The sequence below is a fragment of the Heliconius melpomene genome, chromosome 17, assembly GCF_056956725.1.
Source record: "Heliconius melpomene rosina isolate 202511_hmr_F chromosome 17, ASM5695672v1, whole genome shotgun sequence".
Lineage (NCBI taxonomy): Eukaryota > Metazoa > Arthropoda > Insecta > Lepidoptera > Nymphalidae > Heliconius > Heliconius melpomene.
In genome coordinates this window covers 2,629,143-3,110,795 of record NC_140405.1, presented here as the reverse complement: position 1 = coordinate 3,110,795, position 481,653 = coordinate 2,629,143, and the positions used below count along the sequence as shown (strand labels likewise).

The 481,653-nt window shown below is 32.7% G+C and overlaps 34 protein-coding genes and 1 long non-coding RNA gene across 79 annotated transcripts; 18 read left to right on the top strand and 17 right to left on the bottom strand.

The window, feature by feature from the left end:
• The first annotated feature begins 9,402 nt into the window (after window positions 1–9,402).
• Window positions 9,403–22,649, top strand: wupA (troponin wings up A). Of its 18 annotated transcripts, none has more exons than XM_085200303.1 (13): window positions 9,404–9,551; window positions 11,040–11,078; window positions 12,155–12,172; window positions 12,445–12,573; window positions 12,659–12,782; window positions 13,964–14,064; window positions 16,417–16,460; window positions 16,738–16,879; window positions 17,904–17,921; window positions 19,466–19,507; window positions 21,357–21,381; window positions 21,986–22,024; window positions 22,451–22,649. In XM_085200303.1, the coding sequence occupies exons 2-13, from the start codon at window positions 11,064–11,066 to the stop codon at window positions 22,453–22,455; spliced, it is 702 nt and encodes a 233-aa protein (XP_085056429.1). In that variant the 5' UTR covers window positions 9,404–9,551; window positions 11,040–11,063; the 3' UTR covers window positions 22,456–22,649. The 18 variants fall into 18 exon arrangements, with proteins under 18 accessions (XP_085056434.1, XP_085056429.1, XP_085056430.1 ...); XM_085200304.1 differs by lacking the exon at window positions 13,964–14,064 and adding an exon at window positions 13,448–13,548; XM_085200302.1 differs by lacking the exon at window positions 13,964–14,064 and adding an exon at window positions 14,260–14,360 and having other exon boundaries at window positions 9,405–9,551.
• Window positions 22,650–23,821: 1,172 nt separating this feature from the next.
• LOC146529843 (ornithine decarboxylase 2-like) lies at window positions 23,822–31,113 on the bottom strand. The gene is made up of 10 exons (XM_085200293.1): window positions 30,986–31,113; window positions 30,304–30,501; window positions 29,321–29,438; window positions 29,009–29,140; window positions 28,200–28,320; window positions 27,721–27,894; window positions 27,069–27,200; window positions 26,602–26,703; window positions 25,726–25,952; window positions 23,822–24,094 (listed from the first exon to the last, which is right to left on the bottom strand). Exons 2-10 carry the CDS (start codon window positions 30,488–30,490, stop codon window positions 23,953–23,955), a joined length of 1,335 nt encoding a protein of 444 aa, XP_085056419.1. The 5' UTR covers window positions 30,491–30,501; window positions 30,986–31,113; the 3' UTR covers window positions 23,822–23,952.
• LOC146529840 (CD151 antigen-like) lies at window positions 24,612–178,927 on the top strand. 6 transcript variants are annotated; one of them, XM_085200299.1, is made up of 8 exons: window positions 24,612–24,727; window positions 58,949–58,974; window positions 161,878–161,900; window positions 166,671–166,903; window positions 170,757–170,948; window positions 172,194–172,367; window positions 172,835–172,984; window positions 176,143–178,927. In XM_085200299.1, the coding sequence occupies exons 4-8, from the start codon at window positions 166,763–166,765 to the stop codon at window positions 176,284–176,286; spliced, it is 801 nt and encodes a 266-aa protein (XP_085056425.1). In that variant the 5' UTR covers window positions 24,612–24,727; window positions 58,949–58,974; window positions 161,878–161,900; window positions 166,671–166,762; the 3' UTR covers window positions 176,287–178,927. The 6 variants fall into 6 exon arrangements, with proteins under 6 accessions (XP_085056425.1, XP_085056422.1, XP_085056424.1 ...); XM_085200296.1 differs by lacking the exon at window positions 24,612–24,727 and adding an exon at window positions 120,723–120,751; XM_085200295.1 differs by lacking the exons at window positions 24,612–24,727; window positions 58,949–58,974 and adding exons at window positions 102,069–102,156; window positions 120,723–120,751.
• SH3PX1 (sorting nexin 33-like protein SH3PX1) lies at window positions 24,677–166,531 on the top strand. 4 transcript variants are annotated; one of them, XM_085200291.1, is made up of 5 exons: window positions 24,677–24,727; window positions 58,949–58,974; window positions 120,723–120,751; window positions 161,878–161,900; window positions 164,462–166,531. In XM_085200291.1, exon 5 carries the CDS (start codon window positions 164,474–164,476, stop codon window positions 166,145–166,147), a length of 1,674 nt encoding a protein of 557 aa, XP_085056417.1. In that variant the 5' UTR covers window positions 24,677–24,727; window positions 58,949–58,974; window positions 120,723–120,751; window positions 161,878–161,900; window positions 164,462–164,473; the 3' UTR covers window positions 166,148–166,531. The 4 variants fall into 4 exon arrangements, with proteins under 4 accessions (XP_085056417.1, XP_085056416.1, XP_085056418.1 ...); XM_085200290.1 differs by lacking the exons at window positions 24,677–24,727; window positions 58,949–58,974 and adding an exon at window positions 102,069–102,156; XM_085200292.1 differs by lacking the exons at window positions 24,677–24,727; window positions 58,949–58,974; window positions 120,723–120,751 and adding an exon at window positions 141,119–141,235.
• Window positions 90,767–94,219, top strand: LOC146529842 (uncharacterized). The gene is made up of 2 exons (XM_085200288.1): window positions 90,767–90,992; window positions 91,646–94,219. The coding sequence occupies exon 2, from the start codon at window positions 91,654–91,656 to the stop codon at window positions 94,123–94,125; it is 2,472 nt and encodes an 823-aa protein (XP_085056414.1). The 5' UTR covers window positions 90,767–90,992; window positions 91,646–91,653; the 3' UTR covers window positions 94,126–94,219.
• Window positions 178,928–185,480: 6,553 nt separating the features above from the next.
• On the top strand, window positions 185,481–186,712 carry LOC146529839 (uncharacterized). Its single transcript, XM_085200286.1, has one exon. The coding sequence runs from the start codon at window positions 185,565–185,567 to the stop codon at window positions 186,555–186,557; it is 993 nt and encodes a 330-aa protein (XP_085056412.1). The 5' UTR covers window positions 185,481–185,564; the 3' UTR covers window positions 186,558–186,712.
• A 533-nt stretch (window positions 186,713–187,245) lies between these two features.
• On the top strand, window positions 187,246–188,294 carry LOC146529838 (uncharacterized). Its single transcript, XM_085200287.1, has one exon. It carries the CDS (start codon window positions 187,390–187,392, stop codon window positions 188,005–188,007), a length of 618 nt encoding a protein of 205 aa, XP_085056413.1. The 5' UTR covers window positions 187,246–187,389; the 3' UTR covers window positions 188,008–188,294.
• On the top strand, window positions 188,264–190,933 carry ras (Inosine-5'-monophosphate dehydrogenase ras). The gene has a single exon (XM_085200285.1). It carries the CDS (start codon window positions 189,143–189,145, stop codon window positions 190,676–190,678), a length of 1,536 nt encoding a protein of 511 aa, XP_085056411.1. The 5' UTR covers window positions 188,264–189,142; the 3' UTR covers window positions 190,679–190,933.
• A 403-nt stretch (window positions 190,934–191,336) lies between these two features.
• Window positions 191,337–203,727, bottom strand: Rep (Rab escort protein). Its single transcript, XM_085200284.1, has 9 exons — window positions 203,568–203,727; window positions 202,284–202,482; window positions 201,871–202,009; window positions 199,349–199,592; window positions 198,906–199,128; window positions 196,264–196,613; window positions 195,312–195,430; window positions 194,767–194,886; window positions 191,337–192,648 (listed from the first exon to the last, which is right to left on the bottom strand). Exons 1-9 carry the CDS (start codon window positions 203,614–203,616, stop codon window positions 192,502–192,504), a joined length of 1,590 nt encoding a protein of 529 aa, XP_085056410.1. The 5' UTR covers window positions 203,617–203,727; the 3' UTR covers window positions 191,337–192,501.
• A 983-nt stretch (window positions 203,728–204,710) lies between these two features.
• LOC146529835 (uncharacterized) lies at window positions 204,711–211,925 on the bottom strand. Of its 2 annotated transcripts, XM_085200581.1 has the most exons (3): window positions 211,486–211,925; window positions 210,968–211,077; window positions 204,711–207,841 (listed from the first exon to the last, which is right to left on the bottom strand). In XM_085200581.1, the coding sequence occupies exon 3, from the start codon at window positions 207,817–207,819 to the stop codon at window positions 207,049–207,051; it is 771 nt and encodes a 256-aa protein (XP_085056707.1). In that variant the 5' UTR covers window positions 207,820–207,841; window positions 210,968–211,077; window positions 211,486–211,925; the 3' UTR covers window positions 204,711–207,048. The 2 variants fall into 2 exon arrangements, with proteins under 2 accessions (XP_085056707.1, XP_085056706.1); XM_085200580.1 differs by lacking the exon at window positions 210,968–211,077 and having other exon boundaries at window positions 211,486–211,924.
• Window positions 211,926–212,235: 310 nt separating this feature from the next.
• Hpf1 (Histone PARylation factor 1) lies at window positions 212,236–215,887 on the top strand. 2 transcript variants are annotated; one of them, XM_085200273.1, is made up of 6 exons: window positions 212,236–213,056; window positions 213,304–213,452; window positions 213,782–214,011; window positions 214,742–214,830; window positions 215,303–215,357; window positions 215,802–215,887. In XM_085200273.1, exons 1-5 carry the CDS (start codon window positions 212,463–212,465, stop codon window positions 215,354–215,356), a joined length of 1,116 nt encoding a protein of 371 aa, XP_085056399.1. In that variant the 5' UTR covers window positions 212,236–212,462; the 3' UTR covers window position 215,357; window positions 215,802–215,887. The 2 variants fall into 2 exon arrangements, with proteins under 2 accessions (XP_085056399.1, XP_085056398.1); XM_085200272.1 differs by having other exon boundaries at window positions 212,242–213,056; window positions 214,577–214,830.
• Window positions 215,888–216,107: 220 nt separating this feature from the next.
• On the bottom strand, window positions 216,108–222,155 carry Rrp1 (Recombination repair protein 1). The gene is made up of 6 exons (XM_085200271.1): window positions 221,994–222,155; window positions 220,770–221,625; window positions 219,598–219,747; window positions 218,280–218,846; window positions 217,748–217,928; window positions 216,108–217,180 (listed from the first exon to the last, which is right to left on the bottom strand). The coding sequence occupies exons 1-6, from the start codon at window positions 222,018–222,020 to the stop codon at window positions 217,039–217,041; spliced, it is 1,923 nt and encodes a 640-aa protein (XP_085056397.1). The 5' UTR covers window positions 222,021–222,155; the 3' UTR covers window positions 216,108–217,038.
• Window positions 222,156–223,092: 937 nt separating this feature from the next.
• LeuRS (Leucyl-tRNA synthetase) lies at window positions 223,093–235,381 on the top strand. Its single transcript, XM_085200264.1, has 12 exons — window positions 223,093–223,279; window positions 223,487–223,696; window positions 223,790–224,158; window positions 224,594–224,838; window positions 229,332–230,230; window positions 230,637–230,892; window positions 231,435–231,799; window positions 232,191–232,459; window positions 232,920–233,174; window positions 233,729–233,938; window positions 234,439–234,673; window positions 235,151–235,381. Exons 1-12 carry the CDS (start codon window positions 223,277–223,279, stop codon window positions 235,354–235,356), a joined length of 3,522 nt encoding a protein of 1,173 aa, XP_085056390.1. The 5' UTR covers window positions 223,093–223,276; the 3' UTR covers window positions 235,357–235,381.
• Window positions 235,382–235,918: 537 nt separating this feature from the next.
• Ranbp21 (exportin-5-like protein Ranbp21) lies at window positions 235,919–254,168 on the bottom strand. 4 transcript variants are annotated; one of them, XM_085200267.1, is made up of 19 exons: window positions 254,089–254,168; window positions 253,788–253,852; window positions 253,448–253,593; window positions 253,211–253,370; window positions 252,579–252,797; window positions 249,755–249,925; window positions 249,282–249,446; window positions 248,633–249,004; window positions 248,131–248,261; window positions 247,438–247,579; window positions 247,111–247,294; window positions 246,641–246,804; window positions 246,150–246,317; window positions 245,367–246,039; window positions 243,404–243,552; window positions 242,788–242,940; window positions 242,413–242,622; window positions 237,180–237,353; window positions 235,919–236,696 (listed from the first exon to the last, which is right to left on the bottom strand). In XM_085200267.1, the coding sequence occupies exons 3-19, from the start codon at window positions 253,576–253,578 to the stop codon at window positions 236,544–236,546; spliced, it is 3,519 nt and encodes a 1,172-aa protein (XP_085056393.1). In that variant the 5' UTR covers window positions 253,579–253,593; window positions 253,788–253,852; window positions 254,089–254,168; the 3' UTR covers window positions 235,919–236,543. The 4 variants fall into 4 exon arrangements, with proteins under 4 accessions (XP_085056393.1, XP_085056392.1, XP_085056394.1 ...); XM_085200266.1 differs by having other exon boundaries at window positions 253,927–254,125; XM_085200268.1 differs by having other exon boundaries at window positions 254,012–254,096.
• Window positions 254,169–254,336: 168 nt separating this feature from the next.
• On the top strand, window positions 254,337–257,675 carry LOC146529830 (uncharacterized). Of its 2 annotated transcripts, none has more exons than XM_085200276.1 (6): window positions 254,337–254,689; window positions 254,783–255,001; window positions 255,257–255,582; window positions 255,944–256,028; window positions 256,097–256,216; window positions 256,903–257,675. In XM_085200276.1, the coding sequence occupies exons 1-6, from the start codon at window positions 254,555–254,557 to the stop codon at window positions 257,599–257,601; spliced, it is 1,584 nt and encodes a 527-aa protein (XP_085056402.1). In that variant the 5' UTR covers window positions 254,337–254,554; the 3' UTR covers window positions 257,602–257,675. The 2 variants fall into 2 exon arrangements, with proteins under 2 accessions (XP_085056402.1, XP_085056401.1); XM_085200275.1 differs by having other exon boundaries at window positions 254,340–254,689; window positions 256,520–257,675.
• On the bottom strand, window positions 257,644–258,697 carry Atox1 (Antioxidant 1 copper chaperone). 2 transcript variants are annotated; one of them, XM_085200282.1, is made up of 2 exons: window positions 258,506–258,697; window positions 257,644–258,329 (listed from the first exon to the last, which is right to left on the bottom strand). In XM_085200282.1, exons 1-2 carry the CDS (start codon window positions 258,512–258,514, stop codon window positions 258,105–258,107), a joined length of 234 nt encoding a protein of 77 aa, XP_085056408.1. In that variant the 5' UTR covers window positions 258,515–258,697; the 3' UTR covers window positions 257,644–258,104. The 2 variants fall into 2 exon arrangements, with proteins under 2 accessions (XP_085056408.1, XP_085056409.1); XM_085200283.1 differs by having other exon boundaries at window positions 257,644–258,314; window positions 258,506–258,692.
• Window positions 258,698–258,886: 189 nt separating this feature from the next.
• LOC146529828 (tudor domain-containing protein 3-like) lies at window positions 258,887–267,212 on the top strand. The gene is made up of 7 exons (XM_085200270.1): window positions 258,887–259,040; window positions 259,117–259,201; window positions 259,289–259,679; window positions 260,767–260,948; window positions 261,121–262,299; window positions 263,096–263,210; window positions 263,665–267,212. The coding sequence occupies exons 1-7, from the start codon at window positions 259,006–259,008 to the stop codon at window positions 263,793–263,795; spliced, it is 2,118 nt and encodes a 705-aa protein (XP_085056396.1). The 5' UTR covers window positions 258,887–259,005; the 3' UTR covers window positions 263,796–267,212.
• A 435-nt stretch (window positions 267,213–267,647) lies between these two features.
• On the top strand, window positions 267,648–272,307 carry LOC146529827 (tetraspanin-9-like). Of its 4 annotated transcripts, none has more exons than XM_085200280.1 (6): window positions 267,648–267,761; window positions 269,935–270,019; window positions 270,275–270,466; window positions 271,117–271,371; window positions 271,469–271,600; window positions 272,081–272,307. In XM_085200280.1, exons 2-6 carry the CDS (start codon window positions 269,942–269,944, stop codon window positions 272,126–272,128), a joined length of 705 nt encoding a protein of 234 aa, XP_085056406.1. In that variant the 5' UTR covers window positions 267,648–267,761; window positions 269,935–269,941; the 3' UTR covers window positions 272,129–272,307. The 4 variants fall into 4 exon arrangements, with proteins under 4 accessions (XP_085056406.1, XP_085056405.1, XP_085056404.1 ...); XM_085200279.1 differs by having other exon boundaries at window positions 267,685–267,864; window positions 269,936–270,019; XM_085200278.1 differs by having other exon boundaries at window positions 267,685–267,874.
• Window positions 272,308–272,376: 69 nt separating this feature from the next.
• Window positions 272,377–275,891, bottom strand: LOC146529826 (uncharacterized). The gene is made up of 10 exons (XM_085200274.1): window positions 275,733–275,891; window positions 275,594–275,656; window positions 275,095–275,256; window positions 274,718–274,849; window positions 274,288–274,364; window positions 274,087–274,176; window positions 273,738–273,893; window positions 273,293–273,420; window positions 272,971–273,077; window positions 272,377–272,615 (listed from the first exon to the last, which is right to left on the bottom strand). The coding sequence occupies exons 1-10, from the start codon at window positions 275,853–275,855 to the stop codon at window positions 272,439–272,441; spliced, it is 1,215 nt and encodes a 404-aa protein (XP_085056400.1). The 5' UTR covers window positions 275,856–275,891; the 3' UTR covers window positions 272,377–272,438.
• A 757-nt stretch (window positions 275,892–276,648) lies between these two features.
• On the bottom strand, window positions 276,649–277,792 carry LOC146529825 (uncharacterized). Its single transcript, XM_085200563.1, has 3 exons — window positions 277,674–277,792; window positions 277,372–277,451; window positions 276,649–276,971 (listed from the first exon to the last, which is right to left on the bottom strand). The coding sequence occupies exons 1-3, from the start codon at window positions 277,762–277,764 to the stop codon at window positions 276,714–276,716; spliced, it is 429 nt and encodes a 142-aa protein (XP_085056689.1). The 5' UTR covers window positions 277,765–277,792; the 3' UTR covers window positions 276,649–276,713.
• A 454-nt stretch (window positions 277,793–278,246) lies between these two features.
• On the top strand, window positions 278,247–281,081 carry LOC146529824 (uncharacterized). Its single transcript, XM_085200263.1, has 5 exons — window positions 278,247–279,660; window positions 279,805–279,981; window positions 280,232–280,324; window positions 280,413–280,532; window positions 280,792–281,081. Exons 1-5 carry the CDS (start codon window positions 279,514–279,516, stop codon window positions 280,924–280,926), a joined length of 672 nt encoding a protein of 223 aa, XP_085056389.1. The 5' UTR covers window positions 278,247–279,513; the 3' UTR covers window positions 280,927–281,081.
• A 96-nt stretch (window positions 281,082–281,177) lies between these two features.
• LOC146529823 (protein kinase C-binding protein NELL1-like) lies at window positions 281,178–322,970 on the bottom strand. Of its 3 annotated transcripts, none has more exons than XM_085200260.1 (18): window positions 322,835–322,970; window positions 298,351–298,458; window positions 290,670–290,820; window positions 289,163–289,439; window positions 288,433–288,588; window positions 288,054–288,182; window positions 287,779–287,872; window positions 287,224–287,415; window positions 286,914–287,033; window positions 286,645–286,784; window positions 286,238–286,358; window positions 285,606–285,839; window positions 285,300–285,407; window positions 284,740–284,888; window positions 284,255–284,419; window positions 283,959–284,150; window positions 282,979–283,028; window positions 281,178–281,834 (listed from the first exon to the last, which is right to left on the bottom strand). In XM_085200260.1, the coding sequence occupies exons 1-18, from the start codon at window positions 322,896–322,898 to the stop codon at window positions 281,738–281,740; spliced, it is 2,547 nt and encodes an 848-aa protein (XP_085056386.1). In that variant the 5' UTR covers window positions 322,899–322,970; the 3' UTR covers window positions 281,178–281,737. The 3 variants fall into 3 exon arrangements, with proteins under 3 accessions (XP_085056386.1, XP_085056387.1, XP_085056388.1); XM_085200261.1 differs by having other exon boundaries at window positions 283,008–283,028; XM_085200262.1 differs by lacking the exon at window positions 282,979–283,028.
• Window positions 322,971–326,008: 3,038 nt separating this feature from the next.
• Aasdh (Aminoadipate-semialdehyde dehydrogenase) lies at window positions 326,009–332,725 on the top strand. Its single transcript, XM_085200602.1, has 6 exons — window positions 326,009–326,420; window positions 326,497–327,323; window positions 327,773–328,637; window positions 329,082–329,394; window positions 330,044–330,307; window positions 330,389–332,725. The coding sequence occupies exons 1-6, from the start codon at window positions 326,191–326,193 to the stop codon at window positions 330,770–330,772; spliced, it is 2,883 nt and encodes a 960-aa protein (XP_085056728.1). The 5' UTR covers window positions 326,009–326,190; the 3' UTR covers window positions 330,773–332,725.
• Gdi (GDP dissociation inhibitor) lies at window positions 330,898–332,802 on the bottom strand. The gene has a single exon (XM_085200605.1). The coding sequence runs from the start codon at window positions 332,648–332,650 to the stop codon at window positions 331,319–331,321; it is 1,332 nt and encodes a 443-aa protein (XP_085056731.1). The 5' UTR covers window positions 332,651–332,802; the 3' UTR covers window positions 330,898–331,318.
• A 386-nt stretch (window positions 332,803–333,188) lies between these two features.
• LOC146529819 (phospholipid-transporting ATPase VD) lies at window positions 333,189–377,955 on the top strand. 3 transcript variants are annotated; one of them, XM_085200600.1, is made up of 16 exons: window positions 333,189–334,356; window positions 362,267–362,471; window positions 362,939–363,757; window positions 364,760–364,911; window positions 365,273–365,414; window positions 366,608–366,814; window positions 367,707–367,929; window positions 368,114–368,358; window positions 368,709–368,921; window positions 369,208–369,298; window positions 369,789–369,940; window positions 370,473–370,596; window positions 371,188–371,450; window positions 373,104–373,291; window positions 373,550–373,678; window positions 373,752–377,955. In XM_085200600.1, exons 1-16 carry the CDS (start codon window positions 333,542–333,544, stop codon window positions 373,807–373,809), a joined length of 4,026 nt encoding a protein of 1,341 aa, XP_085056726.1. In that variant the 5' UTR covers window positions 333,189–333,541; the 3' UTR covers window positions 373,810–377,955. The 3 variants fall into 3 exon arrangements, with proteins under 3 accessions (XP_085056726.1, XP_085056727.1, XP_085056725.1); XM_085200601.1 differs by having other exon boundaries at window positions 362,936–363,757; window positions 365,282–365,414; XM_085200599.1 differs by having other exon boundaries at window positions 362,936–363,757.
• Window positions 364,230–365,315, bottom strand: LOC146529820 (uncharacterized). The gene is made up of 2 exons (XR_014878924.1): window positions 365,174–365,315; window positions 364,230–364,894 (listed from the first exon to the last, which is right to left on the bottom strand). It is a non-coding gene; the product is annotated as an uncharacterized LOC146529820 (long non-coding RNA).
• A 519-nt stretch (window positions 377,956–378,474) lies between the features above and the next one.
• On the bottom strand, window positions 378,475–383,672 carry cN-IIIB (cytosolic 5'-nucleotidase IIIB). 3 transcript variants are annotated; one of them, XM_085200606.1, is made up of 6 exons: window positions 383,514–383,672; window positions 383,159–383,366; window positions 382,053–382,212; window positions 381,538–381,600; window positions 381,142–381,271; window positions 378,475–379,831 (listed from the first exon to the last, which is right to left on the bottom strand). In XM_085200606.1, the coding sequence occupies exons 1-6, from the start codon at window positions 383,619–383,621 to the stop codon at window positions 379,496–379,498; spliced, it is 1,005 nt and encodes a 334-aa protein (XP_085056732.1). In that variant the 5' UTR covers window positions 383,622–383,672; the 3' UTR covers window positions 378,475–379,495. The 3 variants fall into 3 exon arrangements, with proteins under 3 accessions (XP_085056732.1, XP_085056733.1, XP_085056734.1); XM_085200607.1 differs by having other exon boundaries at window positions 383,448–383,653; XM_085200608.1 differs by having other exon boundaries at window positions 383,460–383,653.
• A 247-nt stretch (window positions 383,673–383,919) lies between these two features.
• LOC146529817 (uncharacterized) lies at window positions 383,920–387,018 on the top strand. Of its 2 annotated transcripts, none has more exons than XR_014878923.1 (3): window positions 383,920–384,173; window positions 384,362–385,455; window positions 385,544–387,018. XR_014878923.1 is itself a non-coding variant. In XM_085200610.1 (3 exons), exons 2-3 carry the CDS (start codon window positions 385,566–385,568, stop codon window positions 386,222–386,224), a joined length of 528 nt encoding a protein of 175 aa, XP_085056736.1. In that variant the 5' UTR covers window positions 385,105–385,455; window positions 385,544–385,565; the 3' UTR covers window positions 386,225–387,018. The 2 variants fall into 2 exon arrangements, 1 of the variants encoding a protein (XP_085056736.1); XM_085200610.1 differs by lacking the exon at window positions 383,920–384,173 and having other exon boundaries at window positions 385,105–385,455; window positions 385,544–386,067; window positions 386,199–387,018.
• LOC146529816 (protein SPT2 homolog) lies at window positions 386,843–400,051 on the bottom strand. Its single transcript, XM_085200603.1, has 9 exons — window positions 399,837–400,051; window positions 399,375–399,548; window positions 398,884–399,106; window positions 397,905–398,015; window positions 396,983–397,270; window positions 395,565–396,482; window positions 395,078–395,198; window positions 389,519–389,607; window positions 386,843–389,178 (listed from the first exon to the last, which is right to left on the bottom strand). The coding sequence occupies exons 1-9, from the start codon at window positions 399,891–399,893 to the stop codon at window positions 389,093–389,095; spliced, it is 2,067 nt and encodes a 688-aa protein (XP_085056729.1). The 5' UTR covers window positions 399,894–400,051; the 3' UTR covers window positions 386,843–389,092.
• A 661-nt stretch (window positions 400,052–400,712) lies between these two features.
• RpL27A (ribosomal protein L27A) lies at window positions 400,713–402,868 on the top strand. The gene is made up of 5 exons (XM_085200598.1): window positions 400,713–400,806; window positions 400,982–401,045; window positions 401,352–401,449; window positions 401,653–401,805; window positions 402,712–402,868. The coding sequence occupies exons 1-5, from the start codon at window positions 400,804–400,806 to the stop codon at window positions 402,838–402,840; spliced, it is 447 nt and encodes a 148-aa protein (XP_085056724.1). The 5' UTR covers window positions 400,713–400,803; the 3' UTR covers window positions 402,841–402,868.
• A 406-nt stretch (window positions 402,869–403,274) lies between these two features.
• On the bottom strand, window positions 403,275–405,881 carry LOC146529814 (uncharacterized). The gene is made up of 2 exons (XM_085200592.1): window positions 405,673–405,881; window positions 403,275–405,345 (listed from the first exon to the last, which is right to left on the bottom strand). Exons 1-2 carry the CDS (start codon window positions 405,755–405,757, stop codon window positions 404,054–404,056), a joined length of 1,377 nt encoding a protein of 458 aa, XP_085056718.1. The 5' UTR covers window positions 405,758–405,881; the 3' UTR covers window positions 403,275–404,053.
• Window positions 405,882–406,416: 535 nt separating this feature from the next.
• Alg-2 (Apoptosis-linked gene-2) lies at window positions 406,417–411,362 on the top strand. Of its 3 annotated transcripts, none has more exons than XM_085200594.1 (6): window positions 406,417–406,578; window positions 406,759–406,823; window positions 406,921–407,027; window positions 407,393–407,661; window positions 408,301–408,396; window positions 409,456–411,362. In XM_085200594.1, exons 2-6 carry the CDS (start codon window positions 406,768–406,770, stop codon window positions 409,465–409,467), a joined length of 540 nt encoding a protein of 179 aa, XP_085056720.1. In that variant the 5' UTR covers window positions 406,417–406,578; window positions 406,759–406,767; the 3' UTR covers window positions 409,468–411,362. The 3 variants fall into 3 exon arrangements, with proteins under 3 accessions (XP_085056720.1, XP_085056723.1, XP_085056722.1); XM_085200596.1 differs by lacking the exon at window positions 406,417–406,578 and adding an exon at window positions 406,581–406,657; XM_085200597.1 differs by lacking the exon at window positions 409,456–411,362 and having other exon boundaries at window positions 406,439–406,578; window positions 408,301–408,539.
• Window positions 411,363–412,180: 818 nt separating this feature from the next.
• On the bottom strand, window positions 412,181–415,228 carry wol (Dolichyl-phosphate beta-glucosyltransferase wollknaeuel). Its single transcript, XM_085200593.1, has 7 exons — window positions 415,170–415,228; window positions 414,928–415,023; window positions 414,646–414,820; window positions 414,300–414,508; window positions 413,744–413,958; window positions 413,156–413,293; window positions 412,181–412,451 (listed from the first exon to the last, which is right to left on the bottom strand). Exons 2-7 carry the CDS (start codon window positions 414,997–414,999, stop codon window positions 412,259–412,261), a joined length of 1,002 nt encoding a protein of 333 aa, XP_085056719.1. The 5' UTR covers window positions 415,000–415,023; window positions 415,170–415,228; the 3' UTR covers window positions 412,181–412,258.
• A 766-nt stretch (window positions 415,229–415,994) lies between these two features.
• On the bottom strand, window positions 415,995–427,942 carry LOC146529811 (cubilin-like). Its single transcript, XM_085200251.1, has one exon. The coding sequence runs from the start codon at window positions 427,750–427,752 to the stop codon at window positions 416,521–416,523; it is 11,232 nt and encodes a 3,743-aa protein (XP_085056377.1). The 5' UTR covers window positions 427,753–427,942; the 3' UTR covers window positions 415,995–416,520.
• Window positions 427,943–428,334: 392 nt separating this feature from the next.
• On the bottom strand, window positions 428,335–444,738 carry arr (low-density lipoprotein receptor-related protein 6). The gene is made up of 24 exons (XM_085200252.1): window positions 444,445–444,738; window positions 444,137–444,360; window positions 443,831–444,021; window positions 443,141–443,431; window positions 441,832–442,013; window positions 441,324–441,553; window positions 440,842–441,012; window positions 440,201–440,434; window positions 439,463–439,604; window positions 439,186–439,350; window positions 438,847–438,991; window positions 438,198–438,325; window positions 437,428–437,581; window positions 436,830–437,104; window positions 436,063–436,296; window positions 435,698–435,836; window positions 434,909–435,184; window positions 434,629–434,811; window positions 434,311–434,482; window positions 433,874–434,046; window positions 433,242–433,397; window positions 432,886–432,997; window positions 432,293–432,486; window positions 428,335–431,988 (listed from the first exon to the last, which is right to left on the bottom strand). Exons 1-24 carry the CDS (start codon window positions 444,533–444,535, stop codon window positions 431,697–431,699), a joined length of 4,554 nt encoding a protein of 1,517 aa, XP_085056378.1. The 5' UTR covers window positions 444,536–444,738; the 3' UTR covers window positions 428,335–431,696.
• Between the last annotated feature and the right edge of the window lie 36,915 nt (window positions 444,739–481,653).

Below are 481,653 nucleotides of genomic sequence, written 5' to 3'. Positions count from 1 at the left end.
ATATAAAAATTGTCAAAAAGAAATATATATCTTACTCCCAAAAAAATGGTTAATTGCATATTAACAAAAAAAAAGAAGTTTTTAATATTACGCTTTATCTCTCTCATCATCACTATGACAGCATAGTAGGACCAAGTTAATGTTAACACACTCCGATTTCCACGTTTTCTTTTTATGTAAATTTATACATAATATACATAAATATAAATAAAAACAAAAATGGAAATATAAATTTATTTTTTAATTTCTTCGCTCTGGTGTCGATGCAAAGCGCGGCGTTGAGTCCCCACTCAACACGTAATGTCTTCAGAATTCGGCGGAAAGTGGTGAACGGAGTGTTTTAACACTAGGTTCCATTTGTCCATCCTGTTGTGTGCGGGACACATTGTGAAGCTAATTTATTTTTTTTATGAATAAAAATTATAATCATATTTTTTTATAGACCACTATTTACTATTTATTTGGCAATTAAATTACACAATATCTTCCCATACAGGTGCCGATAACACAATCTGTAAAAATTATTGTAAAAGAATCCAGAAGTGGTGACATGAGAAGGTATCGTTTGGTTAGCTGAAGCGCTTGGACGGCTTCCAACTCCCCAAGAGGCACAGGTTCAAATACTGCTACGCTTATTTTCCTTCGGTATTTTGATTTATTTTTATTTGTATGTATGACAGACTATATTTTGAAATAGTCATATTTTACCATAACAAGTATTTTAATAGTTTTATCTTAACTTATTATGCAGTAATTGACTAATATATTAGGCAATTTTATTAACACTAAAACGTATTATATATGTTAAAAGAATGATTATGGATAACATCTTTATATAAGGACAGCATATTGTTTGACGCAACTGAAGACCTTTTAATTTACCGATCGTAAATCTTTACCTTGTTGTTTTGTTGTTGTTACCTTGTTCTAATAAATGATAAAAGAAGTAGCTTATTATATTAAAGATGTCGATGATAACCACTTATCGCCATTATGAGAAATATCCATATCTTCAATATTTTTCACGGCAAAAATCGTATAAATTTACATATTTTGTTATCAATAACATCTTGTATCAAGAACATTCTCTGCTTTGTGTCTGAATCTGAGATATTGCGTGTTGAGTGGCGGAACTTAACGCTACGATTTATTTTGTCCTCAAGTGAAAATTGAACCCAGAATCATCACGTTCACGCGCTTCAGTCAGCCGCTATCCCACTGCATCACTTTAATCTTCCTACATTATAGCACTATAATATGCTGATATTACTTTTTCCACTTAATCCATTATTTACATACATTTCACTCACAATCCAAGGAAAACATGCTATTCGATACGCTCCATTTATTTCCCTATATCGCGAGCATTGTAAATACAAAAAAGAAATGAATTACTTTCGTTCAGAGCCAGTCGTCTTCACGCACTTGTCTTTCCTTCTCGCATTTATTACAGCCGATACCCCAATATTTCAGTAACATATGTGATTGTCAGAACTCATTTGAGTTCTGCTGGAGGCGTTATATACGAGTAAAATACTTTTCTTTACGTTTTTCTACTCAAAGCAATCGTTGCTATGACAAATGGGTTTGAAATTATGTTTGGATTTACCTTAAATTTGGATTGAATCCATTTGGATGGAATCGTTGGATTTGTGTCTCCTTTCAAAGACATTTCTCTAGAGGTTTTAAGGCTCTTATTTGTTAACGTTTCATGAGATACGCTCGCGAGGTTGAATTACAGTATCGCAGGGGTTTCGACAAAACAAACTCGACGTGGTAGCTCGTACAGAAATATGAACTGCTTTGTTATACCCAATTTGGATTCTAATAAATTTCTTGTGTAAATAACGGCGGAGTGTGAGATTGCAAAATAATTTAATAGAGTGTCCGAGGGTTCGTTATTTGGATCTTATATTTGGATCTTTAGGTCTTAGGTACTAAACAGAAAAAACAATAGTAGCTACTTTTCTTTCTCCATATTTATTCATTGAGTAATAAAACAAACGTAACTTTAATTTATTTTCCCCATGAACGCAGTGTTTTAACACTAGGATCTCTCTGCCTGCTGTGTGTGGAATACAGTGTGAAGTTGATTAATTTTATTTCCTATGCATAGAATATAACCTGTAATGAACAACCTTATCCTAATAATATTATTTCTAGGGAATAACCTTTTGTTTAAGAAAACAGATATATTACTTAATTATAGTTTGATACACACGTTACACGATTATTTTAGTCTGTCTAAAGACGCGACGCCAGAAATAGCGACTGTAAAAGAAAGAATGAGGTCGTCATGGGCCAATTTGTATCTGCTATCTAGTGACTAACATTGTGCAGGATTAACAGACATAACGTATTAGATTAAACGTATGGGTAAAAAAGTAAAAAGCAAATGTTGTTTTGAAATGAAAAGAAAGAAAATAATTTCAAAGCAAATCTATATTAAAACGGAAATAATGAATTACGTGAATTCGTGTTTACGCTGTATCCCGCACATGTTAAGATATTTCGATCACAGTGTCACTTTTCGCCGAATTCTGGAGGCATTGTGTGTTGAGTAGTGGAGCTCCACGCTGCGCTTTGCCTCGTTACCAGAGTGACGAAATTAAATATTAAAGGTTCCAGATAGAGTGGCAATCGAACCCACAAACTGTCGCGTTATTATTCGCACGCTTGTGTCCCTGCGCCTCAACTGGCCTGAAATAAATTAATTTTGTTCGTTTCTATATTTTCACCAATTTTCTCAGAATATAAGACTAATATTCTCACTAATATTCTCTATTCTGAATGGACAACATTTTTAAAAGGTTTTACTCTTTATGAATTTTATTTATGATTCATGTACCTATAATATATAATATTATGTTGATAGTACATTTCTTTCCAAGATTTCCATTACGCACTGCGACAGAAGTTAATATCTTTGACGTCTAAAGTTCTTCAGTTGATTTAGTTATGTTTTAAACAGAAAAAAATCACATACGATGCCTGTTCTGTTTAATTTTGATTAATTTAACAGGCCGAATTCTGCTAATATATGTTTAACGTTTTGTTTGATGAATTATCAATTAAAAGGTAAATATTCAAATGAGGGCCGAACAATACAAATGTATATTCTAGTATTTGGCCGGAGCTTAATGATACCACTAGTTTAATTACTGCTGTATTTGAACAACAATGACAAATAATAGCTTTGCAAGTATACATAGAAGTAGTTTATAATTTTAATAGCCCCGGGGCTAGACTGTTTCAATTTAGATCTCAAATAGTTCCAAATGTAGAGTGAAACGTACTTTCATTTGTTCTCTAGCCAACTATTCCGTAGTCTAGAAAGTACAGTACCAAACAAATATTAGTGCCTACTGCGCAGTACTGGTGATGACATGATCGATGTAGGAATGAGTTTGACAAGAACATTCATTTGCAGTTTGTACTCGTGATTAGAATTGCCGGACCGGAAAGTATGTGAAGAACGGCTTATACGTATAAAGTATTCACTCCTCTAAAATATAATTTTAGTGACCACAAAAGGATCAATGGAGAAATATATATTGTAGTTTAAATACATATTTTTATTTTTGTTTGCCTTGCTTATGTTTTTCTAACAGGGTTATAAATAAATTCTATTCACACATCACATTTCGATATCTAGTCAAGAGCGAATATTGTAAAAATCTATATTTTCTAGTAAATATTTTAGCAAGCGATGTAGAACGGTTATTTACTTGACATATTAATAGATTTTCATTCTGTTGAAGTGATGGTGAAAAAATATGACATATTTTTTGGAACGAAAAGTGTATACAAAGTTTTTATAGAAGCAGAAACATAAAAAAATCAACATTTCAGTCGACCGACGTTCGGGTTGTAAAAGCTTGTAGAATTTTAAAAAATATATACATTTGAATAGAACAGGTGTTAGAATGGATATTTTAATAGAATATCGATCGAAAAAGCTGTTTTCAATGAATGAAAAACGATTGAACCTTAAACTATTCAATTTCAAGGAAACTAATAGATGCAGCTGGACATGGCGCAAGTCATAAGCGTGTGTCTGTAACCGTGACAGGGTATGGGTTTGATTCCCACTGGAAGAATATGCTGAGGCAAAGCGCGGCGTTGAGTTACACCACTCAACATGCAATGCCTCGAAAAGTTCGACGAAAAGGGAAACTGAGTGTCATAACACTATGCTTCCTCTTCCTACCCTGCTGTGTTGGGGTAAATCTGAATATATGTGTATTTGAATATATTATCTTATCCGTAATAGAACAAACAATTCTTAACGATCGATTAGTAAATATATATTTTTAGTAGTTTGACGTCAACGCGCTGTTTAGTTAGCTTTGTTCCAGACATGACTGCCATTAATGTGAATGATTTTTAGACGTACTTGAAATATATTATTTGTATTTATATAAGATTTTGTCAGAAATAAGTTGATTTTTATATTATTTAATAATATATGCATCTTTTTTGTAGAGTGAAAAGAGAAAAATTGTACTCAGATTTAAAATAAAATTACTTAAGAAATCTTGTTTAAAATGTGCATCATATTTTTATTTTTGCGTCTTATTTCGTTAAATTTTGGTTCTTTATTCAATAACAACATTTAATTTACTCAATATTAAAAGGAATATTAAATAAATAAAAGGAACAAACGCAAGTTCTTGAATTCATAAGGAAAGTGTCAACATTAAATTACCTTAAGGCATAAAGGAAATGAAAAAATGAGAAAAAGAAAAAATATCTCATGTTATATATTACAAATGTAAGTGTATATGAGGCCAGTCGTGACACAGGGGCACAAGCGTGTGACTGTAAACTCGATAGGTTTTGGGTTCGATTTCCACACGAGGAAATGAAATATTTAATATTTTAATTTTCTAGCTCTGGTGTCGTGGCAAAGCGCGGAGTTGAGTTCCGCCACTAAACACGGAAGGCCCCCAGAGTTTGGCTTAAAATGGGAAACGGAAGCTTATTCATTTAAACGAGGTATCTTAACACTAAGTTCCCAGGTTCCCTCTGCCTACCCTGTTGTGTCTATAGTGTACAAAAGTGTGTACAAAACATATTGAAAATTGTAAATTTATATCACAGCGAATGGCCGTAGCTAGTTAGGCAAGCACACATAGTAGTGATGAAAACCTAACTCGCCTATATAAAAAGTGTACATGCACTATCGAAGTTTTATGGAATTAATTAGGTCCTTTTATTTTATCATTAATAATTTTTATTAAACGGTTTTTTTTCAAGAAAATACTTGGTTTGAACGGTGGCCGAAATTCAGTTTTTTGCTTTTAACCAAGAAACAACCAACTGACTTCATTATTATACACATTGAACATTGACATAATAATTGAACTGAACGAAATAAACGCAATTTCTGCAATGTTAAGTCAGCACATACAAAGAAGTTGTGTTTATTTATACGAGTATTTTAAAAGTTAATCTTTATATGGGTATCTGCTTCGTTGCGAAAATTCATGTTATTTATACGATAGAAGTTTTTATTTTATGTTAACTTAATAATCAAAACCTTTAGTTAAAGCATACGATATAGGAATTTAAATAAATTTTAATGTTTGTTTGTTTGTTAAGGCCACCGTGGCGCAGTCGCACAAACGTGTGACTAAAGGCTACAGTGGGTTCGGTGGAAAGATATATTTAATATTTTAATTTCTCTGCTCTGGCAACAACACTAAGCACGACATTGAATTTCGCCGTTCAATACGAAATATCTCAAAAATTCAGGGGAAGTAGGGTGTGTCCTAACACTAGGTTCCCAGTGCCCACATTGCTATACAGCGTAAACCTAAAAAAAAGAAATTCTTTCATTCAAACGAAATAATTTTCACAATAATTTTATCTGAATGTACAGTACATTAAATATAGGTCTTTAAAAAGTCGTTTAATATTTAATGCTTTCATTTTAAGAACAGCTTTCTGTTGGTTTTATAGTCTCATTTCAGCATTTGACGATGACGATGTCGCTTTCATATATTTCTGTGTATAGAACTTTTACCACGCAATATGAAGTCTAAATTAAAATATATTATAGAATGAATCTACATATATACGTAATAGCATATACTTTTATATAATATGTATTCGTATTTTTTCATATTTTGCACATAGTTATTTCAAAATTTTCCGTATGCATGGAGATCGAATTTACAACGATTGTGTGCACAGCCCAGTAGTTTCAAATACGCCATCAGCAACACTTGTCGATCAATTATAAAAATAAACGTTAACCTGTATGGGATTCGAACTCACATCGCTAAATTAGTAAGATATACGAGTATTTTAAATACCCTGATGCTAGTAGATATAGATATAAAAGTTTATTAACACCAATAAACCTCCAATTAACCAAATAAGTTACTGAAATTAACTTACAATTGTGATTATTTAAGCTTAAGCAAAGTTAGTTTGTATTCCACACGATCAGAACATATGAACGAGGTGAGTTGTCCAACTTTAAAGTTTCGAAACTCCAGTCTAATAATTTTGTGCACATTTCAGTACATAACTACACAAAGAGCAGTCTATTCTACAATGTGATAAGAGTATTCTCATATCGGCTCCCCGCTGTAGTCCGAGAGCTGGCTGTTATTGTGGAATGGTTTAGTGTTAGAGCTTTTTCGTTTACAAATCGCTGGACAATTGTATTATTTCCTGTATTTTTCAATTTCGTTGCAGTTTCATTTTCGCTCCGTTACGGCTTAGATTCGAGACTGTTGTTGGGTTGATACGTATGTATCTATGAGTATGATACGGTTTTTAGTTTTTATTTATGCTACTTTTAGGTTTTAAGGGTTCCGTACTTGAAAAGGTAAAAACGGAACGCTTATAGCATCGCTTTGTTGTCCGTCAATTTATTCCAAGATGACGATTAATTTCATTAATATCAATTATTTAGGATTTTACAATTATACTCACAAAGTGAGAACATAATGTAAAAATCCGAAAAATGAAAATTTATAGGTAATATATTTTTGTACATTATTTCTAACAAAATGAGTACAAACGTAAATTAAATTTTATAAAGTGTACTTCTCGTTGATACGGAAGCCTCTGTAGGCGAGTCTGACTCGCACTTAACCAGTTTTTAACTTTTTTATCGTTTTACAACAAAAGGTGTACCCGGCATATATAAGAATAGATAAAAAAAACAAAAAGCTTCGAGTTTTACAAATAATTGTATACAATCGTTGAATTTTTATGCTATTTTACAATTACCAATTCACCCCGATTGAATTAACAGGGGTTGTGGAAATATGAAATATGGCACGAAAGTGTGGAAAGCGTGGCGGAGATTGATTGTACTGTAATTAGAGTCGCTATAGCTCGCTCTGAACGCCCTGATTTTTCAGCCGTTCAATCCATTTTCATCACTAGTGTTGGATTCAGTTTGTTTTGTTGTTTTATTTGCGCTTATTGTTTGAAAAGTTGAATATTTCGTAAAAAAAAAAAGATTTACATTGTATCCCTTATATAGCAAATTAGGAAAAGGAAACCTAGAGTTACGAAAGATACTTCCTTCCCTAGACTGCCTAGTTTTTGAGATATTTTATGTTGAGAGGCGGAACTAAGCGCTGCGTTTTGTCTTGTAATGAAAATATTTTTTTTTACTTTGTATGTTTAGTAATATTAATAAAAAGCAGCAACTATTATTGTTAAATTTGGTATAAATAATTATTAAAATTCTATTGGTACTTGCTCCCGTCTAGTATTGGCAAAAGCTGCGGTCAAGCGTGGTATTCCAAACTTTTACAAAGGCCGTCTGTCCAAAATCCGAGAGAAATGTACAGCACCAAATGGCTCAAAATTCCTCTGTACATTTCCCTACATCGAATAAATAAAAAGTTGGAAATACCTATTTTAAGGCATGTTTTTTTTTACAAATAAAGATATTGGATTAATATTTTTTTACTTATTAAAAGTGTCGCCAGTTCAAGGCCAGTGCGCCAGTGGTGGCTCAGTCATGTAAATGCAACACGTGGTGGGTTCGATTGACACTCGTAATTAAGGCCACTCTGGTGTCGAGCCAAAACACGGCGTTGAGCGCCGCTAACTAACACGCTATATCTCGAAAATTAGCTGAAATAAACTAAATTAAAAAAATATATAAAATCTTTTAAATCGATAACCACTAGAGTTACAGCGATGGCATTAAATATATATTTTGCTCCATATAAATAGTAAGTATGTATAGTTTTCTGTAAAAGCGTCCGACTCGTAAATTTGAAGCACCGTTGTAGTAAAGTCATGTTGGCGAATACGTGACTTCGTGTATCTGTTGAGAGCATGTGTTCCCTGTAACTTAGAGGAGGGTAGGTGAATTTATAGACATTGAAAGTTACGACTTTTTTAAAGTTTGAATTTAATACAAAGATATGTTTGTAACGTGAAAGTCGTGAGTTCGATGGTCACTTTGGGAAATTAATTATTATTTATTTAGATTTTCATTTCTACTCTCTGGTATTGAAGCACAGCGCGGCGTTGAGATCCGCCACTCAACATGCTTTCAGAAATAGAGAAACGGAGTGTCTTAACACTAGGTCCCCTGCCTACCCTGCTGGATGCGGGATACAAAAAAGTAAAAAGTATGAGATGCTTGAGTAAAGATCTCTTTTAAATTAGAAAAAGCTTTTTCAATATACATACAACATAGAAAGAAACACACATCCTAAGCAAACATTCGCTTCAGCAACAACGGTGGGTACTCGAGGGACAACTTGGAAGTTCAGTACAATTTGTTGAGCTTGAACTTCCCTTTACATTGTTATTTCGATAGAGGTTGCGGAAATAAAGTGTTGTTTCAATTTCTAACTTGTTAGTTATAGTATTTTATCTCCACTTCAATATCTCAGGGATTGGAACAAAGGATTATATGAAAGTATAAGGTTATTATTTTTACTTGATTAAAAAATAATAAAAAGTACAGTTTAATTTGAGGGAAGTCTTGGCGGAGGGGTACAAGCGAGTGACTGTACTCGTAAGCTCTACAGGTAGTGAATCCAATTTCTTGAATGAAATATTTAACATTTTCATTTCTTCGTTCTGGTATCGAGGCAAAATATGGCGTTTCGCCACTCAACACGCACTGCTTCCACAATTCTGCAGAAAATGGGGAACGGAGTGTTTTAACACTAGGTTTCCTTTGCCTACTCTGCTGCTTGCGGGATACAGCGTGAAGCTAACATAATACAATTTGATATCTTTCCATTTCAACACCAGGCTGGCTGTAAGCTAGCAAAATTTAACCTCCTGGCATGTGAACCAAATGTTTACGCGGCATCCGATTTTCATATGGAGCTTACATACTGTGTTATTTCGGTGTTGGTGTCAAAACGGCACTGCTCTAAAAATGTCCGCGAGAGGGGAGGAAACCCGAGGGGGATACTGGCCTACGGGGGTCGCGGGGGGTCTGCGCCCACGCACTGCCCGCCGCACCTTGCCGCCCGCCGACCGCCAGTCAGCAACTGTGGCTCGTGTTGGCTGAACCATCTGTAGGGCCATCTTCTTTTTCTTTGCCGTAGGTGAGTCCGTGAAATTTATACTAACTTAAACCAATGTGGATATCGCTGTGAGTATCAGTGAAGTGATATATCAACGTCCCCTGTAATGGATCGCCGTGATGCATTGCTCGTGTGTGTGATACCATAAGTTTGTGAAATTTCCAAGGAAAGTTTAGTAGAGCTCTCGAGTATTCCAAATGCATTCCAGATTTAGTGGCTAACGATGTAACTGATAACATATAACGTCACGTCGTTATGGATATTATGTAGTTAATGTTACTTCCATATTGGAACTGGGACGTGACATTGAAATAATTAGATTAGATGAAAGCTATAAAAGCTTCTTTCGGTTACTTAGTTCTAATATAAAAAATATTTTATATGACTTATATATTGTAATTCTCATAGGATTTGAGAGACTTAAATAAAAAATGTATTACTTAAATTTGAAATTTACCTCGTGTTTACTTATTTAAATATTTGTATGTACTTATTTATGTATGTACGTTTGTAATTATTTAAATATTTGAATGAAAATTAGCATAATATATGTAACATTTTTTGTTCAGCGTGACTAGAAAAGTAACCTAATTTTTTGTCCAAGGGCACCCTTGAAGAATTTGAAAATTAGAAATCGCAATTGATACTAAAATTTTTATACAATTAAACGAACCTTCATTTAAAATTAAATTAATTTATTTCATTTACTTAATTTCATTTTGTATTAAATGCCGTTACTATTGAGTAAAAGTTCACAAATTAATAATTATAATACAAACTATATCACATTCTAAATAAACGTATCCTATTACACAAGCGACGAGCTTAGCGCCTGAAACGCCTGTAACCGAAGTAGGGCGAATGTGACCAAATTAGGATGCGCAGGAGTGTGCGCGAACCTATTTCGGTCCACCCGAGCAGCGACGAACGCGTCCGACCACACCCGAGCTCACACGAACTAATTAAAGAACACGTTTACGTAAAATCACATTTTACACTATCCATTTATAATATCTACAGTTTCACGATATTCTGAACGCGGCCGCAAGAATTTTTAAATTGATGATTTAATATTAGCATGCAAATTTTTAGCTCCGCCAGAATATCAAATATCAGTGTTTAGCATCGTGGTATTTGGCCGCTATCCAAATAGTTATTATAGCACAAGATTTGAATTTTATAATTTTTCCTAAATAGAATAATTTCTTATTGTGACCTTAATATATAAAATTGTGACAGAATGTCTGTTATTCCTTAAAATACAAGATTTTCGTATAATTATGAAGATTCAGTATAATTTTACTTTTACTGAATATTTTGCGTGAATAAACTGTTCCTTCTCTGGGAAATTTTAACTAGGCTCTTGTAAGATTCCCTGGGGAAATCAAAACAAAATTGAGAAATTTAATTACAATGGAGTTAATAATTTCTATCAGGTTCCTAAATTTGAATACAGTGTTTTTTTGTACGATTTTTACTTAAGTAAATTTAATTAAATTATGTTTACAGGACACCCCAAACAACACATACACAATGGCGGATGATGAAGTGAGGTAAGATGAATGCTGAATTTTAAGACTAATATAGTTAATATTTTTACATTTTAAGCATACTGTAAGTATATTTTAAATCTATTAGCTCTTAGCAAAGTAATAAGAAATATTTTTCATTATTCTTATTATTTATTTATGTGTTATTTTTAAGATATAATATATCACCATTATTTGAAGCCCGATTTCTAATGTGTTTCCTTATTTTTTTTGTTTCATTGCTCGTCTTCATCTATACATCTGTTGGTGTCCGTGCCGTGATCAATGGGACTATTCAACAGTATTGAACTTTTTCTCTCCTCGAGACACAGGTATTAAACTAATAATATTAACATTATATTACTATACTCACATTACATAAACATTTACAAATTCATTTTTTTGGATACATATGAAAAAAAAAATCTATTTAAAAAAATGGAAAAATGTTTTATTACTTTTGAGATGTTTTGAAAATTGTCACAAAAGTACGAATACTACTCCAAATGAGAAAATATTAGCAACACAAAATATAAAACTATTGAAACTACTTGTTATTACATCGATTTTTCGCAGATTTTATACAATTTATACAGTCTCGTAAGTTTATTAACGACAAATATCTCTGTCTAATGCTTACAGGACGAACTAAATACACATATTTAAACAAATAATTACAAATAAACATATAATATGTTCGTGAATAACAGCTTTCATTGTATTATCTCACACACGGTACCAATATAATAATTTATAAACACAGCTATTGTACTGCACCCTTACTTACATTAATATTATTATTTATTGTAAAATACACATTCATATTTGTTATCTGAATAACGAGAACAACGCTTTGCAATCTACAATTGTAGCAGAATTGCCAGTATATGCCACATTTACTTACAAAAGTAAATATATTCCGCACAGTATTAAATACAATTAATTATTATAATAACCGTAATTAAAGTATATTTAGAGTTATTAATGATATTACTGTACTTAGCACACGTTTGATTGCAGTTAAAATGCCTTCACTAAAATTTATTAATGTTTGTATCAGTGCTTTTTCTAATTATTTTTGTTATTCTTTTTCAGAAAAAGCGTCTCGAGGAGGTAAAGTAAAGAAGATCGAAGACACTATACAGACTCTATGATATTTCTAATCAATACATTTTTAAAAATTTTCGTTAGGAACCACTTAATAATCATTACAAAAAAAGTTATATCTTAAATATTATTTCTAAGTATAATATATCAAACTTATTCATCTCCTTTTTAATTTAATAATCAGTCACGTAATTTAACGTTATATTGTTTTTTATAACAACACAGACAGCATATTGAACTATGACATATACTTTCACTATTCTATACAATGTGTTTAGGCGAAGAAGGCCAAACAGGCCGAAATCGACCGCAAGCGTGCTGAGGTGCGCAAGCGCATGGAAGAAGCTTCCAAGGCCAAGAAGGCCAAGAAAGGTTTCATGACCCCCGAGAGAAAGAAGAAGCTTAGGGTACGTATTGATTCATATATATAACATGAAGAACGATCAATTAGTGATGAAGGTACACTTGCTAAATAAAATACTCTTATAATAGTTGCTCCTGCGTAAGAAAGCCGCTGAGGAACTCAAGAAAGAACAGGAACGTAAAGCAGCTGAAAGGAGGCGCATCATTGAGGAGAGGTGCGGTAAACCCAAGAACACTGAAGATGCAAACGAAGGTAATGGACTTAGTTTAAGATTGTTTCAATTAAGTTTTTTAATAGTTAAAATTTTCTAAATAGATATTTAGAATTCATCCTTGTATTACAGAAATATATAACACTAAATATATTCAAATAAATTCCTTAAACCCCACACCTCACCACATGCAATTTTACAGGTCGTCCCACATTATTACATCATTACCTATATAAATGATATATATTAATTATAGATGTTATTATGAGGGTTTGCAAAGACTACCACTCCCGCATTGCCAACCTCGAAGATGAAAAATTCGATCTGGAATACGTCGTGAAAAGGAAAGATATGGAGGTAGCGATACGAACTACGGCGGTCCTATATTTTGACGAACTTACAAAACTTACCAAACTTCTTTTTTAACGTTGTGATGTCGAAGTGCGTGTTTTATACATTTTAACTGAAACCGCCCAATCTATCAAGATAGCCTTTATTCTCTATCGCGCCTTCCTTTTCTAAGCTGTAGTCGTTGAACTGACACGCCAATACTTACACATTACCTATTTAATTTATTAAGTTTCTCTTTAAGACTTACACTCTTACTCACTTCCTACATTGTTTATACGCGAGCGTGGACGATGACAGTAGTAGGGCCACGGTAAGCTTGTCGTAACAACGGCAGTAATTCTGGTTGATGTTGTAGCCGCTCTCACGAGCATCATTACCGGTTATCATCAGCGTATCGGCAAGCTCGAGGAGGAGAAGTACGATCACGAGATGGAAGTGGCCCGCAGAGAGCTCGAGGTCTGATCTGGTTTGGGCGAAGCAATTTGTATTACGCTCTGCGTTTGAGTAGTTTAAATGTGACTAGTAAATGATAATATTTTGGTTTTCACAGCAAACTCATTTTTAGCATTTAGGGGGCTGAAAATATATATTTAATCTCTAAATACCTTAACTAATGTGGATAACATACGAAATTAATTCGCTGTATAACATCGTTCCGATATCTCAACGTGCGTTAGTATTGTGACGATTGTAGATACTTCATCGAGTTTTAGTTAACAATGAGTTTAAACAGTTGCAAATAGTACCTTTAAGATCATGTAGCTTCGCTTACGCTTCAAAACCACGAATCTACACTGCCCACAACGTTAGAGACGGACTGTGCTACATTCAAAATTTTTGCTTACCTTAAAATGTGATTATTTTTCTTTAGCGGAACTGCAGACGATATGTCAAATGTACTGGCACAGAATATACAACCTTGAGGGGGATAAATATGAACTAGAACGAGCTATCCAAATTAGGAAAATGGAGGTAAAATGCATATTAGGATTGGGAATGCGTATGACGTGATGAGTTGATTCTGATTTAGTTGTTACGACATTACATAATAGTTGTACGGCTCACAGCACACATGCACACGTCGCTGCGTCCACAGCCGCAGGCCACTCACACAGATGCCCATGCTCATTGTGCCGGCTCAATAATCTATCTTTCCTTTTTCTATAGCAATGCTCAAGACAATAATACAGCAGTATTATGACCGCATGTATGTGTGTGAGGGCCAGAAGTGGGATTTGGAACATGAAGTCAGGAAAAGAGATTATGAGGTATTGACCATTGTGAATATCACAGTCATCGACTCTGTAACAAACGTGCGCGTGTGACAGTTCGTGTTCACATTTGATATAATGCTTTGTAAGTTTTCGGTTGTTTGCTGTTGGATTGTAAATAACGGTCGAGGCGCGGGTTAGTGGTGTACTCGTAGAGCAGGTGTGTGCCTGTGCGTGCTAGAGGTCGCGCGCGGACTTCGCCGGGCAACCGTGCGGTGCAAAATCGATCTGCCGCGTTCGAAGGTGGCGTCACCCGACGTGGTGCTTACACGATTAACTACACTAACGCCAGTTAGAGCCATCGGCGTAACAAACACTGCAATCATTTGCCATTGAAAGATTCGACTTGCATGCCTGCTTCGTAGCCATTCGATCATTAAGGTCATATCCTCGTTCCATGTAAATATCTATCATGCCGTTGTATAAGCTTTAGTCGATTTTAGCTAATTTATGCGAGGATCTTCTGCTGACAGAGTTACGCGACAGAAGCGTGTACTCGTAAATAGCTTCGGTTACCGCATGACGTAGATTAATTATCATTAACGAAAAGCTTCAAAGTCCCAATTAATTATTCCCTAATAGTATGGCACTTTAATATATTCGATAACGATGGATCGAGTACCTACCAACCGTCGCTGCATTTGACCGTGTGATGCTTCGTGTGTGGCGAGCTTAGTGGCCTTACTGAATTTTCTCTTTTTATAGACAATTAGTAGAGTACCGATAAAATAAAATTGGAACGATAGACTAGTTCCTTTATTGGCACACGCAAGTGCATAGTGTAAGTCAAACTTCTTGTTCCAAATCTCCAACAATTCATGTATGTGCCGTTACATGCGCGCGAACTGTTTTGCCTGTTTAGTGAGAAATATGTGACTTCTTACCTTTGTGACACCCGAATATTATTAATAGTTGCCCGTCGAGTGTATAAATTGAAAGTGCCATGCTGTGGTCGATGATCCTTCCCTATCCTGTCTGTTCCGAGGTAGTGGCGCCCTCACTCGGATACATGTTCTCCATCTTCTTTAAGGCATAGTACGTGTCCAAGACAACACATCACATATTCATATACTACATATCTAGCTCGATCGATTTTGCACTGACACTGCAATATACACAGCGACGAAGTATTCAGTAGAATGTGTGATAAATAGACATTTATATAAATATTACGTTACAGTAAAGTGAAAAAATTATGTATATCAGTTTTGCGCTCAATATATTACAACTTCGATGGTCGACTAGCAAATTGTATTTGACGAGATCAAAAGCTTTATAGCTTTTAAATGAAAAATTAAAACGTAAATCTCAATAGAAAAATATTTTCAAAATTCAAAATGAAATGATAATAAATGTGATTATACAACTGATGTGATTCGTAACAACTGATAATTCTTCTAACTATTCCAAGCTGTATTCGGCAATCCTTTCGTATTAAGACATCGAAGAGGTAGAATATTAGCGCTATGTGTTTGCACTTGTAATATATTCTGCACACAGTCTTATCTGTAGGTAAATAGGTGCTGTAAGAGACCAGCAACCAGCACAGGGCACAGAAATAGATTTGCGCGAGGCAAAACTATTAGGTCATAAATTAAGAGATGTTGAGGTGAAGAATCATGTCCGCTTGGATACGTCAGATATAGAAGATTCCTTATGGATAATAATAGACAGTTGATGGGAACTGTTCGGCAGCTCGCAAATAACCCTGCCTAATCTAAGCCCATCTCTACCTATCTTGTTCTGTGCTTCTTTTGTATTAATTTCTTTTTCACCGCAATTGTTAATGGATAACTAATTGCCCTCTTTAAGGCTTACTTTCTCGTTGTTTTGCTTTCAGTGTTTTCTTTTTCTTATTTTGCATGTTTATAGTTTATAAGTCTACCTAGTTAAATCTCTAATTTCTGTTCTCTTTTTTTACTATATCTTATTCTGAAATTGTTTAAAACAAAGTAGTTATTTTCTATAATATTCTCTAATTGTAATGAAGCAGCTTTTTATGTCGTCGCCGAAATCATTATTATATGTATATTCACACTATTTACTTTATCAGATCGCCGACCTGAACTCTCAAGTCAATGACCTCAGAGGCAAATTGTAAGTATCTATTGAACTATTCAACGTAGACTAATGTAAATTTTGATTTCAGTTGTGATTTCGGAACTACTTGTAAATTGTATTTTCTGATTTATTACAAATTTTCAAGTAATTCTGAAATCATAACTTCAACATAAACGGTGTATAGAGTAGCAGGGTAGGCAGGAGGAACCTAGTGTTAAGACACTTTCGTTCTCCATTTTCCACCAAATTCTTGAGACATCGCGTGTTGAGTGGCTGTATATGTATTTAGACCTTTACTATAATAATTTTCCAGCGTTAAACCAACACTCAAGAAGGTGTCCAAATATGAGAACAAATTCGCCAAGCTCCAAAAGAAGGCAGCCGAATTCAACTTCCGTAACCAATTGAAGGTTGTCAAAAAGAAGGAATTCACCCTTGAAGAAGAAGACAAAGAGGTAAGAATTTATTTTTCCATAATATAGCAAATTAATTGGCCTTATTTTAATTATTATTACAAAATTAATACAATTGGCAAAACATGATATATATTTATCAAATTAATAAAATAATGGATTTTAACATAATTTTCAATAATATAGCTTGAAGATAAACTTATTCTAAATTTTCATCTAATCATATTATAAATTCTATCGATTCTTTTCTTTATGCTAATTATAAAAATCATACAGAATTGTACGTGTGTATGTTGAAACCTTTGGTTTGTTGTCTATGTATTTAAATAGATCTACAAACACGATTATGGTTACTAACATTTATAAAAAACTAGAAAAAATCATTACCTTAATATCTACTCGAAGGTAAAAGGCATTAATTGTAGTTTAACAGTTTAGTATAGTTATTCATCATGTTCCAACAGGCCAAGAAAGCAGAGAAAGCTGATTGGGCTATCGGAAAGAAGTGATTTAGTTTTACGCATGAATTCTGTTCAAACTTTTATTTCCATCACATCGACTCCTTGATGAATTATTTACTTTAAATATAAATTAACTTTTTTTAAAATAAAATATATGTGTTGTTAATTTGGCAAATTTTAATATTTTTGTAAAACCAAACCCGAAAGAGGCATAAGGTGAGAAATGTTTGGAGCGCGCGTATATATAAGCTTCCCTTGTTGCGCCTGTGAATACCGTCAATAACACATTTGTTTTTATGAAAATCCCACTAGAGCTTAAGTCAAAGTTAAAAATCTAAGGGAAATTTACTTTAATATCACGCGATTACCTCCACTGCTTTGCAAATCTTGAACTATTTGATAACTCAGGGTTTATTCAGATTTTCGTTTTTGCAAATATACATTCCCTATTACTAACCACTCATAAGACAATTGGATCATTAATATTCTAACACATTGTTCTCTTTAATTTCATATTTACTTATAATACAATTAAAATTTTAATGCAGCACTTTACAGCTTATTTATGTAATGTTTACTTCTTTCAATAAATGCGATATTTACAGGGTGGTGCTGGTGCTAAGGTAACTAGCTCGACTACTAGTGTCACTGACAAAAACTTTTTATTTAGTCTTGTAGAGTGTGCAAGAGCTAGAACTATCTAGATCACTTGTAGGATATCTTCATGGATTTCTCTATCTAAAGATCTTTGACAACAGATACGTTATCGTCAAACGATCTCTTATCAACTTATAAATTTTTCTATGGAAAGAAGATTTATAAAATTGTACTTTATTTTAGGCTTTGAGTGCTTGAAACTTCTATTAGGTTCAGATACTTCATTTGTATTTGGTGCACACACCGCTTGTCTATATTTTTATTTTAATTATTACTATTAACTTTCTGTACGTTTGTTGATTTATCAAAACAAATAATATTTCTTTATTTGTGGATGGTATTCAGTATAGAAAGTTTTTGGTAATTTCATGAGGTTTCTATAAGCACGTTTTACTTTGACAGCATTATAGCTCTCTGTATTTTTTATATGCTTAAGAGCCCACTGCTTTAGATTGGTAATGCTGCACATAGCTGCTACATTGTTATATAATTGTAAAGAAGAATATTTATTTATACATATATAATTTGCATTTTCCTCAAATCTACCTTAAATATTCACAGTTTTCTGCTTATATCATAATTATTTATGAATAATCTTATATTTTTATCTATTTCTAATAAAGAATATGTACGATTCTTTCGTCCGCTTCGTTTTGGTCACTTTTAGATTTCTACTTTCATCTTTCCATGTGTGTCACTCTTATAATTATTTAGTTATATATTTCAATTGACATAGTATGTATATATTTATGATGTTTATATTATATTGTTTATATATCTATTCACATCATGAGTGTGAAGCCATCAACGTCGACACATTTTTGAGGAATTACAAATACTCCTGGCTCATAGAAATTTTGGATGTTAAATTTATTGTTTATTTCAGCATTACATTTTAGTTTATTATAATTTTAAAACAAACGACAATACTTCAATTTACTAATTTTTTTATTATAAATATTAAATTTTACTGTTCTCGCTATATGTCATTTGTTAGAAGATTATTAATTATTTTAGTACTAAGATTGTACTACAGTTAGAAAACTGCGTTCGATCAAAATTCAATAATTAAGATTAAGATTCCATTCCAAAAGTGATTGAGCTACGCTATCAAATTTGTACATATTTTTCATCCAATCTAATTTTAGCGGTCTTCGAAATAAAGATAATTCTGATTGCAATTCATTATTTAAAATGATAGACGCGAATTTAGATTGAATGACAATGTTTGCATTTGCTTCATCAGATATTTGAGGTATAAAATTAAACAAATTCACTTTCTACTAAAAAATACTAAAATATATTTTGTTATACTTTATCTAATGCGAAATTGTCGTATTATTCCGTATTTTTTTAGTTTAGTTGAATATATCAGAAAGTCAATTTGTTTACCATACTAAGGTTGTACAGAACTCCGTCAATAGCGTATTTAGAGTTTGATTGCAGCTTCATGCTTTCACAGATTTATTAGTAAGAGGCCACTTCTAAATCAAATTTAATTATTTTACAGAAAAAACCAGACTGGTCCAAGGGCAAGCCAGGCGACCAGAAGGTAAAAGAAGAGGAAGTCGAGGCATGAAGTGTTGTCACCCCATAAGCTATATGTGACCTTTGTATCCGACCAAATGCATTTCAAGCACGATACCCTTACCATCCACCTGGTATCACATTGTTGATTCCTCTATATATATTTATTATGAACACTTTGAACATCAAAATCATTTTTTACATTTATTTATTTATAAATAATGTTTTGTAAGCTAATAATAATACGTTAAATAAAGTTAATTTCTGTATTATATTAAAATTTTTGCGAATTCATTTGACCCCTTTCCCTTTGCCTTGTTGCATTATACACATTGAATGATACCTGTTACGTGAAACATAGAATGTATAGATTTTTCCAATATTCCTCATGTTTCAAAGAAAAAAAGATCCATAATTATCCATAGTTTTCGTGTGTCCCCTTTGTTATTATATTTATTTATCAATTATTTTGCATTTATTTCAAATGTCTTCAGATTTTTGTGAATAATAAGTAATTTTACAATACGAATATATGATACTTATATGTAGACAAGGAAATAAATTATCTAAATACTATAGTATAGTATAGACGTACCATCATGGCCTTCACCCATTCAAGAATTACTAAAGAAGTTTATTTTTATAATCTTTGTTTCGCTAGGTCTCAGGTGGAATAATGTTTCTTAAATTAATATGAATTATTAATTTGAGTTTTTTAAATTTATTATGCAAATATTAATTGTAGTTATTTGTTGAATAAAATTATAATATTAGGTGGCAGTTATAAAAATTATGTTTATTAATAACGTTATAAATTAAAGTATAACGGAAAAAAATAGGTTTTGTGTTGGAGTGTATTGTTGATATTTCCTAATAAATAATAAGAGATTAAAATATGTACATACATTTTAAATGTAACTTATGAAAATGCCTATTAACGTAAAATATTAATCAAAAGACAGATTTCTTTCTAATATACAATCTTAACATTACTCATATAAGAAGTAGTCTTGTACCTCCATCAAGTGATTCTTGACCTTTTTACATTTACTTGGTTCTCTACGTATATCATAATAGCAAATTAAAACATGAATCAGTATGACCCTTATACATCTTTGGTACTTCATTAAGGGCAATCCGGACTACATTTTCTCCGCTATCAATAGTTGATGTTTTTTTCTTCTGGAAAATATTTTTCATCTAGTGTTTTAGAGTAAGGTCAAGAAGTAGTACATATATATAGGATTTACAAGCTTGTTAAAAGATTTAAAAAACTTCTAAATATAGCACTAGGACTTTATGATATCCCTTACGTATATGATATTAACAAGATAGGGTAGACGAAACATAAATATATTGTAATAATGTAGAATTATACAATAAACTATAGAATTGAGGCAAGTCGTGGCGCAGGAGTAAAACGTGTGACTGTAAGTAACCGCGACAGGTTTTGGATACGAATCCCACTTGAGGAAGTGAAATATTTAATATTTTCATTTTTTCGCTTTGATGTTGAGAAAGCGCAGTTCCATTACTCAACAGGCAACGCCTCGGGAACGGATTGTCTTAACGCTAGGTTCCCAGGTTCCCTCTGCTTATCCTGCTGTATGTAGGGAAAAGCATGAGGCAAAAAAAAGCTTTAGAATCATATAATTACAAGTTGTTATATTGTGCGAGTTTATCTCAGCACTGGTTGATAAAAGTATTGGTAAGATTCAAAACATAAAGGGTACGTACAGCGTGAAGCTGAAATAAATAAATAAATAAATATATTTGTATAATTAACATGTAGGTATTACATATCTTATTTACTTGGCTTATTTCAAATATTTAATCTTTATTGCTTTATTAAATCAAAAATAAACATTTTGCAGGAAGCCGAGACACCTACAACACCAGGTAAGTCTGACTTTTAATTTATCATGATATAATATGTGTAATATTTGTTTTGACAGTTCTAGCACGTTCTTCAAATTTAGCATTCCAAAAAAATATTGAAAGTTAAACTATTGCGGTCGTCGAGGCGCAGGGGCGACTGTAAACATGACGGTTGTAGGATCGATTCTTACTCGAGGGAATAAAATTTTTAATATTTTCACTCACCACGCAATGCACCAAGAATCCTGCGGAAAGAGGGGAACGGAAATATCTTAATGAGGAACGGAGTGTTTTAACGTTAAACTTTGCCGACTCAGCTATGTTTGAGAAACATCTTGTAAGTGAAAATAAACTACCGTCGAGCATTGTATTGCACTGTAAGTGATGGTTATATGTTCGATTCCCACTCGAATAAATAAATGTTTTTCATTTCCCTGTTCTGGTAGACATTTTTTGGCATTGATTTTCGGCATTCAGAGTGTCTCAAATTCAAATGGAATATGGTGAGCATGTGAATTGTGGACACTAGGTTCTTGCTAGTTGCTTCCCACCCTCTTACATACATGAGGGACAAAACGTTAAATTAGAAAAACAGAATAATGAATTATATTTTTTTCCTTAACAGCACCAGCGGCACCAGCGGCACCAGCGGCACCAGCACAAGGTAAATATTTTAAATGTTTATTTCAATTGATATAATAAATTACAGTTATTGATTATTAAGGTATTATTTGAGGTTGTCGTGGCGCAGGAGTACAAGGGAGTGACTGTTAACGCAATGTTTGTGGGTTCAATCCCCACTATACGAGATATAGCGTGAAGGTGATTTAATTTAATTTAAAGGTTTTATTTATAGTGTATAGTATTATTAAAAGATAATTTCTTAAAATGGCTGCACTGGTGTGAAATTTATTTGGTTTGGTTTAGTTTTGGTAGACTATTTGTAGCCTGAAATAAATATGTAATATTTTTTATTTTGATAGTTTACTTACTTAGTCTTAAAATAAATATTATGAGTGTGTCGTCATTCATTTAAATCACTTTGACTGTTTAAATAAGAACTTAAATATTGTATGTATTTCTTTTTCAGCTTAATTTTAACATGTCATCAAAAGAATCTATGGAAACTCAATTCATCATGGATCACGCTTTCAAAATCGTAATCACTTCTCAACACATGTTCGCGAGATTTAAGAACTTTATAACATGCAGATATAGTTTATATCATTTTTAATTGTATAATTTTATAATAAAATATACAACATTCGCCTATTTTTCTTTAAAATATATTTCAAGTTTTTATTCAACTTGCGGTGTCAGTTATTTTGTTAGTATGAAAATAAGTCATTCCCCCAAGTGGGAATCGAAACCACATCTGTCGCGTTTACAGTCAGCGCAATATTGTCATTGGGCCATGACGGCCTACATTAAATATGTAGGTCACGTGAAATTAAGATAATTACTTTGCAAATTGAACTTACAATTAATTATGTACATTTGAACCTTCAAAATTGCCAGGTGATTTTCAAATATGTTAAGTACTCTGGTAACAGAAGTATATGGATAAAATTACTTTATTTAACATAGAATAAAAAAGAAAAAAAAAAACTTTCTCTATCTTGTATTTACAATTTTATTTAAATTAATAAACTTAAACTAATAAAATGAAACAAATTTACAAGGCAAATTATTTCGGAATATGATAAGTAGTCTGAAAAGAAAGGATATGATTTTGATAATGTATGCTTCACGCTGTATCCCGCACACAGCAGGGTAGGCAGAGGGAACCAAGTGTTATACACTTCGTTTTCCACTTTCTGCCGAATTCTGGAGGCATTGCGTGTTGAGTGGAAGAACTCAACGCCGCGCAGAGTATAGACGAATAATACAAATTAAGTTCTATTTCTCGATCTGATCGAAACAGATCCCAGTGTAATCAACGAGCGTATCACGATTATTGGAAAGGGCTTAAACGGTTTATTGGCCGAGTCGAGCTAAAGTGCTTATAAATTAGGCTGACTCAGCGTCCTCTACGCATCCTTGCTCTACTATCTCTACATTTATTACTTCGACCCGGCACCCAACATTTAAGGTAAATTGCCCTTGTACAATATTTCCTTTAGAACAATATAATGTGAAAGCCTTCCCATAAGTGGATAATTCCAGACTGAAATGTTCGGGGAACTCCTTTATAGCCGTTTTGGGAATATGTAACGGCTTTAATTAATATGGTAAGTTCTCAATTGCTTTTGATTACGATCTGGTTGTATCTATTAATTTTGTAGATACCTAAGTTTGGTTTAACGTATAAGTTTTTTATATATGTCAGTAGTTTGTATTTAAATATTTAATTTTTAATTTAAAATTTCGTAGAAGAAAATTGGAAAAAATCTAATAATATTCTTTTAACAACATAATATATTGTAGAGATGAAAGAAGGAAAAACATGAAACAATGCAACTTAAATAATATGTAAAAATTTTTATTTTAGCTTATCTGAAGGTTAAAATGTTATCACAATAATATATAAATATTTGATATCACAAAATAATTATGTAAATAGGAATTATACATATATAGATTTAATTATCTTTACAATCTTAAAACGTGATTAGAACTTAAAGGATTTGCGTTTCTTGTTAGTGATGGCAGCGTAGAAGGGAGCGGTGTTGCAATATCAGCATTCAGTACAAAATCTTCAGCTCCAAATATTTCGCTTGACTTAAGCTTATTCCTGAATAAATAAAATTATTTATTATGAAATAACACATATGATGTTAATGGTTCAAGGTTCGATTTCTACTCAAAAATAATATTTTTATTCAAAATACGACGAATTGACAAATGAAGACGAAATCAATCCAGCCAGCTCTACGTGTCAATTTTCAAAAAATATATATTGAAGTCATTTTTAATGAATAATTAGAAATGATAGAAAAATTGAATTAATAATTATTATTATTATTTAATATGTGCCATTTATATATTTCAATATCCTAATTTATTTGTCACTTATGTACAATCATGCATTTAATAGAATTTATATATTTTATATTACGTATTTCGTATTTAGTTTATGTATATGAAAGCGCTCGCTACCGTCGACCGAACCAGTACGGTGTCCTAACATTTACGCCTACCCTCTTGTCAACGGCATATTTTATATTATAACAGTCGGTGCTTGCCGCTCGATGCGCTTTATATACGTTCCATTGTTTTCTCAATTATTTGTTAATATTATTATAATTATTGTGTTCTTTTTTATATATGTTTATGGTTGACTTTTGTATTAACTGTGACGTGATTTACTAGTTGTGTTCAAACTTTATGTGCTTTAAAGTGGTGTTCATTAAACTCGGTGCTAAACGTAAGTACACTTTTATTATCCACCATCAACACTACAAAATAACTTAATAAAAGAGGATTATTACATTAAGCAAAACAAGATTAAAAAGAGCTAGAACGTTTCTAACATTATAAATATAATCAAAACGAGCTTTGATTAATTCACGTGAGTTTCATTTACAATCTCTCAGTCTCAATTTTTCTATATACTCTACGTGTGTTTGTTGAGACTTCAATAACGTCTGTATCTATTATTATTGAAATTAGCTATTGCATACAAAAAAAATCCTCTATTTACTCATGTGTATTATTTGGATTCGTTTATTATTATAATTTTACGTTTCTATTAACATATTGACATAGTAAATATTGCAATTAATATTATTTTAACAAATTGTTTGACAATGGACTGAAATAGTGTATATTTATTTTATGTTTGGCAAATACGCCATGGCTATTGTTTCTTTTAACATTCTGACAGCTTGTTCTAATGGAATAATAATGAAGCATAATTTACTAACTATTTTTCTTTAATACTACAATTATAATATTTATAGCAATATGTAAGCAAAAAAAGTAATCATTGCATTTAAATATAAAAAAAAATATATGATATTATATAAATAAGTCCTTGAAAATTTAAATAAAATATAATTTTCATTAATACATTGTTCTTTATTAGGTTTATCTTTTAATACTCTATAGTTAAATTTACTAAGTATATTTATAAAATTAAAATTATATAACCTGTTCTGATCAAATAGAATTATTAACCTTATTAGATATAGGCTTTTGACTGCCAATTATCATTGACGGTTGAATGGAAATAGGGTTTCATGGCTTAAAATTTCCGATTTGAATCCGTGTACTTGGCTGTCTTCCAAGTTTTCTAGCGAATTAAGTTATACATTTTTAACGAGCCAGTTCAAAGTTCTTATGTAAATGTTTAATGTTTTTTCTTAAACTAAACAATTAATATTGATTATATTGAAAAGTATCTAATGTTAAAATAATACTCACCAAAGTTTTTGTGATATAACCGATCTTATCTGTGGTTTTCCTAAGCAGGAAAATTGACTCGAGAACCCAAAAGTATAAGCTCCCTGTAGAGTGAAAATGAGCCAATCAAACGGCGTACAACGAGGTAAGAACACCTCCAAATTCTTCATAACTTGGTCCGTTGAGTCGCAACTCGGTCCCCATAGGATCGTCTTTTCCGGTTTTTCATTTATAATATCTGTTCGTCGCTGTAACAAGGATTGTTAATTTTGAATTTTCCTTTTGTAATAATTTTGTTAGGATATTAAATTCGACGATTTGCTGGATGAAAAATAATAATTTTGTACCATTATCACTTTTTATAATCTTGATTTTTCTTATTAGTTTACATAAGTTTGCGATTTTTTGTGGAAATTTCGTGGAAATGAATATCGATTTTCCGAGTAATCAAATAATATACAAATCTACAGTATGTATTAAATCTTACTTGCCAAGTAATCGTACTAGCTAAATTGCTATTAATTGGAACATACTGGCCACATAGTAATGCATGACAATGGCTTGTCAGTCTATTCCAATACAAACTATTAATACCATTACATAGTAACACAGCTTCGACTGTAAGCGCGACGGTTTTGGGTTCGATTCCCACTCAGAGGAATTATTCATTCAATTCATTCAATTATCAAATTATTTCATGAGAAACGGAGTGTCTTAACACTAAGTTCCCGGGTTTCCTCAGCCTACCCTGCCATTTATTTATGGCATTTAAAATAGCAACTATATAAGATGACTTACCTACAAATGCAGCTTGCGCAATACACTGAAATTTAACTGTAATTTCTGCATTAGTATGCAAGCTGGCACTAAAATATCCAAAGGATTTAAATAACTTACCTCGAATCTCTTTACAACGTTCCAAGGCTCATTGAATCTCAAAGTTCCGTATATTCCGTCATTTATGTAAATCATATTTATTATTTCATCTTCCTTTGTTACCTAATATAACATTTATAATATTTAATTTATTTAATATAATATAATGCGTATCTTAATACTTATTTGCTTTTACTCATTTAAGTATTCGCTATCTTAGTAGTAAACTGGTGTGAAGGTTAGTAATAATCTTTATCTAAGTGTTTATAAAGATATATTATTGTATTATTAATATTTTGCAACTGTTCTAAGTGGTTCATCTTAAATATATGTTATATTATTTTTTTGTATAATATATAAAAAATATATATATAAAAATATTCTATACATTTATTATAATTACTGATAAAAATAAATATTCGAAGGCAAATTAGTGAAAAAATTATTAATAAAAATAATAGTATTTAATAATTATTAATAATAGTTACCCGTCGCACGTTGTTGATGTTACAGTACATATGGAAGGAAGAGTCAGAGATGTACCTTCCAGGCTCTGCGATTACTTGCACGTCAGGTTCAGGAAATAGTTTATCTATTGATTGATTTATTACTTTAGATACCTGTTGGAAAATAATATATTACATTTAAATGATTGAAATAAATTTTAAATAAAAGGTAAAAATAAAGAAATTCTATGAAATAAGAATTACAAATATATGAAAATCGCCCAAACCTTTCACTATATGTTAAAATTTCAATATAAAAACCATATGGAAATTATCAAATGGTATTATGGATATTATAAAAAAAATATAAAAATAAATAATTATAATGATTAAAAAGAGTAACTGTAAACACCTCTGGTTGCGGGTTCGATCATAGCCTCGAGTGAGGACTCCAGGAAATGAAATACATATATATTTATACTTCCATTTCTTTGCTCTGGTGTTGAGGCAAAAATTTACTTTGAGTTCCGCCACTAAAACACGCAATACTTTCAAAATTCGGCGTAAAACGGGGGACGGAGTGTCTTAACACTAAGTTCCCTCTGTCAACCCTGATGTGCGCGAGCTATAGAGTGAAGCTAATTTAATTTTATAATTTAATTAAGAAGCAATTACTTCAATAAATCTAAAATACCTCATCAATTCTGTTTAAATGGTCGCTCATAAAACCACCGCCAATGTCAACGATGCTCATTTTCCTGCCGGCTTTGGCTTCGTGGTCAAAGAGAGCCCTAGCCTGTGTCAATCCCTCTTCGTAACTCTCTTTTGAATAACACGCACTGCCCACGTGGAATGCTACACCGATTACCTAAGAACAAGAATATTTTTTTTATTAAGTTTAGATTTACGAAAGAAACGTTTTCTTACAAAAAACTAGTGAACGAATTTAGATGAAAATTTACAGTAATATATCTTATAGTACAATTTTTACAATATTATTTTTATAAAGATTTTCTTTAATATAACAATAAATTTATAATAGTTAACGGACAAAGGTCATGTTTCGTTCGGTAGTTACATATCAATTAAAATGACTTGTAATTAATTATATTTTTGTTATTATCATTGAATAAAATACATTTGACTTAGATAAGCAGCAAAAAGACAAATTACCTTTAAACCCAATGCAGCAGCTTCTTCAAGAAGGTCAATTGCTTCCGTTTCAAAATCACAGCCGAATTTGTCTCCTAATTTATAGATACTATCACTTTCTACTTTGATTCGAATTAGTAAGCTAAAAAAAGAATAACAGTTTCATTGAACTTACATATTTATTTTAATATATAGAAATTTATAATTAAAGACTATATCGCCAATTATCGAGAAATTGCGGATTTAGTGGCAAAACTGACCACTGCTCTTTTTTCTAATAAGAAAAAGTGCAATTGCATCTCTGAAAACATTCAGAGGGTAGAAATGAAAATAATTCATCTACCTAAGTGGGAATCGCACCTGTAATCATCGCGTACAATCAGACGCTGAGACGCTGTACTACGATGGCCTTATATATTTAACAAATACATACAAAAACATTGTACGAGCTGTACGGAAAGTTTTGCTACGGCGAGTTGTAAACTTACTTAACTTAATTGGCTAGAGCGCTTGGACGTATTATACAAGAAATGTGAATTTAAATATGTATATTACGTTTAATATATTATATTGAATTTTAATATATGTATAACAGAGTTAGTTAAATGTATAACATTGTAGGCAGTGAGATCAGGAGTGTTAAGACACTCTAGTCCCCACTGTATGCCTAATTTTCAGTACATTTGCTTGTTAAGTGTAACTCAACGCCGCACGCCTCAACGCTTTGTTTACCAGAGCGAATAAATAAAATAATAATTTACGTTTATTCATACCCCTATTAGGATTTAACCCACAACCGTTAACAATTAATGAAAGATGATTTCTCTTACTTGACGTTTGGCCAGTATTGCTTCATTTTCTTCAATTCATAAGATGAGTCGAACGTGGCATGACGAACGCCAGACTCTCGTGCAAATATCATCCATTCTGGTGTTTTTGTTGGCATGGCAAATATAATTCTCCTGTAATATTATGTATTTGATAAATATATTTGTTATGTTTATTATAAAATATTTTAAAAGGGGAAAAATATATGTTTTTATGAATATATATATATATGAACGGAATACATATTTAAATTAAACATAATATGTATATAGTATTTAGTTGATTTTTGTTTATAAAGTAATTTTCATACGTACAATGGAGACACGTTTAATTTCAATATTTTGCTAATCTCTCCTGGTGAAGCGCAATCGAACCCAAGTCCTAGTGTTGCTACCATTTTTATCATTTTGTCACTATCATTGGACTTCATTGCTGAAATGAAATATATATTTTAATGACATAACTCTATTTTTCACATCACTACATCCGTATCCAAATTAGATGGAATTATTTCATGAAAGTATATATAAATAATAACAGAAAACTAATTATTACGTCGCCATTTCTTTAACAAATTAGGCTAATATTTATTTATATTATAAATCTCCCAAAATAAATTTACAGCCACAATTAACGGGCTTAGCAGGAAATACCGCAAATGTATCACGATAATGTCCGTTCTGTTTTGTAAAATGTGGAAACTAATTTTTACTTACAATTCTGTAACAGGCAAAATTATTATCAAATCATCAATTTAGCTTAATGTAATTAAATCCACTGTTAGTATAAAAGGAAAACCACTTAAATATATATTACTACTAGTGGACCCGAACGCGGCTGCGCCCGCTTGAACTATACGAATATTTATTATATATATTTATGAAATTATTTTCAGTTTTCAATAGAGAGACGCGTTAAGCAAGGTCATTTTAAATTTGGGTGACGTTTTCTAACAACAACCTTTGCAAATCGTTGCTTAGCAACGTGACAGTTGTTATTAACATGGCAGAATAAATTACATGTCAAATAATAAGTTTTTTAATATATGGATATATATCGAAAATATTACAAATATGAGAAAAAAAAGTATCCTATGTTCATCCCGGGGCACTCAAGTATCTCTATATGAGTATTTTATCACAATTAAATTAGCGGTTTGGCCCTGATTGCGTAAAAGACAGACAGACAGACAGACAGACAGAGTTACTTTCGAATTTATAATATAGGTATGGATAAGAAAAAAAATGTAAAAATATAAGAAATAAAATACATGAACAAAATAGAGAAAAGGCATTACCATAAAATATTTGCACCCTAGGCATCATTTTCTGAAAGTATTCGATCCGGCGGTAAGCCTCGTCCATATCGAAAACATAAAATGGTTCCTTTTGGCGTCCGCCTTCTATTAGAGCCTTAGCTACATCTTCGGGAGTTTGTTTGTCCAAAACTACTACTTGGTCATTGATTGTGTTGTCGTTTGTCATTTTTTAATTTTCTAAATAATAATACATTTTAAAATAATTAGTGATATACAAAGTTTTTAAAATAGGTAATCTTTCAATAATTTAATATTTTTATGCATCAATTTATCTAATCGCAGTAGGGAAAGCTGTAGATTTAAAATTCAATATGACGATGAGGAATGTAAGGTCCCTTCTAAAGCAAAAAAGATAGAAAGAACTTAGTGTCAAGACACTCAGTTCTTAATTTTTCGCTGAATTTGAGACATGGCACTTTGAATGGCTGATATCCGCACCTCGCTTCCTGCTTCCAAATTGGAAAAATCGATATATTTGATAAACAAAAAATGCATTGAGATATAAACATTTCTCGAGTTTTCATCCTAATGAAAACTCTTCCGATTGAAATTCAATTCCATAGGTATTTATATATAAGTTATAAAAGAATAATTAAGCCTTAAATATTAAGAAAAAAATAAATAAAAAGACTGAACTTCATAAAAGTAAAGTTTAACTTACATTAGCTTTTGTTAGTAATATGTGCTGCTACCTCACTTATTACAACTATAATGAAGACGACTCGCAATATATACACACTCGTGATTATTTACACGAGATATGGTAATTCTGGAAAACAAACGTAAAAGTATTAGTAAAAATTTGCAAATTTAATTTATTAAATACTCCTTTACTAAAAACCTATGACTTTTCATGTATATTTTTTATTTTTATTTCGTCTTGCAGATGAAATTATTAAGGTAAATATAGATACACATAGGTCTATCGATAAAATTAATAGATAAAGTCAAATAAGTATGTATTTTTATGGGATGGCAATTTCGACTTGTTAAGACCAGTCACTGTAAAAGTTCTGGTTAGATTAGGTTAGGCTAGAAATTTTAATTAAAGATTTTTAATAATTAATTAGAACATTTATCATTAAAAAGTCAAACTGACTTTTGATTTTCAAACTCTAAAGTCAGTTTGACTTCCAATAAAAATATTTTATGCAACTATTATAATTATAGTAATTTTATGGTATTTTATTTGATATATTATGTAAGTAGCTATTTTACATTAAAGATCCTTGAGAAAAGTTTCCTCACAGAAGTCTGCAAAATGTTTATTGATATTATGATGAGATGACATTTTGTTATTAAAATTACACCTGTTTGGTGACTAACTCGATTTCGAAAAAAATATTTGTTTCATATATTCTCATCAGAAGTACTTTATTAATTTTGATTCCTTTATTTGTGAAGAAATACACGTTTTTTCGCGATATAAACGGCCATATCTTTTTTTAAAGTAAATGTAGAAAAATCTGTGTGTCAAGAGCATTTTTTTTGGCTCAGACAGACAGAGGGACAAGTGTGTGTGTGTTTTTAGTGTGTAATTAATACATTCTTTTTTCGATTTTATATATTGTGAAATAATAATTGATATAAATATTCGAGGCTGGTAAGATAACTGTAAGTGTTTGTACTGTATACGATTGTTTATTTTGTAATTGTTCGTTGGTAAGTTTTAAGTATATTATTATTACAATAAAGAAAATTTATTGGGGCAGTCATGGCGCATCGGCACAAGGGCGTGACGGTTGTGGGTTCGATCCCCACTCGAGGAAGTGAAATATTTATTTACGTTTAAATTTAAATTTCTTCGTTCTGGTGTCGAGGCAAAGCGCGGCGTTGAGTTCCACTCAATAACACTTACTATAATAAAAAATGTCGCGGGAGATTGAAACGGACAGACTATGACATTTTGTTATCTATTAATATTTATATAAAATTTTATGTACATTTAACTTCTTAATACTGTTATATATATATCTGAATCTCTAAAAGATCGAGGTTAATTACGATCACTTCGGATAAGAGTTGTAACCATTAGACGTACTATAATATCTTATTAAATTATTTATATAATCAATATTATGATGTTTTATATCATATTATTTATTTATATATTTTTATATATTTATTTAATATATTTTTATGAGTAGAAAATTGGGGAGTCAGCTACAGATTGAAGCATAGTTAATATCGTTTCAGAAAAATATCCTTTTAAAATATGTGTTTATCTACATATATAAAATCGAAAGGTCACTCACTCATCACGAAATCTCAGAAACTACATGTGCTAGGAATCTGAAATTTTGCATAGGAGTTACTTATAGGACGTAGGTGCTCGCTAAGACGGGAATTTGCAATATTCGATTTCTAAGGGGTTGTTTTTGGGGTCGAAAGTTTGTATGAAACTTCGTTACTACAAATGATAGGAGTCTCAAATTTTGCATAGACGTCACTAGGACGTAGTCATGGAGACAGAAATTAATAATAACATAGTTCACGCGGGTGCAACCGCGAGCGGGCCGCTAGTATATATATATGACTTTGTTTGGGTTATAGTGTTTGCAAATGTATTATTTTATAATTACTTAGCTTAAGAAATACTTTCATTTGTTTAATTTTACTTTATACTGCTAATAATTAAGCAAATGAAAGTGACATAACATTGAAAATGTAACAAGCTTTGGAATTGATCATTTTTATGTAATACGTGATGTACTTACTACAATTTATTTGCTTCTTTTTTGTCTTTAACATTATACATAACTAGTGGACCCGGACGCGGCTACGCCTGCTTGAACTATAAGAATATTTTCGCGTCGGTCATACTCATACTATGCCGCCCGAAGGCTAGGTCATTTCGAATCAGTGACATCTCCTTAATTATTTAGTAGAATGTTATACAGTAAACTATAATTTCAATCTAGATAAAATATTAAAAGTGACTATTATATTTATTATCATAAGGATGAATATCAAAATGTCGCGGTAAAGGTTGCGTAGCGACGCGACGGTTGTTATTAATATGGCAGAATAAATTGCATGTCAAATTAGAAAGTACTTTAAAATATATTAGTTTATATGTGTAATATAATGTTATATATAGCACTTCTGAAGAATGCAGCTTTCATACAAAACAAAAACAAAGTAAATCGGACCAGTAGATCCAGAGATCTTAGCGTTCAAACAAACAAACAAACAAACAAACAAACAAACAAACAAACAAACAAACAAACTCTTCCGCTTTATTATATTAGTATAGATGATTATATTATTAAATAAATATTAAAAACTTTTTTACAAAATAACAATTTTATATGTGAAATATTTAAGAAAAATATTAATTGCGTCAGATAATATAGGAAATGGCTGAGAAAAACCCACTCTACAACATTTTTGTCCACAGATGAGCTATACGTGCGTTGTCGGCCTTGAAGATGGAAAAGACGCGTTTTGAAGGTCGTAAGCACCCGGAAACACTATGGCTACGATAGTACTGTTTATTAATATAGCCGTTTTAAATTTATGGAATAAATACATTAATTACGTTATTTATCCCATTAATTTAAAATGTCACATTTATTACATTTTTTTTTATTTCTTATCGAGTGTTTTAATTGTCAATAACAATAAGGACTACAAAAGTAATACAAAAGAACACATACCATTACATATATACGAGTATATCCTCCCATATAACGCATATTATATCAGCAGGAGTATTTGACCTGATTCCTGCCCTTGAGTTCTGTAACCATACAGTCCGTTATCATCTTAAATATCTGTTTGTACTTCTCTCGATGTGCCATTCAACTATGAAGTGCCTTACTTGTCTTCAATAAGTGCATTTACTTTATAGGCTAGCGATGCTCCAACGGTATTACACGGGGTCGTTGGTAGTACTGGGAGGTGCTACTAAAGATATAAAATTGGGGAACGGAGTGTCTTAACACTATGTTCCCTCTGCCTACCCTGAAGTGTGAAATACAGTGTGAAGCTGATAAAATAAATATCCTAAAAAAATCTATTTATTTTCTTCAACGCACCGAATTGTGATTTTTATTGACTTCCAAATGCAATAATGTTATATAATACGAAATTATACTGTAATAAACATTTAAGCGATTTATTAGCCTAAGTTAAGCTATTCTTATGAAGCCAAGTGAGCGAGTTTTACGTATCATTTACCTCACTATATTCATTTTATTACTTTGACCCACTGGCTAATATGCTTAACATAATTACACGAACGCAAATCCTTTGAAATATATAAGAGATAACGTTGATGTTTCTCTTTTTATTTATATATATTAGATATATTATTAGTAACATGCGCAGACGAATATTTTTCTTGTAATACATAGATAATACAGATGTAGGTTTACATTGAGTGTCTTGTAGTGAAAATTGGATATTTTCACATTTTTTTTTATTTATCAACAAATAAAAAAATATTATAAACAAAATTTTAATTATTATGAAAATCAATGGCTTAAATAAGACATTCATGTATATACATGTATCTGTCTAAAATTACAAATTCTTTTGAACGTTTTAATTTTTAGATTTCCTCGTGAATTATTTTGATATTCTTACAGATCTTTCTTTTTCAAATTATAATAATAAGTGTAGATAGTTACAGGTCGGAAATACTTTAGTACCATATATGGTAGCTTTATAAAGCTTCAAAGACAACCCTCAGAAAGCCAACAGCGATGTCTCTTTACTAGAAAAATATAATCTACTAGCGGACGCGCGCAGCTTCGCTTGCGTATTTAAGGATGAATTCTAATAACCCATGAAACATGTGTTCAATGAAATATTTTTAAGAGTCTAAATTTCAAATTTTATAAAAATCGGTGGCAATTTAAAGATTTTTCCATAAAAACTTTTAACCCCTTATTTTCACCCTTAGGGGGTGAATTCTAGAAAACCATGAAACATATGTTCAATTAAATATTTTTAAGAGTCTAAATATCAAATTTTATAAAAATCGGTGGCGATTTAAGAATTTTCCCATACAAACTTTCAACCCCTTATTTGCACCCTTAGGGGGTGAATTCTAGAAAACCATGAAACATATGTTCAATTAAATATTTTTAAGAGTCTAAATATCAAATTTTATAAAAATCGGTGGCGATTTAAGAATTTTCCCATACAAACTTTCAACCCTTTATTTGCACCATTAGGGGGTGAATTCTAGAAAACCATGAAATATGTGTTTAATTATATACGTTTAAGAATCTGAATTTCAAATTTTATAAAAATTGGTGACGATTTAAATTTTTTTCCCATACAAACTTTGAACCCCTATTTGACCCCTTTAGGGTCAAAATTTTTCAAAATCCCTTCTTAGTGGATGTCCAGATTACGAAAGTAAACTTTTGTCCAAATTTCACGTTTCTACGCACAGCGGTTACGGCTGTGCGTGTGTCTTACCTCAGTCAGTGAGGACAAGTCCTTTTATATATTTAGATATTAACCATATTACCACATTAAAAATATTATATAAATAAAAAATAGCATTATATATTTTGATCGAGGTCGAAGTTGAGACTGCAGATTATGTGGACGTCGTTCCACAGTGGCACAAGCGCTAGGCGGTTGTCGTTGACGTTCGATTCCCACTCTGAAGAATGAAGTATTTAATATTTTAGTTACTTTGCTCTGGTAACAAGGCAAGGCTAGAGTGGTAGAACTCAATGCCTTGCCTTGCCTTGTCAGCAGAGGTAAGAAATAACAATATTAATAAAAAATAATTCACCCGAGTGGGAATGCGTTTGCAGTCATACCACATCATTAATGGTAGTAAAAAAAACGTACGTACGGCTTTCCTAACTATAACGAGCATTTCAATTCAAGGTAGTGAAATGGAGTTACTTGACACAAAAATGAAAACAAGTGTTTAAAATTAACCTCTTTTGGTTAGAAATATAAACTAGACCAACAGAAAGCTGTAAAGTTCAATTTAAAAAATATTATCTTTTTTTCTTCTCGCTTTATCCCCTATATCCCATCCTGCAGGTAAGATATAGAGAAATAACTAGGACTTGTCCTTGTTGACAAGGAAAATATTATATTTATATTTGGTTCGCCATTATTTTTACATTTATCATTTATTGTTTTGTCATTTATTTATACATTTTTAATTAAATGCAAAAATAACCTTATTTAAGCACGGCGTTGAGTTCTGCCTCTCTACACAGTATAAGCCATCTGCTTTATGCGAGATAGTGTGAGAAAGTGAAATGGTTTGGTAGAGGTTTGGTAAGTGCAAGTTTGTATGAGGCTAGAAAGTAGAGAACACTCTTCTTATCACGAAGTGCTCTCTGTTCCTAACAATTTTATTCTTATTTTGATTACTCGTAGTGGTACAGTATCCGTCTATCTATAAACGTGATGGTAAGTGGGATTTATTCTCACTAGAGGGTATGAATTATTTTCAATTACCAAAGCGCCACGTTGAGTTCTTCTACTGAACACCCAATGCCTCCACAATTCGGAGAAAAATTGGGAACCGAGTGTCTTAACACTAGGTTCTCTCTACCTACCCTGCTGAGTGCGGGATACAGAGTGACGCTAAAAAAATACATAATATCTTGATAACATTCTAATACAAACTGGCTTTGTATTTTGTTATATAAGAATTTGATAAATGATTCCTCGACAAATTAATTAATTTAATATAAGATGGATTTAGAGGATAACAATACATAATTAATGGTGAAAATTTTGTATGAAAGAAGGCAATTTGCCTTGCTACGATAACAAAATGAATTATACTACCCACTGAAAAATATCTTTAAAATATACAAAGGTGCTCCGAAGAGAACGGTTTTAAAATATTTGTGACTGAGAGCAAGTTACGACAACAAAGAAATATAAAATAAACGTTTGTTTAAAATTTCGCCGAGAAGCCTTCAATGGAGTGAGGAGTTTAAATATTTATGCTGCAAAATATTTTTGTACACTCGTGGTGGAAATTAAACCATCTTTGTACATATTATGTAGTTATGTACAGGTTTTTCGAGACATTGCATGTTAAACGGTGGAGCTCAACACCGCGTTTTATCTTGTTACCAGAGCGTGGAAATGAAAATATTTCGTTCCCCCGAGTGGGAATCATCAATCTTTGCGTTTACATTTAGACGGTGCGTCGTTATTCCATAGCGGCCTTCTTATTTGGCTTATTTTCTTTTATTCTTTTCATTTTAGTTTATTTTCATGCCGCATCTTTGCACTTTATGGAATGGACGGAAAACCCTATCGATAGGTGATTAGTTTCCGCCTACTTTGAAAATTGGAAAACGGGGAATGAAAGTGTCTTAATGGGAACGGAGTTTCTTATACGGAGCACTACATTCCCAAGTACAGGATACAGCGTGAAGTTAATAAAGGTTTTTAATTCTTTAAAGGTGTAAGACTTACACAAACAATCATCTAGTTTACGTTGGTAGTAGAATATTTCATATTTTACATAGAAAAGTAATTTATAATCACATTACAAAACTAAAAACTTTACCCATTGCAATATATAGGTACATTCGTACATTTAAAATAAAACATCGGAAGCGAGATACAAATACATTTAAATTCAGAACCATCTACGACTTCTCGTCATTAGCACAAATTTGACAACCAAATGACCGCAGAGAACTTTCAATACACGAACTACAGTCCAGCTGGCTGTATAAGAAGGCTTGTACTATTAAAAACATCCGTATATTTTCAAACACAAAATTGCCGATACTTATTCAACCATTAACGATTACATTGTAACTGTAATTTGGATTCAATAGAAAAGAAGTAATGTATATGAGAAAAATTTTATGGATCGTCAAAATTAGATTTAAAGAAGTATAGCGATTAGGAGACAGAAAAGGCAATAGCAGAAGTTAGTACCGCGGTACTGCTGACAACGTCTTCACGTTTTTATATATAGTCCTTTTAAAATATTAACCGCAAATGTGACTTTTCACGTGTGTTGTGAAGCATGACTCTAGTTTTGTTTGTAAATCAATAACAATTTGATTTTAACTATAAAAACACTAAGTATCGATGTAATGAAAGGGTTTAGTTTCGTGCTATATAATGTTAAGTTCACAATCTTTGAAAAGTAAGTATTAATAGAGATTTTTTGCATTTGCATCATGCAGTGTTCCAAACAAAGCAGGCGGAGGGCTGAGCTAGTAGAGTATGTTTACAAACAATCATGAAACAAGAAATGTTTATCATTTTTCTGTGAACAAAAAACTTTTTAAGACAATCCCCAGATGATACATGGCGTCGAGACAAACGAGCCAAGTTATAAGGTATTAAAGTTTTAAAAGTATTGCCACTAGCGATTGTATGTCAGGGAAATGTTTCTTTTTTAGTGTTTTATACAAACAATGCTATTGTATAATTATAGAGCTTTGCACAGTCAAAAGATGATTTAAATTATAAAAACAAATATATTAATTTTTAAATAAGAATTTAAAATTCAACTGCATTATTTGAAGGAAAATATGATTCAATGAAATAAATGATGATTTTTTACTTCGAATAATAACTCTTAAAAGTCGAACTACAATAGATTTTTTGATTGATTTTTCACTTCTCGAACTTACAAACACTTTTCAAACTACTTATTTTATTAAGACATTCTGGTACCCAATTTTTTTAAGACATTACGTGTTGATTGGCAGAAGTCAATGCCGCGTCAAATTCAGATATACAATTTTTTATTATAATAACGTTAACAAAACAAATTACGTAAGTATTGAAGCTGACTTATATGCTAGTTTCTATTTAATATTTTTAATCGTCTAAGGTAGTACGTGAGGTGTATCGAAAGTGGTTTCTACATATATGGAAGTACGAGAATTTTAGTCCACATACATTACTATGTGAGAATTTGTGTTAGCAGAATTCGTGCAAGAGCAAGGTACCTTTTAAGGGTTTATGATAAAAACTTATAATGTTTCGCTTTATTTTAGGACTAGAAGCTTTTCCGGTCTTTGTCCACTACTGAGTATGATTTTTTAATATATCTTTCAAAAAAGCATGTCTTCAGAGATATTTTAACTTTTTGAAATTCAAAATATATTTCACGGTCTTATATTTTAATACTTAATCCTTAGTGATTAAATTTCACAATAACTTTGCTAAATTTATTTAGTTCTCTACAAGGATTTGGAGTACCCTCATTTACGATCGGTCGATCTTTTTTGTAGATTATAATATAGTAGAAATATAGATTTTATTTATATTAGTATGTCTCATATTTTATGCAGTATTACATAAAAACTTACTTCATAATTGCTGAATAGAATTTAATACCACATTTTTGGTCTGTTCATTGAAGTATTTGATGTTTAAATATATTAATGGAATTTTCCCCGAAATTCGCACCTACACTACGTGAAATCCTCAATATGTCACATTTAATGAAAAAAAATCGGTTATCCTGTTTATCTAGTAGTCAGTAAGTTAAGAAAGTTTGCCTAACGTTTTTGTTTACAGTCTCTCGCATGTTATAGTCATGGAGGCGTTAGTTTGTTATCTTCCATTTTGGCATAAACTGCAAATGAGCTATGACAATTTACTTAACTTGAAAAGTGAGGAACATAACTTAGAAGTTAACTGAATAAGTTTAAGTTCCAGTTTAAGTTAAACTTGTGAAGAAGTTCTAATGTAACCGCAAGCTCGTCGTCTCCTCTTTGTATGTATTCGTATTCAAGCTGCTTACGAGTACCTACTTACTCGTATATGTAGGTAGGTGGTGAATGCACTGAAGAAATGATTATATTTAAATTATTTTATTTTCCGGTTCTGGACTAGATAGAGAGCAGCGTTGAATTCCGCAACCCAAAAATTAGAGCTTTATTAAGAAAAATTTTTGAAGCAGTTTTTTTATGAACGGAAAATTTTTCATATACTATTTCTACGGTTACTCATTTAGATAAAAAAACACATATAATATACACACTACTACAGATAGAAGAAACTTCTATCATAATTCATCAACGTCTACCCACAAACAGCTAGTTACAGCTAGTAGTCTGTGAAGTAAAAAAGTTTCGTCACTTGGGAGGCCGATAAGTGGTCGGTGGAAAAATGGAAGTCTACTTTAAGGACCTAATAAATCCAAGTAACGAGGGCCAGCCATCTCGCGCCTGATCGCGTTAGAGTGAAGGATCTGGATGAAATCTTGTTACTCAATAAAGCTGTTATCAATATGTTATTAGGTTATCTTTTAGTGGCTAGTGCTATTACTGTGGATTTATTTTAATAAATGATGATTTGTGTAATTTATTTCTCATAATTCTACTTACTCTTCAACTTTAAAATATTTAGTACAGTATACATTCAGAATAACAAATATTTTTGTTTTAGTATAGTTACTGAATAGGTTACATACTAGTATTTAATTTTGTTGTTGTTAAAGAAAACCTAAAATCAACATTGGTCGGTTCAGTATCGAATATTTTAATTGCAATTCAGACAGTAATTGTCTTTTGCAACCCACATAGTTTTGTAAATGTAATAAAATATAACCCAGCGATATATCATTTAAATGGACAGAAAATACATACACTTTATATAGAAATAGTGTTCTATTATACTTTTATGACATCTGAAAACACACTATTGCAATTCTGCATTCGTTTAAAGAGTCTCGCGTTGCCCATATTGTAGAACATTTAGACACTAATGTTTCGTTCCTGAGAGCTAACTGAAGCCACATTTGCTACACCCTACCAAAGTGGCATGTAAATAAATAGCTTTTAGACATTTTTATTGTAGCGCTTCTACATTGAGACTATAAAACTAAAAACATCTTCGAGTGCAACGTCTGAGTGAGAAATTATTACGGAAGTTCTAGTATACAAGCTTATTAGTAATTCTATATTTTTTATTTCTGCTTACTGTTTCTTTGTTGTGGGTTCAATTCTTTCTCGAAGAAATTAAATATTTTATATTTTCATTTCTTCTACCATGCCAACGCGTAATGTCTCTTGAATTCGGCGGAAATGGGGACCGGAATGTCTTAACACTAGTTTCCCTCTGTTACTGCGAGATCCACTGTAAATCAAAAAATATATTTCAACAAAAATTGTTAGTATGATTATATAAATAAAATTTTTGTTTTCAGCTCATGCTTATCATATTCATATATTGTCATCAGAATTGAACAAAAAAATTCAATTCCGTGGAATTAGAAAAAGTGCTTGTAATTTTGCTTGTAAAAAAACATACTTACTTCCATACACTGCAAGTTAGATAAAAGCTTGTAAAAATGGAGAGAAGTCATAGAGTCAACACAGATGCCACAAAATAAAGGATATATTATTGTGGTTAGTTCACAGAGTAATCGCTCGCTAACAAGACTGTGTGGCTTCAAACCGCTACCTTGATGTATTTCTTGAAAAAAAAAAAAATTAAGACTTTGCTCCTCTTTATACTTTCTGCTCAAACGTAACGTAACGCCACATATTGTCTAGCTACACCATAAAGAGAAAAGTCCTGCTTATACCTACGCCTGCTGCCTATTCCTACGAGTATAGACGTCCCTCCGTTCACCTTATTGTGATGGGAGAACCTTTAAGCTAAAAAAATCTTTTTCAGGGAAACTCAAAGTAAAGATATTCCGTTTTCACTTTCCGCCCAATTATCAAGACATACGTGTTAAGTGGCGAAACGAAAATAATTCATTTCCCCGAGTGGGAATCGAACCTGCAAACACAACATCAGCTGCGCTACAACATCCTTTTTATAAAATTATTAGGTCTGTGAATTTATTTTAAAATGGTTTTGGGCATAAATATCCTAAATAAACACTTCTGAGAACCCTTCCCTGGGTTATTTTCTTCTTTATTCATTGAAGGAAATTACTTTTTGTGGCAGAATCTAATTCAAATATTATTTCAAAATTAATATGTATTCTTCTCGTTTTTATTATTTTTCTTCTTATATAAAAAATCTGAGATAATTTCATTACATAATTGTATATTTGTGTCAACAGATATAAAAGTTTATATTTTTATGAAAATCATCCAAAACATATAGAACGAAGAGGTCAGAGTGCACGTCTCGGGTGCTTGCCAAGCTGCTGCACGTAATTCTTTAGACAAATTTTAGCAGGATGTTAAGTTGTTAACAAACGACCGCTCCGAGCTCGTTTCGAATTCACATTTAGGTCAGTTCTTAATTTCTTTAAATACAGAATGAGCTCACAATTCTTGTTTATTTTACTTCTGTTTTTGTAAAAATAAATAAGAAATATGTTCACAGCTTAAATATGAAACGTTGTTGTTTAAATTTCGTATGTGATAGTACTTATTGTACTGTACGCACTCAGCGTAGGCAGAGGGAACCGAGTGTTAAGACAGGCCGTACCCCAATTTCTGCTGAAAAAATCTGTAGGCTTTGCGTATTGAGTGGCAGAACTCAACGCCGCCCTTTGCCTCGACACCAGAACGACGAAATGGAAAATATATATGAAGAAATGGAATGTAAATAAATATTTCACTTTGTAGGAATATCAACTCTCATGTAAATAATATTCTTTTATACTGTCTCTTTTTTACTTGTATCATTATTGTTTTAGTCTCGCAGTTACTAATAATAACGTATATAATTTTTGAGATTTTTGCATTTACTTTTATTTTATAATATTTTTCGTCATTTACAATTAAAATCCAGTTAAGTTTGATTCGGACTCGCCCACCGAGGCTTAATTTCAGGATTGTAGGTCAACGGGAACTTAACATTTAACAAGTTTAAAAGTTATTTAAAGTTGACAAACTTAAGTTGGCGCGCATGCACGCTATGCATTATAAGTATATAAATACCAGCAAATTTTTAGTTTTAAGAGTTTCCTTTATACAAAGTATATATTGTAGGTCCTCACGTCGTGGCAACTTTCATAACTTAAAGACCACGGGATGTAACCTTATTTTATCGATTTATCAATTTCATACAAAATTGTAAATGGTCGTATCTTTTGATTGCGTTGATTTTGGAAGCTTGATTTTTCATGTGCTGCAAGAGACCGTATATTTGAATGTTGATATTAATTTCAACTTGTTACCTATCTCGAGAAAAATGATGCTGATAGATGGACAGATGGACAACAAAGTGAGCTTATAAGGGTTCCTTTTTTGAGGTATGGAACCCTAAAAATTGTTGAAAAGAACCAAAGATAGAAACGAAGAATTTTCATTTTTTTAAATTATCGCACAAACAGTAGGTATATACGTGCTATTTAAAGCACCGAGATGAAAAATCTTTAAAAGTAATAGCCATATCATGAACAATGAAAATTCTTCTAAAAATATTTAAGATCTAATCACGTTCACCGATAGTTGAAAGAGTCCAGCATCCAATATCTGAGGTTAGGCGACACTGTCATTGTGAAGTGCGGGAGTGGGGGAGTAAGTCTTCTATTGAGTAGTCCCGAGAGAGAATATCCTGCTTACGACCATGCTGGGGCACGCTTTGAATTCTGTATTAACAAAATTGCTATTATAACGTATTAGCTTATATAGAACCTTATGTTATTTTTATACTTTTATGCTTATTTAATTTAGAGTTTGTTTTAAGAATATTTCATAATATTTGAAGTTATTTCGTTGAATGATTTTTACGTATTTAAATATGATAAGTATGAATAAAAATTAAAAAAAATGTGGAAATCAACATGTTATAAATAGAAACAATAAATAACTTTTTCCATATAATCCTTTGTTTAATAAGTTCTTTTTTTTAGCATCACGCTGTATTTTGCACATAGCATGAATTATTTTGAAACTTTTTATAATTATTGTTATATACAGGGTGGAATTGTCAGCGCCACTTTAAATGAAACCACAGTTTTAACTACTCTATAAAAGCCTAATATAATTCGGAAAAAATATAATTCTCAAAAATGAAAAAGTTATTATCGTTTTAAAATAAAACGCCATTTGTAAAGTATAACATAGGCACGCACTTACTTGTCAAAGCGGCAACGTCGCATACGTATGTATGTGTGCGTCACACGAAATACAAGTATGGATAAAATTCGTGAAATGTAAAAAAAATCCTACGTCCAAACCGTTGAGGTACCTTGATTTTTTTTTAAATTCTGGGTTTGATATATTTTACCCTATATGCAGTTTCAGTAAAAGAAGCGCTGCCTCTTCCACCCTGTATAAAATTATATGTATTATAAAATAGTAATTGTTAAAATATTAATTAAAACAATCGCCACGAAAACGTCATTTACATTAAAAGAAAATTAATCTCCGCAAGACGTTCATTGTTACTTTTAACCTCGAAGCTTCATTTTAGTATTTTCAGAGAAAAATAAACTCTCAAGTGATTCTTGGGTCACACTTTAGTTTGTTCTTGTCACGGCGACACTCGACGGAACTTTCTGTATGAAACTTTATGTATTTTGATTTTTAAAGAATCTTTTTTAAAATTGCTAACTATTATTCTTCAAGAGGCCAGTCGTGACTGGTTGAGGGTTCGATCCCCACTCGAGTAAGGAAAATATATACTTAAATTTATATTTTCTTCGCTCTGGTGTCGAGGCAAAGGGCGGCGTTGAGTTCCGCCACTCCACACAAAACGGTTACTTAGTTTATCGAATAATTTCTCTTGTTTTCTCCAGTGCAAAGTTTATTTTTATTGTATTGCACACTTGCATCTATAAAAAGGCTGAAATTCCTCATAAAAATGAACTAGTTGTGTAAACTTGCAGCTTTTAAGTGCCTTGAAGACTTAGAATATATCAGAGAGGCGTCAGTTCAAGTAGGTACTTCTACATTTCAAAATGAATATTTAAATAAAATAATAAAGTTTAGAAAAAAGTGAGAATACTTATAGCAAGTCTCAACTGAAGATTTGTGGTCCTCACAAAGTTTCCCGACGAGATTCCATTAGGATTTTTATTTATTGGGACCCTCTTTAGATACTTTATCAAGAGTCTAGGTTTATGTCGGAACAAATAGATGTGAGAAGAGGTGATTTATTTCAATGAAATGAATGGACTACGCTTCTGATTCAGTGGAAATTATTTACGACTGTTCTTTCTTTAATAGCGTCTGATATATTATTAATTGTGTTTTTTGAAAATATTCTTGTATTTCTTATATAGTTTTAAAAGTATTTAGTTCTAAAATAGATAAGAAAGATTCTAAGATAAGAATATTACAAGCAATATTCGTTGGTGTTAGTATATTCTATATTCTATATGCTTTTTTAGTTGAACTTTCTCAAGAATATAAAATGAAATGTGTGACTATAAGCACGACCCGTGGTGGATTTGATTCACACAGGAGGAAAAGAAATATTTAATATTTTCATTTCTTCCTTCTGGTGTCAAAGCAAAGCGCGGCGTTGAGATCCGCCACTCAACCTGCATTGCCTCCAGAATTCGGAGGAAAGTGGAAACCGGAGTGTATCAACACTAGGCTCAATCTGCCCAGCATGCAATATGCGGGATAAAGGGTGAAACTAAAAAAAGGCAGTAACTAATATTAACTAGTAGAGTAACTAATAATAACAAGTAGGTACCTACTTTCAAAACCACTTCCCCATATAAGTGCTATAGCAACTTGCTACGAGCTCTAGGAACAAAAGGATATTTAAAACAAAGCATGAATTTCGTATATGTTTATATATAACAGTTTCATAGTAGTTATGTTGTTGTTCAAACCACAATACTTCTATTTTTTAGAACGAAAAAACTGTAACTAAAAGTTTATTACATATATGCTTTTCCTGTACAAAGAATTGTATGTTGAACGTATATTTTTATCTTTTATATATATATTTTTATATATGTAGTATAGGCCATAGTGGTGTAACGGAACGGAGTCTGGCTAAACGATGGTTTTGGTGTCGACTCGGAGGAATTTTGATTTCGTATACTTAATGCGCAATGTTTCGTAAATATAGCAGAATGTGAGTATCGGCGTGTCTTAACGCTAGGTTCCTTCTATCTTCCAATATGGGGGATGCAACGTAAATTAATTTATTTTTATTTTCATTTATAGTGCCAGTCAGATTATATTGAATACAATTACGTAAATGAACGTGAGGAATCGTAAGTTTTATCTTCAGACTTATTTATAGCAAACGCAATGTCTCCAGAGTTCGGTGGAAAGTGGGGAACGAAGTGTTCTACACTAGGTTCCCATGTTCCCTCTATGTGCGGGATACAGCGTGAATCTAAAAAAATATATAAAAGAAATGACTTGAAATTTATTGCCTATTAGTTATAATTAAAATTAATTCACTATACTTAAAATAATTGACGTTTATTTGGTTATTTCACCTAAAATGGACTTTTACTAGAGCATATATCGGGGGAAGTACCTATTTGGGTTATATAAAAGCAAAAGGCTCCATAACTGTTCATGTTTAACATTTACATTTGGGTTACTTACAAAGTGTTATTGCTAACCGACGATGGGCACTTCTCTAAGATGTGTGGTTATTTCTTTTGTGTATGTATTCAGAAATTTATACAATTGATTTAAATAAATACGACGCATTTTTTTTATTTATTAAATAATATATTAAGGCATATTATATACATTTATCATATAAGCAAAGGGAACCTATTTTTTGGAGCGCGTTGAGTGGCGGAGTGAAAATATTAATGCCACAAGTGGCCATTTTGAGATATTGTACAATAATTAATCAAAACGATTTTATTTAAAAGTTTAATAAATATTAAACGATTGCACATTTTCTTTACGTTACATCATTTCTACGTTTTAAAATCATTGCAATTCTGTGAAAAAATCTTAAACTAAAAAAAATAAGAAAGTGGAATTGCAAATGTAAATTTCACTTAAGGACATTAAAGTTTATTTTTAAGGGATGTTTTGCATCACTATAACTACTCGTTAATGATGAAAGGACCTCTTTTTACAGACAGACACACAAACTTAAGAAGTATTATTATTATTTTAAGCGAGATATGATATTGCATTATAACGGTGATAGGAGATTTTTTTCAGCTTCACGCATATAGCACGGTAGGGAGAGGGAACCGAGTGTTGAGTCTGAGAGTGAGAATTTTTTTGAGATATTGCGGTTGGTTTTTTCTATAAATAAGTAATATTTAGAGATTCATTGCTTTACCAGATCCTAATTATATTGCTGGCAGTCGAAGCATGACGCTACTAAATATAAAAGTTCGTCTGACAGCAGTAAAGTAGATCTAAAATATAAGCTACCACTTGGAAAACATAATATTGACTCCGAGATTACTATCCTTTTTTTATTATTGGGATTAACTTAAAATTTGTAATAAAAAAGTTATAGTATGTTATGTTTTACATTATATGTACAATATTTTCAATCAGTTACAAGGAAAATAGGCAAAGCTTAATAAAATATCAAAATATATTAGTAAAACTACTTTTAAATCACATTTCGAGATCGGAAAACCTACAAAGTTGAAAGAAGTAGAGTGTTAATTAAATCTTTTGACTGAATAAAATCGTGAAATGCTGAAATTTTAAATCTAGTAGCGTTGGAGGCACTAATAGGCTGCGGCCGACGTCTTCTCGGGAAATGATCCGAACAAAACTAATTAATTAAAGAAATTCCTTTCTCTGGAAAGTTACTGAATGCCAGATAAATAATAGAATACTAAATTTATCTATGTAAATACAATTAATTTTATGAATTTCTTAAATATGTAGTAGCAGAGTCTATTCTTGAGACAGTCTCTTCTTCTAATTTGCTTTGTTAGACCATGAAAATTATTATTCTTCACCAAATACAATTTTATGTGAGTTATAAATCTTTATTTCGTAGGGATATTTCTATTTTAAGCACAAACAAAAAGAATATACATTTTATATTTATATATCTTCTTAAAAGGGTCCAGTCATTTCTTTAAGATGCCAACTTGTTGATTTGTAAGAGCTTAGTAAATAGAACATTTCTTGAGTTTCTAAATACAATTAAGATCTCATCTTGAAAGTCAAGCAATTTTACCTATAGCAGGACTGTGAAAGTTCTTAACGTTGTAACAGTATTCGAAAGTTTTATCTTGATAATAAAGCCTACCCTTTCATAAAATATTCATTTATATATTTTAACTTTAAAGGTAGCATTTCATGAAATTTGATTAAAAGTTGTTGAAAAGCATCATTTTATTTAATTATTATGGAGGCACCAGTTGTGGCGAAAAAGGTTTTTGGAGACAAACAGACGGAGAAACGAGTGACAATAAAAGTATTTAGTTTTTTTCTTTTGAGAAAAAATCATTGAGCTTACTCTTAGCATAGTCGCAGAGAGTGAGACAGAGAGTGTTAATGGTATGTGAAGATAACATTAGATATATTATATTCTAATGTTAGAAAAGCTAAAGCTTTCCAAACCGTAAACACAAGATATCTAACAGCAATATGTCAAGATTTGCTCGTGTCGCACAAACCTTGCGATATCCACAACATAGCGCTGACGCTCGAGGCTATGAATAATAGTAGCTCCAGCCTTTGTCACAAGTCTTCTATAATATACCTTCATACAAAGGTATTATATAACGGCAGTTTCATTTTGCTTCACTATAATATGTCGATATCGGAACTTTTTTAGTTTCACGCTTTATCCTGCACACAGCAGCGTACGCGAAAGGAACCTGTTAAGACAGTGCGTTCTCCATTTTCCGCCAAATTCTAGACTCTAAACGCCAGTTTGTTGGTTTAATCCCCACTCGAGAAAATGAAATATTTAACATTTGAGTTCCACTATTCAATAGGCAATGTCTCCGGAATTCGGCGCAAAGTGGAGAACAGAAGTATCTTAATTTGAATGGAGTGTCTTAACACTAGATTCCCACATTACCTCTGAATTTTACGGAATTTGTACAGAACCAAGAGTTCACTGTGAGAACACTGTGTTCCACTCATTCCGTCCAATTTTAAAGTCATTGTGTGTTGAATTGCAGTGCTTAACCCTGTGTTTTGTCTTATTATTAGAAAGAAAAAATGAAAATAATACATTCCACCGATGGCAAATTGAAAAGAGCAAATTAAAGATATCTTCATTAAATTATATTAACCTTTTGTTTTACTTGTGCTTGTGCTGAGTCAACACAAGCTTGTACATATATTAGTAATACACACCATTGTATATTCAAAATATAATTGTAGACGCTATTGATGGCAGTTGAGCTACGAGTATGTGCTACGTCTGCGGTGATTAATGGTATCAATGTGACGTTAAGTGCTCTTGTAACACGTGGATACGAACTATGTTCATATATTAATAATAGTAACGGCAATGAAATATTTTTTACCGGCGAAGTGATTTGGTGCTCAACTGGCACGTTCGGAACACCATAATAAAAAGAACGATATAATAATAATAAGAACAGAGCAGAAATATTTTTTTATAAATTATGATAATTTTATAAAAAATAAAGAATGGCAAAAAAGATCTATGATGGAAATGTGAGCGGTAAGAGAGGTTAGGGAGACCTCGGTTGACCTTCGAAAACACAGTGTCACAGATACTGGAGGAAGGTCACGTGAAAAGCATGAGCCCCAGAGGGCATGAAGAATGAAGAGGTTGATGTCAGTGGACGAGGCGAAAGAGGTATGTAGAGACCGTAGCGTTTAGCGCTCCGTTCTCTCTGACTACCCCTCTAGGGGTAAAGCATGAAGCTATGTATGTATATATGTATGTATAATTTTATGTGTTGAGTCACAGAACTTAACGCCGCATATTACTTACTTACTTACAAAATTGGTGAACGAAAGATTTTATTTTATTTCAAAATATTAAAAGCAAACTCTCGAATCGTTAAGCCGAATGGCAATATGATTTTTACAAACAAATTTCATCTAGAATCCGATGCACGTTGAAACATCGACCAACAGGTCAGCAACATGCAAAGTAATTGAAAACATAACTTTTGATGTTTTATAAAACAAATATTGATGATTTTTGCTATTGGATTAAATATACTTCCATATTTCCTATAATAGTAAGAGGATTGTGAAGATTAAAATTTAACTTTGTTACTAAATATAGTGTGAAGCCATAGTCGCATAGTCTTAAAGTATCTGACTGTAAATCCGATAGTTGTGGATTCGATCTTCACGCGGGGGAATGAATTATCATCATTAACCCACTCTGGAAATACAGGGCGCCGTGTCAGGTTCCGAAGTGTACCAAATTTAGACGGAAAGCGGAGAACGGAGAGCCAGAAAGCGCCCGAGAATGTTTTATATCATAATTTTAAAATGTTGGTAAAAGACGTTTGATAAACGTTTATCAAATTAATTATTTTTTAAATGATAGCACGCCTTGGGAATGAAATGCTCACTGAAATGTTTCAAAGGTATCATTGTCATTAATAATTAAGTGTGATTTTGTAAATTAATTGATTAGGAAAAAGCCCCGCTTAATAAATAATAACTCAATCCCCCGAGTGGGGATCGAACACACCCTTATGTCCCTTTGCCACGACGACCTTATTCTAACCTCTTACTTTGAATAGAACTATTTGACTTTGACATAAGGTTCTCTCTGCCTACTCTGATATATAAAGCTATTTAAAAGATTAATTATAGAGGACATTTTCCTAAATTTATTAAAATAAACTTACTGAATTACTAAACTACATATAATTACAGGTCAATCAATAACTGAGTTTAGCAAACAGTTCAAAATCATCAGCCTGCTGCACAGAATTTATATGCAACGATATTTAGGTAATTATCATTAGCTAACATAGTTAAACCTTATTCCAGGCGAATTTAGATTCCTGTGTTTACATTATACATAGGGGTGGGAGGTATAACACCGCAATTTAATAATAGCTTCACGCTGAACCCCGCATAAGGCAAGAAGAGGGAACCTGGGAACTCTAGTCACTTAGTTCTCATTAAAATATTTCCGTTCCCCACTTTACGCGGAATTCTGGAGGCATTGCGTATTGAGTGACGGAGCTCAACGTCACGCTTTGCTCGTTAGAATACCGAGGATATGCAAATATTTCATTCTGGAAATCAAATCCACAACCATTATATTTAAAGTCCTACGCTTTATACCTTGCGCTACGACGGCCTAAGAAAAATATTACCACAATTTTTTTGTAATCAATTACAACAAATTGTAAAAAATTTTGTACATTTTACGCAAAACTTTGTAAAGCTATAAGGTGAGCAGCTTAAAAAGTGTCGTCAGTGTTGTAATGAGGAACAGAGTGTTTTGACACTAGGTTCCCAGGTTCACTGCGTAGATGTGTGTATGTGCGGGATACAGCGTGAACCTTAAAAAAATAAAAACACATCAAATGATTTATCTTCCTTTGTTACATAACTGAAGCATCTCACACTCGTATTACAAAGGTAAAGAATGTTTTGTTCAGGTTTATGTTTTTGTTCACCTCCCATTTCTTACAATAAATAATTTCAAAGCTTTTGTATATTTACGCGAATTGCTGTTTGTTTTTTTTTTGTAAATAAATATAAATAATAAAAATTGTACGTTACGTGAGGATACGAACAAAAAGAGCAGAAGGCAACAATTATATAAATAATCAAGATAAAACAATCTTTATGTAGGGTATATGAAAAGTCTTATATTTTAGAAACTTCATGTTCTATCATATTTTCGAGCAGGCAGAGGGAACCTAGTATTAAGAAAAACTAACAAGTAAAGCGTATTACACTGTTCAAGAATATTTAGAGGATAAGCATGTATGGAATTAATGTCTATTGAATGTAATGCAGGATAGCTGCCAACTAATGTAAGAGATTGTACCATTGATTTTGAAAAGAGCAACTGTTGAGTTTCTTGCCGGCTCTTCTCAGCAGAACTGCCTTCCGAACCGGTGGTGGCTTTTTGTTCATATGTTCATTCGACGATTCAAAAGTGCTTATAATAATTGCCTATTTGAATAAAGAATATTTTGAATTTGAATTAAGACGGAGTGTGTTAATACTAGGCTCTCACACAATTTTGAGTGGGTAAATTAATTATAACCTCTTGTCTTCTTATAGTGATGAAATAATTAATTAATTGATGAATGAATCACTCGTACCATGGTGATCGAGGGACTACCGCAATGGTCGTAGGTTCGAACCCACTACCTTCACGGTTACAATCAGAGCTGCGCCAAAACAACCTGAACTAATATTTATATATGTGAGTTAATATAATGCCATACACACCAATATATAGCTTTGAAATACAAAATACTTTGTAGGCATTCATCACATACGTCATTTTGTGATACTATAAAGTAGTCTTTTTAAAATATCTTTATTTCATATAGAAGTAAGTATTATTATAATATTTGCTTAAATTATAATGTTGATTTATTTTACGATTTTGTATTAAAATGTAGTTAGCATTGCAATTACATTGTAAATTGAAATAGAATTGAATTTATATTTCGTCTCACACTTTTCAGTTTAGTCAGTAGCCCCAAAGTGGCTAATTTGGCTCGACTCTGGCTTACACCGACCGCTCCAAAGCTCCAGTTTTAACAAAATGCCCTTCATTCAGATAAGTATTTCAAAGCCGCTCGCCCAAAACTCTCTAATCGAATCCAAGTCTTTTATTTCATTTTTCAAACAATTGTTTACAATTATATTAATAGTTTTTGAGATATCTTTTCTGTATTAATTCTTTGGTACTATAAAAAAAGATTACAACAAAAAAATTCCATGCATTTACCGAAGCTATTATGCTAAAGATATGTATGATAGATACGATATCATTCTGTTTGTAGTTTCGACTAATTTTGAAATATAAGCATTTTAATTATGAAATTCATTATATCACTAACTTTATTTCATTCCAGTAAATGGTAATTTTAGTTCAAAATTACCACAAATAACACAATTTTCTACTCACTTTATTTAATAGAGGCCCGTCGAGGCGCAACGGCACAATCGTGCGACTAACGTGACAGATAGTAAGTTCGATTCCCACTCGAAAGTGAGAAACACAAGTGTTTTAAAGGGCATGGAGTGTCTTAACACTAGGTTTCCAGGTTCCTAGGTTGCTTGTGCCTACCCCGTTACGTGCTCGATACAGCGGGAGCTCAAATAAAAAATAAAATAAACTTTATTTATTTATAAACCAAATAGAATAATTTAATAATATTAACTAGAAAGCTACCAAGAAATGGTGAGAGCACTAATTAGCGATGGTCACGAGAATCCTTCCTAACGCTACGAACCAAGGAAATAAATTGAAACAGTTTCCTTGTTTTTGTAAAAATAACTTTCTTGTGAAATTTATTTTAAAGCAACCGCTGGACTAATAAAATTGAACGTGAAAAAGGAAATGAGAAAATGCTATAGTAGTTGTTCCACCCCGATCAATTTAACAGTTAATATTATTATTGCTTGAAATACAATGTTTATTGCTTACTTCGTTTAATTTAAAATTAGAGACATTTTCACAGCTTCACGCCGTATCCCGCAAGTAGGAGAGTAGGCATTATAATTAATTATTTCATTTCTTCGAGTGGACATCGAACCAACAACTGACTGGCTCATAGAGAAAGATATTATTGTCAGTATTTTTACAAGCTTTTATTTAACTTGCCGTATAATTTAGAAAAAATATATAGACTGGAGATGAAGCAGGAAAGTGGCAAAAGAAACTTCTGATAGGGGAGGTAGAAAGGTCGTGGTTCGTTTGACCTTAAATAAAATTTGTCCGGAAAAATACAAAAGCCTATTTAAAAAATAGAGAATTTTGCAATTATTATAATTAAATAAATAAATAATGTTAAAGACTAATAGAGTTTCGTTAGTTTGTACAAAATTGAAAATGAACAAAAGCTGTGCTATACAAAAACTGTCAAATAAATTTCATGCGTCGCCGGAAAAACGATAATGGCAACATAATGGGACCAGCTTCCTCGCATGCTACAGTGTTACCATTTAATATTTGCCGTTTTAAAAGGGAAAAATTCCTTCAGCGTAAAGTTAAGTCCAATTTTTAGATATATACCTACTTTTAAAATATTTATAATACTTGACAAAGATATTGCTGTGGATTGTAAGCTATTCTAATTTACAAAATTTAAATTTTTAATTGTGTAATCAAAAGGATTTGATCTATAAATAAATTATTCTGAAAATTAAATAAAAATCTATTTATCTATTAATTAGTAATCAGTCAAATCCGTAAAAATATTCCCCTAAGTGGAATTCGAACTTGCTACAACCACTTTCCATCTTGTAATGACCTAAGATTTAAGCTCAAAATATTTCTACTAAAGTTCCTTTTGTTTTACAACAAAATTAACTATAATTTAATTACCGCACTATAACTTGTCATTACTTTTATGGGTGTGACATAAACGTGCCGCAGTCGCTCTGACCGCGCACCCTTTACACCGTAACAAGGTTGCAAGCTTCGTTACTCGAATTTATTGGGTCTTTTATAGATATTTTTTATAGCAAATGTACTACAAAAGAAAACATATATTTAATATTTTAATTTCTTCCCTCTGGTGTCGAATCAAAGTGCGTTTTTGAGTTTTACCTTAAGAATTTGGCGGAAAGTGGGGAACGGAGTGTCTTAACACTAGGCTCAATTCATACATTATGTGTTTTTTATCCATCCATACCTATATTATAAATTCGAAAGTAACTCTGTCTGTCTGTCTGTCTGTCTGTCCTTTACGCAATCAGGGCCAAACCGCTAATTTAATTGTGATAAAATACTCATATAGAGATACTTGAGGGTCCCGGGATGAACATAGGATACTTTTTTTTTCTCATATTTGTAATATTTTCGTTATATACCAATATATTAAAATAATTAATTTGACAAGGAATTTATTCCGCCATGTTAATAACAATCGTCGCTACGCGTTGCTAAGCAACAGCTTGCAAAGTTTGCTGTTTTAAGAAAACGTCACCCACAGTGAGTTTGCTTAATGCATACATGGTGCGCGCCGATATAGATTTATACAAATCTCTTTATACAAATCATTAACAAAAATTAGATGATTTCTATAATTTGATATTCATCCTTATGAAAATAAATATAATAGTCACTTTTAGCATTTCATCTAGATGGAAATTATAATTTACTGTATAACATTCTAATAAATAATTAAGATGTGACTGATTCCAAATGACCTAGCCTTCGGGCGGCATAATATGAGTATGACCGACGCGAACGGGCGGATGACTTTGATGATTTTGTAAATTCTTATAGATTTTCGAATTACTATTATTTTTTATGTAATTATTTGCTGCTTATAATTAATTTATCTCAGTTCGGTTATCTATACCGATGTGATACACTTAAAATATCGTAATTTTAATCATTTGAGATTTTATTTAATATTGTTCGCAAAAATTAATAATTATTTAATATAGAAAAATGTTTAGTACGCGCGCACATATTTTTTTCTAATATTAAGAATTTCCTTTAGTTACTTTTACTTCTTTGGTTTGTTCATTTCGGTTACTCAGATATTTTTTCTAATAATAAATCTCCACTTATTATTATTTTTTAACTTATTTTAATGATTTAGGCTTATATTTTCGCGGGCGTAGCCGCGTCCGGGCCCACTAGTATAAATATATTTATATTTATTCGTTTAGTATGTATCTTTAACCATTTTAAATACCATAATGAAATTGTAATGGCAGAAAAGATGAAATAAAGCCGCAGTGAGATATACAAACAACAAATTTTATACAAAAAAGTCATCGTACATACAAATAATAAGTTACACAACTAAATAATTAATTTACACAAATAGAAAACTAAATTTACACTAGAGTTCATTAAGGGCTCCTTTCATAGAGATCCCCACTGGACGGGTTCACCTGTGTAAATCAATTAGCAGCTTGTCGTGCGAGTATTAACCGTAGAACAAACACTTAGAAATTTCGATATAGACACACTTAGATAAATAAAGTAAATGCAAAAATGTTCTAGTTTCAAGACTTTATGAAGAACTAAGGTATCCTAAGTATTTCAATAATTATTAAATTAATAAAAAATAAATCAATTTTATTCTTAAGTTAATTTAATCAAACAAATTATCATTGGTAGGTACCAGATTATCGTCAATATCAATATAAACATGTTAGGCCGACGTGACCCGGCGGCTTAAAAGTGTAATTGTAACCGCGATGGTTATGGCTTCGGTTTCCATTCGTTGGAATTAATTGTTTTTTAATATTTTCATTTCTCCGCTCTCGTACTAAGACAAAGCGTGGCGTAGAATTCCGCCACTCAATACGTAATGAATCAAAAATTCGTCGGAAAGTAGCGAACGGAGTGCCTTAACACTTGGTTTGCTAGATGATTTGATAGATACAGCGTGAAGCTGAAAAAAAACCATATTATATTGCTATTTAAATGATAACTTAGCATTATAAATCTATAATAAAACTTCGAAGGAAAATTTCGAGCATACCGGAATTTAACTTGCGTCCTATTGCATATCATATTTGAACCAATATTAAATTTCCATGCTACAAATAGCTTCTCTTCGGCGTGGAAAGTTTAGATTCAGATTTATTTCGTTGGAATAAATCTATACTTTTAGTTCCTTACAATTGTTCTTAGAGGCTGTAGGTACTTACGTAAGTTAGTACGGTTATTAATATTTTTTAACCGACTTCTGTAAGAAAAGAAGGTTATCAATTCGACTGTATTTTTTTTTTTTTTTTTTATGTTTGTTACCTCATAACTTTTAACTAGGTGAACCGATTTTGATATTTTTTTTTTATTCGAAAGGTATAGCTTCCCGAATGGTCCCATTTTTTTTGGTCCATGTCTGACAATGGTATCCATGAGAAAATCACATAAGTCTTAAATTTGCATTATGCATGTGCGCGACTAATAGCCGAATAACTCAATGTCGCGCCAACCGATTTTGATAATTCTTTTTTTATTTGAAAGGATACACTTCAAGGACAATTTGGTGAAAGTTTGGTTAGGTTTCGATTATGGAATCCGGAGAAAATGGAGAAAGCTTGTTTTTTTTGGTAAAAAATTGATTATACTGTAATAGTTACAAGCAAAAACTTTTTAAATTGATGTCAGAAGTGAGATTCCTGATTGTTGCATTTCTTTTCAACCAACCTCAAAAAAGATGTTCTCATTTTCAACCAACTTCAAAGAAGGGAGATTCCCAATTCGCCCGAATACTTTTTATGTATGTTCTTGTTAATATATCAAAATGTAACTTTGCACAAAAATAATACCTAATTAATTGAAGTTTTACATAGGACAATCACAACCACTCGTTGAGAACCACTACCACCACCATCACCACTCGTTTAAGAAGCATCATTTTAAGATTTACCCATCACTAAAAATCGTGAAATAAATTAATTTTTAACAAAAAAAAACCGACTTCTAACAACGAACTAAAAAGTGAAAAATAATTATACAAAGATTTTATAATTTTGAAGTCGGTGTCAAACTAATGCTACAACACCCTTACTACAATATCTAATTACAAAGCCTGTTTGTTTTACTTGGCACCGACTTCAAAATTATAAAATCTTTGTATAATTATTTTTCACTTTTTAGTTCGTTGTTAGAAGTCGGTTTTTTTTTGTTAAAAATTAATTTATATTTCTTTGCTCTGGTGACGAGGCAAAGCGCGGCGTTGAGTTCCGCAACTCAACACCCAATGGGTCCAGAATTAGGCGAAAAACAGTGTGAAGCTATAAAACCAGACACTGGATAAATTTGTAACAAGTTTTCTCTTACAGGCGTTTTTAAATGTTTGATTTCGAAAGGAGGAATTTTAGTCGTAACTAGTCGTTCCTGCGTTCATATTTTTTTTTTTTAAAGACAGTAGACAATTATTATTTTTCATCTTTTATGAAAGGTGACAATAGCCATACAAAGGAAACTGTAATTGAAAAAGATAAATCTAATTAAAAATGTATTAAAACAAAGAAAAAATCAAATATTCGGCGGAAAGTGGATAACGGAAGTATGTTAATAAGCAAAGAGTTTCTTAATAGGGCAAAGGAAATCTGGGAACCCAGGTTCCTTAGAAGAATCAGAATACAGCATAAAATGAAAAAAAAAAAAGAAAATTACAGTAACAATGCTTTGATAATTATTTTTTCTCTCAAACACAAACGATATCGCCCCTCGTGAATATGTATATGTATGTTAATTGGAGAGCAACGTTCAAAGGTAACAATCCATATTCGCATTGTTGTATAATGTAATAGAGTACGAAGAGTTACCTACGTATAATAGTTTTAGTTAAAATAAAAGAAATATTTTATTTATGTCTTTTTAACGTTTGATGACTTTTGTTTTTTAATATAATATTTGGTTTTTAATATAATATTGCCTATTTATTTTCAGTTTTTTTATTAGGTTGAAGTCTGCGATCAGTTCGTTGTAAGAGAAATTAAAATTAAAGAAATTTAATAATAACAATTCAGAATTTGGTTTTTATACGTAGGAATAACATTTTAGTAGTTTATAATACTATGAATCATAATAAACCCATATTTTATTCATGCATGTAAAATGAAAGGTCAAAGAGTGATTTACGTACAAATTTTCACTCATCGTGAAAGTACAACGTCAAGTTCAAAATAGAACAGAATAGAGCTTTTTGAAAGTCCAGTCAACTTAAATCTACGTTCTTTTGTTACAGAGTGTGGCGGAACATTAAAAGTGCAGGTTGGTATTTCGAGCACTTTTCGACTTTAAAGGGAAGCTAAAGGCTAATTTGGCTCTTGCTAGCCATACAAAAGATTCAAATGAAATTTCAATTAATCTTTCAGAGCAACAGCAATGACAATTTTTTTTCTTTTATCAGTTTTATACTGTATCCCGCACATATCAGGGTAGGCAGAGGCAGGGGAGCTGTAGGTTCAATCTCCACTCGAAGAAATGAAATATATATTTTCATTTCTTCGCACTGGCGTTGCATTCCGCCACTCAAAATGCAATGCCTCCAGAACTCGGCGGAAAGTGGGGAACGGAGTACCTTAACACTACTCTCTGATTACCCTGTTGTGTATCACTGAAGAAATTTAAAAAAGTGGTAAAGCACAGGCTCTGCCAAAAAGCATATTATTTTTTTCTATGAAATACTTATAAATTTATACTTTTTAGGTATTTTTTATTTATGTTATAATTTCACACTTTGTGCCTAATTACATAACTGAAGAGAGAGTTCACGAGAAATATCCTATACGTTTTGATTTCAAATCAAATATAATATACACTAAATAATGTTATTGTAAAAATTCATCGTAGTTTCATCTTAAAATCTTTTAGAGAATTTTATAACCATCTTCCTTAGAGTTATTTCTATGCTAATAAGGATGTAGTGGTTACGCTCCAAAATATAGAACGAAATTGTGAAGTATTATATAGCAAGTAAAGGGTAAAGATGTGGCAAAGATCCCAAAAGTTTCGCGGCCTTTTCTTGCGGTCATACTTATTGGGGGCCTATTTATAATTCAGATTACAATCAACCCTACTAAAAGACCATCGTTTATCATGAGAATATTAAACTTTAGGAAAACATTAATAAAACATTATATGGGTCATAATCAGAAAAGTGGACATTTTCGAATTTGTAACGTAACTGATAAGTAACAACACTGATAATGTTTGTTACGAAACTGATGACATAAGGCATTATACACAACAAAATAAGAATATTATATGAATAAAACTATTGTTTTTTTTTATTTAATGAGAAACAAATTATAATTTTAAAGATTCAGTCGTTGAATTAACAGATTATAAATGTAAGAAAACATAACAAAGTGACAATATTAACAATATAATAATGGTAGTTCGTAACGTAATAAACTTATATTTCTAGAGATCACAAAGTTAATGATAAAATTAAATCCACTTTAAAATATATCAAAATTTGAGTCGTTATCACTGGAATTAACTTTGTAAGTGTTTATTCCGCATATCTTCATATTTAATAGGATTGGTCTGTTTAAGACGTTCTCTATATCTTTATTGTCTTTCAGCATTTGACATAGGAGCCATGACGCTTACTGAAAATAAAAAAATATTTATCAATAAATATTTAATAATATTTCATGTTTATTGTTTAGATCTTTAACAACGCTAGAACAAAACGTATTTGTTTTTAAATAAAAGCCTCACCCGCTTGAGCTACATATTTATTAATTCACTATCTCCAGAGAAAAAAATAGTAATTACAAAATCACAACTAATTTCAGGAAGAATAAAAAAATGTTTTTAACTAAATCGGTTAAGCCGTTTCTGAGATAAGCGTGCATAAACACATTAGACAAACAAGCAAACAGGCAAAAAACTTAAAAAACATTATTTTTAGTTACTTTACGTTATCAAAAGTAATTATAGTAATTATTTTTATCTTATGCCATTATTTTATCATAAGTAATTATTTTTTTCATATGCCATCAATTTTTTTTTATATACATATCTTCCGATGGTAACGTAATTATGAACTAGGTTTCATATTTTCTCAGTTTCGTTACGTAACGAAATATAACAAAATTGAGAATAACGTCTGAGAAATTCTAACCTTTTTAAATATTTGCTTATAAGCCATGTGTTGCATGTGCAAGCCCTGAAGTTCTTTTTTGAGATTTTATAAAAAGAAGCAAATAACATAAAGAAGAAAACGAAATTATAGAATACTTACCAAAATAAAAGCCGTTTATAACCCTGAGATGTAATTTCACGCATTCACTCTAAAACATTTGAACCCCTCTACTGCTGCGAGAACACTACTTGTTGTAGCTACGATAGCATTGACTTTTAGAAATATGGTGTCCCAATAAAAACTAATATTAAACACCATTCAAAATAATTGCGTTCATATTTTAATTGTACGTTACTAGCCCTGAGTAACAAAAAGACAATATTTTGGGACAAATTTACTTAATTCATATATATTATTTATTAAATAATGTATCAATAAAAGTAGTTCTATTTAATATTATGCATAAAGCAAAGTAATATAAACATATCTGAAATCAAATAAAACCATAAATATTCGTAACAAATCCATTTCTAAAAAGTAAAGTGGTGAATGGGACACGAAAAATTGTATGGAAGCGTTTTGAAAGGTTTTTTGCAACTAACAAAAAATACTATTATTAGCCTTAATACATTTAAACTATTACAAAAATCTTTAAGTTAATAAGTAAATTTATCGTTAATGGCAAAATATTTAAATTATCTTTAAAATTGTATTTTTAAAACGCATTCAAAGTAGCGGGACAAGAAAAGACACAAAATGTACACTTTTTCTGATTATGACCCATATATGATATTTAAATATAAGTATTATATTTTGTGATTGCTTTTAAATATTAAAAATGAACCTTCAAACTTCGTACGTTTAGGACTTGACTGTTAAAGCGATCGATAGTTGTGAGTTCGATTCGTACTCCACCACACATAGCAGGGTAGGCAGAGAGAACCAGGGTAGACGTTTGCCTTGTCCTTTTTCCATAAAAAAAGAGAGAGAGAACAATTAGAATCGAAACACTCCGTTCTCCATAAAGATATCTTCGTTTCTAATTTTCCGCTGAATTAAAGTATAATAACAATAAATAAATCACCAAATCACAATTTATATACATATAAATATTAAATAGCAATTATGGTATAAAAGCTTATTAGTTTACACTAAATAAGAGAAAATGCACATATCCTTTACGTTGTAGCATATCCTGGTGTATGTTAAATGAATTAATTAAGAAATCTGACGGCGTATACGTTGTTGGGAAGCATTTCCTTAGTGAGTTGGTTTTAAATATTAACTTGGTATTCTTTTAAATTAACTTGTATATACATATTTAAAATGTTATTATAAATAGAGTTTGTTGTGTCATTAAATTTAAGATGAAAATAATAACAAAAACATTATAGCTATTTTTTCTTCTTAATCTCAATTTTTTGATTGGCGAAGGAAAAGTAAGCGGTAAGATAGGTACGTGGAGACCTCGGTTGACCTTCGAGAACCCAGAATTGAAGATATTGGAGGAAGGTCACGTAAATAGCAAAGACTCCCCGGAGAGCATACGTGAAGAGGTTGATGACAGTGGATGAGGGAAAAGAGGTATGCAAAGACCGTAGCGTTTTGGTATCCCGTTCTTTCTACCCCGTTAGTGATACAATGTAAAGTTATAAAAAAATATCCTTAAAATTTTATATACATACTAGCGGACGCGCGCAGCTTCGCCCGCTTATTTGCACCCTTAGGGGTGAATCCTAATTAACCATGAAATACGTGTTCAATAAAATATTTTTAAGAGTCTAAATTTCAAATCTTATAAAAATCGGTGGCCATTTTAATTTTTTTCCATACAAACTTTCAACCCCTATTTCATCCCCTTAGGAGTCGAATATTGCAAATTCCCGTCTTAGCGAGCACCTACGTCCTATAAATAACTCCTATGCAAAATTTGAGATTCCTAACATATGTAGCTTCTGAGATTTCGTGATGAGTGAGTGACCTTTCGATTATATATATATATATATATGTGTAATATATATACTTAAAGGGAAGTTGTACATACATATATATGCAGAATCCGACCAACTGTTACAATGTTTAATCGACAGTAAGACTTGCTCTACCATAACTCTATTAGCTGAGTTTGCTATTACATGCATAATAATTAAATCATATCTAAGCACAGTTATTATAAAATTTAATATATATTTTTTTATTATAGAAATCGTTGATCTTTCACACAAAACATATAAAAGTTTGTTTCTTAATTTCATGCTGTGTCCCACTTGTAGAAGGGTAAGAGGGAGCTTAGTGTTAAAACATTTCACTCCCCACTTTCCGCCGAATAAGGTAGGTGTTGCGTGTTGAATAGCCGAACTCAACGCCGCGCTTTACCTCGACACCAGAGCGAAGAAATTAAAACAAATTAAATCAGCTTCACGCTGTATCCCGCACACAGCAGTGTACTCAGAGGGAACCAAGTGTTAAGACACTCTGTTCCCCACTTTCTCCAAAATTTTAGAGGCATTACGTGATGAATGGCAGAACTCAACGCCGCTCTTTGCCTCGAGACCAGAGCGAAGAAATGAAAATATAAATGTAAATAAATATTTCATTTACTTGAATGGAAATCGAATCCACAACCATCGCGTTACAGTCACACTCTTGTGCCACTACCCCTCAAATGGCCTTAAAACTAAATATAGATCCTTAATTTTATTATACTTTAACAGACAAAGGTAAAAAACAAATTACATCACGAAACAACTATAAATAAAACCAAAGCATACCAAATGAAATATGAGTCCACAGATATGATAAACGAGAAAACAACTTCACCACCGCCATTTACAAAGATCATAAAGAGTGGACGCTTGTACGTTATTTATAACACCCATTCCCGTGGCCATCATTGTCAGTGATACCCATATCCTCATCTAGATCTGGAATTACAGTTATATGCCTTTTATTATCCCTGGCTTGGATAGCGGATTGGCCATAAATAATAGAATCGTATGAGACTGCCTTATATCAGTGTGTAATGAAACTATATGTAGGTATATTTAGCTATATAATAATTGTATATATAAAGGAAGTTTAAATATTTTCTTTATATATATACATTATTAAAAATGAATAATTGTGTTTTTTAATATATAGCATATAGTTATTTATACGGTACCTACTACAACTATTACTCTTTCTTTTTCTCGTTTTTTATATTCCTCCTCCTCCTGAAGCCCTTTTAGTGAAAATCGCATGAAATTTCATAATATAGTCTGAAAACCTAAGGTTAAATGAGTAAAAAAAGGGCTTTGTTAAACGGTTTTATTTTATACTATGTAAAATAGAGGCCCTTCGTTGTGCAGGGGCACGAGACAATTGGGGGATTCGATTCCCAGTCGAGGAAATGAATTGTTAAATATTTTCATTTTCTCGCTCTAGCAACGAGGCAAATCACAGCGTTGAGTTCCTCCACTTAATATGCAATGCCTCCAGAATACCATAGAAAGTGGAGATCAGAAGTATCTTGATAGAAACGGACTATCTTAACACTAGGTTCCCTCTACCTACCGTGTTAATTACGAGATTACAGTCTGAAGTTAAAAAATAAGGCTTTTAAAAGTATTCCAGTCAGATTTGAAGCCTCCACTATCAAAAACAAACATACTATTTATCACTAAGTATTTAGCTATTTAAATGAAGGCCAAATTGAATCATACAACGCTTTATGGATTACGTAATGAATGTAATTTCATTATAGTTATTAATAATTAATTACTACTCACGTATTAATAATGCTCTATTTACAAGCGAGGCTTTGTGAGCTGATGTGAAGAGTGTAATATTTGTTCATTTAAACTTTAAAGTAAGTGTGCAGGCCCCACTCAGAGGAATGATTATATTTATTTATATTTTATTACCCTGGTAGGTAAAACGCGGCGTTGGGTTCTGCTACTACCTCGCAATGTCTCAAAAATTGGACGAAAAGTGGTAACGGAGTTTTATTACTTCTCTAGCTTCCCTCTACGTGTATAGATTACTAAACGGCATAAGTATGAAATTTTCTATAATCTCTTTAATTATAATATTTTTCTATATATTTTTAAATATAACTAAATAAAATACGTTAAGAAACCACAACACAACAAATAACAATTTTAACAATTTTCAATAATAATAAATGCTTATACACTGGAACCAGCTTGTATAGTATGCAGGATGTCCTCCATGAAAGGTCGCACATACAACGATGTGGGGGAAGTAATTCAAACGCGCTCTATCGCGTTTCAATGAACCATACTATACTTATATGGGGCTCACTTGATATTTCTATTTAAACCAAACACTAAAAGACAGTGGTTTTCAATTTTTGTTAACTTTTAAAGTTAAGCTTACATATTTTCAAAAATAATACGCAACTAAATATAGTATACTCCCATACTGAAACCTAGTCACTCCGTTCCCATGAAGACACTTTTGTACCTCACTAACCTCCGAATTCTGGAGGCATTGCTTGTTGAGTGAGTGAGTGAGTGATGATGAAAATATTAAATATTTAATTTCCTCCAAATTTTCTTAACATGCTCTAATAACCATTTCATGTAACCATATATTCACATACATATTATATTCACTTAATATCATGGGGGATACATTTACATAAACATGAAAGCAATTTTCATAATAGTATTAGAAATAAAGTAATTTTTGTAAACGTTAAAAATGTATTTATGTACCTGTGTTTTTCCGTCGAATATTCGAGGTATTTGCGTGTTGAGTGGCGGAACTTAACGCCACGCTTTTGCTTTGGTACTAGACCGGAGAAATAAAAAGAAATAAAATATAAGTTTATTAAATATTAATAGTGAAAAGGATAAAATATAATAACATTACTATCGTATTCCATCATTCTTTTGTAGCTAATTAATCATCGCCCAAACGTTCAGGGAGCGTCGGGGGGATGTCGTCTTTCATAATTAATACTGTAATTAATGTAATTAAATACCAATGATAAAAGGTGACATATTATAAAGAAACGAAACTGTTATTTTACTAGTATAATATATAAGTATTATTAGATACATTTAGAAGTTTTGTTCATAATGGCAGTTATTTGAACTTTATAATTTTAACCCAAAAAAGTTTTTTTAGTCCTAGGGTCCTTAGGGTCCTATGCCACCTGTCTCCTAACTGGACTCTATAATTCATTCGAGATTTGTACTTAAATTATGAATATAATTTTAAATTAATTTTGAATATCGTTAGTTAGATAAACAATTCATTCTTAATTCAACATTAGAATTAAAAATATGTAATATAATACCAGAATTCTTTAGTTTCATGACATATCCCGCATATAGCAGAACTGTCGGAGGAGACCTAGTTTGATGATGCTCTTCCCTACTCTTCCGGCCAATTTTTAAGACATTGCGTGTTGAGTGGCGGAACGCATTGTTGACAAAGAAAATTAGCAAATAAATAAAAGTAATTAACTTTTTCGAGTAGGAATCGAACCCATATCCACAAGTTCAGTCATTCTCTGTGCTGGATCGTCTAGACGCCCTCATCAGTATATATTATGTTTAAATACATATATCAAAAATCTATTTCATGAATTTCCATCGAGCCATACGAGTATCCATGTCCATTCCTAAATACTTTTCTGTATCCATTTCGTATCTCACGAGGCACACGGCTGAGGTTCGTTCGAGCGTAAACTTCGCGTCCCCACTTTGGTTGGAAACTCTTTTGCACTATTAGCTCATCTTTTTCTTTTTGTTTTCTACCTTTTTAATTGCTTCTGCTCTAATGATTTCGCTTGTTTTCTTTCTTTTTTATTAAGTAATCTATTGTAAATTTGTCATTTAGAGATTTCACACTTTAAAATGAAAATGGCTAATTAAAGCTACAATAGACAGTTACAGCTATTTCAACTCTGTAACGTTGCTATTATACCTTACCACCTTAGCAGAAAATACTATAATATAACTTACAGATTTAAACAAAAAATGAAAATACCCTCACATTTCGGACAAATTTTAGTAATATCAAAGCTTATATATTATACTTAATGTACGTGGACAAAGATATATTTAAAAACTGCATTTCCATCCATTTACTTTAAACAAGATATATAACATATAATATTCCTGCATAAAGGACAGCAGTCTTGAGAAACCTACCATTCCCCACTTTCTGCCGAATTTTAGAGATATATTTATGTATACATTTAATTTCGAGTCGAGTATTTTTTTTAAATTTGAGCTAGCGTTATGAAACTTTCACATATTATGAACAAAGCTTAAGCTGTTGATTTACAGAACGGTAAATTTGAAAACCGCAAATTTATCGCACTACAATTATAACGGATTAGGGGTTTATTTTATAAAATGAATGGTATATTAGCAAATTAACCATTCAAAAAAATATATATCATCGATATTTGAAAAATTTAATAAAAAAGATTTTCGATATAATTAATATGCTATATTATATATATTGGGAATAGAAAATAAACGTATTTACTTAATTTCCCAACATTCATTTTGTATGATACAAATAAATAAATAAAATATAATGTTATTGGAAATTTATATAGATAATAATGACTACTTTAATGAGAATGATTGTAGACAGTGATTTTTTTAGCTTCACACTGTACCTATCCAGTACATAGCGGAGTATGCATAGGGAATATGGAAACCTAGTGTACACTACGTTCCCATTAAGACATTTCCATTCCCCATTTTCTGGCGAATCCTGAGGGCATTGCGGGTTGAGTTGAGGATGTGAAGAAAAATACATATCTGCAGATACAAAAAACTACATTAATTAATTTACATATATGACACCGTAATCATCTGCTTTGAAAGAAATTAATTTATTCGATTTTATAAATTTCAGTCAATTTAAATAAGTATTCTGGAAAAAACTTTTTGATAATATATACTACTATAGTATAATTAATAATAGTGCGCCCCATATTTCTTAATTTTTATCATAAAAATTTTCATATTAAACTTATTATGTTTATAATCATAACTATAAAATAAATTTCCCAATCGGTAATTATAAAATAACATTTGTTTAAAAACCGGTATTGTTATAGTCCGTTGACACATGAATTCACTGCAAAGATTTGTAATTTTCCACTTCCTCGAACTTTTAAGATTTTCGTTGAGGCCTTATCTCGAATTCACTGAAGCAAATTGTATTCTAAATAAGATGCTTGCGAAAATTGTCTAAGCAAGCCATAGATAAATATTGTTTATTAAAACGTCATCGTATTTTCGTAAAAGTATTACTTAGAAATCTTATCTTAAATTTAATTGTTTTATTATTTAAAACGCAGCATATATCAAGATAATTTGGATACCCAGCGAATGGTCCTATATAGGTTTAGTTTCGATCTCACATGTAGTACTGCTCTCATTTCTGGGCTGGTACACCCCAGTATTAGCTTGGAAGGACCATTTGAATCATTACGGGCCGAATAATCTGTGAAAGGCTAGGCTTTGGTAGGCGTTGCGTAGAGATGTCTCCTAGCTGTGCTTTCTCTACCACATTTATCATGGGGTGTTCTGGAAAATTATTTGACGTGGAACCTGCCGCTGATTTTTTTAACTCAAATATCATCCTCACCATCTGGATACGTGGAACTACCTACAACACACAACCAAGGAATGGCCTGTACACAACGGCATTGTTTTCAGAATGATTCGACATTGGTACCTTCAAAAATTGCGTATAACTTCACTTTAAATACCGGCCACGAACCTGGAATTTCTCTGGTGTTATCTGGTTCGTGGGCGATACAAAAAACTTACCATGAGGCTATAAGCGGAATATAGTGCAGAGCTGAAAGAAAAAAACTTACGGATATTTTGGAGAAGATCTGAGTGTAAATTGTAAAATTTCTAAGCAATGTCAAATTTCTAAGCATACTTTTTTTTTCTATTATGTATACTTTAATCTTAAATAATTATATACAAATCATCTTAAAATCTCAACGTAACTTAATAAATCGTAAAATGTTATCTAAGCCACGTTTAATCAAATTGTGCCTAATTGGTTAACACATGTTCTACATCCAGAGAGGCTCTATTACGGGACTCATTAGGACTAAACACGGGCAACGTTCGCTTTGAACTGCTTATATATGCATATGTATGTATATATAATATTAATGATATACTAAGCTTTCATTTAAAGGTCATTAGAAGATATACATTAAGGTATATTTGCTTTACGCCGTAACCCGCACAATTTTAGCGTAAGCAGAGGGAATCTGGGTGCGTAGTGTTAATGCCGAATCGAGGCATTATATTTTGTTGATTGGCGGAACACTTACCACGCTTTGAATCGAATTATGAATCGAATCGAATCAAAAATGTTGAGGATATTTAAGATAACCTATGTTATATACAAAATAATTACGATAAATATTTTTTTGTATACAGAAAAACAAAGCCAAATTGGTGTAAAATTAAATAAATGAATAAATACTGGTATTACGTGTCCCGTTGAAAATTATCACTGTACTGTAAAACCTCGAAAATTCCAACGCGAATATCCGTAAAATGTTAAATTACAGTTAATATTATCACGACCGCGGGAACTGGATACTGTTCGAAGCAGCTTTAAGCTTTGTTATCTCCTGATTAAACCATAACTTTTATTTTTCGCTTCGCTGTGGCCTTTATAAAGTTTTGGATAAAACCTTAAGACAAAAATCTTTTACTTATAGATCTTAGTATGGTAGATATTTTGACTTGGGAAGATGACTATATTTTCCCTATATTACATGTAGTTTTTTAGCTACGTCACGTTCGTCGTCACGTTTACAATCACACGCTGTGCCGCTGCACTAGGACAGCCCCTGGGTCTAGTCAATAAAAATATTTCATAAATAAATGTTTAGAATTATTAAATAAAAATCGAACTAAAACAAAAATTATTGAAATCGTTTTTATTTATCTAAGATCGCAAAATTATGCTACGCCAGTAGCTACTCTACAATTGAGTGCTTATTGTACATACTTCTAACTGAATAACCAAATTCTTAGAAAAAATCACTACTGTCTACTACATGACAACATGTAACCTTGTCGTCCAATATAAAAACAAGTAGAAATATAAGTAATACAGTATACGTTTAACGTTAAAAATAATCTGATTTTACCTGCTTCTAAAATATATATCAACTACGCACTTTTTTCCATTGTTGCAACATTAAAAGCAATTATAATGAGACAGACAGACTATTTAATTACAGCGCGATAATTATTTTAATTGAATGTGCTTTTTTAACGCTATCAACATTTTATACAAAATATAGGCTGAGAAAATACATTTATAATGCCTAAATTTGGTGGGAAGAGAGGAGCGGAGAGTTTTAACACTAAGCTCCCTCTGCCTACACAGTTATATGCAGGATAGACAAGCACACACAGCTGCTGCTTTTTCACAACCTGAAAAAAGAGGAAAGAAAAATCCAAAATGTAATATTTCTGTGTTTTACTTCGTTTTAAAAGTAACGAATGTATCGCTATTCAGAATATCGACTTATGTGGATCACGCAGCCTCATTGAATTATTCATAGCAGTTTTTGCATTTTGATGAAGAACCTTTAATACTTCAACACAGAAATTTTTATATGTTGCCACTGTATCAGTGCATGTTGTATTTCAGACTGTAAAAAGAAAGTAGTGATATTTGAATATAATTAAATCTGATTTTTGTTCACGCCAATAGGGAGATAGGCAGAGAGAATTTAGTGTAAGACACTCCTTTTTCACCTTCGAGAGGAAAGAGGAGAAAAGAGTCAAGAAGTTGTATGTTGTGTAGCAGAATTGTGTAGTGGTGGAATTCAACACTGCCAGCAGAGCAGGCAAAAGAAAGTAAATGTTTCCAAGTGAGAATGGAACGCACACCCGCAATTATCGTATTTACTGTCCACTGCCCTGACTACGCCACGATTAACCAATTCTTTTTTGGCGTAACATTGTAACTCACTTATAACAGGGTAGGCAGATGGCACCTGGGAATCTAGTGTTAAGATACTCTGTTCTCATTAAGAAACTTCCGTTCCCTTCTTTATTCCCAGTTCTTAAGGTCGAATTCGCAAGGTATTGGGAGGAAACATCGTGAAGCTAAAAAAAGTGTCACAAGCGTACATCCCTTATTTTCTAAAAGTCAAATAATTTACCACCAGTCCAATAAAGTTACTGCGTCGACCCTGAGAAGAAGAAGAAGCGGCATTTTTTTCAAATCAATTTATACAAAAATCGCATACATAAAATTCTATGATATCAAAGAGTGAAAGCAAATTGATTCTGATGATGTTTACAGAGGGATCGGATATCAAAATAAAGTTTATTGGCATTGTTATGTTTGTGTTTGATCTTCCATTGCAAACACTTGCTATGATAGATATTACATTGTTTCCTTTTTAAATTTTCAGATGGGAATTGGTCTATTATACAAGTTGTGCGTTTTTAAACGGTTTTATTTAGCTCACCCCGTTTGTTTGTTTGGGTCAAATTTAGTAATTGAAATTTAACCCTCTTCCCGTTAACCGATTGATCTGAAATTTGGTATACGCCTTTGATTCTGGTGACAATACAATTATCCATATTCAATATTATTGTGAATCCAAGATGGCCGCCGCTACAAGATGGCGGACAACTTAGTTTTTTTCAATCCCATCAATATGGATATCAAATGAAAGGGCTTGTCAAGTAGAATTCAGTGGACTATACAAAATCAAAATCCAAGATGGCCGCCACTATAAGATGGCGGACAAGTTAGTTTTTTTCAATCCTATCAATACGGGTATCAAATGAAAGGGCTTGTCAAGCAGAATTCAGTGGACTATACAAAATCAAAATCCAAGATGGCCGCCGCTACAAGATGGCGGACAAGTTAGTTTTTTCGATCCCATCAATATGGGTATCAAATGAAAGGGCTTGTCAAGTAGAATTCAGTGCACTATACAAAATCAAAATCAAAGATGGCCACTGCTACAAAATGGCGGATAATGTAGTTTTCAATCCCATCAATATGGGTATCAAAATAAAGGGCTTGGTAAGTATAATACAGTATACTATACACAATTACAATATGAATCTCCCACCTAAGTCAAGATCTGGTATCCTGTCGAGGACTGTGTGGCTATAGGGTGCCTAAAAATGATACGTCGCTAGGGGTACCACCCAAGGTAAAAGGTAAAAGCGCGCCGAGAACTGTATGGCACTAGGTGGATAAAAATGATATGTCGTTAGCGTTTTCCCCTCAAGATTCAGGCACATCTTGTTGTACATAGCCTTGTCCCTCTATTGGACCTCTGTGGGGGTCGTTCGTAACATTCTCCATTAACCTTGCAATAATGAGACATCGAGCCTCATTTCAACGAATTGAATAGCATGAGAAATAAAAACTAAAAACTTAAAAATAAAAAAGTATAAAAAAAATTTTAAGTTAAACGGTTTTATATTGCAGATAAATGTACTAAAAGCTAAAAAATAATTTCATAGAAATTATGATAACTAAAATAAAATCGTGGGGACACTTGCTACTTACCACTAGGTGGGTGAAGTCTCACGCTATGTCTTTCAATTGTAGATATTGGACGTGCCCCACGATTAAATTTTAGTAATCATAATTTCTATGAAATTATTTTTTAGCTTTTAGTACATTTATCTGCAATATAAAACCGTTTAACTTAAAATTTTTTTTATATTTTTTTATAATATATTTAAAAACAAAGCTTCATGCTGTATCAATAGATTACTGCCTACCCTAATATACGCGAAATTAGGGTAGGCAGTAATCTATTGTTCCAATCTTTTTACCCAAGTTTTGAGACATTACTTGTTGAGTAGTGTTGGTACTGGTACCCAGGTAAAACGTAAATATCAGCGAAAAAAGAAGATAGAGTGATGATGATATTTTTTTTTATTTAATTCTCTTTGTACGGTGTTTTGTTGTATACAAAATGCAGGAAAAAGAGGCATGTGCGCTCGTATCTTTTGATTGAGTTGACTTGGAAAAAACTTTTTTCTGTGCTTCAAAGGATTATAAGCCTGAACATTTGATAATTATTTCAAATTGATACATGGACGCAATATTGAGATAAATGCTCTTGTCAGATGGACAGCTAAGTGATCCTAGAAGGATTACGTTTTTTCCTTATTAGGTACGGAACCCTAAAATTTAAAAAATGTGATGTGTGTTTTATCATGCAAAATATATAGATAGCAGCAGTTTGTTTTGTGATAACGTTTTTGTTAATCTTAAATTAGTTAGCTCTTAGACGTTACTTAACATTGTCAATAATAGTAACGCTTCTTTTAAATTACTTAAGATTCAGAATAAAGGAAAATTGATGAAGGAATGGAACTTCCCACAAAGGTTAAACTTTAATTAGTTTCCTTGACTAGAAAAGGATGAATGCAAGAGATTAGAGCTTAACTTTATAATGAAAAGCCTTTACAAAGCTTCTTTCTATATTAGAGTAATTAAAAATTATATTGAAAGCTTATTCTATAGACTTTAACAGCTTTAAAACTGATTCCTGTCAAGATTATAATTAAATTTACTTAGAACTTTTTAATTTTGCAACCACCGAGGTATTATTAAGTTAGAATTATTCCATTAACTACCGTTGTTTCTAGTCTACTGAACTTATAATTCCTCTTAGACTTACTGAACTTGGTAAAAATTTAGAGACCTTCGTGGAGTAGCGGCACAAGGGTGTGACTGTAACGCGAAGATTGTAGGTTCGATAGTAGACTCGAGGTAGTGAAATATTTATTTACATTAAATGAAAATATTCAATTTCTTCGCTTTGGTGTCGAGGCAAAGCGCGGCGTTGAGTTCTGCCATTCAACACGCAATACCTCCAGAATTCGGCAGAAAGTGCGTACCCTGTGGGGCAGTGCGGAATACAGCGTGAAGCAGATTTTTTTATTTTTTAACTATAAAGTGAAACTGTTTTATACAAACACCAAAATTTCAAATAATAAATCAAGTAGAAGAACAAATGTTTACTATTCTATTTTACCTATTTTCCTTTGGTAATGAACGTGAAGTTTGGTCCACACAAACTAGCTCTAAATCCGTAGAAAAAGCTTATTCAATTTTCTAGAACTTTCGTACAAACAACCACTTCTGTAGAATCTTATTTTTCGACTTAATGCCGATTAAATATACCATACAAAATTCATTCTTTTTTTCCTTTTTACACGAATTACACATTTTATGGGGTGCATAAGTAATTATTAAGAAATATTTTAGTCCAAATATAATTACTTAAAACTCAAAGAGCCCATTCAAAGTGCGTGGTAGTCAAAAAGATCAAAAATACTTTGTAATTTCCTTTATATATAGAGTACTGGGAGTTTCCTTTAAATATTTACTGAATCCCGCATAAACTTTGGCAACTTTCTGTTACGCGTACACCACAAAAATATCGATATTATACGTCAAAAGCGATTGATGTGGTTTAACAATTTATTATTATTATAAAATACATTTCATATTAATAGAGTGGTTAGGTAGACACAAGTATGCAACTGTAGATGCAACAGGTTGTGAGTTCGATTCCCACTCGAGAAAATTTAATATTTAACATTTTCATTTCTTCGCTCTGGTGTAGAGGCAAAAGAGAGAAACACCTGTGCCTTGAGAATTCGACGGAAAGTGGGAAGCGGAGTATCTTAACACTAAATTATATAACGAGCTTTTATATTGGATTAGCTAGAATTAGCAGGTATTTTAATACTAAGTATTTTACTATTTAAAATTCAAGTAATGTGGTAAGAGAAATGTATCCAACATTTTCAATCTCATCAGAAATGCCACACTAAGACGTCAAGGGATAACTAAAGCGATCATACTCGTATGCTTTGCACCTCGCCTCTTTGAAAGGCTGGCCTTTAGCCGTCGTAGCCTGTATTTCCGGGCTTCCTCCCAAGGCACCCACAGGGGACTGTGCAAGCCTAACATGAATTTCAAGTTAAATTCGAAATGCTGGTTGAATAAATGTACTAAATCTTGCTTTTAGGAAGAAAAAAGTGAAGAAACTGTAAATCAATTTCTTTTACACTCTATTCCCCACTTTCCGCCAAATTCTGTAGTCATTGTATGTTTAGTGTGGAACTTAACGCCTCGCTTAATCTCGTTACAAGAGCGAGAAAATGAAAATATTAAATCCCCCCAGGAAGAATCGAACCAACAATCGCCTCGTTTAGAATCGCACATTGTGCGCTTGCCTACGACGGAAGAAGAGCTTAGATATATTACGACTAAGATTTGTATATGCAAACATTACAAACAAATATTTTGTATAGTATTCGCCTTTTCTTAAACAATGTAGGTAGGTACATATTATGTAGTACTTGAAAAATAATAAAGGTGGTTTCTGCAGACTACTATAAAAGCTCCGATAGTAACCTTACTAGGTTTATTATAACTATTATACAATCATAATTAATACTTCTAATTTTTTTTGTAGCTTTACGCTGTATGCTTCACGGGAACCTGAGAATCTAGTGTTAAGACAATTTGTTTCCATCAATACACTTCCTTGTGTTCCCTATTTTCCGCCGAATTAATGAAGAAAGGAGGTATTACGTGATGAGGGGCGGAATTCAACTCCGCGCTGCCTCTTTACCAAAGCAAGAAATGAAATTATTCAATATTTTTCTATGTCCTCAAGTGGGAATCGAACACAATGCCATCAATAATGATTTTTCATTATTTTCACACCGCCCATATAACATATAAAAACACGAATGTAGTTTTTATCCAAATGAAAGTACTTTCGAGCAATCTATTTCCATACTAAGGGCGGCTCGAGCACTCTTTGTTTAAGTAAACGTTCTCTCTACGTACCGTTATTAAAATTTTCCTTTATTTCTTATTCTACGATGCCCTTAAGCTATATCTAAAATGAGAATATTGTCGTATGGATACCGTACATGACTACTTTCATTATAATATTATGTTTTTTTAAGTTGTCTTATTTTTATTTGAGTATATACTTAATTGAATATTGAAATATTTCTCGTTTTGAAATATTTAATATCAACTCAAGCGTGTATCTTGTTTCATAAAAAATATATTGTGATCGCATTCAGTAAATGAATACCGATATTTATAAAATTTATAAAAAAACTGTCTATGGTAGCGCAGTGGAACAGCATCTGACCTTAAATTCGACGGTTGTGGTTCGATTTTCTCAAAAGAAATAAATTATTTTTTCGCTTTGGTACAAGACGTTCAGCTACGCCACTCAACACACATAAGAAATGAGAAAAATAAGAAATGACAGAAAAAAAATACAATCTTTTTTTATTGCTGTCAAAATTGACCTCGGTTATTTAAAATGATGTTCTCTACAGGAATACCGACGATATCGGGTTCGGATCACGCAGCTTTATTGAATTATTCATACAAGGATTTTGCATTTTGATGAGGACCTTTAATAAATACGTCAAACGACGCACTTGTAGGTGCAGTGCCACTCGATATGCAAAAGTAATGAATAAATCACGAGGAAACTGGCTTTGTATTTGATATTTCGCTTACAATTTTCGTTCAATCCTTCTAGTATCGATGCTAGAATAGATTTTTGAGTAGGTTATGAGTTAATTAACAGTCAGTCTTAATTTATTGGAAAAACAAAATATGTTCCAAATATTATACCTTTTTGCACTATCTATGGCGGAATTTTTTAGTTAGCATTTTACCTTTACAAATGAATATAAAAAAATATTCTCTAAGATTTAACCATCGCATTCAGTCAGGTACTTAAAACCTGCACTGCGAAGGCTTATTACAGCGGCACGCTATGTCCCGCACAAAGCAGTGTAGACAGAGAGAACCAAATGTTAAAACACTTTATTCTCCATTTTTCGCCGAATTCTGGAGGCATTGAGTATTGAGTGGCCGAACTAAACGCCGCGCTTTTCTTCGACACCGGGGCGAAGAAAATAGAAATTTTAAATATTTAATTACCTCGAGTGAGAATCAAAACCACAATCGGTCACGTTTACAGTCACATTATATTACTGCGATCAAGCCAGTCGTATCGCTACATTTATTATTACAATATTTTTTTTACATAGTTTATATGTAGATAAAGTTGTTATTTTATGTTAATGTTATTTCGTATTTGTTAAATGAAGTTTAGAATTACATAATAATCCTCCGAGTGGTGCAAGACGCTCTAATTAACTTAGTACGTAGGAGACTGACGGAGCCACTCGAATACTGGAATTGAGATGTTTATTTAGTTAGCCAGTGCTCGGGGGTGTCTTTTGATGACGCTACAGCAACTAGCTTTTACTTTGTGTTCTCGTCTTTAGATTATATATACTTTATAAATATACGAATTTAAAGTTTTTCTCAAATTCTGTATATTTTTTTTTTTAGTAGCTTTAAGCTATATCCCGAATATAACAGGGTAGGTAGAAGGAACTTGCTGTGTAGATAAATTCTTATAAGCATAAAAATAATTCAAAAATATTATCAAATATATTGCATCATATTTTATTCGTACATTTGTAATGAAATAATTGAAATTAGGATATTAACGCATATTAAAGCCTAAAATATGTTTTGACTGTAACTGCTAATTTATATCAGTATAACATCTGTTTCCCATTTATTAGGACTTAATGAAATATTCGTTGTTAATTATTGTATTTCAAACTAGCACGTTCAAAATACCATAAATGAAGAACTGAACTGAGATTTTATGGATTTGTTAACCGGTGGTTGCGTTAAATTAAATTAGATTAGATAATATTTTTCTCCTCGTGTGGGGATCGAACCCATAACCATTCGCGTTTGCAGACACACACACACACGCATGTGTCACGATTGGAATTAAAATAAAAATAAAATTAAATATGAATATGAAATTAAAAAGAAAATTAGTGAACATTTTACAGTTTGCTAAAGCAAGAGCTGAAGGCATGGACAATAGACTATCAGCCCGTTCAATATTGACGGTGCGCCGTACACCCGCAGAGACTTGAATAGATCACTAACGAACAAGATTGACAAACTAACCGAATTACTTTAAATGGAAATGGGTTCAATTTTTCATAATTAAAACTATTTATATAATATTTGAAAATGGAAATGGAAATGGAGAATGAAAATGGTAAACATGTTAAAAGTATTCATATTATACGAATAAAAAATTTATAGAGTGTGATTTTACCACCATCAAGGAATCCAAATAAAATTTTACACTTCAAACTTCGACATGAAAAGATCCCATTAAAGTATTTACAATAGTATGCAAATATTATACCTTAATTTAACACGGCGTTGGGTTTCATTATCCGGAAGGCAAAACTTGTTAATAGACGGGAAACGGAGAATCCATTAGTTCTTGTGAAAATTATCTTATCTCACAAAATGAGAGAGATGCGTTAAAATTATAAATATAATCTTTAGTAGGTACTTTACATCTAAAAAAATTTCACGCTTTATCCCGCATTATAGCACGGTAGGTAAAACATTGCGTGTTAACTGGCAGAACTACCCACTTTGTCTTACCAGACCGGGAAAATGAAGATAATAATTAATTCTCACGATTAGGGATAAAATCAAATTTATCATCAAATACTGACTCACTCATACTGTCTCACTGCACCATAAAGACTTTATATTCAAAGTTTTCTTAAAATCATATCAATATCGACAATTACATACTACTATTAAACTAAATTAAATGCCATACCATTTATATGCCATTGATAAAAGCTTACACAGACACAGAAAATATTATTTTTAACACAAAACGTTAAAAATACTATTTTTCAACTGTCCATTTGTATACAAAAGAAAGGTAAGCGCTCCTTTCTGTAGTAAATGTTGTCTCTCATTCTGCGTGCCTATTCATGTTATTTAAGCTGTCCGTAAAAGGTAAGTTGAATGTATTTGAAAAGCAATTTTGCCTTTGTAAAAAGAAAATATATCGAAAAGTCTAAGAAACGTATTCATCATTTTATATTTTAGTATTGTAGGGACACATTTAATTAAATGTATTTATTAACCATGTAATGTAAAAACCATATAAAGATTAACATCGGCAGAAAAAGTCCTCGACTGACCCTGTTAGTGGACGAAGACTGAAAGTTCATTAATCCTTCATACATCTAAAACTATAAAGATAAAATTTCTTGAAACATTATAGAATGGTGAAACACACAGTTACGAACGCTCTTTAATTTAAATATTATTATTTTTTTATATTTTTTTTGGAAAAATAAACACTAAGCATTATTTAACACTAAATAAAAAAACACTAACTAAAACACTCTTTATTGTTTCTCAAGTCGCATTCCCAAAACGTTGTAATTAGTCGAATCATTTACGATAGTTCGCGAAGGCGTTCATATTCATATATCCAAGTTAAATGCCTCATAAATTCCAATAACCACCAACACGGCTGTCCGTAATCCCGCTACAATTACTTATCTCTATCCCGATCTATCGCTATAGGGATATTCATCAGTATGGGATATACATCATGGGAGAATTAATTAATGTTTGGTTTAATGAATTACTGGGCTCTGAGCTGGTAAATCTTAACATAGGATATAGCGCTGCTTCGGACCATTTGATACTATAAGCTTAATTACAGTACGTATATAAATATAGTCTAATTGTTGATTTTATTTTGTAGTTGGGAAATTTTTGTTTTTATTTTAGAAATTGTATAGGTATCAATTTTAAGGTAACGGAATTTGAACATGCGCCTCTTGAAAACCAATCAAGTCCAATCGCTCTGAAGCGCTCTAATTTTGTCGACTGTATAAATAAATTTTAACATAAATATATTGTGAAAATTATCGTAATACAACAACTATAGTAAATAATGAAAAGATTTAAACCATTTTTTTTCCGATTGTTTAACTTATTAAAAGAATACTAAAGAAATCATTAGCGAAATTGAGTTTTAAGGAAAAATATTTTAAGTACAATGTATAATGTATAATATATACTTACTTGTTAAACCTTACCACATCAACAAGTTAATATTTATAGAGGCAAAACTTTCAAACGTCAAAGGTCAAAAGGATAGAGAGACGTAAAAGCAAAGATTTCCAAAGTATACAAAGCCATCTTCAACTTTCCTGCGGGCGCTCGTTTGTGGAGGATTTAATTTTCACACAGTTATAAAACTTTATACCTACTCTGATAATGGCGTAGCGAAAATAATATTAAGCTTTGGTTAATACCATTTTTCCCAGTAAAAATTGTAATCTATCGAGCGTGAGGGACAGCATGTAACTGTAAATGTTATGGGTTCGATCCTCACTCTGTAGAACTTAGAAGTAGAATAGACACAGGCCCAGCCTGATGGACAGCCGCACGTCTAAAGGCGAGTCCCGCAGGGAAGACCCTTGCTGCCGTTGACATCCTCTCAAGATCAGAGTACCCTTTTCTCTATCCAACGGAGGTGGCTGCAAAGGCCTGGGCTAACATGTAAAATAAGCATAAAAACATGGTTTAAAACATTCTCAAAGATGACAAAACCTTTGGGGTGGCGCTCTCTTGCGGAAGATTTAATTTGTTCAAGTTATACACCTCAAAATTCCACAGAGAACGAAAAGGGTATCAGAAATAATTAAAATAGTTCTCCAAATAAAATTATTTAGGATACCTTAAATATTTAACACCCATCTTAAAATATCAATAACGGTATTAAGAGAGAAAAAGAAATGATAAATAAAACAATCTAGATCTTTAAACAATATTTTCTTTTTCATTATAGACTGACGGGACCTAGTGTTTAGATAATCCGTTTCCCACGCTCCACCAAATTTTTGAGACCTTCGAGTTAAGTGGAAAAACTTAAGCCGCGTTTTATCTCCCCAGAGCATTTACAATGAGACATCGTCGCTTTTAAAGAACTTAAAAAATGATAATAATATTTAAAAACTTAATAAGAACTCTTAAGTTAAAATACAAATATATATTTTTAATTTAATTCTTTCTAAAAAGGAAGACGGAAATAATTTCAGTACAAAAATCTTCATCCTCTAATTTTACAATACTTGATTAATAGTATTTTCATTGTCACACCAATATTGCTTAAAAAACGTTACACAAATGTATGTAAAATGTTCATATAAATAGCGGTTATTTCAATGAAATTTTCAGTGATTTGGGTTGCAATTAACATTTACATAGTAACACCGCTCAAACCCCTTCCGGTCCAGATAAGGGCGTAATTAAAATAATTAGACTGGGCAACACGCGTAAAACTCGCAACTTTTGTCAGACGATTTAACTATGATATTTTATACATTAAAACTTTAAATATTATGATATTCATGTAAGATAACGATTATATTATATTATATTAGAGAAGTTGCAAATTAATTTATTTAGCTATCTGATGAAAATGTATATTTTCATTTCTTCGCTCTGGTGTCAAAAGAAAGCACGGCGTTGAGTTCCGCCACTCAACACGCAATGTCTCCAGAATTTGGCGGATTTTTTTTAGGCCGTATATTTATATATGCGTAAAGTAAATAATACTATATGTATTTTCAGTTTTTGATGTTCGCGATTGAGTGGTCAGTTTATGTAAATAGTAAGAAATATTGAAATACTACTGTTCTTCATTTTCAATTCGGTTAATAGACTTACATGTTGCTGAAACCAACGTTACCGTTCATTTTCACAAAATGAATGTTTACTAATTTCACTAGCTTCACATTTAAAATTGCCATTATTGTTCTTTCGTACGGACGGACAATATATTGTGTCAATTTATTCCTGATCTTTTCTTTATGTAATGAATATTAGTTATACATTTCCATAATATTTACTATGATTACAATTAATTAATAAAACAAGAGCTACCAAAATAGAAACAAACTTATAAAGTGCGCTAAATGTGTTTAATATCTTTTAATTTTGAAAATAGAACGTCAGACGTAATATTCAGGGTAGAGTGGATAAATACCACACGAGAAGGAAAGCGAGTACATAATGAGCTCTCGCTAAATACGACTCGAGATGAGATGAAATTGTAGGGAATATACACCGCTATGCTTAATATTGTTCATTTCGAACTGAGATAAAATTACCTAAACAAAAATGAAAAAAATTAAAAACGAAAAAAAAGGGAAAAATATTGAATAAAAACTAACAAAAATAGATAAGAAAAAGATAATAGAGAATTAAAGAATGTCAACAGTATTGTTATTTTAGACAGATATGTCATTTTTGGTGTCGGTGAAAATTTGAGGTTTTTTTTAACTAATTATAATAATTATGATCATCTTTATGATCTTCTCATTGGTGCATTAAGAAGTTATCTATTAAAATTATATTTGCGTTTGCAGGCACCGAATCCTAAAATAACAGAAAAAAGTAAGTTTCAATAATTTAATTAGTTGTTTTTTAATAATGATTATTTTGAAGAATTTAAAATATTATTTATTTCTTTGTAATATTTTCTGCGTAAAAAACATACAATTAAGTCCCCCTCCTATTTGTAGACGACTACAATTCTACAAATATTTAAACAGCACATGCATTAGGGTAAAAATTTCGTTTCTAAACTTTAATTTTATTTTAAAATAGCACGTAGGTTACAATTTGTGCAAAGATAATGTATAATTTTGCTAAATTATAACAAAAAATTAAGAGGGCGAAGGCGTTCGGTCGCTAGTAAAGAATAGTTAAAATATCTCTATTTGATGTGATAATGAATTAAAAAAATAATATTTTTGCAATAAACAAAAATATTATTTAGTTTCACGTATGATACATATATAGAAGGGTCAGAGCCAAACTAATGTTAAGTGACTCCGTTATCCGCTTTTGCATAGTCTGAATTTGACAATATCTTAATAAAACTTTTGTTTCGTTATAAGATCTTTTTCCAATATTTCAACTTTCACTAGGTCGTATTCCAATATGTATTTCATGGTCAAGACATAAAAGTAGGCATGACTATCGTTAAGCCCTTGGCTTGCAGCCAGCTACATATTGGTATGTTAGGCTGGCACTTAACAGAATACAATGGACATTGAGAAACCTTAAGCTACTAACTAAACTGAATTGATTTATTTTAAGATACTCATAAATTTCTGAAGCAGCATAATTGTAATATCTTTGTTTGGAACGAACTATTGAGGCCGTATTGGCGCAGCACAGGGGTGTGACTGTAACGCAACGGTTGTGGATTCAATCCCCTCTCGAGGAAGTGAAATATTTATTTACATTTATATTGCCATTTCTTCGCTCTGGTGACGAGCCAAAGCGCGGCGTTGAGTTCTTCCACTTAACACGCAATGCCTCCATAATTCGTCAGAAAGTGGGGAACGGAGTGTCTTAACACTAGGTTCCCTCTGCCTATCCTGCTGTGTGCGGGATACAGCGAAAAGCGTGAATTTTTCTTATTGTTTTAGTCAATTTCTAAATAAGAGGTAAATATGTGACTGGAAATAATGTTATCGACATTGACAGAAAATTTGACATCATTCTTCGAACATTGAGTGTAATGCCCTATTTAGGTTGCCAAGCACGAATGCGAAATTTCATCAGAGTTATATATTTGTGGGTTGTACATAAATTTCTTGCAAATATAAAGTTTGTCAATATAATCTTTTTTGATTTAATCAGATATGAGAAGCTTGTGCCTTAATATAAAATGAAAAGAAATAAGTTATTATTTTCGAAGTAAACACCAACAGGATAGCATATCAAAAAACACAATAAAATGACGACACAATAAAAGTTTTTCCGTTAACCACGAACAAGGGTGAATCTCTGTCATTTTATTCCCATGGATTTGTTCTTCCTTTGAATATATTATTGACAAAACACATAAATCTTGACGTGTCTGGTTTATATACGAACTATCGTACCGTAACTCACTTTACTTTTTCAACAGCTAGAGTTTAGAAATACTCGTATAGAGTATGAAGAAAGAAATGGTGAAATTCCTCTTGATAGAATAACTACAGGTATTTATAGTCTAACTATCAAATACTCTTGTCTGCTTTCTCTACAACCATTTCTGGAAAAAAACAAAAATACATCTTAATAATAAAATATTTTTTTCAAACGTTTTGCGAACGTAGGTGCTCGCTAAGACGGGAATTCGCAATATTCGACTTCTAAGGGGTTGTTTTTGGGGTTGAAAGTTTGTATGAAACTTCGTTACTACAAATGCTAGGAGTCTCAAATTTTGCATGGACGTCACTTATAAGACGTAGGTACTCATGGAGACAGAAATTACTAATAACATAGTTTACGCAGGAGAAGCCGCGGGCGGGCCGCTAGTATTATATAAGGCGTAGAATGTAAATAAAAATCAGAATCAGCTTCAATCAGTATCCCAGACAGAGGAAACAGGTGTTAAGACAATCCGTTCCCCCTTTCCGCCGAATTCTGGAGGCATTGCGTGTTGAGTGGCAGAACCCAACGCCGCACTTTTTGCCTCGGCACCAGAGCGAAGAAACGGAAATATAAATTAAATAAAAGAACATCTATATTTTTGTATAAACAAAATATCAACTTTTGTATGTGTAATTAATTTGCCAGGTCATCGATTATAGTACGGAAGGCGGTTACAAATCGTAATTACGATAAATTGCCTCTCCGGTGGAGGCGAAGGCTGACGCCTGCTCCCTGGTAGTTTGATCATTAGCCCTACTAGTCTTATAAAGGCTTTGGTCAAAATATTTTGATCTCAATCTGGCATAGGAAAAATATGAATAGGCAGTTTGGAAGTTACATTAATGATATTTATTAACTTGTCTTATACAAATAATAATCATTTAAACAGAAGCCGTTGTGGCGCATGGGCACGAGCGCGTGACTGTATACGCAACACGCTATCGGTTCGATTCCCGATTCGAGGAAATGAAATATTAAATATTTTCATTTCTTGGCTCTGGTGTCGAAGCAAATATTTTTTTAAAACACATACTTTTTACACTTAACTATAGCATATAAATAAAAAAATATAGCGTCTTATCTCTAATCAGTCGTCCTTTTAATTACCTACTCAGCCTAGCCTATAGAAAAAATATATATGAAAATTTCGTTTAATACACTGAAGAATATTTTCTGCTTTTTTTTACACTCTTTTAAATTTCAGCCAATTTGGCATCAGCTATTGATTACAGGGTGAAAGGCGGCGGCCACAAATCGTGATCACGACAAATTGGTTTTCCGTAGAGAGAGGCCTGACACATCGCCCTCTAGTGAGCTCATTAAGTACCTAATGTAGACCTTAACCTAGCTTTTGCGCTTAAATAATTTCTTATAATATTATCATTTCTTAAGTTGTTTTAGTAGATATTTTGTGCTGTTGTGGTGTTAATAGAATTACGATTAATAATCTTGGATACGGATCTGTTTTGTATCCAGATGTTTTTATTTAATTTCTAGATTCTTCAATTTTATTTTAACAAAGCTTTCATCGCGTGCATCGAGCAAGAAGACAGTATGGTATTTCTAAATTCTCTCACTTACATATGAAATTAAATGCACAACCTAAAACCCAAACTAAAACATTGACGTTCCAGGATTAACATCCTGAAGAATAAAAAAAAGATTTTTTTTTATTGTCAAGACACAGATATAATCAAAATGTATAGCAAACATAAATAACGTTTACTGCGAGTAAACAACCGTAACTCCAAGTAAGAACGCCCGGAGCCCTGAAAACGTGAGGCGACTCTAAGTATAAAACTTACACATAAAGTTCGCCTTTTCGCCGGAACAAGCTTTATGAAGTTTATACTTGACATAAATAGCATCTACAGTTGGGCTGCAATCATTTATGTGCCTACCAGTCTCTAGAAAATAAACAAATGTAAGTACTTCTTAGCGTTCAGTACTTATATCTATCTTTATATCTATCTTTATATCTATCTTTATATCTATCTATATATGTATATATAGTGCTCGTCCGTTACTGTGACTGATAGAGCTGACAGACGAAATGTCAATACTAGGTTCCCAGGTTCCCTTTACTTGCAAATATCTTTAATTTAATGGTTTATTATAAATAATGTAAATTTATTTTTTAAACAATATTAGTATTATTAATCTTTTCTATATTTTTCCTTTGTATTCTCTCGTTTTGACAAATTGATTTCTATTATTGATTGGTTTCTATTTTTATCTTTTAAAATACGGATAGATACCCTAAAAAGTTACATCAAAATTCATTTATATTGTTTCTATCCAATACTTTCTTTTATAATTATTTTTCTTATCAATATAAATGTTACTAAGATATTTTCAAGACATGTCAAATCCCCTTACGTTAGAATTTTACTATGTAACTAAAATAAATAATTTTCTATCCTTTATTGTGAAAGTAACATTTTTCAAAAATCAATTTACTTAAAAACATGGAAAACGTAAAACGTAAATTAGAAGAACACTTTATGGTGTGAATATATGCGAGATACATTTTGCCCTGTCATTTTCAATAACGATCGCAGCTGCTAGCCAGTAAAGCACCGAGTTAGGCTTCATTCTAACTAAACGTTCGCGTTTTCTATTAAATTGTGTAATAGATTAAAAGCTTAATTATATCACAATGTAACACCGTTAAAGGTATTATTTTGTCAGGTATAATTTAGCTTTTAAGCGTGGTTTAATTTTGTTAATAATTCTCAAGTACGATAGATATATTATGATAATATTCTAGCAGTGTGAGCTCATTTTGTTCCGAATTTTGTTATAATATTACTTTTTTTCGTATAGTTTAATGATTTTTATTAATCTGATCTTACGAAAAATAATTTAAATAATAATTTAAATTAAATTATTTGATCACAAATACTTAATATTTACTTACTTTTTTAGTACAATTTTACAAGAAAAAAATTTGATTTAAAAATTAATAAAAAAATGTACGGTCTATAGTATTTTATTAAGAGGTCCTTCTTCTAAATATTCTCACGCCTGTTCATTGTACGTTCAGTGTGAATACATCTTAATCGAAAAATTCTACCAAACATTCCCTAAATGCTCGCATAATTGAACTACGAGAGCCGCGTCATTTAACACCTGACTATATTTCACGCAATATATCAGAAAAAGTCCTATAATTATTATTTTTAAAGAGGAATTAACGTTATATAAAATATATTACAGACTCGTATATATGTTGAAATTGATAAAAAAAATGTTTGACAATTTTATAAATAATATATAGGGTTAATCGCTAGTTACTATAACTATATATCTATACGTATTTTATGTATTTTTATATACCTACAAAGTAAATCTTTTTATTGTTATTTATCTTAAGCATCCGTCATTGTTTGTATAAATAGAAAATAGAGATGACTTTAATATTTATGTGCAGTCCGTGAAATATTATGGTATAATCAGTACAGTATTTCATCTGCCCGTCGTGGCACAGCGGCACACCATCTGCTTGTTTACGCGATGATTGCGGATTTGATTCCCAATCAAGGGAATTAATCAGTTTTTATTTCTTCGCTCTCATAACAAAGGTGGAGGCGTTGAGTTCCGTCACATAAAATGTCTTAAAAATGAAGCGGAAAGTGGAGAGCGGAGAGTTCAAAATTACGTTTCGCCTACCTAACCAGCTATATGCATAAATACCTATAGCCAATAAAAACAACGCATTGTTTTCCCTTCTAACACAGCAGTAAAGAACAAATAATATTTTTTACATGGAAAATATTCACAAGAAGCTATAAATGTTGCTCTTTACATCTTCGCTTTAGGTAAAATATAGAAGAAGCGAAAATAAAAAATAACGGGTGGGCGAGCAAATCTTCATATCGATTTTCCTTATCACATTCACTTTGCATAAAGCTTGTACAATATAGATATTATTATGGAAATAAAGAATATTCTAGAAATATATTTAGCATAACATACGATTATTGCCATATATAAATAAATAATATGTCCTTTTATCTTAACATTGGATGTCAAAGACTAGAGTTAGGTAATTAGTATTTATTTCTCAATATCATATCGAAGGAATACATTTTCGTTTGTACATACATAAATGAAAACAACTGAAATATAGGCAATTATTAACACTTAATTCTTTTATTGAAGAAATCTTTAAAAAAATATTATTTTATTTTTTTTAGCTTTACGCTGTATCATATTACGGTAGTCAGTGGCAATCTGAGAACCTAGAGTTAAGAGACTTCGTTGCCAAGTTTTCACAGAATTCTCGAGGCGTTGAGTGTTGAATAACAGAACTCAAGGCTTTGCCTCATTACCAAAGTGAGGAAATAAAAATATTAAATATTACAATTCCTCAAGTGGGAATCGAACTCTCAACTTGTCGCATTCACGCAGGCTTGTACTCCTTGCGTCACGACTGGCCTCAACGGCTACGAGTATTATTATTTGTACATATAAACAAATATACAATATTGAAATTTTAGTACTGCTATAATAACACACTATTAATTTTATAGCTATATACTATAATGTATAACGATTATAAAACTGGTGATTTCCCCAAAATCGATTATTGAAAGTTCTAATATGCTCTAATGAACGTTCAAAATCGATTTGCTTTCGGACTCGTGACCGCATTTTCTCATTATCACATCACTTACAACTCCTAACTAAGTTTTAAGTGCACTTCTGTCTAATGACGCGTGACTCAACGGTTTTCGGACGGTTGTTCAATGGACATACTTAACATGGATTTATATCGTAAAAATGCTAATATTAACTAAGAAATACAGCATTAAGATGTGATCGAAGGAAAACAAGTATTATATTAACTCTAAGTAGGAGGACGTTTATTGTAGAGTTTATTTGAAAATGATGATCAGCAGTGGGGAATGGGAACGAAGTGTCTAAATACTAGGTTCCCAGGTTCCTTCTGCCTACTCTGCTATGTATGTGATACAGCGTGAAATTAAAAAAAATAGTAAAGTATTATGTTACTAGAGCAAAAAATATTATGTACCTGATCTTTGATTCTCTGCCTTTCAAACACAAGTAAGCGCATTGACGTCAATCTGCTATCCTCTCTAACACGTACATGTCTCCTCATGCAAGTCTAATCCATAGTTGGGTGCACTGCTCACCCTGCAACACGAAGGGCGGTGAATCCATGGAATGGTAAGTAGTTTTTCCACAATTCAACTTTACAAATAATTAAATCTCAGCACCGCAATTTATATTATCAAACCGGAAAGGCATTTGTATTATAGGATGAAGAAGCCTTTAACCAAAATGTAATTTAAATTCACAACTGGAGGATTTAGTCAGACATCATTGAAATGTTGTTACAATTACAACAAGAAAAATAAGATATATTTTTACTGTGCAATAAATATTTAACAAATACAATCATTATAATATAATAATACCCAATGGAACAAAATCTGACTGTAAGCGCGATGGCTGTGGGTTCAAATCCCAGTCAAGGGAATACTTTATTTTCATTTCCCTAACGCGGTTCAGCTCCGCCACTCAAATGTCTCGAAAAATGAGCGACAGAGTGGAAAGCAAAATATCTTATACATTAGATTACACTCTTATAAAAAGGAAAATGAAATGAATACATTAAAAATTATCTAAATAAAATATGTTAAAGTAAATCTCTGAAAGTGAATTTCAGTTTGCTATACTCGTATGCATAAGCTTTGTTATTTTACGGTGATACCTGAATTTGCATAATGACCTGCGAGGTGACGTAAGGTGATCTCGCTCGTGATACATTAGTGCAGATAAATTATCTCCCTTAGACGCTAATATACGACGCGACGTACGCAAACCTCTATTGCAGAAATGAAAATATATTTTAAAGATATTAAGAACATATTTCTGTAGTTTATCAGAGTGAGGAATTATTATTTTTTTCAGATTCTCGTTGCATCAAGCAAAGTAGGCATAGGGAACCTATCGTTAAGACACTCCGTTCCCCACTTTAATCCAAATTCTGGAGGTATTTGTGAGGCGGCTGCCAGAGCTAGGAAATTAAATCGAATGGATTAATTCCCATTTATTTAAATTAATTAAATGGGAATCGAACCCACATCCCATCGCGTTTACAATCAGAGGCTTGTTCCCCTGTGACACTACGACCTAATTTCTTATTATTTTTTTAAATTATTTTTAAATACGGCATTAATATGTGAATAATAATATATCACGCATTAGTATAAATCCATATTCAATGTTTAAGTAGGTACTTTTGGGATGACGTTTAAGTACTATTTTATTCATTCAACTATTTTAATGCAATTATTTTCTCACTTATTACTAATTAAAACCGAAATAAGTTAATAATTATTTTATAATAAAGATATATTGTATAAAAAAATAAGCGAAACTTTAGTCGCTTTAGCCCCATTTGACTCTCAAACGCGTCCCAAGTAGGCACGTAAAACTTTAAGTGCTTACGAAGCGGCTCTTTGCTATTGAAATAATTCACATTCACTTGAATCAACTTGAACGAAACACTGCACTTGTAACGAAATACCGCTCAAAAATCCTTTTTTTACATAATAAATTATTTATTAAAAGGTTTTTTTTAGTAAAATAGATTTTAAGAAAAAGGATATGGGTCATAATCAGAAAAAGTGACCATTTTGTGTCTTTTCTTGTCCCGCTACTTTGAATGCGTTTTAAAAATACAATTTTAAAGATAGCTTAAATATTTTGCCATTTAAGATAAATTTACTTATTAACTTAAAGATTTTTGTAATATTTTAAGTGTATTATGGCTAATAATAGTATTTTTTGTTAGTTGAAAAAAACTTTTCAAAATGCTTCCATACAATTTTTCGTGTCCCATTCACCACTTTACTTTTTAAAACTTGATTTGTTACGAATGTTTATGGTTTTATTTGATTTCAGATATGTTTATATTACTTTACTTTATGCATAATATTGAATAGAACTACTTTTATTGATACATTATTTAACAAATAATATATATTAATTAAGTAAATTTGTCCCAAAATATTGTCTTTTTGTTACTCAGGGCTAGTAACGTACAATTAAATTATGAACGCAATTATTTTGAATGTTATTTAATATTATTTTTTATTGTGGCAACATTATTGTAAAAGTTAATGCTATCGTAGCTACAACCAGTAGTGTTCTCGCAGCAGTCGAGAGGTTCAAACGTTTTTGAGTGAATGAGTGAAATTACATCTCAGGGTTATAAACGGCTTTTATTTTGGTAAGTATTCTATAATTTCGTTTTCTTGTTTATGTTATTTGCTTCTTTTTACAAAATCTCAAAAAAGAACTTCAATGCTTGCACATGCAACACGTGGCTTATGAGCAAATATTTAAAAAGGTTAGAATTTCTCAGACTTCATTTTCAATTTCGTTATATTTCGTTACGTAACGAAACTGAGAAAATATGAAGCCTAGTTCACAATTACGCTACCAATGTTTTATTATATATATATATATAATATAAATTGTACCGAACCGGTGCTTGTATATGGAAGATATGTATATAAGAAAAAAAATTGCTTGCATATGAAAACAAAAATTAGTGGCTTTTCATAACGTAAACTAACCAAAAGTTTTTAAAGTTTTTTGCCTGTTTGCTTGTTTGTCTATGTGTTTGTGCACGCTAATCTCAGAAACGGCTTAACCAATTTAGATAAAAGCATTATTTTATTCTTCCTGAAATTAGTTGTGATTTTGTGATTACTATTTTCTTCTATGGAAATAGTAAATTAATAAATATGTAGTTAAAGCGGGTGAAGCTTTTATTTAAAAACAAATACCTTCTGTACTAGCGTTGTTAAAGATCTAAACAATAAACATGAAATGTTATTAAATGCCTAATATAATTGATAAATATTATTTTATTTTTAGTAAGCGTCATGGCTCCTATGTCAAATGCTGAAAGACAAAAAAAATATAGAGAACGTCTTAAACAGACCAATCCTATTAAATATGAAGATATGCGGAATAAACACTTACAAAGAATTAAACTTAAAAAAATAAAAATTAATGAACAAAACCAACTTCAACAAGAAAAAACAAGAGCAAAATGGAGAGAATATTCTGATCGATATTATAAAAAAAAGAAGAATAATAAAATTTTAAATGAATCTAGAACTACAAATACTTCAATGGTTTCAAAGGAATGTGTAAAAAGTTGGAAACTTAAAATAATTAATTTTCAAAATAAGCTCCGACAGTGCGAAGATAAATTAAAAAAAACATTAACAAAACAGGAAACAATGAGAAAGCAAATTTATCGCCTAAAACAAATAATTTTCAATGAGAGAAATAAATCAAGACATGTAACAATTGACAGAGACCAATCGATACCTTCTGAATTTAATATTCTTTCGGAGTCTATTAGTTCGATATATAAGCAGTCTTCACCGACAGAAAAAACAGTGATTAAAAAAATTGTAAATAGTCCTATAACTAAGAAGTATCGTATGGTCACAAAATTGGGGCATACTATTGGTATAAAAAGCAGAATTCGTATAAAAAAAAAATTTTCTACACAAAGGAAATCCCTTATTCAACAGATACATAATTTTTATTTGAGAGATGATATTAGCCGAGCTACAGCTGGCAAGAAAGAATGCAAAACTAAAGAAAAAACTAAAATGCAAATACGATTCTTGACAGACACTATATTGAATCTATATAGGACTTATAAAAAAGAAGGAGGCAAAGCGTCGTATTCTACCCTGGTCAGATACCGTCCATTTTACGTCCTGAGTCCAAAGTTACATAATAGAGAAACGTGTGCTTGTATACGACACGCTAACATAGGTTTTAAAATAACGAAACTTTACAAGCTCGGAATCCTAAAAACAAATAAAATTGAAGATATTTTGAAAGATATTGCTTGTAATCTAAGTTGCAAAGAGTGCATGTATGGAAATTGCCATGTGTGTGCCATGAAAAAAGTTGAAATTAAAAAAAATCCTGATGACAAAACCGTCTGTTGGCTGCAGTGGTGTATGAAAACTGTGCCTTACAAAAAAATTAATGAAGAAGGTGAAGAGGTGGAGACTTTTTCTAAAAGATTTTCAAAAGAAGTAATCTCTGATCAGTTTGGTTCCTTATTACAAAAATTTCAACAAGAGGTTACATTATTTAAGAAGCATTATTTCAATATGATGCACCAGCACAAATTATTTCGAGAGTGTGTTGACAATATTAAAAAGAATGAAATTGTAATTGTTGTTGATTTTTCTGAAAACTATCAATGTAAGTATAATTTAGAGATACAGAGTATGCACTATGCCTCCTCACGGACACAAATAACATTGCACACTGGTGTAGCATATGTAAAAAATGAAGATGCCGCTGGATTTTGTTCTATTTCCCCTAATAACGAGCATACCCCGCACTCTATTTGGGCTCATCTGTTACCTGTTTTGAATTCAATTAAGTATCAACACCCTGAGATAGATACCTTACATGTGCATTCTGACGGCCCAACCACACAATACCGGCAAAAGAAGAATTTTGCCCTCTTTGATGTGATTACTAAACAGTTGGGATATAAATATGCTACATGGTCCTATTTCGAAGCAGCTCATGGAAAAAATGCAGCAGACGGTATAGGTGGAGTTTTAAAACGTACATTAGATCGACATGTTGCTTATGGAAAAGATATTTCTAATGCTGTGGAAGCTTTTATGCTATTAAAAGAAGAAACCAATATAAGTCTTTATTATGTATCAGATAAAGATATTAAAGTTATAAAGGAAACTTATGCTGTATTCGATTTATACCCTTTAATTGGAACCATGTCTTTACATCAAATCATCACTACCAATAAGCCTGGTGTAATAAAATATAGACATGTAAGTTGTTTTTGTGGTGATGAGCGGGGAAACTGTTCTTGTTTTAACATAAAACTCCACACCCTCTACAAAGAGGTAACACCAAACATAACTACGAGTACACCAAGGATATCTAAAACAGTAAAAGATACTGATAGAAAAAAAAATACAAAAGAGGAAGGAAACCAAGCTCATAATATTTCAAAAAGGCCAAAATATAGTGAGAGGAAAAGCAATAAGAAATATAAGCAAGGGTCACCAGGAAAAGAGAATAAATCACCACACAAAAGGAATACAGAAAGTGACAATAGTCTCTATGTAAATGAAAAAAATAACTCCGTATCATCTGATATTAAGAAAACTCAAAAAGTTACTATTTTATCGGATATTAAATTACATCCAGACAATCAACGATATTATGATTTTAGTTCACCAGGACCTTCTTCATTTCATATTATTGATCCTACTCATGATATATGTTTATTTAACAACAATAGTAATTCCAGTGATAATGACTCAAATCTTGATATATTTTAAAGTGGATTTAATTTTATCATTATCTTTGTGATCTCTAACTAGAAATATAAGTTTATTATGTTACGAACTAGCATTATTATATTGTTAATATTGACAGTTTGTTATGTTTTCTTCTTACATTTATAATCTGTTAATTCAACGATTGAATCTTTAAAATTTTAATTTGTGTCTCATTAAATAATAAAAAAAAATAGTTTTATTCGTATATCCTTACTTTGTTGTGCATAATGCCTTATGACATCAGTTTCGTAACAAACATTATCAGTATTGTTACATATCAGTTACGTTACGAATTCGAAAATGTCCACTTTTCTGATTATGACCCATATACAAATTGATATTTTTTTAATATTAGTTTTTAACGTTAATAAATGGTAAAGTTCTACCAAATGTATCGTAGCGACGCGAAATATGAACTTACGCCCACTTACAAACAAGTTTAAGCGTAGGTAGTGCACGAATAGCTTTATAAAAATTATAAAATGAATATTTGCATCTAAAAATGTTCTGTCTCTGATTTTTCACTTACTTTTTCATTTAGTCACATTTTTCGTATGCAATTTCCATTTTCCGGAACTCCTCCGCGAAGTTCTTTTCAACAAAGGATTTTTCTCGTTAGAGACGACTGATAGCAATAAAGGCAACATTGCAAGTGTTCTATAAAATATATCATACATATTTATATGTTCGTTCGTTTTGTGTTTTACTATCATTTATGTCAATCATATATATCACCTGCGTGAACTACGTTATTATTAATTTCTGTCTCCATGAGTACCTACGTCCTATAAGTGAGGTCCATGCAAAATTTGAGACTCCTAGCATTTGAAGTAACGAAGTTTTATATAAACCTTCAACCCCAAAAACAACCCCTTAGAAGTCGAATATTGCAAATTCCCGTCTTAGCGAGCACCTACGTCCTACAAGTAACTCCTATGCAAAATTTGAGATTCCTAGCACATGTAGTTTCTGAGATTTCGTGATGAGTGAGTGACCTTTCGAGTTTATATATATAGATTAAATAATACCTTATAAATATATTTTTATTTATTTTATATGAAAATAAAGATGTTCCTAGCCCTATCATTGGAATACATCAGTTTTTCTCGTATATATAACGTAATAACGTAAAGCTTATGATAGGTAATCAATATTTACCAGAGAGACAATAGCCTTGGGTGTCAGGATTGGGGGCTCGTGGACACTGGCGTTCACCATTGTTGCAAAGGTCTCATTCAAATAGCGGACTTTCTAAAGAATTGGTCGTATAACCTTCCGTTGTCAAATACAAAAATGGTTTGATTTATTTATTTACATCAGTTTTTTTGATTGTTTTTTTTTTATATAGATACCCTATGATTTTTATCCCTATAGATAAAAGTAGACACAGAATACTTACAAAATATTTTCTTTGCTCTTACCGCAAACATAGATACCTAATATTTAGGCCCGAACTATCATACTAGCTTTCGCTTTTATTATAATTGACACCTATGTCACTGTCACTAAAAATCAAGTGATTACAAAAAAGAAATGATTCATATCGCGAAAATGGGCAAAGGACAAAGCCTCAAAGCATGTTAGCACCTTCTAATGGACTAATTACGAGATAATAAATCAAGTATTTTGACCGAAAAAAAAATATAACCTAGTAAAGAAAACCTAACACGGCTTCATTGAAATATGTCAAATACCTTTGAAATTTTAAAGTATATACAATTTTCATATTTCATTTCATATTCAAAAGAATATTCCGATTTAGGTCAACATGAAACATTTTTGCTATCTTGTAAAATTTGAACACAATTTATATTTATTTTCATATATAAGTCCACAGCGTATTTGTCTAACTATGAAACAAAGCGCTTAGAAGAGCTGTCTCTTACCGCGTACATTATTAAACTCTCCTTTTGTTTCTTATTATTATACGGTACCGAGCTCGCATATACTCGTACTGTATGGAATATGTACAATTAATTTGTTATACGACATTCTAATTACACTCTTTCGTTCATTTCTAACAACAATGATAAAAGTTTTACTTTATGGATAATATAAAACTTAGTTGTGGTATAACTTTATTTATTTTGAGCTTTTAAGCGATTTATATGGTTTAAGTTGGATGTGATTAAAAGTTTTACGATCAGAACTTAATTATATGTTCAAAGTTTTTTATAAATTATAAATTATTTATTTTAACACTGGTAATGCTAAAAATATTGTCAAAATAACAAAATTATGTTTTTAATCCTAGCCATCATAGTCTTCATCTTGAAATTTTTCAGCATACACGTAAATTATGCAAAAATAATACCTTGAAAATTGTATCTAATTCTGAAATATAACACTATTACAAGGCACACATATCAAGAACATGTCCAAACCAATTAAAGTGTATATACATAAGTACACATGCCTGCTCAGCCAAATTTCTAGACAGAAGTTACAACTTTAGTTGTTAGTTCGACCGTTTCGACGTACTATCCGTTAGATATGGATTATTATCTTGCTTCGTTAAAATTTTTATATGGAATTTCAATATATTTATGATCTTAATAAACGTAAAATAGATTATGAAATGATTTAATGTCTTTTGCATCATCCACTTTCATTAACTTCTTCATACAAGGCGTCAGGCGGCTGCTTTTACGTGACATTCCTTTAATATCATCAATCCTAAGCTCTCGAAGGTCAAACGAGGCCTCTCTCTCTCTCTCTCTCTCTCTCGGCCTCTCTTCAAAATAAAAAAGTAAATACATAAATATCAAACGAAATTATTCTATTAAAAATATTTATATGATATATGTACCTTATATATGTTAAGCCTCGACCTATATCATTGAACTAATTAGTTGAGCAACAATCTACCGCGTGCCTCAACTTCCAGCACAGGATCAGGGATTTTGAGAAGTATGCGAATTGCGAAGTGTCACAAATTTGCCGACCCAAGCTAACACACTGTGGCTTTGTTTAAACAATATTAACAGTATTATCTCGAATAGGAAACTTTAATATATCTTTTTCTTTTTTTCTTTTTTGAATTTTTTTTTCTAACTATATGGTTCTGTGATATATGGTTTTAAATTAATAAAAATAATAGTGAAAATACAGAGTTTTTCATTTTCTTTGATAAAGTTAATTATTACTTTCTGAGAATACATGATTTCTAGCATTTAGTTTACTTGGAAACTTATCGTAAAATTCTATATCAATACAGGTTATATTTGACATAAAATACAGTTTTAAAAAATTTTATAATATTCAATTTTAAAAGTCAACCAAAGAAATAGTGTGATATAACCGCAATTTGCTACCTCCACACAGGAAATCTTCTGAGCATTTGTTTAAGCGAAATAACAACGTTGCTTGCTGTCTCTCGCCACATTGTAGATCCTTTCATTTGTTCTTTCAATAGAATTTTTCAATTGAATTCAACATTTAAAAACTAAATAAATATTTTTGAAGTACATTTTATTGTTACTTTAGTTAGTTTCGAAGTTGATTACTACTTCTCATAAGATGAAGTCATAATATGTACAATATCCTGTATTCTGAACATAATAAGGAAGACAGAGGAAACCTGGGAACTTAGTGTTTCGACACTCCGTTCTCCACTTTCATTGTGTGTTGAGTGGCGAAATTCAACACCGCGCAGGAGGCAAACCTGCTCACCAGAACAAAAATATTAAATATTTCATTTCCACGAGTGGGAATCAAACCCACAACCTGTCGCGTTTACAGTCACACTTTGCAGCACTGTGCTGATTGACTATGACTTGCCTCTTAGTCATTTTAATAATAAATTAAAAATATCAATTTGTTAGTTGACTAACTCGAAGCTTTTCTAAATTTATTCAATAAAAACATTCTAAGCATACCTTTCAATATAACGCACCGTAATCCCGTGGAAAGAGAATAATATATTGCCTACTTTAGCCTTTATTATATCCATTAAGCGTTCGCTTTCGACGTGATTTTATATTTTAATAATTTAACTTGATTTTTTGCATATAAGACAAAAATTTATAAATATTTATTTCATAGCTATTTGTTTTACTATAAGACCGTTGATAGATTTTATTGTAAAACCCATGTGTGGCTTTTACTTTATTTTATTTTTTTAAATAAAAACAATAAACTATTTTTTTTACAATAAACTTAAACTTCAATATTAATTACAATGTCGTAGCCATGATCATCACCCAGTAAGTATCGGAAGTAAGTTCTTATTTCCGATTTATATTTCCCATATTTTGTCGGATAGGAACCTAGTGTTACATCACTTATCCTCATCCTCTATAGAGTGGCAGATTTAAAAGCATCATAGTGTTTACATATGTAAAAATTATATATACTTTGTGGAATTAAGGTCCGTAACTTTCATAACTTTAAAAACAAGTCATAACTTTAAATTGGCTTTTTATATTTTAAATCTAAAGCAGTTCATTTTAAATTTAAATTTTAGATTTTTTTTATTTCTAATGTAATGTTTACATTTTTTACTTTTAATTAAGATATTTTTTATTATAATATTAAAAGCAACTTCGTAAGCTCCGTCAGCGATCTTGGAATTCCAAATAAATGTTGACTTTATTAATTTTATAGCAGTTCTGTTTTACTTCCATTAATTGTTCAAAAGTATAATAATTAACGTTATCTCTCGCTCCTGGCACTGATGTCTCCGAGAAAATATTTGAGGTACTTAAAGTTAGGACAAATCTTAATTTCAAATTATAATCCTTAAGAATTTTAAGTTTAACTAACATGTTAGTTATGGCCTTAGTTATGGCTATATAAAAGCTCAAAATGGTGCTCAGAAGTCATACAAAAGGAAGAGGTGCTGTTTTTTCTTACTGTAGTAATATATGTGAATATCAAATAAAAATAAAATTTCAATGAAAATATTAAAATTATTTTTATTGTAAAAATAAAATCCCGACGGCTTATTTTCCATAAATATTAATCATCTGAGTTGTTTGAGCTTGAAATAATGTTTTTTTAGATTACTTTTATCTAAGCTTTTTTATTATCAAATATTTCTTTTATCAAGCCACCAAATCATGGCTGGGTGGATATGAAAAGACCTTATAGCCTTATACGAACTTACTGAATCATACAAACACAGGTTTCAAATAAAACCGTAGTAAAGAAAAGTTATCTCAATGAGACGATAATAAGAAAAAACAGCACTGAACAGTAAATTACCTTCGTATAGTACAAAGCATATGAAAGTTATGCTATTGTGTTGCCCGCCTACTAGTTCATACTGCAACCATAAATTAAGTGCCAATTAGAGTAGAATGATTCTAGTTTTAATTTTCTAGTGCGATGTGGTTTTTACACTAACAATTAATCTGTCAAATTGCACCTAATTGAAGCCATTCGAGGCAGCATTGTGGGTTCGATTCCCACTCGAGGTAATAAAATATTTAATATTTCCATTTCCTCGCTCTAGTGCCGAGCCAAAGCGCGGTGTTGAGTTGGGTCACTCGCAAGGGATCCAGAACTTGGCGGTCAGCGGGGAACGGTAGTCTTAATGGAAACGGAGTGTCTTATCACTAGTTTCCCTGATTCTCTCTGTCCACCTTGCAACACCTGCAACGTTAAGACAAAAAAATAAGAATTTGTAGTATTTATACGTGTTTTCGGCTAGTAAAAAATTTAACGTTTAATGTATTGAAAATCTAAATAATATAAAACAAGTAACAGGTAATTTTGTAGAAGAAATATTCAAATAAAACAATAAAATAAAATATTTTAAAATCATATTCCATTCCTGTCCATATCATTTTAAATTAGATACAAAAAATGTAAAAAACAACTTCAATAAAGAAGCAAAAACTGAGCGGTTACTCTTAGAATTGCGAATATTTCCCGCAACAAGAAACATCGACAAAGTTTTGACGACACTTGCCTTTTTATTGAAACGGGAGTCCGATGTCTCTCGCTTATAACGAAGTTTCTACTGGCTGCCTCTGTTTTGCATTTGTATAATAATTTCGAGGATACCAACCCTTGAAAAGAAGAAAATAAGATAATTAATTATATTTTTACGGAAATAATTCCGTAGCCGGAATAATTTCTTATGTGTGATGTGTTAAGGGGCTTCACTTTTTTTCACGCTTTATCCCGGTAAAATAGCCAGCCTCAACTTGGCGTAACTATCACAGTTCATGAGTTACAGCCTGTCACCATGTAGTTCACAGAGACGGAACCCGAAGTCTTCATAATAGGGTCCCATTTTACTTTTATCCTAAAATATAACTCTGGTTGATGATTTCGGGTTCTATAACCATTAATAAAATTAGATGTAAGAATTATTTTCGCTCTCCTACAGATTATCAATAGCTCTAAAATGTGAATGCCGGAAAATTGCAGTTTGAATTTATTCTAAAGTGGTTCACCGAATAGATACTGACAAGATTTACGACTAAATGAATTCTCATTGCAAATTCACGTCAAGAATTCGCTTTTAATTAATTTGACTTAAAGTGTTAGTTGAATTAAATCTTCATTAAGTCACTTAAGAATTTAGCTATATTAATATTGTGTACAATAAATAACCATCGCTAGTTTTTTTTTTTGCTTTATATATTAAATTTTTATAAAGAAACTTGTAAGAATTTAATGTCTCATCTACATATTAATGTTTGTAACGAAGGTCAAACATAACGATGTTTGACCTTGAGTAAACTGCAGGTAACCCTTGCAGGGTTTAATGTAAATTTATCTATTGTTTTTACTGTAGGTTAAAAAATCTCGCTTAAGAAGTGGATGGTCTTCGTCATGGACAATTCGTCGGTATTATTCACTTCTTTCATCCATTATTTTTATTAGCTTATATATGTTTTATAATGAAAATATTTATTATTTAATTTCCTCGAATGGGAATCGAACTTGCGGCACAACCGACGTGGCCACTTTTAGGTAGTATAATGTATAGCATATATATATATAGTCTGTACACTTTTTAATTGGGATCATTTTAGAAATACTATTCAAAGAAATGCTATAATTTAATTAAATATGTAAATTTATCTATATAATAAAACCATTATTCTTATATTAAATGAAAATAAACCACAACTTTTAAAGTCATGATCGCCTCACAAAGTTATTACCTAAAGAATAAAGCCTGTAATTTTAGAGTAAAAATTGGAAGCTTACGCTGAACTTTTACAATCAATATAAATTATCCGCTACATATTTTTTCTCTTTACGTAATTTTTCCTTACGTAAAATTTATTATTAATCGAAAATAAATTCAAAGTTGTTAATTGGTTTATTCACATGAAATATTAAGAAAATTAGACAATTTGAGTCTTAGAACGTTAATTCTACGATTTATAGCTTCAGGCCACTCAATACTCAATGGCTTCAGAATTTGGCAGAAAATGAGGAACGAAAGCATCTTATTGGGATCAGACTGTCTTAACATTAGATTCCCAGGTTCCCTCTGCCTACCACGCCATGTGCAGGATAGCTAAAAAACCTATAAATTATAAAATTATACGTTATTTTTATGAATTTTACATTAGTTACTAAAATATTTTATTGCAAGAAAGATTCCTCGAGTAATCTTGTTCTGAAATTCAGAAACAAATGACCGGAACGAGGCGACTCGTAGCGCATCGTATTTTCACTACAAATAAATATAAAAACAACTTACGTTATAAAAATAATTTTTCATATCACCTATTACATTGAAGATTTGCTTACAACAGTTCACAGTATAGCATAAATAACGAGTAATGTATATTAAACTGTTTCTCAATAAGAGTAACTTCTATTCTAAAAGTTTCTGAAGCTGTAACAGAGTACGTGGATTAAGCGGCCTCCGGCTTCAGTACGGTGACAGCGCTCGTAGCGTTAAAACGTATGTACCAAAGATGCTGGAAAAACGATATTTACTCGGTTAAATAAAGTGGAAAACTTTCTGGTTAATTTGTTATATTATTTTAGTGACTGTGATACAGTTTCGGAGTTAAATGCACTGTGTGTCTGTTTGTTGCACTTTGTTTACGAATATTGGTAAGCAATTAGTTAATAATGTTTAACTTGTTTAAGTGTTTTAGTGGAAAATCACTTCCTTCTCTGTATTGCCTAACATATTAAGTCTATACATTAAATTTTGCCGCCTAAAGCCGCACTTCATGCAAACAAGAGAAGAAAAGAAAATATTTTAAATGTAAGCATTACTTAGAGTGGGATTCGAACTATCGTTAACAGACTTATTTTTTAATTATTTACATATTAATATATGCTTTTATAATACATCTTTAACGTGGGCGGTACATATTTCTGAATTCATTAGTGGAACTTTGGGTAGAGGGTGCGCTATTAGGGTACCTAATGGTAGAGTTGTAGTAAACAGAAATTTCATTAGGATCAAAACATCCGAGACTGTCTCATATTAAAGTGATATAGTCTCGTCTTATCTACATATGAAAGATTTAATTATCCAACTTTTTTAAATATAAGTAATAATTACTTATATATGAAATATATTTAACAATAAAAATATTTTTTTACCTGATATTGATACGACAACATGTTAAAGCCGTATCTAACATATAGAGAGTTGGTAGGGAACCGAGTGTCTAGATATTCCGTTCACCACTTTCCGTTTAAAATTAAAGATTAATAATTGAAAAATGTTATGATTTTTAGAAAAAAGTTATCGGGATGTAAAACATCAGGCCTTCCTTTAAAAAAGTTTTAGTCACAGTTTTCTTTTCACCTTAGTATATAAAGGCGTATAACCATTAATTTCACTGGTACTCAAACCGTTCTAATTTCTCATTTGCATGAAATGTGCTGGTAACTCTCTGCGATTCTTAATAGTGTGTTGACACTTATTTTTTAAGTTTTTTTTTGATAATTACTTAACTATTACTTTTCCCTTTTTTTATTATGCCTTGTAAAATACTTTTCACGTTATCGTTTTTGGTACTTATCCTAATAATAAATCACTGCGAAAAGTCTACAAATCATTGTTCATTTTTTAAGCGAAATAAATAGTTTCTACTTATAATAGAAAACGCTGAAACGTGAAGCTTTCGAAACAATTGGATTGGAACTGTTATATAAATATTTTTCATTAATAATAATGTCAATTTCTTTTCAGGACGTGACTTGCTCTTAAATTTCAAAAGAAAATTACAATTATACAAATGTTTAACATTATTATTTAAACGTGACTTTTTATTTTTTTTTAAGTTTAATACTGTATCCTCCACACATCAAGGTAGGCAGAGGAAACTTGGAAACTTAACGTAAAGACATTCCCCCAAATTCTGCATTGCGGGTCCAGTGCCTAGTTACCAGAGCGAGAAATTAAAAATATTAAATTTATATATATTCACATGAGTGGGAATCGAGTCCACAATCGTCGCGTTTACATACTCAACACAATTTTTTATTCTATCCATTTCAAATTGTTATGGTCAATCAATTTTAAAAATTAATATTTTTTAAAAGCATGTTTAATACTTGCATACTAAAAGCTATAAATAATTGTTTACTTCCTTAACTTCAATGATGCCATAAACTTTCATACTAAATTTAAGATCCACTTCTACTCTATAGACTCACAGATATAAGGGAAGGAGGAAAGGTACTTAATAGATGTTTACATTACGAGACGACTTTACTAGCCAAATTTAATGTGCCTTAGCTTCAATAGCTTACGCTCTGTAAAGGTGAATCATTCATACAGGAGAGATTTTTTAGTGTGGGCATAGATAATAACAATTCCTATTTTACAGACGAGCTTTTAAAATATTTCTTTTTAGCTTCAGCTTGAAGCTATCCCGCAAGTAATAATATACGCAAAGGGAACCTTGTGTTTTGTACATTCCCTACGTTTTTGGCGAATTCTCGAAGTACAAGCATATTGAGTAATGGAACTAAACGCGTTTTGCTTTCTCCTCAAAGCAAGAAAATGAAAATATTAAATAAATTATCCCAACGAGTAGACATCGAACCCACAAATTTTGCGTTAATAGTCACATGTATGCGCCACTGCGCCATGATGGTCTCAAATAAGTTGTAATTTTTTCTGTACTTTTTACATTATTTTTTATTATTATTTCAATAAAGAATATAAGAAAAGAAGATTATTAATATTTCAATTATCTTAATTAACGATGCCAATTAATTATAATATAACATACTACCGACTTTTTACGTCAGTCATATGTCGACGTAAGCAATAGGCGCGTCAAGCTTAATTAATAATTCGATAATCAAAGCGAACACGTTTTCAATTACATTCCTCTATAGCCCATTATGATTTAGATAAATTAATAAGGGATGGGAGGCAGGGAAGGAGAGGGTAAATAAAATACCACAGGTATGATTTTAAGTTTATTTTCAATACTTTTTTTCTTAAATAAAAAATTATAAGTACTGGCTTTTTGTAGCTTTACGGTGTATCTCGCAAATAGTAGGCTAGGCGGAAGAAACTTGGGAACCTAGTGTTAAGACACTCCGTTCTTGAAAAGAAGAAGGGCGAGGAAATGAAAATATCAAAATTTAATTTCATAGTTGATACCAGTTGTGGCGCAGTAGCACAATTGTCTAACAGTAAACGCGACTGGTTGTAGATTCGATCCCCCATTTCACGAAATGAAATATTTAAAATGTTGTACAGCTGAAAAGAGATCTTTATTCGTAAAAAACTAGGAACTTATTATACACTTATATGTTTTACCTAACGAGCACTTCTCATATATTCTCGCTTAAACCCTGTTGTATTATTAAACTTAAAATATTTCCTTAGTTTAAGTCTTAATTATAACTTCTAAAATCTCATAAGCAAAAAGCCAAATATATCAGGTAAGTAGGTCTAACTTTGAGCTAAGCCCAGGATTAGGGTCTAGACTGAGAGTGGAAAAGTTTAAACAGATTTACCTGAAATTTATTAATATTCAGTAAAGTTAAATTGTTTGACTTAAAAATTTACAAATTATTGAAAATTTTACGGCGTTGAATTACACCACTCAACACGCAACGCCCCGAGTATCCGCTAGAAAGTGTGGAAAAGAAGTATCTTAATTAGCTGGAGTAAAATTTGAATAGAGTAAATGAAACTATCAAATATATGAATTTGTGGTAAATACGTAGCTATTGTGAGTGTTGTTTGACAATAAATTCCCAATTGCCACCAATTTGGTACAATATATTGAATTTCATTTAGTTAGGGAATTTATTGTCATATAGTATATGTAACGAAATAGTAAATTTGGCTAAAAATGAGTTAAGAAAAAAGCTTTAAAGAAAATAATACGTTGAAATAGTTAATGTTTAAAATATATGTAGGTTTTATCGCAGAAGTACCTATATATCTAATAGTTTTGTCTTTTTTTAAAAAGATATACCTGGTCAAAGATTTAACATATTTATTATAGTTAATCTATCATGATTCATGTTTATGTTTAAATAGATATATATGAGTCAGTACCATCGTTCCGGAAACTAGATCTCAGTTGTATATCCAACAAGAGGAAATTCCGTATGAGTAACGTTAAATATATTTAAATAACCGCACTTGAGTTGTTACTATGAAGTCATATAATATATTATCTTTAGCTTCATGCTGTATCCCACACATAGTAGGGTAGACATAGGGAACCTGGGAACCTAGTACCCATTCTCATTAAGGTCTGTTTTATACTTGCCGCCGAATTTTGGAGTAAAATGGACTAAAAAAATGTAAAATTAATGAATGCCATATTCAGCGTGCCAAATACGCGTAAGTACATAATTATAACGTATGAAGTCTTGCTACTTTATTACGAGTCTCGACTTCGAGTAATTAATTTTAAAGTATGTATGTAAGTTCATTTTAAATGAATTCTTCAAACAACATTATTTTGTGCGAAAAATAGATGAGTTAAATAATATAATTAATTATTTTTTCTACTAAAATATATAAAAACTAAAGATATATAAACTATTTGGGCTACAAAGGTGGACTTATATATAAGAGATCTCTTCCAGTCAACCAGTAGAAATAGATGAGTGACAATTAGCGGGGTAAGTTGGTTTTTTTTTTAATTATTTGTGTTTTCATTTAAATAATTAATTGACCCAATTTTAAAATATTTAATATCGTTAGTATCACAGTATATATTTTTTTTTCAAACACCAAATAAATATTTTATTATACAAAAAACATACATAGTTCAAAATAAAATAAGGCTTGACACACACTAGTGACATTTCACGAGAGATCTGTCTTTTTCACATACAGCCGCGGGGCGTCTGTATACAAACAGACACATCTCGTCACTTCGCGTCATACTACATACTATATAGGTCATGGACGTAGAGATAACGTCAGTCACAGAAACAAAATGTCACCAGTACGCTATTGTTCCGCTTGATTAAAAATATCCTAAACTGGCTTTCGCTGGGATTTTGTGTTTTTGGAAAATATTAAAATTATTTTTTGATAAGTAAGCAGTATTGTGGCGTTTAGACAATATGTAATATAAAGTGCCATATAAAGGTTCAGAACTCTTTCTGGGTCTTTTCACATCATTGGTTGCGTTCGATTTCTACTCGAAGAAATTAAATATTTAATTTCATTTCCTCGCTCAGGTAACAAAGCAAAGCGCGGAGTTAAATTTGGCCACTCAACACGAAATATCTCCAAAATTGGCGAAAACTGGGAAATGGAAGTTTCTTAATGGGAACGTAGTGTCACTCCGTTCCCATTAAGAAAATATGAATATTTTATTTGTCTCATTATTTGTAAAGCGAATGTCACAAACATATATTTCCTTTGTACTAAATTTATTATCCACGCCGTTAGAAGTCAATTCATGAAAGAGGTTCCTTGTAAATTTACGATCAGCAACACATGACGGTAATCGCTTAATCGATGTCAGTTCAATTAATGAACGCCTGTGTAAAATCTGTGGCCATGATACAAGAAGTATCTATATTCAAGGTATAATAATGATTAAAGTATGTAGGACCAAACCAGAAAATATAACTAGGTATATATTATGTTAAGAACCCAGCTCTCAGCTCGCCTAAGTAGGACATCTTTACGTCTTTGAACTAGGTACAGTTAAAATATTTGAAGTCGTCGTGGTGCAGGGGGACAGCTCCTGACTGTAAACGTGATGATTGTGGGTCCCCACTAGGAGGAAAATTATTATAATTATTTAAATTGTTTCCATTCTCCTTTCTCTGGATAAGGAAGTGCGGCGATAAATTCTGCCACTCAGCAAAAATTCTCCGTCCCCGGATCAATAATTTAATTAATATAAATAAATCAAAAATAATAAACGATATTAATGCAATTACCGATATTAACTTAAGAAAAACATTTATATCAAGTAGACGAAGAAGTCACACGATATTTTACAATATAAACTAAATTGTTAAAAGCTCTAACTTTACAAATTAGATAACGTTCTTCCTTATATCGTTCGGTAAACGATCTCACTTCCAACTCGATTTGTACAAAACTTTAACTTTATTAAACGTAACAGTGTTGATGTTAATTTTATTTTCTTAAACTAAAATGAAATTATTTCTTTAGCTTCCAGCTTTATCCCGTATAATGTAGAAAGAACCTGCACTCCGTTCTTCGCTTTCCACAGCTTTCAGGACATTATTGTACTCTTAATAATAAATATATCGGCGCAGTTAGTGCCAACAGTACGAAACGGTTGTAAATTCAAATTAACTTGGTGGAAGTAATGACCTCGGCAGAAGGTGAGGAGCGAAGTGTTTTAACACTAGTCTCCTCCTGCTACATTCCTGTACGGAATACAGCATGAAGCTGAAAATAAAAGAAAAAAGAGATTAGAGACATTTATACAATTTTTTGACCTGCCTGATTTAGTTAAAGGGAAAATATAAAAAAGTATTGATTCCATTTTTTCTCATTGTTTTGTCTTATAACCAAACACACTATTAGGTTGATTCATGTTCTATTCCACGCAACGGTAGTTCTGCTAATTCAAAGGATAGAAACAAAGCGAGCACTAACAAGCTGCTGTTGACAATCGTTTATATTTTACCTTTAACATAAAATTGTAGCCATTTGAGGGGATAATTTATTTTCATTCATTTCATCTGCTCTGGTAAGAAGACAAGGCGTGGCGTTTAATTCCAAATTCCAATGCCTTAGAAATGGGGCGGAAAATGGACAACGGTTTCCTACTGTATGTGAGATACAGGATGAAGCTGAAATAAAAACAAAGTAAAATCGTTACAATTAGCTTGCGCTCTCTCTACTTTTACATCACAACTCCACAAAGCCTAATTACTAATTAGAGTCCAAAATAGTATGAATGCGGCTTACGAATGCAACGAGTGAAACTAAATTTAAAGCATATTTATATTAAAAACAGACTGTTCTTTATGTTTCCTAAATTTTCGTAGTCTCTTCCAAATACGTTATTCCCACGAAAAAACTTACATACTTCGCTCGAGGTCATACGGGTTAAATGTTAAATATTTTTATAATTTCATATCAACGAAACAAAAACAAATAAATTATGTTTTCGTATAATATAATTTTTAAAAAATTCTGAGGCCATCATGGCACAACGACTGATTGTAAAGACTTCCTCCACTCAACACACAATGCCTCAAGAATACGACAGAAAGCGGAGAACGGAAGTGTCTTAATGGAGACAGAAGTGCCTCAACACTGAGTTCCCAGAATCACTCTGTCTATCCTGTGCTAGATGCATTATGCACCTTCTCTAATGAACTACTTACTAGATTATTGGATTATCCGTAGTAAATCAGTCTAATGCACTTAATTAGGCGATACGTTTAAATGGTTTCCTCTTCGACTATACATGTCTATTGGATAGTTGATCGAAGGGTTTCCTATACAGATGATTATAATAGAGGATTTTGGAGATCGTCTAAAGCTTAAGTAAAGATACCGTATTTTATTGTAAATATTTATAACTCATTTTGATTCATGGCCAATTGTTAATGCTAACTTAAATCAATATTAATTTTAACTTAAGTTTTTTTTCTTTCTCTTCAGTAAAATATGTTTTAATGTTTTTTTATAGAACACATACAAAAAAACGATGAACTTATAATTTTTTTGTACTTAATCATCTCTCACGTTTGTTTTAGACATGTTAATTGACTGTCAGTTTACGCTGACCTCGTACACAGTAGCATATGCAAATGGAACCTAGTGTTAAGACACTCCGTTTATTGTAGAAGAAAATTGTTAAGAGGCGGAGATATTTTTTAGTTTTAAATATCATTTAAATAGCAAATCAGATTACATAAGGAACCAAAATGTAAACAAATCTCCAGGTAGACCATATACTCGTATATCTCACACGCTTTCTATATCAAATTTCCTCTTGCATCCGTTACAAGACCAATAAATAGTGAAACTTAAAAGTTTAATGCATACCTGATGTTTACGATGTCGGTTATAGACTTGCATGCTCCTTACGCACGTGTGCTCCAAATATAGCCTGCTCTTATGCTCCGTCCAGCCACAAGGAAACATAAATAATTGCAAACATATTTGTTTATTTTTAAATCATTTTTTTTAACCCTGCATGTACCAAGGTAGGCAGAGAGTACCTGAGAACCTAGTGTTAAGACACTCCCTTCTCATTATGTCATTATCCCCACTTTCTGCCGAATTCTAGAGGTATAGCGTGTTGATTTTCAGAACTCAACGCTGCGCTTTAGCTATTACTAGAGCGAGAAAATGAAAATATTAAATATTTCATTCCTCGAAATCGAACCCACAACTGCAACAAACTCTGTGTCAATGTGACATATTTATACTTACATAATATTTAAATTTCCTTTTGTTATGACAAATCGCGACGTTGATTTCGGCCACCCGAAATTTCTTGAATTGTCTTCGAATTCTTAAAAAGTGGATATCAGAAATTTTGACCTACCAAATACAACACTAGGTTCCCCCTGCCTACCCTGTTGTGTGCGGGATACAGCGTGAAGTTGATTCGATTTATTTAAATCTAAAGCAACATTTCAGCCAACGAGATCGCGGAAGCGTCTAGGTTTATTATAAATTTATATAGCCCGAGTGAAATTTGTATCTCCAACTGTTTCGTTCCAATCAAACTTTATAATTATAGTCCAGAAACGTTACAATGACGTCAACAATGTCGTACTAATTGGATATATAGAATTTGTGCCAATTACTAATGTGGTTTTTGAATATAGTATTCATTTTGTTTATTTATTTATACGTTAGTTTTTTTATATTTAAAATATTTTATATTTGTAAATTTCATTAGAAACGAAAACACATTAACCCGCAAATAGTTAGGCAGGCAGAGGAAAGATAGTGATAAGACACTCTGCTCCTCACTTTTCACCGATTTTTGCAATACAATGCGTGTTAAGTGGTGTTCTTTATGACGACGACGACCGCCTTTATATTTCACATAAATAAATCAAAAATACCTGAATGCTTACACCGCCACATGCCTATCCTATAAAACGTAATACGCACTCGAGTCCCCACTAAAGTTTCTAATATAGCAACGGAGATTGAACTCGTCTATAAACCGACGAAAGGCATAGCTCCCTTTTATAACCCTTGATTTTATTATTCATCTTATGTAAGCAAAATATATAGAAAGGGCCAGGGCATAAAAATCTAATTTGTTCAATTTACATATATAAAAACTTTAGTTTCTACAAACTAGCCATTCTGAGCGGCTATGAGCTTGTTTAATTACATAAATTTATCTTAAGTTTTAGAGAACTTAGCAGAACTTTACCTTAAATATGTCTTTAAGGTAATTTATCTAACTTAACTTAACTCAATGTAGTTTATAAAGGAAATTCTTAATTTGTTTTAAGATACTCCACACTCATTAAGACACAAGTTCCCCATTTTCTGAAGGTATTGCGTGTTGAATGGCGGAGCTCAACGCCGCCTCGACGCCATAGCGAAGAAATAAAGATAATAAACATTTCATTTGCTCGAGTGGGAATCGATTCCACAAACTGTTGCGTTTGCGCCACAACTGGCATCAAAAACTAAATTCTTTACTTTAACTTGTATATATTATTTATTTTTTAAATAACTAACAGTACATTCATTTATTCGCTATATTCTTAACAAGATATGATAACAATATTTCCTATAACCATACCTTCATAGGGAAGAAAATAAAGCGTTTCATTGAAAACCACCTGCTTTGTGTAGGTATACCTAACGGAAATGGGAACAATTGATACTCCGTCGATATACATAAACATGTTCAATAGGAATATATAATAGATTCAAACGTTTGTGTAATAGAATAAATAGATACTAGTGAAGATTATGTTCTAGATATTGTGGTTGAACCAAATATAAAACCCAAACCCATTTATATGCATTGGTAGTGTTATAATACCAGTAATTATAGATACAGAGAGTACCTGTATTTAAAAATTTACTGAAATCATGTGTTATTATGGCGTATTTTTTTTACGTCTGCTGCATTTTATGACGTGCTCATCCTAGATGTGCATATTAATTAACGTCAGCTGTATTAATTAATTAGGATATAGTCTTATGGGTAAATATAATGGTTAAACTCTATCTATCTGTCTTTACTAACAGGAAAAGCTTAGAGCAAAATAATAATTTCATAACATGGGGTTCTTAAAAGTTCAATTTGATGTATAGTTATTTAAAGAAAAGAGAAATATAGCTTTAGAGGGAGATGATAATGGACAAAACGAAGAAGGTACGCAGAAATCTAAGCATTTAACACTTTCTAACTTCCCCCCGCCACAAATAAATCATGAAGATCCATACAATTTATTTATTACTTATCCACAAAATATATACATTTATATGATTAAAGTAAAATTTACATAGCGAAATAACATTTGTCAACAAAAATTAGGTTTCCTGATTGAACGTCCCTTCCATTATCGAATTAGTTTAGCGGTCCGCCGACATTCGCATCGTTGAAAGGGACAACGTACAACGTACCAGCATGTTAAGAAGAGTGACCTTTACTCCTAATTAATGATTGCCAGTCAAACTAGAGATAAATATAATATACGAGTATCGCTGTATTAATTAATTTGGATAGAGTCTTGTTGATAACATGTAACTTCTTAATATCTCTTAGTTGTTGGGGGCTATTAATGTATGTATATCTCTTGGTATTTAGTTATAGGTACGAGAGGAGAAGAGGTTAAGAGGTTTCAGTTAAATTAATTTTAGTTTTTCCTCTGTATGCCACCACCTCGTATTGGGTCTCCCTAAGAAAAATAAATGTTTCCTTACTAGATTTCGTCTTGGATTATTAAGCTCTAAACCTGATGTCCTTCCTTTACATAGCCTCACCATTGTAGTCAACATATATACAAGAAAAAAATAAATTAGATTTAAATTATTTACATGTTAAAATTTTGGTTTCCTATTGCAATCAAATTTTAAGACTGTGCCTTATTGTCAACAAAATCTACCTTTACAACGTCATTAACAGAACTACAGTAATATTTTATGCCATAGACAAATTCTAGCAACTGGTTTCTAAATGAAATTTATTGTTACAACTTTAATATCATTACCTACGTAGAGTCAGTGTTATGGCAACAATTCCATAGGAAGGGGCCAATCAAGACGATCTTCAGCTTCAATATACAGAAATTCATCAAAGGGGATGCAGACGAGCTCTGCTAAAATACTAATAAATTAGAAGCTATCACAATTAATGAAGTAAGTGTGCTGGTTTTAGATGCCGTCGTACCGCAGTGGCACAAGGATATGTACTGGAACGTGATAGTTCTGAGTTCAAAAAAAATACTGTTCTTTTCTATTATTCGCTTTGAAGCGTAAACTCTAATTTTGTGTTGAAAAGTTATTACAAAAGTTATTCCAGTGGAATTTATTCTCCTATTTTTCCACATGCGTTAAAACAGTAGTTTCAGCATTTTTTGCATAAACTAAGCTTTATTGCTGTACACAAGAGCTTTTTGGTTTTAGAGAGAAACGTGACTGAAGTGTGTCGTTGGCGCTTTGTATAAGGACGTGTGGTTAATATGAGAAGTACTAATATTTGAACGAACACAATTTACATATAATGTGATGCCTTTAACTTTCAATATACAAGGGAAAAATTGGTGATCTTTTTCTTATATTTTATCCTTTTTTATATTTTATAAAATAATATTGGAGTGGAAGTTCAATTTCTAAATCAACTTTTAACATAAAAATCTTAAATATTTCTGTAAAAGCCCTTGTGCTATTGCCAAAGCCATTTTTAACGACTATAACTTCCATTTTATCAAACATTCTTGTACGCTTTTCAAATAATAAATAAATCTTTATTTCTCTTCTCGATACCATAACGAAGAAATTAAAATAATAAATATTTAAATTCCTCGATTGGGAATTGAACCCACACGCTTGTGCCTCTGCGCCACGACTGGCCTCAATTTAATTAATCAATTGACAATTAACTAAATCCCATTACTAACGGTGCTTGCTAAGGCGGGCCTGCCTTCACGAGGCACAGCTATTATCATAGCCGTATCTCCCGGGACAGCCCTACGTTAATTTAATGGCGGTCACGAACATACGTCCGTAGAATAATTATTCATATTGTTGCTAGGAGTTTTTGCTTACTTTGCTACATAATTAAAAACCTTGTTTGTGATTCATTTAGAGAGCTTAAGTAAACCAAATATCAGCTTCACGTTGTATCCCGCACACAGCAGGGTAGGCAGAGGGAACTTAGTGTTAAGACACTCCGTTCCCCACTTTCCGCCGAATTCCGGAGGCTTTGCGCGTTGAGTGGTAGAACTCAACGCCGTACTTTCGCATGAATGTGACTAAATTAGAACTGCTTTTTTATTGTAATAAAATCTATGTAAAATTTTAAACAATTATTCCTAACAAATCATTTTAGTTATGGTTAGTTAATCTTTGTACCTTTTACTAAAATGATATGTCACTGTATGATTATGAGTATCAAAATGTAGGGAAATCTGTAAAAATATATCGAAATATATTTTAACAGATTTCTTCCTTCGTCCTATATATAGTATTTACTTGAGGCCGTCATAAGGCAATGACTGACTGTAAATACGATGGTTCGATTCGCCACTCGGGGAATGAATATTTTCACTTCTTCGCCCTGGTGTTTTTGTCTGATTGATGTTTCAGCACGCAATATCTAAAATTCGGAAAGAAACCTTTGTTCTCTCTGCCCACGGTGCTTTATGCGAAGTAAGTAATACCACGTATTCGTTAAGCTTTCAAAAGAAGTTAATAAAGAATCTCAACAATTTATTTTACTGTTTAAAATTCTAAAAAAATTTCAACCAAAACTCGAAACAACAATTTTCTCCCCAGAAATATCAACTAAACTTCCTTTTCATAATAAGTACCCGTGGATGATGGTAAAACAGTGCTTGTTTAAATATTTATTACAACTCCAAGTTATAAATGTTCTCGGTCTGCAAACTAGTTTTTAATATGGCCGTCTACACTGCAGCCTTAAAGCTTTAATATCTGGTTGAGAGCCAGCGTGGCTGCACTTGACAACTCTTGCATTTTAAATGCATATCCTCAAATACCATTGTTATGTTAAAAGGTAACAAGGTATATGGAGGTTACTAGAGGAAATTAAACTTTATAATGTTTTTTTTTTAGTTTCATGGTGTATCCCGCATATAGCAGGGTAGGTGGAGGGAAGCTATAAACAAAGTGTGGAGACACTTCGTTCCCGTAGCCGTGTATGTACATAATCTAATATATCATCTTATAGATGGTAAAAAATATTGAAATAACATTTATTAAGTTACTTTAGTAAATTTCAATAAATAATAATTATTTTTGAGGCCAGTTGTCGCTCAGGAGCACAAAGTGTGACTTTAAAATAAACTGGTTACGGGTTCGATCCCCACTCGAGTAAATAAAATATTTATTTAAATTTATATTTTCATTTCTTCGCTCTGGTATAATTGTAACAAATAAATTTAAAACAAATAATTGAACTTCTTATTAAAAAAATATGAATTACAGAGCAATACACATTTATCTTAGATTCGAAAAGAGAATTGTTCAAAGAAAGCAATTTACTAACAGTGTATAGTGGTTGATAGTGACGATTTTGTTGGTCCCCCCATAATAAATCTTATTCCCCAGAACAATGGCTTGGAATAAACGAATTTTGAAAATAAATTCTAGTATAAATTTTTTATTCCTATTATAACATTAACGGACCAGCCCTCCTCGAGCGGTCTAACTTTTGGCTGTAGCCGTAGAATATTAAATCGATATAATCCTCAGCACACAGTTTTGTCTTGTTGTGGTTTCGCTCTAAGCAATGTCTACAAAACCGAGCCAGTTCTTTAAACATGTTTATTTTTATATAAAAATTTGATATTTTTATAATAAAAACTGTACTTCCCTGCTCTCGTAGACGATGCGTAGATATCCACCAATCAATGTCTTGAAAATTGGGTGGAATGTAGGGAACGGAATGTCTTAACAATAGTATCCCTCTTCCTTTTTTGCTTTGCGGGAAGAAGCATGAAACTGCTTTAAATCCTACGTATATATATTTATTAAATATACAAATATTTGAAGTACTTTAGGCACAATTTGGTTATTAAATTAATTTTCGCCATATTCCACATTTCGCCTAAATTAGAAACACTGTAATTGAATGACGGGACTTTATATCGTATTTTATATTACGAGAGCAAGGAAATACTTAATAATAATACTATATATTCGTAATTATGTTTATTATTTTTCTCTTTACCCAATTCTAAAATTAACAATATTAAACAAAACACCAACATTTCATTACGAGGCATGTTTTACGACGTTAATTTATTACTTCAAAGTTTAAATTCTGAGTGAGCTCGTCAATTTCCACTTTCACATTGGAAAAGTTCATGAGAATAATGGTATCACGTCATTTGACATGAAGAATAATTAATTGCCAAGAAATATTAAATATACGTATGTGTATTTAGTATATATATTATGATAGAATTTTGCGAAGCTTTGTTAGTAGAATTTAATTTATCAAAACATCGCCCGCAGCTCGATTGTTTTGGGTCTTTGACAACAAAAGTCTTATAAGAATGTCGTTGCCATTCTACATTCTCCGTCGTTAAAATATCTTGAAATCAAACTATTAATTTTTATATTTTGTTATTATTATAACTTACTATATGATGGAAAAGTGAGTGGTAAGAGAGGTAGGGGGAGACCTCGGTTGACCTTCGAAAACACAGTATCAAAGATACTGGAGGAAGGTCACGTAAACAGCATGAGGATCCCTGGATCCCTGTATGACAAGGTTGATGACAGTGGACGAGGCGAAAGAGATATGTAGAGACCGTAGCGTTTGGCGCTCCGTTCTCTCTGACTACCCCGCTAGGGATAAAGCGTGAACTTTCACGCTAACTATATAGCGGTATAACTTAAGTAAGTTATTATAACTTACAAAATGGATTTTAAAGTCAATACAATATTCAATAATTACATAAGATTAGTTAAAATAACAAGTACATTAGAAATGAATATATTTATTATAATCACGGTTGGTAGTTTGCTGAAAAATATATTTTACACTAAGTTTATTGTACTAGTAAGAGTGTTAATTTAAGCTCTAATATGTAGACAGGTTAAAATTACATTCCAAGCGTGGTTAAGCTGCAAATAAAATAGTTCAACCAAGACTGGTCTTTTACGAGCACGTTAATTTAAACTTTAAATTCGAAATTTGACTTACAAACTTGTGATTAACACCATTTCACATGTGTTAATAAAATAACAAAATTTTAAATCGTATTTTTTTAATTTACATTTTCTATTTTCCATATGTTGTATTTTACACATGGCTGGGTTGCCAGAGGGAACCTGGGAACATCGTGTTAAGAACATCCGTTCCCATTAAGACAATTCTGTACCTCATTTTCCGCCGAATTATGGAGGCATTGTGTGTTGAGTGGCGGAATTAAACGTCGCGCTTTGCCTCGACACCAGAACGAAGAAATGCAAATATTAAATTTTCATATACAGATAATCAACTTTTTATTTTTAATATTTTTAAAGTCTGGAACAAGTCCATATTTAGAACAAAAAAATACGTTTTTTTGATAACATCTAAGAAGTTAATGTGAAAACGTAGCATTTTATACGTTTATTTAAAAAAATGTATTGTTTTACGTAATATTTATTTCTACAAAAAAAATATATATTTATCCATGAAAATAATTAACCTTTTTTAAACTAAATAAAATAAAAGAGTAAGGAACGCTGTTGCCCCTGTCCGCCCAACTGTCTGTAACCAAAACATCACGCGGCCACAAATCGTGACCGCAATAAATTGCTTTTCCACTGTGACATATTGATAATCCACCTCGCCCGTTGCTTCGAGCCGTTTGCCTTTACCCTGGTTAATATAGCAGGGTTCTATTTACTGGAGCTAATTGTAAACTTTGGACGGTAATAGCTCAGTGGTCAGTGTCACTCAAATTGATGCAAAATGAAAAGGTTTGGTTTATTTTCTGTTTAAAAGTTCTTTCGCTTCTTAATCTATGAATAAGCTTATAGATATTAACACATATGTATATGAAATTAAAAATTAATAATAATATTGATGGCAGGGATCATTAGGACACTACCATAGTATATTTCAATAAATTATGATATTTTCATTTTTTCGCACTGGTGTCGAGGCTAAGCGCGGCGTTATATTCCGCCACTCACCTCGAAATTCTTCCAGAACTCGGAGGAATGATGGGTATGAAAGTGTCTTAATTGGTACGGACGGTCAAATGAAATTGAAATTTCTTAACACTACGTTCCCAGGTTCCCCTGCTTACGCCGCTACGTACAAGATATAATGTGAATCTAAAAAACTACTTATTATTATATATGAAAATTATTAAATTAATGTAGTTCAAGTACTGTACAAAAAAATACTGAACCTAAAAAATATTTAAATTTATATAGTACGTACCTAATTTAGAAACAGACAAAACACTAAATCTTATTTGATTAGAGAAAGATAAACTAGCTATCTAATTGATTGTTTTATAGGGAGAGTTTGTAGGGAGAGTTAATTGATATCCAGTAATTGAAGTGTTGCAGATCCACAAATCGTAACCGCAACAAATTGTTCCGGCTAGAGCTAGCGTGGCCGGTGGCCGCTCTACGTTCTGAATGTATGAGTTTGTACGAGAATAATGCGATCCTGTACCTTACTTTATTTAGGTATTTATTGCTATATAAAATCACTTGTGGACCCGAACGCGGCTACGCCCGCTTGAACTATACGAATATTTATTAAATATATTTGTGAAATTATTTTCAGTTTTCAATAGAGAGATGCGTTAAGCAAGCTCATTTTGGGTGACGTTTTCTAACAACAAACTTTGCAAATCGTTGCTTAGCAACGGTCGCATAGCGACGGTTGTTATTAACATGGCGGAATAAATTGCATGTCAAATTAATAAGTATTTTAATATATTGGTATATATCGAAAATATTACAAATATGAGAAAAAAAGTATCCTATGTTCATCCTGAGACCCTCAAGTATCTCTATATGAGTTTTTTATCACACTTAAATTAGCGTAAAAGACAGACAGACAGACAAAGTTACTTTCGAATTTATAATATAGGTATGGATACTATATATACTTTTACAGTAGTGTTTATACAATAATATTTTTTAGTTTAAAAAGATTTTTTAGCTTCACGCTGTATCGCACATGTAGACAGAGGGAGCTCAGTGTTAAGACACTCCGCTCTTCTCTTTCCGCTGAATTGTGGAGGCATTGCGTATTGATTTACAGAGCTCAACCCCGCATTTTGCCTCCAAATCAGAGCGAATAAAATGAAACTATTAAATATTTCACTTCCTCGAGGGAGAATCGTATCAACAACCTGTAGTGTTTACTACGCCGCGACTGGTCTTAATAATTATTATATTATATTATAATTTTTATTCAAAACATGTTCTAAATAGACTAGTTCAAACGAGAAAAATAAATAGAAATAATTCACTATTTTTGCCATAGTAAATAAACAAAACGTCTCATGTCACCTACAGGATAAGGGTAAGCGAATAATAAAGCTTGACGGTAAAAGTTGCATCGTCAGGTTTTAATGGAAAAATTCCTGCAATTTCACAAATGCTTGTTGAGAATGTGGAAACCACGTTCTATGCCTCACCTTACTAAGTTCAACCTTAAAGTGTAAAAGTTAAGAGAGCTAAAGCTTTAGTAGGTGAGAAAATTTTCTTAAGTTTTTTTCTAGCAATACAACCAACAATATATGTATATGTTATTTAAACTTTTCTTGATAAGAAAATAAAATTGTAAAAATTTAAATAAACTCGCAAAATAACTATTTTTATACAAAAATTTTGTACACTATACGAGTATGTGCATTTTTTATCTCTGTGAAATAACGTCTAAAATAAAAACTGCTAACTTTTAGATTATAAAAGCTTACTCTTTTTTAGCATTACACTGTATCCCTCATATACGGCAGAAAAAGCAGAGGAAACAATAAATGGTAAGGCACTCCACTCCTCACTTTCTGCCGAATTCTAGAAGCATTGCGTATTTAGTGGCGAAACTCAACACCGCCGCCGCCGCCGACACGAGAGTAAAGAAATAACAATATGAAATATTTAATTTCCTCGAGTGGGAATCGAATCCACAAGTTGTTACAGTTACACGTTTGTGCCTAAATTCAATTCTGCCACCTACGTGAAAAACAATCTTCTTATATGCGTCTTCGCAATGTTAGTGTACGAGTATACCGGCAAAAAAAGTATTCCTTCGAAATGTTCATTTCAATTCACCTGCCATTCCTTACAACAAAGAATGAATTCCCTCATTGCTGAATGCTTTGTGTGGGGCTGTAAATATCATCCCTTATCTCTCCCTGGCCTGAATATAAAATGATCCGATAGCGTTCGAGGAAATAAAAAAATTACGCTCGGTCGGTTTCTACATTGATTTTTATATCTATTTTTATGACACAAAGAACGATGGACGTTTTGGATCTTAAATTTAAGATGATATTTTACTTTATGTTTTTTCTTTTATTACTATACTAGAATTTATTAGTTATTAAGTTATTGGCGACATCCTGGGACCCAATAAAGTATTAAAATCGGTCAACAACAAACTGGTTTGGTCAAGCTCTTCCCGCTAATATGGCGTGATGGCCTGAAAGCTGATAATAAATTAACTTATTGTAATTCTTTTCTGCCTACCCCACAATATATAAGGAGCATGTAAAATTGAAAAAGTTAATAAATAAAAAAGGGTAAGCTGAAAGACAAATAGTTGTACTTCTCTACGACGTAAAGAAAAAAGTTATAAATTTGAAAAAAAATCTTCTCTACATAAATATTAAGTACTTATCAATTTGAAAGAAAAATGTATAATTCTATATATTATAATTTATTATAATTATATGGGCCTTCTTAGCAAACAACCTACGAATCAGCATAATCGGCTTAAATTTTCCCGTTCAATTTCCTCATTTTGGCGGCAATTGTTTTTATTTGTTTATCTAATTGATTTCAAAATTTAAATTTTGTTTTTTTTTTCTAGATGTTGGAGGGATTGGAGTAAAACACCAGGTATGATATAAAAAGAAACCATCATGGCGCATTAAATATCTGACTTTAGACAAAGTGGTAATAGATTCCATATTCACTCTTGGACTTGAACAATTAAACACATGATTCATTCTCATTTCCCGGTCTGATAAGAAAAGCGCGATGTTAAATTACGCCATTCAACATACAACATCTCGAATTGGAGGCGAAAAACCAAAATAAGAAGAACACCAGGTTTTGTTTTTACATACTATTGAAAAATATACCTGATATAATAAAAATAGCTTATACAAATATGACTTGAACTCGATAGCAGTTCGCGGTTTCGTAACTCCGTCATACCATTACGCAGATAACCTGCATCCAGTATGCGGAGAGCCGGGTACTGGCAAGTTTTAATGAAATTGCTTTTAAACTTGCCAATTTTTTATTAATATGAATGTTTTATATGTACGCTTGGTATTATACGTTGTAATGATATCTTACATTGTAATGCAATATTACATTTTATTATCTTTTCAGTATACACTTTAAATTTGAAGACATAAAATATCACCTGTATCTCCTCCCACCTGTAACGCACCTGTAGCTCCTCTGGTGTTGCACGGGGTCGTGGGCGGCGGTGATCACCATCAGGTGCCCCGAACGCTCGTTTGCCTTGTCTTTTTTCCATAAAAAAAATCATCAATTTTCTACACCTAAAGGGTTCTGTTACTCTACATTTAGTTTTATGATATGCGCACGTCGAAGACACTAGCATGAAATACAAATATTCATGATGACTTACTTGACTTATATTCCCAACTTGGGGCATAGACGTCCACAGAAATTTGCCAATTGGCGTGATCTCATCACCAGGTTAGCTTCTGACGGCCGCCTCTACGCTTTCATGGAGGATTCCATCCATTCCCTGCTTCAATGTATGGTCAGGAATTCGATGAACGTGTCCCCAATTCAATGTTCCACTAGCGACGCATAATTTACTAGCCGATTGCTATTTCTTGGAAAAGCTCTCGAAGGTAATATTATTTGTTCGAATCAATAAATTTTATTTTTCTACTCAAGATTCTCCTACTCAAGAAATAATTCCTCTGGAGTTCCTTTAAACGAAACAGAAAAACGTTTAAGCTATATTAAACGTAAAAAAAATATTGTTTTATTTAGTAAGAAAACATAAATCTTTGCTAAAACTAACAATTGCTTAAAAAAATGTTTTTGAATTTATATAGAAATCAGTTTCATGGTGTATCCCGCACACAGCAGGGTAGGCAGGGGGAACCTAATATTAAGACACTCCGTTCCCCAATGTCCTTTCGGCGGTTCCTATGAAATATTAAATTAATGTTTTTAATATCAATTAGAATTTATATAAGTACTATATAGATATTTTTTTACTATTAAAATATATTGTAGGGTAATTTAAAGAGCAACAGTTTACGCCGATAACTTAACCTCACCGTCAGGTCAGAACAAAAGTGTAACTTTAATTAGTTTATAAAATGTGACTCGACAACTTCTGAACTACTGTTAAAGCTATTCCGTTGGTTTGATACACTTTTTAACAAAAGTCGCAAGGAATTGGATATCTAAAGAGCGTAAATTCCTGCCATGTCAAATAATCTACAAATCACGTTCAATTTATATGCAAAGTAAATTATCTAGACACTCTTTTGTTTATTTTTTACAAAATGTTGCTACAAAGTACCTTTGTTTGTGGGGTAGATAGAGGAACCTGGGAACCTAGTGCTAAGACACTCCGTTCCCAATACAGTTTCATACCCACTTTCTGCCGAATTCTTGAGACATTACGTATTGAGCGGTGTAACGGTAATTCAAGTGGGCATAGACCCCACTACCGTCGCGTTTACAGTCGATCGCTTATGCCTCTGCACCACGACGGCCTAGAAAGTAACTAAACAGTATTTTTGTGAAAAGCCCAAAATCCATAAGTCTAGTATTACTGAGCGTCGGCGTTCCAAATGCAAAACCCTTTCATAAAAGTAGGCTTTTAAAATAGGTCATATAGAAAGCATTTGGATAGGAATTTGGTTGAAAGATTATCTGGTTTATAGCCAATAATGTTTGCATTTTAATTACATTTCATCATCAGATTTTGATGACTCTGTGGGACTTATTGTAGTTGATACGTTCAGTAAAAGTTTTATCTTTTATACTAAAGGTTTGTAATTTTCATTATTTCATCATTATTATATTATTTCTAAATAGGCTAAACTAACGTTACATAAATCAACAATCTTTATATAGTACTTTTTTAGCCTCACGCTCTAGTGTTAAGACGCTTTGTTCCTATTTAGAAATTTTCGTTCCTCAATTTTGAGTTGCGCTACTCAACGCCACGCTCTACCACGATACCATTGTAAAGAAATAAAAATATTAAATATTTATTTTTTTCGAGTGGGAATCGGACCCACAACCTGTAGTGCTAACAATTGCACACTTGTGCCGCGAGCGTAATATACATACCAAGTACAAATATACATACCAAGTACAATTAATGAAGGAACACGTTCAAATAACATGAGCACGTCCGTTTAAAGTAAAACACAGAGCAAAAGGCACTTTAGATTAAACGTAAGCCTCGTTTCAGTGTGAGATTTCAGCGAATCTGACGTAGAACTGACAAGACATTGTAGAGTTAATTGTTCTTCGTTTCCAAAGTGACGTTCTCAGGAACAAATGGATATCTCCACAGTTTCAGTTCATTTAGAATATCTATTGTAGGAAAAATATGAAAGAAAAAATTTAAAATTCAACTTATCAATAAATCTTACAAATATCATTATGGTAGCGATCATCTCTGTTGTTTTGATTTAGTTCCTTAAAATAATTATACATATTTTTTTGATTTAATGTAGCTATGAGGGAACCTAGTGTTTTAGTACTAGGTTCCCTCTACCTATCCTGCTGTGTGCGGGATACAGCGTGAAGCTGATAAATAATATAAAATAAATAATATAGTTATATGGCATACTTGTATATATTTTTTAAGCTTTGTTAAAATTTCTGTAGTGAATGTAACAAGTAAAAGCAAATAAAATAGGTGTAAGTTATATCGTCGATGGTTTAATTAAAGCATAAAATTAATTGGAGTGAGCACAACAACCCGCTGCTCACGATAGGAAATTAAAATTTTACGATGTAATTAAAAATTTTGTTTATTTAACCATTCTTCTATTAGTTGCTTGATACGAAAATTTACTTTGGTAGATTTATTTAAGTAATTTTTTAATTTATCGCAACAATACCAATTTTCGATATTTTCTCTGATTCAACTTTAAATTTTAAATTATGAATTAAAGTTTATATTCTTTACTCATAAATACAAGTTGATTTAAAATAAGTCTAACTCTAGGTTGTTATTATAATTTTCATTAAGTCTTATAGTAACAGAAGGTTTACTATACCACAATACTCTACATCATTTTCTTTATTTTTTTATAGAAAATTAATATAATTAAAATATAAACGACGTAGTAAGTCTGACGTAAAAAGACTGTTAAAAGATCATATTAAAGCCTATTTTGTTTAATAATAATAATAATACTTAATTCAGTAATTAATTGTTATATATACACTCTAATTTAGTTGAAATATGGAAAAAACAATAAGAAAGTCTTTTGTTTAAAAACATATTTGATTATCACGATTAGGTTTAATATACTTTTGTTATACCTATGTACCACTTTAGTTAATTTAAAGCTATAAATATATGCATACCGTTGTAGAAACCGTACCGTTGTTTTATTAAACAAATTGGGTAATTAGTAATTACTAATTAGCCATCTGACCTACCAACCTGCTTCCATTACACGCCCATCTCAATAAACAATGATAACCCTATAAGTGACCAATATTGATAAAATGACAAAAGACAAATTATACACTAACAATATTGGTATTAAGGAATTAAATTAATTAAAGCATAACTGTATGTACCTTGTCTCTTACCTAGTGTTTGAAATTGAAGATTTATTTAATTTCTACATACTTTTAACTATTTCTTTTAATCTACTTCTTGAGAAGGATGAGTATACAGAACTAACAATACTGTATAAAATCACCTAAATTTCTATTGCATAACTTTGATTGTAGTTCCTTTAAAGAGAACGCGATTTTCAATTATTAATTTTACATATTCAATTATTATTATTTTTTTTCATTATTTATAAATAAAATAATTGGGGGCATTATTAGGTCAATTTGTTTATATTTCTGTGGATTAAGTTAAGTAATTTTTAAAAATTTCTAAAGAACTTTAAAAATCTCTCTGAGTATAATGTTTGTTAATTTAAAAAAATATTTAAAATCAATTTTCAATAAATTCTGCAAAAAAAAATATTATTTATCAGTTTTCAAAACATAAAAGTTAAACTGTTTATTTTTATAACTTTAACTGAGTTTCAAATTGAAAAATAAATTGAAATCTTTCTATGTCAATTTGTTGTCAGATTTATTTTATTTCAGGGAAGCCTCATTAATTACCCTGAAACGCGTGTTGCATATTTATTTTTTGGTTTTGTATGCGCTTAATTTGTAGCTGTGACTGTGAACGGTATTGTAGAATTCTATTTTAAATATCAAAATGACGTTTCTATTTATTTTTAAAAAATATTTTTGTTATTTACAATCTAATAAATACAATTAATATATCGAAACCATATTCCTTACTAATTACAAATCTCTAATTCTCTCTAATCTAATCTCTAAATCTCAAATTTTTCAAAGAAAATATGGAATGACATCACTTTTTTTTGTTTTCAGCTTCACGCTGTATCCCGCACATAGTAGGGTAGGCAGAACGAACCTGGGAGCTTAGTGTTAAGGCCATTAAAACACTTCCACGCCCCATTAAGACACTCCTGTTTCCCACATTCCGCCGAATTCTTGAGATATAGCGTAATCGGTGGCTGAGCTTAACGCCGCGCTTTGCCTCATTACCAGAGGGAAGAAATGAAAATATTTATAAGAATATTTCAACCCCCGAGTGGGATCGAACCTACAACCGTCGCGTTTACAGTTACACGTTTGCCCCTGCACCATAACGGCCTCCTCTTTTACACTTACAGCTACATTTCCTTTATTTTTCGTACTTTTCGTAGATTACTTCATTTAGATGAAACGTTCCAGTTATTTTCAAAGACATATTTTTTGTTATAAGAAAGAATGTTATTTAAAGTAAAATCCTGTCCAATATTCTCTACATCGTGAACCTCTCCAAAAGATTTACTAAAAAAACTTTGGGATTTGGAACGCTGTCAGTAATACTGGTCCAGAGATTTAGGAGGCTGTACACGTGTTATTTTAGAAGCAAAACTTCTTTTAGTTTGTCTTTACTGAAAACTTTCCAGATAAATGTATTAGAGGACCATCGACCATTTCTCTCTGTAAATAAATTAACAGTGATTAGTTTTATGACATTTTTTTAATTAGTTTATATTTTCTTTAGACTTGTTAAATAAATATTTACATAGCGTAGCACTTAGTAAATGTTATCGTAGCATAGTGGGTTTGATTATAAACGTGACAGGTATGGGTTCGATTCATAACTATTTATATTATACCACACTGTTAGACAAAGCGTGGCGTTAAGTTCCGCCACTCAATATTCAATGTCCCAAAAATTGGGCGGTAAGTGGGAAATGTATACTATGTTTCCTCTTTGTCTCTCTGACTATCATGCTATACGGAAAAATTTTCTTTTAACAAAACAATTTCAGTTCAATTTCAGAACATTTTTTTTTTTAACTTAGTAAATATATGTATGTGTTTACTTCTCTAATTCTAACTTCTAACTTCTTGTTCTTCACCATATTCAGCCACTATGTTCTTTCAAACGCAACACACTATTCTCTTCTATTTCTATTAATAAATATTACAAGTATATTGTAATAAAATGATATCCATATCTTAACATAACAACCTAAAAATATTAAACGAAAAAGAATATTTCTTAAAATATATTCAGTTTATCACATATTTTTAAATATTGTCACATTCGCCGAAGTCATCATCCGAGCGTTCAAACTCGATTAGCGGCATTCGATATGGCGGAGAGCCAACTCCTTAAAGACATTTGTAATCTTATCAGTCTAGTTCAGGTTTACGCTACATTATTCATTAAATATATATAGAAAGTCTGGTGGAATATTATCTAAATTTTGGTATATTCTGAATATATTAGCTAAACTGACTCTACAATTTTTTTAGCTTTTTTAGCGAGAATCTGATGTCAAGACAATTTGAATTTTCTTTATTTCTTTTTTTTTCATTAACTTGCCTTACATTACATGCGCCATATTACAAAAAATATAGGTTTCGTCTCGCGGGATTTTCGGCAAAAATGTTGTATTTTCGTTTTTATAAAAGAAACGTGGTTATTATCTTATTTGATTGTATCTATACGTCAGCATTACATATTACACAAAAGGTTCAATAAATATTCACAATAAGAGCAAACGGCAAATCGATATTCGATTTAAAACGACTACGAATGACTCAATTTAAGATAATCTAATCTAATTTTGTATTGTATATTTTACCTTCTGGTAAACCTGGCATAAACAAATTGTGTTTTTTTTTTACTTAAATGATGGATTAATCAATTAGATGGCTTGATAAATGTTCATTATGTAGTAATTGAGGCCATCGTGGCCCGGCGGCACAAGGGTGTGATTATAAACGCGACGGTTGTGCGTTTGATTCCCATACGGGGAAATGAAATATTTCATATTTTCAATTTCTTATACTGGCAACAAGGCAAAATGCGGTATCAGGTCGCGCAATTTAACATATAATCCCTCGAACACTCAGCGAAAAGCGATGAAAATGGAAGTGCCTTAATGGGAACGGACTCCCAGTTCCCAACTCATCACAAGTTCAACGTATTGAACAGTAATAGCGATTGTAATTCGAACTTATAAACAATACCAATTGTAATTCGAACTTATAAACAATACCAATTGTAATTCGAACTTATAATGTATCAACTATTCTCCTTATATTTTTATCAATTTAAACTGTATTTCAAGCCAAGAAATATAAATTACAATATTATTTTTTATATAAATAAAACAAAAAATAAGCATTTTCCTCTCATCAATCAACTAAAATAAAATAAACGTTACTTCCACCTACTTCAGCTCCGGACCATTAAACTAAGTAACAGTATCGTATAATCAAAAGATATTGGCTCTTGAATCGTGTTAAAACAACCTACAGAAGATTGATCTCGCAAAGGTTCCACTCAGAAAGCAATCAACGTATTAAATCTTTCAAAGCCTTTCGATCCCAGTACAGCGTCCACGCCAGTTTTCACTATCGACATCGGCTTTTGAGTGAGAGATGCTTTAAATATGAATGTCATAGAGGATTTTGTCGATTTGGTTATATTTTTTTGCTGAATTACTACAAATTATTAAAGTTTGTAAAAGTAAATAATGGTGGTAATATTATTTTTTAGGTAAAGCAGGATATATTCCCTGCAGGGAAAACAGAAGGAACCTAGCGTTAAAATACGCCGATTTTTCAAGATATTACGTGTTAAGTGGCGGATTTCAACACCTAGCATTGTCTTGTTACCACAGCGTGAAAATGTTAGTATTAAATAATTAATTTCCTCTGACAGAGAATCGAACACGCAACCGTTGCGTTCGCGTTGCTACTTGAAGCCTATATAGCCCGTAGTAGGGTATATAATATAAAATATATTAAAATACTTATAATTTCCACTCATCTATAAAATGCTTTAGCTATTTTATTTATGTATGTATACATTTCTGTGCTTATCATACAAACTACATTTAATAGTTAATGATGTGTGAAGCGTTGGTTCGCGTTAATGAAATGTAAAATATAAAATAAAGTATTTTCTTTGATAGTTGCAATGTATGGTAAAATATATTTTATTTAATATTTTATTGCAGAAAATCATAAATCATTCTATATTATACAATTTTTTGCGATAATTATTTAAACGGCAACTTATATTTAAATTTATATTTTCATTTTTTCGCTTTGGTGTGTAGCCAAATCGCGGCGTTGAGTTCCGCCTATCAACAAACGCGAAGCTGATTTATTTTATTTTTAAAAATGGTGTTGTATAAAAACAGACATATTTTTGTACCATAATTTTAGTTATTAGATGAAATAGCTTCATTCACTTCAAAACCAAGACATATTAGATGCTCAGCTTCGATATATTGGCACCTACTAGGATAGACCATAGGCCATAATATAATAAAGAACTCGAAACGAATAACATTTGGAAGATTGCCCGCAAACAAACTAGTAAGTGGGTATTCGAATTCATTTTGAACGTCAGCCTTTACACAAAATCCCAATTCAAAACTTACTTCAAGAGTGCCCCTGTGGTATCGTTTAATAGAAAACTATTGAATCTACTGTATTGGCAGCTACGGATCAACTATTACACGAACAACTCGCGACAAAGTTCGGTATTGAACTCACGTTTGGGGAAGGTATTGTAACCTGAATACAATTTCAATTACACAATACTCTGTTATAGCTCTCGTGCTTCTATTATTATATACTACACATTAGCTAATTGAATTTGAACATGCTATTAATGTTTCTATTTGCAGTTGCAGAAGGTAGTATTCGTGTAGGCTATCGAAATTTGGGTTATAAATTAATAATTGTAAACGAAGTTGATTTATATTTTAAAAAAATACAAATAATAACAATAAGAATAAAATTAATTACAATTATATGTTTGTAATTATTGTTTTTATGAAACTTTACTTCACAAATTAATTTTCACTTTTCAGATTATTTCCCCTATTTGTATTGAAAATTCCACACAACACAACGGCAGGTCTACATGTTATTAGTGGATACCCACTAATATCACATTCAATTAGATACATACATTCCGGCTGCGTAATGCACTGCATTATCAAATTATTAATTAAATTAAGTAAATATTTGTATACGAGTACAATCATTATATTTTAGTTACTTTTGTCATTTAATTCATAATTATTGATAATTACTTGCAATTAAATAATATTTTAATATTTTCATTTCTTCGCTTTGATATCGAGGCAAAAGGCGGCGTTGAGTTCCGCCACTCAACACGTAATATATTTAGAATTCGGATAGTGGGGAGTGGTGTGTCTTGATACTAGGTTCCCTCTGCCTACCCTACACATTACACAAAATAAGAATTACCAAAATACATACATAATTAACTGAGCAGTACATAACATACAAAAAACTTACAGTCAATTTGACAATCTACTCCTTTTTGAAGTCGGTTAAAAATAAGCTGGAAATTTTAAATTTGTATTATATAAATTCTACATATTTACTATATATATAGTAAAGTAGCTTACATGAATATAAGTCTTGAAGCATTCCAAGTAAAATCCTTTATATGAGAATTCTGTTACGTTCTGGTTCGCTTGAAACAACTTAGAAAGAGCTTTATCAGTGCTTGCAATGCAAAGACGGTGAACACTTTGACATCTACCTAATCGTATAATTTTCGATATCTGTTTTTGAATAGTCCAATATACAAACGATATTGACATTATGAAAAGTATCTTGCTTCAAGTTTTGTTCTTCTCTTGGTTACTTACAAAATTTAAAATATTTTTTTAAATATTTTTAGACGTTACCTAGCATAGTTAAATTGTCAAGTGGAAACAATGGTTGTAGATTCAATGCCCACTTAGCTATTGCTGAATATGATGATGTACTTTTTCACTAAATATTTACATATATATTTTCTGTAAATACAATATTAATATAAATCAATTATGAGCAAAACAAAAAACCTGACTCCATTAACTAAGTAAATGAATCCAGTATAACTCGCGCCATCAAGACAAAACCAACGAAGATCATTTATCAAAATCAGTTCACTAGTTTAACAATTACAAAAGAACAGAGGAACGAACATACGTGCAAAAACAAAACTCTTATTTTCTTCGCGGCAGATAGCTAAAAATAATGAATTCACTTATTTATTTTTTTCCAATACGCACCACAAATTTCATATGATAACCTAAACAAATCCCTAAATTGAAATTAAAATTTTCATCTTCCCCCCTACATACTATGGACAAACATTATCTCCTTTCCCGCAGCTCGTGCTGATCTCTGCTTTTTGCGTGTGGAGCATATTTGCCGATCTTATCGTATAATTAACGTAGCTTAGTTGGAAGGGTTAAACAAACCCACATCACCCTTTTATTATAAAAGTAAGCACATTTCATATGTAAGTAGGTACTTATGTAATTATCTAGGTTTGTGCTCTATATTTCATTGTAAAATGTTTGAGGTCGTATGTAGTTTGTTTATTATGAAGGAAACTGTTTGTTATTTTCAGATTTGTTTAATACTAATAAGGTGCTTGAATTATTTTTTATTTATTTTCTGCGTTAAGTTACGCCACTCAACACGTATGATTCTAATTTTCTTCAACGAACTAGTCTTTCAACGACCGGACTATTTTTTTTGCATATTTTGCAAGATAAAGTGTGGACCTGAAAAAAATTAAGAAATTGAACCACACACTGGTTCCACCAGTCAAGTCTTCGCCACGACTGGTTTCATTAGTGGGTAAATTTAGATATAATAGTTTATTTTCTATTTATCTTATTACTAGTGGACCCGGACGCGGCTACGCCTGCTTCAACTATAAGAATATTTATTAAATATATTCATGAAATTATTTTCAATTTTCAATAGAATTAGTAAGAAAATATAAGCTTAAATAATCAAAAAGAATAATAAGTAGATACACATTATATAATATGTACACATTATTAGAAAAAATTATGTGAGTTATTGAAATAAACCAACAAAAGGATTAAAAGTAACTAAAGGATAGGTATTATTAATATTGAGTGCGTACATAGATATCGACTCTACGAAATAACTAAACATTTCTCTCTATTAAGCAGGATAATTTTAGCGGGCAATATCAAATAAAATAAGAAGAGAACCAAAGTGTAGCTTAAATTAATTATAAACAGCAAATAATTACATAAACATTTACAATAGTTCGAAAATGTATGAAAATTTATAAAACCGTCAACGTCATCTGCCCGTTCGCGTCGGTCATACTCATACTATGCCGCCCGTAGGCTAGGTCATTTCGAATCAGTGACATCTCCTTAATTATTTATTAGAATGTTATACAGTAAACTATAATTTCAATCTAGATAAAATACTAAAAGTGACTATTATATTTATTTTCATAAGGATGAATATCAAAATGTCGCGGTAACGGTTGCGTAGCGACGCGACGGTTGTTATTAACATGGCAGAATAAATTGCATGTCAAATTAGAATGTACTTTAAAATATATTAGTATATATGTGTAATGTAATGTTATATAGCCTATAGCACTTCTGAAGAATGCAGCTTTCATACAAAACAAAAACAATGAAAATCGGACCAGTAGATCCAGAGATCTTAGCGTTCAAACAAACAAACAAACAAACAAACAAACAAACAAACAAACAAACAAACTCTTCCGCTTTATTATATTAGTATAGATTTAATATAAATTTTCTTAGCTTATACAGTCATCGAATCAAGAATGTACTTATATGAAATAAGTCGATTGTATACGAAATAATGAGGTCGGGCTTTACAATAGTCTTTATATTACAAAAATCCCAGTTCGAGATTATTTTCGTAACGTAAGCTTGATTTCTCAATAACCCTTATATTTGGGTAGAGTTTTGAAAGGTTTACACATGTATTTTGATATTGGAAAAGTGGAAATCTTATATCAACAAGGTGGTTTAGGCGGAACGTGAACTATTCAACCTATTTGAATGTATATAATATAATAATAATACCTAAAATTATTCTTCTATTTACTTGAACAAATTAAAGCGGTAAGTTTAAAGCTTTACGTTTTACAAGAAGGTAGGCAGAGAGGACCTAGTGTTAAGATACTCTGTTTGACATTTTCCGCCCAAATTCGAGATGACTCGGCACATTTCCTAGAGAGGAATTGAAACCAAAAAATAAAACCAATACACTGCGCCAATATCTTTATACCTACTCTACAAATTACGAGAGACATCTCAAGATGAGAAACTAACAAGCATTTCAATCACAAGTTATTCTTTTATGTAACCAGTTTTCTTTTTTCTATTAAACTAAACAAAAATAAATAAAAAATATTAGTAAAACATTCGTTAACTACTTTTTATATTTTAATAAATAATGCTGACCTTCCATCATACATAACTTAATATGTTTCATTCGAAAAATATTTCAAGTGCACTGCTCTCAATGAATATACCTCTTGAAAGATTATTCTGTACCCGTGTGAACAAAATGAAAAAGATTTTTTTGCTTGTAATCATTTAATTATCAAAAATATTTATTTTACGATTTGCGCTTTAAAAATACAAAAAACATCTAGACTTAGAAAATCACACAAAATACACGTATATTTAAATAATGGCAGTTTAAATTCAAAACTCTGTTGCAGTCATTATTAAAATCAACCTTCAAAAATAAATAATCAGAGACGTAATGTTTTACGTTCGTTTCATAAATATTATTATTAATAAATAATAATTCATTCCGTAAGTATTTTTAAAATATTTTTTTTTCAAATCGAACCTGTTGGTTTAAAGATTAGCGAGTTTAACCAAATAAACTCTTCGGCTTTACAATATTAGTATAGATTTACTTTCTTAGGTTGAGCTCGCGACGTTGAGCTCTGCCACTCAAGACGCTATGCATATCCAGAATTTGGCAGAAAGTGGGGAACGGAGTGGTTAGACACTAGGTTCCCTCTGACTACCCTGCTGTGTGCGAGATACAGCGTGAAGCTGATTTGATTTGAACTTTCTTAGGTAGATAGCAATTTTAAAAGTTATACCTACTCTTCTTAGATTTCTTTTTCGTTTTATACATTTTTTTCATATATCTACTATATATAATATATTTAATATTTTTTTTATCGATATGAATGAATAGAAACTATATTTTTATATACTTCTAAAATAAAATCAAATATATAGTGCGGCAACACAAATGTTTGTTGCTTGAAAGACAAGCTTGGCGCGGTGCCGACTAACAAAGTAGCTGAGATTGACAATAGCGACTTTAATGTCGACAATGTTTCGACAGAATGCTCAATTACAAAGCCATTTTGTATTACAGTTACATTTGTTTTCCGTTTTATATGTATTTTTTTGTATATGGACATATATACTTATAAAAATAAAAAAATATATATAAAAATATTTATTTCAGTTCCACTTATTATATATGTAGCTACATAGAAAGTAATGAGACCAACCTAGTAAGTAACTAGTATAATACTAGTACTTGTAACAGGGGGCCCCGCTCTTCCATAACACTTCATACATTCGTTATTGAAACAAAAACAAAAATAAATGGGATATAATTATAGCTACTTTACAATACAAAATATATAGAAAACAAACAATAATTATAAATAACAAAATTTATGTATGTAGATCAATTAAAGCTAAAACGTGTGCATGTGTTTGTCTGTTCGTGGGTGGTGTGGGGTTGGGTATGTGTGTGTGTGCGTTTGTGTGTGCCTGTTTGAATGTTGAATGCTGTGTGTGTGTGTGTATGTATGTGTAGTGCAAATTCAACGTCGCATCAGGGCTTCTATAGAGTCATAATAAATATATATACGCCTTTCAGTAATACTCAAGAACCAAAGAATATTGAACTTAAATGGGCGGAAAGCAGAGAACGGATTCTCTACCTTTGGAGATAGTCAAATTTAAGATCACAGCAGTAGTATAGTAGATAGGATTGGTGGTGGCGGAGGAGCACCAGTGTGTCACTGTAAACAAGACAGGTTGTGGATTCGAATATGAATGAGATATTTAATATTTTCAATTTGGCGTCGAATTCTGCCACTCAACACACAATTCCTCCGGAATTCGGCGGAAAGTGAGCGGCAACATGTCTTAAGACTAGGCTCTCTTCGTCTACCCTGCTACATATGGGATACAGTGTGAAGCTGAAAAAGAAATTGTATAATTTTTGACGTTAAAAATCTGAACGACTTACTATTTTATGTTAAAATATATTAGGTATATTCTCTTCAAGCAGTCATTTCCATCGAATCAAAATCTTAGAATAAGAATAATTCACATTAAAATACACTTTATGCTATTGACATGTTGTAAGGTATCCTCTATTTCGATACTGATCTCTCCAGTATGTCAGATACAGTCCTAACCGAGATAGGACAGGGATAGACAATATCAAACGTATCCGGACATCAACAATAGATATCCTTTGAGCAGCACACAGCGTTTGCAGCTTATCGATGTCAATCTTGATGCGGTAACGGATCGTTTATTTCAGTCGAACCATACCGTCCATGGATACTTTCTTAACAATATATTTTAAAAGTGAAAACCGTATGCCATTCGAGGAAAATATATATTTAATATTTTTATTTGCTCGGTAGCGATGCAAAGCGCCCCAATTAACACGCAATGCCTCTAGAACTTGGCGAAAAAGCTAAGACCTGAGTTTCTTATCAATAGGTTCCCAGGTAAAGGTTAGGTAGGTTAGGTAAGGTTCCCTGCCAATCTTGCTATTTGCGGGATACAGCGTGAAGCTCACTATTAAAATCGTATCTGTAAAATCATTGTCCGCTCTCCACTTTACGTCCAATTTTCGGGACAACGTGTGAAGAGGTTCGCGGAATCCAATAGTGTATCACGTGAACATACTTTTCCTTTATTAATTTCCTTGTTCTTATAACTGTGAACAAACGTTTTTTTAGCTATAAGAACGAGGTTAAGTGTCATCTGTGTCATCATTACCATGTCAACACAACAAGTATTAAAAAACGTTTCTCTATTCTATATAAAATGTCATAAAATGGCGTATCTGTTTTAAATATTTACAAAAAAATACTTTTAGCATTGCAGCCACACATATTAAAGTATATAGCTATTTCAGTATTTTGGACATTTTCGTTTAAACTTAGCGTCACGCTGTATTCCTCGTGGGGCAGTCAGAAAGAACGAAGCGGCAAACGCTACGGTCTCTATATACCTCTTTCACCTCGTCCACTGTCATATATGCCCTCCGGGTCCTCCATTCATGTTTTTACGTGACCTTTCTTCCTAAAGTATCTTTGATAGAAGGTAAACCGAGATATCCTCTTTTCTCGGTCACATTTTCGTTTAATTTACTAATACCTTTTAGAAGAGTAAATTCCAGGAATATTTAGTAAAGAAATTTGCTTCTGGAATATAACATAATGCTGTGACAAACTTTTGAATTCCAGAGCGATCGTAGGAAATCTTTTACAAGAATTCGACAGAGTTTGGACTCGCTACGAATATTTTGGCGGCTGTCCATTGTTTTGACAGCTAAAATATTTTTAGCTTTAATATTATGTAACATTACATAATATCTTACATTTTTTATTTAAATTATTAAAATTTTATATGAGCGTTGAAAACTTCAAAAGAACATGAATCGATAAAAAATGATAGAAGTAGGTATGTTATGACAACTTGTTATAATGCTAGTACCTCTTTCCCACTGTATCCCGTACATAGCAGGGTAGCTCTTGAGACAATCCGTTTCCACATTTCTTCCTAATTCTGGAGGCATTGCATGTTGAGTGGCGAAACTCAATGCCGCGCTTTGCCTTGTTACCGGAGCGAGGAAACGGAAAATAACAATTGCATTTCCTCAAATGGGAAACGAACCCACATCTCGTCACGTTTATAGTACGCATACGAATTCAATTCTTATCATACAAAAAAACAGAATGTGAACTAAACAATTATAAGTATTTACAATTTACAAAATATCCTTATACTTTAAATAACGAGGTCCAGTCTCACAATAGCCTATTGTGAAACTGGAGCAGCCAGTTTTAGCTCACTCTAATAAGATGTACTTCAACTCAAGTCTATTTTCGCTTTATTCAGTAGATTGCGCTTTACAACAGCTTAATTAGTTAAATTTTTGATGCATAAGTGCTCCGAAAATATAATACTCTTAATTATATACCTGAGGCCAGTGGCGCTGGAGCACAACAGTGCGACTGTGAAACCTACAGGTTATGGGTTCGAACCCCACTCGAGCAAATGAAATATTTAAAATTTTCATTTCTTCGCTCTGGTGTCGTGGCAAAGCGAAGCGTTGAGTTCCGCAACTGAACAGTCAATGTCTCCAGAATTCAGAGAAAAGTGGGAAACAAAATGTATTAACACTAGGTTCCCTCTGCCTACCCTGCTGAGGGATAAAGCGTAGAACTGAAAAATAAATATACCTACTAGCAGTTCATAAATATTTTTTAATTCTTTATAATTTGTTAAGTAATAAGTTCTTTCTAATCGTAATTATTTGATGAAGTGTAAAGATTAAAGTATATAGTGTATTCATAGTATATATATAGTACATATATAAAACTATTTCGTTACTGAATGACAGACAAAACTGCACGACTGTAAAAGCTGAAATTCGTAGGTGCGTAAACATAGGATTATTCGCAATAGCTATGGAAACGAGAAAGAACAGATTTTTTCCATTTTATGTCACCCATTATATAAATATATGTTTTTCTGTATAAATGGTAAGAAAAAACATGTTATTATATACATATTTAGCTGCTCTCTAAAGTAAAGAAAAAAAACAAGTATACACAAGGAAAATATGCTTGTAAATAAATCAAATATCTCTATATATATATATATAAATCAAAATGTCTAAAATGTTCATAAGTCTCAACGTACACCAAGCACAATTTAGTGTTCATTCGTTACACAGCTAAACTTTTACATGTTCGGAACTCGCCCGACACCAGCTGTCTACAGTCTTCGGATTTCCCACTACAAATTTGTGCAATTTCATGCTGTACTTCTGTAGTTTCTGTTCAAGATATAAATTTGGGGGCTTCTTTAGTACTAACAGTTTAAATTTATAACTGCTCATTTAAGATATCGTGGTAATTATTTTTTAAACTGTAATAGCCAAGCAAAACGTACCGATATACAAAATGTAAAATTTATTCTAATAAAAATCCAAATCCAATTTTAAAATACATATTTTTAATGTTTAAACAATATGAATCTCCCTCATAAAACTTTGCACATTTTTGAAACAGCGATAGCCACGTAATACGCTTCATACTTTCATAGTAGAGCTTGAAAAATATTTCTACGGAGCTAGCTCTCGATAGTGTTACTTCACGTACATATGTATAGGCGTTATCCAAGATAAAATAAATCATTTGAATATCTATAGTGGGAACCAAATATTGAGATAACTTACAGATTTGGCCAATGTATTTTCATATAGTTTTGTGCATACAATAAAAAAATAAAATAAATCAGCTTCACGCTGTATCCTGCGCATAGCAAGGTAGGCAGAGGGAACCTCGTTTTAAGACAATTTTGCCTCGACACCAGAACGAAGAATTGAAAATAATATAGTGCGGTGTCTCCTGAATTCGGCTCTCCGGCATCTCCAGAATTCAATGGAAGATGGGGCACTGAGTGTCTCAATACCCTACTACATGTGAGATAAAGCGTGAAGCTGAAGAAAAAAATATTTAGGAATAATTCTTAAAAAAAAATAATTTCCCTGTAAGTACAAATACAAATGGTTTAGGGGTACTCATATACGTTTTATAAGAGCAGGGATGTACGACGGCGGTCGAGTAATAAGTTTAAGCTGCACTTCGCTACAAACGCTACACGTTTGCGTACTTCGTGCTATTGCCCTCTTAAGTTCTATAAATCTTTGCGCTTCCAACTTGTTATATCTGCTTCAATATTTTGTCGTTGGACGTTTGTAAGTTTTCTTGTATTATATTTGTTTATTTTTATTGAAATATACGTTTTTATTTCACTAAACATGCCTTAAGTACCTTTTTATATAAAAACTAGTGGACCCGAACGCGGCTACGCCCGCCTGAACTATACGAATATTTATTAAATATATTTATGAAATTTATTTTCAGTTTTCAATAGAGAGATGCGTTAAGCAAGCTCATTTTGGGTGACGTTTTCTAACAACAAACTTTGCAAATCGTTGCTTAGATTGCAACGCGATGGTTGTTATTAATATGCCGGAATAAATTGCATATCAAATTAATAAGTATTTTAATATATGTGTATATATCGAAAATATTAAAAATATGAGAAAAAAAAGTATCCTATGTTCATCCCGAGACCCTGAAGTATCTCTGTATGAGTATTTTATCACAATTAAATTAGCGGTTTGGCCCGATTGCGTAAAAGACAGACAGACAGACAGAGTTACTTTCGATTTTATAATATAGGTATGGATTACAATAGCCTGTCCGCCCCTAAATTATATTTAATTCGAAAATCGTTTTCATAAAAAATCAATCCTATAATCCTAATTTTTTTGGTATTTTTTTATCACAGAATTTTATGACATATTATTTACAATGTCTTGAATAAATACGCAGACTTTTTGAGAATAAACATTTACAAAAGATAGAGATATTATTCTGCTCTATTAAACAAAAAGCACAAAGCAAAAAAATACACGTTATTTACATTTGAATCTCCGCAATTTCCCAGAAAGCGTGATCTCGAGGCGTTAAGATCCTCTTAACGAAATTCTTTCAAGATTTAGGGCGGATAACAGCATCCCTTCTTATCTAATTTTAGATTCACACAAAGGTCAGCTGAAAATTAATTTTCTTGAAAAGTGCTATTTAAATTAATATCCCATTTACCTTCTTATAATATTTTTTGAGGGGATGCCCAAAAAACCGAGTATAATTTTATTATCGGCACCCGCAAAAATAACAAATATTTGAATATTAACGAAAGATAAAAATATTTTCGAGGCCAGTCATAGCGCAGGGGCACAGGTGTGTGACTGTAAAACCGACTGGTTGAGGGTTCGATCCCCACTCGAGAAGATGAAATATTTATTTAAATGGATATTTCCATTTCTTCGCTCTGGCCGAGGCAAAGCGCGGCGTTGAATTCCGCCACTCAACTCGCAATACCTATAGAATTCGACGAAATGTGGGTAACGAAGTATCTTAACAGTAGGCTCCCTCATTTTAACGGAAATTATGAAACAAAAAAATGTAAATATTTCATATGAAGCTTATAATTTATTACAGTTCAAAGTTCTTGGCCTTAATCGTGTATCTACATATAAGAGCAGATAATATCTTCAAATAGACTTGCTCTTGAAATCTGTTTCTGGCAACTCTAGTTATAGGTATCATTCGATTGCGCCCACGCCCGTATTACTCAAGACTTATTTATTAATAAATTTAAGAACTTAAGACGTAATACTTACTATAAATAAATATAGATATTAAGGAGTTACTCACAAAATCGCAATATTTTAAAACTAAAAAATTGACTACATTTTTCCTACTACTATTTGGGGAAATGAATTATTTTTATTAGGTCGCTCTACTAACAAGACGCAGCTTTGAATTCTGCCCATGAACGCGTGATATCTCGAAAATAACGCGGAAAGTGGGGAACGGAGAGTTTGGGTGCCCTCTCTCTATTCTCCTATATGTGAGGTACAACGTGAAGTTGTATATTATGTATAATAAAATACATTTGTTCATACAATAGCGCTATATCCCGCCACCCAATTTACAATCAAAATTAACAAGCAATTTCAATATGTTCGAGAGGTCACAGAATAGTGAAGGTCAGGGTATTATGTCACTAGGTTTGCTGTTTTTTTTTATCGCAATGTAGATATATACACGCAAAAGATTCATAAAAGAATATATTTTATGTTTTAAGCATATAAATATAACCTTGGACTTTACTTTTGCAATTCTCTATGATTCTTAGAATTTATATAACTTGTTACTTTTTGTACCTAAACAAACATTATGTGTAATAAATATGACTCATTTGAACTATGTTTTATATATATTTTCCATAGTTTTATCAATTTAATTACTAAAATGAATAAAATATAAAATGATTATTAATCATTAGAATAGAATCAGTAAAATCTGTAGAATTGGCTGAGGGGACCTAATGTTAAGACAGCCGTTCCCCACTTTTCACCGAATTCACGAGGCATTGCGTGTTGAGTGCCGTAACTTAACGCCTCGGTTTGCCTCGACACCAGAGCGAAGAAATGAAAACATAAATTTAAACAAATATTTCATTTTTTCGTGTTGGGAACTGGCCCAAAAGCAATTATCAATAGAATCGACTCTACCACCATCATTAAGTCCTAGTATAATTAAATTCACACTCAGATCCATATATCGTTTAGTATTCAATCAAAAACCTGCGAACACAACTACGTAATAGTATTTACTTGCTAATGTAAATGTAGTCAGTACGGTAGCAGCATTTGACGCGTAAAGGCGTACCTTAGCGGATATTAGAGTTGCGTTTCCCGCCTAATATCGTGAACGTTTAATAATAATATATGAAATATTAATGTGGATAAGTGATTTAGGTGAAAAGTGAGTTTTGATGCTTATAATATTTATGTGTAAGTATTTGTTTTGTTTTATATGGGTCATAATCAGAAAAGTGGACATTTTCGAATTCGTAACGTAACTGATAAGTAACAACACTGATAATGTTTGTTACGAAACTGATGATATAAGGCATTATACACAACAAAGTAAGGATATTATACGAATAAAACTACTGTTGTTTTTATTTAATGAGACACAAATTAAAATTTTAAAGATTCAATCGTTGAATTAACAGATTATAAATGTAAGAAAACATAACAAAGTGACAATATTAACAATATAATAATGCTAGTTCGTAACGTAATAAACTTCTATTTCTAGTTAGAGATCACAAAGTTAATGATAAAATTAAATCCACTTTAAAATATATCAAAATTTGAGTCGTTATCACGGGAATTAAGTTTAATTCTTTGTAAGTGTTTATTCCGCATATCTTCATATTTAATAGGATTGGTCTTTTTAAGACGTTCTCTATATCTTTTATGTGTTTCAGCATTTGACATAGGAGCCATGGCGCTTACTGAAAATAAAAAAATATTTATCAATAGATATTTAATAATATTTTATGTTTATTGTTTAGATCTTTAACAACGCTAGTACAGAACGTATTTGTTTTTAAATAAAAGCTTCACCCACTTGAACTACATATTTATTAATTCACTATCTCCAGAGAAAAAAATAGTAATTACAAAATCACAACTAATTTCAGGAAGAATAAAAAAATGTTTTTAACTAAATCGGTTAAGCCGTTTCTGAGATAAGCGTGCACAAAAACATTAGACAAACAAGCAAACAGACAAAAAACTTAAAAATCATTATTTTTGGTTACTTTACGTTATCAAAAGTCACCAATTATTTTTTTCATATGCCAGCATTTTTTTTTTATATACATATCTTCCGATGGTAACGTAATTATGAACTAGGCTTCATATTTTCTCAGTTTCGTTACGTAACGAAATATAACGCAATTGAGAATAAAGTCTGAGAAATTCTAACCTTTTTAAATATTTGCTCTTAAGCCACGTGTTGCATGTGTAAGCACTGAAGTTCTTTTTTGAGATTTTGTAAAAAGAAGCAAATAACATAAACAAGAAAACGAAATTATAGAATACTTACCAAAATAAAAGCCGTTTATAACCCTGAGATGTAATTTTACATATTCCCTCTAAAACATTTGAACCCCTCTACTGCTGCGAGAACACTACTTGTTGTAGCTACGACAGCATTGACTTTTAGAATTATGGTGCCACAATAAAAACTAATATTAAACACCATCCAAAATATTTGCATTCATAATTTAATTGTACGTTACTAGCCCTGAGTAACAAAAAAGATAATATTTTGGGACAAATTTACTTAATTCATATATATTATTTATTAAATAATATATCAATAAAAGTACTTTTGTTTAATATTTTGCATAAAGTAAAGTAATATAAACATATCTGAAATCAAATAAAACCATAAACATTCGTAACAAATCAATTTTTAAAAAGTAAAGTGGTGAATGGGACACGAAAAATTGTATGGAAGCATTTTGAAAAGTTTTTTGCAACTAACAAAAAATACTATTAATAGCCATAATACATTTAAAATATTACAAAAATCTTTAAGTTAATAAGTAAATTTATCGTAAATGGCAAAATATTTAAATTATCTTTAAAATTGTATTTTTAAAACGCATTCAAAGTAGCGGGACAAGAAAAGACACAAAATGTACACTTTTTCTGATTATGACCCATATATGAATCGATTATAAAAACGATAATATAAACACCATTCGTATTTTTCTCTTTTTAGTTTTGTCGAACAATTTTGTGAGTACAATTGAATTTATACTATGTTCTATTTATTATACAGCATTTATGTAACTTCTATTAAAATGATATTTTATACGTAATTTATAAAATACATGGCCTAGCCTTGCTATTTTCTTATATTATAATTCAAAGCTAATTATCCTCATCAATTATAAATAATAATTGCTGTACTATTAATAATTACAGATAAAAAATATCTACATATAACTTAACGTTACGGCAATATTAATTAAGTAGGTATTAATATATGAAAATTGTAAATCTCACTGTAAAATTAATGTTCTTTTAGTTAAAACCAAAAAAACTTACATAAATTAAGTCTATCTTAAACGTATATGCGTACATGCAACACGGCTTATCAAAAGTAAATAATACTATTATTAAATGTATTAAACTGAAATAAACTTTAACATATGGATGGTAAGTGCTAATTTGCTTTAAATGTTATATGTAACACATGGTAGAGCATTGTGTACTGATGTTGGCCTTGTATACAAAAGTCACGCTGCTGATACGTCATCGTAAAAACACATACTAACAAGATGTGTTTGCTTATTAAAAGCACCTATACAATTAACTAATATAAAAAATAAATAAACTACGAGTATTAGTTTTTTTCTACGGAAAATGGAGAACGGAGTGCCTTAACACCTACTTTCTCTATGCCTATCCTGCTGTGAACGGGATACAACGTGATGCAAAAAAAATAGTAATTTAAATTAAATTCACAAGAATTTTGCTTATAAGCTACAGTAGGTATAAGCTTCTAAAATTGGATTTGATATCGATCTTCATTGATGTGGGAAGGCGTGTGTTTACTACGTATTGGACCGAATGGATGATGCAGTTAATCACTGTCTCATCTCAATGTACGAAGTGCAACGTTGAAAACTTTACTTTGCAACTTTAAGGAGAATGGAGAGTTACATTAATAGGTTAATTTCGTCTATATTTTATTATGAAAAAGGTTTTTAAATTTACGGGGTTCATATTTCTTTCTTCTTTTTTCTCTTTATCGCTTTATCCCTATGCAAGGTAGCCACAACATATTTTATATGTTTTTTATTAACTCAATAAGTCAAAAATATGTTCAAATCTATCTTTTTTATTATCTTAATCTATTTTTAGCTAAAAAAAGTCTATGGAACGAAATCGCACTTCCGCTTTGATACAGATTGAGTCATGCAAATACTAAGCCAGTTTTTTTAATACATTATTTAAAACTATCCAAAAAAGGCCAAAGAACTATTAATAAGTAGAGCTCAGTCACGACCGTGACTGTATCGATAATAGTATGGAAATGTAACCTTGAGGAATTATCATCTTAGCCATATAAAAATTTTATACGAGCGAGTCGAGCTTATACTGTTTATATGTATTTAGTTGCCTTGACCTCCTTGTATATAATTAAGAGGATTGCATACATTATTATGCATTTTAATTAAAATGTAAAAACTTAACAACTATAAAATAATGAAGCTATAAACCTCTTAAACTATAATTTTATAAGAAACTAGCGGCCCGCTCGCGCTTTAACCCGCGTGAACTACACGAATATTTATTAAATATATTTATGAAGTTTTTTTCAGTTTTCAATTGAGAGATGCGTCAAGCAAGCTCATTTTGGGTGACGTTTTTTAACAACAAACTTTGCAAATGGTTGCTTAGCAACGACGGTTGTTATTAACATGGCGGAATAAATTGCATGTTAAATTAATAAGTATTTTAATATATTGATATATATCGAAAATATTACAAATATGAGAAAAAAAAGTATCCTATGTTCATCCTGAGACCCTCAAGTATCTCTATATGAGTATTTTATTATATATATAAATAATATGATATTTTAAGCGAGAAATGAATCTTCGTCACACTACCTACTACTGAAATGGACAGAAAGACAATTATCTTTTTCCTTATTATATAACGCAATGGAAAACGTAAAGCATCTGAAACTAAATGAAGTTAAGTTCCCATTTAAAAATAAGTCACGTACTTGATCTTCTCTTTGATTTTCCGAGGTATATGAACTCATTTGGCCGAGATTGAAACCAATATCTCAAGATATACGATCTGACAGCGACCACTAGGGAATTGCCTGCAGTATATTGCCTTGCCGAGTCTCTTTCTGTGAAACATCTTCGTGCTAGTAAAAAATCTTTTAGAAATTTTCACCGTTCCTCTTTCTTTAATTAAAAATTTGGAATCTGATTACTTTTTTCTTTTAAAAAGTTTAGTTTTGATTTAATCTTATCAATAAAATAAAAGCTAACGAAAAAACAGAAGTTATGCTTTTAAACTATATTTATTTCACACAATGTCAATTTAAACTCCGAGTATTCGGTCCATTTATAAGGAAAATGTTATATTGCAAATAAACTCAAGATGATGAATAGCAAAATTTAAGCCACAGGATAAACTTTTTAAATAAATAAATAAAATCATCTTCACGCTGTATCCCGCGCACAGCAGGTTAAGCAGAGGGAACCTAGCGTTAAGGCACTCCGTTCCCCACTTTCCGCCGCCCCGCCGCTATTCCTTGACACTAGAGCGATGAAATAGAAATATAACTTATATATATTTCATTTCCTCATGTGGGGATCGAACCCACTACCAGTTGCGCACTCCATGTGCCACTGAGCCAAGACTGGCCTCTACTGTACCTACTGTATACTGTATGTATAAGTACTAGTAAGTTATCTAATTGAATTTTAAGATCGTAAATAATATTCATGCCTGAAATTTATAATTATTATGTTCTTTAATTACTCTGCACACTGTTTAACAACGATAACAACGAGTTTTAAATATTAATTTTTCGCTGCAAACCTCCTCATTGTTCGTTCTAACCTTGAAACATGACACTGGATGTTGAGAGAAAAAACTGGAGTGACTCTTACGTCACACTCTAGTTGACGCCTGAAACTGATTCCTATCCACTATAACAAATACCGAAACTAAATATTTTATTTACTCGTCTAAAAAACTAAATACAGAACAAGTAATTTTAATTATCTTAAATATTTTTCTTGCTTCATTTTATATCTTGCTTTAGCAGCGTAGGCAGAGAGAATTCAGTGCTAAGACACTTCACTCTCTGCTTTTCGGTCTCATTCGAAACAACGCGCGTTGAATTAAAAGAATAGAAAATAATTAATTTCTCCTAGTGTGGGTCGAACCGACAACTGTCGCTTTGGAGTTGGACTCTATTAAACTTTGGCACGCTGCTGGTCTTAATTAATTGGACCGTTTATTTTGAAAGTGGTGTAAGTCCATTTTCTTTTTTTTCGAGAAAATTAAAGGTTAGTATGTCGATGATTATGCAATTTCATTTACCGACCGATTTTAATTTGTTCAAAATATGGGTTTTTTTTGAGAAATTAAACACGGACTAGTTATATATAAAAAAATTACATTAAATTAAGCATGAATTACGTGATAGCTCATTATTCTCAAAACTGGACTTACACCACTTTCAAAATAAACGGTCCAATTATGGATTAAATTAAATATATTTCAAATGTATTTTTATATGACCCTAAACAAACCTACATATAAAAACTTTATGGCGTACTTTTTTTATTTAGGTACATATTTTACGGTATTCTTATATATAGGTTTTCTTAAACCTAATATATACCTAATGTTTCTTTTTGTTGAAAATCACGAAGCTACCTTGCTAATCTTATCAAAAGTAGTTCTCGTTTGTATCGTACTATACATATATACTCGTATATCGGTAGCAACTAGCAATGTTATAAAAGAATAACGTTCCACCGAGGCGTGCGATACTTGTAAATATTTACAAAGAAAGCCGTATTGAACCGAGCGAGCTTACACTATCGCTGTGGTTTCGTTTTACTCAAATATAAAACAGTGTTGTAGAATTTGTAACACTATATGTATAAATATTGCTGGAAACTAGTGAGTATTTAAATTTTGTGTATATTTCTTTTCTTTATTGAAATAAAGATAAAATAAATAATTTTAATACGTTCTGCTATGTGTTGAAACCTAAGTCTAACTTTGTCTAGAAATAAAACTATTTAAAAAAGTCTTTAAAGAATTAATAAGAAATAAGTTTAAGGAAGAAATAATTAAGAAATTTCATATAAAGCCATTACTATCGCTCCCAAATTAGAACAATCCATGCGGTAGAACAGCGTAACACAGCCTTAGAGATTTAAAAATTAAAAATACCGCAATTTTCCAGCTCAGACGGGTTTAATATTATCAAAACAAAGAATACTCTTGTTTTTATTGTCATTTAAGCTTGAGATTGTGCAATCACTCTTAAGCTATCCTGTAGTTAACTGTAAGACTGCAACAGCTTCCCATACCATTTCAACTTTTTGTATAGTGTCATTATAAGGCGCAAGACTCGCTTGGCTCATCGCCCACAACGTTTACTTTAATCTATTTAATCCTTTAAAATCAAAATAGCTGTTCTTGTTACCTAAATTTACATTTGATAATTCAGCTATAGTTTAAACTAAATTAATAATGATTCGGCAAATCCAGTAGCCTGTAATTTAATATTATATTGGAATTAATTAATAAAGATTATTCTGTAGAATAGTCGACCATAGAATATTATAACAGGATAGTTCAGTGACTCGTGAAAGCGCCTAAAACTTGCAACCTTATTGGTAATTGAAGGATCAACCTTAACTTAATTATTAAAAAGAGTGAATCGATAATTTTGCTTTATAACACTATTCTATTTTGCACAAATAGTAAAAAAATCACAAACGAATAGAATATTTATAGCTATTTTATTACTATTTGTTTGAGACACCGTCGTGGCGCAGCGGCACAAGGGTGTGATTGCAACGCGACGGTTGTGGGTCCGATCCCCACTAGAGAAAGTGAAATATTTATTTACGTTTATATTTCCATTCCATTTCCAATTCTTCGCTCTGGTGTCGAGGCAAAGTGCAGCTCTGCCACTTAATACGCAATGCCTCCAGAATTCGGCAGAAAGTGGGGAACGGAGTGTCTTAACACTATGATCCCTCTGCCTACCCTGCTGTGTGCGGGATACAGCGTGAAGCTGATTTATATAATTTGCAAAACGAAAATATTTTGGTTAAGCTTGTTTCCGAGGTACTGTAGTGTACCAAGATTTCTATACAGTAATATGAAAAATAAATAAATAACTTAAAACATATTCGTATTTCTATATACCTAAATAACATGAAACCTTTACTGAAAAATACAAAACAAGTTTTTTTATAATAGATAGATAAAAAATCTAAATAATTTTTACAATACCTATTCAACCATGTAAAATATTTTTGCTATATTTTCAAGCTTGAAACTTTTGTTATAAAATTGTTTTGGTAAAGAGGAATATTTTTATTGGACCGTACCGTATCTGCAAAACAATACACGTTAAATAGATTATTCAGAAACGAGAATCTGAAAACTAGTTAAAACATGACATTGGGAAGTAGAGTAGCATACACAATGGTCGTATGTTATATTCCTAGCGCAATGCTTATTCATATAATAATAATAATATTAATATAATACTCTATTGCACAAATAAGGAAAATAAATATAGTACAAGTAGTTATAGTAAGTTACTAATAAATAAACAAATGAGCAACGGCGGTCCTATTGGCAATTTCTTACAGGCATCCAAAAATAACAAAGGTTTTATATTATAATCTTCTATAATAGGTAGAATTATAATTATTACAAAAAGGTACAAATAGTTTTTATATAATTAATAAATGAACTATTATATATATATATATATATATGGGTATACGTGTATTTTCTTCAAATTATTTTGTTACTATTTTTAATTAATTACGAAATCATTTTAAAATGGCTAGGACAATAATAAAATACTTTTGTATCTTATCCTGTACTGCCCTGGTGCCTGGAAAGGATATCAAGTGAGAAAATATTATACGTAAATGCACATGTTAATCATCAAAATAACAATTCAAAACTGTCACATTGATAAATAGATAGTTATCTATGTATAGATAGATATAAGTGAAGTGAAAATCCGGTTTTGTTTGACAAAGTCCATAATTGCGTTTACCCAACATGTGCTAGTTCTCTTTACGTATATATCCACCATTAGGTATGTCAAATTTAACTCATATTTATCCATAAATGCATGCACCATATGCAAACTTTATATAACTTATAAGCTACTTGTTATAACTAAAATCCAATAATAGATCCGCACGGCAATCCTTGGATATCTCTGCACAGGGAATCCTAGTGAGATATCCAAGGTGCAAATGTCAGGACATTCAAGCGATTTTCTTGGTGAAAAAAATAAATAAAAATAAAATAATCCTAATATAATTTGTATTGGTTTTGTAAATAAAATAATAATAAATAAAATAAATTACAAGGAATTACATAAGAATAATAATATTAATAGTAAAGATTTTAATATATTTTTTGGAGGCTGCATTCAATCTTAATCGCTTTGTTTTCGCCCTATCATTTTCCCATTAGACATCTTTTGTGTTCAATAAGATTTCATTTCCTATTGTATTAAGATAGTAAATGACGCCATTTCTTAGAAATATATTAGTTCTAGTACCGTAGTACGGCTAGTTAAATATCATTAGTGTATAATTTACATTTTAGATTAACCATTTTAATATGTAGTGGGTGTAAAGTGGATAAGTGAGGGTTTTGAATTTTTTTGCCGAAAATACTAAAAAATTTATAAGAAAAATATTAAAACAAGAAAATCTTAGCTTCTTTTTTTTATTGCTTATGTATAATGTATGTATCTTCCAATGAATAAAAATGAGGTTTATTCATTGCGTATGTATAAAATATATTCATAAACTTTATTGTATTTAAATATTAGGTATAGCATCCTATCCTATCCTATATCTTATAAAACAAAGTCGCTTTTCGTGTCTGTCTGAACTTTCTAACTCTTCTTCTTCTAAACCACCCAACGGATTTTTATGCGGTTTTCACCATTAGGTCGAGTATTTTTCAGGGAAGGTTTATATATAGTTTATTATTTGTACATCCTTATGTAAATTAACATAAATACGATAAATGTGTCTAAAGTCCTACCCGTTGAGACATTTTCGCGCATGCGCTGCTTTAATGGTAAGTACTTCATGAAAATAATGTACTGGAGTATTGTTCCTCTTAATAAGATCTACAAAAAAGTCCGCGACAGCATATTTTTATCTTTTAAGAATAACGTGTAGTGATCATATTTCTGTCTAAAAATAGTAATTTCAATATATTTTTTATTGTGAGGGATATTTTTCCATAATGGTATTAATCCTTATCCTTTAAAATACTTTATTAATTTTCTACGTTAAACGAAGATAAAATTTGCTTTTTACAATATTTCGAAATTGCGAATAGTATTAGAGAAAAACGCATTTAATTGTTGACACATCCCGCCGTTGACACATCAGCTGTGCCGACTCAAGTTTCACTTATCCCTTACTCTCAGCATATAAATAAGTATATTAGTTACGTTGGCCATTTAATGTAGATCAAAACTGTCTTTTACTGTTTTTCATTTTAATAAGTACTTTAGAAATTGTTACAATATCAAGACATCCTTGCTGCGAAACGCGCCCCGCGACGTTTTGCTTATGCAAGCGCGTCATGAGCAGTCATCGGTGGTTCAGTGGTAGAATGCTCGCCTGCCACGCGGGCCCGGGTTCGATTCCCGGCCAATGCATTCTATTTAATTTTCCTCACAGGCAGCCACGTAGTGCTTGCTTTTCATCAGGGACAGAATACCCTCTTCAGCATTAACCATAAGCACGAAAAAAAAACCCGCCTGCCTCTATAGCAACGAAGATTTAGATGCGTTTGCACGTATTGGATAATTGGAGTTGAATGTATTATTTCAGCGCGATATATTTAGTTTCATATTTTTTGTAGTAGTTATTAGTAGGTAGGTTTTTGTTTATAATTTCTTCCGTTTAAAAATAGTCATTTAAATATATTTTAATACGTACTTGAAAAGATTAGTAGCACAGATTTAAAATTACGGTACCTACTAAAAAATCCTTGCTGTGTAAAACGATTGGAAAAACCTTATTGAAACTACGAAAATGCGGATTGCATTAGAGTTTAATTATTTTCACATTATCTTAAGTGCTTTGCAAACATACATTATATGAATAATCCAGTAGTAAAAGCGGGCGAAGCCGCAAGGGGGTCGCTAGTTTAATATAATTCTTAACCCACCGTTATTTGACGGCTAGACAAAAATTAAAATAACTTTGCTTATTTGGTCACCGCAACCAATACACCTCATTGTTTTTAAAACCGCTAACATACTTGTAGAATCAAAAAATCTGTTATGTATCGAATACTAATAAATACGCAATTTGAATATTAATGACAAAGAATATAATATGCTTCACCATTAATCCCGTTTATTTGACGTTAATTAAAAAGACCAACGAAACGAATGAACGATTTAATTATATCATATTTAATTAATTAATACTTGCATCAAAAGTGTTAATTTACAATAATATTTTATAATTTTAAGCTTACATTTAAATAATTTGTACAAGCAATTTTTCATAATTTACTTTTTATTCTGAATAATAATTTATTGTTAAGTTTTTATAATCTAATATATAAAATAGTAAACTATTATCGTTATTACTTTATATTTACGCTTAAATCGAGAAGGTAATTATGAAAATGGACTAAAAAACATTTATTTTTTTCACAACTTCATTATACCTTAATTTTAGGTTACTTTATTTATACTAAAACATATAAAATAAAATAATAGATTAGGTGTTATTATTGGAAAAACAATATTTAAATGCTTTGTCTTTACGAAGCCGGTATTATAAGACGTGGTTATTTCCTGCTCGCCCTACTACCGCTATATCAAGCGTATTGCTCGTGATACATCTGTCAAATGCAGTGCCTCAGGCCTAATAGAGTCATCGTCATGACACGGTCCACATACGAAGAAGGTACTGGGAAACAAAAGACAATTGCTTTATGTAATACTGTTCGATTTATACTTATTAATATCTAAATGTTTAAAAAGAAAATATGTTGTAAACATTTACTGTATTGTATAGTATTCGTTTCTTATCTCTTAGCTTTTGTCTGTTATCTCTTCATGGATCAATATATCAATACAATTCTTCATTATGTTGTTAAGCTTCCCTTATTCACATACAAATAGTAAAATACCCATTAAACATTAAGGACATCGTGGGGTCTGACTGTAAACAATGGATATGGGTTCGATTCCTACTTGGGGGAACAAATTATTTACAACGCTCATTCGCTCTAAGAACTATAAAGCGTTGAGTTTTCCTCATTCAAAATTGAGTGGAAAGTAGAGAATGAAATGTTTTAGCACTAGATTCTGCCTTTCTTGCTTATGTGGGATACAGTTTAAGACCAAAAATTACTTTGGTATTATTTTTTAAATATAACTAAAACAAACGTGACAAATAAATTATCTAGACCAAACAAATCATGCCACTTTGATGAGTCATAGAAGGGTAGGCCTGCTGTCGCTAATTGTTGCTAATTACGGGAAAACAGCTTTCACCTTGACATAGCTTTTATAAAGTGTACGCAGTACACACCTACTGCCTACTACCTACCAATATGAGAACTACGATCGTAAAGTAAATAAATAGAGTTTGCAACTATTAAATCCAATCCACGTTTTACGTATATGGTGGCGCGTTGAGCTCAGCTGGCTTCTGGGATTTCCACTAATCGATACTGAATTGAAATGCTTAATACTTTTTTTTATTAAAAATAAAATAGCTTCACGCTGCATCCCGCAGTTGTGGAATAGGAGCATAAAATGCGACTGTAAATGCGATTGGTTGTGGTTCGATCCCCACTCGAGAAAATGAAATATTTATTTAAATTTATATTTTCATTTAATCGCTCTGGTGTCGAGGTAAAGCGTGGCGTTGAGTTCCGTGACTCAATACACATTGTCTCCACTATGCCTCTGCCTACCCTGCTATGTGTGGGATACAGCGTGAAGCTGATTTAATTTAATTTCATTTCATTTACTTTAAAAACAAATACTTAATAAGATCAATAATGTTAAAAAAAAGCATAATGAAATTTCCTTTACGTAACTAAAAGCCAGTTTTTATACTGTAGATAAGAAAATGTGCACACATTACTTACCGATAACGTCGTTTCACGCGTTAACCCGATAAAACAAGACAGCACGTAAAAATGTTGCTAAAAAATATATGTACCCACATTCGGAACTACAGTCGTAAAGTTACAAACCATTACCTTTACCTTTATATGGGAAAGGCGAATAGTTTAATATTTACAGTGTAATTTCCCTCTAAGTTGGTAATCTTCTCAAATTCCATGTTATGTCCAGTTAAGACGTTCCAATCCTAGCCAGAACATTAAAGATAATTCAAAGCTTAACTAAATACCTTAGCTTAGCTAAATAGGTCACTAAAACGAGGGAATGACGGTTGTATCTTTCTTTTTTATCTGTAATTTAGATCGGTCGACTAACCAATGTTACCATAATTTAAAATTGACAATTGTTACCATATCTTTTATTGTTTAATGATTTTATATTTTACTTTAGTATCTGTGCCAGGTTGTGAATAAATGACGGTAAAATTGCAAATCTAATAACGGTGTACTATCAAAAAACGTTAAAATTTCACATTTCTTCTATAAATATGATTCGTTCCATATTTTAGTTACTTCAAAATAATTTACAAACTTGGATATTTCATCCTTCCTCTCGAAATCTGAAGGCACTCCACATTTTCAGTAAGCAATAAGAGGACGATTTGTCAACGTCGCTATAATGAAAGAAACAACGTTTGGAGAAGTCAAATTGAAGAACATTAGTCTACCTAGATTTTTAATGGCAGAATTTTTACTATTCATTTACTTTAATATATAATTTTAATATTCATTTTTATAATCACTTTATTTGCATAATTATTAAAGATCAGAATTTCCTAAACCGCATATGTTTCTAACCATTGCCTCAACACTTCACTTTTTTAAAAAAGTAAAAAGAACACTAGCAGTGTGATCAACTGAATGGCAAATCGGCTTATCGATTAATTAATTGGCCGACTGTTCGGTTGATAAATTGAATAAAGTTCTCTTTAAATACATACGTTAGCTTTAAATAATTAGATAATCAGTAAATAAATAATTAAATAATCAGTTAACGATCACTGAGAGATACACTGTTGCTCAAAGACGAACAGAAGAAGAGAAGTTAGACTTTTAAAATATAAGCCCTTTTCATTCTATTCGATTTTCAATATAAAACTTGTAGATTTAATCAAAACTTTTAATTAAAGTGAGTGTTAAACTGTATATGGCTTATTAACCAAGAAAGCTATTGCTTAAACATAGTGGAAGCACTTTTGTACTTAGTACATCCGCTGTAAAACTTCACTTCCAACAAGTAGACGAACTACCGAGTAGTTTAATTAATTACTATTGTACGGAATAATGTTCCTTGAGTAGTTCCTCGGGACTTCCTAATTAATGCTTTCTACGTTCCAATATTGCCGGGAGCCATTATTTTATTATCTTTATTAGATACCTAAGAGTTGATAACAATCTTTATTAACAATCATAAATATAAAATACTAGTGATCGCGCGCAGCTTCGCTTGCTTATTTGGACCCTTAGGGGGAATTCTAAAATATTTTTAAGAGTCTCAATTTCAGATTTTATAAAAATCGGTGGCGATTTAAAGATTTTTCCATACAAACATTCAACCCCTTATTTGCACTCTTAGAGGGAGAATTCTAGAAAACGATGAAACACGTGTTCAATTAAATACTTTTAAAAATGTAAATTTCAAATTTTATAAAAAACGGTGCCGATTTAAATTTTTTTCCAACCAAACTTTCAACCACTATTTCACCCCTTTATGGTTTAAATTTTTTAAAATCCCTTCTTAGTGGATGTCCAGATTACGAAAGTAAACATCTGTCCAAATTTGACGTTTCTACCATTAGCGGTTACGGCTGTGCGCGCGTCTTACCTCAGTCAGTGAGGACTAGGACTTTTTGGAATTTGGTGTCTTTGAGCAACGATTGCTTGTTAGCAATCGTTGCTCAAAGACACCAAATTAATTACAATTGGGGTCAAAATAGTGGGATTCAATTTAAACTTAAATAAATAAATGGTAAATTCTTTTACGGAATTTACAATGTAGACTTTAGAAAGATCTCGGACTCATTTTCTTTTTCCTTAAACTTGTAAATTTTGATCTTACGAGTAGTGCAACTGTCTTAGAACAAATATATATAGCAAATCTATACGCAACCAAATACGTTATTCAGTTTGCTAAAGTCAACAAAAATAATTTATATAAGCGTGCGACTGTAAATGTAACAGGTTATGGGTTCAAATCCCATTCGAGGAAGTGAAATATTTAATATTTTCATTCCTGGCTCTAGGAACGTAGCAAATCGCAACGTTGACTTCCGACACTCGACAAGCAATGCCTTCAAAATTCGGCAGAAAATGGGAAACGGAAGTGTCTTAATGGGAACTAAGTCTAAGTAGGTCTCCAGGTCCCTTTGCCTATTGAATGGTCAGTCAGGATTTTAGAATTATGATATTCTTTTTATTTTACTATTTTTGTGATACGAATGTATCCAGATCTACATTTAAAAATCAGAAAAACCAGAGACTTTTAAAAATGTTGACGACAGAAAGATTTCTCATTTTCTTAGAAGAAAATGCATTTTGAGTATTGAGACCGAGCTGGCAAGCGGCCAAGTGAAAAGATGTAGCGCGCCTTAACGACTGCATCTGGCGACAACGGCTGACGGGATGTGCTCACTCACTGAGCCCCGATACCAGCACCTACCGACACCTAGCAGCCGATATTGAAGATTAAAATACGTGGTTGTAAATTTGAAGTACTTATTTCCAATGATCTTTTACTTGTCTTGTGCATATGAGTGATGTAATATTCAATGATATATCGAAAGCGCGTCTATCTCCACCTCAAAAGCCGGAAACGCACCTGTAGCTCTTGCGGTGCTGCACGGGGTCGTGGGCGGCGGTGATCACCATCAAGTGACCCGAACGCTCGTTTGCCTTGTCCTTTTTCCATGAAAAAAAAAGAACATTTGTTAGGTTCTTTCTATTCAAACCGCAAATTTTACAACATTTTATACACTTTCCTTAAAGAATAAAAAATATTCCCAGGAATATCGTATAATTTTTTTATCATTTCGTAACTAAAATATCGTTTCCTTTTTTGAAATGAAAAAAGTACGATCTTTTTTTCTTTCTCTACCGCACATATTAACTGTAGAGTATTCTGTAGCTCAGTTTTAAATACTCATTTCTTATGAGCTTCGTTCAATTTACAAAGTCACAAGTATAACATTTATAACAATTGAGTTATCTACGAATATTAGTATAAGAAAATAAATATCTAGAATTATTCCATTATTTCTAAAGGTAAGCTGTATTTTTGTATTAAATCTTATAAAATATATATGCAAATGTTCAATTGTACGAGATTTGAACCGAAACCATATCTGTTTTATATATTCTTTAACGTTCATTTAATAAATAATGGTAATGGATGCGAATATTAATATTTTTTATATACTTCAAACAATTGTGTCATGTTAAATGAAATAAGGTCACGAATTTCAGAGACAGCATATTTCATAATTGTTAAAAAGCAAGAGTCACATAATGGAGTATAAATTATAAAAAAATATGCAATATTTCGTTTTTTAAAATAAAAAGAAAAACGTTTTTTTGTTTGATTATGCCATGATATGAAGTTTAAATATACAATTTTAGAAGTAGATATTATTCGAAGAACTATACAGTATACCTACTACCGTTTGACAAAGGTCTTGTCTACCCTGTATTTTCTAGAAGCAATTACCATTTGATGTCCGAAATCCATGCGTTAGCCGTAAGGGTTTCTAACTGCTTCTAACGACTCGTCGTTAATAATATAATAGATCGCATTGACGAAGCTGAACGGAAAATTTAAATGTCGTAGGTATTTATAAAAATAATAGTAATATACAAAGATGCGAATATACGTGATTAGAAAAATTATTAATAAGAAAGGTATAAAATACTCTGTGTTTTTACAGTGTTAGTAGGAAATAAAAAAAGGAATGATAATTATGTTATTGTTATCCATGTTTAATCGATTTAGAGTCATTGGGTGCTTATAAAGAAAAGAAAATAAATAGAGCAGAGTGGCACATACATATTTTTTACCGACATAACATTAGAAATTCATCATTGCTTTCAAGCAGACACATTCATATTCTTAACGAAAAATATATACGCAACGGTACCAAATTTCTATATATTCTTGGACATTGGAATTGGAAACGAATGATTGGAATAATAATGAAAACACATACCTATCATGCATTAAAGATATGCACATTTTTACCTTATTCGACGAAGACAAACAGACCTATTTGAAATTTTGCATTATGTTATAAGCATATAAGGAAAAACACTAAGCTTTACATTCATTTTTCAAAAAATAATAAAATATTATATAGTGAAACCCGCCCAGTTGGTTAGAAAAACATTGTAAGTAGGTACACAGACATTACAAGGACTTTTTATTTAGATTTTTTTCATTATCCGTATACGTAAGGTAAGATTATGGTAAGCAAGAGTGACATGCATTCCTCTTTTATTGAAAAATACTTACCCTCACAGCTTTACTCGATAGACCATTATTTTCGTCCGAATAAAAGTAAAAAAATAAATAAATCGTTAAGTCATTCAGTCTGTTTTCAAGTTCGAGACATTGCGTAATAAACGCTACTTGTTTTTAATTCACCGAAGCAGGGAAAAAAAACAATTTACTCCATTAGAATTAATACCCACAACCAGAAGCTGTCATGACAGCCAAACCCACCCCACTATCCCACGACGACAACTTCCACATATTAGCTCAGCCTCCCTCAAATCCTGGCGACGCTGTAGATGCTACTAAAGCCAACAGCATAATACACATACGAAAAAAGTCATAAAAGTCATACAATATCCCTATTGCGAAAGTACAAAACCCTTTTAGACTCAAACAAGTAGTGTAACATTCATGTTACGAGCCATACGGGTGAGTGTTCAACCGAATGTAGCGTAAAATAGAAGACATCTCATACGATCCGACCCTTTGGGGTACTTGCTGATTTAAAACTGCTTAGCATATTTTGAATGAATATATATAAGGATAAATTCTACTTTTTTATTCGTATGAAGCAAAACATCTTACTTACATTCCATCATATTGAAGGCAAAAATGTATTGCTGTAATGTATTGATGTAAGGCTTTTAAATATGTGAAATATATAGTGAGTGTAACGCAACGGTTGTGAATTATTATTTATTAATAGTTTCATTTCTTCGCTCTGTCATCAATGTAAAAGCCCGGCGTCAAGTTCCGCCACTCAACACACAGTGCCTTGAAAACTTCGGTGAAAAGTGGAAAACGGAGTGTCTTAACACTATATTCCCTCTGACTACCCTGCTACATGCGGGATACAGCGTGAAGCCAGAAACAAAATACACTACAAAATGGCTTATTCAATTAAAGATAAACCAGGCCTTCTTCCATTAAAGAATTGGCACGGCGCGAGGATATCACTCAATATGTAACACGCGTAAGCGGCACGTATAATAATGTAATAGAAGCTGAAACCATTAATTGCTAGTAATTCAGTTTGCCATCCAAGACTCCGATCGTCGGCTTAATTATCTCAACGCCGTTCTCGAGATTATGGGCATCGGTTACAACCAATACAAGAAAAGTAATTAATTGAAATAGAAAAACTAAATGGAACTTCGATCCTCGCGGCGAAGTGGGAGGCGTAGTTGTAAATGAGACAATCGACGGGAACACACCTAGTGTTATTTTAATTTGACCTATTTTAGAGACGAAGTAAGTGTACACGAGTATGTATATTATAATAATACGTGAAGCAAAAACTGGGCGTACGAAATTTGGCACACATTTATGTAAATAAATCATAACCGTACTACTTCTGTATAGAAGGAGTACAGTATGCTAATATTTTGCTTAAAATAATGCATAAAAATACATTAAATAATTAAAATAAACACATACTACTATATGTAACACTTACACTTTTGTATACAGTGTCATTCACGTTGCTATGGTAACGCGTATTTCACGCGTCAATTGGTTCTCTAGTATAAGGAAATAGACTACGTTTCCTTATAATTCCTTAATTAGTTACTTACAAATTAGTATTACAATGTTCTGTTTATCTCAATAAATAACGTTATTATTTATCTTAAATCATATTTATAAGCCTCAATTTTAAAGAAAATATAGAACGTTGAAAGGTTAAACATAATTATAATGGCTTGAAAATTACTAAAGAGTTAAATTTTAATTCATCATCATCATCATCATCAACAGCCATCTTTTGTCCACTGTTGGACATAGGCCTTCCCCAATTCTCGCCAGCACACTCGATCCTCAGCTTTTCGGACCCATCCGCTTCCCGCCAACCTCTTTATGTCGTCGGCTCATCTGGCAGGGGGTCGTCCCACCGGTCGTTTTGTACGGGGTCTCCATTCTACGAGACGTCTGCCCCAAATTTTAATTGTTAACGAATATTAATAACAATAACAAATATTTAATATATAAATCAGCTTCACCCTCTATCCTACACACAGCAGGGTAGGCTAAGAGAACGTAGTGTTAAGACATTCCGTTCCCAACTTCAAATCAACAATGATCTATTAAGTAATTTAATATGTATTCAAATATAATGCATTTCCACACGTTTTATATCTTTTTATTACAGCAACACTACTCTAGTTTTAATTAGAAAACAATTAAACAAGACAACGTTCTCAGTATTTAAAGAGCAAATATTATTACTTAGAAAGCGAATAAGTATTAAAATGGCATAATATATAAACATTGTAGAAGCTTTCGCAACTGCAGGATATTAAGTTATGAATCTTTAGAAGTTTGCAGCGGAGTGGCTACAGATTATCAACGTGAGTCTTTCGAAAACGAAAATCACTTTCTATTCATGCTTTAATTTACATTTAAAACTAATTTTAACTTATTTAAATTTAATAATTGTAGTAAACTAGTAGTTAAGAAACGAAATTGGAATCTGAAGTAGGTATATAATATTAAATGTAGTGTCACATTTTTTCAGATTAGTTTTCATAACATCTTTTTTCAGTATTTTTCTTTGCTCAGTTCTTTTTCTATGTTTTACCCGTTTGTACAACCAGTTATCATTATACCAGTTATATATTATATTATATAGTTATATTTAATGTCACACTCAGAGCTGCGCTTCCCAAAGCGACATTTTTTTTCCTATTTAAACCTATGTTGCAATATAAAGAAATGAAATATTTAATATTTTCATTTTTTCACTCTTGTGTCGGCGTTGAATTCCGCCACTCAGCACACAATGCCTCCAAATTCGGAATTGTAGAGAGCGGAGAGACTGAACACTATGCTGCTTCTATCTATACTGCTACATGCAGGATACAGCGTGAAGCTGAAAAGAATAAACACTCCAAAAGCACTTGTTAAAATCTTTGAAGTCAACAATTTCTAAGCGAAGAGATGACGATTTGTCAACGTCACTAAAACATAAGGCGGCCGCCCTTCAAGCTCAGATAAGTCAAATTGAATGAGACCATTGCGTACATTTTAGTCATTTGGAGATAATATTTAAACAATTTTGTCCTTTGTATTAAAATGGGCTGAATGAATCTGTGTTTGATTGTAATTAGAACATCCAAATCATTTAAGTGTTATTAGGTAATCTGTTTATATAATATCTACTTAAAGATGAAAGAAGAAAATGAACAAAATTCAAATATTTATGTATTTTATTTGTTTGTTTTTTATTTTATGGCTTTTAGGCGTGCTTACTTATAAGTTTCTTCTAACAGATTAACATTAACAGTAGGTGATGTCTTTCTTGTTACATTTCCAGTGACCCTTTTATTATATTTTTAAAATAATTTCCTTTATAATGAGCTTCTTAATCTCATTAAATAATTAATATTGATTTACAACAATCACCAGAATAATGTCACACTTTAATTACTTTTAAATTGTTACCGCCAATGCTCCTAGAACTATTCCCGGTGCACTAATTAATGCAAAACTGTCCGATATCGCCTGCAGCTGACTTCATGCATGTTAATTTATGGTGAGACGGAGACTTCTGAGTTCGTAAGTATTTTACATATAAATTTCAAATTGTTTTTCTGTTATTCGATTGTTTTCTATTATACTATAATAGACAGCTTATTTTCAGAAAATATTTATACTTAATTATTCTTAGCAAATATTTAACCCAGAAAATGTAAAAGGTATTTCTTATAAAACTCTATATATAAAATTAAGTATTTTGCATTTTGCAAAGAACATTTAAATCTTCCTCGAAAGCACTCAAGACTGTCATGTTTAGATAAGATTTTTTTTTTTCTTAAAAATCATTATAATTGCTCATTATTATATACATATTTTATTTTATTTTTTTCAGTAGAAAGAAACCTATTGCCGTACAATATTGTCTCCAATAACAAGAATAGATATCTAAGAATGATCTCTTCGATGAGTCGTATTATTAAATTGAAAAAAAGTTTAAATTGAGACTCAAAATTCTTATACAAATACCCACTCTAAGACTCACTACAAAACAAAAACTAAAATATATTTTAAATAACTAATCATGTAACCTCTACTATTTGAGGATAAGCATTAAAACGATCAAAAGATCATAAACATCACGACAAATTAATTAACCAATTAAAATTTATTATTGTTTCAGATTGCTGGGAATTGAATTAAAAGGTTTGTATCTTTTTTGTTTTATATCTCTCCTGATCTCTGGTACTTAGGTTAATCTGCGCCCGACGGAATGCCCGATTTGGCTCCACTTTCATATAACATTGAAGCCCGCTCAAAGCTCGGTTTTAATTTTAATGCCCCTTTATTCAGATAAGCCCTTTAACGGTGCTCGTAAAAAAGATTCGCTATCAACGAAATATGTACTGAAATAATCAGTACTTGTAACCAAACTAGACAGATAAAATAAAAGATTTTTAATTTAAAAAAATAAAGCTTGCTTCTATTATACCTACCTACTACATTTATTATAAAGAAGAAATATTTGATATTTTTTTAACTCTCAAATTGATTATATTTAAAACAGTTAAAATAAGTTACGCTATTAAGTATTACAAAGTATAACTCTGAGAGAAAAACGATAACTGAATTTATACAAAGAGGAAAGAATTTTTATTTCCTGTATTCCATTTACATTTTTAAGGCAAGCGACTAATGAGCGCAAACTTTTCGGCGAAATACTAAAATGTAAGGGTCATAATGAATTATTAAAAAAAGCAATTAAACACCATGGAACAAAAGTGTGTTTAGAAGTAATAAGTAATTTTTTTTTTTTGGATTAATAAAAAATTAAAACGGTTTCCGCTGAAAAGAAAAACAATTGCGAAGACCTTTTCTTTGTATTTTCATAAACTTTTTCAATATTCGCAATTTCAAAGAAATATTTTTAGACGACGTTCTTAACCATTTTTATTTTTATGATAGAAAAGTTGACTCAGATTGAGAAAATATTTGCAACAACGATAGACGGCACACAGGTATTGTACCTGATTAATATCTTATTGTACAGTTACAATATTCTCCGTATAAATTACGCTAATATACTTAAATTGCGATACTACTTTTTTACAGTCTAAAATAAACAAATACAAAAGTATCTTATTCCTTTCTTTGTCTCATTTAATCTCCAAAAATAAAAAGAAACTCGAGATTAGCTAATGAAATGGAGCAGATAAACCTTAGGGATATAAGATTTTATTGTATCACATAAGTAACTTTCTTAGTAGATATTTTTATATAAAACGAATTGATACTTACACATACTTACTTATAATTCTTCATCAATTATTTAGTTTCTATTTACTATGTTATTGTGTTAAATATCAATGCATATATTTTCACTAGTGGACCCGGACGCGGCTACGCCTGCTTGAACTATAAGAATATTTATTAAATACTATATAATATATTTATTTTTATAAGGATGAATATCAAAATATAAGTTCATTTTGGGTGACGTTTTCTTAAAACAACAAATAAACTTTGCAAACCGGTGCTTAGCAACGACGGTTGTTATTAACATGGCAGAATAAATTGCATGTCAAATTAGAAAGTATTTTAATTTATTAGTATATATGTGTAATGTAATATTATATAGCCTATAGCACTTCTGAAGAATGCAGCTTTCATACAAAACTAAAATAGTAAATCGATCCAGTAGATCCAGAGATCTTAGCGTTCAAACAAACAAAGAAACAAACAAACTCTTCCGCTTTATTATATTTATTTTATAATTTTATACAGTTAGTTAATATTTTTTTACGTATAACGAAAATGTAGATGGCGTTCATTATATTCAGCCATTGTTATAGCGCCATCTACAGGATGACAATCAAACTTCAACATCATATTAACTCGACGTCGCCACTCGACGTAGCTAAATAAATTTGACATTGATTTTTGAAACTCAGTCTCCCATTGGTGTATATGAAATAAAATCTTTTATCAACCAATGGCAGCCATTTATTTGTCGTCGTCGTGCCACGTAAAGGAAAACAGCGTTAACATTGAAAACAAATTCTTGTGAATCAATCTGTCATTCAGATGACTGTACGAGTAGTATATCCGCCTTGATATTTTTTGTGAACAAAGTAAGTAATAATATTAACTTCTATATAGTTTAAAGTGTTTAACAAATGCTTCACAATGTAAAGTCATCGTTTGGTTTTTTAACAAGTGTTGTGTTCCTTTTGCTAGACCTAATATTGACGTCATTAATTTCCATCACAAAACAAGAATTCTACTTGTCTTCCACCACAATACAAAGCTCTTTCAAAATCTTGGAAAATTTAACAAGAATATAATTTTGAGGGCTAAATTAAATCTAGGCTAACATTTTTTATATTTATGCATAAATTCGTATACTTTATTTTATTGTTATAAGTACTTTGTAATTTTATGTTGTTGTTTTTTCTGATAATATATGAAAAAAATAATACTTAAGTAATAAAAGAAAACGTATTACAAACTAGGGGCGTAGTCTTACTGATTGATCTCATGCTTAATTGGTGTAGTTATTAAATGTGTCAACGCCTTAAGCGACGAATATTGCCCTAATTTATGCGTTCCAATTTAAAACGAAAACGGAATCTACGCGAAAATTATATTTATCACACCGTTTACTCCCTACATTTCTAGATAACACTGATAAGATAAAATAAAATGGCTTGTGATAGAACTATATAGTGTACTTTAAAGTAATTATTAATATTTTAATATTGTTGTAGGTAGAAGGGTCTATGATGACGGCCCAAGTACAAGCACTATATGACTTCACTGGTGAGCAGGGTACCACAGAAATGTCAATTACCTGTGGAGAAATATTAACACTAATAAGTACAGATATTGGTGAAGGATGGTGGGAAGGAAGAAATGCACAAGGCCAAACTGGACTATTTCCAGCAGCATATGTGAGAAAGTTAACACCTGAAGAATTAGCACCAACAAAAATGGCACCAGCTGCACCTAGATATGACCAAGCTGCTGATGACTGGGGTGAGCAGCAATATAATGCAGGTGATAATAATATACAAAAATCTTCACATGATGATGGATGGGATGATGACTGGGAAGATGACACATATTCAGAAATAGGCCCAGGAGCCCCTCAACAAAGACAAGCAATGAATCAACAACCATTAACTCCATTGCCAGGAATGCCTATTGGTGATTATAGTCATCAAATGGATGACACTTCCTCAAATTTTGGTTCTTCAGTGGGTACAGTTAGAAAAAACAAATTTGCACCATCTTCTAAAGTTAGTGGTGAAAGTTACCTGTTGGCAACATTAAACGTTGAAGTCCCAGACTCTGACAAAGTGTATATAGTTCAAGAAGGAGACAGTTATATATGGGCACCAATTACCCAGCCGTACCATGTGACTGTAGCTTCACCTAAAAAAGAATCTAAATTTAAGGGTATTAAGAGCTTCATTGCATATCAGTTAACTCCCTCCTTTAATAATATACAAGTTTCTAGAAGATATAAACATTTTGACTGGCTACATGAAAGATTACAGGAAAAATTTACACTTATTCCCATTCCACCTCTACCTGATAAACAAATATCTGGCCGCTATGATGAGCAATTGATTGAGCGTAGACGAGTACAGCTACAAGAGTTTGTAGACTGGATGTGCAAACACCCAGTACTATCAAAATGTGAAGTGTGGCAGCACTTCCTCACTTGTACTGATGAAAAACGGTGGAAGGCTGGTAAGAGGCAGGCAGAGAAAGACAACCTATTAGGACTTAACTACTGTATATCATTAGTTGTACCTGAAAAAGCTTTATTGCAATCGCAAGTGGATCACATAACTGAACAATGTCACACATTCATCAACAGCATGGACTCGTCAGTGAAATCTGTTACAAACATGTGTTTAGCACAAACAAAAAGATTCCAGGGTCCTTACAAAATTGATTGCCAAAAAACTGGTGAGGCCATCTATAATTTAGGAAATGCACTTAGTTTAGATGAGGGCACCATCATATCTACATCTAAACTGACTTCTGCTATCAAATTAACTGGTGGTGCTTATATAGAAATTGGCAGAATGTATGAAGAACAGCCTAAGCATGATTGGGAGCCGCTCGGTGACAAATTTCACTTATACAAAGGAATCGTGGGCTCTTTTCCAGATGCTTTAGCTAATCATAAAGGAGCCGTCCAGAAAAAGCGAGAGTGTGAAAGATTGACGGCCGAAAGCAAAATGGAAGTAGCACAGTTGAATGAAGTATTAAGAAGAACTGATGTTATATCATATGCGCTTCTTGCCGAAATCAATCATTTCAAAGGTGAAAGAACAGAAGATTTAAAAGCAACTATGCAAAAATTTTTAAGGCAGCAAATTACTTTCTATAAGAAAATTGTGGACAAATTGGAGTCTACACTGCAGCAGTATGATGAATAGTGTATGGACTATGTTTAGAATGCATTTTGAAAATGGACTATTGCCATTATTTACTATACTATTGTTTGGTATTGATGTTTACATAGATATATAATCCAAAGGATTAGATAAACTTTTATGGTAAATCAATGAATGTGATGAAAGTGACTGAATGTAAACTAACGCTAAATACACAAATTTGTTTAATTTTTATATGTCAAGATATTCTGTATATACTTTGCTATCTTACAATTTCCATGATAACATATTTTTTACCATTTATATACAAATATTATTTAAACTACGTATTATTTTTCAATTTTTGAGATGTGTATGATTTTAGTTAAGTGTTGTAAAATTCCATTTTTTTTTAAGGTAAAATTGCTAATAAAGCTTACATCGTTATTTCTGTCTTTCATTGTATTTTATTAACTTAATATATGGAATTTACTGGTCTTGGATATGTAAGTATAAATATTTCTTTATAAGCTTTAAATACATATTTGAATAATTAATATGAAAAAATAATGTTATTCTTTTTCAGATAATATTCACAAGCAACGATGACGACATAACTATTTATGCAGTGTCTTACAGTAGTAGAAACCTCACTGGGAAACATAACTGAGACCTATAATGGCAGAAGAGAAAAAGAAAGACTCTAGTGCACTCTTAGCTAAAAAGAAGAAAGTAAAACCAAGAAAGTCGAGAGATGCAGATTGCTGTAGCGTGAACTTTTTAAAGTGTGTTCTACACATATTCAACGTGATATTTTTGGTGAGTAGATACATTATTATTTACATAATTTTGCCATATTATCGGTAATCAGCTTCACCAGGAAAATTAAAAATACAATAGGTATTATTATTTTATTTTAATGGCCTATTATAGTTAATTAGGAAACTAAAACCATAGAGTGTCACTGAAGCCTGCCGTTCGGTACCCAATGTTTCGATTTTAGATAGAAAGCAGAGACCAAAAAATCTCGATACTTTGTTCTGTTTACCTACTATTTTATAGAATGTTATTATTTTAAATTTACTGTATTATTTTAAATGTAATTTAAAAACACATACATACATTTTTTAGATTGGTTATATATATTCAGTTCTTTAGAAATATAAACATATTAAAATTCTACAGACGTCCTGCTGTGTTCGTAGCATTTGTTAACGTCATTTTAAAATAACTCATTCTGTAATGTTCCTAATATTGTTGTTGCATTAAAACAATATTATTATTATAAGACACTAGTCCAAAATATTATGTTAATATATTTTGTTTGTTCTTTGATATTTCTATGTTGATAAAATATTGCTTTTAGAATTTTTTTAAGATATAAATCTATAACAGTTTTGATACCTTTCTTTATTTAGCTTCACGCTGCATCCCTCACCTAGCTGGGTAGGCAGATGGACTCTGGCATCAGAGTGTCTTAACACTACGTTCAACACCGCGCTTTACCTCTTTACCAGAGCGAGGAATTGAATATACCAGCGACCCGCCAATACATTATCGAAAATATAATAATTTATTAATGTGCATTACTGTCGTTTTCTAATAATATTATTATTTTAAAAACAATACCTATATGGAAAATTAAAATTTCAGACAATTCAATAAAATAGTTATTTATAGAGTAACATTCTTTAAAATTGTATAACTTTTATTTATAAAGCGATTGAAATAAAACAAACAAATGTTAAGAGGTGCTTGCCAAAATACAATGGGGGAAAACTACAATCGGTTAAGCCGTTTCAGAAATCTAAATGATCACAAATAAACAGACAACATTAAATATTGTTTTTTGTTCTAAGACGTTATAAAACGCCATCAATAACATTTTTTCTTACATATCCTCCACGTTTCGATTTTATTACAAGTATAGATTTCATTTACTCGAGTTGTAATCGAACCCATAACCTATCTCATTCAATCGCTCTTTCCACTGCGCGACGACTGTCCTCTTCCTTGTCTTTATAGGACTAAATTAGTTTATAAGTATATAAAATTTGTTCATCTTTATGATTTTCAAAGTACGTCAATACCTACTATATGTAGAGCAAAATCTTTTTAATTTTAATATTAACATTACTTCATTACATTAACCAGCAGGTGTTTTTCTTTTCTACCCATAAGAGACCGCCAAGGCCTCTTTAATTAATTAGCGTGCCTTTTTTATGTACTTACTTTACTACTTTTTATATACTTCTATACGTATTATATTTATATTAAAAAAATAATATTCTGAGTATACTGGCTATGCTTCCCTTATAAATATTGTAAAATTAAGGTTTACTTAGATTATGGTAGCTGCTACTACATGCGTGTTACAGCGAGAAACTGAAAAAAAAAAAATGATATAGGTAGTGGGGAAAGGAGCCTCTTAACATTAGGTTCCCTCTGCCTACCTGCTGTGTGTGGGACAGCATGAAACTATTTTTTATATAATAAAATAAAACAACTATATAGCGAAATAACATTTACATTATTCACCAGGTGCTATGTAAACCTTATTGTTTTATATTACGAGTATAATCTTCGTAATCAAGGTTGCGTATTGTTATTATACTTCATTCAATTACTACAAAAAAGTATTGTTTTATTCTTTCCAATGTAACAATATTGCTTGCATTTTTATTTGGTCATACAAATATAAAAAAAAATTAAATAAATATGTTAATGTGTATTATTTGTTCTAGAATAAAGAAGTAAATATAATTAAGATGCTAATGCCTCACTTTCCGCCGATTTTTTCGCGTTGCGTGTTAAATGGCGGAACTTTACGGGCACTTGTCTCGGTGTTAGAACGAAAAAATGAACATATTAAAAAAATAATCCTTCATTTCCTCGAGTGAGGATCGAACCCACAATCGAAGCGTTACAGTCACACTCTTGTGCCGCTGCGCCTTTATTATTTATTTACCTATTGCATTATTTATACGAAGTTATAAGAATACAGAACACACGTGGCCATAGTAGCGTCTCTGCGTCATGCACTTCAACACCCTCGCTCCAAGCCCCCATTACTGTAATTCGATCCACTTTTATTTTAACTTTAACAAATCGATTTGTAGCTTCCGGCCTTTCTGATTTTAATGAAACTGTTAAAACTTCGTTCCTAAAATGTAAATTACGATTTATTTTAAGTAAAAACAGTGTATTCACGCTTGTGTATCTAATGGCTGTAACGAATTTGATTTGTTAAATCTTTTTGTTAAGTAAGAAGTTATTATGTTTCCGAAATATTTTCTTTGTGATATTTAAATACGCGACTTCGAGCTTATAAGGACACGCGGGTTAATTGATGTTCTATTTTTGTATGGAACATTATCATGAGGCCATTGTAGCGTAGTGCGGCAGTTAACTAAAGATTGTGGATTCGATTTCCATTTGGGAAATTAAATTATTTAAATTTTTTTGAGTTCCATCACTGTTTCAACAAACAATGTCTCGAATTCTGGCAGAAAGTAAAGGATGTGTTGGCACTTTTCTTTTTTGAATACACAGTAAAACTAACGCTAAAACAAATAATGCGACCAGTCGTGGGAATACGAACAGATGTGTACAGAGATTTTTTTTTTAAATCCTCATATCGAAGGCTATTTTATGTTAGTTGGTTGTCGTGTCAAATGATGCTTAAATGTAATAAAAATTTGACCAAATATTCAATCTAAATTACTAAACACATAACTTCAAAATTAACATAATTATCTTATCAGTCGCTGTCCATCGCTATATAGAACAGGCTGTAATTTCCTATTTTTACATTTTACTGTAATGTCAGAAATGTATAAGGTAATAATATTATTTTAGAATTCCGTGAGTAATTTATAATGCTTTACATATTTGTGTAACATATTTTTCAAAAGTTTACTTCCAGTCGACATTCTGCACACGCTTGGAAAAGGGGTTAAAATTCAAAAACTCTTCATTGAAAATTGTTATACTAAATTTAAATACGTTTTTTATCGCGAAGGTGTAAATAACCCGTATTTATATACTAAAACTTAAAAATATTATTAAATAACCTTAAGCCCTGAAAATATTGTAAGTTAAAAAACATAAAAGAAACCAGTTTTTACTAACTTTTGTAAAGATAAACGCAACTAAAATCCTTTGATAATGCAGACGAGTTCATCAACCGTTTCCTAAAAATTCTGTAACACGACCTCATTATTGTTAGAGACTCTGAGCATGAAGCGAGTAATAATAGTTAAGTGTTAGCTGAATTTCATCTACGATTTATTCTTGATATATCTAGATTGTATATACTTGAAAGTATTATTTTAAAAAGTATGGGAATTGATATTAAATTATCAAACTTATTATTTATTTAACTCGAAGCCACGGCTCAGGGGCAAAAGATGCGACTATAAATGCGACCGGTTGTGGATTCGATCCTCAGTCGAGGAAATCAAGGAATTCATTTCCTCACTCTGATGACGAGGCAAAGCGCGGCGTTCAGTTCCGCCACTAAACACGCAATGCCTCCGAAATTCTGCGAAAAGCAGGGAACGGAAGTTTCTTTTTAAAGAGTATAGAGAACAAATTTGTTACTATTATTAGAATATAAGGTTAACATGACTCTATCCTAGTGGCAAAGAAATACATATCAATATAAATTTAGTTTGCAGGTGCCGGCGTACTAATGGTGGGTGCATGGACTGTCACAACCAGACACAGATTTGTACCATTGCTCCCGACTCCCACGTATCCGGCCATTGCGTATCTCCTCATAATAGCTGGGGCGTTGGGCGTTCCTCTCTGCGCCCTAGGCTGCTGTGGTCTTAAGACTGAAAATAGAACCAGTTTATTATGTGTAAGTACTTTTGTGTAGTAAATATTATCTATACTAAATATAGCCCAAGGCGAAAGCCTGGCGTTGAATTCCCCCACTTAACACGCAATGCCTGGAAAAAATCGTAGGGGTGAAGGAAGTGTCTTAACTGTGAAGCTGATAAAAAATCTAACAAAAACAACATGAATAACAAGATTATAATTATTTACTCTTACAATATTAACTGTCTATGTACATTATTAAAGGTAACTTAATATTGAGACGTTATGTAATGATACTATGAATGTTATCTCATATAAATCCATTTTATTATGGTAATTCCCACGTCGAATCAAAGTTATTTCGACATACGAAATGCTGTACTATATTATTATAACATCATCATTTTAAACATTATATACCTATACGTATATTAAAAATAAAAACTAAAGTTTGAGTTATTTCAATAAAACAGCTGTTATTGTACAACAATTTATATAAACTAAATACTTCTACATTGTTATAACACTTATATTAAAACAAACACTAATTGTTAAGTAAAGTTTTCCCAAAATACAATAGTGAACGTTGCATTTTAATCGGTTAAGCCGTTTCAGAGACGCACAGATAAACAGTCATTTTTTAAAACTATTATTTTGACTTGTATTATATTGTTAAATGCTAAAAAACTATTTTTCTTATTTATATATTTTTTATGAATAGAACATTTTATTATAAGTAGATATATTTTATGTTCCTCATCATGCTACGAAGCAAGTTAAAAAATGAACTCGAATCTTGCTTGGTAACAAATTTAAAATGTTATATTATTCTTAAACTAGTTTTTCCATATAAAATTCTTGTACACTTCTTTCAAGGCCATGATAACCGTTATATCATCTCGTCTCATTACACATTATATTTTTATGACAAACCTAATAAAATGAAATCATTATCATTTTTGTGAATTAATTTCTGTCTTTTCATATTAATGAGAATATGAATCATCTGGCGGGACAGACTGAGAAAATAGAGTCACGTCACTTCACTTACATTAATAAACTACACAGTAATTAAGTAGTTTTAATATGTTTGTTCATACCCTGTAAATATAAAATGTTTTTTCAATACAACTAGGAGCGCAGTAGGAAGTTTCAGAGGAAAAGGTTCAGGTTGAGGTTCACTTAAAATATTTATTTGTTATATTTTTTTAGAAACACTTTTTTTACTATTTACAAAAACTATCTGGAAATTAATATCAATGAAAATTAAAATCTCTTTTTACAGTATACATACTTTCTTCTAATCACATTCATTCTGGAAGCCGGTGCGGGAGGGCTCGCGTACTACTACGAGGTGGCTGTGGAAGACGAGCTGAGGGCCGAGCTTAATACTACATTCATAGCGAACTACGCGTTAGACACGGTTATTACAAACGCCGTCGATACTATGCAGACTGAGGTAAGTTTGACATCATTTTTTTACAACTTCAGGCTGTTCAGTTCAGGCTGTCAAGTTAAGACCCTGCTCCCTTCTTTCCACCGAATGCTGGGGGTGTAACTATAAACGCGACAGGTTGTGGGTTTGATTGCCACTAGTGGAAATGAAATATTTAATATTTTCATTTCTACGCTCCCATATCGGGACAAAGCGCGGCGTAGAGTACCGTAAGTCAACACGTAATTTCTCCAGTTTAGTAGGCAAACTGCAGCGTTATATTCCCCTACTCAATGTACAATGTATCAAACCTTGGTGACGGTACAGCAACGAAGTGTCTCAAATCGAAGTTCCTTTCGTCTACCCAGATAAATGCGGCTAGACGCGTGAAGCTGATTTAATGATTCTTTATAAACTGAAAGACATGAATATAGCTAAACCTACTTTTTATTTCCTTTCTATACTACTAACTACTAATATCATTTTTTCAGTTCAAATGCTGCGGCGCATCTCGCTACGACGAGTGGCGTAAGAGCGCGTGGCACGAGCACGACCCGCGCCTGCTGGTGCCGGACTCGTGCTGCAAGACCGTGACGTCACGCTGCGGGGCGCGCGACCACCCCTCTAATATTTATTATCATGTAAGGTTTACTTTTACTATTAGAACTGTTTTTGTCACAACTCGTCGACCGTAGTTTAGTTTTAATTGTATATATGCAATTTGTTAGTTGAGTAAATTAAAAATAATGATAAAAGAACTGGTTAAGTGCGAGTCGGATTTTCCCACCGAGGCTTTAATACCAATTTCAGGATTGTACCCTAAAGGTTCTGATTACGCGGCGAATTTCATACAAAATGCAGCAAAATTGGTACATAAATGCCCGTATGTTTAATGGGGAATAATCACTAATTTTAAATTCTAGCCCATCGTATTGTCTTTTAAAAACAAAAAATACTTGTGAAAGAATTATTTTGATACGTCTATTAGTTTTTGAGATATTGTCCTTTAAAGTTAGCGCACGACGCGAGATTCCGTCGGGCCATAACCGACTCGCGTGACGTCACAGGTCTTGCAAAACTCGCTCGCTCAGTTCGTCTTCGTTCACTCGCAGTTCGCGCTCTTCTTTAGCTGGCGTTCCACCACAAATTTAGTTTCGTTTAATAAATAATATATAGGTATATTTTTAAAATCTTTTTTTTTCACATACATAATGTAATAGCGACCATTGTATTTTAAGATATTGAAGTTTTGATAGTACTTTGTCAAAAAAACAGTTTTATCCTGCTCGGTTTCATGGTGTGTTGTACCAAAATCTTTAGCTTTGATTATTTTTATTGTAGTATCGATACTAGAAAGCTTGATTTTTTTCCAACAACACTTGGCTTGGCTGGGGCGTTACCACAAATTTAATCAGTACTTTAATGGAGAGACTACTCAGAACTTTCATGGAGGCATACAGGAAAAAAAAGGAGAGCTCTGCATTAGATTTGCGGCCTTTTTAGATTTGCAGAACGCCTTTAACTGTGTGTCTCGTCAATGTATTTGGAGGGCATTGCGATCCAAAGGGATCCCTGAGGCCTATTTTGAGATTATCAGAGATATGTACTACGATCCCGCTTTGCGATTCACGATGGTTAGGACTGCTGTTGTCGACACCAAATCCTTTAGATCACAGTAGGGGGTCACCAAGGCTCGGCTTTTAGTTCGTTCTTATTTATTGTAGTGTACTGTCACGGCTCACATCCAGGACCAGCCTCCACGGCTGATGATGTATGCCGATGACATTACACTCATTGAAGAGAAGCAACTAATGCTGGAGCGTAAAGTGGACCTCTGGAAGGGTGCACTTGAGAACGGCGGTCTTAAACAAAATGTGTCGAAGACCGAATACATAGCCTGAGGGAGCCCGGACTCGAGCAATGTCCTTATAGGTCCTGAGCCAGCCCTTAAGTTGGAAAAGTTTCAAGTATCTTGGATCCGTTATGCATGAATCTGGAGGCATCGATCACGATGTCCATGGCTGGATAAGCGCTGCCTGGGTCAAATTGTGGGAGGTTATTGGTATGGTCTGTGACCGCAGAATACCACCCAAGCTCAACGGGCTGATATATAAGAGCATCATCTGACTGGTTCTATTATACAGCAGCGAATGTTGGCCAGCACTATCTCGGCACGCTGAGGAGCTTCACGTCACGGAAATGAAGATGCTGCGGTCTGACGCATTCGAGGTAGTTTTGGGGTCCATGACGTAGCGGATAAGCTCAAAGAGCGTGGCCTAAGATGGTATGGCAACGTTGCGCGCCGGCGTAGGACCTATGTCGGATGCAAATTCCTTGCTATGTCTGTCCTGTACCTGGAGCTAGACCTCCGAACGCCCAAGAATGCGGTGTTTGGATGTCGTGATGCAGGACATGAGTGCCAATGGTCGAACCACTCAGGACGTTACAGATCGTGTAAAGTGGAGTAGGTTAGGCAGGAAGGCAGACTCTGGCAACATACGCCGGGATTAATGCCAAGAAAAAGAAGACTCGGTTGCAGTTGTTGAAGACTCGTCGCTTCGACGATGTAGCCCATTATAAATGCCATGGTATGTTTAAAATCACCTCTGCTGGCGGCACAATCTTCGCAGATTACGTATAAACTTATTGCTTTTTTTCATTGCATTCTAAGCTGCAATAATATAGTTTAATACGTGCTCGGTGTTCTGCTGTAATCTAAATTTGGCAATACATACATAACCTACTCTTTTTACTTATACGTACGCAATAGCATCATGACCATAACTCTCTCTTGCCGATCTTCAATAATCACAATAAAAATATTATTCAGATATACATATATAAAAACATTAAAAATCTACATTAAAAAAAATTGTGCATGCTCAACTTACAGCATGAATTTAGTTATATTATTATTATATTATTTTCACTTATAAAACAATCTTACTACTTTGAACTTGAATAAAAAATTTGGTACTTTTAACGCAAATAGCGTTACCTACAATATGGAACTAGTTAGGTTAGGTTACATTACAGTTTTAAATAAACAATTTCAAATAAAATAACGTAAGATAGTTATTATCTATAACCCAAATTGACATAATATTACTAGTTAGACAACAAAACTTATCTTCGCATTTTTACTCCCGCACTTCTGCGGCGACGAAATCACTATTTTCCGATAAATAATCGGCAACCATAAATCCATCTATTACAGGTAGGTTATCCGATTGACCTTTTTCGAGTCCTTCATCCATTTTAATTAATTGTATTAACAGCGAGTAACAAACAAACAAAGTACTGCGCGAGATCTCCTATCACCGTTGGCGACTAGTGAGTTTTGCCAGACCTGTGACGTCACCGCCGGCCGCGGGACTGTTAGCGGCATTTGAAATTTTTGCAAACTTCAAATGCCTGTAAAATCATAACTACTTGGTTATTTTTAATGAAACAAAAACTAGTGTATTTGTATACGTAAAAACTTTACTGTAACGAACTTTGAAGCATTATTTCACACCTATTACCATTCCTCATTGTGTGGACTTACAAACATGTGTTTTTCAGGGGCCATAGACCTGAATATTTGTTAGAATTTCAGCTTAAAAATTGCATGCGATATCGAGATAAAAAGTCTTGACTCATTTATGAGACAAAGCACGGCATTGAGTTCCACTACTCAATATGCAATGAGAGAGAGCCAAGTGACTTGACACTAGGGTTACTGTGCCTCTTTTGCTATATGCGGGATAGAATGTGAATTTAAAAAAATATAAATTTAATGTTAATTTATAAATTTCAGGGCTGCATGCGTCAATTCACAAACCACATTCGAGACAATTTAATAATATTAGCCGCAGTCGGCGTCGGTATGTCAGTCATACCGATTTTCGGCTTCTTCTTCTCCTGCGTGCTATACGTGAAGATAAAACACGTGATTGACTGACCCCGGCCTAAACCTGCACCCCCCAATAAGTGCAAGGTTTTTGATAAATCAGCTTCAGCCGGTGATTTAACGAAAGTGGTTAATAGACATCCGCAAAGAACCCCAAAGATCGCCAAAAGACAACATTCTAAAAGGAGTGTGAAACGTCCCCCGTGTCCCTTACATTCTAATAGGGAGAAAGAGGAGAAAATACCTATATCGACAATTAGTGATAATGTTAGTATATAAAAAATAACAAATGTTTATTATTTGTGGTACCTGCTAGTATAAAATTGCATATAAAATTATGTGGCTACATTTTTATATATTTTTATTAATTTTGTTAATAATGATAATATATATGTTTCTCCCTCAGCGACGATCGAATCAATCTTCGTATTTTTATTTCCTGCAGTTGCGAAAAACTTTTAATATATTAAAATTTTATCAATGACGATTAACATATTAGTTATAAACACAATCCGTTATAATATCTATATTTATTTAAATTTAAGCCTAATTAAACATTGTTTTAAATGCAACTTTGTATGTTTTTAAATTATTTATTTTTATGTACATATTATGTTATCAACATAAAATTATATTATCAAAACATTTTGATAATAGTAAATTGTAAAATCTCAATGACTTTATTTATTTATCCTTTTTGTGTTATTTATTGAATCAATTATTTAAAAAACAGTCCCAGTAGTATATTAAATTATATATAATGTTAAAAATAAACTGTTGTCTGTGTGTTCATCAGTCTTAAGCTGTTTTAGAATTTTAAAATCTAGTGAGTAGTGTAGAATCCAAGACCGAATTTATATTATAATGTCATAAGTTTGCAATGTTCTTAGATATTGTAATTTTATTATATATTATATACTTTACACGTGATATAAATGAGATTTTCACAAAAATGTATTTTTTTTCGATTATTATAGAAACAAAATACTGACATTGATAAGACTCGATTCTTTTCTATTTTATTTACTTAATATCTAAAAAAAGAAGTAAAGGTAATTATTAAATTTATTATCAGATAAATTTTAAACCAATTTATTTCTTGTAAAGCAAATATTTATAAAAATTCTCATTTATAACACGTACATGGAGTAAGAATTAAGAAGGTGCTATATTTGTTATCAAAAAGTCATTCTTTATTTAACAAATAAGAGAACTAACATCGAAATAATGTATATAAAAACTAAAATTTTATATTTAGCCAACATATTTAACCAAAAATTTATGAGAATATTAAGTTAAATAAATGTTATTTTAATCAAGTATAATAAATTATATACACTATATCTTAGAAACAGCAATTATTTTGATAGGGCACTAATTTTACTATTATTAATATCACATTTTTGCAGATATATTTTTATTTCCTTTTTTCAATACATAAGAATACTTTCTCTAAAAATATAATTATTTTTTTCTGCAACACTATTATCCATTTTGCAAAAAAAAATTCACAATTAATCTTACAATTATTTTAATGATGTACCTATATGTATTTTCGTATAACAATAAAATTCTTATATCAACTACTTTAACTGCCTACAAAATAATTTATTTTATAAAAAACAATATTATATATTTACATGTATGTCGATATTATTGTAAAATATAATTAGTATTACAAAAATCGTAGCCTTAGAATGAATGTGACAACTCTGTCTGAATACGTCTGAATTAAGGCAGCGGTTGTGAGTTTGATATGCACTCAAAGAAATTTTTTTATTTTTATATTTTCGCTTTGGTATCAAGACAAAACGCGGTGATGAATTCCACCGCTCAATATGAATGTCTGGAAAATTGGATGGTGCATAGGAGTATCTTAATACTAGACCTGTCTTTCTGCATGCGCATATTCTGCTATAAATAATACTTTTCGTGAAAAATAACGTAATATATTCATATTGCAACTTTTTAAGGAGGGTCACTTTCATTCTGAGGATTCGAAAGATTTTATAGTAAAAATTTACTTTGATGCCGCTTTTACTGTTCATAGTAACATTGAAATAAAGTAAAATAATAATATTATAACAAAACCGTATCAATATACCTGTCTATATAAACTATCAGTATAAAATACCTATTAAATAAAAAATATATTAAATAGTTATTTATTTAAAAAAAAATCTAGTTAACTACCTAGTTTTAAATACAGTTAAAATATAAATCACTAATATAAATGTAATATTATTACCAAAGTTAATATGTGCCTTACTAATAATAAGAAAGTAAGTACTTATAGCAATTTATTTAATGTTTTTTATTCAATTTGTATTGTTATTATTACATTCATTCGAAATTAACCAAATATATCATTTACAAGATTACAAGTAACGCATATAACGATGAATAGTTTATTAAAAACACATCCATAATTTTATTTAAAGGATAATTAAGTTTCCATAATTGATTTTTAAATGTATTTTAAGCGTCTCCATTTTACTGTCATTTAAAAAATCTGGGGAATGTAGCTTACAATGTTTTTAACAAAAGAAAGATTCGTTATGTATTTATATAGTAAACTTTAATCTCACTTAGATTTTGTCAATTTGTTTAATCTCGATATACCTATCAGTGTATTTGTCAGCTGGATAATTATTAGATCTCCAATTATTTTTAAATATAAAATTGATCAACTTTTTGTTCTTTAATTTCATCCCTTAATGTTATATATTTGTTGTTTACTTACGCCCAATGTTAATAATCAATCCTAATCCATAAATTGCAACTATAGATTGAAATAGACAGAGATGGAAGATGGCATGCAGGTTAGTGATTGGATAGACATGTCGGACAATACAAGATTGACGTTAACTGGAGATAGGAGATACATTATTAACATTGGGTGTTAGTTAGTAGTTTCAATACTTAAAAATCTAATTTAATTAATGACTATTACAAAATTGCTACAGAAATATCTAAAGCATAGCTGAAGTTGAATATAAAATAGATTGAAGAGAATATTTAAATGAAAGATTTATTGAAAATGCATATTACTATTATTTATAAATGGGACCTTTTTTTTTTGAAATATTTGAAACTGGAACTTCATATACTTTTTGTACTACATTACATGTTCTTTTTGTGCACTGTTGAAGAATTTTATACATAATGTTAAGTAAACCATTCTTTGAATTTGAATATTAAGCAACAAAAAATTAACAGCAACGGCGTTCGCTCCAAGGCCAGAATATTTTTAACTTTGAAATTCCCGCCTTTTTAAAGATTCATTAACATTTAGAATGCAATGATTGACATTGACAGAAGGCATTGGCCTTTAAATGGTATTTCTTGCATAAAAAATTTATATTAAATAAATGAACTGCTATTTACATCAAACTATATACCTAATTTTTTTTTAAAGGTTAGTGAAAAAAGTAATAGTATGCAAATTCTTGATTTAATCGTCACAGATTTTAAGCCATAAATAAATTAAAATACATTTTTAAAAAGATATTTTTCTCAGAAGTTGTTTAAATTATTCAGCGAATTTGAATTCAATAAAATAACGTCAACCAAAAGACGATAAAACTATATATATAGATCGTTTAAACAGTTTTACCAGAAACAATTAATTAAAGATGCCTTTGCTTAGAATTCAAGGGTAAGACGATTAAACCTAAGTTAATTATAAACAACAATAGCCTTGGTTATTATAGTACCTACCTATGTCGACGTGAATATTATGACGTCGAAATAATTGTTTACGTTAGGTGCTTGTAACTTTACTTATATATTATTAGTCATCATTATAATAAATACGTTCAATATACCCATATACCATCGAAAACCGGATGTTTATAATAACCTATATTATATGTCGGTTATAAATATTATTTTGAAGCTATTAAGGGAAATATTTACATAAACATAATTTGATAGATTGTATTGGTAGATTTCATATCCGGGAGATTTAAAAATGTTTAAAGTAAAAAAGAGATTTTTTGGTAAAAATAAGACAAAAGAGGGATAAAGTTTCTTATGGTGATAAATAGCAATATAAAAAGTTTTTAATACAAAAATATCACTAGACGTAGAACAGTACTTAACTTAAGTCTTCAAATTGGTGACTTACGAATAGGTATATTATTATATTATTAATTATCTCTATGAAATTATAAGTGACTCATTAAAAGATTAAAATAATTAAACAAGATAACCCATGGAAAGCGGGACTGTCTGTACTCATCGGTAGGTATATAAACTTCGAGCTAAAAATTGGGACGTCCCGCAAAAGCCAGACTAAACTGCTTAAATATTTATTTTATGTTTTTAAAATATAAGATAGCGTAGTCGGACAGTGTAAACGAAATGGTTGAGGCTACGATACTTTATACAGTGTATCAAATTCGAGCAAGAATACAAAAAATGAGTGTTTTAAGACTAGGTTATTTCTGCCTGCCTTGTGTGACTGTGAGGTTGTGGGTTTGATTTGCACTCGAGGAAATGAATTAAGTATTTAATATTTGGTGTCGAAGCAAACCACGGCATTGAGCTCCGCCACTCAACCCGCAATACCTCAAGAATTTAGCGGAAAGTGTAAAGCGGAGTGTCTTAGGTTACACTAGGCGCCCTCTGCCTACCCCGCTACATGCGGGATACAGCGTGAGGCTGAGAGAGACATTGAATATATTACCTGATTATAAGTATGGTACGACAAATCCTTTATGATATTCGTTATATGGATGAATATTAAATACTTAATACACACGTTTTTCTTTCTTATATAAACTCAGTTTTTAAATCGACATTATGAAATTATCATTATGTATTTTTATTGGAATAATAAAAAAAAATTCTACCTACTTAAAATAAAATAAGAATTAATACACAGATTAATAAGCCCGATAAACATTTAATTATACTCCAACTATTATTCTAAGAAATATTAAACTAAAATATAAATTACTAAATTAATAGTTATTAATGCAACTTAGTAGTGCCGTTCACGTAACATTTTTGATTATTCCATTTTTATTATCAACAACCGTCATTAAAAAGGTTTTTTTAATATAGCATGGCTTATAAAAAAATATAAGCACTAGGAAATAACATTATACATTATTTAATTCCTTAAAATTATAATATAAGTAAGTACCTATATGAATTAAAATTATGAACTGGTAACAATTAGGTACACTATGGACAATAATAATGTCATTGACCTTGTCTCCATGTCATAAATCTAAAATAAATTTTGTTTTGAATTATAGATACAATTCTATCTTAACGAACCGATATTATAAGTAATAAAATATAAGCTGATATCCGCATCATTCAACTTTTGAATAGTGCTAACGAATTGGAAATCCTAATGGGTAAAAAACCAACGCTTTAAGCTTTTAAATGTAAATTTTTTCCTCATAAAGGTATTTTATCTATCTTTATGTTGTTCCCCTTTTTCTTTTAACTGTGAATACAGAGAAAACGAAACTAAATGTCTTATCGACCGTCATTAAACTAATTAATTACGTAATAAGTGATAATTAATTAGAAATATAATTTAAAATTTAGTATATGCTTAGTGATCTACAAAAGAAGACGGTATTTTAAAAAATGAGTGTAAAGCTATTTGTTTCTATAATACTATTTTCTCTATTGATTAAAACCGTTATATCAGAAGTAACTGCTTTTGCTTACGCGCATGCCAGTAGCCATCATAATCCTTCTGGAACTAAGCACGATGAAAGGGGAAGATTAAATTTGACTGAACGAATGGAAGAATTAAAAGCTCATATCAACGCCATGAAAGAGAAACATTTAAAACATCGTATGGAGATGTTAAATAAGCATAAGAATTGGGGCCCACAAAATAATAATAGACAACATCACAAAACAAGTATTCCACACAAGGAAGTAAGTGAATTGCATGTCGTAGAACCAGTTACAACAGAAGCGATATCTACCCATCTCATAAATTCTATACAAACAAAAGAACCTGTAACAGAACAAGTAATAAGTACAACTACAGAGCAAATATTTTACAGTCCAGAAGTAGAAAAGTCTCATAATGTTGAGGAACCTAATGATATTTTAACGACGTCGACTACATTGCCAACAGAAGAATCTACGCTGGCGACTATTATAGAAATGGTAACAGAAAAGTCGACTCTCGCCAATCCAACAATAACGATAACAACAGCATTTACTCCTACGGTAACGGTAACAGAAAGATCTACCGTAGTAACGACTGTGGGAACGATATCGACATTGGGAAGTACGGTAGGCGAAATTAGTGTGGCGAGTATTACAACAGAGTCATATCCTTTCATGAATCAAAGCCATTTGGACCCTGAAGAGCAAACCGCAGCACATGATTTCTCCAACCTTCCTGTGAGTCCTTCTAATAGCAAAGAAGATAGTTCGTATGATAATTTCGATATTGATATCCGTGACGGTGAAATAGGTGAATGATATTTTTCATAATAAATAGCAGTGGCATGACAAATAGTAAAATATTGTTAAAATAAATAAAATATTTAAACTGTATTACATAGTTTTTTTTGTTTCTTAAAACACGTTTCATTTAATAAGTAAACCTGTTGTACGTAAATGTTTAGGTAAGTACTATTTAGGTAAGTACTAATATCAAAATATTTACTTACAAAGTAAATCTTTTGGAATAAAATCATCTTTGAAACTCAAATGACTTTATATGGATTTCTCTACAATCTGTACTTAGTCAAACAATTATATAAGTATTTGGAGAAACAAAAACCTTTTCGACCTAAGATGATAACAAGTTCTTTGTTCATCTTTTATTTAAATTTATTTAAAAGAAAACGATAGTTTTTTAAGTTTTTATGCTTAACTCTGTTACAAAAAAGTTTATAAAACGTGTTCATTAAATTTTCTGCTTAATATTTGCAGTTCACTATTCTATCAGTTTCAGTTATAATTAAAGAACTATCTTATAGTAATTCAGTACATTTTAATCCTCACAGAAATAGACTTACTTAGGTCCTCTCATCTTAATGCAAATAATTTTTCATAGAACGCTTTAATTGTATTCTTTTTTAATTTCATTTTAATTACTCCATTAGAAAAAAGTATAATTAAATTGCCCTCTTAGTTTATTTATTGTTCTTTTTATTAATATAAAGATAAAAGACAGTAAAATAACACCTACCCGCGCAATCGGCATATTTTTGTTAATTTCCTAGCACCTCCTTTTTTCATTTAGGTACCTGCTGTCACGTGACAACAGCTACAATAAGTTATAGTAGGAAACTTTTCATACTATATAACCTATTATAAAAAATATTATTATCAACTTAGATAAACGTTAAATAGATTGTTAATAGATATTTAAAGACATCATTAATATAAACTAATGTTAGTGTTTTTACAATTTTCAATAAAGTGACACACGAAAATTGTTGAATATCAGAATGTTACTCAAAACTTTGAAAATTTTAATACCGGGCCTCCTTTGTTTACTAGTGCAATGTGGTGTCTCTCAAATGAGTCCATTGGTGTTTACACAGTCTGTCCCTGCATCTCCGAATGCAAATAACGTCATATTTTTAACTCGAAATGGTGTTATAGACTCGCCGAACTTGGAACTAGCGAAGAACAGACTGAACGCTAACGTCGAAACAAGATTTGGAGACAGACTACATCGTATAAGGATTTTAAATAATCGCCGCCCTAATTATCAAATTCCTAGCAGAATACATATAACATATATCCGTCCTGTTCAAAGGGTGAAGCCGAATGGGCCAGCGCCATTGTCCATTTTACCTACTCATGCTGTTCACACGGAAAGGCCACCCTTAAGTATAAAAACGAGTGCACCGGCTCAAAAACCTTTTACCAATCCTGGAGGGCTAGAGATAGAAGTCACAAGTGCTCTTCCACATCTGCAAACTACAAAGAAAACAGGAAATGATGACGACTACGACTACGATATTGATGTCCGAGAAGATCAGTTCTAATGTTATTATTTTTATATTTATATTGCTTTGTTTAAAATAATTTAGTTGATAGTTATGTATGTACCTTCATATACTTAATTTATCTATTTCATATGTATATTATATGAAAAGAGGAATGTGGATTGATTATTTTGAAATAAGTTAAAGCAAATAGTAGATATAAATTTACCAAAACTTAATGTTTAAAATTTTTACTTACTGAAGGCAAATACACATGTGTTCAAAAACTTAATATTTATGACAAGCAAGAGAACTTGGACGTGTTTATTCGAGATTCAAAAATACTTGATTCTACTTGATTTGACCTCCTCAGCCAACGACTTCAAAACATACTTATTATAAATTAGCAAAATCAACGATATTAATCTGTGGGCCTCCTGGCCGTTTCAAAATCAACTTTCGAAACCAGAAATAACCTTACCTTTATCTGTTTCTCAGAACTATCAGTATCTAAATGATTTATCAAAGTCACATACACAGAGTAGTTGCCTACATACATACTCAACGTGGTGAAGAAGAAACTTCGACTCCCATATGACTACCACAGTAAAGAATGAAAATGATAAACAATGTAGTAATCATGTGTACATTTTTAATAAAAAAAACATACATAATTTATTTAATTAATAGTTATTGTTTTTATTTACATTTATGAATCAATCAATAATAGCGCATTTAAGAAATGTCTATTTCTGTTAACAAGAGTTTAAGTTCAATTCTTCTTTACAATCTTTACAAACATCGTTTCCGAATCAAATTTGATATAACGCGTCTTTTAAATGAGCGGATATTAAAGGATGTAATTGGATTGGTAATCGATTGTAATTATTTATTTCTTCCTACTTAGACTACATACTTATAACATAAAATGTTATTTTTCATTAAATAATAAATGTATATTCATCCTCATAGTAAATGACTTTGTGATTTTCTTTGTTTAAAAACTAATTGAATCTGAATACTAAAATCTAATAATTATACTTTGCATCCTCATCACTCAGAGTATTTTAGGCAAGGGCATAAATAGTAATATGGAAGGGCGGGTGGTCCCTGTGCACCCTAAAATAGTCTATCTCCGAATTTATTAACAAAAAATTAAGCCTGAAAAATTTTAAGAAAACCTTTAACAAAAAAAACTGTTTGAATAGGAAAGCCCAGTCCCCCCGAGGAAAATATCTCTAAATACACCTATGTATATAGGTATCTAAATAAAGTAGCAAGAATATAACAGGTTTTCAAATATATAAAACTATACTTCGTCAGAGACAAGCCGTGTCAGTTGACCGGATCGTCCTCCACGCCGCTGGCCGTCGCGATTTAATTTACGTCGCGTGTACAATGGAAACTAAATTACAATTATTAATTTTATTTCTTACTATATTAAAGTGCAATGGACACGTTCCTATTCTTAGTGATATACTATCAGGCACGCATTCCATAATCCATGGAGTAGCTGGTGGTGTCATAGATCACATCTCACAAGGATTTCATTTGAACGTAGATGGGAAATTTGATGTGAATAAGAATGTAGACCAACCACCGCAGTACGAAAACCAACCACACATTGGACCTCAAGAGAAACCTGAACAAACTATCGTTGTAGTAGTGGAAAAGGAGCAGAATCACCACCACCACCACCATCGGCCCCATGGTAATAACAAAGGCCAATATGGGCCTGGGTTCAATGAATACAGACCAAATCAAAATGGACCTGGAAGACCTGATTATGGCGTAAATGGAAATTATGGCAACCAGGACTTTATTCGCCCCCGTCCTAATGCTTATGATCGGCCATTTGAAAACAATGGCAACTATAACGGTAATCAGGGTCAAAATCATTATCAAAACCCATACAATAAACCAAACAGATATCCGCCAAATAATTACGGAAATCCTGGTTATGACAGACCTTATTACCCCCCACAACTTAATAATGAACTAAATAATAATCGTGAAGACTATAATAATTTTGGACACAACCCTCGACCAAACTACGGGAATAACTTTAATAATGGACCACCTGGACCTAATCAGTTCAATAATGATATACCTAATAGCATTCCAGGAAACCAGAATAACTATAATACAAATAATAATTTCAAACCTACAGGTTACGAAACAAGTACAGTTGAGTTTGTAAATCCTAGTACTGGGTTCCCGACAAGCAAGCCCAGCTCAACTCAGAAACCAAAGGACGATGTTCCTCTATTCATTCCTCTAAATCCCGAAGATAAAGACGATACGACTAATTCTGCTCCAAAACGTGAAACCGATAAGAAACCTGTTGATCAGGACGAGGATTTTGAGCTAGATATAAGAATCAAAAACTAGAATAATTAATATTATATACCTATCAGTGAATTTATATTTTATCTCAAAACTTGTTTTACTTATATGGTAAACATAATAATTACTTATACAATAATAAGTGGAAAATACACATTTTGTATGTTTTTTTTATAATATATAGTTAGTGTGTGATCTTATTTTATTTTGTTGTTAACATATAATATTTTAATAAATTGTGTGATATAAGTATTGCTTTAAAAATGTTATTTGTAAATGAAAAGTAACGTAGTATAATTTCTACTACTTATCTAAAAAAAACTAAGAATCTTGTATTTTTGAATAAATTTATGAAGGAAAAAGAGGAAGGTTGATTCGGAGCAACGCTTAAAAATTTAAATTAAGTATCAATTAGTAATCTTATATTCATAATACTTAAAACTCAGTAGTCAATATTATTATAATTGAATATACAAAAGCTACGTTATATTACGTGCTCGTATGTACTTACAAATAGTAAATGCTATAATAATATTCCTACCACATATGATAATATTTGCAGCAAACATTAGCAATAAATGTAAAGTTCAAATGATCTATTTACAAGGTCAACTATATAAAATTCGGTTTCGTCACCGCAGACCGCAGGATTTCCCACTTTGTGATTCTCACGATGTCATTACAAATATACGACTGGCATCTTGGTTGTAATTGTAAGTGCAAAAAATAATAGTTACATGCGATAAAGACATCTGCTGTTACGCGTTTACATTTTATTACTAACACGTTTGCAGAGCTTTCAATATATTGCAGAATTACATTCGATCAGTATTGTTTAGATATTCAGTAAAACTAGAGTGTACCTAGATAAGAAATCATGGCGGGTCCATGGTGGATCATGTTCCTTACTTTTTTTACATTCAGTGAAACTATAGTGAGTTATAACATCATTGTTTCGCAAGTGATGCGGACGGAAACTTTGGTTGTGACATCAGAAAGTTTGGACGGAGAAAATATTAAATTGTTAAATTCGATTACAACCTTGCCAAATACAACGAATACTTTACTAAATGATGGTAAAATATTTTCGAATATTAAAGATGAAGGTGAAATCGCAAATGCAGAAACTAACGCTGAGAACAAACTCATAGATTCCGTGCAAAATGTGTCAAATATAATAAAAAATAAGAGCGACCAACTAAACTCGAGCAAGTCGCAAAATGGTAATAATAATAGTACAATCCAGCCAGTTCAAGTTAAATATATTGACATAATTCCTATAAAACTGAAAAATGTCACACCACAATCTCCAAAGGAACCTCAGCACCCTATATCTAACATATCTTCGACACAGAAACCGGAAAGACCAGCTAAACCTGCAGGGGCAAACTCAAGTAACCCTAACATGACATTAGTAGATAGAGCAGCATTCGTCGGGGATCTTTGTGCAACGGGCTTCGTCAAGGTTAACGGAAAATGTGTGGAACAAATGTAAAATATACATGCTATTACCTTTTAATCTATTTATCGATAATTATATAAGTATAATATACAAATATCGCTTAAGCATAATTGTCGATTGAAGTATTGTTCCATATTATGCATACAAATTTTAGTATGTTACTATTAAATACATTTTACTTGTAAGCTCATGAACTTTATAGAAATTAAAAAGTATATTTTATTATAATTTAAAAGTTTATATCGAACAAATAAATTATTAAATAGTTTGTTAAGTTAGAAACTTTTTTTTGCTAATGAAAATAATTATTTATACAGAAACAATAGATTGATTTATTAAATTTACATTAACTAGACATGACCAGATATATTAATATATTGTTTTTAAAATTACTTAAAAGTAAAATAATATACTTCATAAAAACAAATTTGAAATGTGAACTTTTTTATCACAATTTTGAAATCACAAAAAAAAAAGAGAAATAATGTTGTCATAAGACAATACATTAAAACAATAAACAATAACAAATACATTTTAATAGTTATGAATATATTATAAAATAAAAGAGAAATACTTACAAAAACATATTTAATATTTATTAAGTTTTCAGGTTTTAAATATTGTGCACCTTTGTAATTAAAAAATGTTATATTTAAATTATTTTATTCAATAGTAACACTGAAATGTCAAGATAATTAATTTTTAATCTGTGGCCACGGGAAAAAAAATCACAAGTAGCGCTTGCGCGACGAGGTGTGTGTCTGTTTTCGTCACTTTGACATTTTATTGTTCGAGCAGTAAGTGCGAGACTTACGACTTCATTTTAAAGACGCCGGCTTGGTCGAGTCCTCGCTAGTCACTACGTTAAAATTTATAAATGAATATAATTATATAAAATTTATAAAAAATATTTAACAAACGTACTATTGAAGCGTAGTTCATAATTATACAAAATATTTCTATTATAATTCTTCCTCAAAATATTCAACAAAATTACTCGCACCACGTGTATTTAAAAGTATTAAAGTGAAATAACTCCTTCAAGAAACTTTTTGAATAGTTACTATTATTCAGAAAGCATTGTTCTAATCTAAACAAATCGAACACTGTAATAAACTTGTGCATAACAACATATTTTTTTGCACGTGTTAGTACTTACAAAATAATCATGTCAAACGCAGAAGGTGACTTACGGGATGGACTCTCGGCAAAAGAAATTTTTGCCAACAGTGAAGGACTAACCTACAATGATTTCCTCCTTCTTCCTGGATACATTGATTTTACCGCGGAGGAGGTCGACTTGACATCACCTCTCACCAAGAAAATCAACCTAAAAGCACCTCTAGTGTCGACACCTATGGACACCGTGACCGAAGCTGATATGGCTATTGCTATGGCTTTATGCGGAGGTATTGGTATTATCCACCATAATTGCACTGCTGAATATCAAGCAAATGAAGTCCACAAGGTAAAAAAGTACAAACACGGTTTTATTCGTGATCCCGTTTGCATGGGCCCCAAAAATACTGTAGCAGATGTTATAGAAGCTAAAAAGAAAAATGGATTTACAGGTTATCCTATCACTGAGAATGGCAAACTCGGAGGGCGTTTGATTGGTATTGTGACGTCTAGAGACATTGACTTTAGGGAAGGTGACCCACATCTTAGCTTGAAAGAAGTTATGACCCCTATTGACGAAATGATCACTGCACAATCTGGTGTTACTTTACAAGATGCTAACTATATCCTTGAAAAGAGTAAGAAAGGAAAATTACCTATTGTCAATGGTGCAGGCGAGCTTGTGGCCTTAATTGCAAGAACAGATTTAAAAAAAGCTCGTAGTTATCCCAATGCCTCAAAAGATTCAAACAAACAGTTGCTGGTAGGTGCTGCTATTGGTACAAGAGATGCAGATAAAGAGCGCCTTAAGCTTCTTGTGAGCAATGGTGTGGATGTTATTGTTTTAGATTCCTCTCAGGGTAATTCAACTTATCAGATAGAAATGATAAAATATATTAAAAAGACTTATCCAGATATTCAAGTTATTGGTGGCAATGTTGTTACCAGAATGCAAGCCAAAAACCTGATTGAGGCTGGAGCTGATGCTTTGCGAGTAGGAATGGGCAGTGGTTCGATTTGTATAACTCAAGAGGTAATGGCTTGTGGATGCCCTCAGGCTACAGCTGTATACCAAGTTTCCTCATATGCACGCCAGTTCAACATACCTGTTATTGCTGATGGTGGAATCCAGTCAGTTGGTCATATTGTAAAATCCCTTGCTTTGGGGGCTTCGAGTGTCATGATGGGTTCACTTCTTGCTGGGACCTCAGAGGCACCTGGTGAGTACTTCTTCTCAGATGGAGTAAGGTTGAAAAAGTACAGAGGTATGGGCAGCTTAGAAGCAATGGAAAACAAGGATGGTAAAGGATCTGCAATGAGTAGATATTTCCATAAGGAAACTGACAAACATAGAGTGGCACAGGGTGTGAGTGGAAGTATAGTAGACAAAGGTTCTGTTCTCAGATTCCTTCCCTATCTTCAAACAGGAACACAGCATAGTTGCCAAGATATTGGTGCTCGATCCGTAACTAAATTGCGTGAAATGAGCTACTCTGGGGAGCTGAGATTCATGAAGAGAACTTATTCTGCACAGCTTGAAGGAAATGTGCATGGCTTATTTTCATATGAAAAACGATTGTTTTAAATCTATTATTATATTATATTTGCTTTAAGTGATATACAAATTAAGCATTTTTATAAATTTATGATGTTTAAAAAACATGCCATAAGCCAAAATAAGAATTATTTTATGAACTTGTATATTTGTAAGATTGAATGGTACATGTGTTATGTAAACAACCAAGATATTCCATTTTATTACATTTTTATTCATTATGTTGATGTTTATGATAAAGGACCAGATGTGAAATATCTTTCATAAATAAAGTTTTTAACATAATTTTTTTGTTTATGTGCCTGTGTAATCCCTTAGCTAAGTATTCAATTTATTGATTTTCACTCTATTATTATTTTTTTAGAAAATTTGCATAAAAAAGCACTAAATTAAAAAAATATTGCTCTAAATTGTTCAACAAACATGTTTTATCAGTTATAATGGAACAAAATATCAAACTTACAATTAGTAAATACATCCATATATTATATATAGTAACAAAATATTTATGGATATTTTTTTATATATGTTTACAAAGTATTATAAGTAGTCAAGTAACAAAAAGATTTATCAACTAATCTTGTTATAAATTTTTATAAGGCTTCATAACCGACTTGCATAATGTGATTAGTTTTATAGTGTTAATACAATGTAAAGGAGGTCGGGGTAATTCAATAAAAACGCAGAATAATTTCTAATAATCACAATTTAATGGAATTATAATATGCATATGCATTTTTTATGGATTACGTCGACAATAAATACGATTGAGTGCTAAATAACTTAATAAAAAATAATAATGTGCTACATCTATGCCTAGGACTGGTGCGTTTAACAATATGTATATTCCATTATAATCACAAGAAAATTGCACGTTTCGCTGCTCCATCGTCAAATTTAAACTTAATAAATAATACTGAAACAAAAAAACAAGTCATACCACCATTACTCAAATAGGCAATCCGTTATATATATAAAAATATTTCTTGACAGTCTCTCCTTTGAACAATGGACGCCTAACACTAATTTGAGGCTCAATGTTGATCTTAAACCTGTCAAGACAACCTAGCTAAGTTTTAATTTTGACCTAAAAACATTTTTATTTTCAATTTATTCACTAGACAATAAGAATAATTGCATTTTCAAGCAATATTGCAATATAAAATTTTAAAAAATATACATAAAACAATATCATTCAAACTAATTCATAAAAACTTTTTCCTTCAGTTCCTCATTTATTAATTTCCAGACGAGACCTATCAAAGATATGTCACTTTCCGCACCAGTCGGAATGCATTAAGTCAAGCAAAAAGCGTATAAATCTTATTGAGATTATATCTTAAATATAATAAACACGTTCTCGTGTGTACAGAACCTTTACTGCGACAGTCGTCAGTGGGAACTTTGCCTAAGCTACGCTAGCGATATTTCGTATTACGTGCTACAAATATATCCAGCAAGTTACGGTAATTCAACTACTTTTAATTGTGTTAAGTATAATTAATATGGAAGCTAAAAGTTTGAAAATGAAGTTAAACCCTTATACAAAGTGTATTACGTTCCATTGGCGACATCGTAGTTGTCATACAAAAGCTGTCATGGTTCTTCGAGATTTTATTTCAATCTGAGTACTGTATCACACCAGAAAATGCTGTGAATTGATAAAAAGTTCTAAGGGTGGATCCACACTATAGTGCCGGTCATGATTCGTTCTCAATCCGATTTCAGTCTGTTAAATATAAAATATGCTCATAAGAGAAATATTATAATATTCGTAATTGGACTGAAACGATCTCTCTGCTCTCATTGTTTCTCATGACAGGCACTATAGTGTGAATGCGGCCTAAATCTATTTACTCCTTATCGCCGTCCGCGTCGTCGTCCTCGCGCTGGAACTCCGGGCCGTGGGTGACGTCGTCCTCGAACACGATCTCCTCGGGGTCGGGGGCACGGGGCAGGAACTCCTCGCCGGGGCAGATGTTTTTGAAGATTTCCTCCGCCTTAAAGTTGGGAAAATTTAAAATATATTTTTTCAAAAGGTGCATTTTGAGTTTGCTTTTCTTTCGGTATTCAATAGCACAGAAAAAGAAGTAAACTATATAATATTTCTAATAACCATTGGTTAGCAACACCTTGTAAAAATTTTCCTATAGAGGTGTTAAAACAAAAATTGTAGCAATCATTTATATATCTTGTGACGTCGAGAGCAATTGCAATTTTTGTGTCTAAAGGATACGGATGTATTTAGTCATGTAAAATTATACTAAAAATAATCTTTTTATCGCTTTTTAAAATATAATTATATTTTGATACTTCAGTAGTATCGCATCAACTCCTGTATATTCGTAAATTCATTATAATAATAAGTAAATTTTATAATAAGCATTGCGTAACGAAATGTTCATGTATTTGAAGTGTGATTAGACAGATAAGGTTTTTTTTAAATATATATTTTTACCTAATCAGCTATTGTTATAGGTCAGAATAAATAAATACTTCTATAGGTCAAAACAATGCTTTTGAAAGTAGCTAATATAATATCGCAATTAACGTAACGTGACCATTCTTTTGTCGGCCCAAATCGAGATATTGGCTATTTTTCGTTAATTCGTAATTTTTATATTTTTTAAACTATTGTATTAAAAAAATTCATTTGTCTTTTTCATGCTTATTTAACTAATGTGATGTAATATAGCCTAGTTTCTACAGCCTCCCTCGATGAATGGACTATCCAACAAAAGTATTGAGTCCAGTAACCACTAAGTGGTACTTGATATTTGGATGTTCAACCAAATTATCTCTTCTGCTTACTAATAATATTATAGATATGTGTAGCATAGAAATTTAGGAGACCAGGCGGTTCGTGCCCACCCTAGAATTAAGGTCCCCCTAGAAAATATGTCCAGATACGACTAACTTTTCTTACTTTTGTATTTTATACTCAATCGCTAGTAGGTGCTAACGAAGTAACACATATAAGATAATGAATATCAAATATAAACAAAACAAATATTATCATATCAGTTTAAAATACAAATCATGTTTTTGTTACTTCTGATAAAACATATATTTTTTTAACAAAACATGTACGTACCTATATGATATTTTCATATACGTTGCCATTTTAGTTATATAATCCGAATTGAACATTTTTTTGGAATATTTTGAAATTTTACTGGCATTAAAAAGTTTACTAGTTAATTTTTGGAGTGGAAATTAACGCCACGCTTTGCCTGGTTAAAAGAGTGAGGAACTGCAAATATAAAATATTCCATTTTCTCGAATCTAACCCACGATGCGCCACGACGGCCTCACTACTAGTAGATAGAAATTATAAAATATTGTATTTATATTGCTACGTTTGCCTAAATGACGCTAGCGGTGTTGTATAATTTTGGCAATCGTTTTTTACCGACTTCTAAAAAGAAGGTTATCAATTATAAATTACTATTCACGCATTTCTGAAGGGCATATTTATAATATACACTAGACAAACAAAATTATGTACGTTGATAATAATTGAGGGTTGGGAGGAAAAGCAACTGACCTCAATTACCTAACTAATAAAATATATATTTTAAAGTAGTTAAGTCTTTCCGGTTCGCAGCAATAGTGCTAACCTAAGATCACCCACCTCAAAAATTTTGGGACTGTACCAAATTCATAAAACTTAATTTATGACTGTCCTAGTACGATTTAACCTCCCTCCTCTCACCCAGTGTGACGTTACATATGGTGCACATTTACATCAAGAAATTAATAATTACTGCTGTTTACAGCTGTTCCAAAATTATGTGTTTATACTATATTTTGAAATGTGTTGGCACGATCCTCAATGGATCCTTACTTCACGTCACATTAACTTGACACCTGTATAAATTGCCCCTTAGGTGGACATCTTAACTTTTGTTTTTCGTACTCCTTCTACAGGAAACATATTACATAGGAACTTTAAAAATTGTATCTTTTCATTTTCAGTTAAGAGATATTTGGAGTGGGTTTTATTGGAGTAACTTTGTAAAATTACTTTTATTTCGTGTAAAATATTCATCCAGACTATATGTAAAGATACAAAAAGTAACTCTACAATACACTTCACGCGCACGGCGCATACACACCTGGTGCACGGCGCGGTCGAAGTCGAGTCCGGCGTCGGGCCCGCAGCACACGTGCACGGGCGCTGCGCCACGCGCCGCCGCGCTCGTGTCCTTCACGTTGTAGAACAGCGACCACAGGCACTGTGGAAGGGGATTATACAAGTTATTAGGAGGGTTGTGGGTTTTCTTTTTATAGTTAAAGCCAGTCTCAAAAATTGAGGCTGAATAAATCTAGTGCTAATTCGTTCGCCTTTTCGTTTGAATTCGAGACACTGTATGTTGAATACGTGTGTTACGAAAGCGGGAAGAAAATAATTATTTTCGTTTTCCCTATCTAGCTTGATAAAATGCAGCGTTGCGTTCTACCACATTATATATAACAACAGAAAAGTAAAGTACAAAACATCTAGAATTAAACTTTTATAGCAATAAATTAAGGAAGTTGACTTTTTTAACTAACTAACTTATCTTTCGAAATTAAATACATTGTCCTAACACTACTTTCTTTTCGTATAACGTACTTTAAAAACAAGACATTTATGATGCTATAAAATAAAAAAAAATACCTTAGGTTTATCCGATGTCTCAGTCTGATCGCCGCCGGACATGTCGAATATCTTCTCGGCGTACGGCTTCAAGTCGCTCTCGGCGTCGTTCACCTTGTTAGTTATGAAATAAACCACAACTGGAAAAGAAAAGTTATATAGAATTAGAAAAATATCTATAAAGACTCAAAACGAAAAGTCTTGGCAAATGGGCGGTTTGCGTATATGTGGGTATAACGATTAGGGCTACAATAATAAAAATATCGTTTGTATGTTTGTATTTTTTCTACTATATAAAAAAAACTGAACTGAAAAAATGTTTTTTTTTTTAAATATTGCAATGATAATGTAAAACAAATATTTAAAAAATCAATCAAATAATATAGGCAATGTATCTTTGAAAATTTATCAAATTTAATACATAATATGCATCCTAAATGATGACTCCGAACATTAAATGCAATTTATTATGGGACATGGACATGACAATTTATATGGGCTGTTACAACGCTTAAGAGTGAGGTCAAATCTTAAATTTCCTCAATTTGTCAGTCAGTGACTCAAAAGTCGTTTAAAAACTTGGTCTAAAAAAGCAACAAACGACTACAGCAGTGAAGTAAAAAACATCTGGCTACAAAAAGGTACCTATACTGTAGTCAGTAGATTGTGCGCATGATAAGTTAGGTATACTTAGTACGTTATTTTATTACTATTATTGTGTTGGCACGTATCGTTTTTTTATTAATCGAATTGAACATTTAAAAAAATGCAGTATTTTTTTAATATATTTTTTTGTGATTATTTACACTATTATATGTATTAAAGGAATAAACAATATACTGATGTAATATAGGGAACAGTTATAAAATATAAAACCAGACAAAAATTTTTAGCAAAATTACAAGAACTTAATAAAACATCTCCGCATATATAACATATGTAGATAACAAAATATTTAAAGAGAAATACTCACAAAGTCCCTTAGGACAGGACCCCGTAGCCGGACCCACTTCCAGCACCGTCACAGCCGAACCGTCCTCGATCAACGGCGGGAACCTTAACAAAGTGAGAGGTTCCTTCTCGCTAGGCATTATAGTTGCATTAGTTATAAAAACTGCTTTGGAAATATCTGTGCTTTCTGCACTCTCCGGTTGAAGCAGTTCCTTAGGGCATTCGTTAATGCCGATCACCAAGTGGTCGCATTTGAGCGTTTTAGATTTGCTGCCTATAACCACTATTTTCTTCCCGTCATCGTCTGTTTTTGTCTCCACAGAGTCAACTGGTCGATTCAAGCAGTACACGCCGCCGAACACCGCGCATAATCTTTAAAGAGATAGTTTTGGTTAAGTAATCAAATAAACATTTAATAAATTTTTATACTAAAATGTATAACCAAATGTATACCACACGAAGCAGTTTTGGGATGTGCATGACTATTATTGTGGATTCAAATGACTTATTCGATATATGTAATAATTTTTTATGTATTTCAGTTCCCCTGGTCTGGTTGATGAAATTCATCCCACAAAAGAAAATACGTGAAGGTATATCCCACATATGGCAGGATAATCAAAAAGAAGCTAATGTTAAGACACTTCCTTTGTTCCATGTTGAGTAGTGAAACTCAACGCTGCTTTGTTACCAGAGCGAAGAAATGAAAAAATACTTATATATTAATAAACAATAATTCAATTTGGAATCGAACAGAAAATCTTCGCGCTTTCAGTCACACGTTGTGCCCCTGCGCCACGACGGACTCAGAATACACTTGAACAGCGAGAAATAATATAATAAAATACTCGATAGAAGGAAGAGCATTTATGTATGTAATAATGTGTAAATCGACGTCCATATTGATTTTAAACACATTTTCAATAAAAACATTTCTTTTCTCGATTTCTTCAAAAAACCTTATTTGTTTATCTTTTAAGAAAGATGTATAAAGCTTTCCGTATATTTAGATCGCTGATTTAGTATCGGATATTAATACTAACAATATTATGAATACGAAAGTTTATACACTCGTGCAAAAATGAGCGGCCGTGTTTAGTATATATTTAGCATGGAGAGAATTTAAAACCAGAAATACTATATAAGATTCTTTTTCATTTGGATAATAAATATAGAGTTGTAAGGCTTAAAAAATATTCTGTATAATCTTTACTAGGCATGTCAAAATCTTATTAAAAGTTAAAACCTTTTAAAAATGTAAAACTGAAAAAAATAATAAATCCAACATAGCAAGCAACACGTCGTTTTTCTTATTTTTCAACAACTTTTTTTATTGAGTTACATTAGTGTCTGAATAACGAATAATTTACTATATCTTATCTAATATTATAACTGTAAAATAAAAAATTATGATGTTTATTTTAATTTCACGCAAAAACTACTTAACAGATTTAGTTGAAACTTTACAGTAATATAGCTGAATGTAAAAAAAATGGCTATAATATAAAAATAACCTTAACCACGTATGGGCCGATATTGTACTATAATAATTACATGAATATCAGTGACGAAACAAATGACAAATCAAATAAAACAATAATCAAAATGATAATTTTCTAACAAAGTGTCAGTCGTGCATCATGCAACGGTAGAAAGTCGCCATATTTTCGAGTGCGCGAACGATGCACATCTGGGTCAATGAACTCGACCGCAACACTTTCATGGCTATTTTGCACTTAAAAATAATAAATGTTCACAACAGTGATGAAGGAGATGTGGATGTTTTAAAATTCTAACGAGCTTCATGCTGCATCTCGTATATAGAGAATTAGGCAGACTGTAGCAAGACATTGCGGGTCGAGAGCAGAACTAATCGCCGCTTGTTATCAGAGTGAGAAGATAATTCATTCACCTATGTGGGAATCGAACCCCTAACCACACGTTGTGGTTATACACTACTATGGGTTCAATTAAATAATAAAATTTATATTACATCAATCTGTATTCTGTACTCCGAATCCAAGAAATTGCTAGATTAGCGAAAAAAATATTGGCTATTTAATGTTTCAGAGAAAATAGATGAAAATTTAAAGTAGTAGTGCGAAAGAAAAACATATTCACTCAGCACCTCGAATTGAAACTGCCAAAATATACATTTCAACGAGTTTTATTCATCATTAAAATCGCGAAAAGTAAATTGTGTGCAAATATTTGAATAATTCAATACTGCTCTCGCACCCGTCGCGCGTCAACAAAAATAAACTTTGCCGTCCACGGTGAGTCAGTGTCGTCGCTGATTTTTTATGTAGACGTATTATGTTTCTTTACAAACTTAAGTTTTTCTTTAAAGATCTTTCACTATAGATTGAAATGTTGAAGAAGAAGTCGTTACTTTACTTTAAGAAGAGAAAGTCGTTACTTTATTTCTTTTCTCGCAGCTTCACGCTTTTTCTCGCATATAGCAGTGTAGGCAGAGATAATCTAGTATAAAGACACTCTCTTCTCCATTTTTTTGAAAATTGAATGCTGAAACTCATCTCTGCGTATTCTCTGCCAATCTAATAATTCGCCCAAGTGAGAATCGAGACCACAACCACTGCGTTGACAGTCACTTATTTCGCATATCAGCTATGTTTACTATAATAATTATAAACTGATACTCACCGACAGAAGCACTGAGGTAACTCCCCGCCCCCGTACATAGGCCATAGGAAAGGCGTGTTGCCATAGCGACCGAGGCTCATGAGGAACTTCTTGCACTCCCTCACGCCCTCCAAGCACGGCATGTTGTCAGTACCACCAGCGATAGCGAACAACACGTAATGTATCAAGTTAGGGGTCAAACCCTTGTGGGTTAAATACTCCTTGAAAGTTTTGTCATCCCAGTCTAGGACAATGAAATGATATTATAAGTTTACAACGAATTATAAAATTATATCAAACTCGGAAGCAAAAGCTCTTATTATAAATTCGACTCTTGAAATTGATGCTAGAATTTAAATTAGAAAAAATATATCTACGTTAGAAAGTTAAATTAGAGTTTAACAGACCAAAACTTTAGAAATTCCTATAGCTCAGCTATACAATTGTATCTAAAGCAAACCAACCTTTAAATTCGTTGTTCATTTCTTCCTCACTATATCCAACGATCGAAGTAAGCATCTTCATGAGCATCCTCTTCTCGACGATACTCACCGCCTCGGTCGCGAACACGTCAGCCCGAGAACACGGCACCGGCATCAGCTTATCATTGAGCCAAGTCAATACGCGGGTAACGCAGCGGAACTCCACGTAGCGAGCTATGTTCGAAGATATCAAGAGTTCTACCAGAGGTCCTCGTGAAAACAGCAACTACAGTGGAAATAGTAAAAATAAGTGAAATGATTTTGAAGTTTTAAAATGAAAATTATTTTTTTTTAACACACAGCAGGGTAGGGAAACTAGAGAAACCTTGTGTTAAGACACTCCGTTCCATATTTCCGCCGAATTCTGAAGTTGCGTTGCGTTTTCAGTCACACACTTATGCTATTACACACTACGCCACGACTGGGAATATTTTTTTACGTGTTATTAAACGTTAAGTTATATATTTTTATTATAATTCATATTTTGAAAGTTAGAATTAAAGATAATTATAAGATGAAACACTTTCATTTTTTCTTCTAAGTGTAACAGTAATACACTCGAAAGGTTTATTAGATATTCTTATGGGTTCATTTATTGTAAGTTGAACTGATTTGCGATAAAAGTACGCATAATTATTTCTATACATTTTCTATATAACAAAGAAATTAACTTAAAAACATTTTTTCTGGGTTGAAATATAGGTACTATTGCTACCCTTAGACTATACATATTGTATGTACATATTTAGTGCAATATATTAGCACATTTTGGCGCAAACACTAGGATCTGTAAACTTTAATACATTTTCAAAGGCTAGGTTATTATTAGGCTATGCATTAGGCATCGATTATTTTATAAAAGGGACATTACGTTGGGCGTTTCAAAGAATACGGCTGTTGGTTTGGAAAGGGATAAGAAATAATTTAAAAAACGTAAGATATTCTTAATTGTTATTCAAAATATAAAATATTTAAATGAATTATATAAAAGTAAAAAAAAACTATAATAGAAAGTTCTAAATGTGAATATTACCTTGAACGTTCAAGTTTAGATATCTAATCGGTTGCATTGTTGAAGAGTGATGTAATTTCATACAAAAGAATTGTAATAGAAATCATTACTCCCAAACAAAAGTTATAAAAACACTCTCAAAGAAAAACCAAATAAACGCCTTACTCATCGTCTAATTTTAAATATAACATCGTTAAGTGTTCTCTAACATTGTTTACAAGGCACTTGAGATTCAGACGGTTAATTAGATCTTTGTGAAGATGCAAAAATATATTAGTTGATAAATAATTTACTCTGTTATTTAGAAATGGAGGCAAATTAAAGTTTTGTTTTTCATTAGCGTCTAGTTCTTATAAACAATGTAAAAGTAATAATATAAAAGTAGTAATGATGCCGATAATAAATTAAATAACGGTGGAAAACTAATTCTCGAAACTCGTAATAAAATCTTGTTATCATTTTCGTACCAGTCCATAGGATAAATTTTAAATGCTATAAATACAGAATTTTGTATTTGCAGAGATGAACAAAGATAATCTAAATAAATTAGGCGTTACATGACAAAATATAATATCATACTTTATCGAAAAGGAAAATATTCTTTGAGCACAATCATTCCTTCCGAGTAGGGGTTGAACACACAACTAACAAGCGAAACAGCTTATATGGCAATGGGACATTGTAATGAAGTAAGGAAGTAACTTAATATAAGTGTTTAAAATATTAGGCTCGATAATCGAGGTCTTCACATAAAACACATCTTGGTATTTAAAAAAATGATAGGCGTCAATAGGAGGGTATGATGCTGATTTTAGGTTATTTTTTTGTTTGAAATGTGGCTTAATGTGTGTATTTAGCCATTGTTTTAGAAAATATGTTCAGCCGTTTAAAAATTATCAACATTTTTCTGGTTGATTCTTTTTGTGTTGGGGATTTTAAATTATAAAGTATTTTTGATTAATGTCACTTTAATTGTACCACAAATCTATATATATAAAAGGACTTGTCCTCACTGACTGAGGTAAGACGCACGCACAGCCGTAACCGCTGTGCGTAGAAACATGAAATTTGGGCAGATGTTTACTTTCGTAATCTGGACATCCACTAAGAATGGATTTTGAAAAATTTTAACCCTAAAGGGGTGAAATAGGGGTTGAAAGTTTGTATGGAAAAAAAATTAAATTGGCACCGATTCTTATAAAATTTGAAATTCAGACTCTTAAAAGTATTTAATTGAACACATGTTTCATGGTTTTCTAGAATTCTTCCCCTAAGGGTGCAAATAAGGGGTTGAAAGTTTGTATAGATTTTTTTTTAAATCGGGACCAATTTTTATAAAATTTGAAATTCAGACTATTAAAAGTATTTAATTGAACACATGTTTCATGGTTTATTGGAATTCACCACTAAATACGCAAGCGAAGCTGCGCGCGTCCGCTAGTCATTTAATAAATGGGCATTCAAGATTATTCATAGGTATAATATAATTTACCTTAGGGGTCATGTCAATATAAAACTTTCTATATTCTGTTGCGAAGTCATTCTGGGTCCAGACTTTTTTTGCAGGCTCCGATTTACCTTCTTCAGTCTTAGTCTCTTCGCTTTCCGGCTTTTCTTCTTGCGGGGAATCCCTGTTGATTACAATAATATTAAAATTTCCAAAACTAAAAAAACAAATTAACAAAAGAAATCTTTCTTTTATATATATATACTACATGTATCATGTAACTTTGAATTAATGGAATTGAACAAAATATTATGAGACAATGAGAGTTATTAGAATTTTTTTTATAATTCATATTTTTTATTTCTATTTTTATTTATAACAATTAAAAAGTTTTTACATCTGTTTTCTACATATTATAGTGAAAATTATTGGTAATGTACTGTGATGCTTATACTTACTTATTAATATACCATTTCTCATTAAGATTATAAACTTGTAATTGTCTATTTGGATCAGAATTGACCTCTTTAATGAATTTTTGCAGGCCATCGAAATTGTAGGATGCCCACAAGCCTCCATAGTGATCACTGAAGTCCAAGTGAAGGACATCTTTGCCTATTCGACTACATGCCGCAGCGACAATGGATTCCACCATTCCTACAAGGGTTAACGTCAATAAAATTATCACATGACTATTATGTTAATTCTTGCTAAAAATTGGACTGTCGTGATTTTTGATACAAACTTGAAGAAATTAATAATTTTCATTTCTTCACTCTGGTGGTGAGACAAGACAAAGTGCTGTGTTAAATTTCTGCCACTCAACATACAAAATCTTGAAAGGTTGTAAAAGAATGTTTTAAAACTAGGTGCCTCCTGCTGCTTTATAGAAAGGAGTAGGTAGTGTTTAGACACTCCATTACACCATTCCATTGATTACAAATAAATTAGGTAATATTTTTATTGTATTTATAAAGTGGATAAAAATACTAAGCTATAGTAAGTAAGTCTACTACATAAAAAATACTATGACAATTTAAATTGTTTTTAAAACAACAATGCAAATATATCAAAATTTCATAGAGTAGGTTAGTGGAAGATAGGAATTTCTGAAGTAACTCAGTGAACTTAAAAATAGTTTCAAGTTTAAATATGCACTTAAGTAATATCATTAAAATTACAATCTCTTTGCCCAACAGACCACAAATAAATCAACACTTTAATAGCTCTAAATAAAATTGCAAATATTTTAATATTAAACAAATATTTTATAAACTAATTGAATATATTCTTGTGTTACACAAAAAATGTTGTACAGAATAAAAAGGTACACAATAATTTTGTTTAAACTAATTAATAATTTTCAGTCTTTCAAAATTCTAATTAGTTTCTTCTAATTGGAAATTCTAAGACATTTTAACCAAACAAAATCTATATGTTTCTTTAATTTTTTATGGATACAATTAAAACAATTACTTATATATAAATTAATAAATATTAAAGGCTTACTGCAACATATGAATAAACAACGTATCTAAATATATATCATAATAAGATAGTGAATATGTCATTTTAATTTTTATTTCAATGCTAAATATCTGATTCACTATAATTTGGAACTGTAAAAAATTGACGGATGTATAACTCAACCGAAGCGAATGAAAAAAGCTGAGATCGATACCTAAGTAGGCTACCTATCGCCATCACGCCCGGTCTCATTTATTAAATAATGTATAACTTACCCGTCCCTACAACGATGACCTGGAAGTCAGTCGGTAAATCGTCATCCATTTTTCTTTCTCAATAGATCCGTCACAAATTAAATTTTTAATTTTAAGATATTTAATATAAAATGTGCTCGCACTGTACAAAGGATTTTTACTTTCTCTGACATTTGAGTTTGACAGTGACAACTAAGCAGAAAGAGAACGGATACTTGTAGCGTGATATAATATTGTTTTAATTGGTTTTTTCACAATATTTACTGATACAGATTGGTGGTCCTTGGTTAAGTTACATGAATATGTCTATTTTTCAAACGAATGTCTAAATAATGATATTTCATTTTATAAAAAAAGACAAATGTTTTGTTATTTCAATGCCTACTTGAACCTTAACCTTTAAACTATTGGTTTAATTTTGGAAAATCAATTTTCCATATGCTATTAATAAACTTCGTGCCTACTTTTTACGTTCTATGGTTACATTATCCTTAGCTTTTGTTAATTTATTACATTTATTACATTAAGTAGTTGATAAAGTATTATTTTTTGACATTATTACAGATATTTTTCTTATGCCTCTTGAAGTCTTGTAGAGGCTACAAATATATAATACAAAGCCTCTCGCTTCGTATACTCCAAAAGCCTATATACACAATATAATGTCCATTAAAAAGCAGAAAATTTTGACTAATTTGTAAAAGTAAACTTAAAATTTTTCGTTGTATGAGATTTTCTTTTATCTTCGCTATGTATCACACATATAACAGGACAGGCAGAAGGAATCTAGTGTTAAATCAGTCCGTCCCTCACTTTCCGCTGAATTTGCGAGATATTGATAGTGGCGGAACTCACCGACGCGCTTTGCAGAGCGAGGAAGAGAAACTAAAAACTGAACTAAACTAGCTTCAAATTAACATTTAGATGTGATGTGATTTACATTATTTATTTAAGCTACATCCCTAGCAAAATATCATAAAAGAGTAATTAACATAGCATAGATGCGTCGTCAGTGCACGTCATAGCTGGATGCAATCCGCTTCGGCGGTTAGAGAAACCGACATTTATTGAGTCATATTTAACTTTATTGTAGTTTTATGTTCGTTTACTGGGCATTGCTTATACAGGAAACCAAAAATGTGAACATCAAAAATGAAACGACAGTTGCGTTGTGTTTTATATTTACAATATTTTTACATACATTTCAACATTTTACAGACTACTGGAGCTCTTTTTTATTCGAGCAACGAACAGTTACATAAACTAACACGTAAATCTAATTCGTAATAAAAACGATCTGTGTTAGTTAATCTACTGGGCCCGCGGTACACGGGATCGGCACACTAGAATCAATAAAATCCTGGTGTGCGTACCTACAGTCCGGTCAACAAGTCGTGGCCGCCCTGAAGATAGCTGTAGGTGGCTGCGCAGATTTGATTTTAGCATTTTTCTTACGTTTCATTATTTTCTCCCCGAATGAACAATGCGCAAATATTCAGAAAATCTAACACCAGGGCGGCCAAGACTCGTTGACCGTACTGTACATTGTTACTAAACGAGAACAGTGGCAGTATCCTTGACGAGTAATATTCGTAGGTAGGTTTCAAGCAATATTATATTAGGCCTCTCCCGTATTTAGTTATTGTTCAAAGGACGAATTGGTCTTCTGTGCCCTTTTGGTGGGTGAGGGATAATTTAAAACACTATACAAATATACAATTTAAAATTGACTCGACGACTACCCTACCGAGTTCACACTAGCTACAGTTCAAAAAACATCGTGGTAAGTCCAGGATTCGAAATAAACGTTAGGTCGAACCCATAAACGAGTTTCCGTTGTACATAATTCGTATTAAAAAAAGAAACAACTTCAATAAATAATTCAGCAGTCCGAACAAACGCAGACCTACGTTGTATTGCCACGGGGAAGGATTATAAAGCTTAGCTAATACTGGAGTGAGGCTTCATGATAATTGTATAAGTATGATCTTTTACCACATTTATATACAAAAGTATAATTTAATATGTACGATGAGATAAACTTAGGTAAACAAATTATTTAAGTGCCGATCCAGAATATAAATTTCAAGTTACTATTGTAGTGAATACGAATAAATATAATTTCTTAAGGTAATAAAAATAAATTTATAGCATAGAAGTGACCAGTCTCAAAGAGTTAAAATACTTCGAAAATTTTCAAATACGATCGTTATCACACTTGTATTTTGGGCTACACTAACCGTGAAACCATATCTAATATAATTCTAGAGACTCGCGGTGCACAAGCCTCCTACTTAAACAAATTAATAATTTAACATTCATTTAACATCCGCTTATAAATTTCATAACAACCTATGTTGATAAAAAAAATCTAAGTGCTAGACAGTACATCAACAATAGCCTTCGTACTATTTACAAATACTACTTTTGGACAATCTAACGTAAATATTTTGTGCGTAGCTTTCGTGTTTGTTTTTAATTTTAAATTAAAAACAAATTAATTATTTTTTTTCTCTACAATGGTTTACCTTACAGTTTATAACGAAATAAAATATAACTAACGCACAAGCTTTTAAAAATCGTAGAAAATATGTGATAAAATAAGTTTTTTTTTTTAAATTAATCTGTACCTAGATCATATGTATAAGTATATTATTGTGCCATTCAAACACTAATTCGGCAGATTATTATACACCTAAGTTTTACAGAGAACACTAAGTGGTGACAATACCAGCGTAGCATATGATTTACGAAAACAATATTTGCACTAATAAACATAATATTTAAAATTTATTTTATTATAAAATTGTATAGCACTCTGCAACGATCATATTTTTCAATTTATATAGTAAATATGTTTAAATACATAAACTTTATTGTATAAAAAAACTCAATTTGTTGTTATAATATAATAACTATGTGACTTTTCATTGTTAACATAAGAACTATGATTAGATCCCGAGTCTGAAACTATAGTACTCTTAATATTATAGGCAACATATAAAGCGTTAGAGTTTGACTAGTAAGCTTTGGATTCGATAGTTCCATATCAGTTTGAGGCAATTCAATAAGCAAAGGCCGCGTTCACAATTCAAATCCTATTACGAGAACATTAACATGGCGTTACACTTATTAACATAACAAATTATTTACATAATAATTATAACATCAAAATATCGACACTTCCGTATCGTACGTTACGACTGGCAAAAATACAAAGTAAAAAAAATACTAAAGCTTATAAAGGAAAATTATATAGAACACATACATTTTGCTAAAGTAGTTGAAGCATGTTCCTATATTTTTCATATATGTATTCTAAATTTACTTTCGGTCCTACATATGAAATAGCCAAACTATTTACTATACTAAATTCAATTGAATGATATGTAAATCAAAAAACATTGATATGTTCCCATGGAAATAAAAATCGATATATTACGAAAAGGTCGATATTTTAACATCGTTTACAACATATAATGTCCGGCAAAAGCGCCGGCGACTAGAACAACGTCTCACGAGAGTGAGAGGCGCGCTCCACGCGCAAGGGGAGCGCCGGGCGCGCCGTGAGCTCGGTGCAGTCGGGGCCGCCGCTGTCCGTTGAGAACTGCTCCACCTCATCGTCCGTGGAGTCGGCGTCGTCCTCCGCGAACACCTCGTCCGCGCCCACGGACCCCGCGTCCACCGCGAGGGACGGGCCCACGCTGCCCACCGACGCCAGCGGCGCCAGGCGGCACACCACGGACGAGCCGCGCCGCTCCAGGTACGAGCTGCCCGAGCTGGAGCACGTGGCCGAGCTGAGCCGCCGCCGCTCGCCCACGCGCAGCGCCGAGCCCGGCAGCGAGTCCCCGCGCAGCGCGGCCAGGCGGCGCGGCGGCGCCAGCAGGCTACCGTACCCGCCGCCATACGACGCGTGGCGCGTCGCTCGCCCCCACTGCGCGCTGCGGCCGCGCTCCGACAAAGCCTCCTCTATGGCCGCGCTCAGCTGCCGCTCCTCCTCCTCCGCCTGCTCCTCCGCCACGACCGCCTCCGCCAGCTCCACTATCTTGGGATCGTTCAAGGCTTTTACAGATTTGCTCCGGCTCTTGTAGACGATTAGAAACACCATTAAAGCAAAGAAGCCGCCCAGCGTGGCGGCTATGCGCACGCCGGTCATGACGTCGTAGGTGGCGTAGAACTCGACGCGCACGCGGTCGCGGTCGGCCTGCGCGCGCTCCGTGGTGTGGTTGACTGCGTGTGTTTCTCCGTCGACCCATCCATCCTGGTGTTCCATGGCGCGGTCAAGTTTTCATTGCCTGCGGACATAACGACAGTTATAGGACTGTTATCGCAGAACTCTGAATATTTGTGAAGAGCTTTTAGATAATATAAAGCCCGGTAAGATAATAACTGATATAGTGACTACAGTAACGATATAACAAATGTTATTTCTGACTTCCTAAATTATTTCTACAAAGACAGTACGTAATATTAAAGATAATTTAAATTTAATTTTTATAGGCTACGTTTATTTTCTAGAAATGCAGCGTAACTGGAAGAGTGAACAACAATGTTGTCGCTAAGCGATTTCCGTTCGCCAGTTGCCGCCCAGCCCGACCGACACGACGTATCTGGGACACGGCATATCGCAAAATGTAGCTTTGCTTTTGCACCTCGATCCTTAGCTTTCGATTATATTCAATAAATTTGAAATACTTTTTTATAAACATTATCAAAAATAATATTTAATACAATATTTATTCATATTGTATATAATATGCACCTTTTGTGAAATGGATAGTATAAAATCATTATTAGTGAAGTTTTATAATATATAAATAAATAGTTAATACACAAAAGATAGAAGCTATAAAAAATTAACTTATAAAATAAATAAACTAAAATTTTCATGAGGAATCATTTGTTTTTTTTTATGATGTAAATATTGCATTATATTGAGACCAGTTTCTCAGGACAGCAGGAGCAGAAGAGTGCGACTGTAAGCTCGACAGGTTGTGGATTCAAATCCCACTCGAGGAAATGAAACAATTTAATATTTTAATTTCCTCGCTCTGATAACCAGGCAAAGACTCAACTAATAATGCCTCGTCTTAACTAGGTTCCCAGGTTCCCTCTGCGTAACCTGCTACTTGCGTGAAGTATTCACAGCGTGAAGCTAAAAAATATGTAGGTATATAACCATAGTACAAGATTAAATACGATTTTGACTGTTTTATTGCTTAAAACTTAACTTTAAATCTGATGTACTCGTATGTAAAAGTTCATACTTCCGAAGTTTGAATTATTGTCACTCCATGGAAATGATATGCAAATTGGGATTACATTTGTAACAAGTAAATAGGATCGGTAAAATAAAATAGCGAGGAAATATTAAGAGCTCTACATTCGGCGAATGCGGGTTCAATTCCTATCGGGGCAAGGAAAATTTCTAAAGGTGTAGAATTTGTGAGACTATTTAATTCTATTATAAGATTTTTTAAATAAAAAATAAAAATTGACGAAGTTTACTATTTGAGATTTAAAGATTACGATAATAATTCATTGTACAATTTTATATTAACATATCTCTAATTGCACAGATTCATGCAATGGGATCTTAGACCACTAGGTAAAGTATCGGAAGTGAAAATGCGCAAAAGTATTTATTGCTCTTTTAAATTTACGTTATTATGCGTATATTTAATAATACACAATATTTATGCGTATATTTAGACGTGCATACACGTCTAAAATTTAAAAAAATCGAAAAATCGAAATCGAAAAATTACCCTTGTTAGTACCTAGTTGAAAACAACAATAAAAGAAATTTGCACTTTACGTAGAGACCATCAATTTATTTAAATGTTTAAAACTTTAGTCTTCTGAAATATATTTATACATATTACCAACACGAACATTTATAAACAAATCATTATTATCATTTAACAATTGAAAGTAAATATACTAAAGTCCACAAGATAACATATAAACTTAAATAATCGTTATTATATTAAAATAATTGCGCTCCTCTATTTATTTTTATAGATATTATAAAACAATACGTCATCCCACATAAACTATTTTATAGCGCTAAATAAAAGATGTCCTCGTGTGTAATAAATTTCACCACGATCGGTAGAGGCGTAAAGACATTCATAGATTATCAAACCTACTTCTTTATTCATAATGTTAACCTTAATAATCTAATGTGCTTTTAATATTTCAACAGCATAACTTTATATTGCTTTGGCTCAGCTCACAGGATTATCAGTTTTACTATTGCGATAATAATCGAATATTAATGCAATATAGATACTATTTTCGGACGTAGCTCCTTGAACACAAAATGTAATCAACTCATTCATCCCGAAAAACAAAACAATCTATTTTTGATCAAATAACTAAAACGTATTTTATAGCGTGGACGTAGACGAAATGCACAACAAGGCGATCGACTAAGCACCGAATGCTTCTCAAGTCTTATAAATGTACTGGCGTATATTGATACGTTAGCCGAACAATAAAACTGCGAGTCTTTGATAATGGCGAGCGAATTTAAAACAAAGAGTAAGAACGGTATTGTACAGATTTCAATGACGCTGATTCCGCGATGTATTCGGAGGTTGCCTTTTGTATTGTTAATTTCCTACAAATAAGAGCATTGTCTTCGCTGATAATGGTGATAAATTCGTGAATTTTTAATGGACGCTAACTGAATTAATATTTTTGATAGTTACGTTTGTTTTCAAGTAAGTTCTGCATTAATCATTATAGAAAAGAAGAACGTAGCAATAGGTCACTTTGTTCTATACCTAACTGTAGCAGAGGTTGTCCAGATATACAAAGGCAAGAAGATTTTTTAAAATGGACATGAACATTAGTTCATGATATTACATATTCTGCAGTGTTGTTCTTGTTTTCAATTTTCAAATTCTCGCTGCTCCATATATTGCACACACAATGAAACTAAATATAGAATACAGGTAAGTAATAAACAGTGGAGTAAGAAACAACATTCAAAATTACAGCTAGCTCGGTTCTGAAAATGACTTTAAAAACAAAGGAACACCACTACTTAATATTGAAAAACTAAAATTTTCATATTAATCCAAAGTAATTACAATAATTTCTTACTTTATTAATATCAATTTTTGGCCATCATAGTACAACATCTGACAGTAAGCATAATGGTTTAATAAATAATAATATATAATATAAAAGCAGGGAATTAATTATTTTCCTTAAACAATACAAATAAGAGATCATTCAATTATTTTTAAATGTCTCCTTATTATCTTGCAAAATCAAATTTACTAGTTAACTACAGGATCCTAGTAAGATATTTCATTAAAAGCCATTTATTAGGCTTTTATTTTATTGCATTAAAATAATGCAAAAAAATGCTAATTTTAAAATTAAAATAAAAGTCAGTCTATACTTACAAAAAATAGCTTGTATATCACACCACATATTATATGACGACAGGCAGAAGGAACCTAGTGTTAAGATTTTTCCTCAAGTACTATCAAATTTTTGAGATGTGGATTATTTCCTAGCCATGGAAAATAATAATAATTACTACAATCTTATTATACCATCTTAATGTGTCATGACAACCTATTTAAATTATTTATGTAAAATTCTAGAGAAATAGATAATTTAAAATAAATATAGGTACAATTAATATTTTTAAAATTTTCTTTGCTTAGGTCTCTTATTTTACAATGTTTTTAAGATATGCCTAGAAGGGTTTAGTGACACTATTAACTTTATTTTTTAATTCATGTTTAAAAACAAAGTTTAAATTTTACCACATTGTAAGAATAGTGCTGAGATCATAAATATACAAGCCTGACAGGAAAAGGTCAAAATTAATAAAAGATATATATATATATTAATAGTAACGTTACAATTTAATAAAAGATAAAAATGGGATAAAGAAATTAACAATTATATTTACCATTTATAGAGCATGATCCAAAGGCCGAACAAATTGTCAAATATCTTGGGTGACGAAGTCTTATTATGAACATGTCCTTGGTATGTTATTATAATTTATACATCTATACATTGGAAATAAAAATACACGTATGGTAAAAACAAAAGCAACAATTCAACGCGCGCCGATTATTTTATTGTAGATATTAATTCACATCAATAATCACACTGGATTGTACATTACGAAATAAAATATTAATACTTTATTTAAACTGAATATATAGTCACTAGGACAAATATATAATAAAAAACTACTGGGATATACTTAAAAAAATATCTTTCTTATTTATAAAAAGCACTTAAACATTTTTAGATTTCAAGAAGCACCACCTAGCCAATGACACCAATTCACCAATAATAAGCACTCTGTGCTCTTCAACTGACTACTCGTACTACAAAAATGTCAAATCCCTAACTTTTTGGTTTTTGGTCGCAATAGCCAGAGTATGTAAATGTATACAGAAAATTACAATTGCTATAGATATAGCGTTTACCAAGATTGCAAATTTCGATTAAATTAAAATATCCTTATTATAAATGCAGATATTTCGAATATATATATTACATAATTAAATATATTTTACCTGAAACCTTATTTAATCTATGAATATGACCCACAAAATTCTTGTAGGTCTATTTATAAATTTACATTAAGCTATTGTCTATGGTGTACTAGCCTGAATAAAATCAAAACAAGATTGACATTTGACAACTCACAAGAATGACAATGACTTGACAAGTAGTTTTTTAACCATTACATTTACATTTTACAACTTCGAATATTTAATTATTTTTTATTCTTTCATGTAATTTTTATTAAACGCTTTTATATATAAAATTATTATAAAAGTTATACCGAGTAAAATTAATTATTAGAAAAGAATTTGCTTATAGAGGACAAAATATTTTTTATTCCTAATTCATATTTCTAGTCTTACTATGTCTGAAGAATGGGATGCATATTTAAAAGATCCTCGAATTATTTGTAAATATGGCATTAAATGTTATCAAAAAAATCCGGAACATCATAAAAAATATAAGCATACACCTCAATTGAAAGCTAAAGCTGCAAAAAATGAAAAAAAATATCGTTTTCAACCATATAACAAGGCTAAACATGATAATACACAACCAAAAGGTACAGGAAGTATTGAAGAAATAGTTGAAGAATTAAAAAAAATAAAAGATGATGTTAACCAACCATCAGGCTCAACAAACACGGTTACTGAAGTCAAAGAGGAACAACAAGAAACTCCAGAAGCCATTGTAAAATCAGATAGCATTTCTTTTTATGATAAAAATTCTGAACACAGCGTCTTGAAAGAGTGTTTTTTAGTTGAAATGCCAGAAGATTTTTATAAATTTTATAAGTGCCTTAGTGACAATTTGGAAGATGTAGAACAAATGTTGTCCAGTGTTAACTTGCAACTTATTGGTCCTTTTGAGTTATTTTTGGGTAAATTACCTAAATTAGAGGATAAAAATTTATATTTAATACATTGGAGATTTTTCTACGATCCTCCAGAATTCCAGGTTGGTAGAAAGATATATAGGATTACTTTTAAGTTATTCAATATATCTTTTTTGACTGATTAGCAACTTTGACTAAGCAGTGTCACCATTCATGAATATGTGGCTTAGTGGTGGGATCAGTCAGATGATCAATTTCGATTTGATTTGGGTCCCACTGCATTATAAATATTATATTTTCAAATATTTGTGAATATTTTTCTATCCTTAGCATGGAAGCACATCTTAAAAAAGTTAAAAAAAATTTCAGGCTGTTTTAAAAAAGAAAGGAAACAGTGAGCTTCATATTGGATATTATAGAGATGACCCAAACGAGAAACCAGTGTTTTTAGCCAAAAACGATAGCAGTGCAGGTTATGCATTAACACCAGTTTCAGAAAATATTTTTGGTGCAGTATAGTATGAGAAATTATTATATTATTGTGAAGTTATAAATTGAATTATATGGAAGCAAATACAGCTATACTACTTTTTTTAGTTTAGTTATTGGTTATATTTAGATTTTTGCATAATTAAGTAATGTTTTTATTTTTAAATATTACATGTATGTTGTTATATCTTAGTTATAGTCCAAAAACATTGCTTAAAAGTTACAGAAGTTATGGGTTTTCATAATATTCCATTCCATGTTTTATTTAATTTCCCAAATATTGAGCTGTATAGTGGCTTTATTTGCTAAATATATGATTCAAGTGTAGCAATTTAAATTCATTGTTTTTATTTTTTAGTCAGTTTTTACAGATAGAAAAGAAATCTTCGCCTTTTATATCAATAGCTTGTCAAAAATTTATGGAAAAAATAAAAAAATGGGCCGAAGAAAACAATTATTCTATAGAAGAATTTAATTTTAAAAATAGAATTAAAAAAATTGTATGTAAAACATTCCATGGTGCCGGCATTGTGGTTCCATATGACAAAAGAACTCAATTGGGTTATAGGAAGTTAACAGAAAGTGATGGTAAATATAAAAACATTTTTTTAAGCTTCATACTGTATGCCTGAACCTAGACTTAATACACTTTGTCCAAATTATTTTGTTACTAGAGTAATGAAATGAAAATACTTCTCTCATCCCACAACCATCGGGTTTAAACCCTGTCCCACTGTGCCACAATGGTCCCTTTTATCAGTGTTATTTATTTTCTTCAATAGTAACAATAATAATAAAAAAGAAGTTTTGTGTCCATGTTACCCTAAACAGCAATTTCAACTTACTTTTAACACACTAAGGTAGCTTAAATACAAATTGGATGTTCTAGTTGATATCAATTAAGCTCCCACATGGCGACTCACATTTACAGTACAACTTTTAGGGGCTGTCCATAATTTATGTTACAATTTTTTACTCCACTTCCCATGTGTTTAGGGGTGTAGAATTGTGGAGGGCTAGGGGTCTTATAATATAAGATACCTATAATTCCAAAATTAATAATTTCTAGATGTACTGTTAAAAATGTGGTATATTAAATAGGTACTTACTAATAATAATATTATAAGATAATATTGATCCAATATAATTTTAGTAAACTTAAAAAAAATGTTCAAAAAACTTCAAGCGGAAAATTCTGAAGTAGAAAAAGATAAAATCCTTTCGGAGTTACAGCCAGTTCTTACTTATGCAAGTATTGCAATGGATGAATGTGATTTCGGAACAGGCCTTGAAGCTGGCATTGCTTGTTTTTGTTCAGGACTGCGAGAACTGCAAATAAGTGCCTTGACAAATTTCGAAGTTGCTTATTCATTGTTACAAAGAGATGCGTTTACCAAAATTATAAAGGTAATTGTTATAGATATAATATTCGATCATATCCATGTCTGATTATAAACACGACGTTTCTGGTCGATGGTTCGATGGGTCGACTTCCACTCAGGAAATTTTGTTTCCTCACTTTGGAAACAAGACAGAGCGCGGCGTTGTCATTTTCTTCGCTCTGTGTCGAGGTAAAGCGATGCGTTGAGTTCCGCCACTCAATACGTAATACCTCAATAATTTGGAGGAAAATCGGGAACGGAATGTTTTAACAGTAGGTTCCCTCTGCCTTCCTTGCTGTGTGCGGGATACAGCGTGACGCTAAAAGAAAACATCTCGAGAATTGGGCAGTTTCTTCTACCTACCGTGGTACACGAGTGATACAAGGCAAAACGTCGTCTCGTCCTTTTATAAACATTTTAATAATTTAGAAACAATATTTTATTCTGGTTTTGTCTAAATTCCTTTAAATTTCAACATAAAATACTTATATTTTCAGATGCATATAAAGTACCGACGTCAGGGTCCGCATATGTCAGTGTTGGGCAAATAATCTATATATATAAAAGGACTTGTCCTCACTGACTGAGGTAAGACGCACGCACAGCCGTAACCGCTGTGCGTAGAAACGTGAAATTTGGACAGATGTTTACTTTCGTAATCTGGACATCCACTAAGAAGGGATTTTGAAAAATTTTATCCCTAAAGGGGAGAAATAGGGGTTGAAAGTTTGTATGGAAAAATTTTTAAATATGCACCGATTTTTATAAAAATTGAAATTCAGACTCTTAAACGTATTTAATTGAATACGTGTTTCATCGTTTTCTAGAATTCCTCCTCTAAGGGTGCAAATAAGGGGTTGAAAGTTTGTATGGAAAAATTTTTAAATCGCCACCGACTCTTTTAGACTCTTAAAAATACATTAATTGAACACATGTTTCGTGGTTTATTAGAATTCACCCCTAAATACGCAAGCGAAGCTGCGCGCGTCCGCTAGTATTTAAATATTTTTTAAAGGTAATTTTAAATTTTAAGATTCGTATTTTGTACAAGATATGAAAAAATAAATTGATTTGTTTTAAAATTGTTTTTATTTAAAGTAACTTTTACGTATTTTGTTTCAATGTATTATAAGAAAAAGGTTCGTTCATTAAGACATTAGTGAACCATTAAATTTTGTCATTTTTGTGAAGTCAATACTAACAATAACTTTACCTCGCATTTTTTAATGTCACACAATATTGTACTTGACATGTAACTATATTATATTTTACTTTTCTATTAAGATAATTAAAAAACAAAGACTCACTGAAGTTCACTTTTATTTTTTAACAAAATAATATTAACGTTATATTTTCAGTAATACATCATAAAAATGTCAATCACAATCAGCGCTGCCAGACTCCCCGATTTTGGCAGGACGTTCCGTTTTTAGACCAAAAATTAAATATCCCACTTTTCACGGATTATTCTACATAATGTAAAAACCTCTTTTTATTACTTTAAGATTTTAATTAGTTACTAGTGATAATTTCATACAAATACAAATAATTATATTCGTATCTTATATATAATTATTCTTAAGACTTAACAGCCTAATATATGGTAAAATCAAACATCATTTTAAAACATAGTGAAGTTATTCTATTAAAAAATATTTTATAAAGCTTCAAATGGTGATAGATATTACCAATTGAAGCTATATTTCAAACTTCAATAAATGGATAAAAAATAAATTAAATTCTTATTATAAAATTTTTGCTTTTGGCGCAAGTGTCTCGCTTTTTTATTTAAAATCTTCAAAAATTCCGCTTTTCATCTAGAAAAAATCTGGCAACGCTGATCACAGCCATGAATAGTTATTTAAAGAACTAGAATTAGGTGTGACAAACAAATTAGCCATATTTATATACATTTTTTTTTACCAGAAGAGTACCAATAAATCAGTCAATTTTACAGATAATTCTATGTCCCATTAAAAACTAATAAAGAGACAAATTTATCAAAAAAAAATCCATGCAATGGCATAATTTCAAGTAGTGGCATAGTTCAAGATGACAAATGAATTATATAGAAGCAAATGAAGCAATCTCCATTCAGATCAACATTGGAAACTTAAAAAAAATATATTTTAGTATTAAGAAAGTAAAATTACCACTTAATTGTGCATTTTTTTTAAAAAATGAGATATTACTGCATTTGCCTTTATATGGTTCAAATATAGAAGGTGCATATTTACTCCTTAGGTTTGTCGGCTTTGGTCAGATGCAAGAACAAAGACGTAGGACAATGGTCACTGCCGTACACTTTATCTCTTATAACATTGTCGCATATCGCTGGCAACAATCTTTCTGATACAATAAAATAATCCAAACGCCTGTAACAATAATAATTTACAAATGGTAATTTGTGTAGTCTTGTTGAATAACAAAATATTATAAATTGTTATTTAATTTCAATTAAATATATGTATAGAGACCAGTCGCGGCGCAGGTTTACCAACATGCTTCTGTTAACGTGACAAGTTGTGGATTCGATTTCCACTCCAGGAGCCGAAATATTAAAAAAAAAATTATTTAGCTGTGATAATACAGCGTGACGTTGAGTTCTGCCACTCACAATTCGCGGGAAAGTAGGGAACTAATGTGTCTTTATGGGAACGGAGTATCTTAATACTGTGATCCCAGGTTACCTCGGCCTACCCTGCTATGTGCCGGATAGAGTGTGAAGCTAAAAAAATTTTGTTTTTTAATATTAAGAATCATGTAAGTTTTGGAGTAACTTATAAATCAGACATTACCGACGTCAATAGAAGTAGTTATCAAGATTTACTGTAATATATCTTTTGACAATTTATATTGTCAAAAGATATATTATAGTAAATCTGTAATCTGAGAATCACCTGAAAATTTTAACTTTATCCAGAATTGAAAACCAAACTCACCATCCAATATTTTTCGACCTACTGTTAGACATGTAGCTCCAAAACGTATACGCTCCAGTTTTGTCCGGATAGAAATGTCTGTATGTATCTATAAAACCATCCCCCAGTAATTCAGTCATTCCCGCCCGCTCCTCTTCAGTGAAACCCGCGTTTTTCTTATTAGTTTTTGGATTTGTAAGATCTATAAAAAATATTAAATAATATTATTTAAGAGGCCAGTCGCGGCGCAGGCACAAGAGTGACTGTAAACGCGACAGGTTGCTGGTTCTATTCCCACTCGCAGAAATTAAATATTTAATATTTTAAATTCTTCGCTGTGGTGTCGAGACTAAGCGTGACGTTGACTTCTAAAACTCAACACGGAATGCCTCCAGAATTCAGGGGAAAGTGAGGAGTGGATTGTCTTAACACTAGGTTGCCTCTGTTTATCCTGATAAATGCGGGATACAGCATGAAACTAAAAAGAATGTTTAAAAATAAATCGGAATACTTTTTAGAATGTAAGACTCAAACTTTACCATTTTACACTTACCTATTTCATTATGTGCAACGTTCATGTCTCCACATATAATAACCGGCTTGTTCTTATCTAAAGATTTCACATGTTTTCGGAACTCTTCATTCCATTTCAGTCTTTTAGGTAGGGTGACTAGCTTTCGTCCCGCGTTTGGGACATAGGTGCAAATAAGATAAAAGTGTTCATATTCCGCCGTTATGATACGGCCGTCGCTGTCCAACTCTTCGTTTTGCAAGCCATATTGCACATTCATTGCTAGTTTAGTCGTGTATATGCCTACGCCAGCGTAGCCATCTTTATCGCTACACAACCAGTATGCGTGATATCCAGGGATATTTTTAATTTCTTCTGGTAACTTCTCTTTTGAACATTTAACTTCTTGCAAACATAATATATCAGGTTTTTCATATTTCAAATACTCCAAACCCTCCTTCCCCATCCACGCCCTAATACCGTCAACGTTCCAACTAGATATTTTGAAGTTCCAATCTTTGTCTTGAGAATTTTTGGACAAGTTTGAAAAATCTATGGATTCATAGTCAGTTACGGATTTATTTGGTTTCTTTTTACTATCGTCAGATACTGAAAATAAAGGGACAGGTAAAATGTGTTTCTCAATTATATATTTGGAGTTTTGTCATTTCAAATAGTAAAACTATTGTTTTTAATGTTGTTAATAATATTATCCTCTTCACATATTTGCTTCATGCGTAGCATATTTCTCTTAAGCCATTAATATAATTGTAAGCTATTTTTTAATATAAAATACATTGACAAGACATGAAAACAAAATTACAATATTTCCATAACAAAATTACTAACTCGCAAAACACTTATGTAATAACTAAATAAAAATAAAATGTATAACATGCAAAAATTCGCTTTTATTTTAATTTAGATTTGAATAAAATAAAGTTCCCAGCAACTATATATTTTAATATTCTTCAAAGGTTTTCCATGATAGAATAAATTAGCATATCAAGTCTACTTTAAAATTACACATACACAACATTCTTTAAGTTTTAAAATACAATGCATTTTAGTTAATAGTAATAAGCACTTAATTGTAAATTATAGAAAAGTCATATTATCTTTTATTTTGTCGACTAAAAGTTACTACAACCTATAACCATGTTAGTATGATATGCAGATTATATTAAAGATACCTATAATTTTTTTTTATTCAGAGCATTCAAGGAAAAAAATTGAAATAACTAAACATTATAATTTTTAATTTTTTTATTCAATAATAAAAAACACACTTAATTATAATAAGAAAACAATTGTCAATAAAAGTAACTGAATGTAAATAATAAATTAAGGAGTTAGTTACCCTTGTCATCGACCTTACGCCGACGTTTGGTCACAGGCTCACCGGTGTCTTGCTCTTCCTCAGATTCCTCTTTTTCAACTTTCTTTTGCCCTTTCTTACCTTTTTGTTTAGTTTGAGGTTGTTCTACAATCTCATCATTTTTAGCATCACCTGTAATAAATTTATTAATAGTTTTCATTTTTTCTTTCTTGTATTTAGCATAAATTTGAATTTGCATTATTAAAATGACAAATAACCTAGAATAGTGACAAAGTGTGTGTTTAATAAAATTAATATGCTGCTGTATTTGTTAAAATATAATGTTGCTTATAAAATGACAGCTAATGATATATTAAAAAAATACAAAAACATTGATGGAAACATAAAGGGAGTTCATATATGTAAATGAATAAATGTTAAGAAATGGGCACATAGCAATAAATATAAGTCATATGCTTATACTTATTGTACATCTTCACTCTCAAGTTTGTTGTTTAGCAAGAGCAGCATGTTAGCATTATCAATAATTTATTAATAAAATAATTTTGAGGGCATGGCACAGTCAGATACTTTTCATACCTAACTATAAACATGATGGCTATGAATTTAATCCACTTTGGTTACTTGGTAAGACAAAGTGTAGCATTTAGGCCTACTACATAAGACAATGTCTCCGAATTGAGAATGAAGAACAGAACAGTAGGTAGACAGTAAGACTGTCTAGCTTGCTATCCCTCATATAGCAGGCTAAAAGCTAAAAAACGTAAGTTAAATGTATTTTAATGAAATATCCTAGTCAGCTTTACCTTTTCAAACAAAACAAGATATATATTTTGGACTGGAAAGAAATTCTATAAATAATTTTAATCAATCTTTTTGAAAAACTTTACTGTCACGCAATCACATTTTTCCCACTTTTACTTTAAGGTTATTTTATTGTATATAAAGCGCAGTAAATTTAACCCTCAAAGGGGCCAAGCAATGATATATGTAAGATTCTAAATTCCTAATATCTTACTAGATAATACAATAGTATTATTATAGAATATATATAATAAATATATATTTATAGAATACTATAAATTCACGATAATATATTTATAAATCTTTATTTCTCATATCATAGGAAAACTTATAAATAATTTATAAAAGCTGATAACTTAGTTCTAATACAACATAATTTGAGGTCTTACCCTTTCCTTTGTCTTCTTTTTTAGTAACTTTCCTTTTTTTGGTGGTGGGAGCTTCTTCTAGAATATCTTCATCATTTTCTTGTGGTTCCTCCTTCGGTGCAGCCTTCTTGGCATTTTTCCGTCCTTTAAGTTCTTTCTTCTTTGGCTCTACCAATCTTTCATCATTGTTAATGGTCTCCTGCGCTTCCTTTTCATCTCCATTTTCAACTTCCATTTCTGCATCTTCCACTTTCTGATCGGCTGGTTTTTCTTGATTCTTAGGTTGTGCTTTTTTCCTACCTTTTGTAACCGGCTTTTCTTCTTCTTCAGCAGCATTTTCATCATCTTCAGGTTCAGCTTTAGGTTGTGCCTTACGACCTCTACCTCTGCCTTTAGGCTTTTCTTCATTAACATCTTTGTTATTTGTATCTACTTCTGCTTTTGCATTCTTTTTACCTCTTGGTTTGCTTTCTTTTGGCTTTTCATCTTTTTTTGTAGCCTTTTTACGACCTTTTACTGGTATGTCAACATCATCTGAATTACCATTTGATTGGGATTCATTATCATTCTCATTGTCTAATACTTCTTCTTCTTCTTCTGAAATACCATCACCATTTACATTATTTGTAACAGCTTCAACATTCTTCTTTTTCCCTTTCTTTGCTGAAACTACCTCTTCCTTATCACTAGGAACAATCTGCTCTTCCTTATTATCATTTGCAACATTTTTACCTCTTTTTGTTTTTTTCTCAATTACTGGAGCAATTTTCTCTTCAATATCTTCTACAATCTCTTGATCTTTTTCAGAAATATTTTTTGTTTTTCCTCTTCCTTTCTTAGGTGCTTCACTTGCAACTGCCTTAACATCAGCATTTTTCTGCAATTCAAAATTATTGCGAAATTTGATAAGTTCCCAGCAAAATATAAAGATTTACATGACAAGGAATTGCTTGTACCTTCATTTAGATGTGTCAATAAGTATAATCAATTTCCATCAATTTTACTTACGAGATTGCATGAAAATTTAAGTTATATAAAAAACTGTAATCTTATAATTAGATGCAATAAAGAATGAATTGTCATAAACATTACAAAATTATGCTCTAAACAATAGTATTTCGTATTTAACTAATAAGACATTATAGTGCAATTTACATTTTAAGAAATGTGGTTTCAGTCATTTACAAAGTAAATCAGTTACAACAAATATTGTAAGAAACATAATGTTACAGAAACTATTTATACCTTAGTTTTTGCAGTTCGTGGTGCCATTTCGACGTTATATGCACAAAATAAAACTAAATTAACAATTTTTCATAAGCAAAATAACCGGCACTTCGCGACTTAGCGCGTCTCGAAAGGAAGGTTGCAAGCGAATTTCCGGTATTAAGCAAAGTTGACAATGACAGACTATGCTGTGGATGGCGCCAATTTTTGACACTTGAAAGTTAAGTTGAGTTTTATTAATGCTGGCTAGCTACTTTTTCTATTTTAGTCTATGCTATCTAATCATAAGAATTAAGAAATAAATGCGGTAGTGTATAATCTGGTAGTTCTTGTACTACAATCTTAATACTGTAATTTACCACTACAGTACATTATTTTTTATTCTAAGAGTAAGGAAATACCAAATTTCAATGTTGGATTTTATGTGATTGCAGTAACATAGAATTTATTTAAAAACGAGTTATATGTTGGCCGCGTCCACCCCGGAATAGTCTAGTAATACCCCGAAAATATAAAAAAACGTTTACACCTTCACTGACAAAACGCACTTAACTTCATCATTGACCTGGAATCAGGATACACTTTTCTTTTGATTCACCAGCTACTAGTCAAGTTCGGGAACTCCTACATCTAAAAGAATAAGGAACATTTCAGAAAAAACATTAAGAACTTCCCTTAAGCTCTGTAAGGACCGACATTAAAAGCCATTAGCCTGAATGGCAAAAGAGTCATCAGCATTGTCAAATATGTTGATTAAAATCGATTCCAAATCCTCCAAATATAAAGTTTTTCTACACTATAATAAAAAAGGAAACTGTTTGTTTCAACGCCTAATTATACTATTATAATTCTGTATAGTATTCTATAATTTTGTTGTTATTCTTCGTTCGTATATATTATGTATGTAATAATTATTGCCTCAGTGCATACAAGCTCAAACATGGTTCCGTCAAAAAAAAATACGTTTTCTATATTTTTCTTCTAATATGTCTTATTGATAAATAAATAAACATATTTTCTCCGTATACATTTTTTTTCAACGCTTTATTATTCATGCGGTAAAGGGTTCACGTGGAATGAAGTCAAATGTGATTTGTGTCAATGTCGTTTGCTGTCTGTTGAAGTGTTGGCAAATCTGAAGTGAATGTGGCTTAATCAGCATGAGTAAATGTGTTCTGTGGGCTAAATTATGCGAATTCGTGTTAAGTCAATGACGCTAATTTAAACGTGTCTTAATGTCTCGAAGCAGAGAATATAATTTTTAATAGAGATTAGACAAAAATATTTACAAAACCGATAAAATGGTAATATTATTTATTAATATTTTTTCCCTGATATATTTGAATTCTTGGAAACATATGCTAGGTTATATTAAAAATTTCCGGCGTTGCGTTTAAATAATTTATGTATAATAATACCAATTTTAAAAATATATTTTACAATTATTGTCAAGTGTTTATCATAATTAATAACATAAAACCAATGTATGATGCAATAACCACATATTTTAGGCAAATCTTGATCGCAAAGGAACATTCAAAGTAGAATATTTGCAAGAAATTGAGAAAAAAGTACAAGAGCGATGGGACCAAGAAAAGATATTCGAAGTGGAAGCTCCAGACGATAATGGTCAACATGAAAAGTTTTTATGTACTTTTCCTTATCCTTATATGAATGGACGCCTACATCTTGGACACACGTTTTCACTCTCTAAATGCGAAGTATTTATATTTTTATTTAAATTATGTATTGTACTTCCTAATTACAACCAAAGCTGTAAACTTTCAATTAATATATAATTATCTTATATTTAGTTTGCTGCAAGATACTACAGGCTTAAAGGAAGAAAAGTACTATTTCCATTTGGTTTTCATTGCACAGGAATGCCTATTAAAGCTTGTGCAGACAAGTTGAAACGTGAAATGGCTGTTTATGGCTGTCCACCACAATTCCCCGAAGAGAGTCTAGTAGAAGAAGAAGAAGTGGATAAAGTGCCTAAAGACAAAAGTAAGGGGAAGAAAAGTAAAGCTGTAGCTAAAACGGGAGCTTCTAAATATCAGTGGCAGATTATGAGGAGTATTGGCGTGCCTGAGGAAGAAATAAAGGAATTTGCAGATGAAATTTACTGGCTAGAATACTTCCCCCCTAGGGCTGTTGCAGATTTAAAACGAATGGGTATTCATGTTAGTACAAATAGTTTATGATTATATTATACTTGCTTTTTACCTAATTATCAAACTTCTTTTTAACTATCTCAATCTTAAATGATTGCATTAAAATATAAATCTCCTAACAACACTGTTCAGGTTTAAATTCTGCTTCATTCATTTCTGCTTGTGGTAATCCAAACCCTCAACCTTCTCAATTACTAACTAATGTTGTGCGAAAACCGCTTGCGAAAAACAATGTATAAAAATGTCTCTTCAGAGGTGCTAACAACATAAATAAATAGTACTAATTTCAACATACCTTTATGAGAACATACAGCTCCATAGTCAAAGCACATTATTTTCTTCTACATTTTCCCAAAAAAATACCCTCAATTTTGGGTTCAAATACCCATGTTTTTAACATTACATCTTATATTACACTTTTTATTAATGCAGTTGTGTTTGTAGGTTGATTGGCGTAGAACATTTATAACAACTGATGCAAATCCATTTTATGATTCATTTATAAGATGGCAATTCCACCACTTAAAGGAGAGGAAAAAAATTATGTATGGTAAAAGATATACAATTTTTTCTCCTCTTGATAAGCAACCATGTATGGACCATGATAGAAGTACTGGTGAAGGGGCTGGTCCTCAGGAGTATACACTTATTAAAATGGAAGTTCTGATGCCATTTCCCAATGTTTTAAAGTAAGCTTAATATTTGATATAATTTTCTTTTATACCTTACTAATAGTAATGTGTGGATTGTTAACAAATTGTTCTAAAAATTAAATCTGAATTTAGAACAATCATTGTTATTAACAATTAAATTAATTAATTAATTAAATTCAGATATTTTGTGTCAAGATCAGTGGATATGGATACAAATCTTATCAAAGGTTGTCATCACAAAGACTTATCATTAATCCCATAAACTAATTTAATTTAGCTTCATACTGTATCCTTAGTGGGGTATTCAGAGAGAATGGAGCACCAATGGTCTTTCGCCTTGTCCACTGTGAACCTCTATATACATGCCCTCCTGGAACTCGTCATGCTTTTTACGTGACATTCACTTGTACTAATATCTTATCATTACAAAAATAATGAATTATTAATCTCATTACAAAGATAACCTTGGTGCCAGAGCCATTGCTCAAGTAGGGATTGAACTCACAATTACAGTCACACCCTTGTACCCCAGTGCCACAATGGCCTCAAAATAAACTATAATTACATAGATATTTGGTTTAATACCTACAACAAACTTAGCCGTGTGATCCCGGCCTAGAATAGGATCACCCTGGTACTGATGGTGTCGTAAGAGGCGACTATAGTACGTGTGGTAGAGTCACGGCAATGGCAACACGCATGGGCAGACTCGACCGGATCATTACCACCCCCGGCATTTAAAACCGGCGTTAAGTAGTGGCTTTATGCCACTGCGTTTCGCATTTGCTAATGTCGGGCTCCGGAGCCCAACCCCCACCCCTCCCTAGAATATGAAAGCGGCACATAAAGAGAAACTACCCTAGGATGGTACCAGCACCTCCGGTGCTGGAGAATCCCTCCCTGAGTTCTCAAACTCAGGCTGCCCTTAGAATTCTGGGGAGGGCAAAGTACCGCGCACAAGACAAAATCTCAAACAAGGCAAACGAGACGTACGCCCCACGGCAACCCCTACCACACTAAACGTGGACTTTTGCAATATCAGGGGTCTTCACTCCAACCTGAATGCCGTCCACCACCATCTTGAGACGGCACGGCCGGCCTTGTTATTTCTGACGGAGACTCAAATTGTCCGACCGAGCGACACAGTCTATCTCAAATACCCCGGCTATACAATAGAACACAACTTTATGCCTCATGCCGGGGTCGCTGTGTTCGTAAGGGAGGACCTGAGTTTCCGTCGTCTTGCAAATTTTGAAGGTCGGGACCTGTCTACTATCTGGCTCCGTGTAGACTCGGACGATCGAACTCGAGTCTACGCATGCCTTTACAGGTCCCACAGTGGCAATGCGGAGACCGATCGGCTCATGGAGCACATGCAATCGGCCATCGACGATATGCTCTCACAGATCCCCTCTGCTGAGGTCGTGATACTTGGCGATTTTAACGCGCACAATGCCAGTTGGCTTGGTTCACGCACCATCGACCACGCGGGGAGGGCCGTTGTTGACCTTGCTATGGCGAACGGATTGTCCCAATTGGTTGAGTCGCCTACGCGACTCCCGGACGTGGACAACCACAATGCCTCCTTATTGGACCTTCTGCTGACTTCGCACCCGGGACAGTACCAGGTTGTCGTCGATGCTCCTTTAGGGTCTTCTGACCACTGCTTGGTACGGAGTGTCGTGCCCATTAAGCGCGGCAGTCGCAGAATACCCGCAACTCGTCGCGTCTGGCACTACAAGTCAGCAGATTGGGATGGGATGCGTACATTTTACTCATCTTATCCCTGGGGCCCGGTTTGCTTCTCTTCTGATGATCCTAGTACCTGTGCCGCTGCTGTTGCCGATGTGGTTCTGCAGGGCATGGAACTTTATATTCCTAGCACTGTAGTGCCTATCGGTGGCAAGTCACAGCCTTGGTTTGATACGTCTTGCAAACTTGCTAAGGGCACTTAGCAAACGCGAGGCATATCAAATCTGGGCCGAGGCGCTGGCTACTAAGGATCCGAAGGTGAAAGCCTCAAAAAGAGAGTATAACCGGGCCTCTAGGTCCTTTAAGCGGCAAATTGCCAAAGCAAGGTCCGAGCATATCGCCAAAATCGTCGAGAAGCTTGAGAGCTACCTGTCCGGAACTCACCAGTTTTGGGCGCTCTCAAAGGCGGCACTCGGCAACTTCAGCCAGCCTTCGCTTCCGCTTTTACGCAAGGGGAATGACATTTTGGTCCACACGGCGAAAGAGAAAGCCGATCTCCTGGGCGCTCTCTTTGCCTCGAACTCGACTTCGGATGACCAAGGATCAACGCCGCCGACCATCCCGCGGTGCCAGAGCTCAATGCCTGAGGTTAAGTTCAGCCAAAAAGCTGTAAGGCGAGCTCTGTCCTCTTTGGACATCCACAAGTCGAGCGGGCCAGATGGCATCTCCCCCTTAGTGCTTCGTTCTTGTGCTCCTGAGCTGACACCGGTGCTAACGCGTTTGTTTCGGCACTCTTACTCAGTCGGCGTAGTCCCAGATTCATGGAAGAGTGCTCTTATCCACCCTAAGAAGGGCGATGGTTCCGATCCATCTAACTACAGGCCTATTGCCATCACCTCCCTACTCTCAAAAGTCATGGAGAGCATCATCAATAGCCAGCTCTTGGTTTATCTAGAGGATCACCGATTGATTAATGACCGTCAATATGGCTTCCGCCATTGTCGCTCAACCGGTGATCTTCTGGTTTACCTAACCCACCGTTGGGCTGCGGCTATCGAAAGCAAGGGAGAGGGCCTGGCAGTTAGTTTGGACATGGCGAAGGCCTTTGATCGAGTGTGGCATAGGGCGCTCCTTGCTAAACTTCCATCCTATGGGCTTCCCGAGAACTTATGCAGGTGGATCGCCAGCTTTCTCACTGGGCGCAACATCAAGGTTGCTGTCGACGGCTGCGTGCTGTCCCCCACGCTGTTTCTTCTGCATATCAATGACATGCTGGAAGATTCTAGCATTCATTGCTATGCAGATGACAGCACGGTGGACGCTGTTTACTCCGGCCGCGCAAGTCTTTATCGGGAAAACGCTGAACAGTGCCGAAATAAACTTGTGTCTTCTGTTGAGGCATCCCTCGAGAATGTCTCTTCATGGGGTGAAAAGAACCTGGTCCAATTTAACCCCCTGAAGACACAGGTTTGCGCGGTAACCACCAAAAAAACCCCATTTATCGTATCGCCAGTCTTTCAGAACACTCTCCTTTCAGCCGCGCCCAGTATCAGCATATTGGGCCTTAATGTTTCGAGTGACTGTCAGTATAGTATCGCGATCATCTGGAAAGCAAGGCCAAGTTGGCCTCGAAGAAACTGGGGGTCATCAATAGAGCGAGACGGCACTTCACGCCAAAACACCGATTGGCCCTATATAGGGCCCAGGTTCATGGAGTACTGTTCTCATCTCTGGGCTGGTGCACCCCAGTATCAGCTTGACCCATTTGATCGCATACAACGTAGAGCTGTTCGAATCATTAAGGACCCAGTAAGCTGTGAAAGGCTTGACACTTTGGCTCTGCGTAGAGACGTCTCCTCGCTGTGCGTTCTCTATCGCATTTATCATGGTGAGTGTTCTGAAGAACTGTGTGACCTGTTACCTGCCGCCGAATTTTCTAACCGCACAGCACGTCACAAACTTAAATATCATCCACACCATCTGGATATGTGGCACTCCACTACTGTGCGGTTTCGTAGAAATTTCCTTCCGCGCGCCACCGAACTGTGGAATGGCCTACCCGCGGCAGTTTTTCCAGGTCGGTACGATATGGGTACCTTCAAGAAGCGCGTCTATCTCCACCTCAATGGCCGGCAACGCACCTGTAACTCCTCTGGTGCTGCACGGGGTCGTGGGCGGCGGTGATCACCACCAGGTGACCCGAACGCTCGTTTGCCTTGTCCTTTTTCCATAAAAAAAAAAAGTCAATTTTGTATTGATAAATGGTTGCAATATAAAGGGTTCAACATATAACAATATGAATAGAGTTCAAATGTTTTCCATTAATACCTACCTAAATTCAGAGTTAATTTAAAACTTCTTAGGTATATAATAGTATTATTTAAAAATTCTTTATACAAATTAATATCAACTGTTTGGTCATGTAAAAGAAAGAATTTTTTTTTTCGTTTTAATCTTGGCTAAAACAAAAGTTTCAGTTTAATAAATGTAGAAGAGAACCTACCTAGATTCTCTTTGAAGTAAGTATCGTAAGTAGTAACAAGAATGATATAAAGTTGATCAAAAAAAGGGTAGGAACCCCTGACCTAGATATAGGTCTTTTTAGCTTCAACCTGTATCCCTCATGTAAAGATAGTAGTCATATTTAATTATTTAATTTCTTGCTGTAGTAAGAAGACAAATCAGGCTTTTGAGTCCTGCCACTCAACACGCAATATCTCAATGTCGCAATGTCACGCAAAATTGGGTTAAATAGGGAATTGGAATGTCTTAACTCGCTTATCTCAGCATGCCCGTATATGCGGGATACAACGTTAAAAAATATATATTTTTTTTAGGTCATTTGAGGGTAGACCAGTTAGTTTTGTAGCAGCAACATTAAGGCCTGAAACTATGTATGGTCAAACAAACTGTTGGGTGCACCCTGACATAAAGTACATTGCTTTTGAAACCATAAATGATGGTATTTTTGTTTGCACTAAACGAGCCGCAAGAAACATGAGCTATCAAGGTTTCACCGAAAAAGATGGAGAATTTAAAATTTTACTTGAAGTCACTGGTGAAGATCTTCTAGGTGTTGCACTTAAATCCCCTGCGACTTCATACAAAAAAATTTATGCTCTTCCAATGCTAACTATAAAAGAGGATAAAGGCACAGGCATTGTTACAAGTGTACCTTCCGATTCTCCTGATGATTATGCGGCACTTGTCGATCTACAGAAAAAACCAGCTTTCCGAGAAAAATATGGTATAACAGATGAAAAGGTTCTTTCATTTGTACCTGTACCTATACTGGAGCTTCCTGAGTATGGCAATCTGTCTGCTGTACATTTATATGATGTGCTTAAAATTCAAAGTCAAAACGATAAAGATAAATTAGTTCAAGCAAAAGAAATGGTTTACCTTAAAGGATTTTATGATGGTGTATTACTGGTTGGAAAGTATAAAGGGTCTAAAGTCCAAGATGTGAAGAAGAAGATCCAAATGGAAATGGTTGCAGATAAAACTGCAGCTATTTATTATGAACCAGAAAAAACAATAATGTCTAGATCTGGTGATGAATGTGTTGTGGCACTTTGCAATCAATGGTACCTTGACTATGGCAATGAGGAGTGGAAGGGTCAGGCCGAGAAATCCTTATCACTGATGAACACTTATCATGATGAAGTTAGAAAAAATTTCCAAGCCACTCTTAAATGGCTTCATGAATATGCTTGCTCCAGAACCTATGGACTAGGTAAGTCAATATAGTTTTATATAAAAAAATGTATTTTTATATTACAAGAGTGCCTAATTCTTTGGTTCTTGGTTTGGGTCATTTCGATATTTTCCTTATTGTTATTGTTGTGATTTACTTCTTTATCATCTTATGACAACTATTGAAATAACTCAGTCACAATATGGTTAGTTTGGTCTATATTTAATGAATATTTTATCAAATAAGTATTAAGAAACGAAAATATCTTAGCTATAAACATTCTTTCAAATAATTTTAAATTTCGCAACTCTAATCATACTGAGACAGTGATTAGTGCGCTTTTAAATAGGGCACTTAAAATATCACATTAAACTCATTTTATTAATAAAATTCTAGACCTTAAAACAATTTCATTACTTTAAACTATTAATCTCTTTGTTTTAAGGGACAAAGCTACCATGGGATCAACAATGGGTGATAGAATCCCTGTCGGATTCAACTATTTACAACGCATATTACACAATCGCACATTTCATCCAAGGCAACACATTTAGAGGAACTAATGACAATGCATTGAAAATTAAACCTGAAGATATGACCATAGATGTATGGGATTACATATTCTTCAAGGATGTACCGCTGCCTAAGAGTAAAATTTCGAAAAAATCTCTCGATCTTATGCGGAAGTCATTCCAATTTTGGTAACAATTTAAGTTATTCATATTTCAAACTTGAATTAAAAAATTGTGATTCTTATTAAATGAACAATTTTCACTAATTTCTACGATCAATAACAATCACTAAAATATTTTTAATATCAGAATTGATACTTTTTAAGTTCTTTAGTATGTACCTAATATCTTTTCATAAATGCCTTTATTTTTGATATGCATGAATATACTAGTTCTAGTTAGCTTATGAATAAAACTATATTAGTACTTAAAAACATTGTTTTTAAATTATGTTAAACTTAACTATTAGTCATTGTAATATTTTCATATAATAATTAATAGTGAAGTGGTCACGATAGGATGTGGATTGGATTCCCTCTCTCGACTAGGGAAGATTAATTATGTCTATTTCCTTGTAATAAGACACAACACAGTATGAGTTCCTCCACTTAACACACAATGATTTAAAATTGGTCAATGTCTAGAGAACAGAGTGTTTGAACACTAAGTTCCTCTGCTTACCCTACTATATATGAAATACAGTGTGAAGATAAAACAAAATATTATTACAGGTACCCTGTCGATCTGAGAGCATCGGGTAAAGATCTTATTCAAAACCATCTAACATTCTTCATATACAACCATTGTGCTCTGTGGCAGAATGAAATGGCCAAATGGCCTAAATCCATCAGAGCCAATGGCCATTTAATGTTGAATTCAGCCAAAATGTCCAAATCCGATGGAAATTTCTTGACTCTATCGGAAAGTATTGATAAGTTTAGTGCTGATGGAATGAGATTGACCTTAGCTGATGCTGGAGACTCTGTGGAAGATGCTAACTTTGTTGAAAGTACTGCAGATGCTGCTATATTAAGATTATATACATTTATTGAATGGGTCAAAGAGGTTATGGTTAATACTGCCAATTTGAGAAGTGGTAAATTTTTTATATATACATTTTGAATGAAATTAAGGGAATGTAATTAAATAGGTCAAATAAGTGGTATAATTTTTAAAGTTTTATTTTTAAAACCTTATTATTTATAAAACCTTTTATTTTTAGTATCTTTAAAGTGTTTTTCCATACTAAATATAGTAAATTATTTTGGAATTTTTTTAAAAAAACATTTGTGAATTGGACTTATTTAGAGGCCGATAATATTTTTACACATTCTTTTAAATATTTAACCTTTTTTTTATTAGCTTAACACAGTGTCCTGCAAATACTAGGGCAGGCATAGGGAACATAGTGTTTAGACACTCCATTGTCCAAATGTTGCCGAATTATCGACCCAAATATTGTACTAACCACATATATTTCGTTCCAGGTGGATACAATTTCCACGATAAAGTATTTATAAGTGAAATGAATACTAAAATCAATCAAACAGACGATAACTATTGTAAAACGCTTTTCAAAGAGGCTCTAAAATCTGGTTTCTTTGAACTCCAAGCTGCGAGAGATAAGTACAGGGAGTTATGTTCTTCAGAAGGCATGCACGTGGAGCTCGCCACGAGGTATATAGCGGTGCAAGCGAAGTTGATAGCTCCGATATGTCCACACGTGGCTGAACATGTATGGGAGCTGTTGGGAAATGTAGGTTGTTTTAATGTTTTTTTTCTTTAATTTCAATGTTTAACCTGTATAGGGGGATTTCGTTGGCCTGAGTGCAGATCGAATTCGCAGCTATCGTATTTAGAGGCAGATATTATGACACTACATTTTTATATATTTTTTGTCTACCGATGACGTAATATAAACATTCTTCAGGATGGCACCACGTCAATATATTATTTGATTTTTATACTATATTTAACATAAATCATAAAATTTGTAAATGTATTTAGAACACTTGTATCTATTTTACACTATGTTTTTATATAACTGTTATGAATGAATTATTTTCATTTCCTTGCTCTCGTAACAACACAAACCTCGGTGGTAAGTTTCGTTAATCAGCACGCAATTTGTCCAAAATATTGCGGAAAGTCTCTACTTACTCTGTGATGCGAGGAACAATATTATATCATATTAATGCTTAAAAATTAAAATACAGAAAGAAAGTATCCTTCATGAAAAATGGCCGGTGGCAGGCGACGTAGACGAAATTGCCGTCAAAGCTAGCAATTATTTAATGGAGGCTGCACACTCTTTCCGAATTTACTTGAAAAATCATTGTGCTGTCAAGAAACCGAAAAAAGGTGAAGCTGCGAAGCAAGAAGCTAAGCCCAATAAAGCGATCATTTGGGTCGCCAAGGAATATCCTAAATGGCAACATATTATATTGTGTACTTTGAAAGAGCTTAATGGCGTAAGTAACCAACTATATATAATATCACTTAGTTGATAGGCAAAGCGCGGCGTTGAGCTCCGTCAATCCGCCACAATGTCTCAAAATTACGGCGGTGCGTGGGGAACTACGACCAAACGTGCTATATGCGAGATACAAACACGAGCCAAAAAAAATAATAATTTAGTAATGATTCACGAGGCCATTGTAACTGGTACAACGTTTCACAGTAAACACGATTATTGTGGGTTCGATCCCCATTGCGGGAGAATTATTTTCATTTCCCCACTCTGGAAAAGCGATCCCACTCTAGAAAACTCAACACGCAATGAATCTACAATTCGGCAGAAAGTGTGAAACTAACATCAGGTTCCTTCTGTCTACCCTTCTGTGTGCGCGATACAGCGCAAAGCAGATTTTTTTTTTTAATAACCTTAGCGTTAAGTTTTGCTGCAATTTGTGCAATGTGTGGAAAATTGAGAGTCTTAACACATTGTTATCTCTGCTTAGCCTGCTCCATATATGCTGAATACAGAACGATACCAAAAACACTTTTTAATTCATTTTTACTTCAGCCATCAGGTCTACCAGACAACAAAACAATATCAAGTAAATTAGCAGAAAAACCAGAATTAAAGAAGTATATGAAACGTGTTATGCCATTTGTGCAAGCGACCAGGGATAACATGCAACGTGTCGGTACCGACGCACTGTCCGTGGGTATGGAGTTCGATGAAGCCGCCATACTGAAGGACAACTTACAATATCTGCTTAGTACTTTAGATGTAAGTATATTTTTGTTTTTTTAATATGTATTTTTTTTATATTAGAGGATCATTTGACACGTATAAATTCGCGTTGCCATAGCAACGTGTAAGTTATTATATAAATGTGTATATTGCCAAAAATATAGTAGTGTGTGTCATATGTTTATTTAATTATTAACTTGAGGTATATTTGTGCATTATTTTAAAACAATATTAGCATCCCGCACTTCTTCTCTACAATTGTGCCAAATTTCGTACTGTACAATTTGTAAAAATATGTACAATATTTTTGCTTCCCATATCAATATCGAGTACACTAATATGAAAATTATTATCGAGTATATTGATATAAATTCTGAAACTAAAGCCTAGTTAGTTAATTAACTACACGTATCTGTTTATATTTCGAGCTATACATGGTTATTTATACATAAATATTTCTTAATTTGAAATGTTATAATAGTTCCTGGTTTTATAAAAAAACACATTTTTATTAAAATATGCTTCACTCATTTCAGTTGGAATCTATAGAAGTGAAGCACACGGACAGTGAAGAAGCACCTGAAAAAACACGCGAAGACTGTGCTCCAGGACAGCCCCATGTTAGTTTCTTTGCTGAAGAGCGAGTGCCTCTAACTATATCGAACCCAATACCTAGATCTGGACTGTTTACCGTATCTATGGGTCTGGCTGACGGAGATAGCGTTAGTAAACTGAAGACCAAGATTGCTAAGGATGTTAAAGCAGTTAAGGGTATGTTTTTTTTTTAATTTGTGTATCTAAATGCATGTATTTATGTATATTAATAGCAATTGGACAATGTTTGACTGTATACAGTCCATTAGATGTGTAGTGTACACATTTATGAGATGTAGTCTGTAGTTTAACATTATCTATTGCAAAATTGATTGCAACTTTGAACTGGATTGCATATACATGAATCATTGCTGTTCCATTGCGAACGGGACGGTGCAGCAATGATTCATGTGTATTATAACATTTATGTAAAAATATAATTATAACTATCCTAGTTTGTAAGAAATATTGTTTACTAACCATAATGAGTCTTAACTTAAATAAGGTATAATTATTATTATATAAAAATATTTAACTCTTAATGTGCAATACGTCAAGTTATCACATTAAAAATAATCAAATCATATTATACGTTAATCATTAACAATGACGTAAGAAATAAAGAAACATTGACATTTTTTAAATTACTTACAGATGTTAATTCCCTAAAGCTATGGCGATACAAGGACCCAATTATGGGGCCTCGTAAGATACCTGTACTCGGTGACTATGAAACTAAATGTGAAGTGTTAGAAAACACTGCAGTATTCAAAGTGGATTTGAAGTCCAACAAGGTGGAGATCGTCAACGGCGCCGGGCTCGTCGACGTCGGTGCTCAACTTTTGTATACTTACGAGTAACTTAATAAATTATTTATTTATTGTATTTGTTTTTATTTTATTTTTGAATTTTCTTTATTTAATTTATTTGACATTGTGTTTTTTTCTATAATATTTTAATGAGAAGTAATTAGTTTTATACGTAATTAGTTTTGTCAATTTTATTATAGAACAAAAAATATTAATTATAAATAATATTTCACTTTTCAATATGTCCAAGTAGCTGATATGTGTGTGTGACAACATGACAAAATAAAAATGCTTTATATTCAGACTCTTATTAAAAAACAATAATTATGATTTTGCTATGCATCTTACCAAGACATTTTTTTTTTGAAACAACCAACTTAAGCAGAATTGTAAAATTCAATACATTTATTCAGTACTAGTATACAGGTTATTGGCAATTCTATTAGTGTGAACAAACACACAGATAAAGTTTTAAAAATAATTGGTTTTGGTTCTATTACGTAATTAAATGGCACTAATATTTCTTTTTCTTATATATCATTCATGTGCCGATCACCGATCCTTTATCATTTTATTATAAGATATATTTACTTAATGTAAATTAAACACGCCATAATTTCACAATATAATTTATTAACATATAAACGGGTTATTATACACAAATGAATGATTTACATTGCGAATAAGATATGGCTAGCGCATTGTCACTGCGAAGATTACGCGACTGTAAAAGCCAGCGTTAGTAAAAATTAAATACATTAAATTTAAAGACAAATTAAAAAGAAAATTAACGTCCTTAATCAATGATCATCCCTCAGTCAAGTACCACAATAGTTATATACCAACTCACATACATAATACACTGTGTATCTTTAAGATACTGAACTATAGAGACATAAAGTCAGTTTCACACATCCTGTTATTTATTTATATATTAGCATTTAGTAGGACGCATTATCTCGCATTTAGTAGGATGTGCAGAGAGCAACGTAGTGTTACAGTGTTTCCCACTCGCTGTCGCAAAGTTTGAGACATTACGTGTTAAGCGGCGGAACTCAACGCTGCGCTTTGTTTTGTTACCACAGCCAGGAAATGTAAATAATTTATTTCCCCGAGTGAATCGAACCTTCAACTGTTACGTTAACAGTAACAGACGCTGCGCCACAACGCGCTCCTCTAATTTATTTTAATTATAGTTACAATATTTATAAACATATTTATAAAGAGTTATGTGTTCGCTAAGTTCCGTTGACATTGAATAAGTTTTCTAGTCCTGCTCCGTCAGTAGACTCGAGAGCGCTTCGGGGTTTCTCTTTCGGTATGTGCATAGTCGGCAAGTCTAATATAAACACTTCTTTCTTAAATAGTTGTCCCACACTTCTGCCGATTAACTGTAACAAAAACAAACATTTATAAAACTAAAATTCCACAGATGCTGTGCCGTCACAAAAGCCGCAAGGTATTTTGTCAATTTTATAATATTTATCACAAATTCCACACATGTGATTACCGATCTACACGTGTGTCAACACATAAAATCCATAATATTGATCATAGATTCCACACATGTGTTTACAAATCTACACGAGTGACCACACATGTTATTTACAAAATGACACATGCAAGCATTTATGCTCTTAGGAATGGGATCTATCCCACACCTGTGATAATGGTTCCGCACACGTGACTACACGCCCCCTGAGAAGGTAAGTAGAACCTCCCGTTAAGACAAATTCCGGATTGCGTGTTGAATAGTAAAACTCGACGCCGACCTAAATATAATTCATTACCTAGACAGTCAGACGGTGTCACACTGCGCCGCAACGGTGTTATGAAATTATTAAATAACAAAAATCCTTAGTCTTAAAACTCACCCGTGAAGTAATCTTCTTGAACAAGTCACGTTTGCTCTTATCAATTTTAGCAGGCTTAGCTGTATTAGCGGCTATTTTCTCGTCCAAGCGTTGTATGTCGTGCGCGTCCACGTCGGGGATTGCGCGTAACACTGATACTATGTTCGGGAAGCGCGGTCTGAGAGCTTCGTATGTCTGGAATCAGAAAAGATAGATAGAAAAAAAGAGGTCGATAGAAGGCCACGCACCTAGGAATTTTCGAGATATTACTGTTGGCTGGCGGAACTTTATTGCAACATACATGTAAATGATTTACAATGTAACTCATGGTGATCATGAGTTCCACATCTAAAAATTCAGCGATATGTGGAAAATGGAGTATCCTAACACTATGTAACCTTGATAGAGGGTAGGTGCAATTTGCAATTTTCAAATTAGTTTTTACAAGTGTTTACTATATAAAAGTAATGTTAAGTTAAGTTGTCTAACCTGCCAGCAGTGTGACTCCTTTAAAAAAATATCCATCATTCTATAAGAAGTATAATTGTGTATTACAAGTGACTTTAAGTAACCTTGAAGCAACTGTGTATTACGTACTGTGTATTCTTTAAGATATTCTCAAGCACTATGGAGTCTATTAAGCACTCGATTGATGAGCTGACACAGCACTTCAATTTTCGAATGGCTGAATTTCAAAAAAGTTTAAGCAACGCAAACAACACGGCAAGCCCAACAACTAACATTACAGCACAGTTCAATACTTTTAGATCTTTTGTGTTGAATGCTCTGGAGGGGCTTCAGCTTCAGGTGCAGATTCTTACTAAACAGTATGACAACATGGAAATGCGAAGTCGTAGAAAAATATTGTTATTACATGGTGTCACTGAACAAAGCAATGAGGACACTGCATCGCAAGTGATCCAGGTGCTGACAAAACAACTCAAAGTCTCAGATTCCTGTACAGATGACGTCAGTAGATACCAGCGCCCGGGTAAAATCTCCCCAGGGAAGTCAAGGCCCATTTTAGTCAAGTTCAGAGACCAATCGCTTAGGAATCGAATATGGTACTCAAAATCAACACTTAAGAACACAGGTATCACTCTCTCTGAATTTCTAACCAAGGCCAGACATGAAACTTTTATGCTGGCAAGACTGCGGTTTGGTATCTCTAAATGCTGGACAAAAGACGGCTTTGTAATTGTTATTGGCCCGGACGGTAAGCGTCATACTATAGTTCGCTGTGCGGAACTTGATTGTATATCCACCAATTTGGAACCTCGAAGTCAAGGTACATGCGCTCCCACTACTGTCAAATCAGCTGCTGCAACCAAGCCAACTGTTCGTCCAATGAGAAGAGTTGTAAAAAAGTAACTTGTTTGTTTACGCTTCTGTTTCACAGATTTAGTGAAGTGGGTTTTTACTATTAAGTTGTATGCTTTCTTTCTTTCTTTAGTCCACACTTATCTACTATTTGTTTGCTTCTTAATATTTAATAATGTTGTTTATAGTTAACTATATGTAAGTTTACCCACTACTTTCATTTTCTTTTTATTAAGCGATATAAACAAACTCAATAATGACAGCCGACATCTACATAGTGATAGATAGTATATGTCGCTAAAATCGTCTCGTTATACGATAACTAGTCTTGTTTATTTATTTTATTTTTCTTATAGTAGTAACTTTAAAATACTGCTGACGGTTGGATAAAGTGTCGCATTACAGTTCTAATTCATTTAATATTATTTTATATATATTGTCATTAATATTTATATTATCTATATTTATATATAAATATTAAATATAATATAATACATACTTTTATAATATTTGTGTATTAATATTAAATTATTGTTAGTATGCATAATAATGATAGTGTTTATAGTGGTTGTATGTCTGATAATTCTTTTCACCAGTGCGTTTCTACAACATCCGACGATAGTTGTCATAGCATCTCTGATCCTCTCAACTCAATATTAGACAGCAAACATAAAATTTATTAAAAAAAATTTAATGTAGTCCATATCAATGCGCAAAGCATACCAGCCCATTATCCAGACCTCCTTGACTCATTTAATGTAAGAGATGTTCATGCAGTACTCGTATCAGAGACATTTCTCAAACCCAGTTTACCATAAACTGCATATGCCCTACCAGGTTTTCATCTGATACAAAACGATAGGACAGGGAAAGGTGGAGGGGAGTAGCTATTTATCTTAGGAGCCACATTCCCTTTTCAATATTGGATAAATCGCCTTCAGCTTACTCAAATTCATCGGAACATATACTTATAGAGGTCCTGTTTGGCACTCTTAAGATTTTACTGGGTGTCTTTTATAGTCCCACCCTACATGTGAATTATTTTGATTCGTTCGAGATTCTTTTAGAAAAATATGTGCCAGAAGTTGACCACTCCATCATAATGGGTACTTTAACACATGTCTCATTAAGAAAGACACACGCGCAACTCGGCTTAAAACTATAATTAATAGCTCTAACCTAAATATCCTTCCGACGAATTCAACCCACCTCTTTCCTGGTTGTGTGCCATCCTTGCTGGACCTCATGGTTGTCTCATCAAAAGAGCGCGTAGCTACCTTCGGACAAATCTCAGCGGAAGCGTTCTCCTATCACGACCTCGTTTACCTATCGTACAAAATACGACCACCCAAGCTAAAGCCGTCGGTAGTGATGCGAAGGTCCTTCAATAACATCGACAGCGAAAAATTCATGAGTGATCTTAGTCGTATCGACTGGGATTGCATTTTTAATGCAGGTACTATCGATGATAAATTAAATATTTTTAATTCCATATTAATTGAGCTTTTTTGAGAGAGATTCGACATTCACGCGCCGCTCCGACCAATAAAAATAAAACATCTCCCTGCTCCGTGGTTAACGCAAGATATTAAGATACTTATGGTTAAACGCAACACTGCAAAGTCCAAATATAAAATGAATCCTACGGATGCAAATCTTCAGAGGTACAATAAACTACGGAACAGATGTAACAAGGCTTGCAGAGATGCGCGACGTAACCATATTTTTTCATCTATAGACCCCAGGAGTCCTGCAAAAACTTGGAAATTTCTGAATGCGATGGGAATAGGAGGTAGACGCACTAGGCATACATCAATCTTAAGCAACTGCATGGATTTAGACTCACTGAATAATTTCTTTACGAATGTCAATAAGATGGACGACTACACTAAATTAAACACCTTTCAATCACTGTCACTACTTCCGAATCCTTCACCTCCTTTCCTTTTCACACCCATCTCTACGGCACAAATCCGTAAGCAAGTGATAGCCATTAAATCAGATGCTACTGGCTATGATAATATTAGTCGTCGTATGATTATGTTATCACTTAATTATGTTCTTCCTGTCTTATCCCATATCTTTAACTTCTCCCTTTCGTCCAGTGAATTTCCTGATGCTTGACGCCATGCACTAGTGATCCCTATCCCAAAATCATCCAAAACGTCCAATCCAAAATCCTTCTCTAACCATAGGCCGATTTCTGTTCTTCCCTTCCTGTCCAAAGTCCTAGAACGTATTGTTCATGAGCAACTATATCTATTTTTACATAATAATAATATCCTGTCCCCTTTTCAATCAGGTTTCCGCCCTGGACATAGCACAGTAACTGCACTTAGTAAAGTCTGTGATGATATTCGATTCGGTATTGACAACCAGCAAGTTACTCTACTTGTTCTGCTAGACTTTTCAAATGCCTTCAATTCTGTTGACTTTGATATATTGCTAGCCATATTAAAGTCTATAAATTTTTCCTCAACAGCTACTGAATGGTTTTCTTCATACCTTCGCGGCCGCAGACAGAGTGTCATACTGGATGGTAGACAATCCTCACTAAGCCATATTAGCGCTGGCGTGCCTCAGGGTGGTGTGCTGTCTCCTCTCCTTTTTTCCATTTTCATTAACACTCTCACTCTGCATATATCGTCTTCTTATCATCTGTACGCTGACTTACAAATTTATACAACCGTAGCCACGAGTGAAATTTCTAGTGCGGTTGCTAAAATTAACTCCGACCTTCAGTTAATAAGTATCTGGTGTAAATCATTTGGGCTTTCTTTAAACCCAAATAAATCCCAGTTATGTATTTTTGGAAACGCTAAGCAACTGTTTAATTTACATGTACCTTTACCATCGATTTCGCTTGATGATATGTGTTTAGAGCCTACTGAGAGTGTTGTGAACTTAGGGATGAGAATGGATAGCACTTTTTCCTGGTCACCCCGCGTTTCTGAGCTTAGTCGTAGGGTTTTCTCCGCCTTAGGGGGACTAAGAAGATGGAAGAACCTCTTACCATTGAAAACCAAAATATCCTTAGCCCACACTCTTCTCCTTCCCATCCTAGATTACGCCGATTCTTGCTATCTGGATTTGTCTCAGCAACCGCTTAATAAGCTCGAGCGTTTGCAAAATACTATTATAAGATTTATATTTGGAATTAGAAAGTACGACCATGTGTCACAGTTTCGTGCTCAACTGAAATGGCTCTCAATAAAACACAGGCGTAATCTACATTCCTTCACTCTCCTTTATACCATCCTTTATCATCCTATTACTCCTTCGTACCTTAAAGAACGGTTTAAGTTCTTGGGGTCGAATTCCCTTCATGTCCATTGTCTCCGTTCCCGCACTGACAATCTCCTTGAAGTACCTTTGTCCCGATCAAAATGCTATGGCGACTCCTTTACTGTTAAGACAGTAAATCTCTGGAATGAGCTGCCGGTGAATATTATAAAATCTCAGACGGTTTCAATATTTGAACGTCGTCTTAAACAATACTACCTGGAACAGTCTATAAACTGATTTTATAACACTTAGTTTATGTATGAATATTTGTGTATGTATGTATATATGTGTCTATGTATGTATATATGTGTATTTATATATATACGTGTATGTATGTATTAATCTATTTATGTAAGTTTATTTAGGTATATGTTTGTAAAAGATATTTTAAGTAATACTGTACTTTTTGCACTGTTCTGCATTTGTATTTTATATATCCTGTATTGTCAGTTGCCTGTAAGAGATCGCTCTTAGCGATAAGGCCGCCATTGCACATTGATCTTATATGTACTGTGTATATCAAATGTATATTCCAATTGTAAAAGTGCAATAAAGTGTTATTGTTATTATTATTATTATGTTCCCTCTGCCTACCCTGCTTTATGGGGCATATAGCGTGAAGCTGTAACGAAATGAAACAAAAAACAACCTGCACAGCCAATGCTAGTAAAGCAGCTTGATTAGCATCATGCTGGCCGTGTAGCCTCAATGCGTGGAGCACTGCGGCCAGTGCACCGGACGCCTCGTTGGCGCCGAGCGTAGCGGTTTCGGCATTGAGCGCCGCGCGTAACGAGGGGAACGCCAGCATGCAGGCGCGAAGGGAGGTCATCGAGTCGTTCCAAGTTAGTGCTCGGAGTATCTGTACATATAGCATTTCGATTAATGTTTGTGTGTAACAATAATAAGATTACCAATACATTTTTATGGATTAGTAATCCAACTTAAGCTTATTAACTAAACTTTTTAATTGTATATTTTACAATATTTCTGAATGGAGTAAAATACGCAATCATTTGGCACTTACAGTATGTAAAACGGCTGGTCCAGCAATAGGATCTGTTAATATAATGGCACCAAGCTCGGACACTTGTTCGGGCGCACGTCCAGGGTTTACTGGAGTTTCTTCCTCCATGTCTACTGTCGTTTCCGTTGTCACTGCGCCTTCTACGAGACATACCTGTAAATTGTAATAGGTATACAAATGTGTGTTTAACGTCGTCGTGTCGCAGTGGCAATGTCTGATTAAATGTATAGTGTATTCGTGATCACAGACAAAATGCCGAGCTCAAAATGGTGATGTTCTAAAATATATATTACTCAATGTATTCGTGGTTAATCTGATTTAAGAGTTTTATTTAAAATTAATTATTTTGATTTCCTTACTTAGCCAAACAAAACAAAGCACAGTTTTCAGTGTCGCCACTTAACAAGCCATGTCTTTATTGCGGCGGTGCGTGAAGAACTGAGTATCTACCTAAATAGAAATGCAGTGTGAATCTAAAAAAATACTTATTTTAAATCTCTTTATTCACCTGACTGAAAAACGAGCCCACATCCGTAACGTTTATAAAACAAACGTAAACAGTGTGTCGCTGGACCATCACATCCTTACATCTAATAATACAGATATATAAATTTACCTTCAATAAATCCAGGTAGTCTCTACTAAGATGTCTAACAAGTATATCCTCCAAGACTTCTTGAGATTCGCTGCCGCTTTCCTCTTCGAGCTTGCCCGATTCATACAGCGATGTGATGTACTCCCAACGTTGGTTTAAGTGGACTAGCACTGAAATTATTAAGTATACATTAAGTTACTTAAACAAGAAAGCAAATAGTGTGGAATGTATAAAATGATCGAAAATCAATCAAATATGGCAAAAGAAAAACAATAAACAAAGATTTGCAATAATGATATAAAGAACAATCTAAGAATGTATTAAGAACAATTTTTCAGATTTTATACTATTTGTATAGAAGATATCTTAACACTAGAAGTGCCGAAGATTGAGACCCCCCTTGAACCGCCGTCATGACAAATTTGTCCCATTCTACTTATTATGTTGATTTTTGGTATAATACAAAAAAATATTATTAAAGTAATTCGTGAAATATGTAGATCATCTTTAATAATCAATTTTTGTTCTTTAACACACATAAAAGTACCAAAAAACCAAACACAGAGAAAGAATCAAATATTTAAAATACGTTCTAAGGTCGTGACAACTAACTGAATAACTCTTATAAAATTATAAGTTATTGAAATTAGTTATTATTATTATTAGGCCAAGTAATGCATTAATATATTCTTCATCAGTGATACATCACAGATGATTTATAACATTGCATAGTAATGCCTCCAAAATTCGGCGGAAAATGCCAGCGGAGTGCCAGAGGATAGCACTAGGTTCCCAGGTTCCCTCCACCTACCCTACAATTGCCCACATTTGGTATCGAGTGTTTTTCTAAAATTCAAGCCTAGATTAGTCACCCTTTCATCTGATACCTCACTTGAACTAGCGGCAAAATTTAGTATTGACACCAATTTTACCCCACTTTTCAGGCTATTATTTTTTAAGATTTATGCATAAATTTTTTCTATACTAGTACTACATGTAGATGTTAACTGCCAAATTTCATAATTCTAAGTTAACTGAAAGTACTTTATTAATTTGATTCCCTTTATAGTGTCGAAATACACGTTTTTTACTATATAAATGGTCATATCTTTTTTTAAGGGTGCTTTTTCAGGAAATCAAGGGACTGTAGATCGTCATATAGTTGATATTCATATACTCATATGAATATCAACTCGATTTCTCCAAGCGTTCCTGAGATAAAGGCAAAGACAGCCGGATGGAGAAAAAATGATCTTATAAGTGTTTTTTTTTCCTTAAAAGCTACAGAACCCTAAAAACTTAGGTATTGACTGCTAAACCTGCTAAATAATAGGTAGGTTATTATTAAATATCTATTTTTAAAACGGTACACGGTAAATCTATTTTTTTTTCAAAAAGTATGACTGCTATAAAATTATTTATATTTTTAATTAAATAAAGGTGTAAAATTGGTAATAGTCAAAAAGTTTCATCTACATACATTAACAAACAAAAAAGTTATAAACAATCAACCTTGCGATTGGGACAAAAATGGGACGGCGGCGCTTCTAGTGTTAATAGATTCATATGAGTTGGTTGTGGATCACTGAAGAGATAACTGCTAGCGATAAGGCCGCTTTTTGGCGTTGTTTTGTTGTTTTTCTAAATTGTATATTTGTTACCTTAAAGTGAAATAAATAGTTTCTTTGGAACATTATATTTAAAAGCCCACAAGTCCAGTCGTAGCGCAGGGCTACAAGCGAGCGATTGGAAACGTGACAGATTGTGGATTCGGTTCCCACTTCAGAAAATAAAATATTATTTTCATTTTCCGATTTTGGTAAAAAGGCAAAGCATCGCGTTGAGTTCCATCATTCAACACGTAATACCTCCAAAATTCGTAATAGAATAATAATACTAGATTCTCAGGTTTCCTCTGCCTGCCCTGCTATATGTGGGATACAGCGTAAAAGTAAAAAAATAACAACTCCAACAAAATACTAACTAAGAGGCGCCAGATCCTGCACGAGCGGCAGCGCCACGTCACGGTAGTGCGCCGGCGGGCAGTGCAGCAGCACGGGGCGCAGCGCCGCGCGCAATACCCGCCGCAGCCAGTGATCGGGCAGGCGCTCCGCCAGTAGCGCAGCCGATAGCGCACGCGCCAGCCCCGCCGCCGCGTACAGCTCGCGACCCAACCCCGCTGCCGCAGCGCCCACCAGCTGGCACGCCGCGTCGTGCAGCGTCGTCAGCAGCGCCTGCATGCGGTCGGGCGCGCCGAGCGCGGGCGGCGGATGCAGAGCGCGCGCGTGGCCTGCGTGGCGCAGCGCGGTGGCGGGCGGCGTGTGCAGCGCATGTAACGCACGTGCCAGGGCCAGCGCGGCCGGCACGAGCGGTAGCACGTGCGGCGCGGCAGGGCTGCGCCACAACGGGTGCCCGGCGGGCGTAAGGCCGGCCCCGAAACCGCCGCGCGCCGCCTTGTCGGGGTCGGCGGGCACGTGGGTGCGCTTGACGACGCCCAGCGTGAGCGTGAGTGCGTGCAGCAGCGTGCGACGCGCGGCGGCGCGCGCGGGATCGGCGTCAGTCGGCGGCACGTCAAGCCCGATGAGGCGCGTGAGGGCGGCGCCCGACTGCAAGTGCGGGCTTAGCGCCTCCCAACGCTGTCTGCAGTCACCCAGAACCTGCAAATTGGTGTTTTTTTATTACTACTACACGTTTTACATTTAAATAATTAATAACAATCTATAGTTACATAAATATTCTGAAAACAACATTCATAACATTCACTTACTTGGGCTACAAGAGCACTTTGTCGTTCATAGCAACAGAAGTGATTAGAAACTAGTAGCAGTGCCTCTTGTATAGTGACACTCTCCACAGCGCTGAGATCAGGTCGGGCTAACGCATTTTGACATAATTCATGCAATCGTCCAAACACGGGCAACAGGAGCAAAGGATACTAGAAAATAGAACATAAACATTATAATTTTATTTTAAAATATATTTACAGAAACATATCCAAATATGCTTAATTATTTGCAAAATATAATTATTTTAATATTCATGGTGGTATAAACAAAAAAAAATACTTTATAAATATATGTAAATTTTACAATATGTAATTTTTTAACGATTTTTATCAATAAATCGAAAAACATAATTTATGAATAACCTCTAATTCTACACATTTTTATCCATTAAATAATTTTGGACAAAATAATAAGCTTTAATTAATTACAAGGCGGAAAAATATAAAAAAGACATATATAAAATTAAACACACCTTAGACCCAAGTTTCACCAATAAGCCAGCAGCATGTCGTCTCACATTTTTTACATTGCGACAAGATCGATCTTCAGGCGGCGTTCCTTCATAAACTAACGCCGCAAAGATTTTATCTAAAACACGCGGCAGTAACTCTGCCCCAGCTGAACCTAAGCCTGGACCTGGGCAGATTTAGACTCATGTAATTCTCAAAATATAGAAAATAGTTTCAAAGAAAGATTACTGAAAAGTTAAATTATTAGCATAATGATCGACATCAATATTAAAAGTGAAGAATTAAAATAAATTTGTTAATTATAATGAAACACAGAATGTTATTGAGATTGGTTCTAAGATAAAAAGTGCATACAATTTTTTTTTCATTTCAAGTGTTATATAAAACAATTGTTGTTGAGTGTTTCTACACTAGCTTTGTTCTACATAAGATATATATTTAAAAAAAGCTGAAGATGAAACAACTTAATTACCTGCCAGCTGGCTATAAGCACAGCTCAGAAACACAAACAGTGCTGATATAAAAGACAGTAGTAACGATCGTATGAGGGATGATGGCGGTTCACACGCAACACAACGCTGCAGTAGACGGAGACCGCCGGCTACGTTTGGACGAGGCTCTGCTAGCAGCAACCGCGAGAGGACCACGTCTAGAGCCTGGAAAATAGATTAATTATTAGATAAGTGACGTTTGAAAAAAAAAGTGGACACAAATATAAAAAATTGAACATAGATTTAAGAACTTTTTAAAATATAAGTGACAAAGGAGCAATAAATTTGTAATAAAATAATTGCAATACCTGAGCCAATGCCTCGCATTCAATATACAGTGGATGTGTTACATCAAGTTGCGGTGGACACGACTGTACTTTGTCTAAAGCTGTCTGCGTCCATTGCTCCATGTACGACCAAGTTACTATTGGCGCTGCGGTCATACAATATCTGCAAAAAATATATATTTAAATACTGAATAGAAAAATTAGACAAAACAACTGGTCCGGCGCGAGTCGTACTATCGCACTGAGAACTCCGTACATATTTTGTGATTGTGAGCAACGGGAAGTACAACTATAAGTTTGTCATGATTTTTTTTATATATCTCTACAAATGATCAATTATCGATTTTTTTTTTCATTTATTTGTCATAATTTTATATAAACGACTTGACCAAAACCTACGAGACGTTTTCGTCTCGTAGGTTTTGGTTATGCAGCGAATTTCCTACAAAATGCGACAAAAACGAAACATAAACGTGATCTCATAAACATCTTTTGATTCTACTGATTTAGAAGTTTAATTTTTTGTGCTTCAAGTAGTAAGTGTTGGTATGGCAGACCGGGGGATAACAAGATGATTCTATAAGAGTTCTATCTTATATTTGGAGATACCTAATCTTAAAAACTACTTTAATACTATTATTTCGACAATATTTAGTATCATAACTTTCTATATCGTTAAAAAAAGCTCTGTTATTGAAAGGCCCTTGACCTTACCTAAAAGTTTCTAACAACTCAGTGCGAAAACGTATGAAGAAATTAGTAAATTCCTGTTCACTATCATAGTCCATGCACGCGTAGGCAACCGCATCCGTCGTACCGCTCGTACGCGACGTTGGGTATGTCACCTGTAATATAAATGTTAGGTTGAAATATCATGAACAATTATTAGAAGGCATCTACTAACTATCCTGCATTACATTCAATAGACATTAATTCCATATATATTTATCCTCTAAATATTCTTGAATAGGTCCAGATTAAAATCCATCTACCATCACAATTACAGTCAGATGTTGCCCCCCACTGTACCACGAAGACAGATTTATTTTGTGCAGCTTTGACTTTTACTACTCAAAACGCTGTCTCGAAAATTTTGCGAAAAGTGGGGAAATGGAAAACTAGATTCCTATTGTCTAGCACGCAGTACAATTGATACAATGTAAAGCTAAAAAAGATAAAATATATTTTAAAAATTGTGATATTGCTTTCTCTTTACCTTTAGCAACTTAGGTGCAGCGGCGTTTAACCATCTAGGCAGCACGGCTTGCAACTGCGGCAAACGAGCAACCTGCTCGTGCTTCAAGAACGCCAACCAAGCTGCATTGGCCACATGCACCAACGTTGGTGACGCATGTGATGTCAGCAACAACGCACTTTCTAATAATAATGGCAACCACGCGTTCACGTTGGTCGTACAACTCCACATGGAAGTCACTTGTAATGCTAGTCCTGCTAGGACTTGAGCTAGTTTTTTTAGAAATAGGTAATGGGGTTCATCTACTGCGTTTATGCTTTCTACGGCAGCCCGGTGTATGCAGGTTATGGCGTCCTCGCTACATAGTATCATGAGTGGTTTACGTTCTTTTACCTGTAATGTAGATTTATAAAACCATTTGTAATTTTTATTATTAAAATAAATAATTTAATAGGATAGTAGTAGTAGTAATAGTATGTTATTATTATGCATCCTCTTTAACGTAAATTAAATGTAATAAAATTAATTATTACATTAGAGACATTATAGAGACATTTTTCTTTTACACAATAATGTATAAAAACATAGTAAAAGTTTAATGTTGTGATAAGGATGTATGATAGAGAGGTGCGAGTTGTATTCAAATTTTATTGTTTGTAAATTAACTTACAGAACCTTTCCTATTAACTATTTGCAATAAGCATTCAGCTGCAGGTAGCTGGAAAACATCATCACTCAGAAGAATGCAGAGAATTTGCAATAGTCGACCATTGTTTGTCACTATATGGTTTGTAGATACCCACTCTACAAACCCTGTCAAGGTTGACAAGACAACCTGGAAATATAAAATAACAAGTATAAAATTTTAAATATATTTATGGTTTCAATTGTATTATAATAAAAATACTTGCAATTTGTCTTACTTAATGCCATATTCATATTCAAAAGATAGTGAAATAGTGAAGAAGCATGCTGAAAGTGAAATAAATTCACTTTTATATAGATTTTTTTCAATTTGACATTTACTAGTTAGGCAGAAACTAGTGTGGGATACTGTGCCTGCCTAAATTCGAGACAGTTTATGTTGAATGACATAACTCAATACTTTGAATAATCTTATACATTTAAGTGCTATTTAATTACCTGAACAACTCGAACATTACTAGCTGCTCCGGCATAATCTCCTGCCGCAGTTTTCTCTCTGAATTCTTGCACATGCATTTCAATGAGACGCATGAAGAAAGCAAAAATCTCTGCCATATTACTTGTTAACGCTTGGTGTATGTCTTTACGACGTTGATGTTGTTCCAATGTCTTTTAAAGAAATATATTTAAAATTTATAGAGTATTATTACTCAAATACAGTAAAATAAAAAAATAACATATATGTAGACATGTAAAAAAATTTTTTTCGTTAGAATTAAACAGAAAATAAATAAGGACTATCAAGAAAAACACATATCGTCGTTGCGCTTGCCAAAACCGCTTTGTGTTTTTAGTCAAGTTTTCAGGAGAGACAAAAAACTATCTTATTTATTAAATAATAGCTTTATCAAAAAAATATAAATGCAGTATGGTGACAAAATATGTTATGTTTGAACTGAGATACAAGCGAAAATTATAAAACGTACCCTTCATCTGCAAGATTTTTTTTTAACCATTTTGATGCACATATCAGATTTGTCTTGTAACCACCATTTCTTACAAGTGAAAAATATGCGCATATCAGTTTGTAAAAGACCATAATGGGATTTATTTAATGTTATTATGAGGAGATAGTTATTAATACTAGTAATAATTAACAAAAAAATGTTTAATAGAAAACTCGAAGGGTTGTTAGAAAGTGGTTAGGAAAGGTTTATAGATAGACTAAACCTTTAATGCTTATCCCTTCAATTACTAGGTAAATTTAATTGTAATAAGCAGAGCGCGACAGTATTTCACGCCAAAACACTAGGTAAACTGAATAGGTCCCAGGTTCGGCTTCATATAGAGTACTCTTCTCCCTATCCCATCTCTATCCCTGGGCTGGTGCATCATTAAGTAACAGCTTGACCCATTTGATACATACGCATCGTATACAACGTAGAGCCGTACGGAACGTTGGAGCCCCAATGATGTGTGAAAGGCTTGACACATTCGTAAGTGTGCAGAGATGTCTCCTCGCTGTGCTTTCTATACTGCATTTATTACGGGGAGTGTTCTGGAGAAATGTTTGACCTGTTACCTGCCGCCGAATTTTCTAACCGCACAGTACGTCACAAACTGAAGTATCATCCACATCATCTGGATACGTGCCACTCCACTTCTGTGTGGTTTGGTACGAACTTCCTTCCACGCGCCACGCAACTGTGGAGTAGCCTACCTAGTATGGCAGTGTTTTCAGGTTGATACGACATGGATACCTTCAAAAACCACGTTTTCTCCTTTTTTTCCCTGATGTTACACGAGGTCGTCGGCGGTGGTGATCACTTACGATTAGATAACCCGCACCCTCGTTTGCCTTATATTTTTTTTAATAAACAAGGAAGGTTTTCCAAGCTGAAGCTAATAAGGACATATATGCGATCGACAACCTTGCAATCTAGATTAACAAACTTAACAACTTTATCAATCGAAAATGAAATTGCAGAAAACATAGACTTTGAATGCCTAATAAAAGAGTTTGCAGATAGAAACGCAATAATTTAAATATTTTTTTTAATTAAATGGTTATTTCATTGTACCCATTCTCTTTTTTGGATGTTATTGAATTGTAGTTATGGGGCGCCGAAAAAACTTTGCCCAGGGCGCCGCTAATGCTAAAACCGACACTGTATACTTCAAACATGTGTGTCGTGATGTGCTTGCTCTGCAGATTACTGCAGAGTCATTAGATTTTCATTAGATTAGATTATCATTAGATTAAACTTGAACTTTTGGCAATAAGCCTAAAACCATTCTCACAGGCTTCTTACAGAAGCTGACTTACAAGAAGGATTTCTTGGTTTACTTTCAGAAGATGATTCTGGTTTAGTGGCATACAATTCCTTTATCAATGAATTAAAAGTATGGTTAGTTAAGTGTCTTCTACAATTGTATTAGGTACCCTTTAGTGTAATTGTATTAGGTAGCCTTTCCTATAACTCTCTGCTTCGTATTAAAGTCGAACTTTTTTTATTGTTGTATATTTCATCAATATCCATCTCCTTGAAGTTTTCTTCAGCTTGTTTATTTAGTATGAAGTGAGCAGATCCGAGTTCGGCTGACTTCCGCCCTACAAATTCTCTAGTCTCTACAATACTATACCTGCTCGCTCTAAATCTGCTATTTTTATCGGCAGTGACTGAGATTTGAGCTCTGCCTCATTATATACCGATAAGGTAGGGCTCGAGTGACGGTTCCCCTTAATCTATTATATTACATAATGTATTACATTCTTCATCAAATCATTGCTGCTGGGTCTTAACTGCACATAACGAATTTGTCATTACCAAAAATAAAAATTAAGTGCACATATCGACTTTGTTAAATCGAGTTCTAGACGGAATTACTACATATTTGTTTTTGTAGGCTATGCAGAGTACTATTTTAATGCTATTTATCGAATAAAAAAAAATCGAAAAAATACACATAACGGTTTTGGCAGGCGCACCGACGATATATTCTCCACTTAAATATTTATAATAATTGAAATTTTCTGAAAAATTCAGGTTTATCTATTTTATAATTGCATGTGAATTGACATTAAAACAAAGCTTGGTCAGCTTCTCCAAGAGCCCACATTTTACTAAACCATTTGTATTTCAACAACTTTTGCACAACTTGCAGAATGTCTAGTGTGATTTTTATTATAAATCCTTGTATGTTTACTTTTGTCATTAATTCGTTTACAAAACTTAATTTAACTTACTGTACAATTAGGTTAATTATATATTCATAGCAAGCATAAATTTTACATTATGGTAATATAAAGTAACATTATTACCTGTAAAGTAGCAACATCTTCTACCAGCCTCAAAAACACATGTAACACAATCTGTGTGTGTAAATGTCCTTGACTACAAGCGTCACTAAGCTCTGCCAGCAAAGTTGGCCATTGTTGAGGCCACTCCCTTTTAATCATCTCTACAATCACTCTGGCTAATGCATCGTTTAAATGTCCCGTCTCCCAACCACCCATAAAAAGAAGTTTCATGGCATTTTCCTAGAATCAAATAATCAAAAAAATATTTCAAACTTTGATTTCTTTTAATTTTTCACTGTTTCCTCATATACCTACCTATGTAGAGGGAACCTAGTGTTAAGACAGTCTATATACAAAAGCATACACTGCCCAATTTTTAAGACATTGCATGTGGAGGCAGAACTTTAACACGGTACTTCAAATTTGAATTTATATTTTTAAATCAAAAATCTGATAATCTTTATTAACATTAATTACTATAACTAGGAGCTAGAACTGATTGTGTTTGAAGTGCATGCACCATTGCATCATAATTTATTAGTATGTCAATATTACCACTATACTAGTTTAAATACAATATAAATATATTTTTTCTGTATAAAATTATAAACAATGATAGTTTGTTATAATTTTAAGTAAAAATCATCATTTACCTTTATGAATATTTTTTCTGGTTGAGTTATTTGAGTCCATCTATATTTTACCGTGTGTTCCATTAATTGTAGGCCAAAATGTTTAACAACAGGAGAGTATTGAGCCCCACTAGCCAAAAGTAGGCCAGCCTGAGCACACCATGGCGAGTTTTCCTTAAAACTATAATAGATATTTAAATTTACAATCCAACTTTGTGCAACTTAAAGCATAATATAATTAATTAAACATTTATGTACCTTTCACATGCTGTATAAGCTTGTTTTCTGGCATCATGTGCTACAGTAGGGTTGAGGGTAATTTCCACTGCTCGACTCAATTCATCAGCAATTAGAGCAACCTCGTTATTACCAAATGCTTCGATATTCATTGTAGCCAGGATTTGCTTTAATATAAACCATAAAGAAATATATATTTAAAGCAATAAATAATTAATTATCAATAATAATTTAATTAATTAATTACTTTTTCATTATACGAGCACAACTATGTGATGCAAATATAAAAACTTCGATTAATATTTTAATAACTAAATATTTTGCCACAAAACAAAATACACAGCTGTTCGTATTTACTCACCTACCAATACTTTGAAAGTTATCCCCATAGAACAATATTTAATTCATATTAATCACGATAGTCCACTGAAATAAATTGCAAAAATTTTCAAGGTTTTATATATTCATAAAAGTCAAAAGAACATTTTAATGGCATGTACCCGGTGTTAGTTGTGAACAATTTGCTCTTAAAAATTTTTAACACAAAATAAGAAGCTCTAGTCAGATTTCAATAGTCATTCTTACACTTGAAATCAATAGTTTAATAAATTGTATATAATTTTCAAAGGCATTTACAAAGCCAATTTCAAAACAAGAAATACCTCGTGTGGCACAAAGCGATTCGGAAAATCTTTCCATAGACAATATTTTTTTATTACAATTTAGATCTACCACAGATGACAGATATAAGTTGTAAAAATATTTGTTAACTTTTATTTAATACATTTTATAAGTTGTACTGTATTAGTTTTACTTAGGAAATAATTTTTAATAATGGCTGAAATTAAAAAAATAGTCCGTTAGAGAAAACTATATGGATATTAAAAAGAAAATTATTATTATTCTTAGTCTATTTACAGTACTCAACGATATATTTCAAATGATTTTAACTGAAAGTTCTTTTTGTCTATGTTATATTCCATGTCTTTTTTAAATTTTGAATTTTTGAAAGTTCAGCTTGTGCTGAGTGAAATAATTAGATAAAAAGTAAAACGAACAATTAAATTACTATTATGAATAGCATTATTATGTTGAATTATCTATAAAATACAACATTAATTTAAGATAATGGAAAATAATTATACAAATCTTGAACCGTCGTTGGACAAACATTTGAAAGGACATCGAAATAGTATTACAGCATTATTTTACAATCCTAATGAGCAGCAATTAGCTAGTAGCTCTTTGGATAATAGTATTTTAGTAAGTTTTCTTAAATTTTATTCGTAGACATCTATAATTCTTTTTATACTTTAAATTTTATTTTCACAATATATTCGATATTTTTTTAAACAGTTATGGGATTTACGTGGTACCATGAGAAGTTATAGATTTCAAGGTCATGATGAGGCGGTTATGGACGTCACATTTTCGCCCTCTGGAAAGTACATGGCATCTGCTTCTCGTGATAAAACTGTTAGGATGTGGGTACCAACAGTTACTGGCAGCATTGGTATGTTTAAAGCACATTCCCAAACTGTGCGATCGGTTCAGTTTAGTCATGATGGATCAAAGGTACATGACATATAATATTATATTTTATTAATTTACATCATGCTTTACAGGATTACAGGTTGTAATGGAGCTGTTGGACAGCCACTGACTGTAAACTATGAGTGTAGGTTGTATCCCCACTTAGGGGAATAATTGTGCTTAAATTATTGTCTTTTCCCTACTTTATAAGGCAACACAGGAAATTTACTAAATAAGAAATTTACTAAAATATTATGTAATTTACACATGCATATAATATTTATAATTTATTTTTAGTTAATAACAGCATCAGATGATAAAATTGTAAAAATTTGGTCAAGTGATAAGCACAAATTCCTGGCATCCTTTGTGGGACATACAAACTGGGTACGAAGGGCCTCTATGTCAAAAGATGGATCATTAATAGCTTCCTGTTCTGATGATAAAACCACCAAATTATGGAATCCTGATAGTGGTAAATGCATACATACCTACAAGGATCAAAAAGGATATGGACTGAATCTGGCTTGGCATCCATCAAGTTGTTATATTGCAGTTGGTACCTCTCAGGGAAATGTTAAGTTATATGACATAAGGACACACAATCTTGTACAATATTACAGGTACAATAATTATATTTTATTACATTATGTATGATGCCATCTGGGTGTTGCGAGGCAGTATGTCATTGTGAATACGGTTTAACAGTAACCAGTGGATTTAATCACTACTCAAGGATGACTTTTTTAATTGATCACTCAAGCAAAACAATGGCAGTGTTGAGGTCTGCCACTCAATACAGTGCTTTAAATTATAGGAAATGGACAGCAGTGTTGTGAGTTCTCACTGCCTGCCATATATACAGAATAAAGGATGTGCCTTAAAAAAAATATAATTATTAATAAAAAATACAAATTTGTTATAAAAAGAAAAAGATTTAATAGTGACTTACTTTAATAAATAAAATTAAACATATTTTTCTAGCATACATAGTGATGCAGTAACTCAATTAGCATTTCATCCTAGTGGAAGCTATATATTAACCTCCAGTAAAGATAGTAAAATGAAGGTAATATTTTTTACTATTAATATTTTCCATATGTAAGTATGTATCTTAATAATTTGTTTTCCTTTTAGATTCTAGACTTACTGGAAGGGCATCCCATATTTACATTGAGTGGTCACAGTGGTGCAGTTAATGCTGTTGCATTTTCCCCAAGTGGATTAGGTTTTGCTTCTGCTGGAGACGACAAGTTGGTCGGTATAACATTATTTTAAAGCAGAAGCAGACTTTCTTATTTTTCTTCGTTATCAAGTTTTATGCTTAAATCCTTTTTAAAGGGATTTGTATTGTATAGGGATATGTACTATTCTCTACTTTCATTGGAATTCAAGACATTGTATGTTAAGTGGCAGAGTCAACTTGGCCCACCAGATCAGGCAATGAGAATAATTAATTTAGATTTATAGTCAGCCAATAATATATGTATATCTTATGATGTTTACAATTGTATATAATTGTTTTATATATATATTTTTTAAGTAAATCTATTTTTCTAGGTATTTATATGGAGAACAAATTTCACTGAATTAGCTGCTGATGCTAAAGAGAATATCGAACATAACCAAATGTCTACACCAAGATCACAGACATCTAAAGTTAGTGTATCAAAAAAGAAACCTATTATTAAAAAGAGATGGTTATAACATTTGTAGCAAGTAGACTATGTACAGTATATAACTTAATGTTAAATAGCTTACCATTTTAGATAAATACACCAATATTTGATTTCATTCAGGGTGAATTAATAGGCAACCTCCAATCAAAATATATAGTAGCTATTGAAAAACTTGAATTCAGAGAAAAATGTGTTCATACTAAAAGTATGTTGAACATATCTTAGATACTAAAGATCTACTAACAAAATTAATCCACCAAATAGGGTGTCAAGATGTGGTATCAGTGCTACCATAGCACAAAGTATCCAGTTGTAACTTTTGTGCACATTGATAACCCAGATATGACTGAAGAATCTGTAAGGAATTCAAGTATTCATGGTAACCCTAATGCATATAGTACAATGATAGATTTTACACAAAATTACAAAGATGGCTCAGTAAGTTATACATCTGTTAATAATTCTCAAAGGGGCATTAATAATTCACTCACACCTACACCTCCTGTATGTCAATCAGTTGAATGTTCATCATATAATGTGGGACACTCAAGTCATATCCCTCGTATACCACCTAATCCAGCTACTTATACTATACCAACATATACAAATAATTCTATTCCTATACAAAAAGAAGATATTTTTGGTATGATTAAGCTTGGAGATACTGATGTATGTTACACAAGTGGCACTATAGAGTGGGTTGGTAGAAAAAGAAGTTTTCCTATCAATAGTGGTTTTAAAACCATAAGTGGGAATAAAGACCTACCTGAGCCTATTTCAAAAAAGGTAAAACTGAATAGGACTTTTACAAGTGAAGTTCATAAAATAAAGGAATGTGATTGTGCTGATGTGTTACCAACTGTCAATGCTATTGTTGATCATTTGAATGCTCTCCATGAAGCAGTTGATCTTGTGGACTTGAGGGTTAATACTTTAGAAGATGTTGTAACAAAAAAGGATTAATTTAACTTATGTGATATTTTTGTTGTAATTGAAAAATATATATATTTTAAAAATAAATTATTTATTCACAAAAATACTGGCTCAAACATTATTATACATAGATGTTTATATATAAAACTCATAATATGATTTGTGTAGCTTAGCTGCATCCAAAATTTATATAATTAATAGAAAACTTAATGATTAATGTAAAAATTATAACAGCAAATAGATCTTTTAAGATAATAACAGCTAAGAACCATACAAACAATTATTTAATTGTAGAATATAAATACATTCTTATAAATTCCAGCATACATTTTTAGCACATAGTAATAAGTTTTGAATGTTTTTAGAAAACTTATGAAAAAAAAACAATACATATCTATGAATGTAATTCAAAGCCTGACCAAGTTCATGTTTGAACATAGTTCAAGTCCTGTCCTAAGTAAAAAAAAATGTTTTCTAAAAATATTTTTAAATCCTGAGGATTTTGAAATAACCTTAAGAATCTTAAAAATAGTTTATTCAATACCAACATAGGAAGTTTTCTTTCCAGTCTTTTTTATCACTTCAAGTAAATGATCTGCACTGAGTGTAGATGTCACAGTCACCTTTTGGTCAGGCAAGGATATTAGAATGTTTTCCACACCTTGACCCTTTAGTCTATTAAGAACCCTCTCAACAGCTCCAGAACAACCTTCACAAGTCATTTCTACGTTGAATATATGTGTCTGGAAAGAGTAAAACTAATATTTTTAATAGATAATTATAAATTTTAAGCTCTGTACTAAATATATTACTTCTACAGCATTAATCAACCATATGTTATGATAGTAAAATATAATAACAAAATGATATTACATCCACACTAGCAAAAGTTTTACAATAAAATGTCAACAATTGCAAATAATATTATTCTTACCGAGGACATTATATATATTAATAAGTTGGTGATTTTTAAATAAAGTAACTTAAGAGTATGAAATGCTGAATATTGCTAGTTTCAACTTATCGATACAGAGATAAAAAGATATAATAAAGTGATATCAAAGGATAAAATTGTAAACGTATCCAATAGTTCATTGAACTCTGACAATAACGACAGCGACAGATAACACAATTGACAATGATTATTTGATAATAATTTGACCTCTACTAGGCTATAATACAAGTATTTGTACAATACAATTTTATTTTTAAATGTATTGTTAAACTAAATAATATAAAAAAAAGTAAATTATGAAAAACATTGATTTTTTACTTTTGCCTAATCTTACAAAATTTTGTTGTCTGCGTTAATATAAAATTAATATTCTGTAATAAAAAAGTTTGACAAATGGGCAAATGGGATATGGTCTGTCTTTGCGGTTTTATTTATCAATTTCTTTAATTTTTTAACATATTTTAAATATAAATGAAAACATGACACTAAGAGATAATCTCAAAGATTTGGGATGGTTAGACATAAATATATTGTAAATTATAATTTTTATTATTTATTTCTATGAGTGTAATATTTCGTTAATTTTTTAGGCACTTGAGTCAAGATGGTATTGATATTATTAGCGAAAATGGTCAAATACAAGATGTAAATATTCTTAGCAGAAGGGCCTTGGATGTAAGTATTATAATCATTTGCCCACATTTCACAATTTCTTTAAAAGAAATTTTAAACTTAAATGCATCACTGAATATTTTATTTCAGTTCGATTTAAGAGATATTGGAGAAGCCGCCTTTCCTGAAGATTTTACTAAGGACCCAAGTAAATTAGAAAAACCAATAGTTGTGCAAATCCAAAAAATAAGAAATGTATCTGCACCTAAGGCTAATGAAGAATCTACATCTGCACCACGAATGTTAAAGTTAACTTTACATGATGGGAAGTCATCATGTACGGGTTTAGAAACAAGCCCTATTTCCAGTATTAGCATCAATACTCCACCAGGCACAAAACTGTTATTAAAAATCGAAGAACTTGAAGTCTGCCATGGTGTTGTATGGTTGACTCCTAGTGTTATTTCATTATTAGGAGGGAAAGTTTCTCATATGATTGAAAAATGGGAGCTTAATAGAAGCCTGGCAAAGCACACCAGGGGTATGTAAATATTGTAGACATTAAAGTTTATTTATTTTTTTATATTACTATCCTTAGATATAAGAAATGAAATGGAGTCAAGCGAGGGTGGGGAGGACGAAGTATAATGAGAATTAGACTTCATGATAAAGAGTAAACTGTAAGCAATTTTACTTTTAGTGATTTATCTGCGTTACTATGTTGGGTTCACTGAGGTGGAATTTGTACTTATATTCCTAGTAGCAGCTCTAGTTAGTGAACAACACTTTGAAAGTATATAAATAGTTGGTAATTTTTATCAATTATTTTGTGTAAACTAATTCATGTATATATTTTTTACTATCTCTTTTTTCATACTTGAACAGCTTTGATTTCTTTTACATCATACTTCCAATATATACAAAAAAAAAACATTATTTGCTTATAGTAATAATAATAATAATAGCCTTTATTTATGATAATCTAATAATTTTGGATATATCACTTTTTATCGCTATCAAATATGCCTCCAGGTTACTCCTGTGCGACTTCTGTGTCATCTTTCCATCTTTTCATTTGCATATCCCTTCTGCCCACAGTTGCTTTTTCTAAGTGCTTGTAATACTTTGGGTAATCTATATATATAAAAGGACTTGTCCTCACACACTTGTCTGATGATGATTCTTATAAAATTTGAAATTTAGATTTTTAAAAGTATTTAATTAAATACATGTTTCATGGTTTTTTAGAATTCACCCCTTAAGGGTGCAAATAAGGGGTTGAAAGTTTGTATGGGAAAATTCTTAAATCGCCACCGATTTTTATAAAATTTGATATTTAGACTCTTAAAAATATTTCATTGAACACATGTTTCATGGGTTATTAGAATTCACCCTTAAATACGCAAGCGAAGCTGCGCGCGTCCGCTAGTAATATAATATTAGTAAACAAGTACTTGAAGCCACCATGGCGCCGTTCCATTTCTAAATGTTGTGTCCCTTGAAAAATTGGGTGGTGAGTTGAGAGCAGATAGTCTTAGCACTAGGTTTCCTCTGGCTACCTTGCTATATGCGGAATACAGTATGAAACTGAAGGAAAAATGAACAGTATCATTACCATTTTACTTTAGGTGGGATAGGAATTGATGGTGGTCCTCCACCATGGATTCCATTTGGCCAAAGGTTAGAAGCTCTGCCTGTCGATAAACAGTTCAAGAGTTTACAAGAGGCTGCCAAACAAGATAATGCAGAATTTGAAGCTCAAAGAAAAGGGGCCATTGCTGAGGCACAAAGGATGTCTGGTGTTAAGAAGGTAGAAAACTTTGTTTTTACATAAAATGTAACTTAATTTTATAATTTTGTTTGTGTACTTGCAGGGTGCAATAATAAGAAAAAAGATACATTTATTATGATGGAATGGATGATGTATGAACTTTGTTTATAATAACAATACTATGATCTTAAACTAAATTTATATATTACAGGTATTTGGAGGAGGAACTAAGCCGTTGTTAGATGCAAATGTGCAGAAAATTGTGGATGCTGGTTTTTCCGAAGAGCAAGCTGAAAATACTTTGAAATATACTAAAAATAATGTGGACAGAGCTTTGAGAATACTGCAAAAGAGAGATAATTCAGAGGGGCGAAGTAAAGAAAAACAAAAAGAAACGGAACAACCAAAACGTAAAGGTCGCAACAAAGACAACAATGATGAAGATGGAATTCCAGTAAAACCGTCAGGGAAAGTGTCATTGTTTGACTTCTTGGAAGATAAACTGCCGAATGTGCCAGATAAGGATAAAAACAGTCGTCGAGATTTTAACACTCCATCAGAAGATAGAAGCGAAAGAAATTACGGTAGAGATAGAAATGGCGGCAAAAATTCACGCGGTCATGGCTCGAGATATGACGGCCCCAGACACAGATCAGACAGGGGTCACTACTCAAATGACAATTATTCTCACAGGGATGACAGGAAATACCAAAGTCAAAATGAAAAACCACCGAGGTTTCAACGGAAATTAGAAGAGAAAAATAAACAACACCAAGCAAATAATATCAATTTACATTACAACAACTCTTATCACAATCCCCCTCATAGCCAGTTTCCTGAAATGACCATGAGGAATGAGAATTTCAATGAGAATAATATGAATCAACCACAAAATTACCGCGGCAACGTCAACATGGACAGCTTAGTTGATGCTACGGCGAATTTGAACTTACTGTCTAACCAACCGAGGTCCAGTGAGGAGATGTCGCCCGGAAGAAATTATCAATATCCAGAACAGCCGTACCCTAAACAATTTGTGCAAAACCAGAATATAGATATACCACCTTTTAGAAGAAGTAATGATATTCAGAAATTTCAAGAGCAATATCGAAGACAGCCTAATGGGTATATGGAGCCTCAGAATCCTATGTACTCTAATATGAATTATATGCAGGGAGCTCAGGGGGGCTTCAATAGTCGTCAATATGGCTACGGGGCGCGACCTCAAGAGTACAGTACGTTGCGTACGGGAGGACCGTTCTTGCCTGGTTCATTGCTCGGATTTCAAAATGCAGCAGTCAATGAACAAGCTCGAGCAATGCTGGGTGTTGCTGAAATAAATTGGAAAGTGGGTGACCGCTGCCTTGCTCTCTATTGGGAAGATAACAATGTAAGTACATATAGATATTTAAAATATATACATATTTATGAGGGGATGACGTGGCACAAGTAGCACAGTGTCTGTAAACACGACCTTTGTACATTCGATTCCCGCTCGGAGGAACATGTATTTTCATTTCGTCACTAAGAAAACAAAACGCGGTGTTGAGTTCCTCCATTCAAAACAGAATGTCGCGAAAATCGGATGGATTCTTAATGATGAAACTTTTAAATTAAATTAAATTTTAATGATATATTAGTGAAGTTTTCATTTTCTATTAGTATGCAAGTATTCTTACAGTTGCTTCCCAATTTATATACTGTAATATTCTCTTTGTCCGACAAAATATACATTGTCATAGTAAACATAGTCACAATCATACTTTAGAAACGAGAAATAAAGATAAGATTGTTACTCCAAGTTTTCGCCTCCAAAAAGTTAATAAATCTTTTATGGGTCTGAGCATATGTGTATATAATAAAATTCCACAGTGTATTCTAGATTTGCCACTTCCAAAATTTAAAATATCAGTAAAAAAAATTCTGACAAGTAAAGCTTATTACACTGTTCAAGAATACTTGAGGACAAACATGTATGGAATTAATATCTATTGAATGTAATGCAGGATAGCTGCCAACTAATATTACAACACATTTATACAACACAATTATACAACTAAAATTTATCATAAATATTTTGTTCATATGTTCATTCGAGGATTCATAAGTGCTTATTATAAGTTTATTTGAATAAAGAATATTTTGAATTTGAATTTATTAATCCATAACTCTTTTTGTTCTTTCAGTTCTATGAAGCGGAGATCACTGGTACTTCGGCAAGTACAGTGGTAGTTAAATTTTGTGCATATGGTAATCATGAAGAGGTTCTCAAGTCAAACTGCTTGCCATACCCTAATCAAGGTAAATTTTATAAATAACATTATATTCTAAACAGTATAGTAATAAAAAAGCATTTATTTTATTTAATTTATATAAAAAAAGTAGAATTCTTTGTCATTATGCACCCACTGCTGCGTGTAGGTCTTGTTATTGGACTTCCAATTAATTTGGTGGTTTCTTCTCATCCATTTTTGACATATCGTTCAAATTATGTTATTGAAAAGTAGTAATCAATGAATGATTGTTTTTGTGTAGAACTAAACACAGTTAATAAAACATGACATTTGAACTTTTGTCCAACTGTGATGTTTCTAGTCACTCTCAACTTACATATTCATTTTTTTTTTAACTTTTAGTTTAGTCTTGTGTATTTTTTTATACTTATTTGCTGTATCCTGTAGTTAGTTAAGACACTCCGTTTTGGAGAGATTGCATGTTGACTTATTTCCTAACTGAAAAAAAACATTGTCACCAGGATCAGGACCTGCCGCAGGTGGCGCAGGCAACCAACCTAACGCAGCCAACGCTGCCACCGCGGGAGGAGTCCCGGCGGGTGCCGGCGGCGCAGGGGGAGTCCCAGCGGGTGCGTACGTGCGGCGCCCGTAGTGGCGGGATGCGGCGCCCTACGCCGCCGCGGGCGCCGCCAGCTGACGCCCGGCTTACCTTTACGTGTAGATGAATCCCAAACGCCCATCTAAATGATTACACATAATATGTCTTCTAATGATTATATTTTGTTGACATATTGTATTTCAGACGGGTTGCCTGTGTACAGCAAGGATGTTTTGGTGTTCTTAAAAAGCTATCCATAGCAGCGGTTACCGTTTATAATATAAGAATTTCAGCTTAAATCGAATATGGCCGGAGTTTAAATTAGATTTGTTATGACGATACGCAACTATAGGTACGAACTATATCGCTATAATTATTGACATTAGAATTTTTTTTTGCGTTATTTAAAAATCTGCTATTGACAGCTTGTGATATTTGTTGTTTACTAATTCGTACTAAGTGCTAGTGCGTCGACTGACTAGGCATCAAAAACTTGTTTTAACAAATCTTATTAACGATCCGCCCATTTTTGAAAATATCTAAAATTTTTATATCAGATTCGGATATTGGATATTTTCAGTTTTCAGATATAGTTATGGAGCTCCATAACATCCTTGGTGCCAACTGAATAGCCGGGTATTGCAAGTTTGATACCTCTTTGCATTAATATTGGGATTAATTAAGAGAAGCTGTCAAAACAAAATGGCCTAACTAATATTTTAGATTAATTTACTACATCACATTATATTCCAAATGTAGATATTAACTGCATATTTCCTCTTAATAAAGATTACATTAAGTATCTTGGATAAGATATATTGCATCAAGTTTTGCCAACCTACACTTAGTATGTTACTAAACTATTGCTCAAAGTGTTCAATTGTCTAAATTATGTTCTGTTAAAAAATAATTTTTAACAGAATGATATAATGATGGATAATTTTCCACTTCTCGTTTGATATTAAAAGTTTTTTGGCTACATTAGTGGGATTGAGTGTGATATCACTTAGGTGGGCAGGGTAATCATTTTGGATTTTCGTGCGTAGTTTCCCTTATAAATATAGCTAATGTTCTAAAATTAAGTTCTCCCATTTGTGCGATTTTAAGAATAAAATAATAATTGACATATTTTGTCAAAATTAATTAACTTTTTTTTAAATAGAATTTTTGTTAAATAATCCTGCTTCTGAATCCAAATACGAGCCAGGGCATCTCGAATTTATGTTAGACGTCATTGTATAGAAAGTATTCGTCTTTGGATCGGACATGTCGAGGCATGACATTCTATAGGCTTAATATATATATAAAAAAATGATGTGTCCAGTTGCTTTGATTACAAAATTTTAATATTATTTTTTCCACAATTTAAAATATTTTTAAAGAATTTCTATTATGAAATTTACGCAGCTGCCTTTTTGTAGTTAAAGCAACAAAGAAAATATGAAAACTGTTTCTGAATGTAACATTTGACATCTCCACTCTCTTGCCTTTTTTTGAGTTGCTTGGTAAAAAAAAAAAATATTGGAATTGGTAATTGACATATTAGGATTGACGCAGGAGCAGTGCATTTTTTAATGGTGAATACCAATATTCTTTATATTTGTATTAATTATGTAAAAAAATATGGCTGAATGTTTCACATCATCATGCTACTACGAAATTTTTATATTTTTCACAATTTCAGATTTATTATCCCAGTGAGTGTAAAATATTATTTGTACAAAGGTGGAGATGTTAAACGGATAAAATTTTGTAATTAAAATAATACATTTACTGTGCAGTCACAATAACTGACACTGGTTGTACAACCATTTTCTATTTAATTATAACATATAAATGTGAAATAAATATTATGTCATTGTTTGTAACTATTAGATATACTACTTTATGTCACACATATTAATTAATTATATTAAATAATTTAAAAGGCTTCCTATTTTCAGAGTTTGATCCAAAATAACTAATAATAATCGGATCATTATGTCATTACATTATGATTTAGATTTTTAATATTAATAACGGGTTTTGTACATTGTTTTATCCTCACAATCCAAACATTTTATATATAAAACGCTCAAAAAATATTTATATTTCTTCAAGCAAAAAGAATACTTTTTTAACACAATGGCCTAAGTCCTAGTAAAATTAAGTTAAAAATGTAATTTATTTATTCGTAAATTCTTACAGTCATGTTTCATCAGTTTGAGTATTGTTTTTATAGTATTTATTAGAAGTCAATAAGAATCAATGTTAACGATGTAAATTGAATTTTATTTTAAAATATGAGAATAGCTCAATTATGTCAAATAGTAATAGGCTTAAGAACTAATTTGATGTTATTTTAAAGTAAGAAAAGTACACTCTGCATGTTAAAATATTCTTGTAAATATATGTATAATGTATATACAATATCTACTAAACTATCTTAGCTGTATTATCATTTATTCGCGACCAGTCCTCAATTTTTTGTTTTGCAAAGTACATCTTTCTTTTGCCATTTAAATAAATATATTTTGCCATTTCAATTTGGCCTCGCGACAGAAGTATATGCTAGTATAGTCTAATATTTTGTTATTTGTATTACAAATAAACGTATTACAAATTGTGACGTAGCCTAACTCTGTATGTATATCAGTTACGTGAGATTGTATTATAGACATAAATCCTTTTAATATTCAAAGTTTGAACTGACTACCGTCGTGTCGTACGAAATATCATATTTATATTTCCCTTCCCTTATTAAATAACTTCAAAATATGTCCGGCGAGCAATATTTATTTGCCTTACTAATTTGTGTACAGCTTAAAAAATAATAATTTATTGTAATATTTGAATAGTTATTGGAGGCTGCGCAGTAAAATGTTCTATATAAAACAATGCAGTTCTCTAAATGTCATAACTTAGGTGAAGCTAAACTTTTAAACGATATAACTCATTAATTTATTGTCAGTCAGTGGCATGTAACCGAGCGTTGTAACTCGTAGTGTAGCTTAAATAAGTGTAATTGTCGTATTTCTAGCGCAAAGTGTGTTAATATATTTATTATTCTTTTATTCTTCAGTTTATCCAAATATTAATGAAATGTTTTTTTTTTATTATTTTCTTGTAAAGTTTATTATTATACAGCTTACGAGAAATCAGCTTTTATTTACTTTTCGTGGGTAATTTTAAAATTATGCATTTTTTTACTGATTTGATGTATATTAATGGTTTAGTTGTTGTTTTGGCGACCGCCGCTAGTTTGAGTTTAAATTTAATTTAAACTTACAGTTGCGTATTATATTTAGTGAGTGGGTTATGCCAAATGCTTTTCGGGAAAGTAAATATTTTTTTATAGTACCAAAGCTCAACTATCGTGTCGGTCGCGATAATTCAGTTTATGTAGACCATCACGTTTCGATACATTTGTACTAATTTCTCTGTTGGATTAACCGTTTATTAACTGAAAGCTAATAAAAGAAAATTTACTGATTTAATTGTTTTATTTCACTTTGTTAATTGGTATTTTCGGTCTTACATGGTGAACAATAAAAACATCGTAGTAAAAATATATATTTTATTATATACTTGCTTTCTTATAAGAAATGGATTTCTATAAAATGTGTCTACCCTATAATTTTGGTTCTCATGAAAATGCAAAATCATTTAATTGAAGCTTTATTTATTTACTTATAATATTTGCGGTGGCACAGGGGTGCTGTTGCTAATATATCTACTTCTATTGATGGTTGTAAGTTTATTTGTATATCCTGATAATACTGTTGTCATAGCTATTTGAATATGTAATTACGTGAAATGATTTGTTTAAAAATAACAATTCATTTTATAATCAACTAAAGTACAAAAACAGTTTAAGTATTAAAGTTATAAAATATCAAATGGTGTTCGAAGGTTCGCAGAAAGTTCACAGAAGGCTTGGTGGGGCGTCGTCGCTCCAACTGTAGTAGTGACTCGTAAACCAGTTGTCTTCCTTCCACTGAACGCGGTTGACTTGAGCGCTGTGAATGAAATTTAAATTACGTGAGTGAATTTACGTAAACGTGATACTACTGTGAGAGTGATGGTTAAGTGAAATTGTTTACACTTTGTATTTGGATATCGTTGACCTGGAACCAACAAGAGATAGAAAAAAGGTTTTTATTCTTTGCTTAACGTAACTTGTGGTTGATAATTGGCATTAGTATTGGAAATGGCAAAAGCAAGTTTGTTTACAAATACAGCGTATTTAATTTTACCGGTTTTGCTACTATTCGATTAAACATATCTTTATATACCTCATATGTTTTTATGTTTGTATTGAAGTTATTAAAAATATCATCAGTAAATTACAAACAGTTGTTTTAACAACTATGCTAAATCTGATGCAACTTTCACTCGGTCAGAGAATGGATTAGATGGGCCTTGCTATACATTACCTTGAGTTAAGCGTACTAGTCCAGCGGCAAGCGCAATCGTAGGAACTTGAGAATTGTACTCGTAATATGACGCTTGCGTTGTACGCGTGACATACATATGAGTTGCAAAGAGGTTACTATTATAGAATATTACTTGGTGCGGAGGTCGTTTGAAGTCACCTTTGATTATTCATAAGTATTTTATAAATCTAGATCCTGTAATATGTATTTTAATAGATGTACCAATAGGAACTCATTTTAATTTATAATAGAAAACAGAGTATAATGTAAACATTTTATAGAAATATTTTTTATTAGCTTCACATTGTATTCACAGCGTAGGCGAAGGAAATTTTGTGTTAAACACTCCGTTCTCTCTTTTCAACTCTAATTCTGGAGTGAAGAAATGAAAATATAAAATATTTAATTTCTTCGAATGGGAATCGAATCCACAACGTCTAGGAATAATAGAAGGCCCTTAATAAATTATAATTTTTAAATTTATATTTTACATATAGTTATTGGTCATAATTAGAATGTTTATGTAATACAGTAAGAAAGTAAGCTGGTGGTGCAGGTGGTGCTTATCGCTTAGGTACCTACTACTGACTTGCAAGGATATCAGATAATTAAAGTAATATGCTAAGTTGCGATACCGTCAGCATGCAGCACCTTGTAGCTGCAACTTTTGTAAAATAATATTGTTTGTTAAATGATTACTTGAAATATCCAAATATTTTGCGGTAGAATGATAAATTAGCTTGTAAACACGCTGGGTCGATGTACTTTTTAAGGCAGTAAATGCGGCAAATATTAAATAATTTAATTTCATCACCACTGTCGAGGCAAAGCGCGGCGTTGAGTTCCGCCATTTAATATGCAATGCCCCCAGAATTCGGTGGAAAATAGGTAACGGGGTTGCTTAGCACTAGGTTCCCTCTGTCTACTCTGTTGTGGGCGGGATACGGCGTGAAGGTGTTTTTAATTTTTTAAGTTTAAGTTCTAAACTTGATTTGAGTCAATTGGTTTTAGTGTGTTATAATATTAAACTTCATATCTATTATATGATTATAAAAAGCGTAATTATACAAGTAGGGTAGATATAAAATGATTGTGAATTGACATTGATAGAAATAAAAAAAAAAATTGTTTTTATATGGCGAATATTTTATACGGCTATGGTTTTTATAAGTTCTTGTTCTATTTATATATAAAAATATGGATGAAATATTTAATATGAAGACTAAGGCTCACTCTAACACAACTAAAAGGAAAAATAAATACAGTGAAGCTCATTGGAGGTATGAATATTATATCTATGTATGTCGTGGTACACGAGATTTCTAGTTATATATTTCATTAATTTAAAATACTAATTAAAATGTCCATTTTTACAAATATTAAATCAAATTTTACATGAAGGTAGGCGACGAAAATTAATAGGTACGTTAAAATAAATAATTTTGTTCAGAAGTTGGAATGTGCTTATTGCTTTATAGTGGAACGCCTGTCTTTCTAAGGTTTTTTTACATTCCATAAGAAATTATACATTTAGTATTTATCTATATATTTAATAATAATTATATTAATATATGTTTATAAGAACATATTTAAAGTTCAACCTATGCTGAAATTATTTGATATCACGATTCACGATTATAATCCTACTAGGCTGTGATCAAAGAATTACTTTTAAGTTAAGTTGTAAACCAACTTAGGCGTATGCTATTTTACAAACAAACAAATGTGTTTAGCTAACTTTTAAAATAAAAAATACAATATTCTATCATATGTACCAGAGTGGCGATGGCCATGGGCGGAGCCATGGATGCCTGCGGGCGCTGCATGAAGATTTGTTTGGTCGTTGTAAATATTCTGACTTTTGTAAGTATTGTATGTTTATAAAATACTTATATGAATATATATTATATTGTATTTGTGTTTCAACTTGTGAAACTAAAGTAATTTATAAATTCTATATTGTGTATTGCAATTCTTGAATATATAAATAAAGAGGTTAATATTTTGTTCATAATTATTAATAATTATTCCAAAGAGATTTTTTTCGTATTCAGATACCCACTCATAGTATAATGAATTATGAATTATTTCAAAAACATCTCATTATTTATTTTCCAGCTCGGCGGTGCACTAGCACTAGCAATCGCGGCATGGATCTGGACGTCCCGCGCGTTCCCCAGCACGTTGATGAGCAACAACATGTTCATAGCGTCGCTGGCGGTGGTGGCGGTCATGGGTGCTGCCATCATGGTGATCTCCGTGCTGGGGTGCTGCGGCGCAGCGAAAGAAGTCAAATGCATGCTGTTGACGGTATGCATGTGGTAGCTTTAGCGTGTAGCGTATTTACTTGTTTTGGCTCGAAACTTAATCGATGAAATATTTAATAGCAGTTCGTGCCCACTCCCAATTTAAAAAAAAAAAACTATGCACGAACATATCTTTTTAAGGCTAAAATCTATGCTCCACCAGAATTTCTATAGATGCGTCCATACCGATCGTTATAATAGACAAAAATCTGTTAAAAATGTAACGTTAACTGATTTCCTTTTTACATTTTAAAGACTAAATTGTGAATATTCTTGTTTATAATTTTCATTGTCTGCCAAGTCGTGATTTTATTTATTTTTCCCGACTGCTTTCTAATATTCTTTATTACCTCATAGCTTCAGAACCACTGAATTACATTATTGAGGTATTACTGATTTACATAATTATTGAGGTATTATTACATTCGTTTTAGCAGCCCAAGTGTAGTTAGGTCTGATAATCCAAATAAACTATTAGGCTTGTTTATTTTCTTTTTAGTTTTATGCAGTCGGGGTTTTTGTTTTTTAAAATATTTTTTATTATTAGATTTAAAATATTAGTTTTAAGATATTTATTTTTATCTAAGTGTATTTTATTCTTGTCGTTTGAATAAGAAAAAGTAGATACACTTTCAGTTAATTTTTCATTTGCAGTATTACATTATAGTATTCATTATATTCGTGGTGATGCTTGTCGGAGGGATCCTTCTCTTTGTGTTTAGAGAAAAAGTGGTTACGACTTTGGAGCGCGAGATGCACGCCTCGATACCCAACTACGGAGTCAGGCATCAGTATACGAAGGCTTGGGACGAAACCCAAACTAATTTACAATGCTGTGGAGTTAAAAGTTACAAGGACTGGAATGATAATGTTCCTGAAAGCTGTTGCCAGGAGATTTATCCGGGGAAGGTGATGTATATGTAGATTATTAGCTTAATACCTCTTGGTAAAATTAATCGATATTTACTAATGCTTATATATAAAATATTATGATGAATTCTTTCAGCGGCGAGATTGTAAATACTCCCAGAACCCTACAACTATGTACATGGACGGCTGTTACAGCAAGACAATTGAATTATTGCGTGAAGATGCCGTTTATGCTGGCGCTGTCGCCATCATTGTAGCGATAATTATGGTATGACACATCTATTTTTAAACTATTTTAACAGTTTAAAAATATTTCCACTTCTCCGATAAAGAGAAGTTTCGAAGTATAATATTTGTAACACGCTGAGTAGAGTGGAAAAGGGTGACGCCGTGCACCTAATTAACTATTAGTAGTAACTAGCTTCAGTGAACGTGGCGAAAGTCGGGAGCCAGAGCGAGGAATAGAAAATTAAATATTTCATATTCTCAAATGGGAATCGAATCCAGAATCGTCGCGTTTACACCTCTATGACACAACGGCTGTTAGTAGTAACTAAAAATTTTATAATTAACATAAATGCACTGAAATATGATACATAAATTATAAAAATTAAAACTGTTAGAGGAAAATTTAAAACATAACCACAAAAGGTTTTTGAAAAAAATATGACATTTCTCGTGAATTTGTGTTAAAAGCTCCCTTTAACATGAAGTATCTAACCTCATATATAAAATCTTCATTTTCCAGGTGCTGGCGCTAATTTTTTCATGTGGATTGTTCGTGAAAATAGAGTGACATAACACTGAACGAACTAAAAATGACTGAAACTTTTTGATGGACTATCAAATATTCATAATAACTATGTTAAGCGACCGTTTTTGGTCCGGGTCGTCTCGTGCATTACATTTATTGATTGCTATTCTAAATGTAGGTGCATAATATGTGTAATAAAAATTTATATTTGATTATCAAAACATATTTTATTTATTAAAAGTAAAAAACATTTTATATAACATATTAAAATGTCAGAAGTATAAATGGTTTCTTCGTTCTTCGAGGGAATGCACATAAAGGAATTAGTAATATAAACAGATTGACATTTTTCTTAATTCTTTGTCTTCCTACGCGGAGGGAATTTAATAGTGTTAGGATTTCCGTCACGATACTGTCCAGAGCGAGTGAACCAGCCGCAGTAACGAATTACAATGTCAGATGTAGTGGTACCCAGGGGCAGCCCCAATGCGCTTATTCTTTCCAGAGCTTGAGTAGGGCCAGCGACTATCTGTAATTGTTAAGAATTGTCAACTATTCTAACTAATAAATCTTCTTTTTTTTTTAAATTTCATATCGCGTATGTAGCAGGGTAGGCAGAGGCAGCCTAGTGTTAAGACACTCCTCACCCACTTTCCGCCTGAAGGTATTGTGATTGCGTGTTGAGTGACGGAACTAAACGCCGCGTTTTGTCTCGTCACCAGAGTGAAGAAATGAAAATATTAAATATTTCATTTTTTCGAGTGGGTATCGAACTCATAACCTGTCGCGCTTAGAGTCACATGCTAGTATAGCTAGTATAGCTAGCCCCCATAGCCCCCATAATATTGATAATTTTAAAATATCTGCATAAAAGAAATACTTACTCTACCAAATACAACATGCTTGCCGTCGAATTGTGACAGCGGCTTAAATATTATATTAAATTGTCCGTAAACCTCGTGGTCTGACGTTACCACCATGGACATTACACCTGAAAGTCGTCAAAATATCCCTTGCAGTCGATTATTGATTTTTAATTAAAATCTCTTTGATATTTTTTTTCTGCATATGTGTCAGCACAGTGAACCTAGCGCTTAGACACTTCTTTCTCCACTCTCTACCCGAATTCGAACGTTTGCCTTAGTTTCTTTATATACAACATTTTATTATATAAGTAAATATATTATAAAAATAAATATTATGTACCGGGAACTGAGTGCTTTAATCTATAATTTTCTGGTTCACATGGATCAGCAACTCCTTCCGGTAAATAAGAGCCAAAGCCGTTGTCTTTTGCAACATCTCCTCCACGGCAATACAAATTAGGCACAACTCTTAAAATCGAAAAAAAATAAATCAGCTGATTATAAATCAGAAGAAAAAAGGTACTTAAAATGAATTCTCACCGAATGGGAATTGAACCTAAAATGTGTTTTCAATTAGACACTTATTCCATTATGACGACGTGAATGTACTTTTAGATTTAACATTATTTATTTTTTATAGAGATATTTTTTAGTTATTTATAATTGAATAAGCCTTTTTTTAGTGGCTAATAAATTAAAATGCACTTTGTCCTCGTTTTTAATACAATTAAATAGATATGAAAAAAGTTTACGCTTTTTATAAACTTAAATAGATATATTTTTACCTAAAAAATCTAGTTCCCATATACGCGTTGCCCCTTGCATCCCCTTTGATTAGACTAAGAAACAAATGACATGTTTTTGGTACAATGTCGTTAAAAAGTTCGGCAGTTACTCGTCCTATTTTAGAACCACCAACTACCCATATTTCCATCGATATTCTAAAATGAATTAGAGAAACATCAAAAAATGAAAAAATAATTAAAAAAAAAAATTCATATGGATTAAATTAGAAAAAATACTTAAAAGTTACGTATACTCTATTCATTATGGCATGAGACAAAATGTAAGCAAAGAAATTCTGTTTCTCAAACTTTTATGTATTTTTTATATACGATAGATACTTATAGATACTTTGTACGTTGAATATTAGGATGTCGGTCAAATGCGGGATCTTTAATGTCGCGGTCAATCTTTTCAGTCTTGAAAAGAATGAAAGGAAGTCTGAAATGTAAACATGAGTAATGTATACTATTTTTGGTTAATATTTTTTATATACAAAAAAAACATTTATATTAATAATTTAATGTTAGTAATTATATTCAAATAACTTACGAAGCTCCCAGTATTAATTTATGCTTCGTATCTTTCCAGAGTTCATCAAGTTCTTTCGTAAGTGGTTGTTCGGATCTCTATTGAATTAAAATACTTTTTTATATTACAAAAAACAAATCTATTTTTATATACTTAAGCTATGTTAAACATGCAAGGGCTCAAATTTGTGCTAAAAGAATGACTTATCATTATCATATTGACAAGGCAAACGAGCGTACGGGTCACCTGATGGTAAGTGATCACCGCCACCCAGGACCCCGTGTAACACCTGAAGAGCTGGTGCGAAAAGGTGCGCTGCCGGCCTTTAACTATCTATATACTATCAAATTACAAAAAATAATTTTCTGCCATTATTTCCGACTTTGATAGGTCGGTTGATTTTGATAGGTTGGTATATAATTAAGTGTTAATTTAATTTTCATGGACTTACAGCTATAAGTAATCTCGAATACAGATAATAATTTTGTCTCCTAATTTCGTCGAGCACCCTTTGTCTTTGTTTACACAATAATTTGTTGTAAGTATCAGTTGGTTCGGGATACATCCAACAATCCACGAAACCCTGTAAAATATGATATTAAGTAATACACTAATATTATTGCGCTAATTATACCTTTTCATTTAAAATTCGACTAAGTATTCAGAATCATAATATTCGGCGGAAAGTGGAGAACTGACGTGACTTAATGGGAAAGGTGTCTTAACATTAGGTTCCTGGGTTCCTTGATCCTTCCGCCTTCCCCGGTATGGGCGACAGTTAAAAAAATCAACTATCTTATCATATTGCAAGAAATATATTGGACTTACGCCTGTTCTCTGTATTAAGTTGATACGTTTTAAGAGCTCCTTATTGACATTCATATTTTCCTCAAGTTGACGAGCGTAGTAGTCGAGACGCCGCGGTTTTAAATACAATTCAGGAAATAGTTCTGGTGGATGATCATCTACTTTGTGTTTAGACAGTTGTAACTAATAAATAACAGAAGAAGAATAAATAACACTATTGATGTTTTACTACATAGTTAATATAAAAAGAAAAAAATAAATCGGCTTCACGCTGTATCCCGCACACAGCAGGGTAGGCAAAGGGAACACTCCCGTTCCCCACTTTTCGTCAATTTCTAGAGATATTGCGTGTAGTGGTGGTAGATCGATGAAAATATAAATTTAAATTAAAAATAAATATTTCATTTCCTCGAGTGGGGATGGAACCCGCAACCACTCACATTTTTTGCCCCAGCGACGACTGCTCTCAACCCACAAGAAAGTATAGGATATAATATAGTATTATGTAAAAATCATCTACCTCTTTTTGATGGTTACACCAAGCCGCATAGAAGTCCTTCGAAAGTAAAGGAAACCTGGGAGGCTGAAATGATAATTTGAAATTCAGTTTTAACGAAGATATCATTAAAAATGTAAACGCATATCTGTAATATACTAACGAGTTTAAACTCTCTCGGTTTGCGAATACGCGGTGGTCGAGGCCGCTCTGGCTCTGGCGGCGGTGTACGCAATAAAGGATTTTCCAATAATTGGTCGCAGGCGCGTTCTCGTAATGGATGCATATTGAGCAGTCAAGTAGAATTTTCTATTATATATTAATTTATAATAACCGAATTTGGTAATTGTGAAATGAATATGACAAAACTGGAAAAGTATCAATCACAAATCTGTATCTTATTGTACGAAGAGCTCAGTATATTTTTCACTTTATATATACACACATAAAAATATATAATCAGTATTTGATCACACTAATTTTATACATACAATAAAATTTTATCAGTATTTATTAAAAAATGTGCATTATCTAAGAACTACATACATTAAATACTCTAAATAATATAGATATAAGAAAAAATGACATTCAAGTTATATTTCTATCAGTTATTTAATTTTTGTATGAAACCTTTTTACTTTGCTAAAAATATGAAATCGGCTTCACACTGTATCTTGCACACAGCGGAGTAGACAGAGGGAACCTAGTGTTAACACACTTCCCCATTTTCCGTCGAATATTGAGGGCATTGCGTGTTGAGAGGCGGATCTTTAATATGGAAAAATGCTTTTAAATAAATATTTCTCCTCTAGCGGGGATCGAACCCATAACCAGGCGATTTTAAATAAGAATCAACATCCATATTTTCGTTACCTTCAAACTTCTCCCGTTTTTTTGCATATAAAAGAGAAAATCTGGAGAAAGCTAACTTTGTGTCACCAACGATTTAACGATGTTACTTTATTTACATATATACCTAAATTAAAAATTATATTTTACAAAAAAATAATCATCTCTTAATTATTTCAATATCTTTGTTTATTTTTAAATATGACATGTTCATATAAGTACATTCCCAACAAGTTATCTAAGTCAATTCTTATAATTACATTTCACATTTAATTTCGAATAAGAAATAGCATAATTAATTAAAATTGCTATTATGTGTTAGTTGGAGATTAGGGCTATACATTGTTGGTCCTTTCGAATATGGCGTTTTAACATCACAATAGTCATCTCTTGGCACAGCTTTGGCTATGACTACATATGATGAGACGCTGTACTGCCAGGTGTCGAAGCTTATGATGACGGAAGACAGGTGATAGTTGAATCTGACTTTGGGCTGCGAGATGAAATCGTTGACTTCCACACGTACATAAGTCAATCTTGAGCATATTGGCACCTAGACGTTTTAAAAAAATAAAAATAATTTAATTCTTCTGTTTATCGTTTAGATAAATGGATAATCGTAAATTACATATAATTAAGTAATGTTTAGTTATAGGTATATTAAGAATACAAAGAAAATATTATTTTTTAGAGATGGTGGTTCAAGATTTTTCCCGCATAGCAGAATAAATCAAAGTCAAAGTATTCTTCATTCAAGTAAACTTTTGCAAGCACTTTTGGAAGGCAGTTCTGCTACTATGAGGTGGTAAGAAACTCTTCAGACCAGTCTCCACGTTCCGCCTGGATTCGAGACGTTCGAGAATTCAGGTTCAGGCTGAATTCAGGTGCCTTCCAACATTTACATATTATAAAAAGAAAAAAATATATGTATTATTTGAAAGATAAATACATACCACTACAGGAACTGTTACACTCTTTTCAAATAAACCAATTCGTCCAGATTGGGCAAAAGCTACAACACCGATGTCGAAACCTACAATATATTTCATGTTTATAAAGAATAGGTTATAGAGGATATTTAATATATTTACCTATTATTTAATTATGTTCAATTAAAATTATTTTATTTTATTTCAGTTTTATGCTGTATCCCGCATGTAGCAGGGTAGCCTAGTGTTAAAACACTCCGCTCCTCACTTTACACGGAATTTTGAATTTTTTAAAACGTTATAATTGCAATTAATCAATTACTTACCAAATTCGTAGACATATTTAGTTCTCAGTGTATCTCGTGCCGATAGGGATATAACGCAAGTAAATAATGTAATTAAACTTAAAAGTCTCATTTTGGGATATGAAACGATTCTAATAAAGGAGAAAATTTTTTTAATCCGATTTTATAGACCCAGCGGGTGAATTGTATGGTATGTACCAATATAATTTTTAATTAAATTTTACATGAAAATATAATAACCTAGCAAATTCGATGTGTTGTACTAAATTAGTAAATGAATTAATAAACGAATACGAATTAATTAAAACATGAAAAAATACAACTATTTAAAAATATTTGTGACGAATAGTAACATGATATTTTGCTTAGAATAGTATTTTTAGCTTTGTATCCCGTACATCGCATCATAGGCAGAGAGTTATTGCGTGTTGAGTTGCGGATCTCAACGCCGCGCTTTGCCTTGTTACCAGAGCGGGGAAATGAAAATATTAAATATATTATTTCTTCTAGTGAGATTCGAATCCACACCCTGTCGTGTTCATACTCGCGCGACTGGCCTCTATTATATTTATTTAAAAAAACCGGACTAGCGCGTGTTGGGCTCGCCCACCGAAGATTAATATCCCATCCCAATATCCCGTCGTCACAGAGGTCGTCGTGGTGCAGGGGCACAAGGGTGAGGGTGTAACGCGGCAATTGTGGGTTTGATACCCACGGCGGGGAATAGATTATTATTTATTAATGTTTTCGTTTTCACGCTCTGGCACCAAGGCAAGAGCTCGGCGTATAGTTTCGCCATTCAACACGCAATGCCTCGGACAACTCGGCAGAAAGTGGGAACGAAGTTACCACTAGGATCCGTTTGTCTACCCTGCTCTATGCAGGATATGTTAAGCTGATATAAAAATAGCTATATAAGCTAGTCGCCGCTGGAAACTTCGTTTGCGTTAATGAACCCTTTAATCCATTTACTTCATTTAGTATCCATTATGTGTGAGCAATTCGAAAGAAAACAATGATGGTAATAAAGATTACTTTATTATATTAATAATTGTAATAATGTAATGCAAACATGGGCAATTTTTTTTAAGAAGCGATATTAATATCTTTTACCAAAGTTTGTACCGAAAAAAATTTCATCAAAATGAGTCCGCCAATAAATAAAAGCGAACAAGAGACAGACAGACAGGCAAAAATTGTAAAAATTTTTTTTTTTATAAGATATATACAATAAGTCATTACTATTAGCAACATACAAAATAAAATAACAAAAAAATATTCTGTCATTAGACGTCTCAAATAAATAATGAAAAATTTATTGGATTTTTAAAGTTACACATACACAGGTCGTATAAGTAACAAAAAATTTCATTTAAATAAAAAATATTTAATTTTCTAAAATGAGAAACAGTGGTTTAGTTTTGTTTTCGTGTGCTGGGCTGTTGCTTGTATGTATTTTGTTTTTTTAACGTAGATGACGATTTTAGTAAAGCGAATATATAAATATATCACGTCATGCGTAACCTACGTATGTACGTAGAGTTACGTCTCTCTCTACGTCTCTATCTACATCTTCTTAAAACTTAAATTACATATCTACCTCTTATAAAATTTACATATATTGTATATATTTATCATAAAAATAAGCTACCCGGCTATTCTTACTAATATAAGAAAGTGTTGTGCTGAAACGATCATTCATACATTAGACTTATATGCTTATTTGAACTATTTTCATAATAAAACAATTTCTTTATTAGTTTTTCAATTAGTTCTGTATTTCTTGTCTATTATAACAGATTTTGTTTACTAGAGCGGAGGAGCCATACTAGGATGCTCAACTGCCTGGAGCCTCTTACGCATGTCCTACTACTTCTGGACATCAGACCTAGGTGTGGATCTCGGAGTCAGCATGCTATTTATAGCGGGTGCACTGCTCTGCCTGCCCGCGTGTTGGTTGGCTTCCATGGTTCCTTATCATCCAAGATCAGTCACGCTTGCGACTACCGTACGTTTTTTTCATTTAATTGATTGGATATGGTATTATGTTTGAAATGTACCTATTGTATACAAATTAAATAAGAATGTTTTGATTTAATGACGCAATCAATTACGTTTTATTATTTTGGTAATTTATTAATTAATTTTTCAGTTAATGTTATTAGTAATGTCGGGCATGATGTTACTTTCCACTGGCATATCGTCCTTGACGGGACTGTCGCGGGCAGTGCGCGACACCACTTCTCTGAACTCGAGCATGCTACGTGCCATGTCGTATGAACAATTCTATCCAACGGTCAGGGATGCATTTGCTTCTATGCAATTAGAGGTGGGAAAATTATTATATGTTTAATTAAAGGCGGGATACATCCCGTACATAGCAGAGTAAGCAGAGGGAACCTGGAAATCTTAGAGTTAAGACACTCCATCCTTATTTTGCGGTAACAGCGGCTCAACCTGTCGCTTTTACAGTCACACGCTTGTGCCCCTGCCTTTCGAAGACATGACTGACCACAAATTATGTTATATTTTTTAATTAAATAAACATTATTATCACAAAATACTCATTACAATTTCAGTTGAAATGTTGTGGGGCCCACTCTTATACCGATTGGTACCAACACCGCCTCAATTTACCACCTTCCTGCTGTGGCCGTGTCGTACATGGAAAAGTGAGTTGTAAAAGAGCTATATAAGAAATAGATAAACATTATATATTTACTTGCATATACTATGTTAAATACCTATATATAATTCAAGAAAGAGGAGAACTGTAACACACCGCTCTACCGCACGGGGTGCGCGCGGCTGGCGCGTATGGAGATTCACATGTTTTCTAATTCACTAGCTGTGCTCGGTTGCGTTATTATTATTGTAAAGGTATATTTAATTATTTCATTTTTAAGTTTAACTTCAAAAAGTATATATTTTTTGTACATCACATGTACAATATTTATTCTATATTTTTAGAATTTTTATTCTTATGAAACCACATAAAAATCTTTTGACCTGTTAATAAAATATATAATAGTATTGATATAATATTTTAATAAAATGCAGTAAAAAAAAACATGTTATATATGAACTTAATAATATTGTCTACTAGCAAATTTAATATGAATGATTTTATAATATGTAGACAGTGACTCTATTCGCGACGGCGTACATGCTCGTGACGAGCTCGCTGGAGCGCACCGCGGCCGTCCTCAAGCCGGCGCTGCCGCTGCGCGTGGCGTGCGTGACGGCGCCCCACGCACCCGCTGCCCCAGTCTAAATTAAATATTAACATCATTCATCAAAACTATTGAAAATATTTTTTTATTGTTATTTTTTTTATTTTTTATATATTTTGATCATAATGTTTTATAGGGAAATTTGTTGTTGATGGATATAACATGTGAAGTATTGGAAAATAAATAGGTGTTTTATTGTCATACATTTTATTTTATTGACCAGATAATTGATATCGTAACAATTTTCACTAACTTAACTTACAGGGTGGGTACAATTATTAAAACGAAATAATAAGGATATCTTTTTTTTAATTATAATTTTATGAACACAATACAACATGCAAGCATTAAAATGCTTTACGAAATTAGGAAACAATCATATTATTATCTTTCTATATTTGGTACCTATTTTTGGTTGTTTTCAAAATATTCATGAAAACTATCTCTATATAAAGACAAACAAAAAACTATAATATATTATGAAAAAAATGTTACAACAGGGACGCGAGCGCGCGGGCCGCGGCGGGCTCGCCTTAGAAACTTAGTATCTACAGGACTATCGGATTGCGAGAGGCGAGGCCCTGCCGCGGGCCGCGTGGACTCGCAACAATGGCTACGTGGTACAAGTCTAAGATAATAATGATAAGCGATCGTACTCGATAGTTGAGAGGTCGCCCCGAGCCCGAGGCCCGCTCGGGCGGCGCGCGGCGGTAACTAGTGTTGCTATAGCGCGGAGGCCGGAGGGCCGCGCGGGCGCGCTCAGTTAAGGCCGGGAGCGGCGCCCGCTCGTTAATTGGTTAACATTAGGTCTATCTAGAATAAATAAGGGGTGCGCGCGCGCTCAGGGCGGCTCTAGCGCCGCGCGCCGCGGTGTTTGCGGTGCGCGCGCGGCGCTCTGCCCCACCACAGCGCCGCCAGCACCAGCGCCGCCGCCACGTCGCGCCGCGCTCTGCGCAACACACACACACTCACAGCGGCACGAACCACGCCACGTATTGCGAGCTACCATATCTTGATGCGATACGTACTTCTATTGGTGAGGCTATAATACTTTTACACGAAACTACTTTTATATGAAATACTACCTAATCTACTAGTATAATAACGAAGAATACTAAACATAATTATTTTTTAAGGTAATTTTGAAATGAATGTAAAAGAGCTAAAGAGAAATCTGTTACCAATGCATTATTAATAAAATGTGATCGCTATCAAGATATTTAGAAACTCGACAATACCAGTGACGTTATTCGCAATAACTAATAACATCAATAGGAACACTACGATTCTGACAAAATTATAAATTCTATAATACCATCTTCTTGAATGAACATATTACAAAAATACAGATAATTAGAAGATAACTGCTATTACCTAATAGGAACTACGTGGTGCTATAAAAATATTATTAATACGGCATTTATAACTAGGACATCGGTGCTAAGAATTTTAGGAACTTTTTCTGATACAGATTGTAATGCGTTAACCAAGAAGAACAGTATAAATAAAGAAAATATAACTATTTATATAATCGAAAAATTATTACATAAATAAATGACGTAGGTAAGTAAATATATTTAAAAGGAAGGTAACGTAAAATTAAATATTCTCAGCAGCATCTTCAGAGAAATAACTTCGTCACAGTTCAAAAAAGTTTAAAATGGCCATTTGGTGATAAAACAAGCTGCTTTATCCAAATAAAATATAACTAAAAGAAATATTACAATAAGATTTCTAAATGATCACCATGCCAATTCAATTTGTAATGTAGAAATGACATTACAACAAATATTTTAAACAAAACCACCATGCGAAATTAAGGGAGGATTTGATAAAAGGGACATGCAACGTAATATGAGACCTGAAATGATGTGCCTTCTATTTAGCAGATATAAAATAGAAGAATTTTAAGAATTATTAACTATTATAATCAATATTTCAATCAAATATATTTTTTCATATTTTTACCATAAAATAAAAGTTAAATGTGGACATTTATATTTTAAAATTAAATACTAAATGGAAGGCATAAGCACAAATAAATTCTGTTAATAGCAATATAATGAATGAGTAAGAAGAGTGGGGATGGTTACCGATGCACACAACACGCGATATTGCTCACCAAAGTAGCACACTGCCCGCCCTGCAACAAGCGGAGACCGGGGTCACTCGACGGCCACAATGGCCGACGCTTGGTTAGTTATAGCACCGGCTTTTGCGATATACCCTCAAATTTTCTATTTTAGATGATATTTCCCAAGAAAAACTATACTGATCTAATATTGTTTAGGAAAACATATTAATAAAATTAAGATTTTTTCTTGATATTACACTTGTTTTAATATTTTGTTATAAATGGCAAATTATAAATTTAAAATAAACTGTAAGAATTATGAATAGTTTTTTTTAACTTTTATGAAAAGCTTCTACATTTAATAAGTCTCTTGTAGTTCTTAATGGTTTTGATTTTTGTATGTTTTTTTAATAAAGCCGGCACTGAACACAATCATTAACATCACAGTAACAAGCAAGTAGAGTCAGCAAGCTTCACACGATACCTGATGAAATGCCTCACAAAGCCCTACTTACCTGTTTTCAGGGATAGAATTTAATAATATTTAATGAATGCAGCTAAACTTAGTATTCTTATTATTAATTTTAAAGCATTAGGGTGATTTTAAGTAAATAATAAATTGTTAGACAGGAATGATTATATTAATATGTATGTAAGAGTATAACGTGATGTAACTCGGGCCTTCTCAGGTCTGATGCACATTAGAAAATCAGCTATCAGCAATTGAATCATAAAATTGCAATTTTTTTTGCGATTTAATTGATTTTTTTTTAAATCAGGTAGTAGCTGCTCGTTTAAGCGATCTTACTTTTAAAACAGACCTGGTCCCTAAGCAATACCAGTTATGAATATATTAGAATGCTGTGTTAAATAGTCCATAAGACATACTATTTGCATCGACACTATTATAATTAGGTATATTTTTCACTCTAACTCGTTCGTTGTTTAGTATTTTACAACATAAGCATCATCATCAACCAGTCACCTTTGAATACGTACCTGGCATGTGGGGCAGTGCGGCGGCGCGCACCCCGCCAGCTCGAGCCGGTGGGGCGCGCGCCACTCGCCCCCCTCACCGCCGCCACCCCCCACAGCCCCCGCGCTCCCCCCCGTACTCCCCACCGCCCCTGCTTCTACGCAGCACTCTGCGCCTTCTTCGCACTCCGGCTCCCAACAATCGACTTCACCCAGCTGGAAATTGGTAATAAAAGTTATAAATTGTGTAGCTATTATATATATTGTAAAACATAATCAAACAGTCGCTACCAATGTGTTATCTATAGTGACATACGTACAAGACACTCGCAGATCTGGCACTGGTAGAGCCACCGCTCGCCGCTGCGGAAGGTGACGTGGTGCATCTCCTGGTGGCGGCAGTGGAAGCGCGCGTCGCAGTGCGGGCAGCACGCCGCCGGCGCCGGCGAGAGCGGCAGCGGCAGGGGGGACAGGGTGCTTGGGATCTGGAGATTGTTTTATTTATTTTTAAATATCTCTCTCTGTGTAGGAAAAGTTAATTTATACGTTCATTTTCCCACATCTCGGAACGGAACAAACGGAAATTTACATGTACCGTCTAATCAAATATGTACATATGATATAAAAACAATATCACAAATTAATTTATAGATTAAAATAAGTAATAAACATTTATTTCGTTTTAGAGCAACTACTTAAAGTAAATATGGGTTTTTTACGAATAAAAACGAACGAATAAAAATTATTACAAAGAAAGAGTGTACAGACATAAATTCAAATGATAGTACATTAACGTAGTACATACAGTAAGTGAGGTATTGTCGCGGTCGCGGTCGCAGGCGCAGGGTGCGCGCGCGCACGCCGCCACGCCACCGCGGCACGCGCACGCGCGGCACCCACCGCCTTCCGCCCAGCGCGCGCCGTCCGAGACTACCTGGCCTTGCCACGAACAACCTGGAGCGTGGGACACATCGCTTTAGATTCTGTATTACGCAAATAAGTTAGGCAAAAAATATCTACAGTCAAGATACTCTTACATTTTCAGCCCAATTGCGGTTGAATAGTGGAGCTTAACGCCGCACTTAGTCTACCAGAACGGGAAATTATTCATTCCCATTCGCAATCATCGCGTTTGCGTCACGATAGGCTCTACGATATTTATCTCTATATGTGCATATAAAAGCATTATAAATACATTATTTATGATCTGGGAAAATAGGACTACACTCTAGAGTCTAGACATCTAGATAAAACTAATGTGCTTAATGCAATAATTCAGTAATTATATATTCGTCCTATTTTGTTATACTTTTATTTATTATTTTTTGCAATACATAAAAACATTAGGTATGTTAAAAAACTTACTAAGTTCACACTCGTGTGTGTCACATTCACACCGGAAGCCTCCGTCAGTGTTGACGCACCGCGCGCTCGGATGGCACGTGTGGAAGCCCTCGGCACATTCATCTACATCTGGAATTACATAATTTTAATTTTCCAATGGACACGATCTCTACTCTTCTTAAATAGTATTAAAAAAACGCATTATTTAAATTAGGACTCCAATAATTTCTTTCGTTATAATAGGAAAAGTTAAAAAAACAACTAAATAGTCTGAGGTTAAAAAAATTAATACAGTGTTTTTTGTCACTATAAGCATACGTATCTCACCTTCACAATGATCCTGATAAGGATCCCGCCTATACCCGTCCCGGCACACGCAGTAGTACGAGCCAGGTGTGTTGACGCACAACGCGCGAGGCACGCAGGCGGCGCGCGCGGTCGTGTGAGCCTCGCACTCGTCCACGTCGCGCTCGCACCGCGTGCCTGTGAAGCCTCGTGCGCACGCGCAGTGCTCCGGAGCCGCACACTCTCCTCCGTTTAAGCAACCTCCTGTACAAATTGCTGTGGGTATACGATGTTCATTATTATTTTTGTTTATTTGTATAAGTTTAATAAATTATTATTGTACAAGTAGTGCAATTATCGTAAGAAAATCAATTTATGTGGGAATAGATTTAAATAATTAATTGTAGTCTTTCCTTTTTATCACACTCAGTGCTAACATAAAAGGAGACGATTGTTGTAACATAGGGAAACATTGTCCGACTGATAACACGACGATAGTGAATTCGATTACCGATATGAGGAATGATGATATTTAGGCTAAACGAATAATTCGAATGATCTCGGAGAGAGGAGAACGGAATATCTTACCACTTAGTTCTCTATGCCTAATCTGTGGTTTATGATTTAAATAAAAAAAAAAAACAACAAATAACATATCGCCTATAATAACTCACGCTGGCAGGTGTACCCGTCGCCGGAGTAGCCCTCCCGGCAACGGCAGGAGTAGGAGCCGGGCGTGTTGCGGCACTCGGCGTGCGCGTGGCAGCCGTGCGTCTCGCTCGCACACTCGTCCACCTGGACCCCGGCGTGGTTTAGTTTAATTAAGCTTTTTAATATTGAAATGTATACAAATTTCAAAGCAATGGGATTCGAATTTTCGGAAAATATTTTCCAATCCTCAGGATTTGTTTGAAAATAATACTGTATAATATTATACAATATTATTATCATAAGCATAGCTAATAATTTAGAACAAAAATTGGGACACATTTACATTCTCTATGAATGCGCTATAATAAGATCCAATCTCTGACGTGTTGAATAACAAATTTGATATAAAATAAAATTTAATATGATATACCTCTGCACAATTAAATTTATCCCGGCGCGTGTACCCTGGCAGGCACTGACAGACGTATCCACCGACCACATTGACGCAGCTGGTGTTGGAGTGGCAGTGGTGGCCCTCTCGTCCTCCTGCTCGCTGACATTCATCCACATCTGTTGATGAAAGATATTGCATATAATATTAATTTTGTTAACAACCTTTATATCTCGCATATAATAGGGTAGATAGAGGGAACAGGGTTAAGTTATTTCTGACTTTTCGCTTTTAAGAATTTCAATTACCTGCACAAGTGATTCCATCTCCTTGAAACCCCTGGTTACATTTACAAGTGTATTTTGTATTGAGATTCATACACATCGCATTGTCGTCACACGAATGACCCATACTGCAATAATCCACTCCTGAAATTGCATAAAAGAAAATATACAAATTATTAACAAATATATTTAAAATTGTAAAATTATATATTAAATTGCTATAACTTCAAAATCCATCGAATCAAATGAATTTTGAATCTGAGTGAAGTGAAATAAAATTGATCTAAGGTAAAAAATAGTTATATTTGAAGTATATTACTAGTATAAATGATACCTGGACAAAACTTGCAGCACTCCCCGGGCACGGTGAACTGGTCGGGCGCGTCGCACGGCAGCGGCGGGCACGCCGTCTCGGGGTCCACGCGCGTGCACTGCATGTTGCCGTCGTGGCACACGCACTCCGCGCACTCCTTGGGCGCGAACCGCTCCCCGTGCTCGTACAGTGTCCCCTTTAATAGGCATTGTCCTGGAAATATTATGAAAAGAAATATATTTAATAGATGTATTAAAATTCCATAACAATATTAGGGAGAGTGAATTATATTTCGTTTTCTCGCTCTGGTAAAAAGACCAGTCGACATGCAATACCTGAGTAAAGCGAGGAATGAAGTGTCTTAGCACTAATAGGAGGTTCCATCTGCCTACCCTAGCTAAATGAGGGATACGTCGTGAAATTACAAAAATATGTAAATTATGCTCGTACTATGATAATTGAATATGCATATTATGTGTCAATGAAATATATATTTATAATATTTATTTATTATATGTGAAATAAATATATAACATTTAGTAGTCTATTATGAAATCCAAAGACAAACGGACTTACTAAGACAAGTAGGACAACATTCTCCTGGATGAAGAACTGGATTTTTACATTCTGCTCTGTCGCACTCTACTGGCCTGCACGTAATTTCGCCATGCTGTAAACAAATTACTTTATCAATTTACATGTACTAATAGTATATTTCGGCAGCAGCTTAATATTTTACAGTTTATTGGTTTATTGGTCTTAATGGTATGACAATATTAGGTATTTTACTAAATGTTATTCGGAAGTTAATTTATTATGAATATTCGCATTCAATAAAATCTGAGTCTTACCACGCAGGAGCATCGATTGCAGTCTTTTTGCCAGGTAGCGCCGTCAGCGTGCACTGTGCCGTTAGAGTAACACGACTTCTGACAGTCGCACTGCTCTAGCCGCGCCAGCCTCGCCTCAGTACCTACCAACTAGAAAGACCATTGAATTTAATGTTTATTTTTTATGCTAGGTTGTATATTTTTTATATGTGAAAAATAACCTGAAGTTTGTACAACATGTAATGTCTCTAGAATTCGGCGGAAAATGGGGAACGGAGTGTCTTAACATAAAGTTGCCTATTCTGCCTGTTGTGTCCGGGATATAGCAGGGTGGGTTGTAAAATTTTACGTGTTCAACCTAAAGGTATACTTATAAGTATTAGCGCCTACTAATATTGACCTTGAGTGATAAGTCATGGATATGCGAAGTTAGTTCCTGTACTGTAGCCTGTAGTAGTGCAAACTGCCCGCAGGTGGGGCACTCGGAGTCCAGCCCCGGGCACTGCACCAAGTAGCCGTGAGGTCCACTTACTAATCTTACATCTTGTATAGTTCCCTGGAAATATTTAAAAACATGTTAGTTAGCATATTTTTGGTATTTTGATAATAATAATAATAATATTCATGTATATAGGCTATCGCTTAGCTGTTGGATCAAGAACCGGATACAGAAGGCAGTAATACTTGAGACGGCACGTATTGTGCGGAGGTTCCTCTCTCTGGAGCCCTAGCCACCGATGGCTTGGACCCTTGTCCCGCCCTCGGAAGTGTGGTTTTTTATATTTTTAAATGTATCTTTTTTATAATAATTTATATTTAAAAATGTAAAATTGATTCGCTTATTTAATAAAAGTATATTCTGTATATTCATGTAAATCATTAGTCTGAAAAACAAAATGTAACAGGCGAATTATAATATTTTTTAAAAATAAGTCACGGCAAAGAATTCCATTTGAATTTTTATGTGCCTTTCGATACATTCCTACATTTCCAAAAGTTAGAAATCGGGACTTGAGGATCCTTCACCACTACATTATATGTATATTTTAAGTAATTTCTATACTTAATTAACTATTTATTTAGATATATATATTAACTATATAGATTAACTATTATTTTTCTTTTCTCACCTTAAATAAAGAATGTTTACTGTTTCTCTGTCCAACCCATAACGACAGTTGCGGTTGAGTAAAGTTGCGATCTGGTGGTGGTATCAGGCGACGGTAGAGCGGGTGGCAGTCGACCAGCAGCGTGGCCTGCGCGCCCGACACGGCCAGCGCCACGCGGTGCCACGCGCCGTCCGCAAGGCGGAACGGGAACGTCTCCACCCGAGCTGTGGCGCTCCCCGCCGCCACGTAGTGTAACCGCACCTCATCTCGGCGACCACTGGACTGCAGCTCCAAGTACCTGTGCAGCACAGAGGCACATAGCTACCGAGTGTCATAACCCGTCGCCGCGCTCTCGGAACCTCCCTCCGAGCGAACTGTTCCGAGGTACACGAACACAACCACAGATACTCGGACGGCAGACGGGGGGGAGGGCAGACCGACTGCGAGCGGGCCTCGGCTCGCTCTACATCTCAATATCGCTCGCTCGGGAAGGGGACCATGTACCTCGGAACGAATCGCGTTCGGTGTCAATAGAGCTACTTGGTGTCTGATGGAAAGCCAGAGGGACGACGATTTGCAATGTCCGATCGCGGATGAAAATTCTGGAGGGAGATTCGGCACCAACCGACGGGCGACTGACCGCCGGCAGCCTGTTCCGATCAGAGCGACGACCTAGTCTGAATGCGCAATTACTGATTCCCATGTCGCTTGGAATGCAAGTGCGGAGCCCGGCAGTGGTCTATGGAGGCGGACGCGGGCCCACAGCGGCGCGGCTTACAACAACATCCAGCTGAACATTGAAAGACGGTTTATGAGGGAACAGATAGACAGTCACAGAACAGTACACGTCAAGACACAGAACACAAGATGGCGACGGCGGAGGGGGCGCGAGGGAGCGCGGTGGAGCATGCAAGTCGACCCGCCCGCGACACGTACGGCCATGCAGAGATCACAGTGAGCGCAACAAGGTGGATATGGATCGAGGAGGGCATTCCGAGGCACAGGACATTCCAAGATACATGATTCTCCCCTATGCGCGCGCACGGATGCCGCGGGGCGCCATGCGTGCGCGCGCAGCGATGTTGAGATCTAGAACTTACCGGAGAGCGTCGCCGACCGAGCCGGGCGTGGGGACCTGCTGGGGCGCGCGCGCTGCACGGCCGCCGCCCGCGCCGCGTGTTCATGCCGGTGTTCTACCCGACACCAAAGTGTAGTTTTATTAGATAACTATAACTTATTCATCTTTTTAGTACGATAAGCTATCATTGTAAAAACTCCACGTATAATTTTTGATATAAAATATATATGATTCAGGTTAGAACCAGGGGCAAACTAAACGTCAACACATATATTACATGCAAAGTAACAGATATAGATTTTTTATTAGTTTCTATATTTGTAAACAAAATCGTCACAAGATCCAAATATACTGCATACTGCATAACTTTATAGAAAATTAAAATGTTTCAATCGAAACAGTAAATTTGGAGCTGACTGTCTGTTGCTAGGTCACACAAACATCAAGTACCTGTTGTAGCCGTGCGAGAAAGATAAAATAGTGCCAGAGTTAGCGGGCTCCTGGCGAAGCGTGGCAAGCACTGTAAATTCTGGTGAGCGACGCAGTAGTTCCGTCGCGCGTTCAAACGTAGCCCCGTCCACCTGCAGCAGCCGAGACTCTCCTGAAATATGTTTAATTAATAATGATTGCACTCAATCTGGGTAACGTTGATTCTTCTGATAGTGGGACCTCGAACTAGTTCCGATCAATTTTCTGCTAGTTAAATTTCATAGTACCTACACGTATCATAGCACGTTATTAAATGAAATTATTTGACCTTATTAAAAAAGATTATATTTAAGGTCTGCAGCCATAATAAATTACGATTAAAATCGGTAAATTCAGTAGTCCAGTAAGGCTTTGGATATATAACGTCGTACTGCGGTGGCAGCTTGCCAACTTTAATGACTACAACTTTTCTTGTGACTCGTTTGCGTTATTAGTTATATATTATATGTGTGTCATATTAATTTTGATAACTATTCGTATTTTTTAAATATTTTCACTATATTGTAAATGTGACGATTATTGGTTCGATTCCCACCCGGGACAATAAATTGTTTCGAAATCTGTGTGGAAAGTGGGGAATGGAGTGTTTTAACAGTAGCTTACGTTCTCTCTACTTAGCATGATATGCGGGAAATTTTTCTAATAGAATGCTTTTTAGGACACTGTATAGAAAAAAAATAACAAAATCAATCAATCAATGAAAAATAATTAATTTTCGTTAAAATTATTAATTGTTAATATTATTTATGGCAAGACATGACACTTGCACAAATAATGATTATGTATTCTAGTAAATACAATAAATTAAACAAACTAACAAACTGTCACGATTCAATCGTAGTTTCAATAATAAAATGCGCAATACAAAGATTTTCAAAGGGGGAGACTATAATCGTGCGATTCGCACGTGGATGACGTGACGCGCCGCGGGGGGCTAATGGCACTGAAGGGGACACGCCAGGCCAGGCCAGGCCTGATTGGGAAGGAAATGTACTTACTAGTTGTTGGAAATTTTAATTAAACACTTTTACCGTCGTATTCTGTCGTGCCTGAAGAGGGTTGATTAGATAGCGGTGCTTTATTTCGGTAGCTTTTAACGCATAATGATGATTTAATTGAAGATTTGAAATATCTGTACAATATTGTGGTATTCTTTAATACATATACATTTAAAAATACTTCTTAATATTTAAGAATATATATAATTAAAAAATATTACTGTCTTGTAATATACTTTGAGAAAAAAAATAACGTTCCATAAGTCCAGTTTTGAATATTTAAAACGTACAGTAGGTACATTTTAATAAAGTTTTCGTTGTTCCTGAAATAAAGCGAATTCCAATAGTAGACTGAGTAAAATATTACTATTAAACTTTGAAAATGAATTTTCAATTTCGGCGACGTAGTTTGAAATGCAATTGTACGCATCCACGGACTTGACGATGTTTCGAACTTTTCCGACAGAGCGTTGAACTTCTAGGAACGTCTACGCCTTTCCCCTATTATTGTTATAGATTATTTATTGGATATATATATATTAAAAGTGTTTACATTCATAGGCCACATATTAATTTTATGGTAATCAGCATTTCATTCAAATTAAAGTATGCCCTAAAAAAAGGTAATTGGATATTTAATATTAATATTTCGGTAATAAAAATATATTACCTGAAAAAATATTTTTACAACAAAATTATACTCGGTCTAAATACACGAGCCAGTCTAGTTATATTTGAATTTAGAATTTAGATTAACGAAATGCAAATCTCAAACCGTAAAAGTGCTAACGACTTACAAGCACGCTATAAGGATAAAACATTTATTTAATTAGATATACATGTAATTATGTATTTTTGTACTTGTTAGGAAAGTAATAAATACGTACGTCACTATTCCCTTATCTACCCTTATTTTAGATTTGTTTTATGAAGCCAAGGCCATGAAAATAGTACAAAAGCAAATATGTATAATCAATGTCAAGAAAAACTTAAAAAAATAACTATAACATTTTTTACAAGATGATCAGAAAGCGTTAATTTTTTTTTATTAAACTACATAATTATACAGTAACAATTCAATATCCAATACATTTAATAAATATATTGGGCCATAAATAAATTACAATAAATAAAAGCAATTTAACTATAATACCTTCACAATATCGGGGTCCGATTTATTTTATAAAATATCTCGACGAACAATATTCCGTATATTGTTAGTCATAAACAACCCCAAAATGTTTTGGTTTCATTAAATCACCCTTGTCGAATTTATCGTTCACAAATATTTGCAAAGCATTATGGAAGGACTATTGAATAGATCCCTGCAGTGAATTTATTTATTGGCCATCGTTCGACACGACCGGTGACACTGGTTCCCTTTGACGGTCATCCGCTTTAAGGGACACTTACTTACTGCGGACAAACTGGGATTTAAGCTCGTGAAATCACACGTCATAAAAAATAAACTAAATATGTTGGTTTTGCAGAAAATATAATTTTTCAATTCAGTTCAAAATTTGGCACTCCGTTCTCTCTGACTACCCGCTAAGGATAAAGCGTGAAGTAAATAGTGTTACTATTATTAAAAATTGTATTTACAATAATAAATAAAGTTAACCTGCTATAGGAACACTAGTTTATTAAACATTAGAAGAAAAAAATAGATAATTTACTTTTTTCCTAACACGACGAGAATGTTTTGCTATGCACATGACTTAGCTTTATAATTATAACGGATCAGTAAGCAAATCACTGCAGACCAGTGACGCGCGGTGACACCCTTTAAAAAACATTTTTTTTTAATTATGTTTTAATAAGTGTGAGCTTAACGTTCAGGACATAAAAAGTTTATTTTATACACATATTTTAAATTTTAAAATATATTCCTTTTTTTATGTTATTAAATTGAACATTTTTCAGTTGTATTCTTTACGTTTTTTCATGAAATCGCTTTACGGAATTAAAAATTGAATACATAACAACGCTAATGTTTAGTCATTCCATGCGTTCTTAGTTATTTAGATCATCTCCCCAAGTATGATATTTTAGTATTCTCTAGTCCAATCATTATTGTGAATACAGTTCTTCAAAAAGCTTTGAATAATCTGTGATTCCATACAGCAAGTAGTAGTGAATGCATATTTCACATTAAAGAATGGACGATATTTTTACAAATATCAACTAGTAGGCCGTCGCTCGTGGCGCAGGTGCACAAGTGTATGACTGCAAGGCAACAATCGTGGGTTCAGCTCCCACTCGAGGGAATAAATTGATTTTTTTTCATTTCTTCGCTCTGGTACTAAGGCATGCGCTAGATACGGTGGTGACTTCCGCCATTCAACACGCACTACCATGAAAATTTTGCGGAAAATGGGGAACGGACAGTCCGTTCTGATCGCTAGGTTTGAAAAAATACCTACGCGTAGTACAAGTTATCTCATGCCAATACTGTTTCTATTACTCCTTAAAAACCAAAACAGTCAATTCTTGTCACAACAGAAACTCACAATATGAATACGCTTGTCTCTCACAGTCGCTACCGTAAATGTAGCGGCTGTCAGAGTCATTTTTCCATTTCCGCTGTATATGACAGGCTGTCGGTAAGTAATCATTTGTAATATATACGAGTTTCAGTGTAATATAAAATTATTAATACTAATTATATATATATAAATTAATAACTTTTTCGACTAGAACCTATAATACAATTTATTTAGTTTGCTATTTAGAATAAACATTTTAAAATGTAGAATATAAAAGAATAATTATATTATCATTTTATTCCTACTGATATTTAGCATTTTTTTACCTACTTCTTTCATATCGTAAGAATATCTCTAGTATAAGACTTTTTGAAAATATATTTTACTCTTGGTAAGCCTGTCTACTTGCAACATTTAGCAGATGTAACAGTGAATACAAACAGAGTTAACTTAGATTAAACGTCAGATAGTTTGCTCCAGATGTTGTATTAAACCTGTCTGCGGCGTGTTTCCCTACAGCGAGGACAATAGAGCGTTTGACACCAGCAGAACAAAAAGCCCCGCAAATTAGGGCGCAAGGAATGGGCGGACCCTTCGACAATTACGCAAGTTCACAGTTCACATCTAGGGTAATGGCGTCTTTCGCAAATGTGTAAGTTAAATGAATTGTATAAAAAAGTATCTCACCTAACTAGTTTATGTGTAAATATTAGTTGTAATATATTAGAAATGTATATTTTTTCTTCGTTATTACTTTTTTCAGGTTTTTCAAGAAATGTATTAATTTTAGTTGTTTATTAAATTCGTTTATTTCACAATGCTAATAGATATTATTACTTAACATTGATAATATGATAAATATACGATTGTGGAATCGATATTACTAATTGTATTTTATAATGCGTTTCAAAATTTCAAGTGTTAAGAGAGAACTAGCGAATGCTCACGACTTCGCCCGCTTGAACTACACAATTATATATTTACTGATTTGAATTATTTTCATTTTCTAATTACATCATCACATTAAAGTTCAAGCCAATTCAACACAAAAATATAGCAACTTTGTGGAACAAAATACTAAAAGTTGATATATATTTTTTTACTTATGAACCGACTAAAATAAAATAACATTAGTGAAATAAGAACTTAAGAATAAGAAAACATCACTTAGATAATTTAATACGTTTATGTGATCGGCAAACTAACAAGCAGATAAAAAAAATCAAAATAAGTGTTTTAGGCGTTATTACATACATTAATTCCCTCAAAAATAGACTGTCATATATTTTTCATGTACAGACAGCAATCAGTTACAATTTTATTACATGTATTAATAGCATTAATAGCATTCATTGCGGACCCTACGTTGAATCGTAACAGATTTTAGGCCGCGCTGGGCTTTAATCACAATTTGTGGTGGCGGGATGGCACTTGCGGGATTACGGTCGCTCTATAGGCAACGGGCTTGTTTCGTGGGACAATCAGAGGGATTAGCGTCAATTGCATTCGAGAGATTACATCGGATGTATTGGAGAATATTGAAATCCGTGTATTGTACATTACGAATAATATTATTTTCTTATATATTCCTGTGAAATAGTTTGAGATAATACGATTAAATAAATATAAAAGCATACGAATATAATATAATGTATTCCCATTTTATAATATACTAGTGACCGTTTTTCATGCCACGACCATCAATAATATTTAATTGCCAATGAAACAATTAACAACTTTTGCTCATGTGCCATTTCCTGATTTCGTAGGTAGATCTTATCTGCTTTATGGTTCTTCGTCTCCATCTTTAATTTTTATGTCAACTAACTATAACAACCCGCATGGTCAAATACGTAAGAGTTACGTATGACACGTGACACGTGACACGTTCTAAGAGCCTGACAACTATGATCATAGGTCAACTGTGTAGTACTTTTTATTTATTTATTTATTTAATTAATAAATAAATAATATGTTCGTAGACACTTACAGGGTTTGGGGGGTAATAATTGTAGCAACTAAATTGCAATCGCAATACAAGGGTTAAATTTATGATGTCAAGATAATAATTTATTACTATTTTTATTAAAGAAATATAAAAAAACATCCCGCATTGTAATTTCTGGACGAAGCCGCCACGTGTCTAACATAGCCACGACCCCTCGCTTACAAGTTGCAAGTCAATCTTTTCATAAGATTTTATTCTGTTCATTAAAAATTGAATATTGTAAAGAACGAGGGTCAGCTCCCTCTTCATAGGGATGCTCCGGAAATAAAAATGATTTCTAGTACAAACAATGAGCATCATGTTGCATCGATCAAACTGTAATATACAGAAATTTATGGTACATAAATTCCTATTAAATAAGTATTATATGAGGGAGGCCTACGTTCAGCAGTGGACGGCGATAGGCTGATGAAAAAAAAAATATTATATAAAAAACGGTATTTTAGTTCATCTCTAAGTTATATTATCATATGGCATCCTCAATAGATAGGTTCTCTTTGCCTACCCTGCTGTGTGCAGGATACAGCAAGAAGCTGATTTTTAATCATAGAGCATAAATTAATATCTCCGTATCATAAACTGGTATCGAAATTTTTATAAGCAATGAAAATCCAAAGATTTTTAAATTAAACTATCAAAATATAAAAATTAAACAAATTTTGTACGTAATTAGAACCCTCACTCGGAAATTGAAACCTAATGAGGCGCGGTGGCAGCCATTACGCGGAAGCTTTAAGTATAATTGTAGTGAATGAAATATGCCTTGCGCTTTCATACTTTACAAGTATTCGAAATAACATTTATATTATAAATTGTTTTCTATAAGCATTTTTTTTTCAGCTATGCGCTGTATCCCATATATAGCAGGGTAGACAGAGGAAACCTAGTGTTAAAACACCCTATTCTCTAGTTCCCAACGAATTCTAGAGGTATTGCGTGTATTGGTAGTGGTGAAGTTCAACGCCGCACTTTGCCTCGGTACTAAATTAAAATGAAAATACTAAGTATTTCCTTTCCTAAGGAATTTGTTTCGTCGAAGGATTTCGTTTCCTTCGGAAATTAAACCTCTCCGCTATGATTGGTCTTTATTAGCATTTAATTTAACATTTTGTGAGTTTTTAGCACATTTCTCTCTAATTTTTCTGCAGTAAACATCTAGTTTTAAGACACTTCATCGATAATTTTAAAGCTATTTCTACATGAAAATAATTAAGTATAAAATAGCTATCATATTGTTGTAATACAATATACCACCAAACGTACTATTACTGTTAGTGTTCATAGAATGTGCTCGTTTAGTTATATAGACTCGTAGACTAAGTACATAGGGGTGTGTCGGCACTCACCAAGATGTACACTAAGTAAAATGGCACTGCGATGAATTGCACCTTACAGTTTACACCTCGCCATGTTTACAATCCATTATGTGATTATAGAGGAAGATGAATCAAATGCCATTTCTTAGATTAAAAATATTATACTTCTTCTATTATATAACTTATTATTGACATTTTATATAAATTTAGTTACAATTTGATTCGAGCCCTACTAAATTGGCAGCAAGAATTTTTGTTTTGCAAATATTTACACACAGGAAACCAAGCATATTTTTTTGTTTCCCTTTTTATAACCAATGATTAGTTGGGTAACCTAGCATCATTTTCTTTATCGAAACACCCATTATCGAAACTCCGTTCCCTCGTATAGATAAGAAAATAGAAGATATTGTTATAAAAATGGTGACGCAGCCAACGCGCCATTGGCGTCTTTGACTATAGATAAATAATATTTGTGAGTTTCCTTTCTCTATCTGATTACATTAAATGCAGAGTCGGCCTTGTAAGTTGCAATAATTATAAAGGGGTGCATAAGAAAGTACGGAGTGAATTATTCCTAGGTTCAGTTCCTGTTTCGTAAGAAATATGTAAAAATATAAAAATTAATTGAATATTAATAATATTTTGCTACATAAAGTAATAGTCCAGTGCCCACGTTAAGTTCCGTCACTTACGCAATGCCTTGAGAAATCGGAGAAGAGTGCAGAACCGAAGTGTCTTAACGGGAACGGAGTATCACTAAGTTCCCAGTTTTTACCTGCCTACCCTGCTATGTGCGGGATACAGCGTAAATTTAAAAAAGTAGTTATTTACCTTGTAAAGCGTAGGCGGTGCGCTGCGTCTGCATGCCCGGAGCGATGCTGACGCCGACACGCGTCGTGTTGTGCAACGACAGCGCGGCCAGCAGGTCTAGCTCGGTGGCTGTAACAATGTTTATTATAAGTAAAAACATATTTATATAACACGTAATATAACAAGATTGATAGCATAGGTAAAGTAATATTAAAAACAATATTGTTTCTGTTCTTTTTTTTAGTAACAGAATATTCTTAAAATGTAGTCGCAAAGTATGTATATACTATATGTACATATAAATGGAACTTTCAGCACTATATATTACTCTTACCTATGGGTAATAATAATATTTTTGTAATTGTATAATAAATTTTTAATATTAGTTTTACAGCACCGACAAATAAAAAGGACTATAAAAATAAGAAAGAAAAACTATAAAATGATTATATCCTATGTAATTATTACACCAACGAAATAAATATTTAATTATCCATAAATTCGTCCCACTTATACGCAATCGATAGGAACGTACTCCGAAAAAATTGGGAACAAACGGTTTATTGATCGAAGACCATGGAATGTTCTGTAAATATTATAGCAACTAGCGACCTTGTATAAGACGCTTAGACTATTCCAATTTGGTTAACTTCGTTTCTTACTTTTATAAGTGAGTTATGTAATTTCATTGTATAGTTGAAATAAAATTAGGTATGACTCCCACTTGAGGCTATGTACATTTCTTCGCTTTGGTATCGAGGCAAAGTATTTAGTTCTCCTACTCCTGAACCTGGCGGAAAATGGAGAAAGGAGTATCTTAACATTAGATTCCCTTTATCTGCCTTGATGTTAAAAAGCTATTAATAAAAACTAATATTACAGCGTACAAACTGCATATTATTAATGTTCACAATTAATAATAACGTAACATTCTAACTTATCCTTTTAACATAACATTGTAATTAAAAAAACAAAAACTATTCTATTTGAATTTAAAATAAAAAGACAAGTAAAAGACATGCATTCGTACTCCATTGTAAAGACAAAGTAAACTCATTTGTCTCTACAGCGAGCGTCATCTATCACATGCAAGCCAGTCACGTAGCGCTACACCGCCCGCGCCGTAGCGCGTAGTCGCTGCTACGTATTGTTAAGCTTTGCATCGGTATGCAATGGTGTCGAGAATAATAGATGAATAATAATTAACATATGGAAATTTTTCTTAATGAGAAATATTTTAATTTAGAATTTTACTGTATTTCTCTTCGTATATGTTTTCGACATGTTTATTAAATTTTTAATATGTATTACATTATATAAGCGGCCATTATAGAGGCCAATCGTGGTGCAGGTATGGACAGTGTGTAAGACTAGATCCCCAGGTTATCTCTGCCTACCCTGCTATATGTGGGATACAGCGTGAAGTTAAAAACATATTTACCATCAAAAATACCTATAATTACCACCATACTCTTGTTTCATAGTGAAAAGCTTAAATTATAAAAAATCCCTTATAAGCTTGAGGTTAATTTCATGAACGGCCTTAGTTAAAGCACTCGACTCCAAAAAGATTTCAACTCGTCAAAACTCGTTAGGGAAAACTGAATTAGTACTAAAGGCACGGGCGCGCCTCTTCATTCCAACTTCAATTAAAACGTCCGCTTTTATGAAATTATCACTTTTTCAGAAGTCTCTTGTCGGTCGCTTGTCGAGAACGTGAAATTCGTGACGCCTTTGACAAAGGCTTGAAAGACGTTTTGAAATTTTATTTTTATTCTTTTTTAAATTTGACATTCTATACTGATGTTTTTTTTTTGCTTTTATGAAGTAAATATAAATATATGATATAATTATATTTTCTTTGTTTTTTTAGCTTCCTACTATATCCCGCATATAGCAGGGTAGGCAGAGGAAACCTGAGAATCACTAGATTCTAATTAAGACACGCTTTTTCCATTAAGAAACTTCTTTACTTTCCACCACTTCTAGAGGCACTGTGGTTTGAGTGGCGTAACTCAGCACCGTTCTTTGCCTCGTTACCAAAGCAAGGAAAATAGAAATCGAACTCACAACCTGTCGCGATAAAGTCACACCCTTGTTCCCCAACTTCACGGCTAGCCTCTATATCTAATAATATTTATATTATTTTCTTATGAAATTCGTGTTATCATTATATTTCATTGACAGCGAAAGCTGATTAAAATAAAAAGAGTAAAAAGCGCATATGCAAAATAAAATCAGATTTTATAAAGCAGCGATACGTTGCTTCAATATGTTGTTATTTATTTAGTTAATATCTCAATTTACAGCTCTGTCAGTCTCATCCAGGCGCCCGGTCGCCGCCGCGTCTGCCTCCCCGAGACAGATCCTCGTATCGCCTCGTAAACTACGTCCAGACTGACTCGTCTGGCCTAGCGACATCTTACAAAGTATAATTTTGTTATTATACAACGTTTGCACTTAGCAAATATATAACTATAAATATTCAATTATTATAAACTCTTTATTTGTTTAATCATATTAATGTGTTTTTATTTAGCTTTCTATATCTTGGGGACACTGACACTTGTTTTTTATTGTAGAAATTACAACTCTTCAATAAAAACCAATAACATACAAAAAAATAAGCTTTAATTCATTAATAGCATATTACGTCAATCACATTATAATTATCAGCCTTCCCGTGATAAAAGCCCCATGCAGCCGGATATCATTCTTTGCAACCTTATAGCCCACCATAAATGTTCTCCACGCGATCGTAAACCACGTTTACTCCTATTCGAGAAACTTGCAAAACTGCACTGGAAAATGACTCGACTTCTATCCAAGTTAATTTAGGAACAGTCAATGTGAACTTTATCCCTATGCAATAAAGTTGCAAGTAATTAAGCGTGGATTTAGTAGTAGCGTTAAGGTTTACGAGGCGTGGAAGGATGAAGTAGTATTTGATGCCGCAAATTACAGCAGACTGCAGTTCAGTTAAACGTTATCAAATAGCCTTTTAAGCCTAATGAAAATATTACTATTCTGTATTTTTTTCAGCTTCCTGCTATATTGCGCACATAGCAGGGTAGGCAGAGGAAAACTAGTGTTAAGGGACTCCATTCCCCTGCTGCCTGCTTACTAGAGGCAAGGAATGAAAATATGAAATATTTTATTTCCTCGAGTGGGAGTGGCCTAAAGATATTAAAGTATATTATTTATAAATCACTAAACGTTACTTTACTATAATCATCCCGTGACCTATTAACGTTTAATTATAGGTATTTTTTAGTAAATAAAATATACATAAAACGCGACAGTAATTAAATGGCGAGTAATAGGCCAATTTATCAAATTTGTTCGTCCCAGTAATTAGTGCCGTTGAGGGTCTCTTCGTAAAAGGTTAAACGAGATGGAACAATTTCAGTTATTCATCGCTTGCCGAAAATTAATTAATGTTTGAATAACATCGAACAATTAACAGTTTAGGGGTGTGAAGAGGGTTCAATGATATCATTATTGTTGCTCTTTCAGTAGGAATCACTCATTCCTTCCTTCCATACCTTTTCAAAATATAAGATATTCTTAGCTTCACGTTATATCCCGTAAATAGCAAGGTAGACAAAAAAAAGCTAATATTAGACACTTCGTTACCCAACTATCTCCCACTACCATTATTGAGATATTGCGTATTATTTGGGTGAAATCAACGATGCGCGTTTTATCTTCTTTTTAGGACGGAGAGAGAATCACGGTTCCTTGGATTAGCTGTGAGCTTGTGTAAAATATAAATATTAAACAAAAAAACATACTTTGAAATGGATGACCTCCTTTTTTGAAGTTAATTAAAAAGGCTTTTGATAAATTTAAATAAAAAGCAGTATAAAATTATGCACACGTGATAAAGTTACCATATCGAGGGTGCAGTATCGTTTTCCTGTAGGGGAAACTGAGAAAAGAAATATTTCAATTCACCTCTAGCACAATGCCAACACGAAAATGCTTTAAGGCAAGCTTTTGTCTAATATTACAAAACTACCACTTCTCATGAAACAGGGGAAAGCTTCAACGTTCAAATAAAAGAAGAAAAACGAATAAAAACAACACAGTGTTTTGTTTTTTTTTAAATGTGTTCTTTTATCTAAGGGGTGAAATTTAAACCGAGGAGCCATGAATTTGTATCGTTGCTTTGATAGACATCAATATATATATGGGTCATTCTAGCGAAAATACGAAATTCATGTCCTAATTGATTTTTTCTAAGTAGTTATGAAATTTAAGCAATTATTGTTATTTTGTTACTATGTATGCAATAGTGCATACTTAATACCTATAAGACTTTCTAGTAAACAAGATATCTGATATTTCTTTTCCCTATGTTAACATCAGAAAAACATTCCCTCGCTTTGTCCCAAACTCCAGATTCAAATACTCTATGGTCGCTAAATTGATACATTTCGCTAAATTTTATGTCAGACTTTTACTGATCGCTTAATATAAAGTGGTTTTCTTAAAATATTCATAATTCCAAAAAAATTAGTAAAGGTAATTGAAACTTATGCTTTTGTTTTACTTTGTCCCAAAAACAATAATCATTCCTTCACACTTGTGTTCACAGCCCATTTTTTAACGTGTTATTTGAATTACATTAACACACTCATTTGTTTTTGATAGTTGGCAGTGCTGCTAATAATTTACAATAGTGAATTCATCTTGTGCATGCACATTGTTTCTATTAAGAAAAGATTTAGTTCATAATTTACTAAGTTACATTTCTGGCCGTCATTACATTACATCTTATAAAAATAAGGTAATCAATTTTAACTAATTAACTAATCAACGTTAACGTTGGTTTTGGTAACTAATAACGTGACTATAAAATGGAATACGAAAGAATGCATTTTTATGTGCGTTTCTGGCAGTAATGTTTAATTTCGTCATTCCCTCACCGCCATTCCCTCATAATTATCTGTAATGCGGGAATGATGCGAGGTGAGGGAATGGTTATTTTAACCGTGCTCTTTGTAGGCTTTGTGTGTTTTGGCTGCATTAACGCTAATTGGTCTTTGCTTTCTCGTCTTGGAGCTTTATTAACATAAATATTGCAAAAAAAATCATTAATTAATGACACACAATTAAAATTGAAAAAGAAAGAGTATGATCGGAAACGTTCAAGGGAAAAAAGACTAAAACGAAAGAGTTGCAAAAAAAAATTGTCAAACCTATACGGATTGTTGACATATAGGGATAAAAAAGGTGTGCTATGTAAGAATTCAAGTTCTTTATGACGTTACTAGGCAACAAAGTACTCTTCATACAGGTGTACTTTATTTATCGTCGCAATGGTGCTGTCAAAGTCCACACTATTAGCTCTCTATCTAAAAATAACCGACACGATAATTTGAATGGCTTAAAAACTAAGATTTGAACATTCATATAATTCACATCTTGAGTGATAATCCAGTTAATCAGTACAATAACAAGTTAACTTTTCACATTGTATCTCGACATATAAATAATTTATATCCGAGAACGAGATTATTTTCATGGCATTATTCGTAACCAGGCCATGGAAAATGTGCGCCCGATGGTGTGGGAGGAATTATAAAAAGAACTGCCGATAGAGCTGAAGGCTTTGATACCGTGAATTTCATGAAACTCAAAAATATATATTACTCGAAAGATATCCTCCAATAATATTAATTGAAGTAACCACCGCTGATATCGTAGGGATAGAAAATTTAGTAAGCCTATCAGAATCAATCGCTGCATTTCGTGGAACTCAAAAAAATCTCGAGTTCATAAATCTTTCGTGCAACGATTGCACTGGAAAGTGTAGTCATTATTATTAAGGGTATTACTCGTCTTCCAAGAATAATTCTGGTATGTAAAATTCAAACCCAGAGTGCATCGGATAGTAAGCAATGTTCAAAGATATCCCTTATGAGAATGTTATAGGAACAGATGCAGATTATAATATATAGATAATATAGAGATATTATCTATATATTATAATCTGGACCATGTTATTATTAATAATAAAAATAATAACACTCTATTGCACATTTGCAATTGGATTATACATTTGATTTACACAGTACATATTATAAGATCAATGTGCAATGGCGGCCTTATCGCTAAGGTGTAAAACGGTGTAAAAAGTATTAATTGGGACGTTAAGACTTACCTATAGACATAGATGATATGGAGCATGGATGGACAAATTTCTTCAGTTTTTGAAGAAATCTTTGAAAGTGCATGTGACTAGAGGCTCTATAACTTGGAAATGGTTGACATTAACAGTTAAACAACTGTATAATTGGAATGATATATTACAAAAGACTTAGCCTCCAACATTAATAAAAAGAGGATGCTACTTCGTAAGGGATAAGGGTGGATAAGAGTGATTAACTGAGTTGATCAAAAAAAGATTTTTGACATTTACATTTAATATTTTATCATTCTCTCTTACGTTTTTGAAACTGATTTTCATTGTATTGGCGAGTTGCCCTTTTTATTTAATATCAAGAGTTCTACTTTTCCTTTCACTTTATTAGTTTGTAAGTTATTTTAAATAAATCAATAGTGCAATTTGCAATACTTAAAACGCTGTGGTTTTCAAAACAAAAGACAATAATTTAAGTACAAAAATTGACATTATTAGATTTGTGAGAAGAATTATTAAGTAAATGTTACTTTTTCTTTGTTATTTAAAGTATAATACGAGATTTCTTTTGTCATTAAACATGTCTTTTAGTACTTAATTGTCATAAATATAATAACATTCATTCCCTCACGTACCGCATCATTCCCTCATTTTCATTTTTTTTAATTACCCTCTTAATCCCCTGAAAACCCACTTATTTTGGGGACCACTATATCATTGATAATAAGTGACACTAGTACTATAAAATTCACAGAAAAGAATAGTTAAATATTGCAAATATTTTTCACAAATTTTTGAAACCCTAATTTCGTATTTTCGCTAGAATGACCCATATATATAGTGATGTCTTATTATCTAATTCATTCTCACTACGCAATGTCTCCAGAAATCGGCGGAAAGTGGTAAACGGAGTGTCTTAACACTAGACTGCCTATTATATGCGGGATAGTGAGAAGCTAAAAAATCTAAAATTACTTTATATTATACCAGCATATTATAACTTTATTATTAAAACAGCAAATGTTTTCTACTCATAATAATATTTATATGTGATAGCAAATTATGCATTATGCACCAAAATTGCAAAACCCTCCTTTAAGCATACCACCCTTTATTAATTAGGTATTTACACACTCGACATAAGACAAGGCAACCCAATCCACTGTGAAATGGACTATCCTCTTACAGGACAGTAAGGGTTACAGGTAAATAACAATTAATTGAAGTCCTGCAACATGAGCTGGCACGTGGAAACCCGTCAGTGCAATTGACCATATGGTAGAGGCCAGGCGTGGCGCGGGGCACAATCGCGTGTCTGTAAACGGGATTAGTTGTGAGTTCAATTCCAACGGGAAAATCATTTCTTCGATCTGGTGTCGAGGCAAAACGCGGCGGAGTGTGTTAAAACTAGGCTCCCTATTTTACTGTACAGGTTACAGAGTGAAATCTTACCAGTGAAATCTTACCAGAACTTACCAGTTAAGAATGAACGAAAAGGAAAGTGACTTCGTTCTCCACTTTCCCATCGTTCATGTAGATGAGTTTTCGATCGTTTTTATAATAAAAGTAATGGTTGATATATAAGTCCTTTATCAAATTTATTTTAATAAATATATAAATATGTAGGTATAGAGTTCAGAAAAACATTACAAAAGTGCGCCACGATAGCTCTGATGCTATTAGGATATCGTTTCGGATCTCAATTTCTAGATACGTATCAATTGATGGAATATTATTTTGCGTGCTTAAAACTATTAATCAAAGATACGTTTTAGCTTGTATGTAGTACAAATTACTTCAATTTCATTGTCAACTTTTTTTATATTTTTAAAAAAATTAATTCATGATAATATTCACATTTTTGGTCATTTCATTATCGGCTTTATAACTAACTCTACATTAGAAAAATAATTAATATATACTAAATAGACAAAATAAAACGTTATGTAAATTTTACGCACTTTAACTTTAAAAAGATTTATTTTTGATTTTATTTTAAAAAGCTTACAATAATCCATATACGACATATTTGACATAAATACATGACCTACTATCAACGTGTAAATGATTATATAGATTGATTGATGATTATATATGGAATAATATTCTAAATGATAGTATTCTATGATATAAGTAATTTTGGTCAGACGCAATTTAAGTAAGTAGCAGTAGTAAATAAGTATTTATTAATTTACCTTACAAATTACCTTTAAGAGGACACTATTATTGCTTTGGTTTGTAATAAATATATTTTTGCTATGTTTGGCTATTTTTTTAGTTTCACACTGTATCCCGTTAATAGCTTTTTTTTATCTGCCTAGAGTAATGACACTCCGTTCCCCAAAATTTCATTGAATTTTCGGGGCGTCTCGAATGGCGAAACTCAACACCGCGCTTTGTCTTGTTACTAGAGTGAGGTGAAAGCGAAGCGAAGGAGGAAACAACAAATAAAAATATTAAATAACTCATTTACCCTAAACCCGTGTGACGTCCCCTACCCACAGTGACGGTGTTATTAATTTAGACTGATTTAGTAACTCAAATTTGTCTAGTAACTTTCAGTATAATAGAATATTTTTGATATTTATTAAAAAATATAATATTTGTATGAAGACTACTCTACTCACACAGTTAATAAGAAAAAACGGTAGCTTCACCCTTTCACCGCTAATACATTAACCACCAGAATTCATTCGCTCATATGCAACTGCGCGATTAAAGGTCCCCTTTCTTGAAGAAACTAAAGAAAAAATGCCTAATCGACTTAAGTCCGTACTACACTGGCAATGTCAATATACGATAAGAACTTCTTAAGAAATTAATAAAATACTATTTTAGGAATGTAGAAGTAATATGCGTGGAATATGTATAAATAGCTTTAATAAACTAGTACAAATAAGGATAGGCAATATATACTATAGGATTTAAGACTCTTTGAAATATAAACTATGAAATCCAAAATCGTTGAATTCCGCCACTTACCACGCAGTCTCAAGAATTCGACGGAAAATTGGGAACGGAGTGTTTTAACACTAGCCTACTCCGCTATATGCCAAAATCTACACTTATAACTATTATGATAATAATAACGTCGATACTTATGTTTCACCATCCTTTTAGTACGTGACACCTTCACATTATTTCAGACGAGGTGTAATATTTGGCGTTAAGTGTACAACGCACTTTATAAGCGCTACTTAACAGAAGGGTCTCAACACATGTCAAGAGCGAGCTCGGCGCGTGCCGCCAGCCCGCGCGGCGTGTCGACGTGCCGGCGTCGGGTTACGGATATGACATTTTTGTCGAATTCCCAAAAAGATTGGACTCTTTTGTGTTAGCCTTTGATTTTAATTCAATGAAGTTTCTTAATTTTTATAGCATTTTTGCGATAGACGGCCAGTTCATGTTGAAATATTTATATGATATAGGTATGGGTTTTGTAATAAAATATAGTTATAATTGGACTTTAAAAATAAAAAAGTATAAAAAAAATTTTAAGTTAAACGGTTTTATATTGCAGATAAATGTACTAAAAGCTAAAAAATAATTTCATAGAAATTATGATTACTAAAATAAAATCGTGGGGACACTTGCTACTTACCACTAGGTGGGTGAAGTCTCACGCTATGTCTTTCAATTGTAGATATTGGACGTGCCCCACGATTAAATTTTAGTAATCATAATTTCTATGAAATTATTTTTTAGCTTTTAGTACATTTATCTGCAATATAAAACCGTTTAACTTAAAAATTTTTTTATACTTTTTTATTTAAATATATTCTTAATTTTAAAAAAGTTTATATCCTTTCTAATACCTAAGAATATGTGCACAAAGTTTCATCATAATCGATTGAGTAGTTTTCCGTGAAAGCGTAACAAACAAACTTACATTCACATTTATAATATTAATATATTCTTCGTCAAAATTAATTATCCACAGGCAAAAATAGAAAAGACAATTATGCACATTATACCAAAATAACGTTGAACGTTTCATGGAAATATATCGAATGACGATCACGCGATGTTAGGTTACGAAACAGCCATCTCATTTAGTGAAGGCAGCGGTGGCTCGACAGTGAGTCAGACCTATTTTGCTGACAGTGTTTAACTAATAATATTTTTACTTTAATAGTATTAGCTATATCATTCTTTTTTTAATAATTGGTCTCTATATTGATAGAGTTCCTATCGTATCTTTTGTTATTAATAAGTCCTGTTCACGTTCATGTAGATTAATAATTTAATTGAATTTTACCTTACAATAATGTTATTGGAAATAAAGTTGATATTTAGAAAATCTTGAAAAATAAAATTAATATATTTTTTTTGTAACAAATATCATAATTAGAAAGTTATCAATGAAATCATTCCAACAAAATACATACATATGTGAATAAGATAAATAAAAACAAACTTGTCTTTTAATATTTCATTGCATATTTATGTAAATATTCATTTAATATTCATATCAAAAATCTTATAAAACACTGGTCGTTTAGGATTTTTTTGAATATAAAGTCCGTTAATGAGGGTGAATTTGAACCGGTGGCGGCGACAGGTGGCGGACACGCGCCGCTGAGCCCCCCGTGCCATATTGCGCCATGGCTACTGCTACTTACTTAAATTGCGTCTGACCAAAATTACTTATATCATAGAATACTATCATTTAGAATATTATTCCATATATAATCATCAATCAATCTATATAATCATTTACACGTTGATAGTAGGTCATGTATTTATGTCAAATATGTCGTATATGGATTATTGTAAGCTTTTTAAAATAAAATCAAAAATAAATCTTTTTAAAGTTAAAGAGCGTAAAATTTACATAACGTTTTATTTTGTCTATTTAGTATATATTAATTATTTTTCTAATGTAGAGTTAGTTATAAAGCCGATAATGAAATGACCAAAAATGTGAATTAACATAACATATTATCATGAATTAATTTTTTTAAAAATATAAAAAAAGTTGACATTGAAATTTATAGGAAAGAATCCTGAAAACATGCTTTAAAGTAATTCTTTCGAATTAACTATCCAAAGTAAATAAAGTAGCTTACGTTATGTTTTTTTTAATAATATAAACAAAACAAACAAAAATAATAAAGTTATATTATTTTCTAAAAGTAAGAATTTAAAAATTCATGAATTGTATTCAAATATTACACGTTACATTTGCTTAAGTAGAGGCACTCTAGCCGCGTGTATACGTATACATTAAAGTTTAACAGGAGCCGTACGACGCCGACGTAACTGCGCTTTAATTGTATATTTATAGGATACATAAGCTCGTACCTGCCCGCAATAAATATCCTATGAGGCATCATTTTTCAAACTCCCAACATTTGAAATTCTGATATCAAATCGTCCTTCATTTACCCTTTACTGTGTACCGGGCGCTCGTAAACAACATCCGGTGGCCAAGAAATGTATTTAGAATATAGTGGCCTCATATTTGCACCGTTTGATAAGACTGCCCAGGCCGTGCATGCATAATGCACACGTCGCCGCGGTGATAATACCGTATTAGAAAATTAAAATATTTAATGTATACAAATCCTTTACGTTTACCTGGCGCCTGAATAAATGGAATTTGCATATCTTTAGATTTTTCAAAGGGACACAGAGCATTTAATATATATTTGTACATATATTAAACATATACATATATACTCTGGTTTATAACAGCACTCTTCATAGAAATGTCAAAGAATGAACGAAGAGATAAATCACTCTATTCTCCACTTTATAATTTCATAGCTTTGCTTAACAGAAACAGTATTAGTAGCGTTATTCAATAATTCAATAAGACCAGGTTTCAAGCATTTGGCTATTTTTTAATCAAATATCAATGAACTTGGTGTTTGTTATAGATATACGTTTCGGGACTTTTCGACAGTATACGCCTTCATTTCAGGAGTCTTTGACACTTTGAACTTGGCAGTGGGGCACTCGGCCGGGCGACTAATTCTAAGCAAATAATGATAACGTATCGCACGTGTATATTGTCAACGGATCGCGCTTCCTACATAGTATAACGCTAATAGTATAACATCGGAAGGTGATCAAATTACTTCACCACTTAAGAGATTGATAGTATTATATATATATATTGATAGTATAAAATAAAATTCTATTAAGATTTGTTAAATATCCAGTGGAATAAAGAAAATTTCAACGGAATTATCTATTCATACCGTTTAAACCAAACATTTATGACATATTAAGCGACAATAAACGTAACCCCAACCACCATTCTGGGGACAAATAACAGATTCATTTTGTTGAAGACAGACCCCCCAGTTAATAAAGAGAGACGATGCCTCGCGTGTAAATAAAACTGTATAGCTAATAGGGTTGCGAAAATTGACCGAGGTATTTGAGTATATTATTTTTAGGGTTCTGTACCTCATAAGGAAAAAAACAAAAATCTTATAGAATCACTTTGTTAACCGTCGGTTCATCTGGCATTTATCTTAATCGCGTGGAGATATAAAGCTGAAATTAATATGAAATATTGAGTTCTACGGTCTCTTAGAGCTCAGAAGAAATGAAGCTAATAAGACAATGGATTTTACTGTTTTAAAATTTGGCACGCAAGTTACAACTTAATTTAGAAAGAGAAAATTTGAAAAAAAGAAAAGTGAAAACTTGTATTTCATAGTAAAATGAAATAAATTATGAAATAATAATAGTTGAAAAATTTTACAAAGTTGTACTTTCTATTGACCTACAATCCTGAAATTGGTACGGAAATTGGTACACCCTCGTTGGGAGAGTCCGACTCACACTTGACCGATTGTTTTCTATAATAACTCCTCCGCTATCTTAAAATAAATACTTTTAAATAATACAACGTAACAAAATGTATTCAAACTTCAAAGTTTTCTGCTCGTTTCACATTTAAAATACGACGACTTTAAAACAAAGAGCTTTCTTTTGGCAAAAGTAATAACTCTTTACGAATGCTCATTGCATAACTTCGAAGCTCCAGAAAGGCAGCCACCCTAGTTCTTTCAGTAGTTTTGTTTCTGTTTTGTAGTACAAGAAATAAATTGAGAACGCCGATTTGCCTCGAGCACTGTCGGTTCGCTTTTTTTGTATTTTCTTTTATGAAAGTACTAGTGGGCCCGGACGCGGCTACGCCCGCGAAAATATAAGCCTAAATCATTAAAATTAGTTAAAAAATAATAATAAGTGGAGATTTATTATTAGAAAAAATATCTGAGTAACCGAAATGAACAAGCAAAAGAAGTAAAAGTAACTAAAGGAAATTCTTAATATTAGAAAAAAAAACCTAAAGTTTGCTGTGCGCGCGTACTAAACATTTTTCTATAATAAATAATTATTAATTTTTGCGAACAATATTAAAGAAAATCTCAAATGATTAAAATTACGATATTTTAAATGTATAACATCGGTATAGATAACCGAACTGACATAAATTAATTATAAGCAGCAAATAATTACATAAAAAATAATAGTAATTCGAAAATCTATAAAAATTTACAAAATCATCAAAGTCATCGTCCGCGTCGGTCATACTCATACTTTGCCGCTCGAAGGCTAGGTCATTTGGAATCAGTCACATCTTAATTATTTATTAGAATATTATACAGTAAACTATAATTTCCATCTAGATGAAACGCTAAAAGTGACTATTATATTTATTTTCATAACGATGAATATCAAATTATAGAAATCATCTAATTTTTGTTAATGTGTACAAATCTATATCGGCGCGCGCCATGTATGCATTAAGCAAACTCACTTTGGGTGATGTTTTCTTAAAACAACAAACTTTGCAAGCCGTTGCTTAGCAACGCGTACCGACGATTGTTATTAACATGGCGGAATAAATTCCTTGTCAAATAAATTATTTTAATATATTGGTATATAACGAAAATATTACAAATATGAGAAAAAAAAAGTATCCTATGTTCATCCCGGGACCCTCAAGTATCTCTATATGAGTATTTTATCACAATTAAATTAGCGGTTTGGCCCTGATTGCGTAAAAGACAGATAGACAGACAGACAGACAGAGTTACTTTCGAATTTATAATATAGGTATGGATTTGCTATGACTCAAAAGCATTAAAGATTTTTTTTGTGTGTAAATCAATATGTATCTTATATATCGTTATTCTTTATATAGAAGTGTTAAACTTAAAATGGAGTAGCGAATAATTATTTACTACTACTTTTAACTAACTCGATAATTACATGAAACACATAAAACAAGCTGACTCTACGTGAAAATTAGTCCATATTTAGGTTAACTTTACAAGTAATATAGCATATTCGAAGTAATTCATACTTTTAGTTGACAAATATGTAACTTCTAATTAAATTACTTGTAAATTGTTACAGACTGAACCATATTATAAAGTGTCATTAATAATTATTATTATTATATCTTGTCAGTGCTGAAACTTTTGAAATTACTGTAGTAGGTCGTGGAACTATAATTAATTAACAGTATAAATGTCACGCGTAGACCCGTATTAAATAATTCAGAGCATACTATACGTTAGAGTTGTTGAAATTCTCTTGCATACATATTTTTTTACAGATGTGTTCTATTCTGCAATTAGGCATTTTATTAAATAAATATAACTTTAAATAAAAGTCTGTTTATAAGGCAGTCAGTCGTGAAACAAGGGCATAAGCGTAGGCACGTCAGGTTGTGGATGCAATTCCCAGCAGAAGAAAATAAATATTGAATATATTCATTTCTTCGCCCTGGTAAGCATCACTTCTGACAAAGGTGGTAAACGAGCTTAACACTAGGTTCCCTTCACCTACCCTGCTACAGTACGCTACGGTAATAGTAGTCGAAAAATGAATCAGCTTTAATAATATATTCAAAAAGCGAAACAATTAGTCTCAAGGGGCGAATAAACAACACGATATTTACGTAGAGGCCTCATTAAGACCGTACGCGTACATAATTGAAGGTAATGTAGTACGTACAGTTCACTGGCGCTACGCAAGGAGCAAGGAAATCGATACTGAAGTTTTGGCACCACGTGGCTTCGTCGCCGAGCAACCGCTGCGGTGCACGGGGGTGGTGGGTGCGTGTGTCATTATTATTATTGTAAAGTGCATTACTCATTTTTATAGTTATTTACTGTCATATTTAGTAAGTAAACGTTTCCTTTTTTGTATACTTTGTTCTTTATTTGAATTCGTAAATCTTGAAAAATACCATAATTAGAAACTTGTGAATGTTCAGCATTTAAAGACTAGCTTATTTTAACTAGCAATTAAGATTTGCGTGAAAATAACAAACAGAAAAACATAAATATTTATATACCTTTCTGTTTGTGTATGTGAGTGTAACTTACGTGAAATTAATAAGTAGGTTTAAGTAGTTGGCTTTCAGCGATAATCGTCTAAGTTTATTATAAATTCTCTTTGCTAGCAAACTGAACACTTATAGCTAAAGCTCGATAACCCTAGTTAATATGTATTTATAGTCACGACTCCTAGTATTACAAAGTCAAGGTCCTCATTTCTAAAAAAGGGTTGGATTCTACGTAGAATTATTTAATACTCAATCATTAATTATATTTTCTTGCAACATTATTAAATGAAAATACAAAACATTTGAACAAAAATTGTATAAGAAATATTTATTTTCCGTAAAATAATTGCCAATTTCTTGTGATTATATATATACAATAGTGTATTATTATCAGTGGGCTGACTATCAGAATTGTATAAAATGAAATGTTCATTTCCTACGATTGCTGGAGCGACCGTGAACGTGAATGAGGTCACAAGATTTGATCGCCGCAATGCGCTCGTTGCGACACCTGCAGCCACATCTCATATGAGCACCAGGAAACTACTTATACGAGTGTATGTACCAGATACGTCTCATACAACTCTTTGATAATAACTAGATAAATTATTTATTAGTGATAACAATTTTCACGCAAATACCAGCTCTTTACGTGCATTTTACTCATAATCACGTCTTGTTAAACAACTTTAAAGCTTACATGTAATTATAGTTGAAAAGAATAAATTTTGCTTAATAATTTAACTTTTTTCAAGCGAGATAAGCAACGAAATAAAAAATAGTGTTTGTGTGTATATAAAAAGAGTATTTATGTAAGTCCAGTCCCATAAGTCATTAGCTTTCGTGACCTCACGAATTAAGCAAGAATGCGATTCATGGCATTTCAAATAAATATTTATTTCAGTTGTTTATGTAAATAAAATGTATTTATAATATATGCTGTATTAATATTTTATTACTCATACAGAAAAATCACCTGTCTAGCTTTTTATTTAGTAAAAAATAGGAATCACGTCATCTCTGCCGACCTAAGCCTGAAAAAACATTCATGTCCTACTCCATGTATTCATGGAAATTCCGAAAAAAAAACATGTTTTATTAATGTGCGAAGCCGCTAAACTAATCAGTGCCATTGCCAAGGATTGAATAACAATTCTCAAGCGAACAAATCGAATTGATTTAAATAATTTTGCTGTTACCCATGGCTTTTTTTATAACCGCTTTTCAGTTATTTCATGTTAGTAACAAGTTGATGTCTAGTTTTTTCGCTATATTCATCGGCTACGTCAGCAAAAAAAGGCTTTTAAAAAATATTTCAGTAGCCTCACGACAGGTTGTTGGTTCGATTCCCACTCAAAAACACTACATGCGTGATAGAGCGTGAAACTGAAAATAAAAGTTTGATATAGCTTATCGCTATGAAAGTCGTAAATAGAAATCTAATGAAATAATAACAAACCTACATGCCTAGTTGACGTGACGTGACCCGTAAACGTAAAGGCGCGTGTCAATCAGCACGTTGACGTACATACTTCGTTAAGATATAAAACCACCTCAATTTGGGGTAACAGACTAAATAAGTTTTCTATACGAAAGCAAATTTAACTTAGCTACTTATGAAACTAAATTATAGTATGAATTTCGTAGCGATACGTGTCTCGCGGTTCACTGTAATATTCAGATGAATTTCGAATGGTTCGCGAAGGTACTTGGCGTAGAATGAATTTATATATTATACATAGATACAATATTACAGTAGAAAGTGGATTTATTTGTTAAGTAGGTTTTGTCTATATACTTGGGAGGTTAAATAATAAATAATTTCATGATTGTGTAAAGGGTATTGAAGTTAAGAGTTCTATTGGACTCTTTTGGTTTCCCACCAATCAAAAGCTAAAACAGACTCCTACGACGGGCTGATCTAGCTCTACTAGATTATTACATACAAATATAAAAAAGTCTAACAATTTATTTATCTTTAGGAACTTCTTGAAATAAAAAAAATTACAATTTACCCTAGGCCGTTGTAGAACAAATATTAATTGAAAAGTACTTTATATAAGGGTTCGAAATAAAGGGGCAGTTTATCGCACGCCGGGGAAGGAGAGAGATTTACGACAATCTCCGGCTTCCATTTATTTTCTTTGAGTGACTGAATTCTTTTATTCACTTAACAGGTTAACGTCAGGACGTTTGACGTTACATTTAAATGATTTGACCGTTTCTTCGAACGAAGGAGATTTTTTTATAATGCTGTATATTTTCTTGCATTTTAATTTATTATTAATTATGCATATGCGTATATATATAAAAGGTATGGTTAAGAAAATCGAAGTTCACGTGACATTCAAACTGATGTTAGGGTAGCTATCGAAAAAAATGCTATCGATATTCCTGTTACCAGGGGGACATTGCTTACGCACAACACTCGCGACTTTCACTTATTTGTCCATACAAATATTTTTTAAATTTTTTTGAGTGTCGCACCAGTCGTGGCGCAGAGGCACAAAGTGTGACTGTGAGTGTGTGCGCGACTGGTTGTGGATTCGATTCTCACTCGGGGATATGATATATTCATTTAAATGTATATTTCCATTTCTTCGCTCTGATGTCGAGGCAAAGGGCAACGTTGATTTCCGCCACTCAACACGCAATGCCTAAAATTTGGTGGAAAGTGGGAAACAGAGTATCTTAACACCTAGTATCTCCTCTGCCGACCTTGCTAGGTGCGGGATACAGCGTGAAGCAGATTTTTTTTACTGATTATACTAATATTTAATCTTTATAAAAATATTTTATTTCAATCACTTTAAAATATTTAAATTTTGTTTTTAAATATGTTTACTCTAGCGTGTTTACTCACGTTATGTTCACAATAAGCAAGGACAACGAACTTGAAAAGTAATACTTTCTTCGGAGGACTAGTGATGTTACGAAACAGTTCATTTCGAAGGTAAACGCCCTTTATACTATCTTCTATACAACGTTGCATAAAACATGGCGCCACTAAGGTATAGTGTGAACTCTACTGTCGTTAATAGTTCTAATCCCACTTAACAAAATTAATACATTTACTATAAATGCGTTTTTTATGTATGGATCCTCCAAATAAAACGGAAAGTACACGGCGCGGCGGTGTGTTCAAAGTATGTTCGTTCAAATTAATATGGATAAGACAATAGAGTTTTTTTGGCATTGGTCTATCACAGCCACTGATTCCGTGAAATAAAAGCAGAATAACAAATTATTAAGATATACAAGTACCTGTTATAAGTACGAAATATTGCCACAACAGTTATCGTTATATATACTCAAAATTAAACAAAAACCAAAATAGATTAGTCATTTTTGAATACCTTTTCAACAATAAATCTTTTGACATACTCGTAATCCGTAGATTTTATTTTAACAATATGGCGTCTCGTTATCACTGAAATCAATTTTGATTATTGTCATGTCTTCATTGCCACATACAAGGGAACTAATCGATTGACGTATGAATCTCCACAGTTTCACATAGGAAAAAACATACATGTAAACAAACTGATAAACACATCACCCTCCTTTGCGCATTTGGATAAAAAGAAAACAATTTCCCAAAGCTTTTAAAATCCACAATATACTGCACGTAGCAACAATAACAGATTCTAAAACATCAATAAGCAAAATATTTAAAATATGAATTGTAGTGATTTGAAAAAATCAGCCTGCGTACCGATGACTTGTGTAGTTGATTGCATACTTTATTAGTTGCCAATAAAAGATTATTGGTCGGTCGACTCTCGGACGGTATTAGTTTCAGCTACAATTTTCCTATGAAATATCAAATGGAACTATACATTTTTACGTTTCATTTATACGTTTTATTTTTTTAAACAGAAAATAATTAAATTAGAAATAAAAGAATGTTTTTCATATAAAGTATATAATTGATTTCTATCTACCGTCATAAATGAGAAAAAATTTAACATGTCAAAAGGGATTCAATTATATGAATAAAACAGGTAGCGCTTAGTAAATAAATACAGAAATGTAATAATATTCGGCACTTGATATCAATTTTTCCGCCGACACAATTGCTCAAGCAAATATTTGATTAATATCGTACGATGTCGAACCATACGTGTGTAGCATTTGGCTATGGGCATTTATGAAATGAAAGAGTATTTGCGTCTCTTATCGTTAGAAACTGTTTTACATATTTTAGATTTCAAAATTATAATTTAAATAATAATATACTTATTTTAGGCGGGCAATTTTTACATGTTGCATTTATAATTGCCTATTTTGCCGATGTCCATATAATAAAAAATATATAAGGTAAATGATAGCATTAGATTCCATAAGAAAATTGTTAAAACCTTAGCTATATATTTGCTTATTACGCCAGTAGAATAGATTGGGTTTTGATGAATGCCCAGACTGCGGCAACTAGTGGAACATATTTTATCACGGCTATAAAAAATATTATGACGACTTCATATCTACCTTTGCCAATGCTTTATGTTTGTTTTACTGTCCCTTATAGCTGCTATAAAGTATAAAGACATTTTTATTTAGGAAAGCAAAATACAGAAAAAATTTTTTTTTTGTGTATCATTATTAATCCAATTACCAATTAGATATTTCCAAAATGATTATTGCATTTGTTCCTATTTTAATATTATTGTATATATTTAGTAATATGCAGAATTTTACGAGAGAATTCAGCGAAAAATAGGGAACGTCTCATATGGGAATGTCTCAACACTAGGTTCCCTTTGCCTACCCAGCTTTAAGCGGAATACAGCGTGAAGCTAAAAAAATACCCTTAATAATAAAATGCATTTATTAAGAAACTTTTTATTTAAAAACCATATCTTAACGAAAAGCAATATATTTTTGATACTCTACATACAAATTAAACCGTATAAAGAATCGTCCGAGGCGATCTATGACGTGTCCCTAATACGAGCGCGTGTCAACAGTCAATAGTTCAATGGCGGATGGCGGTGGATTTTATTGTATTTGTATTTATTTTGTTCCGTGCCTTCCCACGGGCGACTTTCTAAGAAAATTTTGAAATAGTAAATAACTATCGAATTTTAGATAATTAAAATTTCAGTTATCTATTATATATAATCTGTGTAAGACATTTTATATAAATCTAAAATATGTGGCTATAAAACGAAGAAAAGAATTTATTAATACTCTCTATATATAGATAGTTATACAAAAATACACATTTGCAAACAGTAGTATCTCATTATCTCGTATTAGTTTGTTCCTTAAACAGATTTATTTGATAAGATAATGTATTTATAAAGCGGTACCGATCTTGTCTCCTAAGATAATTGCATATTTATTCATTCCTCTGTCTGGAAATAATAGCCTGGAATTTGTATACGAATATATATTTTTTTCTGCTTCAGTATCCCGCTTCTGTATCCCGTTTGTTGTATCAGAGAAGCCTATTTTCAAGACACTCTGCTATTACTTTGACATTGCGTGTTGAGTGACGGAACTCAACGCCGCGCTTTGCCTCAACATCAGAGCGAAGAAATTTAAACATTAAACACATCATTTCCTTCAGTGGGGTTTACATTTATGGGGTTACAGTTAGTAGAAAGTTATGCATTAAAATACTTTTTATACCTGTTCTAAAAGATCTAATACAAAACATTTTTTATAAATTAATAACACGAAACTAAAAAGTATCAATTTCTGTAATGTAAAAAAATAATAATCCAACGAAACGAACGAAATAAAGTTCATAACTAGTTTTGTGTTTCAATTTTCTACACGAAATGTACATAATATTTCAAATTACACAATTAAAGCTAGGCGTACGACGAAAAATAATCAAAAGTAACCAAAAGGAAACATTTTACGTCTTGAATTTCTTCAAGAACCAAATATATTCCGTAAGACGGTAATAGAATATAAAGTTTGAATGCGACAAGCGCGGAGCGAAGCGATAAAAATTCAATGCGGCAAGTAGCTTACGTAAGGCGAACGAAGGCGGGCGAACTTGGGCGCCTCAGAGTTCGTGCAAACTAAATTCGATATTATAATTTAGTTATCACGAAATAGTTTTTCCAAATGAAGTCGACTACATCAGATGTAGAGACGTGTTCTTGGAATCGATAAATTATACAGTGATCTATTCTTGGGGGAGCTGATGACGCTCGTAAATCAATAATCGAAGCGTTGTTTTCTTAAAATAATGCATATAAAGTCGATGCGGATCCCACTCATACCACATTATTAGAAATTTTGTATAATTAGATCGATATTACAAACGAAAATTTACGTCTTTCTCCTTATTCTATTGTGTTGCAATAATTAATTCCTATGTAGTTGATAGTATTCAAAAAAGAAGCTTAACAGAGAGTTATTATTTTATAAATCACGCCTAATATTAGTTCAAAATAATGATAAATTATATTTATATCAGTGGCATAAAAAGTTAAGACTTTTCCTAAAAGTTGAGATTATAAAGGAAATGCAATGAAAATAAAATGGACAGTGTATTCAGCATGTACCACTTGCAGGTGGGCTGGCACCGCGCCAAATGGAAGAGGCCCGACGTTCGGCATCCATGTCGGTGACCCATTAAACGTGAATCAGCGCCAGCAGAGCCAGTAGAGCCTATTGATGCCATATTTACTGATCGGCTAAGTACGACGGGGTGAGCGCGATACCTACTATTAATGAAAATTCTCTTTTTTGTTCACTCTTTTGGATATATGTATGAGATATTACTTTATATCTATATACTTCTTAAGATTTTTTTTTATTAAATATCGAATGCAATTGACCAGTCGTAGCGCAAGAGGCACAAACTGTGACTGTAAACGCAACTGGTTATGGGTTGGATCCCTACCCGAGGAAAATTTATATTTCCATTTCTCTGCTCTGGTGTCGAGGCAAAGCACCGCGTTGAGTTTCGCCACTCAACACGCAATGCCTCCAGTATTCGGCGGAAAATGGGAAACGGATTATCTTAACACTAGGTTCCCTATGCCTACAATATTGTATGCGGGATACATTCTGAAGCTGATTTTATTTAATTATTTTTATATCTAATGCTATATTTGAAAATGCTGACAATAATTATATTGAAATAGTTACTTTCATGTTATAAATTAGTTATTTAAATACATTTAACTGATGCAATTAATTGTAGAGCCATAAAATGTAACTTATCACAATTGATTCTAAAACTAAAAATATTATGGAGTTTTTAATTGTGATTTATATATATTTAGTAATAATAGTAATACTAGTTTATTTAAGTTAATACTAGGGTAATCTAGAAGTTAGCCTTAAAGTAGATCGACGGTCTAAGTCAACTTGATAAATGTTGTAGGGAAGTGACAGCCTTCTGAATGTCGCTGTAAGACCCCTTTACTTTGATATATCACTGCTTAGTATATGAATCAAAGATATCTTTGTATATCTACTAACTAGAAGCAATTTATTTTGCTAATATTTTTAAATATAAAACGTATATATGTATAATTATAAATTATAATTTTAATGTGATAGATAGATATCTACATTGTATATATACTTTATAACTAAATATATATATATATATATATATATATATACATAATGTTTGCATAAAATTTATTGCTTATATGAATTATTGTATTTATTAATTAATTAAAAAGTTACGCGTTGAAGTCTTTTTAAGGGATCAAAATTTGCTTTTTCCGAGACCTTTTAAATTGTGTTGATAAAGGGTTAACGACCTCTGTTCTGTTCGCTTATAGAATGTATAGAAATAAGATTAAATGATGATTTTAATAAAAAGTAATAAGAAATTAACAAAGTTTTAATATAGCTAGTAGAATACACGATAAATAGATATTAACTAGAAACAGATCCTATCGTATAAAAGTTTATTTTTACATATAAATAGTTGTTTAAGCCTATAAGAACATTACGCCCACATGAAATATAAATGTATCAATTAAATCTATATAATCATAATTAATTTTATATGAGTATTCAGATAATATTTTAATATGACGTCTAATAAAATTATTAAAAAAATTCTTTCGTTGAGTCACTACTACAATAGAATTAACTATAAAGTTAAGATAAAATAATTATTTACATTTAGATTTAAATAAAACTAAAAAGCAATTTCTATATGGGAATAGTTAGAGTGGTAGGATTTTTTATGTTTCGGCAGCGGCAGGTGCAAGGATGCGCTCGCACACGATAGCTCGTGGTGGCGTGATGATAATCAATATTTACACTTATACAAATGTATGTAATAGTATGTATGTATGTTTTCGCCGTGATGTAACTTGTTTGGACGTCGCAAGGACGCGTGACCATGCCGCTTAGAGACAACCCTCTACCATTCTATCATATCCCATATTAGTTCTCATAATATATTCTCATATATATTCTAGTTATGATAGAATAGCTATTTTAGAGAAGAATGTACAGGAATATTTCGTAATTTAGAGATTTTCATTTATTCAATTCAATTCAATTATCTAATTTGTGAATAGTAAAAATCCTCTTTTTGAACTTGACGTAACCTCACTTATGTAATCACTAAATGAAATAGGTAATATATTAGAAAATATTTTTTGATCTTGTACATAGTTAAATGTATTTTCATTATTTCCTTTCCGAAAAACGAAATTTAGAAAATTAAAATATTTAATTTCCGATATTTTTTAATATAAAACAAAAAATATTATAAATGAAGATGTCTGTAAAAAAATTATCGTTAAAATAATCAAAAATGTAATAGAAAAAAGTTTGAAAAACTATAAGTGCGTTTTAGGTAGAGTTTAAACCCCGATATCTAACCTCAAGAGGGTGATTGCGGATAAGGCACACAGCGCTATTTTATTCTTGAAACATGTGAAATCAAAGGGAAAATGCAAATCTGTAAATCAGCTGATCGGCACACCCCAAGGGGGATTATAATGCATGAGAGGGGAAACGCGTGTCACACTACGTCGCGATCAGCTGTTCCTATAACCACAGATAGCGTTATAAAGATATGTTCGTGTGGTCGTACTCACCGGCTGCGTTGGTCAGCCACCACCAGCAGCAGCAGGCGGCCACGAGCGCCCGAGCGCCGGCCATATCAGCGACAGCGCATCACACGCGCGCTCTCGCCGGCCGCCCCGGCGGACTGAACAGTGAAGTGCGAGCCGGCCGCCCCGCGCGATCGATGCGCGCACCCCTGCCTCCACCCCCCGCCGCCCCGCCCCGCGCGCGCGCCCTGCTCCCCCGACCCCGTACCGCGCCCCGCAGACGCTTTCCCGAGTTTCCACGGAGCGCACGGATCGCTGACCGCCCCTAATTGATTGGTCCCGTTCACTTGCCGAATACGTTTTAGGTCAGCACCGCCGCAGAGGCCTGCGCATACTCCTACTGAATCTGTACTCTTACTGAAACTTGGCGAACTCTGCTCTATGACAGACTTCAGAGTCACGTGATTCGTCTGCTCTAATATTTTGGCTAGTTACTCTTTTCTGAATTATAAAATTGACTTGAAATTCCAATCATAAATAAGTGTTGCTGAATATCAATGATGATGATGATGATGATGAAAGGAAATTATCGGTTTTACTTTTATTATGATATGATATAATTTTGATATTTAAAAAATAAAAAAGTTTCTCAGTTTCTGTTTCAAGTCTTTTGCTGGAAAAACACGTGCGCTGTGCGTAGCCGGTAACATGTAGAGACCTTTTTAACGTAGACCCTATCTTTTAGTTAGATAGATCTTGATGATGATTTCAAAAACTATATAAATAATTGTAAATCTCATTTTATTTCATTGTTTCAAGAGATATTAAACTGAAACTTCCATTTGAAACATATTTTTCTGTTATACAAGTTAATTTTCATGATGCAGTGACAGACTTGGCGAAGTAAAGCAAACCAAAGTGCTATAAAAATGTCTGAGTTAGAATCCACGCAATATATATATGTGATTTCATCTTCAAATTGACTATTCATTTTTTTTTTCGTTAATTGACTTCAAATGGACCAGTTGTCTTATAAATTTATCCTATTTAATTTTAAATATCTGTTTCAGTTCCGCTCAAAAGTCGAAGCTTATTTTACACTAGCGGACGCGCGCAGCTTCGCTTGCGTATTTAGGGGGAATTCTAATAACCCATGAAACATGTGTTCAATGAAATATTTTTAAGAGTCGAAATTTCAAATTTTATAAAAATCGGTGGTGGTTTAAAGATTTTTCCATACAAACTTTCAACCCCTTATTTGCACCCTTCGGCGGTGAATTCTAGAAAACCATGAAACACATGTTCAATAAAATATTTTTAAGAGTCTAAATATCAAATTTTATAAAAATTGGTGGCGATTTAAGAATTTTTCCATACAAACTTTCAACCCCTTATTTGCACCCTTAGGGGGAGAATTCTAGAAAACGACGAAATACGTGTTCAATTAAATACTTTTAAAAATCTAAATTTCAAATTTTATTAAAATCGGTCCCGATTTAATTTTTTTTCCATACAAACTTTGAACCCCTATTTCACCCCTTTAGGGTTAAAATTTTTCAAAATCCCTTCTTAGTGGATGTCCAGATTACGAAAGTAAATATCTGTCCAAATTTCACGTTTCTACCATCAGCGGTTACCGCTGTGCGTACGTCTTACCTCAGTCAGTGAGGACAAGTCCTTTTATATATATAGATTTATATAATCTTTTTATTATTCGTTTGAGATGTTAAATAACACACATAGATAAAAATAATCAAATTTCTGTTCAAAATAATCAAGTTTCTGTTTTTTTAATCTAACGACTGTTAAGCTAATAGAAACACCGAAGGTTTCGAAAATTTTGTCTACCTACCTTATGGTAGTGTCGGAATTAGGTCAGAGTTAAATAAGATAACAGCTAAAAGGAGTTTTCAATGCCTTGTAACTTTTTTTAGTCTGAAACTAAACATAAACTTGTATAGAGCCCGTCGCTGAGGGCATCGTGGCACGGGAGCACAAGCGTATGACTGTAAACGCGACGGTTATGGGTTCGAATTCCACTCAGGGGTATGAAATATTTTATATCTACATTTCCTCGCTCTGGTAACAAGGAGGAGTTCAGCTATGCGGGAAGTGAAGATTCTTACAAACCAAGTGATAAATCTTTTGGCTAGCCTTTCTGAATTTGTACATCATTAAATGCGTTGGTGGTCGTAGGCTTTTATTACATTGTATTTTAAACTTACACATGAATGCAATTTTTTATTGCTCCATTTTTTTTTAAAAAACGGAAATTAAAATTGAATCACTTGCGATAATTATAATAAAGAAAACTGTTAATAAAATATTAATTACTTATACACTTGACGAACTTTTTCTATGACTTAACATAAGAATGGTATCTATATCTGTAACACACGTTTGTAGATATAATGCGAGTGAACATTCTTCCTCGCAATTTTTTCTCATTGTGACTATGATCTGCTTAGTTCACAAGTCTAGCTTAAACACACAAATTTATCACGCGAATATACTTTTTATTTATCTTTTTCTTTAAGTATATTTTAATAAGCTTCACAAACAGCTTCACGTTGTATCCCGCATATAGTAGGGTCGGTAGAGGGAAAATAGACTCGTTATTCCCCATTTTCCTACAAATTTTCGAAACATAGTGTGTTAAGTAGCGGAACTCAACGCAGCGCTTTTGCCTTGTTACCAGACCGAAGAAATAAAAATATTAATAAGTAATCATTAATTTCCCCGAGTGAATATCATAGAATCACACACTTGTGCTACTGTGCCATGACAATCTCCAATGTTCTGTTTATCTAATAAAATCTAAATATGGTTGGTATGGTATGGTTCTTTGATTATGGCGTCCAGAAAGTGCCAGTTGAACACATATCACTACGCTAATGTCACGTTGTACGGAGAAGACACGGAGGAAGTAGTACAGTAAAAAAGAAATAAAAAATGTTATTCATAAATGCCTTAATTTTATTTTTTGACGTTAAAAAATACGTGCTACACATTTTTTGGAAATTCTCCGATAGATGGCAATGCAAACCGGGCTGGGAAAATAAATAAAAAGGAAAAGAGATAACAAACGCATAAACATACTTTTTTTTCATATATTTGTGGATAACAGTATCTAAAATTATTTGTTTATTATACTCAAACCTACACAGATATTGTTTTTTTCTTGATACAAATGTCATTCAAAAACTGTCAGCTGTCATAATCAAAATATTTATGTATGACAGGCCCCAAACATTGCATTTATTATTTATATTTACCATACGAAATTTAAAATAATATATAACAACATTGTGTAGTGCCATTTTAATAATATGCCTAAATTCAAAAATATATTATAAGATTTCCATTAATAATATTTGGTTTTTATTATAAAAAAGAATGAAATGAAACTAAAACATGGCTATTACGATATTTTCGTTCAAACCTGTGCAAAATATTCTTCCAAAATTGCTGTTAGATATTACAATGATGGAACGTACAAAAATTACTCTTATTCTGAGCTATACGGTGTGTGTGAATACATATCACAAAATTTACAACAGCTAACATGTAAAAAAGGTATAATAGGATTGGTTTCTAACCGGAATATCTTAATTCCTTGTGTTATTGCTGCGTAAGTAAAGATACTATATACAAGTATAAACTGTAATTAAACTTTGTTACTGACATGATGTTTTCTTAATTTTCAGAGTACATAAATGTAGCCCAACATTCATGTTTCTAGACCCAACTCAAGATATACAAAAAATTGCTAATGACGTCAAATTCACTGCGCTAATTGCAATCAGAGAGTCAGAAAGCAATACTTCATTAGAATATTTTTATAAAAAACCAGATAAATCTGTGACAATTTTCAATTTAATAATTGATTTGTATGCCTTAAATACAAATGACAGTCATAACAATTATGTGCCTGATCATTCTTATATAGCAATGACATCTGGTAGCACTGGAGAGCCAAAACATATTAAAGTACCAGTACAGTGTATGCAACCAAATATAGAAGATTTGACTAAAATATTTGGAATTACACCAACTGATATAATATATTTTTCCACTCCTTTAACATTTGATCCATCGATGATAGAAATTCTCCTAGCTTGTATGAATGGTGCATCTTTACTGATTGCACCAGAAAAAGTTGATGCTCTTTTTCCTGAGAAAAATGAAAACTCAATAACATTTTGGCAAACAACACCATCAAAATTCTTCCAATATTCAAATTCACATATTAAAAATAAAATTTTAAGTGGAAACTCCTCATTGAAAATATTAGCGCTTGGTGGTGAGCCTCTGAATGGTATAAAAATATTAAAAGAATCAAAACATATTAATAATAAAACTAGAATATTTACACTATATGGTGTCACTGAAATGTCCTGTTGGGCTTCTGTTGCTGAGTTGGATTTGAATCGAATATTAAATGATAGAGAAGTACCTCTTGGTGATTGTTTATCTGAAACAGAAATTATTCTTAAGCCATGTCATAAAAGTAACAACAGCAAAATTATTTTAGGTGAATTTTTCTTTTATTATTATATTATTAGTATAATCATTTATATAAATTATATATAACCGACACACCATGTGGAAGGCAGGGAGGCTCTAATAGTTGGACACTCCATTCTTAGCTCCCTGCTCAAATTCAAGAGATATTAAGTGATAGAACTCTATGCTTACTTGTTAAAAATATTTTATTCCCCTTAGTAGGATTGAACCCACAACCATGACATTACAGTGAGATATTGCCACTATGCCACAATGTTTTAAATGTATTTAAATTATATTTTATGATTTTGTGTTTGTTTTGCTAATTTTCTAATTTGCAAAATACAATGAAACTTACAGTAATATCACTTTTTCCACTTATTTATATTATATTGTAAATTTTTGAAAATGTATATTTTTCTTATCTAAATATAATAAATGCCTATTATTCAATTTAATACCTAATGTTCATTACAGCAAGTAAGACAAGAAAATGCACAATACTCAATAGAGTTAATCATTCAGATGAACAGAACTTAAAATATATTGACACAGGTGACTTAGGAGAACTAAGAAATGGTACAATTTACTATAGAGGCCGTACAGATGATGTTATAAAAAGATTTGGACACAAAGTTAATTTACAAGGAATAGAAAATACAATAATGCAATGTCCAAGAGTAAAAACATGCTCATGTATTTGGTTGCCGAAACCAAACATATTAGTAGTTTATTATTCTTCTGAAAATCTTAACAGTCAAGAATTATCTGACTTTTTAAAGTGTAAACTAGACGATAAGCATTGGCCTGATAAAATAATTAGAGTGGATAATTTACCAACAAATTCACATGGAAAGACCTCAAAACAGATCCTGTCACAAATGTTTGAAAATTCACATTTTACACATACTTTGGACTCTTTAAAAGATTTGTTGTTAAAAGAATTAAAAATATTGCTAAACAGACAACTTATTTATGAGGAAATAAAAGATTCAGATTTTTTTTCTATTGGCGGTACATCATTTCAGGCAGTAGCTTTATGCAATAAAATATCTACAATTTCACCTCAATTTGGAAAATTTATTTTGCCGTATTTGCTCACCCAGGGTAACAAAATAAGTGAAATATTGTCAATAGCTATAAAGCAATTAAGACTGGAAGATAAAAAGTCAAAGAAAAGATTGAAGAGACCTATGTCTATCTCTGAAAGTTTATCAACAAATCAATCAGTTAAGAAAGTAATGGAAAATCCCGTATCAGGTTCTATAGAGTTGATCAATGTATGGAGTTATGATACTGGTAAATGTGTTGATGCATCACCTACACTGTTTCAAAATGGCCTGTAAGTTTCAATTCACATTGTATTGCATAAAGCAGGGTAGGCAGAGGAAACATGTCTACTGACATCAATGTCCTAACTTTCTGCCCAATTCTTGAGACATTGTGTATGTCTTCTTAACAGTGATGAATAAATAGAATCCACAGAATGAATGGGACTCAAAAAACCTCAACTAACGTGTTTCCACTGAGGCTCTGTTAAACTGAAAAATGAACTGCGAATATAAGCTTTTATTGTTTTTTTTTTACTATGGTATAAATAAAATTATCAATCTTCATTTTTTTGGTTTCGGTACCTTAAAAGAAAAAACCGATCTGTTATAGGATTATTTTGTCTGTCTGTCTGTCAACAATCCTATAAAGATTTGCTTTTATTTTCTTTTTAGATACGGAATCCTAAAAACCATAACCTTGAAATTAACAAAATATTCGGTTTTCTTCATTTCAGCAACATCTACGTGACTGTGGGCAGCCATTCGGGGAAAATAGTTTGTATTGACGCAATCAGTGGCATAACGCAAGGTACTTTACAAGTGAAATCTCGTATCGAAGCCCCAGTACTTTGTTACAATGACGATTTATCCATTCCCTATGGAGCCGTCGGAACTTACGACGGAACCATTGTATGCTTTACATTAGAAAATTGTGAACAAATATGGAAAATAAATATCGGTTCTATGATCAAAAGTAAAGGAGTTTTTTGTAAAGGACGAATATATATAGCGTCGTACGACGGTTTCATACGCTGTATTGATGCTTCGGTAAATCCTATTTGCTACTGATATTATAAGTTTGTAAGGATGGATGTTTGTTCCATTTTCACGCAAAAACTAATGAACAAATTTAGATTAAACTTTGCAGTAATAGCATAAACTATAATTTTTTAAAGATTTTGTGTAATTTGGTTAATAATAAAACAATAACTTTAAGCGGGCGAAGCTGCAGTTGAGTCGCTAAAAGGCAATAATTTTTTTTTGTCTGTAATAAGTTTTAAGGAAAATTATCTTTATAACAATGTAAATAAAAAAATATTATTTGCTATAGCCGTATGAACTACTGTTATCGTTCACAGACGGTATTATTTTTAATGATAAAAATGATTTTATTATTGTAATACTTTGAGCATGAAACTGCAAAATATTTAATTTGAATTATCAGCTTCACGCTGTATCCCGTACACAGCAGGGTAGTCACCGGAAACCTAGTGTTAAGACACTCCGTTCCCCATTTTCCACCGAATTCTAGAGCCTCGTCACCAGAACGAAGAAATTAAAATATTAAGTATTTCATTTTCTCGAGTGGGGATCGAACCCACATCTGGTTTTTACAATCACACGTTGGTGCTCCTGCGCCACGACTGATCTCAATAATTTGAAATATATTATTGCTATTAAGAAATTAATTTTACAGACAGGAGAAGTCAAGCATACAATACGTGTAGCCGACCAGGCGATATCTGCTAACTTAGTTACAGCTAAGAATGAAGTTATCCTACTGGGAACCTTATCGGGAACGTGCGCAAGCGTACACATGGAGTCCGAAACAGTAATATGGCGCGGCTCAGTCAGCAGCCCCGTATTCTCAAGCCCTGTTCTATACGACAACGATAAATACGTTGTATTCGCGGAAGTAAATGGCGAAATACATTGTCGGACAGTCGAAAAAGGCATCAAGGTGATTTATGCAGTTTTTGTTAGTCTATTTTTTTGCTATTATTCACCAAACTAATGACGTTTTTTGTACACTTTTTTTCAGATCTGGAAGTATCAAGGCGCAAACGGAAATATATTCTCTTCGTTTTACATTAAAGAAATAGATAAATTTAAATGGCGGATGGTTTTTGGATGTCATGATAACAAAGTATATTGTGTCAACATAAAGAATTTTCAGCCAAATCTCAATTGGAAAACTGAATTCATTTCTCCAATTTACTCAACACCTTGTGGATTAAATGACAAATATATATTAGCAGCATCTAATAATGGAAAATTATGTATACTTAACAGTGAAAATGGTTCCATAATCTCTGAATATCAGCTCCCAAATGAGACATTTTCTTCGCCTGCTATATATAAAAATTATGTATTTATTGGATGTCGAGATGATCATCTTTATTGTTTAAAATATGTTAAAAGTTGATTAAATTATTTTCCCAAATTGTATGTATGACATGCTATTAATTACTTGCTTCTTTTACTTTTAGTTCCATGTAAATTATTTTTAAATTGTAAGCAGTTAAAGGTATTTGGAAATAAAGTGAACACTTCTGTTGTATCAGTAACTTTATTTATGATCTTACACAGAACATTTATGTGTATAGTGAGCATTCATACATTGACATTATTTAAATGATATGGATACACAGATGTAGAACCAGATTTTGGAATGCATTTAAAATGCACAAACTATCCTTCTCTTGTGCAGATCATTACATGCCTTAATTTCAAATTATATATAAAAGCATCCTTAAATGATGAATAAATCTTATAAATAACAATCTGTATATTTTTTTAGTTAATGTTTAATAAAAATAAAATGCTACAAGTAAAGAATAAGAGATATTCAACTCTACTGCAACACATCAAAGCTCATAAAATTTTCCCAATATCCCTAATTGAACATTTATTTAGCCAGTATATAAACAAATATTAAAATTAACAAGCAATATACATTATCTGACAATATTTACTGCTCCTCTTCGCCCAATTCCAATTTAACTTTGGAGAAATCAAAGTCTTCACCAGTACCTCTCTTATAGATCTTAAGAACATCTAAACAAGTAGTTTCAAAGTGTGTGGTTGCATCATATGACTCAGAAATAAATATTTGACTTTGGCTGCCATCATCAGTGGGCTCATAGTAATCAGATACAGACACAAATTTTTGCCTTATGGGTCCCAAGAGGTCCACACCAGGCTTAATCTCAGACTCAGGATCATTAGTTTCCACAGTTGTAGAGACCATGGCAATGAACCAGCCTTTGGCAGCAACCTGATGAGTGTAAGACACCAGAGATACATAAATATCAGAATTTCTTCCAACCTGCTTTTGTGGAATGATAATCTGAGTAGACAAAGCATCCTTAGTGTTAGTTATAGGATGATCTAACAAGCAGATGCATCTGATCACTTGACCCTTCTTACGTACACTGTCAGGGACGTAGCTAGGGTCACAGTAGACTTGCTTGCACTTGGCCACTTCATTGCCAGAACGCACTCCAACCACTTTTCCTCCTTCACCAAGAACAATTTCATCAATTGGCTTGTCTAACATGTAAGTTCCTCCATATATAGCTGAGAGCCTAGCAAATCCTTGAGGCAATTCTCCTAGGCCATACATAGGATAGAGATAGGGAGACTTACCATACCGAGCTAGAGAATCAGAATACAGCTTAATACGACGAATGGTCTGAATAGCTGGTTGTTGGAGATAGTTGTCATCCAAGTAAAGAGCCAAGGCATGGCCTGTGAAGTCTTGGGTGTTCTTATCTAAGCCAAATTTATCATATAGTGATTGCATATTTGCTTGACTAGGATCAAAATCTTTCCAAGTCTTGGCATCTTCTTCTTGAAAATCTTGAACATATATCAAGAAATTACGGAAACGCCTCTTTTCAAACATACCCATCAGGTCAGATGCTAAAGCTTCCTTTTGATCCACTGGTACTTTCGAAATCTTACCACCCTTATACACATAGCTGCCCTCAACAGATTTAAACTCAAGGTACCGGGTGACGCCCGTATGGATTAACAGCTTAACAAGAAGTCCATTCGCCATTAAAAATTTAGGAATTAAATCCACATTCCAGTCGCGGCCACGGCCGTAAGTTTCATCAGGTGCTGGTGCATTGAACTTTGCGAACAATTCTTCTAACGGGGTAATTGATGCTGATTCACCACCGTAATACTTGTTACGATCAATGTGCAGAACCTTTTTTCCAGACACAGAAAGCATTCCACTTAGAATACATTCTTTTAGACCGGTGCCTAAAACGATCGCATCGTACTCTTCATCCATGTTGATGATAAATTATTGCAGCTAGATTCTTATAAGATTACTAATATAATATTAACCGGGGAAGAAATGTCAAAATGTCGGAAGTATCAGAAAACTACACGAATATGTCTGCCGGGGATGACGTCGACGAGTTTATATCAATACCAACATTAGACACTGAACGAACACTAACCATAGCTAATATTATAATTTTATTTTTATCGTTTCCAAATAGGCATCTAAAAAAAAATTTGAAAAATTTTTGAGTAAGTTTTTAAACTATATTAGCATACAACGTTTATATTATACATTTTTTTATGTCAATGTATATTATTTTACGTTAGTTAAAGTCGTATGTTTAACAATTACTTTATATGAGAAATTAAATTGAATTGAATTGAATTCTTGATATATGGCGTTTCGAGCGTGCCAGTTGAGCACAATTCATTTCGCCAATGTCACGTTGTATAGAAACTAAATTAAATAAAAAAATCTAAGATTTTCCTTTGTCTATGGTACCAATTTGTATTTTGTGATGTTGTCAATCTGTCAAAGTCAGTCGGTCGGTCAACTTTGCTTGTTTTTGAGTTTGTCTTCTGCCCACTTCACGTGCGACTGTATCTTTCGTGGCGGTTAAATATTACTGTATTTTATCTTTAAATCTACTTATCGAAAAATGTTTTTAGTTTTGAAACTTTTTAAATCATTTAGCTTCTATGAATATATTCCTAAAATATGAACTATGGTGATGTGTGAAATAGTGATCAGATGATTTCAGACCATATGCTTCAACTTTTCGACACATTCTCTTTAGATGAATTGAGAGCAATAAAATACACGGTCCGACGCACTAAACAACGAGATTTTAAATGAGAGGAAAAAGTGAGCTGAACGACCTTCAGATGAATAAAAATGTCAACAGAAGGAAGTGGAGAGACTCCTTCGGCGATACCGAATTTGCCAGGAGCACCAGAACAAACATATCTTTTTCCGAAAGTGAAAGGACATTCGAGGTCCATAAGTCATGGAGGGGTGCCGATGTTGGCTGGGAACCCTGCAAATGCTCGACAGCCCCTCAAATCGGCTATGCGAGGGCATCAGCGTGCTCTGTCCCACGGTCAGATTGGCGAAGGACAACGAGCAGCTTCTGGTCCAGGTCACAGTCGAACCGGTAGTCGTACGGATTTTATTCTCCCTCCTGGACATCGAGAAGTTGCTCCGGCGAGTGCGCAACCTCGTTTATCGTCAGTACGAGGGCATCATTCTCGTCAGGCATCGCGGTCGGACTCCATTTACACGTTACGTCGGGCATCAGTAGTGGCTCCATGGCGTCGGGCGGTGTTTTGGCTGATGCGTCGTCAGCAACCAGCTGTTGATAACAGGCATTTAATAGTCATCCCCAATCATCTTGTTCCTGATAAGACTCCTCCTAAAGATCACCCGAATGGGCAGAGATGCAATAACAAAATCAGGACTACTAAATATACATTGCTCTCTTTTATACCTAAGAATCTTTTTGAACAATTCCATAGGATTGCAAATGTGTACTTTATATTTATAGTGTTATTAAACTGGGTGCCGGCCATTAATGCATTTGGTAAGGAAGTGGCGATGCTACCAGTGTTATTTGTGCTCGGAGTGACAGCCATCAAAGACTTGTTCGAGGACCGTAGAAGACACCTATCTGACAAAAGGATTAATAACTCTTTCTGTAGAGTCTACAAAAAGTAAGTAGTTATAAATATTATGAAAATAAAATAAATAAGGCCATCATGGCACAGTGACAGGTTTGATTCTCTTTTGGGGAACTGGATTGTTTTCATTTCTTCTCTCTGATAATATGATAAGTACAATGCATGACATGAATACTGCACTGAGTTCTGTCCCCCTCAGCACACGATGTCTCAAAAATTAGGCAAAGGAGTAGAATGGAGTGTCTTAACACTAGATGCCTCCTGCCTAACATGATAAAAAAAGAAATGGGTTAAAACTAAAAAAAAATAATAACTAATAATTTTTGTCATTAACAAAATGTTAGACATCTTATTGTAAAAATAAAACTATAGCATTTAGGACCATGCTAAAAGTTACAGTGCATATAGATATTTTTTTTATCTACTCAGTATTTATAAATTACTTACTTATATTTATATTTAATGAGTAAATACCATTTAGATTTCCTTTAGTTTTTACTTTATTACAAACATTCATTAACAATATGTTGCAAACTAGTTGGGCAAATAGGACCTTGATTAAATCAAAACAAGAAAGGCACACACAAATTTGAATACTTCTTATTTTAGCATTATATCTTAGAAAACTTCATTAAAATGTCCATTAAAGGTGTTATTATTACATGTATTACTTTAAAAGCAAAGGCAGGCATGAATGTCACTTAATATTAATTAGCACTATATAATGAGGCCATTGTTGCTCAGTGAAATTGTATCCATATGTTAATGTCATGGTTATAGGTTTGATCCCTATGCATAGAAAATAATTACTTTTATTATACCACTTTGGTAAGAGAAAATGAGTTCCACCACTCAACAGGCTGTCTCGAATTAGGGCGAAAACAAGTATAATTTGACAGTTATAGATAAACTCTCTGCCTACCCAAATATTTATAGAATACAGGATGAAGCTGCAATATTAATATTTATAATTAAATTAAAAATTAACTATATTGTAAATAGCAGGATTTAGTGATAACTTGCCATATACATCAACATCATCATAGTGATGTAATTAAGCATTATAGGACAAGACTAAATAAATAAAATTCAAAAGTACCTTTTTATACTTTATTACAATGGAATAAGGCACATGTCCGCGTGATCGATCATAATTGTTTACATAACCATGTGTCTATTTATTAACGCCCACATACTATTATCCCCATAAGTCAATTAAAAATCTGTTAAGTGCTTATGGCATATGTGTTATAATGTAGAATATTATTACTCCTATCTGGAAAAATATTCTAAAAGTAGACAAATCTCCTTTAACAGTGAAGTAAAAGCGTCTCAATTTGCATAACTTACTAGTTTATTGATATCTCGGTGTGTTACTTACTTTCACTACTCTAGATCCGTGGGTCTTTCCTGTGACGTGCGTAACGTGAGTAAAGACTCGCTTATCGGTTACTCGGAATATTATTATTTACGTAGGGCGTAACTGTTCGACTTGGAAAATGCTGTAATTTTAAGGATATTTTAAACACTGTTATTGACGGTACCGTTAAACGATTTGAACTTTCTTCGTAACTTGCGACCCGTCGTCGTCTTACTTTCGTTTTCTCATAATAATGTATTTTTTAAAACAATATCTATACAGCTAATTCGATAAAACAGTTTTTTATAACAAATTGTAAAACAAAAAAACTAATACCATTTTAAAATAATATAATTTAACAATAAAAATAGTATTAGTTTTTTGTTTGTAAATGTTAAGACACTTCCCATAATACAATAGTGAAAAATGATCCTGAGGTCAGTGTAACCAAACGCACAGACAAACAGATAAAAAAATAAAATCATTGTTTTTAGTTCTATTGTGTTATTAAATATTAATAATCTTTTTTGATATATATTTTTTATGTACTGATACTGATCCGTTACGATTTTATTGTAGGAAGCAAGATATTTGTGAATGTAAACATTTTCCCTTGTGGAATTTTAACCTACAATCATTGAGCACAGTTAAACACGTTCCAGCTGCATTAGTTATATTTACTTGCAGTTATATTTTTTATAAAGCAGTATAACGTATATATATATTTATACAAAAATAGTTATCAGTAAAAAGTTATGAGTTAATTGATTAATGCCTAAAAAAATCGTTCGTCCGTTCGAATTTTTTACATTTTACATTGTTTAAAAGTATACTTATCAAACACCATATATGGCATACGTACATATGTATGTATGTGTATATATCCGGTATTGTATTTACATTGTGAACACTACCGGTTTTAAGTCATTTACATTAAACCTACGCGCATGCAAGTGTTGTTTGTATATAAAATATTTTTTATCATGAGTATAATTTTATTATCATAATTTTTAAAATATAATTATTTATGTATATTTGTACTTAAAGATGAATTAATATTTAAGCTGGTTGTCCATTTTCAATTTGTTTTAGACCCAATTCAGGCAACAAAATACAAAATAAGATATATAAACAGTTTAAATACTGTTTAATGTATGTATACGTCTATATATCGTCATCAGGAGGTATGCAGTGAGTCAGAGTGAAGAATACTCATAATACTGTATATCTATCGATACCGTATTTTTTGGAAATATTTTTAAATTATCATATCTGTGCTAATTTAAAACATAAGTAAATATATAAGTATATAATACATATAATATACTTTATCTGTGTCAATACCACGGTAATTATTAAATTTATGATTAAACATTAAAATTACAATGACAAATAAAAGAAATGTAGATATATTGATTAATATTACGTTCGATATTTAACTTAAGAATTTCACGCAATCATTAATAGATTTATTATGAAAAATATAAATATAAATATTGGTAGTATGCCTTTCCCACAGAGAACCTAGTATGGCGTTTCCCAATTGCCGCCTAATTTTCGAGACATTGTGAACTGACTTGACTTGGTTTTCTACGAATAAATAAATTATTTCATATTGGCGTTACATCAAGTTAGACGAAATATAATCTTAAAATACTAAAAATGCATACTGAAATAAAAATACTATAGAATTGAAATTATGAAAAAAATTATGAAAATGTTACTTACGTAAAACGCTAAGCCTCAACGTTGCAAAACAAATTTGTATACAGTTTTTCTCCCAGTATTAGAACACGGCAAAACTTGTGAACTCCAACTCCAAAATGCTTAAAATATACCATTCCTGCATCTAATGTAACTGATAATGGGTACTTGAATATTCTATGTTGAGGTCCACTCCGGTCTCCGTCCATACATATTGAATAAGTGACCTGATCTCGCCACATAGAGGTACAGTTTTAAAACGACAGTTAAATGCTTAAATCTCTTATTCATGTAATTTTTTTGTTGAAAATCATGTGGGCAAAGGTTTTCTTTAGTTCATAGTGAATTCTAAAAATAATTCACTTGTCAATAATATGACACGAGTCTTTAAATATCAATATTTGTAAAGGGTCTATGTACACGACGGAAAAGCACGGTGTTGAATTCCGCTACTCAACACGTAATGCCTCCTGAATTCGGCAGAAAGTGGAGGACGGACTGTCTTAACACTAGGTTCCCTCTACCTACCCTGCTGTGTGCGGGATACGGCGTGAAGCTGATGATAAAAACAGAACGAAACAGTAAAAATATACTATTTTCTTAGTAAATATATATAATTCCAGAATTCCTCCATTTTATATACGTTTCAAGTTACAAACATTACACCTCACGATATGCTGCCATATTACAGTAACTATTGTGTAAATGTAGTTTTCGACTTTACATTTCGTTAAATATTTAGTCACGTTGGTTGCCTCAAATGAGTAGGGAGGTACTTAGCGTTGAAGTCAATGCTGACACGCGAAATAAACCCCCTTGAAGTTTTTTGTATTCATAAAGGACTGTTTGAATTTTGAATGCATGCCATACATCAACATTTTTAGTGTTAAATAAAAATTTAATTAACTAAAGTGCATAAACTAGGTAATAGTTCTGTGTGTTTCTTCTTTTATTTACAGTCTAGACGACACTATTATAATTAAACTAACTTTTTTGTGAATTCAAATATTTGAAGTAGATATATTCGATTAGCTATGACTTAACATACTTTAACTTCAACTTTTTCTTTATTTAATTATTATGGAGACATTAAAAACAGAATCAGATTTTCTTGTTTAACAGTATATTAGATACATAAAACTTAACTGAACCTATACTTGTGTCTACTTTTCGTTATTTTTAGCAAGTCAATCGAGTTAAAATTATTTAAATTATTTATTTAAATAATATAAATATTTAATGTGATATCGTACTCGAAAACATCGTATAAAATAAAACACTCCGTTATGGCGCCACGACCGCGTCTGTACCTATATAATTTAAATATCCTCTCAGATGATATTATTGAAACTGGAAATTCCCGATATAACCTTACAGTAATTTATTAGAACATAGTTCTAGAAAGTGGTTTTTTTTTTTCAAAGTAATTCTTGTTCAATATTATATTAATTGTTAAAATCTTGGGATTTTTCCGGATTTATGGATATATTCAAATTTGTACAAATTTAAACAACTCCTATAAAGTTCTATCAGTAAAATGAAACTCTATTTATTCATTTATTTAAAAGCATCCTTACCAAATTTCTAAAAAATCTTTGTATTTTCTCAAATCAAAATTGGACTGAATAAACAAAGCTAGCGGTACTTTTACCTAGATAGTTGTTATCAAGCGGATCGATTATTGGTACAGATAATATTAATTTTATTTACGGTCCACAACTTTTATCTCTTTATCTGTGCCTAATTATACAAAACATTAAACTTCACATACAAATAGTCTTTAAACTACCTACATTTTTACCTTATGAAAGTATAATAAGATGTTTCCAGTCGATTTATCGTAATTCACAGTTTGCTTCTAAAATATTCATTAAAATCATAAAAGCAATTTAGTATTTATACTGTAGTGTAAAGAAAGTGGTATTTCCTTGTTATTGTATTAATAATTCAACGCATTAGTGTTTGATAGTGATGTCAAAAAGTCACGGAACGAAAGCAAATGTTCAACCTCGATATTGGTTTTACTATTGTATCAGGCAGGTGTGGAGTGATCGAAGCTCTTCAAATATTTCATAAGTAGGCCTGTAAACAGAGTTTACCTCCATTATGCAACGTTCACTCTTCACTGCTAGCTACTTGAACATTCTATTTAAGGATTAATTTGTGATCTTGGTTGTAATTACGAAGGATCTTTAGTTTTAATTAAAACACTAATTTAAAAGAATTAGGGTTTACTTGAAAAAAATGGGGAATTGTACAAAAAATATTTAGTATTGCCTTCAAAGGGGAAATCCCCTTATTATATTTATCGTATATTATCTATAATTAATGAATTTTTATATTAATATATTTTCACTATCAAAATATTAATGGAAAAACAAACCTGTATAGATACATACAATTATCATAGTTAAATCCATCAGTTTCTATGAGGACAAACAAGGCACGTTACTTTAACGATAAGTAATTTTCTTTGACCATCAATGGCTTTCATTGATTTGATGTTTCAAGGACGCCCTATAAAGCGCGATGGACACGTTAATTATACGAGTACATACAAAAATCTAATGGTGTTAGGGTCATCCAGCCGTTTCCAATTGTTGTTTTTATTATTCTTACTAAAATGACCTAGTTTATCAAAAAATAAAGTGTATTTTTTTATTGCTTTTCTTTGTATCCCTCATTTAATAGATTAGACAGAGAGAACCTAGTGTTATGATACTCCGTTCCCCAATTTTTAAGACCTTGCGTATTGACTAGCGAAATTCAACGTCGCACTTTGTCTCGTTACTAGAGCGAGGAATACGCATAGTAAGAATAATTCACTCCCCCAATTGTGAATCGAAACCACGACCGTCGTGTTTACAGTCAGAACAGATTTAAAAATTAAATTAATCTTTACCTAATAATAAACATTTCATCTCAAAGTAGATTTACGCTATTGATATATTTGAAACAGGTTATGCAATTTCCACTAAGATAAGTTACTTTTAATTGCCTTCATTAGAGCGTCATTACGTTTTATCTGTCATACGTTGTACCCACTACGTACATAAACGTTAACAAAGAAAATTCTAGTTTAAATACTTGTTTTGATCCATTAATCTTTCTTGATTTTTATTATATTATCTTATTTTTTTGTAATTTATCGCATGTAGCAGGATGGGCAGAGGAAGCCGATTATTAAAATATTTCGCTCCCCACTTTCTGCCGAATCCTAGGGGTATTGCGTGTTGAGTGGCGGAACTCAACGCCGCACTTTTCACAAAATTTTATATTTTCATTTCTTCGACCTATTATTTTCACGAGTGAAAATCGAACCCAAAACCTGTCACTTTAACAGTCACTTCAATAATTTTGATATTGTTGTTTTGTTGCAATATAAAATTTGTTAAATGAGTGTTATGCGCTCTATGTCACGTTTTTATTCAAGGAATTTGTATAATCACGATGACTTGCAAATCAATAATTTGTAATTATCCTTTGAGTAGAGACATAGGAACCTTATATTTTTCTTTCCACCTTATAAAATAGTTACAAATAGTTCCTCTTGAATACTGCTTATTTCAATCAGTTTTAATATTTTTATTGACTAAACCTAAAATATGTAATTGTGTCAATAAAATATAGTTTTTGAATAGCTTAAGATAAAAAAAGATCTTAGAAATTTACCTATACTAAGGTAACTTATTAAGACGAAACAATGACAAATTCCGTTTTTTGTCGGCAAATGCCATGCCGTCGCAGTGCAATGGCATAGATCTGACTGATATCTATTTAAATAATTTTTATTTTACCATTCTGTTAAATTAAGCGTGGTCTGGAGAACAGAAGTTGATGGACCTAATGCCTACTCTGCTACCGCTGCTGCAATTTCTTATTTTTTTTATATATGTAGGTTATATATTTAAACAATTCTTAACACTAAAGCATACTAAATACATAGAGGAAAAAGTAGTTTCATAAATATACGTAATAAACGTCGAGAACGCAGAAAAAAGATGGCCGTGCTATAATCTTATTTACCTGCAATCGGATTAAATCATGATGTAACGTACACAACACAACTCCTTATGTGTCACACAACTAAGTTAACAGTGGGTGCTTATCTAATAGGAATATATTTTTAACTGGTGAATAGAGGGAACCTGAAGGGCGTTCCCTACTTTCCGCCAAATTATCAAGACATTATCGTGTTGATTATCGTAACTCAATGCCGCGCTTTGTTTCTTCAGGAGCGCAGAAATGGAAATACTAATTAACAATATTAATTAATTCCCCCGAGTGGGAATCGAATCCACTAACGTCCCGTTTACAGTGCAAGAGCTTACATACTGTACCACTACGCCTCGGCGGCCTCAATTAAATATTATTTATATGTATTTTTTTTAATGGACAAAGAATAACCAGGGTCAAATCTTGAAATCAGCTTCATTGTTTGAAATTATACAAACATTAAACGTCATGTTTTTTCAAAGTCATAATTTCACATAGAAAGTTATACCTTTGTGGGTCATTTTAGTCTTATATGACTCAGTATTCGTGAGAGACTTTAAATTTTGTCGTGAAAACAAATTCTAAATATAAATACCGTTAAGTTTAATCGTTTCTTAATGAATAATTATTTTTTTGTTAGCATGGAAATTTTTTATTGTTATTTAATTACTATTAAACTTTAAATGGATTATTGCAAAATGATATACGCTTTAGAACTTTTTGGGATAAATTATTAATTTCATATAAAAAAATATATAAATATTATTGAAATATATATGTGTTGGCGTAAAGTGGCTATCAGTTTTTCATCTCACATGCATATCAATAAGAGAGCTGAAAGTGGAAAATAGAGTAACTTATCACTACATTCACTCCGTTCACCCAATAACACCGGAAATATATGTTAAAATAAACACAAATATTATTCCTTGTGCAACTAATAGTATAACAAAGTACGTATGTTTATTTATTGACCAACATACGATTAGTCTGATTCATAAGCTGTCCGTTTGTTTGTTTGTTTACGATGCACGCCAACTCCTTCGAGCACGTCAAATGGCAATAAACAATTTCAATAATAATAGTTTTCTCACGATAACTACATAGGTACTTAGAAAGCTATTTAAATTTAAAAGAAACTGAACGCGCTACTAATATATTCATTATTGTTTAACATATAATAATTAAGACTTATTCAACCAATTATGTAATTATACTTAGAATATTTAAATATTGTTCTTATATGTTAACTATACTGCATTCGCAGAAAGAATTAACTAAGCTTAATCATTCTGTATTTTCTACTTTGAGAGACATTGGGCACTGTGTAGCCAAACTCAATGCCAGGCGTTTCTTTACTAAAAAAACATATATAAAGTATTGTAAACATGAATTTGAATCTACGATAACCGTTCACCCGGGCACGTTTCAGCCGTAACGAAATCATAACATAGAGGCTGTCGTGGCGCAGCGGCACAAGGGTGTGACTGTAACGCGACGGTTATGAGTTCGATTCGCACTCGAGGAAGTGAAATATTTATTTACGTTTATATTTCCATTTCTTCGCATTGGTGTCGAGTTCTTCCAGTCAACACGCAATGCCTCCAGAATTCAGCAGAAAGTGGGGAACGAAGTGTCTTACCACTAGGTTCCCCCTCTGCCTACTCTACTATGTGCGGGATACAGCGTGAAGCTGATTTAATGTTTATTTTTTATTATATGTATCGGTTGTCAATAAAAACTTTGTAAGAATAACAATTTAGGCACGTATAACAAGTAAACACCACTTATAGTGAACGCAATTCGTTCGTTTACATCACGTATCACATTGGCCGTTTTACGATACGTTTTCACGACCAAACGAGGTGGTTGGCTCTGTTCAGTGGAGATTTCCAGTAATAAACAGCGCCGGGGTAGGGTAGTTCAAGTTAGGTATATTGCTTGCACAATATAAAATACCAACGTCGTAAAAGCTTCAAGGATAAAGTACTAATTTATATTTAGCTTACCAGGAAATTTGAATTTAATATACTAAGTTTAATTAGTATAGTAGCTACTGATACTATATGTTTTTATTAATATTAAAATGTGTTTGTCATTAAGGAATTTCGCGTGTACAATGTTATTAATTAATTAATTAATTCATGCGGCGAATAATTTTGTTTCGTTCCGTTTCATTCAACATGCATTAATATCTTAATATTGAGGCGGAAAGCTAAAAACAGAGTGTCTGGACACTAGACCACTACTTCTCTCTTCTTATTCTTTTATATTTAGTGTTCGTGTAACTGTATGACGTATCGTACTTTAGAACGATTTAATTTAGAAATTATTTTATATATTTTGTTTTATTTTTCTGTGCTATATCTGTAGTATTATTATTGGTTATAAATGTCCATTTAACGATTATTCTACAGGGCTATTATAATTATAATAATGTGGCCCTATATCTAGAATAGGTGACCTTCATCTGCCTTACCCTTGTGTAATGTACAGTGTATTGCACTAGATAATAAAGCTTATAATACATATTTGTTTATATCAAAAATATAATTAATATGAACCAGTTAATCATTAATATTAATGATATTTTGGATAAATGATATATTTAATATAGGTTAATGAGTAATATCATAATTATTTTAATTTGATTTTCTTTACAGTTTTATAAATATTTAATACTCAAAAATCGTATATAGTAAAAGCAACTTTCATTCAGTAAATAATATAATAGAAAGACGATACCGTCAGCCCGGTTAAGCCCTACAAATTACAAACAAAGTAAAGTGAAAGCGAATCGCAATCCCTCACAAACTGTTCTAATGTAGTCCGCGCGATATATTTCCATTGAGGTCGCTATGTTATTATGCTGTACTGTGTCGCACGCGCAGATATTAAGGAAACCGGGTCTTGGGCGTGCAGCGAATTCAGTACGGATCCGGTCGACGACAGATGGAGATTAAAATCGTAAATGTATTTGTTTTGCAGGTTTTTTAAATTTAATTAGACCTTATGGTTACCTAAAAGTAAATGAAACAATATTTTATATTTATAAGTAGACAACGCAGGTGCGTTCGGCGTGGAGATCCTTGGGGGAGGCCTATGTTCAATAGTAGGTGTCGAAAAGCTGATACTAATGATGATGAAGTAGTAGAGGATATCTTTATAGGTCTTTTCTGGTTCTCTTTACCTTTGCCTACCCCACTTATTCTGGGAAGTGCATGAATAATGAATATAATAATAACGGCAAATGTTATAACACTTTTATTAATAAATTTCCCCGTATTATATTAATAATTATCAAAAATTTTACATAATTATAATAGTTTATTTTCGAGTTATATTTAGCATCCTTTTGTATGCGTTAAAGAACAGGAAATAAAGAACAGAAATAAATGGTCATGGCAAGTTTGCACCGTGGTAAAACCAAAGTGGATTCCGCTTAAGGAGAAAATTATACTGTCATCAACATTTTATGATTTTAAATAAAAGTTTATAAAAATTATATCTTTCTGCAAAGTACTTTCATAATTTATAAACCTATAATTTGTTTTCAATGACAGTGTCGTGTATAGATTTGTTTTATTTTTCGTATTCAATACTAAGAATAAACGATTTATTTACAATTAGGACCACTGAGCAGGGGACCCACTTCATATAAAATGTATTGTTCTGCTTAATGAACCATGCCTCACGCTGCAGCTGGTTTCTACGACAAATTACAAACACTTGTGCAAATTTAACTCAGGTATTTACCGATACTTAAAAAAATATCGATAATAAATATAGTTAGAATAAAATTATAGTTTGTTGTAAGTGTCACAGTTTGCTTTGCGAGACTTAAGCTGAGCTTTACATTTGTGTGAGTAATTATTAAAGTGGAGCCAAAATGAAACTTTTCAAAATAAGGTTTATTATTAGAAAATCAATTAATAATAAAAATCTGTATAAACCAGCTTAGGCCAAGCAACTACAAGTGACCTTACACCTACACTATACTCGTACATATATACTCACACAAATACAAAGCTCAGCTTAGAACTCGCGAAGTACGGACGCATTACGAAGTTAATTATTTGTTTATCATATTATTATATAACTATAATTGAGCTTCGTTAGAACATAGAGGAAAAAATAACCAACTCTATGTATGTACATATCGTAAATTCCTTATACGTTTACGTAATTATGGCTCGCGCCTTTAACGTACTAACGTATGACCTTTTCACGTTTACTAAAATCTTTAATTTAACTATGATATTATAATTATGTTAATGTATGTGTGTTATATTTTTTTTCCATTTTTATTACTAGTTTGACATTGATATTTTACCATACGCCTGACGTAAACACCATCATGATTAGTATACGTCACATCATCACATTTAAAAAGTTATTAAATACTACATATATCATATAATATAATAGTTATTAATAACGCTTACATTAGTTATGTGGAATTGTAAAATCATGTAATTGCATAAATAATATAATTAAAAAAAAATTACTTTCTACGCTACGCTGAATAAAATAATTTATATTTGTATCCGAGGGTACCTTTATATAGGTCAGTAGATCAAGTTAGGATTAAAATAGCAAACGTCTGCATATGGATTTATTTTGTGAAGGGACTGAAATAAACGTCGATTTATGGATTGTAGGTGGCTTAGCTAATGTGAAAGTGTGTGGCAGTCATCCAAATGTGAAATTTAAGCAATAATTCTATTATCGTCTGTCTATATCTCTAACCACAAAATTAACATAAGAAAAAACTCACAACTTTGTGATGCGCAATTATTGTTTACTGAAGACCCAATAAACGCGTACAATACGCGTTACCATAGCAACGTTTATATCACTTTATACAAAAGTGTATATATATATATATATGGTTGTTTGCGTTCTATTTATTTTAGACATTTTAGGTATTATTTTTAAAAATAATAGCATTCTTTACTCCTTTTCAATATTTAAACTACAACTGCGTTATTTCAAACTCCTGTATTGGCACATTTTTTCTAAAAATTTGTTATATTATTATTATATCTTACGTAATTATATAAAAGATTTCCCTTTTTGATTACGCTTGTTTTGTTAAAATTATGATACAAATCTTGACGGAAAAACTTGACAATTACGTAATAGTTAGCAGTCGATGAGATATAAACCTATATTTACCATTTAAGTACCAAAAGCTTTACAACGTTGTCAATTAATATATTTATGAACCAACGAACTGGAACTAAAGCCGACTCAACCAACTTTAATGGAATATTTTTATCTTTTTATAGATTTTTTAGAACTAAATGTGTGGAATATTTTTATTTTATAAGAAGTGTTTAATTTTTTTGTATTCTATATATCTTAATATTTATAAAAAAATGAATTAAATTAACATTTTCAATACTCAATATTGGTCTAGAAAAAAATATCATTGAATAATTATTCTTCTAAATAAATGGTTAAACACGTTCAACAATCCATATAATAGTAGTTGCGGTTTCCACCAGGGTATTATTCATTTTCCATGCGCAAAGGGAAATCTTAACATTAACCCTACAACTAGGTGTAATTTTAGACAAACAGTCGCGGGGTTTCAGTGTTAATTTACCTTATGCGACTACTGAAGCCAACTACTTATAGGCTATTTCAATATTCACATCTGTCGTAGATATTTTTCAAGTTAACATATGTTTTAAGCTATTTTTTTTTAAATTGCGCTTTTTAATATTTATTATATTATTCTTGTTTATTTTCTTCGTCATTTTAATTACAAACAATGAATGTTTCTCGAAATTTCTATTGAAGATAAAACTTTTGCCATAATAGGACGAAAAAAATATATTTTGCCTAAATTATTATTTTTTCCTATAGAATTTAAATGATTTTTTTGTGTGAAACTCCGTGACAAATACTTTTGTTAGAGTAGTATCGATGTTTCCTCATGATGGTTAGTAATATCTGCAGTTCGCTAATTGTTGCCGGACTAAAGCGATAATTGTTTCTAACTGCTCCGCGTTGTTAATCACTTGCTTCATTATACCCTCGACCGCTGCTAAGGTTTTGCCAATATACTATGTTATATTATATTGTACATATAGATTATATAAATATATTTATATATTTTTGCCCTATTTCTTTGTTTTTATAGTATAAGAAATGTTTCTGACGTTTCCACTGCCGCTATCTCTGCCAAGGTATAGAGTTGTTTAAATAAATAATATAAAAATTATTTTAAACCATAGCGATAACATAACTTTTTAAAAAAGTTAGTTGTACTTACTTCAAGGGCGCATGTGTTATTTTAATATACTTGTTTTTGATTTTTTATATTACATCTTTGTTTTTTTAAATCGTGTTTAAATTTTGATTTTATACGAATTTCATATGTTGCCCTATTTATATACAAATATATGATTATACATCTAAATAGTATTTGTGCATTTCAAAAATATATATTATAGTGTTTGAATCTCTAAGTATTACCTTAAAAAATCAACGTCAAAAAATCGTTTCCTTAATAGTGACCTTTACATTGACTCTATAACATAGATGTAAGTACAAATATGTATAAAGAGTATTTTAAACTATAACTTCCTATATTGTTCTACATGATTGATTTATTCCAATACACTATAGTATATGTACAGTTTACCTTTTATAATTGTTCATTTGAAACACTGACGCTGCCAGTCTACCTTTATACTTAATAGGTCAGTCGTGACTGGATATAAAACAAATCTTGTGATTGTTTATAGATTTGATCGGAGTCGGATTTAAATAGCGCAGCGAATTGTGTAGCGGCAACTTTTGTACAGTATTTATTTTAGTTTTTATCGAAACTATTTTTTTTTTATCGGCTTCAGTAGGCAGAGGGAACCTAGTGTTAAGGCACCCCGTTCCTCACTTTTCGTTGAATTTTGGGGGCAATTATTGTGGCGGAACTCTGGACACCAAAGTGAAGAAATGGAAATATAAATTTAAATAAATAGGTATTTTATTTCATCGAGTAAGGATCGAACCTACAACCTTTCGCGTTTATAGTCACACTTTGTGCCCCTGCACTACGACTGGCCTCCACTATATATTTTTTAATGATTTTTCCTTGTTATTAATTTCCTTGTTTTCTATTATATTATACAAAACGAAGTAAAAACAATGTTATAGAACATTTTACAGTATTAACGATCTGTCTTGATTTTCTTTTCAGTCATTTTTATTGTTTGTTATAAATATTATGAAAATATGTGTGCATGTAGAATAGTCGACCCTCAGTATGTGTATTTGTCCTTCTTTTAGATTACATTTTTTTTAATATATTCGATGGCGTGCCCATATATAATTAATCCTTGCATTGTGTATACACGTAATATGTGGTAATGAATTTTATCAAGAGCAGGGTCAATATATCTAGAAGGCTAGCGCTCCTTTATAAATAATCAGCATTTTTATATTCTAGTAAAATTTTATTATAATGAAAATAACAATAATTAAGTACACTAATTATACATTAATTATCTTCAAAATTTAAATGTTCCCTTTGAAAACTTCTGTAATAAAGCTAATATGATAAGGTTATTTTTTTTTAAAATTACAAAATATATTTGTCCTCTATGTTGTTTCAATATCATTTGAGCGCACAACTTGATTCTTGATAAAATGGAGACCTCTAAATAATTTATAAAAAATTGTTAATTAAGGTCTTTCGAATTTATTTTTTGTTTTAGTGTATAATTTAAAAAGTAAAGTTTTTTTGCTTATATGAATGTGGCTTTTAAAACATTTTAAGCATTGATCAAATATCTTAAGATATACAAGTAAACAATACTACTAGGTACTTAGGTATTACATTATTTTTCATTCTCATCTACTCTTGGGTCGTCTCCAATCTGTGCCAATTAGGAAGTCAATTGCGCTTATGCGTATCACTAAACGGAATATTATGTTACTGTTCCGTATGAAAAATAATCCAATATTTTATTGTTTAATTGTGTATATTTTATTATATGGCATTTTCGTTAAAATGTATGAATATATGTGTGAATATCTTTTATAATTTGTATCCATGTTATTAGGTATGAAATCCTCTAGAATTCGGCGGAAAGTAGGGAGCGGAGTGTCTTAACATTTAGGCTCTCTCTGCTTACCCTTCTACATGCGGGATACAGCGTGAAGCTGAAATCATTTTTTTTATGTATATGAGATTTATATACCTACCTAAGACAAAATTTAAAATAGTCGTTTATCGAGTAATTTGTAGGTAGGTATATAAGACTTTTATGTATTTACAAATTTACAAAAGCAGACACTACCTATAAAACTTTATATCTGCAGTATTTGGCAAAACTAAACTTAGCGGCAAGGTAATGTTAATTTATAAACGCTAACGTCGCGGTTGCACGGAATACTAAAAAGTTTTTATTATACCTAGTAGTAAATTAATGATATATAGGTGGACAAGTGACTAGCAGACGCTACATTTAATATACTGAATCGTCTCCGAAGGTCTTTTCTGGCCAATGCATGGAAACTAATAAGCGCTTCATCATTTCTTGTATCAATATGATTTAATATCATAGGTATTGGTTACACGTTCCAGCAAAACGGTTGCCAATTGTTTTGCCGCAATGACCTTTGAAATTTGTTCTGTTTTTAGAGTAAAGTTATGAAGTAAATTGCATTATGACGTGTTCTCAGGTTTGGCTGGTCTCCAATTTGAGAGATCTTTTTGCTGCATTAAAAATGTAGAAAGTCATTTATCATTAAATCATTTTTTTTTGTTTTATTATATTTTGATATTATGTAAAAATGAAAAGTATTCATTTATTAATCCTTAATAAATCTTTCTCTTTTTTTTCATAATTAATTCGCGACTGTCAAAACAGTGGAAGTTACGTAACGTTTATGATTGAGCTAAAATATTATTTTAATTTATCGCCTATTTTATAGAGACCGGGGTATAAATTGACGCAATGTAAATATAACGGAAACATGCAGCAGGATGCATCTGCAATAGCCGATAGACGGGTGTCGCTATTCGCTTAGAAAACTAGTTGTTAGTTCTGACAACTGAAGGTCGATGGAGTATATCTTGCCAATGATTTACAGTTTTCAATTTAACCTTATCGTAAAATATAGACGAATAGTATAGCGTTTTGCGGTTCTGAATAGGCTTTTGTATTGGTATCTCCAGTTTGTACTGGTCGCTCGAGGACACGCCGATCACTTCCTACTGTTGCGCGACAGTTGTTGATTGTCCTAGACCTCTTATCTCTAAGTGATTTATCTTACTTTTAATCAGATACTATTCTTAAACGCTTACCGGATGTTATGCCAATATGCTTTTTTTTTGTTGGTAATAATTGAGTGGTTTCTTTGAAAGTAAAATCGATTATTTATAGTATTTTATTAATAACTAATTAAACAATACAAAATATTGTTACAATTTTGATTGTAATAAAAAAATAATATAAGTGTTTTTGTATTACCTTTATGTAGTATGCTGCACATAGCAGTGTAGGCAGAGGTAATCTAGTGATAAGACTCCCCGTTCCCTTTAAGACACTTCTGTTCCCCGATTTCCGCAGAATTCTCGAAGCCTTGCGTGTTGTCTGGCGGAACTCTAAGCCTTGTTACCAAAGCGAGATAATGAAATATTAAATATTTCATTCACCTGAGTAGAAATAGAACCCAGAACCATCGACCATACAGTCCTATGTTTATGCCAATTAGATTTATTTTATTTCAAATTAAAAACTATTACCTACTTATAAATTGATCAATTTATAAGTAATATTTTTTTAAAAAACACCAAGAAATCGTTGGTTGGTTACTAAAAACATAAAGTATTTTCTTCTTAGAAAGTAATAATGTGTTCGTGGGAGTAAGTCGACCACGTCAAACTCGGTGACGTCATCTTGTATTTACATAAATGGATTGCTTAATTTATGCTGTTAGGTTTTAGACTGTTCTTTATTATGTAAATATTGTATATGTAAAAGAAAAAATCATCGTTGGGAGGAGGAATTTTAGTTGCTATTTGTATTTTCCTTTACTATAGGTAGATAAGTACTATAAAGTCAAATTTTATAGAAAATCATTTTTTAATTCTCTTCTTTCTATTTTTTAAAAATCTCTTTCGTAAATGACAAATAAATAATAACTTTTCGTTCTTCCTAATTCATTTTGGTATATTTGCAGTTTTTCGCAGACGAAATTTCACTACTTAATTTTCCTGTTAATACCTGTTGCATTAAATTTATGTACTTTGGAACTTCCCTTACTATTTCATAAAACTTAACTCGATCAGTTGCAAGCTAGTGACTCATAATGTTAGTGTGGCCTTTGTAAATGGCTTCCCCACAAAACTGTCGAGCTACGAGTTTACTTGTTACGTTTATTTGCGAAAAAAATTGCCATTCCATTAAATGTGCACTTGACGGACTTACTTTCTAGTCTAGTTAATTAATTATTTTAAATCAATGACCGCCGCGTTAGTTCAATGCTAAGCTTGTATCTAGGTAAAGAAAGGTCCTGGAAAAGATTTAAATTCTCGATTTACATAAGTGATTATAAGTGGTCGGCAGAGCCACATGCGTGTGTAAACGCGGCAGGTTATGAAATATCATTTCATTTCATTCTGTCTGTCGAAGCACACACGGCGTTGAATTTCGCGAATTTTCGAAATCTTTAAAACGTATTTTCATAGTTTAAAATATATATTAATATGCAATTTTTGTTAGCAGTTTACTATGTTGGTTTCTACAGATAGCTGTACCTTTCGTTACTTTTTTCTTACTTACCGATAACAAATCTAGCTTAAATGGTAACGTACTATTTCATGGAAACACTTATCTTTCCACTGAAAACGTATGTTAAACTAAAACAATATATATATTTTTGCAACTAACTACTGACATAATTTCATACTGTACATAATTTAACTGATATTGACATACGAGTATACCGCGCATGAGTTTCTCCGCACGCGCCTTATAGAAAGCGAATAATAACGGTAGTGCTACTACGTGACTATTTCTTATTATCGATAAGCCATGGTTAAAGTATACTAATAAATAGCTAAATTCCTTAAATAACTTAAACAATTGTGGCATATGTACGCATATGTAACGTAATGTCTTAAATGTACTGTCTTAGTAACGTAATGTCTTAAATGTATTCTGGTAATAGATTGTAGGTACAAGTAATCTAACTCATACTTGAAAATATTAAATGTTTCATTTCTTCCAGTGTAAACCGAACCCACTACCGTCGCGTTTACTGACAAATGCTTCTACATCTTCGCCACCACGGCCTCACTAATTAAGTTATGAAAAATTATTTTATAAATATTATGAATACTCCTTTTATAAAATAGAAAATCGATCGTTTATTATCTGTGTACACTATACAGTAATCTCACCTGATATAAAGTAGAGCACTTAACATTATTGTTATCATGACTTTTAACTGTGTTTAACTGCGTTCTCGATTTGCTATCTATTTAAAATTCTGCGAGACTGTAATTTTGCTCATAGAAGAGAGGCAAATATGTTATAGGTATATTGACTATATAAGATATATTGAAGCAAATTTGTTCTTACCGACTTGACAGTACGAGGGTAACTACCATTTAAAACAAGTTAGTAACTATATGTTTAACCGATTAGGTTAATCTTATTTAATGGTTTTTTAACTAAATACGTGACAGTGCAGGTAAGTGTTTTTTTTTATTTCCACTGTCACGTATCTTGTATGAAGGCAATGAAAAGCAAAGATCGTTCAGAAACAGCTTAACCGATTTATTTGCAGTTTCCACTATTGTATTTTGGCAAGCTCCCCTAAACATTTAGTGGTTGTTTAATTTCTATATAACAATCACCAAATGATACTATTTTAAAGAATATGGTTTGACAAAATTAAGTTACTATTCAATATAAGTATCAATATTGTTTTAAATGATATTATTAATAGGAAATGAAGGTAATGCAGATTAGTTAATTAATAATTACGTAGTTCAAGCGGACGAAGCTACGAGCGGGTCGCTAGTATTATATAAATATAAAATTTGAACCTACTAATAATCCCGCGGTATCCCCGTGAATCCCGGTATTATCGGAATTACTAATGTAGTTTATATTTGTACTTCATAGAAGGTAGGTGGTAGCTATTAAAGTTCAATATATCGTTATGAGTTGTGTATCGATATACATATACATACATAATGGTTTCATTAATTAGAACTAAAAATAAGACGTATTAGCTTTAATAGCTCGCTGTTACTATGATTGATACACTGTTTTATGCCTGCCCCTTTGTTTGACTTTAGTTAGTGTTGTTTAAAAGCAGTTTAGCTTTTAGATACAATTAAATTGATTTAAGTAATTTGTTTAAGTTAAACGGACAGTACTTATATATATATATAGAAAACTATTTATGTTGTAATAATTACACCTTATTATTATATTTATTTATTAGATTATATTATTAAAATAGTTATTAAAAAGCGAGTAAGCTAATGTTATTAGATCAAACCCTTATCAGAGAAATGTTTATATTTTAGAAATTGGCGTCCATTACTAAATGTGTAAAAAATAAGAAATATACATAAAAATATGAGATATATGAGATACTTTCTATGAGTGTTTATAAGTTAATGTTCCGTTAAAACAGTTAGTTGCAGGAAAGATAATATATATGATGCACACCTTAGGCTAAACAGTAAACTAGAACAACTCAAGCAATTCCTTAGTCATGTAATGGATATTTCTATTTAATATAGTTGATTGGTATTTCGTTTCGTTGGTACATCACTTATTTAATTATATCTTTTCTCAATATGGCCCATCTTTTTCTTAACCAACTTGAACAAAAACTTTTGAATGCAATTTCTTAACACCGGTATCTGTAGGTGGTATTGCAATTTATATAGAAATCCAATCCATCCATTTTTTGTACTATACTAGATATACTAGGCCAATCTTGCAAATAACATAACTATTAACACGTCAAAAAACATAACGAATTCAATATTATTTTGTGATCGTGTCTCTATTTATTAAGTTATTTTAGTATATTATATATTTTTTATGTAAATTTACGGAATTTTCGCATAGTAAATAGAACTAATTACTAGACCCGCGCATTATAACATTCGCACACCACGTAGGTACTGCTTGTTGAACCAAAATGAATAAATAAACCTGGTTATCGGCACCCATAGCCCATACCAAATAATTAATTGAAAAGTTTTTCCTAATATTTATAAATGCAATGTACGTATTAAATAGTCCATGAAACGGCTCGTTTCTACAATGAGTGAAAAATGCAAATAGAAGTGATAATTTATATATCAGAATAACACATAAGTATGCTATTCTATATAATTATTTACTATTTATTAGTAGGTACTTATTATAATTCTTTTTCGTTTCTCTTAATAATTACTCTAGATGATGTATTCTTTCATTTATATGTATATAAATATTTAAAAAGTATATTATGAAAGAAAAAGGCTAAGTTATTGAAATGACACTGACACTCGCATAAAACTGGTTGACATTAATTGAACATTTATACAAGGATAAGCATTTATAAAAGTTACGCTCGATGAGTAATTAATAAAATACGTAAAAACGGTATAGGAAGCTACTAGATTATTTGCAATGTATTGGTCAAACAGAAAAAGTAATCTTTAAGCAATCATTGAATATTATTTATTAAATTACAGTAGAAACTTGATTAAACGGACTAATTGTTGTCGTGCGTTAGTCATTCGTATAATCGAAAGTCCGGATAATCGAATGTATAAAAAAAGCTGAAATGAAATGAAAATCAACGTTTGTTAAGAAATTATTAAGATTTTCCAACATACGATTTATACAAATAAATTATATACACATTTACTTATGTACATACATATAAATTTTCTTAAGTTTCATTGTAGTAGGTTGTATAAAATAATTTTCGCGGTTGATTGTCCGGATAATCGCGAATCCATATTTTATCCATAACTGAGGGCCGGATAATCGAGTTTCTACTGTATTAAAATTATGTCTTAAACAAATAACGTATTTTTTAATTGTTATCATATGTTATGTCTGTACAGCTCTTGAATAGTTTAGTTAATATAGGTTTTACATTGCAATGTAAATCTTTAAATAACAGTTGCTATTTTAAAAATAATACAATTTACTAAATTATAAGTAGTGAAATTAGACATCTAATTATTCCAATTTAGCTTAAAGGTTATTTTATCATCCGACGTGTGCCTATGCTAAATTTAAATTGGCCTAGACTACCTAGGTCACGTTGATTCCGCTCGGATGAAATATGAGGAAGAAACACTAGGTACATACAAACTGAGCGAGGCCAATGTGATAGCTTACGGAAGCGGTGGAGTTGTAAATTTTTGAAAATAAGAATAACAACTCCATCGTGACCGGTGACGTAGTTGTAGCAAATAGTCGATCTGTTTCTAAATAGGTAGGTCTATTTCTAAATGTGGCATTGGGTTCCATTTTACATTAAGCAATGTCGGAAAATTTCGCTGAAAGTATGTAAAAGTGGCTCATGATAAAATTTTCCCTACAAGCCATGCGAAGTGTGGAGATGCATGAAGATTGAAGGCATTGTATTATTGGTACTACATGCCTATCCAACCATTTTACTAATCACAATTTCAGTTTACATGACGTTTATTGATAATGCATAAATAAATTATCTTATATTCCATTAACCTATTAATCTTCAATTACACATATAAAATTTAGAAAAATTACATCAGCTTCACGCTGTATCCCGCACACAGAGGGAACGTAGCGTTAAGACACTCCGTTCCGCACTTTCTTGCAATGCAATGTCCGGAATAAAAGAATTGATATTTAGATATTTTTTATATAGCATTTCTTTTATTGATTTTAAATATAGTTTACTTATAATAAACTTTATTTTTAATTTTTTCTTTCTGGTTCCAGTTTTATAATTATTCACACAAATGCAAAACTCAGCTTAAGCTTCGCGAACTGTATATTTGTTTAGGAAATCGCGTAAGAAATTGTTGCAAACATTGACCAGGAGCATCGCAGAATGTTATATGTTTAGGGTATTGTTTATTTGAATACTGTATAATAATATTAACAGCAATAAATTGTATTATTTGGCACTCGTCGATTTATTTTTTATAAAAATATCTTTCTTAAGTTGATTTAATTCTATTAGAACGTCCTTAAAATAATTTTGTAAATAAATCAAGTAAGAACGGTCTTTGGTCATGTATTCCATTTTGATTCCAACTAAAAGTTTATCTTTATCTATATTAACTTTAAAAAACCTTACGTTTAGTTTCAGTGGCAAGCAATTTTTTTATAGGTAAGTACTTAGGCCAGAGACGGAAATCGAATTGACTATGACCATATTATTTCTGTATAAGCGTTAATCGACTCAACCCGCAATGTTTCTAAAAACTAGACCTATTTAGACCTGGCCTGGCAATAATAAATAAAATATTATGAAATTCATTTATATTTCGAAACAAACTATATAAGCGTGTCATATTGTTGTTATTGTTCCGTTTTCAACGTGCTAATACAAGATGAAACTAAAATTCATCATTATGTAAATTATTCACAGTTGTTCTGCCGAAACCAGCTACTATTATCTTGCCATTTTTATTGTAGTGGTTAAAATCTACGAATTAGCTTTACCCTGTATAGTTATCACGCGGTAGGCAGAGGGAACCTAGTGTTAAGACATCCGAATTCTGGAGGCATTACGTGTTGAGTGGCAGAACTCAACGCCGCGCTTTGCCTCGACACCAGAGCGAAGAAATGGAAATATAAACGTAAATAAATATTTCACTAAATCGTAAATCTGGGAATCGAAGTTTTTTATTTGAAATAAAGTAGCAGCTTTGGTTGGAACGATAAAAATGTTATTGTACACTTGTTAATGGTATGTAATTAAACGTTTCACGTGACGTTAGGTAGGTTGTACGTACGTTCTTTTGTTTTAAAAGTATGTAGGTGATTTACGTTCTATAATGAAACTTTATGTTCAAAATGTGTTTTTTTTTGTATTCTAAGTGTTGTTATCATAACATATTTAAATTATTTGTATATTATCCAATCAGTCCAAATTTAGTCATGTTTTTTTTTAATGTGGACTATACTCAGTTATATTTTGAAGGTTAATTGCGAAACATATGATGACAAATCAATAAATTCTGTTCATATTCTAAGTGTGATGTCCAAAGGAGCTAGTCGACCTGAGTAGTAAGGCCGATAGTGAATGTGGTGGCCTTCACATTGCACGCGCTGACCAAGATTTATGCTGATGTAACGCGCCCAGCGGCACACTGACCGAGGACCGAGGGTATTAGTCGTGCCACCTAAATACTAACTACGAGAGAAAGTTTGCAACGCACTTATTGTGTTTTCTGGTGACAAGATCAGAACCATGTGCCTGTTGTTTGGTCAGAATACACACTTCAAGCATGCTGTTTTCACTAAATATTTAACATACTTAACGATTATTTGTTTAGTGCATTTATAAAGCCAAAAAGTTAATTTATTCATTGAAAATTTTCGAATATAATCTCAACGTTAGAAACTGAATGACAAATTTTAATAATAATAAGTGGATAATTCGAAATTAATATAAAAAGGAAGTTACACATATATATTAAATATTTGAGTTATCATATTTATCATTACAGCAAAATGATTAAATTATGAAATAAAAAGATATCAAAGATAATCTCAGCTTACAGAAGTAATGTTTTAAACAAAGAGAAAGAAAGAAGATGACATCTGTGATACGAAAGATATTTTACTTTTGTGCTGTACCTATTATTTCTATACTATTTTAATGTTTGTTATCATATATTAATACTTATTATAATATAGTAAAGTGATACCATATTCTGTTTATATATTATCGATATATGGAACCACCATTGAGGTCAAAACATTAAACTTCACTTCTAATTACCACGGAAACCTTCCATCCCACGCTTTCTATTGACATTGCGGCGGTGACCAAAATCGTCAATGACTCATCATATATCCACTATAGACATTTAGTTGTTTTTCATTAACTTTTCTGATAATATTTTTTAATTAACCTAAGTCCATAACATTGTAAGTCTGACTCATCAGCAATAATGGAAGCTCAGAAATTAGATCATAGAGTACCAATGCCACCGATCTGAGACAATGTTCTCATAAAAACAAGAAACGGACGCTTTTCATCAGTATTCTTACACATAGGCACAAAATTAAGAGTAATAGTTTGTAGTCCAATGTAGTTTTAATTTCTAAATGTTTTTTTACACACTGTTCTGTGTATTGTTACATTTTAAGTTCAATTACGTTAATAAAATATGTTTAATATAATTATTTTTATTACGTATAAATAAACCACATTTACTCATAATAAATGTCTAATATTTAAGATATCTTTTTACATAGCCATTAATATTTTATTAATCCATTTTAATAAATTTTGTATTTTTCTTTAAAAATCACTTTTATACTTTTCACAATAATTGTCTAACTAAACAATAGTAAAAGAGAAATGAAAGCAAACTAAGACAATATACCAAAAATTCCCACGTAACTGTAACACGTAATTGATATTCACTTTCTATTTCACTTTAACCGTTATAACCGAGAAATATCGATCAATTAGATATAGGATTGTATTTCAATCAAAAAAACATTTAGCTTACGCGAAAAATATTAAAATTTCTATGAATTTTCAAGGCTTTTTTTACACAATTTTCATTAATGTATATTGGTCCTTACAGCCTCTCCTCTCATTCTCACTCCTCTCCTTTCAGACATTTAATAATTTATTAAATTTTTATACAACTTACTTAATTGAAGTATCTGAAGTTATGACCTATTATAATTAAAAAATAATAATATTGAAAATTGCCTATTTCCCTTGTTTTTTTTTTTGTTTTGCTGAAAATATTTAGGTATTTCATTAAAATTTAAAGTTTGTTGCAATTAAGTTTGTACAATCATATTTTTTACCAAAGAAATAACTTTTTTTTTAGAAACTACCTATATAAAGTAAGATATTTTTGGATTGTGATAAAATATATAGTCAGTAAACTAATAATAGATTTTACAAAAGATAAATAAAGCAAAGATATTTGTAGCGCAGTGGAACGACTTCGTACTGTAAATATGATATTTAAAGATTCCATACTGAGGCATTATATTGTTAGATTAGTATTTCTCAAATATTCTGTCTAAAATTTAGGCAAAAAAATAATATTGGGGTATCTTGTGACTGGATCCTGTAGGCTTTTCTTGCTCTCTTTAGAGAGTTTCCATATATATTTACCTTATATAGTCTTTTTCCTACAGTAAATGCATGTATGTAAATAAAGAACCTCCGGACTAGCATTGAATGATCCACAAACAAATGCAGAGCCAAGTATATTTTCGATTGATATGTGAATATAGATTATGCTTTTACAGATCAAATCGACGATTGACCGTGATGATGTTACCATTACGTGATGAAACAACGTGTTCGCTGTTTAGTAACGTTACTTTATCTCTTATCGATAACCCACTTTTACATTTATCACGTATATAAAATCTGTAAAGATATCTTTTTCAATCCTTTAATAAGTGCATTAGCGAGGATATCACGATGAGAATGAAGAATAGCGTGCTCAGCTGGTTTGGGCACGTCAAACAAATGAGTGATGAAAGAATGGCAAAAAAGATTTATGATGTAAAAGTGAGTGGTCAGAGAGGTAGGGGGAGACCTCGGTTGATCTTCCAAAACACAGTATTAAAGATACAGGAGGAAGGTCACGCAAAAAGCATGAGGACCCCCCGGAGGGCATGTATGAAGAGCGTTCCGTTTTCTCTGACTACCCCGCTAGGGATAAAGCGTGAAGCTATATATGTATATTATCCAGAATGATATCTGGACTAGCGGCCCTCCAGGCTTCGCCCGCTTGAACTATACGAATATTTAATTAAGTGTATTTATCAAAGAGTTATCTATGGGTTTATTCCCTAAATACATGGTATTTTGAATAGTATGGATTTTTATTTGATTTTCCTCGCAAAAGATGTCTACTAGGATATATAAATAGTTATTGTTTCATATCTATCTACATAGGCGGCACTTATCTACCCTATGCTCGACTATCACAGTATTTATCTGCGGAGATCCCGATCCTGTGGGAATTGCGGGATAAAAAGTAGCCTTTATGTAGCTCAACAACCCCCACTTATATTAAACCACTAATCCTATTATATTTTACAATGTACATCGTACACGCTTGAAATATGAAGCATTTGAAGCAAAAATTCTAAGATTTCGCATGAATATATGAATTTTGTAGACAATGGACAATGAATTATAAATTAGTAATGTTAATAGGTTAAGGCTCTTTGGTCATAATACTGCAATTTGCATTTCTGTAAGATGTGCAGTAATATTTCCATACGTGATGTATTTTTAGGATTTGCATGTTTCAAAGAAATTTATTTTATAAGATTTCAATTATGGATACGTAATAGTAAATTACTTTGTAAAAGTGGTAAATTAAAGATATAACCCATGTGGGTACTTCCCCACGTGGTGAAGTACTTAAGTGGTATTTAAAACCACCCCCTTTGGACCCCCTTTTGGCCCAAGGCTCGATTAAATTAAGTTTCCACTGTATTTGATTGTCATATCCAAATTAAGTAAGCAATAACAAAGAATCAGTGAAAGCACAGTTTCTTACAATGACTGTTAAACGCTTTCTTTTTGCCTTACCTTTGTTACCTGTTGCTCTGTCGTGACCCCTTATTGGAACGATGAATGGATTCTTGATATCTTTAATGCTATAGCTTGGAGTGCTGTGCTTATCTGTTTTATAATTTGTTTCCACATTTTCTTATGTTTGCAGGATATGTTGCTTTTTCTTATACTAATAGATAGTTTTCTAAAAGATAATAAATCTCCCAACTCTATAATAATTAGTATAAAAAGGAAACATAAAAATATTCCACTACGCGAAAGGATTTAAAATTTACTGCTATTGCATTTTGATTTTTTTTTATATAATGCTTTATTTGTCACGTTGGGCATTTACTTAAGACATGTGTATTTTTTTATTTTAAAAAATGTAATATTAAAATACTTTTGTATTTACTACTGAAGTTTACAGACTTAATGTAAAGTATCAGTTATTCATTTATAATTACTATTATAATTATCTGGGAAATGTATACACGTTACAATTGAATTTTGTTATAACGACAAAGACTGCATTGAGGCCAAGACCGCGAGATTTACAGCCATACACAAGTTATCACTTTTGGTAACGGATTAAAAATATATGACATTAAGCATATCCTTTGTTATTCATTTGTAAGCATATAAAGTGAACTAAAGTTAAATAAATTTAACTTTTAAATTTTAAAAGTTTTCATTAATATTTTCGATTAAATAAACTTTTATTCACTACCTTAGGTTTATTTGAACGCGACTTTGCGGAATAATACATATAAATGGCAGTAAAAATGCTGAGAATCTACATATTAATAATTTAAGAGATTAGTTTGTAAAATGCAATTAATTAGGACGTTGCAATTTTATTCCCTAATTTTTTTTCTTCTTCTATTTTAGGGTAACATAGCCCTAAGCAGACTGCATTTTTTTCTCTTATTGGCCTGTCTAGTCAGGCAATCTTCTTGAAAGCCCTCGGGAACCGGAGAACAAAAGACCTTATATGAACTTTAATACGCAAATACCGTAGCAGAGCTACTTTAGAGTAAAACCTATATAATAACATACAATAACAATTTCGCGATTTTTTTTAGTTATCAAATAAATTTAATAAATAAAATTTTCATTTTACAGATCAGTTGAAAGGTACGTGCGGGTAAAATGGAGAGACGTCCGCGTAGGAGATTTAGTCCATCTTTCAAACAACGAGGCAGTACCGGCAGATATGGTGTTGTTACATTCCTCAAACCCTTTGGGGATTTGCTATTTAGACACGTGCAATCTCGACGGTGAAACTAATTTGAAACAACGAGTTGTGGCACCGGGATTTAAAGAAAAAGTAAGTTGTTCATAGCAATGCGTAACTTTATATCTTTTTTTAAATCTTTTAAATAATATACTTATGTTACTTTTATAACAGAGTTTTTGAATTAAAGTTAAAATGGCATATACAAAAGTTTTTATTTTAGTATTTGTAACCAGGCTAGAAATTAAATAAGTCCGGTAATTTTGTCCAAAATGTAGTTCATTAACTAGTTACTCAGTGAACTGTTACCTCGCTTTGTGTTTAACCTCAATTTCCTATCGAGCTTCTTGCATAATTCGATGGGCACGGTTACTATAGAATTACTAGCTATCACAACAATCACTACAATCATTACTGTGACTGAATTGTGAAAACACTTTCACTGAAATTAGCATCTTCGGAAACTGTGACAATAACGTGACAATATCTATTAAGTATTCTTGTTTTCCTACTTCTTTACCAGTCAATTTATAAATATTTTATTTTTTTCATTTCAGCAGCTAGAATTTTCACCAATGAAGTTCAGAAGTTCTGTAGAAGTTGAACGGCCATCTACCAAAATTTATAGGTTTACTGGAACTATTTCTCATCCGAACGGTGGTCGTGTGTCTCTGAATTCAGAAAATCTTTTACTGAGAGAGTGCACTATAAAAAACACGGATTACGTAGAAGGCATCGTTGTTTATGCTGGCCACGAGACCAAAGCAATGCTTAATAATGGCGGACCAAGATATAAATGTTCTAAGTTGGAAAGGAAAATGAACACAGACGTCATATGGTGTGTTCTGGTACTGCTTTTTCTATGTTGTGCAGGAGCAGTTGGTTGTAAAGTATGGTTTGATAGATACAGTCCTCTCCTCTACAAATACACGCCGTTCATTCCCCATGCAGACAAACCGGCATATGAAGGGCTACTTATATTTTGGACCTACATAATAGTATTACAAGTAATGATACCAGTTTCTTTATATGTTACCATTGAAATGACGAAGCTCTTGCAAGTATATCATATCCACCAGGATATAGAAATGTACGACTCAGTGACGAACACGAGAACAGAGTGTCGGGCGTTGAATATAACAGAGGAATTGGGACAAATCAGTTATCTATTCAGTGATAAAACTGGGACGTTGACGGAAAATAAAATGGTTTTCCGACGATGTACGGTTGGCGGAGTTGATTATGATCATCCTCCTGGGCCAGAGGCGGAGCCTTCTTTGATCCTTCCTCCAATTGTCACACCCATAACGAAAGTGTCTCCGAATAGAAGAATGCTGCAACATATTCTTGATAACAACGATGCTCAACACACTCAAAAGGTACGTACCGAAACTATCTAAATATTATTATTTTTTTATTCCTCAACCGTCATGTGTAAATTTATAGGTACATGTTTAATATTATAAGTTTTTCCTTGATTTTATCTTTTTATATATAAAATATTAACTAAGAAACACTAAGGCTATAAAATCCTATAATTTATTTATTGCACGAATGATAAAATGATGTAGGAATATTTATGAATTGTGACTTCAACAAACATTACCCATCCATGCGCTGCCGAGACGCGCCACCATTTCAATACTGCCGCTATTCATTTACTCGTTTATTGGCATTTTAAACTCAATTTTTGAACATACGCAACCTTCAATGCATTTTTGGATAGCCTTCATGTCATAAAGGAAAAGATTAAACGTTAAGTGCTTATTCGAATTAATTATTAAATAAAGAATACTTAAATGTTTGCTTTAGTCACGGCCAACTACACCAATGATACATAAAAAACCACTATATATTCAGTTCTACTTATTTACTGATAGTAATTATACATTTGTTTATAGAATGTATTCTTTTATCTAACAATAAAAGTTTATATACATTTTTTTTGTAATAATATCTAAAGTTTTACTTTCAAATTTAAAAATTCGTTTTGAAATACACATTTTGAATACATATCGGAAATTATCGTCTGCATGCTAATGTATGTTACTTTCTCCAAGTAATATAACATTTAATATTTATCACTTGAAGTATCAGTTATTTTTATAACACGCTGTCTTTATTGATAGTAAAAACCGGCCAAGTGCGAGTTGGATTCGGTTCCTTACCATCATCTACATAAATACGTGAAAGAAATCGCTTAAATATTTATTTTATTCAGTTTTCTATTATTTATTTGTTATTGGCGTAAAGTACCCTACTTTTCGTCAATACCCTACTTCAGAAGTGTGTGTGCTAATATTAGGTTCCTTGTGCCTACCCTGCTATATGCGAGATACAGCGTGAAGCTAAAATAAAAATAATCTAAATATTTTTATCAGGTAAGGGAGTTTCTTCTGATCCTCGCCGTCTGCAACACCGTGGTAGTCAGCCAGCCTCACGTCGATGCGATGCAGATGTCGGGATCTAGCAGCGAACAGTTCCACTCCCAGAAGAGCTCGCGCTCCAACGGCACGCTACGGTCAAACGACAAGTGAGTTTAGTATTAATTATTGGATTTAATAGTATTAAATAAGTTATTATTGGTTATTAATATGTTATATTTATCTAATTGGCTTTTAGTTAAATAAGCAATTAATAGGAAGAACAAAATAAAATGTTCCGCCGCATTATTATTTGAATAAAAAGATAATTTCAGTATTAAAAGAATAAGTTATTAGTGGATATGTTCTCGTAAAATACTAAATAGAATAGAAGAATTTCAATCAGTCCAATGTTTATATAAAATAAGTTACACTTTTTATTAGATACCATTTTGTTTGGTTTGGTTAAACTCTATTTTTTCCAAATTTAATTACAAAAATAATATCTATATTTGAATGATTGGTTTGGAGGTACGCTAGATTAACTGAGTCCCGGTCCACGACGCCGTCGCCGCCACCCTCCACCACGTCGCCGCTGCGCCTCCGCCTGCCAAGGCTGCTCGGCAGCCGCGAGGAGAGCATCAGCGAGCCTAGTACGTCGGCTGAAATACAGGTATACTTTGATGATTTATTATATTTATGTAGCTATTAACTAAAGAAACTATAAAAACTATTTAACAATATTTCCTTTTGGTTGTCTTTGTTTTCCTTGAAAGGATATGCTATATGTAATAATATGGTATTGACGTGCTAATAATGTTGTAAAATCTTCTTTTAGAAGTTGATAAGTATATCTATAGATGGTGAATAGAAACAAACATACATTTGCAAGTTATTATAACAGTTTTCCTCGTCAATCACAATATGAAGTAAAATATATTCTAATATCATCATTATGTTTTTAAGCATTTATTAGGCATTTTCAGAATAACAATATATAACATGATACACTTCTAACAATGTTTAAAACTCATACATAAATAAACGATCATACTATTCAACGTTGGTTATTTTAAAAAAATATTTAATATATGTAAATTAATTGGTTGTTATAAATGTATTTTGTTTATTGTTATGTGTACGTAATGTTTGACAGCAGTTTGAAGATTTGTTTTGTAAACACCTCGTAGTTTTACACGTGCTCTCATAAATTTTCTTAATAAGTCTGCGCGGTACATCAATCTCAATTTGCTATTTAAAACGTCAGGCCATTCGAAGCGGTGTTTGTTACGTCGTTTTACGTTTGAATCTTAAAGGTCTAGGTATTAGTCACATTCTCCTTTTATTACACTATTTTTTTTTTTTTTCAAATGGTTTCCATTGTTACGACTTTAATTGAAGTAAAAATAAATTAAATTAATTTTAAACTTCAATTGTATATCTTTATCCAAGTAAAGTAATTACGTTTTAATATCAATAAATCTTTTTACGGATTTTCGGTATTTAATATAATTTATAAATCTGGTATGGTTTTTTTTTATTATGGCGATTTTATATATCTGAATTGTCTATGTTAAAAAAATCACCGTGACGTAGTGTGGCACTGAGACTGACTGTCAATGCGATGTTTGAATGTGCAATTCCTACTCGGGGGAATGATTATATTTAAATTATTTTCATTTGCTTTCTCTGGTAATTTCTACACTTTATTATTTAAAATTGCAAATTTATAGATGGAATTCACTTTAAAGTTAAAATGCTAATGTATTAAGGAAACAAAACTAAAATGAAAAAGCTTACTAATGACGTTTATTATAAAAAAATAATTATTTTAAAAATATAAACAAACAAAGTATTGTATTACAGTTAGCACGTTTCGAAGCAGAAAGTCCAGACGAACTTGCCTTAGCAGAGGCTGCATTGGCCTACGGTTACGAACTACGAGGGAGAGCACCAGATGAAGTGGAGCTAGGAATACGTGGGGAACTGTCCAAGTTGAAAGTCCTCAGGGTACAACAGTTTGACTCTAATAGAAAATGTATGTCGGTGGCGCTAAGGACACCTACAGGACAGGTAATATTTATTATTCTAATTCAGATTTAAAGTAAATATATTTATTATTTTAGGTATATTGTTATGACTTTTTAAAAATATTTAATCTAATTTCATCTATAGTATCGGATTTCAGGGAGCGTTATACATAATGTGAACCCACTACTTGACACCACATTATCTAGTCTTAATTATTATCCTATCAACAATACAATATCCTTAAACAAATACAATCCAGTTCCCCAGGTAGTTCTATACGTTAAAGGCGCGTACTCTATAATAACTAACTACTAGCTATAGCTTCATTGCGCATGGGCTCGGCGGAAGCGGCGCTAATTATTGTTTGAAGTATATTATAGCATTATTTATAAGATTTACCAATTAAATGCACATAAGATGAAATTTAAAAAAAAAATAACAATAAAAAAACACATTGTATTGTGTTATTTCATTATATATTTAATAGGTAATACGTAACGAATGACTGTACTTTATGTACAGAAAATAAAACTATTTATTTTCTATTGATATATGGAATATATGAACTAAGTGATGCTCTGGTGTAAAGTTGAGGAAATAGTTATTAAACCAAATAGTCACGCCAAGCCTTTAACTGTCGATAAATTTTTGAGGTTATTCGTTATATATAATAGGAAATCACAACAATGTTCCAATGCAGTGTGTGACTGTAATTGCGAAGGTTGTGAGTTCCATTCTCAGTTGACGAAATGAATTATTTAACATTTTCATCTCCCCATTACTCAGCACGCAGTGTTGCGTAAATTCAGCAGAAAGTGGAGAATGCAGATATTGTTTGTCTTAACACTAAATTCCCTTTACCTACCCTGCTATATGCGGGATACAGCTGAACTTAACAAAAACCACGTTAAACAGTAATCATTCCAAATCCCAGGTAGTTCTATACGTGAAGGGCGCAGACTCCACGGTGCTGGGCGCGCTGGCCCCCATGCGGGCGGGCTCAGCGGAGGCGGCTGCGTACGAGCGCACACGCACGCTGCTGACCGAGTACTCGCGCGCCGGCCTGCGCACGCTCGTCATGGCCAAGCGCGCCATGCAGCCCGCGCTGTGGGAGGAGTGGGTGGCGGGGCACACACGGGCATCGGAGATTGGAGAAGGTATGTTTTTTATTTGTTGTCATAACAAGTATTGTATGTATGCATATATTTATATTTGTGGCCGTTATTATGCAAATGACGATAATATCTCGACGGTCCCTTGATTATTTACAAATTGAAATTGTAATATATGAAATTTATGTACAAATTTCTTCTTTTTTTTATTTATTTATTTTTTAAACAGGTAGAGAAAAACGCATTCGAGAGTCCCTAGCCCGTCTCGAAAGCGCACTAACGCTAGTAGGCGCCACAGGCGTAGAGGACCGCTTACAAGAGGCGGTCCCGCGCACCGTGCGCGCGCTGCTCGACGCCGGCATCGTGGTGTGGGTGCTGACTGGAGACAAGCCGGAGACCGCCATCAATATTGCCTATTCTGCTTCTCTGTTCTCTCAGAGCGATAGGCTGTTGCATCTCATGTCGAGGGATAAGGTTAGTGTTGTTTTTTTTATATGTTGTTGATGTTTGTTTTGTGATTAGTTATTAATTTAGTTTTTATAAGAATATAGAAATATCAAGTTTACGGAGTTCTATATTTTTTCATTATAGCCTATTCAAATACGTTTTTGGTTTATTAAATAATTTTATTAGAGTAGGTATAACAGTAGAGATAGGGTAACATATTAAATGAATACAAAACACCAATGCAAGGCCATGATGTTTTACCACACAATATGCAAAAGAGAACGGTCGGGCGGAAGGTGCAGTTAAGAGTGTTTTAATAACTTAATTCTGCTATATGTGGAAATATCACTCAGTAATAATAATTGAATAACTTACAGGAGCATGCAGAGTCCACAATCAAGTCGTACCTGGAGCTGGACTCGGGCGCGCTGGGCGGTACGGGCGCGGCGCTGGTGGTGGACGGGCGCACGCTCACGTACATCCTGGACCGGCGTTCCGGCCTCGTGGCGCCCTTCTTGTCGCTGGCCAAGCGCTGCTCCGCCGTGCTGTGCTGCAGGGCTACGCCTCTGCAGAAGGCTTATATTGTCAAGGTACGCTACGTCCCGCGTCTAACACGCTGAATTCACAATCTGGGAAGCAGTGAAGGTATATAAAGTAGACAGCCATTCAATAGACATATTACCAACACGTCTACTCTCGATAGTAATAAATAATAATGATGTAACTCAATGCATATGCATACATACAGCACAAATTATACATAACAACAATAATAAAAAGTGAATTTTGTATTTACTTTTCTATATTTTGAGTCTATGGTATATAACTATTAGAAAATTTGATATATTTTTTATTATTATTCAATTTTGTTTTCAGGCAGTTAAGGAAGAATTAGGAGTAACAACGTTGGCTATTGGTGACGGCGCCAACGACGTGTCCATGATACAGACAGCGGATGTGGGAGTCGGTTAGAAAGAATATTTGTTTGCCGTTTACCTATTAAGTAATCGTAAAAATGAAAAAAAAAGTTCTGAACAATATGTCCAAAATTTGTTACCATTCAAATCAAAGTCAAATCAGCTTCACGCTGTATCCCACGCTGTATAGCACACGGCGGGGTAGGCAGAGGGAGTCTTGTGGTAAGACACTTCACTCTCCACGTTCCGCCGAATTCTGGAGGGATAGCGTGTTGATTAGTGGAACTCAACGCCGCGCTTTTATCTTGACTCCAGAGCGAAGAAATAAAAATATTAAATATTTCCTTCCTGTCGCATTTATAAGTACACGCTTGCGTATCCTTATTATTGTGCTCCTTTGATTATTACGCAATGCTACGAATTCAGCCGGAAGGCTAAGAATATTGTGTGTTGAAAGTATTTTTTTTCTACCTACCTCCTAAATGCGGAATACTACGTGAAAATTAAAACAGAATAACAAATCTGTAAAATTTTTTACAGGTCTGTCGGGACAGGAAGGGCGGCAAGCAGTAATGGCGTCAGATTTCGCTCTTTCACGCTTCAAATTCATCGAGAGATTACTTCTGGTACATGGTCATTGGTGCTACGACCGTCTCGCCCGCATGATATTGTACTTCTTCCTCAAAAATGCCGTTAGTATATTTATTATTGTTATGCGATGGTTGTAGATAGTTGTACAATCTCGTTTGCGGGAATAGTACTAGGTATATATGTATATACCTATTTTTTGAGTGAGTTCCGAATTCATCAATAATAATAATCATTATTTGTATTGGTTATTTGCAATAATGTACAGATAAACTGTAACAAAACACTGGATATTAGGAAAAAAATACATTTTTATTTATATATAAGTAGCTTTTATCAGCAACTTTGTCCGAGTGGGGAAATGAAAATAATCAAAAGCGTATGACACATGACACGCTATCCTAAGTGACGTTTACACAATCTAAGTTCACTGTACTTCACAGTAGTACAGTGCGTTATATCAAAGTGATAAACGTCATGTATTGCCCTTAGCCTTTTTCGACAAATGGACTAATGAACGAAAACAATTTATTAATTCAAACAAGTAGTTCCTGCCATTCGTGCGTTCAACCAAAACAAACTCTTCAGCCTTATAATATAAGTAAATAAATAAAACCACACTAAAAACTATTTCAGACGTTCGTGTTCATCGTGTTCTGGTACCAGCTGTTCTGCGGGTTTTCCTCGTCGGTGATGATCGATCAGCTGCATCTGATGGCGTACAACCTCGCTTTTACTGCATTCCCGCCTATTGTTATCGGTTAGTTTTTTAGTTATTTTTTCGCTCTGTATCCCTCATAAAGCAAGGGAACTATTTTTTAAGACACTTCACTGTGCATCGCCTAATTTTCGATGCATAGTTGTATATTGAGTGGCAGAACTCAATGTTACGGATGTTTCAAAGAAAATTAAAAAAAATATATTCACGCAAATGGAAATCGAACCATCACATTTAAATTACGTTTCAACATTAAGTATTCCAAATACATATCAATAATCTTATTCGCAGATATTATTTGTAGCTATCATTTAAAAATAATTATTATTAATAGGATTAACGATATGGAGCTAGTTAGTTTATTATTTGCCACAAGCCATAGTTTGCCATAATTTCGTTTTTTTATCCTTATTTATTCACACTATTTCGGCATTGTTTTTCACTTTTTCGTCCCATTTTATCTTATCTTTTATACTTTCTGCTCCTGTTTCAAGGTAAATTATAGTAAATGAGTTGTGGCTGCCCGAAAGTTATCTGTTGATGGACGGCTGCGCAGATATAATTTTACGATGTATTTCCTCAGTAAACGGCCATGATACATTGTATTGTAAATTAATAATGTAATATTTATAGGCGCCTACGATCGCGTAGCCCCAGCCTCCCTACTAACGGACCGGCCCGGGCTGTACTCAACCAGCCGGCTAGGCCGTGCCTACCGCGCGCACTCGTACTGGCTGGTGCTCGCCGAGTCGGTCTACATTAGCGTGGTCATCTTCTTCACAACGGCGGCCGCCTACTGGGACACCGACATCGACATATGGAGCTTCGGCCTCAGTAACATGACGTGCTGCCTCGTGGTCATGTTGGTCTATGTTGCCATTGAGACCAGGAGCTGGGTAAGTGCTTATATTACTAGTAGCTGCTAGTCGCGGCTTTATACGTGTGCTTACATGGAAATGAGTGCTTGTTGTTTACTATATATGGTACGCTTTATATAAAGCAGGTAGCTCGGTGCACAGGTAAATATAGTAGGTTTTTTTCTAACTAGCAATTTGTGAGATCAACGCGTTCAACCAAATAAATTCTACGGCTAATTGGTATATTAGTATAGAATTATATGATGGATATCATATCAGAAATCATCTAACTTTAAATATGAGGGTTATGAGTTCAATTCATACTCAGTACAAAATTTATTGTTCTTTCCTAAGTCCGGTAGCAAGACAAAACGCGATATTAATATTACTCTAGAAATATTTTCAAAATTGGGTGATGAGTACATAATGTCTAAACATTAGGTTCCCTCTGCCTACCCTGCTTGCTATATGCGGGTTACATGAAACCTAAATAAACCTTTATATAGTCTAGTCTAATATAATTTTTATTATGACTGAAATAAATTTCAGTTAACTGGTTGGTTTTTAATAAAAATACATTACGCTTCATCGATAAGGTTAATAAATGTTAGCTTAAGAAAGTTAAGCAAGTTTTGAAATATACATATATTGTTAAGTATTGAACTATAAATATATTTTTTATAAATTTATAATTTCACGCAGCAATTCGATATGAAACTTGTAAGTGATTTGGAGTGTGGTTAATGGACATTTAAAATGAAAATACGTGTTTTAATTCTAATTGTGAATTATATTTTTGCACAGTCACGTTTTCTTAGATATTATGTGTGGAACACTTAATACACTGTTTTTATTGTATATAATATATAGTGCAGGTATTTTGAAAAAAATATGTAAAAGATTTTTTTTTTTTCTAAATCTCTACAAGGTTTTCCTAGACTTCTTTTAATTATGATAAAGTAAAATTTTCTTGCAATTGATATTATCAGGTCATATATTAGTATTTTTCGTGTCATTTGTTAAAATAATAAACTATTACGGTGCTTGTAATTATACTAGAAATAATTTATATTGGTGCGGACTATAAAGGAGATGGAATATCGTGGGCCCAATTGTAAAAGGTTGGGATATGGCTTAAAATTTTTTTAGTTTTTTTATTCAATTTCAGAATACCAAAAATTAGCACAATTGACAAACTGGAAGATACTTAATCGATATAAATAATCAATTACAGTACTACCGAAATAAAATATTTATTAGTTTTATTTAAATCTAACTAATTTAATACACTTATAATAAAGAAAATGTTAATTAATTACTTACTAAAACACAAAAATCATTCCATTGGAGACAACTATCCAAATACAGATTGAACAACCAAGCAAACATGACGAAAGCCGTAATAACTAAAGTAATATAATATATAGTCGTTGTCTTAAAACAGGTCCATTGAATGTACCTAGCTCTTTAATCCAAAATATATAACATTTTTATCGTGGACTTTAGTATTCTTCTCTCATACACCAGTACCCAAATACATACCAATACGAAGTAGACTATACCCAATAGATTCAAAACATTGGCAACGATTCTTTTCAAGGATCTCATATAAGGAATTTTCGAAGGATTTCATATAAAATGTGTAAAAACCCGAAAATTAAAATCTTATTAAATATATATTTTTTTGTTCAGACGGTAATCCACGTGTTGGCGCTGACGGGGTCGCTGGGCTCGTTCTTCGTGCTGACCCTCGCCTACCAGACGGTGTGCGTGTCGTGCTTCAAGCTGCCCTCCACCTACTACGTGATGCACCACGCCTTCGTCGACCCCATCTACTGGCTCGTGCTCGTGCTCACCACTGTTGCCTCCCTCGCACCTAGGTTAGTGTAGTGTAGGTTTTATACCTGCTTGCCAAACGCATGTGTCTTATTCACATTATTATTATTTCATTCAAAATAAGGAGTAACATACTTAATTTTTTGTACGTCAAATAATTTACTACCGGTTCACTTACTGCCTTAGAAAAACCGGTAAGTAAGTCAGTGTAACTGTTCAAAATTAATTATAATACAAATATCTTAGGTATATATTTACCTTATTGTGTAAACAACATTTTAAAACATGACATTTATTTTCAGGTTAGCGTGGCACGCGGCACGCAACAGCGTGCGCCCCGGCGCGCTTGGCCGCGCGGTGCAGGCGCGCCGGCGCGCGCGCCCCTACGCCGCGCACTACCACACGCCCTCCGCCTCCGCTCACGTTTACCGGTTATTTTATTATTATTTGTAGTTTCACGCTGTATATAAATTACGAAAATTTACTAATTATTCACTTTTCCAGGCCGACGGACGAGGACGGGCTGCAGAAGCCGCACGCGGACGTCACCGCCATCACGTGACGGCCGCCGCGCGACTCTCCCCAGGCTGTGATCTGTTAGACCTACACACTAGTTATATTTGTATGTAATATTAACGCAGCGCCGTCTAGCGCTGAGTGGCGCTTACTAGTGCTGAAAACTGTTCACTAATGCTATGTAAGGCTCTTAAGCGACGAGCAGCGGTGACCAATGCTGAATAGCACTAATAAGCGGAATATTATTAGCACTTTGCAAGGCTATTAAGTGCTAAGCAACACTGTGCAGCGCTTTATAGCTCTGATCATGTGACGGGACCAATGCGGCTAGTGCCTTCGTACTCTTCCTTCGCGCCGATTGAAAGGAATAAAAGTTTGGAGGTAGGAAGTAGTGAAATAATATAACTCGATAAACTATTGGTCTCTTGAATTTTTTGCCAGTATTTAAATTAACCCTTGTTTATAATTCTTTTTAGTATAGATATTTATTGTTTTAAATATAAATTGATAGGAAACAAAAACATTTAGAACAATTACAGTTTGTACATTCTCTTGTCTTTTGCAGTTTCAATTAACAATATTAAAATTTGTAGCTCGTAAATATTAAATCATGATTTTGAATCGTGTCTATCAAATCATCATTTTGAATTTTAAATTATTTATGTCAATAGTCCCGTTATTATTAAATGTGATATTTTTTATTAAATACTTATATTTATAGATTAACTAACTACTACTTCTATTTGATTTTATTATAATCAATAATTTCTTAGAATAAGTTATTAAGATAGTTCTTTAAATTCATTTGAATAGTCAATGAATTACATAATTTCTTTCAATATTGCCATTTGACTGCCATTTTTATTCCTTTTAATCGACACGGCTATAATTTCTTGACAAATGGTTCACTGATAGTGCCTATAAAATAAATAACACATTAAGTGAGACAATTTTAAAGTAGATCTGCCACTGATTTTCTTAATATTTATATAACTTTTTTTATCTTAATGCATTTTCCGTATTTTGTGGGATGGACAAAGAAGCTAATATTTAAATGATCCCTTTTGGAAATCGAACCTAAAACCATTGTATGCAGTAGTACATTATCCATCTGCACCATGTTGACTACGACATATATTATATATCTTATTAGCTCCTCTAACTTAGTACATATTCACTTGCCTTATATAGATTTAATAATAAATCGAATTGATAACGATCTCCATATATATAATTGAAAAAAAGAAACTTTTACAAGAACCCTCATAAGGCTGTATTGTATGATTCAATGTGTTCAGCTTAATAGTACTTACAATGTTCACTTTAGATAACGATAAGAAATCATCAACATATTGTCCGGCACTCGTCAAAACTGAGGTTTATTGTTTATAAACGATGATGTGACTCATGATGATGATGTGATCATTGGAATATTTCCGTTATTGATTCATAATTTGCTTATTATAATTATCATATTTATGTTAGAGCGATATAACGCTTCTTATCAATAATTGTGGTATAACTGTAATGTATATATTATTATTGTTATTATCTTATATAAATATAAAATAACATCCATATTGCCAATTTCTTTCGTAAATACGAATTCGAGGCATAGTTTAGGGCGGTTTTTGAAACCAACGTGTTCGTGTTCATAGCGAGTGTGATATGATCTTTGGTAGAGTATTTTTATATAAAAATAGACAGGCTTCCTTACAGTGGCGGATTTACCAACGGGCTAATTAGGCTGGAGCCTAGGACATTTTTTTTTGCTACCTCATAGAAATTTATAAGATATCGGGTCCAGCAAACTTCCATATTCTGTAGTAAAAACAGCCAGCTCGTCAGCCAAAGCTTAGTGGTTTTCATTTATTTATAAACAATTTTCGTGCAAAGTTAAAGTAATTACTGACAGTTCTAGAGGTTATACCTTGATAATGTGTAAATCTGTCGCGTCTTTCAGTTGCCAATTTTCCAGTAACCTAAGTTGTTATGAGCCTAGGCAACTTCACATACCGATTTATTTTGCAACCTCATACAAATTTAACAGATTTCAAAATGTCCATTTGTGAACATAAAACGATTTCTTGTGCAATTTCAAAAGAATTGTTGGATTATAAAAATAATCAAAACTAGATAAAAATAGACAAAGAGCGGAAAAATTTAACAGCCTATCTTGTCAACGTGTAAATCCGCTACTGCCTTCTTCGTAGTTTAGCGTTTGCCTTTCAGAGACTGCACTGAACCCTTCATTTGACCCGGTAACTTCTGCAAATGTTTCTGTTTACATGTTAACACGCTTTAAATGGGAGTGATTAAAATTAAAAGTTGCAATCTGTGCGAAATCTCTAGATTTGAAGTTACTTAATTCAAAAATTGTAGAATTTTGAGTTACATCACTTTCAAACGACTCATAATGTTAAACTCTTAGATATAACTTGCCTAATTACTTTACATACAAACAGATATCCTTGTGTCACATATCCAAATATTTTATAATATATACTATCTTTTATATATATAATTATAACAAAATTTAATAATCGTACCGTTTAAGTTAACTCAATTATATTGTTTAACATAAATTATGTATTAAAAATTAAAAATCATTTTAAAATAATTTATCCTTCCATTTTTCACGTGACTTAATAATCTCCTTTGAAACCGTATCATACAACATACTTATACACCACCTATAATATTATTATATGTAAATATATATTTGAATCTCAATCGAGCAGCGTGTTCGGGACGTTTACAGAAGTTACTAGATGTTTTGATAGTGAGAAATACACGCGTCGCGCCTTTTAGTCTCAACATTCCATTTCTTGAGGTACCTTTTAATTGCCATGTAGTACATTGTTCAGTTAAAAAGGGAACCTAATAATTAACTTCATATCGTATCACATCTTACAGCAGTGTAGGCAGATGGAACTTGGTGTTAATACACTCAATTCCTCACGCACCGCCCATTTTCGAGGCATTGCGTGGCAAAATTGTATGCCGAGCTTTATCTTGTTACTGGAACGAGGATATAAAATAATTCATTACCCCGAGTGGGCATCGAACCCACAACCGTCTACAACCAGTCACAGTGCCGCTACACCACGTCTAACTCAATTACCATTTAAATATTTTCCGCGTACGATATTCTAAAAAATAGGAGGGTAGATCAAGTGCCTTGCGGTCAAGAGCGATGTATTTCTCGCCGTCGCCATACGATTCCTAAAGATTTGACTATTTTTAATACTGTTTCTAATTGTAAATACAGAGAGACGTATATTTCTACATAATTGTTAATGTACAGTAGGATATTTTTATATAGATAAATATTTGTGTAAATACCTTGTACGTTCTAAGACTGTTGTTTATTTAGAGCTTTTAATTTGTTGAGTTATTGAACTAATCGTGTATTGAAAGTATGTATTTTCGGGTCATGTTCGGCTCCACTATTATTATGTATCTTGCCATAAAATTGATTTTTCAATTATCTATTTTATATTCGGAACCAGAAGCGTTTATTCGCAGACGATTACTTTGTAGCATGGAATTAGAAAAATGTATAATTTCTTAACTAAAGTGGTGTAACTACTAATTAGTAACTAAGTGAAAGTCAGTATTACTAATTAGTATTATGTAATATATTAGTAATCTCCGTGTTTCTTTATATCGAAATTGTAATGTTATGTAATCGTCTGCTTTCATTTATAACTATAACATTAGATTACTACATATATTGTTATGATTTCTTAGAGCTTCCTGACTATAAAGAAATACCGAAATAAATGTAAAAAATCAATAAAAATTACGTCTTAAAATGTTTAGTTTTATATACTTAAATTAAATTTGAGGTCTTTTAGATTTCAATAAAAAATATTCTATTCATTAAGCATGTTAATATTCGAAATAATATTAGTTACCGTTTGTTTTAGGCAAAACAGTATTTTAAATTGTATCACCTAGTCCTGTCAACGAATGTGGGGCGTTTGTCGGTTAGTTTAGCCTTCGCATACTCTAGATTAGTTTATTTCATATTATATTTATTTATCATAGCTGTTCTCTAAACTATAAATTCTATAATGTGGGTAAATACTAACTTTGACGAGATTTCCTATGATTTATATTTAAAATTAGCATTTAGTGGCAATTGTATTAAATTATGTTTCATTTAACAATAAATAGTTGACAATCATTTTCTTCTTCTTTTTTTAAGGTGCATCCTTACAACTGATAATTAAATTTTATTTGTATATCAAACAAATGTATTTTTTTATATATATGAATCATATAGAAACAAAATAAACTATAACTACTGTTTTCCTAATATACCTAGTAACTTTTGAACAAATATTGGACTGTAACCGAAATATTAGACCACGAGTGTAATATTGGTAAATAAAATAACAACTAAATCGACATAAATAAACAAAAAAATATTTTGTGTCGCTATTTATAATTAAAGAGATATATAATTGCTGCATTTGCTTCTATAAGTTTTATCTATATAAATATTTTAAAAGTGCTTTAAAGCATTTAAAGGCTGCACCTGAATAAATTCAATGGACAAAATATAATTAATTTATATTAAATTTAAACCAACTATAAAATAATGTCGACTAAGTTATTCAAAACATTGAAAGAAGATGACGTGGTGACTAGAAAATACATTAATATTCATACATGTTGTTTTGTAATATTAAAATAAAAAATATTTAATTTCTTTAAAAACATTCGTTTTATTTTCTCCCAATATACAGATACATACGTCCAAAAATGTACACCAATGTAGGCAAATTGTTAATAAAAAAAATGTTTTACTTGGTTTAGTAATAACGGAGGTAATTAACTTCATAAGTTTTTTGGTATATATTTCAGTGTTTTATTTATTAATATTAAATTAGTATAAAGTTCGAAACTGATCAAAACCCCTTCAAGTCTCTTGTAATTGTATCAAATTTATTTTAAGTCAATTTCATACACATCAATAATTTTAATGTCTTTTTAGCATAATATTTTATTTATTAAAGAAGGACATTTTATTAGCTTAACTCCTTTTTCTGCGTAGGTCGAGAAACGCATCACGCATGTTGCATGTTAGCGGAATTTAACGCCGATCTGTGTCTACCAGAGCTGGGAAATCCGTCAAGAATTACATTTGTTTGAATCATTTCCTGGACATTAATTAGTTCCTACATTTTTATGGAACATTTTATAATACAAAGTTAGTTAGTTTTCAATATATTTTACGTATAACAAAATAAATAAGCACTTTCTATAACGTTTTTAAACGCCAATAATTTACAATAACAGTGACTAATTTATAGTGTATAAAAAACAATAAAGTAACTTTAAATATAAATAAAATAGAACTATGTTCTCTCCTATATATAAAAAATAATAATAATTAAAAAGCTTTTGTACCCACTAAATTCATCTATACGTATTTTGAACATGACCATGAAACATAGTGTGAGTTTTTAATGAATTGCAGAATCAATAAGTTATATGTCCATAATTTAAATATTCATGCAACAAAATGATATACAATAGTTTATTCTTTTTTTTGAGGATCTTGGAAAGTATCCAAGAGCTCTGGACAATTTTTTCGCCTTTTACCATATTAGGAGTTTAAATTACATATCTAGTTAAAATTTTCATAAAAAATCACCTATGTAACATTTATAGATAAGTTTACTCAAAGGAGTTAAATATAAAAAATGTAGGTAACGCGATCACAGTATTAATTTCAATATGGAGTTTGGTACTTCCATAGTATGGTCGTTGACGAGGACAATATCGAATTTGTCCTTATAATTTTGTAGATTTGCGTCAGTATTTCGTCCTAGAAAACCCACTTTAATGATGACGTCACAGTGTTCCATCCCTTCCGCCATCCCAGCATCCCCTATGTTATCGCCCATTAAAAGTACATGATTTCTCTCTTTAACTTTTTGATAATAATCGGTATTTTTTATTACGGTTTCATTCTTATTGTAGGTGTGAATGACTTCGCCTTTGATACCGATAATTATGTCATTGTCGTCGATGTCGAGAAAGTTTGAAATTACCTTGAACAAAACAAACTATTGCTTAGGACCTATCAATATATTTCGTCACAAGTTGAGGAGTGTAGAGGGGGTCGGCAAAGTGTGACATTGTGTAGAGAAGTAGAGAGGGTTCCTAAATTACATAACATCACATTTTAAAATATATTACCTGTTTATTAAAATGAAAAAGAAAATTAAGAACTGCTGGTTCATTTTATAATTTTAGGTATAAAATTGCTAAATACAGGAAAATCTAGTTAAATGGGATAAGTAAGGAAATTCCATTGAGATCCTGGTACTTTGTACCTGGTACTCGATTACCTCTGTTAATAGAATTTTGTGGATTTGGTTAAATGAGATTTGATTTTTAGGATTTTTCCCATGTTTATTTCTAAATAAGCGAGATATATTATCAAGTAAAAATAGGTTTTCACATGTTTGTTTACAAAAAAATACGTAAGCAGGTCCATCTCTGTATATAAGACAACTATAATTTTAAACCTGTATAATTGGAAAATTGGATTAAAGACAATGTTTTTAATAATATTGTCATTATAATGATTAGTCATACTGATATCATATTAAAATGATAATATATGCATATACATTATAATATTGTTAGCAATTAATAATAATAATTTATAATCTTTTAAACTCAAGTGTTTTATTACCTTAACATTGCTTTAGAACTAAATATTGATTAACATGTTTATTATAAATACATAAACATAATATTTCAAAAACCGACTTCCTTATAATTATGATAACAATTATAAGGAAGTAGGTTTAAATTAAGTGAAAAATATGAAACTTTAAAAGAATAAAGAAAAAGAAAGTTACAAAATAACTTTTTAGTTCTAAAATTATAATACATAAAGAAATTGTACTTTAACAAACATCATTATTTACTTTATTTTTATATGTAAATTATATTTAAAAAATAGCAATAGAAAAGCTTAACAAATTTAAGGCTAGTGCGTGCATAGCAATAGCGTGTGCACAAATGAATAGGCGACAAGTTGTGGGTGGGTTCTCGGTTCTCACTCGAAGAAATGAAATATTTAATGTGTTCATTTCCTTGGTCTGGTAACGAAAAAAAACGTGATGAAAAAAGCAAGGCTCCAGTATTCGGAGTAGAGTGGGGAACAGAAGTGTCTCATATTTCATCCATTAAGGTGCAGTGGCACAGCATTTGTATAATTTTAGCCATTAGATACCCACTTAATTTTATTTACCAAGATAACATAAACTGTGGTGTTAAGATCCGTGTTAAAGACTTTGTGGTGGTCAGTGATAAAGTGTCAAGCTCAAATATAAATGATTTTATATACCTTTACATGGGGTAGTAACAATTTAGCAGATGTTAATGCCGCCACAACACACTCTCCGAGTCCCGCGGAGAAAACTAGCACAGGCACTTGTGTCTGTTCACTCCATTCTAATAAATGTGAAACACCAATCCTAAAAATTATATTTTTTATAAAACTCGTTTTATATTTTACTCATCAAAATGTATATCAATTATAGGAATGTTAATTGAAAGCAAATATTTAATATTTATTAAAATAAGAATTAATTACTTAATAACTAGCATTGTACTTATAATAAGACACTATATGCAGCAGAGCCACTACGGCCTTCACTTCAAGATTTGGTTTTTAACTAAAATTCTATAGTAAAATAACAAAAGATTTGCATTTAAACAATTTTGGTATAAAGATGTTTACCTAAAGCTGTTAACCATTTTCTGACCAGCTTCCTCTAATTCGTTCCTTGGAAACTTCATTCCTCTAAAAAAATAAATTGTTAAAAAAATACCTTTGAGTTTTAAATAAAACTTATGTTATTAATGTGTTTAAAAAGAATGAAAACTAATAACTTTTATTGAAAACAATAATAGTGAAAACTTAATCTAATATTAATATAGTTTTTTTAAGTGCTGTTTTCAGAATATAGCTGACGTATAGGCAGAGTAAAGTTAGGAATAAGACATCCTATTCTTCACTTAATTTTTAAGACATTGCATATTCCATGGTGAAATTCAATGCAATAATTTGTCTTTTGACAAGAGCAAGGAAATAACATGTTTTTCTTATGAGAACCAATCCTATAACCATTGTATTTACATTATGAAAACAAACATCATATTATTTTTTATGCAGAAAACTTTTGATGACACATCATTAATGAAATAATAAATATTTTAAATAACACTTGCTACTTTTGTATTAAATAAACTTACTTTAATAAATCATGGGCCTTAGTATACCACTCTATCATATGTTTAATTTTTTCTTCAATTTTCATTTGGGAATCTACTTCTATTGGCTTATAATAATTAGCTAAGCTTATTTCTTTATCTTTATAATCTTGTGGTATTGAAGGACATTCTCTAAACATACCTAAAAATTTTTCATAAATTACATAAAAATATACCAAATAATATGACTGTGTTGTAACAAATATTAAAAAAATGGTACATTATATATTTAATTATTAAACAGAGAACAATAAAATGTAACATGTTATATATGTATTGGAGTGGTATTATTTTTTTTTCGATAGAAATCTAAGAATTATTGGATGAAACACACATATATATATATATATATATATATATATATATATATATATATATATATATATATATATATATATATATATATATATATATATATATATATATATTATACTAGCGGACGCGCGCAGCTTCGCTTGCGTATTTAAGGGTGAATTCTAATAACCCATGAAACATGTATTCAATGAAATATTTTTAAGAGTCTAAATATCAAATTTTATAAAAATCGGTGGCGATTTAAGAATTTTCCCATACAAACTTTCAACCCCTTATTTGCACCCTTAGGGGGTGAATTCTAGAAAACCATGAAACATATGTTCAATTAAATATTTTTAAGAGTCTAAATATCAAATTTTATAAAAATTGGTGACGATTTAAAAAAAACCTATACAAACTTTCAACCCCTTATTTGCACCCTTAGGGGGAGAATTCTAGAAAACGATGAAACACGTATTCAATTAAATACTTTTAAAAATCTAAATTTCAAATTTTATAAAAATCGGTGCCGATTTAATTTTTTTTCCATACAAACTTTGAACCCCTATTTCACCCCTTTAGGGTTAAAATTTTTCAAAATCCCTTCTTAGTGGATGTCCAGATTACGAAAGTAAACTTTTGTCCAAATTTAACGTTTCTACGCACAGCGGTTACGGCTGTGCGTGCGTCTTACCTCAGTCAGTGAGGACAAGTCCTTTTATATATATAGATTAGTACACACATACAATAATATTAATACATAAATATTTAATATTATATATTTAAAAAAATACCAAAACTAGTCTGTACCACATCCCCATTGTCCAAATTATGTCTAGTTAGTGTGTGGTCGAAATCTGTTACAATCTGGAGCTTCTTATGACCACCAGCTATTAGCAGATTTATTTTCTTTAATAAATCATTTTTATCATTGACATGTACATTCGATTTACATAGCTCAGGTATTTCATCTAGATTTGCTACCGCATTCATAGCTGATACCTATAAATTTATTTGATAAAAAATATTTTAATATAAAATATACACTGCACACGAAAAATTTAATTAAATAAAAAAATGTACTTAATATATTACAGTTCCTCGCACTTTTTTTATTAACGGTTAACAATTATTAACTATTAGACAGACCTTTGAATAGAATTGACTTTTATAGTTAGTGTAATTAATTATAGTTTTATTGAAAATAAATTTAAAGTGAAAAGTTGAAGAAGTAAAAGAGCGAGCGACTAATGTCATAAAGTGACAATTTGACAAAGGTCATTTTTCACGACATTCTGAATTCTTATATGTTGTACACAAACAATGCTGCCAACATTTGAAAGGACTTAACTTGTAATACACCACAGAATTAATAGCAATGTAACAAAAGCTTATGTTATGCTAATTGTAATTTTTACAAAATATGCAATTTTTATACTGAAAAATATGAGAAAATATTTTATTAAATAAACAGAATTCAAATTTAAAAACTATAGAAGTCAATAATTATAAATAGTTTTATCCTTTCTTTTTAGTGTTCTTCTGACACGGCGCTTACACGTTTGCCCAGGCTTGCTAAACTAAGAATACAAGCGTGTGAACAGGGGTTTGGCTCGGTTTGTTTTTATGGAAAAAAGGACATGGCAAACGAGCGTGCGGGCGAGCGGGTCACTTGATGGTGATTACCGCCGCCCATCGGCTTGTGAGAGCTTGCCGTTAATCTTAAGGCCTGTTTACTTTGTGATGGTTCGATAAACCCTCGCAAAGCTTTCACAAATCTTTGGCTTCTATCTACACGATCGTGAGGCCGTTAGTATTTTCCTCATACTCCACATAAACATACATTTTTATTTGTTCGTTTATATTAAAATAAAGTAGATAATAGAGGCCAGTCGTGGCGCAAGGGCACAAAGTGTGAATGTAAGCCGTCTGGGTGTAGGTTCGATTCCCACTCGAGGAAATCAAATATTTATTTAAATTTACATTTCTATTTATAGGCTCTGGTGTTGAGGCAAAGGACGGCGTTGAGCTCAACTCTACATGTAATGCCTCCAGAACTCGGTGGAAAGTGGGGAACGGAGTGTCTTAATACTAGGACCCTTTCCCTCTGCCTACCTGCTGTGTGCAGGATATAACGTGAAGCTGATTTTAATTTTTAGATAATGCAATTCTCTATTATTTATTTGTAAGTAAATTATAAAAACTGCGCGCGGCGAAACACATCTGTTCGGCACGAACTTATGAGTGAGAATGAATAATTGAATTATTGAATATACGCCAAACCTCGCAAGCCTCGCAAGTATTTGCCGCAAAGTTTCACTTTGATCTGATACTGGTTGATGACAAGCTCTTGCAAATCATCACAAGCCACGATAAACGGGGTGTTTACATGTTAATTTTTGTCGTAGCTCAGCAAAGCTTCACCGAACATCTATTCGGGCTACATCGGAACATCTATTCATTAGGTTGGCTGGGAAAATGATATTTAATTTTTATAATAGCTAATTCGTTTGTTCATGTTTTGTTAGTGATTGTCCGATTACATTTACTATTTGGTTGTTTTGTAAATAATTTACAAAATTTTTATTTGAACTTGGCTCTTAATACAATGATGTCTGTCTGATTTTTTTATTTTCCTTTAATTTTTTTATTACATATTGTTTCTTCGATCAAGCATGCATATGGGCGTGAGCCAGGCTATCACAGGCTTGTTAGCCAGGCACAATCACAGAACACATTTACTCACAATTATGAACACGTTGCGAACACGGGAACAAAATTGTTGTGAACAATTGGGCACAATTATGAACACGTTGCGAGCGCTTGCTGCGACCTCCCTTTGATCTGTGTCTCGCAAGCCATCACATGCCAAACGGGGTGCTTAGGTGCTGGTGTTGATGAAACCATGCCAAACTTTTACAAGTATATAAACGGCCTAAAAAACCTAATAAAACACCTATCAACTACAAATATATGTGTTTTGCGGCTTGTCATATAGCGAATGATAAACATAAACATTGTAAATTCTACATAATATTTCTTGGTTAAACTGGTTACCTTGGTTTCCAGTTTCTTAAACTGTAACATAAAAGTAACGCTCGTATTTAGTCATTATTACTTGACTGATCATTGAGATTTGTTATAGGAGTATAAAATAAATATACCATTTTTATTTTCAGTTCCCCTAGATTTAATTTTAAAATGAGTCGGAAGCGTGTCACTCGCTTAGGAAGGAATTTGGCATCGGCCCGGCGGGCAAAAATTGATCGATTAAAAGAATTGCCTGTTCAAACAGAATTCAGAAAACGAGAAGATGCAATAAAACGCAAAGCCCAGCGAGAAGCTGCCAAGAGAGTTAGAGAATCAAATTTTCAGTCACGAGGAAGACTAGAGGCTCAAGATGAACGCCAAGCTACGTCAAGAACATCACAAAGTTTGTTTCGAAACCAACGTCATTTAAACAGACAAGAAAGGCAGCAGGCATCCAGTATAACGAGACAGGCTCCAGAACAATTACATGCGAAAAGAACCGCTTCTAGAAAAATGAAAACCGCTATTAGTAACGATGTACTAGAAAATCCCAGATCTTTGTCATGGTCAAGTTTATGCAAACTGTTCTCGCACGTCAAATGTCCGAAATCTTACCATATTTGCACCATAAGAACACATTTAGTTAACAGGATAGGTGGGCGCATCAATGACAGTAGGTCTATAACTAGGAATACAATAATATAATTCAATGTCCTTTATATATTATTAATTTATTATAAAATATTATTTTATATTATTTTCAAATATTATTATTTTCAAAGAATGATGCCAAGATATTTGCAGACAACTTGAAGGTGGAATATTTATGATGAGAGTGTTGCATCCATTATATTTGAAGTTATATTTATAACATCATATGGCAAGAAGCTGGTATGAGGGAGTGAAGTCTTCTGAGTAGTTAGAACTTTTTTTTATGGAAAATGACAAGGCAAACGAAAAACGCAAAACGTGTGCAGGTCACCTGATGGTAAGTAATCACCGTCGCCCACAACCTCGTGCAACACCAGAGGTGGTTGCTGCCAGGCGTGTTACTGGCCTTTAAGATGAAGATAGATGTGCTTTTTAAAGGTACAACCCACGTCGTATCGATCAGGAAGCATTACGGCGGTTAGGCCATATTTATACATAACTTACAAATATATGTAAATAAGTATATTTGAGGAAAACAAATGATTTTTTACAATAATGTTAGTAATGAATTAAGAACTGTTAATAAACAATTTAAGCTGATTTTCATTTTTGTAAAGCTTAAAATTTGGCACTTAGTTATAACACAAATATTTAATTTAATAACACATTTAATAGGTATGCATTTACAATCAATATATTATCTTGATTGTAACACCTTAAAAACCTTAAATTTTATTTTAATATCTTTTTATATCATAAAAAAAGGCATCTTCACTAACATAATGAAACAAAATATGTGCTGGTAATTATTAGATATATATTTTTTTACCTTTTCAGTCATGCTCATTTCACTTACATTTTTGTAGCCATTACAAGCTCAATTACATATATACTTTTACTTACTACTAATATAATTTTGTCACTACCAAAATAGACAATTATCAAAATGAATAAATATTAAATATGATGTAAATGAAGTTTTAATTCATTTTAAGTATCTATATTATTTGTTTTAACAACTCTATGACAACATTAATCAACTTTTCAACCTGTTTAAATTACTTATTTGAGAAATAAACTAAATATAATAGACAAAAAATCATAATTTTACACACATAAAACAATTAGGGGGCCATTTAAAATTATGCCATATACATATCGATGCTGGATAGCGATTTTTGGAAAGAAGGCTCTTTAGAGATACGACAAAATCGATATATATAAGTATTAGAAACAATGTGTTAAAATTACCCGGAATATCTCGTATTATCTGTACAAAATTAGTCTAATATTAAAAAAAAAACCTATAAAAATGTGAACGGGACCCGAACCGGCGTCTCTTAGAAGCTGTCCAAGCGCTCCAACCACTTTCCTTTTTATCAATCTAATACGAATCGAAACGTAGCAGCGTTCAAATTTTTATACATTTTCTAAAAATATTTATCTATTCTTAGTTTGAAATAACACTATAAATATTAAAAAAGCCTAGCTTTAAAAGAAATTGACAACAAAATAATAATAACTAATGATAGTACTATATTACAACCAAACAGTGGCAGTTTTTACCGGGAATGTTACGGAGTTTTGCAATCGTAGACGAAATTCCGGTTTTTTTATCCGTAACAATCCTATATAAAAGTTTCGAAATTTTAATTATGGAAATAATACTTGTTCCCCATTGATCACAACTATCGCTTAGTATCAATTAGCGATAAGTGCAAAGAACTTTTGTTACTACAAAAAGATAAAAAATAAACATCACAAAATGTCAACAGACAAGGATATAAAATTATTTGAGTTTCGGATATTTCTTTTACAGATATTGTGAAATTTATTTATTTAAGAATATACAGTGGACGTGTGTGTGTGTATCTTTTTCTTGTATCCGTAACCGAAAGCTAAATAGTATTTTCTAATATGTATCCGTATCCGAATCTTTACATCCGTAACATTCCTAGCTTTTACATAAATGTTTTAAAGTGAAGCAAGTGTATTGTGCTGTTCTTAATTTGAATTATAAATCACATTCTTTTATTATACTAGCAAAGTTTTTATTATAAAAGCAAAAGAAGGACTTATTGAGAAGAACAGTGCAAAAGTTTCTTAAGGGGCGAGGAACTTTTGGGAAAATATTTTATAATTTAAATTGTAGAACGGATTTCGGTTTTCAACTTATATAAGACTGGGTTTTCTTTGCCTACCCTGCTATGTGCGTTAAGTAAAAAAATGTAAAACTAAATATAGATAGTATATGTATACATATATCAGAATAATAGACAAACATATTTTAACTAAGACAACATTAATTGATGTATACGAAAATTCGGATTCAACATGCAATGTGATGTGATGATGCAATAAAAATGTGTAGAAAGACTAATCTCTAGGTACCTTCGGGAGAATTAAAAAGATAAAAAAAAACAACATATCCTTCAAGCCACCTTGCACTAAAAATCTAAAAGTCTATATATATATTTACAAATTCACTTAATATTGATCACAGTAGACGATAATATATAAAAATTGCACTTTTATTTCAAAACTATTACTATACAAAAATCTACAGTTTTAAGGTGTACAAATCTAAAAAGAAACCAAAAAAAAAGGATCCCCTATAAAAAAGATCGTAATATTTTCTTGTTTGTCTGTCAAGTTATTTTTTTTCCAGATCGCGAGTAGATATGAAACTGAAATTAATACCAAATGTCCAAGTCTACCATCCCTTGGAGCATAGAAAAATTAAAGTTCTAAGTGAAAGTAATCAAACGGAAGAAGTTTGAACGATTTTATCTACTTTTATGGGCTTTATGGGCTTGGATTGTTATGGGCTAAAGAAAAAATTACATTTCGATAGATAGTTTCAACCAAATTTACAATCAATCAAATTATTTGTAGTTAGGAATAAGTATTTAATTAATAATATTAATTTTAAAGTGATCTAAGAAAAATCGTTTAGCAAGAGTTTTGAAATGCAACATTATAATCAAAAAATATAATACAATTTTAAGCACACAAATATAATTGAATAATATTCATATTAACTCAGGTCAGTCGTCGCTTATTCGTCTCCTTTTTTTATTTTTACTCTTTTCCATTGCCTCCATTCTCATGTCTTCCAAGTCTTCCATAATACCTGAAAATATATTTATTATTATACATATCTATATATCCTATTCAGGAAGCCTTGAGATAAAAGATAAACAAACCATAAAAAGGTTACTTCACGATAGATCATGATAGGTTATTCATGGAGTCAATATTTTTTCAAAAATAACTATGCAAATAATACGCAGATAGCACTGTAAATAATACTATAGAACTTATGAACTTACAAAGGGTTGTACTTGTTGGAAATTTAATATAATGCTTTAAATTATGTTTTATATAACGCTTTAAATTATTTTCTTAATTTTTAATAACTATATATTAAATAGATTCAGTTTTTTTCTCATTTTACAATTTAATTCCTTTACCTATTTTCTTGCTCAAATATTCCTCTCGTTGTTGTCGCGCAAAGCTCGACTCCATAGTAGGGTCGTCATCGTCATCCATGTCCCGGTACCTGACAAAATGTCATATACTTTTTAAGAAAACGTATAAAAATTTTAACGTAGCGGGACCTGCGCCTCTTTTAATATCGTCCAAATAAAGAGGCGCGGGTTCAAATCCCGCTACGTTCAAATTTTTATACGTTTGTGTAAGTATTTCTCTTTCCTCTTCTTTCAAGTGTGGAATAACATTTTGAAAAATGTGTGGTGTGTCATCATGCTCCGGGCGCTACTCCCAAATGGGCGCCGAACGGTCCGCAAAACTATTTAAATATATGTATTTAATACATATGAAATTAAATGGGTTGGTCTGGGGGGCGCTAAAGAAATATTTTGCCCCGGGCGCGGATTAAACTCGCTACTCCACTGTTGGTGTAATGCATATAGTATAAGCTCCTTGCTCTTTGCTCCTACATACTTTGTTATTTTTCAGTATATATTTAATTTAGGTTGTGTGCTACAAAATTAATATCAATCAATAAAATCAATAAAATGATGCATCTTGTCAAAAACTATTAGATTATTGTTATATTATTGGTATATATATAATAGTACAAGTTTTACATAACAATAAAACTTGTATTATTGTGGAGAGACGATGCACAGCATCTGTGAGAGGGCGCTGTATACTTCCCTTTGATTATCCAATGATTTTCACTTCCGGTTGCTGTTTTCGACCAATCAGCGATTCGCCGGAAGTCACGTGGTCCCAGGTGGTAGGGCGCCGGAACGTATAAAAGGCGACACTACGCTTCTTACCTCATAGCAGATTCTCACCAGGAGCCTTAAAATGATGCTGTGCATCGTCTCTCCACAATAATACAAGTTTTATTGTTATGTAAAACTTGTACTATTATTTGGGATGTGACGATGCACAGCATCTGTGAGAGACGTGTTTATAACTCCTGGTGACCACGCACGACGCTATGTGATCTAAATCAGAATGATTGTATAAATTGATTCTGATACCTTCAGATAAATTGATCTGTAAAACCACAAAAAACATGAGTAACATTGTTTTATTTATAAGCAATTTGAAAAACCAAGAATTGTAAATTGCTTAATTTTTTAATTCAATTGATAATCGCTCTGCCGGAAGCAGAGCCAAAATAATCTAACTTCAATTATTAGATTTACTTATAATCTGCATACAAACAAATTTTAGAAGATGTTTTGCAACTCGCTGATAAGCATGAGTATGAAAGGAAGCTTTCATAACCGTCTAAAAAATAAAGCTAGACGTGCTCACTTTTGATATTGATTTACTAACCTTTTTATATAAGTATCGATTATTATTCATGAAGCGCTTGCGTAGCCTCCCCTCTAAATTACACAACAAAATTGTTACCTTTTGTAGCCTGTTTCCGGTGGTCTAGCTAGTTTCTTAATGTAGAATCTAGAACAACATTTTTCTTAGGATGACACCACCGTCTCTAGAGCGTAATTTTCAACAGGTCTCACCTGTTTCACCGAAATATTTCTAAACGAAATATGATGTTAGAAGTACGAGCAGGATCGAAATGCCAATGAAAATGTCGTCCGGTCTATTGGAAACTATCTCCGGCTCAGACCAACCAACTCCATACTTCCTTTAACATCTATAATAAATTTATAGTAAGCAGAGACGCGTTCTAGAGTAGGTACCACGCCTCGCCAAACGTAATGTAGGACGTCCTCCCGCGAGATGGGGCGACGATATTCGCAAAGGCGGCGGCGGGTAACGGCTGGATGAACGGCTGAAGAGCTGAAGATCGAGCTCAGTGGCGTGCCATTGGACCGGCCTATGTCCAGCAGTGGACGAGGACCGGCTGATGATGATGATGATGATGAAGTAGTTTCTAGAGTTAACTTTACCTTGTAATTGACGACATTAGTACCATATATTAATAACACTAGAGCATTTAATAGAATGCTCTACCAAATACTATGTACTTAGCCCAGTAATATGTTCCAATTTTTTTTTTTTTTTTTTTCAATTTAGAGTTAAACTAGAAAAACTTAAAATTTAAAATAAAATAAATACTAAAAACTTAAAATTTAGAGTCAAACCTTTGAACGCCTTTGTAAAATTTAATACTTGAGTCCATCCTCACCCACTTTGAGTATTATAACTTCATAAAAGCATCAATGACCTGATGGCTCACCCGAACCGCAACCAGACCGACAATTCATGATATGAATATCCTATCTGCTACTTAGGTACGGTTTTGAAGAAAACTGGACTTGACATACGACGCGCTAGACAATTTGAGTTTATAAGCTCATTAGTTTTTCAGCCAAAATTTAGGCCGACTAATGATTATATCATTCTTCGAAGTGTAATAAAGTTATAAGTAATTGATACTACTATACATTTACATATAAAGTTCTCTCTGAAATTCGCTTTTAGTTTACAGTGTCAAAATTTATACCATTTAAATACAGATGTACTCAATTTAAACGTCCGATTTTCCCCGGACTTAATGATGTCGTACACATCCAACATGCTCTCCGCCATATTGGAATTGCGACTACGTGTATACCTCGCTAGCCAGGTTCAGTTTATGCAAAACTCATGGCAATACGCAGCGGAATACCTACGTTACGCACGTGGATATCGCCCAAGGTATATATATATAGACATCATATAACAAGACTGTTGACAGTAATAATTGGCACAACTACCTTCACACAGCCCTCATGTTCCATGAAGATATTATTTTCATTAGCTTTTCCCAGCTTTGGAACCAAATCAAGCCAAGCTCTGGAATCATACTTTATGGTATCCAACAACTTAGTAATAAAAGGTTGTCTGTAATTCGTGTCTACAATTCACTGCTTGACAGGCCCAACTGGAGACTTTAATTTGGTCTTGACTTGTCTTCTGAATTATTTAACCGCTTTCTTTTCCACTTTCTCCTGCTTCTTACTCTAAATAGAAGGAAATGTTTCTATTTAGATGTAAATTTTACTTCTTCCAAATATTAACCTATGTGTTGCCTCCGCATTTTCTAGCTGGATGCTTGATTATAGATTTCTTCCACTACATCAGCTTCAATTCTGATGGTGACTGGGATGCACAACAGGGATACACAGTTTCTATTATACGTCAGGTATTAAATACTTTTGCCGAGGTAATCACGGGGATGTGCACTCACTGGCACGAAGATAATACCAAATTAGCCAAAGAAACCTTCGGTGACTTTTTATAATACTTATGTGGACTTTAGTTTTAGACATATTGCTTCTTTATATCCATTACTTAACAATCCATATATCATTTATAAACCATTCGTTATCTATTAGAAAATTTCCTATTGGTTTGCTTTATCAGTTGTCGAACGTGAGTCGAACTATTTTCTATCCTTGCTTTCTCGAACCGCTTGAAAATTCTTATTGGATAAAGTCAGAGATGATATGGAGAATGCTCATTATTAAGTAGAAAAGAGTTTTCAGAGCCCCAAACCATCTACACCCGTCTCCGATATACCCAGAGGCAGGCTCCGTATTTCTCAACACAATGTATACAGAAAGATACTGTTACATTTAAATAAAGTTATTAACAATCATGCAAGACTCTTGTGCTAAGTTCTGGGCTTGTGTTACCAGTCGCCGGATTCTCACTCGCGGAAAGGCCAGAATATTGGTATGCACTCATTACTTGACAATTGCTAATGTATAATTAAATGTATACTAGATTTTTATGCTTCTCAATTTTTTTTTTTTTTTTGATGCTTGTACGGTTGACGAAGGTCTAACTGCTTCAAATAATCTTAGAAAAGGATTATTGGTGGCATGGAGGTAAATGGCTAGATGCATTCCCGCGATTAAACCGGGAAGGGCCTACGGAGCCCAAACCATCAGCCACTGCCTCCGATACGCTCAGAGGCAGCCTCCTTATAACTGCCCCCCTCCCGTACAATTGAGAGCATTTCTAATTAAAATAGTACCGAGCTTCTTTAAATTCTATTGTACGGATAAATGCACTTTAAATAATTGGGCATACCTTATGTCAAGTAATAGCCCGAGTCCCCCTTAAGACAACCAAGATAAGGTGACTGGCTAGAATCTTTGTCGAAGAGGCCATACAGAAGATCTCGTGATTGCTAAATACTATGGAGCCCATTGCTAAATGTTATGACTTTCATAGTGATGGCAGTAACTACGAATAAACAGCAAATCCACAATTCCTTTATCCTCACTCCTCTAGGATTGAGAAAATGAACCTCCGATATTCCGTGTTTGAAACACTTTTCCTGCCAGAATCGTTAACTTGGTTAGGATACACTCCTAGCGAATACAGCATTTCAATATATTTAGTAATTATCCTTAAATAAAAAAAAAAGATTATCTAAAAATAGACAGACTTTATATATATCTGAGTATAAGGTGATTGGGACCAGAGCTTGTTCCGATCCCATTTCTGATTGTCATCGATCGGTGTCACGTCATAGTGACAGGCAACGCCATCTGGTTTTGACAACTGGCAATTATTAAATATATATATGATGAGAATAGAATCTTTTATATATTTGATAACTCGTTCAGGATACGCTCCTAACGAATTTATCGCATTTAAACGAAGGTAGTATATTACTAGATAATATACAACTAAGTAAACTCGGTGAAAACCGATTTATTTAGTAAACTCCGTTTACATCGCATGATATTATGCCGAGAACGCCTCGTCTCGTCTCGTCTCGTAAGAGCGTTAAACAAGCGACGAGTCCTCTTGCTTTTTTGCAATGCCCGTTAGCTGAATAAAATTGGGCCATAACTGTTGAAAATCTGAGACATATACCTACCCTTATCGTAGGTTATAACACAGTCGTGTTCGGTGAAGCTCAGAATCCACTACTGTATTGGTATATATGATACCAAGCAATAGAACAGAATTACATGCATGTAGATACTTGTTAAACAAGAAGTTCAAATGACTCACCCGTTGTCCATTTTTTACCTTCGAATTTCACAAAAACAAATTCTCTGATGAGGATGAACATCTTTGCTGGAGGCCTTCCCAGGAGTAGGCCCGATATAGAAATCCGATTCACGATGTGAAGAAATTCCACCTCCAACACTACACTTACCACAGCACTTTCACTTTTAAACAATGTTACTCTGATGGGAAATAACGACGCTATGAGGTAAGAAGCGTAGTGTCGCCTTTTATACGTTCCGGCGCCCTACCACCTGGGACCACGTGACTTCCGGCGAATCGCTGATTGGTCGAAAACAGCAACCGGAAGTGAAAATCATTGGATAATCAAAGGGAAGTATACAGCGCCCTCTCACAGATGCTGTGCATCGTCACATCCCAAATAATATAATATATTGTTATATAAGTCACTACTGTAAGTTTTCTTACTTTGTTTCTTTTCTCTTCAGAGTGTTACTTGTGTTTATTTCCTTCATTATATTACTATCATCATAAATCGTGCTGTATATCAAACAATAAATAAATACAAATGAAGTCAACAAAACAGTAGTTTATAAACAACTTACTTAGACTTATCATATCCAAATATTTCTTTAATATGTTTCGAATAGTCCATATTTTCGTCGCCATCGTCAATGAAGTCATCCATTTCTGAGTCGTACTCTGAATCCGATTCTACGACGCGACCTGAAATATTTTAATAAAAATAATTTATGTTCCTAAAATTGCAGCGCGTTCGTTCCGGCGCTCAATACACAATAATTCGAGAAAGCGGCGGAAAGTGGGAAATGGAAGATATATAAACAACATGAACATAAAATTAAATAGTAAATCTCTTTTAATACGCCGAAAAGGGATTTTAAGTGAGATAACCCATCATGTGGCACAGCATCAAACTATAAACGCTGCTTGTGTGGTCGATTCCCACTTGGGGGAATGAATGATTTATTCTCTTTGGTAACCAGATCAAGCGAGGCGTTGAGTTCCTCTATAGCTTCCCTTCTGCCTACCCTGCTATAAGCAGGATCAATAAAAAATATATATCTAACTTACGTTTCTGCATTCTCCTATCATCTTGTTGTTTCCTTTTACCATCGCCAGGTTGTCGGACACCATTTTTGCTTAACGAATTTACATGTTTGTCGAAATCAAATGAATTTCCTACAACAGGTTTACTAGGACCTGCGCCCGGTTTGCCCTCCGGCCTTTTCTGTTGCAATTTACTATTTTCCAAACGTTTATCCTTTAATTGTCCATTTAATTTGTTCTCTATGGGTTTCTTCACTAACTGACTCGAACTTTCCTTGTTTAGTTTTGGCACTGGCTTGCTATGACCGTTCATTTTGTTATCCATCGACTTAGGCAGTAACTTCTTCTCATTTGAATTCTTATCTATCCTGTATGTGTTTTGGCTTTTTAAATCAATACTCTTTTTAATATCACGTTCTTTCGAGCCCATTTTGCTTCGATCTGCTATTTTCTCCTTCATCTTGTCATATGTTTTGCTTTCTAATTTCATTTTAGATTTTTCTAATCGCTCCCTATCTTTGTTAAGTCTTTCCATTTCCCTGTCTATTCTGTCTCTCTCAGCTTTAAGTTTGTCGAGTCTTTCTTTGTCTAACTTTTCTTTTTCATACTTTTCTCTCTCCCGTTCTCTTTCTAATTTAGTCCTTTCTCTTTCTTTGTCATATCTGTCTTTTTCTTTGTCAAACCTCTCTTTTTCTCGATCATATCTCTCTTTTTCCCTATCAAATCTCTCTTTTTCAAGACGCATTCTCTCTTTATCTTTTTGCAATCTCTCCCTTTCACGGTCGTGTGAATTTCTATCCTTTTCCCGCTCATATACTTTGGGTGAGTCACTTTTATTTGTATTCCTGTCAGATATTTTAGGTATGCGACCAAAGCCATTTGGTGTTGATGGTTCTGGTTTTCTATCTCTTTCGCTTTTATCCGATTTTTCTTCTCTTGAAACTGAGAATAAAATATAATGACATAAAACCTTGGGTATTATATAAAATATATTTATATAAAAAACTATTCTTAATATTAAATTAACAACTGAAAGCAGTAATGGTGCAATGGGCCAGAATTTGACTCTAAATATGATGGCTGTGGGTTCGATCTCCACTCGAGAAAATGAAACTATATTTTCATTTAAATAATAATATATATTTATATACATTTTCATTTCTTCTCTGAGGTAAAGCGCGGCGTTGAGTTCTGCCACTCAACACGTAATGCCTCCAGAATTCGACGAGAAATGGGAAACGGAGCGTCTTAACACTAGGTTTCCTCTGCCTACCCTGCTGTGTGCGGCATGAAACTGGTTTTTATATATTAAAATTATTCCCCATTCTCGTACTATGAGAGTAAGAATTTTCGCCTACATTGTTATATACAGAAAATATAACAACAAAAAAACATACCTTATAACCAGAACACATAACAAAAAACAAACTAACAAAAAATACCTTTTCGCCCTGTTTTCGCTGCTTCAATACGTTCTTGCCTTCTCTTCTGCCGCGCCATTTCCTCTTCGTATTCTCTTTTTTGCTTCTTCGTCATTAATCTATCGGGTTCGGGTTCTGTCACAGCTTTTTTAGCAACTTCTATGGGCTCAGTTTTTTTTTGTTCGGCCAATTTCAATAGTTGGTTGAAATCTATAGGAGGAGGCGCTGGCTTCCTTATTTTTGGTTTTTCCGATCTTTCATCTTTTCTCTTTTCCGGTTCATACTTTTGCGGTGGAGATAATTCTCGATCTGTAACATTTAAATGTATGAAATAAGTAATTAATTATACATAATTTATGATAATAAAATATTTATTCAAAACATTACGTGTTGAGTTGAACTGAGGCCCACATGTAGCAGTGTAGGTAGAGAGAGCCTAGTGATAGGAGACTCCGCTCCCCACTTGCCGCCGAATTATGGAGGCATTGCGCGTTGTCAAGCAATTCAACGCCACGTTTTGCTTTGGACCATATTAAAGAAATGAAAATATTAAGATTTCAATACCTCCGAGTGGGAATAGAATGCACAATCTATCGCGTTTACAGTCACACGCTTGTGTCCCTGTGCCACAACAGAGTATCTTAACACTAGAGTACCTGACATGCTATACGTGATACAGCGTAAAGCATTCTCCAAAGTTAAGACTAATTTGTACTACATCCTTCATAAGACTTAATATGACTTTATTTAATTATTATTTTTTAACTTCACTTGTTCCCAGAATGGGAATCGAACCCAAAACGGCTGCTTATACAGCACACGCTCATGCTATTATGCTACAATGGCCTCATATAAGGGTAATTTGTAAAAGGCCCTAAATATTGCCTAAATATAATATTAATTTATAGAAGTTTATGCTTGTATATTATAAAATAGTACATACCGCCATTTTCTGTTCGGCGTCTCCTTTTATGAGGGATGGGTTCATCTTCATGCTGCAAAGCATTTTTTACCCTTTCTCTAGTACCATTTATATCTTTACTCACAAAGTTGCCTAAAAATAACATAAAATATATTGTTTTTTTTTTCTATACATATATAATGCATTCACAGTCAGCCACTGTCCCATTATAGGGAATAGAAATAAATATAGAAAATGTCAGTTTTTTTTTGCTTTACACTATCCCACATGTAGCAGAGTAGGCAGAGGGAGACTAGTGTTGAAACGCTCCTCTCCCCAATTGTGATAATTAAAAATAACTTTAAAAAAATTGCAGCTTACTTATTATGATATATTATACAATTAATAAATTAAAATGCAATATTTTTAAGTCAGATTTTTTTGATATGATGAAGATTTTTTGCATAATAAATTATTTTGTACATATGTTTTTTTAATTTATTACTATCAAATATCCATACAAATATATTTTTACATTGATGAAGGCACTACAAAAAACCACGAAGGTTTGTCTCGAGTACCATAACTCGTCCAAATTATAGATTTAAATAATATCTCTTTAATAGTTGATTTAAGCTCCCCTCAGCTGTGGTGTACAAATAAAGTATACTATATTAAGTGAAGAGTGCTTATATTCATTTAAAAATTAAATCAAATCAGCTTCACACTGTATCCCACAAACAGTAGGGTAGGCAGAGGGAAGCTAGTGTTAAGACACTCTGTTCTCCACTTTCCGCTGATTCTGGAGGCATTGCTTGTTAAGTGGGGGAACTCCATACCGCGCTTTGCCCCAACACCAGAGCGACTCTTATATGGCCCTGACTAAATTTATTTAATAACTGATTATATAATTTTGTTACATTTATAAAGAGTAGTTAATAATTGCTTGCAATCCTGTTTAAATTAAAACAATCATACTTTTACTCTTTATCTTGTATAATAAATTTTATAAATTTCACACCTCCTGGAGTAAATTTAGGTTCATCTGGGAGTTTACTATACTTTTGCATCATTTTTTCATATAAAGCTGCCGCTTCTTGTGATTCATAGCCGTAATCATCTTGGTCTGGCTGATCCGGACCTTGAAGGGTCACTGCAGTGTGGTCCTTATCAATTGCATCTGCTAATACTGACTTATTGGCTGACTTGATCACTTTTAATGTCTTTTGAATCTTTCTGAGAGCCTTAAAAAGAACTAATATTTTTAAAATACAATTAAATGGTATAAAAGCTTTATATTGCACAAGCTAAAGAGATTATAAAACCACAATTACTATACACTGAGTGTTTAAAACCACAATTTCATCAAATTAATTAAAATTATTTAAAAATTGCAATATGCAGGTATGCATAAAATTAATTGTTTCTCTATTTTTTTTTTATATATACATTTAATCTTTTTAGGTTAGTTAAATAAGCAATTAATAAACAATGGAATTGTTGATGTTCAACCTTTGGGTCGCGCATAGCAATTAATTCTTCCCGTTTTTTTTGAGCTTCTAATTTTTTTTGCTTTTCTTCCTCTTCCTTTTTGGCCAAGAATTTTTGAATATTTGCAGAAAGACGATCTTTTGATTTTTGTTCCTTTTTAGGTGGATCAAAACGAGCCTTGTAAAAGGTCCTTTCCTGAAATGCAATTTTTATTTATTGAATATAACTAAGATTTTTCTTCAAAATAATTTTGAAACAAAAATTTAAATGAATAATAATACAAAGATTGTTATCTTATAATAAGAAATAAATAAGTAGCCAATTAATATTATCCCATATTATTATATGGGATACGAAATTTGGTTAAGAGAAGAACATAATAATAAAACATATTAAATATAGGAAGATACGATCCTTTTACGAAATCATCTGGTTCCGAATAAACTTGGCATAATAAGTCGCAAAATAAGTATGAAAACTTACTGATGACTTTTGTTGTTGATTCCGCTGGGCAGCCAATAACGTCTCTCGAAATTCCATTTTTTTAAAACCAAATACAACTCTACTATAAACAACCAATTAATAAAACGACATATTAAACTTTTCAACTATTATTTACGATATTTAGCAAATACGTGTCAGACCTCGACACACAATCCTGCCATTTTCTGGAAACATACTGACCACAGATTACAGATTTCTAAGTTTAGGTCAGCGAATTCGGGTATATGTACAATTTATAGACTATGAAAAAATATACAATATATGATAAATAAACTATGGTGTCTATGCCACGAATTTTAAAATTATAAATTATTTAATAAATAATTTTACAAACACATTTTACGAAATAAGTAAAATAAAATCATATTTAAAATATTTTTATTTAGCGTACTGAAAAAATATAATCTAAGTACAAAGGCTCTAGGCAAGTGTAAAAGCTTTTATAATCGTACGGTATCAATTTAATAATTTATTATTTACAGGTAATTATCAAAAAAAATAAGCACAAAGTGTAACTGTAAACGCGACTGTTTGTGGGTTTGATTCCGACTCGATGAAATGAAATATTTATTTAAATTTATATTACATTTCTTCGCTCTGGTGTTGAGACAAAAGCGAAACGTTGCGTTCCGGCACTTAACACATGACACAATGCCTCAATAAAAAAGCAGAAAATGGGGACAGAGTGTCTTAACACTATATTCTACATACAGCGTGAAACTGATTTATATAGACCTTTGTATTATTACACAAAGTTTGTACGGTATTAATTTCAGTATTCAATTGATTTACTAATTACAATTAACGATAATAGTAAGTGTCATATGCTTAAATATTATGCCCTTGTAGTTTATTTAACTGGCAGCCCTGATATGCGTAATTTTGACTTTGACATATCTTTTGTGTCTTTCTCTTTCTTTTACAGTTCTTGTTGAAGACTGGAAATATGGTTCGTGTTTATATTCGTGATATATCTAAAATTTTCTTAATAATCCTTTCTAAATATACTTAAAATAACTAATCATTGTGACTTAATAGTGAATAATGTGACACCGATCAGTATATTTTTGAAATAAAATAAATGTTGATGAAAACAAAATGTTAACCTATTTGTTGTTCTACAGGCAACCTCTAAGAAGAAGACCAGGAAGTTAAGAGGACATGTGAGCCATGGTCATGGACGTATTGGTACGTAATTTTATAGAATTATATTATTTTGCCATCTATATTCAAAAAATATTTAAGTTTAATAATAGTAGAGTAGTACGAACTCGTGTGATATTTTACCTGGCATACCCTGTTCTCGACCTCTGTTCCTTAAGAAAAACTAATATTTTACTTATTTATAATAAATAAAAAATTCTATAGAGTTAATTCTTAACTATATCATAGCCACTCGATATTAACATAATATAAAAGCAGGCACATTTTAAGGACAAGCTCTTTGAGTGTCGAAATCCTCTGAAAGCTTATTACTTTTTTTTTGTCAAACAGGAAAGCACCGCAAGCACCCTGGTGGTCGCGGTAACGCTGGTGGAGAACATCACCACAGAATTAACATGGACAAGTACCACCCTGGATACTTTGGCAAGGTATATTTTTTATTTAAACCTATAGTATAATAACATTGTAATATCTTTCTCATAAACATTTTAGCAATTATTTTTTATGGTATGAATAAGCACTTACTGTATAATTTCTTGTAGAAAAATATAAACAATGCAAACTACTATCTATATCTCTAGATCATAAGTCTGGATTGGTGAGATACTACTGTAATACTAAACTTTTGCAGCTTGGTATGAGAAATTTCCATTTAAGAAGAAACAAAATCTTCTGCCCCGTGCTGAACCTTGACAAGTTATGGACACTTGTATCGGAGCAATCCAGGCTTAAATATGCCAATGCATCTGACGGAAAGGTCCCTGTCATTAACATTGTTAAGGCGGTAAGTGAAATTATTAGTGTTAACTTTTTTATTAAGAGTCAAAAGAAACATAGATCTAACACACTGTGTTCCTCAATTTTGGTGATACTGAGTTGTTTTCTCATCATAGCGAGCAAATGAAAATAATTAATTTCTCCCTTGATGAGAGTGGAAATTTAACCACTCATTGTATTAACAAATAGATGTGGTTCTGCTCTACAATGACCCAATATACATAAAACAAAGGATCTTTGTAAATACTTTTTTAACATTTTATTGTTTATTAAGCTTTTTTAACATATTAAGAATATTTCAAAATTAGATGAAATTTGTAAAAACTTTAGAAAAAGTTGTTGAATCTTATTATCAATGTAACTGATGTCATAAATTGAAACTTTGTTCACTTGCGAAATAATTCTTTTGCTTGACATGACATTTTATCTATACCGCAATACAATATGTGCAATCCCATATTTAATGACTATTTATTTACAATTATTATACTTAGTTGAGGTCATTATGGTGCAGTAAATGTGTGTTTGACTATAATTAGGATAGTTGTAGCTTTGAACCCCACTTGGGAATGTGTTTAAAGTTCTGGATCACAACCAAAAGTATCTTTACTATTAAACTATACTAAAGTAGTTAATCATACTAAACTATTTTGATGAAAATATATATTTGTGTGTACAGTGGGAAGCATTACATTTTTTAAAACTGTCTTGTGTTAATTATATTCAATATATTGTTTTTTACTCTTTGAAAGTGTTGTTCCACACTAAGGGCTACAGAATTTTTTTAAGAAAATGTATAATAAAATTGTGGGATTTGAAATTGCACACTTTAGAAAGATGGTTTCCAATAGATGCAAGTTCAAGTCCCTCTACATTTAATTTTTTCTGATACAAAGTGTTATTTTATTTACAGGGTTACTACAAATTGCTTGGCAAAGGCAAGCTGCCCAAACAGCCAGTCATAGTAAAGGCCAAGTTCTTCTCTAAAACAGCAGAAAGGAAGATCAAAGAAATTGGTGGGGCATGTGTACTGTCTGCGTAATTTAAGTTTAATAAATAACATAAAATAATTCACTTCTTTCATTTATTTATTCTTTTATTGTTAATTGATTGACTAAAAATATTTTTAGTAAACATATGAATGCTAGCTAGCTAGCTTCATAAAAAGCTTAGTTGTCAGTGCACTTAAACAACTACCGAGCACGGGTTTGAAACTTAAATCAGATTGGAGTTGATTTGATTTGAGTGAGTTGATTGATTTCATTGTTTATCTACCTCTTATAAATAAATCACAAGGCGTTTGGGATAAAAAAATATTCAAAATCGATATTGAAATTACGAGGGAAAGCTCCTTTATCCCACAATTATAAAAACAAGTTGTTCATAATTGAATGTATAAATTATATAATCAATTACAGGTGGTATGCGGGCGAAGCCGCTAGTGGGCTGCTAGTACTTAAATAAAATTGCAAGACAGTAAATACTATCCATTTAATATTACATTAAAATTTGAATACATTATAGATGTCAATGATTCACATTAAAAAAATACATGATTAAATAATACTATAATTATAAATATGATAATATCATGATTTCTATAAAATCCTAAAATAATGACTAAAACCACTAACTTATAATGGAAATATTTTAAATATTTATTGCTACTAAGTTACTAAACAAGACACTGGGGTTATATTAAATCTAAATATCTATAATCATTCCAAATTATATGTGCATACATACTGCAAAAGCAAGATACTGAAATATATTTTATGTAAAAGTAACCACTGTCATAAATGGAAATTTAAAATTAAAAATTAGTAAATGGTTATATTATTTTCATTTTAGTGTAATTTAACATCAGTCCATTATGTGGTATAAAACTGTAAAGAGGGCTATATAAATAACTTTCACTAGAAGCATCTAATGTCAGAGAAAGATTTAAAATCCAGTAATAAAAGGTAATATAAATGTGTAACAAAAACTAAATCATCTCTGCTTTCTACTTGAACTTATTACATTCTTTGATGAATGGTAGAGCTCAATGCTATGTTTACCGGAGCAAGGGACAGCTTATTTATTATCCTGAGTGGGGATTGAACCTAGAACCATCCTTTGCTCTTATATGCTATTCCTTGAGATCACAATATATCTCATTTTATTGTAAGGGAATTACATGTTTTAGATTTAAGCATCAATCTTTTACATAATCAGCTTCTCTTGTCACAAAACTATTCTTAGCCCTCATTGTGTTAGGTATATATAGTAACAGTATGGGATCTGAGCGGCTGATGTGGAGGTCTTATGGTTGCAAGTTCAGTTCTAATTTGGGGTTGTTCATTTTGTGTTTGTGTTTCAACAGTTTCTTGGGGCCGAGCCTGCTTGGCCTTTTTCCTAGCAGCATCACTTTCTGCATAGTACATCCCCAGCCTCGTCTTAATAGCAGCTAGTGCAGCACCATTAATTTCATCATGGAATATATTAGTATACCTCCATTGTTTGACAATAGGACCCTTTTTTCTCTCTTTTTTTGATTTCTTTGAACTTTTTTCACTATCTTGCAGTTCATTAGTACCATGATTATAAGGTGCATTAGCAATACCCACAGCATCCTGTGACGGCTCTGGCTTAGTTTGTAATAAAATAAAAGCAGTAGGTTGAGCCGCTCTAGACACTGTAGACTGCAAGAGTATACCCATACCTTGAGGTCCATTTTGTGTAGGATAAAAATTAGTTGAGTTTGTAGTTGCCAAAGCAGTTTGATATTGATTTTCAAAATAATTTTCTGCAATATTAACAAGGTGTCCACTTCCGGGATATGTAATAGGCGCAAAGGTGTCCTGTGGAGATACATGCTGCACAGGTTGAGAGGATTCACTAGATATTGCTAATTCAATATTTCTTTTTGATTTAGGCATAGTCGCTGATATGTTGTCTGGATCATAAGTCTTTATATAATCTTTCCACATCTTTGATATATTTATCTCTAAACCAGCAATTTTGTCAAGTCTGATAAAATCTTTAAGTCTGTGGGTGTGAACAATGGAGTATATATGGTTTTTTATTTGATCTATTATCACAGAGGGCAATCGAACTTCACCAGATCGCCGATGGCTGTTTTTACCCCGATTATCACTTGGAAACATTACTCCATCATCCATTTTTTTACAAAGAACCCTTACTTTTCTTTCAGTTATGGCGTGTATATTTTTAAACGCTGTTTGGCAAACTTGAGTTTCACGTCCTTTAACTCTTATAAAATATTCAAATGTGCATGTTCTCCTACTACTAGATTTAACTCGTTTCCGTTTTACGTCCACTTGCCTCATCAGACCAAAAAGATAAGCATTTTGTTCATCGTGGGTTTTCATTGAATAAAAACCTTGAAATGTTTTAAGTCTTACATCTTCAGGGACTTTTTGAAAACATTTTCGGCGGCAATTGCAATCAGCCCCCGGTTGCTTTGGAGGGACTACTTTGCCATTTGCATTTATATATTCCAAGCCGGCAATTCTTAAGCGCTTTTGTTTTTGTTTGTGCCATTCTAAAAAAATACGATCACAACTTTAAATTAAAAACAAATATCAATGTAGAGGAATTTTGTTGATATATTATTACATTATACTTCTTAAAAATATATTATAATGCAGTAAATATTAAATTTAAAGTTATACTTAGGTGCAAATACAAATAAATAACCTTTCAAACCATCTCTGAAACTATTTGTTATATGAGTTACATATCAAAAATGTAGTAAGAGTCAAAAATTTTCTACTGTCCTAAACATCAAACACTAAAAATATTAAGAGAGTAATTGGTATTTCATGAATGAATGCGTCTACAGGAATTAATTTAAAAGCCTCAATTGTACCTTCTGGATTTCGTAGACGTCTCTTCACTACTTTACCATTTTTAGTTAACTTTACTTTTCGTTCATCGCTTGAGACATCCGCCATTTTAATATCAAAGAATGAATAAATTCAGTAAATTGTTTTTAATACGTAGGCTAAAATAGTAACAGAGGCTGAAATACATTCAGCCATAGTTTTTTTTTCAATTAAACATTATATTTTATATATAAATAATAAGAATTTAGAAATTTTACACAACTATGTATGCGGCAAAATATGTATTAACATAATTTGACTGATATTATAAATATATAAAAAAATATTCTATTGGTTTGATAGTTTTTCTTTCTATTTCTTTAGCCCAATCCCAATAACATATTGTGTAATTGTTAGAACCTGAAAAAGGTTGTACTTTAATTTTAAAAAAAGTAACTAATACAATGTATAAGAAGATAGAAACAAGACTGGTCGGCTCGTATGAAATCCGGCTTTCTAATCCCTTTATAAAAGACCAATAAGTATAATATAATTTAGTTGTTACGATAGTTATATATTAATATAATGCAAGAACTAGTCAATTTTTAATGTTAATTATTATTAATGTATACTACACAGTATTACATCCAATTCTTCCTTTTAAATTTTTATGTACAAAAATCTGTCAATGTAGGTAGAACGTATCTATCTACCAATATCATTTTATTAAATAGTATTTAGCAGTATATAATCTATGTGCGTATGTCAAATGTCAATCATTCATTTAATTTTTTATCCATGTTTTTTACTCTTTAGTCTTTGTTCTTTCATCTTTGCATGTTTTAGTGAATTGATTGTTGTGTGGCACTCTCATAATTTTTATATCGGTCCACTGTCTGACAATTAAAAACAAAATTTTACCTTTTATAAATAGTGTTTACTCTTAATAGGTGTGTATTTATTTTTAATAATTAGTAACTTATGCACGTTTATTATTAATTTAAGGAAATTGTGTGGAAAGAGAAGAAAGTAAATTTACTTTTCAATTAACTAAACCCTTTACTGAACCTATTTTATATTTGTTGGTCGTTTATATTTATTAAAAATTTATCCATGTATATTTGTTTTAGATAAGAATAATGTCTTTTCAATCACCAATGCCCAACAGGGAATTTCTTTGGGACATATTTCGAAGGTAAGAATTTATTTATTGAACCTGATGACTCATAAAGCTAATTTTATGTAGGTAAAGGTATATTGATTGCACAAGTAATATCCAATCTTTATTACAGAGTGGATAAAGATAGAAGTGGCTATATATCTGCTGATGAATTACAACAGGCACTTTCCAATGGCACCTGGAATCCATTTAACCCAGAAACAGTGCGTCTTATGATAGGTAGGTTTGTTCAAATTAATAATCTTTATTTATTGTTTTACATGTATTTACATATCCATAATGCTGATAAGATATAAAAAAAGTTGTAGACAATTGTTTTTTGTTAAATCCATCCATCAGCCTTTTAAGGTCCACTGCTGGACATAGGCCTCCCCCAATGCTCGCCACTCCGTCTGGTCCTGCGCCCTTTGAATCCAGCGGGTTCCCGCTGTCTTTTTGTTAAATAAATAACATTAATTAAAAATAAAATATAATAAGCAAAAGTCACAGACTTTCCATAGTATAATATAGTTTTTTTTAAAACTCATATTAGTTTTACATATACGCATGATATTAGTAGTTCAATAGTTATAAAAAAATTACAGGTATGTTTGATAAACAAAACAGGGGAGTTATATCATTTGAAGATTTTGGTGCATTATGGAAATATGTGAGTGACTGGCAGAACTGTTTCCGATCCTTTGACAGAGACAATTCGGGAAATATAGATAAAGTGGAATTAAAAAATGCTCTAACAGCCTTTGGTTACCGATTATCAGATGAAGTTGTTAATATAATGGTGCAGAAGTTCGACAGATTCGGTAGAGGAACAATACTCTTTGATGATTTCATACAATGCTGTGTCACATTATATGTAAGTTTTTTTGGCTTAAGCTGATAATACTATAGATTGTGTGCTTTGACTTCTTATTTCCATTATTGTTTTATTTTGAATTTTATAGTTTTTACTCAAAAATTAAAGCTAAATGATGATTACACTTTTTTCTTGATGCAAGATAAAAGTTCTCTCTATTCTCTCTCTCTCTTTCTGTAGCACATTATAGCTGTGCTTCCGACTGCAACTGTGATGGCTGTAGGTTCAATGTTACTAAGCGATGTGATTACATTTAAGTTATTTTTATTTATGGATAAATAAAAATAGGATTTAGAATTAGGATGGATCCTGGTAGACTAAGTTTGCAATACCAAACTTAATCAACAGGAATCACACAGCACAGATTATCTTAACATTGAGTTCACAATATAGTCTTCATATATAAAAAAAAAAATATATATTTGCTAAACAAGCAAGATACCAAAAAATACTTTTTATTGGGAAGAGAGAATCTAGTATTTCTTACTAACTGTTCTTCACCCTCCTCCCAATCGCAAGGGCTTGGGTTGGGTTGTGCTTGGACAACACAGGGTCTTAACAGTAGGTTCCCTATGTTTATCCTGTTGTAAAGCATGTAGGTAAAGAATTAATAATAATTTCTTTATTTTAATATTTTAGACGCTAACATCTGCTTTCCGTCAGTTTGACACGGACCAAGATGGGGTGATAACTATACATTATGAGCAGTTTCTCAAAATGGTGTTTGGACTTAAGGTATAATTATTTATAACTTGCATGATCAATATATATTAAAGTTATCAATTATGTGAAATTGAAGCCAGTTTTGGTTATTTAAGTAGGAGCCTAAAGGTCTAAATTATTTTTATATTGCTAATTGAAATAAAGGAATGATAAACAACATGGCTAGAAATTTTTGAGCTATATTTTTTTAAGCTATAGCAATACCAAAACTGGAATGCTTCATGCAAATTAGAAATATATATATAAAAATGTGATTTTATATTATTTGGCTTTGGTTTTTCTTGTAAAGATTACAGGCAGTCCTCGGTCTTACGTCATGTTAGGTATCAGAGAATATAGACTTACAAATAACAATGCGATTCCAATAAGACTAGGATTGAATTTGCGCAATATTGTGACGCCACAGCTGTAATTCAAACCAGTTTAGTAGGATGTAGGTTTTTTTTACGAAGATTGTGCGGAAAACAATTTTTCTTTAAACGTTAATTATTCAATTTGATCTTTAAACATTATTAATTTCAAAATTTCTTCAGAAGTTGGGGTCATTCATTACAAATATTTACAGCTTGTATGTCATTAACAGCTTTGATAAGTAATTTTTAAGTTAATTGTTTAACTTCGATATGAGAGGAACCTGAAATAGCCAGGAATGGTCCTTGGTGCCGTAAAACGAAACGACGTAACATGAGGACTGGTCTATATATTATGTAATGTTAAAAATGTATAGCTTTAAAGCATATATCGACTGTAATGCATATGTTAAGATTTTCTAATAATAATTTACATTTCTAAGACTATTTTTTTACAATTAAATATACATTAGATATATATTATGTTGTATGTAAATATACATCGCGATATATTGATTTAAGAATGAGGAAAAATAATTTGCCAAATTTGTATTATACCCATTGGTATAAAACATTGCAATTATTATTAAAGACACTGTTTATATTTTATATATAAACCATATAGGCTTGATATTATATAATATTATTAACATAACACATTGTCTACTAATAAACAACACTTAAAATTATTGTGTTTAACCGCGTTTTCTCTTCCGTCCAGTGTTGGCCGTAACTTAACGCCGCCCGTCTTACACCGCACAGGTTTGACATCTCACATCTGACCAAATATATAAAATATTATTATTACCTATACAAACACCGAGTCCTTGCATTTACTACATATAATAACAGAAAATATATTTTTTAGATATGCATGTGCACAAATATTCCATTTCTTATATGATTTATGCTATATCCCTAGTTATAACAGAACAGGCGAGGTGTTCAATTTTCGAGACATTGCTTGTTGAGTCGAAAGTCAACACCGCAGTTTGTCTTGTACCTAGAGCAACAAAATGAAAATAAATCATTCCCTCGAATGGGAGCCGAACCACAACTGTCGTGTTTCGTAAATCGTGTTTTATAAATAATATTATATTACTTATATTTGTTAATAATTATACTCTTAAAAATTCAATAGGAATCTCATTTAGTCTTCTGTCTTCTTCTGATTTTGTTATTTTTCGTAATTTCTGTTTATTCGTACTTTGTGTTTGTGTTTACCCGTCAAAAAATTGTCTAAATATTTCATAAAAGGACTCAGTGTTGCCATACTTACAGCATTGCCCATCTCATACTAGTTATTTTTATACATATTAAAAACTATTTTTATTACTTTTTTTCTATATGATGTTTAAATTATTTAGTCGTTTCTTTTAAATATGCCGCACATTGTTTGTTTAATTGGTAAGATGTTTTTATATATATTCACATTTGTTTTAAATACGTATGTTTGTTTTTTGTTGACGTGTTTGACACATTTGGTTCTTTAATAATCAGAAAAACACATTTTCCTAAAAGAAAAATAATACAATGGTCTTCCATAAATTACATCTCACGTTTAGTCTAGGTAAGGAGGTTGGTGACGAGGGGTGGGTGCGTATTTTCCTAAATTTCGTGACATTACATTCGAAAAAAATTGTGTAGATTATTAAAACATGATTTTTTTTTGAATGAATGAATGAATGCCAAAGTGATGTTTTAATTTAGTATTTTCTAATTGTATAGTTGCAGAATATGTAATGGTTTCTTAAGTGTGGCGTGTAATTAAATTCATGCGGCGTAATTTATGGATGACACTTATTTCATTTTTTACGCGACATCGCATTTGTTATCACAAAATCATGCTATTGAAATACAAATAATAAATATATAAGTATTCTATAAAATGTGTTACTAACATGTGTATAACAATTTGCGGCATTTTAAAATGTATTGCATGTCACAATATAAATCCTACTTTCCACCGAAATAATAACAGGAATTAACGAAACTCATAAGAAATAGCATTTAGCATAGTGTACCTACTCTAACTCAACTTTTTTCAATATCAATGTAACCAGTATATTATATCTTATTTATTGCCTATTAAGGCTGTAATATACTGGCTATAGTTTTTAAAGAATATATGTATTTTATTGTTAAAATTACGAGTTAAATTGTTATAAACAATAATTTCTTTGAATTTGATAAGTTTGTTATCTTGCATAGAAGATACCATAATCATTTTTAAATGTAAAATTATAAACAGTTGTAATTATTTCTGATTTATATCTAAATTTTCAGAGATATTATTATTGTAGAGTTGAAATGAAGAAGTTATAATTATGCATTTTATACATAAGTTTCACCTCAGTTTGTTCCATAAAATGGACATTTTTAGGTAAACATTATTTACATAGATAGTCTCGAAATAAATATTTGCATCAATCAGAAAGTTTTTGCTCAAATAGAGCTCAAATTCAAACTCATTTTACAAAAACTATACATATTCTATACATAAATACATGATACATATACAATTTTTCATATATCTTTAATTCAAAAGCTTAATACCTTTCATTTTATATGTAGATATATTGGCTGTTGTATACTTCTATAGCTCTTTCTATTAAATGTTTAAGTAAGTATTTTTTTTTATTTAAACACCTTTCCTAAAAGCTCTTTTTAACCAATATATTTGTTTTGGATCCGTAGAATAAAAGTGACCTAACTCAATAGGTATTTGGTGACTGATAACTGCATTTGACACTAAAATTTTACTTATATTATAAAGGAAATTATAAAACAAAAAGCATATTATACCATTTCTTTTAAAGATTTAAACAATTTGTGCACAAAATTGTTCATTTCTTTCTGATTATAGTGAGAACTGTCAATAAAAATCCTATTACAAGAGGTCGCGTCGCTTTTATTCTGAGGGTGCTTCACGCTATATTCTACTTTAAGCAGGATATGCAGAGGACCCAATGTCGTAAGTCGCACCTAAATGAAAATAATTCATTCCTTCAAGTGAGAATCGAACTCTCAATTGCTTAACAGCCAGGCACAGTCGCAATACGCTACAACGGCCACTGAGAGCGATAACATTTGGTTAAACGAGCTAATTTCAAGGGATACGTGTTCAAATCCAATAATTATTTTCTCTGATTAGTCCCATGTATTGAGGAAGCTCACAACATAGTGACCAATAGGAGTGGAATTACAATGAGTTATAATTACAATAAAACATTTGCCTCCCTAAAGGCCTTTGTGGGACACAAGCGACTGCAAATTATTTATTAACATTAGGTTCTCTCTGCCTGTTATATGCGGGATACAAGCATAAAGCTAAAAAAACCGATTCCACTTTATTTTCAATGTTTTTTAAAGAATACATGCTACAGTTAATTATTAGTACAATTCATTAGTAGTAGTAGTAGTAAGATGTTCAACAATAACAATCATCAGTTTAAAAATTATTTAATATGATTATAACATAAATAAGACCTGAAATTTTTTTTTCATCTAAAGTAACTTTGTGCTTATTTGCTATATTTTATTTTCCACGCTCCAATTTTGTATTTCAGCCATATAAGGCCTAAATCGCATCCCATTTGTATCCACGATATTATAGGTGTTACTTTGGAGCCTTCAATTTCGGTCCATCTTATAGGTATTTCTACTATAGGAATGTTCAGTTTCTGTGCGATATATAGAAGTTCTACATCAAATGCCCTGGAATTTTTATGTAATTAGATAGAAGATATTTTTTTATTATTCCAATCATAATAAAAAAAACATCTTCACAAATGTCTTATATTATGTAGGGTAGAAAACAGTGAATAATGTACATAAATATAATAGTATATGTATATTTAAGGTTTAGGCTTTACTTTGTTTAATTTTTAAAAAATGTATATATATTTTTTTGCTTGATAGCTGCTGTACATAGAGGGTATCCAGAGAGAATCTAGTGTTAAAATATTATTTTCTCCACTTATTGATAAATTTCAAAATATTATGTATAGAATGTTGAGGTAAGTGCCAGAGTGGGTATAGTCACATTCAGAATGGTTAGGTAAAAAAAAAATAAGTAAATAAAAGGTTGGGTTTATCTTATAAGAGCAGAAAAATTACAAATATTTTCAATAAAATTTTTCAATAATTATACCACTTTTAAGAGGGATCAAAGCCACAACTATTATGTTTACAGTCATATGTCAAATTAAAAAAAATAAATCCATCAGTTTATTGTTTTTAGGCATGCCAGTGGTGCACAATTTACTTGGCCAATGTCATGTGGAATGAAGAAGGCACAGAAGGGATTGGTTAGATAAATATAAAGAAAATAAAACTTGAAGGCCAGATTGAATTCACACCCACTGCCAATGTCATTCATTCCATCAACAACTATCAACCATATTCTCATTAGAGCTTACCATCTATTTACATGTAAACTTTGGAATGATATAACCGCAGCCTCTCTTGTGAACAATTTAAATCCACATTGTGTATCCTTAATGCCCTTAACAGTGAACAACCACACTAAGAAATGGAAGCCATACATTAAAATGTTCCTAAAAAATTAATACTTACATTATATTTATACATTATTATTGAATATTAAATTTACAAAGAAAGTTTAATTATCTGCAATTGTGACAAAGCACTAAAGGTTGTTTAAAAAAATGATACAAGTGATTAGTGTATTTTTTTTAGCTATAGCAGAGTGCCTACCCTGCTAGAGGGGGACATCTAGTGTTAAGACACTCCATTGCTCAGTTTCAGGTCAATTTATAAGATTACATGCTTTGATTTCTTACCAGAGCTAATTGAAATGAGATGAGGAAATGAAAATAAGTAAATTCGCTTAGTAAAAGTTGAACCCACAACTGCCACATATACAAGAGTTTGTACCACTGTGGAACTAGGGCCTCAATACACAAACTTGAGGCTTGTTATAAATGCAAAAAGTTCATTTATTTAACCTGCTTAGTATTTTATAACTATTTAAGTGGCATGTCTACCTGAATACACTTCTTGTAGCTAAGGATTCCTTTTCCAGATGTGCGCGTGAACCTATAACTATAGCTTTGCTTTGACTGATATCTTTTGGTTGAGTTATGGAATCAAAGTTGGTTTTTTCTTTGAGAGCCTTTTCTAATTTGAATAAATCTTCAAATTTAGAAGCACCATCAGCATCCGCAAACAGTATAGATGCTCCTCTTGAGCTTAAAATACCCTGTGATATAAATATTTTTAAGTATTGTTATATAGATAGAGGCTGTCGTGGCGCTGCACCACAACATCTGACTGTTAATGGAATAGTTGTTAGTTTTGTTCCTTTTTGGGGAAATGATTTATTTCTTTTTCTACTCTAGTAAAGAGTAATATTTGTTTCATTGTATAACATCTTCAAAATTAGGTGTTAAGTGGGGTATGGTGTCTTCTTATACTAGATGTCCTCTGCCTACGCTGCAGCAGTACATAATGAGAACCTAATGAAATAATGTACAAAATGATTTCTTTTTTTTTGTCTCTTATAATAAATGATTATATGTTAGTTACATGATAGATTCATACCAATCTGACAGCTCCACCTTTCCCTCTATTTTTGATCAAGTTCAAACACCTTATCTTGTCACTGCCATATTTTTCAACATAACTTTCAGCTAAGTTTACAGTGCTATCCTTACTCCCATCACTTACTACAATTATTTCATATTTATAATTCGGATTTTCTTTACTTCTACTATCTAAAAACGATATTGCCTCATCTAGCATTGGAGACACTGTAAAAAATATATATTATTGGACGTAATTAACATTATATAAATTAATAAGTAATGTTACATTTACATATTGTATAAAATATATTTTTTTTCTCAAATTTCAATCAGAATAGTAAAGAAAAGAAAGTAAAACTTACGCCGTTCTTCTTCATTGTATGCAGGCACAATTACACTCAAATGCACACTATAAGGATCTTGAATACTAGGGAATTGTACTTTATTATTTGTTTTTGGATCATTATAGAATTCTTCTTCATCTAATCTTTCAACTATAGGATACGGTTTGGTTGTAATATAAATAACCATCGTCAACTGTAATAATAATTTCATGCCGGTAAATAGAGAAGTAAAAAAGCGACTTACATTTATTTAATAAAGATTATATAATATATTTTTTTGTTTTATTGTATTGTACTTACTGCAATTAAGAGACTAGAAACTGCCAAGATGCCGCAAACAATTAAAGTGCAGACGAAAGCGAATACTTCCATTTTGTGTTAAATATTTCATTCCAGCTGTGCAGCAAAATAGAAAAAATAAATCTAAGATAAATGAAATAATTTGAAGCAATGTGACATTGAAAAGGCCAGCCAATAAGTTGTATTGTTTAAATATCACTTTTTGATAATTTGAGATATAAACCCAGTCAGTCAGAACTTACAAACTAATGTCAACAAGACAGACTGCAACGTGTTGTGTCAACATTTGACGATTGACAATAAGATTAAAAATAAAAATAATGTATGTTCCATTCTACGGCATACGCTAGAATTTTTCACTTTATCTAATTAAAAAAAATAGTAAGTATACGTAAACAATAATTGTAAGTCTATTTAAACTACCAATATAATATTTTTTTTATTGAAATAACTGTGAAATAACCAATTTCATAGTCAATGATCCACCTTGTGCCACCACAGTAGTTGAGTTACTTTCACATAGTTTTTATTACTTTTGTTATTCCCTATAACACTAAACTAAAGCACTAAATAAAAGGTTACAGGTTTTAAGTTACACTTGATATTCTTGATAGTGTAAAAAACGACTACGGTCGTGGCCTTCCTGTAGCAATGGCGTAGAGAGGGGGCTCATGAAGGGGCACCAAATAGTCCGCAAAACTATTAAAACACACGTATGAAATTATATTGTGTTCGCCTGAGGGACGCTGTAAAAGTATTTTGCCCCGGGAGTTAAGCTCGCTACGCCACTGCCCTAAAGTTAAGTTTTCTGAACTTATGCGCATTTTTCACCCGGGAACAGAATATTCAAAAGTATAAAATCATCATCTGCGCAGCCTTCATCAGCTAACTTCTTGGCGTATACACTTATTTACCGTAGTGTAAATATGCTTTGTTAATATAAGAAAGAAAAAACATGTTATTTCATCAACATTTTTATTTTTAATAAATACAGTTTTTTAAAATACGATTTTACAACTTATTACATTATGTAATCACTATATACATGTACCATATAGAAGGTGAAACAGCTGTATAAATATACTTAGTATTTTACAATTTTGATTGCGTCGAATAGGTAATTAATGTATGAAATATATTTTTATATTATACTTATATTTGACGGAGATATTAATAAAATTCATAATTTATCAAACATTGTTATTAACAAAGTAACACGTACACAAGAACAATCTTACTAACAAAAATTATACAAGCGAAAGATTATACCTAAGAATGAATGTTTGTTCCATGTTCTGACAAAATTTATGTAACTGATTTACATAAAACTTTATAGTAGTATTGCTCATATATCAGCATAATACATAGGCTAATTTATGTAAAATTTTGTATAATTTAACTATACATATAACAATAATTTTAGGTGGGTGGGTCGCTAATAATCGATAAACTAGTATAAACATAGAAAAATACAATTATGCAGTTCTAATATTATATTGCAGAAACATAATTAAGAAAATTCTAGCTAATAACAATGCTATAAGATAATTTTGTTTATAGAATCAACGTGGCCATAGAAAGGAATGTAATATTTTATAATATAGTTATGTAGTCAATGACCCAGCCCGTGCCACCATTGTTCATGGTGGTAGTAAAAGCTACTTTTACATAGTTGTCAACACTCTTATAGTCTGCTGGATACTCGGAACAAAACTTGGAGATTGTGTTCTGGTTTCTATCAATTATACTTAAATAATTCTGTTCACATAAAATACCTAAATCAAATGCAACAAAATGTAGCATTATACGAGTCCCTACAGGTGTTTCGATTTCCCATTCACAAGTAGACACTCGTCTATACTCGTGAGGGTACAACGGGCTCGTGAACCTTCCCGAGTCACTAACCAGCACACCACCACATCCAGAGCTCTTATTTGTAGCTACGTAATTAAGGTCGTAAGTTATGGCTTGTCCTGAGTCTATGTGATTATGTATGAGCATATATTGCTGTGTCGAATATACAGGATGATCTTCGAAATTGAAATCATTTGTGATTTTAAGTAGAGAATGTGCATTAGTAGTGTTGCCATCAAATATTTCCATATATGATTTCTCCACCCAATATAAAAGATTTATTGAAAGGAAATGGAGGGATATTGTGTACGTTTCAGGTACTTTAATAAGTGTATAACAATCTTGTGTTACCTGTTCGTTGTCATAGACGCTATAAGATTGTATTCTGGCTTGTAATTCTGTGTAGTTTCTGCCACAAACCCCCACATACTCCACATCGAGTTCTACGCCTTTGTGCTTCGGGGTGGTCTCCCCTGTAGTTTGTATACTGATAAAAGAACTACCGCTTACATAATAATCTATGGATTTTTTTAAGCCACATAATTCTAATCGTTTCGGATATTTTATGGTAGAATCATAGTAGTACATTGCACGTGTAATAAAATCACTAGAACCATCGTTTAATATGAAATCTTTACCTAAACTTGAGTTTTGTGGTAGAGGCTGACTATATATAAGTAATTTATCTTTATTACAACTGTTTTCGGTGCCGGCTTCTAGGTCCAGGTTTACAACTCTAATATGAATATTTGTGTATGGCTCAGAAGTTGCATCTAAATAATAATTACAATATAACCCTCGAGATATACCACTTCCGTCATAGCCAGGGGATTTTATTGTCTGCACATTGTTTGATATTTTGTAAGTTGAATGACCGCACGCTGAAGGCTGTGACGTTAATTCAATTTCGAAACCAGAACTAGTTATTTCACCATCAGACGACAGCGTTATACTCATTACATTACTGGAAGACGTTATTTGAGGAGGTAAAACATGACCGCAGTACGTTGCTATAACTAAGCTATTTGGATTATCTCCATCTCGCAGCTCTAAAGAATCACACTCGCATTTACTATACCCGATCGACGTTTGATTAACGCCCGAGCAAGGAGCTATATGAAAAGATATAAAGTCAACCTTGATAAAGTGGTCTTCCGGAGCTGTTATAACCCAATTGCATCCCAAGTAATTCTCATACACAACATTGTTTCCTATCAGAGGAGATATTAATCTTTTTCTGGAATTAGAGGTCAAGTTTATTGTTCCGCCACAGCCGACTGATTCCGAATACGTGAAAAATGTTTCCGCTTTGAAACCACCATAGTTGATGTTGCTGTCTGATATGAATTGTAATACCATTTTGTTACTTTTTCCTTTTATATAAGTAGTACTATTAACATGACCACACATTAAAGACAAACGTTTGTCTTCATCTATTGTAGAACCTTCGTAAACAGCAATGTAGTCGCTGTAACACTCATAAGAGCTTTCAAGATCTATATAAATAAACTTCAAAACGATCACTTTGTCCACTGGAGCTTCAATTACCCACGTACAGTTGGTATCTTCGGAATAAGTATGCGAAAGACCGGATGTTAAAGTAGTAGGTTCTTTTATGATTCCTCCACAGGTATATAAAGAATATGATAATTTAAATCCTCTCTTATGTATGTAACGGTCAGTGTTGAAATTAATTATAGCTCCTACGAAGGATTGATACAAAGGAGGCATTTCACTACCACAAAAAGTTTCCTCTACATTAGTAGAATAATAGGACATTAAAGTTAGTGTTACATTGTCATAGTCACATACAGGATAATTTCCTTCGAGATCAAAATCTAAGAATTTTAATACTATTCTATTGTTTGGTATTGATTTAATTTCGTAAGTACAATGTAAAGAATTCGAGTATTCGTAAAGATAGCCCGGGCTGTATAGAAATTGTTCGTTTTCTTTTGCTATATATGTTCCGCCACAAATGGGTTCCCATTTTGCTCTGAAACCATCTAAAGTGACATCTGAATCTGTTCGGAATACTATTTTCATTTGGTTTGATGTTGAATTAAATGACGGCGGTATCACACGGCCACAAGTTCTGTTGATTTCATTATACTTTTTGTCATTAAAGTCATAAATAATGATAACATCTTTCGTACAATTCTTTGTATCTTCTATAACAAAGCGGTCTATAAATTTCAGAGAAATTCTATATCCCATGTCTGCTTGAATTTCCCATATACATTCTTTATTATTTTCGTAATTGTTAGGATAGTTTGGAGAGGTGAATGATCTATCATAATGCATTAAATATCCTCCACATTGAGCTGTAATTGTTCTGACAACAAAACGAATGTTCGTTTTATTTGTAGGCTTGGAATGGTAGTAAACAAGAGTGTTCTTAAAAGATACAGCGAGAGGCTTTTCTTGATATTTATTTTTGCAATAGTTACCGATGTCAAGAGAAGTGTGATAGTATCCTCTGTATACTTTTAAATGTTCATCCGAACAATCAAAATTAAACGAACCTTCTAACTTTAATTCCAGCCTAACCCCAACGGGAGCTATTACAATCCATGCACAATTAATTGTGTCGTTAAAACCGTCAGGAATATCTATAATATTCGTTGCATCTTGACTAGCATAAACTACACCTCCACATGGATTTAGAGTCCAATCCAAATTAAAATTCAAAGGCCTTTCTTGGAACTGAGTAGCTTTTATGAGCATGTTGGGAGCGGGTATTGTAAATGCAGTTTCTGTGTTGTTACCACAAACGTTTTGAAGGAATGGAAGTCCTCCAATACCTAATACTGATTTCATATTAAGACGAGAGTCAGAGGAACGACATTTTTCACTATTTGATGAAGTAATTTTTACGTTTACAAATATTGTGTTATATTTATACTTCGTATTTCTATATGTTTTTGTCTCACTAAATCTCCATTCACACACAAAATTAGTTTGTAAGTCTGGTGACATTAGTTCTCCTTTAATGCCATATAAATTACCACCACATAAAGCTGGCTCATCTGAAGAAAATTTGGCTTTAAAACGTGTTACTTTATTTCTCGTGCTAATTGCAACGTACAATAATAATCGATGACTAGTAGATTCAAAGACTCTTTTTACTCCTGATGAACTATTTTGGTTGGTTAGTATTATGGGACAACTATATATCAAGTCATTAAAAGCACCTATAAGATCGCGGCTGTCATAATCTAAAAGCTCTACGCGTACTCTTCGTGTTGTGTCAGGTAATTCAATTGTCCATTGGCAATGTCTTAATATTGTTTCTCGAGGATAACCAGGTGATGTCAAAAATCCTTCAGAAATTTTGAAAGTTCCGCTACAAGAAGCTCTAGAAGAGTTAAAGGTAAATCTAAATCCTCTGCTCTCAGATACTTCTGTCCATCGGCTTGGTTTACCTACGTGAAGTTTTATCGTGACATTATTAGTGAGAGTTTCTATTGAATTGGAGTAGTCTATAAAATCATCATCGCAAAATTGTTGAATAATATTACTTTTATAAGTACCATTATAGACCGACCATTCTTCAAAAGTTATTTTAGTCTCACATGGTTTTTCAGATTCTGGCAATTTTATATCTTTCAAATGTATTCGAATAAAGTGTTTTGGAATAGATATTACATGCCATGTGCAAACTGTACCCCAGGGCATGACTGGCATGTGCGGATACCCTGGAGATGATATTTCTCCTGATTGAGCAACAATAGTGCCACCACAAATGTCTATAGATACATTTGCTTTAAAACCGTTTTTAGGTTCAGCTATTTGCGTAGAATACTTAATATACATGGTATTACTACTAGTTTTAATTGTTTCAGGTTGCTCCTTGCATAGACGTCTTTTAAGTGGGGAAAATTCAGATATTCCATCTCTTATTTCAATTGATTCGTGAATACATTCATCAGTACCTTCTAATCTAAAATAATCCAAAAAATCTATTCTTAGAATTTCTCCTGGCGGTCCTGTAAATATCCAAACGCATTCTGTGTAAGGTACTGGTATAGAAGGATAATTAGGAGAAGTAATAATTTCCCACTTGTGATTATCACTTAGAGAAGATGTTACTCCGCAGTTTATATTTTTTTCTTCATAAAATATTTTAAAAGTTTGAAATTTAGCTTTTAGCATTACTGTTTCCAACGATATAGCCGCAACATAACTTACAAAAACAGTATTACTAGATGACGTAATTAAGCTTCTGTTTTCATGTGAGTAACCACAAAATTTTCCGTTTCCTAATAAAGGGGACTCGATATTTTCACCATTTCTTATCATTACGAAGGTGGTACAATCATTATTATTCGTAATATTAAAATGAATAAAATTCATTCGGATTGTACGGCCAGGACGGACCTTTACCGTCCAATTGCATCGGAATGTAGGTCTTGGTGCAAAATCTGTCCAAGTTACCCCAATTATACCCGACCTATCTTGTAAAAGTCCGCCACAAACTGACTTTACAGAACCTCTAAATCCTTTCCGAGTTTCGTATCCATCAGATGTAAAAGTAACTTTCAATGTTGTCGTTGATTCAAATGTATTTTTGTCATTTCCTGCAGTACATATTTTTTCTTTAATAGGAGTCCATTCAGATTGGGTTAAAGAATAGACTGAGATAAAATCCGCAAAACACCCAGGACTTTCTTCTAGCGATATGTCATTAAAACTTAAGCTCAAATGTCGACCAGCAGTAGTTTTAAAAATCCAAGCACATTTTAGATTTACGTCATATGAATTAGGATAATTTGGTGAAGAGAATTCCATACTTTTGTTTTTAGCTGACACAAGGACTGTATCATTATAACCACAATTAATTTCGGGATCCAAATCATTATTTCCTATATTTTTCGTAGTTTCTGACCAATTAATAAGAAAGAGAGCACCGATGTTTGTACTATCCAATGTAAGTATAATATACACGACACTTGAACTAGTTTGCAGTACTATATTTTCACTTGTTAGATATCCACATAGTTCTTGAATTATCGGAGCATTCACATCGTAACCATCATAAATGGTTAATTTGTTAATGCACACTTCTCCATTTCTTATTATTTCTAAGCGATTTAAATTTATAGTAATAGTAGTTGATGTACTTGTCATAATCCGCCAAGTGTATTCACCTTGGCCTTCATATGGACGAGGGTAAAGAGGTGATGCGATTTGTCCACGTTTTACGCCACTAATTTCATTCCCATGTAGAAAACCGAAGTGCAAAAGAAATCCTTGACCGGCATCTTTATTGTCACTATGAAACTTTAAATATAACTTTGATCCAGTTGTAGTGTTGACTGGTGTATCGTTTCCACAGTAAACAGCTAACAGCTTGCCTGCACCATTATTTTCCCTTATTTCCAAATAATCTTCATTACAGTTTTCAGAATATTCTAAATCGAATTTTTCAAACGTAACATACACTCTGTTACCTGGTGCTGTCGATAGTGTCCATTCACAATTAATGTTACTAGGATATGAACGTGGATAGTTAGGTGAAGCAATTGAACCTTCTTCAGAACTTAAATTACCACCACAAGCATTAGTCAAAGTTGAGTAATGTGCTGAAAATTGACCACTTAAATTATCTGTATAGGTACCTAATATTACAGTTATTACGTTACCTTGACTTACAATTGTGGGGGGGCTTTTACGACCGCAATATTCATCTATTAATGGAGCAGAGTCATCGTTCCCATCAAGCACTTTGAGATAAGACGATTGACATTTTTGATTTGTTACGATATCAGATGATCTTGATAACGAAATATGTGTTATGGTAAGTTTAATCTTATCCACAAGATTTGGCGCTTTAATTATCCAAATGCACTTCGTTTTATGATGATTTATAAATTTTGCACTTGAAATTATTCCGTCTGAAATAGCCGTTATTACTGCTCCACATGTCATAGTAAAGTTTAATTTGAAACCTTTAGCAGAGCCATACATATCACTTGTAAATTGTAATTTTATATTGGAGTAATTCGTGATAATAGGCAGTGATACATTACTTTTAGGACATATAAGAAATGAATAGTTGGAGTAAAATGTTTCAATGCCGTCATAAATTTTAATAGAATCTCCACAATCATCTTCGTCATCTTCTCCTCCAGTGTAATACAAATCAAAACTTTCAAAATTTATCTCGATCCTATGATTCTTCGGTACTGATAAAATCCACACACAATCTAAATTGTTATCATAATTCATAGGATAATTCTTGGAATGAATAAGTCCATATGGTGCACTTATTCTACCCCCGCAACCTCCAAGAAGCGAAGTAAAATGAGACAAGAAATAAACATCTCTCATTGGAGATGTTTTTACAAGTCTTATAAAAAGGAAATTTGATGTTGCCTGCACAGTTGTTAATCCACGAGTACATATTTTAGACAGTAATGGAAAAGCTTTACTTTGACCATTATAAAGTTCAAGTGCGTCAATAGAACAATTCTTAGATTCTGTCATATATACTTCTGTAAAGGTAATACTCACTGCCGTTCCAACAGGTGTTTCTATAATCCATTCACATTCTAATTCACCGGATAAGAGCATATTTTTGTCCATAGAAACAACGCCAGATCGTTTTTGTATATGAGCACCACACCCGTAACTGACCCATTCTAAACGAAATCCAGTTCGAGTAAAACTATGTCCACTTACAAATTTGATTTGTAAAGAATTGCCTTTAGTATTTATTTGTGGAGGTAATACACTTCCACATTTTTTATCTGAATAATTTTCATCTGATGTTTCTCTAAATTGTAAATAAGATGATGAACATGACGAGACAAATGGAGATCTGAATCTAGAAGTTGATCTCAGTGGTGTCCAATGAGGAAATACTGGGTATACTATGTTAAAATGTGTGAAAGTTACATTAATTTTGTTTCCTCTAGGAACAGTTATTGTCCACAAGCAATTAGAATCTGCAGGATAATTATTAGGATAACCGGGACTTTCAATGACTCCGAAACTACCACTAATATTGTTATTACATAGAGTGTGGTAATTAAGAAGAAATCCTTTGCCACTTATAAAGATATCAGATCTAAATTTAATAAATGCATAGTTACTTGAAGTTTCTGTGTTATTTAGTTGTGGTGACAAAAAACAATGTTTTCCAGAACTGACAGAGTTGCTATCACGACCATCAAAGATTTCCACATAATCATCATTACAATTTTGCGTCCTTTCCAAGTCAAGTTCCAAGAACCTTATACGAATTCTAGAGCCAGAGCTTGAAACAATTCGGTAAAAACATTCAGCGTTTTCATAGTAGTTTTGTGGGTAATTTGGCGATGATATGGCGCCAGATACACCAGTTAGGGTGCCTCCACATCCAGTAACTGAACCGTCCCACTCAATTTTAAAGCCTCTTCCATTTATGTAAGCATCCGAATGAAACTTTAAGTGCACGCTATTAGCAGTAGTTATTATTCTTTTATATTTAATAAAGCCACAAAGTTTATTTATTAATGAAGAATTTTCTGTGGCACCATCCCAGATTGATAGATAATCAGAGGAGTCACATTTCTCGCTATATGGCCGCTCTAGCTCAAAATTAGTAATATTTAACACAACTTGATGACCTATAGGTACAGTAATCGTCCAGAGACATTCACGATTTGCATTATAAGGAAGAGGCCAACCTGGTGAGTAAATAAATCCATGAGATTTAACAAAGAGCCCACCACAATGTGTTTTTTCATCTAAGAATGAATACGATACTGAAAAACCAGAGTGACGAATGCTAGCATCAGATTTAAAGTTTAATGAAATACGATTTGAAGATGTAGTTATAGCTGGTGGAGAGGAAGGCCCACAATATTTTCCTAGTGAGACATTAAAATTATTTTCATCATATTCAAGAATTTCTACATAGTCACTTTGGCAAGATGGCATACTTTCAAGTACAAATTTGCTCCACTCCAGTTTAATATGCATTCCTTCAGGAGCAATAATCATCCATGTACAAAATTGGCTATTAGAATATAGTGCATTCGCGTCTGTTGGATGATTTATAACCCCAGTAGAATTTTTATAAATTCCTCCGCATTCTGTGTCCACTGTGGTATAATTAGCGTAAAAACCTCTTCCAGAGATACTTATATCTGATTTAAAATATATAAACATAAAATTATGAGTAGATACCTGAACAGGTATCGAAGCTTCAGAATTTCCACAAAATCTGCCCATTGATGTAGAATTTACTGAAGGCCCATCTCTAATTTCCACGAAATCATATTGACATTCATAATATCTATTATCTTCAACGTCAAAATCTTGAAATGTTAAGGATATTGATTTACCAGGGATTGTACTAATAATATAATAACATGAAGTTTGCTTTGGATAATTCATTGGATATTCTGGTGACGTTATAACTCCACTATCTTGTGTATACATTTTTTCACAAATTGATTCATATGTAATTTTAAAACCTTCAGCAGAGACGCTATGGTCACTTCTGAATATTATAAAAAGGTTGTTCGTGCTGGATATATATTTTTTCATCCCTGAATTGTCACAAACTTTACTGACAAAGGGTGAATCTGCAGATGGACCATCATAAATTTGCAAATAATCATATCTACATTTAAATGATCTCTCCAAGTTGCAATATTTAATTTCTATTTTAATTTTTGTATCTCGGCGAGTCCTTATTTGATATTCACAAAATAAATTAGGCAAATACAAATTGTTATATGAAGGAGATGTTATTTCACCTTTGTCAGTTGTAAACAGTCCCCCACATCCAGGTACTCCTTCACTGGACGCATACGATATTTGAAATCCTTTGCCGCTGCCTAATTTATCAGAATGGAAATGTATAAGAATCTCAGATCCAGTAGAAAGTAACGGTGCAGGTTGACTGGAATTACAGTACTTACTTAAAAGTGGATCAGTCGTATGTTCACCATCATAAATAGCTAAGTAGTCGAAGCTGCAATTAGCGTGCACTTCGATATCAAGTTCAAAGAAATGTAATTGTATTCTTTTACCTAAATTTGTTGTTAAGTGCCAATAGCAATCTCGATTTGGCGGATATCTTCCGGGTGACCCAGGTGAACTTATATGTCCATGTTCACGTGCATTTATTTCACCACCACACACAGGAGCTATGCTGGTCCAATGTAAAGAAAATCCTTCCTTAGACACTGAGTGATCTGAACGGAACCAAAAGTATAAATTGTTGTGGCTTGAAATAATATTACCACCATTAGGGAAATTACTACCACAAAATCTACCTATAAGCTGACTGGCAGAACTTCTACCATCATGAATTTGAACAAAGTCATAGTTGCAAGACGAATGATCTTCTAAATTAAATTTAGTAAATGTCACATTTATTACTTTATCAGGAACTGTATGAATAACCCAAGCGCAACGTGCATTATCATTATAAGTAGCATTAGACCGTGGATATACGATACTACCCTCTTCAGAGTCGAGAACTCCACCACATGGTTGTGAATGCACCTGACATAATTCACCCGAATACAACGCGGTACATTCACATCTGTATCCGTTCACTAAACGTTCATCTAATCGACAAGTGCCACCGTTGTGGCACGGATTGTTAGTGCATAAGTTATTAGGCTTGTCGCAGTGAGCGCCTCCATATCCTTGGTAGCAAATGCACGTATAACCCTCACGGAGTGGATGACAATGTCCGTGGGTTCCACAAGGATTACTATCACAATTATTTGTTGAATTCTCTGCAGCAATGTAACAACCGTGAAGTCCTATTCCATCACCAATCATTCCAGAAGGGCATACACACTGAGTAATTCCACTGATTAATAAATTTTCTATACATTTCGCCGATGGATGGCAACCTCCGCGATTGATAGAACAAGAACCTCGCCATGTACATGTTACTCCATCGCCCTGATAGCCAGGTGGACAGGAACCGCAAATTCGAGAGCCTATTGTGTTATGACACAAGACCATTGGGCTAGTACTGCATCCACCATTTGATGTTAAACATTCGTCGATATCGAAACACGCGAATCCATCACCTTCGTAGCCTGTCGGGCAAGGTCCGCATCGAAATGATCCTGCTAAATTGATACAATCTACTCTTGGATTTACAGAACAGTGAACTCTTTGTGAAGACTCACATTCATTTATATCAGTTAAGCATGCAATACCTTTGCCGTCCGTAGTCCAGCCTTGATTACAAATACATCTAATGCCTTGCCCTGATGTTGCAGGAATGCAAATACCATGACCACACATTTCAAAGTCACCCTGTGAACAATTCTTCTCTGTTCTTGTACAGTCTATTCCATACCAGCCAGGCTTGCATATACACTCATATGAGCCAGGCCTATTAATACATGTTGCTCCATTTTGGCATCCTAAATCAGAACCAGCATAGTTATAGCATTCATTAACATCTTCATCACAATTAACACCTTTCCAGTTGGACGGACATATGCAGTAGTACCCACTTATTAGATCTAAGCAAGTGCCACCATTTGCGCAAGGATGTGAACGACATTCTTCGTGTCTGTTTAATAAATTTTGCAAGTTAAGTACCTTCGTGTTTAAGTTTTGTATTCGGCGATGAAGACGTGACAAGTTCAAATGTAAATTATTTGACAAACCATTAGTTAAAGACTCCAAGTTTTCTATTCTCTTTAGTATGCTAGGCTGGATTGCATTATTTGGATTGGATATTTGTACATCGTCATCAGTATTCGATGGGAACAAGTTAGCATATTTTGAAGAAACGTTGTAGAGGTTTTTGTAGTCGACATTCCCTATATATATAGTAGATTTAGGTCCATGAGTGTTTAAATAAATACTTTTGTCGTACGCAGCCTCTAGTACAAGGTTTCCATTTGAAGATTTTATCCTTGGTCTTTTATTATAGATTTCACAATTGAAACACTCACTCCACACAACTATAATAAGACAGTAAAGTAATAATTTGGACATCGCGATGTGTTCGCGATCAGCAATGGCTGCCGAGTGCAGTGTTACCAAGTCATGTCCATAAAATTTTTATTCTTCGTCACCGCTAATATTGCAGGGGGCGTATTGATAATTCATTAGAGCCATGTGGTATTCAAGTGAATGTCACATGGCCTCTCTTACGAATGATGATACGCCCCTTGTAGATACCGTATCTATCACATTAGCTTATATTTCATAATTTATAGTAAATTTAATAAATTAAAATCGGAATTCTTCTTGAGCCGACTATTTCTTACAAATACCAACAGTGTTCATTCTCACATTACTGCCTTTTTAAGTTAGACTTACAATCACATTTTTATCCCATTTGTTGCCATCCGATGTTTTAAATTTGTAATAAAACGGAAATATTAAAATTTTTATATTCGACATCGAAGTTATTTTTGTACTGTTTTATAAAGATAAGTAATTCATATTAACTAGATGTATTTTTTTATATTAAATACCCAAATACCATGTTTATAATCATATGTTAATTTTTGAGTATTTGTGGGGTAAAAGGTACAATTAGAACATTTCAATAACAATAAAAAAGAGACGAAATAAACAGGTACAAAAGTTTATTAGCAAAACGTCAATCTCAGCCCACACAAGTATCGTTCAATGGATACAAGCCTGTCTGTACAACGTTTACGAAAATCCTTAAACATTATAACAAATTCTATTAACTATAAATCAAAATTATAGAATTATAGCTTACATGTTTTAATAAAGTTTAAAATGTGATAGTTATATATATATGTACATAATAATGTTTATTAAAAACTGTTGAGTTAAATGTTAATGCTATGGAAGTATGAACGTGCGTTGAGGATGCAAATGCAAAAATTTAAATATTTCAACATGATTATGAATTTGAAACTTATTGTATAAAGAACTCGCATCTTTATCATGGTTGGAATTACTCTGTATAGCAATTGTTATTTATATGTAAATATAATTAATGCAAAGATTTTTAAATTTATTTATTTTGTGCGTTTGAAGAATTCTGACAATTAGTTTAGTGTAATCTTATATTAAAAATATAATAGTATGTATTCATTTAAATATATTTTAGTGAACAATCATATACGCTTAATATTTCAATTAAAAGACGATCATAAATAAATATATTGTGTACAAAAAAACCACCCACAAAGGAGTAGTAAATAATACAAAAAAAGTTATATAAAAGAAGTGTGGGAAACGGGGTGATATAACACTAGGTTTCCCCTGCCTACACTGCTGTGTGCGGGATACAGCGTGAAGCTGAGTTTTGATTTATTGAAGTTTCACTAAAGCTTACGCTTTAGTTAACCTTCTGTTTATGTTATTATCTAATAAATTCCTGATAGTTTTAGACAAATAACTATATGCCGTCTTTTTTTACAACAGTTAGAAAGGGACAGCACAACAAAACGATTAAATGAGTATGAACTTAAGAGACGAAGTTCATAATCGTATAAAATTATAATACAAACTATTTTATAATTAATATTATAAGTAAGACAATAAGATTTTATTTACAATCAATTCTTTATAATATTTACAATATTTAGTTACTTATACAACTAGATTTGAGGCACGAACATTGAAATAGCACCAAATCGAACGTTCACATAGAATATGGATGGGTTAAAGAATTAGTGCTTGTTATTGAATAGTAATATAAAATAGTTGGCTTTGTTATGGAATCGAAACAATCGAATAACGAATCGAACAATCGTAACCGAAACAGATATAAAAGCTTCGGATAGTTTCGGAAACAGGCGCACCGCTCAATATTACGTGTTGAGGCAAGCTCCGCAATCTATCTACTTAATAGAGCGATGAAAATAATATATTCCCCTAAGTGGGAATCGAAATCACAATCGCACTGTTTTGTGCCACGACGGCCCCGATACATAAATATGTACTAAGTGTTTTATACATACTACTCGTGGAAAAGAATTTTCAAGAACTCATTGAACACGTACTGTTTTAAAAAAATGGGCTGAAAGTAGGAAACGGACACTCCGTTTAACACTATATCTCCTCTGCTTACCCAGTTTTGTGGGAAAAGCGTACGCTGGTATAAAAGTTAATTAAAAGTTAAAGAAACAGCGGTTGCTTGTTTTATTATACGCATAAAACTAATAATATGGCATCCATTTATGTTATTTATTGCTCTTATTTGTGATATAAATTCATTATCTTATATCATCATTTAAAAAGTACATTTATTTTATTTATGTAATAAATACGTACCTATTAACTAATATTAAAAAAATTGTGAATTAGTTATATTACTAAATTAATATTTGTTGTTGAGTTGAATAAAGCAATATTTACTTAATTTTTTTTTACTATACAGGGTGGAATTGTCAGCACCACTTTAAATGAAACCACAGTTTTAACTACTCTATAAAAGCCTAAATAATATAATTCGGAAAAAACATAATTCCCAAAAATGAAAAAGTTATTTTTTCAAACAAAATAAACAATAAAATTATCGTTTTAAAATAAAACGCCATTTGTAAAGTATAACATAGGCACGCACGCACTTACCTGTCAAATCGAAAACGACGCACACGTATGTGTGCGTCACACGAATTACAGGTATGGATAAAAATCGTGAAATGAAAAAAAAATCCTACGTCCAAACTGTTGAGGTACCTTGATTAATTTCTTAGGTGTGGGTTTGAAATATATGCAGTTTCAATAAAAGAAGCGCTGCCTCTTCCACCCTGTATAAATAATATGTTAATTAAATAAGTGTGAATTATCAGCGTGAAGATGATAAATATGAAAAATACTGTGAGTGTTACGTACGTTAAAAGACACTTGTTTGAAGTAACTTGAGAATAAAAGTGTCATTATTTCATATTTTGTTCTGATAAAAAAAAAACGAAAAATAATTTACTTGAATTACCAATATATAATTAAAAATAAAAGGAGTGTAATATAGTAACTAGGACAGTTTCTTATCTTGTTATGTTTTCCAACATCTGTACCATACATATCTTATAACCGAATAAAATATACGCCCACTACTGAAATTGGACCAAATCAAATAACTCTTTTAGCTTGCTAGTCATGGCCGGATTGAAGTTAAGTTGGGTATGCTCGGGAATAAAATAATATATAAAAAAAACTGTGCAGTAATAAAAAAAAACTTTAAATCTGTGCAGTACTGTACATAAGTTAACATGATTTTTTTTGACTTGACGAAACTTTCTTATCTATAGCTTACCGTTTTTTGTACATGCTAATGTTATTATTCTTTAAATTAATATCATATTGAACATATTAATTGCTTACGAAAAGTAACCATAATTAATAAATATTTAATTGGCATAAATCGTTGTTTCGTTATGAATAATTCACGGTAACAGTCATGTCTAAATTGAATCCTTAATTACTCACGTTTAAAATTAAACTCTATCTATATTCGAATACAGATAGCTCTTAAGTAGTTTTAGGAAACATTTGCAAATTCACCAAGTATAATTAGTTCACATTCTAAAATAATTTTATGCTGAAAATGGTATATTAACCTGCTCCAATTGCATGTATTATAGGGTCTAAACAGGGTCAGGTTAAGGTTCTTAATTTAGTTCCTAGTTTCGGGAAGGGAAGGGGGAGTGTGCTACGCGAGTTTTCGGGCGCAGACGAGGACAGCGAGAAGTGGGGTGCGGTTGACGAGTCATGACCACTCTGAAGGTAGAGAATAAGATAAATGAAAAGTAAGAAAAATCCTACAATTAAATATGCAGTCTTCTTCTTTCATTATTAATATCAGGGCGGTCACTACTCATCAACCGAACTGTACGACAGCTTGTTCTAGTAAGTTGCGAGTGAGTTACGTGAGCTTGTCGTAGCGGGTGGTTAGGGTCTTGTATGACATAGAGGGGTGTGCGGGAGAAGAGGGAGGGACGGGTCGGGGTCTAGGCGCGCGGCGCGGTGGCGGACCAGTCCGCCGCGGGCGCGGGCGACGGCGGCGGCGCGCGTGCGTGTTCCGACTCAGACTCGTTGGCGTCGGTGGAGGCGGGCGTGGGCGGCGGAGGGTGCGTGCGGTAGTGGCGGTAAGCGCGGCGGCGCGGGTGCGTAGCGGGCGATGGCGGCGGGTTAGCGGTGGGCCGCGGGTAGCGCCCACACAGGCTGTCCGACGCCGACCCCGACGCGGACGCAGACGCAGACGCCGAAGCTGATGGTGACATAGTACCGGATACACTTGTTCTGTGGAAAATGTCAATGCTTTTTGTTAATTTAACGTAAGGGTAAATACAGTAGATGTAGTAATAGCCCCCACCTTCCGATCAATTATGTAGAGTCAACGCGTGTTAAATGATGAAATTTTAGAGACAAGGATACATAAGTAATTCACTTCTCCGAGTGGAAATCAAACCCATAACCATTATAGTTACAGTTGACAGATGCTGTGCTGGTACACCATCCTAGCGTTTAATGAATATGACGAATTCGACAACTCTCACAACACATAAATTAACAACAAATTTACATAATATACGAGCAAACTGACTGTTCATACAACACGTCCCTGGCGGGGCGCGGCGGGTCCGGTTTGAAGGCGAAGGCGGGTCGGGGAGGGGGGCGGCGTGCGCGTCTCACTCGGCGCAGCGCTGCCCACGCCGCCGCAAGCGCCGCGCCCGCGCCCGCCACCACGCCGCACGCCACCAGCGCGTGCGACTGGCGCCCGCCCGTCGGGGACACTACCTGGAAAGTGGTTAGACCGGGTTGCTGTACTTTTTATGTAATTACATTTATTAATTTTCATATATTAGATAAATATGACAAAGGTTGAACTAGTGGAACGTTGAGCGTAGATCAGTTAAGTAGCGTTAAGACCTTTTCTGGTATAATATGTATGTTTTAATATTGTGTATAATAATAGATAAATAGCTCGACAACTTACACCAATATATATAATATCAAAGAAATCAAAATATTTTAAATAAAAATATATTAAAATAAACTTATATAGAAATAAAATATTTATTTCAAAATAAAATGTCACTCTATTATTCAATACCAACTGAAAACTCATTTTAACTTTATATACGTTTTAAATCTAGTACATATCATGGGAGACATATAATAAATTCATATGAATACCTGATCTTTATGAACATATCCGCAAATGGCGGGCGCCTCGTCACTGCCGTCTTCGCAGTGCGCGCGCCCGTCGCATAGAAACTTCGGTGGTAAGCAGAGACGCTCGTCACATCTGTTCAATTAATATAATAATGAGTACGTATTTGTATAAATCTAAATGATGATTCATTTGTGATTTGCTAAAGTACTTATAGTAAATTTGATTGTCGATACTTAATAATAATCTAAATGTAACGATTGTGAAGTGAGTGTACAATGACATCTAATATATTAAAAGAAGACGTATCGATCGTCTTTTTGTTCGATTGATTTTTTTGCCGCACGGTCGCGTCTATAGCGGTAGTAATGTTGGCAACCTGAAGGCGTCGGGTAGCGGGTCACGCGCGCAGTAGGCGCCGGCGGCGCAGGCACCCAGCGCGGCAGCGCAGGAGCCGTCGGCGCAGCGCAGGCCGGCGCACGGGTCGCAGCGCGCCTCGTCCGAGCCGTCGGCGCAGTCGCGCTGGCCGTCGCACCTTTTGTTAGTGGAGAACGTTTGGTGTTAGTTAATTCTAGTTGAAATATATTATTTAAAAAAACCGTTTAAAAAAATAAGTCTATATTTTTTGACTATACGAGTATATAAGGAAATCCGGAGCAGAACCAGAGTTACTGACATAGCCCAAAGAATTGGTAGCCTGAAGTGGTAATGGGCGGAGTGTATTTGTCGTAAAGCCGACGCTTGCTGGGGTAGACGTGTCTTTGAGTGGGGATACCTACCTATATATAAAACATCCGGTGGGACGACCCTCTGCAAGATGGACCGAGGATCCAAAGAAGTTGGTATTAAGTGGATGGATACGAAGAGCTGAAGAACGTGTGTGGTGGCGAGAATAGGGAAAGAGCTACATATGTCCAACATGGGACGATTGATGATGATATATTTAGTTAAGTAAGGTTCATAAAATGATCATCTATTTCACTAAAGCGAATATCTCATATTCATTATAACCTCCACTCGATGGGTATGCAGTGCGCGGGCTCGTCACAGGCCACGTGCGCAGGCGCGCAGGCGCGGCGCTCGTGCGCGCAGCGCAGGCCGCAGCCGCAGGCACCTCCCGCACCGCACGCGCCCGGCTCGCCGCCGCACGCGCGCCCGCCGTAGCACGGGTGCTCGCGAGATACCTGGAATGTCCAAATTCGATTAATCGGACTAATTGTTGTCGTTAGGCATTCGGATAATTGAATGTATGCAGCAACGCGTGTTTTGTACATATTCTTATGTGTTTATTGAAAACAAAAAACATGTATCAGTAAAAGTCAATGTTTAATAACGAATGAAATATTTTCCAAACTATGATGTGCACACTTATTTACACAAGTTTATACTTTTAATAAAATCGTAACTCTATTACTTTGATACAGTGTGAAGCTGATTTGACTACATACCTTGACGACGGCGACGGCGGCTACGAGGCGAGCGACGTGCGGCAGTGGCGCGGCGGGCGCGTCGCGGCGCTGCAGCGCGAGGCGCATGGGCGCGCGCTCGCCGCCCAAATACAGCGCGCCCGCGTACGCCGCCAGCGCGCCCACTGCGCCGCCTTGCCATATCACGCGGCGCCTGGGGAACAATGTTTACGTATAGAAAGATTTGCAGTCATTTTTACTGTAGTACCCACCTCATAATTATAAATTCAAAAGTACCTTTTTCCAACTAATTAAATTCCATATCTATTAACATAAATAAAATATACATATTGTACTCACGTAGCAGGCGAGTCCAGGTCAGCGGCGTAGATCTGGCGCGCGACTACCCAGTACAGTGTGTCCGTGGCGTGGTCGAGCGCCAACGCCGACACGTTGGCGGCGCGCGCCACCTCGACGCGAGCACCGCCGTCCACGTCCGCGCGCATCACGGCGTTGAGCGCCGCGTCGCTCCAGATCAGTATTCTGTTATAGATGAAAAAAAGACAAAGTTATAAACAGGAATAAAATGTAGGAGACTAAAACATGTAACTATTATTATAAAATAAATTGTTACACATACCTTTTAGTCTGATGGAAAGCCAATAACCTCGGCATCATATTCTCTCTTCTCAATATAATTCCAGTTGAAGAGTTATTATCAATAGAAGTAGCATTAATAGAGTCAGTGTCTAAACAAGTCCAGTACAACGTCCTTCCCAACACATCGAGCACCATGTGGAAGGGACGGGAGAGACCGGTCACTACCACGGAGGAGTCAGCAACGGCGGACGTGGTAGAATACGAGATGGGTACCCGCTTTATAGAATGTGAGTCGTCGTCCATCCAGTACAGGTGTCTGAAAACGTATAAGGTTATAACAGATTTATCGAAACAAAACCCCGGGGCACCCTGAAGGCAGCAGTAGCCCGCAATAGGCGGGCTTTCCTAAGGCGCCCTAGTGACATGCCCTGACGATCTTGTGGCGTCTCATATAAGTGGAGAGATTTTCCGCTGGAATTTAGTGGGTAGTTTCGGGCTTTTTGCGCGAAGTCCCACAGTACCATCCGTCCTGCACACGAATGGTCTGCGTAAACGCATTTCCCAGCGATAAAAGTATAGTTATGTTAAATTTTATATAATTGATTCTTTATTCAAGTATAATTTTGCTAATAAATTTAAAACAAATTTTGCACTATATTTAAATGTAATTTTTATGAAGCAGAACTAGAATGAGAACAGAATTACAGACATTGGGCATACAGTGTTTGCTTCCAAACAGTTATACATAATTGAAAAAAAGTTTCATATAAATGTTTCCCATGTAAAAGCAAATTTAAACAAATAAATAAGAGTACTTTATTAGACTTACTTATTAATAGGATCATATTCAATAGCTCTCACGCTTTTAAGTCCCGTCAAAGGAATAAATGCTTCATTACATTCGCCATTCGCAACTAATATACGTCCAATCGCATTCTTTTGGGCATATAACAAAAATTCTTCCGGTTCTGAAAAATATAGCAAAATATATATAGTTTAGTAAGCTGATGGAAACTAGTGATAAGACACTGTTCCTTAGATACCTTACAAATTTTTAAGACATTCTGAGACGCTCCGAGTGGCAAAGTTGCAACAAGGGAATGAAGAAAAAAAGGGTATTGACATGCAGACATACAGAGAGAGACAGATAATAAAGAGACTTAATAAGGGCTGCAAACAGAAAGAAAAACAGACCTGAACATGTCAAATTATCTCTATTCAACTTATAATGCGTGGGACAGGCGCATCTGTAATCATTATTGGGTAACGGCATACACAGGTGCGAACAACCGCCATTGTCGACTCCGCATTGGTTAGACAGCGTGTCCCTTGCACGATGGTACACCTTCAAATCCGATATGTAGTCTAAATGTTTGTGAATTGTGTGACGATTGGTGCTGTTCGTTTTCTGTGCTACTTCTACTAAACCTGTTAATTTATTTTTAAATTTAATTATAAAATAACATAAGAAATATTATGAAATAATTAAAACATTCTATGCCCTATGATACTTATAATCACTTTTCACAAACTTAATACTATATCGCAATTATAACAGGGGCTGACAGAATCTAATATCAAGGCACTCCATTCTCCACATTTAGGAGGAACTTGAGTATTGAATGGTAGTACTCAGCAACGCACTTTGTCTTAATAGAGGAGATAAATAAAATATTACCCCGAGTGGGGTAAGAATCCACAACTATTGCGTTTCCACAAAACGGCACTGGGCCGCGATGTCCTCAATTATTTGTTCTTTTCTTTGTTATGGCATTCCGAATTTACCTGTAGAGCAATAATCACTTCGCCAATGTTCCGTCTTATGGAGAACACTTAAAGAAGCTTGTATGTTAAAGAAGAGATAATTACTTAAAAGGAGAATGCATGTTAAAAAGAGATCCAATTAAAATACTTCCTTATCTATGCCTTCATCTAGTCCTCAATAACAAAAAAAAACACACCTGTAACCCAATCACCCCAAAACAGTTTATCTCCATACAAAGCCAACGCATACGGCATGGAGACATTTGCAATTAGCACTTTCCTTCCGGTCCCATTAAGGAATGCATATTCTATAGTAGGCGTATCTAGAGCCGCCCAGTATATAACTCGCTTTTCATAGTCTATGGCCAGAGCTTGAACTTTGCCCACTTGTTCGAATAAAACCGTAGTGGAACTCCCGTCCATTGTAGCGCGCTTTATTGTCTTTGAGCCTAGCTCTGACCAGTACATGTAGCTGGAAATAATGTAAATAATATTAAAGAAAATGTATGGATTTGGACGTAGTGGGACTTGAACTTGCTTGGAAAGGTACTTAGTTAGCGTTTAATATTGATATTTGTACATTTTGAGCCATTAAAATTCAGCTTTATGACAGTGGGTGGTATATTTAAATAATATGGGAAGCTTCATAAGAGCTTGAAGCTTATCGCTAAATCCCACATATCATAGGAAAAGCAAAAGTAACCTAATATTAACACATTCCGTTCATCACGAACCATCCAAATTTCTAGACAAAGCTTGAAACTCAAAGGCGAATATATATTAATATACATTTACCCTTTACGTGGATCCAAAGCGATACTTTTAGGTCTTTTCAGCCCTTGCCATATAAGGGTGCGTCGACTGGAACCGTCTATCCTTGCAACTTCTATACGTTGAGTTGTTGTATCTGTCCAATATATGTTTTGACCTGACCAGTCTATTGCCAGGCCTGTAAAATACGTGAAAAAAAAATACATTTACACTATATTTTGTAATAGCAAGGTAGGCCGTGGGAACCTATTATTACTTTCTAGCGGAACTCGACGCGAAAAAAAACTCGAATAATTCATTCTTCCAAGTGAGAATGGAGTCTACAACCGTTGCGGCGTATATAGTCAGTACGACATCAAGACAAGTTCAATAGTTCTACTAAAGCTAAAATGTTACATGATGTAAAAGAAATTTTATAAAAGAAACCAATCCATAATAATTCAATCCATAATTCCCTAATATATAGCAAATGGAGACCTTTGAAGTAGACTTACGCCCAATGTTAATAACCAATCCTAATCCAAAAATTGCTACCATAGATTGAAATAGACAGAGATGGAGGTAGGCATGCAGGTTAGTGATTGGATAGATATGTCGGACAGTACGAGATAGACGTTAACTGGAGATAGGAGATACATTATTAATATTGGGCGTTATAGTATAGTATAGTACATTTTTTCCTAACTTCACAAATAATATCAGTGCAATCATAGAAATTAGTGATAATACACTCTCTTTCATATCCTCCACTTTATAATATAAAATAAGCAACAATTTTACACCATCAAGCTCACCTTCCACAAAACCAACCCATTCCAGTATCCTCTCTATATTAGCTCCATTTACTGAACAACGATTAATTGTCTTGCTTTTACTATCAGACCAGTATATCTTTGAACCCGACACATGAACTGCTAAAGCACTGCAAAAATATTAAAATGTGAGTTTACTAAAAATTATATTTATGAACATTACATTATACTTAAAAAAATATTAAATTTTAAAATAATAGTTCATAAATTAAAGATATAATTCTTATATATTAAGAGGCGGTTGTAAACTAAGTTAGCGATTGTTAATTAGTTGATTGCTCATGAACTAAGAACGAGGAACCAAGAATAACTAATATGGTGTTGATGATTAGTGCACAGTTTTTAGGGTAAGAAATTGTACCCACCAAACTGTGCGTTATCGAGTGGTCTAAGTGCGTGTGCCTTAGAATTAGTGCTTTATTACGTACTCTGAGTGCCTGTAAACTAGCACCGGTGCGTTATTGGATGGACTCAAAGTGCGTGTTCTGTAGAACCAGTGTGTTGAGTTGAGAACTCTTAGTAGGTGTGCACTGGCAGCAGTGCTTTATGGAGTAGTCTGTATATACATATGTAGAATCGAAAACTAAAATCAATTTAAATGACAATGAAATATATTAAAAACTGTAATTACCTGACTTCCTTCAACTCTCTTATGGGAAGTACCGCATCATTATTTTCATTTTCCACGCTAATTAAACCAATGACGTTTTTTCTGCTGTATACTAAAAACGCTTCTGGTTCTATACAATTTTTGTTATCGTTACTCAGTTCCAAACCTGGGGATAATGGTAAAATATAGATATATTACTTAGAAAAATATTAAAACTATATATTTATACACTTTACACAAAATTACTTGTTTTAATAATATCCTCATATCTTAAATTTATTCGTGAGTTGTTACGGTCTTTTGTAGCTTGTATAAAAAATATATATATCGTTAAAATAAAAAAAACACTATACAACTCACCTAACGGACAGCTACACACGTAATCGTTTGGTCTATTAAAACATAAATGCGAACATCCGCCATTTGCATTTGCACACGCGTTTTGTCCAAGTGGCTGTTTTAGCCGTATCGCTTTCAGCCCCATCATATTTGCCATTTGTTCCACCACAGATTGTCTTTCACCACCTTTATTTATTTATATAAGTGATTAATTAAATTTTATCTTAAGTCATAAAAATTTAAATTTATTTTTTATCTTTCTATGTCTCCATAAAAATCATATATAAATAAAACATACCAGTATCTTTATTAATCCTATCCAAGGTCCGCCTTTGCATATCAGTCCAGTACAACTGTTGTCCTAGTAATGTCAAACCAAATATATGAAGGATGTCACTGCTGTGTAACTCTGTTCTATTTGTACCGTCCATGTTGCACACCTGAAATCAAAATATGCAAATATTTTTTTCACCTTAGACAGCAAGGCAGGCAAAAACCTAGGTTTAATCCTAGGATTAAGATACTCTATTCGCCATTTAGACACTTCCGCTTCCCCATTTTCCTTAAGAATTCTGAAGGCATTACATGTTGTGACAGATTGACTAAGGTGAACGCTGAACTTGGCCCCATTAAATATTTCTTTCACCTGAGTGGGAATCAAGCCAACAACGTCGCGTTTACAGTCGAATGCCTGCGTCATGACGGCCTAATAAAATGTATTGTGTTTATTGAATATTTATATTACTTTAAGTAAATTAGCAATCGATCAAACTATAAGTAAATTCGTTATAAATTAATTAATCTTATTAATTATAATTAATCTTAATAATTATTTATCTTTAAAATTCGTTAAAAAAAGTAGAAAAATCATCTGCATTTGCCGGTTTATATAAAAAAATGTCTTATTTTCCGCTTTTTTTTCGGAAAATTTATAACACTAATAATTTACTACGCCAGTGTGTCTATGTGCATGAATCTATCAGTGCGTGCGTATGTAATCATTTACAATAACAAAACAAGAAATAATATACAATACCTCTATTTTATGCATTCTAGCATCACCCCAGTAAAGTTTATTGTTCACTGTATCCAAAGCTATGCCATTGGGCCATGTTAGTTTTTCTGATATTAACAATCGTCTATCGGTTCCGTCTAGGTTAGCCCTTTCTATTTTGGGTTTTTTCTCATTCCAGTCTGACCAGAACATCCATCCTGCAGTGGGATGCAAAGCAATGGCGCGAGGATTGAATAGATCATCGTGGATTATTACCTGTAAAATAATGAAAGTCAAATTGGTTAATTTAATAAATATATATAATAAGCATAAATAATGACATTTCGATTATGGAGTTTCCAAGAGGCGCGGGTTTAAATCCTGCTATATTCAAAAACCAAATAAATGTTATTTTATATTTTAGTTTACCCAATGTGTACCGCTAAGTAATAATAACTCTATTAGTAAACTATACCCACAAATAAAAAAAATATATAAATGTTTTATTAAACTCCAGCTATTAACAACAAACTTAATTAGGCTTACTTTGGTGTTCTGCGCGTTTTTTAAACTATTCATTTCCCTGAATGGTAATCAAACCCACAACTATCGCCGTTCGAAAGTTTTGCCCGTTTTATGTTTAAAACAAACTAAAAAAAATGTTTAAAGTCACAAACATATACCTTCCTAGAGCTGCCATCTAATCTGGCAACAGTAATAGTATCGGAAACAGGGTCAGTCCAATAAATATTTCTTGCTATAGGATCTATTGCAATGGAATCTGGTTTGCCGCTGCTGTGTATCACTGTGGACTGCTCACTGCCATCGAGACGCGCTCTCGATATTGTTTTAGACTGCAATTATATTTATATAAACATGTCATAAATGTCTTTTTTTATTTTTTTATTAGTATCATACTGTATTTTGCATACATCAGTGCAGGGAACCTTATGTATTATTTTATTACAAATAGTGTAGTGTTTCATTTGCATATTGTCTATGTAGAGAAAAAGCTTACCTATAAAATAAGCTCACATAAGTATTTATTCTGTTTAACTTTCAATATTCTTTTCAAACCCAAGATTTATAATAATATATGAAATATAAAAACATAGCAACTTAAATAAATTATTGTCATAATTGAATTACAAATAAAAAGAATTACCAAACTGTCAGCCCAATATATATATTCAGTTTTAGGATCAAAATCCACTGTTAGAGCTTGTTTCAAATCTTTCAAAGGTAAAGGGTATGGAGTGAAATCTGATGAATCTAAAGATATTTTAGATATCATAGATCTCTGAGCTACAAGAAGTAGAGACTGTGGGCCATTGTGACAAGTTGTGTTACTGCCCTCTATTAGTTTTACCCCTGTGGGGCAGGCACAGACATAACCTGAAAACAGAAGTTAGTTTTATAGTTTTTTTACAGTGTATCCCATATATAGCAAACTAGGCAGGGAGAACCCAATGTTAAGACATTACATTCCCCACTTTTGACCCAATATTCAAAACATTACATTTCCCAAAATTTTAATTAATTTCCAAAAATGTGTGAAAGGTTTATTTATATTTTGCCTTTTAATAATACTAGCTTTTGTATGCTTAATATAAAAACATTTTCATAAGTGTTATTAATGTTAATAATTTAATAAAAAATCGTGCATAAATTACCTGGTGGATAAGGAGCTAAAAGGCACAAATGGGAACATCCTTCATTATCCTTACAAGGATAGTCTCCTGTGGGCATCACTTGTCTGCTATTGTCAAAAACTTTGATGTCAACTGGAGCTGAATCAGATCTTTGAATTTCCTTCAAACCAGTGTGCGTGTTTATATCCCATGTGTAGATTATCCTAAGAACATATGTTTTGTTTTAGGCACTTTTGGTCTAATTTTATAGATTTTTCTTAGTTTTCTACTTATTGCTGCTGCATATAGTATGACTAGCGGACGCGCGCAGCTTCGCTTACTTATTTAGGGGTGAATTCTAATAAGCCATGAAACATGTGTTCAATGAAATATTTTTAAGAGTCTAAATTTCAAATTTTATAAAAATTGGTGGCGATTTATAGAATTTTCCATACAAACTTTCAACCCCTTATTTGCACCCTTAGGGGAAGAATTCTAGAAAATCATGAAAAATGTGTTCAATTAAATACTTTTAAAAGTCTAAATTTAAGATTTTATAAAAATCGGTGGCGATTTAAGAATTTTTCCATACAAACTTTCAACCCCTTATTGCACCCTTAGGGGAAGAATTCTAGAAAACCATGAAACATATGTTCAATTAAATACTTTTAAAAGTCTAAATTTAAAATTTTATAAAAGAATTTTTCGATACAAACTTTCAACCCCTTATTTGCACCCTTAGGGGAAGAATTCTAGAAAACGATGAAACATGTGTTGAATAAATACTTTTAAGAGTCTGAATTTCAAATTTTATAAGAATCGGTGCCGATTTATTTTTTTTTCCATACAAACTTTCAACCTCTATTTCACCCCTTTAGGATTAAAATTTTTCAAAATCCCTTCTTAGTAGACGTCCAGATTACAAAAGTAAACATCTGTCCAAATTCCACGTTTCTACGCACAGCAGTTACGGCTGTGCGTGCGTCTTACCTCAGTCAGTGAGGACAAGTCCTTTTATAAATATAGATAAGCAGGGAAAACTTTGTGGACCATTTGGTGCTACTATTTCTACTCAAATTTGAGATGTGAGTGGTGGAATTGAACACCACAAATTGTACAATAGGAAGAGGAAATGGAAATATTTTTTCTACAATCAGGATCAAATCCACAATCACCACATTTACAGTCAGATGCTGTCCCACTGCAACATAGCAGCTCTAGTAAATGTTCATATTTTTAATATTGTTGTTTAGCTTACTTATACAAAAGAGCACAGATTTGTGTCTGAAAGAAATATTAATATCTACAAAATTACTTAATAAAATTGTAGTCAAATAGAAAAATAAATTACATTGTCTCCCAATCAGTCCAATATAATCTGTCATTGAAAAAAGTCAAAGCATATGGATACTTCAGTCCTTCCTTAACAATTCTTTTCCTTTTATTACCACTAAAGTCTATGACATCTAGAAATTGTAACTTGGAATCCACCCAGTATATTAAATTGCTGTCATAGTCCACTGTTATTCCATTTGGCCAAAAAATATGGTCTTTAACAATAACTTTCCGAGTGGCCGGGTCTCCATTCATACCAGCTCTTTCTATTTTTGGAATCTCTCCCCAGTCAGTCCAGAACATTAATCTATAAAGTAAGTAATATAGTGTGAATATTATAAAGTTCTCTTGCTTTTTTTAAAAGTATTTTTCTGTATAAATATTGTTTTAAGCAGCAAAGTTTAGTGTAAAAAAATTTAATATTTTTATTAATCTATTTGGTCCTGTAGGCAGAGAGGTACTAAAGGAAGAACACATACCATTAATTACATATTATTGTATATATATATAAATAATTACATATTATTTGTCTAACCAGAGCAGGGAAAATAAACTTTTCCCAAAGTGGGAATTAAATTTACAATTATTTACAGTCGGAGGCTATACACCACACCACAGATGATTGTGAGTTTTGATTTTCTCAAGACTGTCTTTATATTCAACATGAAATATTCTTAAATAAGATGGAAAATCAAATTATACAAACCCCTCTTTAGGAACAACTGCAATTGCCCGTGCTAGATCAATATCTGACCAGAAAAGGACTTTTCTATATTTTTGATCTATACCTATCACTTCTATTCTATTAGTTTCTCCATCTGTCCAGTATATCTTTTCAGTGTACCAATCAATTGCAATACCTGACGGAGTTATTAAGCCTGTAGAGACTATTCTGACCTACAAATATTGTTTTTATTTTTAATATGATGTATGTATATGAAGTTTTACTTAAAAAATATTCCAATATGATGAAAGTAAGGAAATTATTATTGTAAAATGAATATTGACCTACCTTCTGTCCCGAATGTGTACTATTATATTCCATACATTGTATCAATTCCGCAGTCTGTTCCGACCAGCATACTAAATTTTTCCTATATAGGAAATCTACAGCAGAGCCTTGCTCCAATCCCTTAATTATTGCATTATATTTAACTAACTTAGAAGTATTTACTATTCGTATATTGGAAGCCGTAGAATATAACAACACAGGATTACTTACGCTCGAGTAATAACCTGATAAACAAACAAATACATTCATGACTAAAACTGTATTAGTATTTAAATCAAATTATATAAAATTTTGTTAAATTATTATACCTTTTAATTGTAAAAACATTAACAAACAAAAGACGTAGATAACATTTTGTATAATTTTGTCGGCTTGAACTATTCTTCGGCGCTTCGTCATAATGAAAACAAATGAAGCCCGATCGTGAAACACCTCATGAGTTTATTTTAACATTGCACTTTAACTTATAAGGCACTATTAGGAATTTAACGCATAAACAACACAATTATTTTTACATTTATTATAACTAAGCAGCTATATATGTTTAATTATTATACAACTTATTTATCATAACAAGCTTGGAATATTCATGGCAAAGATCAACAAAGTTAAAGGTACAGATAAAAAAATGCAATATTAATCTTTACTTATGATCCACAGACAGTGAAATGTTATCATATAAATAAAATTACATTTTAAATAGCAAGAAAGTGTGTAATATTTGTTAAGTATTTATAATAAAATTAAATACTGTTTGTACATCTGTAATTAAATTTTATTAAGGTAGCGCCATCTGTCAATAAACCTTGAAAACTGTTATAGGAAGCTTTAGGAAAAGCTTTAAATAAATTTTCAGAATTTAGAACCACTTGTACACAATTTGTATTGTATTGTTTTATTCTATTTGAAAGACTAAAAAACATATATTTATAATTTTCTATTAGGACGATTTTTATATACGATACAATAGCAAATAACAAGGTTATTTAGTTTGTATGCAATTTTTTTAATTTAAAATAATTTAGTAATCAAAATTATAAACGACTCTCGATCCCGTGGCCCTGTCGCCAGTCTATCTTACACTAATTAGACAATTACGTTCTTTGTATTTTTTTATTAAAAAGTATAAGTAAGCAAACTATTTTCCACGTACAATAGTAAAAGCATTTTTGTTATAAAACTACAATTATTTTACATAAAGTTCGTCGCATTCAACTGTTCAAAATACAAAGAAAAAGAAAACAATATTTATTATCTGTCCCAAAGGAACAATGTTTCTCTCATATTCCTGAGCATTGCTTTGTTAACATACTACAGTACAGACTTGCGCGTAAACGTAATGCAAAGTACACAATTAACAAGAGGTCTAATCATTTCAGTCGTTTTATGTAGTCGTAGCTTAGAATAAATCATAAAACATCTAAAAAATGTTTCTTAAATAATTACAAATTGTTAAAATCAGCTTTACGTGATATCTCGCACACATCCTTTTGTGTGGACACAGATGAAATCTAGTGTTATGATGTGACCTGTGGGTTCAATACCTATCCGAGGAAATATATTTATTTAAATTTATATTTTCAAAGCACAGCATTTCGGCGCCAAGTGAAAAGCGGAGTGTTGGCTGCTTCTGCCGATCCTGCTATGCGGGATACAGCGTGAAGATGATTATAAAATATCTATGGGTACATCTTTGTAATTATTAAATTATAAATCAGAGAAATGTTTAAAACCACACCAAAATTAATTCTTAAAATTTAACTTTCCACATGAGTTTTGTATAGCGGGACTAAATTTTGAAGTAGGTAACCACATCCTTTATTTGCTTAGGTTGTTATATTCTGTTGTAATTAACAGTGAAAACATAATACCTCGCTTCTCCATCAATCATTTTAACTAAAATATACGCGGGTATATAATACTCATTGAGGTTGTTAACGAATGTATCTACATTGATAATTGCGTAAAGCTTATGTTATAAAATTGCATCGAATGAACAATAAATAAGCTATTTAAATCCACAATTTTTTAACAGTGTGACAAAATTAATTTGATCCGTTGTTGATATAGTTTATGTTTAAATTAATGTAAATTCAATTAATATATTAAACTAGCGGACGCGCGCAGCTTCGCGTGCTTATTTAGGGGTGAATTCTAATAACCCATGAAACATGTGTTCAATGAAATATTTTTAAGAGTCTTAATATCAAATTTTATTAAAATCGGTTGCGATTTAAAAATTTTTCCATACAAGCTTTCAACCCCTTATTTGCACCCTTAGGGGGTGAATTCTAGAAAACCATGAAACACATGTTTAATGAAATATTTTTAAGAGTCTAAATTTAAAATTTTATAATAATCGGTGGCGTTTTAAAGATGTTTCCATACAAACTTTCAACCCCTTATTTGCACCCTTAGGGGGAGAATTCAAGAAAACCATGAAACACGTGTTCAATTAAATACTTTTAAGAGTCTGAATTTCAAAATTTATAAAAATCGGTGCCGATTTAAAAAATTTTCCATACAAATTTTCAACCCCTATTTCCCCCCTTTAGGGTTAAAATTTTTCAAAATCCCTTCTTAGTGTATGTCCAGATTACGAAAGTAAACATATGTCCAAATTTGACGTTTCTACGCACAGCGGTTACAGCTGTGCGTGCGTCTTACCTCAGTCAGTGAGGACAAGTCCTTTTATATATATAGATAAAGAAATAATATTAAATAAGAAAATGCATAGGGTTGTGTCCTTGAAGCCATTAGCTATATAAAGACTTTTTTTTGATATTACGAAACTTCTAAAAATATTTCGAAAAAAGAACTTTATGTAAATTAATATTCGTAAAAATATATGGTTATAAAAGTTCACCAATTGTCATTTACTTACGTCAAAACAAACAAATATAATAATTAAAATTTGTAATATTAATAAACTAAATTATTTGTAATTTAGAATAACTTTATTACATTAGAGTAATAAGCCTGAAATTTAATATTCTATTCTGCTCCGTCGTTAAGAATTCTGCACGATAAATTCGTCGTAAGAATAATTTAGATAGATATTACTATGTCTATTAAATTTTTATCTTAATTAATTGTCTCTTAGATACTTACAAAGCAATTAATGCCCTCATTGTAAATATCGCAAATTAAGTTATTATTTATGCGTAGGTGGAGTTTTTAGCTTTATCTATTAATAAAGGAATAAAAGGAAAATAAATAAAAATATATTTTTTTATTAATTTTTTATTTTCTTTTATTTAAATTAAAGGTGTCACTAAATATATACCTAATATCTACATTAAGTTTAATCATGTCTACTTAATGAACACTCAATTTGTTTGGCACATTTAAGAGCCACATTACTTAAATATAATGGATTCACATCTAAATATAGATTTTTTCCTGAACTAGTACTAACAGTATACTAGCTATCAAATTTCGAGTTCAGCCGGATTATTATTACTATTAATTTTGTTGTTGAAATATGTGATTTTTTTGTGATATAAGCGGCCATATTTTTACCTGAGTATATGATTTAAATTGCAACTCGATATCTCCAAGCGTTCCTGAGATAAAGACTCTTGACAGACAGATGGAAGGACTTCCTTGGATGGATGGAGGATTTCCTTTTTTCCTTAAGAGGTACGGAACCCTAAAAAGGGTTATTGAGATAATAATCGTTTACTTTGCTAGTTTTTTATAGGTAGTTATCTCGGTTACTACATAAGATTACTAAAGATCCACAGTCCAGTACATTACTAAACATCCATACATTACTAAACATCCATAGCTAAAGAGCCACATTCACGTCTGGTAGGGGGGGTAGAGCGATTAATGATAGCTTTTACAGGCAGTCCGACACCGCCATAACAGTAACAATTGATCTTGCCATGGGATTACTGGTGGTTAACTGGTTACATTAGATATTCTTGAAGGTCATTAAGGTATATACTACTAGCTCTATGGCAACCAGGTAACAACGCCTAAATTAGTTGCCAATCTTATTTTCTTATTCTTCTTTTTGTTTATTTGTGGTGAGTAACTGAATTCCGGCATCCCAAGCCTAATTTCCTTTGCTATATTTATGGAATTTTAGTAACTATATATAGTTCATGGATTCAAGAATCCATATTATATTTCATATTTTTTTTGCCCATTTCTATGAATATAGGCCAAAAAAAAATATTTATTATGATTAACCAGGTAGATTATAAAAGTGTAATAGATGAGTGTTACGCACAGCTAATTTGGCTGAAAATTTATATCAGCCGTGCGTAGCGTTGCTTAGGCTTATTGCGAATTCATAGCGTTATTAAATTTTCAATGTTATTTTGCATGTCCAAAAGGCACGTCATAATTACAAAATATTTTAGTAGTTATGTGGTCGCCATCAACGAGTATCTAACAGTGTTAGAATTTCTGTATTTATTTTATATAGTTATGGAAATATTCACAAGATAAAATATAAACTTATTCTTTTAGCTTCACCGTTTACGCTGCATATCACAGGAAAGCAAAAAAACCTAGTGTCAAAATACTCCGTTCTCTGAGTTTTTTTTTGCTTGGTTTTGGAATTAGTAGTGTAGGCGAGTGTCGGAAGTCGGAACTCAATGCCGCCCTTTACCTAATTAGTAGAGCGAGTAAAATGAAAATATTAAATATTTCCCCCGAGCAGGACTTAAACCTACAACCGTTGTGCTAACATCGCACGCTTGTACTCTGCGATACTATTATGATAACGCATTATTTGATTATATAAAAAAAACTGTAATTAACAGACAGGCCAGTGCCAGATAGTGTGACTGTAATAGATTGTACCATCGCTGTTGCAAATGTAATAGATTGTACCATTGATTTTGAAAAGAGCAACTGTTGAGTTTCTTGCCGGCTCTTCTCAACAGAACTGCCTTCCGAACCGGTAGTAGCTTTTTGTTCAAAAGTGCTTTTAATAATTGACTATTTGAATAAAGAATATTTTGAATTTGAATTTGTAGATGCGACTGGTTGTGGGTTCGATCCCTACTCGAGGAAATTAAATATTTCTAATAATATTCTCTGATGTTGAGGCAAAGTGCTACGTTGGGTCCCGTTATTTTTCTATCCTGAAAATTGAATCTGTATAGTCTCTTCGAGTTGATTTATATGAATTAATTACACAAATCCAAACTAAGATTTTTTCAATTATTCTATTAAAATATATTAATCGTATAATTATATTTAAATACATAAACATCTAAATCAGTCGTCCATCGTTGTACTAATATAGATAACGCATATATATGTATATATAAATCAGAACACACCTAAATCCATTAATTGCGAAATAATCGCGGCCCATTCGTAGCCACAGGACTAATCGTTTAACAATGATGTCTGCTATTTGTATTATTGTAATTGGTATTGGTTATTTACTGAGCCGCCGTTATATAGCTAAATGTGGATGTGAAACGACGTTTTAAATTGTTAATAAAAAGTGATGAAATAGTTTGTTTTTCGGCAACTATACAACTTAAATTCAGTTTTTTGTTTCGTTTCTCACTCCTTTACACTCTTTTAGGACATACCACTTCCAAATTTTACTATTAAATAGTTCTACGCCGCGTAGTTACGGTTGTGCGCTTTCTGTCAGTCACTCAGCAACAGAAGTGTCTTAAATGTATAGATTTCTAATTGTGTCTTATAAACACATAATTATTGAAATGTAATGCTAAAAATCATAAAATGTGAAAAAAAGCATTTCTCTGTATTTTCACGCATCTCGTGGCTTAAATAAAATATAAGAGATACATACGAAGTACATTTAAAGAAAATTGCATTAAGAACATTTTGATACAAGCCTACACGACCAGCGAGCCCGACTCCTCTCTGGGAAGACATCCATCATAAGTTTAATGTTTGTAAAGGAATTACCAAGTTAGTTTGAGCGGTAATACGAGCAACTAATTCCAGTTGAGTTATGCAATGGAATAAACAGATACATAAACTTAGTTTCGTGTTATTGCCTAATAGTTCATTTTAATTAATAGAATATTCCTTCAGACAAACAATTATGTTATAGGTTGTATTTAACAAAAGGATAAAATTGATGGGTTCGTTACTCACTCGAGGGAATATATTTTCATATAATATCTAATATTTTCATTTCTTCGCTCTCCTCAAGTAATGCCTCCAGAATTCAGTGGAAAATGGGGAAAGGAGTCATAACACTAGATTCCCTCTGCATGCCCTGCTCTGTGTGGGATGGTGCAATTTTATTATGTTGATTTATTACTTATAGCAATTATTGTGTTATTGCAATTAGTGCCTGTGTTAATATCAAATTTTCACACCGTGCCTTGTAAGACACACGCATCACATCCTACGCCCTATACAGGATTAGGCGTGTAAGACGGGTTTCAGGTTGCGTAGTCTATCGCCAGTTATAGCTGGTTATAGCCACTTGTACCCTATTATTGCTGCAAGGATCTTGCTAAGTAATGGATCTCCTTAATTAAATGCAGCTTCCTGGTATATTGATAAACCTTCCAGGTACTCCTTATATATAATATTTGATATAAGAGAACATTGCATTACATAGATACAGTGGTACCTATACGCAGATAAAAAACGGAGAAATTAAGAGACAGCCAGTCAGAGGCATCCACTGGTGGCGCAGGGGCACAAGCGGCGACAGGTTGTGGGTTCGATTCCCACTTGCTGAGGTGTGGAGGCAAAGCGCGGCATTAGGTTCCGCCACTCCAGAATTTGGCGTAAAATGGGTAAGGGAAGAATCTTAATGCGAACGGAGTGTATTCACACTAGGTTTCTAAGTTTCCTCGGTCTATCCTGCTATGTGAAGGATACGCACCATATTTATAGCGGGCGAAGCCGCGAGCGGGTAGCTAATATTTCATAAAAATAAATGTTATACCTTTGTGTGAAGATTGCGTGGTATGACGTAAAGGTTTCCTTTTATAATCAATTTGGTATATAATTATAAGGGTAAGTGGAGCAGAATAAGTTGTATCGCATGTGATGTAATTATATAAAATATTTGAGCTTTGGTAAAGTTGCAAAATATGTAATTAACGTAAGTATTATTACATTTTTTTTTTAAATATTTTAATTTCCTCGTTCTGGTAACAAAGCAACGCCCGGATTTGATCTACCCCTCGCAATGACTCCAGAAGTTGGCGGAAAATGGGGAACGGAATGTCTTAACGAGAATGGATTGTCTTAACACAAGCTTCCCATTAAGACAATTCCGTTCCCCACTTTCATAAAATGCAGTATTTAATATTTCATTTTCTAAGAACCCATAACTTATCCCGTTTATGCGCCGACTGACCCCTATACGACGGGGTTAATCAAGATATTAAACATAACATTACGTTTGTGCTAGGATGAACATAAGAGGTATAAAATAAGCACACATAAAGTGTAAGTAGAAACTTTTTTTTTACAATAACACACAAATACAGAAATAAATTAAACAAATAAAAACAAACAAACAATTATAAAACGATCGCGTCGCACACGCCATGTTTTAGCGTAGAGCTATGAAAATGAAATAATTAACTTTCGTTACGGTGGCTGTATTTCATTAGCGAATACCGACGGAGGAAATTCAACATCAATGCGGGGAATTACGTTATTATACGCCGGGGAGTGAACGGCATTCCTTATGTGATTTGAGATTAAACCTCTATGAGGATACGCGAGGGGAGTGATTACTTGTAATTGTTGTCTTTTGGGGGTGTATTAAAATTTTGTGTAAAGAGGGAGTTGGGAGGAGGAAGCGAGTAGGCAAATAATAGCAGTGTTAGATTGTTGTCTCAGTAAAGTTGTGATGGATGGACATTGATAAAATATTTGCATATTACGTATATATATAAATGTAGATTCACGTTTGTATCGTCTGTCTATAATAATATTTTACAATATCTTTTACAATTGGCAAAAACTTTTAAAAGTTTAATGTGATTATCTTCATTGATCTTGTCAAACTTAAATTATATATATTTTTAATCAAAGTCGTGAAAGACTTGAATCCAATGATGAAAAATAAAAAAAAATATATAAATTTTATTTTGTTTGGCAGGTTTACGCCGTTTCATTACACGGCATTGTGATGATTTCACAGCTCGGGGACACGCGTCGTTATGTATTTTAATTAACAATTTGCAATTACGTATGTAATAATCACAAAATGACACTGTAGCGATCTCCGTGTCGTTTTTATTTCTGTAGATTCGTTTTTAATGAGAAATAAATTAATTTAAAAAAAATCGGACAAGCGCGAGTCGGGCTCGCCCACTGAGGGCTCCGTACAAAATATGGAGGTAATAGTCTTTTCTGAAATTCAAGCTTAGCATAGCTAGAGCCCTTTCATCTGATACCTCACTCGAACTAACGGGTTAAATGTAAGCGTTTCATTGAAGAAATACTTACATAGCATAGTTATTTCACAACAATATACTTAAGGGAGCAAAGAAACGGGTCGAAAGGTAAATTAGTCTCCGCATTTCCAATTTTACCCCATTCCTTGTAAATTGTACAGCGTGTAGGTACGTACGTTACGTATTTAATGGCTTGTTATCAACAACCTCCTATTATTAAGCTTTAGTGATATAGACATTTTTCATAACAATTTGAAACAATTTTCGTGTAAAATTATCGACAAAATTCAACAAAATTCAACTGTAAATCTTAACGTAATGTAAATCTTAACCTTTTCCTTCGTAAAAATCTTATTTTTTTTTGGACCGTAAATTTAATTTTTAATTGTTAATTAGCAACATATTCACTCCATGTTTCATGTATAAGTGGAAACTTTATTGGCAGGTGGAATATGGATATGTATTATACTAAAAAGTATTGTAAATGCTGTTTGTTTCCCAATTTAAAATAAATAAATAAAAATAAATAAATATCGTTCAGCGAACGGGATTTGCATAAATTGCTTGGAATTTTGCAAAATTATTTTGAAAGAGTGCGAATTGGACGTTTGCAGGATATTAAATTCTATTTTAATGGGTATTTTCATTTAGTTTTCAATTTAAAAATGATTTTATAATACGTTCAATGTATTGAAACAATTTAATTGTATACGTAACGTTCGTTTAGGAACGTTAAAAAATATTTTGTATGTTTGTTCTGTTTTAAATAAATATGTGATATTATTTGTTTTTTTATTTTTTTAGGATTTCAATATTTCGATTTAGTCGGGCTTCGTGTTTCGATTAATTTATTCACAAAGGTTTGATCGGCCGTAAATTTGGAATTAGCCGGTGTAAAAGGGAATTCGAATACAAATATTGGAACGTTTATATCTCAATCAATTCTGTTATCGTGTTTAATTGATATATATTAAAAATCCTGCACACAGCAGGGTAGGCAGAGGGAACCTAGAGTTGAGACACTCCGTTCCCTATATTATATTTATTAAAGCAATTGATATATATGTAATAACAGAAGTTTTGAGATGTTTTTAGGTGTATTAAATCTTATCATTAATGTCTGTCATCTACAGGCCTCAAGCTGTCACAACTGAGGCGCGGATTAGTGCCTTCGGGCTGATTATGTAATTATCTATTCACGTCCGCTAAATACTTCCACCGTTGACTGACAGGGAGCACTGAGCTCCAATTAAACGTAAAATTAATATATATATATATAAATATAACGCAAAAAGCGGCGTTTAGTTCTGCCACTATATAACTGCCAATGCCTCGAGGATTCGACACCAAATATATACGTAATATTTACCTCAAATTGCTTCATCTTTATTTTTATTTCTTTTTCATATACGTGAAAAGGGTAATATAATCATATACAGTTCCTAATTTGTCACTTTTAAATGTGTGGAATGGAACTTTCGCATCATGCATGCAGTAGGTTGTATCAATAATCAAAGTAATATTACAATTAATATTGTATCAATTTTTTTCCTTAAAATATAAAAAAAAAGACTTAAAAAGTAGGTATAGTGTTTAGCACATTATCTTACAACTAGCGGTACGCTCGCCCACTTCAACGTATATTATAATGAAATTATTCAAAATATTTACATAAATTGTAGCCTATGTGTTATTCTGATGTAAAAGCTATTTCATCAGCAAAATTTCATCCAAATCTGCTCAGTAGAAAGTGGAACAAACATCCATCCTCACCAACTTCCAAATTTATAACATAAGCAGGATAGTAGGACGAACCATCTACGGAAACCATCATCTAGATTCCAGATGAATTCACACAAAAAATGATATTCCATAATGAGAGCGGTGCCAAGAACCTTATCAAGTGCGCAGTTTTGATTAGGCCAGCAGTAGCAGCAGCGTACAACATGTGATTACTTAATTCCACGCCAAGTGGGCAGGGACCCTCATAAAGATAGCGGCAACGAGTAGGCTCTTCTTAATTTATGAACGAATTACGCCGCTACGTCCATGCCAAACTACGTACGAGATATTTGTCGCGAAATAGGGGTTCAACGTTATTTGCTAAAAGCTTTATTTTATTTACACTACTGGTTATGTATGGCAATGTCTCTTCATAGGGGGAAACGACCTGCTCTTAGTGTTATTCTCTTGTATGTAGGCAATACGATTTGATGCAGTGCACTTGTAGAAAACCTGTTTTAAAAGTTAACTTAATAATATGTCAATCAATGAAATCAGCTTTTTCGGGTCCACTGCTTGATATAGGCCTCTCCCAGGCTGCGCTAAAGCTTCCGATCCTCCGCCTTCCGCATCCAGTCAAAGCCAGCAACTTTCTTCAGGTCGTCGGTCCATCGAGCTAATAATAATTATGTACTTAAGTATAATTTTCTTTTTCCATGCACATTTTCTTTATAAATTTGTTTCATTATAATAATTATATCTTTACTTATATGTAGTTATGTTCTATCAAAACCCGCATTATATGCAATATGAATAGCCATTATGCTTCTAATTTATGTTATAATTATTGCCGCTAGAGATGTGAAACGTACTGTTTAGCAGTTCAGCGTATGCATGCAGAACACACGTTTATTATTTATACAAAAATGCTGACCAAATTTCGTTTTACGTGCAAAGATACAATCGTTTTTATGAATGTCTCGTGTGTTTAATATTTGGATTTATATGAATTATGTATGTTATTATTATGAAATATGCAAGTATGTTTCAGAATTTTAATTACTTTTGTTAGATATATCTATATATATAAAATCGAAAGGTCACTTACTCATCACGAAATCTCAGAAACTACATGTTCTGGGAATCTCAAATTTTGCATAAGAGTTACTTATAGGACGTCGGTGCTCGCTAAGACGGGAATTTGCAATAGTCGACTTCTAAGGGGTTGTTTTTGGGGTCGAAAGTTTGTATGAAACTTCGTTACTACAAATGCTAGGAGTCTCAAATTTTGCATAGACGTCACTAGGACGTAGCCATGGAGACAGAAATTAATAATAACATAGTTCACGTGGGTGAAACCGCGAGCGGGCCGCTAGTATTACATAATTACATTTCTATTACCAGTATTTCTTGATTTAAAATTTTGAGTAATAGAATATAATTTAAAATTATTTCACGACTTAAGACATATATTGTGTACCACCCTGAAGTTAGCTGTAGATAGCTGCGCAATTACATTTTAGATTTTTTCTTAGTTTTGATTATTTTGTTCCCTACTAAACAATGCGTTAAAATTCAAAAAACCTAACTTCAGGGCGGCCACAACTAGTTGACCGTACTGTATAATATAACACAATTATCATCATTATAAAAGCAACAACTTTAACAAAAGCGTCAATTAAATGACCAATTAGTTATAAACTCATACACTTTACAAGTTCCACCTTAAACAATAGCTACCAGCTACCTGTATCCAAGAGATTTATCATATTGAAATAGTAATGGGCAACGCAGGTATAAACAAGTTGAGTCGACTGAGCCCAAGTCATTACTCGCCGGGAAGACATCCATCATAAGTTTAATGTTTCTAAAGGAATTACTAACTTCGTACTCACCGTAACATGCGTAACTAAATTCCTACTAAAATTTTCCTTTAAAGATAACGTCGTCGTGTCTCGTATAAGTATATATGTACATGTATATTCTGTATATTTACAGTAAATGAGAGCAGTATAAGCTATGATTACTTTAATTTTGTATTTTTTCTTTCTCATTTTATTATCAGTAATCAGTTTAATCGTATTCAAATTTACATTTATTAAATAAAATGTAAATTTCGCTTTGAAATAATTCCCATAAAGCTATATGTGAGTTCTTTCGTGGTAGTTTTAACTTATGATTTTTTAAAAATTTTATAGTAATTTTATTCAAAGGGTGCAGGACTCGCCAGAGTGGCGAGCATTAGGGGAGGCCTATGTCTAGCAATGGACTTCGAAATTCTGATGGATGGATGGTTTGTAAAATCTCACTTGAGGTAAATGTATGTTTAAAAAAAAATGCTTTAAAGTTATTTGTTCTCAGGTTAGATAATGTTTCAATACAAACTACAGTGACCTGTAAAAACAGTTTATAAGTATGTTTGTTTTTTTAAATTGGGAAACGAATAACAAAATAACAGATCCAAATAAATTATATTTACATTAAACTGAAAGACAAATTAAACAAAAAAAGAAAACCCAAAAGCAGCGACAGACGCTTAATGAATATATCCACAAATCTATAAAATTTTCAATAATTTTCGCGCTTCGCCGACATCGCGGGTATCAAATGTATTTATGCGACAGTAAACGTTTCATCAGTTGTACCGCAAAAATGTTTTAAACTGAACACAATCGAATTAACCGTGTCCAGAGCCAATGTTCGTTTACATTTTAATGCTATACTCGTACCTGCCAATTTTCTTATTAATAAATGGTAGAATTTCATAGTGTTGGAATTTAATTTGTAATGTGGATTTATTAAAATTGGCCTCACGTGGTTTTAATATTGTTTTTTAGGGTTCCGTACCCGATGGATAGACAGCATCGTATTAAGAAGACTCTATCCGATACTTGTCCGTTCGTCCCTCTGTCTGTTGCTAACAGGCTATATTACATAAACAGTACGTAGCGTAAATTACACAGATGATGTAGTGTTACTAGAAGAAGAAAAGAGAAAAGAGAATAAAGAACATATTTAAGGGCACCCATATAACAAACGTAATTTTTCGCCGTTTTTATAGGTAATACGTACGGAACGCCTTTGTGGGTATTCCCAACTCGCACTTGGCCGGTTTATTATTATAAAGTAATTGATTAAAAGCAATTAAAGATTTCATAGATTCATTTTATTATAATTTAACTATATTATGTATCCGTTTAAATAAGACAAATTGCAGCATTGGACCGCCACATAACGCGAAATTACTCGAAATTTGGCAGAAAGTGGAGAATGAATTGTATGGGATAAGTAAGAAAAATATATATTAATAAATAAAAAAAAAGATATTTATTAACAAATATAATTATGTAACAAATATAAATATAATATTCCAATATAATTATGATTTTACAATTAACGTTTAATGTTGACTCGTTTAACAAGATATAGATAACACAGTAAAAAGGTAAATAATAATAACAAAAATAAAGGTAAATTTTAAAACATAGTTAATAGTAGTACTATATTATTATTTATTTCATTAAAGGAGCGAAGGTTGATTTTATAATAGCATCACAGGGATAACTTGGGATAGCGTCTTACGCAAATTCTATAATCTCGTTAACGCGTCACCCGCCTGGTCGTTTATTAAAGTTTACTCAGTGGATAACTATGGCTTCCGTTATTTGAAAATTTTATTAATAATAATATTACGGTTCATTTCTTATACATAAATTATTATAAGTAATTAAAATTGTCTTTATTAATGAAATATATACAGGGTGGAATTGTCAGCAACACTTTAAATGAAACCACAGTTTTAACTATTCTATAAAAACCTAATATAATTCGGAAAAAAAATAATTCCCAAAAATGAAAAAGTTATTTTTTCAAACAAAATAAATAATAAAATTATCATTTTAAAATATAACGCCATTTGTAAGTATAACATAGGCACGCACACACTTACCTGTCAAATCGGAAACGTCGCACACGTATGTGTGCGTCACACGAAATACAGGTATGGATAAAAATCGTGAAATGAAAAAAAAATCCTACGTCTAAACTGTTGAGGTACCTTGATAATTTTTTTTTATTCTGGGTTTGAAATATTTTACCCTATATGCAGTTTCAGTAAAAGAATCGCTGCCTCTTCCAACCTGTATAGTGTATATCAAACTAGTTCGTTCGTTTAAACTTACTCATATACATATATTTCTATTGTAGTGTAAATTATACAACATTTTTATATAAATGCTATGTATTTTGATGTATAAGCTATATTTCTGTAATTTATATTACTTTATTAATTTTATGGTTAAACCTTTTTATTTGTCGCATACTAAATGAATTCCATGAAATTTTATTATACTAGAGTCGTACACCATTTTAATGATGACTGCAAAGTAATTTGTAAATGAATATGAGTCAACTAGTTTAAGCGTTATCTTCAGTAGGATCGGCCATTGGCCGAGGAATTAAGTAACACATAACACTACGGCCCTAGTGCTAGCACTTGATTAAATATTTGGCAACATCCCAAAAGCATATGCTGGTGGTATTTTAATAAAGATATCGTGTTTCGTCTACCAGTACCCACTTTAACGTCTGGTAATGTATTCAAAAGGGTTTACATATGTTTATATTTACTTGAAAATAAAACATTTAATATATGAAGTAGATTTAACTTTCTTACTTATATGAATTAAACTTTCAGTTACGTAAGAGATAAAGTTAATTGACTTACTATGGAATTGAAGGAATTAGTTTGTTCCGTTTTCTCATAAAATGCGGTACAAAATGTGCCAATGTCATTTTGTTTTTGATAAAAAACAAAATGACATTAGTACATTTAACATTGTCGTGTATATTATAATCTTTGTTGTAAACATACAATTTCTAAGTCCCAAATTCAACTTGTTTTTATTATATAGTATGCTTTAAATTCACCATCACAATGTAATTGAAATAGATAATCTAACATAGTCAAGTCGTATGGAGATAATTTACTTTTGCCTGAAACTTTGCTTGCGCGAACTATAAAATATAAAATTAAGTTTTCCCCCCTTTCCATTGGAATTTTAGGAGATCTTTATTTTTTTGAGATTTAAGTTGGGGGATCCTTGGCCAGAGTTGTTCTCTTTTACACTCACCAAGGTCCTAAAATTCCAAGTTTCAGCGTTCTACGCCGCGTAATTTCAGGTGTGTGTTGTCAGTCACTCAGTAACAGAATAATTTTATAGAAATGTAAATAAAGTAAATAAATAAATCTTCTATCGTCCGTACTGTACATTTTAGACATTTAACGATATAAAATATTTTATATTGACGTCACTCCACTCAATATAAACGAGGAAGTTACGTATGCGGTCTCATATTAATGTCATTTTTCCGCATTGCTCCTTTGAGTAAAGGTTGTATGGTAAAGCTACTCCAAAGCTATATGTCCTCCACAGACCGCATCAGCCTGTGAAAATAAAATGGAATACTGGCTTTATATCTATACAAATATTATAAAGATGAAGGAAGAATTGGTTGGTTGAATGCGCTAATCTCAAGAACTACTGGTGTAAATGGAAATATTATTTTTGTGTTTAAATTGACTGAGTGAGTTACCGCTAGCATTTTAGTCATGTGTCACAGAAAACTATTTGACATGTGGTGTCTGGTGTGGTAAGAAGTGGAACTAAGAGGAATTTGAAAGAGTTTCTATATTTTAAATAAAAAATAATTTAAAAAAAACCATGGTATTTAATTAAAACTAGAACATTACACACATTTGTTTAACTGGAAGGCTCTATAGAAAATGAAATAACATAAAAATCGATGGCTTTTCATTAAAACTAAAACTTTACAACTGCAATACAAATCACGCTAAAGTAATTTCTATAAAGTCTACAATGGAACAGGTAAAGCCACAGAAAAGGCATAGTATGTAACAAGTTAACCGCGCATCGCTATTAGCGAACATAATGTTCGAATGGAAATTAATTATAGTGTGCATTAAGGGCAGTAAGTGCTAATACCAGATTTACAGGCTTAGTTGGGTTCCAGCGATACAATTTTCCGCTTCGATTGCTATAGAATACATTTGTAGTACCTCTAATTTCAAACTGAGGATCAATTAGTGAGTTAGAAATTATATATATCTATAATAAAATAAAAAAATATTATTATCTATTGAATATAATTTGATTTTATGTTTATAATGCTTAAATTGTGAAACGGTTTTTAGGGTACCGTATGCAAAGTGTGAAATAGGCCCCGATTACAGAGGCTCCGGTATCTCTCCGGCCGTCTGTCACCTGGCTATATTTCAGGAATCGTGATAGTTTCTACTGGTACGGAACACTTTGTTCGCATTCCGACTCGTACTTGACCAGTTATATAAAATTTAGTTTTTATTATTTACTTAAACATTTTATAACTTTATTCGCATAAAATTTAATACATTTGAAAATTTAAATATTATAGCAGTAGGTACCAGCGTCCGGCCAGTGGCGTCGCACGCTTGAACTACTTCACTATTTATTTAACTAAATGTTGCTTGGGCTCAAACATACATATATATTTAGCGTACTTATTCAAAAAAACTCATATTATATGTATCCCGCACACAGCACGGTAGGCAGAGGGAACCTAGTGTTAAGGCACTCCGTGGCCCACATTCCACACGCACCAAATCGGGCAATAAGAAGTCCCTACCTTACAGCCATGTGAGGCTCAAATGTCATGGCGTACAGCCAAGTGTGATGCGCTGAATCGATGTGTGATACTTACCAGTGTCATCTCCTGACGTTTAATCTGATACAGGTATTTATCGAATATAGACTATGACTATTTTAACTTTAAACCATTTTTTTCGCTATAAAAGCTAACACATATGTCTTTTCCCAAGGCAAAATCTATCTTGGTACTAAATTTCATTAAAACATATTTAGTAGTAATTATAAAATTATACTTTAGCATTAATAATTTTAGAAGAAATTTCTATACTGTTCTATAATAGCTGGTGGAGTTACCTTATACAGAATGAACGTCAATTTATTCGGCTCCAATATAGACTTTATAACGAAAGAACGAAACGATAAACAAAATACAGTTGCTCTTGACTAGATCAAATTTATAAAGTACGTGACAGAAAGACGGTGCGTCTCATTGCTAAGCTTCACAACACTGCTCGATTTAACTTATAAACTCTACTCGACAATATTGGCTACGAATAAGAATTTCTTTGCCTAAATATTTGTCTTCTGTGAAAGCTAACGTTAGTCATTTGGGTAACGTAGGAATTTAATTTTTCAGACTTTCCAGTTCAGTCTGAAAAGTTATACCCATTAGTTTCGATCGTATTAGTTTTTTAAATAATGTATGTGGAAAATATTAAATGTTGTTATTCCTTTGTTGTTGTTATTTTGTAATATAATAAGTACATTTATTCTCGTGCTAATTTTGGAAATATAATTATTTCTAGAGTATACACAGTGTGTGCTAACTTGCATTGGGAATAAAAAATCGGTTTTTATATTATAATTTTTAAATTGAATTAAAATTGACATAACGATTATATCTTCAAGTCCTTCAAGTCGTGTTTGATTTTACTATATGTTTGTATAATTATTTGCATACATTTGGAATAAATCAGACCCATGTCCTAATAGGTAATTGTTTAAATAGTGCAAAAGTGATGTAACCCTAGATTTTATATTTATACTACAAATAGAGGTAAACGGAAAAATATTATGATTTGAAGTTATTGTTTGCAATTAATTAAACATAGCAAAATTTCAGAAATATACATTAACGAAAAGTCAAATACACACGCCCATAGAAAAATATCATAAATTAAATAAAATAAAGGCGGATGAAATTTCACGAAACGTCCAAAGTTTCGATACTGGGACTTGTTAGCAATTAATTTCCAGCACAAATTATTTTCAAACTAATTCAAAACATAAAACCGGATCGAAAGAGTCATTTGATCGCCGAAAATTTGAAATGTTAAAATTTCGTTATTAAAACTTAATTAACGAGAACATTACTTTAGCAAACATGGCGAAGTGAATAAATAAATTTCATTAAAATTCATTATTATTTATTCCTTCATTGAGAATCAGACCGGAGTAATATAAATATATATCCATACCTATGTTATAAATTCGAAAGTAACTCTGTCTGTCTGTCTGTCTTTTACGCAATCAGGGCCAAACCGCTAATTTAATTGTGATAAAATACTCATATAGAGATACTTGAGGGTCTCGGGATGAACATAGGATACTTTTTTTTGTCATATTTGTAATATTTTCGATATATACCAATATATTAAAATACTTATTAATTTGACATGCAATTTCCGTCATCCGCCATGTTAATAACAACCGTCGTTGCTAAGCAACGATTTGCAAAGTTTGTTGTTAGAAAACGTCACCCAAAATGAGCTTGCTTAACGCGTCTCTCTATTGAAAACTGAAAATAATTTCATAAATATATTTAATAAATATTCGTATAGTTCACGCGGGCGTAGCCGCGTACGGGTCCACTAGTATAAAATATATGTATAATTGTTTGTGCTAAATTAGCATAAGTCCTCGTTACTCCGCTTTACATTTGCTGTAGCACTTTATTACGCAAATTTGTCAATTTAAACAAAACACTATAACAAAACTTTTGGTAGATTCAAATGGCCATTGTTGTGCTCTTATTGGGGAAATTGCATATATATAGTGTATGGATTTACTATTTACAGATTTAAGAAGCATATATCTACATTCTTAGTGTAAAGTCGTTCTAACACAGTGTGAAAGCGCCTGAACACAAAAACTACGAATGCGGGTTCGATCAATCATTCATATTCAACCATCATTCCCCACTCGAGGAAATTAAATATTAAATATAGTTATTTCTGCCTTCTGGTAACAAGGTAAAGCGCACCAACCACCACCACTCAATAATGCCTCCAGAATTCGGGGGAAAGTCGGGAACGAAGTGTCTTGACACTACGCTCTCTCTGCTTATCTTGGTACATAACCTGCACCACCACCTACTTTAAAAATATAATATAAATTCAGTCAGTCTCTATATATAAATATTTTTAATGTCTGTCCAAGTATTATACAATAATTAACCATCCTTCATATTAAATTACGGCAGCGGTGTATAAAAGCTGCCTTTATGCAAATCGGACAAATATTATGCTTGATTTATTACTGTTGCAAGCAGATGTTTTTACACGACACAGAGTATTACTTATGTATATTTGTTTTTAAATACGAATATGTATTTATTATTGAAGGATTATTTGTAATTTTATAGATATTTCTTTGGCCATCTATACAAGGGTGATTAAGAAATAATAAAATGATTTGTATTAATTGTGGAACTCAGTCACGGAGGCTTGCGCCCCACAAGCATGTGAATATAAACGCTACAGGTTGTAAGTTCGATTCCTATTCGAGGAATGAAATAATTAATATTTTCATTTCTTTGCTCTGTTGTCGAGGCAAAGCGCGGCGTTAAGTTCTGCCATTAAAAATGTCACCAGAATTTGGCGGAAAATGGGGTGATGTGAGTACACTAGGCTTTCTCTGCCTACCCTGCTACATGAGGGATAGTCACACTTAAAATTAGGAAAGAGACATTAATATAATTTTGTAACTATATACAAGTCTATTACACCTTTGGATTATTAAATTTAGTGTAATGTAATAAGCATATGTTTTTAATAAAAAAAAAATGTCTTTTTTTGTTCTTAACTGTCTTAATCTATTCAAAATCTAGGTAGAACTTTATTCTTTATATATAATTAGAGCTTTCCGCATCCTCTCCCTTCATAAATGCTTTATATAGGGTTTATTAGGAGGTTTTCTAATATTTTTCGCATATATCTACAATATTTAATCTACCTTTTAAGCTTTAAAAGCGTAATGAAATATTTAATCAATTTTGTTTAATTTACAAAATTTTTCTTTATCAAAATTATATTTAAATTAACGTAAAAATATTCGGTATAATTTCAAAAGTGAAGAAACAGCGTCCTATCTTAAAAAAAATAGTAATTCTAGTTAAATTTATATTTAAATGTGTCGAAAAATGTTTTAAAATTAAGCTAAATTAATCCGAATTTCAGTGTAAAGTCCAATTTCGATGCTTAATAAAGCTGTGGATGTTTTGATGTGAAATTACATTCAATATAATTTACTGGTAGTCAGAATTATGCAAAGTAATTTTGTCTGTTTATTTCATCGTTAATACAAAATAGCTATATACAAATTATATAGAATGATATATATTAGTAGGTATGATAGTTTAATATGAAGAAACACATAGAATGGCACAGGTACTAGAGAAAAAATAGCAAAAAAGATTTATGAGGGCAGAGTGAGTTGAAAGAGAGGCAGGAGCAGACTTTCGAGACTATTGACAGTGGAGGAAGCAAAAGAGGTATCCATAGAGAGTTTGGCTACTCCGCTAGCGATAAAGCTAAAAAAATATATATAAAGCTAACAATATTTAGAATATTATTGTGTTACCTTTTAAATAATTACTTTATGTAATGATTATTACAATATTGTCATTATAAAAACAAGTGGATATTAGAGTGTTCTAACACTAGATTCTTGATAAGAATATAATATAATAAGATGGTGAGAAATTAATACACAATTTTTTACCATATATTTAAAAGATTTGAAGGCTTACAGACAGTTCCAAATTGAGCGAGATACGTCTATATGAACAATAAAAAATTAAAATAAAATAATGCTTGTGTAAATTAAATTTTTATTCCATATAATTATTGCAATTGTATAGAATTTAAATATCTATTTATAATCTTCTCACAAATGAACATAATGGAATTGAATTCGCAATTATTAGCATGGAATCCCCTGATTTAGCTGTCCTACACAAATGTTGTAATCTCGTTAACATCGTCACCGGCCGCTGTTTATTAAACTAACTACAATGAAAAGCGGGTACGTACCTACCTCCTTTTAAATAAAATTAATTTTCATACAAAGGTAGCTAAGTAAAGACTTTGTAACTATGCTATTGAAACAAAATGTAATTAATTATATTTACATTTAATTTACTGATATGTAAATTAATAAGTACACTGGATAACTGAATTAGTACAGAGGTCAGTTGTGGTGCAGGGGTACAGTGCCTGTCAACGCAACCGGTTGAGGGTTAGATTCCCACCCGAAGAAATGAAATATTTGATATATTTATTTCTTTGCTCTGGTGTCGAGACAAAGCTAGCGTCTCCAGAATTTGACGGAAAAAGGGCAGTGTCCTATCATTAGGTTTCCAGGTTCCCTCTGCTTGCGTAGGATATAGGCTGAAGCCAGAGAAGACATTAATCTACATTTAAAATGTAAAAAAATCCAGTAATACGTATATACTAACTTGATGAGTTTTTTGAAACAAGAAGAGCGGAATCAATGACTGTATAGTCACAATGTACACTTGAAAGTAATTTGACTTTTTATAAAACAGACAAATGAAACGTTGAGAAAGTTAATTTTCTATAAAAGCTTTTGACCAACTTTTATTGCAAGATACATGGTAGCCGTTAGAATACGTTTATTTAACTTTGAATAAGAAATACCTAACTGGAACGGTCGGAAACTTAGCGGTCTTTTTAAACTAATACACGAACTATTAACTATTCGAAAAGTATTGAGAGCATAATGAACTATATTATACTGTAAGAGTAAGAAGTGGTAAGTCCGTTGCTGGTTTCCCAACTCAAATAGGTCAAATATTTGCTGCCCGCATCGTCGGTAAACAAAACTTCACAGAAAACGAGCCTAATAGATATCATTTTATAGTGGACTAACAGAAGTTTCCTCTTTCAGTTTATTTACTGTACTTTAATGTGCTTAAAAACACAAAGAAACAATCTACTTTTTACTAGGTAATCGAAAATTTTTATTCTTAAGGGCCTTTACTTATTGGATCACTTTGATGTTAGCCTGTGTGTCTGTGTGTGTTGATACTCTGCCTGTCAAGAGTATTTATGTGTTTCAAAATCACCCTGAAATTAATGTCAAATATTTAGGTCTACGATCCCTTTAACTACAAGGTTATTAAACAAAACTACCGCATATTAATAGATATTTCATAGAAAAAAATATATTACATGTTGATAGATAGATAGATAGATAGATAGATAAAACTCTTTATTGTATACATAAACAAACACATATCTATATAGTAAGACAGAAGACATAGAGTAGCATGCAAGGGCGACCTTATCACTTTTAGTGATCTCTTACAGGTAACCTGTGTTGTGTGATATGTGGTGTGATATTTGTAGTTCATAACCTACAAAACGAGTGCATAATCAAAACCTTTAGGGTATTTCCCGTTGACCTAAAATTACGAAAATTGGGAAAAAGTGGGAGTTTCCTGTACAAATAAAGTATTTCTTGTTCCTATTTGTATTAGTCTTTCTTGTTTCGTTTAATGTATGTGTTGGAAAGAAGAAAGAAAAAAAATCGAATGAAAAAATCGAACTGCAATTGTTTTAATTCTTGTTATTTAAAAAAATTATACAAATATCAACCTTCTAATTGGCACCCAATAGAGTAACTCAACCCGATAGAGTAACTCAGGTTTCAAATTGAACCGTACAATAAAATATAGGTCAGCGCTGGCGCCAAGAGTGGCGTGAACTAGCCATTTCCGAGCACCGTAGCACCACTACGCCGTAGTACCGTTACACCGTAGCACCGCTACACCGTTGTACCGTAGGACGTTACAACGTATACGATCGAAATTCCAGCAATTTGGCCGTTATATAATACAGCGGAAACCTCAAATGGCAGTTATTTCGATTCAGCGTTCGCGCCGCCGTAAATAACAATAACAATTAGCTGGTGGATTCAATGCGCCGCAGTTCGGCATCTCATTTGTTCAAACGGTGCCCTCATTACGGAACCTTTGTGCGAGTGTGTTTGTTAACATGTGTTTGTTAGTCACTTTGTTTCTAATAAACTGTGATTAATTGACGGAATTGGTTGGTGGAAGCCAATTGTACATTAAATATTCAGTGTATTTGGAATTTGATTTCTCTCTTTCTGGCTGTATGCGATGACGTTTTTGTATAGATATTAATATAAGTCGTTTGCTACACTTCATACGGGAGTAAATACCGCTATCCGCCATCACGAAATATATTGTATTTTTTTTCTCTATTTTTAATCAAAGTCCAGGAGATGGGTGACGACAATAAAATAAGATATATAGTTTTACATTTTAGCATCATAAAACCGAATTAAAGTGAAATATATCAGTCGACTTTCCAGATAATTTGATTTTACATTTTGATAGCGCACAGAATGCCAAATGTGAATGATGAATAATATTTTATGGATAAAGGCTTGTCGAATTATGGAGATGGCAACACCCATTTATTTTATGACTCATTCTTTGAAGAATGTTGCCAGAAGCGAACAATAAACTTTTTGTGTTAATAAAATATTATTACGACCTGTACATTGCTACTTTTATGTTTGTGAATAAATCCATTACTTATATTACGCCTATACATTTTGTATGTGCAATCAATCCATAAAAAGAAAACATTGATTGAGTATTTTTGTTTCAAATTTCGCAATAATAACAAGTAAAGGGCAGAGGTCAGTCATAGTGCAGGGGAATAAACGTGCTACTGCAAGCGCGTCAAGTTGTGGGTTCAAATCAAATGAAATTTATAATATTTTGATTTTCTCGCTCTGGTTAAGGTTCCAATCCGACCGCGGTACCGCCAGGACGTCTCAATGTCCGCTTGGCATCGCTTTCGCAATCACCAAAACCAAAAAAACCCAAAAACCAAAAACCAATCCACGCACGCGCGCACTCTCGGCCACGCCATCCTGCAACACCAAGAAGACGAAGAGGACCAATCGGCGTCGTTTTGTTCGGCGAGCGGCGATCTCCGTTGTTTTGTGTAGTGCAGTGTAGTGTGTTAGTGTCCATAGGATTTCACCTGGATTCCATACCCACGTGAGTACTTTTACACAGTGTTAGCTTAAGCTAGGTACTCACCCCGGCCCCACCAGGCCGAGACATTAGGTCAAAGTAGGCACACACCCCTCGCCACGGCGGGGGGTCAATTGTCCCCAAAATGATCCGAGTAGATGCGGTTAACCTGCTAAACTACGTCGCGCAACATTTCCCCGACGCCTTAGAAGGCCTAAAAACGTACGTCGATAATGAGGCGATCGCTCAATCGCCCGAGTTAATAGAGCAGATGGAGGACGAACCTGAGGAGGCCGACGCCGGCTCGGATGAGGACGAGGCTTCCGCAAATGACGCGGAGTCCGAGTCTGAGTCTGAGGCCGCGGAGGCTTCCTCGTCGTCTTCATCATCCTCTGAGGCCTCAGCCGACGAGGAAGAAACTCCCGGTGTGGAGGATAATGACGGTTTCGAGACCGTCAAATCAAAATCGGCCAAACGGAAGGCCCGTAGATCGCTAGGTTCTCCGCCAACAACCCCAGCCAAACGCGCCGCGCGCGCAGAAAAAACCCCCTCCCCGCGGTCCTCACCCCCGCGTAGGTCTAGGGACAACGCGCAGGTAGTCAAAAAGGGTGCGCAGGTAGACTCTACCGACAAGACTGACAATACAACCAAGACAAGCAATAATAATAGTTCGATCCCCGCGTCCAACTCTGGCGACGGTTCGGTACCGCTACCGGCCGGCGTTCGTAGGGACAGGTTACCTCCCCCGATAATAGTTCAGGAAAAGAAAGCGTGGGACAATTTACAACTATGGATGTTGTCCGCTAAAGTGCAGTTCAATTCTGCCAGATCCACAGCGCAGGGAGTTAGAATTCAGGTGTTAACACCTAAAGATCACAGGGTCCTTACGACCCACCTTAGGAATTCAAAGATAGGGTTCCATTCTTACGCTCTGGAGGACGAGCGTCAATTACGTGTAGTCCTCAAGGGTATCCCATCCGAGTTAGAGACCGAATCAGTTTTCCGGGACTTAAAATCCCAAAATCTTCCAGTTAGAGCAGTCCACCGTATGTACAATCAGTACACTAAGAAAAGCTACGACATGGTCCTAGCTGTCCTAGACCGTAGCCCTGAGGGCAAACAAATTTTCAATATAAAATCCATCTGCTCACTCACGGGCATTACTATAGATAAGCCATGGTCTCGTGGCATCCCCGGGCAGTGTCACCGCTGCCAGCTCTATGGGCATTCCGCCAAAAACTGTCACGCAAAACCCAGGTGCGTGAAGTGCTTAGAAAGTCACGCTACTGCTGACTGTCCGCGCAAGGTCCCAGACCCGGCCGTACCTCCCAGCTGTGTCTTGTGTGAGACCCAAGGGCACCCCGCAAATTACCGCGGATGCCCTAGGGCCCCACGCAGGTCCGGCGGAAAGGGCGGCAGGACGCATAAGGCTTCGATGCCTTCCCGTCCAGCGCAAAACCCGTCCGGCCCTCAGCCACTACTCCAACCAGCCCCTCTTCCTTCCACCAATGCGTGGAAAAAACCTCTACCAGAGACCCAAGCCGCCAAGGCCTCCAATCCCAAACCCAAGCCCTCCAGGGCCACTTCCTCTGCCCGACAGCCCCGTGGGGAGGTAACAGAACAGGATAGGATCGAAGACGCGATCGACATTGCGACCAGCTTTCTAGATATACTAGATAAAGACGAATTATTGGCCTTCGCGAAAGGCTTAGTAGACTCAAACGGCGATCCTAAAAGTCGACTTCAAGTAATTAAGCTCAACAGAAAGCTTATAGCCAAATTACTACTTGTCAATGCTCAAACTTCCAATGGCGGTCAATAATAATTTTAGAATCAACCCGCCCGATTTAAGACTCGCGCGAGTCAAGCCGCGTTCTCTCAACATAGGTTATTTTAACGCTAACGGTCTCAATACGCAAATGGGGCTAGTCCGCGATTTTGTTACAAACCGACAACTCGACTTATTTCTAGTTCAGGAAACGTTCCTTAGAAATTGCAATAGGGATCCCAAGATAGCCAATTACCGCACTATTCGTAACGACAGAGACGGCGCCAAAGGCGGCACCGTCATATTTTACAGAAAGACGCTTCACGTCATACCGCTCGATCCGCCGCCGACGCTCACTAACATCGAAGTTTCGGTCTGTAAGGTTCACATGACTGGACATCCACCCACTATTATAGCTTCCGCCTATCTCTCTCCATCAAAGAGTTTACTTAGAAGCGACCTACAGACACTACTAGACATGGGGGACTCGGTTATCATAGCCGGGGACCTTAACTGTAAAAGTACCAGGTGGAATTGCAACTCCACAAATAGAGGAGGAATCGAACTCGAAAATATCTATGACCTGACCACCTCTCGCTTTGAGATAATAGCCCCCCTCACTCCCACTAGATTTGGGCCCCGGGGCCGACCTTCAATTCTCGACATAGCCATCCTGCAGGGCGTCTCTCTCAGGCTGCGCTCTATCGAGGTAATACCAGAGTTAGACTCAGACCATAGACCTGTAATAGTTAAATTAGGACCCGATTGTCCTCCAGTTCTTCCTAAAACCACCATCACCGACTGGTCTAAGTTCGCGGAGCGCCTAGGCAATCCCGACACGGAACCGACAGACGACATACCTGACAGATTCGACTCGGTGGAAGTAGTCGAGGCGGAAATTAACCAACTTACTGACAGACTGGGTAGCACTCTCGACGAGTGTTCTAGGGAAATTCCAAGTAATCCAGAAGGACATTTTAAGATCCCGCGAGATCTCAGAAAGCTCATGAGACGTAAAAACATCGCCAATAGGGCGCACGATTCATTTCCGTCGCCAGCAAACCGCGCTAAACTCTGGAGGCTCCAAAGACAGGTTCGAGCCCGGTTCGAGGACCTCAGAGACGAATCTTGGGATCATAGGTTATCAGAGCTTACGCCATCGCACGTAGCGTTCTGGCAATTAACCAAATCATTCAAAAACGACACCGTAGTCGAATTACCGCCGTTAATCCGTCCGGACGGAACACTAGCCTCAGACGATCTCGAAAAGGCCGAATGCCTAGCGGATAACCTAGAAAGTCAATGCTCCCCCTCGGAAAAACCGTGTGATCCAATTCACGTCGCCGCGGTGGACACACAGGTCGAAACGTGGGCACCGTTGCCACCAGCGGGCGAACCTATAAGACCGACCTCTGTCGAAGAGGTACAAGACATTATAAAGCGCCTTAAGCCAAAGAAAGCCCCAGGATCCGATCGCATCTCGAATAAGATCCTTAAAATTCTTCCTATTCACATTCTAACGCTTCTCGTTGCCATTTTCAACACTCTTTTAAAAGAGTGCTCATTCCCAGACCAATGGAAAGAGGCAATAGTCATAGGTATTCACAAGCCTAAGAAACCTCGCACATCCCCGTCCAGTTATCGCCCCATAAGCCTTCTCAGCTCAATGGGCAAAATATACGAACGTATCCTCCTCACTCGTCTCCAAGCCGCAGTCGTGGCCAATGACATAATCCCCCCCGAACAATTCGGCTTCAGAGCCAAACACTCCAGCATACACCAGGTACACCGCCTCACGGAATTCCTGTTATCCCGAGCCAAACAAATGCCATCAGCGGCAATCTTCTTAGACATTGCAAAAGCGTTTGATAAAGTCTGGCACAATGGCTTGATTTACAAGTTACAAAAGACTAACGTACCTGACAGACTCGTGCACATCATTCGAGACTACTTATCAAACCGCTCATTTAGATACAGGGTAGAAGGCACCCTTTCCTCCAGTAGGCCAGTTAGAGCTGGAGTCCCCCAGGGCTCCATACTATCCCCGCTTCTGTACAATCTGTACACTCACGACATCCCCAAAACCCCAGGTACAAACCTAGCCCTTTTCGCAGACGACACCGCCGTCTATACGTCCGGCCGTGTATCAGTCTGCATAGCTAAAAGACTCCAAAAGTCCATGGACCGCATAGGTCAGTGGCTATTTCAATGGCGCATAGAGGTCAATCCCGATAAAAGTAACATCATTTACTTCCCCCTCCGTAGGACAGACTACCTGCCACATGTCCGCCTTTTAGGCAAAATAATTCCCGAGGCCAAACAGGCCAAATACTTAGGTGTCATTCTCGACAGTCAACTGTCCTTTAAAGCCCACATTACTTATGTTCGCCGCAAAGCGGCCTATGTCCTAAGTTGTTTGTATCCACTCATTTGTGCTAAAAGCAAACTCTCTCTTAGAAATAAAATCCGACTCTATAAAGCATGCGTCAGACCCATTTTCGCCTACGCCTGTGTTGTGTTCGCACAGACAGACCTTAGCCGTTTACAAGTAATTCAAAACCGTTTCTTGCGTAATACTACCGGTGCCCCGTGGTACATGCGTAATACCGATCTCCATAGAGACGTCAAATTAGATTCAGTAAAAGAGCACTGTCGCAAGCTCTCTAGTAGTTATTTCACTAAAGCCGAATCGCATCCGAATCCGCTGGTGGTAAACTCGTGTAATTACGCCAAACGTCGCCCGTGGGATCGCCGTCGACCCCGGGATATCTTAACCGATGATGCTGACCCCATCACTAAAGCGAACGACCCTAAATTTGTAGGTAGGGCTACACACAATCGCACACATACACGCTACGCACACCGTCCCCGCCGGTGGAGACGAGGTCCCAGCTTTACTGTGGCCCAATCGCGCCTCGGCGCGAGAGGAGCCCTCAATCAATAATCCAATAGGGCATCAAAAGCCCTCCCCAGTAGGCTTTGGTCGAACCGATCGAAGCAAAGCCCCCCACTACGAACGGTGTTCGCAAGTCGCGGTCCGAGTCTCAAAGGAGACGCCCTTGCGCCACTGTGTTCTCTTTTGTTGGTACCTTCCACGGTAGCCATGCCAAGGTCAGAGCTCGTCTAGCTCGGCCTCCCCAAGTCCGGTGACGCTGTAGAGGCCGATATGGCCAACAGCATACTGCTCAATCGAAAAACGAAAAACGAAAACGTCTCGCTCTGGGAAAATGGCAAAGCGCGGCGTTGAGTTCCGCCACCCAACACGCAATGCCTCCAGAATTCGGGGGAAAGTGGAGAACGGAAGTGTTTAAATTATGACAGAGTGTCTTAACATTAGGTTCTCAGGTTCCCTCTGCCTTCCCTGTCAACGATACAGAGTAAAGCTAAAAAAACCTTATAAACTGGTTGTAATATATTTTTGACAAGCAATATTCCTAAAATACTCAAATTTTGAAACAAATCTTCACCAAAAAACCTCAACGAGATAAAGATCATCGTGTGAAACGTTCATCAATCGAGCCACAAAGGGAGGGCACTGATGAAAGAACAACTTCAAAGTTATGACAAGGCGGCATAAAACTTGAAAGCATTTATAAAGTCATATGTATTAATGTATCATGAATGCCGAAGCAGTCATAAAATGAAAGTCGTTATCACGCCGTTTACGAGTACCAGACGTCCCGTCGTATCACGCTTGAGTTTATCGTTCACTTTAGGCTGTTAATGGACTAGCGTTATTTAAATGTAACATTTTTTTAGGTTAATGCTATTTCCCGCATGTAGCAGGGTAGGCAGAGGAAACTAGTGTTTTCAATTAGAATTTTCAATAAGAAAATATTATTAAATTAAGAAATTATTAAGATATATGTTTTTTTAACAGTCATATAATATGAGGTGTTGTAGAGATGAAAAATAAACAAGAAATTTAAAATTTAATTTTCTGTATGCCGTATGTAATATAGCTAAAAGAAATAAATTATTCCTTTACATTTTCTTGTTAAGTAATTATTTAAATGTAATTTAAAAAAGAATGTAAGTCACTCCAACCTGCTTAAAAATATATTGTTATTTTGTAAACAACCATTAATACGAAAAATTAATTTTGTTTTTCATAATTTTAATTAGTATTACGATCGTGTGACAGCGGCCTAATATTCCATTTAACAGTAAACTTTCACTGGGTTATTTATAACGGCTATCATCACTACGTCTTTACTAATGTGCTGTAAAATTTCAGCTTTTTCACGCAACAACTTTTAACTGGTTGTATATTGAAAGTGTGCCATCAAGATTCTTTCTATTGTTATCTATCTATGATATTTTTTCTTTATAATTTAAAAAAGTAATTCTGTGCCTGACTGAACATTGAAAATACAAGGTAACGTAAATATATATATAACGAATAAAATATATAGGGAAATATAATAATAGAATACATATATATGATTTTTATTTTTTTTATGAAATATAAATGTTTTATGACACTCTATGTCAATGCTTAATAAAAAAGAAATTATATTTAATTTTTTCAAATAATTTACAATATTAATAAACAAGGAAATGAAAAATATGTTAAGTTGTTAAAAACCACATTAAGAACTTCACATCTACAAAGAAAAATATTATTTGGCAAAAAGGAATAAGCGAGGTAGAATTTTATTAATAAAGTTAAATAGCAATTTGGTGGCTGTAAGGCAAATAGCATTTGTTTTGCAGCGGTCCGTAGAAAAAGAAAACTTAGTGGCAAAATGAGTTTCTCCTACCTCGTTGGGAACTATATTTTGCAATATTTTTACATTTTAACTTTTATAATTTTAATTTTAATATTATCTTATATATTTTCTAAATATTTAAAATGTAATATTCTTTTTAATTTACAGGCTTATACCATTGTAAACGTCTATCGACATGGGACATCATCTTGTTGTAAGTGCAGTCTGAGGGTTCGTTCTCAAGGTGATGCTATTTATTGTACACCACAAAATAGAGAGAAATAAGAAAAGATACAAAATATAAGAAAAATGCACAGCAGGCGGCCTTATCGCTATAAGCGATCTCTTCCAGGCAACCTTAAGGTATAGGAGTATGTAAATCGGTAGGCGGTGTACTTGCTTTATATACTTATACATACATAAATAGACAACCGGCTTACAGTCATACAATGAGTTATACCTACATAAAAAAAATCTATTCCATTAAGTCGTAAAGTTTTGACTACTACAATATTTTTTATCGCGTTTTTAATATGTACAGATTAAAACGTAGGTGCTTATTTGTGAACTATAAAACTGGCTGCCATAAAAATATAAATTACACTCTTATATTAATTAATAAACTATAAAAATAATAATGAGTCATTGCCATGAATAATATATTCATTAGTTTAAATGTAGCTTTTACTTTATATTTCATTGTATCGAGTGGGAATCGAACCCAGGACCTCAGGCCTTAAAGTATTGCTTAAAGATAACAAAGTCATACAACCATTCATAAAGATTGTTAACATAAAGATTTCAAGAATATTCATATCTGATTTTAGTTAGTTAGGTGATATAAGCAAGTAATATATAAAAGCACGATTTCTAATCATTTAAATTACCCACTTTTAAACGTTTTCTTTATTTTAATTCGTTGATGTTTCTTTCTTCACGTTTTTTGCCTTTAGCACTACAAGTATATGGCATCTATAAATTTCTTCGTATTCCTTCATTTGCTTTCAAAGGAGTATAATCTCATAATAATGAGTATAAAGTAATGATGTCATATTTCGAGTAGGTACTTTTCTATTATATAGGTTATTCATTATGTAAATGTCTTGAAAATTGGCTCGTGTGTATTGCATACCCTGGATCCATTCCTCTACCAAATATAAAACTAATAATAGTTTCATTCAAATCAGCATAGTTTTATTAATATATCCTATAAATATCACACAGGTAGGGTAACGAGCGGACAAATTGACAGCGGGCCTCGATTTGTGGCCGATATCTTATGGCGAATGGACCCTAATAACTTGCGCCGTAGATTCAACAGTTCCAACAGAGAATTTAGTTTGTATGCTTACCTAAGACGACTGCTTAAAGTTTATTGTAGAGATGTTATTAGATTAATATACAAATATTAGTACTATTAAAACATATTAGACATATTAAATTATATTATTAATACACATTTCAGAGAAAGAGAGAAAGAGAGAACCACCTTCCGCCCAAATTGGAATTACTGTGCGTTGACTGGGTTACCTCAACGCCTTAATTTTATTAACTAGACCGGAGAAATGAAGAATCCGAATTGTTGAGGCATTGCCTGTTGCTTTGCGTAACTCAACACCACGCTTTGTCTCGGTTTTATGAACAAAAATATACGAAATTATGATGTGTGATTTTGTAATTATATTTGTATATCTTATATGGTGCACACTATTATAAAGAATCAATTCTACAACAATTGTTCTTGATAAAAGAAGGGATCATTAGTATATACTCGTAGATCGATAGTAAAAGTTTTATAGAACTGACATTATATTTTAACATTATTTAGCCTTCAGTCTCTATAGAGCGGAAAGCGGAGAACGGAGTGACTTACACTAAATTTCTTATATCACTACAATAAATTTAATTGCAATAAACATTTGTATATTAAAATGACTACAAATATATACGGACAGCTACTCAGGTGACTCAAGCCGTATAAACTCGCGTTATTTGAGGCCCATAATACTAAAGCGTGAGCTCAAAGCTTACCGTTTCGTAGGTAATCCTAGGGAACGACAAAACGGGCATTAGGTGTTTAGCTACGTTTACGTCGCGCAAAGACATTACTATAAGAAATTATTAAAACGACCCCAAGGTTTTTATTGCACAACTGTATACAGCTTTTGCAATTCTATTTAGAAGTGGGATTATGTGATGTTGCATGTTGTACTTAAGTGGAAGTAATGCTACTTTACTATTGAGTGCGACTACTGAATGGGTATGGCTTGAGTTTTCGCTTGAGATACGGTTTCTGAAAGATTTATTCTGTTTTTTAATTGTGTGCGTTCATTCTAAAATAACAGAGAAAATAATATATATAGAATTTTTTTCAGCTTCACACTGTATCTCGTTTGTATCAGGGCAGGCAAAGGGGGCCCAGTGTTTAGACACTTCGCTTTCCGTTCTCCACCGAATTCTGAAGACATTGCGTATTAAGAGGTGGAACCCATGCACCACGACTGGCCTCAGGAATAAATAAATATATTATAATTTACACAAGCTATCTTAACATCATTTATCTTTTTAAAATTTAAATACATATATATATTTAAATACATATATTTTGCGTTACATTTAATATTCATAATTTTCATATACTACACATAAAAAAAAGCACATAATAGTCATGAAAATATATTTTATGAATATTTTTATGAATAAGATTATTATCAATCGAATTAAATAGTAAAACAATTAAAGAATAAAAGAACCACCCTTCCATAATAGTGCTATCGTCAATTCAGATCGCTGTCACATTACTAACTTCAACATAATTACACACAGTCGATATGAGCCGGTAATCGAGCTTCATTTGCCAGATAATTTGATAGAAATTTACTAACATGATTTAGTATTAGTTCCATAATTGCGCTGGCCGTAGCTAGCTCGCATTAGAAACTGGCAAAGCCGATGTTTCATTATAGCGTGGCACTGGTTCGAATTAACACTAACATGGCCATTTGCATGTGTTATCAAAGCATAAATAATAGTTTACCTCCCTGAAGGGGCATATTGTTTTAACTTTGTCGTTCGGGTGGAATGGGGTTTGGAATTGGTATCGTCGATAGTGGGTTTTGAGTTTGTTATTATAATTATTATGTCAGTTTTTTTAGGTTCATGCTATATTGCATATATAGCAGGGTATGCAGAGGGTGGTGCTACTATGAAATTTACAAACGTTTTTTAATCATGATCTTAATAGATTTTTAATCCTTGGTCGATGTCTTTTAGATAAAATTACTCTGTGTACAGGCAAAATCTACATAAAATATTTATTTATTCTTTCGTATTATTGTCTTAAGAATTGACTGTTGTAATTATTTTGGACATTTCAGCTAAATATTAATGGAGTTAAATGCATTTCTAGTTCAAAATCAATATCCATTAATTGACAATTATATTGACGTTTTATTGACGGCTCAATATAATTAGTATAAAGGACACAAAATAATGAACATCACTTCAAAATTTCCAAAACACTTTACAAAAGAAAAACTATACTTTATTAGGTTTGAGTTATTCAGAACATGTTATTTTATGAAACTTTATATATATTTTGAAATTCGATCCATCTTCCCATTTTAAATACGTAAAACGTTTTAAAAATATAAATATCCACGCTGGTATAAATATTTCATTTAAAAATATCTAATAAAAAAAAACCATACAACCAGAACAAACGCACACCGACCAGAACAACGTGCTCCAGGTCAAACAAACAGTAATTGTACCTTATCTATTCTACACCAATCGCTCCGATCTAAACAGCATTCATTAAGTAGAAATCCTTGTAATACGGAAATCACTAACTATAAAGACAATGATCCTAAACAGATTCCAAATAAATCCCTCGTCGACCGCACTGGGACCCAAAAGGGTGCTTTACAAGCGTGATAAAAGGATAGTTTAATTAATGACTGAGGTAAGTGTCTGTAATTCAAAGGGACAATCGTTCATTGGTTAGTATTTAGATCGAGCGGAAGAATTGGGTGTACCAATTAGAGAGACGGCGATAGAATAATAATTTTTCACCAGTTCTTCGTTTTCGTATTAAATGATTATTATTAATATTTGAGGTTGTTGTGGCGTGACAGGGGGATGTGCGTGTAACTGTCACGTGGCGATCGTGGGTTTGATTCCCACTCGGGGGATATTCGTTATTATTTATTAATATTTTCATTTCTTCGCTGTGCTAGCAAGGCAAAATGCGTGGTGTTGACTATCGCATCTCAAAAAGCAATGCTTCGACTCTGCCTACCCTGCTACTTGTGGGATAAAGCGTGAAGCTAAAAATAAAGAAGAATATACATTTTTAAGTTTAATTTAAGATTTACAATAATTTCAAAAATTAAATTTACTTATTACAAGTTATATAGTCTTCCTCTTACATAAAATACATTGTTGCCGACCACCTCTAGAGACGTGAAAATAATACGTACCGGAGGCTTACGTGATTAACGCCGCGGTGCACCATAAATATTGCTGCTTAAAATGTACCGCGATGCATTTTACCAGCTTTAATTTAATTTCGTTCCTTGCGGTTCCCATCTTTTCAATAATTTTTCATTGTTTTATTGCGATTTGTGTCGTATGTCCGCATATTTAATGCAAAGTGCAGCAAAAATGATATAAAAATGCTCGTATCTTTTGATTTTATTGATCCTATTTCAGGTCCACCAGATCTCAAGATAAATAGTCTTGATAGACGAACAGACGGACGCCAAAGATACCTTAATTTCGTTTCGATTCAATTTTTATCTTTTGAGGTACAAACACCTGAGGTCCTGAAAAATTATTTATTCATACATACAAAATATTATCGGACAATAAACGCTAAAAAGCCTTTTCACAAGCGTATACATGAACAATATTTTCCAATTATCTCTAAATCCATCTTGAAATTTGCATAAAACAAAAAACTTGTTTGTTACGAAGCGATATTTACGTTGCAGCATTAATCGTTGTAAGCCTCGAGCACGTATTATTTTCACGTCTCGAGGGACGGCGACAATGTACTTTACATGGTGTCAGAGCTCAATATCAGCTTAGGTGGTTAACGTGAAACTAATTATTATTATATTTGACGGTTTTTTGTATAGATTTGTGTATTTTTCAACAGTTCTCCCTTCTTGTTTGCTGATCGATTTGAAATTTAGTTTATGAGTGAACTGGTCACCTATATAGTTTTGGTGACAAGTAATATACCTATAGTCTATTAGTATTATAAAGTCATTTGGCCACTTCTACAAAATGGTAGATGTTATGTTCTTTTAAAATATTTCAGTGATAGGTATCAAATGAAAGATTTTGGCTAGTGGATACAGCACAAAACAAAAAAAATAAAATCATCGATTTTTTAGCTTTTAGGATATTTATCGTATTTTTATTTACTTTCTTCTTCTTCACAATAAAACCTTTTAAATTAAAACATTTTTTATTAAATATTTTAGTTTTATTTTGTTGTCTACAATTTAATATAATATTATAATATTAAATGGAGGACAGCAACGTTGGTATCGTTAGATCCTCTCTACCTTCTCTGCGAAATATGTCAAAACAGTGTTATGCCAAAAAAATAATTTTCACTTATTTAGATACTTATGCAATAATGTGAATTACTTAAATACCTTAAATACAACCTGCTTTCGCAAGGAAATAGTAAAGAAGGACAATTCCTCTAAAATATTTATACTAACGCTACAATTTATAGCGACACGACAGTTTGAAATGTTTTGGAAATCTGAAACTAGTAGAGTAGTAATAAGCGAGAATTCCGTTTCATTTAGCCGAATGCCGTTTACGAGCAAATATTTCAAACAAAGTGTTTCTGCCATACCATACTACCACTACACTGAATTAACTTACACGGTCATAGCCAAGCTGCTTACACTGCCGAAGACATTTTTGAACAAGCTTCAATAACAACTTTTAATTGAGCTTTGTATATGTTTGGGTCGCGTGTTTTGTGGCGGAACTGAACGCCAAGTTTTGCCTAGACACTAGAGAAGATTTCCTCGAGTGGAAATCGAACCAGTCGCGTTTACATTTGTGCCCCTGCGTCACGACTGGCATCATGTTCAAGTAGAATAATATTATATGTTCTATAAAAAATTTATATAATAATAACGTTTTATTAAATACTTTATAAGATATATGGAGACAGTTATTATGCTTTTACAAAATAATAGGTCCATTGAAGTTATACCTATTTTTAGATCTTTTTCCAAAAAATGTAAACATTCCTGATAAACATCATCAAAGGATGTAAATTCTCGCAATACAATCTCAATACATACAAACACATACACAACTCGGTCGGTGCTCGGGTCCTCACACCCGGAAAACTGAGTAGCAAACACAAGGGGCCGAAGTATCCCACTCTCTAATCCAGAAAGGTCGGAGATTCAATAGCCACTTAAGAATGGCCGCGATTGTCCCTGCACTGATAACAGAGGGACACGGCGGCGTGTTCACACTGGGGGACCTGAAATGAAAATGATAAATAAATAAATTTTAGATAGTAATTTTATTAGTTTTAGTTTTAATTTTAGTAAGTAAAGGTTAAGGCTGGCTTAAGGCCAGGGTGGTGCAGGAAACAAGTGTTTTGGTTGTGAGTTCCATTTCCACTTAGAAGGATGTAATACTGTTTAGTTTTATCCTTGCTCTAAACAAGGTACTTTGAGTTCTACAACTCGAGGTCTGGCGGAAAATGAAAATGGGAAAGTATCTTGACATTAAGTTCCTTCTCTACCCTACTATGTGCGGGGCTCAAAAAGAAAATAAAAAAGTGCTTAAGGAACGAATCCTTTTTTTATAAAGTTCACCATTTAAGACTCATTTATTAAATGTAGACAAGACAAGCTACCCGGATAGCCTTCTATAAACGTAAGAGGTGAGAGAAGATAATTATAATTTTTTTATTATTACTTC

Excerpts from the sequence above, each read along its gene's own strand:
- wupA (XM_085200303.1), top strand. Across the intron at positions 12,574-12,658 it reads AGAGAAAGAAGAAGCTTAGG|TTGCTCCTGCGTAAGAAAGC; the intron begins GTACGTATTGAT and ends CTCTTATAATAG. Across the intron at positions 12,783-13,963 it reads CACTGAAGATGCAAACGAAG|CGGAACTGCAGACGATATGT; the intron begins GTAATGGACTTA and ends ATTTTTCTTTAG.
- LOC146529843 (XM_085200293.1), bottom strand. The coding sequence starts at position 30,490 with ATGACAAACGACAACACAATCAATGACCAAGTAGTAGTTTTGGACAAA. Across the intron at positions 28,321-29,008 it reads CAATACTGGCCAAACGTCAA|CTTACTAATTCGAATCAAAG; the intron begins GTAAGAGAAATC and ends TTCTTTTTTTAG. Across the intron at positions 27,895-28,199 it reads CTGCTGCATTGGGTTTAAAG|GTAATCGGTGTAGCATTCCA; the intron begins GTAATTTGTCTT and ends TCTTGTTCTTAG.
- LOC146529842 (XM_085200288.1), top strand. The coding sequence starts at position 91,654 with ATGGCTCCTATGTCAAATGCTGAAAGACAAAAAAAATATAGAGAACGT.
- SH3PX1 (XM_085200291.1), top strand. The coding sequence starts at position 164,474 with ATGATGACGGCCCAAGTACAAGCACTATATGACTTCACTGGTGAGCAG.
- LOC146529840 (XM_085200299.1), top strand. The coding sequence starts at position 166,763 with ATGGCAGAAGAGAAAAAGAAAGACTCTAGTGCACTCTTAGCTAAAAAG. Across the intron at positions 170,949-172,193 it reads ATAGAACCAGTTTATTATGT|TATACATACTTTCTTCTAAT; the intron begins GTAAGTACTTTT and ends CTCTTTTTACAG. Across the intron at positions 172,985-176,142 it reads CCTCTAATATTTATTATCAT|GGCTGCATGCGTCAATTCAC; the intron begins GTAAGGTTTACT and ends TATAAATTTCAG.
- LOC146529839 (XM_085200286.1), top strand. The coding sequence starts at position 185,565 with ATGGAAACTAAATTACAATTATTAATTTTATTTCTTACTATATTAAAG.
- LOC146529838 (XM_085200287.1), top strand. The coding sequence starts at position 187,390 with ATGGCGGGTCCATGGTGGATCATGTTCCTTACTTTTTTTACATTCAGT.
- ras (XM_085200285.1), top strand. The coding sequence starts at position 189,143 with ATGTCAAACGCAGAAGGTGACTTACGGGATGGACTCTCGGCAAAAGAA.
- Rep (XM_085200284.1), bottom strand. The coding sequence starts at position 203,616 with ATGGATGACGATTTACCGACTGACTTCCAGGTCATCGTTGTAGGGACG. Across the intron at positions 202,483-203,567 it reads GGTCATCGTTGTAGGGACGG|GAATGGTGGAATCCATTGTC; the intron begins GTAAGTTATACA and ends TAACCCTTGTAG. Across the intron at positions 195,431-196,263 it reads GTCCTGTCCTAAGGGACTTT|TTGTGGTTTATTTCATAACT; the intron begins GTGAGTATTTCT and ends TTTCTTTTCCAG.
- LOC146529835 (XM_085200581.1), bottom strand. The coding sequence starts at position 207,819 with ATGGAACACCAGGATGGATGGGTCGACGGAGAAACACACGCAGTCAAC.
- Hpf1 (XM_085200272.1), top strand. The coding sequence starts at position 212,463 with ATGTCTGAAGAATGGGATGCATATTTAAAAGATCCTCGAATTATTTGT. Across the intron at positions 213,057-213,303 it reads ACGATCCTCCAGAATTCCAG|GCTGTTTTAAAAAAGAAAGG; the intron begins GTTGGTAGAAAG and ends AAAAAATTTCAG. Across the intron at positions 214,831-215,302 it reads CGTTTACCAAAATTATAAAG|ATGCATATAAAGTACCGACG; the intron begins GTAATTGTTATA and ends TTATATTTTCAG.
- Rrp1 (XM_085200271.1), bottom strand. The coding sequence starts at position 222,020 with ATGGCACCACGAACTGCAAAAACTAAG. Across the intron at positions 221,626-221,993 it reads CACGAACTGCAAAAACTAAG|AAAAATGCTGATGTTAAGGC; the intron begins GTATAAATAGTT and ends TTTGAATTGCAG. Across the intron at positions 218,847-219,597 it reads GCGTAAGGTCGATGACAAGG|TATCTGACGATAGTAAAAAG; the intron begins GTAACTAACTCC and ends CTTTATTTTCAG.
- LeuRS (XM_085200264.1), top strand. Across the intron at positions 233,939-234,438 it reads ATCTGCTTAGTACTTTAGAT|TTGGAATCTATAGAAGTGAA; the intron begins GTAAGTATATTT and ends CACTCATTTCAG. Across the intron at positions 234,674-235,150 it reads GGATGTTAAAGCAGTTAAGG|ATGTTAATTCCCTAAAGCTA; the intron begins GTATGTTTTTTT and ends AATTACTTACAG.
- Ranbp21 (XM_085200267.1), bottom strand. The coding sequence starts at position 253,578 with ATGAATATCGAAGCATTTGGTAATAACGAGGTTGCTCTAATTGCTGAT. Across the intron at positions 247,580-248,130 it reads GAGTTGTTAGAAACTTTTAG|ATATTGTATGACCGCAGCGC; the intron begins GTAAGGTCAAGG and ends TATTTTTTGCAG. Across the intron at positions 242,623-242,787 it reads GACCAGCCGTTTTACATACT|ATACTCCGAGCACTAACTTG; the intron begins GTAAGTGCCAAA and ends CTATATGTACAG.
- LOC146529830 (XM_085200276.1), top strand. The coding sequence starts at position 254,555 with ATGGAAAATAATTATACAAATCTTGAACCGTCGTTGGACAAACATTTG. Across the intron at positions 254,690-254,782 it reads CTTTGGATAATAGTATTTTA|TTATGGGATTTACGTGGTAC; the intron begins GTAAGTTTTCTT and ends TTTTTTAAACAG. Across the intron at positions 255,583-255,943 it reads AATCTTGTACAATATTACAG|CATACATAGTGATGCAGTAA; the intron begins GTACAATAATTA and ends ATATTTTTCTAG.
- LOC146529828 (XM_085200270.1), top strand. The coding sequence starts at position 259,006 with ATGACACTAAGAGATAATCTCAAAGATTTGGGATG. Across the intron at positions 259,680-260,766 it reads CCTGGCAAAGCACACCAGGG|GTGGGATAGGAATTGATGGT; the intron begins GTATGTAAATAT and ends ATTTTACTTTAG. Across the intron at positions 260,949-261,120 it reads GGATGTCTGGTGTTAAGAAG|GTATTTGGAGGAGGAACTAA; the intron begins GTAGAAAACTTT and ends TATATATTACAG.
- LOC146529827 (XM_085200277.1), top strand. The coding sequence starts at position 269,354 with ATGGATGAAATATTTAATATGAAGACTAAGGCTCACTCTAACACAACT. Across the intron at positions 269,437-269,934 it reads TACAGTGAAGCTCATTGGAG|AGTGGCGATGGCCATGGGCG; the intron begins GTATGAATATTA and ends CATATGTACCAG. Across the intron at positions 271,601-272,080 it reads TCATTGTAGCGATAATTATG|GTGCTGGCGCTAATTTTTTC; the intron begins GTATGACACATC and ends TTCATTTTCCAG.
- LOC146529826 (XM_085200274.1), bottom strand. The coding sequence starts at position 275,855 with ATGCATCCATTACGAGAACGCGCCTGCGACCAATTATTGGAAAATCCT. Across the intron at positions 273,894-274,086 it reads CCTAATATTCAACGTACAAA|AATATCGATGGAAATATGGG; the intron begins GTATCTATAAGT and ends AATTCATTTTAG. Across the intron at positions 272,616-272,970 it reads AGCATGTTGTATTTGGTAGA|ATAGTCGCTGGCCCTACTCA; the intron begins GTAAGTATTTCT and ends TAACAATTACAG.
- LOC146529825 (XM_085200563.1), bottom strand. The coding sequence starts at position 277,764 with ATGAGACTTTTAAGTTTAATTACATTATTTACTTGCGTTATATCCCTA. Across the intron at positions 277,452-277,673 it reads TAAATATGTCTACGAATTTG|GTTTCGACATCGGTGTTGTA; the intron begins GTAAGTAATTGA and ends AATATATTGTAG. Across the intron at positions 276,972-277,371 it reads GTGTAACAGTTCCTGTAGTG|GTGCCAATATGCTCAAGATT; the intron begins GTATGTATTTAT and ends TAAAACGTCTAG.
- LOC146529824 (XM_085200263.1), top strand. The coding sequence starts at position 279,514 with ATGTCCTACTACTTCTGGACATCAGACCTAGGTGTGGATCTCGGAGTC. Across the intron at positions 279,982-280,231 it reads TTGCTTCTATGCAATTAGAG|TTGAAATGTTGTGGGGCCCA; the intron begins GTGGGAAAATTA and ends TTACAATTTCAG. Across the intron at positions 280,325-280,412 it reads GCCGTGTCGTACATGGAAAA|AAAGAGGAGAACTGTAACAC; the intron begins GTGAGTTGTAAA and ends ATATAATTCAAG.
- LOC146529823 (XM_085200260.1), bottom strand. The coding sequence starts at position 322,898 with ATGGCCGGCGCTCGGGCGCTCGTGGCCGCCTGCTGCTGCTGGTGGTGG. Across the intron at positions 298,459-322,834 it reads GTGGCTGACCAACGCAGCCG|CCACCGAGCTAGACCTGCTG; the intron begins GTGAGTACGACC and ends ACATTGTTACAG. Across the intron at positions 285,408-285,605 it reads TTATCAGGATCATTGTGAAG|ATGTAGATGAATGTGCCGAG; the intron begins GTGAGATACGTA and ends ATGTAATTCCAG.
- Aasdh (XM_085200602.1), top strand. The coding sequence starts at position 326,191 with ATGAAACTAAAACATGGCTATTACGATATTTTCGTTCAAACCTGTGCA. Across the intron at positions 327,324-327,772 it reads CAACAGCAAAATTATTTTAG|CAAGTAAGACAAGAAAATGC; the intron begins GTGAATTTTTCT and ends TGTTCATTACAG. Across the intron at positions 329,395-330,043 it reads TACGCTGTATTGATGCTTCG|ACAGGAGAAGTCAAGCATAC; the intron begins GTAAATCCTATT and ends TTAATTTTACAG.
- Gdi (XM_085200605.1), bottom strand. The coding sequence starts at position 332,650 with ATGGATGAAGAGTACGATGCGATCGTTTTAGGCACCGGTCTAAAAGAA.
- LOC146529819 (XM_085200599.1), top strand. The coding sequence starts at position 333,542 with ATGTCAACAGAAGGAAGTGGAGAGACTCCTTCGGCGATACCGAATTTG. Across the intron at positions 363,758-364,759 it reads ATGCTCAACACACTCAAAAG|GTAAGGGAGTTTCTTCTGAT; the intron begins GTACGTACCGAA and ends TATTTTTATCAG. Across the intron at positions 365,415-366,607 it reads GTACGTCGGCTGAAATACAG|TTAGCACGTTTCGAAGCAGA; the intron begins GTATACTTTGAT and ends ATTGTATTACAG.
- cN-IIIB (XM_085200606.1), bottom strand. The coding sequence starts at position 383,621 with ATGACATTAGTCGCTCGCTCTTTTACTTCTTCAACTTTTCACTTTAAA. Across the intron at positions 383,367-383,513 it reads AAAGTCAATTCTATTCAAAG|GTATCAGCTATGAATGCGGT; the intron begins GTCTGTCTAATA and ends ATAAATTTATAG. Across the intron at positions 381,601-382,052 it reads AAGGCCCATGATTTATTAAA|AGGAATGAAGTTTCCAAGGA; the intron begins GTAAGTTTATTT and ends TTATTTTTTTAG.
- LOC146529817 (XM_085200610.1), top strand. The coding sequence starts at position 385,566 with ATGAGTCGGAAGCGTGTCACTCGCTTAGGAAGGAATTTGGCATCGGCC. Across the intron at positions 386,068-386,198 it reads AGGTGGGCGCATCAATGACA|ACAACTTGAAGGTGGAATAT; the intron begins GTAGGTCTATAA and ends AGATATTTGCAG.
- LOC146529816 (XM_085200603.1), bottom strand. The coding sequence starts at position 399,893 with ATGGAATTTCGAGAGACGTTATTGGCTGCCCAGCGGAATCAACAACAA. Across the intron at positions 395,199-395,564 it reads TGATAGGAGAATGCAGAAAC|GTCGCGTCGTAGAATCGGAT; the intron begins GTAAGTTAGATA and ends AAAATATTTCAG. Across the intron at positions 389,608-395,077 it reads TTTGGATATGATAAGTCTAA|GTACCGGGACATGGATGACG; the intron begins GTAAGTTGTTTA and ends ACATTTTGTCAG.
- RpL27A (XM_085200598.1), top strand. Across the intron at positions 401,046-401,351 it reads CCATGGTCATGGACGTATTG|GAAAGCACCGCAAGCACCCT; the intron begins GTACGTAATTTT and ends TTTGTCAAACAG. Across the intron at positions 401,450-401,652 it reads ACCCTGGATACTTTGGCAAG|CTTGGTATGAGAAATTTCCA; the intron begins GTATATTTTTTA and ends AAACTTTTGCAG.
- LOC146529814 (XM_085200592.1), bottom strand. The coding sequence starts at position 405,757 with ATGGCGGATGTCTCAAGCGATGAACGAAAAGTAAAGTTAACTAAAAAT. Across the intron at positions 405,346-405,672 it reads ACGTCTACGAAATCCAGAAG|AATGGCACAAACAAAAACAA; the intron begins GTACAATTGAGG and ends GTATTTTTTTAG.
- Alg-2 (XM_085200594.1), top strand. The coding sequence starts at position 406,768 with ATGTCTTTTCAATCACCAATGCCCAACAGGGAATTTCTTTGGGACATA. Across the intron at positions 406,824-406,920 it reads CTTTGGGACATATTTCGAAG|AGTGGATAAAGATAGAAGTG; the intron begins GTAAGAATTTAT and ends TCTTTATTACAG. Across the intron at positions 407,028-407,392 it reads AACAGTGCGTCTTATGATAG|GTATGTTTGATAAACAAAAC; the intron begins GTAGGTTTGTTC and ends AAAAAATTACAG.
- wol (XM_085200593.1), bottom strand. The coding sequence starts at position 414,999 with ATGGAAGTATTCGCTTTCGTCTGCACTTTAATTGTTTGCGGCATCTTG. Across the intron at positions 414,821-414,927 it reads TTTCTAGTCTCTTAATTGCA|TTGACGATGGTTATTTATAT; the intron begins GTAAGTACAATA and ends TTATTATTACAG. Across the intron at positions 413,959-414,299 it reads AAGGTGGAGCTGTCAGATTG|GGTATTTTAAGCTCAAGAGG; the intron begins GTATGAATCTAT and ends TTTATATCACAG.
- LOC146529811 (XM_085200251.1), bottom strand. The coding sequence starts at position 427,752 with ATGTCCAAATTATTACTTTACTGTCTTATTATAGTTGTGTGGAGTGAG.
- arr (XM_085200252.1), bottom strand. The coding sequence starts at position 444,535 with ATGACGAAGCGCCGAAGAATAGTTCAAGCCGACAAAATTATACAAAAT. Across the intron at positions 442,014-443,140 it reads TGGACTGATTGGGAGACAAT|GATAATCTACACATGGGATA; the intron begins GTAATTTATTTT and ends ATATGTTCTTAG. Across the intron at positions 434,812-434,908 it reads GCTTTCCATCAGACTAAAAG|AATACTGATCTGGAGCGACG; the intron begins GTATGTGTAACA and ends CATCTATAACAG.